This window comes from Triturus cristatus, chromosome 8, assembly GCF_964204655.1.
Source record: "Triturus cristatus chromosome 8, aTriCri1.1, whole genome shotgun sequence".
Lineage (NCBI taxonomy): Eukaryota > Metazoa > Chordata > Amphibia > Caudata > Salamandridae > Triturus > Triturus cristatus.
Genome location: NC_140591.1, coordinates 303,865,418 through 304,442,133, shown reverse-complemented (window position 1 = coordinate 304,442,133; position 576,716 = coordinate 303,865,418). Strand labels below are relative to the sequence as shown.

General features: G+C 46.9%; 1 protein-coding gene across 1 annotated transcript; it reads left to right on the top strand.

Moving 5' to 3' along the window:
* The first annotated feature begins 95,341 nt into the window (after positions 1–95,341).
* Positions 95,342–568,331, top strand: LOC146802023 (cytochrome P450 2J2-like). Its single transcript, XM_085621578.1, has 9 exons — positions 95,342–95,576; positions 124,306–124,468; positions 170,346–170,495; positions 257,327–257,487; positions 381,142–381,312; positions 405,451–405,592; positions 460,645–460,832; positions 501,305–501,446; positions 567,680–568,331. Exons 1-9 carry the CDS (start codon positions 95,400–95,402, stop codon positions 567,910–567,912), a joined length of 1,527 nt encoding a protein of 508 aa, XP_085477704.1. The 5' UTR covers positions 95,342–95,399; the 3' UTR covers positions 567,913–568,331.
* Positions 568,332–576,716: the final 8,385 nt, after the last annotated feature.

Below are 576,716 nucleotides of genomic sequence, written 5' to 3'. Positions count from 1 at the left end.
TATGCAACTCAGTCATGACCCTGTTCCTCATGGAAACAGTACAGCCAGAAGTTGGCCGGGCATGCCCAGACGTGGGTCCCTTACTCACTTTGCTACTGGATTAAAGCTAGCTTGGCTGATTAATGCAGTACTTTAATTCAAAGAAAGGGACTAATGGCTAATGAAAGCTTTTTGGTTTTAATAAAGTTTGCTTAAGTCTTTTGCCACTAATGTCTATCTTCTCTCATTTCAGCATTGATCATGTCATGTTAAGATTGTATCTTTCATTCTAATTTCAGAAATATCAAGTCATATTGGGGGTAAAGTAAATAGCATTTGGATTAATGATTGCTGTATTTATTCATGTGGAGCATAACACATTCTGTGATGCTGCTACAAATATGCACCCAGTCCTCGGAGGGACAGGAAGGAGCAAAGCAGCTGACAACTGAGAGGCTGAAGGAAGGAGTGGAATTCTCAATACCTGCATGCACCTATGTGTATTTATTAGCATCACATCACCCCAGATATGCTTGCTTAGCATAAGATGGGATTAGCCTTGGCAATGTCCACTTTGTGACTTTCTCACTTCATCAGTCCCTACTCCACACACCCAGGTTTATCGTGTAGTCCAGCCAGAATGAGGGGAGCCATCAGGCACTCTGAATTGCTGAGGAGCCAACCAGCACAGGAAGAGGGATGCTCAGGGTTCTCTGAATTACTGAATAGGAGCACTAAGGGGCAGAATGATGGGCTATCCAGGAGCTGAACTGCCTGAGAGCAGTCTGCCTGGAGAAGAGGAGAACAGCACTGCAACTACACGAGGGACATCCCCAACCCCCAGCACTCAGAACCGATGAGTGGTATTGTTCACAACTGGCTTACTCCCTCTGGTGGGGGAGTCTACTTCTGACCTCACCACCAAGTAAAAGGTAATTGTTAGAAATTAGGTTTCTGGTTGACAGAGGTATGAGCCCTGTCCAAGTCAGGGTAAGTCACAAACACATCCTAAATTAACCTATGCCCAACCTCTGGTAGCTTGGAACTGAACAGTCAGGCTTAAATTAAGAGGCAATGTGTTAAGAATGTATTTGCGCAATACTTTAACTAATAACACAGTGAAAACATCACAAAAAGACTCCACATCAGGTTAGAAAAAAAAAGAATATTGTTATGACCAAAATGGAAAAAATCCAATAAGTAGAAGTCAAGATATGATTTTTTAAAGATTGAAGGTGAAAATAGCGAGTAGTAGCAATAGGCACCGATGAGGTTATCTAGTCACACTGGACTGGGGCAAAGTCAAGAGTTCAGGCCGACCACGATGGAGTGTGGACAGGATACAGGGACCACTCAAGGCCCGTTGCAAAAAAGTACCTTGATCCTGGTCGCAACAGCGAGATGAGGGGTGCAGCCGAGTGATGCGTCAGAGTCGATCCTGCAGTCGAGGTGATGCATTGATTTTATCCATGCAACAATGGTGATACGCCAGTTCTGATGATGAAGCGCTGGTTCAGAGATGAGATGGTTCAGAAGCCGATGCACCGGGTTTCTCCATGCAGTGAAGGGAATGCATCGATTGGCTCTCCGGACTGGCAGCGATGCAGTGGTTCAAATGGTGATGCGCTGGTTCCAAGTGCAATGCACTGGTGTTAAGCGTTGATTCTGCTCTCGCAGGAGAGCATGCATTGGTTCCACCGGAGCAACCACCTGGGTCAACTTCTAGTGAGCCAGACACAGGAGCAGGGTGGAAGACAGTTATGTCCCTGAGACTTCAAAACAGGAGGCTAGTGAGCTTGCCCTTTGATTCAGTCTTTATCCAGCCCCATCCCAATCCCAACAGCAGGCAGCAGGGCAACAGAGCAAGGTTGCAGTCTTCCAGATCAGCAGTCCGGCAGAGTACAGTCCTTAAGCCCAGCAGTTTGTCCTGGCAGAGTGGTTTCAGGTCCAGAAGCGACTGAGGTGGTAGGGTCAGAGGTCCAGTACTTATACCTAGTTGTGCCTTTGAAGTGGGGATGACTTCTCAGAAGGGTATTTGCAGTGCACAGAGGTCCTTTCTGCCCACCCTGGCTCCAGGAAGATCCATGAAGTCACACCCTGGTTCCCTTGTGTTTCTGTCTAGAGGGAATTCACACCCAGCCCGGCCAGTGATCAGAGACAGTCAGCAGGCACAAAATGGCAAAGAGCAGCAAAATGCTCTGGCTCCAGACTCACTACAGGGGGATATGCAGCCCTTTGTTTGTGGACAGGAAACTGCCTATTCAGGTGTAAGTGTGAGGCTTCACCCTTTCATCCTCCCAGGAATATCCATGAAGCCACGCCTAGGGGAGAGGGGAATTTGGCTCCACCCACATGTTGATGGAAAGATGAATGTGTTTTGATTGAACAGATGTTGTGTGCTTCCACTGAAAATGTGTGTACCCTCAAAGAGCTGTAATCATCTATCTACCAAGCTTGTAAGCCACAGCTCTTTATGAAGTCTAGCTTTTGGGGTACAACAAACCTTGACCTTTAGGTAAAATACATGCCCCTGCAGTGCTATATTTCCCAAATTATTGGCAAATTTTGGTGTTCGTTCTTCTATGGCAGCAGTTCAGATGGGAGGATAGCAGTCAGGAGGAATGTGTTGCTGTATTGCAGTCCCATCCACCTCTTCCCTTTCCTTTTCATCATAAACTTCATAGGTACCTTAACATGGTACTCCTTAAGAGCTTGGTATTTTTTCTTTCTAATTCTCAGTTTTAAGATTTATGGACTGGATAGGGTTTTTTATGCTCCTCGGTTCCCAAAAGTTAATTTAACTATTCATTTTTATGTATTATTCAGTTAAAAAAAAATAGTAATATTGTATTCAGTTTACTTCAAATGTAATATTTCTGATTATTAAATTAATTTACTTATTTAATATACTGTGATTTTAAATGTCTCTTCCCTGGATCTTAAAAAACCCTTATTGCCCCGGAACACTGCCGTTCTGGAACCCTAAAAGTTCCTCATTACCCCTTAATGCTAACTTCCACGTAACCCTAAAATTTCTTTGTTATCACCTAACACTATCCTTCTTGAACCATAAAACCTTACTACTCACAAATGCATCTCTCCCCTGAATGCTAAATACTCCTTGCTGCAATTTAATGCTGCCCTTCCATGAACTCTACAACCCCCTTAATTACTATCTCGTGATATTACCCTTACCTGAACCCTAAAAACTATAACTACCCAATAATGCTACCAAAACATGAACCCGAAAAAAATCTTTGCTAATGCTATATTTTTAGCTAACGATAAAGGCAAAGCCTGCCAGAACTTCGCAGCCTTAAGCAAGCCAGGTGTGTACAATTCTTTTCCCACACGTGCTATCTGTACTCCCAAATATCAAAACCTGTTATACTCTTATCGTATGGTAAGGTCCCGACTTTCCCCCACCTCCATTATATTCCTATCGGAAACTATGTTGTTTGCTCTTGAATAATCTATACGCCCGACCTGTACCTTAACCTTCTCTAGTACCATCAACAGTCTGTCTGATGTTGCCTTGAAGTCCTTTATGTATGAGGACACTTCATCCGCATATAATGAGACTGCAGTCAAGTACCTATGGAGTTGGCCTACTACCATTTCTGCTGCCAGTGCAAGTAGGAATGCTGTTAAGGGCAACCATGTTGTATAATATGTGTAGAGAGAATCTCACATTTGATTATCCATGCCAATAATTGTGCTGTCTTGTCACCTTCCTACTCTCCCTGAGTAGCATACACCCATTTCTCTTGAGAATAATGTATGCTTTGTGTAGAAGAACCTTCCAAATCACTTTTTCAATAGCCAGTCCCTTTCCTCTTTCATAAGACAGGCCTCCTGTAGACAAGCCACATGTATGTTATGCCTCCAGACGTATGAGAGGGTCTTTGTGTATTTGATACACTGAGTTATGCCTCTAAAATGTCTTCCCATTTTTGAGTCAATATCGAATTTGTTGTAATCAAAGTCTTGTGACTGAGGTGTAGTTTAAGATGATTTATTTAGATTTAGTTCTAGGTTGGTAAATCCATGTACAGCAGCCCACCAGGAGCAGCCTGCCTGCTGCTCATCCCACACTCCAACAGTCACACTACAACTCACATTCCACTCATCATCACCACACCGACATTCCACACAGAACACTCACACTGGCTGAGCAGCCAAGACTCAAGGTAACAGGGAAGATGCATGAATACATAAGCAAGATATAACATATCCTCCCCCTTTAAAAGACAATAAAGTTTAAAATACTAGGTGGAATAAACTATTCACAAATATAAACAAGCAAAGAGAAAATGTGTTCAATACACACGGATGCAAGATAGAACAAAACATCATTTGAAGTACAAAGCATAAAAACAACAGAGAGGATGCATAAATAAATACATAAGAAATATCATCCGTCCTCCCCCTTTATAAAACACATACAAATGTAGAGAAAGAAACTGCTGAAACAATATTGTCTTACACATCTCATGTAATTACACAGCAGACTGAGCAATACTCACAAGAAAACTCCATTGAAGGAACTGAATACAACAAAAACATGTGGCCACACAGGAGAAATGGGTGTGAAACACCCGACATTCCCAATAAAGGGTAAAAAATGTAACGTGTAGCCACGGATGACACGCACCTCCGGGGAACAACGTGCATACATGGGTGAATGGCACCCTGTCCAGTGATCCCTCATGTAAGGGCCTGTGATGTAAACTGTAGAAATTGGACAATAACCCATTTAGACATCCCTTGTTTAAGGGTCTGTAATGTAAATTGCAGAAATGTTACTTTCACCCATTTAGACATCCCTTATGTAAGGGTGTGTACCATGTAACCCAGAAATGGGTGCTCACCAACCATTAAAACATCCCTCATGTAAGAGCATGTAGGCTAAAAATAGAAATGGGCAAATCCCACCCATAATGCGATCCCACGTGTAAGGGATATGTAAAGGTCAATGTATACACTTGGAGTAGTGTAATGTAAAATGTCAACTTACCATGTTATGAGGCCCAATGTACACCAATATAGGCCTAGGCAGCTGCATGACCTTTTACCTACATTTGTCCTACCTTGCTCTACTTAATGGTTCTGGCGCTGACCTTTTACCGAGTTATGTGCTGAATGAATGTTGTGTGGTTTTCTTTGAAAACTAGCCTCTCCATAAGCCCTTCCATATTCCTCCCTTACCCCCTCCCATTTTGTAGTAAGTATTCTCCATCATCCAGCCACTCCCCTGTTTCCCTCCCACATTTACTACTAAAGTGCATACTTATATCTGCGTAGACTCTGTAGTTGGGGTGGAGTTCTCCACACAGAAAAAGATGGGAAAGGTTTGTGAATAGCATTTTGTAGTATGTTAGTAGTGCGTTTGTGTTGTTTTAAAAAAAAATACTTGATTGGGAAATAGGTATAACACATAAGCAAGGTATAACATAAGGAGTCCGGTTATGAATCTTCCCTGCCCCTCCAGCCCTGTCATGTATATATAGATGAACCAAAATCCAGAACTGTTTCAAAAGCTCTTAGAAGTGTCTGAGTAAGAACAACAAGAAGGAAGTGCTATTGTGTTATTGCTAAACATACTACAAAATGCAGTTTGTGAATAGGCCCTTTGAGTTCACCCATCTTTTCTAACGTCATAGTCAACTTCATTCCAGTCTGCACTGCCTACACCCCCTCCAAAGTTTGAGTATACGTTTTTGAGTTCTGCAATTACCAGTGCTTGTCTCACACACTTTTCGCAGCTGCTAGATTGGCTGCAGGGTCTAGTGGTGATAGAATGATTATCAAAGCAGGGGTGGTGGCCCATAATGTTGTAAAAAACCCAACTGTTACTTAAAGAGAACAAAATATTCAGAGGCAGAGTTGTGTCTAAAATGTGGCCACATTTGGTGTTGTATGGTTATGTAATTAAGAGATGTGAACTATACCTTACCACTTAGCTCATAATGCATGCAAACTGTAATATGTGGAATATAAGATCTCCCACGTAGCACAGAACTTTTAAAGAAGTGGCAATATGTAATATATATACTGGTAATTTCATAATATCTGATGAATTTTAACCTTTATATGCATAAAGTAAGCTCAATAGGCTTGATTCACAAGGATTTTGCTATGGTGGAAGAATCACTTACTTTTATAATACTGGCTTACTCCTGACTGTCAAAAGTAAACCAGCAGTGAAAAAGGCACAAGCTATTGTAGTGTTTTTTGACCCACCTAATTATTTGCTCCTATCAAACATCAAGTAGATGGCCCAATTCTTACTAACATCTTTGAAACCTGCAATAGACAGCATTTCAGGATTACTCCTGGTAATGTTTTGTGAATATCAAATTACATGCACGCTAAAGTAGTTCTGTGTGGGTAAATATACCCAGTATACAATTATGCATATTTAAAGGCCTTAGCAGTATTCCAATTGGACATTTTTTTAATTTCTTTTCTTTTTTCAGGGGTAAATATTATTCTAGTCGAAAAGCCCATTCTCCAACACCCTAACCGAATTGGATTTATTTCTTTCCCATTCCAGCCTGGAAACAGATATACCCCTTCACTTCACAGGAGCCATCTTTTTTCAGGGTGGACTAGGTCATGAGACATTTGTGAATATCCACAAATTGGCAAGTTAATGTGTGTTACCAATCTTTCAGGACATCAGGGCACTGGAACATCCTTTTCCTTTCACTAGGATAAGATTTAGTCATGCATAATACTGCATCATACTCTGGTTTTGTTATGCATGAGCAAATCTCCGTATGTGTAAATTTCAAAAGTAAATTTACACCAATATCTCTAATCATTTGAGCGTGTAAATTCAATAAAACACATAAAAGGTGGTGGGAGGAATGCTTGCAAATATTTAAACCACTGGTGATTTCTTGGGGTAGCATTCCAACCCACCGTTTTTTTGTCCATCATATATGTCACATTAGACTCGGCTATGTGCAAACCAGCCTTTGCCCTGTTCTGGTGGCAACAGTCCTGTCTGAACTGACAAGTGTTCTCTGAACCGTAACACACACATAACCCAGAACCGGTTTTGGCATAGCTGGGCCTCGTCAGTCAGGTGCAGATTTGCTTCTGTGGCACAGTGAGCATGGGTCCAACCACGTCTGGACTGGGAACCTAAAGCAGCCCTGGCAATTTGGCAGACGAGTCAGAGTGTGGGTGGGCAGGGATCCGCAAGTGTGCACTACTGCTTTTTTTACTGGGGGCCGATATTGCAGTGCCACTGCAAAACCGGCCCCCAGTAACAAAACCAACCCCCACTGCTGAAAAACAGGCCTCCACCCTTTCAGCCTCCTGGGAAAACACCCGATGCCCGCTATGCCAGCCCGGCCCTGCGTAAAATCGTCTGCCCATTACCTTAGCTTCTTGTGGCACTTTTGTGAATAACCACAAATTGGTAAGTTCATGTGTGTGTTCCCAAACTTTCATAGCATCCCCATACTCCCATTCTCTAGAAGAACATTTAATGTGTAATACTACATTACACTGCGGCAATAGTATGCATCAGTTAATCCATTTAGGAGTTTAAATTCATATTTTGTGAATTTCAAAAGTGAATTTATACTCATAAGTCTAGCCATATGTTTGGGGAAATTCAATTCAAACATGCACAAATGACTGGGCAGAGCAGGCCCAAAGACTCAAGGGGCTTCTTGTGTGATCATTCCAAAAGCTTTTGTAAGTTATTTTTTTTAAAGCCTATAGATGGTTTTATTTACAGGTGTGTTAGCTAACCTTCTATATGCTCTAGCCTTTATCTTTCACACACACCTCATAGTGTGACTAGGCTCAAGATCCAGAATCCCCTCATTATGTAGTCAGAAAAAGGAAATAAAACACAGTTTATCTAAAAAAGTTACCTGAAATTTTCTAGTCTCCATTTGAAAACAAAAATAACGCTGCCAGAATAAAATACTGAATTGGCCTCTGTAATGCTCATTCTCCATCTGAACTCTTATCTGGGGTGCTACACCATACCCACATTTGAAATGCAGAATTGCTGGTACTCACTATCCAGAGTACCAGTCTCCTAGGAACTTCTGGTAGTCTCTCATTAAATGAATTGCGGCATAGCTGAAAAACACACCTCCTGCACCCGTAGACCCAGTGTCACTAACCTGGAGAGTGACCCATTCAACTCTGAGTGGGCGCTCCATATGCTTAGGCTGGATAAAAGTGGGCTATAGCTTTGTGTAGACCTGTGAAGGTTCACCACTTTCCAGGAACTGGAGCTCGTAAGTTAGTGTTTTAAGTACCGGGCAGTGGAGCGTGACACCAGCATGTACCTAAAGATATTTCTCAGTTTTGAACACAACAAATGTGGCTGTCACAGTGTATGAGAGCCGAGGAATGTCGCCAGGTGAGCAAAGCATAAGATAGCAGGTCTCCTGGGCACCTCACGGTACTGACATGTTCGGTCACAGAGGTGATGACTTTACACAACTCAGGTATCCGCAGATACGCAACCATGCCCAACCACCACCAACATGAAGCACCATTCCCTGGTACTCTGAGCGCACTGGGAGACATGCTGCAGTTGTTCTCTATGTGGGGGAGAAGCTAGGCACATCAAGCTCACTATGCCTGTTTGCAGGGGTTCCAACAAACAAATCAGTGGTTGACGGGGTAGCCTATTTAATTGGATTAACTTTTAAAGAACAATAAGTAGTAAATGATGACCTTAAAGAACACCAGGTTACCCAGTCATATGTACCCATAGGCATTCTTACAGAGAACACTAAAAATAGACACAAGAGTGGTGAATCAGAGAACACAAAGTATAAGTCAGACCAGCCCCCATACAGTGTGTACAAAGGAATTGCAGTGAGCGAGCCTGACCACTACTAGGGAGCATTTGGGGGGGTTCTCCCCCCGAAGAAAATTTTGGAGACAGAAAGGCCAAAACAATGCATTTTTCAACACATTTTGCATTACATATTTAATTGTAGTAACTTTTTTTTTTTCAAAACTCTTTTTAATTGAGTCATCAGATAAAGTAATCACATATGTTACAATGCAGAAAATGTGTAAATTATGAAGTGTAATAGTTTTGGAGCAGGTGACTTCTATATAGCATTTATAAACCAAGGAAATAAACAATTCGGGTCTGCAAACGACAGCCCCATACATTACAAACGGCTGTGTCATGTACCACATAGTAGAACAATTGTCGTATCCATCAATTCCTTCCATATATGGCATAATCTAGTGTATCAGCATGATTGACCTGTGTAATAGCCTCATATGGTTTCCATTTCTGCCGGCGGTGGTGGGGGTGGTTCTAGTCTGAGACCCCTGTTTACATATTTTAAAGTTCATTTGCGGGCAACCCTGTGCTTTGAATATAGGCTGTTCCAGGGCCATACACCAGTCATGGCCTGCCTTCTAGGCAACTAATCTGGGCGGAGCCGGATTCTTCCATGCCTTCGATATGTCTCTTTTTGCCAGGGTAAAGCCCAAGAATAATAAATGTCTTTTATAGATATTTCCCCCAATTTCGTCCTTAATATGCAACAGTGCAAGCTTCGGAGACAGAGGTATGTCCCAACTCAGCACTTCTGATAAACAGCGAGTAACTCCCATCCAAAACCTGCCCAGTGTGGTACACCCCCAGATTGGAGGCAGAAGTGTGCCTTCCTTACTGCTACATCGCAGGCAAATAGGGGAAGCTATCAGCCCCGCCCTCCAAAGCCGGCATCTAGTGAAATAGGTACGGTGTAAATATTTAAACTGAATAAGTCTGAGGCGAGATGCTATTGCTGCACCTCTCGGGGATTCCAGGGCCTCCGTCCAATCGTCACTGTCAAGAGGACCCAAGTCCGCCTGCCATTTTTCCCTTAGTGAATATAAAATCGTGGATAGGTTCATCACTAAAGTATGATATAGCTTTGCAGTTTTAGGATCTCCTAAATCTCCCATAAATAATTTTGCCTCAATTGGATTGAACTCCGGAAGAGAGTCTAAGTGCGCAACTTATGGGGAAAGGGACTGGCTCAGTTGCAGGTATTTATAAAATTGCTCGTTTCTGAGCTCTTGAAAGGATTTCATTGTGACACAGTGCATAACATTCCCCAACATGGAAATGCCTATGGCGTCCCATTTCTTAAACCCCACTAATGTGGACACTTGTGGCATAATGCCGCTCTTCCAAAGGGGGGGTCTCCCTTGTCAGCTGTTTCCACCACCCCAAATTACGCATTGCTTTCTTCCACATTCCGAAGACCACGCGGGTGGCCGGCGTCAATTTCCGCAGCTCTCTGTGCGTGTATAGTAGTTTGTGGGGCAAGACATCGCCCATAAGCCACCTCTCTACTCGGTATGCAGGGTCGTTACTAATCTCATACCACCAGTCGCTCAGGACCAGGAGGTAGGAGACTGCGTGATATAGTTGGAGATCAGGGGTCGCTATACCTCCACAATAAGTTGATTGAAAGCATGTGCTAAGTGCTACCCTAGCGGCCCGATCTTGCCATAGGAAGCAGCTTAATATGGAGTTGAGTTGCCAGAACCAAGAGATAGATATCTGAAAGGGGTGGTTCTGCAATTGATAGAGAAGACGAGGGAGGGATACCATTTTAAATATCGCTGATCTTCCCAGTATGGAGAGGGGCATGTGCTCCCAAGACTCCATCTCCGTCTGTATACGCTTCCAGAGGGGGGCAATGTTCCTACTCCACGACGCAGGCTGTGTGGCCGAGAAGTAGACCCCAAGGTATTTCAACCCGTTTGTGGCCAGTGTTACTCACGCTGTCCAGGTGCCCATTTCTGAGCCACCCCGAATGGCCCACAGGATCGATTTCCTAGCATTCATATACAGGCCCGAATGTTGACCGAATATCTGCATAATGCGAATAATTGTAATAACTTTTAAAGCATTCTAAATTATGACCTTATGGTCCACCAGAATACCCAGTCTTAACTCACAGACATTTCTACAGAGAACACCAAAAAAAATGAGACGTTGAGCATGAAATATGAATTTAAATATAACAGATTTATTTTCAATATAAAATAGTATAAACCAGAGATTTAGAACGCACTTAACCCCAAACAACTGTGTAAAGGTTTAGAGGAAAAAATGTACGAGACTATGTGCAAAAATAAAATGATTTTGATATGCTGAGTTTTGTAAGCTGTGCTAAAATAAAGCATCTTATTTAAAATGCAATAGTGCACAACATTATTACTGTGGGCATTTTTACATTTTAAACAGTTAACATGACCTGATGCAATTTCCTTAACATGAAATAATGTAAAAACATCATTTAAATGTACTTAATGTCAAACAAGTGTTATATTTAATCACACTTCACCCTACTGTGCATTAATTTGTGTCAAGAGGGTGTATCATGGGCAGGATATGGGAGTACCCGAGCAACCACCCATGGATTTGGATGCAAAGCCATACCTACTAACAAAGGTAGATGTAGATTTAAACCTAAAACTGACGCCACCTTGAGGTTTTCCAATAATGCATGTGTGCTCTACTGTACAGCACAAATACAATGCGGTAAAGTTAGCATAAGCATAGGATTTTGTAGTGGATGGATATCCTTCAAGTGCAAACCCTATGCTAGACATAATGTTTACAACCTTTCACTATGGTACAAAGGTGTTTGCGTGCTGCAAAGCAGGCTCAAAGAGAGCTGATGCAAGGAGATCAACTTTGATTATTGTGATGAGTCATTTGATAGTTGTAAATTGCCCTCAAAATGTTCACAGTAACGTGCAAAAGTCAAATGCTTTTCATGTCCTGAGTCTTACATGCAGCCTTCAAATAATATATTTTATTAGAAGTACTCAGCTTAAAAAAAAGTGGCAACTTGAGCCCACATTTTCAAGTATTAACATCCCTTGCGTTAATTTGCTTTTGGAGGCAAAATTATCAATGATTGTCTCGTCGCTTACTTGCATCAAGGCTTCTTTTACCATAGACATGAGCATAAAGGCTTCCAAAAGTGACTGAGATAGAGAATTATGCAGCCTTTCAAGATGTACTTGAGCTTAGAAAAAGATTTTTCACAAGCCCCCAGAGAGGAGAAAAGAGTCAATGTCAATTTGTAGGCATTAAAGAGAGAAGAGTTGGCTTTACTGTACATATTATAACACAATAATGAATTATAGCAGCAAGCAATACAGTCCTTGCAGGTCTTACATGAAGGCTTTTTTGACCAACATTGGCATGTTGGACTATCTCACCCTCAAAGTTGAGATAACAGGAGTCTAAGACTTGCTCATCTTGAACTTCTTGGATGATTTCGTGCTCCTCCTCAATACTGAGTTTTAGTCCGCTTCGCTTAGATGCAAAATCAAGTAACTTGTGCGGCGGTTTTTCAACAGATGCTTCTGGATCAAATCTAGTTAACAAGCTGCTCAGTCGTTGAAGGGCATTTTGGGGAAAGTTCTGGAGGATGTCTTGAAAGTTTCTGGGATCTATGCATGCCAAATCTGCAAACAGTTTACCTGAGGTGTGAATCGACGTTGGAGAATGGTAACTACTTTGTTCATTGCAGTATTGTAAACTTCTATCCTGTATTTATCAGTAGCTGACTTGATGGGTTCATCAGTCACAGTTTTGCCAGGCATCAGCTTCTTCCTGCGTACTCAACCTCTAGGAACTCAATTTGAATCAAAATTTTGTTATCACACTGAGCCAATTGATCTTTTGCCCAATTGATGAATTTGTTTGTAGCATCCAGTCAGTCAAAATTACTTTATTCGGTTCATAGCAAAAACCATAAAAGCATATAAATATAACAAACATACAATATAAATAACAATGACAATAAACACTACAATTAAGTTAAAAAGGTATACAAGACACTTGATTTCAATTCATGAGTTACCCATTATTATGTTATATCCAAGAATTTTTTTTCCTTAATCTCATTGAGATTGCTAAAAAATTGGCAATATTAAATATCTCCCAAGTGGAACCCAGCAATTGTAGATATAGAAGAGCAGGTTTAACCTGCCTAAAACCTTTACCCTTAATAAGGGGGATAATGAATTTTTTACGAATAGGGGACAAGTGTTTACAGAAGAAGATAAAGTGCACCGTGTCTTTGATGGAAAATCCGTCGCAAGAACAGATTTCCAAATTTCTCTCCTTCGTCCACCCTGGGGATTCAGTGAGCAGGAGATGAAATTTATTCAGTCTGAACTTGGTCAATAAAAAACGATGGTTCATATTGTTAACAGTGACCAAGTAGGGTTCAATACTATTGGAAGTAATTACCAACTGATGAGCCCTTACTGAAGGTTTAAGTAACTCTTTTTCTTCCCTTTCTAAAGTTGCCCGCTGTTTATGGGCAGCTTTCACCCATTTCAAATCCCCCTTAATTAAATTGCCAGGTGAATCGAATAATTCGGGACGGCCTAATTCCCTGGATAAATTCTTAACATATTTTAGCATCCATTATGCAGCTGTAATCTCAACCCTGTTGCTGTAGAGAGTTTATGTTTTAGTTACCATTCGATTTACCTGCAGTACATCAATACCTTGTGTTTGCAAGTATAGAGATAAATGAGTGGTATTTTGAAAAATAAACAGATACATCTGTGCAGTTAAAATGGTGTTAAATATAACTAGTGACTTAAGAAGTGAAAAGGCTCTGTATCTGCTTCTCTAATCATTGAAGTTATCTGATGTGTACATCTCTTCCATAGTTTGAAGAACTTCAATGTATACTAATTTGCTTTGGTCATTGTCATTGACCAAATATTTTTTTGAGTGCTACATCTTTGGCCCACCTTCTTGTTTCTCCAATGAAGAGGTGGACCTAAACCGTGCTTCAATACTTTTGTCTCGCCACATGTTCATTCGAAGGTATGAATCCTTGAGAAATACAGCACAAGAATGTAACAGCTGAAACAGTAATACTGCAGATACATAGATTTTAGTGACATCAGTTATGACAAGGTTAAGTAGCACCACGTATTATTCTAATCAGGTGCTTTTTTACTCAGCCATGCTGTGAACCCATTGTACTGTCCATACATATTGGAGGCTCCATCTGTTGAGTTACCAACACAGTTTGCAACGTTAATGTTCATGGATTCAATGCAGTGCACACTAGCTCACACAATGCCTTTCCAGTTGTCATTGTACAATTCACAACAGACACAAGACGGTCGTGGACAACATTGGTCAAATATCTGATCATAATAGAGCAGTGATCTACAACATTTATGCACTGTATTGTATACGGTTGTATTGAGAAAATTTCGGCTTCCCTGATTTTTTTAGTGATACCCTCGTTTAGAAATGAGGAAATGATATCTATGAGAGAGTTCACAGTTGTTTTTTAAATCAGGGTAACCAGATTGCCACATCCTTTATCACTCTTTGCAAATTTATGATGTTTACTCTTTTTAATGACATCCTCAAGATGGCTTTTCAATGATGGATCACATTTTTTAAGATACTGAAGAAGTTCCCAGAAATGGCCTTGATCCAATGTTTCATATTGTAAGGTGTAGGTAGCTTCTGTAGTTGCTCGATAGCTCAGATCTCTTTTTACAATCAGTTTTATAGTTTACACTACACTTTCTAAAATGCCACATTTTTGCTTGACTTCCTCTTGTTTTGCAGTTGTGTGCTTTTTAAAAAGATGGTTACATATATCTATGTTTCTTGACCACATCATGAAGGATTCCAAAGTAGTGTGATGAAGGATGCTGTCTTTGTGCTCATCGATTCTTTGATACATATGCCTTTCATCAGAACAGCCATCAAAGAAAGCACTTCTATCTGTCTTTTTGCTAAAAGCTTGACATACCACACAGAAAAAAGTTTCGGCTTCGTGTAACTAAGTCAACCGCTGCCTTGGTTTCCCATTTTTTTGCTGATACAATTTTTTAGCTTTCCAAAGTAGACCATCTGGTTGACAGGGATGAAACTTAAAAAGGAATTCAAATTTTAGATGTTGGTCTAAAAAACCATTAGTTATCATCAACACTTTCAACTTGATCAATCAAAGTCACATCAGCACATGCTGATTTCTCAACAATGGGTCCTTCTTGACCCTTCTCTTCAGAATCGTCATCACTCTCTAATTCAATTGTCACCTTCTATAGACTTGGAAGCTGCCTCTTTTACTGTAGCATCACAACTTATTTCAGTCCTTTGGACTTCAGCAGTTTGTTCACTGCTTCAGTTCTGAAGCTGATGGATGTGATGCTATCTTCGAGGGAATCCAAACCTTTTTTTGGGCCAAAAATATCGGTCACATTTTCGTAATGGCTTGCTTCTTTCTCTTGTATTTTTTCTACGTCTCACGTTCTTTCTCAGCTCCTTCTTTATTGTGCGATTTCTTCTTTTCAAGAGCTGCATGACTCAAAGTCACATCAGCACATGCTGATTTCCCAACTACAAGGTCTTCTTGACACTTCTCTTCAGTATCTACATCACTTTCTAACTCAATGTAACTTTCTATATACTTGGGAGCTGCCTCATTTATCGGACCTTCATTGCCTATTTCAGTTCTATGGCCTTCAGCAATTTGTTCAGCAGCTTCAGTACTAAAGCTGGTGGACGTGTTGCCGCGTTCGAAAGAAAACAAATAATTTTTGGTCCTAAAAATATCAGTCACTGAAATTTATACCACTTTTTGGTAAGGGCTTGCATTTTTCTTTCTTTTTTTCATGTTCTATCTCAGTTCCTCCTTTCTTGTGTGATTTTCTCTTCCCAGCACCTTTGATATCCATAGTAAAAATCTAAAATGATAGACAAGAGGGTTCTCTAAGCTGACAACAAATTTGAAACAAGATAACTCTTAGTATACTTTAGCACACATCAAAACTACTGTTAACGGAATTAAAAGAAATTACAAGATTTGATATCAATCGGACAATTTTTCTGTGTTTCTATCCTTGTGACAAGGTATCACGGAAGCCATCACTCATAAGGTATGCACATGAAATACATTAGGATGCTACAATCATAGATATGTCATGCTTTTTATTGGAGAAAAACCATAGTCCACAAACACCTGATGCGTAGGGCTCAGTTATATGGTATACAGAAACTGTTGTGTCACTTGTGCGCAGAGCATATTTTGCACAATTTATTTCCTAAACAGGAAATCCCACAGATTCAGGCAGCTATTAAGTGGTACAGATAGGATCACTCACACTCTTGCAGACACACTTTATGGATTTCAAACACATGTAAATAATTCCAGCTCAAGAATTCTTAATAATTAGCTCCCTTTCTGTCAAGCACATTTTCATTGGGAATTGTTAGATTTGGGGGTCTCTAGTTGGCAGAGGTAGGTAGCTTTGACCAAATAGGGACCCTTGCGTCTAGTCAGGGTAAGGGGCTACACTCCTAAAATAACCCCTGCTCAGCCCCTTGGTAGCTTGGCACGAGCAGGCAGGCTTATCCGAGAGGCAGTGTGTAAAGCATTTGTGAACACATACAGTAATATAGTGAAAACACTACAGATGGACACCACTCAGGTTTAAAAAAATAAGTATTCTTTATATAGACTTACACAAGACCCAAACAACAAAAATCCACAATACAGTATTCAAAAATAAGATTTTAGAATGGTAGAAATAGCTTAGTTCACTTTAGATTGCAAAAGCGACACTTTACTCTCAATGTACCTTGGATGCGAAATGCAAAACAAACAAAAGGGTCACAGGAAAGGTGATGCGTCGGTTCCTTATACGCAAGAACTGTGATGCGTCGGTTCCTTGATTCGGGGGAGGTGATGCGTTGGTTCCTTACTGCAGTGCAGGGGAGGTGATGCATCGGTTCCTTACCAGAGAGGAGGTGATGCGTCAGGTTCTTTACCACGTGGGGAGGTGATGCGTCGGTTTCATACTGCGCTCCGGTTACGATGCGACAAGATGGCACCTCGATGTGATGATCCAGTGCGATGTGACAAAATGGCATCTTTGATGCGATGCAACAACATTGATGCGATGAGTGCATGCCCGACGGCCATGCAGCGAGCTTGGTAACTTCTGAGCCGCGACAGGCACTAGGACACGCTTCTCTGGTGATGCGCTGGCAACATCTGCAGCGGCGACACGCTTCCCTGGGGATGCGACGCGCTTCATCGGTGATGCGACGGCGAACAGCTGCGGCGGCGACACGCTTCTTCAGTGATGCGACGGCAACTGCTGCGGCGGCGACACACTTCTTCTTCGTTGAGTGGCGCTTCCAGCTCCCAGCGACACGCAGTCTCTTAGAAGGCCCAACACAACAGCAGGCACTTCAATTCCCAGCAAGGGAATTCAGGGGGGAGCTGGTAGTGAAGTCTTGTATCCCTTAGACTTCAGGCAGGAGGCAAGCTCAATGTTCAAGCCCTTGGAGATCTTCTTCAAGATAATGAAAGCACACTCAGTCCTTTTCCCCTTTCTTTGGCAATGAAGCAACCACTGCAGGCCAACACCCAAACACACAGCACAGGGGTAGTCTCCTCCTTCAGTTTCCTGGTTCTTCTCCTCAGCAAAGGTTCGTCTTGATTCCCAGAAGTGATCTAAAGTTCTGGGGTCTGGGTCCCCCTTTTTATACACACAAATCCTTTGTCTCTGAAGGCAGAGAGTGTCCCTAGTCCAAACCAGTTCTGGGTGCATTCTGCCCGTGCAGAACTTCTTCCTTTGTCAGTGTGGAGCAGGGTCATCAGACGCACCACAGGAGGCAGAGTCAGCATTGTGGAAGGCAGGCACAGCCCTATTCAGGCCCAGGTGCTACTCCTCCCACCACTCCCGATGCAGATAGGTCTATTCAGCCTAGTGCTGACTCACCCTGTCTCCTGGAGCCACCCCAGCCCCTTTCACTCACAAACCAGACATGCAATAGACAACCTAGCAGAGGCAGGCTGGATGGTTAGGTAAGAAAATACCTACTTTCTAAAAGTGGTATTTTCAAACGCAGAATGTAAAAATCACCCACACTAAAAGATGTATTTTAACATTCTGAGTTCAAACATACTAAACTCGAATTTCTACCTGGTTCCCTGGGTCAGTTAGGATTATAAGATGTTATAATCAAACTGCCCATTCTGGCCTATGGGAGCAGGTAGCCTTGCAATAGTGAAAAACGAAAATGGCTGTAATTCACTTTCAGGACATGCCACACACATCAGGGCATGTTCTACCTTTCACATACAATGCACCCTGCCCATGGGCCTACCTTAGGGGTGGCTAACATGCAAAAAAGGGAAGATTTTGGGGCTGGCAACTGTGTGCACTTGCCAAGTCGACATGGCAGTCCCAGACTGCACACAGGCTCTGCAATGGCAGGCCTGAGCTATAGTTTACAAGCTGCTCCGGTGGGTGGCACAATCAGTGCTGCAAGCCCACCAGCAGCATTTGATTTACAGGCCCTGGGCACACGCGGTGCACTGTACTAGGGTCTGATAAGTAAACTGAATAGGCCAATCATGGAGTCACTAATCCATTACATCACTTTACAATAGGGAGAGCATATGCTCTTTAGCACTGATCAGCAGTGGTAAAGTGCCCAGAGTCATAAAACCAACAAAAACAGGTCAGAGAAAACACAGGGGGAAGGCAAAAAGTTCAAAAATGACCCTGCAAAAAGGGCCAAGTCCAACAGGAATTATTATCATTAACACTAGAATTACTTTTTTTTGTTTCATCATTAATCATAATGTCAGCGCCTTCTGCTTTCTTCTCTTTATCAGCCTATACGCCCATGCCTGGAGTCCACAAAAGTATTGACATAGCCTGAAAATATTTATCTGAGTGCTTCCCAGAATTTGTACAGAGACTCCACATGGTCGAGTGAGATCACATGGGTGTGGTGATGTACAAGAGAGAGTAGTTTAAGTAATAGCATACTATAGTGTGGGATCATGTTTAACTAACAGACTGCACAATGTTGAGTGATATCATAATCCTACCTGTTCAAGAGACTGTTTCCAAGGACAGGCTCAGAGACCACTCAATACAAACTATGGGGCTTATTGATAAGCCCCTTGCGGCGCCGGTGCATCACTTTTTATGACGGCCCAGTGGTGTAGGGGCCTGCTCCATATTTACCAGGCAGCACTAAGACACTTTTTTTGGCTTAATGCTGCGTTGTAAATATGCTCCCTTTAACATAGAAAACTGCGTTAAAGGGGTGTGCAATGGGTTTTGCTGGGAGTGTTGCAAGCAACATCCACGGCTTTTCGACACTGCCCCAGATTTACGAGGAATCGTAAATCTGAGGCTACGCCAAAAACTTACGCCTCCCCAGTGGAGGTATAAGGGAGGCACAACAAGGAGCAATATCTTTATTTCTCCTTGTTTTTCCTTTTTCTATGTGTGCTGCAGAATGCAGCACACATAGAAAGAGGAAAAAGTCTTGTGTGATTGTTTTTGTGCAGGAAGGTTTCCCTTCCTGCACAAAAGCAATCATCCCCGCAACGCAGGCACCTTTGCACCATGGAGCAAAGGTGCCTGCGTTGGCGCACGGCTGCCCATTTTGTGCCAGCACTGGGGAAAAGGACAGGATGCGCCATATCTGATAGATATGGCACATTCCTGCCCTTTTCTTTTGCCATAGGGCAGCGCACAGGAAGGCCTGTGGCGCTGTCCTACGGCAAAAACTCATAAATGACACCCTAAAATCGCGAAAGAAGGAGAGACTGCTTCATTGAACAGACTGAGGCACGGTGTGAAACAGACTAAGATCACAACTGAAGAAGAGATTGCTCCTTAGGACATGCTCAGGGATGGTACAGTATAGAGTGAAATCACAACCTAGAGATTACTACCTAGGACAGTGTAAGAAAAAGTGAAATTTCATAAATTGCTGCCCGGGACTCTTCAAGAGGCCGTACAGTACTGATCATCACACCCTTCGGGCCACTCTAGTCTTTTCTGCCAAAAGTGCTATGCATTATAAGTTGTTTTAAGACTCTTTCAATGCCATAACTTTACAGCATAAGAACTACATTCTGATATTCTTTCTTGTATGCTCAATAAGTTGTCACTCACATTGACACAATTTACGCACTAAACTGTCACACATTTGCACCCAGGCCAGAAAGCATGGAAATGACACATATGAGCACCTAGGGCAGAAAGCATGGAACTATCACACATAATCACCCAGGCCATGGAGGTCAGAAACTGTAGAAGTGTCGCACATAAGCACCCAGGCCAGAAAGCATTGAAATATCACACATAAGCACCCACCCAGGCCAGTAAGCATGACAAATGTCATATATAAGCACCCAGGCCAGAAAGCATGGAAATGTCACACAAGCACCCAGGCCACCAAGGCCAGAAACTGTGGAAAAGTCATACATAAGCACCCAGACTAGAAAGCATGGAAATGTCCCACATAAGCACCTGAGCCAGAAAGCATAGATATGTCACACATAAGCAGCCAGGCCAGAAAGCATGGTAATGCCACACATATGCACCCAGGCCAGAAAGCATGAAGATATCACTCAAAGGCACACAGGCCAGTGGCGCTGGAACAATTTTGAGAGTTTTGTTACTGCCATCAATATTACATCACTGAAGTCATGTGTAGGAAGCTGGCTCTGTATATACCATACCAAAGTAAGGTATAGTGTGCACAGAGTCCAAGGGATCCACAGAGGTATAGCAGAGGCTAAATTAGATAATCACTAACAGCTCTCTTTGTGGTAGTGTGGTCGAGCAGTTAGGCTTATCAGGAGGGTGTGTTAAGCAATTATTGTATTCACTCAATCAAGGCTCATGGCATACACTCCGAGACTGAATCCAGACCAATTAGGTAAGTATAAAAAGGTATACTTATATTTTATTTTGTAGAATCAAGCAGGACTTAGCACAGACAAGTAAGACATACTTTCAAATGCAAGGCTGTACACAGAAATACAATTGTGGATTTTATTGGAGTCAATTACAGGTTTGTATTACTTTTAAAACCGTTCAAAATACAGTAAGATTACTTTTAATTATTCTTGGTTTACTTTTCAGTTACTTTAAGTACTTGAGCTGATATGCTGAGACATCATACACTGGAGGGTGGCACTTACAGATAAGTATGACAATTCTTAAGTTAAACCATAGCTACTTTCTGTTTATACAAAACAGTATGTCAACAGACATTTTTCAGAGACAAAACTCGTAGCATTGGTTCCCATGGGAAAAGAGTGTTAACAGGTTTACATGTAAGTAAACAACTTACGAGCATGACGTCTGGGGGATAGGACCAAGGTTCCCCAAGGTCCAGTTGGGCACTCAAATTTCACCACCAGCAGCACTAGGGAGGCCGGGTGCAGAGTGCAGGGGCCCAATGTTACCACTTGGCCGTGGGAGCAAAGCTCCTAGGGTTAGGATCAGCACTGCAGGGGCCAGCAATCAGCATGGGAGCTGCACCACCAGCGGCACAGGGGAGGCCGGATGGCATGGAGACGTCGGGGACCCTGTGGATTTCAATGAAGATCTCCAGTTCAGAAAAGATGCTGCAGGCTCAGTCAGGGAGGACTCCTGAAGGTGACCACTGGCTGGAGAGGTAAGTTGGTTTCTGGGGGGATGCCTGGACACTGTTGGTTGGGCCACCCAAGGCCGTGGGGCGTTGGACGCAGAGGTGTCTTCGATTCTTCTTACCAGCTATGGTCAGGGTGAGGCTGCAGGCGTTGGCTTGGCCAAGTCAGGATTGCTGGGGAGACCTCCTCGTGGTGTTGGGCCACCCGATCTCGGGCCGTTGACGTCAGGTGCAGAGTGGCGCAAAATCGCGGAGCTGCCTGGAACCGGATTCAATGGGTGTGTCTTAGTTGCGCAAATCTGGTGCTCACAGGAAGAAGAGTCCTTAAGATGGGTGTAGGGCAAGTCCTCCGGGCTCTGGGGGCTGCTTGCGTCTGGACACGCCGCGGTTCCGCTGCAGGCACGTCAGAGTTGGGACAGGCCAGTAAGGCTGGGGCCAAAGCATTTGGTGTCCTTCTATTCCTGGGTCAGCATGGCTCTTCGGTCCTTCTTTCTTCCTCGAATCTGAGGAGGCAAGGTTCAGGGTTTACAGGGGTGGGCAGTTCGGGACCAATAGGTCCCTTTATTGGGGCTAGGACACCTCCTATTATGCTACCCTCTAGTGGGCGGGGGCCATGAGCCTCTTCCTAATTGGCTGGGTCCCCTCATCTTCAAGATGAAGGGGACTGAGATGTGTGCTTCACCTCACCTCCCCACCTGAGGGATGGGGTTGGCGAAGGTGGGCACACCTCTCCTCCTAACTCGGTTTTCCCACCGATTCTCCCACCCAAAGTTGGAGTCAGAACCGGTGGGAGCCAGTTACTGGGGGCAGCAAAAGGCAGGGACAGCTTACAAAGGTAGTATGTCTTTAAAGCTTCCCCTTCGTGACCCAGCCCATCCTGGGGGAGGAGGCATGACACCTCTGCCCAGGATGGGCTTTGTTTCTGGACCTAGAGAGTTGAGGCTCTCTACCCAGGGGCCCAGAAACCTGTCTGGTTGTGGCAAATGGCGGGTAGCCATTCAAGAACCACAACAGAGTAGGTCGTTTTTCAGGGGGCATCTCTAAGATGCCCTCTGAGTACCTTTTACATTAAATCCCACACTGGCATCCGTGTGGGTTTAATGTGCTGAGAAGTTTACTACCAAACTTCCCAGTTTTCATTAAAGGCATTGTGGAGCTGTGGAGTTAGAATGACCAACTCCTAGACCATATACTCTTTAAGACTTTACTAAACTTACAATGTCTAAGAATGGACTTAGACATTATAGGGGTACAGTGCTCATGCACTTGTACCCTCACCTGTGGTCTAGTGCATCCTGCCAGAGGGGTGGCTTATCTAGGTCACAGGCAGTGGATTGCAGGCATGGCCCACTGGGATGTGTTCCATTTCGACTTTTCACTTTTCTCTGCACCAAAACACGCAGCCTGCACTGGTAGTGTGTGGGTGTTAAGGTACAGGGCCTCTAAAGGTGGCGCAACAGGTGCTGCAGCCCTGAGAGGCCTTACCTGTCCACAGTTCCCTTGGTACCCATGGTACCTTTTACAAGGGGCTTACCTGTGGCCAGAGATGTGCCAATTGTGGGTACAAAGGTACAGTTTTAGGAAAGAACACAGACCCCGGGAAACTGATTGGCATGAACCCAGGGCATATTAAGTCAAGTTTCATCAGATGTCATTCAAAAAGTGGATGGTAACCATGCAAAAAGGGGCGCTTTCCTACATCATGGGATTGTGAAAAATTCAAGAATCACACAAAGAACAAGGGTAGCAAATGAGCCTCACCTATTTCGGTGGAAGTGGTGAGGGTATGGTATGCAGGCAGTGGAGTATTTTGAAGACCATTGTTGCAAATATATTACTAAAGCATGTGGTAGTAGCACACTGTCATTTACAGACAGCACATTTTCCATTGAAATTGCCATAAAACCTACTGACATGCAGTTTTACTGATAACACTGGGAAAAAGCCTTTACAACGCAGCCAGAACTATGCAGTACCATTGCAACGCGGGCAATACAATGAACGTGTTGTTACCACGCGTTCATTCCATGCGTTCCATTACCAAGCAAGTCGTTACAACGACTTGCATAAGGGAACGTGTTGTTGGATTTAAAATCCAACACCTTCCCTACTGATGCACAGACTGGAGTTGTAATAATAATATATACTATTCCAAAGTCCAATGCTATCTTAAGGCAAGTTGTTGTAGCGACTTGCGTGGTAATGGAATGCGTAGTAACAATGCATTCGTTGTATTGCCTGCATTGTAATGGCATGCATTGGAAAATCATGCGTGATTGTGTCACACATCCTGATAACACTGTGTAACATTCAAACGATAATGTGTTGAAATTGTGCATCAGAAAAAATTATAATTGCACACCAAGTAAGGTGTATTGATTTATTTTAATCCTATTAAAATTCTTGTTTTCATCACACTTCAGAATTACAAAAAAAGTCCTTCACTTTTCTAAATGCTGATAAACTTTGAAATATTTGTGCAGCTCCTTTACAGAAAGTATGTTTTTTGCAGTCACAAAAATAATAATAAACACCACTCTACATTTAAAAAGAATAAAAAGCAATTTGTCAGACGACTTAACTTGAACGCACAGCAAATGGGAAAAGATGGAAAACAAAAAAGTAAAGGCATCTTTATTGCCCAGTCACTTTTTGAACTCTACCCTGATTAATTTGGTGGTGCGGCAGCGTCCCCCTTTCTTCTAGTACCTATGACCCAGGCCAGAAAGCATGGAAATGGCACACATAAGAACCCAGGCAGAAAGCATGGAAATGTAACACATGAAGTTTGGACAATGCAAACTTAGCAGCTATGGTCATGCTCACCACATCAGTTCGCTCTGCCTGTGCCGCTCTCGATCCTTGTGGCTCAATAACACTTGAGAAAGGCCCCAACAGTCTTGGTCCAAGACCAAAACTCGAGGTAACTCTGCCCCAGAAGCACATATTTAGCCCTGTGCACATTTGCAAGGCAGCGAAAGTTTACATACTCCCTTCTCTTCCTCTGACTTTCCCAGGTGTGACTAGTGAGTCTGCACAAATGGCCTTTGAAGTGACCCATGGAGACAGACAGACTCTGGCCCCCCCACATCCAGGCACAGGAAGGATCGCCACCATAAGCATAAGCCCTCATATTCAGCACAGCACAGCACAGCACAGCACTGCTCTGCTGTCATGGCTCATGTCCTTGGAGTCAGCCTGTCCTACCCTTTTCACACCTATGTTACAGGCAGCAGGAAGATCACAGGAGCTGGGCTGGTCTCTCTCCAGTGCAGTGAGTGTACCCCTTGCTTTTACTCACTGCTGCATTTGTATGTCACACTGGTACTACTGAGGCACAATCTTTAAAGAGACTTAGTATGTATAAAAATGTCAAAATAAAGAAAGTATCAGAAAATATACAGCATTACACTGCAGCCGTTTTTTGCCGCATAATGTAGTCAACACTGCAACATAATTTTTTCCTCCATTGTTGCATAATTCCAGTGGCCCTACAGCAGGAAGCACATGATAAAAGTGCTTGTGCATGAAGCAGAGAGACCGTGAAGCTTGCAAACCTAGTTTGGTGTCTGTGCAAAAACTGCATTGCCAATCCATGCACGTCATTTGGAGCATTCAGGGCTCGCAGCTGTGACCTCTAGCTTCCTCCCTACTACTGCTGACACTTCCTTTGTGACCCATGGCCACAGAGGGAACAAAACACAAGGGTAGCAGGGAGCAAGTTTGAGGTCACAGCTGCGACCCCTGACTACTCCCAAATGACGTCCATGTGCTGATCCCTGGTGAGTTGCTCTTCTACTGCTGAAACAAAGCCAATGGAGGTATCAATGGGTGAAGCAGACTGGCCTCAAGGGTCCTGTGACTTCAGTGATAGAGTCACATTTGATATTTCGTGTGCTGCTTCATAGGCCTGCCTGCAAGACTGGAGGTGAACTTCAGTATGGATTGTGGTGGACAGGCCTTCAAGGTTAACCAACACTTGCCACCGCTAGGGTCCACCTGCTGGTGCTAAGACACCAGGGCATCTAAGGTCTAAAGGGAGCTTCTAATGTCTAGCAAGGCAATGTGCTCCCTTGGGAGAGTGGTCTGGTGGACTAGTCATGAAGGCTGAACCTGGTTCCTCAGTTCCAAATTCGGCAGCTCTGGCCATAGTTCCATATCCTCTCCCCCACTGAACACCATGCTGCCCCACTGAGAGAAACTTGCACTGACTTCAGCTACAACCAATTGAGCTCTGCTATAAATACCTCGATGTGGCTCAATTCAAATTATGCACTAGACAAGAGTAATATGCTGCCTAAGAAAATCACATCCTGGAAAAAGTAAACACTCATAGGGAATGCAAGATTATGTAAAGCATGTGAAATGAGCAATAACAACATGGTTACCTTAACACATTTTCACTCATTATTCCGAAATGAATTAGTGTTTTTGCCTGAAAAGTTAAGGACATGACTACAGGGCCAGGAAGGGACCTGTTTCAAAGTCCATTGCTAATATCCTTACAAAACATAAGCTGTATGGTTTAAAAGACCACATCCCTGAACACAGAACCACAGTACACATTTTATAAACTAAAATAAGGAAAACAGCTGATAAGGATAACATTAACCGTTTTCCACTCCATGCATCAACCAGGTATTGCAGTACTTCCAGGAATGGTGCCCTTCCCCATCTGGAGAAACAATGTTATTCAAAGAAAGATGAGAAAACGAAAGTAGTGCTTCACTGCCAAACTATTAAAGGAGGGCTAATATGTGTGGGTGTGAATAACATCAATGTCACCTGTTTGTGACCACTCTGTCTTGCTTTATTTAGTTATTTATTTATTTTGGTAGTTTGAACTTTTTTTTCTCTTTGTCCTGTGTCTACACTTGGAAATGTCAGACAAAGACAACATTTCCAGCAAAAGAGTTTCTTTCTTTTTTGGATCCATTTCACAGGGGAAAAAATTAAAGAAAAGAGAGAAAAGAGGGTAATAGCCATTTCTTAAAGTCCCAGTTTTCAGCAAGTGAGGAGGAGCGAGACAGAGACAGAAAGAGAGGGAATAAGAGGAAGAGAGAGAGGGGGCAACTGCCAACGGCAGAGCAAGAGAAGTGGGCACTGTCTTTGTCTTCTCTGGGCAAGAAGGAAGAGACAGAGTCCTTTACCATTTTTTCTACCCACCCCGACCGTTCGGCGTGAACGGCTGAGCCTTCTCTATAGGCCTTGGCTATTTCTGACGTCCAGGGACGCATTCTTAAAATACAAAAGTAGGGAACTAATTCTCTTAAATTAAAAAAGTAGGGGCACACCATGCCCTGTCGATCCCACCAACTTCAACCACTGCTTATAAGAAGCTTTAAAGTGGATTTACCCACCTGTATGAAGTACATCATTCATTACAATCACAAATGGATATTAAAAAAAGCACACACACATAGCCATTTACCTCTGTAAAACAAAGTCAGCTAGCTCTTCTGTAACCTGACCTCTTGCAGGTTTGAAATGCAAATAGATCATCATGTACGAGCACCGTTCTTTACTCCAGCAGAGCAGCTAGAACACCAAGAGTAATTAAGGCTGTTCTCGGTGAGGCGTAAAAGGAGGCTTTGGAGCAGAGGGTACAGCGGGGATGGGAGGGAGGGGCACCTGCATATCTCAGTGGAACCACTGTGGAGTCAGGGCACACATTTGCATATTATGTAATGTTTATGCTCTGTGCTGCATGGAGCATAAGCTTTAAATAATAATATCCAAATATGTGCAACGGTGACAGCGAGAGCAGGGAGCACGGGTGCAGGGTGGGCCAACTACCACCAGAGCAGTCACATTTGTAGTGCTATTGCACTACTAGATTGAATGATGGCCCTGGAGGTGGAGTGGTGTTAGTATTTAAAATAGCAACAAAAAACGCAGTGCAGGCTTCTTCAGCACGTGTGAGGCGTGCTCACGTTGAGCCTGCACTGCTACAGTGTACATGCTACTGGTGCCGGTGAGAAGGGGAGGCTGGCAGCCTCATGGTCTTCTTGGTGAAGACTGCAGAGTGCAGACTGTCACAGTAGCCTTCTGATTTTGTTACTGTGGCCAATTTTGCTGAAATATCAGCCACCAGTAACAAAACCTGCCCCCTGTGAGAAAACCGTCACCCACCTTACCCGGTTCCCGTTATCACCAGTTCGGCCTGGATGTCCCTCTCCAAGCAGTCTAGCAATTTATAAGTTAAGGAAGTGGAGAATTCTTCCAAAGCTGAAATATGAAAAGAAAGAATATTCTGAGTTGAAAAAATCTTGCTATCACTGTGGCCGTACCAAACATTTAAGAAATGCCACTTGTCCCGCCATTGACAAGATGTGTAATTACTGTGGAAAGAACAGGAATTTTTCTAAAGTGTGTAGATCAGGAGAAAAGGGTGGATCAAAAATTGTAAATGTAATTGGAAATGATGGAACTAGTGTGGAACATTCGGATTCTGATTCTAAAAGTGTGGTGCCATGTTTGGACTCTGTGTTGATGGGGGGAGTGCTAGTGGATGACCTTTCAGTATACCAAATGGACTTAACCACTATTCATAGATCATATTGCATGATTGGCGTGAGTGAGAATATGGTGAACATGTTGGCTGATTCTAGAGCCCCTTTTACTATAATAGGCGTTGGAGATTGGGAAAAATTAAATGATATTAAATTGAGAGAATCATCTGTGAGACCTGTAGCGTATAGTGGCAAGCCTATTGAAGTATTGGATGAAGTTGATACGGTGGTGCATTTAGAAGGTAACCAAACCAGTGGCACTGTTTACATTGCAAAACATGGATCGTCTTTGCTAGGGTGGTTGAAACAATGCAATTTGGAAATAATTTTGGATCCTAATAATACTGATCAAGGTCTTCTTATGAGAGAATGCCTGCAATATGGTCTGTTCAGTGTTCTTAGTTGGAGTCAAGATTTCCTAGACAATTTACTGACACCTTATGAAAGATTAAATGTTCTGAACACAAGATTCAGTTGAAATCCAATACTACTTCACTTGTTCACAAAGTTAGAAGAGTACCACTTATGATTAGGCAGGAGTGACACAAGAAACTTGACAAATTGGGCCCACAGTGCATAATTGAACCCATAGAGGGCTTTGAGTGGGTTTCGCCTGTGATACTAGCCCACAAACCCAATGGATACCTGAGAATGTGTATAGACCTAAGAACTTGAACGCTAGGATTTAGGTTGACAAGCACCCTTTGCCTAATATGACAGAGATGCTGTTCTGCTTGGGTTTTCGGATCAGATAGAACCCGCTCATCAGAGCCTCACTAACCCAGCCAGAACGTTACCCTCTCCCTAGAACCTATTTACAATCCTGCAACCACATATATCTATCACCTAAGGACAGGGGATTCCTACTATGTATACCAAGACCTCACAATCGGCGGCCTCGCGATCCCATACGGATCCAGACCTCTCTGCCCATACGACAGTATTACAGGTGGCGGCCTCGCGGTCCCATACAAACCCAGACCTCTCTGCCCATACGACAGTATCACAAGTGGCGGCCTCGCGGTCCCATACGAACCCAGACCTCTCTGCCCATACGACAGTATCACAAGTGGCGGCCTCGCGGTCCCATACGAACCCAGACCTCTCTACCCAGGCGGCAGTCTCAGCATAATCGGCGGCCTCGCGATCCCATACGGATCCAGACCTCTCTGCCCATACGACAGTATCACAGGTGGCGGCCTCGCGGTCCCATACGAACCCAGACCTCTCTACCCAGGCGGCAGTCTCAGCACAATCGGCGGCCTCGCGATCCCATACGGATCCAGACCTCTCTGCCCATACGACAGTATCACAAGTGGCGGCCTCGCGGTCCCATACGAACCCAGACCTCTCTGCCCATACGACAGTATCAGCACAATCGGCGGCCTCGCGATCCCCTACGAATCCAGACCTCTCTGCCCATACGACAGTATCACAAGTGGCGGCCTCGCGGTCCCATACGAACCCAGACCTCTCTGCCCATACGACAGTATCAGCACAATCGGCGGCCTCGCGATCCCATACGAACCCAGACCTCTCTGCCCATACGACAGTATCACAAGTGGCGGCCTCGCGATCCCATACGAACCCAGACCTCTCTGCCCATACGACAGTATCAGCACAATCGGCGGCCTCGCGATCCCCTACGAATCCAGACCTCTCTACCTAGACGGCAGTCTCATACGACAGTTCATCCTATGATCACCATAACATACAAAAAGGGAATCAGTCTCACTATTCATCAGATCACACAAGGATTGCCAGTTCGGGCATAGCCTGTTCTCAGGTTCGAGGGGCTCCTCTTTCCTCTATTCAGTTACCACTTACCTGATCAGGGTTAACATCTGTTCATGTAGCCACAGCTGACTAGAAGAATAGGCTACCCTCTTATACAAGAACACGCATCACATGTCGGTTCACTACAAACTGGATACTTTATTACTCATTACATACACAATCACATAACATTACGATATAACACATAACCTGCAAAGAAAAGTGAAAGATTAAGTTATACACTCTAATAAGAAAGGGTCGACATCACCTTAGTAGTATGTAGCCTGCACTCAGTGGTCATCTAGGTTCCCTTCTCGTCTGTGCCTCGGCTCGCCTGGAATCACCCTTCTCCGAGTCACTGGGACCTCTTCCTTATTGGCTACTCTCTCCTCTCTGGCTATTCTGTTAGGAAAGCATCTGTCTCTCAGTTCTTCTCCGCCTTCAAGATGGCGTCTGTCTTCCCTGGAATAAGTAGTAGCTTTACTGCTAACGGCTGGATGCCGCCTACAGACTGAACATGTAACTGCCTCAGACTTTCACTAATATAGAGGTGCATTTCCTCATGGAAAATTCCGGCCCGTAACCTGCCGCCCACCAAATTCTCGTACCTCCCCGTACCAAGGACACGTTCCCAGCCGGCCGGCCTGATGTAGTGTCTTCGGCATGAAGAAAAATACAATCCTTCGATAAGGGCCGGCCTGAACCGGTTCTCTCCAAGCGAATAACACCTCATAACTAAAACATTATTCTTGACCTAGAAGAATCCCAAGCTGCCGGAGCAGAAAGAAAGATGGAGTCTCTCCCGTTTGAGGCCTACCAGGCCTGAATTCAGCACAGCTCCATGAAATACACTCACTACAGGACAGGTTATCCCTAATACTAACAAATCTATCCCCTAGGCTATGTGTGCAAGCCCTGATCTATGGGGAAGAGCACAGAATCATGTCGAAGTGCCTAGTAAATAGGCTCCATTCACTACTCTAACCCTTAGGCTTGAATGGTAAGAGACTGAAGTCACATTCAATCACTTGTTAACACAAGAAGGCTGGGAAAATCGAGCAGAACATTTCACCCTTGACTTCAGTCTATTATACATTCATTAAACAGAACTAACATCTGTGGAAGAATAATATGAAACAAGACTAACTGATCTATGTCTAGTACCAGGTGTGCAGAATTGAAGTAGTGAAGGAATACACTGAATAAAGCAACAGATAGAAATCAAAATGCCGATAGTAATCAGAATACCTCCTAATATTTGACGTAACAAATGCAAATCAGGTAACCAATTGAAGAGCCAGTCAAACCAGCCCTGGTCAATGTGTTTTCTAACTTCTTCTGTCAAGTCATGTAATTTGTCAATGTGAACCTGAATGGATTGTGTATGATCCGACAAGTTAAAACAACAAAGACCCTCAAAATCAGAACAATTGTGTCCATGTTTAAGCAAAAGATAATCAATGGCCGCTCGATTTTGTAAGATAGCCCTTCGTTCACCCTGGGTGTCTAATAGCATGTCAGACAGGATTGTAGAAGTATGATTGATGGATTTTACCATCCAGCAGGCCATTTTCCCAATAGATTTGGCATTATAAACTGCCAAAGCAGGAACACCAACAATTGAAACAGCCAGGCTAAGGTATTCAGACTTGGAATATAAATGCAAAGATGAGTCACAATCCTCCTGTAACCTCACTGTATCTCAGATCACACGAGAGTTGGCATTCGGATGTGACGAGAACATGAGTAGGCTCAGTCTAGTAATGGCACAAGGGCCTCCAGAAATATTTGCGGGGATATATGGCCAGGAAGTATTACCACATGAGAAAAGCCATCCGGCAGGTAGTAACATCGTGCGATAGTGACTGGGGGTAACTACCATACTCTTGCAAGTCATGTTATTCTGAACAGAAGTACATGTTTTCGGTGTCCTTTGAAAGCACAAAGTTCGTTCATGAGCGGTGAATGAAATGGCACCTTTCAATTTTAAACGCATACATTCAGAAATCGCACTAGGATCACAAGTAAGGAAAAAACATAAATCACCTTGTGTGATATTAAAGGTAACTATTTGGGACTGGACAGGTGGTATCGGGTCTGACAGTACAGTACACAAGGGGCAATACTCATGGGCAGCGAAATCGCCCAGAAGAACATTGGGGCGAGCATTTGTTATATTAAAAATATGAGTCAGAGTCTCCAATGAAGCAGGGACAGCAACCAAACAAGTTGCCAATATATCAGTTACCGATCTCATCGGTGTCAGGCAGAAATGAGGGGTCTTCGTCACTTGCTTGGCCAATGTAACCCAAAAGTTTGGCTACGAATCCCACGCAGCGAAGGAACGCGACACTCGGGTTCTCAACTCAGCCCGGTTTGATGGGATCCCTCTTCTCTCGTCGTACCATCCCAAAAGGAGTCCAACGCCGACACATCCTGCAGCAACAGTCCAAAGAATGATCTGAAAAAGAATCAAATACAGGCATTATTCATTCTCGTAAGTAACATTTGTCAGCCGGGACTGCTTCCCAGCTATCTTTCCCTGGTCTCATAACTAAAATGGTGTTGTCTTGACCGGTTGCAATCACTTCTGCTTGTTCAGGGGGATTCTTAGGCGACTGCACCCAAACTCTGGCCCCAGGATTATCTGTGGAGCCAAAACCTTTCTGGCCTCGTACCGTTAGCAACGTTGGGGCAGTGCCTTTTGTGATCTCACCGCTGAACACAGGCATTATTAGCAATTGAGCCACTCGGTCAGTTTTATGTATCAGTAAGTCAACCTCACTGCTATTCAGCAGGAGCACCTTAATCTCTCCCTGATAATCACTATCAATGATTCCTCCAAGCACCTGAATGCCTTTTACAGCCAGCCCCGATCTAGGGGCAATTAATCCGAAATTTCCAGGTGGTATCTGAACACCAACACCTGTTTCAATGATGACTCGATCTTTACTTTTTATAATGGTGTCATCCATGGCATGCAAGTCTAAACCTGCCGACCCTGGGGTCGCTCTGCATGGAGCCAAAGCTCCGGGAGTAATCTCCCAGTACATCACAGTCTCTCTGATCTCATTGGGCTTAGCATCAACATTCGGAGGAAACAAACGCATAAGTGGGGATTCAGCATTAAGAAAAGGACGGTTATTCAAAATCAATAGCGCTTGAGGCAAAAAATCTCGCCAATTCTTATACTTGTCATCTGTTAATTTGCGCAGTTGGTCTTTTAGCAGGCCATTCAACCTCTCCACAAGACCCGAGGCCTGTGGATAATATGGTATATGAAACACCCATTCAATATTGTTTTCCACACAGAATTCCTGTACCAATCTTCCACGAAAATGGGATGCATTATCAGATTGAATTTGGAATGGCACACCATAATACATCATAATTAATTCCAATGTTTTAATAGTATTCAATTGGGTAGCTTGCTTACAGGGAAGGGCCACCAACAGGCCACTGTATGTATCAACAATGGTGCAAACATATTGACAATTCCTACTCATAGGAAGTGGACCAATGTAATCAATCTGCCAAATCTGAGCGGGCAATTTCCCGCGATGTAAATGACCTTTAACAATTTGGGGCACTTTGCGCTGCCTGATATGCTGACAAATGGGACAATGTAGAATAACATTTTTAATTAAATCTAGGGGAATATAAATTCCTCGATCAGCAGCCCACCTGCTAGTGGCTTTTTCTCCAAAGTGTCCTGCTTTCTGATGGGCCCATTTCGCCAATCCCGCAATATCAGAATCTTGCGTGTCCACCACTGCCTCAGCAATTTTAGATTTCTCATCTGCAATGTTATGAAAGAATTTGTCAAGAGAGTCTATCGGGGTATGAGCATCCACATGGAAGATTGTAACAGTACTCTGTGGGAGCATTTCCCAAATCTCCTGCCATAATTCTTTTCCCCACAATTCTTTGGAATGGATTTTCCAACTATGGGAATGCCAAGTCGGTAACCAAACTGCCAGTCCATTGGCAGTAGACCAAGAATCGGTAAAAATATGACATGTGCCAGGTAACTCTTGTTTCAGAACTTGATAAACAGCATAGAGTTCAGCAAATTGACTGCTCTTACCCTCACCAGTTGTACTCAGCAATTTTTGTGTGATCGGATTATAGGACACTGCCTTCCAATGCCGTTTCGTCCCTATGAACCTTGCTGAACCATCCGTAAACCAGACATGGTTTCTGTCCTCTGCGGACAAATCATCAAAAGGTTTACCCCACTTAACAGGAGATTCCTGTACTAAAGGTACGGAACATTCACTCTCAGTTTCAGTTGATGGCGCCCGTGCCACCTGCTCATGCAAAGATGCAACTCCTTTTTGTCCCACACGTGCCCTGTCTTGTATATACCATTTCCATTTAATCACACTCGCCTCTTGAGCGTGTCCAATTCGGTGAGTTTTCGGCGAACTCATAACCCACTGCATGATAGGAATTTCAGGTCGCAAAACTATATCATGTCCCAAAGTCAATTGCTCGGTATCCACCAGAGCCCAATAACATGCAAGTAGCTGTTTCTCAAAAGGTGTATAACGCTCACCAGCATCAGGTAACTTTTTGGTCCAGAAACCTAACGGTACTCTACTCTTGCCTTGTTTCTGCCACAAACTCCAATTCGCATAAAGGCCTTGTACAGACACATTCAAATCCACATCACCATCACATACAGGCCATAAATCCAGAGCATGCTGAATTGCTTCTTTTGCCAGACTGAACGCATCTTGCTGTGGTTTACCCCATTCAAATGCATTCTTTTTACGAGTGACCTGGTACAAAGGGGCCAATATTTGACTCAAATGAGGAATATGCTGGCGCCAAAATCCAAACAAACCAATGAAGCTTTGGGCTTCTTTCCTATTTCTCGGAACTGCAAAATCAAGAATTTTCTGTTTAACCTGAGGGATCACTTCTCGGTGCCCTTCATGCCAATTAATACCCAAAAATTTCACAGCCTGGGACGGACCTTGTAATTTATCCGGGTTGATTTCCCAACCTTTCTCACGCAAGCACTCAATGACTCTATCCAATTGGGTCTGAACTTCCTCTTGTGATTCACCTTGGATCAAAATATCATCAATATAGTGACATATCTGAATTTGTGGATGAACTGGTACCTCAGCCAGATGCTCTGCCACCAGCCGGTGACATATCGTAGGACTATGCACATAGCCCTGAGGAAGACTTCTAAACGTCATCTGACACCCGTTCCACGTAAAACTGAATTGTTCCTGACACTCAGGGGCAATCGGAATCGAAAAGAAAGCATTAGCAATATCAATGGACGCATACCATGTACCTGGATGTTTCTGGATTCTTTCAATTAGGGTAATAACATCCGGTACTGCAACAGTCAAAGAGGGTGTGTGTCTATTCAATTCTCGATAATCAACAGTCATGCGCCAAGAATTATCACTCTTACGTACAGGCCAAACAGGATTATTCCAAGCAGAAGTAACTGGGGTTATAACTCCTGCATCCACCAACTCCTGAATAGTGGTACTAATCTCTTCATGACCACCTGGAATACGATACTGCTTCTGACGAACCACTTTTGTCGCCTGGGGAACTTTTATGGGGGGCATTCTTAAACGACCAACCCGTACAGGCCTGGACGATATATAATGTTTAGTTCCAAATTGGTAACATCCATCATCTAAGTGCAAAGTCATTCCTTTCAAAATATCAATTCCAATTATGAATTCTAAGAGTGGCACCACTAATACAGAGTATTCTTTTCTAGGAATTCTACCTATTCTCATTTCAAGTAAGGTTTGAACTGCGGGAGTTTCCTTTCCACCTAATCCGGTAATTGTAAAAGGCTGACCTTTAAACTTCTTTGATTTTCCATGAATAAGAGTGGCCTCCGCTCCTGTATCTACCAATGCTCGGGCCCTTTGGATATTACGATGTCTCCAATAAATATCAATATCTACATAGGGTCTATTATCTCTGTGAGCCCATCTGTGTACTGGAGCTTGACCTATTTCCTAGTCCTTTTTATTGTGTTCTGTGTACCAGGATAAATCAGGATAAAGACTCTCACGGTTCCTAGGTATCGATACCTCCTGTTCATATCCATCTCCATTACGAAATGGATTACTGTTCCCTGCATTGTACTGCGGGTTTCGATCGGCCAATATGTGTCGATCCTCTCTCCTTCTCAACTCAGGGGATTGATCCCTATCATCTCTACGTCTGCTGTTAACATAATCATCTCTCCCCCTCTCTCTTTCCCCCTCTCTCTCCCTGTCTCTCTCACGACGGGGGGACAAATCACGCGCATAACGTCGATCATCACGACGATCAGAGCGCCCACGGCGGTCGTCATCACCGCTACCGTCAGAAAAACCACGATCATACTCAGTTGTCCGAACACGCCGGGCACCCTCCTTTCGATCCAAGCCACGTTTGCGAAACATTTCCCACAAACGAGAAGTAGTCTCACCATCAATGTCCTCCTTCCGCACACCATCGGCCATAAGACCAAAAAACATATCACGTCTAGTAAGTTTATTGTCACCAGGAGTACGAGTGTCAGGCCGGGACTGCCGTTCAGGTTTAAACCACTCACCCAACTCACCGAGTTGGCGTACTGATTCCAGCACAACAGATAACATGTTACCAGTCTGATTAATCAATAAAGTCATCATGACCTGCTTATAAGCAACAGGGGAAGAACGAATAATACGATTCCGCACAGAAGATGTCAAGAAACCATCAAGCAACCTGTCAGCAGTATTTAGAAAAATTGCCGTTTTCATCACCTCCTCTTTGAGACGTTGCGCAGCATCGCGCAAAGTATACCACGGCTTGTCATTCAGAGGCCAGTCAGACTCAGTAGGATATTTTTGATTACAACCCTCAGTTGCCAATTGAAGCAAAGAAATTTGACCACCACCATTAAAGTTACGAAAATGATCCTGTACAGTAGAATCCGAACTCAAGGAACAAAACTTCAAACAATCGCCAGCATCCAGCATAATGCCAGCAGCGCCCAGTTCATAAAGGCGCACCATCCATGTGAGCAAGGGCTCACCAACTCGCTGTCGAAATCGCTGCAAAATATCACTAATTTCTTGTTGAGTAAAATCCTCCAAAGAGTCTAAAGCAATACCATTCGGAGCACCGGGAGCCTGCTGCACCTTCCGTCGAAAAACTGGATGCGCCGAGACCGCGGGATGAGCATCACAAGGAGCTCGACCAGTACACATAGAGGAACAAGCAGTGGAAGAAGCATCGACCCCGCTCGAAGGACGAGCGCAATCACGGGGTGCACCATCAGAGGCGCAAGAAGCAGATTTACAAGCACGGCCGGAGCGAGAGGACTCGCGCTTGGCAGACTCCTCACCCGAGGAAGGAGAATCACTCGAGTTCCAGATATTACCATCCCATTCATCAGGATTCCAATCCAGTCCGGCTTTCGCCACGACCAGACGCACCTTCCGCGTCGAAACCCGACCACGCCGATTCTTGTATTTATAACGAGCAATTCGCACAGCCGCCCTCTCGGCAATAGTTTGGTACGTCTCAAGTTTGTCAGCAAGCAACTTATTCTGACACCGCAACAAAGTATGAGCATTCTGAATCTCAACAAAGTTCGCTTCCACATCCGTATGCAATTTCTGCAACTTCAACAACCTCTCATGCAGAATCCTGTACGCAGACAGAACAATCCAACCTCTGCGCCCCAAAACGGGAAGCTCATCACCCTTAGATACCGGCGCCTTCTGTAAACAAGTAATCACATTAGCCGGCTCCGCCAGCTCCAAAAAAGAATTCCAATTCTCACTCAAACCAGTAGAATCAGCCCACTCACGGGCTAAGGCTTCATAAGGCGTTGAATCCCAGCCGGGAATATCAACGGGCAACTTAAAAGTAGATTTCGACTTTCTAGAAAACATCTTTGAAAGAGAAAAGAAAACTACACGCAGGTATATACAAATAATATAGAAACAAAACCACGCACGCGCCGAAGGCAAACACGATACAACCACAACGCACACAGGTTTCGTAAACGGTTCGTGACGCCAAATGTTCTGCTTGGGTTTTCGGATCAGATAGAACCCGCTCATCAGAGCCTCACTAACCCAGCCAGAACGTTACCCTCTCCCTAGAACCTATTTACAATCCTGCAACCACATATATCTATCACCTAAGGACAGGGGATTCCTACTATGTATACCAAGACCTCACAATCGGCGGCCTCGCGATCCCATACGGATCCAGACCTCTCTGCCCATACGACAGTATTACAGGTGGCGGCCTCGCGGTCCCATACAAACCCAGACCTCTCTGCCCATACGACAGTATCACAAGTGGCGGCCTCGCGGTCCCATACGAACCCAGACCTCTCTGCCCATACGACAGTATCACAAGTGGCGGCCTCGCGGTCCCATACGAACCCAGACCTCTCTACCCATACGACAGTATCAGCACAATCGGCGGCCTCGCGATCCCCTACGAATCCAGACCTCTCTGCCCATACGACAGTATCACAAGTGGCGGCCTCGCGGTCCCATACGAACCCAGACCTCTCTGCCCATACGACAGTATCAGCACAATCGGCGGCCTCGCGATCCCATACGAACCCAGACCTCTCTGCCCATACGACAGTATCACAAGTGGCGGCCTCGCGGTCCCATACGAACCCAGACCTCTCTGCCCATACGACAGTATCAGCACAATCGGCGGCCTCGCGATCCCCTACGAATCCAGACCTCTCTACCTAGACGGCAGTCTTATACGACAGTTCATCCTATGATCACCATAACATACAAAAAGGGAATCAGTCTCACTATTCATCAGATCACACAAGGATTGCCAGTTCGGGCATAGCCTGTTCTCAGGTTCGAGGGGCTCCTCTTTCCTCTATTCAGTTACCACTTACCTGATCAGGGTTAACATCTGTTCATGTAGCCACAGCTGACTAGAAGAATAGGCTACCCTCTTATACAAGAACACGCATCACATGTCGGTTCACTACAAACTGGATACTTTATTACTCATTACATACACAATCACATAACATTACGATATAACACATAACCTGCAAAGAAAAGTGAAAGATTAAGTTATACACTCTAATAAGAAAGGGTCGACATCACCTTAGTAGTATGTAGCCTGCACTCAGTGGTCATCTAGGTTCCCTTCTCGTCTGTGCCTCGGCTCGCCTGGAATCACCCTTCTCCGAGTCACTGGGACCTCTTCCTTATTGGCTACTCTCTCCTCTCTGGCTATTCTGTTAGGAAAGCATCTGTCTCTCAGTTCTTCTCCGCCTTCAAGATGGCGTCTGTCTTCCCTGGAATAAGTAGTAGCTTTACTGCTAACGGCTGGATGCCGCCTACAGACTGAACATGTAACTGCCTCAGACTTTCACTAATATAGAGGTGCATTTCCTCATGGAAAATTCCGGCCCGTAACCTGCCGCCCACCAAATTCTCGTACCTCCCCGTACCAAGGACACGTTCCCAGCCGGCCGGCCTGATGTAGTGTCTTCGGCATGAAGAAAAATACAATCCTTCGATAAGGGCCGGCCTGAACCGGTTCTCTCCAAGCGAATAACACCTCATAACTAAAACATTACTCTTGACCTAGAAGAATCCCAAGCTGCCGGAGCAGAAAGAAAGATGGAGTCTCTCCCGTTTGAGGCCTACCAGGCCTGAATTCAGCACAGCTCCATGAAATACCCTCACTACAGGACAGGTTATCCCTAATACTAACAAATCTATCCCCTAGGCTATGTGTGCAAGCCCTGATCTATGGGGAAGAGCACAGAATCATGTCGAAGTGCCTAGTAAATAGGCTCCATTCACTACTCTAACCCTTAGGCTTGAATGGTAAGAGACTGAAGTCACATTCAATCACTTGTTAACACAAGAAGGCCGGGAAAATCGAGCAGAACAGATGCTAACACAAATCAAAGATGCCAAAGTGTTTGCTACCTTAGATGTGGCTACAGCTTATCATCAGGTGGTCCTTTATGAAGATACACATCATTGAACTTCAATTGCAACACCTGAGTGCGCATTTCACTTTAAGGGAATGCCTTTTGGAATTGCTTCTGCATTTTCTGTGTTCCAGCAACTGATGAAAAACATTATTTTATGCAGTGAGTGAAGTCAAATGTTTTCAGTATGATTTTTTAATTTATGCAGAGAATAAGGTGGATCGTGACAGGAGACTTGCCCAAGTTCTTTCTGTCTTGAAAGAGAGAAGAATTACACTCAAAGCTGAGAAATGCAAATTTGAGACATCAAGCATGGAGTATTTGAAGCATAAAGTGTCTGCCTCGGAGTGGAACCTGAAGAGAAGTTGGTCAGGGCTATTGTTGAAGTTCCTGTGCCCTCTCCGAAGGATCAATTGCGATAGTTTATGGGTATGATGGAGTTTTATTCTCGTTCTATAACAATATGTGCGGAAAAGATGCATAATTTGTGTTCATTGCTAAGGAAGGGAGTAAAGTATGTGCAGACCCAAGAGTGCATGGAGGAGTTCCAGGCAATTAAAGAGAACATTAGCACTGCCATTGCCCTCAAACTGTTTGACACATATGATCTAGTATTATTATGACTGATGTGAGCTAGTATGGGTTGGGTGCTGTTTTGTTACAAAACAGGAATGAAAGAGACAAAATTGTGGCATTTGCTATTCCGGATTTGAGAGGCGCTGGGTCCTCCTAGTTGGTAATAGAACGTGAAGCGTTGGCGTGTTGGTGGGGTGTAGATAAGTTTGGTCATTATCTATGGGGCTTGAAATTTGTGGTACAAGTGGATCATAAACCCTTAGTAGATTTGTTTACCACTAAGGGAGTCTGGAAAGCCACTCCTAGGATAGCTACATCGTATTATAAATTTGCAGGAATTTGATTACCACATAGAATACATTCCTTTGGGTAAGGAATGTTTTAGCTGATTGTCCATCTCATCTGCCTTTAGATTATGTAGTTGAGAGTGCTGTTATGGATAATGAAAGGATTGTGTTTAATGAAATTGGAGTTGCCACTGGTGGTGCTATTGCTGAACAGGATTGATTCAATGCTCTAGCTGAGGTTGATGTGTTAAAGGAGGTTATGAACGTTGTGAGTAAAGGGTGGCCTACAAGTAAAGTGGTTAATGCTGAAGTGGATGCTTTTAAGCATGTGTTAGGAGAACAGTACATCCGCAAAAACTGTTTGAGATGTATGCATGTGCTAGTGGTTCCGAAATCCTTATAAGGGAAAGTAGTTGAGTTAGCTCATGAAGAACAGCATTGGAACGTGAGCTATGAAATGGAGGATCCAAGATTTATTTTGGTGGCCTCGTCTGGATGGATTGGTGGAACATTTTGTGAGACAGAATGTGAGTTGTGCAGTGAGTGATAAATCTCAAGTCACAATGCACTGTGAGGTGGAATCTGTACGGGTACCAGATAATGCTTGATCAAAGTTGCCCATTGATTATTATTATTGTTGCATTTGTAGAGCGCACGGTTACCTTGGGGTGTCCTGGCGCTAGCACTGATTGCTGGGGGGAAAAGAATGTATACTACTGCGCAAAGAGCAGGTTTTCAACCCTTTCCTAAAGGAGAGGAGATCCGGGGCACTCCTGAGATGGAGGGGAAGCTCGTTCCAAGCTCTGGAAGGCACAGTTAATAAAACTCCTCCCTCCCCAGTTGACTCTTTTAAATGGGGGGACTTGAACATATTTGGCTCCAGAGGAGCGTAGCGTTCTTCCCGGAACATACCAGAGGAATTTACGCCTAAGGAAGTCGGGTCCTGCTCCATTCATGGCCTTAATCACTGTACAGAGTGCCTTGAAGCGAACTCTTTGTTTCACCGGGAGCCAGTGAAGTTGCCTTAGCTCCTTTCTCACGGAAACAAATTTAGGAGTTCCTGACAGCACTCTTGCCGCTGCATTTTGGGCTAGTTGTAGCCGATTAATGTGCTGCTTTTGAGCGTTGAGAAACTGGCCATTGCAGTAATCCAAACGCGACATTATAAGAGCCATAATCACTGTCTTGAGGCTATTTTCGGACAGGAAGAACGTATTCTTCCTTATAATCCTCAAGACTAGAAAGCAGGCTGAGGTCACCATGCTTATTTGGTCACTCATAGTAAGCTTATTGTCCAGCAGTACCCCCAGGGTTTTGCTTTCCTAGTGGGGGGGAGGAACATACACCAAGATCTTCTGGCCACCAGTCTGTTGTCCACACACGTGGATTGTTGCCAAACTTTATGACCTCGGTCTTGGTGGAGTTCAGTTTAAGGCAATTAGATGCCATCCAGTGCGAGATGGCCCCCATACAGTCATGGAAACGTGCCCCAGTTTCCGTTTCATTTCCTCCATCAATGATAGTACTATTTGAGTGTTATTAATAATTGATATTATTGGACCTATTTAATCTCTTGGGGAAACAGCAAGTAAGGTATTGTAGTAATGGGATACTATTTGCGAGGTCTGAGGTTTTTTGTGTGGACAGTATTATCACATGTAAGGTTATACCATTTTTGGAGAAATTATTTTTGAGGGAAGGAATTCCAGATAAAATAGTAAGTGATATTGTCCACAATTTGTGTCAAAAGAGTTTGAGACGTTTAAAAAAAATGTGTGGATCAAATATGTCAAAACATTGTTGTACCTTCCCAGAAGCAATGGTTTGGTTGAAAGATGTAACAAGGTTGTCAAAGAGAAAATACAACTGTGTTTGGTTAATGGTCTTGATTGGATGTTTGAAGTGAGGAAGTTGTTGTGGGCCATTCACACCACTACCAATTCTGACACTAAACTTTCTCCTTTCGTGCTGTTGAAGGGTAGATCTTCTGGTATTAAGTTGAATAGACTTTGGATGATAAATAAGGGTGTGTCTTTAGAACTAATTTGTGATGTGGGTGTGAAACATCAATTTGCTCAAGACCAATATGAAAGCAAGTTTAAACAAAGATTTAATGTTGCTGTGGGTGATTTGGTTAGAGTCAAATTGCCTCAGGTCAAGAAGGGTTCTTGCTTCTCTACTCCTAAGAGGATAATTCAGGTGAAGAAAAGTGCTGTGAGATTGGTAAGTGTTGGAATAAGGAAAAAATGTCTGTGCAGAGAACCAGTATATCTAATGACGCAAGAGTCCAAGAGGGTTCAAGTGGAATGACGCAAAGAAGGTTTCCAGAAAGAATGTACAGCCAATCAAGTTTCAGGATTATGTGATGTCTTGAATTCAGACATATGCATGTTGTAGTGAGAGTAGCCTTTGTATGTAATGATTAGATTTATTGATTATTGTAGTTTATTTGCATGTTATTGTGATGGCATTAAAGGGGGAGATTTTTGTTTTAGTATTAAATGGGGAAGATGTGTTGGGTTCTATGTTAGAGTGAAGAGTGTTATGATGTAATGAGTTCCTAGTCTGTGCATTTGGAATGTGATGTTTAAAAACACTGGAAGGCAGTTACTGATTCTGACTACTGATGCTGGTTGGATACATAGATGCTGAATAAACACATTCAACAAGACCTTGGTATCTTGCATCTTTACACTCTGCCTCCACACAAAGAACTTGTCACCACTGCTTTGTCCATGCAGCCAGCTGCTTGGAGCCAGGGCAGGGGAATCAGGAAATTCCAAGCACTTTAAAGGAAAACTTCTAGACATTTCTCCTACTTCAAAGGGCCCAGGTATAAAAATAGGACCACTATAAATCAAAGGGGGAGATAGAAGAATAGTAGTGGATCAACTCAACTTTCAATTAATTTATCCACTTTCACTAAGGCGAATCTATTGGTAATTCCTATTAGTTAAAGAAAACCGTCTGGTTTGTTTAAAGTACTCTCACACACAGGATTTTACTCTGTGGCATGTTTCATCATCGAGTTCTCGCCACAGATTCCAGCACTGCATCTGGGCGGGCCCTACATCTTTTGTCTAAGTAGCTCTTTGCGTGGTATTTGTTATGGCCTATGTTTGGGGATCTAAATTTTAAATTGCCTAGGAGTGCCTTTAACCCCTTCAGTGCCACGCCCTTTCCCCCTCCTGTGCCGGGCGTTGCATTAGTGGGTGGGGTTCATGACGAGATAGTCTCGTCATGGGCACAGCGCGACCGTGCTCCATGACGAGACTATCTCGTCATGGGCACAGAAGAGGTTAATCAAGTATGGTCATTTTATTCTCAGACTCCCAAACAACATTAAAAACAAAATGCTGATGCAAAAGAGTTCTATTATGCACTCTGCATCTATAGATTGGTTAACTGGCTTCTGCCTTTCTGTGCCCAGCTTAGGTCACTCGGCTTTCATCAAGACCGAAAGTTACTAAGATCCCTCTCAAGGTAAGTAGGGTATTACCTCTTTTGTTGGCACCTATTTGGTACATACTCCATCCATTCCCACATACATCTCTATCATGCCACATTGGTGCACAGGCACTTTGGCGAATCCCCAGGGTACAGGACATTTTCCATGTGGCCAATGCAGTGTGTGCGACTTATCAACATATACAACATCATTAGACCTTGGTTTGGGTAACCATTGGTTCTTACGAAGAAACACAAACTGTAACTCAATCAACATTATCTATATGATAACCTGCCCCTGCAAATTCAGATATGTGGGGATAGGGTGTAATAAAGTCAAGATTAGAATAGGGAATCACAAGAGTAATGTGAAGTGCATGAAGAACACAATAAAAATGGCCATTCCACAAACTGACAACCTGAATTGGGTGGTACAAGAACAATTTGAGGAGCCCTCCTCCTTCAGGAATCTAGGTTTCCGAACCGATCAGACCCTTTGATGAAGTAAGTGAATTCTCTGTTTTATCTCCCTTATAAGTTATACTTCACAAAAGGTAGAAGAAACAAATACTTGCTGTCCATCTTCTCTCAAAGTGTTTACTACAGTGTGTAACAAGAAGGCTGACCGCCCCCCTCCCTCACATCCCGGGGCAATTTGCATAAACAAATTGGGCATGTGTGTTTTATGTGCGTACAATCATGGTTCCTGCATGTATCACCACGCTAAATGTAACTGATACAAACACAGGAGAATGAGAAATTGAAGACAGTACCCACATCAGTGATTCGTCATTTGACAGGGCATGAAAGTGTGCCATTGCTATTTATATAGAAAGGAGCAACAACCTTGTGTACAGGTACAAAAAGTGTATGTTGCAATGATTTCAATAGAGGTTAGAATATAACAAACAGGAAGATAAAACACAGAGGTACGATATAAGGGCATTAGCCTCACCTACATTATAAATGTTGCACTTAGCAGTCCATGAAAAGGTGTCTACACGTCTTCTCCACCCCTTCTTTTTTCAGAGGGTAGCAAATTGCACGTAAAACAGCATTGCAGTGAACAGAAACTTAGGGCCTGATTTAGATCTCGGCAGACGGGTTACTATGTCACAACAATGACTGATATCCAGTCTGCCGAAATATAAATCCCATAGGATATGTTGGGATTTATATTTCCATGGATGGGATATCTGTCACTGTTGTGGCGGAAAATCCCATCCGCCGACATCTAAATCAGGCCCTAAGTCACTACAATGGTCAAAATTAACCATGATTTCTTGATGTGCTCTTCTCACCCACAGGAACTGGGCGGGGGAAGCCCCTCAGGAGGTCTTTGTAAGTGTGTGGCATGATAAAGATGTATGTGGGAATGAAGGGAGTATGCACTAAATAGTTGCCAACATAAAAAGTAATACCCTACTTACCCTGAGAGCGATCTTAACCAACTTTCTGTCCTGATGAAAGCCAAGTGACTTAAGTTGGGCAGTGGAAGGTAGAAAATGTTGACCAATCACAGATGCAGAGTGCATACTAGAACTCTTTTGCATCAGCAATTTGTTTAGTAAGTGTGTATGTACCCGCCCGCCGGCCAAATAGTACATAATATCTGCTATTTACCCAGTGGTCAGTAAAATAGTACATAATCTCTGCAGTTTAGCCGGCCACAGCCTAAATAGTAGAGATGATGTACAGTTTGACTGATGGACGGATAAATAGTGTGAAGGAGGTCTTTAGTTACCCGTCTGTGAATGAAAAAAGGAACAACAAGCAATGGTAGGGTGGTGACCATCTTGTAAAAGGGATGCAACATGTATGAGGGATTTGAATGTAGGGGCATATACATTAGTTTTTACAGCGAAAAGTGCATGAAGTAACCTAAGCTGTTTACAAATGAAAAAAAAAGTAAAGCGAATTATGAATTAAAACATTTATGTTTTTTTTTATATTCTGATAAGAAATGTAGGAATCAAACTTCTGTTTCAGGAGCTTCAGGATATGACAAACAAATGTTTTGCACTGCAGTCTAAGACTGTTTGGCTGCCGGCAAAGAATAATGATTATTGTTTTAAAGCATGTTATATAGATCTTTTATTTTCTCATGAGAATACATTGGTTTTTAATGTTCATGATCCTCCTTTTGAACCTGGGCTTGTTATGGAAGGCCTTGTGCCAGCTTCAGGATTTATTTAAGGGTAGTTGTGCTTGCTTAGTATTTCAAACATGGCAACACAGAAGCAAGTAACAAGCAGCAGTAAACAGGGAACGTAGACAGATAGGTGGTGTTTGGGCCCCAAAGGGAGGCACAAGTACAGTAGGCTATTGGTGCTTGGTGGCACAGTGCTTTGAAAGACTTGCAGGAGGTAAATGGAGAGAGAGACAGTAATGGGGCGTCTGTGGAATGGCAAAATTAATGCAAGAGACAGGTAAGTAATGTATCTGGATAATTTACAGGAGGAGTTCACTCTGCTGCCTGTGAATGCACACAAGTGTTCATAGTAATCTCTCAGCAGAGTGGGTTTCAGGCATAGATGCTTATTGCTTCCATTTCATAAGTGGCCCCTTCAGCCACTCTGACATTTTAGCCACCTGCAAAATGAGTCTTGGGGATTTTAGTTTTGATTTTTAACATGCTAAGAAGTGTTTTAGGTAGGAAAGGACCTGTCTCTACTGAGCCCTCATTTCTGTACCTGGCATTGCTGTCTCAGCAAAAGAAATATTTAAGCCAAATAAAAATATAAATCAGTGTGACTGGATTGGAGGCTGTACCTGACTAAAGATATTGTGGTCGGGTCTGGGGAAGGAAGCAGTAGGACCAGTAGGATGAGGATGAATTCAAGTAAGGGAGGAGAATATGGACCAGAATGTTGACCACCGGGAGGGCTAGAACAACCAGAGTCATGAGAACCAGGACAAGAAAAACGAGGCCCACGGAGAGCTAATTTACGAAGACCAGTGTTACCAATGCCAGAAGGAACCAGGAACAAATAGATGATAAGGAACAGGAGAAGGAAAAGCAGGACTAGGGGTACCGTGACCATAGTAAGAAGGGTCAGGAAGACCAGGAGGATATAGAACAGGGGTTCTGGACTCAGTGGGCAAGGGCCAGAAGAAACAGAAGCACTGGGGGTAGAAGAAACAGAAGGCCCTGGGCCATAATGACGAGGAGGGCCTGAGACACCAACCAGGAGCAGAGGAAAGAGGATGACCAGGGCTATGAAAAGCAGACTCAGGTAGGCAGACCAAAGAGGACCAGTACCAGGAGACCAATGGAAAGATGGACCAGAAACAGGAAGACCAAGACAACAGAGATGTGATCAAGGAGGACCAATCGACCAGTACAGGGAAGACCACAACCAGAAAGGACATGGGCTAGCTGGACCTGAAGACCCTAGATTAGAATGACCAGGGGGACATAAAGGATGAGGAAGTCTAGGTCCAGTGGGACCAGAATCAGAAGGCCCGTGAGGCTCGGACTCACAAGCTTGACAAGGACTACATGAACCAAGGTTGCCTGCCACAACATCGGAACTAGGAGGACCAATGCCAGTGGGATGAGGAAAGACCAGCAGTGGGAGGATCTTGATAGAGGGAACCATGGTAAGATTGACAAGAACAAGGTAGAATAGGCAAACCAGAAGACTAGGAGGACTAGTCTGACTTGGATGGGTAGGAGGCCCTGAGGACTGGGAGGGCTATGGAAACCAAGGTGAGTGGGACCAGCACCTGAATACCCGATACAAGAAGACCAAACAAAGAAGAACCATAACTAAGATCTGGACTACACGAACTAGGAGAATCATGAGCAGAAGGACTAGGAACATGCAAACCAGAGAAATAGATAAACTAGGGGAACAGCACCAGGAGGACTGATGGATGAGAATTTGGGTGAGGGGGAGTGAAAAAGTCCAGGACCGGGAGCTTGTGCAACAGGAGTCACAAGATACAAAGGACTAGGTGAAGGAGTGCATGGGAATGATGGCCAGGCAGACCAAGAAGCACAGGGTCAGTGAGTTCTAAGGCTAGCTGCAGAACTATGAGGAGGCCAAGGAGCAAGAGGACAAGCACCAGGAGGGTCAGTACCAGAATGAAGAAGACAACAAAGTCCAGGACATGGAGGCCAATGGCCAGTTGTTCCAGGTAACCAGGATAAGCAGGACAGGGACTAGGAAGACCAAGGGAACCTGTAACAAGAACACCCAGAAGACTAGAGCAAGGCGGACCAGGTGTACTAAAAGGATCATGACCATGCGAGGGCTAGGAGGGCCTTGAAGATTTGGACCTAGGGGGACCAGGGATCGGATTACCAAGTGGGGTAGAGCAAGGCGACTGACAGTGGCAGCCAGGAGAACCAGGAGTAAAATGACTAGGCTCAGGAGAACCTAAAAAAGGAGAACCTGGATCAAGAGGGCCAAGATCAATGGCTGGAGTACCAGTAGGATTAAAAAGACAAGGAAAATATCCACGAGGACCAAGACAACCCAAGCAGGAGGACAAAGACTAAGAATGCCAGGACACAAGAGGCCAGATGGACAAGGAACTGCGGTACCAGGGCTAGGAGATTCAGAGTGAGAAGAACCAGGACAAGGTGACCAAGTCCAAGAGAACCACAAAGGAACAAAACAAGATGGGCCAAGATTTAGGAAACCAAGAAGAACCAGGATGGCCAAAAGGCAAGGTTTATGATAACAAATCGAAGAGAAGGACAAGGACAACGAGGACCTAGGAGACCAGGGTTAGGATAGTTGATAAGACAGGTCCAGGAGAACTAAGCCCAGATGAAATTAAACTGCAAGCACCAGTACTAAAAGGATAAGGGCCAATGGGCACATACTCTCGAGAAGGACGAGGACTATAAAAAACAAGACTCGCCCGACCATGGCAAGAAGTGCCAGGGAGGTGAGACTAGGGATTCAGACAACCAGAAGGAAAAGTTTTAGGAGGACCGCAAAACCAAGGACTAGCAAAGAGGATCAGGACCTTGAGGACCAGTAGGACAAGGATGAGGAGGAAAAGGAGGATTAGGATCAGTGAGATCAGGACTGGGATGACCACACCCTGGGGGTCCACACCACAGGGATAGGAACAAGATGGCCAGGAAAATGAGGAACAGAATGGCCAGTACTAAGAAGACAAGCGCAAAGAGGACCATAATCAGTTGGTGTAGAAGCATGAGGACAAAGACCAGGAGGATCAGAACCAGATCCTGGAAGACTAGGAACATTGGGATCATGAGGATTATGGCCAATAGGAGGGGAACAGAATAAGGAAGATGGGAGGTCAGTATCAAAAATATCAGTAACCAAAGCCAAGAGGACCAGGACCAGAGCAAGCAGGAGTTGATGAATAAGCACTAAGAGGACCAAGAACAGACCTAGGTTTGCTAGGTGTACAATAACCATAGGACCAGTGCGGGAGCATTGCTAGACGCTGAAGATGGTGGGACAAACTCCCTTAGAGCTCCCGCAGGGTGTTCTAGGAAAATGAATCATCCGCCGCCATCATTGCCCTAAACCACACCAGAAAATTTCACAGAAGTGGGCAGTTACCTTCTCCGCCCTTGACGTCTGCCCTGCCTGCTGCCAAAAGCACAACATGTCCGCAGATTGCCATTATGCAGGGCACGCAATGAGGCTGATGATGTGGCCGGTCCCCAGTAGTCTTGCAGTGCCCTGCCCTCCTCCTGCTCCAAAGCGCAGACTCTGTCTCTGCGAACTGGGGTAAGTCTACTCCTGGGCACCCCTGGCCCTTGGATCCTTATAACCCTGATCTCTCCCCAATCGGCGAGATAAGTACCCTGAACGGCGGAACAACCAACTGCAATGAGCCGCGAGCCAAACGAGAGCAGAATGATCCTCTGGAGCAGGATGGCTCTAAAAGTCGTCTACCACAAGACCGGTGGCAATCGTGCTGATGGATGGAGCCAGAGGTGGGTGCAGCAGGGACGGGCGCGACTAGGCCCTATACGCATATGGTGGTCTGCCGGCTCTCCCGGAAACATACAGGAGAAGCTGATTCCTGGCAAACCTGTCTGGAGGATACCCTTCTTTTAATTGCTGCTGTATGTCTCAGCCCTCGGCGGCCACCCTGTCAGCATAGCCAACACACTACTCCTGTGGCTTACATCGAAGGGAGCCGGATCCTGGGGACACAAAACCTCGAAATTGGCTAAGGACTATGGCCTAGTGCAGGCATTGCTGGAATATGGACACAGTCTGAGTCACCACTTTCTGTGACACACCCTTTTCTCTACACTGCTTCCAATACAGCAAAGCCACAATGAGCCGGACCTAGGGTCTTCACGTATTTATGCCATTCTGCTTCTCACCCATACGGAGCTGACCCTTAGGAGAACAGCAGAGGCCTGGGCATAATGAGCACCACCAGTGATGGATACGGGATTGGTCGGCAACCCCAGGCCCAACACGCCTGGAAGCATCACCTCACCACAGGGCCGCCTAGCACCCACACATTACTATAAGACTGCCATACCTCCATGTTGCCTGACCTGGGGCCTGGTTCACCACTACGCCCCCCTTCTTCACCCTGAGTCTACATTGCCTGTTGATGGATGTATGCAGCCGCTGATGACAGGCCCCAAATTTAGCCTCATCCTCAACTGTTTGCTGGGGCCTGCACCTCACCCATTGTACACCGTTGGAATGCTTTAGCTATTCCAGAAAAAAACCTTGATGACTTATAAACTCATAACCTAGTCACAAGTTACCGGCAGAGTGACACTTTCTGAGCTTTGTTGTCCTTCACTGGGTATTGATCCCTCTCTGCCTCTCTGTGCCCCGAACGCTACTTACCTAAGTGATGCTTGGCTGTCATGGGTTGTATCAAGGGCACGATGCCGGCCCTGACACCAAGGCACGGTAGTTCTCAATCAAGATATGCACATTCTCATGGCTCACCGGCTCACACAGGAGAGGATTAATTCCCACCAAAGGCCCTGGGCCCAGCTTCAAACAAACTCGATGTAATCCTGCAGGAAATCTGAGATTCAAAAACACTGCATTGGTACATTGGCAACGGACCTGCGCCTACTCTGCGATGACCACGGCAAAATATCCAACAGGGTCAAAGTTACAGAACCGGAAATAGCGACCCTCACTCCACAACAGACAACCCACACAGCTAAACTGGACGATCTACTCTCCTAATTGCACCTCTTGCATGACGGAGTGGAGAATGCAGAGGGTCAAGAGCTACACAACAATATGCGGATTACTGGACTGCCCGAAGGTACAGAGGCACCTAATGCCACACATTGGTGACAGACCTGTGCCTACTCCGCGATGACCACGGCAAATTATCCGACAGGATCAAAGTTACAGAGCCGTAAATAGTGACCCTGACTCCACAACAGATGACCCACACAGCTAAATTGGATGATATACGCTCCCAACTGCACCTCTTACATGACAGAGTGGAGAATGCAGAGGGTCGAGAGCAATGCAACAATGTGCGGTTTATTGGACAGCCTGAAGGTACGGAGGCACCTAATGCCACACTGTTTATCGAAAACTGACTGAGGACCAGGGTGGCCCCACAGGAACTTTCTGCCATGTTCACAATGGAGAGAGCCCATAAGGTACCCACACGTCGTCCATCACCTGTAGGGCCTCTCAGGCACGTCGTGTCCCTTATCTTAAAATTCAGGGACTGAGACACTGTCCTACCAAAGGTCAGGGAAAATGCTCCAATTGTTTTTGATAATTCTAATGTGGCTCTCTTTCCCGATTATACCCTAGCAGTTCAACACAATGAATGCTTAATTTCTTCTTGCAAAGAAACAACTTCAATCAGAGGGCCTGCCATACACCCTAATGCTTCCAGAGTGCCTGAGAGTATTGCATGACCAGAAAATTCTGTTCTTTGACACCCCTGAGTCTGTATGGAACTGGTTAGAACCCCAATACTCAAATACCCGTCACCCGCACACCCAGGGAAGTTGCATAGACCTTCACAGAGGCCTTCTTGACGTTGCCGACGTGGGATTCATCATCTGCCTCCAATCAGAGCTGCCCCTCTCCTCAAAAGGCATTAGAGGAGCAACATGCAGTAATAGTCACAATGAATTCAACCAGACAACAGCAATCCCACCTGCCTCCAACCAGCTCATCTAGAAGTGCAGCCTCAGACTCTGACTCTAAAACAAGCACGGCCCTCTTTCCTACATGAGGCCACAAATGGCAGACAATGTGATATGACCTGCCTTGCACCATCATCATCTGCTGCCCTGACATCCTGTACTTTGTGGAAGAGGGTCAACTGGCAGCCATAGATTTCTTCGCCACTAGAGACCTAAGTTTCATATTTAATATGCTATGCTGTACCTATATGTGGGTTTCCTTTCCTGTGGCGTCCTGTGAGAAACTTGTGTTTTATTATATTATTGCTATAGGTTGTCCTGCACTGCGGGTCTTACTAGCTAACCGCCAGAGCAATTGCTCCAGTTTATGCTCATTTGAGATAAGTTTGCATTTTTAGACAAATAATTGTTCCTTGCTGGACCGAGCACTGGGGTTTGATTGTTATTTTTTCTCCTTTTGCCATAAATTGTGTATTCATGTTTCAGGAGGTTTGACGGGAGGATCTACTCAATATGTTTCCTACTCTCTCTTCATATGTTGACAGTTGCAAACACCTTTAAAATCTTAGCATGGAATGTCAAGGGAATGGGCTCGGTTCACAAATGTCACTGGATCCAGTCACAGCTCAACAGCCGCAAAGCCGACATAGTTTATTTACAAGAGGTCCACCTTTCCGAAGCTGAATCCCTCAAACTACGTTGGAAGTCAAAAGTGCAACTGTTTGCGACTATATTCTCTGTTTTTGCCCGTGTAGCAGCAGTCTGGGTGTGGGCTGGAACACCATTTGAGGCTGTGGAGACTAAAATTGATATAATTGGCCATTACATGATTGTCTATGGGAGCTTGGATGCTAGATAATTGGTGTTAGGTAGTGTTTATGCTCCTGATACAGAACAGGTTGTCTTTCTATCACACCTCTCCTCTGTGTTGGCTGACTGGTCCCACCTTCTCAGCTGATCAGAAGAGACTTTAATGCGGTCATGGACACACACCTATATTGCTCCCACCCTCCTCTCCCCGCTGATCCATCATTCAAACACACGAGGGTGCTGTGGGACTGGGTATTAGGATGGCCGTTATTAGACGCATTGAGGGAGGTTAATATAGGAATGAGAGAATATTCTTTCAATTTCCCACCACACAATCTGAGCTCTTGTCTAGACCGTATTTTATGCCCCTCACATATGTTAGTGCACATCACTGGCTCCACCTACCTGGGTCAAACCCTGTTCCACCACATCCTCCTAGAGCTTACCATGTCCTGGGGCCAAATCCGTACCCCAGCCCCCATGTGGCATTTACATCTTCTTCAATTAGAGGATATTGTCTTCAAAGATACTCTGGCTACTACTATCACTAATTACATTGCAGAAAACACTGACCCTACCTCCTCCCCGCTGATAGGGTGGGAGGCATTCAAAGTAACAACCGTAGGGCGTCCATACCTGCAATGGCGCGGCATGACATTCGATTTTATGTGACATCAAACATGTCGAAATGCAACTAGGGGTAAATCAAGACAGCCTATGATAATTCTCATGCAAGAGTGTCACATTCAATATGCGGAACTACTGGAGTGCTTGAGGGTCATAGAATACAGCTCATACACACAAAAGCTACATACAGAGGGTGACAAAGTGGGAGCACTATTGGCATGTATGATTCGTCCACAATTATCTCCTACCCCAATCCTCTCAGTGCATACACCCACAAATACCCACTGCACCACCCAATGTGGAGTTAGGGGATAATTATGCTCATCTATATGAACCTCCCCATCCCCTGCTGCCATTACTTCCTTTCTTGATGACATACAGCTGCCCCAGGTCCCTGTATCCCACCAGGCATAGTTAGGGGCCCCTCTGAGACAAAACGAAATCCGCAGTGCGATACGCGAGCTTCCCCGCAATAAGACTCCTGGACTGGATGGTTTACCCGTCGAATTTTATGCAACCTTTACAACCTGTTTACTACCACATTTAGAGAAACTATATAAGACATCACTGGAGACTGGCTCCCTCCCGCCTACCTCTCACCAAGCATTAGTCACGTCCTTGCTTAAACCCAGCCTTGACTCAGAGGATATGTCCTCTTATAGGCCTCCATCTTTATTAACCAAATATAAGATATTGAGCAAAAAGCTGGCCAGGTAGCTACTCCCCATACTACTGGACTTGAGCTACATCAACCAGAATGCGTTTGTTCCGACCTCCAACAGGCATTCGGCACCCTGGGGTGGGAGTATATGTTTGCAACACTAGCCAAATTTGGAATTCCCCCAGTCTAGATTAGATGGATCAAACTCCTAGAAAACAGACTCCACTGCAAGTGTATAGGCAGGCCCACACGTATCTTCCACTTACTTAATATATTGCTGCAATAGCCAGGGATGCCCCTTGTCCACGCTCCTCTTTGTGCTGGCAAAGGAGCCCCTGGCACAGACACTGAAAATCCACCCGAGCCCCACCTGCGGCCAGCTGGCAGGAAGAGTTCAAACAGTGGGGCGAGGGATAGGCATTATATAGGGAGGAGTATTGTGGACTTCGAAAACAGCCCATAGCTTTAGTGTTGGATGACTTATTAGAAACATTCAAGTCCTAAATGGATGGGTGTAGGGGGAAGAATCCACCTTGCAGATATTACTGATGCTTCCCTGGTCTTCCTCTTGGCTGTTGTCCTGTGTCAGTGCAAGCCTACTGCCTTTGTTTTGGTGTGCGCCTTATGTCAACCTCGCCTTAAGTGTCTCGCCCCATCCCTCCGCAAGGCCCTCCTAGCTATACTATTCCTCAAAAGTTACACATGACAGAAGACTAGTTGTGTTAGGTTGGGGGGTAAGGTAAAGATATTTATTTATTCATTTGAGTTTTATATAACGCTGGCTAGACCCGGAGGTATCAGAGCGCTTTACATGAGGTTCATCTTTTGTTACAAAGTTACAGTACGATACTCCTTCTTGCTGCCTATTAGCCGCCATTTTAGGGTCAGGGGTGCAGGAAGAGTACTCATGGTGCTTTCGGCAGAGGCCAGGTGGTAGTTTGCCTCACCGCTTTTAGGAGGTTTGTCTGGGTGCCTGTGACCATACAGGTAGATTCTCCATGGGCCGGGACTTGGAAGGAAGCCCCAGACACACGCAGGCATGTAGCGCGATGGAACCGATGGGGGAGGGGCCCAACCGTGTGCTCCCTCCCTCACCTGATTGTTCCGTGGTGGCCCTTGATGGTTCAGAAGGGGAGCTTCACTTTTATCGGACCTGAGGGGCCGCGGGCCGTGAAAGTCTCAGCAGCTGCGTCCGGACAGCATCCTTACTAGCTCCGGTACTCACGCCCCGCAGCTCGCTGACTCACCGGGTGCCGAAGCGGGGCCGTCTCAGCCCGCAGGAGGCACGTTTGCTCTTCTTCGTCCAAGGGTCCACAGCTCACGCCAGCTCGCCGCGATCGGCAATTCCGCTATCTTCCCCTTAGCTTTGCAGGTAGACAGCGGGGCAGCAGCGCTCGCAGCAGCGGTCCGTTTGGGGGGTACTCCTTATCATTGCTGCAGTGTTTCTCGGAGGTGCTGCTGCCCCAGCCGAAGTTCTCCCTCCCTTGCTCCCCTCGGCTCTCCTCTCACTGACAAGATCAGCCTGAGATATTATGTTTAAGTTGTGTTATCTCAGTGATATTGGGATACACAGTCTATGTATACCTCCTGTATCTTTTGTGATTATTCATCATGTGCAGTATCATCCCAATCGCTAACTGTAAAGTTTATGATGTATATTATGGCTATGAATGCATTATACGTTATGTATTTCCTTTTGTTTGATAAAAACTCAATAAAGTTTGTTTAAAAATAAAAACCAGAGGACCAGGGCCCAGGGTGACACATGGGGCAGAAAGACCAGGACCTTGTAGTAGTAGGACCAGGGTGAGGAAAATCAGGAAGAGCAGAAAGGGAGAGCCAGGAAGACTAAGGTGACTCGACCTGGATGTCCAGGAGGACCAGGACCAAAATGAAGAGATTCATAAGGACCCAGACAAAGATAACCAGGGCCAAGAAGGCCCAGACCAATTGGTGTAGTGTCAGAAGGGCCATGAGAACAAGTCACAGGGCTAGGTGGGCAATGAAGACCCATAAAAACGAAGACAAGAGCTAAGAGGGGAAGGCCTAAGAGGGCCAGGACCGAGGGAATCAGCAGGACCAGGAACTGTTGTACTAGGAATTAGACGAGCAGGGTGAGAAGGATCAGAAAGACCAGGTCAAATGGACAAGGGTCAAGAGGATCAGGTAAGAAAAAGAGCTAGGCAAAGGACGCCTGAAAGGACCAGGAAGGACAGGAGGTTCAGAACCAAGAGGACTAGGCATACAGAGACACAAAGAAGTAGGACCAGAAACAAAAGGATCACGCCTAGTGTGTACAAAACCACGAAGAGAACACAACTAGGAGGATCAGGAATATGAAAACCATTGCTAGGCAAACTATACTGAGAGTGAGGAAGACTAGGAGAACAGGACCTGTAGAGTCATCAGGCGATGACCATGCAACCAGGGCCAGCATGACAAGAACTAAGAGTACCAGGGCAAGGAGAACCACTTAGACTTCAACCAAGGGGATAGCTCACGTCACAAAGGCCCTGGGGTATCAGAACTGGAACACCAGAACAAACAGGACCAGGACGAGTAGCAAAAAGGGGACTAGGACAAGTGCAATTCCACCTTACATTACAAGCTAGTCCAGGATGACAATGAACGAAAAAACAAGGACCAAGAGTATCATGGCATGTTGGAGAAGGACTCAGAGAACTGGTCAGGTCAGGAACAGGTGGACTAGGGCCATTAACACAAGGGACCAGATAGGCAGGATTTGGTGGAATTGAAGGATCAGATAAGTATAAGTAGAAGTAGAAATAGGCCTAGGAAGACTAGAGTGTTCAGGACTAAGGGGACCAGGACCAGAAGTTCCAAGTGGAGCAGGAAGACTAGAAACTGGGGTTTTAGGACCAGGTTGGTGAGGATCAGGGAACCAGGAAATCCAGAACTTCGAGTGCCAATGGAAGTAGACCAGGACCAAAATGACCAGGCCCAGCCCAAGAATACCTATTAAGGAGGACCAGGACCAGTGGACACAATACTAGGTGGACCACAAAGACCAGTGCAAGGATAATCAGGATGACCCAAACCGGGAAGACTAGGAGTGCCAGCCCTGGGAGACTATAGACTGATAAGGGTTAGGTAGATAGAGTCCCAGCAGACCACCAGGAGCAGAGTAAGGATCAGAAGTACCAGGATCATGAGGCGCAGGAAGGCCAAATACAAGGATGAGCCAGGAGCAGTACCAGGAAGCCCAGGGTCATTAAGAACTACAGCCAAGAGCACCAGATTCAGAAAACCAGCACCACGGTCACCAGAACTAGTTAGACCAGGGCCTGGATGAGAATCAGGAGGGCCCAAACAGCCAAGAAATGGAGGACTTGGAACAGGATTAGTTGGATGACCAACGCTTTAAGGCACAGAAGGCCCTGGAAGAGACCAGAAGAAGACCGGGAGTAGGAGGCCACTTATGTGAATCCAGGCCATCCCTTTTGTAAATGGTTTTTATTCATGCTTCTTATGCTGTTAACCCCTTGAAACCTTTGTCAGCCCAGGTATAGAACTGGTAAGTAATGCATGTGCTGATAAATCAGAGCTTTGAAAATGAATGACTGTTACACTCTGACCTCTGAGTGATAGAAGATGCTCTCTGATGCTAGAACAGTAGTCTGAGGGTGGGTCTGAGGGCATAGGGACTGAAATGTAGCAGAGGAGTTTAAAGGTGGATGGCTGAAAATGAGTGTGGTCTGTGAAGGATGGCAGAAAGGCTTTGAGAAACTCAAATGGCTGAAGTTAGGAAAAATGGTTAATGGCTAACAAAGGTGTCAAAGGGCTATAGAGGCAAAGGGAATCTCAGGTTTATAAGAAGGCTTTGGTTAGCAGAATAGGGGATAATGGAGGCTCCAGACAGATCATCTCAGATGGCCCAAAGAGGGGTACTGTGTGACCCCCAGATCTTTGTGATGACATTCCATGTTCATGTGTGTCTGGTAGTAAGACTCCTTCTTTGATAAAAAGTCTAAGTGCATGGACCAGTGGGGTGCATTTTGCATGACGTGTTGGAGAGTAGATAGAGCTTCACTACACAGTGGGTGTATATTGACTGCATCTATGTGGATGGAGGGTGACGACCCAGAACTGAAGCGAGGGAGAATGGAGAAAAGAAAATCCAAAGAAAGTCTGTGAGGTCCTTTTTCAGAAAAGCCTGCTGAATAGCTCTTCCTGAATTATGACAGAGGGTAGATGGTAGGAGTAAGAAGTAGGTCATATGTTACTTTTGTTAAAGGTGGCAAAGGATCGTAGCAGGGCTACACTTTTGACTGTGCTTGATAAAAGCTCAGGAAGGCTGATGAAAGCCATGTACTGAGATCTCATGCTTCATTGTGACTTTATTTTGGATACTTCTACTTGGATCCAGCACTAATGCTACTGCTGTGAGAGCCATCACCTAAGGCTGTGTCTGAGCTATAGCCGGAAAATTATATTTGACAGAGAATCACCCTAATTTAGTTCTGAAACCTCAATAATGGATCCACATTCCTTGGCTGGAAAATTAGCATTAAGATGTAACTGTGAAATGATCGATCTGTAGGTTAAAAGAATGGAGGTAACAAAATGTCTATGTTTGTTCAGCGTTTTATTTCTTACAATATTTGTAATAGAATCTATGAATACAAATCGATGTGAGTTTCTTTTCTGGGAAATTCATTCATATTCCAATGACATTCAGTTCAATTATTATAGTCTGCTTCCTTTGCTTTTGGCTCATCAATGGAATTCTTTCACTGATTGCCTGACAGGGTAGGGGCCATTGAAGGAAAGACTTTATACCGTAACCCTATTTTTTTTTTAACCAAACTTTATTGGGTTTTTCATTCATTTTCATCATATAAACATATTGTACATATGGATTGCACAAAATGCACAGTCCCCTCCTGTAAGATCTCCATGCAGGTAACATTCTGGCCATGGATGTGCATAATCAGAGAAAGAAGAGAAAGGAAAGTTTGCACAGTCCGCATTCCACATGTTGGGTCACAAACCATGTCTATATATAACAATGTTATTTATTACCCATTAACATCCCCCTCCTCCCAGTCTATAGCCCTCCCCCAGGCTCTGACTGCATATTACCAAATCCTGAGACATCCCTTTCCAATTAAGCGATTTTGATTACATTAGTTTGCCGCAGTATTCCATTCATAACCAGCACTGAGTAACTGCAAAGAAACCCTGTGTTATACCTATCATTGTGTATGTGTATGTATCAGGAGTTTCATCAGGGTTGGCACTCTTATGAGCTTCTACCATTGTGTCCCAGTCCATGGAAATAGAGGTTTTCCGCAGGCCGCGGGCCTCCTCCCTACGCAGTGCCGCACTTTCAACCACTGCCCACCTGGACAGTTCGCTATGCCACATGTACAACGTAGGGGCCTTGTCTGATTTCCAGCGCATAGTGATAGATCTTTTAGGGACTATGAGCGCCAGATCAAAAAGCGCAACTGGACCTTGTGTGTCTTTATACGATGACAAATGCTTAATAGGCACTCCAGTGCTGCGCCCCCAACGGAGAGGTGAGTAGTCTCCTCTATCGATCTTATAACCTCCCTCCAATAATCAGTAAGTCGTGGGCATGCCCAGAGCATATGCAGTAAATCTGCTGCTGGTTACTTGCACGGGGGCATTGGTGGACAGTGGCCGGGTACATTCTCTGTAGCCTATGTGGGGTTAGATAAGCTCTATGCAAGAGCATGCATTGAATAAATTTGAACTTGGCATTGCAAGGTATTTTATGTGGGTATTCCAATATATCTTTCCATTCCCTGCCTGTAAAGACTCGTCCCATGTCTGTAGTTCATTGCGCTCGAATAGTGTCTAAGGGGATTCTGGCATGTGCCCGGGCGCTAATGTATAACCACTTAGTATGGCAGCTACCGTGTCCCATATAATACAGTGACTTTACCAACTCATTCACTTGGGGTTACTCCCGTTGTGGGGACCACTGTCTTTTAATGTAGTGTAGTAGCACTGCATGTGTCATGTATAGCGTGTTAGGCGCCCCCGTGTCTCTCATAAAGGCATCATGGTCCATAAGTGTCCCGCCACCAAATAATGCCCCCACAGTCTCTTCACCTACGTCCAGCCAGGGTTCAAGTGTCTGTTGCGTCAATATACCGCCCGCCAGTGGTATTCCCACCAGTGGGATGTTACCTGCATATAGTCCCAAACCGGATGTGTATTTCAGGGCATTTTTCCAACATTGCAGGGCAGTGTGTAATAGGGACGGCAATGACGAGGGGTTACTGCAGGGTAAAAGCAGAGTGTGGAGGGTTCCTTGCTGTGTATGTCTGATAGTATAGCCAATCTCCTGTAAGTTGCGGCCTGCCGTCCAGTAGGATAACCATTGCAACTGGCATGCGTAGTAGTAAGCCCTGAAGTCTGGTGCTCCCAGGCCGCCACCCCGCGTGTCTATTTGGAGTTTCTTAAGACTGATTCTTTGGCAACCCGTACCCCAGATGAGTTCTAGCAGAATAGTATCCAGCGTGTTGAAAACGGTCACTGGCACCAGCAAAGGCAGGTTTGTGAAGTCATGTAAAAGATGAGGTAGCACCACCATTTTAGATAATTCCACACGCCCGATAGCCAATAAGGGAGGCGTGATCCAGAAAGCCACCTGGGATCGTATACCCCAAATAGCCTTACCAAGGTTGCCCTCCAGCATATCCACTGGCAAGCAATATACATTAATGCCCAGATATTTAAAGGTGTGTTGGGCCGTTCATAATGTGAGTCTCCGAAAATTAATACTGTCCGAATGCACGCTTTCGTGAAAAAAGAAAGCATTTGATTTGGCTTCGTTAAACGCTAAGCCAGATATCATCTCAAAGTCGGCAAAAATACGGGGGATTGGGTTCAATCCCTCCACCATGTCTGACACATATATAATTAAGTCATCGGTGTAAGCCAACACCAGGTGTGTTGATGTGCCCATAGGTATGCCACACTGTGTAGCCTCCAAACGCAGAAGGAGTGCCAGTGGCTCCAGGGCCAAGACAAATAATATTGGGGATAGCGGGCAACCCTGACGTGTTCCCCTGTTAATATCATATTCTCTAGAAATAAGTTTCCCAGTTCGTACCATTGCAGTCTTATCCACTTGATATATTCAGGGGGTAAACTAAAACATGCAATAGCTTTAAACATGTATTCCCAAGACAGTGTGTCAAATGCCTGTCTCATGTCTAATGAGATACAGCCGGCCTGGTGGAGTTGTGTAAGATCCATGGACATAATCTGGTGTAACCTACGTATATTTAGTGACGTATTCCTAGATGGTATAAATCTGCATTGATCAATGTGGATCAGTTTGTTGAGGTATGGTTGAATTTGCCAAGATTGTGCTTAAGATTTTGTATTCTGTTGATAATAGTGACAATGGGCAATAACCTGACATGTCCGATGGATCCCTCCCTGGTTTGGGCAGTGATACCACCAATGCTTGGACAGTGGTGCATGGGAGGTGCCCTAGTTCGAGCGGCTTATTATATACCTCTACCAATTGTGGTATTAGTATGTCTGAGTATGTAGCGAAGAGGTCTACCGGCAGTCCGTCCAGTCCCAGTGTTTTGTTGCGTGAAAGCCTACCCATTGCCGCATTGATTTCAGCTCTAGTGATAGACCCTATCAGGGCTTCCTGCATACCATCTAGGACTTGTGGGTATGGTAAATTTGTGAGGAACTCGTCAATGCGGGACTCCTCCAAAGATGGCGGCTTACTATACAACCCTTCGTAGTATTCGCTAAAGGCTACATTAATGTCATATTGGGTGGTCGCAGTGCCTCCCCCAGGGAGATTAATATGACCAATGACGATGGTGGGGGGATCATTCCTAATTAACTTTGCTAATAGTGTGCCCAAATTGTCCACATCAGAGTGTCTCAGTTGGGTGTAGGATCTATAGTCTATTAGTCTAAGAGTTTCTAGTAACTCTGCATGTTGAATACGCATTTCCTGTAGTGATGTCTGCTTCGAGGGGTCATATACTGCCTCCTGCTCAAGCGTGGCCAATTTATTTTTGGTGTCAGTCAGCTTTTTGTGAGTCTCTTGCCTGGCTCCCACTGTGGCACTAATCGCTGTCCCCCGTATAACTGGCTTCACCGCGTCCCACTCAACCAACACTGTGGAGGTAGTATTTCTGTTCTCTGTAAAATAATTCTGCGGAGTGCTGTGGAGAGTGTGCTGCAAAACACTGTATCTTCCAATAATTGGGGCCATAACCGCCATGTAGGAACCGGGGTGGGCACTCTACCCGAACTAAAAATAGTCTCCAGGGGATTATGATCAGAGAATGTCTTCGCTAGGTAAGTGGTGCCTGTGACTTGATCTGCTATGGAATTGGAGAACAAGATCCTGTCTATTCTGGTATGAAGTTGATGCACCGGGGAGAAGAAGGAGTACTCCGTCTGTGCTGGGTTTCTAGGTCTCCACGTGTCACACAGGGACCAACCTTTCACCCAGTCGCGTAGGGCTTCTGCCTTTTTACTGGCCACCGTTCCGTTCAGTGAGGGATGCGATCGATCTAGTGTAATGTCCATGACTGCATTGCAGTCGCCCCCCACTATCCATGGGTAGGCTTCCCACCCTGCCAAAATCGAGTTCAAACCTGTAAAGTATTTGTGTTGGTTGAAGTTTGGAGCATAAACAGTCCCCAGGATGATCAATACCCCATCCAACGTGCCTCTCAAGAATATATACCTACCCTGTGTATCCACCCTTTTTTCCAGTATGATGAATGGGACCCCCCCCTCTTATCCAAATCGACACCCCTCTGGCAAAAGCAGAGTAATTTGTGGAAATTATTTGTCCCCTCCACTTCCTACGCATTTTGGCGGCTTCAACCTCAGTCAGGTGCGATTCCTGGAGAAAGACCACATGCGCCCCACGGCGTAGCAAGTGTGCGTGTTTCCTATGCCAATTGTGTACAGAGCCCAGCCCACGGACGCTCCACGTCACAAATTTATAGTTGGTCAGGGTATGCATTAGTAGTTAATTGTATCATACTAATTCTAGATAAAGGATCATGTCGTCTTATGGGATCCACCCATTGTGCTGTGTCAGATCCTTTGAACCCCCAAATGAAACGTAATACTGGGTCTCGCCTACAAACTAAACCAGGCCGGACCAAACGAAACATACATTGAACTGATACATAATACGCTGTAGCATTCGCAAAGTAGGAACCTGTAGCCATAGCCATCAGGTAGAAAAACATACAATCAGGAGCTCCTCCGAGTCCAAGCAGGTAAAGAATAGCATTAATATACCATATACACTCATCTAAAATCAGAGCAAATAGGATATGTGAGTCCTGGGGTATACGTGCCGTCAATGCCCTCCTCCACGGTTGCCCTAGCGTTGCAGAGGCCGTGAAAAGCCTACAATCCTAGTAGGTCATCTGCAGTCTGGGGAGTCACATTAGGAAAGAGTGTTAAGCTGTTCTCTGAGTCAGAGTGCACCGTACTGTGGTCCGAGGACTCCGAGTCTCGTCGTGAGGATTTGTCTCTGAGAGTATTCACAGCCACCAGAGCCGCCACCTTGCCTTTCCGGGCCTGCTGCTGTGTAGGACCAGGAATTGATACCGCTCCCTTGTGTCCGACCATGCGCTGTGAGTGTCGTCGTCTCTCACTCCCAGGGCTACGTTGCGGCTTCGGGATGGATTGGCCGGAGAGTTACGTTGGTTCCATGACCTCCAGCCACTCCTCCACATCCTCCGGGCTTTCAAAGAAATAAGTCTTTTGGTCATAAATTATCTTTAAACGTGCAGGGAAAACGTTGCACCATTAGCGTGTAATCCGGGTACAGTGAGACCTGGTAGTTCTCAAATTGGATCGGTGGCTCCTCCTGCGCTTTTTGAAGCAGCATGTCCCGGTCCCTGTAATTAAGGATTTTTACGATCAAAGGTCTTGGCGGAGCGCCGTCTCTTGGCTTCCCTGTGGGGATAGGGTGTGCCCTTTCAATGCAAAATAAATCCGAAAGGCCCTCAGGGGCCACATGTAGGGTTGCCGTTTTTATGGATTGTATATTTTTAGACCATCTTTTATCTGATAATTCGTACTCTTATGATGCCTGTTTTTTATGTTATTGCTTTTAAGATACTTGTTATCGAATAAAGCTACTTTTGACTTGACTTGACTTAAAGGAACCAATGCTGGTTTACAAAAAAAATAAAGGTTTTGCGTTTCAGAAAACGTCTCCCCTTGAGGCTGCCAGCATGATTCCAAAGGAAAAGGGGTCCTAAGGGAATCCCTTCCCGTTTGAATATGAGTTACCAGTGCCACTCGAACTCGAGGGTTGTTAGCTAATCAGTGGTTTCCAACAGCAAACTGCAGTCCTAAACTGTCCATAAATTCCTTTCCAACCTGGAAAGGGGAGGGAGGAAACCTCTTTAATGAACCCTCCAATTTGCAATTCAGAAGCGGTCCCAAAAGTCCTTTTACTAGTTGAAATCATTTTCCAACTCATAAAAAGGGTTTTGTACATAAAAATAAGCACTTTTTTGTGGTCACAAACCCTGTGATTTTGAGACACAAGACCCTTAGTGCTAAAACTGGCTTGGATGCAGGCACTAATTTCTAGGTCTAAAGGACAGAAATGTTTGAATGTTTCCAAGTTATTTTGACAGACATGGCACAGAATGCCACTCCAAGGACCAAGAGGCCCATTATGGAGCTGTCTCATGCTCCACAAATACTCCTGCTCCTTTACGTGTTTACTTGCTGAGGTGACTGATGATAACGATGATTGTAACCTTTGCAAGACTAGTTAAAGCTGTTTACTCTTCGAAAGCTATGTACTCACTCTAGCTCACAAAGCCATAGGACTGACCAGGGCCCGATATAGGATTACCTAAAAGCTTCATGATATCAGAACACCTCTTTTTCTGCGGCCAAGGAGCTGCCGTGCACCCACGCGGGTGGAGGACGAGGCACGAGGACGGCTGTGTGACACTGCCGTGCTGCCGGGAAACATCTGAGCCGGAAGTGCTGGAGGCCCTGTTGGAGGCCCGACGGCAGAGAAATAGTGCGGAGCAAGACCCGACGATAGCCTGGGGCCTGGCTGCAGACCTGATGTGACGTGGCTTGCGGCTGGAGCCGGGAGCAGCCGGTGCTGGGCAGCCAAGTGGCGATACACACCGGAGGAGCGCCTTCCAGGTATTGCGACACCAGGCCTCCCATTCACTATGGGTGAGTGCAGATCCGGTTCCTGACCTTTAAGGAACACGGGCTGCTTTGAAAAAACTAATTTTCCATTCTGGAATGTTGTCATAGAGATGATGGTGTGCTGTCCCTTGCAGGCCACCATATCTGTGATTACAGCCAATCACAGAGAGTCACAAATTAGTACCTACCTAATGTATATTTGTTTGTCAGGTCGTTCTGCAATTTCCTGCAATTCAGTATTTTGTGAACTGATCGAACAGTACGTATGTCGGTTTGCAAAATCCATTCCATTTGCATAACATATGTGAGGATATTGCGACTATGTTTTGCGAATGAAATAATACAGCAGGTTGCTTGTGTTCCTGTTCCTGTTCAGGCAGGGCCTGGACTGTTCCCATGAGGAGCAGGGTCAAGACTGATTTGTCTATGGTTGGGTCCAAACTGAGGTGGCATTGTGGGCGAAAAACAATGGATGGGGATACATCCCTGAGCGATTGGGGCAGTGGCTAAGATTAATTCAAGCATTCCATCTATCACCTTGCAGTTTTTGCATTTGAAGCCCAAAATGCGCTGGGTAAGCACAGACTTGGCTCACTGTGCCCCTGGAACCAAGCTATACCTGGCTGAAGAGCCCTAACTAGGGCGCAACCAGAGCTAGGTTGCTAGTGTTCTGGCTAGGGAGAACCTGGCCTTGCAGTTCGGGCTCTACTGTTTCCTTGAGGAGCAGGGTCAAGTCTGATTTGCATATGGCTGAGTCCAAACTGAGGTGGCATTGTGGGTGGAAAATGATGGATTTGGGATGCAGCCCAAAGCGATTCTCAGTGGTTGAGACTAATTCAAGCATACCAACCATCACCTTGTTGTTTGTGCATTTGTCACCATAAGTCTGCCGGGTATACCCAGAATTGGCTCCCCGGGCTCAATGTGCCATTGGAGCCAAGCTATCCCTGGCTGAAGAGCCCTAACTAAAGTGAAACCAGTATTTGGTTCCTTGTGTTCTGGTTCAGGAAGGACCTAGCCTGATAGTTCAGGTTGGACTGTTCCAATCAGGAGCAGATTCAATACTGATTTGCATATAGCTGTGTCCAAACTGAGATCGCATAATGAGAGATTAACGATGGATTGAGATGCGGACCCGAGCAATTGCCTGTGGCTCAGATTAAGTCAAGCATTCCATCTATCACCTTGTTGTTTTTGGCCCAATTGTACATGTCTGCTGTTTTGCAAGCAGCTGCGGAATGAGTGAAGTTTTATTGTTTGTTTGACTTGACCAAATAGTATAAAACCTCTGCTATTTAGCCAGTGGCCAGGTAAATAGTGAAGTTTCTTTGTATTTGCATGGCGGGCAGCCAAACAGCGCAGAATCTCTACTATTTATTCAGCAACTAGGTAAAAAGTGAAGTTTTTCTGCTATTTGCATGGCCATCAACCGAACAGTGCAGAATCTCTACTATTTAGACAGCATCCGAGTAAATAGTGAAGGTTTTCTGCTATATGAATGGCTGTGGGCCAAACAGTGCAAAATCTTTACTATATAGTAAGCGGCCGGGTAAATAGAGATGTTTTTCTGTTATTTGAACAGGCGCTGGCCAAACAGTGCAGATCCTCTATTATTTAGCCAGCAGCAGGGTAAATAGTGACGTTTTTCTGCTATCTGCATTACTGCCAGCTGAACAGTGCAGAATCCCACTAGTTAACCAGCGCCCGTGTAAATAGTTACGTTTTTCTGCTATATGCAAGGCCGCCGGCCAAACAGTGAAGAATCTATTTAGCCAGAGGCCATGAAAATAGTGAAATTATTCTGCTAATTTCTCCTATTTAGCTAGCGCCTGGTATATAGCATGCAAAATTCACTATTTACCCGGTGTCTGGGTAAATAGCTGCTATCTTTTATTTTTAGGTCTCGCCTGACCCAGCGCATGCGCTGGTCTGGCGAGACTTATTGAGAGAGCTCCAAAAAGTGCTACCAGGCCAGCCTAGAGCTACAGTGCATGTGCGTGGGCGCGCGCGCCGTGCTTTACCGCAATGACTTTCACTTTTGCGGCCGTACGGCCACTTTGATGTTTGATCGTGATCGCGATCACTTTCACTTTCGCGGCCGCTTGTTCTTACTTTCTGCCTTTCCTTCCTCCGCTCAAACTTCTTCCTCCTATTCCTTTCTTGTTTTCTTCTTTCATAAGGTACATCGCTTTTTATCTTCCTCACTTTTAATGTTATTCCATTCTTCATTTCATCCACTCTGTTCAGTCTTCACTGCTATTAATACTGCAGTTTTTCTTCTGAAAACGCCTCTACATCCTACACGTGGCATCATTATTTCCCTACTGCTTTCTTCTACCTTAGCTTCCTCCGAGCCACTGCCACCTACTTCTCTAAATTTACCTTTCTTCTCCTTTTGTTGTGCTCTTCTCAACCATGCTACCGCCACCTTCCATGATCGCCTATGTTCTCGGCCTAGTTACTGCCACTTTCTCCCTTTCTCTACCTTCCCGCAGCGATTATCCTACGGCCATGGCCACCACCCTTTCCTATCTCACCTCCTTCTCAGCCACCGTAGCTGCTATGACTTCCACCGGAAGCGCCATTTTCCTCAGACATTGTCCTGTCCTTTCACTGCAGCTTCCAGCTTAGCCACCTCTGCTCTTTTCCTTGAGGAGCCCCACGTCACAGCCCCGCCCTGCTGGACAGGATACCTTTCTTTAAAATTCGCAGAGGTGCGTCAGAAAGCGAATGTTTCACCTGCCATTGTTTAAATCTTGGAGGAGTCCTGTTGAATGATTCCTGTCTGAGTGAACTTTGTAATATTTTTAGCAAAAATAAATCACTACACCTCTATAGCTCACTCATTTTATCCTACTATCGCACTCCTTTTATTCCTCCCTCCTCATATTTGTGCATTTCCTTAACATTCTTTCACTCTTGTGTATTTTTCTACCATTTGTCTAGATTTTCCATTTTGTCGCTGGCATTCATCTCTCTGTTGCATTTTTTCCCAATACCTTAATATTTTTCCACTCTTTCTTTTTAAGGATATCTCCCCTGAGGAGCTGAAAAATGAACTGCCAGAACGACAGCCCAGGTATCCTTAAATTGTGTATGCTAATATGTTTATACAGTGCAGTGGCTTTATTTGCAGCTCAATTCTAGTGAATAAGGGATGCATTACACTGGAACGTCCAGGAAAAGGTGTGATAGCCTAGCACTCCTGGGCCCAAGAGGTGCAGTAGGTGATACTTTAGAACATTAAGGGCAAAATATACACTTGGATAGCAGAGCACAGAGTTATAGAAAACACCTGCTATGGGGCAGCAGGGCATGATCCTATGGAGTAACTGGGCAATCGAGTGCATGGCGCCCAGGGCATTCGGCTATGGAATCTTGGGCTGCACTGAGGTGTTTGGTTTCCAGAGGCTGTGGTTCATAAAGCGGGTAATGTTACTTCTGACAAGATAGTGCTGATGAGTGCCGTACCATGACCTGCCAAGGGCTTTACTAACAATCCCTAAGAACTTTGACAAACCTAAAAATTCCACATTCTTTGGTCTTCCAAGCACATACATACATGTGATTGTGTTCTAAGCATGCTCTAGGTCAAAAATCTGGACACCGTTGGAGCTCAGATGCTTAGTGGGGGAACACTGATTTGGAAATATAAGTTATTCGGTGACTGTATTGTGCGTTATGTAGGATCTTAGGTTGAAGTGGTATAAAATGCAGTGTAATGGCAGGCCACAGGCGAATACTATAGTCGGGAGGGATATTCTTAGGCGATACTGTAAGGAGGAAGACCAGTGGCGGTCCGTCCTTTGGGGGCGTTGGGGCGTTGCCCCACTAAGCACAGTCACAGTCATCATCATGCTAACATTATGAAAATTAATTGAAATAAATATTTTGGAAATCGATCGATCGATCGCACTGTGCCACTGACTCGCGCACTCCGGGATAAGCCCGACTCAATGTGGACGGCACTGAGGGTGTGGGGGCGGGGCTGCTGTGAGTGACTGACACAGCGCGAATAGTGCAGCAGGCAGCAGCAGCAGTGTGCGCATGTCAATTTTTGGGCTAGTCATGACTGGCCCGAACATGCGCACACGCACACAATACCTTGACCTTCCCTCCTCCCCTAGCGACTCAGTCTCAGACAGTGTGTGGGTGTGGCGAGGCGAGGGACCCTTCATACCGCAGCCCCCGGGTCTCATTATGGGCAGGGAGTAACCCTGCTCTTGGCCCAATCCTGTTGCAGTGCGCTGCTAATGCAGCGCCATGATTGGCTAAGACACCGCAGCCTGCATGGTGCTGCGCGTGGGTGGTGGCCGCACTTGTATGGCCAATCACAGTGTGGCTGGCTTATGTGAAGCCAAGCCATGCAGTAGTGATTGGCCATTGATTTCCCGACCTCTACGCTGATACGCTCGCTGACTCGGCAGTCGGCACGTGTCGCTCATCCCCGCGCCAGTGCTGCCACATGACTCGAGTCACTCACGGACACGGAGTCAGTCACGAGTCGCACTGTCGCAGTCGTCGTTATTCACCTGGCCTGGCAGAAAGGTAAGGCGGCACTGATGTTCTATGCAAATATGCATTGATTTATGATTTTTGAACCTGAATCACCATAGATGGCGGCGCGCCCGCAAGGTCTGATTAACGAGAGACTCACCACCACTAAACTGGATCCATCTTGCCCTGACTTGACTTAACCTACGTAGTACGCGGCCGCGGCCTACCCCTCTATACTGGCCCATCATCACTGACCTTTTCAGTCTGTTTATTCCCCCCTCGGCCCTCGCATTATCGCATACCCTTTCCTCAATAAAAACCTACAAAATGTGGTTTTGTGCTGCTGAGTCACGCGTTGTAGTGTCATAGATTTGTGTCCAGCGCCTAGAATTTATGCCATTTAGTGCAGTATTATACCTTCTACTTGTACTTTGTTCTCTTTTGTAACATGCACACACACGTCACCTTTCCTTTTGTAACGTATCGTTTGCTACCGCTTGTATTTTGTTTGCTTTTGAAACATGCACAATTGCCTCCATTGCCTCTCATGTAACGTAACGTTTGTTTTAGTGTTTTGAGTGTCTTCCAAACCTACGTAGTACGCGGCCGCGGCCTACCCCTCTATACTGGCCCATCATCACTGACCTTTTCACTTTCAGTCTGTTTATTCCCCCCTCGGCCCTCGCATTATCGCATACCCTTTCCTCAATAAAAACCTACAAAATGTGGTTTTGTGCTGCTGAGTCACGCGTTGTAGTGTCATAGATTTGTGTCCAGCGCCTAGAATTTATGCCATTTAGTGCAGTATTATACCTTCTACTTGTACTTTGTACTCTTTTGTAACCTGCACACGTCACCTTTCCTTTTGTAACGTATCGTTTGCTACCGCTTGTATTTTGTTTGCTTTTGAAACATGCACAATTGCCTCCATTGCCTCATGTAACGTAACGTTTGTTTTAGTGTTTTGAGTGTCTGCCAAACCTACGTAGTACGCGGCCGCGGCCTACCCCTCTATACTGGCCCATCATCACTGACCTTTTCAGTCTGTTTATTCCCCCCTCGGCCCTCGCATTATCGCATACCCTTTCCTCAATAAAAACCTACAAAATGTGGTTTTGTGCTGCTGAGTCACGCGTTGTAGTGTCATAGATTTGTGTCCAGCGCCTAGAATTTATGCCATTTAGTGCAGTATTATACCTTCTACTTGTACTTTGTACTCTTTTGTAACATGCACACGTCACCTTTCCTTTTGTAACGTATCGTTTGCTACCTCTTGTATTTTGTTTGCTTTTGAAACATGCACAATTGCCTCCATTGCCTCATGTAACGTAACGTTTGTTTTAGTGTTTTGAGTGTCTGCCAATTATTGCAATATTTTACCTCTACTCTACTTGTACTTGTATGCTTTTGTAGCATGCACACATATCACTTTTTCCTTTCGTAACGTATCGTTTGCTCCCTCTTGTATTTTGTTTCCTCTTGATACTTGCACAATTGTCACTATTGCCTTTGCAACATGCTCACTTGTACTTTTCTCCTCATGCATCATTAATGTTCCTATTGGGAAGCGCGCTGCTGACACCTTCAGGTAAAGTCCGCGCTATATAAAAACGCATTAAATAAAATACAATAAAGGGGGAGCTTCTGCACCTATCAAAGGACTGACACTAGGCTTTGTTTTTCGTAGGATTTTGGTTATTTTGGTGTCCATTGTAATTGTGAGTCTTCTCTGAGTAGACCCTTGAGCTTATTGTGCGACATTACACATGTACGCTTGTGTTATGTCGTAGAAAATGGTTAAAAGGATGCTACTACTGATAACGAGACTTATGACTTCCAAAGATGTGACAGACGGTCCCTACAGGGCAATGACGTCACACAATCCCATGTCGACGAGTACCGATTACCTCTGCCAATATAACCCACAATACCTTTTCTCTTACACAAGGACCTATTTGGAGATGGGAATTGATAACAGTAAAAGAGTTAATCTAGTTTGGGGCTTCTCACACCTATGAGCCGTTAACAGGCGGAGACTAGAATGGAGAATTTCCATGGTTTTATAATCTGACAACAAGGCGTTGCTCTTGTTCTCAATCTTAACTGCGGTCCAAGCCAAGGTCCCCAAATGGCCAAAGTGTTCCAACCCTACTACTCGACTCTCTATAGTGCTGCAGCTGCTGGCTGCTGGCTGCTAGTGGTAAGTGAGGGTGTGAGAGTCACGAGTCGCACTGTCGCAGTCGTCGTTATTCACCTGGCCTGGCAGAAAGGTAAGGCGGCACTGTGACTGATGTTCTATGCATTGATTTTTGAACCTGAATCACCATAGATGGCGGCGCGCCCGCAAGGTCTGATTAACGGTTAATCAGACCTTGCGGGCGCGCCGCCATCTATGGTGATTCAGGTTCAAAAAACGAGAGACTCACCACTAAACTGGATCTTGCCCTGACTTAACCTACGTAGTACGCGGCCGCGGCCTACCCCTCTATATACTGGCCCATCATCACTGACCTTTTCAGTCTGTTTATTCCCCTCTGAGCTGGAAACCCCCAGTGTTAGCATTAGGCTTCAGGAGAGTTCATGTACCTGATGCAGGTCACAAAATGCACATGAGATCAGTGAGTCACTGCATGTGTCAGAGAGATCATTTTGTTAATTGCAGTTTGTAAGTAAAAATCCTAACATACAACAGTGAGCTATGAACTGTCATCTAAGAGCTGCATGCAAACTGCAAGGTAAAAATTGTAGCGTTATGTTTTTTTCCCCCAGTCTTTGTTTGATTACCCTAATCTTTCAAAAATAAATTGTTATATTTTTATTTTCAGCACCTGGTAAAGCCTGACAAGTTGCAACTGGAACCTTTACCTAATTTTTGGCCAATTTTTGGACAAAGAGCAAGAGGCCCCAACCTCCTTTGCTGCTCTTTCATCCCAGCTACGACCCAGCAAACACCAGTGTTAAAGGTAAGGAAACTGATGATATTTTTAATTAGATTGGAGTTAGGGCTATGTTTCTGGTCACTCTACATGGTGGTTGGGGTGGGTGCACATTCTGTACATTGTACCCTCCCTCAGTGGATGGAATTTACTAATACTGAGCCTTAGCCCTGTGGTTTGGGCAATAACGGTTGTGAAAGGCACTATCTATTCCTTGCCTTCTTCAAGGCCCTCAAACAGTGTCTGTTTCAGTGCCTTCAGCAACCACTATGGCACACAGAGGCAGCGAGCAGCGGTAAGGCTGTATTTTTAGCAGTCCTGTTGCGCAAAGGGGAGCTGTTGGATTGGAGATATATTGCGAAAATGCACAAGATAGATGTATTTATACTGAAATTTGATATTATTGCACCAAATCTTATACGTTGTACTTTGACTATTGACAGGCTTCTTTCATATTGGTAAGGACAACATCGACATGATGAATACGGTAGAACAATTAATTACACGGTCATTCCATGCACGGCAACTAGAAGAGTAACTACAGATAAAGAGATTAGGACCTGATCGGCCAGACCTACAACTACAACAAGTTACCCAGGACAGAGGAAAATCTTACACACGTACATTCTCAAACACCTGGTACACAAAAGCTGAATGGCTTACAGGGTGTCCGACAAGAAACAAACTGTTCTGCTTCCCCTGCTTGCTGTTTAATGGTGATTTTCCTTGGACAAGAGAAGGAGTGATAGACTTGAAGCATCTGTCTGAAAAAATCAAGAAGCATGCACACACAAAAAAGCATATGGAAAACGTAACAAGACTGGGAATGTTGGGAGACACACCGATTGAGCAGCACATAAGCAGTGCATACCGCCAAACAATACAGAAACACAATGAAACAGTTGATAGGAATAGGCACATACTATCAAAATTAATTGATTACATTCGTTTCTGTGGTGCTTTCGAACTGGCATTGCGAGGCCATGATGAATCAGAAGATTTCACAAATCCAGGAATATTCAAAGGCCTTGTGGATTTAATAGCAAGCATAGACAAAGAAATGGAAGTACATTTAGCAACTGCTACAGTCTTTAAGGGCACCTCTAAAACTATCCAAAATGAACTCCTTGAGTGTATGCTCGAAATTCTGAGAAGCCATATTGTCCAAGAGTTGCAAAACACAGACTTTGTGGCTATTCAGGCTGATGACACCACTGATGTGGCCACACAAACACAGTCCGTATTAGTCTTTCGGTACCTGGACAATGACAATAATGTTGTGGAGAGGTTCTATGGTTTCACTCATTTAAGAGACTCAACTGCAGAAACCATTACTGCAGCTATACTGCGTCAACTGAACTTCATTTTTCCAGAGGTGCACCAAAAAAAAAAACGTATTGCACAAAGCTATGATGGTGCGTCCGTAATGAGTGGAAGCCTTGGTGGAGTACAGAAAAGAATTAGAGCTGTGTACCCGTATGCTCATTACGTGCACTGTTACGCCCACCAACTTAATCTTATTATGCAGCAGACAGTATCAAAGATCTCCGAGACACGAATTTTCTTTCTGGATGTAGGAGGCATGGCAGCATTCTTCTCACGTTCCCCAAAAAGAACGGAAGCATTTCAGGAGATTGTGGACAAAAGGGTTCCAAGGGGATCCTCAACTCGTTGGAACTTTAACATACGTACAGTCCAACTAATATATCAATATAGGGAGGACCTTGTGAAATGTTTTCATAATATAGAAGTCAATGACACCTTTGATTTCAAAACTCAAAGTGAAGCCCGTGGCTTTGCTAGAACATTAGAAGATAGAGAGTTTCAGTTCTTTCTGTTTTTATTTCAAGACATAATGTCAGCTGTCGAAAATTTATACAATCAGTTACAAGCACGAGAGATCGATACTGTCTCTGTGAAAAGAAATACCGCTATGTTTGTCGAGTGCATAAGCATAGTGAGAAATGAGGTTGACAATTTAGACAGCAAACTGCCAGAGGCTTCAATTTTTGGAAACCACAGGAAAAACATCACCACTCTGGTCCGAAATGCAAAGGAGATATGTGACATTTTAATTGTGCATGCACAAGAACGGTTTGCTTTCACAAAACATTTGGTGAGTGCTGCATTATTGGAAAGTCAAAACTTTGCAAAATATGGTGAATCCTTCCCTCAGCATGCTCTGCATGAGGCTGTGGAAGCTTATCCCATGCTCAACCAAGAGGACCTCAAAAGTGAGCTGACTGTACTGTACTCAATGCCTGTGTACCGAAATGCCAGAGATGCCAGGGTTTTACTGACTTTAATTCATAAACTTAATATGGAAAAGACATTTACAGAGACAGTGACTTTACTTAAAATTGTCATAACCACTCCTATGACAACAGCAGAGGCAGAACGATCTTTTTCCGCCTTAAAGAGGATTAAGACATTCCTAAGAAACACCATGCTTCAGGAAAGACTGAATGCTTTGGCAATGCTTTCTATAGAGAGCAAGTTAGTTCAAAATATCTCTGATTTTAACGTTCAAGTAATTGAAAAGTTTGCTGCTCTTAAAGACAGACGTGCTGAGTTTAGATACAAAAAGTAAACATATGTATGTTCAATGCTGCTAGTTTCCGACCACCTGTTTAGTTGTTTGTTAAATAAAAAACACCTGTGAGGTACTCAGAAATGCATTATATCTCAAAGTCTGTTATGAAGCTCTGTGGTTATACTGAATAAGCAGCTACCTATGTTATATGACATGATCTCTTTATTACTGTAATAACTGCACTTTCTTCATTGCTTTATTAACCTTTCTGCTTTCTCAAATTTGCTTGCAAATGCACCATTTTTCCACTCTTTTTTCAAAATTTTCTCGGGGGGAGAACCCCCCCGAACCCCCCTTAGGTTGTTCGGGCTCGCTCGCTACTCTCGCTCACTATGCTTAAGTATGCCAAACATTTTACGACTCACCACTTTCAAATGTCACCGTCCGCCACTGAGGAAGACAAAATATGTAAGGTTACCTTGGGAAAAACTGAGTTACATACCTTGCAGGTGGCATTTAATTTCTGGAATAGTACAGTGCAGCAGGTGTGCTACCACTCAAGGAGTGTGTTTCAGGGTACTGCTTCAGTCTTCTTGGAAAAGTTGATGAAGGATCTGGTGTAGCTTCCTTGACTGCGCTGTTATACATTTCTAGTTCTTAATTACGTGTGGCCTTGTCATTATGTGGCATTCTCCCGCTGGACTGCCACAGGTTCAGACAAATGACTTGTTGCAGCTAAATTGAATCACGGCTCCAGACCAATAATGCACCTTCAGAAAGTAAAATGGCGAAATCGTTGCGGCAACGTGTATGTGAAGGTAGGGAGGTAAATAACTGTTTTGACATTGACATGAAAGTCAATTCTGTATTTTTTCTCTGAATTTGGTGGAGGCGTTTTGGTTTCATTTCAACCTCTTACTCACCAACCTCTATCACACCTATGTTTTTTTTTTATTGTGCTCAGTGCCGCTGATTATATATTCCTTTATTCTTTTTGGTGTAACTTGTGCGCAACATTTCTTTTGGAGCTACTCATTGACGAAAAAACAACCAAAAAGGCTGCATTGTAAAGTTAAATAAGTGGCTGGATTCAAATTAATGGTGTAAGTTGCATTTGCATAAAAAAATTAAACAAAAGAAGGCCAGAAAATATCAGTGATTTCCCCAGACAAATAGCGCAACTGTTTAAAAGTACAGGCACAGGGAAGATTTATAATGCTGCTTTCACGGCGGAGGGGCAAAGGTGATGAGGGGTAGAGGGAAAGCATATTATGCCTGTACTACAGCCTTCTAGCACAGTCAGCTTGCTTCTGGGTTACCATCTCAGACTGACGTCTGGTTCAGCATGTAATAATTGTTGTGGCTATTATGTACTGTTTTGTCGGTTTGGCGCTAACCAAGACATTTTTTTTAACAAAAATATATACGCTATACATACTTACAATGGAGTTCCATTAGCTCTCTCCATCCATTCATCTGCAGTAGTGATGTAGTGGCATTCATATTTTACATCTGCCCATCAAAGCTTACAGCCTGGCGCACAGGCTTAGACCGCTCTGGCCATTGGCCGCCTAACTGTGAGTGATGACATTCTGTTCTTGCACAATGCACGCATCCGCACAGTAAGGAGTGCCTTTCAGTGTCAGGGACTACTAGTGCAATGTGTGGTTTTACATAACAAACAAGCATTTGCAATGCAATAGGTCTCTCATTTATGCGAGATTAAGCTATTTATGTTTTAAAAACAAAAACAAAAATAAAAAGCATTTTAACCCCTTCAGTGCCCATGACGAGATAGTCTCGTCATGGAGCGCGGTTGCGCTGTGCCCATGACGAGACTATCTCGTCATGAACCCCGCCCGCTAATGAAACGCCCGGCACAGGGCGTGGAAAGGGCGGGGCACTGAAGAGGTTAATTTGCAATGTCAATAGCTCAAGCTTGCGTAAATGCTTGTTAACCTTGTCAGGGGGCCCTGAGAATAAAATAATACTTTGATTGAGGGCACTCCTAGGCAATATTAAGTTTACATGCCACAACCATAGGCCATAAACAATACTACACAAAGAGCTTCCTTGGACAAAAGAGGTAGTGCCCGCCAAGATACAATACTTGAACCTATGACGAGGACTCGATAATGAAGCATGTCACACAGTAAAATCCAGTGGATGAGAGTCCTTTTAACAAACCAGATGGTTTTCTTTAATTAATAGATTTGCCCTAGAACAAGTGGCGGATCTTGTATATGATTAGTGTAGATAAAAATATGACCCTCAGACCCACTCTTCAGTCCACTTTCTGGACCTGCAGAAAGACTCTCAGAGGACTGCCTGCTGCTGTGGCCTGCAGTGTACTCCATAAGACTGATTTGCTCCCCTGGAAAGACTGCTTTGCTGCCTGGAGCCTGTCCTGAACACTCAGAGGCCTGCCCTGCTGCTTGAGCCCTGCTTCACCACCTGCACCCAGGGCTACCAAAGTGACTACAAGAGCTTGGTTGCTGGACTCCTGTTCAGAGCCTCAGGGACAGAAAAGGCGCCCTCCATCTTGAATCTGCACCTGGACCCAGCCTGTGTGAGTCTTAACCCACCAAGAGGTGCCCCTCCAATACTAGACCTTTGGTGATGGTGCTAAAGGTGCCCAGATAGCCAAAATACGAAACTTGGGACTGAGAAATGTTTTGGCTTACCATTGGAAGACTGGGACCAATCTGCTTGTCTATCCGCCCAAGGTCCATCGCCAGTCTGGCCTGACTTTGCGGTAGCTCCCTCTGCGCTCTCCGCTGCGCTCTCCGCTGCAGCAAATCCTGTTCAGCAGTCTGCCAGCGAAGGGGTATCCGTCGTCCTGGAACTTTCAGCTACAGCCACCAGCTTCGTACAGCTGAAGTTTTTTGACTTCCAAAAAAAAAGATTACGTCTGAACGTAGAAATCTTCACCACGACTTCATCAAGTGACTCCCCAACGACGTGGCTTCCTCCTTGGACACCACCTGTGGCCTTACCCTGTTGAAGTTTATCTTCTTCAAACATTTTCTATGAAATTTCTTCTGAGTCCGAAGATAAGTGCCGACCGGACCCAATCCACATCTTGTATCTTAGATCTTGTAGCACTAGTTTTTTGTCATTTTGTCTCAAATAATTTATTACAATGTACTCTACTTTTCTAAATTGGGGGCATATTCTCAAGGAGCTATCACCGAGTGATCTGCACTTTAGCGCAGCCAAAGTCGCGATAAATGTATCACCCCATTCACAAGCTGGTGCTAACAGCTATAGCACCAGTTTACCTGTGATAGCAGCCGCAAAAAACATTGCCACAGATGACCCCGGCAACTATTGCTAATGAGATGCAGAGTAGGCGTTCCCGTGCAAAAAGCCGCAACAACACCACTCCGCAACATTCTCAACGACCATCCAGATCGGCGAAAAGACCACGAAACATGCAATAGGGCACGTTAGCTGCAGGAAATTAAGACCTGCTTTGACCTGGAGTAAAGTCGGACGGCAGCCTGCACCACAAAAGGGAGCCCAGCACACAGCCACACCTGAAGAACAACAGATGCCATGGAGCTACTCATCATGCAGCTCGGAGCCCCAACAGGCCCACAACACCCACCGCCACCACCCCAAGGACCGCCACACCACCTGGACCCTACTGCACCCGCCCCTCCGGACCACCACAGAGGCAGCGCAGACACAGACTGCGGACCTTCAGAAATTGCACCAGCCTAACAGACATGACACTAGAGTATGTAGTTGCCCACTACAGGCTCAAAAGGACAACCATGCTCCGCAACCTGAACATCATAGCCCACAGCCTGATGGTACCACCACAGCCGACAACCAACATCCCTCTGCAGACAAAGCTGCTGGCTGTGCTGCATCTGTTGGCCTCTGGTACCTTCCAACTAACAACCGCCAGAGTGGGAGGAGTCTCACATCCAGCCCTATCCAAGTTCCTCAAACCTGGCCTGGATGCCATCATCAGCTTGGTACCCCAGTACCTATACTTCCCACACACTGCGCAGGAACAGCTGGAGACCAAACAAGGCTTCTAGGCCATAGCCGCATTCCCGCACGTGTTGGGGGCAATTGACTGCACACATGTCCTACTTGTGCCCCCTGACGACACTGCACACAATTACCGCAACAGAAAGCACACGCATTCCATCAATATGCAGGTAATAGTGGACCACCGGGGACTCTTCACCAATGTCGTCGCCAACTACCCAGGCAGTGTGCATGATTCCTACCTCTTCCGACAGTCCATCATCAACCAGCGCTTCCAGGATGGCACCTACGGAAATGCACTGCTCGTTGGTGAGTACCAAATGAACACACCACACACCTCGAATCAACAATCATGCAATTCACAACACAGGAAATGCACACATCACAAGCTCACATACAACATGCACACCCACCAGACATGACAGCACAACTCATTGTGGTAACATAGGCCAGCCATGCACATTAGCCATCAACGGCATGGCACCTCGGCCACACAATAGCAGAATGTCAGAAGAGGTGGGGACCAGGCATGTGCGAAGGAGGCGATTTGACCGATGAATGAGACTGCACACATTGCCTAGTGTGGCGTGGTTGTGCTGAACAGACTGCAGTATGCAGACCACACACATATCCATGTAGACACACACACCGCTGGTGTTTGGAGTGTAGTGGACAGTGGATGCAACCATGTCACCCCATCCAGTGCGGGAGATCAGGGAATGTTACGTCCCCCCCTGTGAGCGTGTGCGGAGTGGGCTGGCCCGGCGTACGTCAGGTCAGCTTAGGGGTGTGAATAAAAAGGATGTAGCCCTGGGCGTGGTCCTCTTTCGGAAAGCCCAACGTCCCTGCCAGGGCTGCGCATCTCACCCCACCACGAGGCCTACGCCATGAGCAGGGTTGCCTGCAAGCATGTGCGCCTGCTGCACCCAGGGACGCTTGTCTCTGTACCATTCCTGCCCGCCCCAGTGCACCTAGGTCTCAATGCCAACCTGCCGACACCGGCGTGTGTCAAAGAGAATAGGGCCCACCACGTGCCGGTGCAAGCTCTAAGCCCGAGGCCCCCGACCATGGCAGACTCCTCAGACCATCACGGCCTCCGTGACACAGGCCCGCAGAACTCCTTTATCGTTGACGTACTCCACCGGCATGTACAGCGGACAAGTAGGACACACACATTTGGAACTGAGTCTTGATTACACCATAGCAGAGTACATGATTTAAGGCTGAGTTCATGTCACCATATTCGCTCCGATGTGGTGCCACCAAGTCTGTGCATAGGACTCCCACCAAACGTGTCTATGGGCCCCTGCTGACTCCGGCCTACGGCCTGCACTGCGGTCCTGCAGGCCTCACACCAATCCAATGCAGTCCATCACGGGCAGGACGCGGCCTCCTCGCCGGCGGCACATATGCCCAGCCCTGCTGCCACTACCAACATCAGCCACAAATATAATACAAATGCCAATCCAACGTTGTGTGTGAGAGATCCAGGAAGAGATGGCTGGACAGTGGTTGGCCCGCGCTGACCGCTGCCTCCGGCTGACACTGCGGCAAACTAGGTCACACTTTTGGAACTGAGTCTTGATTTCTTCATGGCAGTGTTCATGTCACAGTACGCAAGGAGAGGAGTAAGAGGAAGACACGCTTCAGTCCGGAGGAAACAAGGCTCACCTTTATGGGGGTGATGGGACACTACCGGCAACTGCACTGGTGCCACTGACTCTGTTCAGCGCATGCCTACCACACGTGGCTGTGGGCCCCTGCTGACCGCCACCTCTGGCACACACTGCGATGGAGTAGGTCACACAATATGAACTGAGTCTTGCTCTCTACATGGCAGAGTCCATGTCATTGTACAGACCTCATCGCAGACTGCATCCCCTTCCAGCTCTGGTGCCACTGAGTGTGCGCCCTGAAATTCATGGGCAATCTCTGTTTGAAGGTCGGTGGCGTCTGAGCCCATGGGCTGGAGGTTGTCCTCATCTACATGTAGCTGATACTGACAAGGTGGAAAAGTGGGGTCTGTAGCATTCAACTACGCCATTAGCCTGTTTCTGCTTGCTTCTGCCCTCTGCATCATGCCCTGGAAGGACACCTCCCACTGTCCACCGCAACCCTCCGTGACATTCCCCTTGGACATCGACGAGTACATGCTCAGGTCGCGTGGCCCTACCTCAGTGCACGCAAGTCACTGTCCCGTGGCGGTGTGCCTTTGCTGGCCGCTGTGCATCCGGGGCCACGAACTCTGTGCTGCTCAAGTCAGGGACCCATGATGTTCGTACCTCATATTGCTGATTGTCTGCTCACTGTTGTGCTTTTTGACAGCATCCAACCAACCCCTGAGTGGTGGCTTACACTACCCAACACCCTCCCAGCACAGGCATCACTGGAGATGTGACCCTGGCAATGAAAGGGGCCGGGCGCACATGCCCGTAGCCAGTCCCACAAACTCACTCAGTGTGTCTGTGTGGTTATTATGTATGCATGAGGGACCCAGGTCATTCCACATGACATTGGGCTGTGTACAGCGTGCACATCCATGTCACCGCAGGCAGTGGTGCAGACCTGGGACATGACACCGTGTCGTACCACCCTGTGAGTGTAAACGGGGTGGACAGGCGTACGACAATACTGCGTAGGGGTGTGGCTACTCCACACATGGATCTGGGTGTGGTGCAGTGTAGGCCTTGCCAAGGATGTGGCTGATGCGTGTGTCTCTGTTGTAGTATCTGCGCCACCCGTCCCGCAATCGACGATGTTGCTATGTGGCATGCCCCCGGTGTGCCTGCTCGGCCAAAGGGGTACATGGGGGAGAGCATGCCCGCTCGGGGTCAGGGTTCACACATGCCAACTGTTGTGTGTGTCGCGATTAGCGCATCATGAGCCAAAGATGTACCCTCAACTGCATGTCGAGTTCAGCCAGGCCGGTGCTCTACATCTGTGTCAGCCCTGTCCTTGCAATGGGCCTACACACAGGTGGCCGGACATATTCTGCGCAGCACCATCACTGTGTCGTAGTCAGGCTTGAGGACATGCGCAGACAGGCATGACAATGGTGTGCCGTAGGGGTGCATGTGATGCTATCTCGCTGCGCACACAGGTGTATGTGCTCTGGCGGGGGCAGGTGCAGCAGTGAGGCAACGTGATACACAGTGATGCCGCCCATTTGCTACACGCAATTCGTGTCATACAGGAAGTTCAGATTCACACGTCACACACCAAGGAACCAGTGAGACTGCCAACACTTCATGCAGTGCGTTGTCTTGACTCATGTCTCTCTGCAATTTCACAGGTGACCAAGGATATGCACTCTGCGCTTGGATGATGACACCCCTACGAGACACGAACACACAGGCCCAGAGGCAGTACAGTGTGGCCCACAAACGCACCAGGGGCATCTTGGAGCGCACATTTGGTGTGTTGAAGTCACGTTTCAGGTGCCTGGACGTCACAGGTGGAAGGCTCCTGTACAGCCCAGAGCTTGTGTGCAAGATGATCGTTGCATGTTGTGTGTTGCACAACATATGTGTACGCAGCAATGCCCCATGGATACGAGTGCCAGATGCACCGGAAAATGATGATGGAGAAGAGGCAGGTGGACCACACCCCACTGCAGCCCCAGCAGGAATTGCCCGCAGGGACTACATCATTGACAATTTCTTCTCTCGTTGACGTCACATTGTGACAGTCCATGGCAGTAATGAGACAGTGCGTTGACTGACCACAGGCATTGCATATGCTAATAAATGCATTCCAATACACATTCCCTGCGTGCATGTCACTCATCTGTACAGGCACTTCACTCAGACGAGTGTGGGTGCGACATATTGTTCTGACAATTTTGTAATTTGTTGCTAGATGGTGGGAGTGTCACCTCTGGGCAGTGAGGCTGTTTGGGGTGTCATGTATTCGAACTGCCAGTTCTGTGTGTCACAGTTGTTACGGTGTCCCACTCTTAGGTGTTTTACATGTGTCCCAATTCATTCCATTTTGGCTGTCATTTGTGGCCTACTGGTGACAACAGGGATTCTTTTGGGCTCTGATATGTGCCGCCATGTTGCAGGGATGCACCCTGTGACTCAAGTCCCATGACATGGGCGACATGTACGTAGGGGGATTCACTGCCCCAACATTGGTCCATGCTTTCATTATTGTTAGTTCATGGACATGGCACTTCGGTGTGCAGGGGGTGTTGTTCGTCCCTCTGCAATGTGAAGAGGTGAGGCCTTTTCAAAGTGTGTTCCATGTTTGTTTCAGCATTGGCACAGGTTACGTACTGGATGCATGTCCATATACCTTGCGGCTGTTTGTGGGGAAATGCCTATCTGAATTGGACAATGGCCATTTGTTCTGCGTCACAGCTGTGGGGTTGTGCTTGTATGTTGTCATCTCACTGTTTTTTAACTCTGCTTTTATAGTGAATTTTCCTGCAAGATGCGTGGGATTTGCAGACCTGTCGCTGGTTTTCGCAGCTTTTTGTATTGCGATTGGCCTCATTGCAGCTTTCTTTGCGTTTGTGTTTCGCATTTTTGCAGCGTGGCATTTTTTTTAATGAGGCCATTTGACGCTGTACTGCTCGATTTTCCCGGCCTTCTTGTGTTGTAGAGCGATTAATATGACTTCAGTCTCTTTCCATCCAAGTCTAAGGACTAGAGTAGTGAATAGAGCCTATTTATTGGACACTTTGACACGATCCTGTGCTCCTCCCCATAGATCAGGGCTTACATACATAGCCTAGGGGATAGATTCGTTAGTATTAAGGATAACCTGCCCTATAGTGAGGGTATTTCATGGAGCCGTGCTGAATCCAGGCCTGGTAGGCCTTAAACGGGAGAGACTCCATCTTTCTTTCCGCTCCGGCAGCTTGGAAAGTTTCTAGGTCGAGGGTGATGTTTTAGTTATGAGGTGTTGTTCGCTTGGAGAGAACCGGTTCAGGCCGGCCCTTATCGAAGGATTGTATTTTTCTTCATGCCGAAGACACTACATCAGGCCGGCCGGCTGGGAACGTGTCCTTGGTACGGGGAGGTACAAGAATTTGGTGGGCGGCAGGTTACGGGCTGGAATTTTCCATGAGAAAATGCACCTCTATATTAGTGAAAGTCTGAGGCAGATACTGGCACTTGCTTCTAGTCCATAGGCGGCACCTGGCCGTTAGCAGAAAAGCTACTACTTATTTCAGGGAAGACAGATGATGAACTTGAACCTAAAGAGGAGAGAGTAGCCGATGAGGAAGAGGTTCCAGTGACTCGGAGAGGGAGAAGGGAGTAGATCCGCGACTGCGGAGGTGTGACTTCCAGGCGAAGCCGAGGCACAGACGAGAAGGGAACCTAGATGACCATTGAGCACAGGCTACATACGACTAAGGTGATGTCGACCCCTTTTTATTGAAGTGTATAACTTAACCTTTTACTTTCCTTGCAGGTTGTATATATGATGTATTCTGTGAGTGTGCATGTAGCAATTAAATAAAGTATTTAGCTTGTTGTGAGTCAGCATGTGTCGTGTATCCTTGTATAGGAGGATAGCCTATTCTTCTAGTCAGATTCAACTTGACATGAACAGATGTTAATCCTGATCAGGTAAGTGGTAACTGAAAGAGGGAGAAAAGAGACCCTCGAACCAAAGAACAGGTTGTGCTCAACTAATAGTCTTTGTGTGATCTGATACATGGTAACCCTGATTCCCCTGTCGTGTATTCTGGTAATAATAGGATGAGCTCGTGCTAAGGCTGCCGTCTGGGTAGGAAGTCCTGGGTCTGTCTGAGACCGCGAGGCTGAGGCTGCCGTCTAGGTAGGAAGTCCTGGGTCTGTCTGAGACCGCGAGGCTGAGGCTGCCGTCTGGGTAGGAAGTCCTGGGTCTGTCTGAGACCGCGAGGCTGAGGCTGCCGTCTGGGTAGGAAGTCCTGGGTCTGTCTGAGACCGCGAGGCTGAGGCTGCCGTCTGGGTAGGAAGTCCTGGGTCTGTCTGAGACCGCGAGGCTGAGGCTGCCGTCTGGGTAGAAAGTCCTGGGTCTGTCTGAGACCGCGAGGCTGAGGCTGCCGTCTGGGTAGGAAGTCCTGGGTCTGTCTGAGACCGCGAGGCTGAGACTGCCGTCTGGGTAGGAAGTCCTGGGTCTGTCTGAGACCGCGAGGCTAAGGCTGCCGTCTGGGTAGGAAGTCCTGGGTCTGTCTGAGACCGCGAGGCTGAGGCTGCCGTCTGGGTAGGAAGTCCTGGGTCTGTTTGAGATCGCGAGACTGTGAGGTCTTGATATATATATATATATATATATATATATATAATAGGAATTCCCTGTCCCTAGGTGGTACATATATATGTGGTTATTTAGGTGTAAAAAGACCCTAGGGAGGGGGTAACGTTCTGGTTTGGGTTAGAAAGGCTCCGTTTAGAGGGTTCCACCTGATCCGAAAACCCAAGCAGAACATTTGGCGTCACGAACTGTTTACGAAACCTGTGTGCGTTTTGTTTGTCTTATGTTTGCTTTCGGTGTGTGCGTGGTTTTCTTTGCATTCTTTTTTATATATTTGCGTGTATAGTTTTTTTTCCTCTCTCTATTTCTATCTTCCTTTCTTTTCTCTGCGTTTCTTTTTCTTTCTTTTTTCGCGATGTTTTCTAAGAAATCTAAATCTACTCTTAAATTGTCCGTTGATATTCCCGGATGGGATTCAACGCCTTATGGAGCCTTAGCCCGTGAGTGGGCTGACTCTACTGGTCTGAGTGAAAATTGGAACTCTTCTTTGGAGTCGGCGGAACCGGCTGACGTGATTACTTGTTTGCAGACGGCACCTGTATTGAAGGGTGAGGAGGTTCCCGCTTTAGGGCGCAGAGGTTGGGTTATTCTGTCTGCGTATCGGATTCTGCATGAGAGATTGTTGAAATTACAGATCTCTCTTAAGGATGTGGAGGCACACTTTGTTGAGATTCAGAATTCTAATACTCTACTGCGATGTCAAAATAAGTTGCTTTCTGACAAACTTGACACTTACCAAACGGTTGCCGAAAGGGCGGCTGTGCGAATTGCTCGTTATAAGTACAAGAACAGGCGTGGTCGAGTCTCGACGCGTAAGGTGCGTCTGGTCGTGGCGAAAGCTGGACTAGATTGGAATCCTGATGAATGGGATGGTAATATCTGGGACTCGAGTACCTCTTGTTCCTCGGGTGAGGAGTCTGTTGCGCACGAGTTTTCTCGTTCCCGTCATGAATGTAAGTCTGCTTCTCGCACCTCTGATGGTGCACCCCGTGATTATGCTCGTTCTTCGGGCGGGATCGATGCTTCTTACACTGATTGTCCCTCTACTAGTACTGCTCGGGCTCCTTGTGATGCTCGTCCCGTGGTCTCTGCGCATCCGGTTTTTCGTCGGAAGTTGCAGCAATCTCCTAATGCTCCGCAGGGTGTTTCTTTGGACTGTTTAGAAGATTTTACTCAACAAGAAATTAGTGATATTTTGCAGCGCTTTCGGCAGCGGACTGGTGAGGCCTTGCTCACATGGATGGTGCGCCTTTATGAACTGGGCGCTGCCGGTATTATGCTGGATACTGGCGACTGTTTGAAATTTTGTTCTTTGAGTTTGGATTCTACTGTGCAAGATCATTTTCGTAACTATAATGGTGGTGGTCAAATTTCTTTGCTCCAATTGGCAACTGAGGGTTGTAATTTGAAGTATCCTACTGAATCTGACTGGCCTGTCAATGACAAGCCGTGGTATACCTTGCGTGATGCTGCGCAACGTCTTAAGGAGGAAGTGATGAAAACGGCTATTTTTCTGGGCACTGCTGACAGGTTGCTTGATGGGATGTTGACTTCTTCTGTGCGGAATCGTATCATTCGCTCTTCTCCTGTCGCCTACAAGCAGGTCATGATGACTTTGTTGATTAACCAGACTGGTAATGTGCTATCTACGGTGTTGGAATCGGTGCGCCAACTCGGTGAGTTGGGTGACTGGTTTAAACCTGAACGTCAGCCCCGGTCTGACACTCGTACTCCTGGTGAATATAAATTTACTAGACGTGATATCTTTACTGGTCTTTTGGCTGATGGTGTACGTCGGGAGGACATTGATGGTGAGACTACTGCTCATTTGTGGGAGTTGTTTCGCAAACGGGGCTTGGATCGGAAGGAGGGTGCCCGGCGTGTTCGAACGACTGAGTGTGATCGTGGTTGTTCTGATGGTAGCGGTGATGACGATCGCCGTGGGCGTTCTGGTCGTCGTGATGATCGGTGTCCTGTACGTGATCTGTCCCCCCGTCGAGAGCGGGACAGGGAGAGAGAGGGGGAAAAGGAAAGGGGGAGAAATGATCATGCTTACAGCAGGCGTAGAGATGATAGGGATCAATCTCCTGAGTTGAGGAGGAGAGAGAATCGTCACAGCTTGGTTGATCGTAACCCACGGTATAATACTGAAGACTTGAATCCGTTCCGTACGGGGAATGGATATGAACAGGAGGTACCGATACCTAAGAAACGTGAGAGTCTTTATCCTGATTTGTCATGGTACACAGAATGCAGTAAGAATGACTAGGAAATAGGTCAAGCTCCGGTACACAGATGGGCTCATAGAGATAATAGACCCTATGTAGATATTGATATTTATTGGAGACATCGTAATATCCAAAGGGCCCGAGCATTAGTTGATACAGGAGCGGAGGCCACTCTTATTCATGGAAAATCAAAGAAGTTTACAGGGCAGCCTTTTACTATTACCGGATTAGGAGGAAAAGAAACCCCTGCAGTTCAAACTTTGCTTGAAATGAGAATAGGTAGAATCCCTAGAAAGGAATATTCTGTATTAGTGGTGCCACTCTTAGAATTCATAATTGGAATTGATATTTTGAAGGGAATGACGTTGCATCTTGATGATGGGTGTTACCAATTTGGGACGACGCATTATATCTCGTCCAGACCTATACGGGTTGGTCGTTTAAGGATGCCCCCCATACAAGTTCCCCAGGCGACCAAAGTGGTTTGTCAGAAGCAGTATCGTATTCCGGGTGGTCATGAAGAGATTAGTACCACCATTCAGGAGTTGGTTGATGCAGGTGTTATAACTCCAGTTACTTCTGCTTGGAATAATCCTGTTTGGCCGGTGCGTAAGAGTGATAATTCTTGGCGCATGACTGTTGATTATCGAGAATTGAACAAACACACGCCCTCTTTGACTGTTGCAGTACCGGATGTTATTACCCTGATTGAAAGAATCCAAACACATCCAGGTACATGGTATGCGTCCATCGATATTGCTAATGCTTTCTTTTCTATTCCAATTGCCCCTGAGTGTCAGGAACAGTTCAGTTTTACGTGGAACGGGCGTCAGATGACGTTTAGAAGTCTTCCTCAGGGCTATGTGCATAGTCCTACGATTTGTCACCGGCTGGTGGCAGAACATTTGGCTGAGGTACCAGTTCATCCCAAAATTCAGATATGTCATTATATTGATGATGTTTTGATCCAAGGCGAAACACAAGAGGATGTTCAGACACAATTAGATAGAGTCATTGAGTGTCTGCGTGAGAAAGGTTGGGAGATCAATCCGGATAAATTACAAGGTCCGTCCCAAGCTGTAAAATTTTTAGGTATTAATTGGCATGAGGGACTCCGCGAGGTGATCCCTCAAGTTAAACAGAAGATTCTTGATTTTTCGGTTCCGAGGAATAGGAAGGAAGCCCAGAGCTTCATTGGCTTATTTGGTTTTTGGCGCCAGCATATTCCTCATTTGAGTCAAATATTGGCCCCTTTGTACCGAATTACACGTAAAAAGAATGCATTTGAATGGGATAAGCAACAGCAAGATGCATTTAGTCTGGCGAAAGAGGCAATTCAACATGCTATGGATCTATGGCCTGTACGTGATGGTGATGTGGATTTGAATGTGTCTGTGCAAGGCCCTTATGCAAATTGGAGTTTGTGGCAGAAACAAGGCAGGAGTAAGGTACCGTTAGGTTTTTGGACCAAAAAGCTACCTGATGCTGGTGAGCGTTATACACCCTTTGAGAAACAGCTACTTGCTTGTTATTGGGCTTTGGTGGATACCGAGCAATTGACTTTGGGACATGATATATTCTTGCGTCCTGAAATTCCTATTATGCAGTGGGTTCTGAGTTCACCGAAAACTCATCGAATTGGGCATGCTCAAGAGGCGAGCGTGATTAAATGGAAATGGTACATACAAGACAGGGCACGTGTGGGCCCGAAAGGAGTTGCGTCTTTACATGAGCAAGTGGCGCAAGCACCGTCGACTGAGACTGAGAGTGAGTGTTCCGTACCTTTAGAACAGGAGTCTCCTGTTAAGTGGGGTAGACCTTTTGATGATTTGTCCGCTGAGGACAGAAACCATGTTTGGTTCACAGATGGGTCGGCAAAGTTTATTGGGACGACACGGCACTGGAAGGCGGTGTCTTATAATCCGGTCACACAGAAACTGTTGAGCACAACTGGTGAAGGGAAGAGTAGCCAATTTGCCGAGCTTTACGCTGTTTACCAAGTTTTGAAACAAGAATTACCTGGTACATGTCATATTTTTACCGATTCTTGGTCAACTGCCAATGGACTGGCTGTTTGGTTGCCAACTTGGCATTCCCATAATTGGAAGTTACATTCCAAAGAATTGTGGGGAAAAGAGTTATGGCAAGAGATTTGGGAGATGCTCCCACAGAGTACTGTTACAATCTTCCATGTGGATGCTCACACTCCAATAGACTCCCTTGACAAATTTTTTCATAACATTGCAGATGAAAAATCTAAAATTGCTGAGGCAGTGGTGGACAGACAAGATCCTGATATTGCGGGATTGGCGAAATGGGCACACCAGAAGGCAGGACACTTTGGAGAGAAGGCCACTAGCAGGTGGGCTGCTGATAGAGGAATTTATATTCCCCTGGATCTAATCAAAAATGTTATTTTACATTGTCCCGTCTGTCAACATATCAGACAGCGTAAGGTACCCCAAATTGTTAGAGGCCATTTACATCGCGGGAAACTGCCCGCTCAAATTTGGCAGATTGATTACATCGGACCCCTTCCCATGAGTAGGAATTGTCAATATGTTTGCACAATTGTCGATACATATAGTGGCTTGCTGGTAGTTCTTCCATGTAAGCAAGCTACCCAATTGAATACCATAAAAACATTAGAATTAATTATGATGTATAATGGTGTGCCATTCCAAATTCAATCTGATAATGCATCCCATTTTCGTGGAAGATTGGTACAAGAATTCTGTGTGGAAAATAATATTGAATGGATATTTCATATACCCTACTACCCGCAGGCCTCGGGCCTGGTGGAGAGATTGAATGGCCTGTTAAAGGACCAATTACGAAAGTTAACAGATGACAAGTATAAAAACTGGCGAGACTTTTTACCACAAGCACTATTGATTCTGAATAATCGTCCTTTTTTAAATGCTGAATCTCCACTTATGCGTTTGTTTCCCCCAAATGTTGAGACTATGCCTAATGTAATCAGTGAAACTGTGATGTATTGGGAAATTACTCCCGGAGCTCTGACTCCATGCAGAGCTACCCCAGGGTCGGCAGGTTTAGACTTGCACGCCATGGATGACACCGTTCTGGAGAGTAAGAATCGGGTCATCATTGCTACTGGTGTTGGTATTCATATACCACCTGGGAATTTTGGATTGATCGCCCCTAGATCGGGGCTGGCTGTAAAAGGCATCCAGGTACTTGGAGGTGTCATCGACAGTGACTATCAGGGAGAGATTAAGGTACTTCTGCTAAATAGCAGTGAGATTGACTTACTGATACACCGCACTGACCGAGTGGCTCAATTACTCATTATGCCTGTTTTCAGTGGCGAGATATTGAAAGGCACTGCCCCAACTTTGCTAACTGTACGTGGCCAGAAAGGCTTTGGCTCTACGGATAACCCTGGGGCCAGGGTTTGGGTGCAATCGCCTAAGAATCCCCCTGAACAAGCAGAGGTTATTGCCACCGGTCAGGACAATACCATTTTGGTTATGAGGCCAGGGAAAGATAGCTGGGAAGCTGTCCCAGCTGATAAATGTTATTTACGAGAATGATTAATGCCTGTATTTGGTTCTTTTTCAGATCATTCTTTGGATTGTTGCTGCAGGATGTGTCGGAACTGGACTCCTTTTGGATTGGTTCGGAGAGAGAGAAGGGATCCCGTCAACCCGGGATGAACTGAGAACCCGAGTGTTGCGTTCCTTCAATGCGTGGGATTCGTCATCGAACTTTTGGACATTACTGGCCAAGAGAGTGACTGATGCCCCTCACTTCTGCTTGACACCGATGAGATCTGTGCATGACATTCTAGCGACTTGTCTAGTTGCTGTCCCCGCCTCACTGGAGACTTTAATTAGTATCTTTAACGTTTCGAAGGCTCGTCCGAATATTATCCTGGGTGATTTTGCTACCCATGTATATTGTCCTTTGTGCACTGAACTGCCGAATGAGCAACTCCCCATCCAGTCCCAAATAATTACGTATAATATCACACGAGGTGACCTATGCTTCTTTCTTACATGTAATCCTAATGCAATTTCTGAATGCCTACGCCTCAAGTTAAGAGGCGCCACTTCATTCACAACTCACGAACGGACTTTGTGTTTTCAGAGGACACCGACCACATGTGTCTCAGTCCAGAACAATATGACTTGCAATAGTTTGGTAGTTACTCCCAGTCACTATCGTGCGATGTTGCTACCTGCCGGATGGCTTTTCTCATGTGGTAACACTTCCTGGCCATATGTCCCTGCAAACATTTCCGGAGGCCCGTGTGCCATTACCAGACTGAGTTTGCTGATGTTCTCATCACATCCAAATGCCAACTCTCGTGTGCTTCGAGATACTATGATGTTACAGGAGGATTGTGACTCATCTTTGCATTTATATTCCAAGTCTGAATATCTTAGCCTAGCTGTTTCAATTATTGGTGTTCCTGCTTTGGCGGTTTATAATGCCAAATCTATTGGGAAAATGGCTTGCTGGATGGTGAAATCTATTAATCATACTTCTACAGTCTTGTCTGACTTGCTATTGGACGCCCAGGGTGAACGTAGGGCCATTTTGCAAAATAGAGCAGCCATTGATTATCTTTTGCTTAAACATGGACATGGTTGCTCAGACTTTGAAGGTCTCTGCTGTTTTAACTTATCTGATCATACACAATCCATTCGTGCACACCTAGATAAGTTGCATGACTTAACGGATGAAGTTAGAAAACACATTGATCAGGGCTGGTTTGACTGGCTCTTTAATTGGTTACCGGACGTGCATATGTTACGCCACACATTAGGTGGCATTTTGATTGCTATCGCTGTTTTGATTTCTATCTGTTGCTTTATTCAGTGTATCCCTTCACTGCTTCACTTCTGTACACTCGGTACTAGACATAGATCAGTTAGTTTTGTTTCATATTATTCTTCCACCGATGTTAGTTCTGTTTAATGGATGTATAATAGACTGAAGTCAAGGGTGAAATGTACTGCTCGATTTTCCCGGCCTTCTTGTGTTGTAGAGCGATTAATATGACTTCAGTCTCTTTCCATCCAAGTCTAAGGACTAGAGTAGTGAATAGAGCCTATTTATTGGACACTTTGACACGATCCTGTGCTCCTCCCCATAGATCAGGGCTTACATACATAGCCTAGGGGATAGATTCGTTAGTATTAAGGATAACCTGCCCTATAGTGAGGGTATTTCATGGAGCCGTGCTGAATCCAGGCCTGGTAGGCCTTAAACGGGAGAGACTCCATCTTTCTTTCCGCTCCGGCAGCTTGGAAAGTTTCTAGGTCGAGGGTGATGTTTTAGTTATGAGGTGTTGTTCGCTTGGAGAGAACCGGTTCAGGCCGGCCCTTATCGAAGGATTGTATTTTTCTTCATGCCGAAGACACTACATCAGGCCGGCCGGCTGGGAACGTGTCCTTGGTACGGGGAGGTACAAGAATTTGGTGGGCGGCAGGTTACGGGCTGGAATTTTCCATGAGAAAATGCACCTCTATATTAGTGAAAGTCTGAGGCAGATACTGGCACTTGCTTCTAGTCCATAGGCGGCACCTGGCCGTTAGCAGAAAAGCTACTACTTATTTCAGGGAAGACAGATGATGAACTTGAACCTAAAGAGGAGAGAGTAGCCGATGAGGAAGAGGTTCCAGTGACTCGGAGAGGGAGAAGGGAGTAGATCCGCGACTGCGGAGGTGTGACTTCCAGGCGAAGCCGAGGCACAGACGAGAAGGGAACCTAGATGACCATTGAGCACAGGCTACATACGACTAAGGTGATGTCGACCCCTTTTTATTGAAGTGTATAACTTAACCTTTTACTTTCCTTGCAGGTTGTATATATGATGTATTCTGTGAGTGTGCATGTAGCAATTAAATAAAGTATTTAGCTTGTTGTGAGTCAGCATGTGTCGTGTATCCTTGTATAGGAGGATAGCCTATTCTTCTAGTCAGATTCAACTTGACATGAACAGATGTTAATCCTGATCAGGTAAGTGGTAACTGAAAGAGGGAGAAAAGAGCCCCTCGAACCAAAGAACAGGTTGTGCTCAACTAATAGTCTTTGTGTGATCTGATACATGGTAACCCTGATTCCCCTGTCGTGTATTCTGGTAATAATAGGATGAGCTCGTGCTAAGGCTGCCGTCTGGGTAGGAAGTCCTGGGTCTGTCTGAGACCGCGAGGCTGAGGCTGCCGTCTGGGTAGGAAGTCCTGGGTCTGTCTGAGACCGCGAGGCTGAGGCTGCCGTCTGGGTAGGAAGTCCTGGGTCTGTCTGAGACCGCGAGGCTGAGGCTGCCGTCTGGGTAGGAAGTCCTGGGTCTGTCTGAGACCGCGAGGCTGAGGCTGCCGTCTGGGTAGGAAGTCCTGGGTCTGTCTGAGACCGCGAGGCTGAGGCTGCCGTCTGGGTAGAAAGTCCTGGGTCTGTCTGAGACCGCGAGGCTGAGGCTGCCGTCTGGGTAGGAAGTCCTGGGTCTGTCTGAGACCGCGAGGCTGAGACTGCCGTCTGGGTAGGAAGTCCTGGGTCTGTCTGAGACCGCGAGGCTAAGGCTGCCGTCTGGGTAGGAAGTCCTGGGTCTGTCTGAGACCGCGAGGCTGAGGCTGCCGTCTGGGTAGGAAGTCCTGGGTCTGTTTGAGATCGCGAGACTGTGAGGTCTTGATATATATATATATATATATATATATATATATAATAGGAATTCCCTGTCCCTAGGTGGTACATATATATGTGGTTATTTAGGTGTAAAAAGACCCTAGGGAGGGGGTAACGTTCTGGTTTGGGTTAGAAAGGCTCCGTTGAGCGGGTTCCACCTGATCCGAAAACCCAAGCAGAACAGACGCGTCATCTGGTGACTATCGCATGGTGCCGCCGTGTTGTGAATACTTAGTTAACACAGCGTAATTTTCCCGCGATAGACTGCGATGTTGAGAGTTGCGTTAAGTTACTTTTGCGATAGTTATCACACGTTCTTGAGAATATACCCCTTGGTGTGGTATTTTTCTTGTGTTGCATTTTCACTTTATTGCTCTTTGTGTGGTGCATAAGTGCATAGTGCCTCTAAGTTAAGCCTGACTAATTTTGTGCCAAGCTACCCAGGGCTAAGCACAGGTAACTGAGATACGTTTGTGGTTCGCCCTGACAGGGATTGTGGCTGTTGCTTGACCAGGGTTAACACTCCACTCAACCAACAACCCAATTTCTTAAACTACATTTTTTATTTTCACTTATGATACCTTGACCACCCATAATATAATACCTGTGCACGCAGTGGTATACTCCAGAGCTCTGCTGCAACCACCAGGGAGCAGAGAAGTTAAAAGCTGGAGAAAGCCGTCCATTTGGCACGAACTCTTGGCAGCTCTGTGCAAACTGCTGTCACTCCCAGCCTTCTCAAGTCCATGTTTAGATAGTGTGCATTGTGACTGTTTTGCATAATGAGAACTAGAAGGAAGAGTGATGCATTCTTGCAGGACCCACCTGACTGAGAGACGGTCCAGGGAAAGAGTTTGCAGGTTCAGCTCCGGATAAAGCTCCCAACAGGATGGAAGTGATGGAGGTCACTGGGGCTCTTGTCGCACTGGCTGTGGTCCTGCTCCTCGGTCAGTTTCTAAACCTGCAGTGGGCGGCGTGGAAGCTTCCACCAGGACCAACACCGCTCCCTATCATTGGAAGCATGTGGGCCCTGAACTTCACTCTACACCATGAGACTATCATGCAGGTAAGCTGAACAGGGGCTGCTGGAGAACGAGCGATTATAGGGCAAGGCGCAGGGGCTTATTCTAAGTTGACTCCTATCATTTGGGGTAATATTACACAAATAGGGATACCACAGGGTGGAGATTGTACTGGGAGTGGCATAACCGCACCATTCGGATCCGTGCCCCTCCAAATGGTGGCTAAAGGGTAAAAACTGTATTTTTCCCCTTTTCCAAGGTCTGCAAACTCGGAATACGTGTTGTTTGAGCAAATTCCACCAGATGTTGCTTTGGAAAATGTATGCATTAAGAAACCTTCTTTATGCGGAATTATTTCACAAATTACAATCTGATCCAGACACAACCTCCAGTTTACATTCAAGGGGGGATTGGTGGGGGAATCAGAATTATAGCAAGAAGTCAGGTTGGTCACCAGCATGTTGCCCGCAGGGACACCCTTGCAGTGGTAACCTGTGTCTGGCCGGCCCTCCTGGGCAGCATGGGGGAGCATGGAGGTCCACAGGTGTGCACTGCTTTAAGCAAGGAGTGACGAGGTCAGTTTGGGGGCTGGTTGTTCACAGGGGATCAGAGAAGGGAAGCACAAGTAAATCTTTATTCGGTTATAAAGCGTTAATAACCATAAAAGTACATAAAAACATGTTAAATACACAAAACACTGGGGCGTTATTCCAAAGCTCATTCTGGCTCAAATACATTACATTGCAGTGCCGATCTGAACATTTTATGGATCTCTTTTAAACTACCCTTTACCTTAAGTTGACAAAATTTAGTTCATCCAAGGTTTACTCTGTGTTTAAAAATACACTTTAAAAAGGTACTAACATTTTTTGAAATCAGTACATTGTTCAAGAATTGTAAGTGCAGCATGGCAGGACGACAGCTTCTAAGGCCGAGGGTTCTCAGCAAGGGAATTAGCCATAGTTTGCGATGTGCAGTGTAATATTTACAAAACAAAACGGTGTGCATCGTTGATTGATCGGACATTTCGTCACAGGGGCACACTGTTAAGCGCTCATCCCAATTATGTCTTCTAGGGAAGGCTACAAGCCTATGAAAAATATTCAATCTAAATCGTACCAACAAGAAACGCTCAAAATGTGACTCGGCGTAAGTCAGGTACGGTTCCATTTTCAAGGTGGTCATTACTGCCAAGGAATGTTGGACTGATGGTTTATTTATCTCCCTACTTAAGCGCAGTTCTTCCATATGGCTCAGAGCCCTTGTTTTTAAATCTTTCTTTGAGATCTCAGCAATCCATTCGGGGTTTGAATAATATTTATCCAGCCCCAGATCTGCAAGAAGATTTTTCACATATGACAACCACTCGATTTTCCTCGCATGTTCCAAGGACATACAATCTGCCACTATCTCTTTTGTGAATGAATTTTTTGTTGACATCCAAATACGGCGCCACAACAAAAGGGGTTGGATTTTTGCCAGGTCCTAAATATGGGGCATTCCAAGTTCTGCATGACAGGCAAAAGTAGATACTCGCTTAGGTGCCGCCAGGAGGAATCTCATAAATGTGTTCTCTGCTACCTGTAATACATTAGTGTTTTTGTGCCCCCACAACCCCGCCCCGTAAAGTGCGATGGAATGACACTTTGCTTTGTAAATACGGAGCAGCTCTACTGGTGGCCTCTTTCCTAACTTCTGAGAGAATTTTATAAGAGCAATTATTGCACGCAGAAGTAGATGTTTGCGGGCTTCGATGGCCGCTTTCCAGTTGAGTTTTTCGTCTATCATTACCCCAAGGTATGGGTAACTGAGTAGTCAGATCTAATCTCTCTTTATCAAGAGAAATGATCCTTCCCCCATTCTTTCCCTTGCCTGCCACCATTACGTATGTTTTTTTTATATTTATTTTTAGATCCAGCCGGGCCATAAACCTTGAATATCTTTCCAGAGCTTTCTGTAGCTCTCGCGGGGTGCGTGCCAGGATCACGGCATCATCCGCATAGAGAAGCGCGGGCACCAGGCGGTTTTTCACTCGAGGGAGGTCCTGACCCCCCCTCAACATCTCTGCCTCTAGGCCATTAGTATAAAGGGAGAAGAGAAAGGGGGCCAGCACACAACCCTGCCTCACGCCCCGCTCTACCTTAAAGGACTCAGATAGCTCGCCCTGCGTTCCAAAGCAGACCCTAGATGAAGCGTTAGAGTATAGCGCACGGAGGAGGTCTACGAGAACTGGTTCTATACCCATGTCAGTAAGGACTGACCAAAGCTTCGAATGGGAAACGCAGTCAAAGGCCGCGGATAGGTCAACATAGACCATATATAGCCTTCCTTGCTTTGCTGATACGTATTTTCCCATTATTAGGGCTAAATTCAATGCCTGCTCGGTTGTTCCGAAACCCTCTCGGAAGCCGAACTGAATATCGGATAATATCTTATGATCATCTGCCCATTCCTGGAGACGCTGGAGAACCACTCTGCCCAGTACTTTTCCAAGCGAATCCAATAGCGATATTGGCCGATAGCAGGTCACCTCCTCCCTGTTTCCCTTCTTGAATATGGGGACCATGATCGATTGGGTCCAGGTTATAATTAATCCACACTTCATTGCTGCGTCAAACACCCTCTTTAAAATTGGGGCCCATAAGTCTAATTTAAACTTAAAAAAATCGACTGGTACACCGTCTGGGCCAGGGGCTTTTCCGCATTTGCTCAAATTAACAGCGTTTATAACTTCAATAATTCTGAAGTTTAAGGAAATAGGGAATAAGTTGCCTTGGAGACTCTGATTATTCACCTCTGATGTGTCAACTTCTGATAATTTGCCGAAAACTTTAGAGAAATGATTTACCCATACTGGACCCTCAATTGCCACATCTACTGTTGGCTGATCACTTGCATCTATCAGGAAGGGTGTCTTCACCACTTTCCAGAACTGCTCGCTGTTTCTATTCTGTGAGCTTTCATATAGTTGGTCCCAGAGTGCTTTTTTGAGTTCCTGTTTTCTTATTTTACAGGCTAATCAATAGGACCTTCTTAGACTGCAAATCTCCTCTTTATCTCTTACAGATTTTGTCAACGCTTTTTTTAGGGATTTATGAGCTATAGTACAATCCCGGTTAAACCACCCTTTTTTTCCGCCCTTATTCCCTTTTCTGTTACATGTTAGGCAGTCATTTACCTTTTCCAAAATTAGGCTGAAGTTTTTCAGAACTTCCTCTTCCCCAATGTCGACATCTAGGCACTTCACTATGGCGGGATATACCGCAAGTACCACCTTGTTTGTCAGATCTACTGGGTCTATCTTTCCCCATCCTATGGCATAGCCATTTGTTTTTGTTAGATATATCTTATTCTGGGCAAGTGCGGTCATCAACGAGTGTGATGTTAGGTGCCCCTGGTCCATAACCAAGTCAAAGGCCAGGGCAGCGTGATCGCTTAGAGTATTGACTATTAGTCTAAATCTCTGAGCCTTGCTATCAAGGGTCACTGAGACCAATATGTAGTCAATCGTTGACTCGCACCCCCTACCCAGATCGGTTGGCTGTAATTGCCCACAAGAAGTGTTAGTTTTATTTAGTATCACCAGACCTAATTCTGACAGGGTTTCATTAAGAAAATATCCTACCCCAGAATGATTAAAGTGGGTCGTGTAACTTTCTGTTTCCTCCACCACGCCGCAAATATTGCTGTTTTTCGCTTCGCAAGGGTGGTGGTTAAAGTCACCCCCCCAGACGATGCTTGGGACATCTGGCCCTTGCATTTTTTTTATGAGGGAAGAGAGTTTATTACGGAGAACCCCGAATATTTTTACTCTCTCACTTTCTGGCAGGTTGTCATATGTATTTACCAAGATAATAGTCTTCTTCTTTTGAAACAGTAGTCTCAATATCTGATAATTAGGCTGTAGGCTAAGAGCTGTTACTTCTAACCCTGGTATGATATTTTTTATATACACCATCAGGCCACCCTTAGCCCTACCATGGGAGCCTGCAACTGCCGCGGAAAAATAGGTTTTGTACCCTGTCAGATGCATTTCGTTGGTGATCCATGTCTCCTGTAGACATATCACATGGTAATCTTGAACAAAATCCATGGCACTACCATTCATTATTTTTGTGCGTAGGCCCGCTATATTCCAAGACATGATTTGGACTATATTATCGTCCTTTCTAAGATCTGGGAATTTATTTATGCTGACTGCCTTTGCTATGGGTAGATTCTCCCGGTCTCTTTGCACATCATCCCCCGTATGCATAGGTCTACTACAGGGACTATTCCCCACAGTAATAGTGTCAGTTCCTCTGGTTAGTGTCGGGTTAGATGGTGGTGTGTAGTTACTGCTTTCCATTTCTTGTCTTTCTCCGCTTTCGCTTGGAGTGGCAACCTCTTTAAAAATGTTAGGGTCTGTCAAAGTAGATTTTTGTGGAAGCGCCTGCTCTAGGCTAAGTCAATCTACATTTTCCAAGTCAAACAGCGTCGAGAAATGGTTAAAGGTGGGTACATTAAACCCCTGGTGTAGCTGGAGGTTCTTATTCTGATGTAATACATTAGGCCACTGGTTTAGATGGCGATTGTTATTCTGAAACCCCCCCAAAAGACTGAGGATAGAGTAAATGATTGCGGGGATTTTGAAGGGAAAATTGGAAGTCTGCATCCCTCCAGTCTGGGAGAAAGTCTTTTGCAGGGTTTGGTTTTGGGTAGGAAGTCAATTCTCGTGGGTAAAAATAATTAATGTAGTGTGTGAGAATGCCGTCCCCCCCTCTGGCTTCGTACCAGTCGCCAATACATCTGACGGCTCTGTGATCCCTAAAATTTATGATTATCACATCCCCCTTCTTATCTTTGGGTCTTGTTCCCACCCAGCTCGTACGTCTCACCATTAAAATTTCCCCATTTATATGCGCGGGAAGAGGTCTATTTTGTTTCAGCCAATATATGGTTTTATTTCTTAGGGCATGATGGTCCTCCCTAATTCCCTCTGACAGTTCTGGTACCCCAGTCATGATGATAGTATATGGGGCTGATTCTGGGGGTAGGTCCACTCTTCTACTCGGAGGAATATAAGGGGACTGAGGTGGTCGCTCGCCATTCCCATTCTCTAATCTTTCTTTTACAGGTATATTGTTTGTAACCATGGAATTTTTTTTATTTTTTATTTTTTCAGCTTCTCCTATCTTTCCCGCTTTAGAGCTATCACCCACCTTTATCTGCTTATCTGGTTCTTTACCATTTTGGAGAGGGTTAATTTTACCTTTATCTATAATTTCTCTGGCTGGCTTGGTCAAAGCTTTTTTTCCCTGCGCGGTGTAAGATTTTGTTAGGATACCGCTAGTTGATGGTTGTTCTGGCGGCCGAGTAAGGGGGGAAGCTGGGGCGGCAATGTTGCTTTCAGTCTGGGCCCTTAATAGTTCAGTTAGGACCAGGTTATTCCCTTGCACTTGTTTGCCCAGATCGTCCAGGTGTGAGCTTATTAATCTAGTCCTTTCTAAGAGAGGGAGTAGGAGGGACTTAACCATGGTCTCTATTTTAATGAGTAATTCGCCCACAAGGTCCTGGCCAGTAGACAACCCTATAGTGTTAGTGCTTGCAGGTGGGTTATTTATCTCAGGGAGCCCTAAAGATGTCAAGGTTTGAACCAGGGGTTTTACTTTCTCCTTTTTTGCCAGGGATGACGTGATGGGAGAGCCTCGTCTCTTTCTTGTATTTAATCTATTCTCAACGGGCCCTGTTATCAGCGGAGGGGATATAACCAAGTTCGGCGAATCCGATAGCCCAGATGTGGTTAAACTAGTTGTGTGTTCGGGGGAGGGAACCGCACCTGGGGAGTTTACCTCAATAGCTATTTCTTCCCTTTCGAGAGTAGGATAGGAGCTAGTACTACCTAAATCCTCAACTATCAACCCCGGGGATGGTACTTTCCCAATTGTGCCTAAAGAGGAACGTTTACCAGTTAGCAGGTCTAGTGAAAGGCGCTTTTCTGTATCCGCTATTTCCTTTTCCAAAACGGTTGTTACACGTTTAAAGAACTGATCTATAGTACCAGTTACTGGACCTTTAGAGGTATTAACTATTAAAGTGCGCGACTTCCCTGCATCCGATGACATGTTGGTAAACATAAAACAATTCCCACGAATAACAAACCGAAATAAGAGGGGTACAGTATCCGTATGTTGTAAATACTTGCAGCCGTGGGAGGGTACAGCCTTGCCACGCAGTAGGGGTTAGGGGGGTGGCCCGGCCCGTCCTCAATCGTCCTCGGACGGCCACAGACGGCCCGCCCTTTGCCCGGTCTTCGCCCCGCTCGCGTCCCGCTCACGCGATAATAGGCGTGACTTTTGTAACAAGAGGAGGAGGGGCCGGGAAAAGGCACCAGGTGCGATGTACCAGAGCACCCTGGGCCTCGCAGTCCCAGCGTCAAGTGTCAGCCTTCAGGGGTTAAGTAGCGCTTGATCAGACAATGTCCCAACAGCTCCTCCAGGATTCTAAAAACGAAGTAAAAGCCAAGAGTCACAATTCACACCTGCGAGCGGCTCCCGCAAAGCGGGGGCCGCGAGGCGTTTTAAAGGAAAAGTTGATGAAGGGAGGGGCCGGGAAGAGGCACCAGGTGCGATGTACCAGAGCACCCTGGGCCTCGCAGTCCCAGCGTCAAGTGTCAGCCTTCAGGGGTTAAGTAACGCTTGATCAGACAATGTCCCAACAGCTCCTCCGGGATTCTAAAAACGAAGTAAAAGCCAAGAGTCACAATTCACGCCTGCGAGCGGCTCCCGCGAAGTGGGGGCCGCGAGGCGCTTTAAAGGAAAAGTTGATGAAGGGAGGGGCCGGGAAGAGGCACCAGGTGCGATGTACCAGAGCACCCTGGGCCTCGCAGTCCCAGCGTCAAGTGTCAGCCTTCAGGGGTTAAGTAGCGCTTGATCAGTCAATGTCCCAACAGCTCCTCCGGGATTCTAAAAACGAAGTAAAAGCCAAGAGTCACAATTCACGCCTGCGAGCGGCGCCCGCGAAGCGGGGGCCGCGAGGCGTTTTAAAGGAAAAGTTGATGAAGGGAGGGGCCGGGAAGAGGCACCAGGTGCGATGTACCAGGGCACCCTGGGCCTCGCAGTCCCAGCGTCAAGTGTCAGCCTTCAGGGGTTAAGTAGCGCTTGATCAGACAATGTCCCAACAGCTCCTCCGGGATTCCGATCAAGTCTCTCTCCGGTCTCTCGCAGCTTCCATACTGCTCACTCCCGGGTTCCAGCCGCTTCCGGTGTTTGGGTATCCAAGAGAAGCACAAAAGGAGGTGATGCTGTGCACATGGGTAATATGGATGGTGCTTCATAAAACATAACATAAACATAACATAACATAAAACATTTCCCACGAATAACAAACCGAAATAAGAGGGGTACAGTATCCGTATGTTGTAAATACTTGCAGCCGTGGGAGGGTACAGCCTTACCACGCAGTAGGGGTTAGGGGGGTGGCCCGGCCCGTCCTCAATCGTCCTCGGACGGCCACAGACGGCCCGCCCTTTGCCCGGTCTTTGTCCCGCTCACGCGATAATAGGCGTATCTTTTGTAACGGGAGGAGGGGCCGGGAAGAGGCACCAGGTGCGATGTACCAGAGCACCCAGGGCCTTGCAGTCCCAGCGTCAAGTGTCAGCCTTCAGGGGTTAAGTAGCGCTTGATCAGACAATGTCCCAACAGCTCCTCCGGGATTCTAAAAACGAAGTAAAAGCCAAGAGTCACAATTCACGCCTGCGAGCGGCTCCCGCAAAGCGGGGGCCGCGAGGCGCTTTAAAGGAAAAGTTGATGAAGGGAGGGGCCGGGAAGAGGCACCAGGTGCGATGTACCAGAGCACCCTGGGCCTCGCAGTCCCAGCGTCAAGTGTCAGCCTTCAGGGGTTAAGTAGCGCTTGATCAGACAATGTCCCAACAGCTCCTCCGGGATTCTAAAAACGAAGTAAGAGCCAAGAGTCACAATTCACGCCTGCGAGCGGCGCCCGCGAAGCGGGGGCCGCGAGGCGTTTTAAAGGAAAAGTTGATGAAGGGAGGGGCCGGGAAGAGGCACCAGGTGCGATGTACCAGGGCACCCTGGGTCTCGCAGTCCCAGCGTCAAGTGTCAGCCTTCAGGGGTTAAGTAGCGCTTGATCAGACAATGTCCCAACAGCTCCTCCGGGATTCCGATCAAGTCTCTCTCCGGTCTCTCGCAGCTTCCATACTGCTCACTTCCGGGTTCCAGCCGCTTCCGGTGTTTGGGTATCCAAGGGAAGCACAAAAGGAGGTGATGCTGTGCACATGGGTAATATGGATGGTGCTTCCTCCGCTCTAGATGAGCAAATAGCAGTGGGGGAGGGGCTTGCTCAGTAGTGTTGGAGGGAGAAAGAGGGGAAGCAGGAAAACCACAGGGGCAAAAGGAGACCAATGGGGAGAAGGTGCTGCAAAAACACACAAAAGGTGAGTGGAGAGCCAGTGGCGGGCCTTTGGGGAGTTTACTTTGTCAGACCGGAGGTGGGCACACCTATGAAGAGTAGGCTGGGAATGCAACAGATGCTCTAGGAGCAGAGATAAGCAGGCAGAGAAGATGAGTGTACCACCTGCCAGTGCAGGGGATGCCAGCTGCCAACAGAATGGAGCAAAGAGGCTGGCAGAGCAGAGAGATGGGCAGGAATGAAGCAGACTGCTGCCCACCCTGGAAAATGTTTGATGGAGGGGTTCTGTCACCGGGGAAGAGCCTCACAGGGACAATCGGAGTTATCAGATGTGAGATCCATTTTTCAAAGACAGTGAGTGCCTTGGCACGGGTATATCCTGATGAGGAACTGGAAAGGGCAGGAGGCACAGAGGCTGGTAAGCATGGTGTGGATACAGGACAGCAGTCAGGTGACATGGCGAGGGATGCAGGCCCACATAGAAGAGCTGCAAGAAGAGGCAACTCTGGAGAACTCTGGAGGAACAAGGGGTGCTGGAGAGGAAATAATATAGGGGGTCTTACCACATCGGCTTTAAAGTTCTTCGAATGAAGGAGAAGCAGAGGTGAGTGTCCAACTCTAAGAACGGAGAAAAGGGTGAGAAAGGACAGTAAGCACTAACCCAAAACGAGGCAAGGGGGCATGACCTGCGAGTGTCAAGAGATAAATACCAAAAAACCGCATGGACAGGTGGCTAGAGACATGGCAACCAATGGGCCGCAAGAAGGGAGACATGTTGCAGACCGAGTGTGGCAGTGACTGGGAGGACGTGTGCAGGAAAGATAGGAGGGAAGGAAAGAGAATAGATGTGCAATGTGATGCGCGAATGTAGATGCCTGTATGTCAGCATTCCCAATATATGCTAATATTTATTGCGAGGAATTTCCAGAATGCAAAACGATGCACATGGACACCATAAATACCACCCAGATAATCCTTGGAGGGGCGGCCTGGCTTAGATATGACGAAGATTTGAGTGCTGGGTTGGAAGCAGAGTAGAAGGTGGAATGTGGCAATTTGTATAACAACCTCTGACTGCTGTAAGCAACCCCTGGTCGCTCATACCGGCAGAGCACAATGCTAGCAGTCAACCACTCCCTTAAGCCCCCTCTAATGGGCGCCCCACCCAGGAAAGAATGTGGAGCGCAGAAGCTGAGGCACAGAGAAGCATGTTGGTCATTCAAATCAATCAAATCAAAGATAGCTTTATTCGATTTTTAGGTAAAAAATCATAAAAGCACATTTAAAAAAGATACACATTCATTTATGTCACATCATAAGCTTGATTAAAAAGAGAGGTCGCTACTTTCACGTTCTTCTATCTCTACATTACACCATAGGAATAATATTTGCAAAATTAATTCCAAATATAAGAAGCAATACATGTTTATACCACATACTAACGGACACTGTTTTGAAATCTTGTTTTCACCTTATACTAGCATTTCAATGCATAACAATCAAGCAGAGTAGCATGACTTTCATCTTTACATTGTTTTCCTGGACCTAATAACACTTTTTAAAAAAGAGGATACAGCCGGCATCATCATTTCATTTTCCAAAGATTGTAATTTCAGATAAGCAATTCTGCACTGTTTTAAACCCATATTGTTTAAAATTGGTATTAAAAACCTTTTCCTCAGTAGTGTATAAAATTTACAAAATAAAATGGTATGTATCATGTATTGGTTCGAAATGCCAACAAACGGACAAATAGGTTGTAAATTTCGGGCCCAATCATTGACTTCGGGAAAAGTAATCATTCTATGTAATATCCCCAGCCGCAAGCGTGTCAGGAGCATACGGTCAAAGCTTCCATGTACCTTTATCAGATAGGGCTGTAGGCCTGAGCAACTTAACATCAATTGGTTATCCATCACAGTTGTTTTTTCCCTTTCTGTATTCCATCTCTTATTCTCTAAATAGGTCAGACACTCTTCTTTTATTACCTTTCTCTAGATAGAAACCATGCTCTCTGGTGCTTCATAGTATTCAGGATGACCAATTTCGTTAGCATTTGTTTAATAAAGCCAAGCCAGTGTATGGAGATAGCCATATCTACTCTTAGACAATCCAGGTTTACATCACGATTAAAACTAGTTTCATCTGATACCCAAACCTTGTGCCAAAGCAGAAATGGATTCATTTTTATCGTATCAGTAATAAAATGCAGTCCAAGTTCAGAGTGGCAAATGAAATTGGCGGTCGATTTTGGTGCTGCCAAAGGTAACGTATAAATGCATTTTCGCAGCGTTGTAAATTTTGTACTTCTGTAAATCCCCAAATGGCTGACCCATACATAGCTGTTGAAAGGCATTTTGATGTGTATATGGTTATTGACTCCGAGATAGGTCTGCAGCCTAGATTTCTACAGAAATTAATCACTGCTCCTATGGCTCTAGTTAACTGTAATTTTCTAGCCTGTATAGCTGCAGACCAAGACCCTGTGCGATCAAAAGTGATCCCCAAATAGGAGAATTTGTCCGTACATTCAAATTTTTGATCTTGAATGAAAAGATTGCATTTTTTTGTCGCCTTTTTCCCACATTTCATTGTTTATGTCTTGCTAATTAATATTCACTTTTAATCCCCTCTCTTGCATAAAAAAGACAACATTTGTGACAGCTCTTTGCAACGCTATTTGTGTCCGCGTCATTATTACCGCGTCATCGGCATAGAGCAGAATTGGGACTGGGGTGCTATTAATGATCGGATAATCCTGAAGATGCTCGATCAGATATTGGCCAAGACTGTTAATATACAACGAAAAAAGGAAACGGGGCAAGTACACAGCCTTACCTCACTCCCTTACTCATTGAAAATTTGGCAGAACACTCCCCCTGCTTCCCAAACCTTACCCTAGCCCCTGCCTCCCTATATAATTACCGTATAAATATAAGCAATGGTGGGTCAACTCCCATCGTTTCAAGTACGTACCATAGCTTTTCATGCTTTACGCAATCGAATGTGGAGCTCAAGTCTACAAATGTTAAAAACAATTTTCCCTCCTTTGCTATGGTGTATTTACTTATTATGAGGCTAAGGTTCAGTCCTTGCTCAATAGTGCTGAGACCTGCTCGAAACCTGTATTGTAGTTTAGATAGGACTCCTGTCTCTTCAGCGCATTGTAGCTTGTTTAAAATTACCCTTCCCACCACTTTTAAAAGGGAATCCAAAAGGGAGATTGGACGGTAGCACATTGGTTCATTTCTATCGCCCTTTTTGAAAATAGGAACCACTATTGCATCTGACCAAGAAGGGATAAGACCATGTCAGCAGCATTGAGTTATATCATTAGTTAAGAGTGGTGCCCACATTTCAGTGTTAGTTTTATAGACATCCACCGGGACGCCGTCCAGCCCAGGTGCTTTGCCAGAGGCACTCTCGTTTATGGAGCTAGTTACTTCCTTCACAGAGAAGCAAATATCTATAGGAAACACTGAGGACTGGGCACTATCAGCAAGCGCCGCAGTTAATGTGTCGTAATAAGAGAGGAGGTACCCTAACGTTAGATAGGGACAGGGTAAGCACAGTTCAAAAAACAAGATAGGTCCCTACTGAGACTGAAAAAAAATGACTTTTCGCATTAAAATACGGCCTCCCTGCGTCCAACGAAACAGCTTCCGGTGTATAGTGAACCGGAAGCTGTTTCGTTGGACGCAGGGAGGCTGTATTTTAATTACCAGGCTTTTTATGTGAGCTTATTTTTGGCAAAAAGAAAAATTGCATAATTTTCAGCGCGTAAATCCTTATTAGTGCCTAATTACCTTGTGTACGTTTCCAGTCACGACTCATCCTTTGGCGTGATCAGGATCAGCGAAAAGCCATTCTAATTACCAATGCGAAAAGTCATTTTAAATATAAAACTGTTGTTTGTTAAAAATTTACAACTACAAGACGGTGGCCCCAACAAATACAACTTACATCCGTTTGGCATTGGCCTATGGTTTTAAAGTGTGGGACATCATCAAGATCCCCTGTATTCTATTCACGTTTCTTGTCTATGAGGAAGAGAACAGAATTCCTTATACTATAGAAAACAGTCCTGAAGAAGGTGAACATTTGTCTACTCACCAAAACGCTGCATCGACTTTTGTTTTCTAATGCTATTATGAAATGTTTTTATATGTAACAACTGTAATGACATTATTCAGTTTTATTTTTGACTTATTCTCTGTGTTGCACTGACGTACTTAGTAATAATTTGATTGTATCATTTTGATGTTGTTTATGTATTGATTCCCAAGGTGATTTGTGACACATTTTCACAAAAGCTGTGTTTCTCAGTAGTGACCTATCTTGTTTTTTGAGAAGTTAATGTGTCTACATCATCATGGGTCTTAGGCACGTCATTATACATGCCAGTGAAATACTAGACCACCTATCCCCACTGATAGCAATATCTATATTGTCAGAGCAAAAGGGTGCATTGACCGCTTTTCAAAAGCTGCTACTGTCTTTCCTAAGGCATGCATCATGTAAAGCTTGCCATGCCTCTACTCTAAGCTGCACCTTTCATTTTTTTAATACTTGGCGATATTTAAATCTTCCTGTTGTATTTCCTCAGGGATTCTATTTGTCTTGTGTAGCGCCATCTTCAATACCTTATGTGCCTTACTGCATTCTCGATCAAACCAGCCCTGATTTTTATTCATACTCCGTTTCTGTTCCACTGTTAGTATTTTCTGGACTTCTCTGCTTATATTTCCAAAGGCATTTAGAACATCTTCATCATCCCTTTCCTCTGTGAGACAAATTTTAAAGTCTTCTTTGGACCTTTTTATAAGTTGATTAATAAAAACCCTAGGATCTATTTTTGACCACTTTAATGAGTACCCATTCATGCTAGCAAGACTAATTTTGGGAGTATATTGTACACCCATATCACTTTTAGCCCTAACATGGCTCCCCACAACAAAGTCAATGCTAATCGGGTAGTGGTCACTCCTTGCAATACTCCCTTAAGCCCCCTTTAATGGGCGCCCCACCCAGGAAAGAATGTGGAGCGCAGAAGCTGAGGCACAGAGAAGCATGTTGGTCATTCTATAAAGTGGCATGTTAGAGATTGTCTTCGACCTGTTCTGATGTGAGCACTCCAAATGCAAAGCAAAACACCTCTTAATGCAGTGCTACTCCACCAGCAGGTACAGTTACTTTACTGTCCAGAGGCAAGAGAACAGGAGTGAGTTTCTGTGAATAAAACAGTAACGTATGAAGTTATGTAGTGCCTGGACACTCTATTGGGTGATTTGCCGCACTTTATAAATCCTGATTATTGATTGATTATGTAGGAGTAGTTACAACATTACCTTGGCCGGCAGTGTGGAGGTCTGAATGATTGTGGAGTGATTTACATTTGATTGACAAAGGGCATGGAGGAGGTAAATGTGTAGAAAACTAGAAATCAGGTAAGGAACATGAGGGTATGGTGTAAAACAACTGGATAGGCAAATATGGTGCTGTAAAAGGGTGGGACCTTCCCGGATGATACCCATGCCCAATTTGACCATCTTTCCTCTACAAAACATACCCAAAAAGGCAGTAGAGGTTTTCAGACAGATACATGACTTGTTATGCCCAAAATGCAGCTCAGAGATTGAGTCTACCCTGCAGAGTGAATGCTCAGTGTCTTATTCAAAGCTAGATATGGCAAATCAGTTAGTGAGAGGGTTTAGGGCAGGGCCCAAGTTAGGACAGTGTGACATTAAGTATGCATTCTGGCTACTGCTACTACACGCTGATGACTTCTATCTATTGGAGATATTTTTCTGTGGCAATATCTATATAGACAAGGCAAGACGATGCAGTGCTCAGTGACTTGTATGGTCTTTGACACCTTCGGCAACTTCTTGGAGTGGATACTGAAGAGAAACAGGAGGTCTTTGCTGGTGCTGCTTCTCAGGATCTACTCTGTGTGGGCAGAGCTGGAAAAAAGGGACCCAAGCCTAGCAAAGGCGCAGAGCTTCCTACTAGAAGAAACAGGGGGAATCTCTGTGCATGGTCCTCAGAAACAAGACAATAGCTGGCTGAGTTCTCTGTTCCAGATCCAGCTCTAACCCTCCTGCCTGCATATGCATGTTTGTAAGGTGTATTTATAAAGTGCACTGTGACCAGACTGGTATCCTGGCGCTGAGAGTCGCTACTGTCATGATGAGAAGCTAGCGGGAATAGAAATATAGGGAAAGGTGTAATTATCATCACATCAGCATTGTTTTGGGAAAAGCCAGGTCTTAAAGGCTTTCCTGAATGTAAGCAAATCTTCCTGAGATCACAGTTGAGGCGGAAGTTTATTCCAAACCTGAGCGGCATTAATAGAAAAGGCTTAGCCCCTTGACGCATTCTGCTAAATCTGTATTCTTGAACAAGATTGGCTGTAGCATGGGGGTGCTAGTGAGCCCGAAGCAAGATGGCCGCACTCTAGTGCAGCTTCGCCGGCCAGGCAACTAATATCCATTCAATATCCGTCCATATGACTGTCCCACAGTAACTAGAGAGGCCCGAGTGTGCTGCGATACCCTGGGAAAAGGAGGCTGCCCGAAAATCTGAAATTTGATGCTGTAAAGCGCCTGCTGGACATGGTTCACGGAAGGCCCTGATAGGCCCGGGCTGTTAGTGAATGCACCAGCATCAGACTGAGCGATGGACAACTAGCACTCGACTGCCGCTTGGGTAGGAGCAGATTTGGTAAGCGGCAACCCGGCTGTGAAAGGAACGCATGCTGCTGACCTGCCACCGAGAAATTTAGTGCTGCCGTGGAGAGGTGGAGCGTGGGACGCTGTGCGGCCTGTGGCTGTTTGCTGCGGCCCGGCCTGTGCGGAGGTGAGGAGAGTGGGTGCAGCAGCTGTGCTGGCAGAGTCCCTTGGCATGGGCCGGGCGGTGCGCGCTGCAGGCCAGGCGGCTGATCCAGCGACGGACTCCAGTGCAAAGCTGCGGGAGCGACATGCAAAGGGAGAGGCCGGATTATAGTGACTGTTTGGAGATGATTAGCGCCGGACTGCCTGCTTAACTGCCAGTGCAGGTGCTGAGCCTCCGAGACAACTATTTCTGACTGGAGGTCCTGAGTCGACACAGAAAGCACTATGCTCCTAAGGGCCATCAGCGGAGACCCGATCTGGGTGAGGGTGTGAGCGACGAGTGCTGTGAAGACTGAGGTGGTGCAATCGCGGTAGGAACGTGAATAGCAAGCAGGCCGTATCAAGAGACAGAGTCACTGTGTAGCTGGCACTGCAACCTGGTGCATACCGGTCAGGCTAAACGGAGGAGGCTTCTCTAAGAGGTACACTGCTGCGAATATCATGCGCTATTAATTGAAGGCAGCCCAGTGTATGAGGGGAAGCAAACATATGCTGCAATCACCATAGCCACTCAGGGACAGTGCTATTGAACTGAAGCTACTGAGACTGAAAATTAGGTAACTAGCTGCCGGGCACTGTGCAGGAATTTCTGTATGAGCACAAAGCCTGACAAGCAGATGCAAAGCCCAGACTAGAAGGAATAAGTGGCTAGTGAAACGCCCAGTGTGCTGAAAAAAGGTCTCTCACCCTCTCTGGGGCTCTACACACTTGTCTGCACGGCCTAAGTGTAAGCATCATTCCAGTATCACTAACGTGGGCATTCCTTCTTGATTAGAGGGGTAGAGTCACTGACCACGATGGGCAAGCCAGAGAAAGGACAATCGAAGCTCACATTTGAGGCGAAGAAAGCACTGCGTTCTACACAAGGCGACTAGAGCTACTCGGAGCTGGACCCTGCTGCTCAGAGTTCCCCACAACTTGCCGTGACCCTGCAGGCAATGCAGCAAAGTCTGCTCTCCATAGACCTCAAGATGAACCCATTAAATCAGCGCATCGACTCTATATTGGCCAAACCAGATAAACAAGCCTCCAGGATCATGGAGGCGGAGCAGCGTCCATCAACGGTGGAAGATGATATGCAAGCCACGACTAGTAAGTGCTCAGAAATTGAAAAACTCCTCCACATTATCCAAGCCACAAATGAGGACTTGGAGGCACGCTCGCGACGCAGCAATGTACGAATAGTTGGTATACCGGAATCCACCAACACCGGAAGAATATAGGTATACGTTGAACAGATGCTAACGGAGATGTTTGGCCGGGAAAGTTTCTCCTCTGTCCTGATTGTGGAGCAGGCACACAGATCACTAGTGGCGAGACCCCCTCCGGGCACGCCTCCCCGCTTGGTCATAGTCAAACTGTTGAAATACCGGGATAGGGACACAATTCTGCACCTGGCCTGGGAGGGACTGGAGTTAAACTACAAAGGATTCCATCATGCATTCTACCGTGACTTCGCAGCATCGGTGCAGGCTGCGAGGAGGGAATACCAGGCTGTCACGAAGCAACTCCAAAAGATAAATATCACATACGCTATGCTTTACCCAGCCAGATTGAGGATCGAATGTGAAAGACAGCTAAAAATATATAACTCCCCTAAAGCAGTGCAGAAATTTCTAAAAAAAGCTAAAAAATCACAACGTGCTCCCCGAACGCAAGAGGCTGAGGACTCGGATTGATTACCTACCGGGGAAATATGATGAGCGAGTAGACTCACTACAATGCGATGCACGTGAAGAGAAGCACTAGCTTGGAAAATATGGAACTGTTCGATGTCTGGTTTGCCTGGTCACCAGATATGCTACCTAGAACCTTGTCAGACCACAATCCGGTCAAGCTCACTCTGCGCATCCCAGTATATGTGCCCCGTCAGTGTATGTGGAGATTTAGAGAGGCTATTTTGCAGTATTTTAGCATAAATAAGGGGTCGGTAAGCACAGCCACCATACTTTGGGAGGCTTTCAAGGCCACTATCAGGGGAACGTGCATCAGCACTAGTGCAGGCATACTAAAAGACATCCATGGGCAACTCTCAAAAGTCGAAGCGGCGTTGAAACAATAAGAACGGTATCAGGAAGCTTCCCCGAGCGATGACACACTAGCTAAAATCAAAGATTTGGTTCTAGAATATAACGAGCTGGAGGAAGGGGAGGTGGACTACCTGTCAAAGAGGCATACTGCACGCGCATATGGAAAGGGGGGGGGAGGCCAGGCCATACTCTTACGGTCAAAATCAAGCAGAGGGCTGAGCAGCACACTATTACAAAGATATCTGATGAGTCTGGCATAGACCATTAGGACTAGAAGGCAATCCTGGTGCAATTTCAGGGATTTTTTGCAGATTTGTATACATCTCTGGGTGACGCAAGCCCTACTGAATTGGAAGACTACCTGGTAGATGTTTCGCTGGCTTGGTTGTCCAAAGGACAACGGGACTATTTGTGCCAACCATTTGAAGCGGCTGACATACGTGAGGCAATTAAGGCCCTCCCAAATAAAAAAACACCAGGTCCTGACGGACTCACAAGTGAATTTATAAGGAATATGCGGATGAGTAGATACCATATATGCTTGATAAGTACGAGGAAGCCTACGAATCAGGTATACTACCACCGTCGCTTAGGGAGGCTCTGATAATCACACTCCTGAAGAAGGACAAAACACCATTCAAGTGTGAATCACATCGGCAGCTCTCGCTTATAAATACCAATGCCAAGATACTGGCAAAGATGCTGGCCACAAGACTCCAACCGGTGATGCCGAACTTGGTCCTACCGGTCCAATCTGGGTTTATACCAGAGAGATCCATTTCGCACAACTTACGCACGATTTTCGCCATGTATCATTTACTAAATCCTGAGCTTTAGGCCACTGCAGTGTTATCGGATGTGGCCAAAGCATTCAATTCCATAGAATGGAGTTACGTGTTCCATATACTGCAAAGGCTGGGGATACCTGACTACTTCTGCAGATGGCTGCGATTACTATATGCTGCGCTGAGGGCGCGGATCCGGATAGATGGACTAACATCTCAGCCTGTTTGGATTTGTAGAGGGACAAGACAAGGGTGTCCACTCTTGCCCCTCCTTTTCTCATTGATGCTCGAGCCACTAGCCTGTGTTATTAGGCAACGTCACAGTGAATCAGCATTGCGGTTTGCACTTAGGCCCATTGGCATATCTTTGTATGCTGACGATATGGTGCTTTATGTCAGAGAACCGAAAGGTACTTATCCCCAATCTTATGGGAGTACATCAGGTTTGGGTGAATCTCAGGGCTCAATATAAACTGGAACAAATCGATCATAGTACCCCTACCGGAGTGCACCACACCGCACGCACTGGAATTTCCCCTTGAATAGTCCGTCGACCCTGTAAAGTACCTGGGAGTATGGATTCACCGAGACCCTGAAATAGTGGTAAGGGAGAACTACAGTACTGCCTGCACGCACTGGAAAACCAGGTCTCCAGATGGATGGTACTAACATTGTCGCTTGCGGACCGTATAGTTCTCATCAAGATGATTGTCCTGCAGAGGTTTTTGTACTTGTTCAGTAACATCCCTATAAAATTATCCAGACAGTTCTTTCAAAACGTAGGATCTCAGCTGGTGAAGTTGGTGTGGGGTGGGAAGCAGCCCTGTGGAGCCTGGGATACGCTCATTTTAGATTATAGCAAGGGGGGATTCAGTGTGCCAGACTTGCATCTCTATTATTTATGTGCCCAAGCACAATATGCACATTACTGGTATAATTCCCATGCATTTATACCGCTTGTAGTGACGCCCAACCGATCCCACTGCGCAGCATTATATCACATATTAAAAGGGGGACACCTAAAAATGAAATTAACACTATAGACTGCACTGTTGCAGCCTGGCAGGCTATAGGCCAGTCGGCAGCAAAGCTTCCGTTATATGCCCCTACGCTCCCAATAGCGCACCCATACGGCACTCTTAGTCACATAGGAACCTGGGGCCATGCGCTCTTTAACCCTAGCGGGTATAGAAAAAATGCACGATCTCTATCCTAATGGTACATTTCTCACGGCAGAGGAGCTCCTGTATACAAAACATGTCACCACTGTTTATGTTCACATTTCATAGGCTTTGTGCGGCCGTGCAGGCACTCTACCACTCCTTCCTAGACGAGCCGCCGACACTACATTCACTGCAAACACTACTGGCCAGCCGCACACGACACAAACGAATCACTAAGCTTTATAGAGTGGTATGGGATGAACGAGTGATTGATACATCCGTTAGCTTAAATTGTTGGAATGAGAAACTTCAACCAAAGCTCACACAGAAAGAATGGGAGATCAGGTGCTGAGCCACAGAAGCGTTGATGCCAAATGGTAACCTATTACGTATTATTTATTTCTAATATCTTCACCAGGTGTACTTTACGCCAGTTAGGCTGTACAAATATGGTATTAGGGAATGTGATGCATGTAAACGATGTGGCTTACACGGCAGATTTTTTGCATTTGGCGTGGGAGTGCCGTCAAATACATGACTTTTGGGAGGAGGTGGTCAACCGACATCAGACCATGATCAATGCGGAGGTGCAATGTAATCCGCATGTGTGTCTTCTAGGTCTCACGCCTCTATTAAAGGGCGCAATTGGCAAGTTTACAAAAATTGCGCTGCTGTTAGCAAAGAGGAGGGTGGCGGTAAACTGGGAAAGCAACACAGCCCCTATGCCTGAGCAATGGTTAGAAGACTTAGTGTACTGTAAAGAGAACCTTAGTCTTTATGCGGAGGAACTGCTGATGATGTCAAGGACCAAGGACATATGGGAACCGTTGTTGAGTTACCTGAGGTCAAAGGAACCATGTGCACCGGATGGGGGAGATGGTTAAAGACTATATGCCATATTTACTGTCATTATGTATATTTGCAATATACAAATAGCTTGCAGTAGAGGTACAATGGAGATGTGTAATCAGTGCACCGTATGTTGTTCTTTTGCTGGTTTTTTTTCGGAAAAAAAAAGATTGGCCGTAGCAGAACATAGTGATCTTCCTGGAACATATTTCCTCAGTCTGGTCTGTAATAGCTTTGGACCTCTGTTCTGGAGGGCTTTGAATACAATACAGAGTGAGTTAAAGAGGATTCTTTGTTCGATGGGTAACCAGTGAAGGTCCCTAAGAGCACTGGAGGCAGAAGAATCCGCAATCTATTTAGAGTCAGTTTGGCCATGGCAATCTGAACCCTGTCTAGTCTCTTAATCAGATAGTTAGGGGCTCCTTAGAGGAGGGCATTACAGTAGTCTAGTCTGCTCAACACTATACACCTTGCAATTAGAGGTTTAGCTTGAGCAGGTAACATTGGAAAGGGCAATCTAAGGCTCTGAAGAAATGCAAGGCACACCCCTACTACTCACTAACATGCTTTTGGAGAGAAAGGTGTTCGGCTAAAGTAACTCTAATGTATTACTAGATGAAGACCCTTAAGTGAATTTCCTATGTGCATATACAAATGTTTACTAAAATCGAAAGGACTTTGCAAAATGCCAGACTTAAAAATTTACGAAACAATAATTCTGGCCACGGTCTCTTTTTTAGCTCTCAGAGAGAGAGCTCCTGGAATGTGTGCATGGAGGAGATCAGCTCAGCCATGGATGGCTGTGTCATTCATCATATTCATCAGGCATTGGCTGATTGTTACTGTCATTCCTCATATTCATCAGGCATTGGCTGATTGTTACTGTCATTCATCATATTCATCGGGCATTGGCTGATTGTTGCTGTCATTCATGATGTGTTGAGCAGCACTAAGCCAGGGCCGCTTGAATGATGCACCAGTGGAGGGTTAAACTATGCAGCAGGGTTTACTTATTTATGCGTCAAGCAAAGGCAAATTATGTGACATAATGCGGCACATTTTGTGACAACGTTACTGCATTATTTAGTCTATTTTACACGTTACCACTGCCTGCACAAAGGTTCCACATCTGGTTAGTAACAGTTTCACACTCAAGTACAGCAGTAGGCATTGGAAGGTAACCCGTCGCCTTTCACAACGCGCCCTCCACTGCACAGCAGCGCAAGTTGCAGCATTTGTAGTAGCTTTTGATACGTTTGAGCTCAAATAAAATAAAAATCTGGGAAAAATCTGCACCATATGCAGACGATAATGGATTATGTGGCAGATGCAGAAAATCTGTTTTTATGTGGGAAACACAGCAGCCGCAGAATTGCATAATTCCAGGAGCCCTGACTAAGGAATTTGTCAATTTGACCGGTGCACCACTGAAGTGAACACACATAAAATGAACTGGATCACGAAGTAGATTCAAAATTGTAACCATAAAATGAATAGCTATTCCTAATATACCTAGAAAATAAACAAATCAATGTAACCCAATTTGTGTTGCATTTTTCAAGAAAATATAGACTCGAAAATACAAATATTACATTTAGAATATGTGACTGTTTTCACTTGTTAATTTAGTATACTTAAAGTATGAAAAATAAATCACATGCAAGTGATGTCGATGTAAACAAAACAAGAAGTGTATTAGCGTGTATTCCGAATATTGTTTACATTTGTAATTTTCCAAAAGTATGCCAATACAATACAGACCACTATTCCTCACCTATACACAGATATCTTTACTCCCATTTCCCAGAGGATTACAGGGGTGCCTTCTGCTGGCCATAATCTGCTAAGCAGGGGTTCTTCTCTTTTATTCAGCTGTGATTGTTTTTGAACAGACAGCATGGCACAATGTGATGCCAAGATCTGTTATTTAATGCACCCTTCTCAAGGGTACTGAAGGAGCTTAAAAAACGATCAGTGGTAAAATAATGATCGATGGAAGACTGGGCCAGAATCAGTCGTATACCAGGCAAGAATATGACAAGCCGGTAATGTTGGGTCAGAGTCAGTTGTATGCCAGACGTACCGTTGTATAGTACAATAGTGAAGAAGAAGAGTCAATCACCTGACAAGATCACCTCTGATAGGGCAGTAGAGCTGAAACGGAGTTAGCCATATGCTAAGCACACATGTTGGACTCTCAGGTAGGACTAAAGCAAAGTCAATCATACGCCAAGTGTCCGATAGCACATGAGAGGCATCAAACCCACGTTAGGTGAACCTTTGACAGGCAGATAAGTCTAAAGAAGAGTCGCTCACACAGTCACATCTCTGAGAGTTGGGTAGCAGGGGGACAGTCGGGTGCCATGAAGCTTCCACTTTTGACACTTGCGTGGGGGTGAGCGCCTTTGTGTAGTGTTGTGTAACATGAAGCATTTGCATGGTTTACAACTACTTTACTTTGAGCAGAGACACTGGTCTCCAAGCAGAAGCTCATAACTTAGAGAATTTAAAAAAAAAATCTGTTTATTAGATTTCATGCAAAAAGTACATACATCCCAGCAGGCAGAGAATTGCTGGAACATGGGGCGGATGCGAAAGCCACTTGTCGACCAATATAACCAGCGGCACAGATGTGCCCATGTTGAACAAGGCAATAATAAACACAGTTACACCCATCAAAACGTCATAACAAAGTAAGCAAGCTCATGAGACAGCATGGAAGAAGTGAGGAGTCAAGTCATATGTGAGGAAGGATGAAAACAGCCCAGGGGAGCGCCCACCAAGTACGAAGAGAAGATAGCATGTATGAACAGGTCACATGAGGGTGGGGGGAAGAGGTGTAAGGGGGGAGAGGCCCCAACCCGGGAAGGGACAGGCAATGGAGATGTGATAGATTTGGGGAGATCAGTTGTGCGTGCTGAGATATGTATGGTGTACTGATCGGAAAACTGCAAAATCCAGTGGTCCTCATGTGTTGTATGGGGGCACTCACCCTTTCGCGCGCTGGCATGCACCGTCATGAATGTTGTGTGTAAAAGTGAAGGCCTAGAGGGAGCGTGCATCATTTTTGACTTCCACATTAAGAAGGAAGGCCTGTCTCCCCCCACTCGCCACCGGAGCGTGAAATCCCCTGCATGCGGGGGCAGTGGAGGGTATGAGCCTCTGCTCGAGTCCATGTCAATAGGTCACGGAGCCAGCGCTGGAGATGAGACGGGCAGGTGCCTCTCAAGCCATGGCCACCTGGAGTTTGAACAAAGCACAGGCGAGGTTGATAAATCTATGCAAATGCTTGACACCTTTCATACAGGGGCAAAACCCCAGCAAGCAGGAGGAAGGTGTGGGAGTGAGGGCTTGTGCTGCCAACTCGGCCACAGTTGAGGTCACCTTGTGCCCGGTCGGTTATAACACCAGGCTGTCCCATACCATGTGGTAGAACCCTGCTTCTTGTAACGTGCAGCGGGGGCAGGTGGGAGAGAGCATCGGAAACATGCACTTGATGTGCTGAGGGGCAAGGTAGGCGTGATGGACATAGCTGAACTGTGTGAACCACAACTTGGGGATGCGAGATATCCCCATGACCATTAGAAGCGCCTCGGACCAGGCCCTATCTGACAAAGGCTGCAGTAGTACTGTATACAACCTGGCACACGCACCCCGCACGGTCTGATGAAGTCTCATGTAGTGCTGGGTACAGAGTGGTGATAGCATGCAATGCCGCAGGAGGACTACAGCGTTTGCAGTACCGCTGAGGTAGGAGGCTCCTCCAGCCCGCCACCCCAGGCGGTTCGCAACACGTGTCGTATACTGTAAAAGGTTAGGAACTGTCCAGCAGTCAAGTCTTAGGTATCAATAAAGTCCTGAAAGGACATGATGACACCCTTGAGAAAGAGGTCCCCTAATTGTTCAATGCCTGCGTCCCGCCAGAGACCTATGTCAACCCGGTGTGTCATCCCTTGCCATCTCAGAAGGTCCCAGATGGCAATTACTGGCAAGTATGTGGGTGGGGACCCCTGGGGTGCACAAATCTGCCCCAGCAAGTGTGGGCCACCACCATCTGGCCGTTTCATGCCAGGGACTGATGGAGGAGTAGGCAGCTCACACTGTTCAACACCTCTCGGACAAGAGGTATGTCCTGACAAGTAGCAGAGCACAGCCAAGTCATCAGCCACTGCAGCTGTGCAACCGCATTGTAAAGTTCAAAATTGGGAGCCCCGAGTCTGCCTTCCAGCAACGGGCGCGGGAACATGGTCAAGGCGATGCAGTGATAGCCGTTGCTCCATATCAGCTCAAGCAATAGGTCATTAAACATTCAGAAAAAACTCACTGAAAGCACAACTGGCAGGGCTACAAAAAATACAGCAACCAAGGCAGGACCAGCATTTTGGATATGGCCACCTGACCCAGTGGGGACAGAGGTAGCAACTGACAAAAGGGCATGGATCGGCGGATAGAGTCTACCGCCCTATCAAGGTTGCCCCCACGGAGGTCCCTCTCGGTATGATATATCTGCACCCTCAGGTATTTGAAGGAGTTGTATCACCAGTTGAGGCACGGACTTGGCATCTTAGTCCTGTGTGCCTTAACTGGTGATGCCAGGCGTGGGACCAGGGGAAATAAGCAGGATTTTGGCCTGTTCTCCCGCAGGCCCAATGCGTCCCCAAACTCATCCAACAGGTGCATGAGGTCAGGGAGAGCGGCCTCGACATCCAGGAGGTAGACCAGAGTGTCTTACGTATAGAGCAATATGATGTGATGGGTGCCTAACTCAGGAATACCCCAGTCACGCTCGACTACGCAGGTGACAAGCAAGGGGCTCAATTGCCAGTGCAAAGATGAGTGGGAACAACGGGAAACCTTGTGAATGCCACATTGAATGCTAAAACTGTCGCAATCACATGGCCAGTGGCAATATGACCTGATATCCAGTGGGTCACGGCTGGGTTTAGGAAGGACCACAATGAGGGCCTTCCGGAGGGAGTTTGGAAGCCCCCCTAGGTCCTTGGCTTCATTAAACTGCCCAGTAGGTGCTGGGTGGTCTGTGCAGAGAAGGTGGTATAATACCAGATCGGTAGGCCGCCAGTACCTGGGGTCTTATTCCGAGCGATCTGGGAAATAGACGTACAAATCTCCTCCATCTTCATGGGCTCTTCAAGTTCAGCTTGCTTCAGGGGAGTCAGCCAAGGGAGGGAAATCCTATGTAGGAACCCAGACATACAATCCGGGAAAAGGGGATCATCGCAGCATACGGCCCTTGATAGTAATCTCGGAAGGCTGCATTGATGGCCAACTGGGAGGCAATGAGCTCACCATCATGGAGGGGAAGCACCACAATGGGGGCGCATTGCTATTCTTCTCGAACAAGCCACGCCTACAATTTGCCAGAGCAATCGCCCTGGGCATTATGTAGGGCCCTCCTCCTCCGATAATCGTGTTGGCTGAAGGAGGCCTCCGCCTCACTGCACGGTTCGCACAACCACCTAAGCCATTCAGGTGATGTTGCCTGAGTGGCGACTCATATTTCCAGCAAGCGAAGCTCCTGCTCAATCGTGCCAAGGTCTTCTATCAAGTGTCGGTGGATACTTCAGGAGGCTGCCAGGCAGTGTCCATGAGCCATGGCCTTGTAAGCATCTCCCTCCAGGGCATGGAACAAGGCAGAACCATTGTTCTCCTCGAAGCATCCAGTGAGACATTGTGTTAGGGCCTCAAGAAAGGGAGGATCAGAAAGAGCCTCAAGTTGCAACTGCCAATTGGGTATGGTGGGGATTTGTCTGCTCCAACGCAAGGTGAGCAACAGCAGGTAATCCGATCGGACGATCAGGGGGCCAAGGTGGACAGTGCACAAGAAGAGATCTATCCAAGTGTGTACAGTCCATGAAACAAATCCGGTTGTCGTTTGACAGCTAGGCTGATCCTCTCTTTGGCTTGGCAAGTGACTTTTCAAACTCTGTTGTACCTGTTGCTGATTAGGGAGTCCACTCATTTTCCTTTGAGTCAGGCACAGTCCTTTCTTTGTGAAGCCTTGTCAGTGCAGCAGGGGCAGTCCTTCTTTTGTGAAGCCTTCTGTGGTGTAGTCGAGGGGTCAAGCAGGGCAGTTCTTTTTCTTTTGCAGCTCTTCCATATGTATCCTTCATTCTAGTCTGGCAGGAAAAGGGGACACCCTAACCAATAGGGGTTAAGCTACCTAGCTCTGCTATGACCACTTCCTGCAAAGTGTGGCATATTTTTGACCCAGAATGCACTATTCTCCCAAAAACCAAAATGGAGAAAATCTCTTTTTGGTGTGTGCGTCTGTGCAACCCAACCCAAAGGTGTGGCTAACAGCTGACAACAATCCCTTTCCTGCCCCTGGCCTAAACTAATGAGGGGCTCCCATGTGACTGGGGAACAAGGAAGTGGGTACTGGCCTGGGTCCTATGACATCTGTTATGCTTTTGAAGTCCAGATTATCTCCCCAGCCCCCTTACGCTCCCTGGCTTCTCTGGGAAGACGATCTCCTCCCACCAAAATGGCTGTATTTTTTCAGCCCCGGCCTCCTCATACTCACTCAGGGAGCAGCTTAGCTCAGGGCTGTCAAAGACTGACCAATCAAAAGAGGCTGCAATAGGGCTGTATTAGGTAACTTCATGATAGTAAGAGGCATACTTACAAGCCCCTATTGTGACCACGTCACTTTTCTTGGCGCTGTGGTGGCGGTAGTGACTTCGCCTTATTCACAAGGTAGCGTCAAGCCACTTAACGTGGCTTAAAACCACCTTGTGAATAAGGCACCCTTTCACGCTATACTTAGCATGAAAGGGGCGGGCAATGGGTGTTGTGGTTGGCGTTCCACCACAACACCCATTGATTTTGACGCTGCCCCATATTTACAAGGATGGCGTAAATATGGGGCAGCACCAACATTAAGATCAGGGACACCTAGCCTTACCCTGGCGCAACAAGGAGAAATTTTTAATTTCTCCTCATTTTGATGTTTCCATGTGTGCTATTTTGTGCAACACAGATAGAAATAGCAAAAGGGCCATTGATTATTTATGTGCATGAAGGTTGTCCTTCCTGCACATAAGCAATGATTTAAAAAAAATACATTTTGCAACTTCTATGTGTGCTGCATTAAGCAGCACATATAAAAGTTTCAAAACGCCATTTCAGATTGTTTATGTGCAGGAAGGATCCTTCCTGCACATAAACAATCATTCCCCTCAACGCAGGCACCCTTGCACTAGGGTGCAAGGGTGCCTGCTTTGGTGCTAGGCAGCTAACTTAGCACCAGCACAGGGGGAAACGCAAGACTGCCCCGTATTCTTGTAAATACGGTGCAGCCCTGTGTTTCAGAAGTGGCGGAGCGCGGCGTTAAGCCAAGAAGGCTAACACAGCACTCCGCCACTTCCTTGTAAATATGCTCCTAAGTTCTAAAATCACTTTCTCATAACAGTTACATTAAATGTAACTTCAGCACGTTGTTGGATTTAATTTGGCCATTAATTTGATACTTTGAATTGTATTGCTAGCTAGCTCCAATGCAAAGATAGACTTTATTAAATTTAATAAAGCCTTCCTCGTATTAGCCTATGGGGCTAGTGGCACTACAATAGGGAAAAACGACTTTGGCTGTTTTCCTCACCAAGGCATCTATTATATTGTCCCTGCTTTTTGTATAACAATGAAGGCTACCCTTAGGGTACCTAGGGCAGACAGTAGGGGGACTTATACTTAATAAAAGGTAGTTTAGGGCTTTGGAAGTACTTTCAATTCCAAACATTGAATTTGGACACAGGGCAGGCCTGGCTTTAAAATGACACCAGACACCACAGCAGTCCACCGGGGTCTCTAAACCTAAAGGCCCTACCATTAACTAGGGACTTACAGGTAGGTTTTCTTTGCCAATTAGAATTATACCAATTACCTAATACCTTTAGAGGACATGGAACTGGCCCTGGGCCTGGTTAGCAGTCAGTAACCACCAGCATCAGTCAAAAGAAAATGGGGTGATCGGGGAAAAACAAGGACTTTCCTACAGCTGCCACCATCATGCTCCTGTTGCTTAACTCCCGGGGAAGGCGGTAGCCTTCCACCATTATTAGGGTAGCGCTTTGGGTGCCCTTCTCAGTCCAACAAGACCACAATCTGAAAAGACAGGCCTATGTCATGGTGCACACACATGATCTGTGTTTGCCTACAAAACACATAAGCATTAGGGATCCAGACAACAGTACAGTTGGCACGCAAGGCAGGGGATCATGTCTTTTATTATGCAGAGAACTTTTCAGTCCCAACACATTTACTACTGCCTAAAAAACAGTAATACATCCAGCACCACATATGGGCAGCCACTAACATTGCAACACCCTCCCATGGAAAATAATGGATCTAGGGACTGAAAATAAAACCCCAGGATATAATATGAAATTAAATTACGTTACTTAGAATAGTTAATAATATAAATAATTATAATTTAATGTTAAAAACAAATCTAAGAATAAAACATATTCAATACTGAATTATAAAATAATTTCAGAACCCTTTTCGCCCTAAAAATGTATAAAAATACATTTGAGACTCATGCAGAGGACTGTTAATGCAACTGTATTTTTTATGATGTGTTGTGGCTACAGACCTTAGAGAATCCATTTGTGTTTTGTACCCACAGCTTGCAAAGACCTATGGAAATACAATCACTGTGTGGGTGGGCCATACCCCTATGGTTATAATGAATGGATATGAAGCTGTGAGAGAAATGCTGGTATCCAAGTCTGAGGAGACATCAGGACGACCTCCGACACCTTTTTTACTGAAATTTGGGCAAGAAAGAGGTACATTTCTCAGTACACTGATAACAAAGTTCTATTTTATGGAATATCACCAGACTACCTATCCCTTCTATGTCCATACCAGTCGCTATATCCTTAATTATTTGCTAATCCCAATACCTGCTTTTGTTTACACTGTGATTAGGCAGATGTTTCAATTGTGTAAGTTTTTGCCAATGTTGCAAGCAGCACAATGTATGTGAATGTACTGATTTTTGAATGTATTTATTTTTCTTAAAGCCAACACACCACTGACTTGCTAAAATAAATAAGTAAGCGCACACAAGCATTGTGCTCCAGTGTCCTTGATAGCCCTAAACTATCTACTCAAAGACCGCGGCTGGCTACAATTTGACTCTCTTGACCACTGTGCCATTATTCCGCTTGGTGAACTTATTCTCACTTTTCTTCCACGCCACCTCCTGTATTTCACACACTCTAACCTTACTCATGCTCCCTTGAACCTATCCAGACTGTATTTGCATTCCTGCTTCACTACATTTGCACTTTCCTTTGCTTCATTAAGCACTCCTTCCTGGTTGCACTGACATCATAGTACCAGCATGACTTTGTTTAGCCCTCTTCATCTAATCAGAGTGGGTGGTTGACCTTCATGACCTCTTGTTGGTCATGATCGAGATTTTGCAGTGGCGGTCACTCAAAGTTGAAGGAGCAACATCTGCATTTGCAAACGCTGGGGAATAAAGTTCTCAAAGATTTTGGATTATGATGCAACAACCTTCCAAATGCAACATCTTGAGAACCACCAGTCAGAGTTTGATTGTTTCAATGGTTCTGAGTTCAGAATCACTATAAGTACTCCCGTGATGGACCAGTCAGCTATAAATATCTATTGCTAACTCAAATGATGGTATGCCCTATCTGAAGTATATAACACCACCTAAGTGTGGGGAAGGAAGCAAGTCCTTTTGATATTATATTCCCTCACACACCCTAGTGGTGTCATGCTTCATCATCGGGACACCCCGACGCCTAGAGGTCAGGGTGGGCTCGACCAATGTTTCAGGGAGCACTTAATGAGATGATTTTTGGCCAGGGGTTTTAAAGATTAAAAATCGGTGTCAGACCCCAGTTTCCCTTTATTCTTGGGTATGGCACTGATATTAAAAACAAAAAGAAGAGGGTGTCTAGGGATATTATGGTCCTAGGACCCTATTGCCAACATGTTCCTGTCCTTAATGCCCCATGAAGGGTGCATGGACATTCATCAGGGCATGTACCCCCTGTAGGATTAAAAAAGTAGAAGGGAAGTTCCCTATACTAATGTGCAGTAAGGGCAGGTAGCTGCTCCTTATTAAATTCTATCGTTCTGTAAATGAATTCACTCCATCCCAATCTGGGAGAGGATAAACATCATGTGGGACCTCTATACGTAGGGTAGCCCTGTAGTCACACAGCCACCAAGGGTCCTGCCCCGTGTAGACACCTATTCGGTATTGGTTCCCACAGCTTGGGAGAGTTCAGCAGACCAACTTTAAGCAACATGTCACAAACCCTGAGAAGATCATGCCACCTTCAGGCTTCCACTATCCACGCCAGGGATGATTAGAAGGTTTTCTTTCCTTTTCCTTTTCGCACACTCCTCCTCCAACGAAGGATATAGGACTAGTTAACCTCATTCTAGTCTGCACCGTTCTCTGTTTCGGGTCTCTTATTTATTTATTTGTTTATTTGAAAAGTTTTATCTAGTGCTACTAGACCCGGAGGTATCAGAGCGCTTTACATGAGTTTCAGTGAGTTACAGGTTACATAGTTACATCAATTAAATCAAAGAGTCACAGGGGGAGGGAGGGAATACACAACAGGAAAAACAAGGAAAACAATGTCAGATGTCCGGCTGGGTAGGTGACGGCCAAGGGGGTGAAACCTGGGTCAGACTCCTCTTTAGCTGCATATGACAGCTCCACCGGGCATCGGCCAAGGTTGCTCGTGTATCGAGGTGAGTACAAACAGTTTTGACGCCCATGGGACGTCGTCAAAGGTCCAACAGAAGTTCAGAGGAACATTATTTATGAGTTATATATAGTGCTGGCTAGACCCGTAGGTATCAGAGTACTTTACATTAGGCTACACAATGTTACAGAGAATGAAAACAAATACACAGTGCGTCAAAAATTAAGCAACAAATTGGGAGAGAAAAGAAAGGTGAGACAAATAGAGAGGAGGGGGAAGGGGGGAGTGTGAAGGGGGAGGATGAAGGAAAATACGGCAGGAGAGACGAAAGGAAGTCTGCCCAAAGACCGACTGGGTAGGTGACGTCCGAGGAGGGAATCCACAGCCCATCACCCCAATAGCTAAACAGGTAGCTCCATCGGGCATCAGTCAGATTGCTAGGTCTCAATTGACGAGGGAAAGTTACCAGAAGAAAGTCCAGTGGATAGACAGGGTGGGAACTATGAGCAAGGATGGTGAGGGCAAAGTTCAATAGCTGGAAAGAGGAGAAGAGTAGAGAGGCGGGGGCTAGGGGGTATGGTGAAGAGGAGAAGGGAGAAAAGTCCAGTAAAGGGATGCAGGAGAGTTTGCCCAAAGACCGGCTGGGTAGGTGATGGCCAAGGAGGGAAATCCATGGCCCATCTCCGCTTTAGCTCGTGAGGTAGCTCCACCGGGCGTCAGTCAAAATGTCTAGGTCACAGCTGCCGATGGAAAGATCTCTGAGTCAAGTGTCATGGAGGGTGAGCATGAGCGGGGTCGGGTGAGGGCTGATCCAGAACAGGATGATGACCAATGATTTAAGATCAGGAGAGATACTTGACCCCGTGGAACGTCCCACCAGCTCAGTTTGGGAGTGCCCCGGTACCTTAGGAATACCCCGCGGCGGTAGTCAGGACTGGCCCCAGTCGCCATCTTGGGGACAGGCACTGCAGCAAACTCCACCTCCGCCTGAAATGCAAGCATTGTGAGGGGGGCCAAGAAATCACGGTAGCCTTTCCAGCAGGAGACTTGGACCAAGGTCCAGCAGGTTGTTGGGCCAGGAATCCGAAGGTGAAACAGGTACTCACTGTGGACGGTGAAGGTTCAGCTGAGCGTCGGGTGCTCCTCACGGCAGCGATGGCACAGGCCCAGGATTCTACGGCACGGGGCATCTACCAGCTCCCCAGCCGCAGCGCCTGTGTGCAACCTAGGCTGGGTTTGGAATTTTGTATTGTTGTTTATTTCGTTATTTTATTTATTTTTGGTATTGGTGTCCCACTGCTGGGGGTTCGAGCAGACTTCAGTCTTTCCATCGGGTGTCCTGTACCCGCGCCATTTTAGGGACAGGCATGAACAGAATGGTGGTGGAGCGCCTGTAATTGCTGCTCTGCCTCGCACAAACAGTCCCAGTGTCAGAGCAGGAGTAAGCAGCATCAAGTAAAGCACTGGCGATGGGCGAGCTCCAGATCCAACATCGTAATTCGAAATTCCATTGTCATTGCATGTCCTGTACCCGCGTCATTTTAGGGTATGAGCAGAATAGCAGAATGGCGTTGGAGCACCGGTAATTGCTGCACCTGGCTTGCACAAACATTCCCAAAGTCAGAGCAGAAGAAAGCAGGATCAAGTAAAGCACTGGCGATGGGTGAGCTCCAGGCTAAATAACGCAATTTGAGATTTCATTTTCATCGCGCGTCCTGCCCAGCCGCAATTTTAGGGTCAGGATGACAAGAGAGGCATATAATGGCAGCCCTGCCTTGCACAAAACCCCCCAAAGTCACAGTAGATGCAAAATTGAGCAACGGCGAAGTGAATTGTCCTGGGCTCGGGGAGAACAACCATGCATGTGGCCGCAGCCTGACTGTAGCGGGAACACAGGAGATTGACACGCAGGTACAAGTCCAGCCTGCCGTCATTGAGTTGAGGCAAACGTTTGCATTAAAGCACTGCGGAGGCGCTAGTGCGAGAATGCGGGGAGTCAAACCAAAGCAGTGCTGATCGCCAGCCAGCAGGGCCTCGCAGGTGCTAGCCACTCGCCGTGGACTGTGTCAGAGCCCTACCCTGATGAGGGATCACAGGTCCTGGTCCGGTAGAGTTGCTCCAGGGTGCCCGCTTCCGATCATCGGTTCTTCATTGGTTAGCCCAGGTAGAACACCCGATCAGCGCTCTGCCTCGATATTGCCCTCCACGAGCTTCGGGAGAACAAGCTCATGAGGCAGCCAGCGATGTGAGGGGACTGAGATCTGTGGTTCTGTCTCGGTCCTGAGGCACGTGAAGACCAGCGAAGACCGCCACGAGGCTTTCCATTAGCGGGGCGGAGCGGCAGCAGGAGGTGTCGATCCCTTCTGCGGTGAGCCTATCGTAGCCAGTCCCCCGTGTCATCTGCTTGCTCCCAGCTGGGCACGATTTCTGGGCGCTGGGGATCCCTTGGTCCTTGCCGACGTCTGGCGGAGCTCTCCCTGGGAGCTGGTGGGATTGGTGACTGGCCCAGTCTAAATGTACGGCTGATGTGTCAGCTTGTTGGACAGTGGTCATTTTTGTACCTTGGTTGTTTCAACAAATTGAATAAAATTGGTTAGCAAAAAAATGTACAGATGATGGAGTTTCGTTCCTCCTCCACTCCCATTGTCTTTTTGTCAGACAGTATGCTCGCGTCCCCCTGCGCCAGGAAGCTCACTTTAACTAACCATGTGGCTTGGGTCATTGATCATCCTAATTGCCATTGCAACCAGGTTTCCATGTAGTGGTCAAATCCTACATTTAATCTCATTCCTGATGAATAAAACCTAGTTAAATACTTAAAGCATGAGTAACCTTAACTATTTCAATTGGCCACTGTCTTGCTTTCTCTTCAGAACACCTGAGCAAGACTTCAAAACTTGAGGATACAACGTGAACACTCTTCAAAATAGAACTCTACACCCCTTTAGACTACCAAGGTACAATATAAACAGAGCTCAACACTCATTTTCCAAGTAAAGGGAAATATTTATTGCAGCAAGTTCCCATATAGCAAATAGCAATAACACACATGTAAATTAAATGCATATAATGAATGTATATAAACAAGAATAAATGCATAGAAAAATAACTGTGTACACAAGAATAAATGCATAGAAAGCTAACTGCATGTACACAGGAATGAGCCATTAAAACGTGGAATACATCACCGGCTGTTTGTTTAGAATCATCTCTGCCAGCACGATTGGGAAACCTGTTAACAGTCTAAAGCAGGGAGGTCTCCAACTGGGCACAATAGCCCTGGGCAGTACATCCACTCTGCAGGAGGGTTCCTGTCAAAGTTCCAAGAGGTCTCTGACTTTTATACTCTTACTAACACAAAAATAGGCTTCTAGAAGCTCCCCCTCCCTTTGTCTGCCCTGTAGGCACTGGCTGCACTCTCTGCATCGAGGTCATGCAATAGAGCTGGGCAGACTCCGATGAGAACTGAGGCAGATTACTTCACTTTCTCATCTTTGGGCTATGCAGCCCACACTATCCGCTCTAGCAGCTTATCTCTTCCACTCGGTGAAGTGAAAAATATAAACATTTTTGTGTGCGCAAGTAACCTGAGCTTGCCTTCCTTCGCAGTTGGGTCAGACAGAAACAAGATGAAACCATGCTCACAAAATGCAGTTAAAATAAAATCGAGTCAATGGTCAATACATGTTCTCACAATATAGAATTGCCAGTAGCATTACAGTCACTGGGGGGACTCTTCCATACTAGATAACTTTTTTACAATGACACAATTCATCCTCTCCCAGATAGACTCATGGCTGGGTCTTCCTACCATCAATAATCTCAGGTGGCCTCCGGCAAAGTAAGAAACACAATTAATTTACGAATATGTGGATCTAGAGCTCTGGATGGCATGCCAACTTCTTATCTTTCACAGCTCCTTACAACCTCAAACCTTTAGCCAAACAAAATATATAACCAGCACAAAAACTGCCTTGTGAAAATTCAAGATTGTGCCCCTTCCAATTGTTTTTCTTGAATCAGCACAATTCAAGACCCACACTACCTGAATTCATGAGGGGCTTTAAAGCCCACCTCAAAAGTTAGGGTAACAGTGAAAGCTTTACCTGAAAAGGAAATTACCTACCTCCAACCCCTTTTTGGCTCCTCTCTCCCACTGCATATCTCGGACATACATGGAAATACTTAAAACTGTGTCATTATGTAAATATTTGTACATATGTGTGAAATAATAGCTCTGTAAAAGTTCTCATTACTGCCCAGCTTATATATATTAGAGGTGTGCAAGGTAGTACAATCGCTCACGGTTCTTTCACATTTTAAAGCTTCACACTTTACAAAGCTAAAAAAAATAAAGAAAAGGACAGGATCAGTGGTTGTTCAATGAATCGGGATGCATTTTTCCCCCCACAATAGGGAATTAGGGTCTACAATGGGCAATATGTTGACTGCCGTTGATTGGTAACCATTCACTGTAGACAAATTTAACTCCACTTTGATGAAGTCCATAAACTCTGCCTTTGACCCCTGGCCCCAACCCAGCAAGGCTTGTCTGCTAGACTAAACTTTCTCCAGCCAAAGTATCCAGCAATATCCCTCACCCTGGCCTTTTGACTCCATGCCACCTGGATTTCCCAACACCACTTACCCATTGATAATGGAAGGACTTCAGACTACAACAGTCGCATGCTCCAGCACGCCCTGCCTATCGGGCACCAATAAACAGGCATCAGGTTTGACTCCACAGGGGAAGCACTCCCTAGAATCCCACCATTCAGCAGCACTGACTCTGTACTTTAAAAGCTGTGGATCAGAGGGGCCAAACGAGGGGGAGGGGTGTTAGGGAGAATAACACCAAGAGAGAGATATGGAAGTAGACGAAGATCGAGATTAGTGAATTTTCACTGTTGAAAAGTATTGCAATAAGGTATTATAACTTTCACTGTCACTTGTCTAATATTACACAAATAACCAATAATGCTGAATTATCGTGTTCATCTGCCAACTTCCATCCCTTGAAAATCAAAAAAGAATGGACGGCTTACACTTGCTATTTCTTCAATGTGGAACACAGAGCAACACCTTTTCCTAGAGATATGGAGATAATAAATGCAATGATGGCAGCTATTTAGCTGGTTCTGGGTAATTACTGAATTTTCTATTGTATTTACCAGGTGGTCGGCTAAATAGCAGAGATTATGTACTATTAGGCCAGTGGCTCTCCTTCAGAACACTAGACAAAGGAGCAAACACAAGGAGAAGATGGACGGAGTGCTGAAACTTTTCAGACACTCACCCCCAGTCACAGATCTGAGTTTAATCCATCATCGTACAAAGGAGCATCATCAGTTTTGCCAAAAGTTGTTTCTGGGATAGGTCTGAATTGGCCAGCTATCGCTGCAATAATGTTAGAACAACGTTCATGTCCCAGAAGTAGGTGGATTGCAGACGGGGAGGATTAGCCAAACAGATGACTCTCATGACTCCACTTACCAGAGAATGGTCCCCTATTGTTTTTCCATCAATCGATGTGTGTTCTGCAGATATCGCACTATCGGTTTGATAGTTGTTCTCCGAGGAATAGGCTAGCCCAGAAGAAACAAGTTTGGGTAGGAAATTGATGATAAAGGCAATGGAGGCACCCAAGAAATACAGACTCCATTCGTTGCATCAACCCAGCCATCTCCGCCATGCGGAGGCATATAGTTGGTGAACGGAGTTGAACCAAGACCGGAAAATGATAGATTCTGACTGTTCCAAAAGGCCTCACAAGGTCCAGCAGATCCTGAAATGCACCAGGCCATGAGATATAGACGGTCTTGCTTAATCAACGATGTCGGAGGCCTGCGGGATCTAGAAGGTGATCCTGAAGACAGGAAAGCTGGATTGAAAAATCGCAGGCCATCTCCAGGAGGACGGGGAACCATGGCTGAGAACTCGGCAGGATATCCAGAAGGTCTCCAAATGATCAGTTCTGCCTTCTAGTTGCGAGTTTAGGTTGAAACTCTGGAACTCAGAAGGACAGGAGGGAAGGTATAATGGAGTGGAAAGGCATCTGTAGCTAGGGCCATTGGATTTGGTCTCCAGGCGAAAAGCTTCTGTAGTTGAGTGGACAGACAAGATGCAAATGGGTCCGTATTGCACCTACCCCATTGATCCTGAAATAGTTGAAAGATGGTTGGATGCAAGTTCCACTCGCTGAAATCTCAGAGATGCTGCAAGTTCCAACCGGCCACTGTATTGTCACGGCCCGGGAGATACTCCGCTGATGTTGTCCATCCTCAGCAGAATAAAGCAACTGGCTTTCCACTGTGCTAGTGTTTTGATTGCGAACAACCCCGCCAGGAGCTCCTGGCAGTTTATCTGTAAATGGGATTTGCCTGGAACCCATCTTCCTCCAGTGGAGATATCTTCAAAACTGGCTCCCAAACCCCACAAGCTGGCATCTGACTCAATGACTATATCAGGATATGATCTGAAAATGGCTCTGCCAATGCAGGCTGCCATGTGGTCCAGCCACCACTGAAGTTCTTACTTGGTGTCTGGGGTTAAACTCACTAGTAAGCCTGGGCGGAGTTTATGTAGCCACGCTATGTGGAACTCCATGAAGCGGTAAAAAAACTCTGCAGCGCTACACGGACTTCCGCGAGCATGCGGAGTTGCTCGTTCCACATGTTTGCGCATGCTCGCAAGACGTTTCTGACATTTGGCAATGCGGCTTGCGTGTTCAGGGGGAAATATCGAGCAAACATCATCACGCGTTCGCCAATGGGCGCTGCCATCTTGTTTTCTACTCTTTGTTATGGTTCTGGGGCCTGTTGTGAATCCTCCCAATATCTTTTCAATACTTTATTTTTAAACCATATTTTCTAATCTGATTTATTTATTTTCTATCCCTCTCTCTTCCTAAGTGTATATTTTGCTTGTTTTTTCCTACTTTTACTGCGTTATTGTACTGTTTTTCTATTACTTGCTTTTTATTTTTTTTACTTCCCTACTTCTTCTCCTGACTTTATTTTTTACTTCTACATTTTCTATTACACCCCCGTCCCTCAGAACCATGGCTAAGAGTACTAAGACGAAGCAGAGTGCGACCAGGAGCCGCCTTACTTGCAGAAGGTGGTACAAAAGGGGGTGGTGATGGACAGAGCATCAGAACCAATCAAACACTCACACCCAGTCAACAGATCTGGGTTTGATCCATCACCGTTCTTTAGCCCACTCTGCCACCCCAGTTCAGACATGGCCATATGCAAATCAGTCTGTCCTAGGAAGCTTGTTTCCGGTCCAGGGAAGGCATGGCTTGGCAGTTCGGGCTGGACTGTTCCCATGAGGCACAGGGTCAGACTGATTTGCATATGGCCATGTCTGAACTGGGGTGGCTGAGTGGGCTAAATAATGGTGATGGATCAAACCCAGATCTGTTGACTGGGTGTGATTGTTTGATTGGTTCTGATGCTCCGTCCATCACCACCCCCTTTTGTATTACTTGCAGAAGGTGGCAGCTGGAAGGGGTACAGCCCCAGGCCTTGTTCTCAGAGGTGGAGGAGGCTGCTCTAGTTTTTGTTTGTGTAGCCCCACCTCCCCTTAACCTTGGCAGCAGGCCTGGTTCTGGCTATGGGATCCAAGAGCGTCACCGCCAGTGGGCAAGGGTGTGCCAGGTAGTGTTTTTCTCCTCTGAGGTCCGCCACATCCACAACCAACTGACTCAGCTGGACCTGCTAGGAGTTGAGGTCGTGGGGCTTGGTGAATAGCTAATATTTATTACTATTGTGTGTTCTGTTCTGTGTTATTGCGAATATTATTTTTTTCCCAAATTTCAAGAATGCTGCTGCTGCTTACATGCACTCAAGTTACGTTTAAAAATCTTATATTATGTGATTTTTATTCTTCTAGACAGGTGCTCGGCGCTAATAATCTTACTTGTTTGCAACTTTGCGCTCGCTTTGGCTGATTATGTAAGAGAGGTTAGAGAACTTAAGTTAGGTCATTCAAACTAGAGAGAATCCTTTACTTTGTCCTGTCACTAAGATAGTGGTAGGTAGGTAGTTATAGTTAATTACTTAGTAGTCGGTGGTCATTTTTTAGCTGTCTGCCTGATGCGTCCTCTGTCACGTGCTGCTGACTCCTTAGTACAACCTTTTGTAGTTTGTTAGTTAGTGAATAATATAGCAACTCAGCATCAGCACCCAACCAACAATTTAGTGTATGCAAAATGCATGCGTCCATCTATGCATTTTTGAGGACTAAAATAAATGCAGACTTAGTGAATTGGCCCATCCAAGGGGGTAGATTCATTGATGAGATCGGAACTTAGAAGAAGCAAAAATAATTTTTGGCAATTCAATCCAAAGTCTTTGGAATAGGCAGGCTAGGTGGTACTTAGGTTTAGGATTCTGGATTTAGAATGGAACAGTGGAATAATAAACATGAATTTCGTTGCCAAGAATAAACAAGAAATGAAAAGGTATTTCTCTGTTAGAAAGCAACAAAAAAGAGGATTTAAAGTGGCGGAACAACGTTGTTTCAGGCCGGATTCTATGTCAGGGCCAGAGGCTCTGAATATGCTTCTCATTTCTTTACTTTGTAAGTCACAGCAAGCAGCCAATTAGAGAAAAGTAAATAAAACACTACAATAACCATGGACACCTCAATGTCACATGACCAACCATAGAGTATACCCCTATATAAACTCTGCGCAAGGTAACAGTGTTCTCTTTCTTTGCTGCTCTGCAGCCAGTGAAGTGCTTATTCACTATTTTCTGATCTATGTGTTTGCCACTGTTTTAATTGTGGGTTGCTATTTTATGGCTATTTAATTGCGATTGATGAGATTGCTTATTGGGTCCTTGCGACTGTATTTGCTTTATTTAGCTTGGCATGTTGAAGGTTTTTCCATCTGTTACCTTGCTCGCCTTGCAGTGGCTTTAAGCTAGCTTGCAGTCACCAGGTCGATATTTCCATGCGATCCTTGCAAAGCGCACGTTGGGAGCGCTCTGCCTCCTGGACCAGGCGCCCCCGCCCGCGTTAATTTTGCCTGTGGAGTAGAACTGAAAGGAAGCGAGGACTCGCGTCAGGCTGATGCGTAGTACACTTTCAGTATTCATGAGAGGCCTGCATCGCGCATGCGCGGCGGCCCTTTTGCCTGAGCTCATCATTCCTTCGGGCTGATATGAATGCGAGAGCAGCGTTTACTGCTCTAAGCATATATTTAGCTAGGTACTGGCTCCCGGTTACGCTCCCCTTTTAAGATTGTGCAGTGCTGGAAAATTTGTTGCATAGGCTCAGTCTAGAGTGTATCTGGCAAGCCCTCCCTCCACATTTAATCTGCAATACCTTGCTTGGCTTGCCTGGGGTTGCTCCACTCCCCCTGATCTTTGGTTCCTATACGCTACCTGAAAGCCTTGTCTGTGGGCTTTACTCCTAGAGTGGGAAACAACCTTCCTCACAGGAGCAAGTTATAGTTTACTGAGTGACATGATGTCAGAATTTTATTTTGAGGAGGAATATGGTGAGGAGGATCCCTCTGGATCCATGGAGCAGGACCTTGTGGAGGCCCTAGACGCAGGAGTGCAGCACTCCGTGAATAAGGCCATGATCAGAGCCATAGAGCAACTGAAGTGCCACTTATGTAACTATGCCCAGCAGCAGGGCTGGCTTCCCACCTCAGGCAGCCACCCCAGAGCCACCTCAGGAGGTAGCCGACCACGTTCAATCGCACCTCTGGCAAGCGTTTGACAAAGATGTGAGAACACGACTCCGATCAGAGTGTCCCAGACCTGACCTGGCAGGCAAAGTGGCAGGGGTGAATCCCTCGATGCTCACCTATCTTAAGTAGTACCCCAAGGACCCTAAAAAAGGCATAGACAGAGCATGGAGGACATGCCTGGACAGGCTCTTAGACATGGTAGGACCCCTCACAAAAATTCTAGAGCTAGTTTTTCGCACCAAGGAGTCCACAATGGCTATCGATCCGGAAGAATTGATTTGCTGGGCACAGAGAGCGGTCTGTCAACTAGGTAATGCGAACTGTGCTATATCCAGCAAGCGATGTCACTCTATATTGTTAAAATTGGATCCTAAATTGGCCGAACTCTCCTCCTCTGAATCAGGCCCCTTAGCCCAGGGCCTGCTCTTCGGCCAACCCTTCTTAAAAGAGCTTACTAAGTTTGTTGCCACCTTTAGTGGGTTGGGTAAAGCTCAGGGTTCTCTCAAACTGGCTTTTCAGGCGGTTTTTGGCAGGGCCGTACGATACCAAGGGCAGTCGTTCAGCCGGGGATATAACCAAGGCGCCCCGTGTGGTCAGTACCACCAGCAAAGAGGGGGCTACCAGGATCCCAATTACAATAACTCCTCCTTCTACCTGACCCAACGTGCCAAAAACTGTTTCCGAAAGGGTAGATATGGAGATAATGATGGCGGACAACAGGAGTCTGGAAATTCAGGTGAGACTAATTCCTTGTACGGAGGTAATTTTGGGGGGCAGGGTACAGTTTTTTCTGCACAATTGGCAAACAATCTCACAAAATGCATGGGTCCTGGAGACAGTGCAGGGGTTCAAGTTTGATCTTTACAGTGCCCGAGTCAGGTTTCTCCTCCCCTCAAATGTATTTCTCCCAACAAGATCAGGACGTCATCTCTGAGGAGGTAGATTCTCTACTTCGGAAAGGGGCAATAGTGACCACAGAACCTCATCCCCGCGGCTTTATCAGCAGCATCGTCCTAGTGCAGAAGAGGGGGTTGGATCCAGGCTAGTTTTAAATTGAAAAGATTTCAATGGATGAGTAGTATATCGTCACTTCGAGATGGAGGGCAGGCGCGTAGCTAGGGGGGGGGGCGGTGGGGGCGGCCCGCCCCAGGCGACACTATTTTTAGGGCGCCCGCTCGGCACTGGTGGCCCGTTGCGGCTGCGGCGGACTTTATAATTTATTTTGGGACACAGTGTCACAAAATAAATTATAAAGTCCGCCGCGGCCGCAACGGTGCGTGCAGCCGGGCGGCCCAGTTTAAAAGTGCAAGCAGCGCGCTGCGCACTGCGCACACCTGACCTACTTGTTTGTAGTGCTCAGTGCGCCAGTGCGTCAGCACCTGCTGCAGTGCTGCAAAATTGCCACCATGACGTTCTGCAACTTCTGCCCGCGTATACGTTGTTGCTGTGAAGCCTTGACTGTTGTTGGTCCCAGCCTCCAGGGACGTCAATCTTGTAGAGCGTGCGCCAGCGCTACCAATGACGGCCCTGGGCTACATTTTTGCCCGGCCCTCACGATGAGAACGTAGCGGTGACGCGTCACGCGCTTCACCACTACGCGCTCTCGTGAGGACCCAATTGTGGCCTGGGGCAGTCAGTGGCAGTGCTGCTCTGGGCTATTTGCTATGCTAATTGCTGGCTCTGGCTGTGGAGTTTGGGTGCTGCAAACAAGGTTTTGTTTATTTTTTCACCCCTTCATCTCCACATGGCGAAAGGCGACAAATCCTTTCTTTGACAAGGGTAACCTTTGCCTACTGTTCTGCTGCGTGGATAATTCTTTTTCTATACAGCACAGGAGAAAAGAAGTTTGTATATTCCTATTCACCTTTCCTGACCCCTGCAGCTACTTATCACATCAGGCTGTGACACAAAGTTTGACTAATGGAGTAGTAGGTAAGAGAATGTGTGACTATTTATTTTTCTTTTAAAAATCTGCACAGGCCCAGCAGGACACGTACTTTGTGTGCGCTTCATTTAAACAGTTTTTATTATTATCATGGCTGATGCAGAACAACAATAAGACAATAACAAATGTCCCAATAACGCTGGTGATTAATGATCCGCTGGAGAGCAGTCATTTGTCTGTTAGTAGTTTTTAAATGCAGATGAACTGTATTTTATGTGGAAGCTCAGTGGGTTACTGCCTTTGTCACAGAGATCCTTGTGTTTCTTGCAGTTCAGAAGTTACAATCCTAACATAGGACAGTGACCAATGAACTGTCACCAAAGAGCTGCATACAAACATGAATGGCATAGTTTTTTTCGTTTTGTGATATAGTTAGAACTTCCTCAGTCTTTCATCATTCTAAGGTTGCTAAAATGAGTATGTTTGGGCAGAGATACATTTTTATCAGTAAAGCTGACCCCCATGGAATACTCTTTTAAATCCTAAGGTTGTGTTTCCCCAAACCCTCTCAAAATATACTGTCCACCAGTATGGATGACATGTGATTCCTACACCTTGTAATCCTCATTGGCTTATGTGACATTCCCTGTAGACTGATTTACATAATTGTATGATTCATTGTCTCTGTATAATGTGTCCGTGGTGTAAAGCACTGACACACTACACTGATAAGAGTAGCGCTAAACAACAAATGCATATGAGAGAGGGGCTACGGAGCGATGAGGGGCACTGGTGGAGGGTGGCAGTGAGGGAATCTGAGGAGGAGGTAGTTGGAGGGGCTGTGGAGCGATTAGGGGCACTGGTGGAGGGTGACTGCAGGGCTCGAGTCGGGGTACTATGCGGGTGGATGGCATCCCCTCACTTATTTTAACGGGAGCTCGGTTACTGGAGCAAATGGAGCCACACATTTACTCTTTGGCCTCTCTGGGGCGAGATCGGAGCTCATTCAGAACGCTGCTCACGCGCTGGCTTCTCTGATGCAATGGCATCTAAGGGGTGAGCGAGGGGAGGCAATGAGTCTGATGGTGCAAGCCACCTTTCGTGACATCACTTCCTGTCGTGACGTCAGCGTCCCCCCACTTCTTTTTTAGGACTTGTGCCCTGGGTGACAGTGAGGTAATCCGAGGAAGAGGTCATGGTGTGGAGGGGGAGCTAGAGTAAGATGAGAGCACTGGTGGAGGGTGGTAGTGAGGGAGTCTGAGGAGGAGGTATTGAGGGGGAGAGGCTACAGAGAGATAAGGGGCACTGGTGGATGGTGGCAGTGAGGGAGTCCAAGGAGGAGGTCATGAGGGGGAGGGGCTATGGGGAGATGAGGGGCACTTGTGGCGTGAGACAGTGAGGGAATCTGAGGAGGAGGTCACTAGGGGGGCCATGGAGGGATGAGGGGCACTGTTGGAAGGTGGTAGTAAAGGTATTTACGGAGAAAGAGGTTATTAGTGTGGCGCCAAAAAAGACTTTCGCATCAGCGCTAAAGCCGGCCCTGTCGTGACCTTTCTGTTTTTGTTTATTTAATTAGCAGTAGGGTCATAAGGGCTACTGTGGAACATACTTTAAAGTGCATGCTAATTATATTTACCGCTATATTCAATGTTTTAAGTTTGAAGGTGATTTTACTAATGTTTTTACCGGGAAAAAGCAAAGTGGAGCCCGATGGTGCCTGATATGGGGCTGGGGCCCAAGGTCAGCTGTGAGATAAGGTGCACTGGAGAGAGGAGTAGTGTTTTTTCTGAGTCCCCAGATAGATCATGCAGTCTGTGTGTTCTCTGTTGTACTGCCAGTCACCGGTGTATTCAACTGTGTAGCCTTGGACCGTGTCATGTATGTGCATGTAACTTGCATGATCAAGGTAACTACTAGCAGCGATACTACGTGTCTCTCGGACCTCTTTGAAGTGCATGCCCCCCCGGGGGGGGGCGGAAATATGAGGGATAGCCCTGGGCGCCACAAGCTCTAGCTACGCCACTGATGGAAGGCATCCATCTATTGCGCGACCTCCTTCAAGAGGAGGACTGGCTAGTACGCCTGGACCTAAAAGATGCGTATCTGTCTGTTCCCATCTACGCGCCCCATCACCGTTTCCTACAGTTCCACTGGCAGGGAATCTGTTACGAATACCAAGTACTCCCTTTCGGCCTTTCGTCAGCACCATGGTGCTTCACGAAACTCCTGCGGCCAGTGGTGGAATCTTTCAGAGCAAAGGGTGTCCGTCTGATCATTTACTTAGACGACATCATCCTCATGGCCCTTTGCCCTTGCCTAGTGATGACCCATCTTCTGCAGAGTCTGGGGTTCCTTGTGAATCCACAGAAATCGGTCTTATTGCCAGCTCAATCGATAGAGTTCTTGGGTTTTCAGATCGACTCTCAGACTTGTCAGCTCCTCCTTTTTGATTCTGATTTTGAACAGGCAGATTGTGTCATTAAGATCTGTAGCCCGGATCGTAGGACTACTTTCCTCGTCAATTCAATCGATCTTTCCGGGTCCCCTCCACTACTGAGCACTTCAACGGCTAAAGATTCAGCATCTCCGGAAAAGCCTTCGGGTATGCAGATCAAATTCCCCTCTCAGAGGAGGCGAGGTTGGAGATGCAATGGTGGTTAGACCACATGGAGGTTTGGAACGGAAGAGCCCTCTTCGAATGCAACCCAGAAGTGGTGATAGAATCCGATGACAGACGGTAGGGTTGGGGAGCCTGTTGCGGTCAGATTCCAACTGGAGGCTGATGGTTGCAGGAGGTACTTTTGTTACATATCAATTGTCTAGAGCTTCTGGCAGGCTCGTTTGTGATTCTATGTCTTTCTCCTCAGAAGACAGATTGCTGCATCCTGCTTCGCATGGACAATATATCTGCAGTGAGATATGTGAACAAACTGGGGGGGACCAGGTCCCGAATTCTAGTGGAGATCGCCAAAGATTTTTGACACTTTTGCCTTCAGCACGGAATTTCAGTGATAGCCGAATAGCTCCATGGCCGCAATAACAAGGTGGCCAATTGGCACTCCCGGCATCTGCGGGATTTCATCGACTGGAGACTCCATCCCAGGGTCTTCCAGTCATTGATTTGGCTCTAGGGTCGGTGCGCGATAGATTTATTTGCATCTCGCCTCAACAGACAACTGCCAGCCTTTTTCAGTTGGCATCTGGATCCGGAGGCGATCGTCACGGATGAGTTTCTACAGGTCTGGCCAGAGTCCCTCTGCTATACCTTCCCTCCATTCATGATGATCCCCAGACTTCTGACTCACACTTGACACCATCACTCGTAGTTAATTCTGATTGCCCCACTCTGGAGAGCTCAGGCATGGTTCCCTGTGATTCTGAAATTTCTTTGTGCAGTTCGGATCCTTCTTCCACCATGATGGAACCTGTTGCTGGACCCTCAAAAAAACCCTCACCTATTGATAGAGTCAGGGCAACTTCCTCAGGCAGCCTGGCAGGTTTCAGGGACAGATGGAAGAATCTGGGCCTTTCAAGAGACGCTGGCAGATTCATTAACAATGCCTGGTCGGCTACCACCCATAGCGATATTCATCTGCCTGGAAACGTTGGTGTGTCTGGTGCTCTCAACGGGAAGTGGATCCCTCTAAAGCACATGTCTCTTTGATGGTGAACTTTTTGGCTTCCCTCGCTGCCTCAGGATTAGCCACCAGGACTGTCAACAATTTTCAGCCGGCCATCTCAGCAGGTCCCATGTCAGTGGATGGTAAACCAGTTAGTGAACATCCCCTTGTTTGTAAACTGCTCAGGGGCATCCAAATGGTTAAACCCCCTTGTCCTAAATACTCAGAATTATGGGACGTGTCCTCTGTTCTGAGATTTCTTGAAGCCTGGCCCTCTAATAAATACTTATCCAGAAAGCAATTGTCATCCAAATTGACTATGTTGCTCTGTTTGGTTTCATGAAAGAGAGTGTCTGACATTAGGGCCTTAGATCTTTCGGGACGTAGATTCTCCCCAGAAGGAGTGACCTTTACTATCTCAAGCCAGACTAAATGCAATACCTCTCCGGTATCTTATCCAGCCTTTCCTAATAATCCTAAGATGTGTGTTGTTCAATGTCTGAAGGACTACGAGGTAAGTACAGCTGAATTTCGCTCAGACATGAATTGTCAGTTATTAATTGCATTACAAAAACATTTTGGCCAGTGACTCCAGCTACCTTGTCTAGATGGGTGCGCTGGCTCATGGAGGAAGCTGGAATTGATGCATCAAAGTATGGGGCTCATTCAGCTCGAGGAGCTATGGCGTCTAAGTCTTTCTCTTTGGGGGTCAGTCTGGCTGACATTATCAATTAAGCTAATTGGTCGAGGGAGACCACATTTAAGTCTTTTTATTATAAGCCTATTGTGGATGTGGCATCTGTAGTCGTGGCTAAGCTTTGAACAAGCATAATTGGAGCCTCCGGTCCTGACATAAAATTGAAAATGTGCAAACATTCGTGACAAGAATTTTCAATTCTATTAAGGACACGGAGGCAACCCACCCAAACACGACATGTATTTTGCATTATATTTGCATGGTGCTATATATATAATACATTTATACTGCAGATGTATTTCTATGTATTTCCCTTCCCTTTTTTTCTGATTGATTTGAGGAAATATCAGATATGGAGAATGGTTTACGGTGTATCCTTTGCATTTAGGTGCTGATAACAAGTAATGCACAATGGAGGACATCAATCTAAGGTTTTGCATCTTCTAAGGAGGATATCGAGATTTGCTGGTTCAGGAACCAGGTTCGGAGGTCGAGCTCCATTGGGCTACTGGTTGTCTCTTCTGGAGAGGGTTTTTCGACCAATAAAAATGGTTTCTTCAAGAGCAAGTTTCATTTTATGGACTTAACTGTTGGATTTCATTCAAAGAAAGAGGACACTGTTACCTTGCGCAGAGTTTATTTAGGGGTATACTGTATGGTTGGTCATGTGACATTGAGGTGTTCATGGGGATTGTAGTGTTTTATTTACTTTTCTCTAATTGGCTGCTGTGATTTACAAAGTAAAGAAATGAGAAGTATAATCCTCGCCTCCGTGTCCTTAATAGAATTAAAAATTCTTATCACAAATGTTTGCACATTTTTAAGTCATGCACATTGGTGCAGATAATGTGATGTCATTGAAGGAATGCTGTCATAGTGAATATTAGAACATATCAAAGAAATGTGTATTCCTGTCTGGTAGATGTCATGTCACACGGATCAACCCATATTCCAGAACGGAAACAGTTTGTGGAAGGAAAATGAAGAAAAACTACAGCGTTATCGGTGTCATAGATTTATAGGATCCTATTCCATTCTTTCTTGGTGTTCAAGCCACTGGTGACAGATCGGCAGCGAAAATCCATTTACATTCCAATCTGGTGATTAGAGTTCAAATTGCCACCATCAATATCTTGCCAATAGATATCATTTTCACTACATATGATTCTGCTAGTGTGTTGGAAAACACATTATTTTACTTTTTGAGAAGTCTGTCCAGTATCGAGGAAAATACACAGGCACTTAATGCAATATATCTTGTTGATGGAGTTACAGATGTTTTTTTTAATTTTAACCATAAAGCTCCCAAGGCCGGTACACCATAAGTACACCGTAAGTATAAAGACAATGTAGAAGCACAACAATATACACCATAAAAGGAATCAGATGTCCACAACATGAGACATGTAAACTTAATATACAGAATTTAGGCCCAGTATATTTATCGATAACCGCAGCCATCCAAATCCACCCCGTAGGAATGCACCTCTCCATCCATGGACCAAGGTCTAGCTGGGTATGATTCTAATGGCTCTATTGCTGGCTCAGTCCCTCCATATCTTGTGGTGCTTCTGGGGGCAGCCCTTCGCCAAGTATATAGGGAGCTTCATAGCCTTGCAGTGATTCATTCCCTTGGCTCTTCCAGGCCTGCACTATGTCACTTTTTGGTGATCACAAGGCCAAGCCAGAGCAGTTCCCTTTGGTGCCTATTCCCCTGTGTGCCCTCTGTAATGTGTAAAATAATTAATTTCGGGTCCCTAGGTACTGGCCATCCTAGCAGTGTCTTCAAGGTACCCTATACTCCAATTCAAAAGGACGAAAGAGCAGGGCAATGCCAAAATGTATGCATGAAGTCTCCATTAGGGTCGGTACACCGCAGGCAGTTTCGCCCTGCAATCAACCCCACTTTAAATAGGTGGACCCTGGTGAAGTATGTGCAGGGTAGCAGTTTTAGAGGCTATCACTGCCTCCCGTGGGACAGCCACTGCCTCAATCTAGTCTTCGTTGTCAAGAGATCCCAGGTTTCTTTCCCAAAGGACCCTCACGCCCATCAACGGGTCAGGTTGGTTGCAAAGCTACATCTGATAGATGGCAGACAGTTTGTGTTCTTTAATATTAATGAGTAGGATCTTGGATTCCAATGGGGAGAATTAAGGAATAGTGTCAGCGGCTTGCAAGTAGTGTGCAAGCACATGCTGAAGCTAAAGGCAATGGAAGAACTGCGTGCAGTACATTTGAAATTCCTATTGGAGGTTCTGAAAGGACTTCATGGATTCCTGGTGGAGCACTTCACCTAACAAGGAAATGCCCATATTATTCCAAGCAGAAAAACCTCAAAGGGCCACAACCTGTGGGAGCCTATTTCCTTTCCACAACAGAGTCTCCAAGATAAGTCTATCCACTCAGCCCATACATTTTGCCGCTTCATTCATATCATCAACACCACTTTCGTGTTGGTTCGTAGGGAAGCCGAAATATCACCCTATAGAGCAAATGTGGGAGGTTGCTGCCCCCGTGATCTATCCCTCAGTCACATAGGCCGGATCATTAAATTCCTAACAAACACCAATCATTCAATAGAAGAAGGTGTGCAGCCCTGTAATATAGAAGTATGTTGGAAGTAGCTATCCCACAATCAAAATTGGGGATATTTGTCGAGGGCTATTCGAGGAACTTCCCCATCCCATAACATGTATCTGGGCCTTAACTTTCGCGAAGTAGGCCCAGCACACCGGGAATGGGTAGTTTTGAAGCAACTCGGGTGCCCAAGGAATGGACGCAGGACACGGTGCAATGGGGTATTTGGAAGATTTAGTCCTATTCATGAGGAGTCCGGAGTAGGACCCGAAGACCTGAAGGATCTGAAGAGCCTGAGGTCCTGTCTCCCGGGGATTATCCAAGAATAACAAGACGTCATCGGCTTGCAGGGAGATCCTATCGCTCACCTTTGAGGTTCCCTTGCAAACCCCTGAATAAGGCTTTCACATGTACCCATGCTGCAAAAGGCTCAATGACCAAGGCGAAAAGTAAAGGGGACATCCCTGATGAGTGCCACTTTCGACTGGGAACCAGTCTAACACAGCACCCCCTACCCGTACTCAGGCCATAATATTAGTATAAAAAAGGCACACAGAGTTGATTAATTTAGGCCCAAACCCAAAGCGAAACAGGAGTGTGAACAGATAGTCCCAATTGACCGAATCAAACTCCTTCCTATAATCCACCATGAGGAGGGCCTGGTGGCCAGGCAAACGTTTACTCAACTCGATGATATTATAAAGGCTATGGGGGATATTCACAAGGAGCTATCGCTGAATTAACGACACTTTATAGCAGCCAAAGTCATGATAAATTTACCTCCCCATTCACAAGCTGGTGCTAACAGCCCACAGCACCAGTAAATCCGCGATAGCAGCCGCATAAAACTTTGCCACAGACGACCTGCGCAACTATCGCTAATGAGATGCAGGGTGGGTGTTCCCGTGGCAAAAGCCGCAACAACATCACACCTCAACATTCCAAATGACCAGCCAGATCTGCGATAAAAACACAAAACAGGCGATAAGGCGTGTTAGCACCAGGAAATCTACTCCTGCTCTGACCTGGTGTAAAGTCGGATGGCAGCCTGCACCACAAAAGGGAGCACAGCCCAGGGCCACATCGGAAGGGCAACAGATGCCATGGAGCCACCCATCATGCGGCCCGAACACCCAAGAGGGCCACAACACCCACCAACACCACCCCAGGACCCCACCCCACACCCAGAACACCCCGTCCCCAGACAACCACAGAGGCAGCGCAGACAAAGACAGCAGACCCTGGAGGAAGCGTACCAGCCGCACAGACCCAACCTCTGACAATGTCACCGTCCACCACAGGCTGAAAGAACAACCATCCCATGCATCCCGACCATCATCGCCTAACAGGCCTACGGCACCAATACTGCGGACAACCAACATCCCACCCCACACCAAGCTGCTGGCTTGTCTGCACCTGTTGCCCCCTGGCACCCCCCAACCAACACCCGTCAGAGTCAGAGGAGTCTCACAGCCAGCCACATCCAAGACCCTCACACCTGTCAAGGACATCACCATCACCCTGGTACCCCAGTCCCCATACGTCCAACACAATGCGCAGGTCCAGCTGGAGACCAAGCAAGGACCATACGGAATAGCACGATGCACGCACGTGTTGGTGGTAACCCACAGCACACATGTCCTACCTGTGCCCCCTGGTGACACAGCACACAATCACCGCAACAGAAAGCACACGTCCCACCCCAATGTGCAGGCAACAACAGAACACCGTGGAACCTCCGACAATGTCGCCTTCAAATACACAGCCAGTGTGCATGATTCCTTCATCCTCCGACTGTCCATCGCCAACGAGGGTACCCAGGATGGAAACAAGGGGAATGCACAGCCCCTTGGCAAATTCCAAATGAACACCCCACTCACCTCACCTCCACAAGCATGCAAATCACAACTCTGGCAATGCACACGTCACAAAATCACAACCAACATGCACAACAACATGCCCACCCACTAGACATGACAGAACAACTCACAATGGTTACCTGGCCAAGCCGTGTGACATGAGCAATCAACGGTATGGCACCCCAGCCACTCAACAGCCAAATGTGGGGAGAGGTGATAGACAGGCATGTGTGAAGGATGCAGTAGTACCATGATTGGGAAAGTACACAATGCCAAGCGTGGCGGAGATGTGCTATACAGACCACAGAATACAGCACACACCCATATCCATGGCGACATACACCTCTGGAGTATGGAGTGTAGTGGACAGTGGATGCAGTGAACGCAACCATGTCACCACAGCCAGTGGGGGACCTCGCAGAAATCTTGCCTGTTACGCCCCCCCTAAGCGTGACCGGAGTGAGATGGCCCGGCGTTCACCACACCAGCGTAGGGGTGTGAATAAGAAGCACGTAGCCCTGGGCGTGGCCCTCTTCCGGAAAGCCCAACGTCTCTGCCAGAGTGGCACCTCTCACCCCGCCACGAGGCCAACGTCATCCTCTTGAGCGGAGTTGCCTGCGACGCTGTGCGCCTGCCAGACCCTGGCATGCTGGAGCATGAACCTGTCAGGCCCGCCCCTGCGCAGCCAGGCCTCACTGATCACCTGCAGACACCGGCGTATGTCAAGGAGGGCCCACAACGTTCCGGCGCAAGCTCCAGGCCCGAGTCCCGCGACCTTGGCAGCCTCCTCAGACCATCACGGCCCCCATGACACAGGCTCGCTTTAGTCCTTTTTCGTTGACGTACTCTACTGCCTCCTCAGGCCTACTCTTCGGCCCAGTAGGTCCCATATGTGAAACTGTGTCCTGAGGCAGTGACCCCAAATGTGGGCCAGCGGCAACAGCAACAGGCCCCACCCGATCAGTGAGGCATAGTTCCATATGGGCTTCTTGCGACACGTGGTGCACTAACCCTGTTCAACGGCAGCCGGCGACACGTGGTGCCACTAACCCTGTTCAACGCCAGCCGGCAACATGTGGTGCCACTAACCCTGTTCAGACATGTGGTGCCACTAACCCTGTTCAACGCCAGCCAGCAATACGTGGATGAGGGACCAGGACTACCCTGTGGACCAGTAGGTCCCACATCCAGCACCTGGGTGCAAATCACGAATGGCAGAGTCCACACCAGTGGTCACACTGAGAGGAGTAAGAGGAAGATGCAGCTTAGTCCGGAAGAAACCCGGGTCACATACATGGAGGTGTCTGAACACGTGGTGCCACTGAACCTGAACTACGCAGGCCGGTGGGGCCATCCAACCTATGCCGGCTACACTCAGTGAATGGGCTGGGCTGACCACTGCCTCAGGCCTACACCACGGTCAGGTAGGTCACACATTTCGTCTTGATTACACCATGGCAGTAAACACCATTTAAGGCATAGGACAAGTCACTATACCGCCTTTGATGTGGTGCCAACAAGTCTGTGCTTGGCATCACAACCACACGTGTCTGTGGGCTTACGCGGACTACTGCCCTCGGCCTACGCTACGCATGAGTGGGTCACAGATTTGGAACTGAACATCGGTTATTCAAAAGGCCGAATACATGTCAACGCATGCACGGAGATGCTAAGAGGATGACGCGTTGCAGTCCGAAGGGAATAGGATCATCGTTACGGAGGTGATCGAACACTACCGACAACTGCCCTGGTGTCACTAACTCTGTGCCTCGCCAGCCAACGACACGTGGCTGTGGGCCACTGCTGACCACTGGCTCCGGCCTACACTGCGATCCAGTAGGTTACAGTCTTGATTTGGCAATGGTGGAGTTCATGTCAGTGTACCGGCATCATCGCAGACTGCATCGCTGCCCAGCACGTGTGCCACTAAGTCTGTTCCCTGACATTCATGGACAATCCCTGGTCGTACATTGGTGGCGTTTGAGTCTATCGACTAGAGGCTAGTTTTCATCCTCATGTAGCTGATACCGAATTGGTGGTGAAAACGAGGGTTGCGCTTTCAACTCCCCAATATGCTGCTTCCGGATCACATCAAAACTCTGCATCATGCCCTGGAGGACACCTTCCACTGTGCCCCACAACCCTCCGCAACACACACCTCGGACATTGATGGGGACCTGCCCAGGTCGCATGGTCCATCTGACTGCACCGCAAGTCACCGTCCCGTGGCTGGGTGCCTGTGCTGGCTGCAATGCATCCAGGGCCACTAACTCTGTGCTGCTCAGCTCTGGGACCCCTGCTTCTGATATATTGGATGACCTCTGTGACGGTGGTCTTGGGGTCATCAGCACCATGTGTCTGTGGCCCTGCGCTGTCTGCAGCCTCTGGCCTCAACTGCGGGCCACCAGGGCCCACACATAGATTCGGGTCGTGAATGGCCCGGACGTCGTATCACCACAGGAGGCACACGCCACCACCGCAAGGACCACCTCCAACTGCCATCTGCCAGAGTTGATACTGTGGTCCTGACTGACCTACAAAGTTGCTCACACCTGTCGCGGATGCCATCATTGGCCTGATACCCTGCTCAGCACTCCAGATGCCAGTGACTCAGTGCACCGCAAGCCATTGGCTGTTAGTGATTGAGTTTTGTGCTGTGTAAATGTTGCGCAGCTATGTCACCTCATGCAGTGGGGAAGACCTAGGATTATGATGGGGAAGATGTGTCCAGTGTGCGTACGGGAGATGGTACAGACAATGGGAGGGCAGGAGGCAACATCCCCAAGGCAGGAATGCAGACTGGAGGTGGTAGTCAAGCTACACACCCGGAACCGTTATGTATTGCGCTGTGGACTGTGGATACAACTGTCACCTCAGGCAGTGTGGGAGGCCTGGGACGTTGATGAGGAAGTTGATGCAGGTGTAACACACCCCACTGCATTTGCATCAGGACTAACCCGAAGGGACACAATTCTAGCAATTCCTTCACATGTGCGCGCTCATCTCTAGTGCCCCTACCTCAGTGCACTGCAACTCAAGGAACTTCCTGACTCAATATTGGGGGACCTCTGTCCTTACTCCGGCTACCACCATGTTGCTGTGGTGACTCAGTTATGCATGTGTTTTCTGTTTCCGTTGCACTGGGGTCCAATGTTCAAGTTGTTGCCAGCGCCAAGCATTCCCTGCAGACTGGCTTACACTCACCCCACACACATCCAGCACAGGTGTCACTGTACGTGTGGCCCTGCCAATAAAGGGGCCGGGCGCACGTGCCGTAGCCAGTTCGACATGATATCTACGTGTGTCCCTTGTTGTATGCATGAGGGCCCTGGGCCCTAGGACATTACAGTGTGCTGTGTACATCGGATGCAGACATGTCACCGCAGGAAGCGGGTTGGAGCTTGGACATTTAGCTTTGTCGTCACCCACTCAGTTTGTAAGGGGAGTGGCCAGGGCTGTCGTATGCCATGCCAACGTGGGTGTGTGACTGCTATTTGCGTGCCCTTGGGTGTGGTTCTGTACTGTGAATGTGCATCTGCATGTGTCTCTATGGCAGTGTGGGTCTCCTTTGTGGGGTGTGGGTGGTCCCTGAGGGTGATAAACACCAACATATGTGTTCTTGCTCGCCTTCCATGGGTTCGGAAGCCACCCCCACCTGTTGGGCCACCTCCTTTTGTAGGGATGACACATGGCATTTGGGTGCCATGTGTGGGTGGGTAAAGTGATGTGTGCCCGTTGTGCTTCGGTGTGCTTCCTGCTGTGTGTACTGTTGCAGGGGCTGTGTTCTCCTCTGAGTAGCTTGTCTGCCCTGGTCCTGGTGGTGGTTTGCGTGGGATATCCATGGGCTGTTGTAGGGCGTCGGTGTCGACGGTGTGATGGTCCTCTCTGGCATCACAGATGTGTTGTCTTCTGTGCTCTGCTGGAGGAGTTGTGTGCCCCTCTGCAATGTGAAGGGGAGATGCATGTTGACATTGTGTTGACATGTATGTTGGTGCATTGTTCTGGTTTACATGCAAACTGTTTGGCAATGTACATTGTGACTGTGAGGTTCTGGATTCTTCTGCGGGACAGTGTAGATTTGGACTACATGACGGGTGTGAGGTTGTACGCGTGCATTTCTATTTCACAGTTTCCTGCTCTGTCAGATGTGGTAGGCATGTTTCTGTGCATGTGCGGAGCCAGATGTGTCCTCTGTTCTGCAGTGTCGGCTCTGGGCATTGCACCATCATGGGGCATTTCAGTGTCATGCTGTGCAAGAGAGTGCATCTAAACAGATTCCTGAGCAAATTGAATGATATCTGATCTGAGGGGATGATACACTGCCTTCCAAACTCTTTGTTGCAGTACCACCGATTGAGTCTGTGTTTTATGTTTAACCTTATCTGTTGTATTGAGATTGGCAGAAACAATAGAGTCACCTCTACTTCCAATTCAGAGGTAACACGTGTCCCAATAACTTTGTCCCCCAGGACACAGAAAGAGGACACCCGTTTTTCACCCACCTGTATGAAATCTGTGACATCGCCTCCCTATGTAGAGACTACTCATGGGGAGCAGTGATAATCTGCATAGTTTGTCCAAATTCTGGAATAGTGGCCACTGGGTATATTTACTAAATATTTTGTGGTGCTGCTTGATTTGTTCAACACAATGCAAAGCATTGCTGTGAGTTACTACAATTTAGATGACAAGCGCAGCACAAAATTGCTCTTCCCTTAACTTTTTGCCTGCTTCCTTCCATTTTTCTTATAACACAAAAGGGTAGTAGTGTTCCAAAACATTTGGAAAAAAACGCACCTCATGAGCAACAACGAGGTAATTAGAAATCAGTTATTGGCGTATTCGGTATATAGATGCTATAAGAATAGCGGGGTGCTGAGGAAGCTGTAGGCTCTCACTACCCAAGAGTGCCGTTGGTAAGTTGAAAAGACAGCTTATCCAGAATCATTAATGAAGGAAACCAGCTATTAACGCACACCCATTCTAAAGTTGTGAACAGTTATATATCCGATTTCAAAATATCTTTATTGAGAAGTTTTATGCAAACAAAAAGAGAAAACAGAACAGGAGTTGGGATCAGGGCAAGGGCCCCTAAGTACATATGACTGTGCTTCACCGGTTCAGCAAATAGCTGTCAACCTTAGACGAACCCCTTGCCAGTGATGTCCCCCCTAAATCTCCAACTCCTGAGGAGGGAGAGGAAACAAAAAGAGCAAAAAAAGAAAGGAGAGAGGGTGAAAGGAGAGACAGAAAGGGGGGAGAGAAAAGAGAAGGGGGAGTTATCCGGCGCCTCCAGCTTCCCAATCATATAACATATTACAGCATCAAGTGTCCGACCAAGTCAGTAGCCATGGTGTGATGACGACATGGGAATTTTCTTCCAGAAAGTGAAGTCATGGCGGCTTATGAGAAGCAAAATAGTCATCCAGGGTAGACCATATGTTCCTCGTGGAGGATTTCCAGGGTGACTGTTGTAGGAAAATATTATCTGCTCCCCTGAGATGAATGACCCAGTTCATCCAACACTTGTAAGAGACCTTGCTAGTATCCTTCCAGTTGGTAAGTATCATTTTAACAGCCGAAATCAACAGTAGATCAAGGAGATCACGATCCCCCTCCGAATGCAAATCCTCCTGTAAAAAAGCAGTTACCACGGACGATAGGGACCTAGGAAGAAGGCAGTTAAATAAATTAGACAAAAACAGATAGACCTTGTCCCAGAAGGGTTTCACAACCGGGCAGTGCATAATAAGGTGAGCCAAATCCCCTTTGTCTTGCTTACAATTCCAACACACATCATCTTCCCGGATCCCCATGGAAAACAGCCTGGCCGGTGTCCAAAAGGCTTTGTGTAATAGCCAAAATTTCGTTTGGGAGAGGACTGGGGAAATCTTATTACGTGTGACTGATCTCCATAACCGGGGCCAAGAATCATCGGATAGCTGAGTATCAGACAGTCCCTTCCAGTAACCTACCACCTTAGAATTAAGCTTGGAAGACTTTGGGCGCAGAAGTCGATATATCTGGGAGACTTGATGACCAAGCCTATTAAGTTTTGCCACAAAGTTGGGTAGCGATGGTGAGTTGGGAGACACTCTGGATTTCGTAATGGCAGCCCTCACTTTCAGGAAATTATAGAATTCGATATCAGCCAAGTGGAAGCGGGCTTGAAGTTCCCTGAATGTCAAAGGATATGTGTCATCAATCAATTGATGTGGAAAAAAGATACCTCTTCTACACCAAGAGTCAAGGAGTAAAGGCTCACCATTATAAAGGAACTTGGAGTTTAGCCAAAGTGACTCCATATTGGATCCCCTCATACCAACCTCCAAGGACCTATCCATTTTTAAGAGAGCCAGTTTAGTATTCCTAAAGATGGATCTGGAGTGGGTGGCGACCAGGCGGTTGGCCGTGAGAACTGACAGAGGACGTATGTTCTGTAAAAGAGCTCCTTCCACCTCCAGCCACACCGGCATATAGTGATCAGGAGGAGAGACCCAGAGCAGACCCTGCCTCGCTAGAAAGGCATATTGGTATAGACGAAAGTCAGCCAGGTTAACGCCGCCCATAGACTTGTCAAGCCTCAATTTACGGATGCTGATTCTGGCTTTTTTACCACGCCACAGAAGGGACGTTAGAAGAGTATCTAATTTATGGTGAAAGGAATCGGTGAGTAGCAATGGCAACATACTTATGAGATAATTAACTAAAGGAGTAACCATCATCTTGATAGTTTCAATTCTCCCCCACCACGTGATGAATTTAGGGGACCAGGTTTCCAAGAGTGTTTTAATTTTCTGTAGGAGTACCTTTTCATTTTGATACAGGGTGTCCATGATATTATTACCAAATTCAATCCCCAGATATTTAATAAAACTCGACTGCCATGCTAACCCAGAGTCCCCCAGTATTTCGCTAGTACAAAAAACGTTCAGCGGTTTAACCTCTGATTTATCTCTGTTAAGTTTGTACCCAGAGTGCAGAGAATACTCTGCAATCGTCTCCATTAGGGCAGTAATGGAGGAGTCTGGGCGCTCTGTAACTATCAAAATGTCATCCGCGTACGCGGCCAGTTTGACCCGGACACCGTTGATATCCACACCCGCAATGTCCCCGTTAAGTTTGATAGCCTGAAGAAGGGGTTCTAGCGCCAGGAGAAAAAGTGATGGAGACAGAGGGCATCCCTGCCTGGTACCCTGATATAGGGGGAAGGGTTCCGAAAGAGCCCCATTGACAGCTATACGTCCAGTCGGTTTTAGGTAAAGTGACATAATCATTTTAATAAAGTCCTTACCCAAGCTAAAGGAGTGCAGACAACGCTCCAGGAACGGCCAAGAGACTCTGTCGAAGGCCTTCTCGGCATCTAATGTGATGGCAATCGAAGGTACAGTTTTGGTTGCAGCATTTTCTAATACGTGGCATAACAGTCGTGTGTTATCATTAGATAAACGGTTACGGAGGAACCCCACTTGGGAGTTGCTTATCAATTTATGAAGGACCGAGTTGAGTCTGACAGCGAGAATTTTGGCATAAATTTAGCAGTCAACATTTATAAGTGAGATGGGCCTATAATTTTTTGGGAGAACAGGATCCTTCCCCTCCTTGGGGATAACTACAATGTTAGCTTCAGTCATGGAGTCGGGTGTGTGTCCAGTATCAGCCATATGATTAAAAACCTGTTTCATAGTAGGACCTAATTGGATTAAGAAAGACTTATAGAAGGATGCCGTAAAGCCGTCCGGCCCTGGAGCTTTATTTTCCTTCAAGGACCTGACCGTCTTATCTATTTCCGAGCTGTTCATTTCCATTGCTAGCATGGCAGATTCATCTTCTGAGAGACGTGGCAGATTAAGATCACGGAGAAAGGCAGAGCACTTCTCAGTGTCGAAAATCTGATTGTTTGAGTACAGGTCCTGATAGAATTGTTTGAAAGTATTGAGAATGGCCTTGTGAGTTGTGTGGGTTAGGTTATTAGCGTCCTTGATTGAAGAGATTACGTGCTGGTTTTGTCTATGTTTAAGATATGAAGCCAAGAGTTTCCCCGCCTTGTTGGCCTCGCAAAGATTCAATGCCTTAAATTTATTAATCCACACCCCCGCTCGTTCACTCAATATCTTATTGTATTCATACTTCTTCTGTGTCAGAGTCAAGAGTAGAGTGGAGTCATTCAAGGAGGCAATATGGGCGGTCTCTAAGTCTCTAATTTCCCGTTCTAATTGAAGAAGTCCCTGGTTCAATCGTTTATTTATTTTTGTTTTTATCGCAATGATTATCCCCCGTATAGTGGCCTTCAATGCGTCCCAGTGCGTGTTTATATTAGTATCAGACACCTTGTTGTGGGCAAGGTATTCTGAAATGGCCTCCGCAATCTTTTTTTTATCTTCAGGGTCCGATAGGACATCGTTGTTAAACCGCCACCGTTTGTGAGTTTGTTCTCTGTGGCTACCGGTTAGGGTAAGAGAGATGCAAGAGTGGTCGGAAATCAATCTTGGAGCAATATCAGAGGACTCAATGAGGCTGGTGAATGCGCCGGAGACAAGAATATAATCAATCCTAGTGTATGAATTGTGAGGGGCCGAGTAGAAAGTGTAATCCCTTGAGTCTGGGTGTTGGAGTCTCCAGGGATCTTTAAGGTTAAATTTAGAGCAAATAGTGGTGAGCTCAGCGTGTGCGCTCGTGGGATGGTATTGGCAAGTGGACTGTCTGTCAATTATCGGGTCCAGGGGGAGATTAAAGTCCCCTGCCATTATTATTAAATCTTCCCGAGGGATACCGTCTAGCTTGTCAGACACGCCAGACCAAAAGGTGGGATCATCTGTGTTGGGCCCATAAATATTGATCACATGTATTACGTCTTCGCCCCTCCTCAAGTGAGTGAGCAAGAAACGGCCCTCATCGTCGTGCTGCGAGGATTCTAGCGTGATGTTAGCAGATCTCGAGATCAAGGTTAAGACCCCTCGCTTCTTCTTAACAGCCGATGAGCATGCCAATTGCGAAATCCAGTTGCCTTTCACCAGATTATTGTCTACTTCGGAAAGTTTAGTCTCCTGTAGGAGCACTATGTCACTTTTGGTTTTGGCTAAATACTCTAAGACCTTACGTCTTTTCACAGGATGGTTAAGGCCTTTAACATTTAGAGAGGCTATCTTCAGGTCACTCAAAAGGACCCCTTGTTTGTCAATGGTCATGAGTAATGTATCTATATGGTGAATTCAACAAGTATGGGTCGTGACATAAGGATAAATGCGAAAATTCTAAAGACCCCAGTGCAGGGCCAATGTGGGCGCCAATATAAACATACATCCACAACTGTATTCCACATCTGGAAACCGGACAATCCCATCCCGAACAAAGCATACAGTACATAGGCCACTTGACATGTCTAGAGAGTAGGAGGCGCCAGATAGAGAGAGGAGACAGGCAGAAGGAGGAAAGGAAAGAAAAGAGAAGGCGGAAGGAAAGTAGAAGGAGAGCCAATGAGGAAGCAACTGTGAAAACCATAAAAATGGTCATATAAACGTGGGCGCTCTCAACCCAAACCCCCCCCACACCCACCCACCCCACCCCTCCCTCAAAGCCTAGCATGTGGGAGGTGCGACGACAGAAGCGTCCACCCGCCCCCCAGGGGAAACAACATGGTCAGAATATGTACATAAACATACCTTCCCAGTATCCAACTCTCAAAGCGCCGTTGGTAAAGAATGCAATTCAAATACAAATAACTGTCGACATATCAGCGTGGCAAATCAAACAAATAAAGATCTGTACCACCCATAGGACACAAACACCAAATGAGCTAATATGTCACATCGGAACACCTGAACAGGGCAATAACAAAAGGAGCAGAGGAATCAGTACATGCGCTACGCTGGGCCTGGTGAGGATTTTCTCTTGCTGACCAGGAGCTGGGATGAGTCCATGTCCTGAGTAGGAGGGCCTTCCAGATAGGAAGCAAGGGCTCCGGGGTCATTGAAAAAGAGGTGTTTCCCCCCCTCGGTGATCTTGAACCTAGCAGGCCCTACGAAGGAGAACAGAATACCTCTGGATTTAATTTTGTCTCTCAAACTTAGGAACCCCCTACGAGTATCCACAGTAGGTTTCGAAAAGTCTTGGGTAAAGATGATTTTGTTACCCTTCCAGATGAGATTGTGATTTTTCCTGGCGTGGGCAAGTATTGCTTCTACGTGGCGAAAGCGCAGAGGTTTACAAATGATTGGGCGGACCCCCTGCCGAGAGGAGGATTTGAATGAAGGGATTCTGTGTGCTCTGTCCAATTCAAAAGGCTGATCGAACGTTATACCAGTGAACTCAGGAATCCAGTCCTCCAGAAAGGCTAAACAGGAGCCCAGAGGATCCTCTGAACCCTCCGGAACACCAAGAATTCGGATGTTGCCCCTACGGTTGCGGTCCTCCAACTCGGCCGTCTGCCTCAGGAGCATGGAGGATATGTTCGACAAGGCTTTCATCTCCTTACTTGACTTGGAAACAATGTCCTCAACATCACTGATCCTCTGTTCAGCAACGGAAAGTCTGTTATTCACTGCATTCATGTCTGCTCTGATGGCCGTTATCTCCAGTTGTATAGTGTCAGTAGTTTGTTTGGTCGACTTGGCCAATTCATGGACATCGGCCAGCTTTTTCAGAATTAACTCCAAGGTGCTATTGATGTCTGGTTTCATTTTGATAGGAGAGTCTGACTGTGAAGGATCACCTTTGTTTCTCTTGTGTACCAGTTTAGATTCGCGATCAGCCATTCTGGAGGTCGTGGGAACAATTGGATAAGTAGCTGGCCTATGCTCCCGGCTTGCAATATTGACTATCGACTACCAACAGCGCCGAGCTCGGGAAGAGAGAAAGGCTGCGTAGACTTTATGAAGATCGCATAGTATGCGAGAGACCGGCAGACCAAATGGCCACAACCCTGCAGCCGGTCGACCAGACACAGAGGCGTGAAGGGGTTAGTCGCCAAAAGGCCGTGCGGCAGAGCCACAGAGGCAGCAAGAGTCTTGATAAGGTGGACAGGTACCCTCAGCTACAGGGCCAAAGCCGTTCCCAGCCTGGTGACCCAGGCCTACCCTCCGCTGAATCGTCGGTTGAATCGCCCCTGGAGCGCACAGGACACGGGGCTTAGCGTGGCCAAGTCTGATACACGATTCCTTCCCTCCGTAAATCTCCAACCCTAGATCGCGTCAGGGCTCATGAGACCAGGAGTGGGAACACTGGGAGTCAAGCTCAGGTGTTTGCGCGCTGCTATCTGGGAGAGAGACTAGCCCGACACAGTCCATGACTTGGGATGGGTTGGAACCAGGGTCGCGCTGGCAATTTTGTGGATAACCCTCTCCTTGGTAGGCTTTATCTGAGTAGCGCTGGATAGACTAGCGAAATTAATAATAATAGCGCTTGGGATCCCTCCGTCTCGCCGTCACCGCCGCCGCCATTTTGAGGTCAGGCATGTTGATGTAGTGGCAGCCAGCTCGCAAAAACAGCAAAGGCGCCGAGTAAACAGTGCCAGCAAGGCGCCAGCAATGAAATTAAGCAGCCATTAAAGATAGAGCATGCAGGGTACTTGCAGGTAGACCACGGGTCTGTCGATTAATAATAGCGCTTGGGATCACTCCGTCCCGCCGTCACCGCCGCCGCCATTTTGAGGTCAGGCATGTTGATGTAGTGGCAGCCAGCTCGCAAAAACGGCAAAGGCGCCGAGTAAACAGTGCCAGCAAGGCGCCAGCAATGAAATTAAGCAGCCATTAAAGATAGAACATGCAGGGTACTTGCAGGTAGACCACGGGACTGACGATCGGGGACATCCCGCTCGGACTAGCGGGGAGGCGCCATCTTGTTTCTTTTCCTTCGCTTCGCACCGCGAAGCAAGATGTCACAAAGATCGCCTACGCAGGGACCGCCGCTGTTGTCAGAGGGCTCCTCTTGTGCCCGGCATCTTACGTGGTAGGATGCGCTCGGCCTGAGTCGCGAACAATCACCACAGGACACGGGAAGGGCAGCATTTTCCCCCGGGCCAACGGAGCGACGGAGTCAGGCGGCCATCTCGACTGCCGTCCAAGCCACGCCCCCCGTGAACAGTTATATATCAAACTCCTGTTATGAAGCCAATAGTTGGAATAGTAATATACTCAGTGTCCTTTAACAATTCCAGAGTGCTCCAAAATTTCCATTAAATAATTCAAATGGAGTTCAAATCTTCACAAAACGTATTCTTTTTAATAGTTCATCGACCTTGTATCCCAATTCGCAAAAAAAATAATTCTCAACAGCCAACACGTGTTTCGTCCGTACTCATGCGTACTGTGACTTTCTCTAGGCTAAAAAGTCAAATATTAGATTGAAATGGCGACGTCCAAGTCAAGATAGGTTCAATAAAATTTCGCAAAAAGGCTGTATAAAGATGTCATCAATTCTAGTACAATCCAACACAGAATTAGTTGTTATCCATGTCGAACAGAATAGATCACCAAACACCCAAAGAAGTTAGTGGGTCAATCAATTGCTCCATGGAAGTCAAAGTAAGTCCACAAATATCACGATATCACGATATTTCGTGTGGGAGCGTTATCAAGCGCGTCGTGATATTTGTGGACTTACTTTGACTACCTGCCCCTGCTCTGGCGCGAAACTGGACAAAGGGAAGTGGGTGTAACCACCCACTACCCTGACCCTCCTAGAGGAGTGGTCATAGAGCTAGTCCCTCTACAAAGAAGAATCCTGGCCCTTCGACGTTCCACTATCTCTGGAAGACTGAAGAATCTCCCTTGGAGTCAAGGAGTGACTCCCCTGCTTGGCAGGCACCAGTAACTTTGATCAACGGTTGCAAACTTCACCGCTCCCGCCGGAGTCCGACATCCCTGTGTCCCCTGAAGCAGATTTCCTGACCTCTCGGCGGCCATTTTAAGTCCCCAGCAAAGCTGTGGCATCTGGACCCCACGAGTGATGAGGAACAGCAATACCAGGGAACCATGCACTGATTTCGAGTGCAAACCCTAAACAACATTCTACGAACTTGTGCTTTGGACCATCTGTAGTCCAAGTCCCTAGCAAGTCTGGTACCAAAAATTAGCAGCCTACCTTGTCCCGAGTGACCGTGGGCTCCTGTGGAACTTTTCCTGCAAAGGCATCTTTGCAGTTGCTTGTCCGTTGGCTAGTGACTCACCCGAAGACTTTCTCATCAACTTCAAGGGCTCTCCTGGTTGCTTCAGGCATGCCCTCACTTACCTTCGCTGGGTAAGTCCATCAGACCTTGCTGGTCTGCATCATCGTCAATCTTCAGTCTACACAAGACTTGCATTTGCCAAGGCTTTTTGGTGCCAATCCGGTTGCCGACACCTCCATCAGCTGCAGACATTGTGGGACCATCCAAACCCAGCTGCTGGTCATCGTCGATCACTCCTGGACCTCGTGAGCGAAGAGACAAAACTCCATCAACAGCCTGAATTGACGCAACATCGGTGGTCATCCATCTTGCTGGCCACCGGTCACTGGCAAGTGACCTTGAACACTGTCCCCTCAATTTTCAGGTCCTCTTCTACTTCGATCCATCTTCGGATTCCAGCGGACACCTCTCCAGTCGTCACAAGCAGCAAGTCTTCAGTGATCTCCATTGAAAACAGCATCTCGACCCGACACCAAAAGACACCTATGCACCTGGCTTCCCTGGGTGAGGTAACTCGTGCACTCCAGTGCCCAAGTGTGTGTTGGCCCTCGAAATACTTACCCTGTAAGTGGCTTGCTTGTTGACTTCTCCGAAGTGCCCTAAAACTTTAAAATACAAACCGCGACTTACGCCATTTGAAACCAATAGGAAACCCGCGGCTGTGTTTAGACACTGCACGCGTCTCCCGTGGGCTGATTACTTACCTGCTAACACTGCAGAAGTGAAGCTCCAGCGATTCCCAAGGCCCTAGGCCTTTTCATTTTGCAAGTCGAGTTTGTTAACACATTTTCTTAGTATATGTTCTGGTACGCCCCTAGGGCTACAGCCATATTTGTGCTTAATTTATTGAGAACTGTTGACATTTGAATGTGTATCTGGGTTCTAATCTCATAAAGAGATTAGTAGAGTGTATCTAGAAATAAATACATATATATTTGATATATATACCTGTGTGGTGTCCTTTTCATTTGGTAATTCAAGAGTTTATAAGGTAAAACAAGCTGCTTTACATTCCTCAGAGACTTAACCTGAAGGCTGCTCTCCACAGCTACCACTAGGATAGCTTTCTTTAAAAGGTTGTCTTAAACCTATCTACCATAAGAGTCGAATTGGACTGGTACAAGGTGGCCACTATAACTAGTGACCAGCATATGCCAGGCCAACGTTGGTGGGCAGCGTGTGGGATTCCAGCTTGCCATTGTTTTACCAGAAAATCTCTATTTGAATTACTAACTGAAAACCACTAAAGGTACTCAAGGTACATATAACGTCAAGCTAGTATCAATAAGTTCTACTGAACTTAGAGCTGTTTTTGAAGGGATAAGCACACCCTTGCTACAGCTCAAGCTAGGTTCAGTAGGCCTCAACTAGTGTAGGTAGTACAACACTGCACAACACTAGTATGTCTCACCAAGGTGGAGCCAGTGGGTCCACCCCATCTCAGTACAAAGACATAGCCTATACTGAACTGACGGCCTTATGCTTTGAAAGACAACTGAGGGTGGGCAGGAGTCCCTCATCACAACACCTGATAGATCTATTAGTAGCAGATGACCTGAGACAAGCTCTAGGAGCTAGTGGGTCTGCATCAGGGAGTGGGTCAGCCATAGGCTCTGGGTCTGATGATGAAAATCAAGATGACCTGGAGTCTGTGATTGAAGGGTCAGACCCAGAAGGGTCTGAAAGGAACAGAGGAATTCTCCTTAAGAGAACTGACAAAGTGGGAGAAAGGTCTAGGTCCCCCTCAAGGGACTCTGACCATTCATACCACTCTGGAAGAGAATCTGTTCAACAGAGGAACTCCACCTATCCCAGGGAGTCCTCCTCTGACAGAAGGTTCAAGATGCTCTAGTATGAGGAAGCTAGGCTTGCCCTCAGAACCAAGCAATTGGCCTTAGATAGGGAAGCCTTCGAGCTCCAAAGAGCTTCTAAGAAGGAGGGGTTAGATACCCCTGGTGGCAGCAACAGTGTCCCTAGAGGCAGAGATTACATTCCAGACCATAGGAACCTGTCCAAGGTTGTTCCTCCCTACCAGAGTGGGGATGATATCCACAAATGGATAACTGCTATGGAGAGGGCCTGTAAAGTTAAACAGGTCCCCCAGACACAGTGGGCAGCAATCTTGTGGCTCTCCTTTTCAGATAAAGGAAGAGACAAGCTCCTCACTGTTAGAGAAGAGTATGCTAATGATTATGAAGCCCTGAAGAGTGCTTTGATAGATGGGTTTGGCTTAACCATTGAACAGTACAGGTTGAAGTTCAGAGACACCCAGAAAGCACAAACTCAGGATTGGACTGACTTTGTTAATTGTGCAACCAAGGCTCTAGAAGGTTGGCTGGTTGGTAGTAGAGTAACTGATTTTAAGGGATTGTATAATCTTATAATGAGAGAACAGATCCTTAATAATTGCCAGAACCAGTTGTTGCATCAGTACCTGGTGGACTCTGATCTAATCTCTCCCCAAGAATTGGGAAAGAAGGCAGACAAATGGGTCGGGACCAGGGTGAGACAGAAAAACCAGAACCAAGGTGGTGACACTAAGAAGCAAGATCCTAAAGGCTCAGATAAAGGTGGGGATAAATCTAAAGACCAGAAGTCTTCACAAGGGCCCCATAAATCTGCAACTGGTGGGGAGTCACAATCTGCAAAGGGAAAAGGCCAAAAGAAGCCCTGGTGCAAATTCTGTAAACAGAAAGGGCACTGGACTTCTGACTGTACAAAGTCCAAAGACCAAACCACCACCACTCCAACCCCTAAGGCAACCGTTCCCCCTAGTGCAGTCATTGGTGGAGGTAATACTCAGAATAAGGGTGTAGTAGGGTTGAGCCTGGGTTCTGATGTGGACTCTGCCCTAGTCAGAGTACCAACACAGGCATTGCTAGTTTGTGAGGGAGACCTTGATATGTCCTTCCTAGTGAGCCCCAGTAATCTGGGCAAGTACAAACAGCAGCCTTTCATAAATGGTAAACAGGCTTTGGCATTTAGGGACACAGGTGCTAGTGTCACCATGGTGGCAGAGGACCTAGTGGACCCTTCACAGATCATCCTGAGTGAAATGTACCAGGTAACCAATGCAAGCAACACCAGGACCAACCATAGCCTGGCAGTTGTGACTTTCTCCTGGGGAGGGGTAACTGGCCTCAAAAAGGTAGTAGTCAGTGCAAACCTCCCTGTCGAATGTTTGTTGGGCAATGATCTGGAGACTTCAGCCTGGTCTGAAGTAGAATTATGGACTCATGCTGAGATGTTGGGCATACCTTCAGAGGTATTTGCTGTGACCAGGTCACAAGCCAAAATGCATAAAGCTGAACCAGCTCTGGATCCTGAAACTATGGACCAGATGCTACCCAAGAGGAGGAGCAGTAGGGTTAAGGCTGGGCCTTCCCCTCTGTCTCAGATCTCAGATTCCCCTCCTGAGGGAGGAGAAGCAGAGCCCGAAGAAGGAACTGCCCCAGAGGAACTTTAGCCTGGTCAGGTTGAGTTCTTGGGGGCAGGGGGACCTTCCAGGGAAGATCTGAGCAAAGAGCAACAGTGCTGCCCCACTCTTGAACCCCTCAGACAGCTGGCTGCTGCTGCGGCTGCTGGGAGTGCTAGTGGGTCCCATAAGGTTTATTGGGATGAGGGGCTCCTATATTCTGAGGATAGAGATCCTACCCCTGGAGCCACCAGGAGGTTGGTAATTCCTCAGAAGTTTAGGGGGTTCCTCTTGACCCTAGCACATGACATCCCATTGGCAGGACACTTGGGCCAAAACAAGACCTGGGACAGGCTTGTACCACATTTCCATTGGCCACACATGTCTGAAGACACCAAGGAGTTTTGTCGCTCCTGTGTCACTTGTCAAGCCAGTGGCAAGACAGGTGGCACCACAAAGGCCCCCCTGATACCACTACCTGTGGTGGGGGTTCCCTTTGAAAGGGTAGGGATTGACATTGTTGGTCCCCTTGACCCACCAACTGCATCTGGGCACAGATTTATACTGGTGGTAGTGGATCATGCCACCAGGTATCCAGAAGCTATACCCCTAAGGACTACCACAGCTCCTGTGGTAGCAAGAGCCCTCATTGGAGTTTTCTCCAGAGTGGGTTTCCCTAAGGAGGTCATCTCTGACAGAGGTTCTAACTTTATGTCAGGATATCTAACTTCAATGTGGAAGGAGTGTGGTGTAAACTACAAATTCACTACTCCCTATCACCCACAATGCAATGGGTTAGTTGAGAGATTCAACAAAACCCTAAAGGGAATGATTAAAGGCCTCCCAGAAAAGCTCAGGCGAAAATGGGACCTTTTACTTCCCTGCCTTCTGTTTGCATACAGGGAGGTTTCACAGAAGGGGGTTGGCTACAGCCCTTTTGAACTTCTGTTTGGGCACCCTATTAGAGGACCATTATGTTTGGTGAAGGAGGGATGAGAGTTACCTCTCAAACCTCCCAAACAGGATGTGATGGACTATGTACTTGGTCTCCGCTCCAGGATGGCAGAGTATATGAAGAAGGCCAATAAAAACCTTGAGGCAAGCCAAGAACTCCAAAAAGCTTGGCATGACCAAAAGGCTGTCCTGACTGTTTACCAGCCAGGCTAGAAAGTATGGGTGTTGGAGCCTGTACTCCCAGCAGCTCTCCAGGACAAATGGAGTGGCCCCCATACAATTGTTGAAAAGAAGGGAGAGGTCACCTACTTGGTAGATCTTGGCACTCGCAGGAGCCCCCTTAGGGTGCTCCATGTCAACAGACTTAAGGCATATGTGGACAGGGCTGACATGAGCTTGCTCATGGCAACTGATGAGGACCAGGAGGAGGAGAGTGACACTCTCCCTGACCTGCTCTCACAGAACCCTGAAGATGGATCAGTTGATGGTGTTGCTTTGGCAAGCAGCCTCACTGAACATCAACAAACTGAATGTAGACAAGTGCTACATCAGTTTAGACATATGTTTAGCCTGACCCCAAGTCAGACTTCCTGGTGCACCCATGAGGTGGACACTGGAGACAGTCTGCCTGTAACGAGTAAAATCTACAGGCAACCTGACCATGTCAGGGATTGTATCAGGACTGAAGTCCAGAAAATGTTGGAGCTAGGTGTTATTGAGCCCTCAGATAGCCCTTGGGCTAGCCCAGTAGTCCTTGTCCCAAAACCTCACACCCAGGGTGGTAAGAAAGAGATGAGGTTTTGTGTTGACTACAGGGGCCTCAATGCAGTCACCGGGACTGATGCCTACCCAATACCAAGGGCAGATGAACTAATAGACACTTTGGCCTTAGCCAAGTATCTCAGTACATTTGACCTTACAGCAGGCTAATGGCAAATAAAGTTAGCTGATGATGCCAAGGCTAAAACAGCATTTTCGACCCCTGATGGGCACTATCACTTCGTGGTAATGGCCTTTGGTTTGAAGAGTGCACCTGCCACATTTAGGAGGTTGGTGAATAAAGTTCTGACTGGTATGGAAACCTATTGCTCAGCTTATCATGATGATATTGCTGTCTTTAGTTCCACCTGGCAGGATCACCTGGTCCACCTCAGGAATGTACTGGAGGCCCTGCAGAAAGCAGGCCTCACTATCAAGGCCACTAAGTGCCAGATAGGGCAGAGTTAGGGTGTGTACCTGGGCCACCTTGTGGGTGGAGGCCAGGTTCAACCATTGCAGAGCAAGATCCAGACCATAATGGAATGGGTAGCTCCAACCACCCAGACACAGGTGAGAGCCTTCTTGGGCCTGACTGGGTATTACAGGAGGTTTGTTAAGGGATATGGATCTATAGTGACCCCCTTAAATGATCTGACCTCCAAGAAAATGCCAAAAAAGGTTCAGTGGACAGCTAGCTGTCAAAAGGCATTTGATGACCTCAAGCAGGCAATGTGCACTGCCCCCATCTTACAGAGTCCAGATTACAAAAAGAAGTTCATTGTTCAAACAGATGCTTCAGAGCTGGGTGTGGGAGCTGTACTGTCTCAACTTAATGATGAAGGTCAAGACCAGCCAGTAGCTTTCATAAGCAGAAGGCTGACCCCTAGAGAGAAACGTTGGTCAGCAATTGAGAGGGAGGGCTTTGCTGTGGTGTGGGCCCTGAAGAAGCTGAGGCCATACTTGTTTGGCACTCACTTCATAGTTCAGACTGACCATAAGCCCCTCCTGTGGCTCAAACAGATGAAAGGTGAAAATCCTAAACTGCTCAGGTGGTCCATTTCCCTACAGGGGATGGACTATACAGTGGAACATAGACCTGGGACCCAACATGCCAATGCAGATGGACTCTCAAGGTATTTCCACTTAGAACATGAAGACTCAACTGGTCAAGGTTAGTTTAATATCCCTGCGTTTGGGGGGGGGGGTTGTGTAGGAGAGTAGGATCTGCACTTATGTTGCCCCCACTTTTTTTCTGATGTATACACTGGTTTCTGACTATAGTCTGGCTGGGTCCCTGCTAATCAGGGCCCCAGTCTCACTGATCTCTCTAAACAACTTGGTGTGCATATTAGATGCACTAGTGATTGGATACTGTGGTAACTTATGAGCCCCTAGTATATGGTATCTTAGGTACCTAGGGCATTGGTACTCCACAGGCCTACCAGGGGCTGCAGCATGTATTATGCCACCTCTGGGAAGCATTCACAATCTGACACCACAGGCCTGCTACTGCAGCCTGTGTGAGGTAGTGTTAGCACTCCTCACTGAGGTATAGGTTCCTATATCTCACCATACACACGCATATAAACCTATCAGTCACCCCTCTTGCAGGCCCTAACAATCCTGAGGGCAGGGTGCTTGGTTTACTATGTGAGGGGGTGTTTCTGCATGAGCAGGACCCCTCTGCAGCTGGCAGAGTCTATTCTCTGCTGCTGTTTGTGGATGCGGTTAAACCATATACTCTTAAGTGCATTATAACCTCGCGATAAATGCTAAATTTGGAATGACTGCATCAAAACATGTCGTGTTTGGTGTCAAACAACTTGGAATCATACCCCCACACCAGTAACTGGTGTGGGAGTATGATCCCACCCTTCTAGAGGGGACGACATGTACCCACTGTACTAAACGGTAGAAATCTTCTAGAGCCCTGGCATCACAAAATGGATGCCACCAGCACAGACACCGGGCTGCACTCCTGCTGCTGACCGAAACTCGCAGTGGAGGAAGCCCAACAAAAGGTATCCTGTCACAGGGAGGTGTCACCACCTCCCAGACAGGATTTAGTGTATTGGAGCTGGGTGGGTGCACTCTTAGAGTGCTTTGAAGTCCTGCACTGGGGGAGCAGTAGGCTCCTCTGTGCATATGCCAGCTCAAACCGGTTCAGGGGCTACCTGCCCCTGCTCTGGCGTGAAACTGGACAAAGGGAAGTGGGTGTAACCACCCACTACCCTGACCCTCCTAGAGGAGTGGTCATAGAGCTAGTCCATCCCCTATCTTCACTATAAGATACCAAGCTTTGCCAATGCAATTCAGATTACCCTGGACGATGCTCTACAAAGAAGAATCCTGGCCCTTCGACGTTCCACTATCTCTGGAAGACTGAAGAATCTCCCTTGGAGTCAAGGAGTGACTCCCCTGCTTGGCAGGCACCAGTAACTTTGATCAGCGGTTGCAAACTTCACCGCTCCCGCCGGAGTCCGAAGTCCCTGCGTCCCCTGAAGTGGATTTCCTGACCTCTCGATGGCTATTTTGAGTCCCCAGCAAAGCTGTGGCATCTGGACCCCATGAGTGACGAGGAACAGCAATACCAGGGAACCGTGCACTGATTTCAAGTGCAAACCCTAAACAACGTTCTACGAACTTGTGCTTTGGATCATCTCTAGTCCAAGTCCCTAGCAGGTCTGGTACCGAAAATCAGCGGCCTACCTTGTCCCGAGAGACCGTGGGCTACTGTGGAACTTTTCCTGCAAAGGCGTCTTCGCGGTTGCTTGCCCGTTGGCTAGTGACTCACCCGAAAACTTTCTCATCAACTTCAAGGGCTCTCCTGGTTGCTCCAGGCCTGCCCTCACTTACCCTTGCTGGGTAAGTCCATCAGGCCTTGCAGGTCTGATGCAATCTTCAGTCTACACAAGACTTGCATTTGCCAAGGCTTGTTGGCGCCAATCCGGTTGCCGACACCTCCATCAGCTGCAGACATTGTGGGACCATGCAAATCCAGCTGCTGGTCATCGTCGATCACTCCTGGACCTCGTGAGCGAAGAGACAAAACTCCATCAACAGCCTGAATCGACGCGACATCGGTGGTCATCCATCTTGCTGGCCACCGGTCACTGGCACGTGACCTTGAACACTGTCCCCTCAATTTTCAGGTCCTCTTCAACTTCAATCCATTTTCGGATTCCAGCGGACAACTCTCCAGTCGTCACAAGCAGCAAGTCTTCAGTGATCTCCATTGAAAACAGCGTCTCGACCCGACACCAAAAGACACCTATGCACCCGGCTTCCCTGGGTGAGGTAACTCATGCACTCCGGTGCCCAAGTGTGTGTTGGCCCTCGAAATACTTACCCTGTAAGTGGCTTGCTTGTTGACTTCTCCGAAGTGCCCTAAAACTTTAAAATACAAACCGCGACTTACGCCATTTGAAACCAATAGGAAACCCGCGGCTGTGTTTAGACACTGCACGCGTCTCCCGTGGGCTGATTACTTACCTGCTAACACTGCAGAAGTGAAGCTCCAGCGATTCCCAAGGCCCTAGGCCTTTTCATTTTGCAAGTCGAGTTTGTTAACACATTTTCTTAGTATATGTTCTGGTACGCCCCTAGGGCTACAGCCATATTTGTGCTTAATTTATTGAGAACTGTTGACATTTGAATGTGTATCTGGGTTCTAATCTCATAAAGAGATTAGTAGAGTGTATCTAGAAATAAATACATATATATTTGATATATATACCTGTGTGGTGTCCTTTTCATTTGGTAATTCAAGAGTTTATAAGGTAAAACAAGCTGCTTTACATTCCTCAGAGACTTAACCTGAAGGCTGCTCTCCACAGCTACCACTAGGATAGCTTTCTTTAAAAGGTTGTCTTAAACCTATCTACCATAAGAGTCGAATTGGACTGGTACAAGGTGGCCACTATAACTAGTGACCAGCATATGCCAGGCCAACTTCTCACACACCCTGCTTCTTCGTCAATGCAATCAGGATTAAGGTACTTTTGTTCAGCGAGCCTCAATGGGTTCCTGAACCCAGCCCATGCTCCATTGTAGTCGGCTGGAACTTTTGACTTTGTCCAGGTACGGCGCTACCAGATATCTCAAGTAAGCACTTATTGCTTATGTGCTATTTTGCAGTTTATTCTTTAAAAATTATTTCTCAAGTTCTACTTATTTGATTTTGTCATTTTGATCTTGTTTAATTCATAAAATAGAGTTTTATTTTTCTAACCTGGTGTGCTATCGTTTTGTGTAGTGTTTTCACTGGTTTACTGATTGAAGTGTTGCACAAATACTTTACACACTGCCTCTCAGTTAACCCTAACTGCTCTGTGCCAAGCTACCAGAGTTTGAGCATTGGTTAATTTAGGGTTTGCCTGACACTTACCCTGAACAGGATTGTGGTTGCTGTTTGACAAAGGTACACACCCCAGTCAACCAAAAACCCAATTTCTAACACACACCAATTTTTAAAAATAGAGAATTTTAAATGAACGAAAGCACACCAAAAAGACAAAAATCCAATTAGAGTAAACAATATGAATTTTTAAAGTTTGAATTCAATTTTAGTGCCAAAAAGAGCAAATCAACAACTGCAGAAAACTGGTCGTGCTGGACTGGGATAAAGGTAATGTTTAAGGACGACCGCAATGGAACGTGGGTCAGATACGAAGCCTAGGTAGGTCCCAGTTACCTTTGGACTTATAAATGTTTCAGGAGAAAAGGTGGTTGTCGATGAGTCGTCAACGGTGCAAGCTGGATCTGAATTGGGATTGACGATAGTGGGTTGCTGAATAGTTTGCTCCAGGTGCAGTCATTGATGAAGGCAGGAAAGCTCAGAGCAGAAATTGAACTAGATTAAATTCTGAAGATTCAGTTCCCTTTTACCAAAAAAAAGGGGAAGTCAAAGAATGTTATGCTGCGTTAACAAGTTTATAGATCACAGTGGTTGCCTTTGTGACAAGCTTCCTGGCGCTAAAGAAGGAGCGTACTAGCTAAAAGCCTCAAACTTGTTCAAAGAGCCAGTTCTTACGTTTTTTCTTTTTAAATTGATAATATCAGCCACATTTTTTATTTCCAAAAGAAGAGAATTTCAAGATATGGCTGCCAAGTAGGAGAAACATTTCTCACCAAAGCAGACACAAGACCGTAGTAAGCCTGAAGGCTGGTAGAGTGAATAACCTGCTCAAGCATGAATTGTATTACAGATATGCCATTAACAGCACTATGCTTGTCTGGACCTCTTCCTTATAAATCCATTGACCTTTGCCATTATAATTGATTGCCATGTAGAAAACCCCCCATTAATAAATACATGTATCTACAGGTATTCTCGCGAACAGTGGTCACATCTGGAAGCAGCAGAGACGTGCAAGTGTAATCATGCTGCGCAGCCTGGGCATTGGGCAGAAGAGCATGGAGAATCGAATACAAGATGAGGTGCAACACGTGGTAGAGTTCCTCACCTCTCAGGAAGGTTGGTATATGGATCAATCGAATACATTAATTTAATAAATCGCTAAAATATTTTGAGTTTAGAACTGCACAAGACACTTTTCTGGATCATTTAGAAGATTTAATTTAGAGACTATTACAAATCATGGGGCAGATTTACAAGCCCCTTGCGCCACTTTTGCATCACTTTCCCCATGTTAAAAGTAACACAAAAGTGGCGCAATAGTGGCGCAAGGGGCTTGCAAATCTGCCCCCATGTGTGCTAAAGATGAATGCACCAGCTCTTTGATAATGCACCAGCTCTTTGATAATGCACAAATAACATTCAAATGTAAAAGATAATATAGCTCATGATTCTCAACATTCTCCCCAGCAATTCAGGATTTGTGGGTGTTCCTCTGTGGTAACTTTAAGAACGGGTTAGGAAAATATGTGCTGTCAGGTCATGGGAAGTTGAGTGCCCTTTGGAAAAGTTGGACATACGGAATCAGTGTCAACCCACAGAATTACAACTTTGTGGATAGTCACAAAGATTCAATGTGCATTTTCCAATCTTTAATGCACATATGCAGTTACTCCAGGATACTCTGAGTTTGTTCCCTAATGTGACATGTTTTGTTTGTATGCTGAAAACCTGCAGGATGAGTGTTAACAGAAAGAGGCGTTTTTTTTAATTCACACCATATTCCTGGGGAGTCTGGTGATCACAAAGCAAGAGCATATAGTTAGAAATTGAAGTGTAAGAGTGAATCATAGATTTATTCTTCATTGTTCAACCTATCCCCACAAACCAAGGACAGATGTGCCAGAATATTTCCCATATAATTAAGTTGTATGCTCTTGGGTGTCGAAGTTAGGCCAAGGACAAAGGCACAGGTTATTTGATTTTGGAAAAACTTTCTACACCTTGTTTTGGTGCATTCCATTCATTTATTCACTTGTGCTGATATGATTCGTGTTGCAATGTGGAGAGAATCTGCCCTTTTCTGACCCTGGTGTTGGCTGGTATTAGTAGTCTGTAAAGTGTGACACTGCTATTAAGGTGCCGAATCCGATCCGTTAAAAAAAATTCCTGTACGACTCGTATCCGTATATTTTTACGTACAAATCGTACAAGTTCCGTTCCACCGGTGAAGTACGATTCGTACGTGAAAAATACATACGAATCGCTTCGGAAAAAGGTCTACGAGACGTACCCGGACAGTTTTACGTACAAATCGTAAAACTGAAGTCCGAGCGCACAAGTACGGTCCGTACCGCCCTTCCGAATACACAAGCGTATGTAAAACGTTCCGTACGGAGCGAACTCTGTACCACTCGTATCCCGGGTAAACTTGTGCCCGGGATACGAGTCGTACAGCCCTCCCCTCCCCCCGTGTATGTCCGCATGTACCCCCGTATGTCAGCACCGTACCCCCCGTATGTCAGCACCGTACCCCCTCCATGTCCGCACCGTACCCCAGCCCCGTATTTGGACGCACCGTACCCCAGCACCGTACCCCAGCCCCGTACTTGGACGCATCGTACCCCAGCACCGTACCCCAGCCCCGTACTTGGACACACCGTACCCCAGCACCGTACCCCAGCCCCGTACTTGGGCGCATCGTACCCCAGCCCCGTACTTGGACACACCGTACCCCACCACCGTACCCCAGCCCCATACTTGGATGCACCGTACCCCAGCACCGTACTCCAGCCCCGTACTTGGACGCACCGTACCCCAGCACTGTACCCCAGCCCCGTACTTGGACGCACCGTACCCCAGCCCCGTATTTGGACGCACCTTACCCCAGTACCGTACCCCAGCCCCGTACTTGGATGCACCGTACCCCAGCCCCGTACTTGGACGCACCGTACCCCAGCCCCGTACTTGGACGCACCGTACCCCAGCCCCGTACTTGGACACACCGTACCCCAGCACCGTACCCCAGCACTGTACCCCAGCCCCGTACTTGGACGCACCGTACCCCAGCACCGTACCACAGCCCCGTACTTGGGCGCACCGTACCCCAGCACCGTACCCCAGCCCCGTACTTGGACGCACCGTACCCCAGCACCGTACCCCAGCATCGCGTATGTACGGACCTTACAAAAACATTGCGTATGCAAGCACGGTACAACAACTTCGCGTATGTACGCACCTTACATATGCGAAAACGACTCGTACTGAACCAGGACACTGTAAAACAGCACAAGGAGGGTCAATTCGACTCGCACAACACCACAAAACACGTCTACAGTAGAAAAAGCTTCAAAATGACTTACCTGGCACATCCAAACAGGCAAACAGAGGCCCAAACTCACAACCACCTCTTATAACACACCCACCAAAATTTCAAACTCAGGCACACCCACAAATGGACCAATAAAAAGGGCCCACACACACAAACCATGAGCCTTTGCAACAGACTCACTGCAGCTACAGAGCACACCCCAACAACTGCACCCATACACCCTAACATATACACCTTCACACAAACTCCTTCACACATACCCCCTCTTCACATTCCCACACATCCCTTCACATTCACACCCACAACCATCCACACCCTCACCCCACACCATGCCCACAGACAAGAATCCAAAGTTCACAAGGGAGGAGCTGGACATCCTTGTCAACGAAGTCATCAGAGTCGAGCCACAGCTCTTTGGAACATTGGTCAGACAGACCAGCATAGCCAAAAAATCACGCCTGTGGCAGAGGATCGTCGATAGGGTGAATGCTGTTGCACCCATCAGAAGGACCAGGAATGAATGCCAAGCCAGGTGGTACGATCTGCGGAGGGCAGTCAAGCGGAAAATGAACGAGGACTACGCCCAGAGCAACATCACTGGAGGTGGGCTGCCCCGCAGACCGGTACATTACCATCCCTGGGAGGAGAAGGTGATGGCCCTGCTTCCGCCGGTGGGAGCAAACGGACTTGAAGGAGTTGCAGAGCCTGGTGAGTACACAAACAACTTACATAACATGGGGGTAATAGCATCCACACCCCAACTGCACCAAATGCACGCAACTACCCCCAAGCCCTCACCGGACACAACCACACTCAAAAAGAACGCTCATGCCACTAACATGTGTATGCCCCATTCACAAAGCAAGGCCATGCCATGTCCCAGGCTACACAAAGCACTAACCCAAGACTGGATGTCCGGGATGCTGGGAGGGTGGGGCTCACAAAACACATTGTTCAACTCTGAATCAGACAGCATTGCCCTCAGCCCATATGGCCCAGGGACATACCCATGCACCATGCTCAATGCACAGGGACTGGCAAAGTACTGACAAGGTAGCTGACACTTGGCCCTGCTGTAGGCAGCACAAGGCCCTCCTGTGACCACTGCAAACTCAAATAACAACACAACAAGCTCAGATATCTAGGACAGGAACTCACACTCACTGTCATGGCAGCATGCTCCATGGGGGGACAGATACATCACCTGGGAGACCCACTGCCAAATCACACTACACCCACCAGCAGGCCCTGTCACACACACCCCCTACACAAGCAAACACCCCCCTGGGCAGGCAATGGATTTACCCACTCCCACAATGGACATGTGACACAACAAGATCAATCCATAGCCAAAGAAGCATCCAAGCAAAATATCTACATGTCAAACACTCAGAAGAACATATCAATCTGTCCCCCGCAACATACCCATCCACAAGTGAACATTGAGGAGAATGCTAGGCACATACAACTACCTGGAGGAACTGTGCCAACTTGAATATGTATGAAACATGGTTGTCGCATGAAACAGCATTAACATTGTCTCTCTCTCACACACAGGGCAACCTCATGGATCTCCCATCCAACAATGGGGAGGAAGAATCACAGTCCCAGGCTCGGGAGGAACCTGAGCCCACAGGCAGCACCGCCTCTCAACACTCCGCGAATGACCCCAACCCACCAGGACCCTCTGGTGTCCAAGCCCCTGCAGCACCTGCTTCAGGAACATCTGTGCCAACCACCACCTCCATTCCTGCCACATCCCAGGAGACACCCAGGAGCCCTGCCCGCAGTGAACAACTGAGCCAGTCTGACCTGGAGGGACCAGGTTCGCCGGGCACCCAGGAGGAGGCAGACAACCCCGCAACTGCCATCCCTCAGGGGTCCTGTAGACACGATGTGCCCACAACAGCAGGCCAGGCTCGTGTGGGCAGGGGTGGTGGGAGTGGAGGCAGGCGGAGGCGAGAACCTGACCAGCCAGCTGAAGGGACGGGTATGTCACACATACGCAACATCATGGACGCATACCGGTGTGACACCAGGGCCATCAGCCAGGTAGTGGAGACCCTCACAGAGATTAAGAACCAGCAGGCCGAGCAACAAGCCAGTCAACAAGAACACCAAGGACGGATTTAGGCAAGACTGGCTGAGCTCCTGGCGGTGCAAACGGACATAAGCCGTTCACTCCGTCGGATCGCCGACAACATGGGCAACCCTCCCTGTGCCATCAGGCGAAGACCGCCACAGGGAGGGAGGAGGAGGAGGATTCGTCCAACGGAGCGTCCCAAACATCGTCAAGGCCTGCATCTGAGGGTCCCGCGAGGAAGGTGGGTCATCCACGGAAAAGACCGTGAGAGGCAGCGGACCATCCACATCTCCCAGGTCACCTGGCCTGGCACCTGGCCTTCATGCGCAACAGCATCACCTCATTCACTGACATTCTCTGTCACATGGACTTGCTGGTCACAGTCTGACCAATGATGACAAACACTGTGTTCTGGACTCTGATGACTTCAAATTCCAAGGAACCCATCTCCCCCTGGGAACTTTGGATTCTAGGCACACTGTATAGCACCTATTTTTCCCCACAAAACACGCCCCCCACGAGAATAAAATTACATTTCTTTAATTAGATGTTGTAGTCATTTTGCATGAGTCCACAACATACGTGTGTGGAAATGTCAAACTATGCCTGAGTGTCGAACTAACTCTAGCCATCCATACCCTGCGATCTGAGTCCGGTACAGGACACACATGGGTCACAATGTATCATCCAATACAGACATGGAGCACAATACTCACCCGTGATGGCCTCAAGCTGCTGAGGGGGGGCTTGGAATACTGTGCGGACAGACCAATTGGAAGAGTATCATTAAGGCGGAGAGGTCATGGCTCATGTGGAGGTTCCCAGGGAGGGAGTCCCAGGTATGTTTGGCCAGGTGGGAGAACTATCTCCTGCATGCTGGAGTTCGGTGGATGTGAAGAATGTTGGCCAGGGCAAGGTTGGATGCACGGAGTTGGCCCAATGGGGTCTTGGATGACAGATGTCCAAGGTTGGTTTGGGGTCTGGGGTTGTGGACTGCCTCCTGAGTGTGGGTGAGGAGTGTGAAGGTCATCCTGCAGCAGATAGTGATCCATTGCAGCTATCTCAGGTGGACGGTGATGTGGCTGGGGCGCGGGATGTTGAAGCTGAGGTGTGCAGATGCACCCTGTATGTGGATAAGTTTTCCGGGAGTTTGGCTGTACTTGCTCTGTAGAGGGCGGGGCTGTAGTTGACATGGCTGGTGTCGTGGACCTGGGGGACGGTCTGTCTTGCCTTGGAGTGGATCTATCTGTGGATCATGTGCATCATGCGGAGGGTGTTGCAGCATGAGACACAGATGCTGGTGAGTTGCATGACAATTGTGAGCAACGAGTCCATGATGCACACCATCTTGTGTGCGTGGCCACTGGGGGCTGGTGCAGTGCCTTGGAGGGTGGGACACAAGGAGTTTACCCAGCTGTAAGGGGACAATCCTCAGATGATTACCTCAGTCCTGTACAAGTCCAGCCTCAGGTGGCTGATGTTCAGCCATTCATCAACGGACCGCATGCCTTCTTGAAGGTTGGAACTGGCAATGGCTGTGTCTTTGGTGAGGGTGAGGAGCAGCTGGCTGTCAATGGCATACAAGATGATGATGAGGTTGTGTTCGCATGTGATGGTTGAGAGGGGGGTCCTGGACACATTGAAGATTGACACGCTGAGAGATGAGCCCTGGGCGATGTGCCAGATGACACCACTGTACTACATGCTGAAGGCTTGAGTCCCACTCCCATGGCCTTGCTGGTGAGCTACTTGGTGATTTCATCCTGGTCCATCCCCTGGATACCAGTGTTGGAGATATGTGAGCTGACCGTGTGTGAGCACATCGTGTATAATGCTGTGGAGAGGTCAAGGGGGGTGGCCTCACCATTGTTGAGCAGGGCAAAGATGTCGGTGTTGGTGGCAATGATGACGGTTGCAGTGGGGTGATTACTGTGAAAGACGGTCTTGTGCAGGTTGCCTGGAGCTCTTTGCGTGGAGGAAGTTTGCCAGTTGCTCGTTGACTGTCTTCCTGATGACATTTGCTTGCTAGGGAAGCACGGTGATGTTCCTTGAGAGCCAGCGTTCCTGCCGCACATTGTCTAAGAAGGGCCTGGGTCACTGCATGCCTCTATCTACCATGGAATGTGGCTAACTCCAATGATGCATACATGACGTGCTGGACGGGGGCTACAAGGATGGGGAATGATGTGGTTGAGATGTTGTGTGGGAAGGGGCCTGATGGAGATCCCCAGGGGATGTTGCACATGAGCCGGGTGTTGTATCTGCTGATGATGGAAGTCCAAAACCTGAGGGGGGGTTGGTCCCGCGTATAATAGTGCGTTCTGCCTCTGTGTGCCAAGGCTTGCGTGTATGTCCATGAGCTTGCAGTGGTAGAAAGTTGCAAGGGATTGGCTCAGCCTTGCAAGGGTGGGGTGTCTTTTGGATGGAGAGCTGATGTCAGTGCACTCACAATGCTGATGAGCTCCTTGATGTCGTGCGGTTTTTTGGCATCGGCCCCATCTGAAGGATCTCCAATTGTCCTTGCTGATGATATGGTGATGGCTGTGTGTGCCGTTTTCCAGGGTTGTAAGGCCACTGATGGTTATTTGTGTTGCAAGCTGTGCACAAGAGTCCTGCTAGACGTGTATGAGTCCAGTAGGTCTGCCTTGTCCCAGGTGGCTTAATTGTTGATGTGCGTCACAGGAAATTCCGTCAACGTGACTAGATTGTTGGATCAGTTGCTGATCCAGTGTGTGAGGTTGCAGGGTGTGGCGGTGGTGTTGGTTTCAGTGTCCCACACAGCATGTCTGTGTTGACTTACATCAAGCATCTTTGGGGGATTGGTAGCGGGGTGTGTGGCAGTGTGTTGCTCGTCGGAGACGTGGCTGCTAATGTGGATGGACCAATGATGGATGCTGGTGTGGTTCTCATCCAGCCAGAAGTTCCTGGCCCACAGCCACATGTATCCTGTGGATGTGAGGGCGTGCATGACGATGGACGTGTTGATGGCTTTGCGGAATTGTGGATGTAGGCCTAGAGATCTGTAGATGAGTGTTACTCTGAGGGTTTGCAAGGGGTTTGTGCCAAACCGGATTTGTGACCCTGAGTGCGTACTTGGGAATAGATATCAATTCATCCTCCGGGATTGTTAGTGTGCCGTCCCTGCGGGTGCTCTTGTATCCGTCTGAGATGGCAATGAAGAAGTTGTGTGCTGAGGATGCTTTCATCCCGGTCACTGTCATGAAGGTGATGTGTGGGCCTGTTGTGTTGAGGAGGTAACAGAGTCCAATGGCGTGCTGGTGGACGGAGCCGGTGTGGAGTAGGAGGGACATGACCTGGTTGTTGTGACAGGGCCTGGAATGCAGGGCAGCGCTGTGTAGGCAGTTGGAGTTGCACACTCAGCATGCGAAGGTGTCGTGTGTGCGCTTAGGGTATGCCTGAGAGCAGGCGGTTGATTTTCGGTTGGACATTGCTTGGAGGGTGGCTGCAACATGAGACTGTTGTGTGATGTGGGTCATGCAAGGACATAAGGATCGTGCAATGTGCACGTTGCATGCGCTGACGGTCCTGCCTTTGGCACCGCGTGGCCGCAACAGTGGCACAGACAAGCTGATGACAGCCTAATGAATGGGTGGAGGGAGGAAGGGAGGAGCATCTTGGAGGCGTGTGGGTTGCAGAATCCAGGAACTTGGTGGGCCGAAAGTAGCACACAAAGACAAGGATGTCAGAAAGTACAACTGCAACAGGCGTATGTAAAGGAAGGAGTGTCAGGTTACTCATGGCTCACCCAGAGAAAATGGATGAACAATCACCAAAGATGACTGACACAGGATCAGGAAACAGAAGGCCGAGCTGCGCACAGAAGACACACCCTCAGCAGGCGTTGACGGCCCGTTCGGGGGAGCAACCTGCCCAAATACGTACACAACCATGGACTTCATGCACAATAGAGATTATTAGCCATGAAGAACTGCATGCATGTTGCCGAACTACACATACACTCATTTGCACAATCTTTGACAACTATGCCAGAGATGACGCATGCAAAGTGGCAAGAGACCTGCATTGACAGAGATGAGGCACTTTGGAGGGTGAGGAACACCTTTATTACTCAAGCTCACACTAAGGGAAATGCATCAATATGAACAGACTCACAGGTCATTTGACTGAACATGTGGGACCTACGCTGGACACCCCCTTCACAACACGGATGTTGTAAAATCAAATGAACTGGCACACAAGTTACGGGGATGAGCCAAACACCTCCTGCTGCACACGGAGAGGCTGCAATTCCCCATTGAGCCTGTTATGGGGATGTTCCACACTATGTTCACCTGTAGCATCCCGTATGTTTCAGAGGGAAGTTTTACACACATTGATGCCTTCATCAGAATCCAAAATCCATTACAGATGACTGTCACGAAGGGTGACAATCAATTCATGGGAGTCATGCTGCATGTTATGTGCCCCATGGTGAGTCGACATGTATGCATGGTAACACAACATGCACAGAAGCAGTCCCCACACATTCCAAACACGTACCACCCCCAAAATGCCTTGCTGCAATCCTTACCCAAAATGACATTTCTCCATGTCCGTGCATGGAACGCTGATTCAGCACACGTTGCAATACTCATGAGGAATAGCAGGAGGACAACGATGACACGAGCAGACAACATGCGCAAGAACCTGGGAATGACAGACACACAAGAAGTCATCTAAAAGATTTTTCTCCGAATACATGGTCATATACTAAATATGAACAATGTTGTCCCCATGCTAATTTAAAAGAAAGTGTCTCAGCTAAAATGTGTGGAATGACATCATCACTCGAGTGACACATCAGAACACACATCTAAGTCACTTAGCATACAGTCAGCTGGACACACACATTGCAACACATGCCACCCAAGGCTACAAGCGTGCACACTCAGACCCAGTGACTCACCATTATGAGAAGAAGTTGCGTATGAGCTGACTCCGGATATCTTCCTCCTCCTCCTCCTCCTCACTTGCCTCGTGACCAAGCCCTTCATCCTCCACGGGTGGATGTTCCTGCTCATCCTGCTCCAGGATGAGTGGCACTACCTCCTCCACTGCCATGTTGTGCAGCATGCAGCACACGAGGAAGATTTTGCATACCTTCGCCGGTGCATATGGGAGGGACCCGCCTGTCTTGTGAAGGCACCGGAATCGGCTCTTCAGGAGGCCAAACGTCCTCTCAATCACTCGCCTGGTCTGCCCGTGTGCATTGTTGTACCGGTGATCTGCAGCTGATCTTAGGTTGCGGAGAGGCGTCATCAGCCATGGCATGTTGGGATAGCCAGAGTCCCCTTCATGGAAACATCATGTAAATAAGTGGATCAGGAGATGCCGTAAGAGCCAAAGATACCGCAACACACAGGACAAACAGAGTATACCCACCAACAAGACATGCTCGTGTGTTGTGCAGCCGCAGCATCATTTGTGGCACCCTGCTATGCCTCATGATGTAGGCATCGTGTGCTGACCCTGGAAAACGTGCACAGACATGGGAAATTAGCATGTTAGCAAGACACACCACAAGGGCATTTATAGAGTGGTAATGTTTACGGTTGCGATAGGCTACCTCCTGTGCCTGTGGTGGTACCAAAGGCACATGTGTCCCATCAATTACCCCTATGACATGGGGCATGCCTCCCAGGGCATAGAAATCACCCTTGACACCTGTCAACTCCTCAGGAGTCAGAAAATGGATGAATTCATCAAGGTGCTCCAACATGGCTGCCAAAACATCACGCAGGACACGGCTGAACATTGTCTGTGACATGCCACCAACATCAGCTATGGTGAATTGAAACGTACCTGGGGCAAAAAAATGTAGGGCTGCCATCACCTTCATCTTGGGGGTCAGCGCAGTAGGATACCTGTGTTGCGGTTGGAGGTGTGGTGCCAGCTTGGCGGTCAAGTCCTCAATCAACTGTTGAGTGAAGCTGTAACGTCGGATGCAGGCACGTTCCCTCATGGCACCCAAGTCTGGCATTGGTCGGGGGACAGGCGGTGCCCTACAGAAAATTGTAATGAATAATGAAGGTTGAGTGCATAACAACATCAATGTCAATGAACAGAGCACATGCTAAACTGCTACTACAAATCAGCTAAATACAGAGTCTGGTGTGTGCAATACATCCAGGACACGTATGCCAGCTTGGTGATACTCCTACGAAAAGCCAGATACACCCGTTGATTGGAAAGTCTACATGACATGCCCTGAAACGAGCTGGGGGCCAGTCTGAGTGAACAGCCAGAGACATCACAGGAGTGACATACATCCACATAGCTGCATTTAAAGGATGTCATCTCATACAGACAGCTGAAGGCAAGCTAGACGCACAGGTCACATGGAATGTCAAATGTACAGATCAAACACATTGCGATGAAGGGGTACACGTGAAAACAGAAAACACAGACATTGAGATATGTCCTCATGTGAAAATATCATGTCCGATACATACAGAACCTGCTTACGTGGGAATCCACATGTGGCATGGTGTGCGTAGATGTGTGCCATGCCCATCTCCACACAGACACATGTTGGATGCAGCAACAGCAGATGTAGTTGACGGAACACTAACAGCAAGCTCATGGGAACACTTGACACACACATGACATAGTCACATCGGGGCACGCTGATCGTGAAATGTCAGTTGTTAGTGTCCCTGTCCCTGGCATCAGGGGACAGTTGCGGGTGGTGATAACTGTGCCATACCAGTGATGCTGTGCTTGACACGTTTGTACTACAGGCACACTTGTGCAAAGTGCAAAGTGTGAAGGGGAAGTGTGCCACATAGTGCTCCATCACACATGACATGTGTACCCAGGTAATCACACATCAATTGTGCAACTACATGAGGAGACATGTGCAATATCACTGCCTGACACACCTAGGCCCTGCACATGAAAGTCTGCAATGACAATGACTTGATGTACAGCCTTGTGCGAGTCGGAGACCTCCATTCCTTTCGTGTGTGCCTCCTATCACCAGTGTAAGCGTGTGAAACGCACCGTACACCCGCTCTCAGAGCGTGTGTACGGTCCGTATCACTATAGTAGTGGTGCCGTAGGAGTACGCTTGGTACGGACCGTACACACGTCGTGTGTACGGTCTATATCACTATAGTAGTGGTGCCATAGGAGTACGCATGGTACGGGCCGTACACACGCTCTCAGAGCGTGTGTACGGTTCGAATCACTATTGTAGTGGTGCCGTAGGGGTACGTGTGGGACGGGCCGTACACACGCTATCAGAGCGTGTGTACGGTCCGTATCACTATTGTAGTGGTGAAACGCACCGTACATGTTTTTTGGAATCAAAAATTACATAGGGGACAAGTATTAGGCCCAAAATGCATGCTGGTTGTCATGGATACAGAGATTTCAGTTGCAATGTGGCCATCATGTGGGCTTGAAAAGTCAGTTGGCCCAAAAATTACAATGTTGCAAAGTGGTGTTTGCCTTGCTATGATGGTCAACATTTGAACCATGCAAATTTGTGTCATTGCTGTATGTTTAAAGGGATTGCAGGAAACCTAGGATGCAAATGAGTCTGACCAGTCAGCCAGAACCCATGAGAGGGCACTTGCCTGCACCACTTTCCTGTCGACCACACTGCTGCTGTCTGTGCTTCCTCTGGCATCATGTCGCGTACTGTGTAGAGGGCCCATCCATTCACACTTGAGGAGAATCAGGCATTGCTGGATGTCCTCCTCCCACAGTACCCCAGCCTGTATGAGAGACCAGGGATGCAGGTGAGTGCTGACTCCACTACCTTTGACTGTGCACCTTTTTTATGACTGTCACTTCTGGCATTGTGTCCAGGTGTGACAGACATACAATGTGGTTTAGAGTGGGTCCCAGGGGGGGTAAAGGCTTATGTCTGTCATGCAGAGCATAATGTAGTTCCTGTGTGCACTCCTCCTTGCATTGTGCTTACTGTGACATTCACTGCATAGTGCATGACACATTCAGCCTGGCAAATCCTTCGTGGCATTTTTTGGCTATTGTACTGAGGTGATTCAGTGGTCCCCCCGGTGTGACAAGTGACTGTACCCACAGATGTGTATGAGTTGAGTGGAGCTGTGGTGAGAGTGTCCAAGTGATGTGTACGCCCTCCTGGACATTGATGTGTGTGAAGGTTCCTTGTCATGTGGGTGAGTGTCTATGTGAAGTGTTGCACCACAGCTGCATGGAGGAGGCAACAACTCTACCCATCTGATGTGAGAAGTAAGCCGTGCTGTGTGTCTGACTTGCTGAGCTAGCCCAACATCTGTGACACCCCACAGGCAAGTGGCACATGTGCAGAGTGAGGTATGTATCCGCTGTTGCCAATGGCAGGTGATTGATCTGTGCCTGTGTGTGTCTGTGTACTCTGCTGAGGTTGCGTCAGTGGCCTGGGGCATGTAACTGCTTTGAGGTGCTGTCCATCAGCCTGCTGGTGTTGCATGTGATGCACAGTGTGTGCCATGATCAGGGAGTGTGTCGCACCCCTCCTGCCACCTGTGTACTTTCAATGCCATGTAGTGCATTGGGGCTTCCACAGAGGCCAATGTCTATATGAGAAAGATGCTATTCCTTGGCAGCATCCTATGCCCTGTTCAACATATCATTGATGTTCAAATGTGTGTCTCTGTGACATGGAGCAGGTGTAGTGATGTTGTCTCACTTTGTCATCCTCACAGGTAACTGCCTACGAGAAGGGGGGGATCTGGAAGGAGATCATCAGGGCCGTGAGATTGGTGCTGGACCCGGGCCCAGCTGGGGCTCTCACCTCTACGCCCCCACGGCGGGCGCCGACGCCTGACCACCTACATGATGCGTGTCCTGGCGGTGGTCTTCCCTGACCTGGATAAGCAGTTACAGGAGAGACAGCAGCAAGGAGGGGGTAGGTACCTGTCTGTTTGTTGTGTTGTGTGTCCCCAGCTTTTGGAAGTGCTCTGTAGCCTGGATACACTGCCAGGGTTTATATGTGCAGTGCATATTCTGTTCCCCAAAGTCAACCGGTGCTCTTATTCGTCCCTTCCCCTCCTTGACATGTGTCCCCTGGTCTGTGTGTAATCACAATTGCACATGGTCATCTAGGCTGCCAGTTAATCCAAGTGCACATTGCTTTCTGCATCATGTGGGAGGGTGGTCTGTGACATGTGTTGGTACCTTGCCTGTGCCCTGTCCTGTTAACTCTGTTGGGGGTCCATATTTGTTGGCACTAATGATGAGTATCAACATGGGAGTGTGAGGTTTCAAATGAACACACTTGCAGCACGCATGACCAATGTTGTGGCCTCAGACATGGTGTGCATGAGTGGGAGACATGCATAGTGCCAGGACGGTTGCTCATGTTACAGTTAGATCATTCCAGGAACAAAGAGCAGTGTGCCCACTACAGTCCCCTGAGACACCCTTGCCTCGTAATCATGTGTGTCATCCAACACTGTGTCCATTCTCAGTGTGTTCAGCATATGTTTGCCTCTGTGGCATTGTTCCCTGGCCTCATTTGCATTTATCCAAAGTGTGCTACATGTGTCCACTGGACAGGGAGACCCCATTTGGCTTGTGCATACTCACACTGGGCAGTGCCTGTGTGTCTATTCACAACTATCTGTCGATGGTTGTTTGTCACAAATATGTATTGGCAGCCTCACGAGGTGATGTGGAGTACATTTGGGAATTCTTGCAGCACATTTTTGTGAACCCTGATTAAGAGGTGTCACTTCTTGATCTGTCTCAATCACATTGTCTCAGGTATGGGGGATTTGTGTGGGCGAGGCCTACATGGCCAAACCGTATGTCTCCTTGCCAGGTCTGACCTGTGTGTGATAATTGGCTGGACAGAGACTCAACGTGCAGTGACCCAGTGATGTTGTGCAGGGTTTAATGTTTGTGCTTTGCAGCATGTGTCAATTGTTTAAATACATGATTCCTGCTCATACATTTTTTGCACCAGTGTGTGGTCCAGATGCTTCGTAGTTTGGTCTTTGTGTGCTGACATCTGTGTGGACATTCTGGCTTGCCATAAGGGTTTCTCCTCAGTGCAGGTATGCCCTTTTATGACACAATTGCAGGCCCATTAGCTCATGCATTGTCCTGGGTTTGGACATGTGTGCCACTCCACATGACAGGCAGTGGGTCAGAGGTGTTGCCAACTGTGTCATCAGGTAACGGATGGCCATGTGACAACTGACATAATTCAAGTTGTTAGTCACAAGGTATTGTAACTTGGCACTCACAACACTTGTCAACAGGTCTTCATGTTTTAAATGCTTTAGTTTGATGTTTTGTTGTTAAGAACAATAATGTGCCTGCATGACAGATGTCTCCCAAGGAAGTGCACAACAAACCATCTTTACACTTTCAGGGAACACGCTGGCACATTTTAAAAGAAGGCACTATTCTAATGAGACTGTTTTTCAGATTATACATATACATGTTCCCCCAGTGTTGTGGAAATTGGGTAAGTCCTTGGTTGTTGGTGATACCAACTTACGAGTGTCAAGTCATCAAGACCTCCGTGGGCCCGTGTATATGTACTTTCTGCAACACCATTTCTTTCTAACAGTGGCTTCTCTAACCCCTTCAGTGCCCTTGACGAGCTGGACTCGTCATGGGCTGCGGTGGCGCTGTGCCCATGACGAGTCCAGCTCGTCATGAACTCCGCCCGCTAATGCAAGGCGCGGCACTGGGCGGGGAAAGGGGCGGGCATGCAAGGGGTTAAAGAAGGCTGCCAGCTTCTTCAATGACTGGGTAAATGTAGTTTTGTGTGCACCTCCTTGGGGGCCATCTTTTATGAAGGTACATGTTTGTTCTGTTCACAAAATGGCACATTCCCACATTCTGACCATGTCGATTGTGTAAAGTATTGTGATTCCCAAGGGACCAACATTTTTTCGTTTTGTGTTCCAAAGTACTTACAGGTCTCTGAGTGTGGGGATACCTTTGGTATTGAGGTGTGTTACTTTGCCTTGGGTGCACCACTACTGTTTCTTTCAGGGTAAACAAGAGGTGGCATGACTTCATTGTATTGCTGTGCTCACCTGTTCCCAGACACTAGCTCCTCAGTGTATTTCTCATTCAAGTTTTGGGCTGGTGTGTCCTATTTTTCTTTGTGTCCAAGTGGCATGGTGGGTCTACCAACTGGGGAGTACAGGGCTTACATATGTGTAGAGTAATCTAGCTGTTACTCATGATGCATTGCCTGATATGCACTGTGACCTATTGGTTTTGTACTCATTTGTCAGATGTATACAGGTGACTGATGTTTTTCTGTATCTTCACCTTGCCCACAGCATCATCATTGGAAACCGAGGGAGACACCTGCACGGACCTGGATGAGGGACCCAGCACCAGTGCCACCAGTGCTGGCGAGTCTGCGGGAGCCAGTGGCACGGAGGGCGAGGGGAGTCAGTCGGAGGACCTGTCTGGTGGCGATTCCAACTACGACGCAGACAGATCAGAGGCTGACCTCATCGATGGGGCGGAGGCTGCTACAACACCTGGCAGCAGCCCAACATCTGTCCCCGCCTCCTCCATTCCCATCACCGCCCTCCCAGTTGCTCCGGTCCCTTCTGTCCGTGCAGGGCACCACCATGTCTCCTTCGGGACAGGCACCGCACCCCCTGCCCCTGTCACCCCTGCTGCCCTCAGTGCAGAGTCTGTGGACATACTGCGGCAGTTGCAGGTTGGGCAGGCATCGGTGCTAACTGTCCTCCATAGCCACACCACACTGCTGACACAGATGGTGTCGTTCATGGAGGGCATGTCAGCAACGATGTCTGAACAACGCAGGTTTCTGCGGTCCATGGACTCTTCCCTGACTGCAGCAGTGAGTCTGCTGCAGCGCTTCGTCCCCCCCCTACCCCAGCCCCATCCACACTTCCCTCTCCCATACCTGTCCCATGCACACCCAGACATTCCCAAGCACGCACCCCACCAGACACAGGCAGCACACCACCAAGTAAGGGCAAGCGCACACCTCCTGGCACGCACACTCAGGGGGATGTATGCACACCCACTGGGTCTGGGGCAAAAAGACATACACGCAGCCACAGTCTGAGTCCACAGGCCTCACAACCCAGTCCCTCCAAAAGCACTCCCCTTGGCTCCCCTGCCAAACTGACACCCAAAGAGGTGGACATGGGTGAGCTGCCCATCACCACCACTGTGACACCACCCCGCAAGCGGGCGAGGAAGTCCCCGGGCAGGGTAGTTGAGTCCCCCCTTGTCCACCCCCTCCCCCAAGAGCGCTGCACCCCATCCCTCGGCCACCCCCCCTCCATTAGCCCTGGGGTTTCTTCCGGTGCAGGGGTTACCCTGGACACCCTGGCAGCAGTGTGCAGCGCTGAGCTCACCTCCACCTTTGGCACTGCCCCACCCCCTGTGGTGGAGACGTCCACCCCTGCACCCACCACACCTACCCTTCCCCCTCCTGTCCCTGCGGTGCCTGGTCCTTCCCCACATGATGCCCCCCCCCAGTCGACGAACCTGAGGGTTCCACTGTGCAGGCAAGCTAGGGGAGATGCGCGCCCATGTGTCCCCCCAAGGACTTCTATTATGGACTGGCCATTGGCCTTTGTATATAGTGTGATTTAATAATTTGTTTTTTATGCTGAATAAAGCATTTTTTTTTTACTTTGAACACTATTGCATTTCAGGTATTGATGTTGGTGCTGAGGCTCCAGGAGTTGGTGTGGTGGTAATGCGTTATGGTTCTGAGAAATGTTCTAGTCTGATGGTCATGAGGTGGACCATGGTATCTGCGTGCCATCACAAGGTCTCTGCAAAGAATCATTGGTAGTGTGTGTTATTTTGGTTTTGAGACATTGTCCCAAGGAGTGTTCCTTCCGCTGTGGCACCTGACATCTTCCCTGCAAAGAGTTGCACAATTTTTGTGCTGACCTGTGTCTACATTTCCTTTGTTGGTGACGGATCCCTTCAACTATGGCCATGCCTGCTCAGCAATGTCTCCGGCTGCATCGTCTGTGCCATCCTTGCTAGTCACTGTACTTGTGTATTGAGTATGTCGAAATGCCTTCATGGAGAAATTCTCCCTTTTCAGCACTATGCATGTGTGTACTCCCGGCCTAGCACACATATGGTACTTGTTCTGCAGGGTATTTGGGCACCTGACTCACAATTGTGGGCATTGTATCTGTGGGAACTCCACCCTATTCCTTCCATGAGAGACAACGTCTTGGTGACTGGCCCAGCACCTGTACATTCCTATCAGTCCTGGGATGTGCGTGACAGTGTGTGTTCCCTTTGGCTCTCTTAGTTTAGTAGGCAGTGACATGACTATACAGTCTTGTGGCATGATCTCAGTGTGTGTATTGTGCTGCATCCGCCAGGGGTGCGTATGCATGTGTTATTTGTCCTCACACCCACATGTGGTGTGTCATGCAGTGGGGAATCCTCCTGGGAGTGGGACACTGCTGTCAGTGATGTGTTGTTATGGCACTATCATCATTGTCCAAAGTTAGGAATGCGTACATACACCCATGGAGTTGTGGTCATCTGATAATGATGTACACCCCCCATGTCTCTGTCCACAGCTGGGAGTCCTCTGCACCCACCCCCATGTCTCTGTCCACTGCTGGGAGTCCTCTGCACCCACCCCCATGTCTCTGTCCACTGCTGGGAGTCCTCTGCACCCACCATATATATGTCTGTCCACTGCTGGGAATCATATACACCCACCCCTCACATGTCTGTCCACTGCTGGTAGTGATATGCACCCACCCCCATGTCTCTGTCCACTGCTGGGAGTCCTCTGCACCCACCCCCATGTCTCTGTCCACTGCTGGTAGGGATATGCACCCACCCCCATGTCTCTGTCCACTGCTGGGAGTACTCTGCATCCACCCCCATGTCTCTGTCCACTGCTGGGAGTCCTCTGCACCCACCCCCATGTCTCTGTCCACTGCTGGTAGGGATATGCACCCACCCCCATGTCTCTGTCCACTGCTGGGAGTACTCTGCACCCACCAGCATGTCTCTGTCCACTGCTGGTAGTGATATGCACCCACCCCTCATATTGCAGGCCACTGCTGGTAGTCATTCACACCCACCCCTGACATGTCTGTCCACTGCTGGTAGTGATATGCACCCACCCCCATGTCTCTGTCCACTGCTGGGAGTCCTCTGCACCCACACATATATGTCTGTCCACTGCTGGTAGTCATTCACACCCACCCCTGACATGTCTGTCCACTGCTGGTAGTGATATGCACCCACCCCCAAGTCTCTGTCCACTGCTGGGAGTCCTCTGCACCCACCCCCATGTCTCTGTCCACTGCTGGTGGGGATATGCACCCACCCCCATGTCTCTGTCCACTGCTGGGAGTACTCTGCACCCACCACCATGTCTCTGTCCACTGCTGGTAGGGATATGCACCCACCCCCATGTCTTTGTCCACTGCTGGAAGTCCTCTGCACCCACCCCTCACATGTCTGCCCACTGCTGGGAGTGATATGCACCCACCCCCATGTATCTGTCCACTGCTGGGAGTCCTCTGCACCCACCCCATGTCTCTGTCCACTGCTGGTAGGGACATGCACCCACCCCCATGTCTCTGTCCACTGCTGGGAGTCCTCTGCACCCACCCCTCACATGTCTGTCCACTGCTGGGAATCCTATGCAGCCACCCACCCACCCACCCCCTTGGTGCAGTACACTGCTGTCCTGGGCCTACACACACACCAATATGAAGGTAATATGCTGCACCAGGCCGTAGGCCAACATTCATGGTGTGTGTATGCCTTGTATCTCAAATGTACTGGTGCCGTAGGCATACGTGTGATACGGACGGTACCCCCGCATTCATAGGGTGTGTACGGTCCGTACCACGCGTACCCCTATGGCCCCAATCCAATAGTGATACGGCCCGTACCCACGCTATGTATGTGTGGGTGCGGTCCGTATCACTATAGTAGTGGTGCCGTAGGAGTACGTGTGGTACGGCCCGTACACACGCTCTGAGGGCGTGTGTACGGTCCGTACCACGCGTACCCCTACGGCACCACTACAATAGGGATACGGACCGTACACACGCTCTGAGAGCGTGTGTACGGTCCGTACCACGCGTATCCCTACAGCACCACTACAATTCTGATACGGACCGTATACACGCTCTGAGAGCGTGTGTACGGGGTGTACCACGTGTACCCCTACGGCACCACTACTATAGTGATACGGGCCATACACACGCTCTGAGAGCATGTGTACGGTCCGTACCACGCGTACCCCCACGGCACCACTACTATAGTGCTACGGACCGTACCCACGCTATGGATGTGTGAGTACAGTGCGTATCACTATTGTAGTGTTGCCGTAGGGGTACGCTTATACGTCCACTTCCATTGTTGCAGGACGCAGGGATTGGTGGACACGCCCCCCGGAGTGACCAGACCCTGGAGGTAATGTATGTCCTCAATATTGTAGGTTTTTATTTGGGTAGGGGGTATGTTTCCTGCCCCTCACCCCCCCCTTGGCCCCTGGGTGTTGTTCTCACCTTCTGCGGCGTGTGCGTCGGGTTCGGTGCACCAGGTCATAGGCTAAGAGGGCTGGGATGACACGTAGGATGGGGTCCATAGCAGTCCGTCGCGTACCGGGGCTCCGTTTTCGCATCGGACTCAGTTTTCCGGCATTTTTTGGCTGCCGTAAAAAAATAGCTGTGCGGAGTGACGTAGGGACGAATCGTACTTGCTGGTCCGTAAAACACTGCCTGACTCCGTACGTACGTCACGTACGCACTGTCCAGGATCAGACTCGTAGGTATTTTTTAGCCGTACGGTGTTTTGTACGAATCGTACGGAAATGCTATTTCTGTACGAATCGTACTTGCTGGATTGTACGGTGGATTTCCCGGGTACGAGTCGTACGGAGAATACGATCCGTACGATGAATCGTACCCGGGTTTTACAGGATTGGAATCGGCACCTAAGTGTGACAGTGGAGTGTGTGTGCTCAGCCTCCAAAATGACATTGGTGAGATTGTTTCAGCTAGTTGGTCTATTTAAATTGATACTCAGAGAGACAGGGCTGAGGGAACTGCAAGCCCCATAGGCCCTGGGCATTTTCCGGCACCAGGAGGTGGTTCCTGCGATCCTGGTTGGGGCTTATAAAGAAGGCGGATTCCCATTTTGCGGGAAGCACAGAGAGATGGTCACTGAGAGGATTGCAAGCCCTGTAAGCCCTGGACATTTTGCCACATCAGGAGGCGGTTCCTGCAAGCCCGGTTGGGGATGATAAGAAGCTGAATTTCCTGCCGTGAAGGACGCACAGAGATACAGAGGCTGAGAGGACTGCATGTCCCATAAGCTCTGGGCCTTTTGCCGTGCCAGGAAGTGGTTCCCGCATGCCCCGCATGGGGCTTATAGACAAGCCGGATTCACCCACTGTGCAGGATGCTCCCAGGCTGTGCCCGGGCAAAGCCCTGGCCCATGGTGGGTCCATCTATGCCCATTGGAGCCCTAAGGAAGCTGAGCAGGGCCACCCCCCTTGGTTTAGCTTCTTTAAAGGTATTATCTTGACTATCCCTTTATTGTGTCTGGGCCTGGTTTGTCAGTATGTCTGTGCTGTGCAATTACCTTGTTGAAAACATGGGGAAGAAGGATATATATGGTGGCCAACCTGCTCTCACTCCTCCAGTGAAGTGTATCTCAATTAATAGTTTGTGGGAGAGGGCTGTGATGGGCCTGGTGGGTGTGAGTGTACTGGAGGCCGTGTCGCAGTGCGCACCAATAACTGAGACACACACACATAGATAGGCCACAGGCTAAAGAACAAGTGCAGTCTTAGCCCCTTTATTATATAGCCTCTGGCCAAGCCTGGCCTGAGAATGTACAAGATGCGGTTTCCAGGTCAGCTTAGCACCGCGGGAGGTGCTAAAGTCATTACATCCCTCCCCAACTCGGCATTGACCTTTGTGCTTGTGCTTGACAGGCAAAGCCTCTTAGTCTTTGACTTCGCTTGGGGATGAATTTGGCCTCCGGTTGTAGCGCAGATGGTGGGAGCAGCTGTCTCCACTTTCAGGCCTTGGCTCGCACTGGGTTCTATTTTGGTGCTTTTCCAGCAGTGGGGTAGGTTGAGGGAACTTACCCGGGGTCAGATTGTGGGCACGGGTCCTCCTAAGCGAACTACTTGTTCTCTCATTGGGGGAACATATTGACTGGGGAAGTCTAACTTACAGAACCATGACACGTTCCTCATGACGGTCTCTTGGCCTCTTCTGGCGTTGACCATGGAGCCAGCCATGCAGGTGATTGTCCATGTATCTGGTTCAAAAGATGTATGAAACTTCCACCCTGGCTTTCGCTCTTTTATTAGCACAAGGTCTCCTGGCAGGAGTTGTCGGGACTTGGCATGTGCCTTCAGGCTCACATGCTCATTGGTCTGGGTTTGCCTAACTTGAGCACCTACTGGTTCATATGGGATTGGCAATCATTGGTGGGAGACGGGGATGGTGTCCCACCTTTGTCCATTCAAAATCAAGGACCAGGGGGACAGCTGTGTGGGCAGTCCCTCAGTACTCGTGCAGGAATAGGTGCTTGCTGAGTTAAGGGATGTACCCTTCTGCAACAGTGATCCTGAGGGCTTTGTTCAGCGTGCGCATAAAGTTCTCCACCTCACCGTTGGCTTGTGGCCAGTGCGGAGTGATGCAGCAGTGCTTTATGCTTAAGGTTGTGAGCAGGTCCTTGAATTCCACCCCCGAATGGTGGTCTGTTGTCAGTTGTTATTTCCTTTGGGAGGTCAAACAGGGCAAAGATCTCTTCCAGCACCAGAGCAACATTCGGGAAGTCTGTTGGCTCCACCAGTTCGACTATGGGGTATTTAGAGTAACTGTCAATTATCACTGCTGTGATTCGTCCATCTGGGAAGCTTCAAAAGTCAACCTTATCTGGGACCATGGCGTTATGCACGACTCCTCCGTGATGAATGGCGCTGGGGCTTCTTGGAGACTTGAGAGCTGCCATGATGGGCACTGCCTCAAGAAATTATCTACTGCTGCCTCTAGGTCTTGGAACTAGACTTTCTTATCCGGGACGTCATCCGAACGGTCCCTTGGTGACCTCCGTGAGCTAGAGTTGTCACTCAGAGTTGGAGACTTTTGGGGGTTTACGATGCTTGCTCCCCTTAATAGTAGACCTTCAGCTGTGGCTCTTAATTCATTGCTTACGCTCCATATCTTCCTAAGGCATTCTTTTTCCGGGCTGTGCCAGTTGCTGGCATCTCATATGATGTTTTACTACAAGCCTTGTTGTAGAGTGTCCATGACCTTCATCATGACCGAGTGAGCTTTGGTCACTTCGCTGATTACTGGAATGTTGAGCATTTGGGGGCACGCTCCTTGGGACACCATGCTCACATACTCCTCCGTGGTGTCTGCGCTGTCATTGCTGTCATCCACGGGGGCTGGCGGGTGACGCTAAAGAAAATCAGCAGGGTTTTTGGATCCTTGTCGATAGACTACTTCCATCTGGTAATGTTGCAGCTGGATGGCCCAAAGTTTGATCCACGGTGGAGGATGTAGTGCTGTGCCACGGAATAAGAGGACGAGCAGTTAGTGATCGGTAATCACACAGAATGGCTGTCCGCTGAGGTACAGATGGAAGTGGCCACATGCCCACCTGATGTACAGTGCTCCTTTTTCTAATTGTAAGTATCGAGCCTCCGTTGGTGTGATAGTGTTGCTGGCGAATACACGTGGTGTCCTCTTGCCCGGTTCCACTTCTTGGGTGAGCACTGCTCCCAGGACTACGGGGCTGGCATCTATCAGCAGTTCAGTGCCTCTTAGAGTCGAAGTAGGTCATTGTTTTGTTGGGCAGGACTTCCTTTTCATTCTGGAAATCATCTTCTTTGCCGTAGCCACACTTCCAGGGAGCATCTTTTTTGGTGAGAGGCTCGGCAACGGTCGCTAGGTTCAGGATGATCTGGCCACAGTATGTGGCCATTCCCATGAAGCTACATACCTCCGACAAAGTTGTTGGACCTGTGCTTGCTTGATGGCGGGGGACTTGCGGGGACCCACCTGGACCCCCTCTTGCTTAAAAACGTAACCAATCAGGATGTTGTTGCTTACTTTCATGACAACTTGTAAGCCGGACACGATCACCTGCTAGGAAGATTACAAAGTTCAGTTGCTTATTTCAGCATGGCCCTGGGTGTGTTGAGAATGTAAATGTAATGAGACAGCGACTCGGCATTGAGGCCCAGCTTGGAGAACCTCCTTGAGCCATTTAGGTCTGCAATGATGTAATCCATTGTTGGGGTAATGTGCCTCTCGTGTTTGATGGCTTGATTGGGGAGGCGCATGTCTATGCATAGTTGTATCTTGCCTGGTTGCTTCGACTGCTCGTAGATCACAATGGGGAACACCAATGGCACCAGACCAGAGACCTTGGTGATCACTCCTTGTTCTTCGAGTTTGTTGAGTTCTTGCTCCACAAGTGATCTTAGGTGAAACGGTACATGCCGGTGCCAGGGGGCTATTGGCTTGATGGAATTGTCGATGTGAAGTTTAGTTAGAGAAGCTTGCAGGCACCCAATCCCTGTGAATAGATCCAGGAATTGGCTTAGGATCGCCTCTGTCTGGAAGGCATTCACGGTGCATGTGAAAACCACTAGACCCAGGTACTCAGCAGTATGGCTTCCAACAAGGATGTCTGCTTTCTTGTCAATAACATGGAAGGTGGCGTGATCTCTTGGCTCTGCTTTTATTTGCTCAGTCATCCGCCCTATTAGGGATAGGGGTCTGGCTTCTGTATGTAAAGAATTTGTTATTTGTCGGAGACAGGGTTGGTCATGGCTGGCGGCATCAGTACGGTTGGATCCCCAATACGTTTACAGAGGCCCCGGTGTTGATGATGGCCTTGATACTGGATCTTGCGATCTCAACTATGCATGTGGGTTGTGGTCTACTGTTCCATTTGTTATCGTTTGTTAATGAGATGAGGAATGCTTCCTCTTCATTGTCTGGAGATGAGTCTTCTAATCAGTGTTGGTTAGGAGGTGATATTTTGGAGGCACCCTGTGATTCTGGGTCTTCCAGGGACAGTTGCCTTACTGATTATGATGGTATTTGCATTCCTCGTGTGCCTCTGCCTCTAGGCCCACCTCTGCATTCGGTGGCAAAGTGGTTTAGGGTTCAACACTTTGAGCATGTCCAACCTTGCACTGGGAATTCCTCAAGGGGGTGTTCTTCTCACCCACAGCGGGACCAAGACGGAGGAGGGGTTGATTGTCTGGGCTTGTTCACCCTGCCTCATGCGCGAACCATGTTGGTGTGCTCTATCTTCATCGATGCGCACCTTTCTGGCTGTTGCGTGATGGCTATGTCTATTTCTGTGGGCTTGGCAATGGATAGGTTGTGGGTCTGGGCTAGGATGAGGATGTCATCCAAGGTGATATAGGGCTGCCGTAGGATGAGGCCCCTTAATGTTTTGTTCCTGCAGCCTTGTAAAATTTGCGCCCTCACTTCCTTTAGTTCGTCGCCTGCTGTGCATGCACTGGCTAGTTTCCACAGGCGCACATAGAATGTGTTCATGGACTCCCATTCACGTTGGGGGGCTTGGCAGAGTTTGAAGCATTCGTAGTCCAGGTTAAGTTGTGGGTCAAAATGACCATTGAGCGCTCTAACCGCTACGTCATAGTTGGTTGCAGCACCGGTGTTAGGCAGGTGCTCAAACAGCTTGTGGAGCAGGAGGAATCTGTTGACAGAAGCGTCAGTTTCACGAGTCCCATGGAAGTACTTGTCCAGCCTTCCGATCTAAGTCTTCCAGCGAGGCGAAGCAGTAGCTGGGTCTGCGAGTTTGCTGAAAAGAGGTAGCGCACCAACTAGCGTGTGTTGAGGTACAGCCTGGGCAGAAAGTGGGCCTTGCGGGGGCACGGCATTGTTGGCATCATCAGCCATAGCTGTGGCATCTTGTGAACGCAGATGATGCATGAGCTGGAGAGAAAATCCAAGGGTGGAAGGCACAGCTCAGCAGGAGAAGAGAGGGTCGACCTTGTGTTGACCAGTGCTTGTTGGCATACACAGAGTGGAGTTGAGTTGTGCTGGTAAAAATTCTTGCAGCTGCCAATGCTTGTTGGTAGGCATCATATAAAAGGGCCCTCAGCCCAGCGAGCAGCGGGACTGCAGCAGTGGGGCAGACAGAATGGAGTCAGATTCCTTGGGGCTGGAGCGGATGAAATGCTCGTCTGAGCATGAGGAGGCCAGGAGGAGGGAGGGGCCGCTCCGGATCACTGCGTCTGCAGTAGGCAGGACCGCATACAGGGCCTATGGTGGCCGAGGAGTGGATCCAGCCACGCGGCTGGTGACTCACCCGAGGCAGGTGGAGCTGTCAGGGCGTTGGTAAGCCGAGGAGCGTCCTGCGCAGCAAAAACTACACCAATGTCATTGGGACAGATGGCCCAGCTTCTGGGATGCACATACCGGCAGTCAGGAGCAGGTGAGGCTGGCGGTGTCTAGGACCAATCATGATAGTTCGTAGGCAAATCAGCAATGCGTAGCTGGTGAGGTCAGAGGAGCCCACCCTCGTTGCCAAGTGGGCCCTGTGGGTGTTGGTGTATTGGAGGCCTAATCGAAGTGCTCACCATAAATTGAGACACACAAACAGAGCTAGGCCATGGGCTAAAAAACATGTGCGATCTTAGCTCCTTTTTAGGTCGAGCCTGGGCAGCGCATGTGCTGCTCTGCGAGCCATGCTGTATTTGAGTATGGAATAGAAGCCCCGCCCACTCTCCGCCCATATTTGTCACTGGCTTATTTCATTGTCCTTCTTAAATGCTGGCTTTTGATTCCTTATTAGGCTTGTTAGTCCCTCCTTAGTACCGCCTTGTCTTTATTTGTAACCTCCCATGAGGACTGGCCCTTTTACTTCGGTTGTTACACGGTACGTCTTCTTTAGTCTGTAAGCACTATTTTCTTTAATTAGTTTCTCGTACTGCAGGAGGGTCTTTCATGCGCAGTTGTGACCACCGGCTTATTTATTTAACTCATAGCAAACGAGGAGCACTTCAGGGGCCATGGGAGACAGAAGGGGGCAACTCAGCGATGCCTTCAAGCATTTGCAATGCAATAGGTTTTGCATTTGCGAGAGTTTAAGCTATTGGCATTGTAAATGGGTCAGGTTAGCACTGCGGGCAGTGCTAAAGTCATTATAAGGGCTATCTGGGTTATTAGCACAGATTCTGACTTGACAGAGAACTTGGGTTCAGCTGCCAGTATCTTCTGCCCTCAAGGTTGTGACGGATTTACCCCTGGACTTGGTGTCCGATCCGACTTTATCTATCAGTAGTCACACAGTTGAAGAAATGTGTGCTGCATACAAGCTTGCTGAGACAGGGTATGACAACAGCAGCTCTAATCTTCAATTTCCAGTTAGCAAGAGGGGGAAACTGGAAACTCAACAGACACAGAGTGGTACCCGGCTTAATTAACCAGGCATGCCAAACCATGACAACAGTCTCAGCTCCTCATGTCCCAATTCCCCATTCAACTTTCTCTCCCCCTCCCCCCTCTGAAGTAGGGGTTCCGGGGGAGTTTGTTCTAAGAAAGTCTTGAATTGAGCTCCTTGTGCAGGACTACTGTATTACATTTACAGAGATGCACAGACAAGGCTTTCCCCTCTCTTGCATACACTCAAATCAATTGAGGCACAAATGGCTATTTTTGCGCAGTCACTGCCCCAACGGCCACCACAACTAAAGCCACCAAAGTGGAACCTCATTCTTCTTCTAACTCCCAGCCACCCTCTTATATACCCTGTGCACTTGACCATCTGGAGGGTCTTTTACAGACTTGAATTATGCTGGATCCCACAATATGGCATCGGACCCTGCTCAAACTTCAAGGTCATATGTGTTGCATGAGCGGAATGATAGACCGAGCCTATGTAGAGATTGTCTATCTGCCAGGCCGCATAGGGCTGGGCAAACATCTAATGATATAGATCTGAATTTAAATCGGATCACCATAAATCCCTCTCCAGCTCCCTGCCCCTATGTGGTAATTTGTAAGAGGGTTCCTCCTTTACGCAGGAATCAAGGAGAAACGTCTATGGAACTCAAACATGAGGTCCTGAACTGGCTTGCACAGTACAGACGTGTTCCCTTTTCCTCTGCAAAAGACATCCTCCTGACTTATAGGGTGGGCTGTACCGGGTTGAGTCCACCTGACTCAAGGGGATACTGTGTTATAGTAGAGTTTAGGTCAACCCTCTTGGTGTGAAACCTATTATTTGGGTATCGAGTAAAATTGGCGACAAGAGTAATATTATTTTAGTGCCACTAGGGTATTTTTAAAAACCCCATCTCCCTTTATCCACAGGCATCAAATTATGGTGTCCCCAGGACTGTTGACTGTGGCAGGAGCACCCAGGAGCTTACTTAATTTGTGACTCAGGTTCTGCAATTGACTGACCCCTTCAAAGATGTTACACCTCATGGGGTGATCAGTTTTTAATACCTGTTGTGAATCGCTATGAAGCTCTCTCTACTGTGGATTGACCTTTTGATGATGCCAAGGCGTCTCTCCTAACCGATAATTCCAGGAGGGAAATAGCCTTTATTAAGGGCACTACAACTAAAATTGCCAACTATCCCTATTCCGTTTTAAGCTGAAACATTTCTGCTCTCAAGGGAAAGCTCACAAACCCAAATTGGCTAACATTTGTCACCAGATATGATTATATTGTCCTACAGGCACACCATCTCTTCTTCGTGTGAAGGTTTCACTTGCTACTTCTGCCCAAATACCCTGTCTACATGTATCAGGGCAAAGAGTGGCCTTTCTGTATAGGTCAATCCGAACTTGAGAGTGGATGCTTCGGTTATTGACTCAGGAAGCTTGTCCTGCATGGTTCTGCTCAAGGACATTTCAAGTCCCTTTTATTCGAATTTTTTTTATAATAATGATTTTTCAAATTCTGCATGCGTTCCTTTTGATCAACTGTTCTAATTTCTATGGGATCGTAAGACACTAGAGGCTGGGTTGTCCTGTCAACTCCATTTCATGCTCTGAGGGCACTTTAACTGCAAACTGTTCAACAGCTATGAGGAACATGGGTTGAAGCATTCTGTGTCCTTTAGGGTTCAACCAGACAGCAGAGGAAAGAAATTATTCCAGTTTTGGGCTGCACATGAACTCATAGATGTTGTCAATGTTTTTAGAGGACATAGACCTTCTTTGGCAACTTATAGAGGATCTGGGAGGGTGTTGAATATTGATTATATATTTGTTACCAGAAACTTCCCATCTAGGTTTTTACAGGGTGTTATCATTGAGACGGAGTGAGAGGACCATAATGGTCTAACAGCAGTAGGACGTTTCCTGATGAGTATAGATAGCCCCATAGAAACGATTTCTGTTCCTCAGTATACCAGCGATGGTCTTAAGCAATGTTCCCCCTAATTCTTTTCCTCTGTGTGCAGAAGAGTAAGGTCTCTGTGCACTGCAGCCAAGGCTATGTGCACCGAAAACCAACCATGCATGCGAGAGTTACCTAGGGTTCCAGTTTAGGCCAAACAGGAATGTGCTCATGTGTTATATATTACCATTAATTACGCTAAATGGGTTTATAAACCTGCATTGTGAGTTACACCTTTTGTGATGTAGCTTTTCCCGGTCATTCATACTGCACAAGGGTTGGCGCTGCGTGAGCTATGAAATTCATTGGGAGGAATGTGCCAGATAAGACCCTTTAGAAGATTTCACATGAAAAGATAGAACAGCAGATGCAGTGACACCAGGGACTAGATGCCTACTGAAAGCTGATTATGCCTGTATTGCACCATTCAAAGAGTGGCCAAGGGGCTCATTTTTAGGTCTCGCCTGACCCAGCGCATGCGTAGGTCTGGCGAGACTTTTTGTGAGGGCTCAAAAAAGTGGTACCACTGTAGCCTAGAGCTACAGTGCATGTGTGCGGGCGCGCGCACCTCACTTTCGCGGCTGCACAGCCGCTTTGATGTTTGATTGCGATCGTTTTCACTTTCACGGCCGCACGGCCGCTTTGATGTTCTCCATGAGCCAGGTTTTTTTTTCCAGTTTATTACTTCTATGTAGTAATGGTGGCACCCGTGCGCCACCATTACTACAGAGCAGTAAAAAACAGAAACAAGCATTGGCATAGCCAATAGGTCTCGCTTTTGGGACCTTATAAGTATTTAGTTATGCAACTGTTGCCTGGCTAAACACTTATAAGGTCCCAAAAGTGAGACCTATTGGCTATGCCAATGCTTGTTTAACTTGCACTAGTGCCCCTCCCATTCTGGCTATGTCACAGGTGTTGTGCATCAATGTAAATTCCTCTGGCTTTTTAACATAATGGTAGCGACAACATTAACAATAATGCTAACAATCTGATAAATGTAAATGTTGCCTCTCAATACACACTGGGTCAAACAAGTTGGCTTGAGGGAAGGAGAAGTTACGCCTGTCTCTCCTGTGCTTCTTCAGGAATGTGGAAATTATGCAGAAAGAGTTCAACACAAAGCACTAACACTAGTGATGAAAAAGGGGAGACCAGTAGATACCCATTTAGTGGCTCATTGTTCAAAGTAAAACCCGGAAAACCTGGATTCCTTGCTTAATTAAACTGTATGACCATAGGCAAATATTTTATTTCAGCAATCCTCCATTTTCTTCCTTATTGCGTTTGAAAGCACCTTCAAATACGTGAGTTTAGAATATGAGGCATACACACGTGTTGGGGTTAATTTATTAAAATATAATGTTGTTGCTCTATCTATAGGAATATGGGCCACATACACTGTGTACATTACTACTTACTTGCCTCTTAGTTCACAACATTTTTGCCATGGCCAGTGCAGGAATGGCTTATGTTTAAAAAAATCTCACTTCTAATATGTGCCTCTAGGTGCAGTGATATAATTTGATGAATTAATGTCAAAGATTCTGCAGGCTATGGAAAAGAGCTTTTTGAACTTTAAGAGACTTTACCATATTTCGGTGATATTTGTTGCATGATTTACATGGTGCACATTTCAGCGCTCTGCTCCGAAAACATGCCAAGGCAGCCGGGTCTGTGCACTGGTGCAGGCAGAGTGAGCAGGCTGGTCTCTATCTGTTTACTATCAGCCCCAGGAGTGGAATGGGTGCCTGAGAGCAGGCGCCCTCCCTGCGGGAGCCTCAGCTGCCAATGCCCAGAGCACAGACTTTAAACAAAACACTGCCAACCCTTTGGGTGAGATGTAAAACATCCCCCGAGGTGATGGCGCGAGTCATGCCCTTGGACGCCAAACAATGGGCCATAAAAAATGCATTCTTCAAAGGCGGACCGCAGCCTCCAAAACTAATGCAGCAAGTGGTGTGTGTGGGAATCACTTACTAAGACGTGTGAAGCGTGCTCTCTTCAGAATGAGCATTGCGCTCTCGGGGAAGTTCAGTGGCATAGCAAGAGGGGACGAGGGGGGCGGCGGCCTCCCCTCCCCCCCCCCCCCCCCCCCCCCAAGCAAACGAACACAGGACTCGCCAGCACCCTTCTGCCCACTCTTAACCTGTGATCGCCGGGCCGCAAAAGCAGGGGCCGTCACGGGTGGCATAGGGTCTATTTTATTTATTTATTTGAAAGTTTTATTGAGCGCTGGCTAGAGCCGGAGGTATCAGAGCGCTTTGCAGGAGCAGTTAGGAAAAAGCAATTGCACATGGAGAAAAACAAAACAAGCACGTACTTATACATGTGAATTCAAAAGGGGGCAAAAAGCACTTAACATGAGAAGAAGCAACCAAGGAAATCAATTGATTCAGGGTCAACAAAACAAGCAATTACAAATCACTTTAAAGGGGGGAAATCAAGGGAGAAAGACAGATTAGACTCGTCTCAGAATATGATGGGGGTAATAAGTCAGGGCAGAGAAGAGAGAATAGACAAGGCAGAATAATTAGTCAAACTATGCCACCGGGGAAGTAAGGGTGTGCACGTGCGCCCGCAACCATGCAGTCTACAGAGAACACTAGTCTTAAGCTAGTATGGCATCTTAAGGAACCAGGGGTTACTCTTGGTTCACTCATGAAGGCCCATCTTAAGCTTTTCCCTGACTGATTGTCTGAAGTGAGTGAGGGGGGAATTGGCAGATCCATATAAAGAGCTATGTGTTTGAATAAGGAGCCATTTGCTGAAACCAAATCGATGTACCACAGGGTCCATGGTGGTTTGATTGTTTCGCCGCAAATCGTATGTTAAACACGGCACTCAAATCCAAACCAAATGATCCCTTAGAGGTTAGTGTAGCTAGGAAGATTTAGCAGCGCACCTTGAAGGATAGAAGGGATCCCTTGAATACAAGGGACTGGGAGTGCCTAGAATGTGCAGCGCTATCGACAATAACAAACTGTTCTGGGACGTGGCAAAAAAGAGTTAATCCACTCTTGCAATATCATGTAGCGGGCTCCGAATGGGTTTCACGCTTCAGTGCAATTGATCACTCAGAGTCAGAGAAGAGTTTGGTGGAAACCCTTCGTGGGCACAGCTGGTTACCCCGCCTATATCAGGCAAAGCCCAGGTGGCAAGGTCCCAGGGCCGGATGGGATCACAATGGGTCTCATCAAATGAAATGTGAACCTGTGGGGACCATTGATCATGAATGTATTTAATAGTTCATCGGGCAGTAAGATGCCTCAATCATGGGCCCTCTCCACCATAGCCCCTATATTTAAGAAAGGCAAATGTTACCGCCCCATCTCCCTCATTGGTAGCTCTGTTATATTGATTTGAGGGCTAATCTTCAATCGCTTAAAATCTTGGGAAAATTCAAATAATATCCTGTGTCTCCTTCAATGTGGTTTCCGTCCGAGGCTGGGTACAGTGGAACAGTGCTTAGACTTGCATCTGATAGTTGGAAAGTTCACTATCGAAAAGCACAGTCCACTGTACGTGGTCTTAATGGATCTGTCAACTGTGTTTTACTGTGTTGACAGAACCAAATTATGGCTATTTCTCCTAGAATTGGGTGCCGAAGTGGATTTTGTGAAGTTTAAATATGATCTCCATTAGAACATAGTTGTGAGGGTCCGATTTGGCCCGGCAGGAGAAATGTCATATACTTTTCCAATTGCGAGAGCGGTGTGCCAAGCCTGCATTTTGGCCCCATTGTTGTTCATTTCATATATTAATAATTTGAGCCCATTCTTGATTTAACACTGTGAAAGACACTCCAAGGATAGCAAACCTGTCTGACCCTGCATTATTATATGCAGATGATGCAGTACTATTGGCACAGACCCCGAAGTCTTTCCGTTTATTAGTGGAGTCTTTTGTGATTCTCATGAGAAAATTGGGTCTCCTTGCAAATTTTGGGAAGTCACATATGATGAATGGCCCAGGCAGAAAAAAATATATCCAAACTGGTGGTCAGTGTTCAATCCCTGTGCAATGTGTCTGATTTGAGCTATTTGCAGATTGTCTTCAACTCTTCGAGCTCCTGGCTGCCTTAGCTTAGTATCTCTTGTATAAAGCTTAGTAGGGTGGCTGGGGTATTATTCCATCTACCGCAGCCTTCGAGAAGGGGGACCTTTGTTCCCCATTTGAACAAATGCAAGTCCCAGTGTGTATGGCGGTGGGTGTGGGGACACCACAATGCTACTACCTTACAAGTAGAGACAAGCATTTGCAATGCAATAGGTCTCGCATATACGCGAGTTTGAGCTATTGACATTGTAAATGACAATGACTTTTATTTTTGTTTTAGTTTTTAAAACATAAATAAAAGGCATTGTCATTTACAATGCCAATAGCTTAAACGCTTGTAAATGCGAGACCTATTGCATTGCAAATGCTTGTTTAAAGGATTCCTATGCGTTTGAAATTTTCTAATAAAGCAACAGAAGTGTACTACATCGTAAGAAAGCATAGTTTATTGTCCATTATCTTCCATTTCTTACTGCTTTCTTCTGGAACATTCTGATAGATATACACTATGCCATGTTATGGAGTAATCCTTTACTGAAGTAAACCAGTTCACTGAAATATTAATAGTACGCACGCTTTACAAAGGGAACGAGCACCTTCGTGTATATTGTTTTCATTTTAGGAAAAAAAAACACAGATATAACAAAAAAATAAAATAGAATACTGAACGTGACAGTTACAGTGATGAAAATAAGTGCCTACTTGAGATTATTACCGGAAAAGCTTTTCTTGGTACGCTATCATTTGAAGTTATGTTAATCCATTATAAATAAAGAATTTAAAGATGCGTAATCAGAACTTTCATGTTCAACTTTCGGACCCGACTGCTGATTACGTTTAAGATTCAGCGCAGGAGCCGCCCGTTTTGTGTGTTTTGGCTGAAGCATTTCAAAGTGAACTGAGCTATTTGCTTTAAATAGAAATAAAAGCAAGCGATTTGGGGGTATTGATTGACATCATAATGCGCATGCTATTTAAATATACACGCACTGTAAATCGGCTAAATTACTTTTCGGTTAAGCACTTTTGTGGAGAGATGAAAGCAAAATACGTTTAATTTACACAAACATGACACTTTCCAAGGTAGGAGATTGAACGAGAATGGAGTTGGAAAAGGAAGAGGGTAGGGGAAAGCATTCACGCGCGCTTAATCAAAGAAGCCGCATGCCAGCTGGGGGTAGGGGAAAGCATTCACGAGCAAACAGCAACGTGGACAGAGTTTTACAGGGACAGGCTGGAGGTACTGACACCAAGGTGGGCAGACATCTACAGGGGCAGGGTGTGGGGGTACTGTCACCAACGTGGGCAGAGTGGAGGTACTGACAACTAGTGGGCATACGTCTACAGGGGCAGAGGGGAGGACGAGCTGTGTGGTGAGGGAGGGGGAGGGAGTTTGCGTGAGCGAACGCGAAAGTGAAAGACACGCAAGGGGGGGGCGGTGAGTGCTAAAGCAACACACGGAAGGCTGGCATATGGTGATCACTTTTGCGGGCGCTTTGATGTTCTCAGTGGCCGCGCGGCTCACTGAGAACATCAAAGCGCCCGCGAAATGTACACGCAGGCTGCCAAATGGTGCGCGCGCCCGGCGCACATGCACTGTAGTTGGGGGCCTGAAAAGCACTCGTTTGCACTTCCAAATCCCCGTTTTCTATAGCTCTCGCCAGAGCAGCGCTAAAGCGCTGGCTCAGGCGAGACCTAAAACACTGTATCTGCAGGCGGATCCCACACCTCCCCATCACCAGTTCCCATTTTATTATTCACTTTTTAAATCTTGAGCGCATAGTGGACAAAACCAGGTTGACCCACCTATGCTCTCAGTCAGCATTTGGACAAACCCAGAGGCTAGTTTGAATAAAGACATTATTTTAGACTGCCTTAAATTAGAAAAGGGTTTATCTCTCCCTTGCTGTTTCCAAAAGACTGAGCCTCGAACATACTAAGAGCTTAGTTAGAGACTACTACACCTATCTGGCGCCAGCATTTTTGCCACATATTTAACTTTAGCCAGTACTCGCTGGTGGAGATCTCTTATCCAGTTTAGGGCAGGTACAGTGCAGCGCTTTTTGTGTTTTGCAAAGCCATACGATGCTCAGGGTAGCTTAGCAAAGGCTTGCCCCTGTGATGGGTGGTCACGGCAAACATTATTGCATTTTATGCTTTTTTGTAAATCTTATGGATTCTTTCTTATCTCTTTTTTCAAGCTGATTTTAAAGCCTTTAGGGACTGGTAAGTGCAGGGTAGCATTACTCTATCTCAAGCTGCATTGATGACTGCCATAGAATCTGCTCATTTCTTGAAGCAACAGTTAGGAGCAGAAAATCAATGGAGAGGTACTTTTCAGAATCCATGTTGTAGCTACTTTTATGTCAATATTGATTTACCGAAGCTTGAACTGGCAAGGTTGAGGTTCCCTCTATACATTTTCATCTTGGTACCATGTTTTTAGAATTCTAGGTCTCTGGATTACTGAAGTATAGTCCTCAATTATTGCATGTTTTTGAGCTATCATGGCACCAAAGTGATCACAGTGGTTATTGGATTGTAAAGAGATTGCTATATTTATGTGTGTTGCCTCACTGTATTCACTTTATTTCTCATTGTACTTTAGATTGTCGTATTATGCTGCTATTCTGGATGTGTTCATTTTATCGAACAGTGTATTTTATGAATATTTTATGGCCTTCTTTTGTGCCAAATAAAGTATACAATAGATTGATTGATTAACCCCTTCCATGCTGCGCAAATTCCGCCGCTGTGCTGACGGAATCTTGCGCGGGCGTGGTCATGACGGAACGGTTCCGTCATGAGCACAGCTCAACCGTGGCTCATGACGGAACCGTTCCGTCATGAGCACCGAAGGGGTTAACTGCCATGGTAAATGCTCAGAAACTGCACCAGTGACAGGGAAGTCAAATGCCATATGTGGGCTGCAGTGTATATTATACCACCCACTTATCTGACTTACACATATGGCTCCTAGTAGTGCCACTGTCCTCTGACTGGGCTGCAATTTGAAAGCACTTCATAGGTACCAGGGAGGGAAACATGCTTCACTCCTAAAGTGTGCATTGTAAGCTCACATGGAAAAAGCAGGAAGCGGTGCATAGTATATTTGTAAAACATGGCACAGTACCTCTTTGATGTAGGTGCTCTTTCAGTGACTGAAGGCCTAAAAGCTGTTTCCCACTGTATAGATTTAGGCTGTCTTCTCCAAGAACAAGCCTAGGTATGCTTTCAATTATTATTTCTCTGACTACGACAAAGCTAGCAAAATGATTCAAGGTTGTAGTCTCCTTTGTTTCAAATCATGATTTACGGGTGAAATTAGATTTGTAGTAAAGTTAGTGGAAGGAAACTTTATAAAAAATGTACTTTGTGCTGCCTCAGCCAGAACTGTCTTAAAACCAGTTCTTCCACTCATCACACCTCTAGAGGGCAATACACAATATTAGCTAGAGTTGAAAAAACTTCCTGCCAGAAGAAAATAGCCTGGCCTCTTGGCCCAGGAAGGCAGGAGAACTGTCAACAACCACTTAATAGGTCTAATTTAGGGATGAGGCAGGAACAGATGGTAGAACAAAGTGATGCCTTGACACTCAGGTGCCGATTACGATCCGGTAAAAAAATAGCCCGTACGACTCGTATCCGGTCTTTTTACCGTACGAATCGTACAAGTGCCGTACAAACTGGCAATCACGATTCGCATGGTAAAAAGTCCATACGAACCGCATTCGGAATATTTCCCCACACGTCCTCGGGTCGGAAAATGTGTCCGACACGTCCTCGGACGATTTACCTTACAAACGTAAAAATCCAAGTCCGACCGAGGAATCACGATCCATCCCGTGCGTCCGAGCGTACAACCGTATGGAAAAAACACCGTCCGCACCGAACACCTATAGCAACCATGGAGACATGTGCCCGCATACGCACCCAACACTCCCCCCAGCCCCCGTACGTCCGACACGTACCCCCGTATATGTATACCCCCACCCGTCTAGGTACACCCCAGTACGTTCCAGTCGTACCCCCACCCCAGTACGTGTCGTACCACCGTCAATGTACACCCCCCCCACCCCTGTACGTGTCGTACCACCGTCTATGTACACCCCAGTACGTCCCAGTCGTACCCCCACCCCAGTACGTGTCGTACCACCGTGAACCTACACCCCAGTACGTTCGAGCCCCACCCCCACCCCAGTACGTGTCATACCCCCGTGTACCTACACCCCAGTACGTTCCAGTCGTACCCCCACCCCAGTACGTGTCGTACCCCCCGTGTACCTACACCCCAGTACGTTCCAGTCGTACCCCCACCCCAGTACGTGTCGTACCCCCCGTGTACCTACACCCCAGTACGTTCGAGCCACACCCCCACCCCAGTACGTGTCATACCCCCCGTGTACCTACACCCCAGTACGTTCCAGTCGTACCCCCACCCCAGTACGTGTCGTACCACCGTCAATGTACACCCCCCACCCCTGTACGTGTCGTACCACCGTCAATGTACACCCCCCCACCCCTGTACGTGTCGTACCACCGTCTATGTACACCCCAGTACGTTCGAGCCCCACCCCCACCCCAGTACGTGTCATACCCCCCGTGTACCTACACCCCAGTACGTTCGAGCCCCACCCCCACCCCAGTACGTGTCATACCCCCCGTGAACCTACACCCCAGTACGTTCCAGTCGTACCCCCACCCCAGTACGTGTCGTACCACCGTCAATGTACACCCCCCCCACCCCTGTACGTGTCGTACCACCGTCCATGTACACCCCAGTAGTTCCTGGCGCACCCCCAACACAACCTCCTAAGTACGGAGCGCACCCCATGCCCCAACATCACAACCGCATGTACGAGTCGTACAAAGCCACACACAAGGACATAATCGTACAACCAAATGGCCCATGTACACACCGTACACACGCTCAAAACGCACGTACACAACCAGGACAAAACAAAACAACACAAGAATACACCATTCGAAAGGCACACAGCCACTAAACATGGCCAACAACCACTAAAATAACTCAATCACTGACCTGCAACTGCCAAAAACAGAGGCCCAATACACCACCACTCCTTATAACACACCCACCCAAAATTCAAACACTGCCACACCCACCCATGGACCAATAAAAAGGGCCCACACACACAAACCATGAGCCTTTGCAACAGACTCACTGCTGCCAGACACCACAGAACCAGACTACAAGCTACACCACACCTTACACTTGCACACCTTCACACGACCACCCTCACAAACACCCTCTCATCACAATCACACACACACACAACCATCCACACCCCCCCCAACATCCACACACCCCCCACACCCACACCATCCCCACCCACACCCCTCACCATGCCCACTACCAAGAATCCAAAGTTCAGTCACCGAGAGTTGGAGGTCCTTGTTGATCAAATCCTCAGAGTCGAGCCACAGATCTTTGGAACATTGGTCAGAAGCACCAGCCAGGCAGCCAAAACAGCCATGTGGCAGACCATCGTCGATGCTGTGAATGCCGTTGCGGACACCAGGAGGACCAAGCAGGATTGCCAGAACAGGTGGTACGATCTGCGGTGGAGGGTCAGAGCCAAGAGGCAGGAGGAACACGACCAGGCCAACGCCACCGGAGGAGGGCCCTCCCGCAGAGCCGTACAGTACCATCCCTGGGAGGAGAGGGTGATGGCCATACTGCCGGTGGAGGCAGTTGAAGGAGTAGAAAGACTCCGAGACCCGGGTGAGTACACAAACAACGCACCTCACATGGGGGGAACTGCAACCACAACCAAAATTACTAACAGGCACGCAACCACCACAAGCCATCGCATGACTCAACCACACTCCATGAGCAGGCACATGCCAATGCTGCCACCATGCCCCATGCACCCAGCTGGACAATGTCAAGTCACAGGCCACAGAAGACAACAACACATGACACGGTAACCCGGATGGCGGGAGGCTGGGCACCAAAAATCACATAGTGCGACTCCAAAGCAGACAACAATGCCCTCTGCCCATATGGCCTAGGTCACAGCCAGACAAACACTGTGTCCCAACACAGGAATGACTTGCCAGCAAATGGCGGACGCCTTGCATCAACACATGGGGGTGAAGGCACTGTTTTGCACATGACAGCAGCTAATGAACAGCCAACATTGTGAAAGAGTGGCAGCACACACCACCACAGCAGCAGCGCACAGACACACAGCAGACAAAATGGGTGCCTGGAGATCAGAAACAAACTCACATCAACAGGCCAAGGGCCACTCAAAGATCTGCTAACAGTGTGTGCCCAGGAAGCTGGGCCAAGGTGACAGAGGGTGACACACGGAGGGAGGGAGAGGGGGACACAGAGGGAGGGAGAGGGGGACTGAGAGGGAGGGAGACGGACAGAGGGAGGAGGCTGACACACGGAGGGAGGGAGGAGGCTGACACACAGAGGGAGGGAGAGGGGGACAGAGAGGGAGGGAGAGGGGGACAGAGAGGGAGGGAGACACAGGAAGACGGACAGAGGGAGGAGGTTGACACACAGAGGGAGGGAGAGGGGGACAGAGAGGGAGGGAGAGGGGGACAGAGAGGGAGGGAGAGGGGGACAGAGAGGGAGGGAGAGGGGGACAGAGAGGGAGGGAGAGGGGGACAGAGAAGGAGGGAGACACAGGAAGACGGACAGAGGGAGGAGGCTGACACACAGAGGGAGGGAGAGGGGGACAGAGAGGGAGGGAGAGGGGGACAGAGAGGGAGGGAGACACAGGAAGACGGACAGAGGGAGGAGGCTGACACACAGAGGGAGGGAGAGGGGGACAGAGAGGGAGGGAGAGGGGGACAGAGAGGGAGGGAGAGGGGGACAGAGAGGGAGGGAGAGGGGGACAGAGAGGGAGGGAGAGGGGGACAGAGAAGGAGGGAGACACAGGGATAGCAAATCAGTCCTTTGGTGTGTGGGAATGTCTGCTCGTCAGCAGGTGGACTGCGTGCATGTAGACAAGGGTGGCCAGTGCCAGAACCCCCCCTCTTCATCATGGCAAAACGCAGGGCCATGTCACAACCTGTACACGAGCACAAGGACAGCCACCTGCATCATATAAGTGTGTGGATCCACTCCATGTGCACATGTACAGTGCTACAAGGAAGGCGCAAATGCATGGCTCGCCACACCTGCACACTCCACTGCTGACTGCAGTCACACTTGACGCAGCAAGTAAGACTGTGCCACACATAGTTAAAGGGGCCAAATTGGTGCCCAAGGGACACACCCATGCACAAGTGCACTGTGAGTGGAATGCAAGACAGATCCTAATTCCAAGAGGAAATGTGCCAACTTTGAAACGGATGAAACATGGATGTTGCATGGACCAAAATTAACATTTTCTCTCTCACACACAGGTCAACGTCGTGCTGCACCCCCCAACACTGGGGGGGAACACTCACAGGACCCGGATCTGCAGGAGACCGATCCCACCGGCAGCGACCACTCTCACCACTCTGCGGACGACCCCGACCGACCTGGCCCCTCTGGTGTCCAACCACCTGCAGCACCTGCGTCAGGTACAACCGTGCCAACCACCACCCCCACTCCTGCCACATCCCAGGAGACACCCAGGATCCCTGCCCCAACACCACAATGCAGCCAGGCTCGCCAGGAGGGACACGGTGTCCCGGGCACCCAGGAGGAGGCAGGAGACAACGCCAATGCCACCCCTCAGGGGTCCCGGAGACCCGATGTGCCCACAAGTGCAGGCCAGACGCAAGTGGGCAGGGGTGGTGGGAGTGGAGGACGGCGGAGGCGCGAGCCTGACCAGTTGGCTGGGGATCCGGTATTTTCCCATGTCCGTAACATCCTGGACTCATACCGGCAGGACACCACGGGCATGGCCCAGGTTGTGTCCGTCCTCGAGGGGATCAAGGTCCAGCAGGCCCAGCAACATGCGGAGCTAATAGCCTGTCTACAGGTACACCGACGGAGGATGGAGGACAGACAGGCTGAGCAAGTGACGGCGTTCCAGGGGATTCACGCTACACTCCGTCGGATGGCCGACACCATGGCCGACCCTCCCTGTGCCAGAAGGCGGAGAACATCACCACCCACAGGGAGGGATCAGGAGGAGGAGGAGGAAACATCCGACGGAGCATCCCAGACGTCGTCACGGCCTGCTGCTGAGGTTCCCCGCAGGAAGCCGGGTCGTCCACGGAAAGGACCGTGAGGGTGGCTGCTACATCACCATCTCCCAGGACACCTGGCCTGGCACCTGGCCCACTGGAGCAACAGCATCACAGCATCAAGAGACATTCTCTGCCACATGGCCCTGCTGGTCACTGGCTGATCAATGTTGACAAAGACTGTGGCATGGACTCTGAGGATTTCCAATGGCAAGGACACCAACTCCCCTACTGAACTTTGGATTCCCTAATCCCGGAAAGCCCCTCACTTTGTCCCCCCCCCCCCAATAATAAATCACACTATTAAGAGTAGATGCCTGCTGGTAGCATTATTACCTAACATGTGTCTTGTACAGTCTAAACATGCCTGAGTCATCTGTTCACTTCAACCATCCACACCCTGGGGCCTGAGTCTGGCACAGGACACATGGGTCACAGTTTATTAGGCAAGACAGACATGGAGCACCATACACACCCGTGATGGGCAGAACCAGCTGAGGGGGTGGCCGAACAACCGTGCTGACAGACACATTGAGTACAGCAACAGTCATGCGCAGAGGTCAGGGATCCTGGCCAGTGTCCTGGGGGGCACCCAGTTATGTGTAGACAGGTGGCAGAACCATGTCCTGCAAGCTTGAGTCCGGTGGATGCAGAGAATGGGGTCATGGACAACGTTGGATGCATGGGGATGGCACATGTCACAATACCCACACAGTCATGGACATCATGCCCAATACACAGTCTCAGCACACACACACAGCTTGCATCTTGCCACTCGACACATTGACACATAGCCACAATCAGGGAATACCATGCCAGACATGCAGGATGCACCGTGCCAACACACCAGCATTGACTGAGAAGAGGCACCTTGGAGGCATAGGGACACCTTTATTAGTCATGTTTTTGGGATTGCAGAGGCAACTTGAAGTACACATGAACACATCATGTGGAGTAACATGTGGGTCCAACACTGGCACCCCCCTTCTGCAGCACAAATGCGTGATAGCCGACACTTGTGTGCCAGTTCCATGGCTAACAGCTAAAAGCCACAGCTGCACACGGAGAGCCTGACATACACCATAGATCCGCTGATGTGGAAGTCCCACGCCATGTCAAGACAATGTCAACCGTATGTGTCCGAGGGCAGTGTCACACACATTGATGCCATCATCACAATCCACTATCCCATCACTGATGACTGACAACCAGGCAGCCCATCTATTCAGGTGTACCCAGCTGCATGTCGTGTCCCATGGGGATGCCATATGACTGCAGAGAAAACAAACCCCGATCGGGGAAGTGTGCACACATCGTGAACAACTGCCACACCCAATACACCCCAGATGCATCCCTTACCCCATGGAGACTTCCAAACGTGTCCGTGCCTGTAACGCTGAGTCAGCCCACGATGTCATGTCCATGAGGAATAGCAGTGCCACAACAATGCAACCAGCAAACGGCATGCGCAGGTACCCGGGGAAGAGAGACACACAAGAAGTCAGCCACAAAAAGCACAGCCACTTGCATGTGCATTTACTCGACACATGTATGGATGACAACATGCTAGGTCACAATTATGACTGGGGAAATACTACCATCACTGCCACCATCACTCCAGTGACACACCCACACACACCTCTGACCCACGTGCCATACATGCAGGTGGAGACACACATCACAACGCATGCCACACGGGGACCAATGCGTGCACACTCAGACCCTGGTACTCACCACTAAGCAAAGAAGTCGCGTATGAGCCGAGTCCGGATGTCCTCTTGCGGCTCCACATCCTCCACATCACTAGCCCCATTGCCAAGCCCTTCGTCCTCCACGGGTGGATGGTCCTCGTCATGTTGATTCAGGATGAGTGGCACAGCTCTTTCAACTGCCATGTTGTGCAGCATGCAGCAGACCATGAAGATCTTGCAGACCTTCGCCGGGGCATAAGGGAGTGCACCGCCGGTCTTGTGGAGGCACCGGAATCGGCTCTTCAGCATGCCAAACGTCCTCTCTATCACTCGCCTTGTCCGGCCATGGGCGGTGTTATAGCGGAGCTGGGCCGGCGTGATGGGGTTGCGGAGAGGTGTCAGCAGCCAAGGCATGTTGGGATAGCCAGCGTCCCTGTTGGACTTGGCCCTTCTGGCAGGTTCACCCCTGGACTTTTTGGCTTTTTATTGGTGACTTGGTGTGGTAATTTTTTTGGTTTCTGCGCACTTTCCCTGTGTCCCAGGGTAAAGTGCGTGCGTGCGCTGAGTGCATGTGGTGAGATAGGCCTGCCCTCCCATAGGAATGCATGGGGAATGTATGTGTCCCTAGTAGTTCCTGATGCGTGGGGTGTGCAGGCCCGAGTTTGGTATGTGCGGACTCGTGGGAGTGAATGCTGCGCGATGATGTGTGCGGCGTGCATGTACCTAGTGTGGAAGTGCCACTTCTAGAAGTGGGCACTTCTGTGTGCAGTGTGTCTGTCGCGTGATTGGCTGGTCGTGTCATGTGACGGGCTAGGGATTCCCCAGTGTCAGGATGAGTCACCCAGTGGTGAATGGGGAGATCAGCAGCTAGATGGGTGGGAGGAGTCCACCTGGGTCCTGAATAGGACAGGGTTTTCCAAACACAATGCTGGCCCCGCCCCCTGTGGTGCGACTGACGACCCTAGCCCTGCCAGTCAATAGAGTGAGGGGCTGAGCACATCAAGGGTGCTCCCCAACCAGCTGCGACTGGTTTTCCCCCTCACCCTGAACCCAGAACAAAGGGTTTGCCTGTATAAAAATGGGGCTGTGTCCCCACAGAAACTGTTCTCTGCCAGGATCTTACCTGAGGGGGGCTGCTGCTGCTGCTGGACCAGAGGACCGCCACTTGGACTACCTCCCTGCCTGGAGGCCCAGTGAGCTGGCTCTGGGTCCAGCCTTGCCCCCCTGCTCTTGAAGGACCATTTGTTGCTGGACTTTATTATCATTCTTAAAGCGCTGGGAGCGCTTTTTGCAGCCCTAAGCGCCTGGGAGCGCTTTTATTCGACTGGTAGCGCTGGGAGCGCTTTCATTGGCTTCATAGCGCTAGGAGCGCTTTATTTTTGGAAGCCGGTGCCCACCCGGCGTTTGCCCTGGCTTTGCCGATTCCGACGTCCACTGGCAGGTGCCCACCCTGCCAGGGACATTGCCGAGCGTGTTAGCGGGTGCCCACCCCGCTTTATTGAAAATTAATATCCCTAGCGGGTGCCCACCCCGCCAGGGACTTTGCCGCGTTTGGATTCTCGCCCCCCTAGCGGGTGCCCACCCCACATTACCGCGATCCAAAAGTCACCGCTGCAGCCCGGCTCCGGACGACAGGAAGTCAGGCAGAGTTCGTGGTGACGTGGGCGGGGCCTCGGCCGGAGGCCGGAAGTCTACGGGAGCCCACCCCGTGCTCCGGCGAGCGAGAGGAGACCGCGAGAGCTGAGCCGACGGAGCCGTGCAGGCTCCGTGTCCGTCCCGTGCCGGCCGCTGCCCAGAAGCCCGACGCGGCCGCGGGAGCATCCTGGAAGCCAGGTGAGGCGTCCGTGGATGTAAGAGTCCCCGTGGGGCTGAGGGGGGGGCCTGTGTGAGCGAGAGCCTGCGAGGCTCCAATGCTGTAGGGGGCAGTTCAGTAGTTTCTTGAGCCCCGAGAGGGCTCCACCGGCAGGTACCGGGGCAGTGCAGGTGTCGGGCGGCCCCGGAAGGCAGCGGGCCGCCCCAACGTGTACTCGAGCCCACGAGGCTCCAACGAAGCAGTGATTGCTCAGAGCGCCCAGAGCGCTCCAACGTTACCGGGGCATTTCTTCAGCGTTTGAGTGGCCCCAGATGGCAGCGGGCCACTCCCACCTTGCCCCACATTAGTTTACAGAGCCACAGAGGCTCTAGGGGGCTTTTGTTGTTGTTTTGAGCCCCGAGGCTCCACGGGAGCGACAAGAGTTGTTTCCCAGGCACAGTGGTGCCCACGTTTGCTTTCTCCAGCTGCCCAGCACTTAGTGGGCAGCTGCATCGTTTAGGTTGGGGCCCTCGGAGCTTTGGACTGCGCCTCCTGCGCAGCCTTGCCCCTGACTTTTCTGGACGCAGGGCGTCCTTGCCCCTTCACGGCCAGTTGGCCCAGGGACTGCCACAGATAGTGGCTAATGTGAGTTTTTGCGCCATTGTACCTTTCCTGCACCTCTGAATGTGGTTATGCGTCATGTGCTTTGCTTTACACCTCTGAATGTTATGCATCATGTGTTTATGTGCTTAGACCCCTACAGGTATTGTGATACTTAGGTGGTTGTTTTCTCCCTAGTACAGGTGGTGCTAGTGAGGTCCTGATTCCCTGCGCAATATTGTCCTAAGGTGGTTAGGGTTGCGTAGGTGGTACTTTCTGGTGACCAGTAGTTACTGGTGGTGTGCTACCTTTGCTATTTTGTACTACAGTATTATTCCTATGTTCTAAAAAGTGCTAATTCCGGACAGTGGTCCATGTGGCCCTGTCCCCTGTATATATAATCCCTTGTAAATTCTGCCCGTGCCTGTTGGCACATTGTAGAGTGTGTGTTTTTATCTAATGTGTTGTGTATAATACAAAGGCTATTTTTATACAATACCTTGTGTGGAGTTTCCTTTGTGGTGGGCCTTGGGTGTTGTTGCTGGGTGCGCGCGCAAACGCTTTACACATCGCCTCAGAGATAAGCCTGACTGCTCGTGCCAAGCTACCAAGGGGGTGAGCAGGGGTTATCTTTGGCGTGTAACTCCCCAGCCCTGACTAGAGTGGTGGTTTCTGCCTGGCTTTGGCGCAAGCCTCAGCCAACCAGAAATCCCATTTCTAACATTGGTGATCAGCGGTGGGATTTGGACTTGCGTTTGCGCTGTACCGCAGCGGCAACTGGCCGCACTACAAAACTCTGCATTTAGATAAATCACATGGTATAGGGATTATTGTTTTAAAATTGTTTTTAATTGTCATTTCTTTGGAAATGTGTTTTTGTGCACTGTGAGTTAGGTGTCCCTAGCTCGGGAGGGTAGATCATCCCCCTTAGTGCATATTGTGATTCTGGATTCACCAGAGGGTGGGATCCAGTGGTGGCAGCGTAATAGTGTCCTGTACATTTGTCCCCCGCCCTGCGCCCAGGGTTGGTACCTGTGTCACGTGGTGGTCAGGTTGAGGAATCAGGGGTGGTAGAAACTGCCTTACCAGTCCGAGGGGAGGGTTGTGTGTGTGGATGAATGGTGTGTGGCACTAGGCAAGTGAGTGTGAGTTCTCTGGGTTAGAGAGCTTGCTGAATCTTTTTGTGAATTGTGTGCTCCTGTGTGAAACTCAGACCCCTAGGTTCCCTGTATAATTGTTACCATAACGTCCGCCAGAATGGAGCCTGCTTGTGATCCCTATGAGCTAGCTTGGCGCCAGAGGCAGGAGTTAGAAAGGTACTGTACAGAGGAAGAGTCAGAAGAGGAGGTAGAGGATGACAATACCTGGACGCCAGTAGAGAGTGAGGACCCCATAGGTAGGGCGTCCCGTGCTGGGTCCAGCGTAGAAGGCAGCGCCTCATCCCTTTCCCTGTCCCCAGAGGAGTGGGAAGATAGGAGGAAAGAAAGGGAGCACCAGCTGGCGTTAGAGAAGCTCAGGTTAGAGCATGCTCAGGCTATGGCGCAGCTGGAGGCCAGGAAGCAACAGCGAGAGACTGAGTGGGTCTTGGCGCGGGAGAGGGTAGAGGAGGCTGAGAGGGCCTCCACCAGAGGCAAAGTAGCTCTGGAGGGTAGACTATCCCCTGCGCGCAGTTTTAATTTTCTGGGCTCCCCAGGGAGGGTTGAGTCCAGTGGTAGTAGCGATGTAGATTCCAGTGTAGGAAATCCCAGTCCCAGTTCCCCCAGTCTGGTACCTGTTCCCCAGGAGGAGGAGTTAAGGTTGAAATTCAGGGGCAGTAGGAAACTGTCTCACCAGACTTGGGAGGAGTTTGTGGATGGATGTGAGGAGGCAATGTTTGATTGGATTTCCACAGCAAGTGATTTTGATATACTGTGTAATCTGGTTCTCAAAGAACACCTGCTCAGTTGTTGTGTGCCAGGGTTGCGCCAACACCTGTTGGGGTGTGGATTGGCTGAGCCATTTGACCTTGCGGATGAGGCAGAGCGCTGGGAAAGGGCTAGAGGTTCTCTAGAGTCATTAGGGAGTGACTCCAAAAGTAGTGGGTCAGGTATCTTCCAGCCCAGCGTGGTGGAAGAGGCTCAGTGTAGCCCAGCTAGGTCCCAGGATAGCGAGGAGGGTGTAGGGGCTCACCGCCTGGCTCAGTGGAGCAGGAGTGAGGGGGTGACCGAGGGTCCCCAGACGCCCGAAACCCTGCCTCAGGACTTGGATGGTTTCATGAGGGAACACCAAGTTGGGGACCTAGGCTGTCCTGTTAGTCCACTTGAGGAAGATCTCTTAGTGAGTGGAGGACCTGGGGCACCTGTAACCAGGGCTCCTGTGGTTCTGGAGTCTGGCGGTACCGCTCCGGTAGGGAGGGTACAGGAGTCCAGCGTGAGTGATTGGGGGATGAGTTTCCCAGTGGAAGAGCCTGTGGGTCAGGGACTACCCAGTTGGGCTAGGATCCCGTGTAGTGACCAGGGTGGCACCACTTCTGTTCTGGGGGATCTCCGCGCACTGTCAGGTGGACAGGGGACGGGAGATCAGCGCCAGACAGACAGTCGCTCGACATATGTGTCCTTTGATAGCCTCAGGGGGATGGAGTGGAAATCCCCAGAAGTCCTGGAGTGCCAGGCAATTATTCCACCAAAGGTTCTAGGCCGGAGGTTGGAAGGCCAGGTTCGGGATCAGCCTGACCTGAGGGGTGGGACGTCTGTAACCAGCGTCCCGACCAGTTCTTCTTCCAGAGGTACCGCCCCAGTTGGTAGGGAGCAGGGTTCTGGAAGGGGGTGCAGAGGGTGGGAGAGCCCACCTCTGCCCCCCGGTACAACCTGAGGGGTTAAACCCTGGGTTGGAATGGCGTTCTAGGTGTACCCCTCGCCAGAGGAGGAGGAACCCTAGGAGAAGAGGTAGGGGGAGGAGAGCCTTCCCTGAGACTCCTGGTCCGCCTGAGGGTGTAGACCCTAGGCTGGAGAACCAGTGGCAGTCTAGTCCTGTCTTTCAGAGAGGAAGAGTGGAGAATGGCCGCTATGTGCCAGGGGTTACTACCCCCCACTCTGTGGTTAGGCAAAGACCAGTGGCACCTGGGTGGCCTAGGGCCTGGTCTTGGCCGCGGACAGCTTGGGAGTACCAGTGGGGTAGCCCAGTTGGTCCAGACAGTGGTGTTAAAAAGAATTCCATGGGTTCACCGTGGCGTAGAACCGGAGGGTGTCCATGCAGTTGCGGGCCCGCGTCCGTGTTCTATCGCCCCAAGCAGGGAAGTCCATCACGGTGGTGATTGGTCTGCCCTGCGTTTTGGCTGGAAGGGGGTTGTGTTGGACTTGGCCCTTCTGGCAGGTTCACCCCTGGACTTTTTGGCTTTTTATTGGTGACTTGGTGTGGTAATTTTTTTGGTTTCTGCGCACTTTCCCTGTGTCCCAGGGTAAAGTGCGTGCGTGCGCTGAGTGCATGTGGTGAGATAGGCCTGCCCTCCCATAGGAATGCATGGGGAATGTATGTGTCCCTAGTAGTTCCTGATGCGTGGGGTGTGCAGGCCCGAGTTTGGTATGTGCGGACTCGTGGGAGTGAATGCTGCGCGATGATGTGTGCGGCGTGCATGTACCTAGTGTGGAAGTGCCACTTCTAGAAGTGGGCACTTCTGTGTGCAGTGTGTCTGTCGCGTGATTGGCTGGTCGTGTCATGTGACGGGCTAGGGATTCCCCAGTGTCAGGATGAGTCACCCAGTGGTGAATGGGGAGATCAGCAGCTAGATGGGTGGGAGGAGTCCACCTGGGTCCTGAATAGGACAGGGTTTTCCAAACACAATGCTGGCCCCGCCCCCTGTGGTGCGACTGACGACCCTAGCCCTGCCAGTCAATAGAGTGAGGGGCTGAGCACATCAAGGGTGCTCCCCAACCAGCTGCGACTGGTTTTCCCCCTCACCCTGAACCCAGAACAAAGGGTTTGCCTGTATAAAAATGGGGCTGTGTCCCCACAGAAACTGTTCTCTGCCAGGATCTTACCTGAGGGGGGCTGCTGCTGCTGCTGGACCAGAGGACCGCCACTTGGACTACCTCCCTGCCTGGAGGCCCAGTGAGCTGGCTCTGGGTCCAGCCTTGCCCCCTGCTCTTGAAGGACCATTTGTTGCTGGACTTTATTATCATTCTTAAAGCGCTGGGAGCGCTTTTTGCAGCCCTAAGCGCCTGGGAGCGCTTTTATTCGACTGGTAGCGCTGGGAGCGCTTTCATTGGCTTCATAGCGCTAGGAGCGCTTTATTTTTGGAAGCCGGTGCCCACCCGGCGTTTGCCCTGGCTTTGCCGATTCCGACGTCCACTGGCAGGTGCCCACCCTGCCAGGGACATTGCCGAGCGTGTTAGCGGGTGCCCACCCCGCTTTATTGAAAATTAATATCCCTAGCGGGTGCCCACCCCGCCAGGGACTTTGCCGCGTTTGGATTCTCGCCCCCCTAGCGGGTGCCCACCCCACATTACCGCGATCCAAAAGTCACCGCTGCAGCCCGGCTCCGGACGACAGGAAGTCAGGCAGAGTTCGTGGTGACGTGGGCGGGGCCTCGGCCGGAGGCCGGAAGTCTACGGGAGCCCACCCCGTGCTCCGGCGAGCGAGAGGAGACCGCGAGAGCTGAGCCGACGGAGCCGTGCAGGCTCCGTGTCCGTCCCGTGCCGGCCGCTGCCCAGAAGCCCGACGCGGCCGCGGGAGCATCCTGGAAGCCAGGTGAGGCGTCCGTGGATGTAAGAGTCCCCGTGGGGCTGAGGGGGGGGCCTGTGTGAGCGAGAGCCTGCGAGGCTCCAATGCTGTAGGGGGCAGTTCAGTAGTTTCTTGAGCCCCGAGAGGGCTCCACCGGCAGGTACCGGGGCAGTGCAGGTGTCGGGCGGCCCCGGAAGGCAGCGGGCCGCCCCAACGTGTACTCGAGCCCACGAGGCTCCAACGAAGCAGTGATTGCTCAGAGCGCCCAGAGCGCTCCAACGTTACCGGGGCATTTCTTCAGCGTTTGAGTGGCCCCAGATGGCAGCGGGCCACTCCCACCTTGCCCCACATTAGTTTACAGAGCCACAGAGGCTCTAGGGGGCTTTTGTTGTTGTTTTGAGCCCCGAGGCTCCACGGGAGCGACAAGAGTTGTTTCCCAGGCACAGTGGTGCCCACGTTTGCTTTCTCCAGCTGCCCAGCACTTAGTGGGCAGCTGCATCGTTTAGGTTGGGGCCCTCGGAGCTTTGGACTGCGCCTCCTGCGCAGCCTTGCCCCTGACTTTTCTGGACGCAGGGCGTCCTTGCCCCTTCACGGCCAGTTGGCCCAGGGACTGCCACAGATAGTGGCTAATGTGAGTTTTTGCGCCATTGTACCTTTCCTGCACCTCTGAATGTGGTTATGCGTCATGTGCTTTGCTTTACACCTCTGAATGTTATGCATCATGTGTTTATGTGCTTAGACCCCTACAGGTATTGTGATACTTAGGTGGTTGTTTTCTCCCTAGTACAGGTGGTGCTAGTGAGGTCCTGATTCCCTGCGCAATATTGTCCTAAGGTGGTTAGGGTTGCGTAGGTGGTACTTTCTGGTGACCAGTAGTTACTGGTGGTGTGCTACCTTTGCTATTTTGTACTACAGTATTATTCCTATGTTCTAAAAAGTGCTAATTCCGGACAGTGGTCCATGTGGCCCTGTCCCCTGTATATATAATCCCTTGTAAATTCTGCCCGTGCCTGTTGGCACATTGTAGAGTGTGTGTTTTTATCTAATGTGTTGTGTATAATACAAAGGCTATTTTTATAGAATACCTTGTGTGGAGTTTCCTTTGTGGTGGGCCTTGGGTGTTGTTGCTGGGTGCGCGCGCAAACGCTTTACACATCGCCTCAGAGATAAGCCTGACTGCTCGTGCCAAGCTACCAAGGGGGTGAGCAGGGGTTATCTTTGGCGTGTAACTCCCCAGCCCTGACTAGAGTGGTGGTTTCTGCCTGGCTTTGGCGCAAGCCTCAGCCAACCAGAAATCCCATTTCTAACAGTCCCCTACATGGGAAGCACATGGACATCGTTAGAACTGGGGAAGCGGTCGTGCTGGTCGGCTATACAGAATACAGGACAGACAGACTGTACCCACCAACAACACATGCCCGTTCGTTGCGCAGCTGCATCATCATATCAGGCATCCCGCTACGCCTCATGATGTAGGCATCGTGTGCTGACCCTGGGAAACGAGCACAGACATGTGAAATCACCATATTGGACAGACACACCACAAGGGCATTGATGGAGTGGTAGTGCTTCCGATTGCGGTACGCCACCTCCCGTGCATGTGGTGGTACCAAACCTACATGTGTCCCATCTATGGACCCAATGACATGGGGCATCCCTCCCAGGGCATAGAATCCACGCTTGACCTCAGTCATCTGTTCAGGGGTTGGGAACTTGATGAAGTCATCCAGGTGAATCAACATGGCCTCCAAGAAATCATGCAGCACACCGCTGAACATGCTCTGGGACATGCCACCAACATGAGCTATGGTATTTTGGAAGGTACCCGTGGCAAGAAAATGTAGGGCAGCCATTACCTTCAGCTGGGGTGTCAGTGCCGTAGGATACCTGTGCTGCGGTTGCAGGTGTGGTGCCAGTCTCGCCGTCAGCTCCAGAATCAACGGTTGGGTGAAGCGGTAGAGCCGGATCCTGTCATTCTCCTGCATGGTAGCCAAGTCTGGAATTCTTCTGGCAAGAGGCGGCGCTCTGCAGTAATTTGGAAGTGACAACGAAGAGTGAGTGCACTACGAGAACAACTCATGTCTACTGAGCACATGTAAATCTGGCAATACACACATGCTACATAGGGAGTCAGGTATGTGCTACATGCCCAGGACACGTATGGATGCAAGGTGACACTCCTTCCAAGACCCAGCTACACACGGTGATTGAGAACCTCCCCATGCCACGCCATGGAAATAGCTGTGTCCCAGTGCAAGTGCACAGCCCGACGCAAGACAGGAGTGACATACACCCACACATCAGCAGAAGTGGGATGCCGATTGCAGAGACTGGTAGCGGAACACTGGAGCCACAGGTCACATGACATTACACTATTCCAGCCCACACACCTTGCCATGAAGGTGCACATGTCATGACTCACCACACATTCCTTGTGAGGATGCTGACATGGCCTTGTCACGCTACTCCGTGTCCCATGCATACATGTGCACCTCACATCCGATAACACATGTGGCATGGTGTGCGGAACAGTGTGCAATGACAATCTACACACAGCCACATGTTGGTTGCTGCAGCGGCTGCAGCTTTTGAGGGTGCCACAACATCAACCTGATGTAAATCCCGGACACATATATGACATAGTCACATTGTGCACTGTGGGTAGTGACAAGTCATGTGTCATGACCCCTGTACCGGGCATCATGGGACACTTCCGTGTGTTGGTGTCCGTGCCATGCCAGTGACGCTCACCCCAAGTGCGCAGTCCCACATGCACACATATCAAAGGAGTCAAGGGCATGCCTGGCACACATTGCACCCTCACACAGTACACCTGTACACATCTCATCATACATCTGGTGCCTTCTCCACTCAGGAGGCATGTTCCACATCACAGCCTGTGACACCTGTGCCCCACACATGTAGTAATGCACAGACGATGCCTTGATGTCCATTCCTGGACAAGTATGTCCATCCATGGACAAGTATGTCCGCCCTATTCCTACCTGTGTGTCGCCTATCACCACAGTGATGTGTAAAAACCGCCGTACTGCTGCTGAGAGGGCCTGTGCATGTTCCCAAATCACTGTGGGAGTGCTGCCGTATGTGTACCCATCGTGATGGCGAGCGTACAGGCATTTGTACGGTCCGTAGCACTACGAGTACGCATACGCGTGCAGACCCATAGTGATAGGGCCGTACACACGCATGTACGCTCACTATCACTATGGGTCTGCACGCGTATGCGTACTCGTAGTGGTACGGACCGTACACACGCATCTACGCTCACTATCACTATGGGTCTGCACGCGTATGCGTACTCGTAGTGATAGTGAGCGTAGATGCGAGTGTACGGTCCGTACCACTACGGGTACGCATACGCGTGCAGACCCATAGTGATAGTGAGCGTACATGTGAGTGTACGGTCCGTACCACTACGGGTACGCATACGCGTGCAGACCCATAGTGATAGTGAGCGTAGATGCGTGTGTACGGCCCTATCACTATGGGTCTGCACGCGTATGCGTACCCGTAGTGGTACGGACCGTACACTCGCATCTACGCTCACTATCACTATGGGTCTGCACGCGTATGCGTACTCGTAGTGGTACGGACCGTACACACGCATCTACGCTCACTATCACTATGGGTCTGCACGCGTATGCGTACTCGTAGTGATAGTGAGCGTACATGCGAGTGTACGGTCCGTACCACTACGGGTACGCATACGTGTGCAGACCCATAGTGATAGTGAGCGTAGATGCGTGTGTACGGTCCGTACCACTACGAGTACGCATACGCGTGCAGACCCATAGTGATAGTGAGCGTAGGCATGCATGTACGGGCCGTTGCCATGCATTTGGGGTGCCCTAGGGCCCCGAAACGCACCGTACCTGTGTGTGATGCTCCAAATTACATAGGGGACAAGTATTAAGGCCTACATGCATGCTGGTTGTCATGGAGACCAAGTTCAAATTTCGAAATTGTTCTGGAAGGTGCACAGCAGAAGTCAGTTGGAATTCTTCTACTTTGTTGCAATGTGTTTGTGGGGCTGACATCATGCAGGAGAATGAAACCGATAGAGAACCCACAGACTGCTAGGTTTGAAGGGATTGGTGGAAACATAGGATGCAAATGTGAGTGACCAATCACTCTGTACTCCTGTGCATGAGACTGGGCAGAAGGGCACATATAAGGCAGCCAGGTCCCATGAGGGAGCACTTGCCTGCACATCTTTGCATTCGTCGACCCAGCTGCTGCTACTGATTCCCTGGAACCATGTCAAGGGCTGTGGAGAGGACACAGCCATTCACCCTGGAGGAGAACATGGCTCTGCTGGATGTGATCCTCCCACAGTACTCCATGCTGTATGGGCGACCAGGGTATCAGGTGAGTGCATAGGCCACTGCCACAGACTGTCCCTATGTTGTGACTGTGACTTCTGCCATTGCGTCCAGGTGTAACACACATGCCATGTACTGTCGGGGGGGTCCCAGGGGGGGGGTGCCTGATGTCTCCCAGCAGTGTCCTGAGACAGGAGGGGTGGGGGCCTATCACTCACAGCAGTGCCCTGAGACAGGAGGGGTGGGGGCCTATCACTCACAGCAGTGCCCTGAGACAGGAGGGGTGTGTGCAGAGTCCTCCCAGCAGTGCCCTGAGACAGGAGGGGTGGGGGACTATCACTCACAGCAGTGCCCTGAGACAGGAGGGGTGGGGGCCTATCACTCACAGCAGTGCCCTGAGACAGGAGGGGTGGGTGTGATGCACAGTGTGAGCCTTGATCATTGATTGTGACATTGCCATCATTCCACCTGTGTACCCACTGTGGCACGTACTGCTCTTTCCCTCACCAGGGGATGATGTCCCCATGACAAAGGTGCAATGCGTTGGCTGCATGACATGCCTTGTTGTAACCAGCTAATTTGTACCCATATGTCTCTCTGTGACATGTGGCTGGTGTATTGATGTGGTGTCACTTGTTCCTCCTCACAGGTAGGCGCCACTGCCAAGGAGCAGATCTGGCTGACCGCCGTCAGTGCCGTGAGGGGTGTGGATGGTCGAAGGCGGAGCCTGCCCCAGGTGAGGAAACGCTGGCAGGATATCCGGTGCTGGACGCGGAGGATTGCACGGCTCCTGCTGGGGGACTCACCTGAGAGCCACAAGAACCGCGGCCGCCGCCGTCTGAGCCACCTCCACAGGCGTGTGCTGCCGGTGGTCTTTCCAGACCTGGAGAGGCGCTTACAGGCGATGCAGCAGCCGGAAGGGGGTAGGTACATGTGTGTTTGTTGTGTGTCACCGGCATTTGTAAGGGCACAGTAGCATGAATTCACTGGCAGGGTTTAAAGGTGCTGTGCAGATCCTGTTTGCCCCAGTATAGCGCTGTGCCCCTGCCACCCTTCCCCTCCTTGCAATGTGTTCCCTGGTCTGTGTGTAGTCACTCCTTCACAAGGTAATGTAGGCTGGCGCTTTGTCCACGAGAACAATGACTGTAGCATCATGTGTGGGGGTGGTGTGTAACAGGTTGTGGGACCTTGCCTGTGCACTGTCAAGTTCACTGCATGTGGGTTCCATGTCAGTTGGCACTGATGCTGACTCCAGACATGGGAGTTGGTCTCTCATGTGTCATGCCTTACAGCGCGCATGTCCTATGTAGTGGCCTGTGACATGATGTGCATGAGTGTGCGATACACATAGTGCAGGGATGGTGACGTGTGTTGCAGTCATTACCATTCAGTAGCATGTAGTTGCGTGCCCACTACTGTCCCCTGGGGCACCTTTTCCTCAGTGGTGTATGTGTCATCATAAACGTGGCCAATCTCAGTGTCTACAGCGTAGGTTGTGCTCTGTGCCATTGTCCCCTGTCACCATGTATATAGACGTGCTATTTTGTACAGGTGTCCACTGTGCAGCCTGACCTGATTGTCCTTCTTCATACTCACAGTTGCCAGTGCCTGTGTGTCTTGTTATACTCATCTGAGGATGGGCACTGGTACCTCATTATTTGTACAGGCGCACCTTGGCTGTTTGGCGTCCAATCTTGCTTTTTGCCTGCCCCTGTGTGTATCACCCAGACTATGAGATGTTGGTGCCACCTGTGTCTCAACAATTTGCCTCGTGTAGGGTCTTGTTGGGGCGGGCAATGCCTATGTGTTAACTCCTGATTTCCACTTGCTGGGTCTGGGCAGTGTGTGATGTGTCTGGACACACACGCAATGTGCAGTGACCGAGTCATGTTGTGCATGTTTTCAGCATTACCTATGCAGCATGTGTCTCAAGTTCATGGATATGGTCCCTGGTCATCGGTATTTTCGCCAACGCTGTGTGGTGCAGATGCAGTGCTGGATTGTCCCCAGGGCCTGGGTGCTATGTCAGACTCCGTTTCCTGTGTTTGGCTATTGTCTCATGCTCTCCATGGTATTTCAGTGGCATGGTGGCTCAACCAACTGTGTGTTTCATGCCCTACATCGGTACCCTGTTCAGTAGATGTTAGGGATCTTCCTTTTCAGGCCATGCAATGTTACCTATGTAAATTGGACTCATGTGACAGATGTGTACAGGTGTCTGATTAATTTCTGTCTCTCCACCCTGCCCACAGCATCGTCGGGGGACACAGAGGGAGACATGGACACAGACCAGGCGGAGGGACCGAGCACCAGTGCCAGCCATGACATCGGGTCTGGCACATCGAGTGGGACAGAGGCGGAGGAGAGTGTGGCCGAGGACTTGTCGACTGGCACATCAGACTACGAAGCTGACAGGTCCGAGGAGGATGTCTCCGAGTGGGCGGAGGCTGCACCAGCAGCTGACAGCGGAACAACACCTCGCACCGCCCCCTCTGTTTCCACCAGCCGCCTCCCACTTGCTCGTGTCCCTTCCCAGCGTGCCCGGTCACAGCATGTCTCCTTCCTGCCAGGCACCGCACCCCCTGCCCCTGTCTCCACTGCTTCCGCCAATGCAGAGTCTGTGGACATCCAGCGGCAACTGCAGGTTGGTCAGGCTGCGATCCTTAATGTCCTCCATGCCCACGGCAAAACCCTCACCAACATCGAGGCTTTCTTGGAGGGCATTCATTCATCGCAGGCTGACCAACGCAACTTGTTGAGGTCCATAGACTCCACACTGACTGCAGCAGTGGGTCTCCTGCAGCGCGACCTCCCCCCACCTACCCCTGCCCCATCCACACTTCCCACTCCCATGCCTGTCCCACGTACACCCAGACGTCGGCATGCACCCACATCAACGGACACGGGCACCACACCAGCAGGGAAGGTCCACCGCACTCCTCCTGACACGCACACACAGGGTGAGGTAGGCACACCCACTGGGTCGGGGGCAAACGTGTGACACGCAGCCATAGTGGGGGTCCGCATTCCACCCAGTCCACTCCCTCCAAATCCCCTCCCCTCAGCTCTCCTGGCCACATCTCCCCCAAGGACTCCTTCATGGCCGCTCTGTCCCTGAGCCCCACAGTTACACCACCACGCAAGCGGTCAAGGAGGTCCCCGGTCAGGGTGGTTGAGTCTCCCCCCCTGTCTCCACCCTCCCCCGGTGGCGCTGCGACCCATCCCTCTGACCCCCCCCCCTCCTTGGGGCCTGAGGTCCCTTCGGGTGCAGGGGACTCCCTGGAGGACCTTGCAAAGGTGTGTAGTGCCATCCTGGCCTCCGCCTTTGGCACTGACCCACCCCTGTGGTGGAGTCCTCCATCCCTGCACCCACAACGCCGCCCCTTTGCCCTGATGTCCCTGCGGTGCCTGTTGCTTCCCCCCCCCCTGATGCCCTCACCAGTGTGGAAGACGATGCCATTTGACTGTGCAGGCAAGGTAGGGGACACGCATCCCACTGTGTCCCCCATCCAGCTGAGAATCATTGACTGCCCTATGGGCTTTGTGAAGATTGAACTGCCTGCGATCCACGGACATTGTGCTCATGCTGAATAAAGCTTAATTTTGTTTTCATTATCACACTACTGCTATGCTGGTATTGGTGTTGGTGGGGCTGCTACATGGTTTTGGGTGGTGTGTAAGGGTTTGGGTGTGTGGGATATGTAGTAGTGTACTGCTCATTGGTGGGACCCTGTGATCTGTGTGCCATCACAAGGTGTTGGCTAACTTTCTTTGTTCATGTAAGCAGTTACTGCATGGTGCACTTGTCCCAGGGTGTCTTCCTTCCTCTGTGTACCCAGCTTTCTTCCCTGCAGGGTGTTCCCAATGTTTAGCGCAGAGCTGTGTCTACATGAGCTGTGTGTGTGACGGAGCCCTTCTACTTTGGCCATGCATGCAGGGCCATGTCTCCACCTGCAACAATCGTGGCATCCTTGGTGATCACTGTACTTGTGTGTGGAGTCTGTTGACATGAGTTCATGGGGACATGTTCCCTTGTAGCCAGTATGCATGTGGATAATTCTGGCCTCACACACATGTGTTACACCCCTCCTGTCTCAGGGCACTGCTGTTAGTGATAGGCACCCACCCCTCCTGTCTCAGGGCACTGCTGGGAGGACTCTGCACCCACCCCTCCTGTCTCAGGGCACTGCTGGGAGGACTCCACACCCACCCCTCCTGTCTCAGGGCACTGCTGGGAGGACTCCACACCCACCCCTCCTGTCTCAGGGCACTGCTGGGAGGACTCTGCACACACCCCTCCTGTCTCAGGGCACTGCTGGGAGGACTCTGCACACACCCCTCCTGTCTCAGGGCACTGCTGGGAGTGATAGGCACCCACCCCTCCTGTCTCAGGGCACTGCTGGGAGGACTCTGCACACACCCCTCCTGTCTCAGGGCACTGCTGGGAGTGATAGGCACCCACCCCTCCTGTCTCAGGGCACTGCTGGGTGGACTCTGCACACACACCTCCGATTTCAGGATATGTACGCTTGGAACATACACGGTGGGGGTACGCTCAATGCATTCGAGGTGAGGGTACGAGTCTACTTACACTGGTGTGGTGGGGGTACGCTCCATGCATACGCGGGTGAGGGTACGGGTCGAACTTACACTGTTGGGCCGGGGGGTACGCTCCTTGCATACGCGGGTGGGGGTACGGGTCGTACTTACACTGTTGGGGTGGGGGGTACGCTCCTTGCATACGCGGGTGAGGGTTCGAGTCGTACTTACACTGTTGGGCTGGGGGGTACGCTCCTTGCATACGCGGGTGGGGGTACGGGTCATACTTACACTGTTGGGGTGGGGGTACGGTCCGTGAGTCCGCGGGTGGGGGTAGGAGTCGTACTTACACTGGTGGGGGTGGGGGTACGCTCCGTACGTCCGCGGGTGGGGTACGGGTCGTACTTACACTGTTGGGCTGGGGGGTACGCTCCTTGCATACGCGGGTGGGGGTACGGGTCGTACTTACACTGTTGGGCTGGGGGGTACGCTCCTTGCATACGCGGGTGGGGGTACAGGTCGTACTTACACTGTTGGGGTGGGGGTACGGTCCGTGAGTCCGCGGGTGGGGGTAGGAGTCGTACTTACACTGTTGGGGTGGGGGGTACGCTCCATGCATACACGGGTGGGGGTACGGGTCGTACTTACACTGTTGGGCTGGGGGGTACGCTCCTTGCATACGCGGGTGAGGGTTCGAGTCGTACTTACACTGTTGGCATGGGGGGTACGCTCCATGCATACGCGGGTGGGGGTACGGGTCGTACTTACACTGTTGGGCTGGGGGGTACGCTCCATGCATACGCGGGTGGGGGTACGGGTCGTACTTTCACTGTTGGGGTGGGGGGTACGCTCCTTGCATACGGGGTGGGGGTAGGGTCCGTACATATCCGTCCCCACGCTATGTGATGTTTGTGCGGCCCGTACCCAGGCCTTTGCCACGTGGGTGCGATCCGTCCCGCCATTGTTGGGGTGACGTGTGTGGGCGTGGTCCGACTCGTACCCACGCTCTTCAGGCGTGGGGACGGGACGTACCTGTCTGGTTGTGTTGCCGGTTCGCGTGGTGACGGACTTCCGTTGTGGCGGTCGCTGGCTTATCAGGACACGCCCCCACCCCCTCGTGGTGACCAGGGCATGGGAGTCAGGTATGTCCAGGCCATGTGTGGTGTGTGACTTATGTGGTTGTTTTGTGGCCTGCCCTGGTCCTGCCACCCCCACCCCACCCCACTTTCCCCCCTCCCTTAGTTATTCTGACCTTCTGCGGCGTCTGCGTCGTAACCTGTAGAGGAGGTGGACTGCTATGAGGGCAGGGATGACTCGTAGGTTCGGGTCCATGTCTGTCCGTCGCGTACTGGTACTCCTTGCTCGCGTCGTCCTGTCGCGTACGGGTCCTCCTTGATCGCGTAGTCCTGTCGCGTACGGGTCCTCCTTGGTGGCGTCGTCCTGTGTGTCCGTCACGTACTGGTCCTCCTTGTTCGCGTCGTCGTCTGTCCGTCGCGTACTGGTGGTCCTTGTTCGCGTCGTCCTGATTTCCCGGCAGTTTTTGGCTGCCGCAAAATATTCACCGTGCGGGGTGACGTCGGTGCGAATCGTGATTCCTGGGTCGTGAATGGCTGGCTGCGAGCGTCCCGACGTCAGGTCGGCGCTTTCCCGGATCGCATTGGTAGGTGTTTTTTTGTTCGGTCGGGCTTTTTTACGATTCGTACGGTAATGGTGTACCCGTGCGAATCGTAATTCCTGGTTTGTAAAAATTGACGACCGGGTACGCGTCGGGCGGAGATTGTGCTCCGTCCGACGGTTCGTACCCGGTTTTTGCCGGATCGTGATCGGCACCTCATTCTTTTGACTTGAAGATAAGAAATGGGGCTGCTCCTATTCAATCCCAGAGCCTTGCTTGACCTCTTGCAAACAACCTCACAAAAGGAGAAAAACTGTTTATGAAATCTGTAGTATCTTTCAACTAAAAGTCACTTTTAGGGTCCCACAGGATAAAGTAATCCATATATTTGCATAAAGGTTCAAATATAGGACCACAGCCCAAAATAATGGGTGTACCAGGTTGTTCTTGAAGGTTCTTTGAAAACAGTGTGAATTACAGGGCTTATTGGGTGTGGTCTGTTCAGGTCTGTACAGGTGTCATAGTGTGTGGTCTATTCAGGTCTATATGGGTGTTATAATGTGTGGTCTGTGCAGATCTATTCAGTTCCTATGCAATAATGTAGCCTGCATATAATCTCATGTCTGGGACCTCACAGATTTCATCCTGTAACTCATGTAATGGATTACACAATGGCTCTTGTAGTGAGCTGCATTACTTAGTTTAAATATCTCTTTTTCATATTCACATAGTGTCTTGGAGTATGATTGCTCACCATTGGTCAGAGGGTTTTTATGAAATGTCCATATCAAGGCTTCACATCATTAGTGCCATACCTTCTTCTCAGGAGTTGTTGTACAAAATACATGTCTTGTGTTTTTCAAGTTCATTTACTTGATTAAGGACCCCATTTTCAAAAGCCAGAATTTCAACAGGCATGAGGTTCAAAGGAGTATAGAATGCTGAGAGTAGGGACATACCGATGTCAATCCTGTCCCAATTTTCTTGTTTTTCTTTAAATAAATGTCATAATCTGATGTGAGCAATCAGGACCTGTTTACAGTGTACCCCCACTTTATGCCCCCATTTTCACAACTAGGTGCTAGTTTTCTGATTCCGATTGTGCCCTGGGCTCTGCTAACCAGACCCAGGGCCTGTGCTCTGACTAAAAGAACTTGGGTAGGTAAAATTATAATTGACAATGACAGACCCCTGTAAATCCCTAGTATATAATAAGGCATGGGGGATTCAAACTACCTACACGCCCTCAGTATATAATAGGGCAGGGAAGTTTACAGGCCCAGTAGGTTTCCTGCACTAGAGTGTGCACTGCTGAGTTGCCTGATGTCATTTTAAAAGCCAGCCCTGCAGGCTGCTTTTAAATTGTAATTATATGCAAATTCAGCCTTTGAATTAAAGGTACTTGCAAAGTAGTACTCTACCATATTTTTACATATAAGTCACCCCTGAGGCCTCCCCTAGGTGCCCCAGAGGTAGGGCGCCTTGTACCTATACACAGGGACATTATATTATGGTGAGGGAAAAACTGCCAATTCTGTTTTCCCCCATTGTAATGAATGGCTCCGTAGGCTAACATTGAGATATTGTATTTAAGTATATACATTGACAGGAGCCACCTAAATATATACTTCAATGTATCTAATTGATAGTTAAGATAAATCCAACAACTTGCTACTGTTAGGCTTAGAATAACTATCACAGAAAATATGTTATTAAAATTTCTTTTCTGTGAACCATATTTCAGCTTTCCTTCTCCCCTCTTCTGATTGGTCAGTCTTTCGCAGGCTGAGTTAGAGCAGGACCAGCACAGGCTGACCCCCACATTCTGCACCCCCAGCCACCAAGTAGCCTCAGTAATTGGATTAGCCTGGGGGCTGGCAGGGGATTGTTAGTGAAACTTAGCCCCAACAGTGGGTTGGCTCAGCCAGATCTAACCCCAAAGTAGAGACTTTTTCCATGTTGGATTTTGAGAAAATTATGCTTTCTGGGACAAGATTATACCATACTTTGGAGGAGAGGAGGTGGTCCTACACCTGGGTGGCACCCTGCATCCCATTGGTCAGGTGTGCCCACCTGCTTCACACCCAGAAACTGTGAATAAAAATGGGAGAGCTGCATAGCCCCTCAGATCTGCTGCCTGAAACTAGAAGGAGAAGAAGGACTTTCCTGCTGGAATCTCGATCTGCTCCCCAAAGGACTGCACCTGCTGCACGATCTGATACTACAGCGGTAAACAGACATAATATCGAATTCAAAATATCGAAAGGACAGAATATCGAGTTTTAAATATAGAATGGACAGAATATCGAATTGCCAAAATATAGTGGTGAAGAATATCGAAAATCAGGTAAGAAATAAAATATTGATTTAAATAATATAGAAGTAAGTAATATCGACAGTCATAATATAGTTGTTAAAAATATCGATTTTTTTATAGTGTTTTAAGTGTTAGTATATGTGTTAAAAGTATGTATACATTTTGGAATGTATGTTTGAATATTTTTAAAGTAATGAATTGTATGTTATTTAATTTTTGCGTAATTTAATTCCGTAGCGGGTTGTGGGTTTATAGGGGATTAGGGTGGGAAGTAATTTAATTATAGTACATTAAATAATCATTTTTAGGAATTATTAATTTTTTTTAATTTAATTTTGCGTTTTACTTCTGTAGCGGGTTGTGGGTTTATAGGGGAATAGGGTGGGAAGTAATTTAATTGTTATTAGGTAATTATTAATTGGTATTGAAAATTAATTGGTTGTTGATTAATTATTAATTGGTAAATAATTTGTATTAATTGGTAATTAATTAGTATTAATTGTTTAATTGATAATTATGTTAATTGTATTAATTTATTATTTGTTGTGGGTTTATAGGGGCATATGGTGGGAATTAATTTAATTGTAAATAATTAATTATTAAAATAATTTTTGTATATTGCTAATTAATTTATTCTTAATTAATTATTAATTGGTATTAATTTTATTTATTAATTTTTGGCATTGAAAATTAATTGGTTGGTAATTAATTATTAATAGGTTAATAATAATAAAAAACATTAGTATTTATAATAAATTAATTATTAAATATTGTGTGATTGGTAATTAATTGTAATACTTTTATTTGGTATTAATAATTTATTTATTTTTAATAAAATATTAAATTATTATTTTCCCTACTATTGCACTCACTGGAGTGGGAATAGTAATTTTTACCCCTACGCTATCCAACGCTTTCCCTACTATTGCACTATCTGGAGTGGGAATAATAATTTTTACCCTCCCGCTATCCAACGCTTTCCCTACTGTTGCACTCTTTGGAGTGGGAATAGTAATTTGTACCCCTACGCTATCCAATGCTTACCCTACAGTTGCACTCACTGGAGTGGAAATAGTAATTTTTACCCCTGCGCTATCCAACGCTTTCCCTACTATTGCACTCAATGGAGTGGGAATAATAATTTTTACCCTCCCGCTATCCAACGCTTTCCCTACTGTTGCACTCTCTGGAGTGGGAATAGTAATTTTTACCCCTACGCTATCCAACGCTCTCCCTACTTTTGCACTCTTTGGAGTGGGAATAGTAATTTTTACCCCTACGCTATCCAACGCTCTCCCTACTTTTGCACTCTTTGGAGTGGGAATAATAATTTTTACCCTCCCACTATCCAACACTTTCCCTACTGTTGCACTCTCTGGAGTGGGAATAGTAATTTTTACCCCTACGCTATCCAACGCTTACCCTACAGTTGCACTCACTGGAGTAGGAATAGTAATTTTTACCCATACGCTATCCAACGCTTTCCCTACTGTTGCACTCTTTGGAGTGGGAATAGTAATTTTTACCCGTACGCTATCCAACGCTTTCCCTACTGTTGCACTCTCTGGAGTGGGAATAGTAATTTTTACCCCTACGCTATCCAACGCTTTCCCTACTTTTGCACTCTTTGGAGTGGGAATAGTAATTTTTACCCCTACGCTATCCAACGCTCTCCCTACTTTTGCACTCTTTGGAGTGGGAATAATAATTTTTACCATCCCGCTATCCAACGCTTTCCCTACTTTTGCACTCTTTGGAGTGGGAATAGTAATTTTTACCCTCCGGCTATCCAACGCTTTCCCTACTGTTGCACTCTCTGGAGTGGGAATAGTAATTTTTACCCCTACGCTATCCAACGCTTACCCTACAGTTGCACTCACTGGAGTAGGAATAGTAATTTTTACCCGTACGCTATCCAACGCTTTCCCTACTGTTGCACTCTTTGGAGTGGGAATAGTAATTTTTACCTCTACGCTATCCAACGCTTTCCCTACTGTTGCACTCTCTGGAGTGGGAATAGTAATTGTTACCTCTACGCTATCCAACGCTTTCTCTACTGTTGCACTCTTTGGAGTGGGAATAGTAATTTTTACCCCAACGCCATCTGACGTTATCCCTACTGTTGCACTCACTGGAGTGGGAATAGTACATTTTGTCCTCCCGCTATCCAACGCTTTCCCTACTGTTGCACTCTCTGAAGTGGGAATAGTAATTTTTACCCCTACGCTATCCAACGCTTTCCCTACTGTTGCACTCACTGGAGTGGGAATAGTAATTTTTAGCCCTACTCTATCCAACGCTTTGCCTACTGTTGCACTCTTTGGAGTGGGAATAGTAATTTTTACCCCTACGCTATCCAATGCTTTCCCTACTGTTGAACTCACTGGAGTGGGAATAGTAAATTTTACCCTCCCGCTATCCAACGCTTTCCCTACTGTTGCACTCTCTGGAGTGGGAATATTAATTTTTACCCTTACGCTATCCAATGCTTTCCCTATTATTACACTGTCTGGAGTGGGAATACTAATTTTTACCCTCCCACTATCCAACGCTTTCCCTACTGTTGCACTCTTTGGAGTGGGAATAGTAATTTGTACCCCTACGCTATCCAACGCTTACCCTACAGTTGCACTCACTGGAGTGGGAATAGTAATTTTTACCCCTGCGCTATCCAACGCTTTCCCTAATATTGCACTCACTGGAGTGGGAATAATAATTTTTACCCTCCAGCTATCCAACGCTTTCCCTACTGTTGCACTCTTTGGAGTGGGAATAGTAATTTTTACCCCTACGCTATCCAACGCTTTCCCTACTGTTGCACTCTCTGGAGTGGGAATAGTAATTTTTACCCCTACGCGATCCAACGCTCTCCCTACTTTTGCACTCTTTGGAGTGGGAATAGTAATTTTTACCCTCCCGCTATCCAACGCTTTCCCTACTGTTGCACTCTCTGGAGTGGGAATAGTAATTTTTACCCCTATGCTATCCAACGCTTACCCTACAGTTGCACTCACTGGAGTGGGAATAGTAATTTTTACCCCTACGCTATCCAACGTTTTCCCTACTGTTGCACTCTTTGGAGTGGGAATAGTAATTTTTACCCCTACGCTATCCAACGCTTTCCCTACTGTTGCACTCTCTGGAGTGGGAATAGTAATTTTTACCCCTACGCTATCCAACGCTTTCTCTACTGTTGCACTCTTTGGAGTGGGAATAGTAATTTTTACCCCTACGCCATCTGACGTTTTCCCTACTGTTGCATTCACTGGAGTGGGAATAGTAAATTTTGCCCTCCCGCTATCCAACGCTTTCCCTACTGTTGCACTCTCTGAGGTGGGAATAGTAATTTTTACCCCTACGCTATCCAACGCTTTCCCTACTGTTGCACTCTCTGGAGTGGGAATAGTAATTTTTAGCACTATATCCAACGCTTTCCCTACTGTTGCACTCTTTGGAGTGGGAATAGTAATTTTTACCCCTACGCTATCCAATACTTTCCCTACTGTTGAACTCACTGGAGTGGGAATAGTAAATTTTACCCCCCCGCTATCCAACTCTTTCCCTACTGTTGCACTCTCTGGAGTGTGAATATTAATTTTTACCCCTACGCTATCCAATGCTTTCCCTATTATTACACTGTCTGGAGTGGGAATACTAATTTTTACCCTCCCACTATCCAACGTTTTCCCTACTGTTGCACTCTCCGGAGTGGGAATAGTAATTTTTACCCTCCCGCTATCCAACGTTTTCCCTACTATTGCACTTACTGGAGTGGTAATAGTAAATTTTACCCGCCCGCTATCCTACGCAAAAAATATTGCATTTTTTTAATACATATTACGTTAATATATATGTATTATTATTATTTTTTTACTTACATTAATTATTTATTAGTTTTAAAGTAATTTAAGTATTTTTAAGTATGTTGCAGTTAATTATATGTTTTATTTCATTAATTTTACATTAATTTTAAGACATTTCAAAAAATTCGATATTGTGACTAACTATGGGGCCGATTCCGATCCTGGAGAAACCGGGTACGAACCGTCGGTCAGAGCGTTTTCTCCGTCCGACTCGTACCCGGTAAAAACACTATACAAACATGCAAGTACGAATCGTATGGAAACACCATTTCCGTTCGATTTGTACAAAACACCGACCGACACAAAAACACATACAAATGTGATCCGGGACGGCGCGTACGCGACATACGGACGGAGTCAGGCAGCTTTTTCCGTACCAGCAAGTACGATTCGTACCGACAGCACTCCGGACGGCTATATTTTTACGGCACCCAAAAAGTGCCGGAAAAGCTAAGTACGCCGTGAAGCGTGAGGAAAATGGGGCCCGGTACGCGTGGAACACCCCCCCCCAGCCCCCCGTATGTACGCGCCGTACCCCCAGCCCCCCGCGGACGGACGCGCTGTACCCCCAGCCCCCCACGGACGGACGCGCCGGACCCCCTTCCCACCCATGTATGTACGGCACGGACCCCCACCCGTGTATGTACGGCGTGGACCCCCACCCGTGTATGTACGGCGCGGACCCCCACCCGTGTATGTACGGCGCGGACCCCCACCCCCGTATGTACGGTGCGGACCCCCACCCCACCCCCGTATGTACGGTGCGGACCCCCACCCCCGTATGTACGGTGCGAACCCCCACCCCCGTATGTACGGCGCGGACCCCCACCCGTGTATGTACGGTGCGAACCCCCACCCCCGTATGTACGGTGCGGACCCCCACCCCACCCCCGTATGTATGGTGCGGACCCCCACCCCCGTATGTACGGTGCGAACCCCCACCCCCGTATGTACGGTGCAGACCCCCAACGCTCGCGCTGGGGGTCCGCACCGTACATATGGGGGTGGGGGTTTGCACCGTACATACGGGGGTAGTGTGGGGGTCCGCACCGTACATACGGGGGTGGTGGGTTTGCACCGTACATACACGGGTGGCGGTCCGCGCCGTACATACGGGGTGGGGGTTTGCACCGTACATACGGGGGTGGGGGTCCGCACCGTACATATGGGGGTGGGGTGGGGGTCCGCACCGTACATACGGGGGTGGGGGTCCGCACCGTACATACACGGGTGGGGGTCCGCGCTGTACATACGGGGGTGGGGGTTCGCACCGTACATACGGGTGTGGGGGTCCGCACCGTACATACGGGTGTGGGGGTCCGCACCGTACATACGAGGGTGGGGTGGGGGTCCACACCGTACATACAGGGGTGGGGTGGGGGTCCGCACCGTACATACGGGGGTGGGATGCAGGTACGTCGCGGACATACACGGGTGGGGTGCGGGTATGTTGCGGACATACGGGGGGGTGCGGGTACGTCGCGGACATAAGGGGGGGCTTGGGGTATGGCGCGGACATGGGAGGGGTGTTCGGCGCGTATGTGGGCACATGTTTGGACGTCTCCATGGTTGCTATGGAGGTTCACTCCTTACGGTGTTTTTACCATACGGTTGTGGATTCGGACGGACGGGACGGACCGTACTTGCGCGTTCGGACGTCGGTTTACCGAGTCGTACGTAAAACCGTCCGGGGACGTGTCAGACACTTTTTCCGACCCGTGGACGTGTCGGGGTATGTTCCCAATGCGATTCGTATAGTGTTTTTTACATACGAATCGTACTTGCCAGTTTGTACGGGACTTGTACGATTAGTACGTAAAAAAATCCGGATACGATTCGTACGGGGAATATTTCTCCAGGATCGGAATCGGCCCCGATTTTTAGGATTCTATATTTTTGTACTTACCTGTTTGGAGATAGGGCTTCGATATTTTGGCATTCTATATTTTTCCTTCGATATTTTGGCAATTCGATATTCTTCTTCTCAATATTTCGTCAGTGATCCACTACAGCCCTAAGGACTTTGCCTTACTTCAAGAAGGATTAAGAAGTGGACTCCTTTCAAGCTACAAGATAACAGAGTCCACCTGCATCATCTCCACCAAAAGTCCACATACCAGAGTGCGTCCAGTGGCCATTTAAGGATTTGGCCAGCTGCATTGTGGGAATTGTAGTCCAGACATCCCAAGGACCATCAACGAGATTCCAGACCCTTGGATTTGTGTTTTGGACACTTTGAACCCTCAAGAGGAACTTCAGGAAGAAGTGCCAGACGTTTGGAGAAGTTTGGAGCAACTTTTGGAAAAAGCTCCATAAGTTGACTGATTCAACGACGAGAGTCAAGCTGGCTACCTTCAACCGTGACCCATCCTGCATTTCAGGTTCGTCACGCTGAAAGCTCCGGAGCTCCAGACTCCCAGGATTTGATTTAGGGCCTCGCAGAGAAGCAATCCGACGACATTGCATTGAAATCGGCCTGCTGGAGAGGACAGTTTGACGTCAAGAAAAATATCCTTCAGAAAAGTTTGTAAGTCTGAAGTTAGAACTTTGACTGAGAACTCCTGCTTAGTGTTTCCTACCAGACCTCCATCACTGTTGGCCTCAAACTTTGACTTTGTCCCAGTCAAGCAGGACCAGATGCCCCAAAGTGGCACTATAGGTTTTTAAACATGCATGAGACAGTTCCAGTTCCCTACTTTGGATTTTTGTCATTATTTTGGGGTCTATTTGTTCATAAAAATATAATCTATTTTTATAAATAGGAGTTGCATTTTTATTGTGTGTTTTGCTCTACCTTTTTAATGTATTGGTGTTTTTAAATGCTTAACACACCTGTCAGCTCGTTGCCAGCTACCAAGGGTTGGGGAAGGGGATCATTTATTAATTAGACCTTGACTGACCCTCTTATTGCGTTTGTGACCTTATTACTAGTGGTAGGCCACTACTTTTTTTTTTATAATTTGTTTTTTGGTTTTTAACAATAAAATATTAATTGAAGCAATGAACATTATGGGAATGAGAAATTAGCATGCCAGTATACACAAAAAGCTGACCATAAAGCAATCACAACATTTTCTAAACAATATGGCTACTATTCCCAGTACGTCTCCTGTGACAGTTGTGTAACTGCAACTACGAGGAGTATATTTATAGCAGTATATATCTTATCTTAACCCCATGATGCATTAAGTATTGTCCCTGTAACCTGTCCTCCAGTACATGTGCTATATTCTCCCTCTAATAAGTCTGTAAGTTTAGCTGTGTATCTAGCTCTCTCCTTGCCCTATTTCGCTTTTCACACAGTGACTTCAAGGTTGGTCTTCTGGGGTTGTCTCTGTCACCCTTCTTGCAATCTTATAACTGTGATTGTGATATAAATTTCAGAAGTTCTTAGGACGACTCTGGGGGGGGGGAGCAATTCACTGTATAGCTTTGTTTGTGTATTGCAGTACATCATATCTTTCTCCCAATTAGCTACGGTGGGAATCAGGCCTCTAGACCAGTTCATCACCACCCGGTGCTTTGCCAGTGACAGCCCCATATCCACTAACCGTCTAACCTCTTTGGGTTGTCGCTTCGAGTAGCCTAGTAATGCCAGCAGTGGATCTGGGGATAGCACTATTCCAATTATATCCTCCTAAATATTTGTCCCCAATATACAGCTATCCCCGGGCATAGCCAAGCCAAAAGCATAAACCCTGCTGGGGACATTCCACATCTGTCACAGCCCGCTGTGTCTCTTAAGCCATAACAGTGTAACCGCTCTGGGGTATAATAAACCCTGTTGAGGAATTTAAACTGGATTAATCTAAGTCGCCCATTTAGTGATATTCGCTTCGAACTCTCGCAGCAATACCTCCATATATCATCGTCTATGTGCTTACCCAGGTGTTGTATCTCAATTCCTCAGGTGCATCTTCTCCTTAGCTGCTCAGCCAAGTTAATGTGATGTCTGCGTGGAATGTTGGAATGCTTGATGACAGAGAGACTGGAATGTTGGTGTGCCTGCTTGTGTGGTGAGACTGGCAGTTGGAGAGAGTGGGCTGAGCGGCAGAGATGCTGCTCCTGGTGGGTCCTGTAACATACTTCTTCTAAACCAACCAATAAATCTTCTACTTCTGTTATACTTACTGGCTACCTCTGATCATCATTGGATCCAACTTATTTACATTACAACAATGGCGACGATCTGGAAGAAACCCTGCGTGCTTTGGCCACAAGACTACAGCAAGACTACAGCAAGTGAGGAAACTTACATATTTACAGAACTTTATTTTACAAGAAACTACTCAAAGCTAAGCAACTTGAAAAAGAAAGGAAAAGAACGCCCCCAAGGTCCCACCAGTGTCCTTCACCATCTGGACAGCCTACCCAGGGCGCTTCACATTCCTCATACTTATGGATTTTTACTTCAAAAGAAATTAGATACTGCGTCAATTAATATAAGTTTAAGACTGGCTTACTTTCAGAATCCTGCTTACCGAACCGTGAACTTTAAAAAAAAAAGAAAGAAAATGTTCCACGATTTTTAAACTACTGCCTTCTGCAGTGCCTAGCTACGTGTCAAACATTTTGAGAGACTACATTTTGAGAAACTTGATGTTATTTATCTGATGTCAGAAGACACCGTTTATTTTTGCTCTGGCAAGGCTGCGGATATCACCATGGACATTAGTGTGGCATTAGATAATTATTTTAAGGTGTTGGAGACAGGCGCTCGTTGACTGACTGACGCGCTGGGCTGCTGGACAAGTGTTACGTGACCAAGTATGGTGCTCTACCTATTTCTTGGGTGAGTTTTTTTTGTCCGTGTTGACTTTCAAACTTTAAGCCTGGTCAAGGGTGGACTGTTTAGCAGTGCGCGTTGATGTCATGATTTGAAAATGTGGCGCGTGGTTTCCTCAGCGCGCTCGAACTCACCTGTGTTCTCCGGGAGGCGAGTCTGCTTCCATGCCTGTCAGAGCTGTTCCTTGACGCCTGTGTGCACAGACGTACTGTGAGCCATCCGGCTTGGCGTCATCAAGCGTGCCGCCATATTGAGTTTCCACAAGAGCCACCTAAGCCATGCTGTTTCCCGGTGTTCATTCAGCGTTGTTTTTTTTTCTGCCAGTAAAGTTTTGGTTTCCGGAATACACCAGGACATCGGATTTTGCTGTTTCTTCAAATGCCTGCCTGTTCAGATGCTCGGTGATAATCGAGTAGTGTAGCTTGATGAACTGACGCATTTAAAAAAAAAATATCTTGCAACGAATGAAGAGAAGAATACTTTAAAAAGGGATCTACGGTGACAACGTTATTTATTTTAGTTTATTGTGTTATAATGGACATCGTATGCTATATTGCAATGTTAGTGACATCTTACAGTTGTGTGTTGCTCACCCTTCATAATTTTACTTGATTATTACTGTTGATATTGACGTCTTTCCTTATTTGTTTTTACTGACTTAGATACTTTCAGGGTTTTAGGCATTTTCTTCAGGGTATTTGATGTTGGGAGCTGGTCTCCTTACTCTACTTACATTCTTCAGTGGGGGTAGTGCGCACACCCTTCACACTGATTTCACCCTACACAGTGTTACGCTTGCATTACTCTCTACATTGTTATCTTTCAGTGATTACTTGCGCAGTGGGCTGTGTACCCATCTTTTGTTAAAAGGCGCAGTGGGCAGTGTACCCACATTTTTCTTTAGAAACTAGTAACGGGCAGTGTACCCACCTTTAGTTTTAATGTGCGATGGGCTGTGTACCCATCTTTTATTTTAATGCGCAAAGGGCAGTGTACCCATCTTTTGTTTTAATGTGCTATGGGCAGTGTACCCATACTTGATTTAAAATGTGTAATGGGCAGTGTATTCATTTTGAGTTTTAATGCGCAATGGGCAGTGTTCCCATCTTTAGTTACAATGCGCAATGGACAGTGTATCCATACTTTGTTTTGAGATCCATAAGGGGCAGTGTACCCATCTTTAGTTTTTACGCACAAGGGCACTGCACCATACGCAGTGAAACCTATATGTTCAATATTTTGTGACGTTTTTTCTATCGCCTTGCATTGTTTCTCTTACATCTATTTTTCTGATTTCTCTTACTTCTATATCACACTTTTAATTCCTTTATTTTCTGGTTCTCTTCTCTCTTTACTTTTATGATGCTATAATCGAGTGTTTAACACGCAGGTTTTACATGCAACGTTTTACATGCAATGGTTGAATTATTTCTATTAATTGTTTTCCCAAGGGAAGGGGATGTGCTATATCTTGAAGTTTTTCATGTGCTATTTCTTGAAGCTTTTCACACTGTTTCACCTTCCTTTCATTCTAGTCACTTTCTACTACTTATTCTCATTTTTATAACCTGTCACTAGACTTTCATTCTTCCTCTAATGTTTATTGTGCGCAACGATGCAAGTACCATTATTCATACTTTCATGTTGCAAGGTTGCAAATTATTGTTGTTTATTCTTGTCCAAAGAAAGGGGATGTGTTGTATCTCAATTCCTCAGGTGCATCTTCTCCTTAGCTGCTCAGCCAAGTTAATGTGATGTCTGCGTGGAATGTTGGAATGCTTGATGACAGAGAGACTGGAATGTTGGTGTGCCTGCTTGTGTGGTGAGACTGGCAGTTGGAGAGAGTGGGCTGAGCGGCAGAGATGCTGCTCCTGGTGGGTCCTGTAACATACTTCTTCTAAACCAACCAATAAATCTTCTACTTCTGTTATACTTACTGGCTACCTCTGATCATCATTGGATCCAACTTATTTACATTACAACACCAGGTCACTCTGCCATTCCAGTCTGGCTTTCGTATTAAAGTTTTTCCGATATTCCATTGTGATGTTATACATTTTAGAGACAATCTTAGAGGGGGAGTCGGTGCGCAGCGTATCAGATAGGGCGGCTACCTCTGGCGGTTCCAGCATTTCTTCCCCTAACAGCTCTCTCAGCGGGTGTCCCACCCTATGATAGTGAAATCTCACCAGAGGTGTGCCTGCATGTCCTTGTGCTTCTATCTCTGACCACCTACGTGCCTTTCTATCAGCAAACAGGTCTCCTATGTCCTTTATGCCTACACATCTTAGAGCACTTGCCCCTGCCTGTTCCCTACATATTGGCAGCCAGCTGCACCATTCTAGCGGGGTTATAGTTGAATACAATATGACTCCAGCCTGTTGCTTAAGTAAAAAGTGCCGTGCATGTATCGTAGCATTTACGGAATCTAGCACTCCGGTCCTACGTGTAGGGGCCTGAAATATCAGTGCCGGGAGTGGCGAAGGGGCCGCCACCATTTTCTCGGTCTGCAAGTGGGGCAGTCCCGGTATTTCGTGTATTCAGACATGCACATGCGAGCATTGTGCAGCCCTGTAATATTGGTCTAGATCAGGGGCTCCCAAGCCCCTCCATAGAATATGGTAATGTGAAGATATCCCACTTGACTCTCGCTTGTTTCGCTGCGTAAGCCAGTATGACCATTAGTGTTCTTACCTTTTTGAAAAAGCATTGTGGCAGTACCATTGGGATATTAATAAAGAGAAATAAAAACTTTGGTAGTACGACCACTTTCATGAGGGACACCGCCCCATCAAGGACAGGGGCAGTCATATCTAATGCTCAATGTCCTCCTCGAGGTTGCCAACCAGTGTCCCATAATTTTCTGTAAAGACCACTTAAGAACCTGTATGTACCTTAACGCCCAAATACCTCACCGGTTCTGAAGTCCATTGAAGCAGATAATCAAGCTCAATGGAGGTCAGGGGGAAGATAATAGACTTGGACTAGTTGACCTTTAGCCCAGACAATTCTCCATATGTGACCACTTCTCGGAGCACTGGCAACATATTGGTTTCCGTGTCCCTTATATACAGTAGCGTGTCATCTGCATAAGTGGATATAATTGAATTATATCTTGGGAATCTTCTTCCCCTATGGTTATGATATTCCCGGAGTGCGTAAGCCAAAGGCTATGCTACTAATGCATATAATAGCGGCAATAGGAGACATCCCTGACGCGTACCTCTAGATATCTTAATGGGGGCAGAGACTATGTCATTGATTCTCACTCTGGCAGAAGGCCGATTATACAATACTCCTATCAGTTGCAAAAAAGTCTCCCAATCCCATTCTGCTCAACACCTGCCTCATAAAAACCCACTCCACAGAGCCAAATGCCTTCCCTATATCTAAAAAAACCGCTACTGCCTTAGTCTCTGGTCTGATATATTGTATGGCTCCGAATACTGTCCTTAAATTATAAGTCAGGCTGCATCCTGGTACAAATCCTGCCTGTTCTGGTCTCACCAACTGCGGCACCAGAGGAACTATGCGGTTGGCCAATATCTTAGCAAACAGCTTTGTGTCCACATTAAGGAGCGAGAGTGGTCTGTACGATGCACATTCAAAATAAGCAAATCATTCATGGACATTATAACAAGTGGAAAAAAAGGGTTGTTTGCTACATCGTGATGTAAGAAATTTGGACTTTTAACATTGTATTAAGTTTCAAACTCGATATTTTTATCGTACACATGCTAAATATTGTTAACAACGTTGGTATAGAAACGGCACATTTGATTGACATCTTAAGGAAGGGCGGGGTATTCTATATGTATTACCAAGGGAGGTTTCATAACAGCAAGTACACAAATGAATAAAGATTTGGTTCAGGAAGGTTAACTGACAGACAGGGTGATTTGTGGGAAATGTAGTTTTTCAGCAGAGTATAATGGGCGGGTTGAAACCTGTGATCAATCAGGTGGGAACAATCATTACGTATAAATTGCGTTGCATCACGCGGGAGGGTAAAACAGACCGAACCTTATGGGGAAGGTGAAATACGTTATGTTTGCATCTGAATGGATATTTGAGGTATAGTGGATCACCTTATCAATTTCAGTTTATGGTTATTGTAGAATATGGAGGATGTTGGGAGGTTGATAACGATCTGGTCAAATTTGGTAATTAATTGTGAAAGCGTTCAGTTGCGCTTTCGTAGAGGGAAAGTGTCGTTTTCATGGGAGTTTGGATAACTGGGAAGAGAAGATGTAATGTTGTGAATACCAAGTCCATATTAGTGTAATGGCAATTCCTTTTGTTTTTTAACTTTACAGAAAAGAACCCCTGACGAAGGGCAGTAATCGCCCGAAATGCATTGGGTTAAACTTCTGACATTATTCGGAGCTTGGAATTTTAACATGCTGTATCTAAGGCGTTTGGGCATTGTGCAGCACTTGAAAATTGGAATCACCTTGTTCTATAATTTCAACGAATGTACAATAAAACAAATCTTATGTGAGAAAACGTGGTGGACATTGAATACATTTGGTTTACGAGGATTTCATTACCTCCATTGGCACAATGCATCCTGGATCTGATATCATCAATATCAGCAACAGTTTTGATTTCTCTCATTGATGAGTGCATCTGACCCTCCTCGCTCATCTCTTCAAAGAGCAACTTCAGATGCAGGATAAACTGCTCGGCAAACGTTTTATAAAATGTGACTGTCAACCCATCCTGACCTGGAGCACTCCCTGCTCTCATCGTTTTTAGCGCAGCCAGTAGTTCATTAGTGTCTAGGGGTCTCATTAAATACTCCCTGTGTGTATTTTCCAGCCACAGAAGTTTTATGTATTCTTAATAATTTAGTATCTTATCCTCCCCAGAGTGAGCTCTCAAACTATATAATTGTGAGTAGTACTGGCTAAATCTGTTGGCTACATCTGCTGGGTCGTTCAGCTTTTCCCCACTGTCCATAGATATTTTAGTCACTCCTGACAAATCACGTCTACTCTTTAGCAGCGATGCCAGGACCACGCCTGGCCTCTCTCCCTCACCATAGGCCCGCACTGTGGCATTTTTTCCCATGTGCTTCACTTCGTCGTCTGCTATGTCGTGATATTCGCCCAGCGTACTTTTTAATTCCTCCTGAGCGCTCTCCCCTTCGCCCTCTAAAATCTGTCATTCAGTCTCTCTCAGTTGGCCCTCTGGTCTGTTTAAACATCCTCTAATTGCTTTTAGGACGCCCGAGTGTTTAGCCATCGCAACGCAGCGTATATTTACCTTGAAGGCTTCCCATACAGTCGAATACTTCTCTACTGAGCTAACATTAAAGTCAAAGAAATCTTCAATGGCCTCTGCCATCTCCGCTTTAAATGCAGTATCGAGCAATGAATATGGTGGGAATCTCCAAGTAAATGGAGCAATCGTCTTTTGTGGACATTCTATTGTCAGGCTTATCGGGGAGTTTGTCTGAATACGAACTAGGGTGTACCTCGCAGATGCGGATCAAGATGCATAATGCCCTCAAGGCAAACCATTAATCAAACCTGGTTTGCAGGTCATGGGGGGCTGAATAATGAGTGAAGCCGCCTTGGTTGGGCGAACGGGTCTGCCAAACATCCACCATGTCCAGCCGCACCGCCGCATCTTGAATGGCTCTAGCCGGCGCAACAAGGCGGTGTGGTGGACCCCCTGAGCTGTCTCGCTCTGGGTCCATTACGTAATTGAGGTCCCCTCCCCATAACATTGGCAATGTACTATATTTACTCAGCTTCTCCCACAGTGTCACATAGAACTGCGGATTATGATAGTTTGGCCCATTTATGTTCACAGTTACCATATCTAACCCGCGTCCGTGGCATCTAGTGATCACAAACCGGCCTTCCTGGTGCGTTTCCAATGTTTCAAGCTTAAATCCTGACTTCAGGCAAACCCACGTCAGTACTCCTCTAGCATGGGTGGTGAACCCTGCCGCATGAAAGGTACCATGCAACCATCTACTTGTGAGCATGTTGTTGTTAATGGGCAAATGTGTCTCCTGAAGTAGCGCTATATCTATCTCATGTCTAGTTAATTACGATGTCACTTTTCTTAACTTCCTGAAGTCATTCAGTCCCCGAACATTCCATGTCAGCAGTTTTATACTACCATTCTGCCACTGTGTCATGTTTACAGTCACTTAGTGAGTTCGCACTGATGATACTGTACTGGCTGGACTCTGCTTCGTCCTCTACGCGCCCTGTTCGTCGCTTCCTGAGAAGGCTCCAACTTGGTGCCATGATCTCCAATAAACAAATCCCCCATCTTCCATCTCCCTCCCACGCTATGCTTCCCTCAACTTGGCATAGACGATTGACCTCTCCCTCCCTCCCAAATCCCCAACTATGTATGATCAACATCAATGAACTTCTCTAGGTCAACTGTAAAACAAGTCTGTCTACCCTTCATGCAGTGGGCAACATTCGTGGGCAGACGCTGCCGGCTCGCCCTTACCAATCCCACTAAATTACGGGCGACGGCTCGCAGTCTCTGCTACAAAAAAGAAAAAACATCAGTTTCCTACACTATATTCTAGCATTCTGGTGCAAAATACTTATTGGACTCCTGCTTCCCAACCGCTCTATTAACCAGTGAATTTTGCAGTTGTACCCGCTTCTGTCTCAGTTAGCTCCTGTTGCATTAATAGATATGCTATCACTTACCCATTACCCATTAGTCTCTAACCAAACATTCCTCAAACCAATTATAACTGCTACGGTCAAGGCTGGGGTGGAATTGGGTAACTGTCCAGAGCTGCATGACTCCTGTCCCTCTGGGCCTTCGCTTTCCTCTTCTTGTTGCAACTAGTGTCTCGTTTCCGGGCTTTAATATATTCTTTGAGTGCTTTTTGCATTACTTTGAGCTCCGTAAAGATCCTATATTTGCCATGAATGTTAATTCGCAGTCGAGCAGGATACAACATGGCATATTCACGATGCTGCTCCCTTAATTGCTTCTTCAGCTGGGCGAATTGTCATCTCGCTTCTTGCACCCGCATGGTAAAGTCCGGAAAGAGTGAGATCGTGGAGACTTCATATTGTAAGTCTCCTTTATCCCTGGCCGCCTTCAGTGTTGCATCCCTGTCTCTGTAGTTTAGTAATTTTGCTATAATAGGTCGCGGTGGGGCACCAGGCGGGGGTCGTGGGCCCAATGACCGGTGGGTTTGTTCCACCACAAACATCTCTGAGAATGTTTCTCTGCCTAAAAGTGACATGAGCAACTTTTCCGTGTAGATCTCAATATTGCCCACCTGGGTGGATTCCGGAAGTTCAGTAATTAGGAGGTTGCTTCTCCTAGACCTGGCCTCCAAATCCTCCGCCTTGTCTTGTAGAACACTCAGTAACTTTGCCATCTGTTTTTGCGTAGTTTGTTTCTGTTTGGGCTTCTTCTACCTCCGCCACCCTTCTCTCCGTCATATCCAATCTTTCGGCATGCTTATCCAGTCTTTCAGTCATGCGGTCCATTCGATATGCCAGCGAGTCTATCTTGCCGTCTATGGTAGTTAGGCTTTTTTGTACCACTGCAAACCTCTGCCTTATATCTCCTTCACTCCCCTCCTCTACATCTCTGGATGTATCTACTGCTTGTTCTCCCTCCGCATCTCTTACTCTCGATTTACGTAGCTCAAAGTGTAGTTTTGGCTGCGTATTGTCAACTTTTTCCCATATTGACTTTTTTCTAAGTGTCCGGCTATTCAGCAGCGGTCCTGTTTCAGCCACGCTAGGGGGGCTTCTTCTGCTCTGGTGCACCCCACTTCCTTCCTGCGCACGACTCTCCCCAGGTGCTCCCAGCCACGTGCCCTGGGTGGCAGCCCTTTGGCCTAGTTTTATGCTGCCACCCACGCCAGTCAGCTACCGTGTGGTGCTATAGGCTAACAGTATCTTACGGGGCAGGAGGCCTGTACCAGTATTGGCTCCGCTTTACATCAGGCAAGAGAGTCCATGTATGCACCCCACTCTACAGTTATGCAGTCCCACCGGCACTCACTGGCTGGATCCTGCACCAGGAGGCATCTCACTGTATCTCCTGCTGCTAGCATCACTATTCTCACGTGCACATTTGGGAGACTTTTGCATCGATTGCTGTCTGCACAAATTGGCCCCCGCACTTAGTAGCCAGCGCACCTCTCAAATCTGTTCACAGTTCAAGGATCACCGCTCGCTGCAGCCTGCACTCTATGCTTCCGTACCTCTAGGCCTCTCTCAGTGGAGCAGCTCGTGTTTCCTCTGGTCCAGTTTAACCAGGCCTTGTCTCCACCTCAGCGAGTCTCGGTGGTTCCCCCTCCGACCTTCGGACCGAGCAATCCTTGCACCAGTCCGTCTATTTCGGCCACCCTCTGGTGCACTCCCAGTGCGCTGCTGCGCAGATCTTCGTCCTCAGGAACGGGCTTCTGTGCTTCTCCCCAGTCTATTGTCCCACAGAGCTCTACCATTAGGTGTGGACCCCGGCACTGTAGGAGACTTCTGGCTTGCAGCTCTGGTTTCGTTCCGTGACCAGCCGCAGCCGGTTCGCAACCGGGTGCTGCCTGCTTACTCGCTTCCTTCTCCGTCTGCTCGCTCATGGAGTCTCATTAACAGCTCCCTCTCCGAGTTGTGGGGCCAACTCTGCCTTGCGTTTGGTTTTCAAATTCGGCCGCAGTCGGCGCTCGCGTGCGGATCTGCGCTCTGGGCCACTCTAGATTGCCGCCTCGCTGAGCTGCGCTATTGGGTGGGGGCTCTAGCACAGTAGCAGCCTTCGACTCGTAGCTGCACGTCTGTTTGTGGCCGGTCGCAGCTAGGCGCAAGTCGGGCTCCGCCTGCTCACTCGCTTGCTACCCATTCCGCTCGGTTCCGGAGAATCATTCACTGCTCGTTGGGCAGGTCGTACTTTGCGTTCTCTCGGGTCCTACTTCCAGTTCAATTCGCAAGCAACGGATGTAGGATTCCTGTCGGATAGTTAGACGGCTCATCGGAGCCCATTCACAATGAGGCCATCTTGAGCTCAGGCAAGCTCCGCCCCCGTGGTAGGCCACTACTTATCACTACTAATAATCCACTTTCCAACATCCAATCTTCAAAACACAAGATCATGAGCTTTCTTTTCAGAACATTAAGTATGCCATTGTTAAAGCTTCATCTTTGAGTCTATTCAGATTCTGTCAAGAGCGTTATTACAGTTGATGCCAGTGCTTTGAAGTTGGGGCTGTTTAACACAACAAAAAAGAGGACAAAGGAGTTACTGTTGTGTTTGTCTCTTGGGCTATATATCAAGCAGAAAATAGTTACTCCAAAGCTGAGTGGGAACCTCTCGCCTGTGGTTGGAGTATTACGCATTTCATATCTCACATCTGGAGTAAGACATTTACTTTAAGATGTGATCACAAACCTCTGATGTCACTTAAATAATAACAGATCTGGAAGGCGTCTTCTCATTTTGTGAGAATATTATCTAAGTTATATAAGTATACCTTTTCCATTGTTTCTAATCCTGGTTCCGTCATTGTTAAGTCAGACTGTTTACCTAAATTGTTATTGCAAGTTAGTCAGGACAATGTTTTCGAAGGGATAGAAGAGTATGCTGTAGCTTCCACTGGTGATGTCTTAGCTGAAAGAAATCAGGCAATAAAGAGGAAGCCTTGAAAAGTCTCCACAAGAAGGTAATCTGTTCAAGGTGTTTTGTAAATTTATTCTCTCTGATTGGCCAGGGAAAAAGTTGTCGGGACAGGAGCTGAAGGTTTTCTAGAAAGTTAAAAAATGTATTTGTTTGAATAAAGATTTAATTTTGAAGGGCAATTGTTTTTTCAAAATCTGTTTGTCTTTAATAATTTCTTTGCACACAGTGGACATGTCGGAGAGTCTCGTACCCCACAAAAATGGCAAGCACTTTATTGGTGGTCATACATGGATGAACAAATTTCCTATTTCGTGAAGTCTTGTTTTCAGTGTTCCATATCAGATAACACTTTGAAGAAATCCATTACACTGATTACTTGTCATGATTTTCCTGCTGCTTTATGGAAGAAATTAGCCATAGATTTGTTTGGACCGTATGAAGGCTGGACACAGGGCAAGCTTTATTCCTTAATTGCAATGGACTATTTTCCAAAGTGGGTTGAGAACAAGTGGTTAAGTAGCCCAAATATTGATTCTTCTATAAAGTATTTGAAGGACTGTTCTAGGAGAGAGGGACATTTGTCTTTTATTTTGTCAGACAATGGTGTTAAATTTACTTCATACAAACTGAATAATTTTGTAAAAGAATTAGGTGTTATGAATGTTATGAATGAGGATTCTGCTTTTGAGTGCCAGGACGCCTCAGCCAAAGCAGCCGAGCGCTTCACCATTGACATTGCTTGATTTGTAATCCCAAAACATGAATGGGTTAGTCGAGAGGTATAAGAGAATTGTTGTACAATGTGTTCAGGTGGGTCTTAAGGAAGGTTTTAATGTAGTAGAACAAATTTCTAATTCAATATAGGCATATATTTGCACTACACCTTTTTTCACCTGTTAACCGTAGAACTTTGAATCCTGAATGGCTTACAGAACCTCTACATACTATTCCTTCAGAAGGCATCTAAAAGCTAGCGAGGGAACATTTTCAGAATACACAGGACAAACCTAAGTCATTGATAATCCCCAAAGAACACAATTTGAAACCTGGGAATTTTGTAAAAAGTTAATTCCAAATGTTATGAAAAAAGTCCAAAATCTAATCACTCCAAAGTGTTCAAAATTCTGACGGTGGGGAAGTCTTCAGTTCTTTTAAGCAAAGGGTCATGGCGGAGTATAAAATGTCTTGCAAAATTTAAAGGGGCGCTCAAAATGAGGACTATAATGAGCATTATGTAAATTCAAGAATGGTGGATCCTGATTTGGGAGTTGTGATATGGAGTATGGGTCCCCATGCCCTGTATGTCTGAGGGGGTATGTGGAATGCTGAAGGTGAATGATGTAATAGAATGGTGTGTGGGTGGGTGGAGTAGAATCCAGTAGAAAAGGACAGTTTGAGGGTGAATGGGGCTACAAAATCTACTTGCTAATGCTGTGCCCTAAGGGCCAAACATGAAATAAAGCAGTTAGCTCCCACCTGAGTGGCTCCGGACTCTTTTATGAAGACTCTGCCCTCCAACTTCAACATTTTGTTCAATGGTTTGTTAAGAGGTTTGTGAAAATGCAGCAAGACTATGGTGGCATGAGGGAGATGTTTCTGGCAGAGGATGAGGCCTGTCCCAAGAATGGAGTTATGATTCACAGAGTTTTAGTAAATGTTAAACATTTTATGAGAATGTTGATCAAAATGTGTCTATGGATTTTACATCACATGCAGTAATATCTGACCTTTCACCTTCTGACTCTTAGAAAGTATACCAATTTTGTAATGGGAGTGACACATTCTTGTTCTGATACTTTAAGCAAATACATTTCCACATTAATTTTCATTTGTGTTGCTTTCATGTAAGGGAGGAGATGATTGGTACCTCTTGTGGTATTTCCTTGTATCCATCTTGCTTTTTGTATCGCGCTTCCTTTTCCCTACTTTATGCATACTCTCCTATTAAGCATAGAACTTCTGTGTCACATTTCCATACAACACAGTGTGTTCCTGTTCTGCAAGTATTCTTGTTTATAGTTAATATTCTAAGTTCCATTGTCAGTTGGTACTATTCTACTGTCTTACCTGCATCACTTTGTATGGGCTCCTAATAAAGACCAGTTCTCACATCTAATGAGTGGTGCTTTCTTCAACGCTCCTCCCAAACAAGCAGGTGCCAAATCTGGGTCACAGCAGTGACATTGCTCATGCGTCTTTGGGCTTCTCTTGGATACTTGGGGTTTTTCATTAAAGTCTGACCATGTCAACAGTCACAGTTGTCACAGCCCTCTTGTACTTCTTGGAGCTAGATCTCAGTGGGAAATTCTCCTTGGAGATAACACAAGGGATACTTTTGAGCCTCTAAACCTCTTTCTCAGTCTCCCAATGTTGGTCACTCCCTGTCTTGTGGAGTTGGCATCCCATCACCTCACCTCAGTGTCTCACAGTCTCTGTTCCTTCTGAGTAGTGCTTTATTCATTCAAGGACACCTACAATGTCCCTCCTGAGGTGTCAGTCAGCTCTCTCTTCCTCCAAGTAGGATGCTGGCAGCCACTCCTGGCAACTTCAGTGAAGTTCTTCATGTTATTGGTCCCAAATCTGGCAAAGGGAGTTAGCGGTCAGTATGCCAACCCTGGAGCTAGAGGTAATCTTCTGATCACCACAGGAGTGGATGTCGAAGCTTCTGATCGGAAATTATTGGCACGCTGACTGGAAGTTTCTGCCTAGTTGCAGACAGTCCAGGTTTAATTCAACAGTTCAGTTCTGTTACTGCTTCTGCATTTATGTGTATTTACGCAGGCATGTCAAGCTGTGGTCTTTGTGGCAAGTGTGGCTGGGAAGGCAAGGGGAGCTGCAAGTCCCGCTGAGGAACAACCCGAAACAAGAGCACAGGCGAGGTGGCTCCAATTAACTACCCGTTTATCTGTGGGGTATAGCCAATCTCAAGCTACAATGGGTCAAGAGGGGGCACAGGGGACTCCCTATCATGAAAGGCACCCTCTGTCTTCTTTCCTAATTCCAGCAACTCTCTATTGTCATGCCTACTGAAAGAGATCACTGGATGTTTCTTGGGGGAACCCTATAATGTATGTGAAAAATTGGATTGTTGGCTGAGGAGGGGGGTGAGCCCTTCTCAGTCAAAAGCCACAAACCTTTTCAGGGTGACACAATCCAGTAAATTAACCTGTGCTTGAGCCTTTGGTAGCTTGACACAACAGCAGCTTAACTTAGAGGAAATGTGTAAAGTATTTATGCAGCTCTCAGACAATAATCAAGTGAAAACATATCACACAGAAAATCCCACACCCATCTAGGAAAATGGAGAAATCTTTAATAAATAAACTGATATTAGAGGGACAGAAATCTAATCAGTTGGACTGGAGATATGCAATTTAAAAGCCTTAAGTAAAAATAGCGCAAAAAAGCACAAATCACCAACTGGGGTAATCTGGCTGCGCTGGACAGGGACAAAGTCACAAGCTCAAGCCAACTGCAATAGAACGCTGGGTGGGCACAGGGCCAAATTATCCCCCCTGGACAGTGCACCTGTTTGTACTTTGACAGAGATGCAAGGTCTTGTGTCATACTGCATTGCGTTGTTCTGATGAAGCCGCCGCTCAGGAGCTGTGAGGCGTTGCAATGCAAGTTCCGGTATCTAGATGCTTCATGCTGTAAGTTCTAAGGAGGCCGCCGATCAGACGTTGCAAGGTGTTGTGATGCGAGACCTTGCGTCATCCTGCACCAAGTTGTGTTGCACTGTGTCAGTTCTGAGGGATTCTATAGTTGGTCCAGGAGGTGTACACTTTGATACCAGCCAAGGGTCCAGGACCTCTGGCCACCTCTGGTGGATAAGGGCACGCTCTAGTAGAGGCCAGCAGCAGGGCACAGGCAGGTCCAATTGAGTCTGGGCAGCTGGATGGATGAAGGACAGGCCTCTGGAGTTTGTTATGTCCCTGTAACTCAGAATATGAGGCCAGTCAGCTAGCCCCGGAGTCACTATGGTGGTTCTGGGGTCAATGAGCAGGTCCAATCTTCATTGCTCAGGCAGCAGGGCTGCGGGACGGCCTTCTTGCAGCAGGGCAGCAAGGCAGCAGGGCAATCCTTCCAGCAGCAGGGAAGTAGAGCAGTTCTATGTCTGAATCTTCCACAGATCCAGCAGTGATCTGAAGGGTTATTGTGAGGGTCCAGTAATTCATACCTGGTGCCAGCTTTGAAGTGGTAGAAACTTCTACACTTCACCCCACACCTGGTTCTAGAATTCCATTCCTTACCCCACCCGAGTGCCAGGATATCCTGAGTCACAAAAGGCTTGTATGAAGTTCTTTGTGTGCTGAGGCAGCTCCCTTGAAGTGCAAGTGTGGGAGGTGACAGTTATACCTCTTCCATCAGATCAGGATAGCCAATCCTACCAAAGGCAAAGGCCAACTGCCAGCTACACCTAGTCATGTGACCCAGGACACAGGCTGTAGGCACCAAATGGTTAGGACAAGTAAATACCAACTTTCCTAAAGTGGAATTGTCAGAAGTGTGACTTAAAATTTGACTTTATCATTAAAGAGGATTTAAAAAAAACAATTCTTTAGAGATCAAACAGGACATTTCTACCTGTTCAAAAGCAATATTTATCCCTTATTAAATGTAAGAAGGTAACCCAATGTTATCCTATGGCAGAGGTAAGTGTTGCAGTAGTGAAAAACAAATTGTTTTTCACTACCAGTACAGGTAAAACTTAAGAGCACTTGTTCAAGTTTTTAATTGCAAAACACCCTGCGCTATGGGCTGTTTCAAGCCTACCTATGGGTGACATATCTATTTAAAGAAAGGTTTAAACCAGGCAAAAGGTTTATTTTGCCAGATCAAAGTGGTAGTTCAAAACCGCACATAAGCTGCAATGACAGGCTTGAGACATGTTTTAAAAGGCAGTGTAGTGGGTGGCACAATGAGTGCTGTAGGCCCAGCAGCAGAATTTAATTAATAGGCCATAAGTACACATAGTACCACTTTACTAGGAATTTACAAGTAAATTAAATGTGCCAATCAGGCGTAAGCCAACTGTACCATGTTTTAGGTACAGATCACAAGTACTTTAAACTGCACAGAGCCCTAAATCCAACTATAATCAATTCAGAGAAACAGGAGGGGTGAAGGCAAAAGGTTTGGGGGATTACCACACAAGTGTGTCAGATCTAACAATATACATTTGCCATTTATCCTCAATATCCTCAACTTATACGCTTTAGCCACATTCACTTACGCGCTCTCCACATTTCCCACAGTTTGGGAAACGCAGTCCTGGAGAGTACATTTATAATATTCTTGTCAGTGCAATACCTGTTGTACACCGGACTCTGGGTAGTTTGGCCATAGCACTCTCCTTCAAGTAAATGGACTGAGGTGAGTCTCTCAGTGGTGTTCATGCATTCTCTTTCAGCCCATGCATTACATGGCCTGGTTTGCCTCAAAATGAGAAGACATAAGCATTGTCATAAATGAGAGAGATGCAGTACACAGTCTAGAAGAGTGCAGAGAAATATGAGTGCCCATAACAGTTTTGCAACAGGTCAAAGTGCCTGGAATAAGCACAGTGACACAGAGGTACAGCTTCTGTCATGGAGTGCAAGGAATCCTCTCAGCACTGTCAAGTACAAAAACTGAAGGGTAATAATGTCCAGAGCGGTCACCGGAACAGCTTCAGTCATCCTCATCTCTAATGTTGTGTTACTGTTTTCCAAAGGGTTAATAGACACTGTGTTAAATTTTAGAGATGAAGTTCATGTTATGACAATGAACGCCACTCAAGGAGTAAGCACACCTTCACCATTCCTAACTGAATTCAATTTGACCATCAATACATTTCCCAGGGAAGGTTCAAAAGAAACACAAATAAATGGGGGATGAACTGTTAGAGGGCTGATTGTAGATAAAAAGGTAAATCTAAAACAGGCATGGAATATGTATAGCATTTAAAGTTAATGAAATCCACAATTTCTTTGTGAATTTACTAGTTCCTTCAGATATTACTGTCTTTTCCATTACCTCCAACTCTAAATCAGGCCCTTATTCTCTGATATGATGTTTGGTGTCTGTATTTCCAGGGAGTCCTCTAAACCCTGATCACCTGATCATGAGCTGCACAACCAATGTCATCTCTGCTATGATCTTTGGGCATCGTTTTTCCTTTGACGATCATCTTCTGCAACGCCTCCTGGAAGCCATGAAATTAGTGGTACCTTTTCTGAGCTCCTTCTGGGGCCTGGTAAGATACTGTTCCTACATTTTATCTTTCCAATGTATTGAATTCTTAAGGCAAAAAATACATTCCAAGATAATTTAAGATGTGAGTAGCCGGTCGTACATATCTGCCTTGCAGGCCTAAAAAAGACCTTCACCAACTAGTTTTTAGCAATGTTAAAAAGAAGACTGTGTAAGCCATAATAAAAATATATATCCAAATAAAGAAATGCCACAATGAGGATAGGTAATACTGAATGAAAATGAAGCACTGTATTATTATATTTTTTCTTACACTAAAGAAATGTAAAGTTAGTTAAAAAGTGTCTAGGGTAAAATTATAGCTATATAACGATTGAAAATAGGGTTTGGGCCTGAGATGGTTTAAGGCTAGAAAAACATCAGGAGTTTGTGTTCTGGGTAGGATGATGGTTACGGTTATGTTTAAGGAAAGACTATTCTTGACAATGAGTTCTTCATTATAGTTAAACTAGCTCAAAATGAAAAAAAGTGGTTTTGCTTTCTTCGAGTGGTTATTATTACGGTATTCTTTACTTTGGCATTCATGTTCTTATTTTTTTATTCTTATCCAAGTTTTATGATCAAAGGTTTGGCTTAATACTCATAGGCCTTTGCTGTCCTATATAGGTATTCAAACAACAAATTAGGGGATCAAAAAAATCCAGAATCTCTTGGAACGTTTAATTGTCTCAACACAAGAACACAAGAGGTTCCTTTAACCGCCATCACCAAGGATAGTTAGCTATTCTGTAATAACCTTTATTTATAGCTGGAATATATGTAAAGGAAGCAGACAGCCATGACTGACTGATTGACTGACTTGGTATATCTAAAGCGCACTACTGCCGAGGCGTCTTGGCGCTGAGATAAAGTGCAGGCTAGTACAGCGTGACCGGTTAGCACTGAGAGCAAAGCCATGTTTTTATTTGCTTCCTGAAAAGTGGCCTGCTTGGTTGAAGTCGGAGTGGTATAGGAAGTGAATTCCACAATTTAGCTGCGAAGGGTGAAAAACGCTTTCCCCCCACCTTACTCTATTTATCTTGGGGCATAACACCAATCCAGTATTTGAAGATCTAAGACAGTGTGGTAGTTCGTAGCAAGGTAAGAGGGCTTGTAAGTCATAGGCCCCTCCTCCATGGATGGCTTTGTGGACTATACACAAGGCTTTAAAATCCACCCGTCGTTTAACTGGAAGCCAGTGTAATTGTTTTACGCCGGCAGATGTGGACTGGTGCTTTGGAATATTAAGCAATACTCTTACGGCCGCATTTTGTAGAGATTGGAGTTTGGAGAGCTGGGCTACACCAGCCCCCAAATATAGAGCATTGCAATAGTCCAACCTCGACAGTACTACGGCTCCGACCACCGTTTTCCTCAGAGAGAAAGGGATAAAGGGTAGGATCTTGTGGAGGACCTTTAAGGTGAAAAAACAGGCTGGAGACACCTGGTTTATCTGTGGGTCAAGAGTGAGGTCTTTGTCTATCAAAACACCCAAGTTTCTGGCTTTGGCTGCTGGCACCGGGCAGATTACAGCTTCAGGGGGCCACCATAGTTGGCTCCAAACGGATGCTTTTGTACCAAACTCTATGACCTCGGTTTTTTCCGTGTTTAGTTAAAAAAAAATTACAGTTCATCCAGATCATCAGGTCTGTGATGCAGTTTCGAAATCGTTCCACCGTTGCGTCTACACTATGTGACACAGACACCACTAACTGTGTGTCGTCAGCGTAGGACACAAGCGAGAAGCCATGGTTCTTTATCAATCTGGCTAAGGGAGCAACATAGATGTTAAACACAGTGGGGGACAATGCCGAGTCCTGAGGGACTCCACCAGGAAGAGTGAACAAATGTGACTTGAGTCCGTTCCAGTGAATTAACTGCTCCCTGTCTGACAGGAATGATAATAGTAGGGTCAGGGCCTTTCTGCTAATGCCGACCTCCTGCAGCCTTCGTATCAGTACTTTGTGATTTAGTGTATCGAAGGCTTCCGTGAGGTCAAGCAGAATAAGGGCCGCCCACCCCTCCCCATCCATTGATTTACGAACTTCCTCAGTCGCCAAGATCAGGGCAGACTCAGTGGAATACTGAGATCTAAAGGCATGTTGAGCAGAGTCTAGTATGTTATTGTGATCTAGATATGATGTTAATTCTGTATTCATGGCTTTCTCCAAAACCTTGGAAGGCAGAAGGAGACAGGAGATGGGGCGATAGTTTTTTCCTCTAGAGGATCGAGCGTGGGCTTTTTCAATATATGTCTTATACAAGCCCTTTTCCAAGCAGATGGAAAGATCCTGGAACTTGTAATGTGATTTAGCAGCAGCGTCAGAGAGACAGTGATCAAGGTTAATAAGAGAAAATATATGACATTAACACAGCTTCAATAAGAGAATTGAAGAAGTTAGAAAAGCACAATCAAGAGAATTAAAGAATTTAAAAAAGCACACTCAATGTTGTTAAAAATTGTGTTTCTGGGTGACAGAGGTATGCACCCTGTCCAAGCAGGAATCACAATCCTAGTAAATGAACCTGTGCTCACTCCCTGGTAACTTGGCACAGAGCAGTCAGGCTTAACTTAAGAGGCAATGTGTAAAGTATTTGTGTAACACTTCAAACAGTAAAACAGTGAAAGCACCACACAAAAAGATACATCACCTGGTTAGAACAATAGAGCTTAATTTAGTGAACAAAACAAGACCAAAATGACAAAAACTCAATACATTGAACTGGAGTTATGATTGTTTAAAAAATATCGTGTAATGTCATGCTTAAAAGCTTAACACACCAACTGGGGATATCTGGTAGCGCTAGACCGGGTCAGATCCAAATGTTCAGGCCAACTGCGATAAAGCGTGGGTCAGATACAGAGACCATCTTAGCCTGCTGAAACAGTACCTTGATTTGCGATTGTGTCGACGTCGAGGAGGAGATGCGAGGAGCAAAGGAGGCGATGTGTCGGCATCGATTCTTGGTAAGTAGGCAATGCGTCTGCTCCTAACTGGGCAAAGTCAAAGATGTGTGGGGAATGGAGGCGATGTGCGGCACCATTGGTAATGCGCAGCTCTCTGTCCTCACAGAAGCGGCGATGCGTCTGTGTCGATGGAAACGTGCCTGTTTCTCAGTGGCACAACTGCATCAATACATCGATATTTGCTGGGGCAGCACTTTTTACCCACTTTCAAGGGCCCAGAACTGGATTGACACCACTCGGAAGGGCAAGACTCTCAGATTGCAGAGCCTAGGCCTCGTAGCAGGGTTGCTAGAAGGGTGGTTGGAAGTCTTTGATGTACCTGAGACTTCAGAATAGGAGGCAAGCAGACAAGCCCTTGGAGTCACTCTGGGTCCAAGTGGTGTAGGTCCTGTCCTTCCCACCAGGCAAGGAGGGCAGAAGATAGGTCAGCACAGCAGAAAAGCAGTTCTTCCAGAGCAGCAGTCCAGCAGAGTGGCAGTCCTTCAGCAGCACAGCAGTCCTTCTTCCTGGCAGAGTATCCACAGCTCAGAAATGTACTGAAGAATGAGTCTGAGAACCCTTTTTTAGGTCGAGGACCATCCGGTCTGCCGAAGGCAGAACCGGAAGTCCGGAGATCTTATGTTTCTGAGAGTGGCTCTTTAGCCCGCCTCGCTTTTTGCCTCTCCTCCATTGGCTGGCTTCCTAAACGGAGGCCAGCCATTGGAGGAGAGAGCCGTCCCTCCAAATAGGCTCCGTCTTTTCAGATTCGGGGGCGTGTTCCGTGCTGTTCTTTCCACTTTTTAGCCACGCCCTTTTTCGAACAGCAGGAACACGCCCTCGAATCCGAAAAAGTTTGGAAGCTTCCATCCGCCATTTTTTAGCAATCACGCGAAGCTCCGAGGGCGTTGCGGGCGGCGCCGGGCTCGGGAATCCTGTGCACAGCTCCCAGGTGCAGCCTGCTCCATGCCCGGCTGCCCTGTGCGCATCACAGACCGACAGCCTCCTCCCGAGGATCCCGGTGGCTGCGCTCCACCCTTGGGCAAACAATGTGCTGCCCAGTGGCACTTTAAGTGGCTCGATTGATCTTGAAACTGCTGTATAACCATTGTGTGCTCAGTCAGACCTATAACCTTTTACCCTTACTTTACTTGTGGATTTGGAATATTGTGGTTCAGCTGCTGCACGTGAGAAACGAATCTTCAAACTCTGCTATATGTTTAAAGCACTTCTGAAAATGGTGCTGGGAATCTGGAAGTCTTCGGTTTAATATGGTGAGTTTGGGCCCCTTATAAGTGGGTTGTGGGTAGCGGGGGCTTTTCTGGAATATCCACCTAGGATATGCGTAAGGGGGTGTTCACCAATTTGCACCTGCAGAGTTTCTAGTCTCTCACGTGCCCACTCAGTGCTGTATAACTTCACATCTGCCTTCGCAGAATGTTTTGCCATTGTACCCAATACTGGGGCCTTCTCCCTGTACTCCGCCCTTAGGTTCACTACCACTGTTGTACCACCACCCACACAGTGTGGTACTACTTCTGTTTCTCGATCACCCTCAGACTGAAGAATCGCTACTGATTTTGCACCTACAGACCAGGGTGCGAAAAATCATACACACGAACAAAATGGAGTAAACTCTCCCAAAAGGGGGGGGGGCACTATCCACTAAGTATGATCCATATATTTAGCATTCAACTACTGGTTTGGTACCCTTGGAATGCTGTATTGGTATTATAACTGTCGAGGAATGGTGCGCCTTTGCTAAAGGGCTCACTAAATAGATTGAATTCCTGATTTGACATGACTGCGTTATTTGTGCAGTATGTAGTTGGCCAATACTGAAATCGGTTGGGGATTCAGCAGTGCTTAATTTGAGCCAGTGGTTTCCGGTGCTGTCTGGTGATCCGATTCCGTCTCCTGTACGATTGTGGGTGGAGGCTGTTAGAAGCCAACTTATGTTTGAAGAAAAGGATTTTAAAAAGCGTGAGTGCTGAAAGCTGTTAATATAAACCGGAGCAGGTTCACTGACTCCATTTCTTGGTGCATCTTTTTAGGTCTGGCGTTAGCCAAGAACTTTACATTAAAAAACATATATATATGTACAATACTTTATTTAAAGGGGTTTTAGCCAGCTTTCTTCATCCATTGGTGTCGTTATGTCATTCCCATTTAGCTTCTACCCACTACCGCAAACAGCATGGGATAAGGGGGGAGGGGAGGGGGGGGGTCTGCCCTCTTCAGGCACTGGATAGCTCAGCTTTGAGTAATTGTTGTAAAAGAGCAAAATGCAAACTCATCCCACAAGCTAGTTCCCTTCTGTGCCATTTTTTTTTGTTTTATTACTTTGTTTTCTCTGTTTAGAATTTGATGTGACACCAGCTGCTCTGCCAAATGTGAGCACAGGCCACTGTCCACACTTTATTCGTTTCTGTCTCCTCCCAGTGCTGTTGTAAATTCCTTCTAGAGTGTCCTTTTGTTTACTGTTTGACTGCTGGTGTTTCACAGCATAACAGATTGCATCCAGTTGAAAAGTTATCCATCACATCAATATTATACATGTGAATTCATAAATGAACAGTTCTTCTGAGCATATTTATTCTGTACTCCGTTTCACCAGTGGTTCTTTAATAAACTTTGCACAGGAAGAAAACCAGCCTTTTTTCGTGTTTAATTTGCAACACTAACTTCTTTTCTTTCTTCTTTCTTTGGTTTTGGTCCTCCTTCCATTCCTTCCTCCCCTTTCTATTCTCATTTCCTTTCTTGCTCTGCCTTTTTTTCCCATACCTTTTTAGGTCTCGGCTAGCGATGGCTGCGCTTGCGCAGTCTCGCTCGCGAGACATAATGACTTGGGAGAAGAGGGGCTTGAACCCGCCCCTCTTCTTCCCTGTTCTCCATTGGCTGGCCTAGTAAATGCTGGCCAGCCATTGGAGAAGAGGTCCCGTCACTCTAATCCTGCCCCGTCCTTTTCGGATCGGGGGGCGTGTTTTTTGCGAGAAGTCTCAGGGAGGAGACAACAGCAAAACACGCCCCCCAATCCGAAAAGGACACTCCCTTTCTCCGAGGCATTTTCTGCTGTGCCTCGGAGAAAGGCGGTGGTGTCCCGGCGTTGCTCCCTCACCTGATCTCCTACTGTACGGCAGGAGCTCTGTGCTTGGCCGCTGAGGTGACGGACCCGCGTCATGGGCAGCGTCCGTGCTCATTCCGTAACCCGGAGTCTCCGCTCCGCTCTAAAACAGCAGGGCGTTAACAGGGAATTAAAGCAGGCACGCTCCGTTCCCGATATACCCGCAGCACAAAGACATTCGCAGAAAAGCATTCCGACATACCTCCGGCGCATCTCTCATTCCGAGGTATTTCATGGACTTAGGTTTCTGAAAAGAGCAGGAGGGGGGTTTATCTCGGTGCCTCCCGGGTGACCCACGCGGAGGCCCCGGTCTGCTTCTGGTGCGATGAAAGTGTCCCGGATGGGCCGTCAATCTTTGGACATTCTGGGGAATGTGAAACGAAAAGGAAGCGCATCTTTTCCAGCTTCTGCTGATTGGCGTATTCCATTATGGGGTTTGCACCAGGGCACAAATAGAGAAAATACAGTTTGTGCTGTATTTTCTGCTGTGTGATTATCGAGTGCTCACAAAGCAAGCTGAATGTGGCACCTATGTAGACTTGTTCAACGCATTTGAAAAGTGGAGCAAAATGAGTTTGCTTTGCTCCCTGTAAAACCAGAAGGAAATACCAGTTATCTCCATGTTTTGCGCTGGTATAAAATTGGATGCAATAATTTCCAGGGTTTTGACCAATTTTGCTTTATTTCTTAGTATTCAGGTTGTAAATATAGTGCAAATTAAGGTGGTATTCGCACCAAACTGATAGTCATTAGAAAGTATAGAATTCGAGGATGTACCGGGGTTTGCCCAAGCTACTGTCTGTACCCATGTTCCCCCAGGAGCGGGTACCTTCACCCCTTCCTTGCCCTTCCCCTCACACCTCCCCCTCGAAAATGGTTCCTGCTCCAGTGCCCCGTCATTGTGTCACACGCAGATGCGCCACGCCCCTTGCTGCCTCATGGCCTCCCACTTCCACCACCACACCCCCTCCCGCAGTCGACAGGAGATAAAGTCAAGATGAGTAGGGGAAAGCCATGGGAGGCGAGGAGAAGCGCTGCGGGGGGCCCCGGCCCGGGAGCCGGAGCAGCGGGCCTCTCCCCTGTGATGTTTGTTTATCCTCACACCTCTCCAGGCGGGATAGAGGGGACAGGGAGGTATGTGCAGTGAGAACTAGCACTATTTCTGGATGTGGATAGATCAGCGGGATATACCATGTTTCCTGGCTGCGGGTGAGTTAAGCCTCAGATCTGCCACCCCGCACCGGTTCAAAGATAGCCTGTAGAACTGTAGGCGCGAAAGGACGGACTCTTTATTTTCTAGCCTCCATTTCTAGGAGGTTTATCTCTGTCTGTAACCAACCCTATGTTCTTTTAACGGCCGTGACACGGGTCATATGTGGTCTCAATGGGCGCTTTTAATAATGTAGGCTAACTCCCTGTCAGAGACTCCCTGACATTGTTGTGGGATTTAGCTCCATATCCATTTCAGAACTCTTACAATTCTGGCTTCTAATACTAGAGCTGTCCGACCCATCAGACTGGATCACCGATGTAATCCCTTGAAAGAGAGGAGGAAATAACTATTCAAACTGCAACCCGAGTTCACGATCAGCTGGTGCTATAGTTCCGCGGGTTAGGCGCCTGCTTCCGTTTTCTGTGTCTAATCTGCTGTAACTCTCGCGCTCCAAACTCGGACTGAGCCTGCCGATGAGATCAGCCTATCACATGCACACCACGTGTTTCAGAACTTCCAGCAGGGTGTTGTAGGTGCCTACTGTACAGATCTCCGTCTTCTATGCTGCTGAACGCCATAGGCTACTCAGTAAGGCAGATCAGTGGGTCGTGTGCCTGCTGCGGAAATCCATGAGACGCTCGCATATTACACATTGCACCACGTGTAGGATAGCTCAGTGTGTTAGACCCCTTCAGGGAGTTTGTGTACAGTCTAAAAACAAGCATTTACAATGCAACGGTCTCGGCATTGTTAAAGTTAGAGCTATTGGCATTGCTCATGACAATGCCGTTTCTTTAAATGTTTTAAAAACAAAAAACATAAACAAAAATAATGTCATGAGCAATGCCAATAGCTCTAACTTTACCAATGCCGAGACCATTGCATTGTAAATGCTTGTTATTTTTTTCTTTCATTCCTTCCCTGTTCTCTTGTTTCCATCTCTTGCCTTTTCATTTCTTTCTTGCTTTCCTTTCTATTTCAACTTTTGCCTGTTGTCTTTTCTTGCCTTGCTTTACTTTCTTTATTTACTTTCCTTCATGTCCTTTCTTTCTCAAAGGCAAGAGTCTGGAAGCCAGTGGCACAACTATTGGCTTTTTTTAGGTCTGTGTTAGCCAAGACCTTTTGATTATTAGTAAAATGTGTATGATATAGTTACCTTCAGGGCTAGGGAACACTGTGGTAATGGTCGAGACCCAAAAACATTTTTGTCTTTAGTCGTTTTTTTTCTTTATAAACTCCTGGCAGCTTCCCAAACGATGCGTGTTTGCTAAAGCCATGACAAACCAAAGAATTGCCGAAAGGCTGGTGGAGGACGCCGGGTCGATTGCCATTCTCAATTCTTGTTAGCGCAATATTTCTAGCAGAAACATTACGTGACCAGACCACACTTGAGCACCCAACCAACAGTGTTTACTTTACAAATTTAAGGGAATATGTTGGCATTTCGGCACATTACACGCATTTTCGATTTTTGAAATCTTTTTATCCTTTCCCTGCATTCAAATGTCAATTTCCATTGACTATTGGTCAAAACATGGCAGATTTTGTTACTGACCTGGGATAACTTATAAAACTTGATAGCATGCATGCCCATTTTGTACTAGTACCACTTCTAACGAGAGCTGCGTTCTCGAAAGCCAACGTGACCAGCGCTGTAGTTTTCAAGGTTTCAGAATTGTGCCACCATCCTGACAAGGTGGCAGTGTTTGGCCCAGTAAGACGCGCATGTTCTTGTTCGCACTTGGCTACCTGTTGTGTAAAAAAAGAAAACTAGATTGGTTTTATTTTGCACGTGGGCCTCGGTTAAAACCTACTCCTTAATGTGCCACCCCCAGTCCCAGTGATGCTCAAACACCTTTGCTGAAAAAGTGAATTGGCGTACTTCCGACAACGCGCGGAATTGGGATGACTGTGTCTCTTTAGCGGTTTGAGCCTAGGGAAATCTCCGCTCGAAGGCTTTGGACATTGGTGCTACGCTGGGCTGAACTACCTTCGCTCCTGTGACTGCCCTCTTCGTGTTGAGCCCAGGACACGCTCCCACTGGTTGTGCTCCCGCTGCTGAGCCCACTGCAGCACGGGTGCGCGAGACGCTGCCTCTCTGAAGGGACCTGCTGGTTGGGGATCTGCTCACCCGGGACTGCGAGGACCAGGCTGCTTTGCGCCTCACCAATCGCCCGCTCCTGGACACTCTTCCCGGGCACGCCCCCAACAACTACATTAAGCCTCGCGGCCCCCGCTACGCGGGAGCCGCTCGAAGGCTTTGGACATTGGTGCTACGCTGGGCTGAACTACCTTCGCTCCTGTGACTGCCCTCTTCGTGTTGAGCCCAGGACACGCTCCCACTGGTTGTGCTCCCGCTGCTGAGCCCACTGCAGCACGGGTGCGCGAGACGCTGCCTCTCTGAAGGGACCTGCTGGTTGGGGATCTGCTCACCCGAGACTGCGAGGACCAGGCTGCTTTGCGCCTCACCAATCGCCCGCTCCTGGACACTCTTCCCGGGCACGCCTCCGTTGTTAATTTAAGCCACACCCCCTCCACGCGATAGCGGGACGCGTGCGGGGCGCATACCGGGGCGAAGACCGGGCAAAGAGCGGGCCGTTTGAGGCCGTTCGAGGACAGGCGAGGCTGGGACTGGGCCAGTCCTCCTGCCCCTCCCCCTATCTGGAATTGCACTAGATTCTCGTCGCTAATTTCTACAAGAGATGTCGACCAGGGAAACCAGGAGCAAAAGCGCATCGGTTGCTGCCGCTCCCATAAATGGAACACTTGATAAATATTTTGTGAAAGCTGGCTCCCTACTAATTGAGGACATCACGCTTCTAGAGAGGCGAATATCCCAAGAATTAGATAGGGTGAGGAGATCGTCTTTGGGCCCTTTGGCTCAGGCTAAGTCTCCTGAGGTTAGCCTAGAACCCATTGCACTGGACAGTGGGGCCGCTGGTTCAAGTGACCCCCCCGGGACTATGAATGTTTCAATTTGTTCCTCTCGATTAAGTTCAAACGATCTTAGTAATTCCACAGATCTTAGTATGTTTACTCTCCCGCCTGCTCAACCTCACCCTATCTCCACTATCACACCAAATTCTGACCCCATAATTACCAAACACATAGGCCCCAAAACCTACACGCGGAAGGGGACCAGAGAAGGGGCAATTCAAATAAAGGGAGAAGGGGCAATTCAGAAGAAGAGAGGAGGGCTAAGGAACCAGGTTGGCCGGAAGCCAAATACCACAAAATCCCCGTCCCACTTTCCAGCAAACATTCCCAGTATAAACACCAGGGGTAGCATGCAAACTGCCAGAGCCAAGGCCTTGCTCCCAAATCTACCAGAAGAAAGCAGTCCTCATGCTCATTCCAACTTACCTGAATCCATTGAGGAGGATGTCTCCCTTCTGAATATAGGCGCACTAATTAGAAATCTACTAAGCCCCATGGAAGAAAGGCTAATCAAAATTGAAGCCAGGCTAGCCATCATCGAAAAATCAACAGTGCAACTGGCCGACAGTATTAAAGTAACCAGCACTGGGGGGCCTAAGGTTGTCGCCAGCGAGGCAAAAAAGGGACCATCCCAGGCCCCCAATCAGGCCAAAAATAATTCCCACATAGCGCAGCTGACAAATTTCAGTGGGTTTCTAAGCACTAGTATACACCCCGAGCCATTTGTCCTAATGCATCCCCCAGATCACCACAACCACTTATCCACTCTCAAATCTAATCCAAAACAACTCAGGCAAAATAACCTTGTCCCCAACAAATATTTAAGCAATGGCGAATTAATCATTGAGGAGGCCAACAAGAGAAAGAAGCCCGGCCCAGTTCACCTTCCTCCTGAGGCAGCTCCCTACACTGTAGTGTTAGTGGGGATACCAGAACTGAATGTTACCGCAAAAGAATCCACCATTTCACTTAAGAACAAGGTGACAAACTGGCTATCTAGATATAGACCGCTCCCGGAAGGTATTACGAGCCCAGTCCTTATGGTTCGAAGGGCGCCCTGGTTGGGTAACTCAACCAAATCTATAAATGGTGACTGTGTCATAGTTAGCTTCAAAGACCAAAGGACAGTGCAATATATATGCAGATGGACTTTGGAGAATGAGGGGACTTCCATTAAATCGCTACCCCTCTCCTTTTTCTATCCCCCTGCGGTGCATGATAGAGAGGACGAGGCACGGGGGAGCTGGCCACTAACCTTGGGTGGATGGGAAGAAAGCCAAAGTAGGCTGGATTCTCATAATCCCAGAAGTAGATACCAAGGCTGCCCCGAAACTAATGCCCAGCAAATCTACCCAGAGAAACCGGATGGTGAGCTGGATAGAGGATGGAGAGAGTTTCCCAACCCTAAAAGACAGCAGCACATCCACCACACTGAGAACTTGGACGATGCAGGCTGGGAAACCTGCCACAGGAGGGGTGGTAACCGGGCCTTTACTGAGCTAGATTATTACCACAGGAGATTCCCCCACCCATTCTCTCTCCCAACTCAAAACAGATATAGTCAACTTGAAATGGTAGACTGACTATCTTTACCCTTAGGTGGTCAGTGTAATCCTATACCAGAGCAGGGAGCGGAAGGAAATATTCTAGTGCCAGAGCAGGTCGATGCCCTGGTGCACCTTGGAGATTCACCTATTTCCTCTGGTGACTCACGAAGTACTGTGAGGGAAGTAACAAACTACTCCCAAGTACACACCATGACTACGCCCAGTGACATAGGGGATGATCTTACCACCATCACCATCCCAAAAAACAGCTCCGATCCGCTAAAAATACTGTCATGGAACGTGGCAGGATTGGGAAATAAGCTTGATTGTCAGGCATGGCTAGAATATATTAATGCCAAAGATCTCTGCATGTTTCAGGAAACCTGGGAGAGAGAGGATTACTCAAGACAGGATTTCGCAGTATTTTCTATACCAGCGAAATGGGGGGGTAGAGGGCGTCCTTCGGGTGGCCTCCAAACCTGGGTTGCAGTTCACTTGGGCTGCCAGGCTATGCGCCTTCCAGTGGCATCTGAGGACATACTTGTGGTCCTACTGGAATGGTCGAAATGTTGTAGACTAGCAATAGTAAACGTATATTCTAGGCCAGTCACTATCACCCAGGAGTCCCACACCATCGCGGAACTGTCCGAAGTTTTGGGCGTACTCCCCAAGGGGACCCCTTTCCTAGTAGGTGGAGACCTGAACTCACATTTTGAGCCCCTACCTGGTCTTTTGGACGGGGCCGTCATAGAGGAAGATGAGAGATGGCGAGTTCCACCGACTGTATCTATACCATCTAAAGCTTGGACACCGTTAGCACTCCAGATTACTGCCCTAACTCTTAAACATGGCGTGAGGGCTTGCAACGGGCGTGTCAAATCTGACATCCCGATCAAACCCACGTACAATCGGAAGGGCAGGGAGTCAAGATTAGATTACATATTGGTACAGCTACTATACTGGTCGTATGTCTCTGACTTCAGGGTAACAGATAGAGCTGACAGTGACCACAATGCCCTGGAATTGGACTTTCTTCTCCCCGGCCGGGCTCATGGGGAATTGGAATTGCTTAAAACCAACCCGGATCTAGTCTTAGAAAGCAACAGGAGGAAAATTAAGTGGGAGAAACTTGTGGCAAGCACAGTAAAGCTCCCTCGGCTCTACAAAAACTTTATCCCCACTCTGGAGAAAATGGGCGTCCTAATTGAGGAACCCAGCAACAGGGGAAAAAACACACAAATATGGCTGTTGCACAAAGAAGTCGTAAAGACCCTGGCTGCAGACTTAACCTGTAACGGACCCAAGAAGGGGGGTAGAAAGACCCAGCACACTTGGTTCAATGCAACGTGTCGTAGGGCAAGAAAGGACCTTTTATTGAGTATAAAGGCCGATAAAAGTAGGCCCGAGATTCAAGCTAGGAGACGCGAATACAAGAAGCTGCTCTCCAATGCTAAGAGTGAGTGGGATCAGAATAAGTGGGAAGAACTCACCAGCTCTCTGGCCGTAATGGACTCACGGAAGTTCTGGCGTATCGTCAATACAGGCACGGAGGAGCCTGCCCTGGCAATCGAACCCAACATCTCTCCTCGCATATGGCAGGAGCACTTCCAGTCACTTTATGCACTGGAAGCAGGGCACAGGGGCTGTATAATTCCACTCCCACTAAATCACTTGGAAGCGGACCTCTTTACTGAAAAGGAGGTCAGGGCTGCTATTGCAGGCCTCTCTTCTGGGAAGGCACCTGGACTGGACGGTCTGCCTGGTGACCTTTTTAAACAGGAGCCTGATATATGGGCCCCTTATCTCTTGATATTATTTAATGCAGTCCTAACGGGCATGGAGGTGCCCTCTACTTGGCTGGGTGCAGAGGTGGTCCCGATTTTTAAGAAGGGCTCGCCTCTGCTCCCATCCAATTATAGGCCCATCAGCCTGATAGATGTGTCCCAAAAACTTTTTGGAAGGCTTATCCTGGACCGTCTCCAGAACTGGATCGAGGAGACTGCTGCCCTGAGCCCATACCAGGCTGGGTTTAGAAAGGGGGTATCCACTACGGATCAGATCTTTCGCCTAAACCTCATCTACTGGAGGACGGCGCTCGTCGAGGGCGGCAGCTTGTTCACGGTGTTCGTGGACTTGCGCGCCGCCTTCGACCTTGTGCCGAGATCCAAACTCTGGAGTGTCCTTGACGACATGGGAGTCCCACCGGACATTCTGGAAATCTTAATTAAACTACACCAGAAAGAAAGCCGGCCTGCGGAGACGGAGACGGAGAAGGGGAAGACCGGCTGTTGGAGGGGTCGTGTGATATTCGAGGTACGGACTGTGAGGACAATCCAGGCAGCTTGTGCCCCCCTTCATTAAGACCAGATATCCAACGATTAAATACTGATTCTGACATCATGCCCCCCAAAGGCAGCAACGCCAGAGCGGCCGGGGCTAAAAGGAAAGGTGGAACGGGCGGAACGGATGGTGGAACAGCGCCGCAGGAGCAGGAGCAGGCTAATAACCCGGCTGAGATCCCCGCCAGGAAGCAACAACAAGCCGGTAAGATCCGCCAGGGCACTGTCGCCCCGGCCACCACAGCGACTTCAGCGCTCCCTATTGCTAGTATGTTTCTTAAATCCAGTAAGGACAAGGGCGCTAAAAGCACTATGCAATTGGATCCTACGTCTTTAGCACGAGGGAATCTGCATGCCGTTGCTATATTGACCCCCCCTGGGAAGATGGACGACATAATCGGTACAGTCGGGAGCCCTGAGGTTTCAGCTACCTCCATTTCCGATGGTGGGACTTCGCTAGCTGTTAGTAACGACTGTTGTATTAATGTCCAGGAGGGAGCTCTAGTTATCTCGCCATCTGATGGAGGGAATATGCAGGCAGCTGTCTTAACGACTATTGCCACCCCCACTGGGAAGCCTCCGGATGATTTAGGGGAGATTTCTTTAACTGTAGGGAGCCCTAAGATGGGCCATCAGTGTAACGGAGGAGCACAGTTTGAGAAAGAGCTCTCGCTTGGGGCTGGCACTCTTGGGACTGTCCCTGCCCTTGCCCCTGTCCCTGCGGACGCAGAGTCGTGCACATTGGAAAAAGTCTCTAGCGAGTGTTTTTTCTCAGTGTCCGAGTGGTCAGAGGATGACGAAAATCGCTCTTCCGTTGATGGCAGCACACACGATACAGATAGTGATATTGAGCAGGAGCCCCCTATTACTGTGGTCCGGCAAGGTGCAATCTTAAAGGAGCAAACCAATCATGACAACAGCTGGGCTCACCCATCGGCCGTGTCATCCTTGTCATCTCAAGCAAGCCCTTCTGGGGCCACCTCTCAGGTGGCCCTTTTGGAATCAATTCACCAGGAAATCATTTCTCATCGTGAGGATACGCGCCAAGACAGCAAAAAGACACAAGCCGCAATAAGGAAATTGCAGGGGGCGGTGAGGAGGCTGTCAAAGGTTAGCGCAACATTGGGGGACAGAGTATCAAATCTGGAGGAGAGGATTGTGTCCTCAGAAGCCCAGGCTGCGGATGCTGTAAGCAAAGTCGATGCCCAGTGCTCACAGGTGTCGGATATTCAATGGAAATTGGAGGACTTGGAGAACAGGCAAAGACGGAATAATCTTAGGGTCCTGGGGGTCCCAGAGGGGGCTGAAGGGGCGGATATTAGAGCTTTTATCCTTAATTTGTTTGCTCTAGCATTCCCGGAGCTTGCCTCTTGGAATTGGCAGTCCGAGATTCAGAGGGCTCACCGTACCCCCTTTAAGGCCCGTACAAACTCCAGAGTTGGGGACAAGCCAAGGGCAATCTTGATTTTTTTGGGTAATTTTACTTTAAGGCAACTTGTTGCGGAGAAAGCTAGACCTGACGCAAAGAGGACCGCCGAAGGAGTGTCGTTTTTTGTTCGCCCGGATTTTTCCCATGCTACGGTCGAAAGGAGGTGGAGGTTAAGGCAGCTTATAAAGCCTTTCCAGGACAAGAAGCTACAAGCTTATTTGATAAACCCGGCCCAGTTAAAAATTATCAAGGAAGGGAAATCGTTTTATTTTTCCTCCGAGATCAAGGCGAAGGAATTTCTCGACTCTTTGGACAATTAGGTACTATGGTATATGTATGTGGGGGCACTCCCCTCGGCGGTTCCTCTTTGTCTTTCTTCAGGTTTAATCGAGATGGTTTTTTGTGATCTATTGGATCTATATGTGGGAATTTTTTTTTCTCTTTATTCCTCGTCTGTGACCTATGCACACATCATATGTTCAGACTAGGTCTGAGCGCCTCATCTAAGGGGTTTGGGGTGCGGGAGGGGCGATGGGGAGGGTTGGGGTGGGGGGGTGGACATGGGGACTGGGTTAGATTAGGGGGCTTAAAATTAAAAAATCAGTTGATTAGGTGTTGTAGAATGATTTATAGCTTTGAAATTTGTCTCTTTGTTGACGTACGAAATGCCTGTTTAGGTAATGCTATCTTTTATAGGGGTCTTGTTTTGCTCTGGCTAGGCTCTGCAGAAAACTCCCATCAATATGAGCATGAGTATTAAAATTGGTACTATTAATGTTTGTGGTTTGAATGATTGGAAGAAGCGTCAAGGGCTTGAGTTTTTAGTTAAACAAAATAGGCTAGATATAATTTGTTTACAGGAGACCCACCTCCCCTGGGCCAAACGCAATCTGATGAATATGAGAGGGTATGAGCTGATCGCCTGTTCGTCACAGACCTCTACGATTAGGGGTGTGGCAGTGCTGGCTAGAACTGCACTAGGGGGTGTGAAAAGGGCGAAAAGTGACAGGGTAGGCCGCTGGGTCATCGCAGAGCTTGCTATAGGAGTTACAGTCTGTTCTATTTATGGTTCAAATTGCGATGACCCGGAGATCTTTGATTATTTGGAGGAAGAGCTGGCAGTTTGGCCAACCCCTCTTATACTCTGCGGGGACCTAAACATCTCTGCAGCTTGGCATAATTCGGCCGATTATCGAGGAAGGAAACCAAGGGTCTATCGAGCACTGTCCTCCCTTATCTCTACACATGGGCTTAAAGATGTCTGGGGCGAAAAGGAACCTCAGGACCCAGGGTTCACATATTTTTCAAATCCGTTCCAAAAATTCTCTAAACTAGATTATTTTTTTATTTCTCAATTGGAAGTAAATAAGGTTACTATTGTGAAACTCCCCAGATTAATCTCCGATCATAATCCTCTTGTTTTGTCATATAGGGTTGATGGTTTGGGTAAAAAGTACTCGAATTGGTCTTTCGAAAGAAAATTATTAGCAGATCAGAGGTATATCGAACATATTAAAAAGTGGTCTGGGGAGTTTTTTGATGCGAATAGATACAGTGCCTCTAGGAATGGGGTTTGGGAAGCTTATAAGGCTGCATTTAGGGGGGAAACTATTAGTTGCGCGGCTAGGTTAAGGAAGGAGGATAAGGCAATGGTTGACGAACTTTTGGTTGATCTGGCAAAAGCGGAGTTTCAACACGGTGTGCAAATAGGTAGGGGATCTGATGGGCTGGAGTGCTTTAGGAAAATGGCGGTCATTAAAGCGGATTTGCAGAAAGTAGTTACTCAGAAGGCGGTCGGGGAGTATCAGGCTTCTAAGACGAAGCGTTATGAGACCGGGGAACAGGCAGGTAGGATTCTGGCATTACGCATTAGACAGGATAGATCAAAGAGTGCTATCCTTAGTATACAGGATGAGGGAAAAACTTACTCGGAGACCAAGGACATTTTAAATGTCTTTAAAAAGTTCTATCAAAAATTATATGACGAGGAGAGCCTTCAAAATGAACAGTTTGATTGCCTAAGTTTAGAGAATGGGAATACAGGCCCATCACTTGATACAGCCCTAAGAGAGGAGCTGGATAGGGATCTAACGACATCTGAGATCAAAGATGCCCTCCGAGAATTAGCTGTTGGGAAAGCGGTAGGTCCTGATGGAATCCCTATGGAGGTGTATAAAACCTTGGAAAATGAGCTACTTCCCATCTTGCTGGATCTCTTCAATGGGATTTTGTGTTCAGGATTGATTCCGGAATCCTGGAAGGAGACCAATATCATTATTTTTCATAAAAAGGGTAAGCCCAAAGAGAAACCGGGGTCTTATCGGCCTATCTCACTTATTAATGCTGACACTAAATTATATTCAAAAATCTGGGCTAAAAGGCTGGGGAGGGTCATTGGGGGTCTTGTTTCCCCATGGCAGCATGGGTTTGTGCCCGGGCGGGGCATCACGGACCACACTCGTCGGGCTATAACTCTCTTTGATGCCCATGCTGCCGCGGGGAGGGAGATGTCCATGATCCTCCTCGACGCAGAGAAAGCCTTTGATCGCGTTGCTTGGAACTTTTTATGGCATGTTCTCGCTCTTAGGGGCTTTGGTCCCAAGATCATCAAAGCTTTGCGAGCCATGTACTTAGATCCGGTGGCCAGGGTGTCGGTGATGGGTGAGAAGTCCGAGAAGATCTTAATTAAAAGAGGCACGCGGCAGGGGTGTCCCTGCTCCCCGATCTTATTTGCACTTTATATTGACCCGTTGATCCTAAAGATATTGGGCTGCCATCGGATCTGCCCAGTTATTCTGAATGGTTATACAACTAAGGTGTTGGCGTATGCGGATGACCTGGCGATTTTTACTAGTGACCCACATCAGGCAATGCTCGCCTTAGTGGAGCTGGCCAAAGACTTTGGGAGTAGCTCTGGCTACTTGCTGAATGAAGAGAAGACCCAGATCATCTGTACGAAGAACATTAAGAGATCAGATAATAGATATTTAGACTCAGCAGTCTATCTTGGGGTTAGAATTAATATGGATGTCAATAAAATTATCTTGGAAAATTATAACCCTCTAATAGCTGTAATGGAAGCAGAATTGAAAAGGCTCGATGTTTTACACCTTTCCCTGGTGGGAAGGGTAAATGTATTAAAAATGTCTTTCTTTCCTAAGATTCTGTATCTTTTTCGAGCTATTCCGCTATTATTAGAGGAAAAAATCCTAAAAAATCTCGAAGGCCTCTTCAATAGGTTCATCTGGCAATACGGGAAAACCAGACGCTCGATGAATCTTATGTCACTGCCGCCTGATAGAGGAGGTCTGGCTCTTCCTAACCTTCGGTTATATCATTTATCCTGTCTACTTGCTCATATGTCAATACTTTTTTATCGGGACTCCAGTCCATCAGTGGCCCAGGGAAATCATCAGCCCCCGCCCTCTATTTTTGAGCTCCTTTTTGGGAAAAATGCTACAGGGCTACTCCTAAGGGAGGTTGATAGGAGATTTTATAAAAAGCCCAGACTGAAGGTAGTGGATGGGATTTGGGGGACTTGGAAAGCAGCCCAAAAGTTGTTGGTAATCCCGAAGTACAACCCCTATCTCCTTCTCTGGAATTCTAATCTATTTCCGTTTTTGGGTATGAATCTGAGTAATCCTCTGTGGAGTGAAAACGGTATTAGGTGTATAGGGGATCTGCTGCTGGGGGAGGAATTCTTAAGCTTTGAAGCACTCCAGCTAAAATTTGGGATTTCATCTAATCATTGGTTCTTGTATGGTCAGATAGTAAAAACAGCGACAGCTTTTAGACCCAGAATTACATCATCTACCAGTTCTCCTCTGGTAGACTATTTTGGGAACGGGGGTAGTAAAATTAAAATCATATATAGCCATCTGTTGGAGGGAATACAGGACGATCTAGAGAAAGTTGAGGCCTCATTTGCAGTCAAAATAGGTGATCCTGATGTGGACTTAGATCTTGCTTTAATGTTAAATAGGAAATTATTTCGTTCATCTAACCTGAGGGCACAGCACTATAAAACAATTTTCAATCTGTATTTTACGCCGGCAAAACTTGCGGCGTGGGGTTTGGTGACAAAGGATAGCTGCCCTAGATGTGATAAAAGCCCTGCGGATTTAATACATATGTTTTTTCGGTGTGAAAAACTGTCTATCATTTTGAAAGAAATTTCAATCTTTTTGGAGGGGCTTTTAAAATGTAAAATTATAATCTCTCCAACATTGATGGTAATGGGAGTAGATAGAAGTATGAATTTATGTAATAATGCGGAAGCTCTGGTTTTTATCTCTGTAGCTGTTCTTCACATTATTATTTCTGCAGGCTGGAAGGATTCTTCTCCCCCTACTTTTCAAATGTGGTTGGCGAGGTTGCTCGGGATTCATAATATAGAATCTTGCTTATTTGATTTAAAAAGTCCCGCAGTAAGGGATAAGGGGCGGGCCATTTGGGCTCCATTAACCAGCTGGAGAAACTGCTAGCAGCTGTTTATGTAATTTTTCCCTCTTTTGTACCTTCATGTTTTTTTTTTTCCAGGCAGTCTCACTTTATGTACTTTTATGTTTTCAGGCATTTGATGTATAACTAAGTTCACTGTTTTGCTGATTTTCTGTGTTTAACATCTGTCAACTCAAATAAAAAAAAAAAAAAAAAAAAAAAAAAAAAAATAAACTACACCAGAAAAACTATGCCCGGGTCAGGTGCGGCAGGATGGGGGGTTTAACAGAAAAATTCCCCGTTGACAGGGGGGTGAGGCAGGGTTGTGTGCTCGCACCCACCCTGTTTTGTCTTTTTGTCAATGGGGTAATCGCCCACCTGTCTAGGATGGTTGACATCGACGCCCCCAAACTGAACGGCAGCAGAGTGCCCGCTATAATGTTTGCGGACGACACTCTGCAGCTGACTAAATCCCCTATGGGAATTCAACGAATTATGGATGGGTTTTTGCAATTTTGCACTGAGAGGGGCCTTGAAATCAATGCCTCCAAGACCAAATTTATGATTTTGAACCCTACCCCCTCAACACGCCCAAACCCTATGCTGGGTATAGTGCGTTTGGAGAGGGTCTCCACATTCGAATATCTGGGGGTAACCTTAAATGAGAAACTGACATGGGGGACTCACACGATCAAGGCAAACATGAAGCTAGCACAGAAAGCGGGTGGCATTACCAGAATGGTGGGCAAATCCATATACCGCCCATTGGATCCCCTGTTACAGATCTACAAATCCCAAGCTCGGGGCTCAGTTATTTATAGGGCTGAACTATGGGGCCATACTCCTGTCAACAATTTAACATCTACAGAAAACAAATTTCTGAGGCAGCTGGTGGCTCTCCCTCCCAGCACGCCCCTGCTCCCTCTGAGACTTGACCTTGGTCTCAGGCCAATTGCAGAGGAACTGGGTCTAAAACCACTAACTTTTTGGCAGCGTGTTTGGAGTAGCCAAGATCTTGGCAACTACAGAAGCGAGCTTCAGGAATTTCTTGCCTTATCCAACATTAGTAACATCCCTTGGTTAATTTATGTAAAAAGTTTATGTGAAAGCCTAGGTTTGCAGGAATTATGGACTGATCCCGCAAACTCAAGTCTGAGAATCTCACGGAAGGCACTTTCTCAACTTTATTACCAGTTTAAGCTGACTTCTACTCTACACAGCACACGGGTGGGTTCATTGACACATTCATTTATATATCAGAAAGACTTTTACAAAATGGAAAGCGTTCTGGACGGAATGGCTCCTGTGTTGGCTAGAAAGCTTTACCTACAGTGGAGGTATGGCTCTCTACCACTGAGGGCCTTTACTAGCTCCTGGTCCAAGCCCCCAACAAGTGAGCAATGCCCAGCCTGTCTGAATCATCAGGAAAGTGATTTACATGTGTTATTCTTCTGCAAAGCTTATCAGAGAGCAAGGAAGCGCTGGCTTCTACCCATTTTAAAAAACATTGGTTTTAGGGAATTTTTGCCTGCCTTTAGAACACTAAAATCCGATTTGTCACCCCCAATTGTTTTTGCAGTGGCAAAGTATTTACTGGCTATGTGGCATGTTCGAACCAGCCTCCTAAAAAAGGTCGGCCCAGTATAACTGGTAATCTATTTCAGAATACATTTCGTATCTTTTTAAATGTATTTATCATTCATTTTTATGACAATTAACTGTTCTAATGTTAATATTTGGATACTGATAACTTTGAACTTTTTATACAATTGTAATGTACTATATCTTTGATGATCTAAACGATCGAAATAAAGATTTTAAGAAGAAAAGAAGAAGAATTGAGTACTAATCTCCCTTAATTCTATTGATATCCGCATAATTGAGCGGAGTGTTGCTCCTTTTGTACAATTATTTCACAACTGATTTCTTTATAGCTCTTCTTTGATCTATCAGTTCGCTCACAGGAGGGCACTTGGAAATCCTTAGTTTACTAATCCTTTTAATATGCGTAGTTGTGAGAGAAACGTTTGTTATTGAGTGGTGTATGGCGCAGACTTTAGATAGCAGCATTTACATGAGATTACATAAAGCAAGTAACAGTACTTGGCAACAATACAAAAGAGGTGTACGATAGACAATGGGCTATGTGTACTGTATAGCAGTAATTACACGAGTGACCGTTCATATGGATACATAGTAATCGTATACAGAGGTATACTTAGTAGGACATGCAAACAGTATAGTTCTAAGTTAGATATGACAGGAGTTGCATAAGTGGGGAGAGTGTAGTCCATTTCCCCCCCCCCCCCAGGGTCGGGGTACTTCAGTTTAGAAGGAGGGTGCTGGAGGAAGTACCAGACCAATCTTATGGTTTGGTGGGAGGGTTTAAGTAATTGAGTAGAAGTATACGTTTCCTCTTTGTGAGGAAATGGGTGATTGTCTTGTAGGTCATGAGGTAACGAGTTTCAGTTTCTGGGAGCATTCCCAGAGAAGGAGCAGGGGTGCAATTTTTTTTTCTTTCTTGAATTTGGGCAGAATCTGTAGCAAACTTCAACGGTTGGTGGTAGGGCGTTCACTGTCCAGGCTTCTCGCCCCGAATAGCATGCCGACACCTATTTGGCTGGTCGTGAACCATAATCAAGTTAGGAAGTGGCTCAAGACTTGGCCGTTCACCCTGTAACGGAGTATATAGAGGGGGAAAGGGTCCATTGATCAGCTCCAGGATGCCGTTCACGCAACCGCTCTGGAAATGCATAGGATTATAATAATAATACCAGAATAGTGCTGTTGGTATTCGTCTACGTGAACAACCTACATGCCTAATGTCTCCATGTAGAACCTCGCCACCTATAACTCTGTATGGTCTCTGTGTAGGTCTGCAAGTACCTCCACGATGCCTTTGCAGGTCTGTATGTAGCAGAGCTGTGGGCTGTCCCTCAAACTGGTCCGGTGATACCTGCAAACTTACATGCTCACCCTCTGAGCCTTCCAGATCCCACCGCAAAGGTGTCCACGCTGGGTGGGGGCGCTCTACACCTTAATACCATAGGTTTAGTTGAGTGTGTCTGCTGTAAAGACAGGAGTCAAAATTATTGCGTGAAGTAATTTATTTCAGAGCTGGTACTCCGCTGTAGCTCGATGGCTGGCACTAGGTGTAGGCGAACACTGACCTCTGATACGCTCACCTGTTGCGGTTGGTGAAGAAAGTAGTTGTAGAAAACTCCCCTGCCATTGATTACAAAGACTCTTTGAGAGCTTACAGACACTGCTTTCAGGACAGGTACTCGATCCCTGCACCTCCTTTCATTTTGAAAGGATGGCACTGGCAGTGCTCCAATGCTTTTTAATGGGAGAGTACGGACACTTCTCGGCAGCAAACGGGTACTCTGGGTCACCTCTAGATTTCCATATCAAGCAACACTTACAATGCTGTATCTGAGGGTCCGAGGGCAAGAGAGGTGATGAGTAAAGGACTGGGCCATGAAGGAGGTGGACTAGAGAAAGATGCAACAGCACATGCCATGCAACGAGTAACCATTCCAACGTGCTATTCAGCTCAAAAACGAAGGGTCCCATTTATCCACTGCACTTTATTCATGGTAAGCACAATATGTTATATTAATAGTTGGCATCGAAAAGTCATATCTTTTCCTAATGATGACAGGCACCTCAGCGATTGGCTACATTATGCTTATATAGAACATTTGTTGAGAGACTGAAAAATACTTGTTTAGTCTTACACACAAGACATCCATATTTCTGCTAAAGGTCAGCAGACTAGTTTATCTGCCTCTCACAAACGATTCTTCAGCACAAATATAATGAAGTCCATGTTCTCCACTTTAGAACCCAATTAAAAAGTAAATGTAAGTACTGTAACACTTATTTGTATTCGTGAATGAGCTCAGAGCAAATGCACTTCCAACTACTTCTCTCTCTAAAAAGATCACTACCTCACTCTCTCACTACCTCACTCTCTATATCACAACTTCACTCTCTTTCTAACTCACTACATCACTCACTCTCTATCTCTCTACCTCACTCTTTCTATCTCACTAACTCCCTTTCACTGTCTCTTTCACTACCTCTCTCTATCACACTAAATCACAACACCACTCTGCTTACATCTCACTACCTCACAACATCCCTCTCCCTCACTACATCACTGTTTCACTGCCTCACTCTCTCTCACTACATAACTCTCTCTACCTCATTACTCCACTCTATCTCACTATCTCACAACTTCTCTCTCTCAAAACATCACTACCTCACTCTCTAGCTCACAACTTCACTCTCTCACTCACTACCTCAATCACTCTTTATCTCACTACCTCACTCTTTCTATCTCACTAACTCACTTTCACTCTCTCTTTCACTACCTCTCTATCTCACTACATCACAACATCACTCTATGCTTATATATCACTACCTCACAACATCCCTCTCCCTCACTACCTCACTCTCCATCTCACTACCTCACTCTCTATCTACCTCACTCTCTCGCACTACCTCACTCTCTATTTCAATACCTCACTCTCTCTCTCTATCTCACTACCTCACTCTCTCTCTGCTAATGCAATAGGTATCACATATGCAAAAAAAAGCTAATGCCAATAGAAATGACAATGCCATTTATTTAGGGATACAAAAATGCTAAAAAAATAATGAGCAATACCAATAGCTCTACCTATATTATTGCCAAGACCATTGCATTGTAAATGCTTGTTTATACCCTGGTGCCCTGCTCACAAAAGGTAGGAGAAGGTTTTGGAAAGGTCCTTTGATGTTCTGGGAGTTACCTGTCTCCCCTGCCCTGGCTCCAAGCTGGCTCCAATGACAATGCAGGGTTGTAAGGCCTACTGTGAGGAGACAGGATACAGCCTATTCAGGTGCAAGTGGAGCTGTGCTCAGCTCCGCCCCCCCCCCCCTCATCCTGTCAGTTGATAGCCCATTAAGGCCCTGATAATTCCACTACTTTTGCACTCTCTGTAGAGAATGCACAAAGTCTCACTGTCAGCTACACCCAGTCATTTGACCTAAGGCAGGCTGCAGGCACAAAGGGCTGAGGGCAGCTTTCTAAAAAGGGCATTTTCAAAATTGTAATGATAAATTCAACTTTAAAATTGAAGAGGGTTTATCATTACAAGTTCATAAGTACCAAACATGACACATCTACCTCCTCTCATTTATGAATTACAACATATTTAATGTAATAAGGATTTCCCAATGTTATCCTATGGGAGGGGTAGACCTCATAGTAGTGAAAAACGAATGTGGGAGTTTTTCACTACCAGGACATGTAAAACTTAAAAGTATTTGTACTACCTTTTAATTACACAACACCCTGCCCTATGATCTGGCCATTGGCTTACCTTAGGTGTGACACATATGTAATTAAAGGGGAGTTTAAGGCTTGGCAAGGGAGTTCAAATGGCAAGTAAACATGGCAATGGGACACTGCTTTCAGGATGCAATGGCAGGCCTTGGACATATTTTAGGGTTCTACGTAAGTGGGTGGCACGATAACTGCTGCAGTCCCACTGGTAGCGTTACATTTACAGGCCCTTGGTATATGATATACCACACTACAAGGGACTTACAATTAAATTAAATAAGCCAAACAGGTGTAAACTAATTATGCCATGTTTTAGGGAACGAGCACAAGCACTGTAGTACCGGTTTGCAGTGGTTAAGTGCAGAGAGTCCTAAGACAAAAAAAAGGAATTTTGCAAACAGTCAGAGGAGGAAGGCAAAAAGTTTGGAGGCGACCCTGCAGAGAGGGCCACTTCCAACAAAGGTTAGTCACCAAACTATTACCAATACATACATATAAATAATAATTAGTAAGAAGATCCTGGTGACTGTTTGTAACGATTTCCTGTAATCTTCTGATTTGCAATTATCTTCTACTTGGCTGCATAGCTGATACATTCTTCCAACCATACTTCAAACTGCACTATTCAGCCATTGTAGGGCAACATAAACACATTTTGAGATTTTATAGTTAGTTTAGCACTCTCACAAGTGTTGTAAAGGCGTCTGAGGTACATATGAACTTAACCAGCTGCATCTGTTTGACATATGCAATAATATTTATTTTCACTAAAATTGCTTTTTGGCAGGGTTCTAAAGAAATGCTGACATTGAAAGTTCATGACAATAGAGAAGTCAAAGAATGTTTAATCACCTGATACCATTCCTCCCCAGAAGTGCTGATATTCTTTGATATTCTCTATTGCAGAGGGAACTATATCCGGTTCCCAGTCCATGAATGTTCAATAGACTGTTGCTATTCATTTTCATGAAAGTCCTTGCACTCAGAATTTCTATCGACCAATCTTTCCTACTCAATGGTTCAAATAAATGAAGAATCTGGAAATACCTAAAACAATATTTGGGCATTGTAAAAATGATTTAAAAGTGTCAGCTGTATGATCAGGCACTCAATGCTATTGATATTTACCAACTTCTGCACCAATATTGATGAGATGTTAAATGTATGTGAGAACCTTAGATTACTGTGGATCAGTGTGTTTCATATTATTTGTGGTATAAGAAAAAAAAAACAGCTCCGATCCGCTAAAAATACTGTCATGGAACGTGGCAGGATTGGGAAATAAGCTTGATTGTCAGGCATGGCTAGAATATATTAATGCCAAAGATCTCTGCATGTTTCAGGAAACCTGGGAGAGAGAGGATTACTCAAGACAGGATTTCGCAGTATTTTCTATACCAGCGAAATGGGGGGTAGAGGGCGTCCTTCGGGTGGCCTCCAAACCTGGGTTGCAGTTCACTTGGGCTGCCAGGCTATGCGCCTTCCAGTGGCATCTGAGGACATACTTGTGGTCCTACTGGAATGGTCGAAATGTTGTAGACTAGCAATAGTAAACGTATATTCTAGGCCAGTCACTATCACCCAGGAGTCCCACACCATCGCGGAACTGTCCGAAGTTTTGGGCGTACTCCCCAAGGGGACCCCTTTCCTAGTAGGTGGAGACCTGAACTCACATTTTGAGCCCCTACCTGGTCTTTTGGACGGGGCCGTCATAGAGGAAGATGAGAGATGGCGAGTTCCACCGACTGTATCTATACCATCTAAAGCTTGGACACCGTTAGCACTCCAGATTACTGCCCTAACTCTTAAACATGGCGTGAGGGCTTGCAACGGGCGTGTCAAATCTGACATCCCGAGCAAACCCACGTACAATCGGAAGGGCAGGGAGTCAAGATTAGATTACATATTGGTACAGCTACTATACTGGTCGTATGTCTCTGACTTCAGGGTAACAGATAGAGCTGACAGTGACCACAATGCCCTGGAATTGGACTTTCTTCTCCCCGGCCGGGCTCATGGGGAATTGGAATTGCTTAAAACCAACCCGGATCTAGTCTTAGAAAGCAACAGGAGGAAAATTAAGTGGGAGAAACTTGTGGCAAGCACAGTAAAGCTCCCTCAGCTCTACAAAAACTTTATCCCCACTCTGGAGAAAATGGGCGTCCTAATTGAGGAACCCAGCAACAGGGGAAAAAACACACAAATATGGCTGTTGCACGAAGAAGTCGTAAAGACCCTGGCTGCAGACTTAACCTGTAACGGACCCAAGAAGGGGGGTAGAAAGACCCAGCACACTTGGCTCAATGCAACGTGTCGTAGGGCAAGAAAGGACCTTTTATTGAGTATAAAGGCCGATAAAAGTAGGCCCGAGATTCAAGCTAGGAGACGCAAATACAAGAAGCTGCTCTCCAATGCTAAGAGTGAGTGGGATCAGAATAAGTGGGAAGAACTCACCAGCTCTCTGGCCGTAATGGACTCACGGAAGTTCTGGCGTATCGTCAATACAGGCACGGAGGAGCCTGCCCTGGCAATCGAACCCAACATCTCTCCTCGCATATGGCAGGAGCACTTCCAGTCACTTTATGCACTGGAAGCAGGGCACAGGGGCTGTATAATTCCACTCCCACTAAATCACTTGGAAGCGGACCTCTTTACTGAAAAGGAGGTCAGGGCTGCTATTGCAGGCCTCTCTTCTGGGAAGGCACCTGGACTGGACGGTCTGCCTGGTGACCTTTTTAAACAGGAGCCTGATATATGGGCCCCTTATCTCCTGATATTATTTAATGCAGTCCTAACGGGCATGGAGGTGCCCTCTACTTGGCTGGGTGCAGAGGTGGTCCCGATTTTTAAGAAGGGCTCGCCTCTGCTCCCATCCAATTATAGGCCCATCAGCCTGATAGATGTGTCCCAAAAACTTTTTGGAAGGCTTATCCTGGACCGTCTCCAGAACTGGATCGAGGAGACTGCTGCCCTGAGCCCATACCAGGCTGGGTTTAGAAAGGGGGTATCCACTACGGATCAGATCTTTCGCCTAAACCTCATCTACTGGAGGACGGCGCTCGTCGAGGGCGGCAGCTTGTTCACGGTGTTCGTGGACTTGCGCGCCGCCTTCGACCTTGTGCCGAGATCCAAACTCTGGAGTGTCCTTGACGACATGGGAGTCCCACCGGACATTCTGGAAATCTTAATTAAACTACACCAGAAAAACTATGCCCGGGTCAGGTGCGGCAGGATGGGGGGTTTAACAGAAAAATTCCCAGTTGACAGGGGGGTGAGGCAGGGTTGTGTGCTCGCACCCACCCTGTTTTGTCTTTTTGTCAATGGGGTAATCGCCCACCTGTCTAGGATGGTTGACATCGACGCCCCCAAACTGAACGGCAGCAGAGTGCCCGCTATAATGTTTGCGGACGACACTCTGCTGCTGTCTAAATCCCCTATGGGAATTCAACGAATTGTGGATGGGTTTTTGCAATTTTGCACTGAGAGGGGCCTTGAAATCATTGCCTCCAAGACCAAATTTATGATTTTGAACCCTACCCCCTCAACACGCCCAAACCCTATGCTGGGTACAGTGCGTTTGGAGAGGGTCTCCACATTCGAATATCTGGGGGTAACCTTAAATGAGAAACTGACATGGGGGACTCACACGATCAAGGCAAACATGAAGCTAGCACAGAAAGCGGGTGGCAATACCAGAATGGTGGGCAAATCCATATACCGCCCATTGGACCCCCTGTTACAGATCTACAAATCCCAAGCTCGGGGCTCAGTTATTTATGGGGCTGAACTATGGGGCCATACTCCTGTCAACAATTTAACATCTACAGAAAACAAATTTCTGAGGCAGCTGGTGGCTCTCCCTCCCAGCACGCCCCTGCTCCCTCTGAGACTTGACCTTGGTCTCAGGCCAATTGCAGAGGAACTGGGTCTAAAACCACTAACCTTTTGGCAGCGTGTTTGGAGTAGCCAAGATCTTGGCAACTACAGAAGCGAGCTTCAGGAATTTCTTGCCTTATCCAACATTAGTAACATCCCTTGGTTAATTTATGTAAAAAGTTTATGTGAAAGCCTAGGTTTGCAGGAATTATGGACTGATCCCGCAAACTCAAGTCTGAGAATCTCACGGAAGGCACTTTCTCAACTTTATTACCAGTTTAAGCTGACTTCTACTCTACACAGCACACGGGTGGGTTCATTGACACATTCATTTATATATCAGAAAGACTTTTAGAAAATGGAAAGCGTTCTGGACGGAATGGCTCCTGTGTTGGCTAGAAAGCTTTACCTACAGTGGAGGTATGGCTCTCTACCACTGAGGGCCTTTACTAGCTCCTGGTCCAAGCCCCCAACAAGTGAGCAATGCCCAGCCTGTCTGAATCATCAGGAAAGTGATTTACATGTGTTATTCTTCTGCAAAGCTTATCAGAGAGCAAGGAAGCGCTGGCTTCTACCCATTTTAAAAAACATTGGTTTTAGGGAATTTTTGCCTGCCTTTAGAACACTAAAATCCGATTTGTCACCCCCAATTGTTTTTGCAGTGGCAAAGTATTTACTGGCTATGTGGCATGTTCGAACCAGCCTCCTAAAAAAGGTCGGCCCAATATAACTGGTAATCTATTTCAGAACACATTTCATATCTTTTTAAATGTATTTATCATTCATTTTTATGACAATTAACTGTTCTAATGTTAATATTTGGATACTGATAACTTTGAACTTTTTATACAATTGTAATGTACTATATCTTTGATGATCTAAACGATCGAAATAAAGATTTTAAGAAGAAAAGAAGAAGAATTGAGTACTAATCTCCCTTAATTCTATTGATATCCGCATAATTGAGCGGAGTGTTGCTCCTTTTGTACAATTATTTCACAACTGATTTCTTTATAGCTCTTCTTTGATCTATCAGTGCGCTCACAGGAGGGCACTTGGAAATCCTTAGTTTACTAATCCTTTTAATATGCGTAGTTGTGAGAGAAACGTTTGTTATTGAGTGGTGTATGGCGCAGACTTTAGATAGCAGCATTTACATGAGATTACATAAAGCAAGTAACAGTACTTGGCAACAATACAAAAGAGGTGTACGATAGACAATGGGCTATGTGTACTGTATAGCAGTAATTACACGAGTGACCGTTCATATGGATACATAGTAATCGTATACAGAGGTATACTTAGTAGGACATGCAAACAGTATAGTTCTAAGTTAGATATGACAGGAGTTGCATAAGTGGGGAGAGTGTAGTCCATTTCCCCCCCCCCCCCAGGGTCGGGGTACTTCAGTTTAGAAGGAGGGTGCTGGAGGAAGTACCAGACCAATCTTATGGTTTGGTGGGAGGGTTTAAGTAATTGAGTAGAAGTATACGTTTCCTCTTTGTGAGGAAATGGGTGATTGTCTTGTAGGTCATGAAGTAACGAGTTTCAGTTTCTGGGAGCATTCCCAGAGAAGGAGCAGGGGTGCAATTTTTTTTTCTTTCTTGAATTTGGGCAGAATCTGTAGCAAACTTCAACGGTTGGTGGTAGGGCGTTCACTGTCCAGGCTTCTCGCCCCGAATAGCATGCCGACACCTATTTGGCTGGTCGTGAACCATAATCAAGTTAGGAAGTGGCTCAAGACTTGGCCGTTCACCCTGTAACGGAGTATATAGAGGGGGAAAGGGTCCATTGATCAGCTCCAGGATGCCGTTCACGCAACCGCTCTGGAAATGCATAGGATTATAATAATAATACCAGAATAGTGCTGTTGGTATTCGTCTACGTGAACAACCTACATGCCTAATGTCTCCATGTAGAACCTCGCCACCTATAACTCTGTATGGTCTCTGTGTAGGTCTGCAAGTACCTCCACAATGCCTTTGCAGGTCTGTATGTAGCAGAGCTGTGGGCTGTCCCTCAAACTGGTCCGGTGATACCTGCAAACTTACATGCTCACCCTCTGAGCCTTCCAGATCCCATAGCAAAGGTGTCCACGCTGGGTGGGGGCGCTCTACACCTTAATACCATAGGTTTAGTTGAGTGTGTCTGCTGTAAAGACAGGAGTCAAAATTATTGCGTGAAGTAATTTATTTCAGAGCTGGTACTCCGCTGTAGCTCGATGGCTGGCACTAGGTGTAGGCGAACACTGACCTCTGATACGCTCGCCTGTTGCGGTTGGTGAAGAAAGTAGTTGTAGAAAACTCCCCTGCCATTGATTACAAAGACTCTTTGAGAGCTTACAGACACTGCTTTCAGAACAGGTACTCGATCCCTGCACCTCCTTTCATTTTGAAAGGATGGCACTGGCAGTGCTCCAATGCTTTTTAATGGGAGAGTACGGACACTTCTCGGCAGCAAACGGGTACTCTGGGTGACCTCTAGATTTCCATATCAAGCAACACTTACAATGCTGTATCTGAGGGTCCGAGGGCAAGAGAGGTGATGAGTAAAGGACTGGGCCATGAAGGAGGTGGACTAGAGAAAGATGCAACAGCACATGCCATGCAACGAGTAACCATTCCAACGTGCTATTCAGCTCAAAAACGAAGGGTCCCATTTATCCACTGCACTTTATTCATGGTAAGCACAATATGTTATATTAATAGTTGGCATCGAAAAGTCATATCTTTTCCTAATGATGACAGGCACCTCAGCGATTGGCTACATTATGCTTATATAGAACATTTGTTGAGAGACTGAAAAATACTTGTTTAGTCTTACACACAAGACATCCATATTTCTGCTAAAGGTCAGCAGACTAGTTTATCTGCTTCTCACAAACGATTCTTCAGCACAAATATAATGAAGTCCATGTTCTCCACTTTAGAACACAATTAAAAAGTAAATGTAAGTACTGTAACACTTATTTGTATTCGTGAATGAGCTCAGAGCAAATGCACTTCCAACTACTTCTCTCTCTAAAAAGATCACTACCTCACTCTCTCTCTACCTCACTCTCTATATCACAACTTCACTCTCTTTCTAACTCACTACATCACTCACTCTCTATCTCTCTACCTCACTCTTTCTATCTCACTAACTCCCTTTCACTGTCTCTTTCACTACCTCTCTCTATCACACTAAATCACAACACCACTCTGCTTACATCTCACTACCTCACAACATCCCTCTCCCTCACTACATCACTGTTTCACTGCCTCACTCTCTCTCACTACATAACTCTCTCTACCTCATTACTCCACTCTATCTCACTATCTCACAACTTCTCTCTCTCAAAACATCACTACCTCACTCTCTAGCTCACAACTTCACTCTCTCACTCACTACCTCAATCACTCTTTATCTCACTACCTCACTCTTTCTATCTCACTAACTCACTTTCACTCTCTCTTTCACTACCTCTCTATCTCACTACATCACAACATCACTCTATGCTTATATATCACTACCTCACAACATCCCTCTCCCTCACTACCTCACTCTCCATCTCACTACCTCACTCTCTATCTACCTCACTCTCTCGCACTACCTCACTCTCTATTTCAATACCTCACTCTCTCTCTCTATCTCACTACCTCACTCTCTCTCTGCTAATGCAATAGGTATCACATATGCAAAAAAAAGCTAATGCCAATAGAAATGACAATGCCATTTATTTAGGGATACAAAAATGCTAAAAAAATAATGAGCAATACCAATAGCTCTACCTATATTATTGCCGAGACCATTGCATTGTAAATGCTTGTTTATACCCTGGTGCCCTGCTCACAAAAGGTAGGAGAAGGTTTTGGAAAGGTCCTTTGATGTTCTGGGAGTTACCTGTCTCCCCTGCCCTGGCTCCAAGCTGGCTCCAATGACAATGCAGGGTTGTAAGGCCTACTGTGAGGAGACAGGATACAGCCTATTCAGGTGCAAGTGGAGCTGTGCTCAGCTCCGCCCCCCCCCCCATCCTGTCAGTTGATAGCCCATTAAGGCCCTGCTAATTCCACTACTTTTGCACTCTCTGTAGAGAATGCACAAAGTCTCACTGTCAGCTACACCCAGTCATTTGACCTAAGGCAGGCTGCAGGCACAAAGGGCTGAGGGCAGCTTTCTAAAAAGGGCATTTTCAAAATTGTAATGATAAATTCAACTTTAAAATTGAAGAGGGTTTATCATTACAAGTTCATAAGTACCAAACATGACACATCTACCTCCTCTCATTTATGAATTACAACATATTTAATGTAATAAGGATTTCCCAATGTTATCCTATGGGAGGGGTAGACCTCATAGTAGTGAAAAACGAATGTGGGAGTTTTTCACTACCAGGACATGTAAAACTTAAAAGTATTTGTACTACCTTTTAATTACACAACACCCTGCCCTATGATCTGGCCATTGGCTTACCTTAGGTGTGACACATATGTAATTAAAGGGGAGTTTAAGGCTTGGCAAGGGAGTTCAAATGGCAAGTAAACATGGCAATGGGACACTGCTTTCAGGATGCAATGGCAGGCCTTGGACATATTTTAGGGTTCTACGTAAGTGGGTGGCACGATAACTGCTGCAGTCCCACTGGTAGCGTTACATTTACAGGCCCTTGGTATATGATATACCACACTACAAGGGACTTACAATTAAATTAAATAAGCCAAACAGGTGTAAACTAATTATGCCATGTTTTAGGGAAAGAGCACAAGCACTGTAGTACCGGTTTGCAGTGGTTAAGTGCAGAGAGTCCTAAGACAAAAAAAAGGAATTTTGCAAACAGTCGGAGGAGGAAGGCAAAAAGTTTGGAGGCGACCCTGCAGAGAGGGCCACTTCCAACAAAGGTTAGTCACCAAACTATTACCAATACATACATATAAATAATAATTAGTAAGAAGATCCTGGTGACTGTTTGTAACGATTTCCTGTAATCTTCTGATTTGCAATTATCTTCTACTTGGCTGCATAGCTGATACATTCTTCCAACCATACTTCAAACTGCACTATTCAGCCATTGTAGGGCAACATAAACACATTTTGAGATTTTATAGTTAGTTTAGCACTCTCACAAGTGTTGTAAAGGCGTCTGAGGTACATATGAACTTAACCAGCTGCATCTGTTTGACATATGCAATAATATTTATTTTCACTAAAATTGCTTTTTGGCAGGGTTTTAAAGAAATGCTGACATTGAAAGTTCATGACAATAGAGAAGTCAAAGAATGTTTAATCACCTGATACCATTCCTCCCCAGAAGTGCTGATATTCTTTGATATTCTCTATTGCAGAGGGAACTATATCCGGTTCCCAGTCCATGAATGTTCAATAGACTGTTGCTATTCATTTTCATGAAAGTCCTTGCACTCAGAATTTCTATCGACCAATCTTTCCTACTCAATGGTTCAAATAAATGAAGAATCTGGAAATACCTAAAACAATATTTGGGCATTGTAAAAATGATTTAAAAGTGTCAGCTGCCCTGGAACGCCTATCGCGGGGGTATTTGCGAGCCGCCGCTGCTGCCGGCTGCTTCACCAGCTCCGTCCCCCCTAGCCGACCCCCACCCCCAGCCATGGGCACGTGGTTCCCCAGTCCCTGATCTGTTCTCATTCCCCTCCTCAGAGTTTGGCGATTGGTTGGGGTCCCCCACTTCAGGAGCGCGTGCTGTCACTTGGGATTGCGGGTTGCCTTGCGGGTGTGGTTGTTTTTGTGTTGTTGTGTTTTGACAAAAGGAAACCGTATTGTTGGTTTGGAGTTAAGGGGCCTGCACTACTGATATCTCCTGATTTACCCCTTTTTGCACCGCCAAGAGATTTTTCTGTATGTATGTCATATGCTACTGCTACTCTAGCGGCCGGCCAGACGGTTGTAGGCCCATACTTGTAACTATTTGAGATTGTAATAAACGGTTTAAAAAAAAAAAAAAAAAAAAAGTGTCAGCTGTATGATCAGGCACTCAATGCTATTGATATTTACCAACTTCTGCACCAATATTGATGAGATGTTAAATGTATGTGAGAACCTTAGATTACTGTGGATCAGTGTGTTTCATATTATTTGTGGTATAAGAAAAAAAAAACAGCTCCGATCCGCTAAAAATACTGTCATGGAACGTGGCAGGATTGGGAAATAAGCTTGATTGTCAGGCATGGCTAGAATATATTAATGCCAAAGATCTCTGCATGTTTCAGGAAACCTGGGAGAGAGAGGATTACTCAAGACAGGATTTCGCAGTATTTTCTATACCAGCGAAATGGGGGGGTAGAGGGCGTCCTTCGGGTGGCCTCCAAACCTGGGTTGCAGTTCACTTGGGCTGCCAGGCTATGCGCCTTCCAGTGGCATCTGAGGACATACTTGTGGTCCTACTGGAATGGTCGAAATGTTGTAGACTAGCAATAGTAAACGTATATTCTAGGCCAGTCACTATCACCCAGGAGTCCCACACCATCGCGGAACTGTCCGAAGTTTTGGGCGTACTCCCCAAGGGGACCCCTTTCCTAGTAGGTGGAGACCTGAACTCACATTTTGAGCCCCTACCTGGTCTTTTGGACGGGGCCGTCATAGAGGAAGATGAGAGATGGCGAGTTCCACCGACTGTATCTATACCATCTAAAGCTTGGACACCGTTAGCACTCCAGATTACTGCCCTAACTCTTAAACATGGCGTGAGGGCTTGCAACGGGCGTGTCAAATCTGACATCCCGAGCAAACCCACGTACAATCGGAAGGGCAGGGAGTCAAGATTAGATTACATATTGGTACAGCTACTATACTGGTCGTATGTCTCTGACTTCAGGGTAACAGATAGAGCTGACAGTGACCACAATGCCCTGGAATTGGACTTTCTTCTCCCCGGCCGGGCTCATGGGGAATTGGAATTGCTTAAAACCAACCCGGATCTAGTCTTAGAAAGCAACAGGAGGAAAATTAAGTGGGAGAAACTTGTGGCAAGCACAGTAAAGCTCCCTCGGCTCTACAAAAACTTTATCCCCCCTCTGGAGAAAATGGGCGTCCTAATTGAGGAACCCAGCAACAGGGGAAAAAACACACAAATATGGCTGTTGCACGAAGAAGTCGTAAAGACCCTGGCTGCAGACTTAACCTGTAACGGACCCAAGAAGGGGGGTAGAAAGACCCAGCACACTTGGTTCAATGCAACGTGTCGTAGGGCAAGAAAGGACCTTTTATTGAGTATAAAGGCCGATAAAAGTAGGCCCGAGATTCAAGCTAGGAGACGCGAATACAAGAAGCTGCTCTCCAATGCTAAGAGTGAGTGGGATCAGAATAAGTGGGAAGAACTCACCAGCTCTCTGGCCGTAATGGACTCACGGAAGTTCTGGCGTATCGTCAATACAGGCACGGAGGAGCCTGCCCTGGCAATCGAACCCAACATCTCTCCTCGCATATGGCAGGAGCACTTCCAGTCACTTTATGCACTGGAAGCAGGGCACAGGGGCTGTATAATTCCACTCCCACTAAATCACTTGGAAGCGGACCTCTTTACTGAAAAGGAGGTCAGGGCTGCTATTGCAGGCCTCTCTTCTGGGAAGGCACCTGGACTGGACGGTCTGCCTGGTGACCTTTTTAAACAGGAGCCTGATATATGGGCCCCTTATCTCCTGATATTATTTAATGCAGTCCTAACGGGCATGGAGGTGCCCTCTACTTGGCTGGGTGCAGAGGTGGTCCCGATTTTTAAGAAGGGCTCGCCTCTGCTCCCATCCAATTATAAGCCCATCAGCCTGATAGATGTGTCCCAAAAACTTTTTGGAAGGCTTATCCTGGACCGTCTCCAGAACTGGATCGAGGAGACTGCTGCCCTGAGCCCATACCAGGCTGGGTTTAGAAAGGGGGTATCCACTACGGATCAGATCTTTCGCCTAAACCTCATCTACTGGAGGACGGCGCAAGTCGAGGGCGGCAGCTTGTTCACGGTGTTCGTGGACTTGCGCGCCGCCTTCAACCTTGTGCCGAGATCCAAACTCTGGAGTGTCCTTGACGACATGGGAGTCCCACCGGACATTCTGGAAATCTTAATTAAACTACACCAGAAAAACTATGCCCGGGTCAGGTGCGGCAGGATGGGGGGTTTAACAGAAAAATTCCCCGTTGACAGGGGGGTGAGGCAGGGTTGTGTGCTCGCACCCACCCTGTTTTGTCTTTTTGTCAATGGGGTAATCGCCCACCTGTCTAGGATGGTTGACATCGACGCCCCCAAACTGAACGGCAGCAGAGTGCCCGCTATAATGTTTGCGGACGACACTCTGCTGCTGTCTAAATCCCCTATGGGAATTCAACGAATTGTGGATGGGTTTTTGCAATTTTGCACTGAGAGGGGCCTTGAAATCAATGCCTCCAAGACCAAATTTATGATTTTGAACCCTACCCCCTCAACACGCCCAAACCCTATGCTGGGTACAGTGCGTTTGGAGAGGGTCTCCACATTCGAATATCTGGGGGTAACCTTAAATGAGAAACTGACATGGGGGACTCACACGATCAAGGCAAACATGAAGCTAGCACAGAAAGCGGGTGGCAATACCAGAATGGTGGGCAAATCCATATCCCGCCCATTGGACCCCCTGTTACAGATCTACAAATCCCAAGCTCGGGGCTCAGTTATTTATGGGGCTGAACTATGGGGCCATACTCCTGTCAACAATTTAACATCTACAGAAAACAAATTTCTGAGGCAGCTGGTGGCTCTCCCTCCCAGCACGCCCCTGCTCCCTCTGAGACTTGACCTTGGTCTCAGGCCAATTGCAGAGGAACTGGGTCTAAAACCACTAACCTTTTGGCAGCGTGTTTGGAGTAGCCAAGATCTTGGCAACTACAGAAGCGAGCTTCAGGAATTTCTTGCCTTATCCAACATTAGTAACATCCCTTGGTTAATTTATGTAAAAAGTTTATGTGAAAGCCTAGGTTTGCAGGAATTATGGACTGATCCCGCAAACTCAAGTCTGAGAATCTCACGGAAGGCACTTTCTCAACTTTATTACCAGTTTAAGCTGACTTCTACTCTACACAGCACACGGGTGGGTTCATTGACACATTCATTTATATATCAGAAAGACTTTTACAAAATGGAAAGCGTTCTGGACGGAATGGCTCCTGTGTTGGCTAGAAAGCTTTACCTACAGTGGAGGTATGGCTCTCTACCACTGAGGGCCTTTACTAGCTCCTGGTCCAAGCCCCCAACAAGTGAGCAATGCCCAGCCTGTCTGAATCATCAGGAAAGTGATTTACATGTGTTATTCTTCTGCAAAGCTTATCAGAGAGCAAGGAAGCGCTGGCTTCTACCCATTTTAAAAAACATTGGTTTTAGGGAATTTTTGCCTGCCTTTAGAACACTAAAATCCGATTTGTCACCCCCAATTGTTTTTGCAGTGGCAAAGTATTTACTGGCTACGTGGCATGTTCGAACCAGCCTCCTAAAAAAGGTCGGCCCAGTACAACTGGTAATCTATTTCAGAATACATTTCGTATCTTTTTAAATGTATTTATCATTCATTTTTATGACAATTAACTGTTCTAATGTTAATATTTGGATACTGATAACTTTGAACTTTTTATACAATTGTAATGTACTATATCTTTGATGATCTAAACGATCGAAATAAAGATTTTAAGAAGAAAAGAAGAAGAATTGAGTACTAATCTCCCTTAATTCTATTGATATCCGCATAATTGAGCGGAGTGTTGCTCCTTTTGTACAATTATTTTACAACTGATTTCTTTATAGCTCTTCTTTGATCTATCAGTGCGCTCACAGGAGGGCACTTGGAAATCCTTAGTTTACTAATCCTTTTAATATGCGTAGTTGTGAGAGAAACGTTTGTTATTGAGTGGTGTATGGCGCAGACTTTAGATAGCAGCATTTACATGAGATTACATAAAGCAAGTAACAGTACTTGGCAACAATACAAAAGAGGTGTACGATAGACAATGGGCTATGTGTACTGTATAGCAGTAATTACACGAGTGACCGTTCATATGGATACATAGTAATCGTATACAGAGGTATACTTAGTAGGACATGCAAACAGTATAGTTCTAAGTTAGATATGACAGGAGTTGCATAAGTGGGGAGAGTGTAGTCCATTTTTCCCCCCCCCCCCAGGGTCGGGGTACTTCAGTTTAGAAGGAGGGTGCTGGAGGAAGTACCAGACCAATCTTATGGTTTGGTGCGAGGGTTTAAGTAATTGAGTAGAAGTATACGTTTCCTCTTTGTGAGGAAATGGGTGATTGTCTTGTAGGTCATGAGGTAACGAGTTTCAGTTTCTGGGAGCATTCCCAGAGAAGGAGCAGGGGTGCAATTTTTTTTTCTTTCTTGAATTTGGGCAGAATCTGTAGCAAACTTCAACGGTTGGTGGTAGGGTGTTCACTGTCCAGGTTTCTCGCCCCGAATAGCATGCCGACACCTATTTGGCTGGTCGTGAACCATAATCAAGTTAGGAAGTGGCTCAAGACTTGGCCGTTCACCCTGTAACGGAGTATATAGAGGGGGAAAGGGTCCATTGATCAGCTCCAGGATGCCGTTCACGCAACCGCTCTGGAAATGCATAGGATTATAATAATAATACCAGAATAGTGCTGTTGGTATTCGTCTACATGAACAACCTACATGCCTAATGTCTCCATGTAGAACCTCGCCACCTATAACTCTGTATGGTCTCTGTGTAGGTCTGCAAGTACCTCCACGATGCCTTTGCAGGTCTGTATGTAGCAGAGCTGTGGGCTGTCCCTCAAACTGGTCCGGTGATACCTGCAAACTTACATGCTCACCCTCTGAGCCTTCCAGATCCCACCGCAAAGGTGTCCACGCTGGGTGGGGGCGCTCTACACCTTAATACCATAGGTTTAGTTGAGTGTGTCTGCTGTAAAGACAGGAGTCAAAATTATTGCGTGAAGTAATTTATTTCAGAGCTGGTACTCCGCTGTAGCTCGATGGCTGGCACTAGGTGTAGGCGAACACTGACCTCTGATACGCTCGCCTGTTGCGGTTGGTGAAGAAAGTAGTTGTAGAAAACTCCCCTGCCATTGATTACAAAGACTCTTTGAGAGCTTACAGACACTGCTTTCAGGACAGGTACTCGATCCCTGCACCTCCTTTCATTTTGAAAGGATGGCACTGGCAGTGCTCCAATGCTTTTTAATGGGAGAGTACGGACACTTCTCGGCAGCAAACGGGTACTCTGGGTCACCTCTAGATTTCCATATCAAGCAACACTTACAATGCTGTATCTGAGGGTCCGAGGGCAAGAGAGGTGATGAGTAAAGGACTGGGCCATGAAGGAGGTGGACTAGAGAAAGATGCAACAGCACATGCCATGCAACGAGTAACCATTCCAACGTGCTATTCAGCTCAAAAACGAAGGGTCCCATTTATCCACTGCACTTTATTCATGGTAAGCACAATATGTTATATTAATAGTTGGCATCGAAAAGTCATATCTTTTCCTAATGATGACAGGCACCTCAGCGATTGGCTACATTATGCTTATATAGAACATTTGTTGAGAGACTGAAAAATACTTGTTTAGTCTTACACACAAGACATCCATATTTCTGCTAAAGGTCAGCAGACTAGTTTATCTGCCTCTCACAAACGATTCTTCAGCACAAATATAATGAAGTCCATGTTCTCCACTTTAGAACACAATTAAAAAGTAAATGTAAGTACTGTAACACTTATTTGTATTCGTGAATGAGCTCAGAGCAAATGCACTTCCAACTACTTCTCTCTCTAAAAAGATCACTACCTCACTCTCTCACTACCTCACTCTCTATATCACAACTTCACTCTCTTTCTAACTCACTACATCACTCACTCTCTATCTCTCTACCTCACTCTTTCTATCTCACTACCTCCCTTTCACTGTCTCTTTCACTACCTCTCTCTATCTCACTAAATCACAACACCACTCTGCTTACATCTCACTACCTCACAACATCCCTCTCCCTCACTACATCACTGTTTCACTGCCTCACTCTCTCTCACTACATAACTCTCTCTACCTCATTACTCCACTCTATCTCACTATCTCACAACTTCTCTCTCTCAAAACATCACTACCTCACTCTCTAGCTCACAACTTCACTCTCTCACTCACTACCTCAATCACTCTTTATCTCACTACCTCACTCTTTCTATCTCACTAACTCACTTTCACTCTCTATTTCACTACCTCTCTATCTCACTACATCACAACATCACTCTATGCTTATATATCACTACCTCACAACATCCCTCTCCCTCACTACCTCACTCTCTATCTCACTACCTCACTCTCTATCTACCTCACTCTCTCGCACTACCTCACTCTCTATTTCAATACCTCACTCTCTCTCTCTATCTCACTACCTCACTCTCTCTCTGCTAATGCAATAGGTATCACATATGCAAAAAAAAGCTAATGCCAATAGAAATGACAATGCCATTTATTTAGGGATACAAAAATGCTAAAAAAAGAATGAGCAATACCAATAGCTCTACCTATATTATTGCCGAGACCATTGCATTGTAAATGCTTGTTTATACCCTGGTGCCCTGCTCACAAAAGGTAGGAGAAGGTTTTGGAAAGGTCCTTTGATGTTCTGGGAGTTACCTGTCTCCCCTGCCCTGGCTCCAAGCTGGCTCCAATGACAATGCAGGGTTGTAAGGCCTACTGTGAGGAGACAGGATACAGCCTATTCAGGTGCAAGTGGAGCTGTGCTCAGCTCCGCCCCCCCCATCCTGTCAGTTGATAGCCCATTAAGGCCTACTAATTCCACTACTTTTGCACTCTCTGTAGAGAATGCACAAAGTCTCACTGTCAGCGACACCCAGTCATTTGACCTAAGGCAGGCTGCAGGCACAAAGGGCTGAGGGCAGCTTTCTAAAAAGGGCATTTTCAAAATTGTAATGATAAATTCAACTTTAAAATTGAAGAGGGTTTATCATTACAAGTTCATAAGTACCAAACATGACACATCTACCTCCTCTCATTTATGAATTACAACATATTTAATGTAATAAGGATTTCCCAATGTTATCCTATGGGAGGGGTAGACCTCATAGTAGTAAAAAACGAATGTGGGAGTTTTTCACTACCAGGACATGTAAAACTTAAAAGTATTTGTACTACCTTTTAATTACACAACACCCTGCCCTATGATCTGGCCATTGGCTTACCTTAGGTGTGACACATATGTAATTAAAGGGGAGTTTAAGGCTTGGCAAGGGAGTTCAAATGGCAAGTAAACATGGCAATGGGACACTGCTTTCAGGATGCAATGGCAGGCCTTGGACATATTTTAGGGTTCTACGTAAGTGGGTGGCACGATAACTGCTGCAGTCCCACTGGTAGCGTTACATTTACAGGCCCTTGGTATATGATATACCACACTACAAGGGACTTACAATTAAATTAAATAAGCCAAACAGGTGTAAACTAATTATGCCATGTTTTAGGGAACGAGCACAAGCACTGTAGTACCCGTTTGCAGTGGTTAAGTGCAGAGAGTCCTAAGACAAAAAAAAGGAATTTTGCAAACAGTCAGAGGAGGAAGGCAAAAAGTTTGGAGGCGACCCTGCAGAGAGGGCCACTTCCAACAAAGGTTAGTCACCAAACTATTACCAATACATACATATAAATAATAATTAGTAAGAAGATCCTGGTGACTGTTTGTAACGATTTCCTGTAATCTTCTGATTTGCAATTATCTTCTACTTGGCTGCATAGCTGATACATTCTTCCAACCATACTTCAAACTGCACTATTCAGCCATTGTAGGGCAACATAAACACATTTTGAGATTTTATAGTTAGTTTAGCACTCTCACAAGTGTTGTAAAGGCGTCTGAGGTACATATGAACTTAACCAGCTGCATCTGTTTGACATATGCAATAATATTTATTTTCACTAAAATTGCTTTTTGGCAGGGTTCTAAAGAAATGCTGACAGTTCATGACAATAGAGAAGTCAAAGAATGTTTAATCACCTGATACCATTCCTCCCCAGAAGTGCTGATATTCTTTGATATTCTCTATTGCAGAGGGAACTATATCCGGTTCCCAGTCCATGAATGTTCAATAGACTGTTGCTATTCATTTTCATGAAAGTCCTTGCACTCAGAATTTCTATCGACCAATCTTTCCTACTCAATGGTTCAAATAAATGAAGAATCTGGAAATACCTAAAACAATATTTGGGCATTGTAAAAATGATTTAAAAGTGTCAGCTGTATGATCAGGCACTCAATGCTATTGATATTTACCAACTTCTGCACCAATATTGATGAGATGTTAAATGTATGTGAGAACCTTAGATTACTGTGGATCAGTGTGTTTCATATTATTTGTGGTATAAGAAAAAGGCTTCTAAATATGACAAATAAACAACAGGAGTTGTAGTCATTTTTTTTAGAGAGGACTGTACTGCTTTGCCAAAGTCTCAGATGTTTGCTTACAAGAGGGATAGCTCTGAACAGTCCTTTCATGAACTCTTTAATCAGTCCATTACCACATAACAAGCAATGGTTTATTTATCTCTTTCCTAAAACAGGAAATAGCTGCTACATGAACTTTAATAGATACATGAGACTAGCCAGCATTGCTGACATCAGATGTAATTATTTGTAAGGACAGAATCTTTTCCGTTTAGCACAGTAGGTTTTAGTAGTCAAAATAGATCTAACATGCGCTGAAATTAGTCTGCAATCCTCCAGTATGTTAACTTTGAAGAACGCATACTGTTTAGGAACTACGCTGATTAAATCAAGCACATTTAACATATGCAAATGTCCATAAACATGCTATTGATAGGGTTTTTGTTCTCATGACCCTGGTAACATCTGCCTGCTTGCGTGGTATTGGCATTTGCGATTTATGATAGTGGATATGTAAGTTTGGCTTGCCCCTGATCCTGAAGATTTTGTCGACCTGGGATTGGTACTTCTCACACTTGTGACATTCTTGTAAATTAGTCTTGAACCTGCTCCTGTTCGGAACAGTCCATTCCGAACTGTTCCTGAACCAGAACAGAAGCAACCCATGAACGGTTTTGTTTTAGTTATGAGCTCATCAGCCAGCTACAGCTTGCTTCTAGTGACACTGAGGATATGACGCCTGAACTGTTCCCATAAAGAGCAGGGTCAAGACTGATTTGCATGTGGTTGGGTCCAAGCTGGGGTGGAATGGTAAGCTAAAGAATTGTGGGTAGGAGTGCTACCACAACAATTGCCAGTGGTTAGACTAATTGCAAACAGTATCCCATCAGCTTTTGGGTGTTTCATGTTGATTTAACTTTGACAAAACCATCGAATATAGTAATTTACTACACAATGTATTACATCGTGTGCTATTACAATGCGGTGTTACAACAACCGCGTTGTGAGTACGCGATGCATTTACATCGCAAGTCTTTACAACGACTTCCACTAGGGGGCGAGCTGGAGTTAGGAATAGTATTATTTACTATTCCTACTCCAGTTTGCGCAACAGTAGGGAAGGTGTTTGAATTCATTTCCAATACCTCAGCACCTCCTAGTGGAAGTCGTTGTAAAGACTTGCAATGCAAATGCATCGTGTACTACAACGTGGTCGTTTTAACAACTGCGTTGTAAAGGTATTGCGGTGTAATGACCGTGTTGTAAAGGTTGTTTCCTATTCAAAAAGGTCATATTTTGTGCAAAAAGCAGTTTCAGTTATCTCAGGGCAATATATGGAAAGGGTAAGAGTAGCTCATTCCCCAGCTTGACTTCAGTCACACTACAGATCTGGCAGGAGACGTTGGAGGCCTTGTGCTGGTGTAACAGAGTCACAAGGGTGACCCCGTTGTGGGATTCCGTGAAACTGGGTCTATTAGTAAGACAGTAGGTCTTCAACAAGTGGGACTTGATTGGCATCTCAAGGTGGAGGACTTATGGGTGGGGGAGGTGTTTCCCTTTGCCGACCTACAGAGTGACTACCAACTGGTGAACACTGAAGCCTTCTGTTATCTCCAGGTCAGCCACGTGTTGAAGGCAATACTTCCAAAAGGGGAGGAGCTCCCGGAAACTTCCCCCCTGTAGGACAGATTGCTAAATACTATATGGAGAAGAAGGCGATATCCCTCACATACCTCAAAATCCTTAATGACTCCCCAAAACTCTTGCCCACCCTCCGGGAGCACTGGGAGAATTACCTGGAACGCCTGCAGGAGGATGAATGGAAGGAGGATATGGACTCCCCTAAAGAGGTGGCCATTAGATCCTGCTTTAAATTGCTACAGCTCAAAATTCTCCACAGAAAATACTTCGCCTGTACTACATTAGTCAAAATGGGGAGGTCTGAGTCGGCACTATGCCAAGGGATGCAAGCAAGAGGGTACCTTTGCCATAATATTCGTGTCGATATTGAGCAGTGATTTCAGGTGGTAGCTGGCACAATCCAGGGGGTCCCTACTCATCTTGCGAAAAGGGTGGTAGTGGCTTGATTGGAAATAGCCCAGAACGTGGCCACCTCTTCGGCTTCACGGAAAGTCCTCATCAGGTGTGGGGCCAGTAGGACTTTTCCCCTCCTGTAATATGCATTCAGGATCCAATCTTCCCTTGGGGATTTGCACATTGGAATGGTTGCTATAGAGTTGGCTAATTCATCTTTAGTGACGGCTCCCCACGGTAAATCATGGCCCTCGTCAGAGAGCACTGGCAGCTGTTGGGGGGTCAGAAATATGTTTAATTGTTCAAACATGGCCTCTTGTTCCTCAGTATAGAGTGTGGCTTAGAAGAAAGAGAAACAGGAGGCAGTTTCACTTGGGTGTATGAGATGTATCACTGTATGGCTAGTTGTGATTCCTTTTGGTTCAGCTGGGCGGCGAGTAGACTACCCGCCTTTTCTCCATTGTTACATTGCCACCATCACAGTTTTATCAATGCCTTCTCTGCAGCTTTTGTGAAGTGGGAGTTCAGTTGGATTTTTGCGAGTTCAAGTCGTTTAAGGAGAGATCCGGTGGGGGAGGTTGTATATTGTGCTGTAAGGGCGTGTGCCTCTTTTTCTAAAAGGTCCATGTCAGCACTGTACTTACTGTGAACCTCCTCACTGTCCCTAATCATGTAGTCCCAGAGTATTGCTTTGGCGGCCTCCCACAGCACTCCATGCGATATCACAGGTCCCTTGTTGTCGGAGAAGTAGGACTGTATGTGATTGCGTAGTTGTTTTTTTGCCCTCAGGTTGCCAATAGATGAAAGCTTTCATGCACCATCGACAGGGTTGGTGCAGTGCGTCCAATGTTAAGCCTGCCCAATACCGAGCTGTAGTCTGTGAGGCCCCTCTCCAGGATGCCACAAGTGGTGATGTGTGGCAGGAGCTGACCATGAATCATGAAGTAATTGATCCAGGACTGTGTCTCTTGATAGCAGGAGAGGAATGTATATTTTTGGTCCCACAGGTGCAATAGACACAACACAGCCACAAGTGCATGATCAGTCACAAGGTCCCCAAATAGTGCCCTGTCCTGCCTGCTTATTGTGTACATCATCCCTGCCTGTTGTTCTGCCAATGGAGGAAAAGAGTCTGGAGAACTGAGCTAGGAAATTGGATTTACTGGCGGTGGGAGCATAGATCGAGCCAACTACTATTATGCTGTCTAGGATCCTTAGCTTTGCAGGCACCCAGCGGCCTCCTTCGTCTGACCATGTCTTAAGTACAGTACAGGGTAAGGATTTACTTATGAGGATGACCACCCTGCATTTTTTAGAGCAGCTGCGTGCAAGAGAAGTGGAGCCAAAAACTGAGACTGATCTACTGCTGCTATGAACTGTACCCATACATTCCCGTTTGGGTTTGGCCCATTCAGCATTGGGATAGGTGACTCTTATGCAGTTTTGCCATGTCCAGTCATTTGGTGTGTAAGTAGTGCTGGGTCTTTTTGCGTTTGATGTAGTGGGACAGGACATTATAGTTCATGAAGATAAGGGTGAGAGGAGTGGGTGACATGTTGCAGCGGCAGAAAGGATGCAGTGTTTCCCCGGTGCAAGCGCAATCAGTAATCAGTAATTAAGTGGTGGGTGGGGGCTACGGGGGTAGTCGGGACGTGTGCTGTAGGGGGTACTGGGTTGTAGTTCCCTTCTGTGGGGAAGGGGTACAGGGGAGGTTAGTAGCTGGGGTGGTAATAGGCTGTGGGGATCCTAATCGATAGGATCTCGACTGTAGAGCTGGGCTCGGGACAGCTCCGGTGGTACCTGCAGAGTACCCCTGTTTGTGTTGCCGTACAGATGGTGGCAAAAACTATGTAATCACAGCCAGTGCCATCGGTAGCCTACAAGGGAGGAAACATGCCAAGATAAAGGTGAAGGGGGAATATAGGTAGGGTAAACCTATGTCTGGAATACAGCGAAAAGATCATGGATACCCCCCTACATGTATTACAAGTGGTAGTGTCTGAGGTGGACCACCCAAGAGGGAAGGGTAAGCAGGGGGCCAGGGCCTCCTGTCGAAGAAGGCATCCAGGGGAAGGCGGCAAGGAGACCGTTGTGGGGGTGGGTGGCCAGCAAGGCCTCAGAGCACAGCAGCAGTGGTTGCCCAAAAAGAGAGAATCAGAGAAGTGATATGAAATTACATCAGCATGAGGCAGATAGAGATAGTCATCACAGAGAAAAGGAAATGGTTAAGTGTCTCTATTGGTGTTGGCGACTGTGTCCCCCTGCCTCAATGGCTATCTTGATTTGTCTCTGTCCTTTTAAGCGCCATCACAATTTGATGGAGACCCTCTCGAGCAGATTCCCACCTTGAAATCCTCAAGTCTGGTTATGCTGGGTTGGTACTTAGACATTCATGGGGAAGGCAATCCTCTTGAGGAATGGGGTCGGACGCACCATTTGCAGCCATGTCCATGGCATAGTCATCCAGTGAGTCCAGGAACAGTTTAAAATTTCCAGGATCCATTAAATCTCTTGTGGAGCCATCGATTGTCAACACCATCCATGTGGGTTCCATGGGCATGTATTTGATGCCGTGGCACTGCAGCTGAGGGTGGCATGCCAGGAATCATTTGCATTTGGAGTTAGTAATTACAGAAAAATCAGCCGCGAAAGAGATGCGGTTGCCATAGACAAGTAGGGGTGCTGGGGGCAGAGAGGATGTCCCGTGTGTGATGGTGGAGAGCGCATACAATGATGTGACATGGAGAACTGTGCTGTGAAAAAGTGAGGGAGTGGACCCAGTGGGCCCATTGTAGTTCCAGGGGCTTTTGCAGTTGGAGGTGTAGCAGGTTTTGCAGCGGTGACTTGAGGTAACCCACAATTGCAGCTTTCTCTGCTCTCTCAGAGACAACATATTTTCGGAAGTTGTCGCTCCTGGACTGGTCTTCCAGGTCCGTCACTTTGTGAAGTAAGAAGTTGATATCCCATCGATTGTCAACACCATCCATGCGGGTTCTATGGGCACGTATTTGATGCCGTGGCACTGCAGCTGAAGGTGGCGTGCCAGGAATCGTTTGCATTTGGAGTTAGAAATTGCAGAAAAATCCGCCGTGAAAGAGATGCAGTTGCCATAGACAAGTAGGGGTGCTGGTGGCAGAGAGGATGGCCCATGTGTGATGATGGTGGAGTGCGCATACAATGATAGGACATGGAGAACTGAGCTGTCAGAAAGGACGGAAGTGGACCCGGTGGGTCCACTGTAGTTCCAGGGGTTCTTGCAGTTGGAGGTGCAGCAGGTCTTGCAGCGGCGACTTGAGGTAGCCCACCATGGCAGCCTTCTCTGCTCTCTCAGGGACACAATATTTTCAGAAGTTGTCTCAGCTGGACTGGTCTTCCAGGTCCGTCACTTTGTGAAGTAAAAAGTTGATATCCCACCCCCAGTCTGGTAGACAGTCATAGCGACCCTCAATATCATCCAGTCTGCGGTCTACTGTGTCCAGGTGGGTGTGGATGGAGGACACCTCCTGCCTGACCCATTGCATCATGGTCATTAGAGCAAGCCATGTGCAGGGAGGGAAGGGGGTCCTATAGACCCCTCATGACATCCCCTTTCAGGAGGGTGCAGTCACTCATTGCACCATCCTGCAAGGGCATCTCTAATCCCCCATAAAAGTGCAGGCATGTTGCCACCTGCACAGTGAAACATGGAGCGGCTGCTTCAAAGTGGCTTCATATTTTAATGGAATGCGCTGCCCCCAGGGAATCACGACTTCGCAGGTGCCCTAGGGGCAGCTCATTCAGTTTAATAGGATGCACTCTCCTTGTTTGCGCTGGACGCACCTTTTGAAAGGTGCACTGTGGTGTTTAAATAGTGCAAAGAAACACGACATGAGAGGTAAGATCGAGTTTATACCTTAGCACCTAATCCAACAGCGAATGTTTTACAACTGCCACTCCACAGGGTTCTTTCAAATGATAGAGTTCTCTGCCCAAGTTCTGTGGCTGACCTCATCCTGCATGAGATTCCATGCCACACTTCTTCCTCCCATACAACACAAAACAGAATGATATAAAAATGAATGAAATCCCATCGCCCACCCCCAAACATACAAAAAAACTAACATTCCAAACTAAAGCTTAACAATGAAATACACAATAGCATAATAACACATAAGAATAACAGGTATTACATTATGAGCCAGGAGGCACGAAGATTTCCAGCAACAATCATTAAACAACAAAATCCTTATGATATGCCAGTTTCCTGATCTCCCTAACTCTCCTTCTGTGTGTTTTTGGAACCCCTCTGCCAGCATCCTGTAAGCCAGAATCACCTAACCCACTTCCAACCTGTTGTGGATTAGAAGGCGTAGGGAGCGAAAGACCATGTGGTTGCCTAAGAACATCAACCCTGGGCTTGTTCCATATGTGACCATCATGCGTCTTAACGGCATTGCTGAAACATTTGATCACTTGTAACTTTCTTGTAAACTTGGACCAATTTGAACACCCTTTGGGCGTTCTAGCTTTCACGAAATCACCCACATTAAACTCCACATTTTTTACACACTTGCTAGAGTCAAAGTTTTCCTTTCTCTTGTGTTGAGTAGTGATCTCCTTCTGCCTCCATTCTCCTGGTGTATTATCAACACAACCCTTGCTCCAGATTATCCAACCAGGAAACATCCTTATTGAAGAAGATCTTCCTTAGAATAATTCAAATGGAGATTTGCCTGTGGAACAATGCGGAGAGAAATGATAGCCAGTCTACCTATTAGACAACTCTTTCTTCCAATCTAAATCATTGCCTCTTGCCAGCTGTATGACCTCTTTTAATGCCTTGATCACCCTTTCTATGGCACCATTGGTTTCAGGGTGATACAAAGCTGATCTCTTGTGCTCAATCCCACACTTCTTCAAATAAGATTCAGTCTCATGAGCGCAAAATTGTACCCTATTATCCGTAAGTAAATATCTGGACAAGCTCTCTCTTTTGAACACAACCTCAAGAAATCTGATCACCGCTGAAGATGAAATATCTTGCACGCACGACACTTCAACCCACCTAGAATACAGGTCCATCAAGACAATAATGTAAGGAGGGGCATGTTCCCCCTTTATAGGCCCCAAGATGTCCATCACAACCTCCTCCCAAGGATATTTTGGAAGTACTCGACAAACCATGGGTAACTGATTGATTTTACACAGTTCACACAATCCCTTACCATACACTCAATGTCATGGTCAAGTGAGGGCCACCAAAAATCTATCCGAAGTCTCCCCTTGGTTTTCACAATGCCCATGTGACCCTCATGAGCAAGTTGTAACACTCTCTGTCTCAATTTCGTGGGTGGAAATAATCTCGTCCCTCTCAGCAAAAACCCTCTGTCAACGGCCAATTCTTACAGAATCTTACCCCACTTCCCTTTGTGACAACCCAACTCAGTAGTGTTCAGTTTACCCGAACGCACAATTTGTATAACTTGAGCAATTTTCTCATCTGGTTGTAATTCCTCCAGTCATTCTTTTTCAGAAATAGTCCTGTCACTGACTTCACACACACTCACCACCTCTGCCTCATCCGTGTCATCTCTCTCGATCAAGTCGGATACAGTGACATTCACCAACCCGGACAAACAATCAGCCGAGTATTTGCTGGCACAGTAATGTTTCGCATTGTATCAGTAAATTTGTGTCCTTCAGATCACACACACTTTAAAAGCTACGCTGGGGCTGTGTGTGTCAGCGAGAATGTATAAAAATAGTCACAGAAACAATTGCGGAAAAGTTTAAAAACAGCAGAAGAAATTCTGTTTACTGATGAAAGTCAAGTCAATAGCTCCCAAAGAACTCAATTCTAAATAAAAAACGCAATGACTGTATTTAGGAAGTTCTAGAGTATGCCTTCCATATGTCACTTATGAAATCTCTTTTTGGCACCAAAAGAACACTATTTCCGCTTTAAGTCTTTGCAAAAAAAAAAAAAGAACAGAAGCTGAATGGCGAAACAGACGTTCCTCCGTGCTTCCTTCACCTAAAATGGATACATCCGGGGAACTTGAAAGGAGATTAAAGCATATGCGGTATAGCTGTTTTAAGAAGAAAAAAATTGAGCAACACACTCACGCCAACCTCCAGCAGCTAACGCATGCGCATGGTAGTCAGTAAAGAACATACGAGCTAGAGGGCGAAGGGACGTTCCTCTGCACTCTAATAACAGCTCAGCAATGCGGGTTATGCAATCGGAGCTAGAGGGCGAATACAAAATTTTCCAGCTATCGCAATAAGAATTTTAGATTCTGTTAAAGACACAGAGGCGAGGATTGTGCTTTCTCAATTTCTTTACTGACTCAACAGCAGCCAGTGAAAAATAAACTACACTTATTAAAACATCATTTCCCATTAGGCTTTGAATCACGCCTCCCCAAACAGCCAATAGCAACATATCAAAGTGAACAAAATAGGGAGGCACTATCTTGACTTCCTCTTTCTTTGCAATACTCTATAACAGTCTATAATGTCCGAACAAAGAAAAAGTTCCAACTCTCAATGGAGAGACAAACAGCAGAGTCCAAATTCTCAACGGAGAATATAATCCACGAATCCTGGGAGCAACCGCCATTCTCCAACAACGAGGTGATCCATCTCCATCCTGAACAGCAACTTAGTTCTGTTTAGACTCGCTTCCTGAAACAGAAACAAGTTTGAAAAAAGGGAACCCACAAGGTTTGAAATCTCAGGGTGGGTAATAACAGTGTATGAATATAAAACAATATACAAGATGGCAGTTGATCTTAACTGTCCCAACGGGTGGGATAATCCTCGCCTCCGTGTCCTTAATAGAATCGAAAATTCATGTCGCGATAGCTGGAAAATGTTGTATTCTGTGTCAGGACCGGAGGCTTCTGATTATGCTGGTTCAAAGCTCATCAATAACAACAGCGGGAACATGTGAAATAGGCTTGTAATAAAACACTTTAAACATTGAATCCGATGACCAGTCAGCAGCTTTCAAAATATCCTCTAACCGAGACCCTAACATGTATGCCTTAGAGGCCATGGCAACTCTAGCGGAATGAGCACCATACACAGAAATATCAATGCCTGACCCACCTAGCCACGGTGGCAGCCAAAACGGCTTTTGAATTGCTAACAAAAGCTGACCCAAAGGATCAGATCTATGCGCAAGAGTGCGCTCCTCATAAACCTTTAAACATTGCAAAACACATAATTTAGCATTGTGTGGAAAAGCAGGATACTCAACCGAACGTGACATTGTTTTGGTCCGTCTCGAGATGATGAAAGAGACACCCTGTGGGGAAAACATCCTTCCTGCCAAATCCAAAGCACGCACATCAAACATAATAACATTGTGAGCTTGGCTGATAACTGTTTTAGTGAGAGATCTTTATTATCCGGCCTAGACTCCAGTAAGGACAGAACCTTAGAGACGTCCCATAACATCGAATATCTGGGACGAGGCGGATTGGCCACCCTAATACCTTTGAGTAACTTACATACTAGGGGATCCATCCCCACCGGCTTACCATCAACCGGATCATGTCCTGCCGAAAGTGCTGATCTGAAGTTGTTAACAGAGCTGTATGAAAGCCCAGCTTCAGCACATTCCGACAGAAAATTCAACACCTCCTTTACATCTGATCCCATGTGATCCACCTGCCATTGAAGGCACCAACCCTCCCATCGCTTCCAGGAAGCTGAATACCGTTTGCGGGTGGATGGAGCCCAAGCTTGTTGTATAAAGACAGTAAATCCACTGACATCTCCAATAGTGTGGGAAACCAGGACTAAGTCTTCCACAACGGTGTCACCAGCACAACTGAAGTCACCTGTCGACGGACCAGGGCCGCCACTCTCGGGATCAGAGCAAAGGGGGGAAAGGCATAATTTCTCTGAGACCCCCAATGCTGGAGGAACGCATCCGTTCCCATAGCCATTGGGTCCGGTCTCCAGCTGAAGAATTGCAGGAGATGGGCATTGAGACGAGAGGCAAAGAGGTCTCTCTTGCAGGGACCTCGCATACCCATGATCTCCGCGAAAAGGGAAGGATGAAGCCTCCAGTCGCTGTAATCCCTCAGGAATCTGGAGTTCCAATCCGCCACCTGATTGAGTTTGCCCGGCAGGTATTCCGCTATGACATTGATCTTGTGATCCAGGCAGAAGTGCCAGAACTCCCTCACTATATAGGCCAACATACGAGATCTCGTTCCTCCCAGGCGATTGCTGTATCTCACCGCCGACACATTGTCCATCCGGAGAAGGATGCAACAATTGCTCTTCAGAGGAGATATTGATTTTATGGCGAAAGAACCTGCAAGTACTTCGAGGCAGTTGATGTGCAGCTTTAACTCGTCGGCTGACCAACGTCCGCCGGTGGCAAAGTTTCCACACCGAGCGCCCCAGCCCCAATGGCTGGCGTCGGACTCGACAATAACGTCCGGAGAGGCGCCAAAAATCGCCCTTCCGTTCCATGCTGCCATGTGTTCTATCCACCAGAGAAGCTCCTCCTGAGCCTCTGGGGATAGAGGGATGAGGTGATCGTAAGAGAACCTCTTCTGTAGGTAATAAATCTTGATCCTCTGAAAATCAGGGCGTCGGTTGGGAGCAGAGCGCAGGAAGGGTGGTAAAACCCTCACTTGCCTGCGCAGAAGAAGGATGTCCAAAAATATAAACCAGAAGTATCTGGATATGCAAGGGTTAATTCTCGAAGCTCCGGTAGAAAAACGCTGCCAAAACTACACAAATTAGGCCCGGTATCGGCTCCTGGCTGCCAGCTGCGTAATAACCCACTGTTCAGCCTGGGGCGAGGCGTCTATCCGGCTGAATAGGGAGTTGCACGTGCACGCGTGTGCAGACTCCCGAGACGTACGCTGGCTGCGCTGCAAGGCTCCAGCGTGCATCTCGCTCCCTGCGGGGGTGGCTAATCCCCTTCAAACGCGCAAGGTGAACAGAGAAGCCAGCGGCACTGGTGGCAGCGTTTAACGGCAGAAATGGGGGAAGAACCTGAAGCACAACACGCGCTCACAAAGCGGGACGGAAATACTGAAGGAACACGCGCCTGAAGCAGAGCGGTAAACAACTCTCGATACAGCGACAACAATTAGCGCGATGCGCGAGGAATGCAGAAAGGCACTAACAAAGCACAAGATAAGCACAAGCGTGCCCCAGAGCAAATACACCATCAATCAATCAATTATCAAGAAAGAGTGATAAAGTAGAACAAAATAGAGAGGCACTTATCTTGATTGCGGAGCAGCAAAGAAAGAGGAAGTCAAGATAGTGCCTCCCTATTTTGTTCACTTTGATATGTTGCTATTGGCTGTTTGAGGAGGCGTGGTTCAACGCCTCATTGGAAATGATGTTTTTAATAAGTGTAGTTTATTTTTCATTGGCTGCTGTTGAGTCAGGAAAGAAATTGAGAAAGCATAATCAGAAGCCTCCAGTCCTGACATAGAATCAACGTTCCTCTGAGCACCGAACAGGAAATCAGCACGTACCTTATACTGACGGAAATAACGCGACCTCAACAGCATCCACCCATCACTCACCGGCACCATTTAAATGAAGTCTCATGAACTCATCGACTACTTCGGCCAGAGCTCTTCTACGCAGCATGGCACAACAAAAAATCTCCTGGAATAAGAGACCCCATCAACAGCGTTCCTGAAGAAACGGCAAGTCGCTAATGAACTGATCAGGCTGCTGGAATTTCCGAACATTTCAGCTGACCCACACCTTCTCGCCTTGTTGTGGTGCTCCACACTTCATCCCGTCCTGCTTCACCAGTTTTGTGGTGTTTAAATAGCACAAAGAAACACAACATGAGAGGTAAGATCAAGTTTGTTCCTTAGCACCTCATCCAACGGCGAATGGTTTACAACTGCCACTCCGCGGGGTTGATAGAGATCAGGGTGCGTATAATATTCTCACTACCACGGATAGAGTAATTTCACAGTTACACGCACATGCATACATCATACGCTAGGGCCCTTTTCACTACACTAACATACGTTCAAATACTCTACCAGCAATAAACCTGTGGAAAGAAAAACTCCTAATCACCCTGCATCTATACCGAGGTCGATAAGACCTGGTTTTTGTGACTGTCCTTAAACATAATCTATACAATATATATACAGCAATAATCAAAAACGTAAACCCAATAATTGACAAGAAAGAATATCCAACACCATGTTTAAAATTATATTGCTTTATCTAAAATTAGTCAAAGAAAATCAGAGTAAATCATCTCTCATAGTTACCTATTCTAGCTAAATGTCAGAACGGGTCAGGACAAGTCTCTCGGTAAATGTCTCTCAAGACGAAGTCCCTTCAGCATCAATCCTCAGCAACGCAGATTCGGTACGCGGCAAAGGCAAAATGGCAAGTAGCAAAAACCCTCTCTAGGCTAACATTTCTTATAGTTTCTAAACAATGGAAAGATACATTGGAAACATAGAAAAAACTGTAATGTCCGCCGGACCTGCTGAGCAGAGCGAGAAGGAAAGGATGTAACATCGCTACATTTGAGAATCTCCGCTCAGGAAAAGTTCACATAATGAAGACTACGGAACAGGAACCAAGAAATAAAACATGTATCATATTAGTTCTACTTCTCCTCGGCAATCGAGCCACAGTTCAGAGCTTCTCTCTAAGGCTCCTTTGTTTCCCAAGGCTGCCAAGGACATTTTCACTTCACTTGGAGATCTCCCAAAACTGCTGCTGTCCTCATGGAAAGTTTTCAAACAAGCAAGCAAGGACCATGGTCAATTAGCTTCAGGACCATTTCCAGCAGGGGTCTCCCTCGTCACAGTTTTCATATTATAAATCACAGCCAGGCTCACAAATCGGCCATCTTTCTAGGCCATCATAGGCCTCAATAGACCATCTTAATTAAAAGAAACAAAAACAACGTTACCACAGCATAGTGATTAAACAGTGTTAACCCCACTAATACCCTTATGTGTATGCATCTATCTAGCACTTGCAACATAGAAAAGCATTAATTCGGAAAGCATTTTGTGCTCAAAAATAAACAGCACATAGCAACGTTTAAACATAAAAACACGCACGTTATTTTTTAAACAGCACATTTATGCACACCCACGTGTAACTCTCTCTTGTTAAGTCAAACGGATTGATTAATATAAACGCACTTGCACAAGACAAATAATTAATTATTAATTATTAATAAATTAGTACAACGAATAGACATGCCAGAGCTTCAAAAGCCACTGAATTTTCAAACTGAAAACTCCGCTCCAGCAGGGTTCTTTCAAATGACCGAGTTCCTTGCCCAAGTTCTGTTGCTGACCTCATCCTGCATGAGATTCCTTACCACATGCACCTGGTGCAAACAAAGAGAGCCGCTGTACTCTATAATATGGCACCAGGAGGCTGTATCCCCAGACAAGTGTGCCCGTACAAACACCACTCGTGATTCTGCTTTGGGCAATGCGGCTGGAATATAAAGGAAGTGCAAATAGCATTGAGTCAAGTATATCATGAATTTCTGTAGGACTCCTACGAATCTCACCGGGTCAGCCAATGAAATGGGTATCTGATGGGTCACCGATTGGAAAGCTATAGCACTGCCTGGACTACCGTTGAGAACTAAGTCTCATCTCGCTTTTTTTACTGATATGCTACTGGAGTCTGCCCGTGAATGCTGAAAAAGATCACCATGGTGGGATAAGCTTATCGCTTGATTTCAAAGACTTTGATTTTCCACTCCTTAGACCTTAAGTTGTCTCTGCATATTCTGCAGAATATTCTCCCCTTTGGAAAGCGAAAAGGTTCTAACTACCATGCTGTCTGGGCAATTAATCTTTTAAAGGTTTTGCATTATGTCACACCTCTGTTCGCCGATATGTAATCTTTTTCCTGTTTAATTGCATAGACAGCATGGAGCAATCAGTTTTTTTTTCTCTTCCAGTTATATATGGAGCAAACTCGACCTGAAGGTATCAGAGCGCTTTGCACAAGCACCAGTTGCATTACAGATGGACACATTCATGTTTTTTCAGGCACGGGGTGATTAAGTGATGTGCCTAGAATCGCAGGATACTTGAGCTTCCTGCCAAGATTTGAACCTGGAACCCAGCTTCCAGGTCGGTCACTCTGGCCATTACACCACATCCACTCCCCATACCCTCAAGTCCACTACACCACTATCACTGGAATATTTAAACTCTGTTGATGACATGAACCCAAGGGGAAGAGGCCTGGCCCAAATAATAAACTATAACAGAAAGCCAAAATAATAAAAGGCAAGTTGTGAGTCTCCCTGTGGAAATACAATACCCTTAAATACTTCTCTGTTTTAAAGTTCACTTCTCTTTTTAGATAATTCCTTTCCTTTTCTTCAAAGTCACTACGCCTACCTGAGGGTTTTCTCTAGGATGCGCTAGATGCTTAAATCTCTAGCAATTAAATATTTCCCTGGATAACTGGATTCTTGCCAAGCCCTGAACAATCCGTGAATCACTTGATGCCAATCGCACTTCCTTCGTGAGCCAACATCTGCATTAAGTAGAATGCTTCAACAACAACTTAAGACCTGTTTCTTCATTGTTCATTCACTGATATTACAAAATATACATTACAGAATACACAATTGTAGTTACAAAAATTGGTTTCCCAACAGACCCACACAAAAATACGAAATGTTACATTTATAATGTATACAAATTGTGGGTAGTTCTTGATTATTACACATTTCTTCATGGGGCCAGGTGGTAATCGTGTCCCAGCTCTATTTGGTCTGTCCTCTGATTGTACCCCACTACCACACCTGCTGAATGTAGCAGGAGGCAACACAGAAAAACAAATAGACATTGCCCCTTACCACACACATTAGGAGTCCTAACTTTACTACTAATAAATTGAGAAAAATCCTAATTTTAAGACTTTCGGTATTCACAGAAGGCATTTAGGAGTCCTAAAATTAGGAGTCCTAACTATACTACTACTAAACTGAGAAAAATCCTAATTTTAAGACTTTCGGTATTCACAGAAGGCATTTAGGAGACCTAAAGTTAGGACTCCTAACTTCTGTGAATACCGAAATGAGTAAGTGCCTTCTGTGAATACCAAAATGAGTAATTGCCTTCTGTGAATACCAAAATGGTAGTAAGTTTAGGATTTTGTCTTAAGTTAGTTTTGTGAATCGGGCCCATAGTTCAAGTCACAATTCTGAAAATGCCACTTTTAGATATTTGGCACTTTCTTATGCTAACCATGTGGTGCCTGCTGCCAGTGTCCTGGATCACATGACCCTGCTGTTAGGCTTTGTGTATTTCTCCCAGACAATGACACAATAGGGCTTAGGTGTGGGCAGGATGGGCTATCCTTACAGGATATGCGGAATGGAAGGGTTTCCTGTCCCAATAGCGCTTCAATAGGGCCTTCCTCCAGCAAACACAAAGAAACTTAACACTAGTCCTTTTTGACCCTAGACTTTTTAGAGCCTTGACAGGGGAAGGAAGGAACTCTCCAGAACCAGATTTGGAGTAGCCTAGAGTGTTTCTCCCACTTAAAAGACTGGCGCCAGGTAAAAATATTGGACAATCAGACCAGCTTCTCAAACCAACTCTTTAGTTCACTTCTGGACCTGGGAAGGACTTCAGGACTGTGGGGACTTCAAGAGGACTGCCCTGCTGCTTGAGGCATGCCTTGTGCCTTAAAGGACTGCCCTGTTGCTACCAAAGGACTGTGCTGTCGCTTGACACTTGCCTTGCTCCCTCAAGAGCTGTCCTGCTGCTAGAGGCCTGCCTTGCTGCTGGAACCCAGGACTACCAGCGAGACTTCCTGTGTGAGGGCCAAGACATTCATTCATGCACCTGGGCTCTGCTGGAGTGAATCCTGACCCCACAAGTTTTGCCCCTACAGTCCAGGAACCTTGGAAGTGGTATTGAGGATGCTGCTCCTGACTTACTCTAAAAGTTGGGGCTTTGAAAAATATTCATAAAAATATGTTAGAACGGACACGAGACTTGGACCCACCTGCCAGTCAATCCACCCAAGGTGCATTGCTGCTCAGCCTTACTTCACAGTAGCTCCCGCTATGTTCTACTTTGCAGCAGCAAATCCTGTTCAGCGGGCCCTCTCTGCAATGGTATCTGGCCTCATGAAGTACTCTTTGGCTACCACTTGCCCCATCCCACTGGAGGATTTTGACTTCCAAAAAGTTGTCTAAGTCTGATGGTAAAAGTCTTCACCAGGCTCGATGATGACAGGCTTGCCATCAACAGCCCCAATCTTCTTGGCCTGAGAATCCAGCTTCTCCCTCTCTGAGCTTTTTCCCCGCCTTTGCCAATGGGTTCACCTAGACTTCGTCCAGTGCTTCCTGGCATCAGTAGCTCCTCCCCTGCCACAGAGTGCCGCCTTACTTCGCTGAACTCTACATTCTCCTAGACTTTTATTTGAAATTTCTTCTAAATCTGAAGCAAGTTGAGACTGGGCCTAATACACCTTGGGTATCCAAAGCACACTCCAACGTGGTCGGCCTTAACTTTTGACTTAGCCTTGGTCTTGCACAACCAGATACCCGCTGTTGGTGCTTTGCTCCTTTAGATACTTTTTTCACTTAAATCTTTAATAGTTCTTAACTCCAGTTCTATACTGATTGGATTTAATTCATTTTGGTGTTGTTGTATTTATTAACATTTCTAAATTGGTTTGGGCTTTTTCTTGTGCTGTGTTTTCACTTTATTGGGGTTTGGGAGCTGCATAATGTAATGTGTGCGTTTATTGTACAGTTAATTAAAACCTTTACAAAAGTTGGCCGTCTCGTATAAAACAGTAAAACATCTATTTTACAGGTTGATAGCCACAGTTAATAACACACTTAAAATTGCGGAAGAGATCCACTCCCCCGACTGTGCTGACCCATAGTCCAGTTTCTTCATTTTTTGTTTGCAGAGGTTTAGCAGCAGTTCGTGAGGTATAAATAACTGACAATGTGCCTCTAAGTTAAGCCTGGCTGCATTTGTGGCAAGCTACCTGAGTGTTAAGCAAAGGTTAATTTAGTGACTTTTGTGGTTCACCCTAACAAGAATTATAATTTTCGGTTGGGGGGGCCTGGCTTGGACGGCAGAGCCGACGGCTGCCTGATCCCGTCACTCTGTCGAGTGCGGAGCTTCAACGATCAATTTCCCCTGATGATGGCATTGTTCATGCTTGACGAGGATGGGATCCGATATCGGAACATTTGCGGAGTCTATTGCTGAACTTACTTGAATGCGATATAGGCAAAGTAATGACTTTGGAGCGTGTTTGTGCTCCAACTACATATGGCGGACGGAGTTATTTGTTTGCTAGAAGCTGCGACGGACAGACGAAGAAACGTTAAGCCCTGCTGAGGATTGGATTTTCACGCTTGTATCGTCAACGGAGGTCCGGTGAGGCGTTTAATGTATATTTCATCCCGGAGAGAAAAAAACTGCACTACACAACATCTAGCCTAACCCTAAAATGGCGGCATAACGCACTCGATGGAAGAACTCTTTGTCTCCTGGTGGCATTGATTAAAATCACCGTGTTTCTGCCTTACCCGCTGACCGCAATTAACAGATCGGATCAGCAGCGAATGCGGGAGCGGGAGGTCCGTGTTTGTGTGTTGTAAATTGCTTTCGGCTTCAGCCCGGTCCCAGCCTTAGCCTGTGTGGATTACCCGCATTGGCTCCAGCATTTGACGGGCTGCTTGATGCACCGGTAGACCGACCGTTTTCCCCTCCATTAGGAGGAGCAATAGAAGTGGAACGCACAAGGATTTGGCTGAGGTCAAGGCAATCAGTAATCAGCGGAGGTAAGGGAGATATGAAATAGTGAAAGATGCATGTGCGGAGTCATCTGTAGCAGCGAAAATGGAAAGAAGAGCCCAGAAACACTGCATGCAATGAGAATAGAAGCTGTTTACGGTTTTGTGAGAAGGCTGGCGCTTTATCTCTAGCTTGCGTCCATGGGGCGCTGTTCTGTAGCATTCACTACCGCAATGATGTTCACTGCCTGATTGGGACATGGTGTCTGCATGAGAAGAAACCGCGCTATTATGATCTGACCCCAGTTAGAGTGTTTATGGCTGGAAGTTCTTAGCTGACATCTCAAGATGGGATCTGTAGGAGGTTATAATTCTGCTTCAGGGAGAGGGGCCTTATATTAAACCAGGGTCATGCTTATGATATACAAGTGTCCGTCACCTTTAGCCATTTGTTGATGTTAATTCTGGAAACAGTTACCAAGGTGAGTCAGATCACCCCCCCTTTCTACTGATTGTATGACTCAGTGGTGCACATGCTCTGAAGAGTGACTTATTTTTGTGTAGCGGTAGGTTGATAAAGTGGGCACTGATTGATTACACTGAGCTCTATTGCTAGCAGTCTATTGGATATGATACTTAAAAAACTCGCAGACGTACATGATCTCGCTAAATCCACTAAACAAAATACAGACACTATGCAATTAGAACTTACGGCAATTAGAGCAGACATGAGTGCAATTAATACTAAAGTAGCAGCAGCGGAACAGAGAATCAGTGATGTTGAAGATGTTTCTATTAAAACTAATAAAGAGATGAAATCCCTCAGTGACATTACAGCCAATCTTAGGAAATAAACAGCCGAACTTGAAGATAGAAATAGAAGAAGTAACATAAGGATTTTGGGTGTTCCGGAAGGATCAGAAAGTTCAGCGGATTCCTGTATAGCCTTTCTAGAAGAATGGATAGCTCAGTTTACTGGTATAAAATTTCCGAATCCTTTTGAGCTAGATCGTGCAGATAGGGTACCTACTTTCAATTCTTCTTCACGTCAAATAACCCGTCATATTATCTGTAAGCCATTGAGGTTTCAGCATACTGAAGCTATTCTCAGCTTTGCTCGTAAAAGTCATCAACTGATTTGGAATGGCCACAAAATAATTTTTACGCACGATTTTTCCAAGCCTACAGTGGATACCAGTAAGGGGTTTCTTAGCTTAAATACATCATTGAATACTTTAGCTGCTTAGACCGTGTGATGTTTAGGATCTTGTGGTCAGACCTTTATTCCTAGATGTGTTCTTCTTCAGATATGGAGCTTGTTTATTGCTGCTACATTTATTGCGTTATAAGATGTTTAAGGGGAGGGGCCTTTCTGTTTGTTATCTACTTAATAGCCTTGCTTATGGACCGGTTTGTTCTTTAGGAGATGCTGATGTCCTACTTAAATTGATTTACTTCATATATAAGTATTGGAAAATCATAACAATGTTGATTTTATTGTTTGTTTTTTGCCATAACTGGTTATATCTATGCTGTGATTGCATCTTATGATAATGACTTAGTACTCATTATGGAAGTCAGCTACTATTTTATAAGGTACGAGTTTAGAACATCCAGTTTTCAATCGTATTTATGATGGCACAACCTAGGTCACGCATTATTGCAGAATATTTCAAAGTAATATCTTTAAATGTTAAAGGGCTCAACCACCCAATGACACTCAGGAAAATATATGACTATTTAGCTAAAACCAAAGGGTACATCATCTTACTACACGAAACAAAATTATCTAAAGAAGATATTACTTTTATTAAGCATAATTGGATTTCACAAATTGCTTGTTCACCGGCAGATCACAAAAGGAAGGGGGGGATCACATTGATAGCTAAAAAAGCAAATGTTTTATTTGAATCACAAACTCACGACAGTGATGGTAGACTATTAGTTACCCATTTAAAGAAAGGACAAGACCTTATACATGTGGTGAATATATATGGCCCCAACACAGAACAACCAGAGTTTTGGGAGGGTATATCTAAAACTATAGACGATCTTCCCCAGGAGGATCTTATCATAGTTGGGGGTGACTTTAATATTCCATTAAATCCAATAATTGATAGACAATCCAAATGCAAATACCATTCCACCAGATCGCATGCCATAGTTCACACCCTGATTCCAGAGACTATACTTTTTATTCCACTCCACATAATTCATATACTAGAATTGACTATATACTCATTTCAGGCTCGTTCACACATTTAATTGAACATTCAGACATTTCACCTAAGCTGGTGTCAGATCATTCGTGCATTAGTGTCAAACTAGCAGGTAGCCTTAATGAACCCTCACCAAAAATATGGTGCTTTAATAATGATGTCTTATCAGATCCTGAGGACAAAAAGAAAATTGAAGAGGCTATAATAGATTATCTTAAACATAATGACACTGTGAACACTAATGTTAATACTTTATTGGATACTTTGAAAGCCACTATTAGGGGAATAATTATTGAAATTAAAACGAAAATAAACAAACATGTTAATGCTGAATAAGTTAAATTAGAGTTCGAAATCAAAACCCTGGAGTCTTCTCATGCCAGCTCTTTGAATGATAATTCTATTCTCTCATCACTTACGCAAAAGAAATATGAATACGATACAATTCTGAGCGAACGAGCGGGAGTATGGGTTAATACATTTAAAGCTCTTAATCTTTGCGAAGCTAATAAGGCGGGTAAACTACTCTCTTCATATCTTAAGCATAAACAGAACCAGAATGTTATTTTGTCAATCAAGGATGTCAGAGATCAGGTACATACAAAAAGGAAGGATATATTAAACAACTTTAAATCCTTCTACAAAGATTTATACAAAAAAGGTCAAGACCTTAACTCAGAGAACTGCATCCAATACTTGAACAGACTTAGATTGCCTCAATTGACTGAACAAGACAAACTAGCGCTAGGGAAACCAATCACTGCAGAGGAGGTTACGATTTCAGCCATATTTTATAAAACTTTCTCAGACCAATTGCAACCAACTATACTACGAGTTTTTAACAATATAGCTAGTGAAGGGCGCACTACAGATTCCATGACAGAAGCCAACATAGTTGTCATACCTAAAGAGGGGTAAGAGCCCCTACTCCCAAAGAATTATAGACCAATATCCCTTATCAATGTTGATTGTAAAATGTATTAAAAAATCTTAGCCAGAAGACTTAACAATGTTCTGCCATATCTAATAAGTAACTCTCAAGTAGGTGTCTTTAAAAGTCGCACGTCTAATGACAATACTCGTTTTTTGAGGAATCGCTACCATCCACAAGGAGAGCATCCAATGTACAACCACTACGGACGACTCCACCCCAGTCATGGAACACCTTAACTTCAGGCTCCAAACAGATGGCAAGTTGACCATCAGGGGTACCTTCGCCTACCACCCACGGGACCTCACCCCAGCTTCAGCAACACAATTGCTGGCTTCATCGCCCCCCTCGTCATAGACTCCAATGACTACAAATGCCTCAGAGACCTCAACTTACACATTGACGACTTCAACAACACCAACACCTCCAATCTCCTCAGTATCATGACCAACATCGGTCTCACCCAACTCGTGCATGAGCCCATGCACACTGCCGGACACACCCGGGACCCAGTGCTGAACTTGAGCCTGTGGTTTCCGGTGCTCAGCACTGGCAGTTTATTCTCAACACCGGCTCTAATGACAGTCTACCACATGGTTGTGTCGTCTTTTAAATTTTGAGGTGAGCAAACAAGCAGTGTTTAATAATTCAATGTACATTAAAAATGAATAATAGGTGCCACCTATGGCATTCTTATAGCTTTGGGTGGCCTGGAGTAGTCAGAATTGTCACACCCGCAGAAGTGAGTTGGTTAGTAGCTGTGCTGGTACTGTCATTGGCAGAGCTGGCAGGGGCAATGAGTGGTGCAAGCTGCAGGGTCAGGCTGGACCCCCATCTTCAACACCAGTGACCGCATCAAATATAGCCATGTCACCAAACTCACATGGATCAACCACTCCATCGTCCACTTAAACGTCCCAGCCCACAGACCTATACACACATGTTGCCCAGTGCTCCCCACCGCAGCTGGGGCAAAGTCTCTGAGACACAATGGATCGACGCCTTCAACACCACCCACCTCGACTCCTCCAGGAACATTGACCAGAACATCAAGAATTTCAACACCTGGCTCGCTCCCATCAGCAACAAAAACATAGGAGGTCCACCATGCATGCTAGCTGGTACACTGAGGCTCTCAGGACCGCAAAACACCACTGCAAAAAACTAAAAAGAAGATATTGCACTAGCAAAGACACCATTGACAGGACCTCTTTCAAGACTGACCCACCGCTCGCCTCGCATCTAGCTCCAACAACACTTCTATACCATCAGGTAATTCTCCAGCCCTGCAGCTGCAGGGAACAGCATCACCCCTCACTGGAACTCAGTGACAGCAATGACAGCTTCTTCCACAACAAGATTGTCACAATCTACAAGAACTCCAGCCCAAACCTATTGACTTCCGCAACCAACACACCCTCCCCCCTGCCAGCACAGATATGCGACTGACAACATAGAACCTACTCACCCCACAAGACACCACCTCCATCATGAGCTCTGTTCACTCAGGGGCGCCTACCGACCCATGCCCCCACCACATCTTCGTCCTTGAAGGTCCCAAAATCGGTCTTGAACTCACCATTCTGTTGAGCACTTCAATAACCACGACCGCCTTCCCTGAGAACTGGAAACACGAAGAGGTCAAGGCCCCACTACAGACACCATTAGTTGACCCCAGCAAACTCAACAAATATTGGCCTATCTCCCTGCTCCCTTTTTTCAGTGCAACTCCTAGAGAAAAACATCAACCACCAACTCATCAAACATCTGCTCAACATCTCCCAATCCGGCTTACACAGCAATCGCAGTACCGAAACAGCCCTGTTCGCAGCCACTGATGACATTGGAGCCGTCCTCTACCGGGGACAGACTGCGGCCCTGATGCTCCTTGACCTCTCAGCAGCATTCAACTCTGTATCTCCATAAGCTTATCGCTAGGCTGCACAACATCAGCATTCAAGGAAAAGCATTGGGATGGATTGCCTCCTTGCTCACGGGAAGAAGACAGAAGGTCTGCCTCCCACCATTCACCTCCGAACACAAATAAATCATCTGTAGAGTGCCTCAAGGCTTATCACTCAGCCCCACCCTCCTCAACACCTACATGAGTCTTTTAGCCACCATTGTTAGATCCAACAAACTTAACATCCTATTATACGCCAACGACACTCAACTCATCCTCTCCCTCTTGGAAGACCCCACCACCACTAAAAGCAACTTCCCAAGTGCATGACCAGAGTCGCCAAGTGGATGAAGGACAACTGCCTGAAACTCAAAATGGACAAAACATAAGTACTGATCTTCGGCAACAAGACCTCACCCTCCGACGCCTCCTGATGACTCATGAATCTAGGACCAAGACCCACCCCTTTCGACCACACCAGAAACGTTGGCATCATCTTGTACAGCAAACTAACCTTGACGCACCAGAATAACACCATTTTCTCTGCCTGCTTCTTCATCCTTTGCATGCTACACAGCATCTTCAAATGGCTACCGCTGGTTACCAGACGAACCGTCACACAGGCCCTTGTCACCATCCCATTGGACTATGGCAATGCTCTGTACTCAAGCGTAAAAGAAGAGGACCCCTACTTGTTAGGTGCGGTTCCTTAAAGTAGGGAAAAATCAATCAACGTAAAGATTTAAGGCAACCATTCATAGTATAATAGTAGACAATCACGTATAAAACAATAAGGAATGGAAAGAACCAAGGCAACTACTACTATTTATCAAAAGTACAAAAATGTCATTTATTTTAATTCTTATCAATTGGACAGTCTATAATATACATACACTCACTTTCATGTCCATCAATCATACTTCCATGCATACTCAAAACAATTTAAAAACATTGTTGGCATAGTAACATTTTCCACAAAATTGATAAATGGGTACAGTGTAATAAGATTGAATTCAATTGAAACACAGTGGCACAAAAACAAATGACTGGTGGTCTACGTGCGTTTCGGCACACACTGGTGCCTTCGTCAGGAGACAGGCCACAGTTGGAACATATGAGAATGCTGTAAATAAAAAATAATTGCCTCATATGATTTAGGGGGTACTTTCCAAAATACATAAAGAACGTAATCTGAATAATCAATAAAATTAATTTGCATTGAAATGAAAGAAAGAAATACACAAAGTGATTAATTACTAAAGCACTATATAGAAAGGTGTTTTTTATATGGAGAAGAGTTGAATGAGATTTATAAGAATAGAATTAAGTATAAAAGATTATGGTGCAGAATCACCCAATGTGAATAGTCAGAGAGAATAGTGAGAATATAGATGGAAACCAATCGTAATCTGCTTATAACTAGAGCCTATGTGTCAGGGTTAGTGATAGAATAATTTAGTCTTAAGACAGTTACGATAACCAGTCCTGCGCTGGGATGACGTAAAAAGGGATAGCGATCTTGTTATAGTTATCTGAGCCTAAAGTGAAAAAAGGTAGCGAATTTCTATTCAATTATTCAATTAGCTTAGGAAGTGTTCTTGAGGGGTCCGACTGATATTTACCTCAGATATCGAAGACTTTTACTAAAGTGACAAGGTGTCATTCACAAATGATTTGAATGCGTCCCTTTCTGTAAATGTTGTACTAAAATTAATAAAGACAAACAGACAACCTATAAATGAACAGATATCATGATGACATGCACCAATTGTAAGGGGTCTATGGTGTTGTTTTATTATATACCTGTATGTTAATTGATGTATTCGAGATAAAGTTTCGCCGTGACAGATAAGGATACATTGTCTTAATAAGGTACACAGAATATTTGTTTCGTCTTTTATTTATAAGCTGGGGGAGACAGAAAATATATTTATTAATGTATAAATTCTTCTAAATTATGGCAATATTTGACAGCAGTCTTAGCATATGAGTAACTGCAGAACATGGATCTTTTACGTTTTATTAATTTTAGTTTATTAAATTTATGTTGGGAGAGGTACAGTACTTACTTGTATTAACATTTGAAGCAAACTAGGAAGCTCAAATGGTATCGGGAATGGTACAAGTGTTTCTGTAATAAAGACAAGGCAGTTGCGGTAAGGCATGCCCCCCTGAAGATGAAATATGCATATATGCAAGGAATGGTAGATATTGTCGTCTAATCCTCGAAAGATTTCTGTTAAGAAAAAACATTTTACAAGTCCCGAAAGTACTGATAGCCGGGATCAATTACTCGAATGAGCATAAAGATGGAAGGAGAAATGGGTTACAGTTGTGCTAAAAGCAATCGTGACTAAAGTGCATTTATAAAAATGCAGATATAAAAAGCGGTCGTATAGCCTCTTTGGAGAATTACATGGCAGCATTAATGTTATGTATAATGTGGTTGGCTGGGCAAAAGCAAACAAGTACAAATGTAAACATGTTGTTAGCACGGACCTTGTTTAGACTCTATGGATGTTCTAGAGTTCTGGGTCCGTGCTGAGGGAGTTCTCAGAGGGCAGTTGCTAACCTGCCTGAGTCGTATGTGGATGTCATCTGGTGGTGCTGCTTACTACAATAAATCTTCATACTGATTTACTTCATTGGATTCTGGCATTCTTCACAACAAATCTGGCGACGATCGGAAAATCAACATCAGCGGCACCACCGTTAAAGACGAACTCGCGTATGCGTTAATAGAAGCTTATCTCTGCTGACAAGTGTGAGCTTTCACGTCTATATATCAAGATATACTTGGATTCCTTTACCAGGAGTTTCTACTCGTTTTTCATTCCATTTTGGCGAATTTTGAACAAATTCATAATTTTTTTTTAAATATACACCTTCTGCAACTGGCGACTCTTCAAGGTTCCATGGTCCCTACGGCGCTTTGTGAGCTCAGCGTGACGTCTTACGGCGATCTGCTACGCATTCCGCAAAGCTCAGAGTAGTGTTTCCTGTACAGCGTCAGGAACGCACGAACCTTCCTTCCTTCAACGCTGATCTCTATGGTTGCTTGCGCGTACGTGCGCAACGTGCCGCCATTTTGTCCTCGTAAGTTCATGGTGTTTACAGGATCTCTTAGCAATGAGTGATCGGAACCGTGGACAGAGCGTTACATGCCGATTTTCTACAAGGTATTTCATACTTATACTGCAAAATCATTCTCTCATTTCGTACTGGTATTTAGAAAGTGAGCCATTGACCTTGACTTGTCAACAAAATATTCTCTACTCGTTTTTTTTAGTTATTTAAGCATCCCTTAGATTAAAATGGCTAGTGCTCAAAATTATAACTTGGCTCCTCCCCAATGCTTCTGGCCGGCTGGTGGTAATCCCTGCATGGAGTGGGCAGAGTGGAAAGCATATTTCATCAACTACATAGAGACATTAGAAATGAAAGGCAAAATGTCCCCTAAGGAAAAAAAAGGGATTTTCCTGCATTCTGTAGGGCCTGAAGGTCTTAAAGCCTACAACCAAATGACTAAAGTGAGCGGAGGCAGTGATCAAAATGTTTTTACAGTTGCTGTCAACGACTTTGACCGTTACTTTTCACCAAAAGTATGTATTGGTATTTTAAGATCTACATTTTTTCAGAGAAAACAGAATGCTGACGAATCTGTGGCCAACTACGTATCCGCCTTAAGAACACTTTCTCTGGATTGTCAATTTGGGAATCTACAAGAAGATTTCATTAGGGATCAGGTTGTCATGCACATTGAGGATACTTCCATTCAGGATAGATTATGGGTGAATGGCGATTCAAAATCAGAAGATATTCTTGCAATTGTCAGAAAGGCGGAAATGTCTAGTAGAAGTGCAAAAGAAGTTAAAGTTGACGAAAGTAATAAATTGAGCAATGCCGTAGCTAAGGTTGATAATACCAAAATCAAACCCAACTATAAAAAAAACAATTCTGTTAAAGAAAATTTGATGGACTCTAACACGTTCAGGTGCTATAGGTGTGATAGTAGATCACATTTAGCACATTTTAAGGGTTGCCCAGCAATTAAACAGAGGTGTTCTGTCTACGGTGTCTTAGGCCATATTGCCAAGGCTTGTAGAAAAAATAAAAATAAAAAAGTACGGTGTGTTGAGGATGGCGAATTCAGTGAAAATGACCTTGACACTAAAGAGGGCGATTTTGAAAAGTCTTACATGTTAAACATTACAGAAAGCCATCCTATCATTTTGAATATCGACAATAATTTAATCCAAAAAAAAACTATCTGTGAAATGACGATTGGGGGAGTACAGTTACAAATTTATGCAGATTCTGGTTCTCCTTATTCGATTATCAATGAGAGTGTATGGAAATCTAAATTTATAGATAAACTGGGTCCCATGTTGTATCCTGGGGACATTAACCCGCAAGGGTATTCGGGTGAGAAAATTGACATTCTCGGTTTTAGAGTACTCAAATTTAAAGATCGTGAATGTACTGCCAAGTTATATATATCCAAACACGGACCTTCCGTCCTAGGGTGGTTTGAACAAGGAAAACTTGACATCATTCTTAATCCCAATAGTCCAGACCCTGTCATGGTTATTGGGGAACCTAATCAATGTAGTAGCGCCATGTTGAGTAAGTTTCCGATGTATTTAAAGACAGTATTGGGGAGTTGATTAATTTCAAACATAAAATCATTTTAAAAGACAACGCATGCCCCAAAATTTATAAAGCTAGAAATATTACCATTACAGTTAGGGATGAAGTCAAAAAAGAACTTGATAAATTGGTTGAGAGTGACATTATAGAGAGTTCAATCCTCTGAATGGGTTTCTCCCATTGTTGTGGCCAGACGTTCAAATGGGAATATTCGGTTATGTATTGATCTGCGCCATCTGAACAACAATATTGTAGTCGACCAATTTCCCCTTCCCCGCATTTCTGAAATGTTGGCTTTAGTTGCTGGGGCTAAGTTTTTTTCATGTATCGATTTGTCATCTGCATACCACCAAATTGTCTTTGATGAAAAGAGCAAGAAGTACACTGCTTTTATTACACCATTTGGGTGTTTCCAATTTAGGAGAATGTCATTCGGTCTTGCCTCAGCTGCTGCTGTGTTTCAACGAGTCATGCACGATATTTTTGGTGATTGTAAAAATGCAATTTGTTTCCAAGATGATATACTTGTGTTTAGCGACAAAACATTTTCTGATGATCAAGCTCTTGAAGTAGTCCTCAGTAAATTATCTATTAATGGACTTATGGTTAAACATTGCAAGTGTAAATTTGGAGTTAATTCTGTTACATATTTAGGGCATACTCTATGTGCTGATGGCGTCAAACCCAAACCTGATCTTGTGGAAGCCATTCAACTTGCCCCTTCTCCTAAATCTAAAGATGACATCCGATCCTTCTTAGGGTTGACAGAATTTTACTCCAAATATGTACGAAATTTCTCTTGTAGGGTGTTTAACATTAGACAGCTTTTAAAAAATAAGTGCAAATTCTTATGGGATGCAGAGTGTGAAAAAGAGTTTATGGATGTTAAATCAGCTATTAGTAATGCTGCTGCATTGAATAATTTTGATCCTCAGCTTCTTTGCATTGTCACCACTGATGCTAGTTCGAAGGGTTTAGGGGCCGTTCTGTCTCAAAGAAGAAAGAACGGTAGTGAATCTACCATTGCATATGCATCAAGAGTTTTAACCCTGTCTGAAGAGAAATATTCAACAATCAAAAGAGAAACGTTAGCTGTGGTGTGGGCACTTGAACATTTTAGAGTGTTTGTTTGGGGGAAAGAATGTGAGATCAGATCTGACCACAAACCTCTTGTACGATAACTTACTACTGATGGTTTAATCAAACATCTGCTAGGATTGCACGTATGTCCATGAGATTACAAGATTTCATATATAAAATGGTTTATGTTCCAGGTCGAGACAATGTCACAGCTGATTTTTTATCTAGACTCCCTTTACCCCTGAAAGAGTGTATTCGCAATACTTGGGATGACTTTCGCATTGCCCTGGTTCATGATGAGGGTGCGCTGCCGATTAAGGTTGAGGATTGGAACATGGAGTATTCCACAGATAAGGTATTACAAGAGTTTCAAAAGTACTTAATTGGAGGTTGGCCCATTAAAAAGAACCTTTCTCCTGAGTTGAGACATTTTTGGGAGGTGAAAGATGAATTATCTTTTTCCAATTTTACTATCTGGAGAGGTGATAAAGCCGTTCCTCCTTCCGGTTTGAGGGAGGTCATTGTTAAAGCCCACAATGGCATCATCAGAACTAAACAGTCTGTTAAGAGGACGTTCTGGTGGCCTGGATTAGACATTTTTGTTGAACGAATTGTTAGAGAATGTGTCCTTTGTGCAAATGCTGACAAGGTGGAAAGTTATTTAACATATAAAAGCTTTCTATAAAGTGTTTTTAATGTTATTTAAACGTTTAATTGATAATTGATAATTAATAATGTAATTTTTTTAAACTGATTATTTATTAGGTAAACTATTTGTTTCGTTTGAAATATTTAGTATTTACTGATTTAATATCATTTGTACAATGTACTTTATATGTAATATTCTTTTTAATTTTGTTATTTATGTGGCAATTTAAATTGTATTTTATTTGCTGTTTTTTCATTGTTAAATATTTTTATTTCAGTGGTACTGTTAATATTGATGTTTGATGTGCACAAAGATACATTTGTGCATAAAAACAAAATAGAATTATTGTTGAAACTACCCAATATGAATTTGCCATCAACCCTGAGTCAGAAATACATGGTCAGGCAGGTCCTGAGTCTCAGGCCTGAGGCAACTGATTAACAGGTCACTGGTGGGGTGACATGTAACCAGCAGAACAAACGCACAAACAGGAAAAACCCGGACTAATCCCACAGATAGGCAGCGGCACCACAATGGTCCGGAGAGATTGGCCCCAATAAAGTGCAAATGGCCGGAGGGTCGCGCATTCACACAACACCATAAAGATAAAATGTTACATGAAGTGAGGAACACTCAGCCAATCAGGACACAGCACGCGCAGTGATCACACACTCCCCATGCCAGACATCTGGACACGTTACCCACATTGAGTCCACGCATGGTCGCGACCCACCTGCATTTGTTATCAGGTGGGAGTAATTTATGACTCCATTACTAGGCCCGCCTTTCTCTTCTGAAAAAGGAGCTATGAATTGTTTTATGATGCTCCAACAAATGATAATAATGCCCTCAAATGGATTGTACTTTGAGTCTGTCCTCAGGCCCGTTTATGTATGCTGTACTCCTGGCTGCAATGTTTAATTAAATCAACTGTTCCTGTTTTTCATAATGCCTCCTGTCTTATGTTTTCTCAAGGTAAATTCATATTCAAGCAACAGTACCAAAATTCAAACAATCATTTCATTACAATAAAGCACAAAGCAAGCAGTAAACAAGACTATTTAAAACACCTAGTTATTACGAATATAGACAAAAGCGTGGGAAAAACATTAATCACTTCTAAACTCCCAATAATATTACAACAACTAGTGTAGGTATTTCAAATAAGACCATACCAAAGAATAAAGTGCAATTGCACAAAAATATAGTAAAAAAAGACTAGACAAAGTAAAACCCCAACTACTAGGGCAGTCATGTACAGTACAAAGACTCAAACAAATCAAGTGCTACAGTCCCGGTCCTCTACATACTTATTAAAATACATAGGAATTTGTCTCTCTGTGAGAAGGTGCCCAGGTTCGCCTCTTACCTGGACGGGTCCTCTGACCAGTCAAGTTCCGTGTAGACCAAGCTCCCCACTGTGCAATCGACTGCTGCTCCGGTTCTCCGTCGCATGTCTCCTCCTCTGCTCTTCTTCTGCTCCTTTATCCTCTATTCCTTTTCATTGCCTTCTTGTGCTCTCACTCACATTTCTCTTTTCCTTTTATTCTGCCTTTTTCTTTGTCCTTTTGTGCTTCCACTCTCTTCTCACTTGCATTCCTCTGCTTGTGCCTTATTGCCTCTGTGACCTTTTCTGGCCCCCACTGCATCACCTGTTGCTGCTCCCACCACCTTTACCTGTTTCCCACCACCCACCTCCACCCGCTCTTTACCTGCTCTCCTGCCAATCTTTCCACCTCTTCTTCCTGCCTTCGATAGCCCTGCCTATGCCCCTCCCACCTCCCAGAACCTACTTTATGATTGTCACAGTGCAGGCATGCAGTGGTCGTGTTGAAGGTGTGCCAAAGGCAAGCCTGTCTGTGCCTGGAACACGCCCAGCACCAAGAATCCTGGCTTTTCTCCCACCCACACCTACACCACGCTGACCTCTGCGCCCTGCATCCCTGACACCTCAGCAAACACTGCTACTGCACCTCTCAATGTTAAGCCCCTTCAACTGCACCAGCTGCAAAATCACCTGCCTCAGCACGCTTGTCAACATGACACCCAGCTCCACACAGATCACCCAGCACACCGCACCTGCACCCCACCACCAGCTCACATTCATCCTCCTTAATACCTGTTTGCTGTGCAAACACTCCACGGAGTCAGGGGAACTCATTGTCGCCCTCACACCTGATGCTGTCGTTCTCACGAAACCTGGCTCAAACCTGCTTCTGCCCCGACATCGCCACAGAAGAACCCATTGGGACCACATCAACAAGCCCAGAGGAGGAATCGCTACCATCCACAAGGAGAGCATCCAATGTACAACCACTACAGACGACTCCACCCCAGTCATGGAACACCATAACTTTAGGCTCCAAACAGATGGCAAGTTGACCATCAGGGGTGCCTTCGCCTACCACCCACGGGACCTCACCCCAGCTTCAGCAACACAATTGCTGGCTTCATCGCCCCCCTCGCCATAGACTCCAATGACTACAAATGCCTCAGAGACCTCAACTTACACATTGACGACTTCAACAACACCAACACCTCCAATCTCCTCAGTATGATGACCAACATCGGTCTCACCCAACTCGTGCATGAGCCCATGCACACTGCCGGACACTCCCTGGACCCAGGGCTGATTTTGAGCCTGTGGTTTCCGGTGCTCAGCACTGGCAGTTTATTCTCAACACCGGCTCTAATGACAGTCTACCACATGGTTGTGTCGTCTTTTAAATTTTGAGGTGAGCAAACAAGCAGTGTTTAATAATTCAATGTACATTAAAAATGAATAATATGTGCCACCTATGGCATTCTTATAGCTTTGGGTGGCCTGGAGTAGTCAGAATTGTCACACCAGCAGAAGTGAGTTGGTACTGTCATTGGCAGAGCAGGCAGGGGCAATGGGTGGTCCAAGCTGCAGGGGCCTCCCAAAAAAGGCCCTGGCACTTACATTTTTACAGATTAAATTCAGGCTGGACCCCCATCTTCAACTCCAGTGACCGCATCAAATATAGCCATGTCACCAAACTCACATGGATCAACCACTCCATCGTCCACTTCAACGTCCCAGCCCACAGACCTATACACACATGTTGCCCAGCGCTCCCCACCGCAGCTGGGGCAAAGTCTCTGAGACACAATGGATCAAAGCCTTCAACACCACCCACCTCGACTCCTCCAGGAACATTGACCAGAACATCAAGAATTTCAACACCTGGCTCACGAACAGCATGATAGCATAGCTCCCATCAGCAACAAAAACATAGGATGTCCACCATGCATGCTAGATGGTACACTGAGGCTCTCAGGACCGCAAAACACCACTGCAAAAAACTAAAAAGAAGATATTGCACTAGCAAAGACACCATTGACAGGACCTCTTTCAAGACTGACCCACCGCTCACCTCGCATCTAGCTCCAACAACACTTCTATACCATCAGGTAGTTCTCCAGCCCTGCAGCTGCAGGGAACAGCATCACCCCCTCACTGGAACTCAGTGACAGCAATGACAGCTTCTTCCACAACAAGATTGTCACAATCTACAAGAACTCCAGCCCAAACCTATTGACTTCCGCAACCAACACACCCTCCCCCCTGCCAGCACAGATGTGCGACTGACAACGTAGAACCTACTCACCCCACAAGACACCACCTCCATCATGAGCTCTGTTCACTCAGGGGCGACTACCGACCCATGCCCCCACCACATCTTCGTCCTTGAAGGTCCCAGAATCGGTCTTGAACTCACCATTCTGTTGAGCACTTCAATAACCACAACCGCCTTCCCTGAGAACTGGAAACACGAAGAGGTCAAGGCCCTACTACAGACACCATTAGCTGACCCCAGCAAACTCAACAACTATTGGCCTATCTCCCTTCTCCCTTTTTTCAGTGAAACTCCTAGAGAAAAACATCAACCACCAACTCATCAAACATCTGCTCATCATCTCCCAATCCGGCTTACACAGCAATCGCAGTACCGAAACAGCCCTGTTCGCAGCCACTGATGACATTGGAGCCCTCCTCTACCGGGGACAGACTGCGGCCCTGATGCTCCTTGACCTCTCAGCAGCATTCAACTCTGTATCTCCATAAGCTTATCGCCAGGCTGCACAACATCAGCATTCAAGGAAAAGCATTGGGATGGATTGCCTCCTTGCTCACAGGAAGAAGACAGAAGGTCTGCCTCCCACCATTCACCTCCGAACACAAATAAATCATCTGTAGAGTGCCTCAAGGCTCATCACTCAGCCCCACCCTCCTCAACAGCTACATGAGTCTTTTAGCCACCATTGTTAGATCCAACAAACTTAACATCCTATTATACGCCAACGACACTCAACTCATCCTCTCCCTCTCGGAAGACCCCACCACCACTAAAAGCAACTTCCACAAGTGCATGACCAGAGTCGCCAAGTGGATGAAGGACAACTGCCTGAAACTCAAAATGGACAAAACATAAGTACTGATCTTCTGCAACAAGACCTTACCCTCCGACGCCTCCTGATGACTCATGAATCTAGGACCAAGACCCACCCCTTTCGACCACACCAGAAACGTTGGCATCATCTTGGACAGCAAACTAACCTTGACGCACCAGAATAACACCATTTTCTCTGCCTGCTTCTTCATCCTTTGCATGCTACACAACATCTTCAAATGGCTACCGCTGGACACCAGACGAACCGTCACACAGGCCCTTGTCACCATCCCATTGGACTATGGCAATGCTCTGTACTCAAGCGTAAAAGAAGAGGCCCCCTACTTGTTAGGTGCGGTTCCTTAAAGTAGGGAAAAATCAATCAACGTAAAGATTTAAGGCAACATTCATAGTATAATAGTAGACAATGACGTATAAAACAATAAGGAATGGAAAGAACCAAGGCAACTACTACTATTTATCAAAAGTACAAAAATGTCATTTATTTTAATTCTTAACAATTGGACAGTCTATAATATACATACACTCACTTTCATGCCCATCAGTCATACTTCCATGCATATTCAAAACAATTTAAAAACATTGTTGGGATAGTAACATTTTCCACAAAATTGATAAATGGGTCCAGTGTAATAAGATTGAATTCAATTGAAACACAGTGGCACAAAAACAAATGACTGGTGGTCTACGTGCGTTTCGGCACACACGGGTGCCTTCATCAGGAGACAGGCCACAGTTGGAACATATGAGAATGCTGTAAATAAAAAATAATTGCCTCATATGATTTAGGGGGTACTTTCCAAAATACATAAAGAACGTAATCTGAATAATCAATAAAATTAATTTGCATTGAAATGAAAGAAAGAAATACACAAAGTGATTAATTACTAAAGCACTATATAGAAAGGTGATTTTTATATGGAGAAGAGTTGAATGAGATTTATAAGAATAGAATTAAGTTTAAAAGATTATGGTGCAGAATCACCCAATGTAAATAGTCAGAGAGAATAGTGAGAATATAGATGGAAACCAATCGGAATCTGCTTATAACTAGAGCCTATGTGTCAGGGTTAGTGATAGAATAATTTAGTCTTAAGACGGTTACGATAACCAGTCCTGCACTGGGAAGACGTAAAAAGGGATAGCGATCTTGTTATAGTTATCGGAGCCTAAAGTGAAAAAAGGTAGCGGATTTCTATTCAATTAGCTTAGGAATTGTTCTTGAGGAGTCCGGCTGATATTTACCTCAGATATCGAAGACTTTTACTAAAGTAACAAGGTGTCATTCACAAATGATTTGAATGCATCCATTTCTGTAAATGTTGTACTAAAATTAATAAAGACAAACAGACAACCTATCAATGAACAGATATCATGATGACATGCACCAATTGTAAGGGGTCTATGGTGTTGTTTTATTATATACCTGTATGTTAATTGATGTATTCGAGATAAAGTTTCGCCGTGACAGATGAGGATAAATTGTCTTAATAAGGTACACAGAATATTTGTTTCGTCTTTTATTTATAAGCTGGGGGAGACAGAAAATATATTTATTAATGTATAAATTCTTCTAAATTATGGCAATATTTGACAGCAGTCTTAGCATAAGAGTAACCGCAGAATATGGATCTTTTACGTTTTATTAATTTTAGTTTATTAAATTTATGTTGGGAGAGGTACAGTACTTACTTGTATTAACATTCGAAGCAAACTAGGAAGCTCAAATGGTATCGGGAATGGTACAAGGGTTTCTGTAATAAAGACAAGGCAGTTGCGGTAAGGCATGCCCCCCTGAAGATGAAATATGCATATATGCAAGGAATGGTAGATATTGTCGCCTAATCCTCGAAAGATTTCTGTTAAGGAAAAACATTTTACAAGTCCCAAAAGTACTGGTACCCGGGATCAATTACTCGAATGAGCCTAAAGATGGAAGGAGAAATGGGTTACAGTTGTGCCAAAAGCAATCGTGACTAAAGTGCATTTATAAAACTGCAGATATAAAAAGCGGTCGTATAGCCTCTTTGGAGAATTACATGGCAGCATTAATGTTATGTATAATGTAGTTGGCTGGGCAAAAGCAAACAAGTACAAATGTAAACATGTTGTTAGCACGGACCTTGTTTAGCTAACCTGCCTGAGTCGTATGTGGATGTCATCTGGTGGTGCTGCTTACTACAATAAATCTTCATACTGATTTACTTCATTGGATTCTGGCATTCTTCACAACAAATCTGGCGACGATCGGAAAATCAACATCAGCGGCACCACCGTTGAAGACGAACTCGCGTATGCGTTAATAGAAGCTTATCTCTGCTGACAAGTGTGAGCTTTCACGTCTATATATCAAGATATACTTGGATTCCTTTACCAGGAGTTTCTACTCGTTTTTCATTCCATTTTGGCGAATTTTGAACAAATTCATAATTTTTTTTTAAATATACACCTACTGCAACTGGCGACTCTTCAAGGTTCCATGGTCCCTACGGCGCTTTGTGAGCTCAGCGTGACGTCTTACGGCGATCTGCTACGCATTCCGCAAAGCTCAGAGTAGTGTTTCCTGTACAGCGTCAGGAACGAACGAACCTTCCTTCCGTCAACGCTGATCTTTATGGTTGCTTGCGCGTACGTGCGCAACGTGCAGCCATTTTGTTCTCGTAAGTTCAGGGTGTTTACAGGATCGCTTAGCACCGAGTGATCGGAACCGTGGACAGAGCGTTACATGCCGATTTTCTACAAGGTATTTCATACTTATACTGCAAAATCATTCTCTCATTTCGTACTGGTATTTAGAAAGTGAGCCATTGACCTTGACTTGTCAGCAAAATATTCTCTACTCGTTTTTTTTAGTTATTTAGGCATCCCTTCTGATTAAAATGGCTAGTGCTCAAAATTATAACTTGGCTCCTCCCCAATGCTTCTGGCCGGCTGGTGGTAATCCCTGCATGGAGTGGGCAGAGTGGAAAGCATATTTCATCAACTACATAGAGACATTAGATGTGAAAGGCAAAATGTCCCCTAAGGGAAAAAAAGGGATTTTCCTGCATTCTGTAGGGCCTGAAGGTCTTAAAGCCTACAACCAAATGACTAAAGTGAGCGGAGGCAGTGATCAAAATGTTTTTACAGTGGCTGTCAATGACTTTGACCGTTACTTTTCACCAAAAGTATGTATTGGTATTTTAAGATATACATTTTTTCAGAGAAAACAGAATGCTGACGAATCTGTGGCCAACTACGTATCCACCTTAAGAACACTTTCTCTGGATTGTCAATTTGGGAATCTACAAGAAGATTTAATTAGGGATCAGGTTGTCATGCACATTAAGGATACTTCCATTCAGGATAGATTATGGGTGAATGGCGATTCAAAATTAGAAGATATTCTTGCAATTGTCAGAAAGGCGGAAATGTCTAGCAGAAGTGCAAAAGAAGTTAAAGTTGACGATAGTAATAAATGGAGCAATGCCGTAGCTAAGGTTGATAATACCAAAATCAAACCCAACTATAAAAAAAACAATTCTGTTAAAGAAAATTTGATGGACTCCAACAAGTTCAGGTGCTACAGGTGTGATAGTAGATCACATTTAGCACATTTTAAGGGTTGCCCAGCAATTAAAGAGAGGTGTTCTGTCTGCGGTGTCTTAGGCCATATTGCCAAGGCTTGTAGAAAAAATAAAAATAAAAAAGTACGGTGTGTTGAGGATGGCGAATTCAGTGAAAATGACCTTGACACTAAAGAGGGCGATTTTGAAAAGTCTTACATGTTAAACATTACAGAGAGCCATCCTATCATTTCGAATATCGACAATAATTTAATCCCAAAAAAAACTATCTGTGAAATGACGATTGGGGGAGTACAGTTACAAATTTATGCAGATTCAGGTTCTCCTTATTCGATTATCAATGAGAGTGTATGGAAATCTAAATTTATAGATAAACTGGGTCCCATGTTGTATCCTGGGGACATTAACCCGCAAGGGTATTCGGGGGAGAAAATTGACATTCTCGGTTTTAGAGTACTCAAATTTAAAGATCGTGAATGTACTGCCAAATATATCCAAACATGGACCGTCCGTCCTAGGGTGGTTTGAACAAGGAAAACTTGACATCATTCTTAATCCCAATAGTCCAGACCCTGTCATGGTTATTGGGGAACCTAATCAATGTAGTAGCGCCATGTTGAGTAAGTTTCCCGATGTATTTAAAGACAGTATTGGGGAGTTGATTAATTTCAAACATAAAATCATTTTAAAAGACAACGCATGCCCCAAAATTTATAAAGCTAGAAATATTCCCATTACAGTTAGGGATGAAGTCAAAAAAGAACTTGATAAATTGGTTGAGAGTGACATTATAGAGAGAGTTTAATCCTCTGAATGGGTTTCTCCCATTGTTGTGGCCAGACGTTCAAATGGGAATATTCGGTTATGTATTGATCTGCGCCATCTGAACAACAATATTGTAGTCGACCAATTTCCCCTTCCCCGCATTTCTGAAATGTTGGCTTTAGTTGCTGGGGCTAAGTTGTTTTCATGTATCGATTTGTCATCTGCATACCACCAAATTGTCTTTGATGAAAAGAGCAAGAAGTACACTGCTTTTATTACACCATTTGGGTGTTTCCAATTTAGGAGAATGCCATTCGGTCTTGCCTCAGCTGCTGCTGTGTTTCAACGAGTCATGCACGATATTTTTGGTGATTGTAAAAATGCAATTTGTTTCCAAGATGATATACTTGTGTTTAGCGACAACACATTTTCTCATGTTCAAGCTCTTGAAGTAGTCCTCAGTAAATTATCTATTAATGGACTTACGGTTAAACATTTCAAGTGTAAATTTGGAGTTAATTCTGTTACATATTTAGGGCATACTCTATGTGCTGATGGCGTCAAACCCAAACCTGATCTTGTGGAAGCCATTCAACTTGCCCCTTCTCCTAAATCTAAAGATGACATCCGATCCTTCTTAGGGTTGACAGAATTTTACTCCAAATATGTACGAAATTTCTCTTGTAGGGTGTTTAACATTAGACAGCTTTTAAAAAATAAGAGCAACTTCTTATGGGATGCAGAGTGTGAAAAAGAGTTTATGGATGTTAAATCAGCTATTAGTAATGCTGCAGCATTGAATAATTTTGATCCTCAGCTTCTTTGCATTGTCACCACTGATGCTAGTTCGAAGGGTTTAGGGGCCGTTCTGTCTCAAAGAAGAAAGAGCGGTAGTGAATCTACCATTGCATATGCATCAAGAGCTTTAACCCCGTCTGAAGAGAAATATTCAACAATCAAAAGAGAAACGTTAGCTGTGGTGTGGGCACTTGAACATTTTAGAGTGTTTGTTTGGGGGAAAGAATGTGAGATCAGATCTGACCACAAACCTCTTGTACGATTACTTACTACTGATGGTTTAATCAAAGCATCTGCTAGGATTGCACATATGTCCATGAGATTACAAGATTTCATATATAAGATGGTTTATGTTCCCGGTCGAGACAATGTCACAGCTGATTTTTTATCTAGACTCCCTTTACCCCTGAAAGAGTGTATTCGCAATACTTGGGATGACTTTCGCAGTGCCCTGGTTCATGATGAGGGTGCGCTGCCTATTAAGGTTGAGGATTGGAACATGGAGTATTCCAAAGATAAGGTATTACAAGAAGTTCAAAAGTACTTAATTGGAGGTTGGCCCATTTAAAAGAACCTTTCTCCTGAGTTGAGACATTTTTGGGAAGTGAAAGATGAATTATCTTTTTCCGATTTTACTATCTGGAGAGGTGATAAAGCCGTTCCTCCTTCCGGTTTGAGGGAGGTCATTGTTAAACATGGTCATGAAGCCCACAATGGCATCATCAGAACTAAACAGTCTGTTAAGAGGACGTTCTGGTGGACTGGATTAGACATTTTTGTTGAACAAATTGTTAGAGAATGTGTCCATTGTGCAAATGCTGACAAGTCCTTGAAGACTTTAAAACCTGATATGCAAGCACATCATATTCCTAATGGCCCTTGGGAGTGCATTGCTATGGACATTATGGGTCCTATTGGTTCATTGAGCAAATACATTGTAGCTGCCATTGACTTGTTTTCTAAATGGCCTGTTGTAAAAGTAGTTGATAAGGTTAATACGGACAGTGTTTTGCTATTCTTCGATGAGGTTTTTACAGAGGAAGGTTTGCCTATACGTGTAATTACTGACAATGGTGTACAATTTTTATCTAATAAGGCGAAGGAATACTTCAGAAAGACTGGTGTTATTCATTGTACCACTTCATTATATAATCCAAGTGGCAATGGGATAATTGAGAGGTTCAACACAGTACTTAAAGCTGCTATTCAAATGGTTGGTGTTGGCGATGGTAAGTGGGAGTGTCAAGTAATGAAGACCATGTGGAAGTACAGGGTCACTCCCAATGACATGACTCAGTGTACTCCTTTTGAGATCATGATAGGCAGATTACCAAGGACTAAAGTCAATCCTTCTTGGCTTATTTCCTCCACCAAATGCAGCATAGATCTTGATAAGGTGACGAAGAGATTAGAGAAGTCCCATGTTGTGAACAAGCACAGATTTAACCTTGGTAGAAGTTTTAAATCAGATCCTAACGTAAAAGTAGGTATGTTTGTGAAAGTTAAGAAACCATGGAAAGCACCTAAAGGTGAAAGTCAGTTCATGGGTCCTTTTGTTGTTTAATGAAGTTTTGAGAAATGCGGTTAAACTTTCTAATGGCAAGGTGTGGAATTTGAACAAAATTGCTGTACTTAAAGGTGACAGAAAATTATACAAAGAGGTTCATTCTGCTCCTACGAGGAGTCAGGTCTTGGAGGATATCCCGGAAGAGTGTAGGGTTGATAGTTACAACAATGGTAGTGTTGATAGTAGCGATACTTCACGTCAGAACAAATGTGATGAGGTTGTGCTACCCTCCAACTCTTCTAGTTCTGATGTCAGTCAAAACAATGCAAATTTTCCTGAGACTAAACGTTTACGTAAAAAACCTGCATGGTTATCTGATTTTGTAACTCTTATCCCAAAAAAGATATACTCAGAATTTTTTTTGTTTTGTTTTTGTGGTTTTTTTTGTATTTTTTTTTTGTGTTCCTTTGTTTGAGGCAGGAAAATGTGTTATGTATAATGTGGTTGGCTGGGCAAAAGCAAACAAGTACAAATGTAAACATGTTGTTAGCACGGACCTTGTTTAGACTCTATGGAAGTTATAGAGTTCTGGGTCCGTGCTGAGGGAGTTCTCAGAGGGCAGTTGCTAACCTGCCTGAGTCGTATGTGGATGTCATCTGGTGGTGCTGCTTACTACAATAAATCTTCAAACTGATTTACTTCATTGGTTTCTGGCATTCTTCACAACAATTAACCTTAACATCTCTGAGTCGCAAAGTCTATGCCACTCAATAAATAAGTAGTCACTTACCGATTTAGCACAATTGACACCGCATGTATCTGCATTTTTATATGCAGTGCTTAATAAATCTACTAATTGATTGACTGATTGAATGAACATGCAATTAAGAGAGTACAACAGCGAAGGACATGTGCAAACATACACCCTAAAGTGCCAACCCTCTCTCTGCAACAATTTTCAATATCCTTGTTCTGCGGAAAAGAGGGGCCACACTTGCTCAAATTTCCTCAATTGATTATTCCCTTTGGCATAAGCATATTCCAATTGTCTGAACCTAGTGAGTTTAGCTTGCCACCAAATACATTTTTGCAATTTTAAAATCAGAAACAGTGCTATAGAAACAGCTGAGAAAATAAACCTCTGTTCACTGCTCACAAATGTGCCATTATCACCCAACAGACCAAAAGGGACTAGTGATTCTAGTACCACCTTATTTTTCGATCTTTTGGCTTACAATCCGAAAGATCTGTCCCCAAAAAGATTACAAAACTGAACAAGTAAAAAAAAAATATGGGACAGATGCACTTCATCTAAAACATTTATTAGGGACTTTAAAAAGCAGTTATGCAGGAATTATGGGGTGTAATAAGTTATGTTATGTTATATAGCTTATATAGCGCATAAATCACCCCCAGAGGGGTATATCGGCGCTTGCGGAATTGCGGAAGGAATTGTGATGGTATGCTATACTAAAACAGGGTTGTTTTCAGGGCCTTTCTGAATTTCAGGTAATCAGGGCATTGTCTTAAGGACAAAGGGAGCTGATTCCATATTAGAGGTGCCTGATAAGAATAGGCTTTTCCTCCTGTTCGTGTTTTTTTTATCCTAGGGATTTTGAGCAGGGATTTTGACCGAGATCTCAGGTCCCTTGGAGGGATATATTGGTGGAGCCTCTCCGCCAAGTAGGAAGGACCGTTTCCCCATAATGCCTTGTGTGTCAGGCAGCAGACCTTAAACTGCACCCGTTTCCGTACAGGCAGCCAGTGTAGTTGTTGTAGAAGAGGGAGTGAGGCTGACCTGTAGGGTGCATTTGCAACTAAGCGTGCTGCAGTGTTATGTACCACTTGGAGGCGATTTAAGGCAGACTCGTTGGCTGCAATCAGTAGAGCATTACAATAATATAGTTTACTCAGTAGCAGTGCTTGTAAAAGAGTCTTTCATAAGGAGTCCGGAAGGTAGGGGAACGCTCTTCTCAGAAGGCCGAGCACATGGAAGCATGCACCAACCGTTTGGGTAACATGTTCTTTCATTGTTAGAGTCTGGTTGAGACGCACCCCTAGATTGTTTGCTGTAGTTTTTGGGGCAGGAACAGTTCCCAACTCTTTAGGCCACCAGCTTGGTGCCCATAAAAGCGGAGCTTCTCCGAAAAGCATGATTTCCGTCTTACTGGCATTCAGTTGTAAAAAGTTGTTACTCATCCAAAGAATCCATTTAGCAAAAAAATAAATATTTTTAAAGTTTTCTGCTATAAGCAGCTTATAACTAAAAGAAAAAATATCTACCCACTGATTCAGAGAAATAAGACACGCCGTTACAGAAGATATTTTTTGAAGAAATGTTGACATTATTTTCTCTTGGTTACTCATATCTAACATCTTATACCAATTACCCTGCCCTAGCAGATTCCTTAAAAAAGTAGTTATAGGAAATGGAAAGTACAATACCCTACATCAGGGGTATAATCCTCAAACTGTTTATTATAAAATCTAATAATATAGTAAACCCTTGTCTTTTCCAGAGCTTAATTAAATGTTCTGGAAAATGCAGTCTCAAGCTACAAAAATCATAAAATGAGAAAAAAGTGAGGTAGTCTAATATCTTATATTTTAAGCCAATTGAATTTTTTCGCTAGATTATTTCTTTTAAAGTGTCATATCTAGTTTTTATGCAAGATTTCCAAGTTTATAAGAAAAACAAGAGCCAAAGCCAGCAGCGGTCCTTGCAGGTAAGAACGGTGGGGTGGTGAGGCCAGGTGGGGGGGAAGGAGGGAATTCAACAGATGACAATGAGGGAGAATTAATTATTTATTTTATTTTCCCTTGTGGATGTCTATCGAATCGCCCCCAACCCGGCCCACCGCCCACTGCTCTTACCTGCACGGGCCGCTCCTGGCTGAAGCTCCGATTCTTTTACTGTTGCTCCTAGAAAATATTGGAAGAAAATGGATTTATGTATAATGAGAATCTATAAAGGCTAGTATAAATAGTATGATAGTATAAATAAAAAGCTGGAAAGACCAAACCCCATGTTCTTTACTTAGTTAAATATTGATCACTTGAATACTTGGATGCTGGTGCTTCCATAGGATCTTCATGATTAGGCTATCCCTCTCATTAAAGTAGCTCTTACTAAACTTAATTGGAACTTTGGCAGATAAAAATAAATTAGCGGTTGAATCAACATTTTAATTAAAGCAACTCAGCCTATAATAGATAATGGTAAAAAAGATGCCAGTTCTCTGATAGTTTCTTAACTTTTATCAAGCCTTGCCTGATAATTTAACAGCAGAGGTCTAGAATATTAGAATTTACATTAACACCATGGTATATTATAGGACAAATTGGCAAAAACTGATGTCTAAGTAAAATGGGGCGATCCTACCTCGAGGCTCTAAATAAGAGGATTTCAAATGTATTATTGTTACTTTTATAACCACCTTATTGAAGTGAACTTGTCAAACCTATCAAGCGCTCTTTGACTATTTGTGTGTGTTGCTTCCAGATACAGAATAATTTCATCAGCGAAAAGTGTTACCTTAGACGCGGCTAATACTGGGCATACAATGGAACAGTCATTTCACAAAAGAACTCCCAATGGCTCTATAAAAAACTTAAATAAAACCAGTGAGTGAGGGCAAACTTGGCACGTCCTGCCTGAAATGTGATTTTGGCCTGCATCGTACAAATTACTAATAATTCTGGCTATCGTCTTGGAGTAAAGATTCCATAAAATATTTAAGAATTCTTCAGGGAAACCAATCTTCCTCACTATCTGGAATAGTGCTACCCAGCTTACTAGACTTAACAGTTTCTCTGCATCAACCATTATAATAGCACTTTTGATTCTAGCCACCTCAAGGTAGTCTATTGCCTGAATTAAATGTTTAATATTATTTGCCATTGATGTTTGGGGAAGAAAACTATTCTAGTCACTATGAATCAGTTTTGGGGACATAGGTGCAAAACAACTATTCTAACTTTTAATGAGAAGTTTGTAGTCTGCATTTAGCAAAGTAATGTTTCTTTAGGAGTTGGGATTGATAGATTGATTTTCTTTTTTTAGGCAGCTGAAAACAACGGATTCTTAAAAAAGAGCTAGAATCGACCCACCAGAAATGATTTCATTAAAAAAAAAATATCGTCATAAAATCTTTAAATAGCTGGGCGAATTCCTTGTATGTCTAACTTGGGATGCGACCAATACCTGCTGCCTTAGCACTGGACATGGAGGCCAAGGCCTGTTGAAATTCTACTAAAGGAATTTGTTTAACAATGTTCTCCTGTTGTTCCCCCAATAGTTTAGGAAAAGGAACTGAGGCAAGAAACTTTGAAATTTAATCCTCAGAAGCCCTGATAAAGTGCAGAACAGTACTTAAAAAAGATCCTTTTAATGGCATTGCTACAGGTGGTGGTAGGATCTGTCACCTCCAGTATAGTATTTGCAATTGTCTCACTTTTACAGACCACAGACCAGCATCTGGCTCTGAAGAGAAAGACCAAACGACTTTCATGAAGCATGTTTAGTTCAGATTGTTGATGGGTGGCAACCTGATTTGCAGATGCGTTTAAGAGACCAATCATCTCCTTAAATTCTCTCCTGAGGTATACTGTCGCAATGGAAATATATGAAAAGATCTGAAGCTTTGTATCATCCTCAAAAACAAACACTTTTTGCTGAATGACCTTAGAGAAGGACTACTAATTGACCCTAAAATTGAAAAAATTTACCAAGATCGTTCAAGCAGTTTTGCATTTGAGCTTTGAAGAAAAGTAACCCAATTAGTCCGCCTAATCGATAAGTCAACAGTGGGATCAGTAAGCACATACTTTTAAACAAATACTCAAGCAAATTACTAACCCCCTTACCTGAGACGGCATGCTCAATAGTCTTTTGGTATGTACCTGTATTATCTTCTAACTCAGAGACTGCTGCTGAAAACTGATTAACTCGGTCAGTGAAATAAAAGAGCTTCTTGTTTATCCTGGTTAGGGGGTCATGAAAATATGAGATAGCCTGGGACTGAGTCTTTTTGATATCCCTAATTTCTGTTGGGAGAATCTCAAACCACTGATTAACAGCATGCACAAAAAAAAGAGAGGCTTTAAACTGAGTATTCATTAAAGATACTGCCATATGCAAAACAAAGCATCAAGTACTATATCAAGATTATCGATGACGTATGTATCCTGCACGCGTTTTTGTCCAGTAAACGGATAGTTCACCAATCCCTCAAATTCATTGCAGGGCTTAGACATGTCCACCTTACCAGGGCTTTGAAGTTATTTCAGATGTTCACTCTCCATAGACTTGAGAGCAAATAACGAGTCTTGATGCTGAAGATTCTTAAATAGTGGATAGTTTTATAATATCAATGCTTCAATGCTTACTTCTGATGACTGGATCTGATGTAGTTCGCACCTGGAACCTTGGAGGCAACTCAGTCTAGACTCCATGATTACCCCGTCGAGGAAACTAGCTCCTCCTTGTCATTAGTGAGGTACAGCAGAATGGAGATAATGTTTTGTAGAGCCAGAAGGCATGATTCCCAGAGTACCAGCTAGCGAAGTATTTTCTGCTAAGTCCCCCATCTTCAGGAAACCTGAATTGAACGTTTCTTGAGCAGAGCTTTCTCCTGAGCTGATTATCCAGTCATCCTTAGCAAACACCAGAAGGCATTAAGCAGAGAGGTGCCACAAGAGCCCAAAACGGCATGGAAAGCAGTTTCCTCAATCCTCAAATAATTCATTAAGGGCGGCATTTTAGCAATATCACTCAGCATTTGCTGCATGTACTTTAGCGATGATCTCAAACTTTTGCCCCTGCACTGCCCCGCCGACTTTCCACCACAAGGGCAAGGGCTGACTAGAGCTGCCGAAACTGCTAAACGGCATTGCGATGCAATGAGGAACCGCTCAGAATGCTATGGGAGTGGCGATGGGTGGGGCACGCGTCCAGAATGACGGCAGTGCACCTAAATGTTATTCTTGTTTTTTAATTATTTTATGTATTTTATTGTCTTTGCATTTTGGGTAGTAGGGATGGAAGTACATTTTACTTAAAATTAATTTAAGTTAAATAGTAATGGGGCCGTGACGCAGTTGCGGTTGCAGGTGGAGCTACGGAGCTGTGAGCAGGGCGGTGGTGGAGGCGAGCTGCGGACGAGCTGTGAGGACAGGGAGCCAAGTTGAGACCCAGCCGAGAATTGGAGGCGAGAGCCGCGGGCACACAGAGAAGTGGCGAATTCGAGAGGTCCAGGGGATAACGGTAGCGGTAACGGTGAAGCAGTAAGTGGGAGCCAGCAAGCTCGGGAGCTTGGGTGAGGGTGAGTCGGGCTGAACTGCAGTGCCCCTCCCTTCGCCCCCCCCCCGGCTACACTTCATTTCTCCTGTGCCCAAAAAACCGAACAAACTTTTAAATCTTCAAGCCCCAAATAAACTCTAATTTCAAACCTCAACCCGCCTAGAACCGCCACCGTTCTTCCTTCACTACTCACCTCAGTTGTCTCCCTGTTGGAAAAAAATTGCCGCTGGACAAAATACGACCGTCCACAGGGAGGCAGGAAAACAGTAGGGACTGGGAGATAGAGGGGACCGAGCTAGTTGATGACGATCCGTGGCAAGTGCGGCCGCCCTTTAGCAGGCAGGCAGCCGCAGTGAGTATGTGCCCTTAGCGTCTTGCAGAGGCGGTCTGTCTAGTACAGGTACAGCCTGCAATTCAGCCCTGAGTGCCCCGCTTGCCCCTCCAGCCCACCCCAGTTCACCCCAGCCCCTCTTCGTTGGTCACACAACTTCCACCAACCTCCAACAACCACCTGTAAAACCACCTGCAAAATAAAAACTTACTACTTATGCATTAACCCGGCTCTAGCCACAACGCAGCACAACGTTGGTCCCACAATCTTCCAACTCGCCATGGGCAAACTACACTGACAAATCATACCCCCCATTTTGCAGTTTGTATAGTTTGCCCAGCTTGCAGCCAACGGCCATCAGTACTAGTCATGCGACAAATATACAGAAAGGATAAGGACAAGGAAAAAGCAGACACAGCGCGGCAAGAGTCACCTACGCCAGGCTGTCTTTTAAGAGAATTCACAGTTATCCTGATTGCTCAGCGGTTCTAGCAACCCGGCCATTCAAGCGTCGTCAGGCATTGGCAGGCTTGCAACCAAAAAAACTAAAAACAAATCAATAACAAACCGGTGAAAAACCGCAAAACAAGCAAACAATCAATAACTATAGCAAAAGCTAAAAGACAAAAGGCTCATATCAATCTAACCTCCTAACCTACTAATCAACCTCACTTATTTTTTTATTTCATCAATTAATCAATCAGCCAACTTGGCCAATTGTTTAACCAATTACCAGGAACTACCAGGAAGACGCGTATCCCCTTGCCAATAAAAAATCCCCAGGATGAGATCAGGGCGAGTACGGAAAGCTCCAACTAGGTTCATCAAAAAAGGTGCAAAGACGATGGATCTTTGCGAACATCTGGTCAAATCCCCAACGGCGTCTATGCCGCTTTAAATACTTGCAAATTCAAGAACAGTTTCTGACCCAGGGCCTGTACATGCCGAACTGACTGCTGAAGAGCTAAAACCTGGCTCTACAGAACCATTAAAACCCACAGCAATCAAGGCTTCATTAAGGGACTACTTCAGGACTTCAGTACCGGCGATAGCACGGAAGACAGTAATCAGCCCTTTGGACAAGCCACAGGCACCCCCCCTGCAGCTACAGAGTTATTGCCACACCAAATTATGGTTCGGCCCCTGATCCATGGGGCTGCTGGTGGGCCGGACAACTTGACACAAGCAAGTTCTTCACTAAGAATGGAATCCCTTTGCAAAGAAGCCTTAGAAGCCCTAGACGTTAGCCAATCACATCAGGCTTTTTTTCAACCGCTAGTTTAGCATACAGTTCAAACGGAACAAGCCTCTCTCTATGTAATCACCCCCAAAGATGTTCACCTGTCAACTTTTTAACCTGTTTCAAACCCAAGTCCATTTTCTCCATTGGCATTAAATTCTTCAATCGCATTTAAACCTGGCTATCAAATAAAGAGCCCCAAAGTTTTGCTACCACAGGTCATGACCTACTTGCAAGCTCTCTTTAGTAACTCAGATCAGCCAGAGTTGGATTTTTTTTTTAGCAAAGGTCGATCAAGGGGACAAAGGTGATCCACTGGTTAACCTAGAAGGGCCGAATGATAACGTAATCCACACCTCTTTAGATTTATCGTTCTTTACCACTAAACCCAATAAGTCTGTAGTACAGGACAGCTCTCCATCGACTAACCCTAACAACCTATGGTCCCAATTATTGCAAACCTTCCAAACAATGGCAGCAGCACTAACATACCACTCGGACAAGATGGACCTGTAGGTACACCTACTAAATACACATGCGGTGTATATCGCTGGGATCAACCAAAAACTGGAGGCGCTTAATGCTCTCCTCACAAAAGCCCAATCCCAAACCCAACTGGTCCAATCAGTATGCTGCTGCTCTCCCATAATCGATTCCTTATCATCCCTGCCTCAATTTCTCTCAGCAGTTCTAACGGAAATAAAGAAGCCCCCAGTGCCGGAGTCATTAGACCCCCCACCTCAGGCTCCGAGTCTAGTTCAGGGTTCAACTCACCCGAAAGTTTAAACTCGACCTCTTTCCCCGCATTCCACGGAGCCAGCGGATGGCAAAACAATTCCTATCAAACCATCTAACAATCATAACATGCATCGGCATTCGAAACGGGAAAAGAAAAGACAGCGAAAAAGCCAGAACAAACAAACAATAGAAATTAAAACCTTAATTGTTAGTAACCCACCATCGAGTAACTCAGAGCTTCCACAAAAAGTACCCTCGACATTACCGACGAAAGGAGAACACTCGAGCCCGCAATTAACACCGTATCAACTGGTCTCACAGACAGAATCTCTACATCAGACCAGTCAACTGCCAGGGCCACCTCAAGACCTGGGGCACTCCCTGCAGCCACCAATTCAAGCAAAATCCGGCCTTAACCAATCTCCTTATTATATGGATACAATGGTTCTGTCGGGGAATTACAATTGCTTTGGGATGTTCACAATATAAATGCATTACATGTAACATGTATCCATGATTTAGGAAAAGGAATGACAACACCCAAGCAATACTTTTGAATCGATATTTTTAAGAAAGAATAATGAATAATTAGGGCTACAAAAATACAATTGACAGAAATGTGAAGAAGAAGTGACATGTAAAGGTGAATACATGATCTGGTGAAAAGACATCTCTCCAGCTCTCAGTCCGATGCAAAGGAAGGCCCGCGACTGCATCGGACTGAGAGCTGGAGAGATGTCTTTTCACCAGATCATGTAAAATTACTCGACTGGCTTTAAAGGATTTAATCACCTGGCAACCCTCCCAGACTTTCATGACTCGTGTCACTCTGGAGGTCAATTCATACCGACCTTCGTTAATTAGAAGCCCAATTCACGCGCAGTGATTGATTTTTGCGCAGGGCTACACTTCTACCCCTTCGTCCCGAGGAAGACCCGCCGTGACGCTTTTTAAAATTTTGCGCCTAACATAGGGTCGAAACGTCGACGTACACTATGAGTCCACACAACATCTCAGTTCCAAAACCAATTCATACATGAACAGGATGCGTATGTGATCAAGCATATGGACTCAATCATCACAAATTACTTCTACCCAATCGTGTTTGTTATATTAAGTGTATCGTTTGTATTCACCTTTACATGTCACTTCTTCTTCACATTTCTGTCAATTGTATTTTTGTAGCCTAATTATTCATTATTCTTTCTTAAAAATATCGATTCAAAAGTATTGCTTGGGTGTTGTCATTCCTTTTCCTAAATCATGGATACATGTTACATGTAATGCATTTATATTGTGAACATCCCAAAGCAATTGTAATTCCCCGACAGAACCATTGTATCCATATAATACATATACCCAGGTTCTGAGGGACACAGGGTTACCCCATTATTTTGTATAAACTTAACCAATCTCCAGCAATGCGGCCAGCACTCGAAGTAGGGCAACAGGGACCCGTAACTTCCCAGGTGCCAGCTTTAGAAGCTAGTTTCTCCTGCCTCCCCATTGCTGAGGACAGCAAATTGCGCATACTTTGTATAGTCAGAGAATCTGGGCGTAAGAACTCCATGAATTTATCAAGCTGTCATCAGTTGGTGGCCACAAGCAAAAGTCCTTTTGACCTACCCATAATCACTCATCATAGTGAATCGTCCCTTCCATCGCTCGCCACACTCACACAGAAGCCGCCTAGCGAAGAAAAACCAAAGCAAACAAAGCCGGTAACGACGAATGAGGTTTGCGAACACTTAAGTAACAGCCAAAGTACCAAACTGCTGCTTATTCCAAAATACACCTCCAGAGGCTCTCATGACATCCTCAATCGAGGGAATATACTAAGACTCTTCAAATCACTTCCAGACTTAAGTCACCTACAATCAAGAGACATAGGGCCACATGCATCAACGAGAAAACTGCTCGCAAACGGGCAGATTAGCAGAATCTGCCCCTTTGCGACCGGTATTTTTGCATTTGGGATGCATCATCCCAAATGCAAAAATCGCTATTTAAGGAATCTCTAAATAGCGATTCCTTAAATTGCGATTGTATTTAAGGAATCCCAAATTGAGATTCCTTAAATGCAATGCATGAAAGTTTAAAAATTAGCGATTTCGCTAATAGGGGGAGCAAATTACCATGAAGTTGAACTTCATGGTAATGTGCAAAAACTTATTTTACACACACACATGCCCTTGGGGCATGTGTGTGTGTGCAAGATGTATTCATATGCAGATTTCAGGGGTGCAACAGGGTGTCTTTTTGACGCCCTGGCACCCTTGAAATAGCATGAGCAATTTGCGATTCTCTAATTGAGATTAGCAAATTGAGAAAGTCCTCCCATTCATTCCTATGGGCCTCTAGGCCCATAGGAGTCAATGGGGAGGTATTCCTTAATTGCGACTCGCAATTTGCGAGTAGCAATTAAGGAATGTTTAGAAATCGCTATTTTGTAAGCGATTTCTACATGCATAGCCTTTTGCTATTCCTTATTAGCGAATCCTTATTTTTCGCTATTAAGGAATCGCAAATGGCATTGTTGATGCATGTGCCAGATAATCGCTATTGAATTTATTCCAACTACTGGATCCAAAAGGGGTGAAGCAACGCAAGTAACACTGGCATCCCCGGCAACCGGGGACCTGGTTTTGACAAAAACAGATCAATTTAAATCCTGGGGTATAACAACCACAACACCAAGCGCTCCTCGCTACCCTTCAATACTGTAAAACAATTAGGCCTGTATCTCTAGCTCCTTTTTTAGTACTGAGGTCCGCGAGAAGCAGCTCACCAACAGTAATTCCAGAGTCTACAACTAATCAGCGAAACTACAACGGTGCAGATTGGTTATGGTTGCCAGGGGTCCTATCCAGAAACCGGACCGATTGAACCATCATTAATCACGGTCTAACAATATGCTCCTGGAACATTAACGGATTTGGGCAGGGAAAACAATCTGCCGCCACTCTGGACTTTTTAAAAGAATATGACATCCTTCTTCTACAGGAAACATGGGCAGTAGAAAGCATCCCAATAGTAGGCTACCTGGAGTTTATGACACCCGCTACAAGACAGTCTAAGTTTGGTAGACCGAGCGGCGGCCTCACGAAATATGCACCAACAAAATTATCCCAACGTATCAAACAAATTAAATTTGAGGAGGACTGGCTCTCTGGAATTATGCTGGGAAGTTCAATTATGGATATTCAGTTGCTCCTCCTCAACGTCTATATTTCTCCCTGCACCACCAAGAAAAAACATTAAACGGACAGCTTGATTAATATCATTTGTAACTTACTAAGCAAGTACGGCAGCACACCCAGCATCATTTCAGGAGATTTTAACACCAACCTCTACTGTAATTTTGCTGAAGACATAGGGCTTGATCCCCCAAGAGTTCCTTCACACTTTGCTCTACAGTCGACTCGTGCAGGAAATAAACCTTCGACATTGGGCGAATACGTGGTAATTCAGTTTAGCAGCTTAGGATTTACCGTATTGAATGAGCGCCTCCCCACTGATATTCCACCCGTCTGGACCCGGTCAGATGGTCGAACCCACTCGTTTTTGGACTTTACTCTAGGGAGTAGAGAAACATTGCCTCTGATCGAGAGTTATCACATCACACCACAAGGTGAGAGTGATCACCGGGCACAAATAATAACATTATTCACCTCCACCTCATGCTATCAAGAACTTACCCATACTCACTCAGGCAGCTATACAGAGGACTTTAAGCAGATAAAGTGGTCGGACACCACAGCTCCTTTTTTGATTAAAAAACAGTAAAGCCTAATTACATCAATCCCTAGAGTCACATACCCATGTTGTCAGTGGCTGGACTTCCCTTATAAACCAACTACTCAAAATAATGCCACTTAGGAGGAGCCCGAGAAAGCAAATCTTTCAATTCCGCATTTCAAAAGCCCCAAGGAAATTAAAAACTCACAGAAACCGAGCACTGCGATTATCAAGGAAGAATTCCAGTGATAAAAATAACTTTAACAACTATAAGCAAGCCCAAGCAGCTTTTAGGATCTCAATACGAAGGGAAAAACAAGCGGCCTCGGATCAATTCTGGCTAAAGCTCATTTATGAAAGTAAAAATCCTAGCTCAAAGCAATTTTGGTCCCTCGTAAATAGGAGCCCACAAAGTACAAGTGGTTACGGTAGTGCAAATATCAGCGGAGCCGTATGGAGTAAGTTTTTATCACTTCACTTTGGGGACTTCAACATAAAAGATGCTTACACCAAATCCCTCAGTCCGGTTAACTTTATAATCTCACCTCCGAGACTGGAGAGCGTGAGACGAGCTCATCCCGCAAAAAAACTGACAGAAGAACTATCACATATGGAATCAGCGAAAAAGAACGACATAATGTTAAAGACCATGGTGACACCAGACGACTTAAAAAATAAGATCTCGCGCTTCATAACGAAAGCCAGAGCTGAAGGAGCCCCAGGTCCAAATGGTCTTCCCCAGGCCATGTTTAAATCCGATGTAAACCTATGGTCAGAATACCTGACCCCCTTGTTTCTCTACTGTAGACTAAATAACACCATTCCAGAGTCTTGGAGAGGTGCAATTATTCACCCAATCTACAAAAGTGGGAAGAGAAACGAGCCTAAAAATTATTGAATGATTGCACTTCTCGACTTGGAGTCTGAGAATTATGCAATCATTCTATTGGAGGAGCTGCAGGCCTGGGCCAAAACAAACGCGGGCCTTCCTTTTAATCAGACAGGCTTTGTGGCTAACTCTGGTACTACAACCGATGTGTTTACATTAACAGTCCTGATGGAGAAAGCGACAGTCCAACAAACCCAGCTGCACTGTTGCTTTGTAGACTTTAAATCGGCCTTCGACAGCGTGCCCAGGGGTCTGTTATGGCAGAAATTAAAATCGTGGGGCATACCCCTGCCTCTTCTACATGCTATAGTACAACTTCACATGGAAACATGGATCAGAATCAAGCTGGGTGAAGGCTCCCATGTCTCTGGGAAGATACAAACTGAAACTGGTGTCAAACAAGGCTGTGTGTTGGCCTCACTTCTTTTTAATTTGTTTATATCCAACCTATCTCCAGTACTCAACAGTGTAAATTGCTATCCTCCTCAATTAGATGGAACCCGCATCAGCAATTTGCTGTACGCCGATGACTTGGTGTTGTTAAGCCACACAAAAGTGGGTCTCCAGAGGTTATTGGACGAACTGCTTCCCTACACAACAAGAAATTGCTTAGAACTGAACTTGTCAAAAACCAAAACAATATCTTTTGGGATCAAAAGAGGTCAACAGAAAGGTGGTATTTCAATTATACAAAGCTGGAACCAACCTCCAGTTATAAATATTTGGGCATCTTTCTCGACACCAGATGTAAATTCATCAAGCATAAAGAAGCATTAAAAACCAAAGCCCTGTCGTTAGAAGCTGCTGCCGCAAAACTGTCAAAACAGCTACTTGGCCCGAGCCTAACTCCCATGCTGAAAGTGATGAAGGCTAAGGTAATCAATTCTTTGACGTATGGGCACGAGATCACTAAGGGCATAACCAGCACATTAATAAACAAACTAACAACTAAAATCTTTAAACAAGCTTTCCGGTTGTCAAAATCTGCCACGACTTGAACTGGGACTACAAGATCACCATGGAGTAGAGGCTGGCGCGTTTATAAAACTGTGTCATAGACTGCGCCGTGCTCGGGAGGGTTCTCTGGAGGCCCGACTATGGCAGGAAATACAGAAAAACCAGACCAGCCAAATGTATCGGCAACTCTTGGATCGGGGTTTACAGCTATTAGGAGTAAAAGATCTCTGGGAAACAAATCCCACCTACCCGGTGTTAAAGATCGCCATTAAAAAGACTGTTAGACTGTGGTCCTTTCACTCAGGCAATACTGTCAAAAAGGAAACACGCCTGGGCTGTAATCTCCAATTTTAAGCTAGGTGTTCAGCTGCCCTACCTATCAAGCACATTTGCACTTTACTGGAAACAAAAGTTTTTAGCTCTGAGGATGGGTGACTGGCCCTTTTTAAAGAACCTTCCCGAATTGGGCCGTCCAGGTAGCAGTATTGAATGCAGGTTGTGTGGCTATCACTCTGAAGTAATGGAACACATCGTCTGTGTATGCCCTGCATTGCTCATGGCAGATGGTCATTATTGCGGGATCAATGGATCAGGTTGGGAGTTCGATCCTGCCGCCAGGCAAAAATGGCTGCTCTAAATCCCGACAACACCAAGTTGAACATTGGGCTCACGAAATTTGTTCACAAAGCATCAAAACTACTGGAAGCCAGAACTGCAACCAAACCCTCCTCATCTTAGCATGGCGGCCGAGTTAAAAGGCTCAACAATCGAATTAAAGACTATAATAAAAGAAAACCAGAGTGAGGCTTTCCAGCAGAACATTATTAGCTCATAATGATCTCTCTAATTTTTTGTAATTTATAACCCCCCATTTCTAATACTTATCATTGTCATTTTTATTGTACGAATTAGTCGTGTTTTAAATTGTAATGTTTTTTTTAAACCAATCAATAAAGTTATTATGAATGAATTAACTTATTTTGTATTTTTTCTTTAAAATAATTTTTTTAATGTATATAGTATGTATTTTTAATTAAAATATGATTTAATAATTTAATATTAGGCATATCAGAGTTTTTTACAAAATGATTATGAGTTGGTATGGTATATATAACACCACTGAACTGTTGCTTGGATAGAAGTAGGTATAGTAAATATAACCCTTCTGCAGGCCAACATCTTCCCTACTGTTAATTAGATTGAAGTGGAAAAAGTAAAACTAACCACTCTGAATGCCAACACTTTCCCTATTATTGCTTATGCTGGAGTGCAAATAGTAAGTTTAACCCCTCCAAAGTCCAACACGTTCCCTACTGTTGCTTAGATTGAAGTGGGAATAGTAAAACTAACTAATCCCTGTTGATGTTATTAATGTTTCTACATCAGCTGCGTTCCAAAACACATCTTCATAACTTCCAGTGCCAGGCTTGCTCTACCAAAACGATTGAAACAAGTCTTACAGTCATTACTTTTTACTATCCCAGTGAGTTTAACTTCATGTTCATGAGTACTATATATGTGTCCCACATGATTATTATAAAATCCAATTCTCACCCAAGTGGCTTTGCCATCATGATCATGAGGTTAATGCATATATGGTGTAAGTTGTTGAAATGCCCTTTTATCTTTAACAATTAGAAACATAGTCCATCACACCAGTGGGTCTAACTCACACATGGTGAAAGTGCCAACATGTTCAACAACTCCATAAAAAATTATATCAAATGATGATAATATTATTAATGTCTCTTTTTTTCATTTGCTTAAAAATTATATTTCTGGTATAAGGCATAGCACCCAGAAACTAGACATTACAATCTGTTTAAACTTTCATACATTTAAGCATGAAAAGGATATTGTGATGATGACATAAGTCCAGTAATTACAGAAAAACTCCCAATTCCTCATTGATATCATGTCCACATGGAGATTTCATATTGAGATCCAAGATTTATCTGCTTTCCAGCTTTCTCAATAATTTTATTTTTGTGGGTACCCTGGTGCCCACCCAGGCTACCCAAAACATAGCAATCATTGCGGGCTGCAGGGAGAACCCTTTAGGCCCCTGCAGCCCTCCCCTCCCCCCCACAGCCACTAACCACAGTGGGTGCCTGCGGGTGTTGGTTTCATTCCTTTGTTTCCACTTGGGCAGGAGCAGCTGTTTTCTGTGCTACCACCAGGCACAAGCAAAGCTGTGTTCCCAGCCTGGGAGAGTGCAGGTAGGGTAACATTTTAACATTTCCTGCCTGCACTCTCCCTGGCAGGGAACCAAAGTGTCCTGGGGTTGGGGTCCCCAGGACACTGCTCTCTCCAGGCCCAGCGGAATGAAGTGCCCGAGGCCAGGCTAAGACTCAGGGAAGGGGGCTCCAAACCCCCTCTCATAAAAAAATCTGGTCCCAGGGTTAGGGTCCCTGGGGTCTTAAACAGGCTTGGGGAGGAGGGCTGCATGCCACCTCCCCTTAATAAAAATGAATCATCCCCGGAGCCTTACAAAGGCTTGGGATGTGGATCGCAGGTGCCACTCCTCATCAATAAAGAATTGGCTGAAGGGGATGGACACCCCAGGATATCGCTACCCTGTCCCCCTATATGTTTTTAAAACTTTTTCTAGGCCAGGGGATTGAATCCCAGAGCCCTAAAATGGCTACTGGCACATGTTTGTTGATGTATTGGCAGCCAATCAGATTTTATCTTTAGATCCTACACAGCAGGAAATACACATACATTTTGAACATTCATTGTTTATAAACTACTAAATGGATTTACACCAAATCTCATAAAGCGCACTTTCTACATCATCATCTAACTTCCTGGCAAAAGTGGTGTAAATCCAATCCATCATTTTGGCTGTAGCTGTGTCTAATTTTGCTATGGAAAAGTTCACGGGGAAAAGTTGTTTTGGGACAACCCCTTTTTCTCAGACCCTGGTTGACGGATCACTCAAAAACTTTCCAGGAAGTAGCTGAGGTGGATGGGACTTTTTTTGGAAAGGTTTGTGAAGATTTTTCAAAGGCAACAACGTTATTAGCAAATCCCCCCCAAAAAATCCTGTGTGGATTTATAAAGCATGGTTAACCACCCGCAAGGGTATCCAGGCACCTAAAATGGAAATGTTTTATTAACTATAACTACGCAGTGGTGACCAGTCAGGAAATGGGCACACTTACCGAGTTCAAGTATCAAAAGTGGCTTTTATTAAGGCAAATGCACCTATGGAGTTCGGCAGCAGACTGCAAGGTTGCACAGTTAACACATGATCATATTATTGTACAGTCAGTAATACCAAAATCAGTTCAACTCACACAGATCAATACATTATTTTGTAATATTGTTGCATATCCTTGTACTTATGAATTCATATATAAAATTAATAAAGATTAAAGAAATTCATAGTAGTATTGAAAGCTGTTTTATAACACATCCAAGTCATACTTGATGTAAGCAACTTTATTACATCTGTAAATACATTTCCTAACTCAAAACATATCTAAAAGGAACCACCCAAGTGTACAGTGCAATGCAGTTGAAAATTGGTCGTCATGCAACTAGCATATCAGGTGACTGAAACAATTAATCCCAGTCCATGTCATCGCCCCTTTGTGATTTCGGGATGCAGTCAACTACAGAAAACATCAACACATTTCCCTTCAACATATAAACTTATTGGAAATGAGGGGCAACAGAATAATTCCAGTCATTATTTTTGATTGCTCTTTTATGTTGGAGGATATGCTTATGAACCTTAGATTTCGTACTCCCAGTATAAAACAGAGGCAAGATAATCTGTATACTGCATATTCTGTTTTACATGTTAGGTTCCAAGAAATTCTTTTTTCTATACTTTGCACTTGATTCTTGATGGATTTTCATGGCTCATGCAATTCACAAGCTCAGCAAGGACTGCACCATTTGAAACCATTTTTTGAAAGCACATTTGTATTTTTTTTATTGGGAATTCACTTCTAATCTAGTGCATCTTCACAGAAGGTACTTATCTATATGTAATCAATGAATATCTAGGCAATCAATCTCTTATGATAGGATTATTCAGTGTTAAACCCTTTATTTTCTTATTATTTTGCTTGTTGTATTATGTTGCTTATTGAATGTGGAAATTGTGCTATGTATCTCCTTGCCTGCTTTCTTCTTTTCTTGTTAGGGCTGAAAATAATCTCTTCTCGAGTGTCCTGCTCCGTTTTCTGTTTGGCTTTTTCACGTATAGTTCGTTTGGCCCTCAGGAATTCACAATACAGGATATTTTGCTTCAAGGGTTCATGATGAAAGCTTAAAACATGCAATTTGCAGTATCCAGGTGTGAGTTTCCTAAATACAGACGTACAGATTTTCCTATTTACAACTTTCCCCCTTAAATCCATAAACTCCACTTCTGAGTTTCTGATAGTTGCAGTAAAATCCAAATTTAGTTTATTGATGTTCATCATGTCAATAACAGATTTGGCCACTTTCTTAGGCCCATTCCAGATAAGAAATAGTTCATCTATAAATCTTAAACATAAAACAAATTTGTTGTTCATAGTTTCTGAATATGCTGTATAGAGCATCTGTCCCTCCCGCAAGCACAGATGGTAAAGTTTCATCGCTGGGGTGAAATGGGTGCCCATAGCTGTGCATTTGAGCTGCCTATACATTTAGTTATTGATGAGAGAAATATTTTGTGTCAGAAATAAATGTAACATTTCAAGGATCATTTATTTGTTCCTACATAACCTCACTGTTATTGTTTTGAGATAGTGTTTCAGGCCCTTATTCCATCACCATGATTAATAATTGTAGACAGTGAGGTGATGACTAAAGTCACTAACACAGAAAGTATTCTCCTATTCCATATCATAAATTATTCTTAGAAAACCAGTTTTGTTTCTCAAATAAGCAGGCAGTGTCTGCATTATGGGTCTCAAGAAAAAAAACAAGGTTTGTAGGGACATTTCCGTGTATGGTCCTTTGGGCAGAGATTGTTGTGAATGGTTCAACAGGGCCTGTGCACAAAAGCGTCTATCTTGGACCACACTTCGCTGTGCAGGTGACACCTAAAATCCAGCTGGAGTCCAGTAACTCCTACCTGTGACAGAAGGCTTCCCTGCATGAATCTAAAAGGCAAACTAAAAGAAAAGAGAAAAAAGTAAACACATAAAAATAATAAAAACAGCTAATAAGTAGTTCTAAGTACTTTGAAGATGGCGTTATGCTAGGAGCCAGGCACCTCCATTATACTGGCGCAACGTGCCATATATGGAAAATAAATGATGTGCCATAGGGGGAAGAGGGGAATGGTGAGGAGAACAAGCACTCAGGAGGTATTAGTGAGTGCTTCACCTGTTATTTTCAGAGACTAAAGTATGGCCACAAAGACATTAATCTATAGAGAGGGAAAAACACCTAAGGAATGCACCTCATATAGACCAATACCCCTACTGAATATTAAGCTTACCAATTTGGCAAACGTACAAGCCAATCGATTATGTGGAGTGCCAAGTGAACTATTACATCTAGATGGATCAGTATTTAAGCCACATATGTCTATAAGATGCAATCTGCCTTGATTGAAGTATTGTCTGGAATGCACTAAAAAAGGTTAGTGAACCAATCCTTTAGCACCTGATGCCAAAAAGCATTTAGATTCAGTGTGTTTGCAGTTTTAAGATGAATGGACTAAGGGTCAAAATTCCAATCATTGATAAGACACCTGTACAGAACCCAATAACAAAAGTGAAGGTTAGCGGCATGCTCTCTCCTCCTACCCTTTTTCTTGAGCATGGGACAAGACAAGGCTGCTCATTGCCACAGCCACCGCTCTTTGCTGTTATGAGTGAGCCTCTGGCATAGTAGGTGAGGAAAGACATTCTGCTTAGGGAACATATGTGGGATGATATGACAGATTTCTCTCCATGCAGGTGGCCTGTTATCAAATGTTGCAGAAGCTAATTTGCCACTTCCAAGGTTGTTACTGATGTTCAAAGTATTTGGATGATACTCAAATAAATTATACTTTATACTGGTTGAGTTATGCTGACCTGGAACACCCACTCCAGTAATCAGGGATGGGTTTAGAAATTTGAGCATCTATATTACAAACACCAGGTTTGTTAAAAATAATTTGGAGATGGCACTAAGTGGATTTCAGATGGACATGACCAACTGCAGAAGTCTGCTATTAGCCCTCAGAGTTTGTGATATTACTGAGCATTACAATCGGTGGTGCCGAATATGTGGGCATTCATGCAACAGCAAGCGCATTTCTGTGCATTGATAAACATGTGATGGGGTCAGAGGGTACATCAGGGGTCTTTAAGCGAAAAAGATAGGAGATCTCCCAAGACCCACAAAAGCAGTTCTGCGGATGTGGAGGAGGGCCCTCAAATGTCTCTGCTGGAAAGGCAGAATTATTGTGGAGACCCCCTTATGGGATAGTGCTGGATTAAAGGAGGTGGGCAACTTTACTGGTTTTAGGAAATTAGATACTATCAGGAAACAGAAGATGGGACATATCTGGGAAGGAGGAAAGATTAAAACCTTTTAAACCATGATGCAGAATTTTTCACTACAGGAATTCACCGCACTATACATATATAGAAACGAGACTCCCTGCAAGATAATACAAGATGGCTCTTGAACATAGATGTCCACTGGAATACATAGTCACCAGAACCACTACTGACTGAAGCAATACCCAAAATATACAAAAAAGGAATGCCTAACAGCCAGATACACTGGGTAAACTGAGGAAAAGGGAAACATACGTCTGTGCTTTAGACGCTGCGGATTGAGAAGAAGCATGGAGGCATCCCTCAGAGGCAGCACTATGAGCGGGAATCAGAATGGTCCAATTGAAAATCATGCATATCTCTTTTACAAGGAGGAACTGTTGCACTCTAGTAAAATCAAACAGGATCAATGTCTGAGAGGTTGCAGGGGTTAAGAAACCTTTGAACATTCAATATGGGACTGACCCTGGTTAAGGCATTTGGGAATAGAGTGGGAGAATACCAATCCAATATGATTGAGAATTGAGTAAATTTAACCTCACAATTGGCTTTGGTACGAATCTGGGTTGATGCGTGTGCTGTTTTAAATATCTGGGAAATTGTAATTACTGAACTGTCATTGTGTAGGGTTTTAATTTTTGTCATAACTTGCTCTATCTGGCTGGAGACAGTACCTTGGAAGTTGTGAGGATAACATCACCTTGTTTTCTTCGCTTACCGTTGCCCTCCCTGGTCCACTGCAGCATTTTTGCTGATTGAGTGGAGGGAGGACTACAATCTCTGTTCCCTCACTTCCGGGTGGCCATTTGCGGTCCCCATCTTACGAAGGAGAAGGTCTAGTCTCTTCCATGTGCACCTCCCTGCCTGTACTTAAACCAGGTATGGAGTTGACACGCAGGCACGCCACTGGTGCACCGAAGGCACGCCAAAGGCAAGCCCGTCTGCGCCATTCTGTGCCTGGACGTCGCCAGATGCCAGGACCCCTGGTCCCGGTCCGTATCTCAGACAAGTGTATTCACGGGAATTTTCACTTGCGCTACAATCTAATGCCCCCTGTGGACAACATAACTGGCGCCCTGATTTCCTCTCCCTACACTGCAACACAATTGTAGGTCCCTTGTCAAACATCATGCAGAGGTATTAGACCTCTTGTAAGATACCACACAGGATATTCTATTTCTCACAGAAAAGTTTCTTACCACTGATTCGGTGGCCATTCTGGCTTTGGCCCTACCGGTAGGCTACACAATGTGCACCCAGAATAGAACAGTCGGGGGGTAGCTATCATATTTAAATCAATGTACTCATGCAACCTCACTCCACAGAATATCTCCAACTGCAAAAGTGTTCTTTTTCTAATGGCACAGAGCCACAGCTTCACTTTCTCTGGGTTGCTTATTTATCACCCACCAGGTCTTTCGAAAGCCTTCCAAGAAGCCCTAGATAATACTGCAACCACACTAATAATAGAAACAGCTAATTTTAGCATCATTGGGGACTTTAATCAACACCTTGAATGGCAGGATTCCTAGGAGATGAACAACTTCCTGAGTGATATGGCCACCTGCCAGCTAACATAACAGTTGGTGGGACCAACCTATGTAGCAGGCCACCTTCTTGACCCAGACCATGTAGGCCAATACCCTCCCCCCCCCCCATGTTCTGGACAGATCTCATCTCACTGTGGCTCTGTATAGATGATGCTTCCCTGCAAATCGTCCATCCATCCATAATGAAGCGCCTGTGGCATAAGCTAGAGCCAACCACCTTCATAACCACCTTAAACTCGCACCGCCCAGAATGGACTACAGATTTAGAAGCAGCTAACGATGCCTTCAGGGGATGGGTTAATAAAGCATTAGATTGCTGCATTCCAGCAAAAATGACCACTGCCAAACGTACTCTAACCCATGCATGGTATGATGCGTCTTTGACTGCAGAAAAGAAAAAATGTAAAATCCTAGAATGGGCCTGGAGAAGCTCATACAATCCCTCAGCAAAAACTACATAAAGGAATGCAGTCAAAGTATACCATAAACTGGTCCGGAAGACCAGGGCAATGTTCTACACCAATATGATTACCACGAGTAGCAACCCTGCTAAAACTATTTTTGTTCTTATGAAAGAGATAGTAAAACCTCTGCCTGCTGCCAATAGCATCATATCTTCTAACTTTCAATGCGAGACACTGGCTAAATGTTTTATCGGCAAGGTGGAATGCATTTATAACACATTCTGTCCAGGGAAGGTTGTTCCCGAATTTCGGGAAAACTCCTCCTGGGTTGTTATGCCTTATCTCCTCCAGGACCTTCTGCCCATGTCCCCAAACGACATGGAGGCTCTGTCTGCCAAGATAAAGTCAGGCTCCCCTGATGACCCTCTTAAACCAGACCTCTTCTGGAAATCCCATGACTGCCTCCTGTCGGAAGGTCGGGAGCTGATCAACAGGTTCCTGTCAGCAGCGGTGATCCCCAAGTCATGGAAACATGCCAAAGTGATCCCTCTGCTAAAAAAACCAATGCTAGATGTGTCTGTAATAAATGATCTGTCCACCTGGAGGATTGTAGTAGGTAGTTTATTGGCAGAAAAACCAGATCAGGAATACAGCACCAACTATCGCTCTCCCAGCTCCGCTTCCTCTCGCTCCCTGGAATGAGTGATCATCATCTGATGCATCACTCCATTCTATGACATCCCTATCATTCTGAATTGTAGATCACAACACATCCCCTTCCCAAAAATAATAACACACATCAACAATAAGATTCATGTTCAATAGAACATAACAAAATAATTACAAAGAAATTACAAAGAAAATGACACACTGCAAGCAATCATCAGGTTAAAGCTTAGCAGATGAAAATAAACCTTAACACAACATGCAGTTTCTTACTATTGCCACAATATGGTCACAACACAGAATATAACCATAACCTTAATTCAATACGTAGTCCTTCAATTTAACAGGCACCCTCCTACTCCTGGGAGAATGAGACCTTAAACCCCTCCCATCAAGAACACTTTTGCTATCAGGTCCACCCTCGTCAGACAAAGTGGGTCTCTGAATAATAGACTTGGGAACCCCCCCATTCCGAAAATCACCCGAATATTTGACCAATCTTGACATACTCCACCAGCAATCTGTGTCCACTTTTACCACATTCTTCTTGATGGCTACAATGGTGAAAGGACCCAAGAAACTGGATCTACCTTTAAAAGTGTGTCTAGGATTTTTCACAAGCACTTGATAGCCAACACACCACTTCTTGTACTTCACATTCATCCTTGAGTCGTAACTAGATTTATACTTTCCTTGGTAATCAGTTACCCTGGTACGTCTCATGTCTGCAGACATACTCGTGCCAACACTGGGAGGTAACCAACTAGGATTTAATTTGGAAGGAGCCTTTTCTCCCCCTCAAATCCTCAAAGGGAGACTTAAGTGTGACAGCATTTGGTGTGGTGCGAAGAGCCCACCAGGTGTCCCTTAAAACAGTACCAAAAGGTACCTTCAATTCCAGAGCTCGCTGAGCACAATCTTTAACCACCCTGTTCATCCGCTCAGCTAATCCATTAGCTTGCGGAGAGTATAACGCTGTCTTCTGGTGAACAATACCAAAATCTTTGAGAAAACTGCACATTTCGTTTGAAACAAATTGTACCCCATTGTCAGTAACTAAGAACCTCGGGACCCCTTCCAAAGCAAAAACATCTCAAAGAAAATCTATTACTGTTTTTGTGTTAGTCACGGACACACACTTGGTAACAACCCACTTGGAAGTGTAATCCACAAGTAAAATAACAAATCTCTCAAAAGAAGGCAACAATTCAAATGGGCCTACTATGTCCAAACCCAATTTCGTCCAAACCTTCTCAGGAACCTTAACAGGAGACAAAGGAGCATTGCTGGGGATGTGAGATTTATCACTAACAGCACAAGACTGACAATCCTTAACCACTGCCTCGATCATGCGATCCATACTAGGCCACCAATATTTCTCTCTCACCCGAGCTTTCGTTAGACTTCTTCCCAAATGGCCTTCATGGGCAAGATTGATTATTCTGTCCCTAAAAACACTGGAAGGAATCACTCTATCTCCTCTCAAAAGATTATCAAAACAAAAGGACAGCTCCTCTCTCACACCCCAAAAAGGTTTCATGTCATGATCCAGACTCTTGTAATCAGGCCACCCATGATTTATCCATTCTTTAAGAAGGACAAAATCTTTGTCACTACTTACACCCTCCAACCATTCCTCAGATGAAAAGGTAGATTCTGCAACCCAAAACACACCCTCAACCTCACAACTATCCGAGGTCTGTCCAACCGGCAGACGAGAAAGACAGTCTGCAGATTTATTACTCAACCCTGGAATATAACGAACTACAAAATTAAACTCTTGAAGCCCCTCACTCCAACGCTTGAGCCTAGGTGTCATATTCTCACTGGAGCGACACGAGAAAACTTGAACTAAAGGACGATGATCCGTTCTGACCAAAAAGGGAATCCCCCAAAGATAGAATTTAAAGTGTTGTACTGCCCAAAAAACACTCAACGCCTCCCTTTCAATACAGGAGTAATTCACTTCCGCATCCCTGAGAGCCCTAGAAGCAAAAGCAATGGCTCTGTCCTCACCATCCACCACCTGGGAGAGCACAGCTCCCAGCCCTTTTTGGATAGCATCCGTTGTCAGAACAGTTTTACAGTTCACATCAAAATGTCCTAAAGTGAGCATTTTGCCAATCTCAGCTTTTATACCATCAAAAGCTTTCTGACACTCATCAGACCAGGTAAAGTGCGTCCCCTTTTTAAGCAGAGCCCTGATGGGTTCAGCCACACTAGCAAAACCTTGAACAAACTTCGAGTAGAACTCATCGAGTCCCAAAAATGATCTTACTTGGTGTTTATCTTGAGGAACAGGAGCTTTCACCACTGAATCAGCTAGTTCAAGTTTGGGTTGTGTCCCCTCCCCTGAGATCACGTGCCCTAGGTACGTCACAGAACTCAAACCCACTCGACATTTCTGTTTTTTGACCGTGAGTCCAGCATCCCTCAGCTTCTCTAATACAGCATAGAGAGTCAAACAATGTTCCTTCTCATCTGTCCCATATATCAAGATATCATCTTGGAAAAACATAACATTAGGTATCTTCCCAAGCACCATCTTCATGACTCTTTGGAAGCAGGCTGCTGCTGACGCCAACCCAAAAGGCATTCGGAGAAAGCGAAAAGCCCCCAAAGGCGTCACAAAAGACGTAAGATGTCTGGAATCCCTGTGCAGTACAACTTGGTGGTAAGCTGAGGAGAGGTCTAACACACTGAAAATCTTAGCTCCTCTAAGAATACTAAGAGACTCAGATATGTTGGGCAAAGGTTGCCGATCCACCCAAATCCACTCGTTCAGTCCCCTCAGGTCCACACACATCCTAACACTTGTACCCCCATCCTTAGGGGCAAGAACAATAGGCGCAAGCCACTCTGTGGCCTCAATGTCCTCTAATCCCCAAATCAAGCAACCTCTGCAACTCAGCCTCAAGTGGTTCAACCATCATGTTGGGTACCTTCCTTACCTTGTGCACACAAGGTACAGCCTTTTCCTTCAGAACAATACGATGTTCAAACCCTTTCAGGCAACCCAACGCATCCGAGAAGACCTCTGGGAACTTATCATAGCACTCATCACTCGCACCCCAGGAATCCACCAACATGACCTGGTCTTTGGGATCCCTGGCACAAGGGTTAAGCATGATGCCCAGGTCTCGTTGATGCCTCCAACCAAGCAAATTGTCCCCCCTTTCAGCTACATACACTTTGCCCATGGTGTGTCTATCCTTGAATTTGATAAGAGCCTCAACATAACCAAGGACATTGATTTTAGCTCCACCATAACTAACAGGATTGATATCTGGTATCAACAAGGTCACATTCTAAAGTCCCACACACTCATCCCATTGCCTATTCCCAATCATGGTGAACGGCGAACCAGAATCAGCTAGGACAGAAAAATTGTACCCATCAACCATGATTTTGCATTCCGGCATAATCACTCTATCAGCATCAATCTTCATGCTGTCAGCCTTAACATTCAAAAGAACAGTGCGTACAACTTCAACATTCTTCTGGGAGGAGCGATTCTTGTCCAAACCCTTGCACACTCTAGCGTAATGCCCCTTAATCCCACACTTGTTGCACACTGCCTCCTTAGCAAAACATCTCATGCATTTAGGTTTGGAACTAGACGAACTAGCTTTATCACCAGCATTACCCCCTCCCTCAACAAGATGATTGTCACGTTCTGCTTTGTTATGAGCACTTTTAAAAGGTGCACGCACACGAGTGTCCTTTCCGACGGGTGTCTTGTTACTAGCAGAAGGAGAAACCTTTGCTAGGGTGTTATAAACTTCTAAACTTTCCTCTTTCTCTATAGCATGAACTTCATTGGATTTCTGATCTTTATCCTCTTTGTTCTTCCTAATCTCTTTCACCCATTTGGTAGTGTTCTCCATTCCCTCCACAATAGCTACAGCTTCAGTTAAAGAAGGATTTTTAGAGAGAAGCTTTTCTTGAACGCGAACACTGTTAGTGCACCTTACTAATTGGTCTCTCACCAATGAATCCGAAAGGTCACCAAACTCACACGTGTGAGCAAGAGTTTTTAGAACTGCAACGTAACTTCCAACACGTTCCACTGGACCTTGTACCCTAGTAAAAAACTTATGTCTTTCTATGACTACATTGATGCGTGGACCAAAGTATTTTTCCAGCATTGTTAAGGACATTTCATACACATCGCTGGGAGATCCGTCACCTTCTCCAATCGGGATTAAATCCATACTGTCATAAGTATTCCTTCCCTCAACTCCCAGATTGTGAAGAAGGATGGCTTGCTTCCTAAAAGCTGAGAATTTCTCACCCCCAATGGCTACAATGTATGAATCAAATAAGTTTTTCCATCTTTTCCATGGTAAAATTGGATCCCCTTCTTCGGAAAGAAAAGGTGGCGGTTGTGACATGCTTGAAGCTGAAGCTAACGCCATCTCACACCGCTCAATTGGGTTTACTTCTTATTATTATCTTGCTAGAACGAAGAATGCAGCAAGAACAGTCACAAATCCTCCTCTCTCCACATGTACAATGATATCATGGACATAGTGCATTTGATGATTTTCTCTAGCAGTCTTGCTCAGACTTAGTTGTTAAAATGAAGCTTCATTTTCATTACAAATGCAAAGGTTGAACAATTAATTGTAAACACTTTCACCTTTGTGGCGTGTAAATTGTTAATAAACTTCAGAACAACAAGAAAAACAGCACTCATTCACGTTCTGTGCTTCGTATTTCCGTTACTTTTACCTTTGTAGCGTGTGTATTGCTAATAAAGTTCAGCATAAGAAGAAAAACAGCACTCGTTCGTATTCTGTGCTTCGTATCTCCGTTGCTATGGAAACAAAATGGCCGCAGTGACGCAATGCGTAGGAGCGTGTCTAACCAATCATGCGTTCCAGTACGTGCGTTCCAGTCAGTGATGATGCAGACGTTCGTTGAGAAGCTCGTGAAGGCTCGCGAAGGCAGCAACGGTAAGATTTGAATTCGTTTGAATTTGTTTGCAAAAACTAGTTAAATTGAAAGAAACTCACATGAATCAGTGAAGCTTCTTGACACATGTTTGAAGTCCGTTATTTGAGTCCAATCAGGTCCGAGAATCTTTGAAGTCCGAATAAGTCCGAATAGGGGAATTGGTGCTTCGCTGTGTTGCCTGTCCCCGATCAGGCATAAACAACTCGTCGCCAGTGTAATAAATGATCTGTCCACCTGGAGGATTGTAGTAGGTAGTTTATTGGCAGAAAAACCAGATCAGGAATACAGCACCAACTATCGCTCTTCCAGCTCCGCTTCCTCTCGCTCCCTGGAATGAGTGATCATCATCTGATGTTACAAGTTTTGATAGGCTTCACAGCACTAAGCGGCCAGATATACGACCCTTTTTTGTGGTTGCAAATGGGAAATCAGCCCGCTTGCGACCGCAAAATAGGTCTGCCCTATGTACAAACCCTAATTTGCAAGCCGTTAACCTATTACCGACTCGCAAAATAGGGGTTACGACTCGCTATTCAGAAGGGGCATGCCAAGGGCGTCCCCTCCTAATAGCGAGTCATACTTCATTGTATGAATGTTTTGCAACCGAAAATTGCGGTCGCAAAACACTCATAGTTTACCACCCATTTCAAAAGGGTGGTAAGCCACTCGCAAACGGGAAGGAATCTCCAGGGAACCATTTCCCCTTTGTGACTGGCAGTGAAAATATTTTTTAAGAGCAGGCAGTCTTGCCACGGACCACTGCATACTCTTAAAAAATGAAACAGAAACGTTTCATTTTTCTTTTTTTGAATGGATCCCGTTTTCCTTTAAGGAAAATGGTCTGCATTTAAAAATAAACTGCTTTATGTAAAAAGCAGTCACAGACATGGTGGTATGCTGACCCCAGGAAGACACCATCGGTGGGAGAGTTAGCCATTCCCAACGGGGTTGCAAATTGCACCTGCCTCATGAATGTTAATGAGGCAGGCAATTTGCTACCCCATTAGGATTAGAAAAACAGTGTCTAAGACACTGTTGTAAATTCCATTTTGCGAGTCGCAAAAGACTTATGTTGCAATCACCTGCATACTTTTATTTACTTTTTCTTGAAGGCAGACACCGTGCCAGTTTCTGCCATTTTACTGTCCTTTAATTCCATGCATCATGGGACTACCAGGCTATCTTCTGTTGTAGATGGAATGTCACGTCACATCCCTGTGTGTTTAAGTTTTGCCTGCACAGCTCTTGCGCCGTGTTTGTGAAATCTATTGTATTCAATATAAATCTTAAAATCTTACCTCTTTGCTTTTCATTGCTTCATGTGCTTGCCACTTACTTTTCCTCCGATTCTATTGGCTGTAGCATACTATTTCCTTTTTTTTCTTCACGTGTTTGCTCTTATCAGTGTCTTGAGGCCCAAGTACTGTTTTCATCCGCTTTTATGGAACTTCTTTTTATGTTTTGGCTGCACAGCAATTGCAATGTGCTTGATTTTAATTTTATGAAATAACTCAGTAAGACTTTAAGACTCACCATGCGGGCATGAAATGAAAAAAAATGCAGCCCAAGACACAAAACCAATGTTTGTCGCTGTATCCGCTAAGCAAAACACCCAGAACGCAACAGAAACGACACAGGTGGGGCTGGTTGGATTCTCCGCGGTTTTCTCTCCTTCAGTGCTTTATTTTACTTGACACAAAGTCCACAGACAGTGAAGCGATTTCCAGAGGACCTGGCAGGTGCGTGCTGGAAGAAGCTGACTCAGCTGCTAGTGTGGTCCCCCTCCTGCTAACTCTATATTCCAAAGGCACTGCTGGACAGACAGCAACTGGGAGTGAGAGCAGGAAAGAGGGAATAGCAGAGCTATGTGTGGTGTTTGTGTCTGCCTGATTCGGGATGGGTTTGCATGTGCACATCAAATCCACTGAAAAGCAGACATATCCAGGATAAAACGCTCTTTTCTGCATCTTGGAGCTCCGCAGTGACAGAGGAAGTCGGCGAGGAGGATCTGACAGACACTGACAGTTTAGGCAAAGCTCAGCCTTCGCGGTTTGCACTTTTCCTCCACATAGTTCTTTTCTTCTCTCCTCTGCGTGTTTTCTAAATGCCTCCTGCCTCATTCAAACTCTCTTGCAAGAGTCCCTGGGTGGTGTGTCCCACTCGCCCATCTCTCCATCTGCTCTTCATCTGTGTATCATCCTCTTGTGTTCCTTGTCTTTAGCCCTTCTATTCTCTGTCACTCCTGTCTTTTTCCACTTTTTGTTCTCTTCTTCACAGTTTTCTGCTACTGCTCACATGATTTGCTTCTTTATGTTGATTAATAGTACAAGCGTTTTTCTCTTTCTTTCGTAATCAATTCTTTGCCACTCTATCCTTTTCATTCATCCTCTGCTATCCTTCTCAATCACTTAGTCAGTGCCTCATTCAATCACTCGGCTCTGATTTACTTGTTCACTCACTCACCTCATTTCCCCTTCAGCGCACCCTTCCCTGACAGCCTTCTCTCCCCCAACCCGTCACCATTCTCTGAACTCCATCCTTATACTTTAAACAAACACTCATCAGTTCTCTCCCACTGCTCCCCACTTTCTTTGCTAGTTTCCTCTTCATCAACATCACCCTCCAGCCTTCCCATCCACCATAGTTCTTTAGTTGTATATGTTCCTCGTCCCCCATGCCCCTCTCCTCATTGGCCATGTTTATTCCTTCTCACTTCTCTGTGTCTTTCTACTATTCCAGTGCCACGTGTGCCTCGCTGTCAGTCACTCACGCTGCCTGTCACTCATGCTTTGCACCATCGACACTCCTACCCTTCCTCCCTTTCCTATCCCAGCTCACTTCTTTCCCTCACTCCCTACCACCTCCCCCCTTCCCTCTATTGTTTTCCACACTTCCTTGTATTTGTTTCAGAACCCCCTCCCGCTGGTCATTGTTTTATCAACACGGACATCCAAATCACGACATATTTAAGCAGCATTACTAATTAAATCAGAAATGGGGGAAATGACAGCGCAGATCGTTACAATTTGTTATGCATGCACCACATCAGTTTGGAACTCTCTCACTTTCCCCTCCAAGGCTACAGAGTGTAGATTTTCCACACGCCAGAGCATGAGCTGTTCTTTCTGTCAGCTGTACGGGAGTGAGCAGTCAGCAATCATTATTTACCAAGCAGGTAGCTTAAAGTTGTATAATACTTGCCGTCTGATACTGTGGACAACTTCTTCAGAAGATTGTGTTTGGGAAGCTTGTCCGCCATAACTTCTTTGTTAAGGCCCGTAAGGTCAATGCACAACCTGCTCTCATCACTGGATGTGCTGCCACTACTCAGTTGTGTCTACCTGTACTATAATTGTACAGTTTAGTAAATTCATACTTACTGCCTCTTGAACATTTATTGGCACATTCCTCCCTTTTGCAACTACAGGGTCAGATTCCTCTTCTAACTTTAGCTGGTGAGTATAATTCTGAATTCTTCCCAACCTCGAACAGAATACACTGGGATATTGTTTGGGAAAATTCTCATACTCCTCAAACACTTGATGAAGACAAACTTGATGTTCCTCATTCAGGTCAAAATAGATCTCCCAACTCTTTTTGGTGCAGCCAACCCAAAATGTTGTCCCCATTGACTGCAACATAACCTTACATTGGGTAAAACAACCCTTGTACTCAATAAGAGCCATAATGCTCCTTTTTTTAGAATGTCCTCTAAACCCATCATGGCAAATGACTGTTCTTCTCAGGAGCAGACATCCCTCAAACAATTTATGAAAAACATTCTCCAAGATAATACTTAAAAATGAACATGAGTCGAACATTACTTCCACCACCCCAGCTTCAATTTTCATCTTGCCTGATGGATTACCCACAGACGTAGCCCCAACCTGGAGTGCCACTTCCTCAGACACCTCTTTGACATTTTTCTTCACCTTCAGTGCACTTCTACAAGACTTCAAAAAATGCCCCTTACAGCCACACCAACTGCACATTGCTTAATCGCAGGGCACTCTTGACTATTTGCCATATGTCCAGGCAACCAACAGTGGAAAAAGCTGCCTTTGAAAATAGGAGACACTTTATATGTCTTAAAGCACCCTTTCATCTCCACCTCACTAAGTTTAGCTTTATCCTTTGTGTCTCTTTTAAATCTCTCCCTACAACACAGCATTTGTTCCACAAGGTTCACAGCCACGGTTCTTCTCTTCATTTACCAGATTTAAAATGTACTACAAACTGGTCTCTAGTCCTTTCTCTAGCTAAGGCATCATTTAAAAACAATGTTAGTCCTTTGCCCTAGCATAGGACTGGTTCTTCTGGATGTGACAAACAAAATGAGGAGGAGACACATTTTGCATGTTTGTTTCCAGCCTTGAATATGAGGAACTAATAAAATATAACACTAAATTTCTTTTTTTTTAAACTGTAGTGAATACAAAAATGAGAAACCACTTACTAAGGCCTCTTAAGCGGCCGCTTTACAAATAATCTGAAAAACTCTGGACTGATAAATACAGTGAGAAAAAAATCTATTTATTTCCACATAAAGAGATGACTCCAGATTTGTTCTATACAATCCACAGTTGACCAAAATGCTCTACGCGAGGCAGCTGTTTCAAATTACAGATAATCTTCTCCACTGCAATTTCAAAGTACTCAAAATTCAATCAGTGCATTTCGCAATGACCCACCTTATCAGTGGACAATTATTGGAAATTTAATTTTGGCTGCAACTCTCCCTGTCACAGTGCCTGGACTGCACCAACACAAATGGCTTGAGGAGTGTCTCAATGATGCTACCATGCACTAGGGGGGTCATTAGGATGGTGGGCGGACTTTAGTCCTCCCGCCACCCTAGCGGTAACGGGACCGCCTGCCTGCCATGCGGCGGTCCCACCACACCAATTATGATGCAACCGCCATTGCGGCGGTTGCATCAGGCATTTTAACATTGCGGTGGGTGCTGCTATCTGCAGCACCCGCCGCAATGGTAAAATGCCATGTTGTGCATTGCCATGCACAACGTGGCAGGCACCACGCGGTGCCTGCCACCTTGTGCTTTGCAATGTAGGGGGTACCAAAGTGCAAGTACAGCCCCCCACCCCACCGGGGGCCCGCAACGGGCCCGCAAAGCAAATCCCCGCCAGCCCTGGAAGGCCTGCAAATGCTCTACATTCTGATATGGATGGCAGTGCCTGCTAGGCACCACCACCATATTTGTGCCCCTGCTCCGCCCGGCCGGCAATCGTAACGATTGCCAACTGGCAGAAAAGCGGTGGACGGGCTTTCCGTCTGCCGCAATACTCACTGCCATCGTAATATGGCAGTGGGTAATTCAGCTGAACAATGGCATGACGGTCGCCACTGCCGGCAAAGCGGTGGCGAACGTTACGCCATCGTAATCAGCCCCTAGGTGAGGATAGCAATCTACGAATGGGGAGCACGCTTATCACACCTGGAACGTACCACAACAATGCATAGGATACTTCGTGACCTAGAGACGCTCACTGGTGTTATGCTGAGACTATTGACGTCAGCAATGCCTTGCACTACAAAAACCAATACAGCTAACTCTAGTGCACTGCTCCCTATTCTAAGTTTGAACTGTTTACCGCTGACAATAAATATGTTACATTTTCACAAAACAGTTGAGATCTGCAACTTGACACTCGTTGCTTCTAGAGCTTGTCACACAATCCCCATCAGGCAACTTCCTTTTATTCCACCTCAGCCACCAACAACCATCTCCCGCCCTTATCCTGTAGACTGCAGTCACCAAGTTCCAGACTGCAGAACCTGGTAAAGGTAGAAAACTGTTGAATTAAAAACACCTCATTGAGCTGACTTAAAACACTATGGGCCGATTATGATGTTGATCATCTTGAAATCGTGACTTTCCGAACTCAGACCTCTGGTCGGTGGTCCCGACAGCATAATTACGATGCGACCGCACATGTTGCGGTTGCATACTCCCATTTCCCTATGGGAGCCTGTACAGCAGCCGTAAACTGGCCGTAGCACAGGCTCCGGTAGGAAAATGGGAATTTGTTAATTCCTGTACTGCGTAGCAGGCACCTCAAGGTGGCTGCCACGCGGTGCATGGATCAACAGGGAGCACAATTTATGCCCCATCGGCCTTCAAACTGAGGCTGCAAGGAGAAGGGAGCCCTGCTAGGGACCCCAAACTCGCTTTCCAGCACGCTTTCCTTGTCAGAAAGCCCGGCATGGAAAGATTGTTGGAAACCGAGCATCATAATCCCGACAGCAGCAACGCCATCGGTTTGGGATTACGTGCTGGTTCCGACTGGCCGACGGGCTGCTTGAGCTCATTGGAAGCCAGCCGGAATGACCGGCCGGTTTCATTTCCGACCGCCTACATTGAAATTAGGTGGTCCGAATTTAAACCGTCGATGTCGGTTGGAGGGTTTCTGACCGACATCTCAAAAGGCCCCCATGTGTATGACCACAAAACAATGCTCTATTAAGAGACAGTGTTATTGTACTGTCCTATTGTAGTTTCTTTCACAGGAATAAAGGGAGTCGTGCTGTTAATCCTTTGAGTGAGCTGGACAGTGTTTATATCTTAAGAAGCTTTCCTAAGGCAAATGCATGCATTTGAAAACAAATATCAGTACAAAAATCTCCTCAGTTGACCTTCTTTCTTTTTCAACTGAAAAAAATAACTGCACTTAGCCTGTCACTTGTTAGATGAAAATGACCTTGCATTTGCTACTTGTCATTTTTCAGTTTCTGAGCCTCGGGAAAATATATACATGTTAAGTTAACTAGGACTTTGTGAATATGCACATCATTCTCGTACTGAAGAAGAAATACATTTTTAAATGAGCAGTTGCCATGAACTCTTATATATCAGCTCCACAAATCCTGTCCCCATCATCTCCTTCCTTCTCAGGTTTGGCCCTCAAACTATGACTTGACTGCCAAAAGCTGAGGTTGCATGGTGTCATGGTGTCTGGCAGACTATACTCAGGGCTTACACAATGCAATTTATCACTTAAAGTAATGAATGTGATGCCCGCGCCTCTAAGACGGATGTAGTCTCATGGAAATGCATTGAAAGTCCACCTGCCTAATGAGGAACTTTGGAAAACAATATTTTAAACTTACATTTCTCCACTTTGACTGCACTCAGTTGTGTCTACCTGTACAATAATTATACAGTTTAGTAAATTCATACTTACTGCCTCTTGAATATTTGGCATATTCCTCCCTTTTGCAACTACAGGGTCAGATTCCTCTTCTAACTTTAGCTGGTGAGTATAATTCTGAATTCTTCCCAACCTCGAACAGAATACACTGGGATGTTGTTTGGGAAAATCCTCATACTCCTCAAACACTTGATGAAGACTTTATGTTCCTCATTCAGGTCAAAATAGATCTCCCAACTCTTTTTGGTGCAGCCAACCCAAAATGTTGTCCCCATTGACTGCAACATAACCTTACATTGGGTAAAACAACCCTTGTACTCAATAAGAGCCATAATGCTCCTTTTTTTAGAATGTCCTCTAAACCCATCATGGCAAATGACTGTTCTTCTCAGGAGCAGACATCCCTCAAACAATTTATGAAAAACATTCTCCAAGATAATACTTAAAAATGAACATGAGTCGAACATTACTTCCACCACCCCAGCTTCAATTTTCATCTTGCGTGATGGATTACCCACAGACGTACCCCCAACCTGGAGTGCCACTTCCTCAGACACCTCTTTGACATTTTTCTTCACCTTGAGTGCACTTCTACAAGACTTCAGAAAATGCCCCTTACAGCCACACCAATTGCACATTGCTTAATCACAGGGCACTCTTGACTATTTGCCATATGTCCAGGCAACCAACAGTGGAAAAAGCTGCCTTTGAAAGTAGGAGACACATTATATGTCCTAAAGCACCCTTTCATCTCCACCTCACTAAGTTTAGCTTTATCCTTTGTGTCTCTTTTCAATCTCTCCCTACAACACAGCATGTGTTCCACCAGTTTCACAGCCACGGTTCTTCTCTTCATTTATCAGATTTACAATGTACAACAAACTGGTCTCTAGTCCTTTCTCCAGCTAAGGCATCATTTAAAAACAATGTTAGTCCTTTGCCCTAGCATAGGACTGGTTCTTCTGGATGTGACAAACAAAATGAGGAGGAGACACATTTTGCATGTTTGTTTCCAGCCTTGAATATGAGGAACTAATAAAATATAACACTAAATTCTTTTTTTTCAAAGTGTAGTGAATACAAAAATGAGAAACCACTTACTAAGGCCTCTTAAGCGGCCGCTTTACAAATAATCTGAAAAACTCTGGACTGATAAATCCAGTGAGAAAAAAATCAATTTATTTCAACATAAAGAGATGACTCCAGATTTGTTCTAGCCAATCCACAGTTGACCAAAATGCTCCACGTGAGGCAGCTGTTTCAAATTACAGATAATCTTCTCTACTGCAATTTCAAAGTACTCAAAATTCAATCAGTGCATTTCGCAATGACCCACCTTATCAGTGGACAATTATTGGAAATGTAATTTTGGCTGCAACTCTCCCTGTCACAGTGCCTGGACTGCACCAACACAAATGGCTTGAGGAGTGTCTCAATGAATGCTACCATGCACTAGGGGGGTCATTAGGATGGTGGGCGGACTTTAGTCCCCCCGCCAACCTAGCGGTAACGGGACCGCCCGCCTGCCATGCGGCAGTCCCGCCACACCAATTATGATGCGACCGCCATCGCGGCGGTTGCATCTGGCATTTTAACATTGCGGTGGGTGCTGCTGTCTGCAGCACCCGCCGCAATGGTAAAATGCCATGTTGTGCATTGCCATGCACAACGTGGCAGGCACCGTGTGGTGCCTGCCACCTTGTGCTTGGCAATGTAGGGGGTACCAAAGTGCAAGTACAGCCCCCCACCCCACCGGGGGCCCGCAACGGGCCCCCAAAAGTAAATCCCCACCAGCCCTGGAAGGCCTGCAAATGCTCTACATTCTAATATGGATGACAGTGCCTGCTAGGCACCACCACCATATTTGTGCCCCTGCTCCGCCCGGCCGGCAATCCTAATGATTGCCGACTGGCAGAAAAGCAGCCGACGGGCTTTCCGTCCGCCGCAATACTCACCGCCATCGTAATATGGCAGTGGGTAATTCAGCTGAACGATGGCATGACGGTCGCCACTGCCGGCAAAGCGGTGGCGAACGTTACGCCATCGTAATCAGCCCCCAGGTGAGGATGGCAATCTACGAATGGGGAGCACGCTTATCACACATGGAACGTACCACAACAATGCGTAGGATACTTCGTGACCTAGAGACGCTCACTGGTGTTACGCTGCGACTATTGACGTCAGCAATGCCTTGCACTACAAAAACCAATACAGCTAACTTGAGTGCACTGCTCCCTTTTCTAAGTTTGCACTGTTTACCGCTGGCAATAAATATGTTACATTTTCACAAAACAGTTGAGATCTGTAACTTGACACTTGTTGCTTCTAGAGCTTGTCACACAATCCCCATCAGGCAACTTCCTTTTATTCCACCTCAGCCACCAACAACCATCTCCCGCCCGTATCCTGTAGACTGCAGTCACCAGGTTCCAGACTGCAGAACCTGGTAAAGGTAGAAAACTGGAATTGCATTAAAAACACCACATTGACCTGACTTAAAACACTATGGACCGATTATGATGTCGATCAACTTGAAATCGGGACCTTCCAAACTCAGACCTCTGGTCGGTGGTCCCGACTGCATAATTACGATGCGACCGCACATGTTGCGGTTGCATACTCCCATTTCCCTATGGGAGCCTGGACAGCAGCCGTAAACTGGCCGTAGCACAGGCTCCGGTAGGAAAGTGGGAAATTGTGTTCATTCCTGTACTGCGTGGCAGGCACCTCAAGGTGCCTGCCACGCGGTGCATGGATCAACAGGGAGCACAATTGATGCCCCCTCTGCCTCCAACCGGAGGCTGCAAGGAGAAGGGAGCCCTGCTAGGGGCCCCAAACTCGCTTTCCAGCAGGCTTTCCTTGTCAGAAAGCCCGGCAAGGAAAGATTGTTGGAAACCGAGCATCATAATCCCGACAGCAGAAACGCCTTTGGTTTGGGATTACTTGCTGGTTCCGACTGGCCGACGGGCTGCTTGAGCTCATTGGAAGCCAGCCGGAATGACCGGCCGGTTTCATTTCCGACCGCCTACATTGAAATTAGGTGGTCAGAATTTAAACTGTCGATGTCGGTTGGAGGGTTTCTGACCGACATCGCAATAGGCCCCCATGTGTATGACCACAAAACAATGCTCTATTAAGAGACAGTGTTATTGTACGGTCCTATTGCAGTGTCTTTCACAGGAATAAAGGGAGTCGTGCTGTTAATCCTTTGAGTGAGCTGGACAGTGTTTATATCTTAAGAAGCTTTCCTAAGGCAAATGCATGCATTTGAAAAACAAATATTAGTACAAAAATCTCCTCAGTTGACCTTCTTTCTTTTTCAACTGAAAAAAAAAACTGCACTTAGGCTGTCACTTGTTAGATGAAAATGGCCTTGCATTTGCTACTTGTCATTTTTCAGTTTCTGAGCCTGGGGAAAATATATACATGTTAAGTTAACTAGGACTTTGTGAATATGCACATCATTCTCGTACTGAAGAAGAAATATATTTTTAAATGAGCAGTTGCCATGAACTCCTATATATCAGCTCCACAACTCCTGTCCCCATCATCTCCTTCCTTCTCAGCTTTGGCCCTCAAACTATGACTTGACTGCCAAAAGCTGAGGTTGCATGGTGTCATGGTGTCTGGCAGACTATACTCAGGGCTTACACAATGCAACTTGTCACTTAAAGTAATGAATGTGATGCCCGCGCCTCTAAGACGGATGTAGTCTCATGGAAATGCATTGAAAGTCCACCTGCCTAATGAGGAACTTTGGAAAACAATATTTTAAACTTACATTTCTCCACTTTGACTGCATCGTACAATTCCGTACACATAACCTTGTGAGCAAGATGAGTCTGAAAATATATTGAAACATGCAGGAAACTATTTTTTAATGTCACATTTTACAAAGGGAACACATTGCTATAAAGATGTGTGAACCATACCTATGGCCAATGTACTTCATACACATATATCTTAACTTTAGCACTTCTTTCCTGACACAGATTAAGGGTGGGTGCATGTGCTCAGACTCTGCTGTGGTTTTAGAACACCGATAATAGAGATTCATAATCAGGATTACAGAGCATTTCTCATTGAACTCTCTAAGGGTGAAAACCTGATGGAGACTGCAAAGAAGGGGTACAAGTGCATATAACAAAGCGGCTATAAAACCACGACTCGTCGTTTGAATGTGTTCGAAAGATATTAAAAAGCGAGAAAGGTAATTTCCAAGAGGGACATTTGGATACTTATTCAGTGCTGTATTAAATATGTTTGTTATTTAATATGCCGTCTTGTACTTTTTGAACAGAAGTGACTCACAGCATGTTTTTCTTCAGCTGCACGAGACGGTCCCATGGCTGGCTTGCCTCCTCCCAGGACCTCACCAGGTCTTCCAAGACTTGGAATATATCCGTAATTATGTGAAGAAGGAGGTGCAGGCTCATAAGGCGAGTCCAAAGGAGGAACACAAAGATTTTATTGACCTCTACCTTGACCAGATCGAAAAGGTGAGTAGATGGCCGCGGTCTAAGTTGCCCCAAGTGTACATTTTTTACATTGTGACCTCCTTGAGATATTCTCATTAATTAGCCTTTGGATGAAGTATGCAATTCCTTCATATTTCCTAGGCATTTTCACAGTTTTCGAAAAGGAATACCAGCAAGAAGTTAATGTTGCCAACCCCAAAACAACAGATAAAGAAATAGAATATTTCCTTGGAGATTATAATGTAGGAGAAATGTTTGAAGCAAAAGGCGCAGAGAGGAACCCACCAAAAGGAGCAGAGATACGCTCAATTTTCCAGGGAACGACTATTGAATTCCTTTGCATCCATTCATTGTAATGTAACCCATGTGGGTCCATACCTCGATTTAAACAAACGTACCTTGTTTTGATTAAACCTGAAATATGATGATCTTTATAATAAATGCAGGATTGGACTCTTGCCTATAGGAGCCTTCACTGCTAAGTAGGCAACTAAGAATAACATTTTGGCCTATGCACCTATGCTTTTGGAGGATTAGAAACAACAATCTGTCACTTTTTGCTTATTCGCCTTATGTAGGACAACACTCTTCCCATTGTTTAAACAAGCATTTGAAATGCAATAGGTCTCGCATTTACTCGAGTTTGACCTATTGTCATTGCAAATAACAATTCCTTTTTTTTAAAACATAAATAAAAGGCATTGTCATTTACAATGCCAATAGCTTAAACTCGCGTAAATGCGAGATCTATTGCATTGCAAATGATTGTTAATTACATGGGTCTCTGCCACACTCCCCCCCCTCCCCCCCACCCCCTGCGTCTCTCTACATAGATTGGAACTGAATTAGACCGTGGCTGCAACCCCAGCCCACCAGGTCTATTGATCTGCCGGCGGCTACATGGGAGAGCTGCATCAGGTAGGCAAAAATATCCGAAATTTGTCAATGTTTTAGGGGTCTACAAGGGCTCGCACAATGTCCTTAAAGAGAACTTATATTAATTTGTAAAGTGACATTTCTGCTTACTTAGTGTTCATTATCGTCAAAATGGCTTGGGCTCCTGCCGGGTCGGAAGGGAAGGGAGGCTGCCAGAGCACAGAATATTCCTGCTCTGCCCTCAAGTAGCACTTCCCAGGGGGTCGTCATTTGCGCAGCCTCCCGAACTCCTGCAGCCTCTTGCTCCCATGACTTGTTCCTCTGCTTGTCCTCCATGAAAACACCCTTGCCCAACGCACTGCAGGTGGAGTACTCCTACTGGACTCTGCTTGAGTGGGTGAGGGGCAGAGAGGGTTTAGAGCTGCTGCAGCTTGGGGTCTGGGTCTGCATGGAGGATGCATGGTAAGAGATGTTCCTGTATGTCTGCAGAGTGAGTGGTGTGACTTAACGAGTGTGGGAGTGATTTGTGCATGTATGAGTGCAGGGTGAGTAATGTGTGAGTGCAGGGAGAGTGGAGTCTTTCTAAGTCCATTTGACTTAACAAGTGTGGGAGTGATTTGTGCATGTATGAGTGCAGGGTGAGTAATGTGTGAGTGCAGGGAGAGTGGAGTCTTTCTGAGTCTATTTGACTTAACGAGTGTGGGAGTGATTTGTGCATTTATGAGTGCAGGGTGGGTAATGTGTGAGTGCAAGGAGAGTAGAGTCTTTCTTAGTCCATTTGCACCTTTTTTCCACGTTTTCTTGAAATATATGCTGTAATGCACCATTTGCACCCATTTTCTCTCACATTTTCTTGCAGGGGAAGAACTCCCTCACTGCCCCTCTGCCTGTACGATTCTAGCTTACTCGCATTTTATAATCAATTTAAGCCTTTCTGCCCATCAGTTTTCAAATGCACCAGCCGCCATTGCTGCTAACATCACATGTGTTGTTAGTGACAGACTAATGTCACTGGTTAAAGAAGTTCAGTGCACAAAGATTTGGGAAATAAAGAAATAGTCACTTTAAAACATATTTTTTACTGTGTGTTTTGCAATTTCAGCCTTAGGTTTTTTGCCCCTGTTATTGTGGGAGGAAGAGCACAATACAATATTACGTTACTTCTCCTTTCTGGACCAATAAGACATGCCGACAGTACTGTTTCCCCGCTATTTTTAAAATGTTCGTCAGAATGGGTTACCGTTTTCTTTCGCCGTCCAGTTTATGTTTGTCAAAACGAATTTCAAATATATTCTTCATGTGCCGTTTCGGTCTATTACCATGCCAATGTCTTCCTTTGGCACAACAAAGGAGTACAGTTGTGAATTCAGAATTGCACAGATAGTATACTAAAGATAATACTCGTACCCTGTGCCTGGGGAGGTGTCTGGCCACAACCATTCTGCTTTTCACAGACTGCGGATGTTTGTTACATGGATGAGTCACTTATTTTGAACAACGTTGAGGATTCAATGCGCTGCTGGCGTCCTGAGATGGCGGTTCGAGGCCCAGTATTTATGGCCTCGGCATTTCATCCTTCTGAGGCCAGGTGGCGAATCCTTGTAGGCCGCTGTGCTTACGGGCGCTCAGGAGACATAGGCGGGGGGTCGGGCGCTGTCTGAGTGGGTTGAAGGGTGGTATTGCAGTGAGAAATGCAGGGAAGGTCCAGGTGTTGTTTGCGCAGATGTTCGCCTGCTGAAGTAACAGGGCATAAAAGGTAGCGGGTGGTACTTCTGGTTTAATGTCGCATCTAGAAAGTAATGCTGGCATATGGGTGCTATTGTCGGCAAGTAGTGAGCGCTTCGAAGTGCACTATTATCGCCAAGTATTCAGCGCTTTGAAGTGTTGGTTGGTGGCGCGCTTTGGTAAAATAGGTGGGTTCGGGTAAGCTGAAGTTATAGTGCGGTAAGGGCCTCTCAGAGTTGATGTGGGCCTTCGGTACAACTACAGTTGGACAGAGAGTATATACCATTCCGCTGGGTGAATGGGTGCGGCGGCACCTGAGGCTTAGCCCAGGTACCACCTCGCGGGCCATGCAGCTGCGCGCAACGGTGGGGGAATGGTAGAGCGGCGATTGTAGCGCCATTTAGAGGATGGAGGTTTTTTTTTTTTTGACGGGCTTGACCCACGAACAGTGGTTATGGGTGGGGAATTGGAAGTGCTGCCAAGGGTTAAATGCGCGTGGTTAGCGAGTGGGATATAGTGGGTTTGGGTGCGAATTTACAAAAGTGGGTGATGGGTGGAAGTTTGCATGGGAAGGAGTGTGGGAGGGCTGGGTGGAGCTGGGAGACTGTTTCTCGGACTGCTGGAGCGCTCTTTGGAGGTGGCGGATTGCGAGGGGGGTATCAAGGCACAGTGTTCTTAGAGCAGGCATATGATGGGCAATGTAGGGGTCCTATGGGAAGGCGTCGGGCATTGTGGGCAAGGCTGTTGACTTTGGGGCGGAGGGATGGCGTGCAGATTTCGGTGTCGATCACATCCCGTGATCCTGGGCAGATGGTTTAGTATCCTGGGAATAGTACGGAAGGGACGTTAGCCGGGTGTGACGTGGCGGGCAAGTCTGGAATACACACACAAAAACTGATTGGGAGTGGAGGGAGACGGGGAAGCGCCAGTAGGAGAAGTGGGGAGCACTGGTTTGGGCAGCTGGGACCAGGCAGCAGAGGGTCTGGTTTTGGGATTGAGGGGGAGGGGAAGCCCAAGGCTGTCCAAGAGAAGAAAAAAACAAGCCCGGCGGAGCGTGGCGCGCGCGCTTGGCGGCATTGCAAATGCTTGTTTTAACTTATATTTTAGAACAAGACGCTGCTGTTTGCAGTGAGCTTAGAACAACACATCTCCCACACACCAAATTGAAGGAAATCAAAATAAAAACGTCTTGGGGAAGTTTTGCTGAGTAGTGCACGTAGTTGGCTTATTTCTAGCAAATGCTTTGAGCACATGATCGGGTTGTGGCACACAAAGGAATGCCGCCACCTTACCCTGCACCACGTATCGGTGAACTCTTCTCAAATAGCTTTAGTTTTTGTGTCTGATTGTGCTTTGTGTTTGAGTTGCATGACCGTGCGTGTGTATTTATGGCGAATGTGTGTTTCTATGGTGGTGTGTATGAGTGTATCTGGCAAGGTGTTATTTATTCAGCTGTAAAAAGATGTGTTGCACAAATATATGTATGACTATGTATGTGGTGCTGTGTGTGTTTGGATTCCAGGCAACGTGTAGATACTAATATTTTATGCAAATACAACTTCATGTCAGTTGCTGGGCTCTGAGAAAGAGGAGAGTAAGAGTCACGAGACTGCATTTGATTTCGTAAACACTCCTCGGGGATGGGAAAACAATCTCTCCAGAATAAATCATGCGCTTGTTGGCACCTGAATTTGATGTGTAGTAACTGACAAGTCACCTTCACCACTATCACGCCAAGAAAATAAATAAAGTAAATACGGTTAGCCATATGTAAACAAAAGCGCACGGTCGCCATGAAACTGAAAGCCCAGCTAACTAGCACGTAACATCAAGCGGCTGTTTCCAGTGAGCTTTTAATAACACGTCTCCCACACACCAAATTGAAGATAAGCCCGGCGGAGCGTGACGCGCGTGCTTGGTGGGGGAGCGCATTCCAGGCGGGGGAGCGGACCCTTTGAAGTGCTCCCAAAAGCGGAGTGCATGGAGGCACGATGCGCGTGATTGTGCGCGTGCTAGCCATGCAATCCGCTTTTGGGAGCACTTTGAAAAGCCCTTTTACAATAATCTTGCTTTGCGATCGCTTACGCGATAGCAAGGCGAGACCTAAAAATATAGGACTAACACCACTAGTGATGCAATTAGACTGTGCAATCAGATTGACATGCCATATATTTTTCTTACAATTGGAGCTTACATCGAGTCAGCATGACAGCTCACTAGGGGGGGACATGAAAGGACCGAACTATAGGCTTCTTAGCAATTATCGGAAACACTTGTGTCCAGGCTTTTTATGTACTTTTAAGTATTGTTGTTTTCAAACGAATCTACTTTGTTTCTGCACACAAAACTATATGAGAATACTTTGGGGGCTATTGCAATGCTGGACGGACGACCCCATCTCGGTGTGAGATCCGCCAGACCATAGGTCGGCGGTTCCGCCCACCTTATCACGATGCAACTGCACATGGTGCGGTTGCAAACTCCCATAGAGAAATGGGAATTTCTTTAAATCCCTTGAAAGTGTGGCATGCATCTCATGTTGTCTGCCACACGGTACAGGGATTTTCAGGGGGCACCATAGGTGCTCCCCAGGCCCACAACCGGAGGCTGTGGAGGCATAGGGGCCCTGCTAGGAGCCCCCAAAGTCGCTTTCCCACAGGCTTTCCATGTCCGAAAACCTGACATAAAAAGCCTGTCGGAAACCAACATCATAATCCCTACAGCGGCAACGCCGTCCGTAAGGGATTATGTGCAGCCTCCAACTGGACGACGGGCTCCTTGAGCCAGAGCCGGACTGACTACCGGGCGTTTTGGAATTCTGCCGAGCAGGGGGCTGATTTCACTGCGGTGGGGGCTGATTTCGTTCATGGAGACCTGCGTGTACTTCGAAATAATTAAAGCAAAATGAATTTCGTTCAGTACACGCAGGTCCCCATCAACGAAATCAGCCCCCAGCTCAGCAGCATTCCAAAACGCCCGGTAGTCAGTCCGTCCCTGCCTTGAGCCTGTCGGAAGCCAGTCGGTCTGACTGGCTGGATTAAACTCTGACCACCTTCACTGTAATAAGGCGACTGGAGTTTAAACCTTTGATGTCGGTCGGAAAGCCTCCGACCAGCAGTCTGCAGGCGGAAAGCGCTTATATTGCAGATGGCAATTTGGATTCTCAGCAGTATTGAGCAGTGGACAGTAATTGATGATTTTCGTCAGTTCCATGATATAAATGAAACTGATATCCCACAAAAATTGGGTTTTACCCCCAACCAGAAACCCAATTTCTTACAAGAACGCACAGTGTAACAGGGCCCACATTACAGTGTTTGCAATAGTCCAGTTTTTAATCAGCTAATCTTTAATGCTTTTTTTCCTGCCCAGGACTGCAATGCCTAGTATGTATGGTCCTAGTCTTTGTCAGTTAGCCAAGTTTGTGGGTGTTGTAATATTGTGCTATGTCATAATGAATGTTTATGTTTGAAATATGCAGCTGTTGATAATGTGATAACAGTTTCTGTCCAGGGATTTAGCTGTGCGTTGTGCCCATGGACTAACATTTCCATTTGATCACTTCTATTGGTGTGAGTGGATACTGTGCCTATGTCCAGGCCACTTAATTCTACTAATGTATGGTGTGCTACTTGGCTCTCTCCGCATAATTACTGACTGCTGTGTAATGAAGAACTGTGGCTTTTACATCTCATTGCCATCTCAGATGGATCTCTGCTGATTGGTGAGTTGCATGCCTCTGTGCCTATTATTGACAGCTGTGGCCTGCATGGCTATATGCCATTGATTGGCTGTTGCTTTTTTTGGCGCTGGCCTATTGTTGTGATTGCAGTCTTCTATTCCTCTGTGCAGATTATTGCTAACTGATGTTTCTTGTGATTATGTGTTTTTCATTAGTGCTTACAAGCTCAGACTACGGTATTCTGATTATTGTCCATTGCTTTTTCTCAGTGCACTGTTATTGCTGTTTGTAGTATCTAACATGACTTTGTGTCTGTTACTCCTGTCGCTCATGGCATTGCCCTGCCTTATAACTCATTTCAGAATATAGCAGACTGCTGTCTTGCATGACTGATTCGTATTCTGGATTTTGTCCTCAGAACAAGGCCTAGAAATCCTTTTTTTTAGGCCCTCTGGCGCTAAGCCCTTAGTCAATTTACCAACCTGAGACAGAAAACCTGTGGACTGCAGCCACCTTGCAACCGACATTGCTTGAGTGATGTGTGTTTTAGGTAACAGTCAGTACTGTGAGATTTCACTGGGAGAGTCAACGGAAGTCAACGGAACTCAAACCCTCTTTCAGCATGAATTGGCACACTAAAAAACACTAGCAAGCTATGAATATATTTTCAAGATTCATTAAAATCAAAATCCTATCCTAACACCCACAATATCAACATTAACTATTATACAAAAGAAACAAGATAGTGGCACTGACACCTGTCAGAAGGCAGAACAATAGAAAATATAGTAACATTATGACAGTATTATGAGGCTTCTTTATAGTAATATCCCTAAACCCTCCTTTCCTAGGCTAACTAAGGTAACCTTAACACCAAAAAGGGACCTATTCGATTTTCAAAAATGGTTCACACCCACATACCTTTTCTGAACAATGGAAGCACATACCTTTTCTGAACAATAGTGAAGAAAAAAGAGCTGCTTCTGTTCCTGTCAGTTTCTCAGCAGCTATGTCCTCAAGTCAGCAGATAAGACGAGCAAGGAACTCGTTGTGCCTTCCCTGTAGTCTTCAGCATGGAAAGGTGTTTACGGCTACTTGAAGACCCTCAATCTTGTATCCCTGGAGCTAAGTTTCTCACTATCTAATAATGCTTTGTTCCCGATAATATACTTTGTTGGAGCATTATTGAACATCTTCAAAATATACAATTAGTGGTAGAGCCTCTCATACCTTTCACTTACTCAAATCTGGTGAAATATTGCCTATTGCTTAAAATTGATAACTGAGAAGTCAATATATCAATTTTTATAAAGCATTGTTCATTATTTAAAAACAATAACTGGAAACACAATTCAGACCATGCAGAAATAAACCTGAATACATTCAAGCAAACTAAATTATCACCTTTCGATGAATAAAAGCATTAATAATTGTGCATTTTTATTTGAAACATACATTTAAATAAACATATATAATTCAAGAGGGGGATACTAAGAATAGACTATGTTTTTGGATTATACCATCTCGAAATGATTATGACAAATATTCTATGAATATAAATGTATTAATTTATGCATAATGAAAGATGAAAAAACTAGGCTATTTTATCTTATTCCTCATTTCAATTATTGTGTCTTGGTATAAACAAATAAAAGGATCAATAAAAACGAAACAAAGTGTAAAGTTGACTAAAAATTATTTATATCAGCAAAAAGATAACAGCTTCTGATTGCTTTGTTTAAGTTTACTTTGTTATGAGAACATATGAATATTTTCAAACTTGCAGCATTGGAAAGAGAACAATACTCAGATGAGAACAATGATGATTCTTCTCTACTAAAGTAGAAATGACCAAACATTCTCAAACGTCAGTGCAAATTCATGAATTTTCTCCAGATGCAAATTATAGTGAGGTAGCCACAAATCTCTCCAAAAAACAAGGCTCTTGAAACCACAGGTGAAAATGTTGTAATTGGCGATGTTGAAGACCATTCTGCAAAACAACATCAAGTGAATCTGGTCTGTGTGGTGACCCAGGTGTTAGCCTTTGTGAATTCTCATGTATAGTTTCTTTAATGATAGGCAACTCCATCACAGTGCAATATACTTGATTCACTCTGATTGGTCAAATTATTTCCCAAATGTCAAGGGACTTTATTGAAAATTGTTACATCAGAAGGTGCAGATAAACTATTTCAAAACAGATCATGTATCAGAAAGCAGGCCTCACTTGGGGAGTTTGGAATCTGTGAAATGACAAAGTCCAGTCACACTTTACATGTTCAACATGTCTCCTCAATGGAATAATGCCATTGCTTCACAATCTTGTTGTTCAGTTGGAGGGAATTCATTGGCACCCATGTCTTAAAACCAGTTAATAGGCCAGAGCAGATGGTTTAAAGAATATTGACTGTGCCTGTTGTGTTTGATGCATGGCAGATGGTGAGCAATAAATAAGCAAAACATGTCATGAACTGAGTCTGAAAATGCTCCTGGCCCACTACAAGCCACAGGTAGCCCTGAAGGGACTGCAGGATGGGTTTATGGAAATAGGTGTCCTGCAGATCCAATGCCACCATATAGTATCCAGGGCTGAGGGCAGGTAAGACCTGGGCCATTGTGAGCATTTTGAATTTGCCCTTAGTCATTCTGTGGTCAGTGGAAGGTGATGCAGAGTGGTATTGAGGGGACAAGAGTACGACTTCGGGGCTACTGCAAGACCCACCACTCTGGTGTTATGGTCTGCCAAACTGTCAACAATCATTTGATCCTACCTCTAACTGGGTGGCTATGCTCCACTAAAGGCACACTAAGGGGATTTGGCAGGTGGGGTTTTGGGGGGAGGGGGGGACAGTGGGCTGAGTGGCTCGCTGACCTTTAGTGCAGGGTTGGTGGGCACTGTGGCCATTGTCGCAAAATTGCTAGGCACCTTGTTGAGGCTGTATTCGCTTTCAGTATTGGGTACCTCTGCCGAAGCTGCGACAGGAACGGTAGGGCTGATGTGGCTGGCGAGGCGGGGCAGACAAGCCCAGGGAACATGCTGTGGCCCTGCTCTCTTTGAACCGCTCCAGGGCAGAATCTTCCTCGTCTCCAAACCAGCGAGTCTTGTCAAAGTGTATATCCATGAGGGACTAATGAACGTCACCTGAAAAACCTGTGCACCGCAGCTAGGCATAGCAGCAAATGGTGATGCGGCTGCCGGATACGGGCTTGCCGTGAACATATACGACTGAACGCGCAAGTACTTTTACTGAATACACTGGAGGCTTACTAGTGCCACAGGTGCTACTTCTCCGCCCTTTGGAGGCATTGCATATTGACATTGAACTAAGGATATAAGGGCACAGACTACTGGCTTATGGCCTTCATTTCTGGAGAAAACGTTTATCAAGGGGGACGCTTTACAAGCAGATCTGCCTCAGTGTCCAAACGGGTTGTGCCGGGGCACTTTGAAGGATGGGCTCCGATGTCAATTGACTTTGAATGCTTGATCAAGAGGCTTGGGACTGTATGTGCACCCTCACTTAAGTTCAAGAGTGGCAGGAAGAGACCTAGCTCCATTTGGATTGTTTGTGTTTCTTCTTCTAATTCCCCCAAAGATTTGGAGAGTGAAGACAATTAGCCTGTGGATCGACTCCTGTGACTCCTTCACTGGAAGCTGAATGGAGCCCAACCCTTGGACTTGGACCAGTCATGACATGGGGTCTTTCAATGCTTGGTGATGTAGAACCTCGCCTCACTGTCCCGTATGGCCTTCAAGTTCATCAAACTCCATTCACAGCAGGTCCTGGACTTGTAGCTCAACCACAGCCACCACTGGCAAACCTGGTGATGATCAGTCACAGACAGTTGCTTGTGACCATCGCACAGGGCTTGAAACCTGTTGTCTTCTGAGGTGACATTTGCCAAGTACACTGACAGAATTTTGTCAAAACATTGTCTCAAAGAGAAAAGAGGTAGCTCCTGATCCACATCTGGTGGCATGGAAAGAAAGAAACTGACATCAGCGTTCAAAAGTGGCACCTATATGGGCCGCACACGTCCTTTCCGGAGCAGAATGGCATTAGTGCAACCTATCGGTGGACAGAGGTACTGCTCAAAAGTTTCCAGATCCAATCAAAACCCTCAGGGGTGTTCAAAAGGTGAAGAATGTGATGTTAGAGGAGGAGCCTAGCGCGCAACCAAGATGGCCGCGTAGGTGCGAGGCTCCCGAGGACCTCCGCGACCTCCTGAATTAATCCTGGCGATATCCTGTCCTTGTTGAGGGGACTGTGTTGGGGAACCGGAGCTGAGGCGCCACCCGTTTTTTGGGCTCGAATCGGACCCCGAACGCCGGTGGGAGCATCGATCGAAGGTTGCGGCCTTCTCCTCGCCGGCCCCCCGGATTGGAGTAGTGGGGCGATCCGGGGACAAAGTGAATAACAGCGGCGAGCGGGGCTGGGCGACTGGCGTACCCCGCACTTTCACTTTCACTTTCGCTTTTGCGCCCTCCTAGCTCTCAAGCCGGGTCGGGCTGCGGAGCGGGGTGCGGTGGCCTTGTCCGGGAGCCCGGCTGACCCGCCGGCGGTGGGTTGACCCGCGGTTCGGTGGTCGCCCCTGCCCCCCCCCTGGCACCCGTGACTGGTATAGCGGCCCGTTTGGGGAGCTTGGCACGACTGTGGAAGAGCCAGCATGTCCACCAAACAAGATGGCGACCGGGCGAAGGTGAAGACGACCCGCCGTGGCACGGCGCACCAGGCCAACAGTATGGACCGCTACACGCTTCAGAAGGGTTCTCCGGAGACATCGAGTGCATCCCCGGTGGGCCCGACGGAGGCATCTGCTCATCCAGGGGATCTGACCCTCCGGGACGTCATGGGCGCCATCGCAGAGATGAAGGCCTCGGTGGACCAGCGTTTCGACACCTTAGCGCAAAAAATAGACTCGGTCCTTGTGGATGTGAGCCTTGTGAGGGCAGACTTGTCCAAAACGAACGACCGAGTCGACTCCCTGGCCCACACTACGACGAGCCTCACGACAGACGTGGTGGCCCTCCAGAAGGAGGTGCGCCGGCTTGGCCAGGCGAGCGCCCTGATGGACCGGCGATTGGAGGACTCCGAGGGTCGGGCCCGGAGGAATAATGTCCGTATTGTGGGGGTCCCGGAGGGACGAGAGGCGGAGGCGGCGGATCTCTTCGTGGAAGATTTGATCCTGACCCATCTCCAGCCCCGGGGACTGAGTAAGCTTTTTGCGGTGGAGCGTGCTCACCGGGTCCCCGGGGGCAGACCTAAGACTGGTGCCCCGCCGCGGCCGCTCATTGCCCGGATTTTTAATTTTCGGGACAGAGATGCTATCCTCCAGACCTCCAGGCAACAGGGACCGGTCAAGCTTGACAACATGGAGATACATTTCTACCCAGACTTCACTCCGGCGGTCCAGAAGCAGCGACAGAGCTTTCTTGGGGTTAAACGTCGCCTAAGGGACCTGAACCTCAAGTACTCAATGCTCTTTCCAGCCAAGCTGAGGGTAGAGGTGGATGGTCGCACGCACTTCTTTGACCGGCCCGAGGCGGCTGGGGACTGGCTGGACACTCTGCCTGGAGATCGGGGCCGGGGGGGCGGGGGGGGCGCGGCTGGCGAGGAGGGCCCGCCGGATCAGAATTGAGGGGTGACTGATTAGGCCTTGCTCTGGACGTTGTTCCTTCACCATTTATTGATTGCGTATGTTCCCCTCCTATGGAGGTTGCGTGGGGTCTGTTGGGGGCTTCCCTCCTCCTCTGGGGGACTAGTTAGTATTTAGCTATGGGGCGACAGGCACACTGCACTTTGGGGGGGCTGTCTGGGCTCATGCAGGGGTGCAGGGAGGGGGGAGTTCTGTTGGGACCGGGGGGTGGGGGGGGTGTGTTGTTTGTTAGCACCGCAGGGCAAACCCGCTACTATGTTCTTGTTATTAGGATGCTCGATGGGGAACGACCGATTGATTCGACGTATGATGGGGGGTAGGGATTTGACTGTGTTGTCATGGAATGTTAACGGCCTGGGGGATAGGATTAAGCGTGGTGTGGTCCTGCAGTACTTAAAACGTATTTCACCAGATGTTGTCTTCCTGCAGGAGACGCACCTTATAGGTAACTCCTTTCATGCAATGAATCGGCGGGGATATCGTTTGGTGGCACATTCCGGCTTCACCTCGGGCTCGCGGGGGGTGGGTATTATGATCAAGAACTCGCTCCCGTTGGAGATTGATGAGGTGCGCCATGATGAGAGGGGACGCTACACGGTTCTGGTGGGAAGAATGGAGGGTAGAGTGTTTATCTTTATATCCGTGTACGTCCCGCCTGGGTTACAAGTCACCACATTCGCGGACCTGGGGCGCCTCCTTCTGGACCTTCCGAGTGGCCTGCTGGTGGTTGGAGGGGACTTTAATGCGGTAGCCTCTGGGTCTATGGATCGCCATCCCCCTAGGGACCTCCCCCGGGCACAGGCATGGCTGCCCGGCCTTCTGGACACGCTGGGCCTGGTGGATTGCTGGCGATTAAAGCATCCTGAATTGCGACAGTACACCTTCCACTCGGGTGCCCATGGTAGCCTCTCGCGGCTTGATTACATCCTTGTCCCGGCGGCCCATGCAGGGAGGCTGGGGGAGGTGCGCCATCTAGCACGGGGTATCTCAGACCACTCCCCATTGTTGTTGCATTTCGATGTCTTCCCGAGGGGGGATGGCAGGGTGGCCCCAATCAATGCATGGTATTTGCGTGACCCCACCATTCGTGCCGATTTGATCAAATCCTTACAGCGATATTTCGACGAGAATGTGGGGTCGGTCTCTTCCGCCATCTCCCTGTGGGAGGCTTTCAAGGTAGTCCTTAGAGGGGAGGCCCTCTCCTTTATCTCCCATGCCCGGCGGCTCGAGCGGGAGGAGGTGACCCGGGTAGAGGCCGAGATTGCAGAACTGGAGGGTGACCTGGGGAGCGGGGTAACAGACGCCAAGTTGCATGTTCTACACCTAAAGCAGGCGGCCTATCGGGCCCTCGTCACGGAGGCGGCCAGGGGCCTCAGTAGAGAGCAGCAGGGGCGATTGTATGATGTGGGTGATAAGGCTGGCAAATTGATTGCGTGGTTGGATAAGAGGGAGAGAGCGAGCCGCGTGGTGCCTGTGATTGAGAGTATTGATGGTGCGTGTGTCACCGAGCCGGAAGCCATTGTCTCCTGCTTCGCGGATTATTTCCGCGAAGTCTACTCCCCGGTTTCCCCCTGCTCGGAGGAAGATTCCCATGCCCTGCTTCGGGACATCGCACTGCCCTCCCTAGCAGTGGAGGACAGGGATTCGCTTGACGCCCCTCCCACCTCGGACGAAATTGCCTTGGCTATTCGCTCGGTTGCATCCGGCAAGGCCATGGGCCCCAATGGTATTCCCATCGAGCTCTACAAGCTACGCCCGGATGTGTTGGCGCCCCACCTGCGCGCGATGTTCCTGGCAGCCCACTCGCAGGGTTCCCTTCCGCCGGACCAGCGCCTGGCCACAATTGTGGTGATCCACAAGGAGGGGAAGCCCCGTGAACGGGTCACATCCTATAGGCCGATTTCGCTTTTGAACGCGGAGCCCAAAATCCTTGCCAAGGTGTTGGCCAACCGGTTGGTTGGCGTGGTGGGCGACCTGGTCCACCAAGACCAATCTGGCTTTATACCGCACCGCAACACGGCGCTCAATCTGCGGCGCTTGCACGGGGTGCTCGCGCGTGTCCCATTTGTGCGGGAGCCGGCCATCTTGGCATCCTTGGACGCCACTATGGCGTTTGATACGCTTGAATGGCCATACATCTGGGCGATGCTGGCGAAATTCGGGTTCGGCCCGGGTTTCATTAGCTGGGTCAAATTGCTATATTCGGGCCCATTGGCGCAGGTGGTAGTGAATGGGCGAGTCTCGGCCCCATTCGCGCTGGGGAGGGGTACGCGACAGGGTTGCCCCCTGTCGCCTCTCCTGTTTGCCCTGGCCCTGGAGCCCCTGGCGGAGTGGCTACGGTGGCACCCCTCTATCCGTGGTCTCCGCTGGACCCCCGAGCATGAGGACCGTGTGTCCCTCTACGCTGACGACATCCTTCTGTATCTCGCCTCCCCGCGTAAATCACTGATCGTCCTGGTTGATGTTTTGCGCTCATTCGGTCGCAACTCGGGCCTGGTCATCAACTGGGCGAAATCCTGTGTCTATGTGCTCTCCGGGGAGGCTCCGGCCCTACCACGGGACTGTCCGATCCGGATTGCCCCCCACGGTTTTCGGTACCTGGGTATCTACATCACACTTGACCCGGAGGCCCGCTATGAGCGGAATTTGCTGCCCCCCCTCCAGCGCTTGAGGGAGGACGTGGTGCGCTGGCGGCGTCTGCCGCTCTCGCCGCTCGGCCGAGCGGCTTTGTTCAAAATGATGTCCCTGCCGCGATTCCTCTACGCCCTCCAGAATACTATGGACTTGGTCCCGGCACGCTATTTCCGTGAGGTGGAGGGCCTCCAGCGGCGCCTGTTCTGGGACGGGAGGCCGCGCATTGCTCTGGCTAAATTGACGCTCCCGTGGTACGATGGGGGGGTCGCCCTCCCGGACATTAAACGGTATTACTGGGCCTCCCAACTAGCTGCAATTAATCATGGCCTTTATGGGCCCGCCTTGAACCCGGCATTTGAGATGGATAAAATGCTCCTACCCGGTGGCGATTACAATCGCGCGCTCTACTCTGGCGCGCCCGACTCCCGTTTGACGGGACCGACGCGTGTTATGGTGCGTGTCTGGCACGCGGCTAATGCAGCTATGGGGTGGAAGAACCGTTTGACCCGGGCGTCACCGCTGTATGCGTCTGAGAGGTTGGGCTCCCTATGGACGTCGAAGGGCTTCGAGAAGTGGGACACGATCGGAATCAGCACGGTGGGAGATCTCTGGACGAGGGGGGGATTCAAAACTTTTGAGACGCTGCAGGCGGAGTTTCAGCTGCAGGGCAGTGAGTACTTTCGGTACCTACAAGTCCGCCATGCGCTGGGCTCCGTCTTCCCGGACGTCGCATCCATTCCGGAGTCTTCCCCCCTGGAGGACAGAGTGCTGGACGGCCATGTACCGGACAGCACGATCTCCCTCATATATAAAAAACTGATCAACGATAGATCGTGCCTGCTGACTAGTCTCCGCGAGGCCTGGGTTGCCGACGGGCTGGAGCTGGACGGCGAGGATTGGATTTCCGCGGTGGCCTCCCCGAAAGAGGTGGCCATCCCGGCTCGCCTTCGTTTCGTCCAGCTCAAGATCCTTCACCGGGTTTACGTGACGGGGCCAAGGCTTCTGCGTATGGGTTTTGCTGGTGACGGACTGTGTAAGCGTGGCTGTGGTGCGCTGGCGACTTTCATGCATATACTGTGGGAGTGCCCGAAGGTGGAGCGATTCTGGCGTGGTGTGCATGAGGTCCTGCGTGTGGTTACGCGTGTCGCGCTGCTGCCTGAAGCGAGGAAATGCTTGCTGAATGTATGGGAACCGAATGACTATTCGGTCCCGCAGACGCGGTGGGTGACTCTGGGATACATGATAGCTAAGCGTGACATTGCTCAATTGTGGGGATCCCAGAGGCCCCCTGCGGTATCGGCCTGGAAAGAGCATATGGATTGGTGTATGTTTCGTGAAAAGGTGGTGTATGTGGCGAGGGGTAAGCCTGGGGCGTGGGTGAAACTCTGGGGCCCCTGGAACGCCTACCGCGGGGGTATTTGTGAGCCACCACTGCTGCCGGCTGCCTCACCTGTTCCGTCTCCCTAGACGGCCCCCCTCCCTCGGCCGCGGGCGCGCGGTCCCCCCAGTCCCTGACCTACTCCCATTCCCCTCCTCAGAGTTCTGCTTCTGGTTTGGATCCCCCACTTATGGAGCACGTGCTGTCACTTTGGATCGCGGGTTGCCTTGCGGGTGTGGTTTTTTGGTGTTGTTTTGTTTCAAGAAAAGGGAACCGTACTATGGGCTTGGAGCTGTGTGGCCTGCACCACTGATTACTCCTGTTTCACTGCTCTGCACTGCCGAGAGACTTTTGCTGTATGTATGCAATATGCTTTTGTCATTCTAGCGGCCGGCCGGGTGGTTGTAGGCCCATACCTGTAACTTTTACAACCTGCAATAAACGGTTTCAAAAAAAAAAAAAAAAAAAAAAAAAAGAATGTGATGTTAGAAGTCTCTATCAGAAACAATATTTTGGTATCACTTTATTTTTGTAGGCAATATTTTGTCATACAACCTCTCTCTGCACCTTTTCTTTCAGAGTATGCCTGCTTTGCTTTTATAGCAGCATATATCAGAGTGTATATTTAAGTCTTTTTTTACAGGATATGGCTCCAGGCGATAATCACTTAAATCCAGGTCTTTGCTAAGCTTTTACAGGTGGTCTTTCACGGTATTCAAACTGGAATGAGAAAGCCATCTCTGGCACAATTTTCCTACACTGCTCATAGTTACAGTTATAGTTATATGTCATATCGGGGATCGGGTCTGTTTCCCAGTGGACCAGTGGGTTGAGATAGAAATCTGTGCATACACATGGGTGTATCTATTAGCCCACAAAGCTATTCACTCTGAATCAAAGATTATTAAGCTGTATGTTCCATTCTACACCATTTCAGTTTTAACATTGTCAGTAACATTTTCAATTTCTAATGTGTAAAGTTCGTCAAATTAATTTTTGCAACTTGTGGTGTCTTTAAATCTTTAGAAGATGCAACGCTCATGCATATGGTTTGTTTGACTGTCTTATTTAGGAACATAATTTTTCTGCATGTATGGCCTAAACAGAGTAGCAGTGCCTACATTTGGCAAAGGTTAGTCCCCTATACACTTTTTTCATTTATTCGTTCCTTTCGGTATACATAACTATGTTCTTCAAATAAATCAATTAATTGAATAGAATAAATAAGCATGTGCTTCGCAATCAGTCTTTTTTCAAATTTTCCGAGATTAGTAAAGAAGCAGATGGATCAGACCTGTCATCACCATTAAAACAGGGAAACCTATTTATGAGCGTGGTCCGACAGTGATCCAACTGTGTATAAGTATATATTTCTCTAGGGCAATTATGGAGAATTTAATTGTATCCATAATCATGAAAAACAGCTCCTGATGATGTCCTGCATTTAAATAAGATCCTCCTCATTGTTCAACTCAATCATTCATTGATTATTTACCAGCATTTATGTCCCACAAACTGGCAAAAAGGCCAGAAATTCCAATTTTGTCCAGAGAGATTTTTAAAGCAAACAACACAGTCCCACAGCATAGTCTGTGCAGTGATGTTAGTGGTATGATAATCCCTTTTTGCTCTGTGAGAAGAAGAATGAGGTTGCAATTTCTGAACTGCTGGAAAATGCACTATTTTACTAGGTAGGCACTTTCCATGTACCAAGAACAAATTATAACCAACATCAGAATCCACATTAGAATAGACAGAACTCCATCAGCAACATAGAAATATGACAATGATTAAAAATGCATCAGTCAATGAACCCCACCTTAGGGACCCGTCCGTCAGAAGCTTGAGTAAGTTTATCTGTATCAGTGATAGAGTCATGGTTCTTCATGTTGGACAATTTAATTCTAATTTCTTGCCCGGTGTGCAATATATGTAACTGTAAAAGAGGGCCTGGTGATTTGATTTTCGACTCTGCCACCTTTCCAGGGACATCAAGGTCAGGCACAAACATTGGCACTCCAAAGACTAATTGGTATAGGGTGTGACTAGCATTTACTCTAGGCAAGTCATACAGGCTAGGTTAACCATTTGTTTCCTGTATCTAATAACCAAAGCAATCAAAAGCTTGTTTAAGCTTAGCATTAGTTTGCTCTACAACACTTTTCATTTCCAGGCAGAACGAGTGTGAATATAGTAGTCGTCAAGCTATACATTATATATATTAGAGAAATTCCTTCCTCCACCCCCAGTAAAAATGGGGGAGGAACAGCTACCATTGTCTGTGAGAAGCAATCACTGACTATGTGTGCTAGCACACCACCCCTATGCACTGCTGCAGCCTCCTACATGGATGGCTTTCTCATTCATTCCTGTAATAATAAGTCCTTGTCTGAAAGGTTGTAGAAGAAGACCTTTATTTGTAGATATCCAAACCAGCATCAACAGTCTCATCCGCTGCTTCGCTCAGCCTCGCACAACATAGAATGAATCACCCTCACTTTGACATTCCACTGACATCATCAGAATACGAAAGCAATACATTCTGAAGTAGATTACAACACATCTCCCTTACCAAAAACAAAACAATAAAAATAGAATAAACAAATAAAACAAGGAAAAACAACTAAAATAGGTTCACAAAACAATGCAAGGTAATACATACTTTGTTCCTAAATTTGTGACCTAACTTTCATGCAAAGCACATTACATGGCATAATCTTTGAATTTGACAGGCAAATTCCTATTCCTCTGACCAGCTTTCCTAAAGACAGTACTTTTACTCATGGCTAGTTCTTTTCCACAAGCATCAGCACATACCTTGGAACTATCCACTACTGTACTCCCATCCACCCCAGAATGACTCAAACCTGTATGTTTTCCCAAACATTTCACTAATCTGGACATGCTCCACATACAACCCGTGTTCACTTTCACAACATTTTTCCTAATAGAAATAATCGTGAAAGGACCCAAGAAAGACGATCTTCCTTTCAGTGTATGCTTGGGGTTCTTCACCATCACTCTATCACCAACATTCCATTTCCTGTTCCTTACTCTCATCCTCAAATCAAAATCAGCTTTATACTTATTTTGATAATTCAAAATCCTCCTATGTCTCTCTTCTGCAGGAAGTGCCAAACTCGAGCTCGTAGGCAACCAAGATGGATTCAACTTAGAGACAGCTTTCCTTCCCCTCAAAGCCTCAAAAGGTGATAACTGAGTGAGTGCGTTGGGTGTTGTACGATGCGCCCACCATGTGTCTCTCAAAACACTATTGAAAGAAGCTCTGGAACTAAGAGCACGCTGAGCACAATCCTTCACTATGCGATTCATTCTCTCAGACAACCCATTAGCCTGAGGTGCATACAACGCCGTCTTCTGATGTACTATGTTGTGATCCTCAAGAAACTCTCTCATCTCATGAGACACAAACTGCACCCCATTATCCGTTATCAAAAACTTGGGTACACCTTCCGAAACAAAAACATCCTTCAAAAAGTTAATAACTACTCTCGTGCTCACAGAAGAGACACATTTTGTGACAACCCACTTAGAAGTGTAATCAACTAAAAGAATAACAAATCGTTCACTCGACGGCAAAAGCTCAAATGGTCCAACTATGTCCAAACCCAATTTGGACCAAACAACCTCAGGAACTTCCACAGGAGATAAAGGCGCTTGACAAACCACATGAGACTTGTCACTTGAGGCACAAGACACACAATCCCTGACCACATCTTCAATCATCCGATCCATGCCAGGCCACCAATATCTTTCTCTGACTCGAGCCTTGGTGAGACTTCTCCCTAGGTGACCTTCATGCGCTGTGTTGATAATCTTGCTTCTGAAACCCACAGGCGGAACAAGTCTTTCCCCCCTCACCAAGTTCCCACCAAAATACGAAAGTTCATCCCTGACAGGCCAATAACCTCTCATCTCCTGTTCCAATGTTTTATAATCCGGCCAACCATGAACAATCCACTGCCTCAACAATTCCAACTCCTCATCCTTGTTCACCCCATCTGTCCATGCTTCTAGCGTCAAAGTGGATTCAGCAACCCAACACACACTATCACTACCATCACTGCCATCGTCATCACCGTCTCCTGCCAAAGGTAACCGAGAGAGACAGTCTGCGGACTTGTTGCTAGACCCAGGTATATATTGCACCTGAAAATTATATTCCTGCAATCCTTCACTCCAGCGTTTGATCCTAGGAGTGATGTGTTCACTGTGTCTGCAAGAAAAGATCTGGGTGAGGGGACGATGGTCCGTCCTCACTAAAAAGGGAATCCCCCACAAATAAAACTTAAAATGTTGCACTGCCCAAAAGATACTCAAGGCCTCCCTTTCAATACATGAGTAATTCGCTTCAGCTCCCCTCAGAGCCCTGGAGGCAAACGCCACCGTTTTGTGTTCCCCATCGATCACTTGGGAAAGAACCGCTCCCAAACCCTTAAGACTAGCATCAGTAGTCAATATTGTTTTTTTATGAGCATCAAAATGCCCCAGAGTAGGCATCTTCCCAATCTCCATTTTAATTGCCTCAAAAGCTTCCTGACACTCACTAGACCACAGAAAATGTGCACCCTTCTTCAACAACGCTCTGATAGGCTCGGTTACACAAGCAAAACCTTGAACAAACTTGGCATAAAATTCAGTAAGACCTAAAAATGACCTTACCTCCTCCTTGTCCTTGGGCGTGGGAGCATTCACCACACTTTGTGCCAATTCCAATTTCGGTTGAATGCCCTCACCAGAGATCACATGACCTAAATAAGTAACAGTTTCTACTCTAATACGACATTTTTCTTTTTTTACTGTTAGACCTTTCTCTCTTAACCTTCCTAAAACTTCTAGTAACGTCCGACTATGCTCATCATCGTTCTTCCCATATATCAAGATATCATCTTGAAAAAACATGATGTTATCAATACCATCTAAAACCTTCTTCATGACCCTCTGGAAGCATGCCGCTGCTGATGCCAAGCCAAACGGCATCCTCAGAAAGCGAAATGCCCCCAGAGGTGTCACAAACGAGGTGAGGTGCCTTGAACCCTCATGCAAAAGAACCTGGTGATAAGCCGACGACAAATCTAGTACACTGAAAATGCGGGCCCCTTTCAGCGTACTGAGCGACTCTGCAATATTTGGTAAAGGCTGTCGATCTACCCAAATCCACTCATTCAAACCTCTTAAGTCAACACACATTCTGATACCTGCTCCACCATCCTTCGGGGCCAAAACAATCGGGGCCAACCATTCTGAGGATTCTATCTCTTCTATAACCCCCAGCTTTAACAACCTCTCAAGTTCAGACTTTAGTGGTTCAATCATCATGTTCGGCACCTTTCTCACTTTGTGCACACATGGTACGGCTCGATCTTTTAAAATGATTTGATGCTCAAACCCCTTCAGACACCCTAACATATCAGAAAAGACTTCAGGGAATCTGTCAAAATACACACAATTTTGGTTAACAGATGCCCCCTTGTCAACCTCACGATCCACCAGCATGACCTGATCCTTAGGATCTTTGGCGTTAGGATTAAGCATAATGCCCAAATCACGCTGATGCCTCCATCCTAATAGGTTGTCCCCTCTTTCCGCTACATAAACCTTACCCAAAGTGTTCCTGTCCTTAAACGTAATGCGTGCTTCAATATACCCTAGAACATTTATTTTTGCACCTCCATAGCTGACCGGACTAATGTCCGGTGGAATGAGCACCACATTGTCAAAACCCACAACTTCGTCCCACTGTCTATTCCCTATCATCGTGAAAGGGGAACCCGAATCAGCTAAGACTACGAAGTCAAAGTCATCCACACCAATTTTGCATTCGGGCATTGTTATTCTCCCAGTATCAACATCCCCTTCACCACCATCGCCACCATCAATACACAAGAGCACAGTGCGCACAATTTCAGTCTTTTTGCTCGAATTGCGAGTCGATCTGCAAACCCTAGCATAGTGTCCCTTGACCCCACACTTCATGCAAGTGGCTTCCCTGGCATAACAATGAGGGTAGCTAGAGAAATGAGAGGAACTCCCACACCTAAAACACTTCATTTTAGACTGGTCCATGGCTTTCTTTTCACTGTCGCCAGTGTTAGTACGAATTTCCTTGTCACTCCTAGCTGGTGAACTCTTATGGGAAGCATTAGTACGTAAGTCTTTCTCAGGCCCCTTGGACTTCTCTTGTGAAGAAACCTTTGCTACATTATCAGAACTCTCTAAATACTCTGTATCTGTTACAACATGGACTTCACTAGCTTCCTTTTTTTCTTCATGGTTTCTCTTCATTTCTTTTACCCAAGAAGAGGTGTTTTCCATGCCCTCTACAATCGCGATAGCTTCCACTAATGTAGGATTTTTAGATAAGAGTTTTTCTTGCACACGGGTACTGTTTGTGCACCTAACCAACTGGTCCCTGACTAATGAGTCAGAGAGATCTCCAAATTCACATGTACGTGCCAGGGTTTTAAGAGAGGCAATATAACTTTTCACCCTTTCATTGCTACTCTGGACTCTAGTGAAAAACTTATGTCTCTCGAGGACCACATTTATCCTAGGGCCAAAATACTTCTCCAACATCGTCATTGACATTTCATAAACATCATTAGGCTCCCCCTCCTCCGTTCCAATATGAATGAGATCCATGCTATCATATGTATTTCGCCCCTCAACTCCCAGGTTATGTAATAAAATGGCTTGCTTCCTGATGGCTGAAAACTTTTCCCCTCCTATGGCAACAATGTAAGAATCAAATAAATTCCTCCACCTTTTCCAAGGAAGTATAGGATCACCTTTTTCCGAAAGAAAAGGTGGAGGTTGGGACATGCTTGTTGAAGCCGCCATCATAACAGAGTAACGGAGTGAAAGAAAGAGAGAATAGTAGATAATCTAGTCACTTTGAACAAAATAAACTAAAATAATTAAAGTAGTCACCGTAGTCTCCGTCGAGGATACGAAAACTGAGTCTTGAATGCGATGTCCAAAACGCCTCAAACACGTAAAAGAATCCAAAACCCAATAATCCAACTAGCGCCGATGTTTACGTTGCTCTGAAGATCCAACAGAAAACGTATTCGGAAAAACCCCAATCCAAAATGGCGCTGACGCAGGTTCACGTAGAAAAAAAAAACCACCCCAATCCAAAATGGCGCTGACGCAGGATAAACCAACGTAATGACGAGAGATTCACTCCGTCTAAGAACTCAGGAAATGCATTCGGATGCAGCGGATGATGGCATACGCGAGTGCGAGCAGAGAATGTTGAAGCGGTGAGTGCGAGCGCTAACACATTCAAAGAATGCACGGTTCCAACGATGTTCTTGACCAACTTGATATAAAAAAAAAACTAAATAGTCTCACCTCCGTCCTCACTAAAAAGGGAATCCCTCACCTCCGACCTCTCAACAGGGCCATCCGATATTTCATCAAAGCCATCCGAAGCTCGTAGTCTCCAAAAACAGTTTTTTGTTTTTTTAAAAATTCAATTAAGAAAGTCCAGAAATGGCATATAGTAGTTGAAAGTAATGCCAGTTCCCCTCTGAGGTAAACCGAGGCTCTTAACGTAACGTTCTTCTTCGTAAAATCCAAGGAATTTCAAAAACGAGACATTTTCTCGTTGAACGTTACGTTACGTGGGTCCAAAATCGTAGGGGAATTGATGCTGGAATCGAGTGCTTGTCCCCAATCAAGCTTGGTCCTTCGTCGCCAGTGTAATAATATGTCCTTGTCTGAAAGGTTGTAGAAGAAGACCTTTATTTGTAGATATCCAAACCAGCATCAACAGTCTCATCCGCTGCTTCGCTCAGCCTCGCACAACATAGAATGAATCACCCTCACTTTGACATTCCACTGACATCATCAGAATACGAAAGCAATACATTCTGAAGTAGATTACAACAATTCCCTCTGTTGGCAGCCGTGCAGATCCCTCTGGAAGCCCTTGACTATTGTCCCTGTCGCGGGAGATGAAGCACAGAACAGCATGTGGGGTATAGGGGTGCCTTTCATCGTGCAGGAGGTTTGAAGTAAGTGTGCCAGCCTGAAGCCAGTGTATTATGCAGTCTGAAGCCCAGATTGTGGATGATAGAAGCACAATCAGGGAGTCAGGAGATTGCTTTTCGACAGTGCTGGTGCTCTGTGTGACTTGGAGCTTTGAACTTATTGAGTAAAACTCTTCCCTCTGCAGACCCAAAATGATCCAAGAGCTCCATATGATGAGGCCAACCTGGTGCAAGTTGTGGTGGATTTGTTCATAGCAGGCTCGGAAACCACTGCTGCCACACTCCTGTGGGCCCTGCTTTATGTGGTAAAATATCCCGAGATACAAGGTGAGTTGTTGAGTAAACGGCATTTCAAGAATGCCAATATTCATAATCCTTTAATTGTATAATATGGAATGAAAAGTTCTCTATGATTCCAGATTCGAGGTAGCTATTGATGCTTGCACCCACTATGAACCTATGTGATAAAGAAATGGAATGTTGATATTTGACCTCAAAAATACTGTAGTTAGAAACATGTTGACAAGAAATCACAGAAATTCTTCATAGCATTTGAGATGTCCTGTCAGAGGACACCTCAAACCCCAACAGACGCCGTCAAATAAGGCAACATTCCTGAAGACATATTGTTGGTGATAGAGATGCAGGATTGGGTAAAGCAAATTGCTGTTTATTCACTTCACTGGGTAGCCCCTATTAAGGAATATTCTATTAGGGTGATTTTTATTCTATTTATACTTTTGTAATTAACATCAACAAACCCATGAGGACATTTGCATAATAGCTGACATTTCCTTAAATATTCCCACATCACCTCCCTGTACACAATTTTACATTCTGATGTAAATCTCTTTCACACATGAGTCATACATATATCCTTCATTACTCCTTATGGGTTAGTTGCTCTTCAGACTGCAAGGGGTACTGTAGAATTGGTGACCAGATATCGGTCTGCTAGTCTCTGGTAATAGTTCCTGACACCCACTGCTTGGAAGTTGGTACCTTGGCTACGTCTGTGACTATTTACACCTGCCAAGACTTTTTTGGAAGTAAAGAAAGAAAGAAAAAAAGAAAACTGCATATTGTGGACAACTACAGGACTGAACATCTATTGCATTTTTAGGTGCTCAGGATTATGTGTATTTGTTTTCAGGAGTTCTTCGTCTCCTGATAAAAGAAGGAAGTGATGGCTGCCTTTTTCAGTAGTAGCACTGGATATATATGTGGTGAATTTGAGATATTGGGCATGCACAAGGTTTGCGCAACCGTGCCACCATTCTATTGTTTTATGTTCTGAGGAGGTGTCTATGGTGAATTACGTTGATCCTACTGCTGGGCAGTAATTCCCCTGTTTGAGTAAGTATATTCCCATATTTAATCTGTAATGAGGACGTCTAGGTCTATGTCCCATTTGTTCTGGTTTGCACTGTAGTACTTTGACTGACCCGCTGCTTCTTTCAGTACAATACTGTTATTAGTCGCTTGGATGTCTTACTGACAATTACTAACTTGAGTGGCTGTAATCCTGGGTGGCTCTAGAGGAAGTCTGGAGTTACTCATTTGCTCTCTATCTTGGGCTGATCGGACAGATACAAGTTTAATGGGTTCAAGGCAACATTTAACTTAATTTTGTTGGTTATGGTGAAGGTAGATCACTGACAGAATATGGAGGACAAGAATATCATGTGGGCAGATTATCGTGTCAAAAATATTGAGGGTCAAAATATCGAGAAGGTAAGTACAAATAGGTAAGTAAAGATTTACTATTCTTAATTCCATATCTACGTACCTTGAAGATATATATATACACATCAAGGTAGATATATTCAAGGTACATATAAGTGGAGTTAAGTATAGTAAACCTTTGCTTTCCCATAGAAACTTACCTTCATGATATTTTTGTCCTCCATATTCTTGACACAATATTTTGTCCACATAATACTTTGGATTCAATATTTTTCCCAGACATTGATGAGGGTCCCCTCATCTTAGAGATCTTACCCCTTATTAAGGTTCAGCTTACTCTGTTCTGTGATTGCCGTCTCTTCCCTCCTCATAGTAAAGAGTGGGTTGTGGACAAGTGGGGATTTATTTCAGTACAAAATTACAATTCCCACCTTATTTTCAAGTGTTTTCCACTCTCAAATCGTGCACTGTACTGTTCTTATTCATTGGTTTTAAAAAAATGGATTGACATATTTTTTTTGATAATACATTTTATTGAGTTTAAATCACATCAAAACAATACATTGGTAGCAGAATCAAATACATAATGACGATTGTTTACAGCCACACAACTGGAGACAGGGGAGCATAAGGCATACTGCAGGGTAAAGTAATGCCCGTAAGGGACATTGAGCCTACACACCCGCAACCCCTTTAGAGGACTAGGTTGAACCATTTGCCCCACACCTTCTTTAAAAGTTCAGGACAACCACAGGCTTCAAAGAGTGATTCCTCTTAGGTCCCACACCAGTCAGTGCATATTAAGTGCAGATGCAAGAAGGGTGGGGTGCACAACATCTGTATCAACTGCTAGGTGAGCCATGTAATGCTGGGGGTGAAATGAGATGTACGTACACTGCACTTGTGCACACACATAATATAGGACCAGATGTATCAAGCTAAATTGCGTTTGCAAACGCTGAAATTCGCAGAATTTCAGTGTTTGCAATCGCAATTTAGCTGTGTGCTATGTAGGTAAGTTTAAACCTACTCGCAAAATAAGGAATCGCAAAAATTGCGATTCCCTATTTTGCGCTTGCCTTTAGAGAATAGCAATTTGTGATTCCCTAAATGCTATGCTAGTAGGCATCGCAAATTGTGATATTGCCTTAAGGAATTGCAAATTACTATCAACTTCAAGTTTCAAAGTGGCATGTGGCATGCCCTTAGTCATGTATGTGCGCCACATGTGCACACATGCACATTTCAGGGGCGCAACAGGGTGTCTTTTTGGAACCCTTGCACCCTTGAAATTGCATTCGCAATTTGCGAGTACCTATTGGGTACTCGCAATTTGCACACGCAATTCCCATTCATTCCTAAGGGCCTCTTGGCCCATAGGAATGAATGGGAAGGGATTCCTTAATTGCAAGCCGCAATTTGCTAGTCGCAATTAAGGAATGAGTAGGAATCACAATTATTATTGCGATTCCTACATACATAGCAGTTTGCGAGTCCTTAATAGCGATTCGCAAAGAATCACTATTAAGGACTCGTAAATCTATTTTTTGATACATAGGGCCAATAATTCCATGTCTGGGGCTGCGAAGCCTTCCATCAGTTACAGCTTAGTTAGTGTGTTCCAGGATTGTCTGGGCGGCTTTCCTGCCCACAATAGCTTGCTCATCACGCTTGCTATAGACTGAAAGTAGTGTCAAGCGAGGGGATCGAAATATTGACAAAACAGTAGAGGAACTTGGGGATAATAACCATTTTGGTGATACCAAACGTGCAAATATGATTGGTGAGATGGGGCAGCCTTTTCTTGTGCCTGCTCAATTACAATTACTTGGGAAGTTTGATCATTAATAAAGAGACTGGCAGTAAAGAAGGTATATAGGAGTCTGATCCAGTTCACAAATTGGCGAGGGATGCCCATCTGGGGCTGCATTATAGAAGTGACCTGGGAGCGCAAAAGGCGTTTGTGCCCGCTTTGCGTGCCCCGGAGCCCTATGGTATTACAGAAGGGTCCGATAGAGCTGGTGCACATAAAGTGCCAGCACTATCTTCAGAGGGCGTTCCCTCATGTGCATGGGGGCGTGGTCCCATGCAAATGAGGGAATCCCTTTGCCTCTGCTCCCGCACCTTATTTCAGACATGGGCGCAGAGGCAAAGAAGCTGTCAGAAGGCACACTGATGGTGAACCACCTAAAAGGTTGCACACTGTCAGTGCGTCCCCTGATGGTAGCCCGTTGTAGGGGGAGAAGGGGGTACCATGGACCCCCCCCAGACATCCCCTTGCAGGCAGGTGCAGTCACTCACTACACTTGCCTTCAAGGGAATCTCTATTCCCCCTTCAAAGTGCAGGCAGGTTGCCGCCTGCACTATGAAAACATGGAGTGGCTGTTTTTCACAGGATTGTGCTGCCTCCAGGGCAGCGCAAGTTTAAAAGGTGCGCCCGGCACAAGCAATGAAAATGCGCCATTTGCATTAATACGGCCCCTGATTTACTATGGTAAATAAATATTTCTACCAAGTGGAATTGAATGCCCTGATGGCATCTAGAAAAATAGTTGCCACATTAGTTTCAGATTCTATTTGATGAATAACAGCAAATAGGGTGTACAAATTATGTGCAGTTGAACTCCCTGGAACAAATTGCACAAGGGCCAGTTTCTGGAGCATTGGTAGGGGCCGATTTTTAATTACTTTAAATAAGATAGGGTTCTACAAGAATCACATTTATCTGTGGCCTTTTCCGGTGTCAGTAATGTGATAAGTATCGCCTGCTTCAGTAGCTTGCCTTCTTGTGTGGTCTCTTCAAAGGCCGCAAGGAGATGCAAAACTAATAGATCAATGTTCTATCAAATTTGGACCCCCTGGTTTGTCCTACCGTTGGTTTTTCCATCGGGAAGCTCAGTTATCACCTTCCTTATCTCCCTTAGTGTGAAGGGTTGTAAAATAAATTGCCTTTATCCCTCTCCCTATCAGGCTATGGCCATGTTCTCTAAGTATGAATGTATGTGTTCAGGAGCACGTGACCGTAGCAATGGGTGTATTTTATAGTATGGTATTCTATAGTAATTTACAAATTCCCCTATGATGTTTGCAGGGTTGTGCTTTTTTTTCAAAACCTTTTTATTGAGGCTTTTTTTTACTTGTTACAGTACCCGCACGACTTAATATAGTGACCTAAGTATAAGCAAACAAAATGACAGTTTGAATAGGTACAGAAGTGGTAGTCGGTGAGTCCGGCTTCATAGTCAAATTGCTACTGTGGTACAACTGGAGTAACAGGTCAGGGAATCAAGGCAATACAGCAGCCCCGCAGAGCTGGGAATGGGATGGGCTGCATGGATGGAGCTGGGCCGAAGCTCGTGGTGAGTAGAACTCGGGTGGTGAATCAAGAAACAGATGTACATCTATAGTATCAAAACTGGGGAGAAAGTAGCAACTGAATTGCAGCACGTTTGTGGGTGACAGGTGCAAATGCAGGGCAGGGGGGCCGTGGGCTTGCCTGGGCGGGTGGGCTACATGCTGGCCATGGGCAACAAAGCAGGCCAGGCCGTACAACCGCACAGTGCTACCACAACTGTTCCCGGGGCCTGATCCCATGCACGCACTGGTCAGGAGGGTCACATACACGGCCGGGACCAGGAGTCAAGGCGAGCGGGGTGGGGAGAGGAGGTTTGAGTGCCTCATTGGCTAACATTCTTGGTGGGCATCCATTCTCTTGTATCGTTTCTCGGATATTGCGTTAGCATCATGTGCCATGCTGCCGCAATAGACTTTTTGCGAAGGCGATGTGCCTCTTCATAATGGAGGTTTGCCCTTTTAGCATCTCCCCATCTCAGCAGTTCTTTATTCCATTGGGTGAGTGGAGGGGTTGGGGATCCCTCCAGTGCAGTGTCACGGTATGTTTGGCCAGTAGAAGGGCCAGATTCACGATTCGGCCTTGAACTGCCTGATTTTTCCCCGCAAGTAAATCTCTAAGGCAGTCGCTGCCCATAAGTTCAAGTGGGGGAGTTCAGTGTAGGGCAGGACCAGAGCATGTTTTGGAAATCCACAGTGTTGGACCGTCTTGTCAGGCAGGTGAGGTGGTCAGCTTGGAAAATGCAGTTACGTTTGGACAGGGTGAGGGTAGGCCCTGTGTAATACCATATACTGCATGTTTTCGATTTGTGCATTGCGTGATATTTCCTGTGGGAACTCGAGTGCCATTGTCCACTCCATGACGTGGCGGGAGCACCCAATGTCATCCTCAGATTTCTGATGAAGGGTTGCTACAGGGATTCTTATGTGTTCTCGGACTGCCTTATTTAGCCATGTTATCAAATGACGCCTTGTACCACTGGTGTAGAGTATGTATGACGGCATGGGGGGGGGGGTTCCTCATCTTTTGTGTGCCACAGCTATCGGCATGTAGCCAATATTTTGCCATGGACAAGAAATTGTCCTGGAGGGAGGCCCTGATCCTGCCGTAGTTGATTGGATGTTACTGAGTACTGGTCCTGAAATAGATCCCCTAAGTGGCAATCGAACTGTGGTGCCATGCAGCTAAATCCCCACCCGTGAAGAACCCAGGGAAGCGTGACAGGCCACAAAGGGGAATCTTTGGTGCGTATGGTTGGATATGACCTGTCATTTGGGAAAACTTGGATGATACATTTGCGGCCCACCCAAACATGTAGGGACAAAGAGCAGTGCAGCTTTACAGAGGGTTGCAGGAGCTGGTAGATGACATTAAACGGTAGGGGCACTTCATCGGCACTGGTTTCATACAGGTTAACACCAGCCATCCAGTAAGACACACACTAAAGTTGGGCTGCAAGATAGTATGATTCAAAGGATGGGGCTCCGAATCTGCCCTGCCCCACCGGATTTGGAGATTTTTGAGGGCACCATGACGTTGCTTGTCGTCTTAATATAGTTTTCCCAAAAGGAACTTCAGCTTGTGAAACAATTGTCATGGAGGGTATATTGGTATATTCTCCTTGTAAGGGCCAGGGCAAGCAGCTCCAGAATTCAATCTGAGATTTAATGGCTGTGAGTGCCCTCTTTAGGTTCTCTTCGAATAAGTCCCTCTGGAAATGATAAAGATTGATCCCAAGATAGCGAACTGTTTCAACTGTCCAGGTCAGTTCAGTACCACCTAGATGGAGTGACTGAGGTGGCTCGCCACTAGTGAGGGGAAAAATAAAGGATTTTGTCTAGTTGACTGATGGGCCAGACGCCACCTCAAATACCTGCAGAGTCGTGACTATTGACTCAGTGACCTCGGGGCCTATTTATTTATATGTGCTAAAATTATCCTGAGCGTTCCCCCTTTCTCCAGAAGTGCATACCCTTCTAATTTTCCCATATAGTTAGCCTCTCACTCAACTAGCTCATTGTATTTGGAGATTTTATTTCCGGTTTGTACGCTGTAGTCTTTTTGGAGCTGTGTTACTTAGTGTGGGCTAGCAAAGAGCCGCGTTTCCCCTTGTAAGTAATGTGAAGGTGAGCAGAATATAAAAGGCCATAAGGGATTTCCAAATGTCTTAGCTTTTTTTGTACCCCTGTGTAGGCTCTCCATGCTTCTTGCATTGCAATTGTAAAATCGGACTATATAGAAATATTGTTGCCTCGACAGTTTAGATCTTTTTCCTTCCTTGCAAGCCTATGGGCTTCCTTATCTCTATAATATAAGACACTTGCTGTTATCGGTTTTGTAGGTTTGCCTGGTGGGGGTCCAGTGGCTAGTGATCTGTGTGTTCCCTCCATGAATAATAGCTTGGAGAACCTATCTGTTTCAACTAGGGAGGTTAGCATGTTTTCTATACAGGTCTCTAATTTGCCGTTGTCCGAAGACTCAGGGAGACCAATGATGCACAAGTTATTGTGTCTTGATCTATCCCCCAAGTCCTCATTTTTTGTCTTTGTGAGAGCCAGAACATTATCCTTTATTTGTTTTATAGATGTAATGCAACTTTCATTCTTGCCAATTCTTTGAGCTATTATGTCAAGTTCTCTGAATTAATGCATCTATTTTGATGTCTATAGATATAAGTATTTGCTGCATACTACTGCAGAGTATTTTAATGTCCTGATCTACTGCTTGTGACTGCTGCTGCATTACGGTGGTGTCCCAATCCGTGTCTTCTGTGGTCAATTGTCTGCCTACACGTTATATTCCAAATAGCAAATTTTCTTTCTTCCATTTTTCCCATTGTAACTTTTTTAATGTATAGAAATACTAAAATATCCATTATAATAATTAAGAACATGAGCTGAGATACATAAATAATTAAAACAATGCTAGATGTGTAAAACATTCATAAAATAATTTCCTGTTTACATTTTCACAAGTTGGCATTATTATGTATGATCTAAAAATGTTGTCAGTTTACCAATGAATTAGCAGCCATTTGTAGAAAAACAGTACATAATAGCTTCTCAAGGGATCTGCAATTAGCAATAATGAATGCAGACTTCAAATATTTTTTCCTCAAGTCCAATAGTGCAGGACACTGACAAATGATATATCCTTATAATCACAGGGATGACACCTCTTCAAAGGTAAAAAAATGTGTGTTCCATAAGACTTTGAATTGGTATGTTGAAATCAACAGAAGACACAATCTTAAATATTTAAGTTTACATACAGGTTCCAAGTTATAGGCTAAATATTCCAGATTTAAGCAGGTATATGATTCTAGTGTGTAGTGTGCATGTTTATACTAGTCCACTGTTCTTTCTCATAGTCTGTCTTATTAAGCCCTTGTGCTCAGATCGAGTGTTACTTAGAAAGAATGGATCGTGGCAGCGAACTGTTCTTGGAATTTAGGTTATTTGCAGCCGCAAGACTCAATTCAGTGGTGTGTCCATTTATACTTATTAACTCTTTATATCAGGAATCTTAGAGAGTTTTCATCAGCCACATTACAATAACAGACATAATTTAACTTTGTAGCAGTATGACTTGCGGTTATCGATGTAAGAGATAATTAGAGTCTTAATTGGTTGTGCAGAGTAGATGAACAAAGGTTCAATAAAAATCTAATGTCTTTTATATAAATTTTATTCAGGTCATTTTTTTAACTTTTCCTGAAAGGCAACTGAAGAGTATAATAAATAGGGCACGAGTTTAGATTGACAAAAGCCTCTGCCGCCATGGACATTGGAAAATATCTTAACCGATTGTGTGATAACATAGGCTTTAGTTTTCATGTTAAAAGTGGGATTTGGCCATGTTAAATTATTATCCACCCTTAGCCCTAAGTAGTTATAGCTTTAGACTTCTTCTAAAATGTAGAAATCAATTTTTAGTCTTAATCGATTTCGAGAGTTGTCAAATGACATCGTTTTTGATTTCCCTTGGCTTTCAAGTCCTTTTCATGGTTGAATTCTTGTCGATTTGATAACTAAAGTTGTAGACCAGATTGAGCCAACAAGAAGATAATTATATCAGATAGATAATTGATTTAATTCCCAGCTTTGCAGACAGGCCTTCAGTTCTGTTTAAAAATGATGATAAATCTGTAATATACAGTGAAAAATATAGAGGGGCTAGAATACTGTCCTGCTTTGGTTTATTTGTGGTTAGTAGCTTAGGTGACAAAGCCATCCTTGCTAATTTACTTTGAAGTCAAGTTTTGTTATGCAGAGATATCAACACATGCAATATTGTCAAACTAACTCCTGAATATCTTCCGGAGTTTTTTTTTTTTTGCTTTACTTTATCAAATGCAGAAGAATAGTTAATAGAACATGCATATCTATTACTTTTCCTTCTTAAAGTTTTCACCTAAAGTTTAAGGGTAATATTGACAGCTGTAGAACGCCGAGCCTTAAGCCAGTTTGACCGAATGGAATTAAAATATGGTTTGCAGCCCAAGTATAAAGATTAACAGATATGTTTTTTGCAAAGAGCTTTCGGTTGACATCAAGGAGAGCAATGAGGCATCATTTTTCTGATTCCACTTTGATTATTTTTTATATATAGGATGTATTACAGGAACTTTCAATGAAGATGGAATGTTGTCTGATTCTAAGACCCATATAAATAGGTTGTGGCAAAGTACACTCCAAAGACTGGGTTAAGCTATTAACAGATCAATCGGTACCCCATTCAGGCCAGCTGCTTTTGAAGATCAAGACTTCTTAATCAATGCTTCTATTTCCATTTGGAAAACTGGCAGATCAATATTTGAGTAATTCAAAAGATCAGGTGTGGCGGACGTACTCCTAGCATAAGGATCATCTATATGTGAATTCCAGGTATCATTATAGCCTTATAGCCCGCCGTAGCGGGCTATACCGGCTGTTAAAGGCCCGCTGCAGCGTTAAAGGCCCGAGCCGAAGGCGAGGGACTTTAACAAAGCAGAGGGACTTTAAAAGCCGGTATAGCCCTGCTACGAAGGGCTATAAGGCTATTAGAACATTCTGCCACTAGAGGGCAGAATGTTCTAACAAAACAAAGCCTTCAGGGAACGCGAGGGGATTCACATCCCCTCAGGCTCCCTGAAGTCTTTGTTCACAGCCAGAGCTGTGAAAAAAGACACATTGGAATGTTGGTGCTCTGGGCTTATAACAGCCATTATAAGCCCAGAGCGCTCCATTGTTTTCAATGGAGCTCCCAACATTCCAATGTTCTAATAGATATTAAACGATCTTCAACTGCTTTATGGGACCAAGTGCTCCAACCAATGAAAGACCAAAATATTTTAGCATTGCGTATCTTGATTGCAAAATGTAATTTCATTCAGGCCGTGCATTTTTTTCATGCTTTGCCATTATGTCTCTGCATGGAGACTGCTACTTCCCCAGGTATAACTTCAGCTGCTTTTGATGTTTTCTTTTTGCTATTGGTATTAATTGAAATTAAGTATTTTCTGTAATAGTTCTTCCCAACCGCTGTACTAGTTAGTTTTGTTTTGTATAGCTCGTTATTAGTTTTCAAAGTATTATTATGTATATATTCAAATAACCCACATACACTAATTCTCTAATCCTCCATGTAGAGACCACCGTTGCCTTTTGCAGCTTTTGTGTGGTTCGCCTGTAAATAACGTGTACACAGAACATGTGTCTAAACAATCTCCATACTTCCTTAACATTAGTTGTTTATGTGTCGTTCTTCCTTGTCTGGAATGGTTGGGTAAGTCCATGTATCCCATCATCCAGTGCATTATTGTTGATCCATGTGTGTTTGCTGTTTGCAGTGTATCATCGTCATGGGGGCATAGAGTCAGATTTGGTTTGCAGAGCCAGGAATAGCACCTCCCATTCAGCAGTGGTGGATCCTCTCTTTGTCTGCTGATAGATGTGTGTCATTATATTTATCTCTGCTGTGCTGCATTTATTTAATTCTTGTAGCCAGTGTGCCCTCGATGAGGGCTCTGCTGCCTTGCACTGCATAGCTATCACTCGCTTCCCTAGAAGCAGAGCCAGATCTATAAATCAGGAGGTGTTTCTGGATGTCTTCAGTCTCAAGAAGCACACCAGCAGGCACACAGCTGCCGTATTGGGCAGTAATCTGGCAGTTATTTCAGTCAGCAGTAGACCAGTAGGGAACAATGTGTGGGCAGTCACACACCATATGAAAATAATCTGCCATCTCAGCACGACATTAGGGCCATTCTGTTGGAAGCGCTGGATACATATTAGCCAGACCTGCCAGGGATAGGTATGTACAGTGTAAATAATTGAGTTGCGCATATTTGAATTGTGAGTTTCTGTTCACTGTTTAAGTATAATGCAGTATTTTTTCCGCATTCCTTGTCTGACATGCCATGCTCAAGTGTTTGTTCCCATTTGAGTTTCTGGGGTTCCAGCGTAATTGAGATGGTGGGGGCTAGGGCGCAGTGCATACATGTCACTGCCCTGCTTTGTATCCTAGTGTGGCGGTTCCACTGTTTGCACTCCCCATAGACCTCAGAGCACACCAGGCAGTGGCTTGGAGGTTAGGAACTGTCTTCTTTGCAAGCCAAGATCAATCACTAGCACTTTGAATGTGCGTAGTTTACCTTCAGTGTAAGTGTCATCCAGTGTGTCGATGCACATTTGAGTCCAAATCTGCGTAGCGTTTTGATCCACTATGTCTGATAATCTCTGTATCACCCACAGTGAAAGGCAGGGTGAGTATTGGGAGTCCACTTTCAATCTCTTGGTGTATTTGTCCCAGCATGACCCTCACTGCTCTTGAGTAAGTGTGTCTCGGTTTGGTCCTGTCATAGAGTGGTTTCAAGAAATTTCCCTCCTATAATAGATGGTCTAGATCCTGTAATTCCTGGTTGGTCCCTACCGACACCCATCTCCTCATTCCACACTAACTGAGAGGCTATGAAATAGACTTCTAAATTTGGTAATCCCATTCCGCCACCATCCAGGCAACGCATGCCTTATCAAGTGCAAAGCATTTATACTTTGTACCCATTCCAGTTCTGAGAATAAGGATCTCAGCTCTTGAAAGAAAGTCTTCAGCGAGTGTAGGGGTACAACCATAAAGAATAGTAGATGGGGAATAACTACCTTTTTTATGATGGCCACCCAGCCAAAAGAACTTGTGATTCCAGCAAACCTACAACGTCAAGTGACACTGTTGGCCCACAGTGGGCACCAAGGGACTGTAAAGATGAAGTCTGGCATGCGGAAGAAAGTGTGACTCCCTGACCTCCAAGATGCAGTAGATGAGATGGTGCCCCAATGTACCGCATGCCAACCTGACGAGCTCTCAGGAAACCCCAGATCCCATAATCAAAGAGGACCCTTGCACAGCCTAGTGGTCCAAGATAAGCGCTGATTTTGAGAGTTTCCCAACCATTCAAGATCAAGACAGACAACAGACCACCTTACCAGAGTACAGAATTTATGGACCTCCACTGTGTCACCCCTTAATGGCCAGAGGAAAATGGTGAGACTGACAGGTTAATGTGCACCCTGACCAAGGCACTTAGGATTGCTGTGGCAGAAGGAGCAAACCCCAAACTCGGCTTACAGAAATCTCTTAGTGAAATACCACGGAACGCCGCATTGTACCACCCAACTTTAATAAGTCCACACGATAAAATTTAACATTGGGAAATCCACAACCCATTTGGAAAAACCTCAGACACACTCCTCTCAACTAACCCCCCCTTTTCCCCAGCACTCCTTCAAATTCTTGACAACACAATTCTTGATGTTTATTTAAAGCTCTCTAAAAGCATTCTCCAATGCTGATGAACTCATTGCACCATTTATTATTAAATACTTGACTTCTAATGCTCACACACCTAACTTGGATATCATAAACACCTCTCTTCTCACAGATTTCCTTATTTTTGAAAACTGGTCAAAAATGCCCCTCCTAAAAATATTACTATCTAGACCCCAGTAAGTTTACTAATTACGCCCCAATAAACCCTTTCCCCTTCAAAGAGAACATTTTTGAAAGGACAAAGCTGATCAGCTTCATGAGGACCTTGATCCTCACAGCCTCCTTCTTCTTGACTAAATTTGCATTTGACCCTCACCGGCCAATTTAGGCTTCCACTATTTAGATAGTAATCAACAGTCTACCAATCACTGATAAGGGTGCACCAGGTATGTTGGTGTTACATGAGTGGTCAGCTTCTCTTGATATTGATGACAATCCAGGCTATACTTCAAAGAATCCATTTATACAATGGGCACCAACAACTCCTACTTGGATTAGTACACCTCATAAGTCTCTAGAAAAACCAGTTTGTACAGATTGAATTAGCCAGCTCTCCATCAATTCCTGTCTTCTGCAGAGTTCCATAAGAATCGATGCTAGGTCCCCAAGCATTACGCCTATTCTGTACCTAGAGGCACTGGAAGTAACACTCAGCCAATATGGCGCTACTATCCCCCAGTACGCTGAGGATGCCCCAGAGTACTTTGCAGTGTTATTGACGAACAACATTCTTAACCAAGATTCTCCTTGAATGTCATTCAAACAGGGGAGTGCTTACGTGTCTGAAGCCAACAACTCATACCAGCAAAAACTGAGTTGTCCTTATAAACAGAGGAACCCCCAAGCCCCTCATCCAATGGTGACTCAATTTTAAAAAATGTACATGAAAACTCCCCATCTGCCAGTCGACAATACAGACCCTCAAATCTTAGTGATCGCACTCTGTCCTTCAGGGACTGTACCAACAAATGTATGGTCCATGGACAAGGCCCTCATCTCATTGATAATCGAGGAGCGTGATGCACTACTCACTAGTCTCATGGAGTCCTGAATGACAGCAGTCAAATCTATTCAGGTGCGTCTCGACCAATCACCAACTAAGAAAGTTTAGGCAAATCTTGCCTACCAAAAAAATAATCGGATTTGCTCTCTCTTCCTGCCACAATCCACTTCAAAGTCTTATCTATATGGCTGTACTGGGCTTCTAAACACAGTGTGTCCAGTGGCAAAGAAACTACTAAGGGCAAATCCATTGTCAGGCTGGAAATCCGAGGCTTTTGGTGTGTGTGTGTGTGTGTGTGCATGTGTGGGTACGCGTGTGTGTGTGTATTCATGTGTGTGTGTGTGTATGATGACTCCTGAATTTTCTCTCTTTGCACCTTACTCCTCTAGGGGTGTAAAGCAGGAAAAGACTCAAAATGTTTCCTAGTAACTATCTATTTACAAAATGTGTCTGTACATTTTCCTCACCTCACCTTCATATACCCGTCCCTCTAGCCTTCCATGTTTACTCTGTATGTTTTTGCTATGTACAGTATCCTGCTGTCCTTTAAGGCAGTGTTTGTGATGTACAAATACCCCCAATGAAGAAAAAAATGAGATTTAGAAACTAATTTCAAACAGTGTGACACTGTCCCATTTAAAGGCTGGTGGAGGACCATTTGATAGATGCAGGATGCACATACCATGGGCATGACCATGCCCAAATGCATACCTTTTTTAGGACAAATGCACATTCCAGTCATGTTGGTGTTAGATTATGCACGCCTCCAGATGTCCATAAGCAAATGACTGCAGTTTAACAACTGCAGTACAACATAGTTTATAATAGTTGAAGCTCAAATAAACACTTATTCTAGCACAACTCTTATACATTTGCCACAGTACTTGCATAGCTAACTTCTGAATGCAAATTTCACTGTGCTGTAGGCTGTAGTAATTCACATCCGGGTCACATAACTTCACTTGTTAAACAAGTTGAGTACAAAGTTGTTGCGCTTTAATAGCACTTTTTCAAAAGTGAAACCACAACACATGGGTTAATAAATTAATATATATGGCCTGAAATGTGCACAACCCTCACAGTGCTGCATCATGCTACTAATACTAAACTCTAATGGTCATGTGCGTTGACCACAGAAGGACATTCAACTTGTTGGCAATTGAAGCCATGGCATTTAGTTCAGGCAACTAAAAGCAAAGGAGCATTGACCTGGTGAGCAGTTGTAGCTTGATAAAACAGGCCAGAACCAAAGCATATCTTACCACACTACATTGCCAGCAAGTCTTCTGGCAAATGTCTTACAAACTACAGAGCCTCAACAAGGCCACAATTTAGGCAGCTCCTACTTCCTGCTTAAAGACTAGATCTGGTTCCAAGTCTACAGTCATTGCCATTTGACTTCCATAAGCATCCTTGCTTTTGCGTTCATGTACAAGCCATGGAATACATATTTTATAGATAGGGGGCATGGCTGAACAAGATGGCAGTACGGACGTAATTCTCGGCGCTCATGCTGGCGAAAGGGAGATCCGAGGAATCCTGGGGTGTAGAAACGACACCTACCCCACAAAACGACGTCCTATCTCTGGACGATTATTCGGAGGAAGCTGACCCGGCGGAAAGCTGAACGAGAGCCCGATAATAGAGGCTGGCTCCTGAAGATCGTTCCCACAACCTCTGCGCCATCTTGGTAAAGTGAGGAGCCAAAACGCCAGGATCCAGGGGTCCGTGACCCAACGAAAGAATACCGGGCCTTGCGGCTCTGATCCGGGTGGTGTGCAGGAGGCGGACTGAGCGGCAGGGCTGGTAGAGACATGCAGACGATGCAAGGCCGAAGTACTGTGGGGAACCAGGTGGCGGTCTCTGCAGGCCGCACGGAGCGGCTCCAAGAGTAGCTACCAAATAGAGAAGAATATCCCTGCATGCAACTCCTGAGAAATATGGGAGCCGGGAGATTCGGAGGAGGACCGGAACAGTGTGAACCTCCGAGAATAAAGTAAATGAAAGCAAGAAAGAAATTAGAGGTGGGATTTAGCTTAGTCTAACCCCTGCGAAGGGACCGGACACTGCGACGCACTGTTGGTGCCTTGTGGCCAATATAGTACGAGCCCAGACACACTTGGTGCTTGTCCTGGTGAGGAGGAGCCCAGCTCCATAACACAAGTCTGTCCATGTGAGCATCGACCGGCTGTAGCCTGCAGAGAACGAATAAAAGTCTGTACAAGGGGCTCGCCTAGAACCGGGAGAGTCGCCTCAATGCCAGTGGGGGGAAGCGAGGAGACCCAGAGAGCTAAGTACAGCGCTGGGATGCTCAAGGGTAACCGTGCGCTATATAAAACTCCAAATAATAATAATAATAATAAGTAAATGTCTGAATAAGAGCCCCCGCACACCTGAAGGAGCATGAGGAGACTGGCATGAGAATCCAGGACAGGCTGCGCCCGGTCTCGAGCAGCAAGGAGACTGATAGCCAAGTAAGGGGACGAAGAGACCAACACAATAAGTTCCAGAGGCCACTGGAAATTACCTCGAGCGCTTCCAACAGAGTTCACTGGAGAAGGGATGACACACAGAAGTACTGCCTGAACCGTGCATACGGAATACGAGCACGTACCGATCATATTGAAGCTTGGGGGAAGGGAGGCTCGCGGTGAGTTATCCTTGAGACGATTGAAGTGATACTTATACCGACCACCACAAGGGCTCCTATGGTCGGATTCTTTGGGCCAAGACAACTGTGGGCCAATAGACAGAGGTTCTTGTAGTGGAGCCATTAGTCATACCAGTCCGTGCCTGAGGAGAATTTATAGCACGCACTTATAACAAGTGGATATCTTGACACATCAGAGGGGCCTACTGGACTGAAAGAAGTGACCGTGATTCTCGACCTGTGGCCTTCTCGGTGACCGGGCCTACATGCATCCTAACGTACCAATATGGTAAAAGGCCAAGAGATCTGAACACTAAAAAATATCTGAGCGAACGGGGATACAGAATAGATCCTCTACAACGGCACAGCCGACAAAGGTGGATAGTACAGGTCAAATCCAGGTATGCCCGGATGGAACACTGTTAGCAGACCCCTCATTGAAATCGGACACCTCCATACAAGATCTACTGGTGTCTCCTACTGCTTCCCAAAAGAATGGGTCATGAACGGGACGCTGAAACGAGAATGACTCCTAAAGCAATCAGATAAGTTTTGTGTGGGATTGATATTATAGTGGTAATATGATGGGTATTGGTTTACTGCAGTTATCCCATATAGCCGGCGGGAAGGACCCGCCCATATTGAGGTTGAAGCACGCATGGGGAGCTAGAGGGCTCTACCTCGCACCCTGATGATGGCCTGATCACGGGCAATGCAATCAAAACCCGAGATATCAATGCTGCAATCCATAATGCCGAATGTCACTGGTTATAATATTATGGTTATCATTAGGTTGGTTGGTATTGTGTTGGAAGAAACTGGGAGGGAGGGTGTGGGGCAGGAGAGGCGGCTCCTAGAACTCTGTCGTGGGGGGATGGGACTTGCATCACTGCCCAGGGGGTAGGGGATGAGGTAAGAATGGGTGGGGCTTCACTTGGAGGGGTGGGCGGGTTGGGATCCCAAACTTGAAGATTGTACCAGCGTCACAGTACATGTGGGTATTGCAGTGGGAATGATGGACACGGGAGAAAAAGTTTTTAGTATGGCAAGTATGGTTCCCCGTGATTAAACTACTTACCTGGAATGTGCGGGGAATGGCAATGTTCAGTAAACTGAGACAGGTGTTTTCTTATTTAAAAAGATATAAGATTTCTGTAGCATGTTTGCAGGAAACGCATGTATGGGGAGATATGATACCCTGCGTAAGACTCAGATTGAGGGGACAGATTTACGCTACATCATACTCTTGTTTCGCTCTTGGGGCCCTAATTTGAATCGCTCCGGGGATCCCATTTTAGCACCTACATCATGTAGTAGAGCCGGAGGGACTCTATGTTGTCCTGCATGGCAGGTTGGACAGTCGAGAGATTTGTCTTGTTAATGTATATGCTCCAAACTCTGACTGCCCAGATTTTTCCCTGCCGTGGTTGCTGCAGCAACTCCTTATTTAGGAGCAGGGGTGATTTTGATGGGAGACGTTAATTGTGAATTAGTTGGGGAAATGGATAGGGAACCCCCCAGACTGAACACCAAGCCAAGACTAACTGGAACACTAAGAGACACTTTGACGGGAATGGAATTGAAGGACATATTGAGAATAAGGATCCCAGGTGTGAGAGCCTTCTCCTGTCACACGCTCACAACGCATACATTTAGTCGACTGGATCAGTGTTTCCTGTGTGATGAGTTGATTCCTGAAGTTCATGACATATCATATCAACCCAGATATATTTTGGATCACTCCCAGGGGCTTCTTACATTGGGTTTCAGACGTCCCAGACCGGTGGTACCTACATGGCGACTGCAGCTTGAGGCATTGTCGAATCCACCATTTGCAAAAACAATTGAGGAGGAACTTACCAATTATTTTAAGGAGAATTGGGGAACAACATCCAGAAGGGTGATGGTTTGGGAGACTATGAAGGTGGTTGTGAGGGGAGTATGCATAAAAACCTCATATGGGGTGAGACCGCAACTGGAAAGAGATGTGGCAACCCAGGAAAAGAAATTACAGAGACTAGAACCACTCCTCCATACACACCCACAACACATATTAGAATGGAGTAATATCCGTAGGGACTTGATGGAGTCCCTACAACGCCTGGGGAAATATAACCGAGTGGCATACAGACAATGGCTCCACATGGAGGGAGAAAAATCCAGGGCTTTACTTGCTAAGCTGATAAGAAGTAAGAAACCAACACTTTCTATAGTACAGATGACGGATGTACAGGGGAATACAGTGTATAATCAAGCATCGATCCTAGAGGTTTTAACAGCACACATGGAAAAGGTATATATCTCTGAGGCGTCTCCTCCTCAGGAGATGGTGTGAGAGTTACTGTCCAGGGTGGGCCTGCCGTGTCTGGAGGGAGAGGTTAGGGACGGGCTTGACGACCCAGTCACCAGAGAGGAAATATTGGGCGTTATTCAGAGATTGAAACCCGCCAAAAGTCTGGGCACTGACAGCTTACCAGCAGAATTGTATAGGACATTTGTGCCTTTGTTCGTTGACCAGCTTTTAGAGGTGTATAACGAGGCTTTACAGCACCAGACCCTGCCAGATTCTATGAGAGAGGCCCTGGTGATTATGATCCCCAAGCTGGACAGGAACCTGCAATCAGCGAAGTCTTACAAACGGATTTGGCTTTTAAATCTTGATACGAAAATCCTGAGTGGGGTGATGGCTCAACACCTTTTACTGGTTGCACTTTTTAAATGACATTTGTCTGCTGTTCGTATTGCATACAAATCATTTCACTTCTTCCACCATGGCGTCGGTCTTTTCACCTTTCAGTCCTTTTTAGGTCTCGCCTGGCGTAAGACTGCGCAGACATGCGCAGTCTCGCTGGCAAGATTTAATGTTTTGGTTAGATTTCTCTAGTGGGCTTTAAGCCCCGCCCCTCCTTTCCATTGGCTGGCTTCACCGTTTATGCTAAACGGTGCCCAGCCATTGGAAAGGAGCGTCTCGTGACATCCAATTTTCGCTTTTAGAGCCGTCCCAGTTGGACTGGCTGCCCAGACTTACTGCTGGCGTAAAAGGTTTTCTGATCTTTATGGGGCCAAACACATGGCCCCATAAGGATAAGAAACCAGTCATGCGAGTCAGTCCAACTGGCGCGGCTCGCAAGCCAGTCCAACTGGTACGGCTCTTAATGAGGAAAGAGAAAAACAACGTAATTGCAAGTGCTTGTTCGCTTGTTTGTTGTTGTTTTTTAGGTTAACGTAGCGGGCCTGCCAGTCACTGTGCGGTTCGGAAAGGCTGAAGTGACGTGATGCAGGCTGGGGGACGGAAGAGGGTATTGCTGATTAATTTGGTTTTCAGGTAGGCACGAGATGTGAGAATCCACTAGCTACAACCGCTTCCTAAAAGCAAGGCTAGCTTCTTCCACCATCAGGCTCGTTGTAAACCACCTTACTTCATGCGAAACCGAAGAGGTAAAACTCTACAACTCGTGCCCTAGCATGTCGCGCTGCTACTGAAGCCGAAATGGCAGCCGCCTTCCTTCTTTCGCACCAACAGTGTCCCCGCACTCAAAATAATTAAACGTGAATAAAAAAAAGAAAAGAAGCGTTCAATATCTCAAGTTGCAAATCTCTTTATTAGCCTTGTGTGATTTACGCGCTGTCCCAGGAGAGCGCGCGAGCCCATAGCACGCAAAGTGTACAAGCTTTAAATAACTTACAAAGTGCCCGTAATGAAGAGAAGTGTTATCTGAAATCCATCACTCAGCGGCCGCCTAGCCTCGAGCAATCACCAAACAGCGCTCATAAATTTATATTAAAACTGTGCTCAATAGCAATTATTATTAGCAACAATGATTTATTGATTGCGTTTGTTGTTCGGAGACCGAAGAGGAGGAGGGGGGGAGGGGCATTCTGGGACAGTGGATACTGCAGGTCGGCGACAATGGACAGTACACGGAGCAAGAGGTGAGGAAAGCACTGTGCAAGGCTGGATGGAGGAGGACGTGGACAAAAACAAGCACTGGTAGGCGGGGTAGGTTCGACTGAAGAGTATGGCCAGTATGCAGGGACAGAAATGGTAAGGGGGAACTACTGAAAGGTGGCAAAGTAAAATATATGCATGGGGGACTACTGCAAGGTGGCGTTGGAAAGTATATGTTCATTTTTGGGACAGCACAAAATGCCAGACTGCGACAGACTCAAAGCACCCAGGAAAGACAAGACAGACGAGAAAGAGCAGTCGGGACAGAGAGGAAAGTAGCCACTACATGCAAAAGGTGGGGGACATTAAAGTAGGAGCAGACAATGCCCGCAGAGCGAGGGAAGTAGTAGGGAACAAGCATTGAAAATGCAACAGGTCTCGCCTTTTATTAAGTTAAAGCCATTTGCTTTGCTAATGGTATTCTATAGCAAAGCAAATGTCTTTAACTTAATAAAAGGCAAGGCCTATTGCATTTTTAATGCTTGTTTTATTATGTTGGTTGCCTTGCATGTTACTGTTACCCATAAGACCCCGCATCTTTTTTGCGGAACTCACACCCGCGGTATGGTTTGACTGGGCTCAGCACTTCATCTACCAGCAAGGTAAGCCATAACGATCGTTTTTGACGGCGATACGGTATCACGACATTTGGTTCTTCTCACGTAGTTATACCATGTTTTACTTTTTGTTCCCAGTGCCGGAATACATTTGAATTACGGGCTGTAGAGACAGACCCTTAACTTTTACCATTAGACGGCATTGACTAGGTAGGTTTTTCATTTTTAATGAGCACTTTTTCGTTTATGGTCGCGATGACCGGGAACCCGAGAGTTTGACTCACACACCGCTTCACTCATATTCTTATATTTGCGATCGTTGCACTTTCTTCACCGCTGTGGGACACTTAGTTTCACTAGTTCATTTTAAATACGCACACTTGTGATTACACTTGATTATTTCTTAGCATGTATTTTCACTGTTTGATCACGGGCACGCGTGACTACACTTATGTTTGCTTTTTACTCTTTTGACCTTCCTGATTCCCGCGCACCTAGTCTTTTCTTATGCATCCTCTTAGCATTGTGGCACACACTGAGATTGCATATGTTCATATGGTACTGGAGGTGTTCAGCGCTTGATTTTTTGATTCCATTTCTTTTCAGAGAAATTATTACCCTGATAAAGGGTTTATCCTGCAATGCATTGGGAATGGGAATATGGTAATGCCATGTCTAATCGCACTAAGGAAAAGTTGTATTGAAGAACGTTAAATTCACATGTGATGGATAACATTGTGAGTTAAAAAGAAGATAATAAACACACAGAATTCAATTAACAAATCTGGCTAAAATAATGTTTCTTTGAACTTCAAAGAAGGGTCTTTGAACCCCCAGGAGTGCAACGAGGGGACGCTGGGTGAGGTTCACCCAGCGCTTTTCTATTATTATTCAGTTGACGCCCTGAGGTCAGAGGGCGTCACCCACCTGCACCAAAGTTGACCAATTCGATAAAAAGGATTCAAATGAACTTTTTTTGAAAAATAACAGTGTGCCTCACCACTTTTATATTTGAATCAACACCTTTTACCTCATATGTCTTATTTGGTCCATCCCAATCTATCGGGGTTTATCCCTAAACGCAGTACAGCACATAACCTCCGACGTTTGGCCCATGTCCGGCCTTCCCCTTGCGTTGAAAAGGAAGATCATGATTGGGGCGTGGCTAAGCGCCGGCGAAGATGGACGCTTAGTTTTGAGCTCCGTCGGAGCGGCGTCTTTCCCCGGGAAAATCCGCCCAATATCGCCCATGCGGAGCGGCCATGCTGTGCCGGAATCCTGCTGGTGACTTGCGTTCCCAAATCCTTCGACCCCGGGAGCTGGGGATGCCTCCGCCACGGAGTTATGGCGGTTGAGCAGAGTGGTGCCTGGGAGCGGTGCGGAGGCGGGCAGGGAAGCCTACGCAACGTCCCGACGCCGCGGCCTGTCAGAAGGCCTGCGGCCTGCGCTGGAGCGCTGATTTGCCTTGCCTTGCATCGGAGGCGGACGCTCGCCTGTGAGGATCGGAGGCCGGGTCTGGGCCTGAGGAGCGGAGCGCTGCTTTCCCCGTGGCGGCTGGAGCGTCGGCCCAGCGGGCCCACCACGAAAGCGGCAGGCTCACAGATACGAAGGTGAGGCAGCTGAATCGGTGGCAATAGGGGGCACCCAGAGAGGAGTACATCGCTGGAGCGGTACAGTTGCCCCTGGAGCCTCGTTTCCACACGCCCGGTCGACGTGTGCACGGCGGAGCGGGCGGAAGAACGACACGGCAGCCCCCCGGGGCCGTGGTGGGGGCTGGGCAGCACTGCCCCATGAGCCGCCTAGATCTCTCCCCAGCAGGTCCCCATTTGAATGCGCCCTGAGGGGGATCATCCATCCTGCGGGCCCCGAGGAGGGGGCCGGACACCCGGATAGTGATCCCTGCCAAGGGGGGGGTGTGTGTGGCAGCCGGCAGAGGGACATCATCACACATCGCCTGTTGGTTCGCCTTCGGGCTGCTGGCACTGTACCTATCGGCGGGAGAGACCCGTGGAGCGGGCTTCTGGTCCATCCTTGGACTGGTCTGGTGACATCCCGGGGGCGGCTGAGTGGCTGGGAAGAACGGACCGACACGCAGCAGTTCAACTATCCTTTCTGCAGGGACCCACTAGCGGCCGGTTGGCAGCCGGCGCGACGGGGCCAGGAAGTATCGCAGACTCTGACGGAGGTGCCCCGTCCGACGGTGTGCGGTGGCGGCCAGCCTGCGGGGCGCCGCTGGAGAGGTGACCTCAGTCACGAATCGCTCTGGTGACCGGTGGCATCGCGTGGGACCTCACCATGAGGCCCAAGGGAGCGGCGGCGGCCCAAACAAATAAATTGGACAAGTACGCAGTGCCGAGGCCGGCCCCCCAGACCGAGGGGGCAACCGGGGAGCGGGAGACGGCGGCGGAGCCCTCCTTGACGGCCATCATGTCCGCCATTCAGACCCTGGGGACTACCCTTGAGACTAAAATTTACAAAATGTCCATTGCGTACAGACCTCAATAAAACGTCGGACAAGGCCAGAACCAATGAGACTGACATCGCGGAGCTCAAGGCCTCCTCCAAGAAACTTGAACAGAGGGTAAACGAGCTTGTCCACCAACACCGCCAGGTGGCCCTGAAGCTGGAGGATCAGGAAGGGAGGGCCCGGAGAAACAACATCCGGGTGGTGGGTGTTCCGGAGGGTTCGGAGGGGCCTAGTGTGGACCTGTTCCTCGAGGACCTGATCCTCAACAGCCTGAAACCAAAGCGGCTCTCCGCTATGTTCTCTGTTGAGAGGGCTTGCTGCAGATCGGCGCATATAAATTCTCCCAGCTTCCACGGACAGAGTAAATCTACAGTCACACGCGCAGTCACACATCATACACTAGGGCCCATATCACTAAATGTACACTATTACTCTATCCACACTGAATATAGGAGAGAAAACCTAGACCAATCTGAATCTACAATGAGGTCAATGTGACCTTAATGACATTGCCTTGAGTCATGATTTTGAACATAAGAAATACATTTGAAACTCAATAAATGACAAAGAATAAACACCCGACACTGTAATTCAAACAAATGCTTGTTTATCTAAAATTAATTCAAAAGTAAAGTCAATCATTAGCAAAATCGTTATTCTCATAGTTACCTATTCTAGCTAAATGGGACAGGACAGGTCTCTCGGTAAAGTCTCTCGAGCCGCCGTCCTCAGCATAGGAAACGTCCAGACGTCCAAACGCGATGAAAGAATGAACCAGCGAACGAACATGGACCCTCTCTAGTCTAACATACTTATAGTATATGTTGCAAATAAAGGTAACAAACAAATGTTAGATATCCGTTGAGCCACTGAGCAGAGCGAGCAGGAAAGGAAGTCTTTAGATACATTTAGAAAATCTCTGCTCAGGAAAAATCACAAAAATAAAAAGACGGAAGAAGGAAACTCGAGTTTGCAAATGTTTCTTTCGAAAATGCTCTTCCTTGATATCTTAGCAGAGCCACCGCAGCATTGTCATTGTTCATTGTGGCTTTATCCTTGTCCAAGGGCAATTGGACCCGTTCCCGGAGCTGCTGTCCTCACGGAAAACTTTCTAACCAGGCAAAGGCTGTGGTCAGGTGACTCTCGACCATGTTCAGCAAGGCCTCTCATCAAAATTCGATCACTCGAGCACAGGCTGTAAAAGGCAGCCATCTTTATCTAGGCCAAAACGGACCATCTTAATTAAAAGAGACAAAAACAACGTTACCACATCATAATGATTGTACAGTGTTAAACCCCTCTAATACCCTTATGTGTATGTACTTATCTAGCCTTCTGCAACACAATAAGGCATTAGTACACGTTATTTTAAACGCACAAAACACAAAACAAATAGCATTTGTGAATAAACAGCACACTATTATTAAGCAACATATATGCATCCCACGTGTAGTTTCTCTCATTAGTAATATTGATTAGTCCAGACAAAACAAACTATTAATCAATCGTTACTAATTAGTGTTTTAAAATCATAACATATAGACGAAACTGGAGCTTAAAACTCGATAAATTTTCAACAGAAAACTCTGCTCCAGCAATCCCCCCTTTGGTGATATCTTATCACCACAAAACCACCCAAAAAAGAAAAATGCTGTCCCAAATTTAGGAGAACTTGGAAATGTCTTTATGACACAACATTAAACACCAGATTCTCTCACATCATCCCTCCTTGACTCCAAGTACACACTTTCCCTCAACTCTTCTAATTCTATTTCTTGTGGATCTCTCCTTGACCTCTTTTGTCTCTTTTCAGCATTGCTTCTAATTATTCTCTTTTTCCCTCCCCTGTTTTTACAACACAAACACCCCAATCTTAATATCAATAAAGCAACAATTATACATGTCAAAGGAAATAATATTTTACCAATAATGGTACTACCTATTCTAGCAATAAAACTCTTAACAGCAATTATCTTATTAGCTATTTTAGTCCAGACACTTTCAGCTTCAAGTGGTACTAATTCTTCATGTAAATCAGTAATATTTTTGATATAGACCTTTAGGTCTCTACTTTCGTCAGGAATGTAAGTGCAACAATGTTGAACTTTCAGCATCCCACAAACTCCACCCTCTTTGGCCAAAAGAATATCAAGGGCAAGTCGATTTTGCATAGACATAGCTCGTACGGCAATCATTTCCGTATTCACCAAAAGAAACCCTCCAGCGGTACTTGTCGATAAACGATCCACCACTGTTGACAGTTTTCGAATCCCACATGCATTTAAAGAAATTCCCACTGCTGGAATTAAAGCACCAAAAATGTCACCCACTATCTCTGACCAAGTTTCTCTCTTAAAACGTGTTAGTAAATTAATGTGTTCTACATCTTCTATTCTATCTATATGAAAAATCTTTGGAAAGACCAGGCCCACATAACATATGCCATACCAATGGTCAGGCAACTTGTAATAAGCCTTGTTCCCACAAACATAATACACTCCTGGGAAAACTGGATCTTCACCACCTTTAAAACCCCATCCTGTTGCAATGAAATATGTATCATGCCACTCACTAGTCCCAACAAAATATGTATCATATTGGGATTTCTTTCTGGTAATGCATAGTTTACCCTTCTGTGGTCCATCTAAAGCCAAAGTCGGACTGGCTCCATTTCTCAACTCCTTCCCCATCTCAATGTCCCAAATTGTCTCACTCATTTTATATTTCCCTGCCTTCTCATGTATGCTCTTTCTCCTTTCCTCTACCATGTTTAGGAAAGCCTTCTCCTCTTCTTTCAGACTGCAAGTTAAATTGTTTCTAAAAATGTAATCTAAGGTTAATTCTTCTTTCTCAATAAAAATCTCACCAAAAATGCTAGCTTCTTTAGCCGGATTCAGCTTTTTATCCATTGGCAATTGCCCAAAAATGTTATCTTTGTTAGACATCTCATAATGTATTTTCCCTAACAAATAAAAAACACTACTTAGCACACTACAAGAAATTCCATACGTAGCTGGTAAATGGTGATAAGTAACACCCTCTGAAACGGATGCAGGTAATTGCATACAAACGTAGCAATCCCTAACTTCCATTGTCTTTACGTATTCATACAACAACTTTGAAAAAACATTACTAGAAAAATCATTAATTGACCTATCTTTATGCACGTAAGTATTACTAATTCTGGTTGGAACTACTTTTTGTGAACTCTTCTCTACATTGGTCACATTTTCAGTATGTATTCCTAAAGCGTCTATTGTAACTCTAAAAGTAACTAATAAAGCTAAAACACCCCATAATAGCATTAATAATCCAGTACAGCAGCAGCACATTTTACACCATCTTTTCAAAAAGGCACATCTACTTTGATTATTCTCTGTGTTAGCCATTTTACTACTTTGGCAGTGTCTTTTGACTTAGCCTCTTCTACTCCACTACTGAGTTTTAGAACTCTAGATTATCCCACACAGCTAATTTCAGATTTTCTTCTGTTCACTTTTCTCCAAGTGACTCCTTCAGTTCACTCAATTCGGATTTACATCACTTTTTACTTCTTCTTCAGCAACATCAAATTGTATTAGATCATCAACAACATCCTGTGCATCCGACTCTTCTCCAATGTCAGTCAGAATAACTTTCAGAATTCCAACAGTTTTCTCCTCAACCACTTCTCGTACGGTCCCCTCTGGATTTCCTTGACTTTCTGCCTCTTCACCTTCAGACAGTGCCACATACGTCCATTACGGTGACCTATACTTCTGGTTAGGTTTTCTGATTCTCTTGATCTCCTCTGGTTCTTCTGTAACCTTTTGTTTTTCACCTTTTGTTTGATTCTGACTAGACACCTCGTTCACTTGTTCAGCTTTCGATGAACTTGCTCGTGTCAGTCTGTATCGTAACCTCTTTATCCTGTTAGGCCAAAGATCTCCTCTTACAACCCTTTTTGGTCTCACCTCTTTGTTATTTCTTTCTCCGATCCAAGTTCTCTTTCTCAGAACTCGACCCTCTGATTTCTCATTTTCACTCTCATCTGATTCTGTCTCATTTGCCAATTGTTCTTCAACAATTTTCTTTTGCTCCACAGTCTTTTCCACTACCGATTGAGACTTCCCTAATTCTGTCCCTCCTCGGGTCTCCGACACGCAATCTTCTTGCTGTCTACTTGTCCCTTCACCTAGCTTATCAGGAATGTTCCCCACACCTCCTCGGGGGTCTTCCGCAATCTGTCCCTCTCTATCTTCCACTGACCCTGCTTCTTCAGGTGTAATCTCAAGTGGATTTTCAACCTCTTCATCTGATTCAGGTGTAATCTCTGTGGAACTGCTCCTTTCTCTTCTACTGCTTGTTGGAACTTCAGGCACTCTTACAGAATCCGATCTCTCCTCTGAGACTCTCAATGTTTCTCTTGAAGCCTCTCTTGGAAAGGGGAAAGAATCACTCAACTCTCTTTCACCTTCACCTCTTTCAGGATTTCTCCCCCTTCTCACTGGTTCAGTTTCTGCATCATCACTGGAATCTGACTCTTCAAAATACTCCTTACCAGTCCCATCCTTTGGATTTGGAACTCTCAGAGTATGACTCGCATGCACCCAATTTTTCACACCGGCACACTTCACTGCAGTTGTCGTAGTGAGAATGACTTGTCTCGGCCTTCCCCACCTTGGAACCAAGCAATTTCTTCTCCTGTGCACTTTAATCCTCACCCAGTCCCCTGGACTCAGATCATGGGCTTGCTTCTTCTCAAGTGTGGTAGCGTCTTCTCCAACCTGGTGAAACACAGAATGAACTGCGTCAGCCAGGCCTTTACAGTAATCCAAAATCATGTCATCAGTTATTGTCATCAATTTGTTGACAGGCACAAATGCATGTCTCATGGCACGTCCCATTAAGATTTCGTGCGGACTCAAACCTGTGGTTCTATCTGGAGTAGACCTAATGGTCATCAGCACTAGAGGCAAGACATCAGGCCATTTCATTCCAGTGGCTAAACACATCTTACCAATTCGGTTTTTTATTGTGCCATTCGTCTGCTCCACAACACCAGAAGCCTCTGGTCTGTATGCACAATGTAGCTTCTGCTGTATGCTCAATGCTTCACAAATTAAACCCATGAGCTCATTATAGAAGTGTCCACCTCTATCAGACTCAATGGTCACTGGGAACCCGTACCTAGGAATCAACTCCCTTAACAGTAATTTTGCAATTGTTATTCCATCATTTCTCCTAGTCGGATAGGCCTCCACCCATCTTGAGAACAAACAGACTACCACTAGAACATACCGCAATTTGTTCAAGTGGGGCATTTCAATGAAATCTATTTGCATTCTTGTGAAAGGACCTCCTTCTCTGCCTATCGTTCCTAAACTCACCACTGTCTTTTTCCCAGTATTGAACTGCTGACAAATCAAACATCTCTTAACAAAAAGGGGGGGACAAGTGGGCTTTAAAAGGTCCTACATACATGCCCATACGAATCAAAACAAGAAAGAGTATGTAGTTCCTAAAGAGAGTCGTGAGCAGGTAAGAGAGCCAAAGTGACTATTACTACGGAAGTAGTCCAACTGATATTACAAGGGGATAGGGGAATTCCCTTGTTTGGAACTAGGGCCCTCACACACCCAGCCAGCTAGGTGTCATGCTTCATCATTGGGCCTGCTCCTCGTCGGGTCGGCGCTGCAATACCCGACGGGCACCCAATGCGGGGCTCTTTGGCGGAGATCTTTTGTTCCACGCCGTATGGTGTAGTGGGGGTGAGGGGCCCAAAGTGAGTAAATGTGGTGAGTGCAGTGATTAAAAAAGGTAAGGGAATCCAATAAGAGACCTTTATTCAGATAGGTTCCCTGCCTCATTAAAATGAAGGTCGAGTGGCGTATATATGGCTGTGATAAATAAAATCATTTACGCTCTACTCGTATTTGTACAGGTCAACATGTTTCTTGCCTTGCTCGTCAGGAGGATCGAATGGCAATTCATCAGGACCAAGTGACATACATCTGCACATCAAGGAGAGGTGGAAGCACCTACCTCCCAACTAATCAAACTGTGGGAGAAGTGACCACAATGATGGAGGACGACCTAAAGAAAAACAACAATAACATATTTGTATATATCGTTGTAGACATAGTAATAGTAACGACTCTCTCAACACTGCAATTATACGTTGATAATAATGACTCTTGGTAAGAGAAAACATGCTTCACATTGTTACAAATTTAAGTGTCAATGTTTCTTGAAAGGCTTACAGTGAGATCATAATGGAAGACTTAAAAACAGGACTCAAACTCGTCAAGAGGATAGTGGCAAATGAACTCACCTACAATTGTAGGAGTCATACCTCAGCGGTTGCCGGCGGGTCATAGGACACCTATCATGTAGTGTCCTATCGGGGCAGAATAGTGAAGAAATCACCAATTAGTTAAAAGCACACCTGGGATAAGGAAAATACCTATGATGCAAAGCAGGCAGTAGGGTGGGAGCATCTTGTCCCTGTGTCGCGGCTCATACTGGCGGTGGTTAATTAATGGTTAAAAGCACTCGCTTATCGCTAGATTCTGCCGCCTCTCACCCAAAGCCAGCACCTCAGTTATATAACAACGGAGGCCGGAACCGCTCGTGGATGAATACGAGCTCACCTGATCAGCAATGGATCCTACTATGAGACCTACCCCACCGCCGGTGGAGCGAGATGGCTACAGTCAGCTTGAGTGTGTGTCTCTATAGCCACCGGTGCTGAAATGCAGGCGGGGCCAGCCCCGGAAGGGTAACTGCACGTGATCTCGCCTAGAACTAGGGACACCATAGGCTCATACGCGGGGGTAACCGTGTCGGCCATCTTGAAATGGTGTAAACCCAGTAGGGGCAAGTAAATTACCTGTGTTGCAGTGTCCTAGGTAGGGAGCTAAGAATGGAACGGGGTTCCAACCCAAAAATAAAATAGAAAACAGGCAACCAAAGGAATAAGCGATTGCGTAGTTGTCAAAAAAAGATAATATCAATTAACGGTCTGTTAAAAAAGGTTGTAAGGTGAATACACTATAGTAGGTGTGTACTGCTATTCGCTGAGGATGTTAAATGCGTCAGGTGGAAAAGGGACACAACGATGGCTGTATCAGGAGTAAAGAATCCAAAGGCCACTAAAACCAGGACTCAGAAAGAGTACCCCTCAATGTGTGTGCAGACAAGGTGAATGCTACATCAAAGAGGAATAAAAAATACATATACATTTTATATATATTAGATAAAAACAATGGGCCAGAAGAGGCAATTTGCATCTTTGGTAACCTGAAGAAGTCCCACGGGGGTAACCCGTGCATATTACTTAACAAAAAGGGGGGGCAAGTGGGCTTTAAAAGGTCCTACATACATGCCCATACGAATCAAAACAAGAAAGAGTATGTAGTTCCTAAAGAGAGTCGTGAGCAGGTAAGAGAGCCAAAGTGACTATTACTACGGAAGTAGTCCAACTGATATTACAAGGGGATAGGGGAATTCCCTTGTTTGGAACTAGGGCCCTCACACACCCAGCCAGCTAGGTGTCATGCTTCATCATTGGGCCTGCTCCTCGTCGGGTCGGCGCTGCAATACCCGACGGGCACCCAATGCGGGGCTCTTTGGCGGAGATCTTTTGTTCCACGCCGTATGGTGTAGTGGGGGTGAGGGGCCCAAAGTGAGTAAATGTGGTGAGTGCAGTGATTAAAAAAGGTAAGGGAATCCAATAAGAGACCTTTATTCAGATAGGTTCCCTGCCTCATTAAAATGAAGGTCGAGTGGCGTATATATGGCTGTGATAAATAAAATCATTTACGCTCTACTCGTATTTGTACAGGTCAACATGTTTCTTGCCTTGCTCGTCAGGAGGATCGAATGGCAATTCATCAGGACCAAGTGACATACATCTGCACATCAAGGAGAGGTGGAAGCACCTACCTCCCAACTAATCAAACTGTGGGAGAAGTGACCACAATGATGGAGGACGACCTAAAGAAAAACAACAATAACATATTTGTATATATCGTTGTAGACATAGTAATAGTAACGACTCTCTCAACACTGCAATTATACGTTGATAATAATGACTCTTGGTAAGAGAAAACATGCTTCACATTGTTACAAATTTAAGTGTCAATGTTTCTTGAAAGGCTTACAGTGAGATCATAATGGAAGACTTAAAAACAGGACTCAAACTCGTCAAGAGGATAGTGGCAAATGAACTCACCTACAATTGTAGGAGTCATACCTCAGCGGTTGCCGGCGGGTCATAGGACACCTATCATGTAGTGTCCTATCGGGGCAGAATAGTGAAGAAATCACCAATTAGTTAAAAGCACACCTGGGATAAGGAAAATACCTATGATGCAAAGCAGGCAGTAGGGTGGGAGCATCTTGTCCCTGTGTCGCGGCTCATACTGGCGGTGGTTAATTAATGGTTAAAAGCACTCGCTTATCGCTAGATTCTGCCGCCTCTCACCCAAAGCCAGCACCTCAGTTATATAACAACGGAGGCCGGAACCGCTCGTGGATGAATACGAGCTCACCTGATCAGCAATGGATCCTACTATGAGACCTACCCCACCGCCGGTGGAGCGAGATGGCTACAGTCAGCTTGAGTGTGTGTCTCTATAGCCACCGGCGCTGAAATGCAGGCGGGGCCAGCCCCGGAAGGGTAACTGCACGTGATCTCGCCTAGAACTAGGGACACCATAGGCTCATACGCGGGGGTAACCGTGTCGGCCATCTTGAAATGGTGTAAACCCAGTAGGGGCAAGTAAATTACCTGTGTTGCAGTGTCCTAGGTAGGGAGCTAAGAATGGAACGGGGTTCCAACCCAAAAATAAAATAGAAAACAGGCAACCAAAGGAATAAGCGATTGCGTAGTTGTCAAAAAAAGATAATATCAATTAACGGTCTGTTAAAAAAGGTTGTAAGGTGAATACACTATAGTAGGTGTGTACTGCTATTCGCTGAGGATGTTAAATGCGTCAGGTGGAAAAGGGACACAACGATGGCTGTATCAGGAGTAAAGAATCCAAAGGCCACTAAAACCAGGACTCAGAAAGAGTACCCCTCAATGTGTGTGCAGACAAGGTGAATGCTACATCAAAGAGGAATAAAAAATACATATACATTTTATATATATTAGATAAAAACAATGGGCCAGAAGAGGCAATTTGCATCTTTGGTAACCTGAAGAAGTCCCACGGGGGTAACCCGTGCATATTACTTAACAAAAAGGGGGGGCAAGTGGGCTTTAAAAGGTCCTACATACATGCCCATACGAATCAAAACAAGAAAGAGTATGTAGTTCCTAAAGAGAGTCGTGAGCAGGTAAGAGAGCCAAAGTGACTATTACTACGGAAGTAGTCCAACTGATATTACAAGGGGATAGGGGAATTCCCTTGTTTGGAACTAGGGCCCTCACACACCCAGCCAGCTAGGTGTCATGCTTCATCATTGGGCCTGCTCCTCGTCGGGTCGGCGCTGCAATACCCGACGGGCACCCAATGCGGGGCTCTTTGGCGGAGATCTTTTGTTCCACGCCGTATGGTGTAGTGGGGGTGAGGGGCCCAAAGTGAGTAAATGTGGTGAGTGCAGTGATTAAAAAAGGTAAGGGAATCCAATAAGAGACCTTTATTCAGATAGGTTCCCTGCCTCATTAAAATGAAGGTCGAGTGGCGTATATATGGCTGTGATAAATAAAATCATTTACGCTCTACTCGTATTTGTACAGGTCAACATGTTTCTTGCCTTGCTCGTCAGGAGGATCGAATGGCAATTCATCAGGACCAAGTGACATACATCTGCACATCAAGGAGAGGTGGAAGCACCTACCTCCCAACTAATCAAACTGTGGGAGAAGTGACCACAATGATGGAGGACGACCTAAAGAAAAACAACAATAACATATTTGTATATATCGTTGTAGACATAGTAATAGTAACGACTCTCTCAACACTGCAATTATACGTTGATAATAATGACTCTTGGTAAGAGAAAACATGCTTCACATTGTTACAAATTTAAGTGTCAATGTTTCTTGAAAGGCTTACAGTGAGATCATAATGGAAGACTTAAAAACAGGACTCAAACTCGTCAAGAGGATAGTGGCAAATGAACTCACCTACAATTGTAGGAGTCATACCTCAGCGGTTGCCGGCGGGTCATAGGACACCTATCATGTAGTGTCCTATCGGGGCAGAATAGTGAAGAAATCACCAATTAGTTAAAAGCACACCTGGGATAAGGAAAATACCTATGATGCAAAGCAGGCAGTAGGGTGGGAGCATCTTGTCCCTGTGTCGCGGCTCATACTGGCGGTGGTTAATTAATGGTTAAAAGCACTCGCTTATCGCTAGATTCTGCCGCCTCTCACCCAAAGCCAGCACCTCAGTTATATAACAACGGAGGCCGGAACCGCTCGTGGATGAATACGAGCTCACCTGATCAGCAATGGATCCTACTATGAGACCTACCCCACCGCCGGTGGAGCGAGATGGCTACAGTCAGCTTGAGTGTGTGTCTCTATAGCCACCGGCGCTGAAATGCAGGCGGGGCCAGCCCCGGAAGGGTAACTGCACGTGATCTCGCCTAGAACTAGGGACACCATAGGCTCATACGCGGGGGTAACCGTGTCGGCCATCTTGAAATGGTGTAAACCCAGTAGGGGCAAGTAAATTACCTGTGTTGCAGTGTCCTAGGTAGGGAGCTAAGAATGGAACGGGGTTCCAACCCAAAAATAAAATAGAAAACAGGCAACCAAAGGAATAAGCGATTGCGTAGTTGTCAAAAAAAGATAATATCAATTAACGGTCTGTTAAAAAAGGTTGTAAGGTGAATACACTATAGTAGGTGTGTACTGCTATTCGCTGAGGATGTTAAATGCGTCAGGTGGAAAAGGGACACAACGATGGCTGTATCAGGAGTAAAGAATCCAAAGGCCACTAAAACCAGGACTCAGAAAGAGTACCCCTCAATGTGTGTGCAGACAAGGTGAATGCTACATCAAAGAGGAATAAAAAATACATATACATTTTATATATATTAGATAAAAACAATGGGCCAGAAGAGGCAATTTGCATCTTTGGTAACCTGAAGAAGTCCCACGGGGGTAACCCGTGCATATTACTTAACAAAAAGGGGGGGCAAGTGGGCTTTAAAAGGTCCTACATACATGCCCATACGAATCAAAACAAGAAAGAGTATGTAGTTCCTAAAGAGAGTCGTGAGCAGGTAAGAGAGCCAAAGTGACTATTACTACGGAAGTAGTCCAACTGATATTACAAGGGGATAGGGGAATTCCCTTGTTTGGAACTAGGGCCCTCACACACCCAGCCAGCTAGGTGTCATGCTTCATCATTGGGCCTGCTCCTCGTCGGGTCGGCGCTGCAATACCCGACGGGCACCCAATGCGGGGCTCTTTGGCGGAGATCTTTTGTTCCACGCCGTATGGTGTAGTGGGGGTGAGGGGCCCAAAGTGAGTAAATGTGGTGAGTGCAGTGATTAAAAAAGGTAAGGGAATCCAATAAGAGACCTTTATTCAGATAGGTTCCCTGCCTCATTAAAATGAAGGTCGAGTGGCGTATATATGGCTGTGATAAATAAAATCATTTACGCTCTACTCGTATTTGTACAGGTCAACATGTTTCTTGCCTTGCTCGTCAGGAGGATCGAATGGCAATTCATCAGGACCAAGTGACATACATCTGCACATCAAGGAGAGGTGGAAGCACCTACCTCCCAACTAATCAAACTGTGGGAGAAGTGACCACAATGATGGAGGACGACCTAAAGAAAAACAACAATAACATATTTGTATATATCGTTGTAGACATAGTAATAGTAACGACTCTCTCAACACTGCAATTATACGTTGATAATAATGACTCTTGGTAAGAGAAAACATGCTTCACATTGTTACAAATTTAAGTGTCAATGTTTCTTGAAAGGCTTACAGTGAGATCATAATGGAAGACTTAAAAACAGGACTCAAACTCGTCAAGAGGATAGTGGCAAATGAACTCACCTACAATTGTAGGAGTCATACCTCAGCGGTTGCCGGCGGGTCATAGGACACCTATCATGTAGTGTCCTATCGGGGCAGAATAGTGAAGAAATCACCAATTAGTTAAAAGCACACCTGGGATAAGGAAAATACCTATGATGCAAAGCAGGCAGTAGGGTGGGAGCATCTTGTCCCTGTGTCGCGGCTCATACTGGCGGTGGTTAATTAATGGTTAAAAGCACTCGCTTATCGCTAGATTCTGCCGCCTCTCACCCAAAGCCAGCACCTCAGTTATATAACAACGGAGGCCGGAACCGCTCGTGGATGAATACGAGCTCACCTGATCAGCAATGGATCCTACTATGAGACCTACCCCACCGCCGGTGGAGCGAGATGGCTACAGTCAGCTTGAGTGTGTGTCTCTATAGCCACCGGCGCTGAAATGCAGGCGGGGCCAGCCCCGGAAGGGTAACTGCACGTGATCTCGCCTAGAACTAGGGACACCATAGGCTCATACGCGGGGGTAACCGTGTCGGCCATCTTGAAATGGTGTAAACCCAGTAGGGGCAAGTAAATTACCTGTGTTGCAGTGTCCTAGGTAGGGAGCTAAGAATGGAACGGGGTTCCAACCCAAAAATAAAATAGAAAACAGGCAACCAAAGGAATAAGCGATTGCGTAGTTGTCAAAAAAAGATAATATCAATTAACGGTCTGTTAAAAAAGGTTGTAAGGTGAATACACTATAGTAGGTGTGTACTGCTATTCGCTGAGGATGTTAAATGCGTCAGGTGGAAAAGGGACACAACGATGGCTGTATCAGGAGTAAAGAATCCAAAGGCCACTAAAACCAGGACTCAGAAAGAGTACCCCTCAATGTGTGTGCAGACAAGGTGAATGCTACATCAAAGAGGAATAAAAAATACATATACATTTTATATATATTAGATAAAAACAATGGGCCAGAAGAGGCAATTTGCATCTTTGGTAACCTGAAGAAGTCCCACGGGGGTAACCCGTGCATATTACTTAACAAAAAGGGGGGGCAAGTGGGCTTTAAAAGGTCCTACATACATGCCCATACGAATCAAAACAAGAAAGAGTATGTAGTTCCTAAAGAGAGTCGTGAGCAGGTAAGAGAGCCAAAGTGACTATTACTACGGAAGTAGTCCAACTGATATTACAAGGGGATAGGGGAATTCCCTTGTTTGGAACTAGGGCCCTGACACACCCAGCCAGCTAGGTGTCATGCTTCATCATTGGGCCTGCTCCTCGTCGGGTCGGCGCTGCAATACCCGACGGGCACCCAATGCGGGGCTCTTTGGCGGAGATCTTTTGTTCCACGCCGTATGGTGTAGTGGGGGTGAGGGGCCCAAAGTGAGTAAATGTGGTGAGTGCAGTGATTAAAAAAGGTAAGGGAATCCAATAAGAGACCTTTATTCAGATAGGTTCCCTGCCTCATTAAAATGAAGGTCGAGTGGCGTATATATGGCTGTGATAAATAAAATCATTTACGCTCTACTCGTATTTGTACAGGTCAACATGTTTCTTGCCTTGCTCGTCAGGAGGATCGAATGGCAATTCATCAGGACCAAGTGACATACATCTGCACATCAAGGAGAGGTGGAAGCACCTACCTCCCAACTAATCAAACTGTGGGAGAAGTGACCACAATGATGGAGGACGACCTAAAGAAAAACAACAATAACATATTTGTATATATCGTTGTAGACATAGTAATAGTAACGACTCTCTCAACACTGCAATTATACGTTGATAATAATGACTCTTGGTAAGAGAAAACATGCTTCACATTGTTACAAATTTAAGTGTCAATGTTTCTTGAAAGGCTTACAGTGAGATCATAATGGAAGACTTAAAAACAGGACTCAAACTCGTCAAGAGGATAGTGGCAAATGAACTCACCTACAATTGTAGGAGTCATACCTCAGCGGTTGCCGGCGGGTCATAGGACACCTATCATGTAGTGTCCTATCGGGGCAGAATAGTGAAGAAATCACCAATTAGTTAAAAGCACACCTGGGATAAGGAAAATACCTATGATGCAAAGCAGGCAGTAGGGTGGGAGCATCTTGTCCCTGTGTCGCGGCTCATACTGGCGGTGGTTAATTAATGGTTAAAAGCACTCGCTTATTGCTAGATTCTGCCGCCTCTCACCCAAAGCCAGCACCTCAGTTATATAACAACGGAGGCCGGAACCGCTCGTGGATGAATACGAGCTCACCTGATCAGCAATGGATCCTACTATGAGACCTACCCCACCGCCGGTGGAGCGAGATGGCTACAGTCAGCTTGAGTGTGTGTCTCTATAGCCACCGGCGCTGAAATGCAGGCGGGGCCAGCCCCGGAAGGGTAACTGCACGTGATCTCGCCTAGAACTAGGGACACCATAGGCTCATACGCGGGGGTAACCGTGTCGGCCATCTTGAAATGGTGTAAACCCAGTAGGGGCAAGTAAATTACCTGTGTTGCAGTGTCCTAGGTAGGGAGCTAAGAATGGAACGGGGTTCCAACCCAAAAATAAAATAGAAAACAGGCAACCAAAGGAATAAGCGATTGCGTAGTTGTCAAAAAAAGATAATATCAATTAACGGTCTGTTAAAAAAGGTTGTAAGGTCAATACACTATAGTAGGTGTGTACTGCTATTCGCTGAGGATGTTAAATGCGTCAGGTGGAAAAGGGACACAACGATGGCTGTATCAGGAGTAAAGAATCCAAAGGCCACTAAAACCAGGACTCAGAAAGAGTACCCCTCAATGTGTGTGCAGACAAGGTGAATGCTACATCAAAGAGGAATAAAAAATACATATACATTTTATATATATTAGATAAAAACAATGGGCCAGAAGAGGCAATTTGCATCTTTGGTAACCTGAAGAAGTCCCACGGGGGTAACCCGTGCATATTACTTAACAAAAAGGGGGGGACAAGTGGGCTTTAAAAGGTCCTACATACATGCCCATACGAATCAAAACAAGAAAGAGTATGTAGTTCCTAAAGAGAGTCGTGAGCAGGTAAGAGAGCCAAAGTGACTATTACTACGGAAGTAGTCCAACTGATATTACAAGGGGATAGGGGAATTCCCTTGTTTGGAACTAGGGCCCTCACACACCCAGCCAGCTAGGTGTCATGCTTCATCATTGGGCCTGCTCCTCGTCGGGTCGGCGCTGCAATACCCGACGGGCACCCAATGCGGGGCTCTTTGGCGGAGATCTTTTGTTCCACGCCGTATGGTGTAGTGGGGGTGAGGGGCCCAAAGTGAGTAAATGTGGTGAGTGCAGTGATTAAAAAAGGTAAGGGAATCCAATAAGAGACCTTTATTCAGATAGGTTCCCTGCCTCATTAAAATGAAGGTCGAGTGGCGTATATATGGCTGTGATAAATAAAATCATTTACGCTCTACTCGTATTTGTACAGGTCAACATGTTTCTTGCCTTGCTCGTCAGGAGGATCGAATGGCAATTCATCAGGACCAAGTGACATACATCTGCACATCAAGGAGAGGTGGAAGCACCTACCTCCCAACTAATCAAACTGTGGGAGAAGTGACCACAATGATGGAGGACGACCTAAAGAAAAACAACAATAACATATTTGTATATATCGTTGTAGACATAGTAATAGTAACGACTCTCTCAACACTGCAATTATACGTTGATAATAATGACTCTTGGTAAGAGAAAACATGCTTCACATTGTTACAAATTTAAGTGTCAATGTTTCTTGAAAGGCTTACAGTGAGATCATAATGGAAGACTTAAAAACAGGACTCAAACTCGTCAAGAGGATAGTGGCAAATGAACTCACCTACAATTGTAGGAGTCATACCTCAGCGGTTGCCGGCGGGTCAAACATCTCTGACAGATGCTCTCTGCAATCAACCTGAACTTTGCATTGTACCAGGTTTGTTTAAAAGACCTGATCATCGCATCCCTTCCCAAATGTCCCTGGCCATGATACATTCTTGCCATTGTCGACAACATTGAGTTAGGCATGACTGGTCTACCATCTCTGTAGATCCAAACATGATCTGTTTCTCTTGGGGCACAACCTGCCTTGATCCAATCTCTCATTTCCTCATCTCCTGCCTCATCCTGCAACTGTTTCACTTCATCCCACGTTTCTAGGACATTAGTAAACATCACAGAACAAAAAGACATTTCCCTCTCTCGTGCCCTATTAATTGAATGATTGTTCTTAGCACAATATTGTGCTATGTCATTGGCAAATCTATTACCAAGAGTAACAAAATCATCTCCTTGTCCATGAGCAGCACATTTCACAACTGCTAACTCTTTAGGCAGCTGTATCGCCTCAAGCAATTTTCCAATCACTTCAGCATTCTTTATTGGAGTCCCACTCGACGTCAAGAAACCTCTCTGTAGCCAAAGCTGGCCAAAGTCATGAACGACTCCAAATCCATACTGACTATCAGTCATCACAGTCACTCTCAGATTTTTCCCAATTTTGCAAGCTTTTGTCAATGCCACCAATTCAGCCACTTGAGCAGATCTTACTCCTTTCAAAGACGAAGCTTCCATAACTTCTGAAACCTTGCACACTGCATATGCTGCACTCAGCACACCATCATCAGTTCTCAGACACGATCCATCCACAAACAGCACATGATCACTCTCAGGCAACGGTAAATCTCTTATGTCTGGTCTCGGTTTTGTGCAATAGTCAAGCACATCCAAACAATCATGATCAACATCATCTCCAACATTCACATTATCAGCATCTGGTAACAACGTTGCTGGATTCACATTCACACATCTCTCGAGAGTCAGGTTTGATGCTCCCAGAATGATTTTCTCATATTTAGTCAGCCGACTATGTGACATGTACTGAGTCCTGCTTCTTGTCAAAAGAATTGCCACATCATGAGGTACGAACACCCTTACAGGATATCCCATTATTATGCCCTCACTCTGTTCCTAGCTTCTGCATGTAGCAGCTACTGCTTTCAGGCAACCTGGCAAACCCACAGCTACGGGGTCAAGTGTCGATGAGAAGTACGCAATCGGCCTTCTCAGTTGTCCGTGCTTCTGAATTAACACTGAAAGTGCACACCCATTTCTCTCACTGCAGTACAACTCAAACTATTTCTCATAGTCTGGCATTCCCAAAGCAGGGGCTTCACACATTCTGCTCTTCAGCTCTTCAAATGCTGCCATTTGTTCCCCATCCAGTTCCAATGGGTCTCTCACCTCACTTTTGGTCAACTTAATCAGTGGCTTTGCTATCAGGGAGAAATTACTTATCCACTGACGACAATAACCCACCATCCCCAGAAACATCCTCACTTCTCTCTGGGTCATCGGGGCTCTCATTCCTCTGATAATTTTGATCCTGTCATCGGTCACCTTTCTCAGACCCTTTTCAATATTGTGTGCAAGATAATGCACCTCTTTCTTGCAAAATTGCAATTTGGCTGGAGATACCTTTAACCCTCCATCTGCCAGATGATTCAGGAAAGCTATGGTATCTACTTCACAAGCTTCACGTGTCTTCGATGCCACAAGTAAGTCATCAATATACTGCACTAGCACTGAGCTTTCAGGCATGATCAAACTCTCCAATGACTTTTTCAACAACTGATTGAATATCGAAGGACTCTCTGTATACCCTGGCTGTCCTGATGCAATGGAATTGAAAAGAAAGCATGACACAAATCAATCAATGTGTACCATTCAGCATCATGAGGAATCTGATACAAAATCACTAAAGGATTTGGCACAATGGGACAACATGCCACCACAATTTTGTTAACTTTTCTCAAATCCTGTACAATCCTGAACTTTCCATTAGGTTTCTTCAGCCCTATTATCGGTGAATTACACGGGCTACTCAGTAATTCTCTCAAAACACCCTGTTGAATCATCTTGTCAATTATAGGGGTTATTCCCTCTATTATCTCTGGTGTCAGTCTGTACTGTGGGATATTAGGGTAAGTGATTCCCTCTTTCACTGAAATCTTCACTGGATCCACATTGTTCATCAATCCCACATCTTCTCCAGTAAAATCCCAAACTGCTGTTTTCACTGTGTGTCTCAACTCCTGAGGCAAATCATCTGGATTAAACACAGCATATGTACCAACAATCTCACTCTCTCTATTATCTAGAGTCATCCGGTACAAAACATCCTCATCTGGTGTCTCAAAAGCTATTCCATCCGGAGTACAGAAAATTGTACAATTCATCTTGCACAATAGGTCTCTACCTAACAAGTTCACTGGACTGGTGTCACAGACAACAAATCTGTGCATGTCTGAAAATTTCCCTATTCTTACCCTTACTGGTTCGGTAAGACGAGTCCTAATCTGTGTATTGGCTACACCAACTACTTGGATTGCTTCGTCCGAGAGAGGAAGATTTCTAATATCTGCTGACCTGACAGTTGATCTCGTCGATCCTGTGTCTACCAAAAAAGTAACACTCTCCCCATTTATTTTCCCATCTACAAATGGTCCTGCCTGGTCTATTTCTAGAGTTGCACCAAGTATGCACTCTTCCTCCTCTCTTCGGCACCGTCAATAGTCCCCTTCAGACTCACTCCCCTCATTCTTTAACCAGTACTGTTGTACCAGGTTAGAACGTCTCGGTTTGTTTACCTGCTCATCATTGTAGAATCCTGAGTCCTGGTTATACTTTTGGGACCCTCTATTCTGCGGCAAGGGCGGTTTTGGCTCTTGACTCTGCTGTCTGACAACCTTCTGCTGTTGCTGCTGTTGATTACACCCCTCGTTCTGCACCTGTTGATTTAAGGGTTTACTTTCATTACTCACTAATGGTGGATTGGTACACTCGGATCTCCAATGCCCCAATTGTCCACAGTTGTGACAAGGGAATTTCTTTTTAGCCTCCTCTAAATTCCCCTTTCCTTTTCCCGCATATCTGGGTCTAATTCCTGGATTATTTGCCTGTTCCATCAACTGTGCTTCTTGTCTTTCAGCAACTTTCACCTGAGCCCACATTGCTTTCTCTTTCAGTTTTCTCTGTTTTGCCTCAATCTCATCACTGAAGTACTTTGCATGTCTCAAGATTTCATCAATCTTTTTACTCTGCCAGTCAACCGTATGCTCACGTATTCTTTCACTTATTTCAGGTCTCAGGCCATATACAAACCTGTAAACAAAATGACTCAAATCCTTATCACCCAGGTGTTCATCTCCACTGAACTGTTTAAAAGCCAGTATCAGCCTTTCGTAAAAAGCATGAACTGATTCTTTTGCTTCCTGATGTGTCCGATCTATCTTAACCCAGTCTGTCTCTTTTGGGGGTACTTTATTTTTCAGAAATACTATTACCTGATCATATTTCTTCATGACCTCTGGATCTGGTGCTCCTGTTTTCGGATCTCTTGGATACTCCTTAGCAGGCCAATCTACAACTATTTTACACTCAGCCCACAAGTCTGCTGGAACAATTATATCAAACAGACTATTCAGGTCAATCCACAGCACTTTTGACAATTTCACAAACCTGTCTACCTGCCTATACCACTCGACGGGCTTTTCTCTCAGTCGAGGGAAATCATTCGTAAATGATAAAATATCCTGTCTAGTCCATGGGACATGTACATATCCTCCTCCAGGAATCTCTCTCATAGGATAAGCATCCACTGTTTTCTCTTTTTCTCTCACAGGAAAAGCTGAATAAGTCCTGTCCACTGAATCTTCCCTTTTCTTGTACCACCTATCCTTCCACTTTTCTACATCACCCCATTTTCACAATAAAGCAATCATTTCCTTAATCTGTCCTGTTCTGCCAGCACCATTTAGATTTTCAATATCTTTATCAGAGAAATCCACCCTGTAAGGCTTCTGCAAAGCTTTCACCTTATCCATGTCAACTCCTTGTTCACTCGCTATTGCTTTTAACCTGTCATGTGTACTCTTAGCCCTCCAGGTGATACTTTTACACATAAATAACAACTCTCCATCATGATGGTTTTTGAGTATGTCTGTAGGGATTGTCCCTGCAATAAGCTCCTCCAATTCCATGCGCAACCTGGCTACATCAATTGCCTGTGAATCTTTATCCTTCTTTTGAAGAACTTTCAACCAATCATTCAAATCTTCAGCTGTTATTTCAGTAGACTTTTTCACTGCACCCACTTGTTCTGTCATCCTCTGTGGTTCCAAAATTGTTCCACCCAAACAACCAGTATTCAATCCTGAATTAGGCTGCACATCTAATCCTCCACTACATGTGTCATGTCTCGACTGCCTTGAATCATTTCCTCCTATTCTCACTCTTGATTCCTCTAAAGTACAAGTACCAACCAAACCATTCCCAACATAGGGAACTGTCAAATTATTTTCACCCATTCTTTGTTTATCAAAAATAGGCACAACCGGACCAATCGTTACAGGCACTGTAACTGCTTCAAAATTTTTCGTCAGCTCACGGATTTTCTCAGTCAGCTCAGATGTGGTTCTGGCTAATTCTCTTGTTTTCTCTTCACTGACTCGATTCTCTCTCTCTCGCTCTCTCTCTCTCTCTCCCTTTCCGTGAAAGAGCTACTACTTTTCAGATCAGGTGTCACAACCTCAGTTTTAATAATTCGCAAAGTATCTCTTACAGGAGTAGAAACTGGCGTACTCTCTTCTGGTTCCGGTCTATACGGAGGTGGTCTCTTGTAAATCATGTCATCCAAGACCTCATCCTCATAATCAGTAACTCCGTACCTTCTCACTTCTGTATCAGGCACCTTTTCTGCACCTTTCCTCCCTTCCGCTTCATCAACAGTCCTCATAGGATATAATCCCTCTGACATACTAGCATCTCGCCATCTCCTCATTCGATCATGATGAGTTTCACGATCATATTTCCTCCCAAAAAAGGACCTATAATTGCCTCCACTCCTCTGCTTTTCTCGCTCATGCACCTCATCTTCCCATTCCACCAACGCCTCAAACTGTGTCGGCCTTGGTCTAGGCTCTAGACACATCATCTTCGCTCGTAAATTTCTCAACACGGCCAGATTAAATGAACCATGTTCCGGAAATGCTAAGACACCATCATCCTTAGTATACTTAGCCCAATTATCCAACCATATACAGGTATGATACCCATATTTCGCAACCATGAAGGATGCAGGAGTTCTCGTTGGAGGTAGCAATTCACCTTCTCTAGTTATTACATTTTTATCTTTGTCGAACCACCTTTTTATTTTACCGAACAAAGATTTTTTCTTCCTTTCTTCCTGCTGGTAATACATTTTAACGTTTACCAATATTCTCTAGTCCCTTCCGTACAGTTGCGGATCTTTGCCCAATAACAGCGCGACTCACACCAACGCACCAATCCTAGCGCGAGCACTTTTCTGAGTCACTATCCAATCACAGCGCGGTCTGAATGACATCAGCAGTCGCTGCAGTCGCTTCTGCTCTGTCTCCTGTCACTCGTCTACCCCTCCTTTACAAAGCCTTTTTAGTAGACTTCGTTTCAGATTCTACAAAATCTATTAGTTACAACATATAAACATCTCCATTGTCTGCTTCGCTAACCACAGAATAGTAAAGAAAATCTTTCTCACAAGAATCCCGCTTCTCTCTAGAACAGCGCTTACCTCTGTTCCACTACGGAATAATCACTTTCGTTGACACAGTAGCACATCCCTCTACTCTGCCCTTCTAACATGCATCCATTAACTGTTTCCTCTAGGACTGCTCCAAAGAGTCTTACGATCAATTAAATGCTCATACATTCACGCACTTTCACACCAAGAAAATATAGAACATGCACACAGAATCCTGCCTTTCCTGAGAACAGCGAACAATCTGTCCCGCTACAGAATTATAACACACGTTAACCAAGCAGCTTACCTCTGCCCAGTCCTTCAAACAAGCTTATTACTACTCCCGCGATAAGCTTTAACGGCGAACCTTACGGATCCCTGGGACTTAAGACCAGAGTTTCACAGATAACCTTCGCTACCATACACACTCCTTTTGAACCGAAAATATATCCCTAATAGTAACACACGACGATGTCACTGATTCCGAACCCAGACAATGTGACGCGCAACTTCAATTGTCACACGTTTTTCCCCGCATACGTACAGGGCCAACAATCCCGTTTTTCCCGAGAGCAGCACTTACTTCCCTCTGCCCTACTACGGAACTGTCACCAGCTCCCAAGTTCCAGAAGCCGCACACACTACATAGAACTCAACACGACGACCTCAACATATAGTATTAGTACATATACCAACATTAATCAATAATCAATAATCAAAGCCTATGTACAAGCAATCTAATCAGATCAAGACAATGATCACAACCATCATACTGCTACCAGGAAACTGCTGCAGATCGGCGCATATAAATTCTCCCAGCTTCCACGGACAGAGTAAATCTACAGTCACACGCGCAGTCACACATCATACACTAGGGCCCATATCACTAAATTTACACTATTACTCTATCCACACTGAATATAGGAGAGAAAACCTAGACCAATCTGCATCTACAATGAGGTCAATGTGACCTTAATGACATTGCCTTGAGTCATGATTTTGAACATAAGAAATACATTTGAAACTCAATAAATGACAAAGAATAAACACCCGACACTGTAATTCAAACAAATGCTTGTTTATCTAAAATTAATTCAAAAGTAAAGTCAATCATTAGCAAAATCGTTATTCTCATAGTTACCTATTCTAGCTAAATGGGACAGGACAGGTCTCTCGGTAAAGTCTCTCGAGCCGCCGTCCTCAGCATAGGAAACGTCCAGACGTCCAAACGCGATGAAAGAATGAACCAGCAAACGAACATGGACCCTCTCTAGTCTAACATACTTATAGTATATGTTGCAAATAAAGGTAACAAACAAATGTTAGATATCCGTTGAGCCACTGAGCAGAGCGAGCAGGAAAGGAAGTCTTTAGATACATTTAGAAAATCTCTGCTCAGGAAAAATCACAAAAATAAAAAGACGGAAGAAGGAAACTCGAGTTTGCAAATGTTTTTTTCGAAAATGCTCTTCCTTGATATCTTAGCAGAGCCACCGCAACATTGTCATTGTTCATTGTGGCTTTATCCTTGTCCAAGGGCAATTGGACCCGTTCCCGGAGCTGCTGTCCTCACGGAAAACTTTCTAACCAGGCAAAGGCTGTGGTCAGGTGACTCTCGACCATGTTCAGCAAGGCCTCTCATCAAAATTCGATCACTCGAGCACAGGCTGTAAAAGGCAGCCATCTTTATCTAGGCCAAAACGGACCATCTTAATTAAAAGAGACAAAAACAACGTTACCACATCATAATGATTGTACAGTGTTAAACCCCTCTAATACCCTTATGTGTATGTACTTATCTAGCCTTCTGCAACACAATAAAGCATTAGTACACGTTATTTTAAACGCACAAAACACAAAACAAATAGCATTTGTGAATAAACCGCACACTATTATTAAGCAACATATATGCATCCCATGTGTAGTTTCTCTCATTAGTAATATCGATTAGTCCAGACAAAACAAACTATTAATCAATCGTTACTAATTAGTGTTTTAAAATCATAACATATAGACGAAACTGGAGCTTAAAACTCGATACATTTTCAACAGAAAACTCTGCTCCAGCAGGCTCACCGCGCACCGGTCCCTAGGCCTAAGCCCGGGGCCCTGCCGCGAACCATTATAGCACGGATCCTCAACTATAGGGATCGGGACGCCATCCTCCAGGCCGCTAGACAAAAAGGGGACCTACAGTATGAAAACGCGACGGTCAGATTTTTCCCGACTTCACGTACAATTGGAACGGCGATCGTTTGAGGGGGTGAAAGCAGCACTGCGGGAAAGGGGCATCAAATGCATAATGTTCTTTCCAGCGAAGCTCAAAGTCATCGATGGCAGCAGATCCCTTTTCTTCACTACGCCTTCAGAGGTACAGGACTGGCTGGACAAGGGAACTTCGCGGCGTTCAAGATACCGCAGTCCGGACCTGGTCGGCATATAAAGACTGCAGGGGCGTAGGCGCTGATGAGTGGAAGATCCCCCCGGGCGATTAAATACTGATCTGTAATGTATAATTTTACTCTAAGATATTGCAGGGGGGGTGTGCCCGGGACGGTGCTGCAGATGTGAGGGCCGCCCTCTCGGGGTTTGGGAGGGTGCCTCAGTTTGGGAGGGGTTGGAAACTTACTTGCCTGCTTGGAATGGGTGCTGTGCCCGACTTGCCGATATCATTGAATACTTCAATCAATGGTGGGGCGGGGCAATACAACAGGGGACATTGAAACAGTTATGGTGACAGGCTCGCATGGACTTGAGAAGACTAAAAACGTTAATGGGGGAGGCGCCCACCGACTGGAGTTGGCGCTAGCGCACGCCTCACCAATAAGTTTGTAGAGGGGAGGGATTTTTTCTCTCCTTCTTGTTTAGGGCGAAAGGCGCTCTGCTAGTTGGGGGATGTGGATAGTTATAAACCTACACAGCAGGGTAGCAGGGAGGGGTGGGAGGCGGGGGGGGCTGCAGTTTCAAGGGGGTGTTAGGAATATTTATAGGGGAGGCGGGAGTTTTAATTGGTCACATGAAAACAATCCTTGTGAGATGGAGCGGTGTGACATGCCATCAGGACGACAGCTTTGCATCATTTCTGGAAATGGCTATGAAGTGGGATAAGAGTATCAAAGTGCTTAGCTGGAATGTGAATGGGTTGGGGGACAAGCTCAAGAGAAGTATAGTACTCCAATTCCTCAAAAGGCACCTCCCGGATGTTGTCCTATTGCAGGAGACGCACCTCGTTGAGAACACATGTCAGGCACTTAACAGATGGGGGTACACTCTGGCCACACATGCCGGCTTCACATCGGGATCCAGAGGGGTGGACATTCTTGTAAGCCGTAGCTTCCCAATGGTAATTCAACACACGAAAACAGAACCGCTGGGCCGCTATGCAGTGCTCATGGGAAAATGGGAGGGCCGCACGCTTAACCTGGTGCCGGTGTATATTCCACCTGGTCTCCAGAATCAATCCTATCAGGATCTGGGGGAACTCCTTCTCTCTCTTCCCGAAGGGCAACTCTTAGTTGGGGGGGACTTTAATGCAGTAGCATCTGGAGACTTGGATAGACATCCGCCATGTAACATTGCACCGGGGCAAATGTGGCTCGCCAACTTACTGGAAGCGTATGGGCTGGTGGACCTCTGGCGCCTACGCCACCCCACTCAGCTACAATACACATTCTTTTCAGGACCGCATCACACATTCTCCAGGATAGATTACCTTCTCACTCTCCTGCAGCATGACACTGTGGTTCAGGACCTCAAACACTTGGCAAGGGGTATATCAGACCACTACCCGCTGTGGACGCATCTAACGATCGGAGAGAAGAGGGTGGGATGTGTGGCGCCCATAAATCCCTGGTTGCTGCGTAACCCCGAAATTAAGAAGGCACTCGCGCGGTCCATAGACCACTATTTCACCGAAAATGTCGGGACAGTGGAAGGCCCAACTACCCTCTGGGAGGCATTTAAGACTGTGGTGAGGGGGGAGGCCCTCTCAAAAATTGCCGAACAGCGTAAGGAAAGGGAGGCGCAGATGCTCGAGGTGGAGCGGGACCTTCTTCCACTGGAAAGAGAGGCGCAGGTATGTGGGACCTTAAAGGCCCAGCATCAAATGCAGTTTAAAGCTGCTGAATATGAATATAAGGCCCTAGTCACGGAGGCTGCGAAGACGCTTGCTAAACACAAAGAAGGCCGGTTATACGACCAAGGGGACAAGGCGGGTAAATTAATCGCCTGGCTGGATAAAAAACAGATGGCACAGAGGGTGGTGGCCGAAATCCGTTCTGCAGGAGACCTCCATCTGACCGAACCGCAGGAGAAAATAAGCGAATTTGCTGCGCATTTCAAAGGAGTGTACAGCAGAGGCACGGACCGGTCTGAAGAGGACTCAGCTGCGCTCCTGAAGTTCATCAGGCTGCCTGTGCTCTCTGAGGAGGATCGCGAGGCGCTAGACGGCGACCTCACCGTCGCCGAGCTGGCCAAAGCTATTATGGACCTGCGGACTGGGAAGGCCTTGGGCCCGAACGGCTTACCTATTGAGCTGTACAAGCTCCGGCCCGACTGCCTGGGTACACATTTCAAAAGTATGTTCGAAGACAGCAAGGCGCGGGGGAAATTACCAAGAGACCAACGCATTGCCACCCTGGTGGCTATTCCCAAAGAAGGGAAATCCAGGGACCGCTGCTCCTCATACAGGCCAATATCGCTGTTGAATGCTGATCCTAAGATACTGGCTAAGCTTCTTGCGAACCGGGTCAAACCGCTAATCACTAAACTGGTCCACCCCGACCAATCGGGCTTCATGCTGCATCGGAACACGGCTCTGAATCTGCGGCGGCTCCATGGTGTGATGGGACGCCGCCACACAATCCAGGAAGACGCGGTGGTGGCATCTTTGGATGCTGCTATGGCATTTGACACTCTGGATTGGCCCTATATGATGGCGGTCCTCACAAGATTGGGATTTGGTCCCAACTTCGTCGGGTGGGTACGCCTCCTATATACCGAACCATTGGCACAGGTGGTAGTTAATAATAAGAGCTCCGAGGTTTTTACACTCGAGAGGGGAACGAGACAGGGCTGCCCCCTCTCACCCTTACTGTTCACACTCTGCCTAGAGCCTCTGGCAGCCTGGATAAGACAGGATCCCTCTATACAGGGGCTGAGATGGGCGGGGGGATGGGTGGACAGGATCTCGCTATATGCAGACGATGTCCTGCTGTACCTTGCCTCCCCCGTGAAATCACTCCGGGTGGCCTTAGACATCCTCACAAGCTTTGGGAAAAACTCCGGTTATAGCATCAATTGGGGAAAGTCATTGCTTTATGTGTTGCATGGGGCCCCTCCTCCTGTTCCTCGTGGTTACCCGATCCAGATAGCACGGAAGGGTTCAGATATCTCGGAATCTACATCTCCGGAGATGCAAAAATACGCTTTGAAAATAACCTCAGGCCAGAGAGACGTGGCAACTTGGAAGAGGCTCCCGCTATCGCTACTGGGTCGTGCGGCCCTCTTCAAAATGATGGCGCTGCCGCGGTTTTTATATGCGCTCCAAAACTACCCGGATCTGGTACCACACAAATACTTTGCGGATATTGAGGCCACTCAGCGGGACCTGCTGTGGAGTGGCACACCGTGCATGGCTCTCCCGAAACTTACCTTGGGGTGGTACGATGGGGGCATAGCACTGCCGGACTTCCGCAAATATTACTGGGCAGCGCATCTCTCAGCCATCAATCAGGGCACGTACGGTAGTGGGGAAGACCCCGGGTATGGGATGGATAGGTGGCTCCTCCCCAGAGGAAATTTTGAGGCCGCACTCTATTCGCGACCTAATAAGTTTCGCCTCACGGGGCCTACAAAACACTCGGTCCAACTGTGGCATAGTGTGAACCGGAAGTTGGGGTGGGCTGACAAGCTTACGAAGGCAACCCCGCTCTGGGCGTCAGAAAGGCTTGGGTCATTGGGACGCACTAAGGGATTCCGCAATTGGGATCTGATCGGTATATCCCGTATAGGGGACCTCTGGGGTGCTGGGGGAATGGTGTCCTTTGCCTCCCTACAGCAGTCACACGAGGTGGCACACACGGAATTCTTCCGTTATATGCAGGTCCGGCACTCTCTTCAATCTAACATTTCGCCGGGGACAGCGCTGCCGGAGTACTTCCCCCTAGAGGATAGATTACTAGACGGCTACTTACCGGAAAGGGCGATATCCCTCACATATAAGAAACTCAGACATCACTCCCCAGATCCACTAGGCTCCCTCAGGGGAAAGTGGGAGGCGGACGTCCTGGAAATTGACAATGAGGAATGGAGAGAGGTGCTCTCCTCCCCCAAAGAAGTGGCGATATCGGCGAAATTGCGGCTGATACAACTCAAAATACTACACCGGTATATATCTCGGTCACCAGACTAGAGTTGATGGGGAGGAGTACGGATGGGTTCTGTCGGAGGTGGTGTGGGGAAAGGGGGACATTTCTTCACATAGTATGGGAATGCCCACAAGTTCGAACATACTGGGCAAAGATACATGACTGTATGAGCAAGGTTTGGGGGGTAGGGTTGCGGCCTGAGGCTAAACGATGCCTCCTAAACATCTGGGAGCCCACGGACCTACCGGTAAAAGGTAAATTGTGGGCAACACTGGGGCTGGTGATTGCAAAGCGTAACATAGCGCGCCTTTGGGGGGCGGAGGCGCCCCCATTGCATGGTGTATGGAAGAAAGACATGGACTGGTGCATGCTGCAGGAAAAGATAGTGTATGTTTCGAGAGGGTGCCCCGGGAAATGGGTAGCGGTCTGGTCTCCCTGGAATACGTACCACGGCAACATCTGTGAGCCCCCAGTTTCCTCCCCCCTTGAGGAAAGGTTAACCCAATAAAATGGCGATATTGTCTTGTTCTGCTCTGCTGTACCATATTAAGTTGCAGGACTGTCTAAGGGTCCAAGGTTGAACCACTGTAACTCCAAGGACCTAAAACTGTGAAGAGACCAATAAGTTTATGTCTGTTAATAAAAATAATTTTTTAAAAAAAGAAAAGGAAGATCATGCTATGGCGTTGCTTGATATAGAAGAAGCTTTCTACTCAATGGACTGAGAGTATGTTTGGGGGACACTGAGGATGATGGGGATGGGGACAGGATTTCTTGACTTGCTTAAGCTAATATATATGGCCCCACAGGCTAGGATACATCAGGGAGGACTAATTTCTAGGGCCTTTAAACTCCAAAGGGGCACTAGACAAGTGTGTCCCTTATCGCCATTATTATTTGTGGCAGCAGTGGAACTGTTGGCAGAGACTCTGCAGCGCCAATTGAAGGTATGGGGGATCAGTTTAGGTGACACTAACCACATGGTTTCCATGTATGCAGACGATACATTAGTATATATTCGTCAACCAGCTCAAGCGATCCCTAAAATGCTGGATAGTTTATATAAATTTGGGGAGGTATCAGGCCTGAAAATAAGCCCCAATAAGTCCAGGTTGCTCCCGATTGGCCGACTGGCACAGAGACCACGGGAGTCACTGCCGGAGGTGGGTCTTCCAAGGGTGGACTCTGACCCTAAATATCTAGGAATTAGACTGGTGAATACTCCAGTGAGACACTTGGAGCTTAATATAGGAAAGGTAATTGAAGGCTGAAGAGGCTCGATACACTTTTGGTAAAAGCTTTCCCCATCTCTTATGGGCAGAATTGCTATTATAAAAATGATCATACTTCCCGATGCTTATACTTGTTACAACATTCGCTATATGAGGTCACTGTACATTTCTTTAAAACACTGAACACACTGATAATAGAATTATTGTGGGGATCAAGACGGAAGAGGGTGAGCCTCGTGATGCTGCAGAGAACGTGACAGAATGGTGGGTTGGAGGTTCCGCACCTGGAGTTGTATTATTTGGCGTCCCAACTCCAGCATGCTATACACTGGTTGGACGAAAATGAAAATTGGGAGAAAAGATTGCTCGCGGGCACATATGGGAGAGACTCACAGGCGACGCTCCTGATGTCAAACATGTGGTTCGGTATGGGAACGTTCTGTCAAGAGGGTGGTGGGGCATGCCCCATATGCTCCAGACATGCCATTATGGGCGGTACAACCCTTTGCAAAAAGGGCGGCCTCGATGTCTGTCCGTAAGTGGAAGGTGGATGTGTGACGATGGGATCTTTTCCACAACAAACTCATTACCAGAGAAAATGCGGAGTCAATGTCTGAACTAGGTACAGGGCATTTTTTGCAATACGGGAGGATATATCAGGTTACTAGAGAAATATGGGCCTCTATGACGGAGGAGCCAACGGTGACAATGGTGATGCAGGTTATGTTATACGTGGCACTGGGGGAGGGGATTCATTTCACACTTGTATAGGGCATTGCGAGAAGATTTAACAGTTGCACCTCTACCAGTCCAGGCTCAGTGGGAGGAGGTCCTGGGGTAGCCCTTGTCTGAAAAGAATTGGATTAAAGTCCATGAAGGGGCCAAAGCGATAAATTCAAACGTACGGTTTAAACTGATCCAGTATAACTTTATACACCAAACATACCTCACCCCAAAAATGCTAAGTAAGATCTTGCCGACTCGATCCCTGATGTAGAACTGCAGGAGCGGACTTTTTTGCATATGATATGGACATGCCCAATCATATCTCCCTTTTGGACCGGAATACTAGATAAAATAAAGGAGGCTACAGAATGGAATGTGCCCAAAGAAATATGTGGAGTGCTGTTAGGTCTCCTTCCTACCCCCAAAAATACAAAACTAAGTAAGTCATGAATGAGACCAAACCACCCGCAGATTGAGATGTGGCTGAAGAATATAAGTGAATGGGCAGCGGCAGAAGCATTACGGATGAAGAGGGTTAGGCAAGACGATAAACTAGAGGATGACCTGCGTGCATAGGTGACTATGTTAATGGATATAAAGGACCTGCAAACATAGGCAACAACACCGACCATGAACGATCCCCCTTAGCACGGATTTAGGCACAATAAGACTAACTAGACACCAGGTAGACATAACAGATAATCATAAGGAATAGATAGATGAAGAAATAAGAAAAGAAGGTGACGCTGGAAATACGACACAGTGACGGGAGGATGGGGGAGGGGAGTTCAAACAGTTATGGAATTCTGATGGTATCCTTTGTTATATAACACAGTTTGGCATAAGCGATATTAAAATACACTATTTTATTGTTTTTCAAGGTGAAATGGGGAAGTGCAAGAGTACGATGTAATTAATACATACTAATGCATAAATGTGTATGAAAATAGTGGATGTAATATGTAAGATGCAATGAAGAAATATTAATATATATATATATATATATATATATATATTTTTTTTTTCTTTTTTTTTTTTCTAAACATAGTTGTCTGTAGATTGCCATAGTTCCATCCTCTTTTTGATAACAGATTTTTGGCAACAATTTGATCAATGACCACAGTAAAGTGACAGTCTTTTATTGGCTTGTTGGGCTGCGAACACTGCCAGATCCCACAATGTGCTTCTACATGTTTAACACACTTAGGGCCACATTTAGAGTTAGGAAGAGTGGTACCACAACCGTAACTCAGCTGTGATGCAGCCCAGCCAAACTTGCAGTTCCTACCCTCTAATTTGAGTTGGGTGAAGCATTGTGTTCACCTTGGTAGATTTACTGTCGTCTCTGCCAGCATAAATCTTTGATGTGGAAGGCAGTCCACAAAATGTCCACTGGGTCACAATCACGGTTGTCCATCTTTATTAAAGCGGGATGACTGCCACTCATTCTCTCTGTCTGAGTTCATTACACGAGGCATGACTGACAAATGCATGGATTTTTTTTTCGTTTTAGAGGGTTTTTTCCTCAGTGCAAAAATGTTTGTGGGTAAACATGGTGCCTGCTTGGCAAACCCTCAGTGCTATGACAGAAGCCTTCCCACTAAAGGGTGCGAGGTTGGCAGGTCCATGCATCTGCTAGCATGGCAAAATACCGGGCCATCTGCCAAGCTCCACATAACACCTTTTTTTCATTTATTCCAAATATCTCAATTCTACTCTCACTTTTGTATCATAAAATCAGATGCATTTGCTGTTGATGTGGATTTATGTGGTTGTGACAGTAAGATAGGACTCTGGGTTTCCTATCCTGTTTCCTACTAGCAGATGGTACTGTCAAAAAGTCTATATCATCAATATTACAACTTTTCCAGTTCTCAGAGAACCACAATTGCACTTGGAGAATCTTCTCCTATTCAAGAGTTACAAAGCCTGTGAATGCCACAGGCCTGAATCCTCCCAACGTGATTGTAGAGGAGAGGGGAAAATGGGTAGTCTCTGTTGCATCTCCCACTAGTAACTTTTGCATATCTTTCCCCAGAGAAAATCCAGAGAGAGCTTGATGATGTCCTTGAACCCAACAAAACAATCCAATATGAACACCGGATGAAGCTGCCATACACCAATGCTGTGATCCATGAGATACAGCGCTACAGCAGTATTGTTCCTCTTGGCCTACCACATCTTTGTGTGAAGGACACCACTATTCAGGGCTTCCATCTTCAAAAGGTAATGATGTTTGTACTTGAGTTGTCAGGAAGGTTACTTCTCTTTGATTTTGAGACATGCTATTGCTTCTGTGTCTGTGGCTTCACTTCGCATATTTTATAAACTCATAGTTTAAAAAAAAAATGTATTTATACTTTTTCAAAACACAAAGCAGGCAGACATAAGTACAGACAGGGTATCATTACAAATGTACAGATGGAACAAGTACAATAAAGCAGCGAAGTAGGTCTGATGGCCAATAAAACACAGTGAGCAAGTAATCCATACACCGCAACATTAGAGGCATCATAATGAGAGGAACCATGTAATACACATAATAGCAGCATTCAATCGTAGGACGAGTTCGGGAGGGGGGGTGTTACAGAGTAGCAGCTTGTAAAGGGTATGAGGGGCTCACGTGGGTGCCACTGTGTCAGGCTGTGTGTTATCGAAGCTAGCAATAGGGTGTGTAAGCAGATATGTTGTGAGGGGTCCCCAGTTGTCCCGAGGGCGGGAGGTTAGTGGGAGCAGTTCAGCAAACACATACATTTGGTCCTGCCAGAATACCATGTCCCGAATCCATTCCTTAAATTTAGGTGCCCGTCCCCGACCCCATCGGCATGCAATACGCCGTTTGGTGAGGAGGAGACTGAATGAAACAAATTGTCTGTTTTTCACTCCTATGGTTGCGGCATAACCAAGAAGAGCGAAAAGGGGAGTATGTGGGAGGCGTAGCAATGTTATCTGCTCCAGAGCTTCCAAGACCTGGAGCCAATACTCCTGCACAGCAGTGCAGTCCCACGCCAGGTGAAGGAAGTCAGCCCCTGTAGCCCCATATCGGTCGCACCTATCATCATCCCACAGCTTAAAGCGATGGAGTTTACCTGGTGTATAATATGTACAGTGTAAGTATTTGTAATGAAGAATCCGAGGCCGCTACTGGACGTGCTGTGTTCCGTTGGCCTGCAGCAATAGGTCCACTGCTCCTCACTAATAGCTAGCTCCAGTTCTGCAGACCATTTATCGCTGGAAGTATTTTGTGAGGTGCACTGAGTAGTGTACAGCGAATGGTAGAGGGAAGAAAGTAGATGAGGTGCTGCGTCTCTGGCCATTATTAGGCGAAGCGTGGCAACCTCCGGAGGCTCTCGGGGTAAGGAAGGAGTATGTTCTTTAAATCCCTGCCGCAACCGGATATATAAAAAGATGTCCATGGGGGAGGGGAGTCGTGCGGAGAAGAGTTGTTGCGAGGTTCGGAACTTGCCTTGGAGGTAGAGGTCCCCCCAAGTCTTAATCCCATATTTAGCTAGAGTTTTCTTAAATACTCCCTCCTGAAGGACTTGCTTTTTCGGGTGATATGTCAAGGGAAGCAAAGGCGAGTACAGCATAGGGGCCCAATTTCTTGTAAAAATATGCTGCCACGCCTTAACAGTACTGGTGATCGGAGACGGAGCCTCCGCAAGCGCAGTACTGGCAGTAAATATAGCATCGTCTAAAGGAATATATTTTATAAACTCATAGTTTTGATGACAGATCATTCATGCAAAACATTGGGGTGCTGGAGTACTGGAAAATATTTGCATTTATGGAAGAAGTGCTAAATTCAGACGGCTGCTTACACAATGTAAAAGGGACACACCAGTTTTGCTCAAGCTAAGGCTTGATCCTGATTTCAGGCAAAAGTATTAAAGGAGACTCCACCTGTGGAATCTCCTCCACCTTGGAAATATTATGGTGGAGGAAATTCCACAGGTGGATTCTTCCTGGATCTACCACTCCCTCAGATATTGGAGGGTTTTCCACTATTATCCAACTCTGAATCATGCCCTGCCTTTCCAACTGCACTATACTGTCACTACTCCCTACACCACCGCCTGTGACCTGTCACAGTCTGCCATGACTCACCACAGTGCGCAGGAGTAGGCAGTAGTAGGCAGCAATAGGTGGTGAGTAGTGCGACAGATGGAATTCCTTCTGGGGACGATTGGCGGGTGTTGACGGCACAGGTGGTAAAAAGCGCAGTTGACTTTTCTGGGGGAAGGTCGGGAGGGCCAAAAGTGCTCCCTTACATTTCTCCATGCCTCAGCTTCCAGCCTTCTATTACCAGCTTCCGTTGCATCAAATCCTCATCACATCAATCCTTGCTTTGAGCAGCTGAAAATCCTGTAAACCCAAATTTACATTTGCAGTCATATTCCCAAAGTGGAGGAGATTCCGCCTGAAATCAGAATCAAGCCTTAGGGGTCCATTAGGATATAGGGTGGATCGCCCTACATCCTTCCCCGCCTGCCATTAATTTCCCCCCGCCATATTAGTATGGCGGGGGAGACCCCGGCAGACGGAAAAAACGTCCACCGGTTTTCCGCCGGTCGACTAGTTGACCGGGCGGAAAAGGTGCTCAATATGGTGGTGGTGTCTGCATGACACCGCCATCTATATTTGGATGCAGGCGGCGACGTGCCTTTCCGTGGCGGCATGCGGGGTTTGCTGTCGGGGGCCCGTTGCGGGCCCACAGGGTAGGTGGGGGTGGGGGGTGCACATGGGGGATAACTATAGTACCCCCCTGCATTGTCATGGACATGGTGGCAGGCACCTCGCGGTGCCTGTCACCTTGTGCATGACAATGCACATAGTGCATTCCCAGCATTGTGGCGGGCGGTGCTGTGAGCACCGCCGCCACACTGCTGGGAATGGAGGATGCCACGGTGGTGGTGGCATCCTAATTGCAGGTGCGGGACCGCCGCACCACTGGCGTCCGGTCCCAGCATGGGCCCCTTAGTTTGAGTAAAACTGGTGTATTCCTTTTTCATTGTGTAAGCAGTGTTCTAGGAGTGGGAGAGTTGTGTCTAGAAGGGGGGTGGCATGAAGGCGGTACTCAGTATGGCTTGTGGGCCAAGCATGATGCCACAACAATGTAATAGTGCAATAACTTTCTATTTCCTGGTACAGGCTGACATAAGAGTAAGCCTATCAGCACTTGGAAGCAAAGAGTTACCCTAAGAATTAATTGGTGCTGTTGCTTCCAACAAAAACAAAACCTCTCAAGATCCTTTTCAAGATCCTTTCTACCAGAATAACTGTTTATGCTCTCACCTAAACTTAGAACTTGGGGATTAGCAACAATATGGGGATAATATCCTCCTGTGAAGCATCTTTAAGTTTTAGAAATGTTCCTTCAGGTGTGGTACACCTGACTTATTGACTTATTGCTTCATTGTGGTGCTCCTTTCCCTTCCATATACCCGCAGTTAGAAAAATTCACAAGCAGTTTATAGAGGTGGGGGGGTGTAAGATGGTGTGACATATACACTTGAAAACTCCTGGCGGCCTATGTGCTTTCTTTGAGGCCAACTAACTGAGGTGCTACTGTTACCACTAGAAGGAGAATCATGCCCTACGCAATACCTTTAGGAAGTGATCTTCAAGCCCACTTACCTATTCAGCAACTGAGTACCCTTTCCACCAACATAATGAGCCACGGAGTATACTGTTTCCACCAATATAACAAGCCAACCACCCAATTTCTTTTTTTTTTTTTTTAAAACCGTTTATTACAAGTCTTAAAAGTATACAAGTATGGGCCCACAACCTTCCGGCCGGCCGCTAGCAACGATAGGAACATACGACATACATTTATGGAACACGTGGCATTACAGGAGTAGCATTTCACAGTAGGTAACAATGTCAAAAGCCACATCATCCAGGCCCCATTATGCGGTTTCATTTTAAATTAAGAACAACAAAAATTAAAACCACACCCACAAGGCAACCCACTATCAAAAAAGGCAGCACGTGCTCCCCAAGAAGGGGGATCCCAACTATACACAGAAGTGTGAGGAGGGGGAAGAGAGCAGAGCGAGGACTGGGGGAACCCAATGCCCGGCAGCGGGGGAATGAGTCGGCTAAGGGGATGGGGCTGGCGAGGCACCAGGCAGCAGCGGTGGTGCGCAGATACCCCATCGGTAGGCGTTCCAGGGCCCCCATACTTTCACCCATGTCCCAGGCTTACCCCTCGCCACATACACCACCTTTTCGCGAAACATGCACCAGTCCATGTGTTCTTTCCAGGCCGAGACCGTCGGGGGCCTCTGGGATCCCCACAGTTGAGCAATATCACGCTTGGCTATCATATATCCCAGAGTCACCCACCACGTCTGCGGCGCCGAGTAATCAGTCGGTTCCCACACATTCAACAGGCATCTCCTCGCTTCAGGCAACAGCGCCACATGCGTAACCAGTCGCAGCACCTCATGTACACCACGCCAGAACCCCTCTACCTCCGGGCACTCCCACAAAATATGCATAAAGGTCCCCAAAGCACCACACCCACGCTTACACAACCCATCTCCAGCATAGCCCATACGCAGAAGCTTTGGCCCCGTCATGTAGACCCGGTGGAGTATCTTGAGCTGGACGAAACGAAGGCGAGCCGGTATGGCCACCTCCTTCGGGGAGGCCACCGCGGAGGTCCAGTCCTCATCGTCCAACTCCAGCCCGTCGGCAACCCAAGCCGCACGAAGGGCAGTCAACAGGCCCGAGCGGTCGTTTATGAGCTTTTTGTATATAAGTGAGATCGTGCTGTCCGGGACGTGCCCATCCAGCATTCTATCCTCCAGGGGGGAATATTCCGGGATGGAGGCAGCGTCCGAGAAGACGGATCCCAGCGCATGACGGACCTGCAAATACCGAAAGTATTCACTGCCCTGCAACTGAAATTCCGTCTGCAGCATATCGAACGTTTTAAATCCTCCCCTCGTCCAAAGATCCCCCACTTTACTGATACCTATTATGTCCCACTTCTCGAAGCCCTTAGAGGTCCACAGGGAACCTAACCGCTCAGACGCGTATAGAGGTGATGCCCGGGTCAAACGGTCCTTCCACCCCATAGCTGCATTGGCCGCGTGCCAGACTTGCACCATAACACGCGTGGGGCCCGTCAGACGAGCGTCGGGCGCGCTCGAGTAGAGCGCTCGATTGTAGTCGCCACCTGGCAGGAGCATCTTGTCCATTTCAAATGCCGGGTTTAGGGCGGGCCCGTAGAGGCCATGGTTAATGGCAGCGAGCTGGGAGGCCCAATAGTACCGTTTAATATCTGGGAGGGCAATCCCCCCGTCAAACCATGGGAGCGTCAGCTTAGCCAGAGCAATGCGCGGCCTCCCGTCCCAGAACAGGCGGCGTTGCAGACTCTCCACCTCACGGAAGTAGCGCGCCGGGACCAAGTCCATAGTGTTCTGCAAAGCGTACAGAAAACGCGGCAGAGACATCATCTTGACCAATGCCGCCCGGCCGAGCGGCGAAAGCGGCAGGCGCCGCCAGCGTGCGACATCTACCCGCAGACGCTGGAGGGGGGGAAGCAGATTCCGTTCATACCGGGCCTCCGGGTCCAGAGTAATGAAGACACCCAGGTACCGAAATCCCTGCGGGGCGATCTGGATCGGACAGCCCCGCGGGAGAATAGGAGCATCCCCAGAGAGAACATACACACACGATTTAGCCCAGTTGATGACGAGACCGGAGTTACGACCAAACGAGTGTAAAATATCAACTAGCACTATAAGTGATTTACGTGGGGAGGCTAGGTACAGAAGGATGTCGTCAGCGTATAGGGATACGCGGTCCTCATACTCGGGGGTCCAACGGAGACCACGGATGGAAGGCTCCCACCGCAGCCACTCCGCCAGGGGCTCCAAGGCAAGCGCAAAAAGAAGCGGTGACAAGGGACAGCCCTGTCGCGTGCCCCGGCCCAGCTCAAACGGGGCCGATACTCTTCCGTTCACGACCACCTGCGCCAATGGGCCCGCATACAACAGTTTGACCCAACTGATGAATCCTGGGCCAAATCCGAACTTCGCAAGCATCGCCCAGATGTATGGCCACTCAAGCGTGTCAAACGCCATGGTGGCGTCTAAGGACGCCAAAATGGCCGGTTCCCGTATAAATGGGACGCGCGCAAGCACCCCATGCAGACGCCGCAGATTAAGGGCTGTATTGCGATGGGGAATAAAGCCAGACTGGTCCTGATGAACCAGATCTCCCACCACACCGACCAGCCGATTGGCGAGTACCTTAGCGAGAATTTTGGGCTCCGCATTCAGTAATGAGATAGGCCGATAAGAAGTAACCCGATCCCGAGGTCTCCCTTCCTTGTGGATCACCACGATTGTAGCCAGACGCTGGTCAAGCGGGAGGGAGCCCAGCGAGTGGGCCGCGAGAAACATTGCGCGGAGGTGAGGCGCCAATGTATCCGGTCGCAGCTTATACAGCTCGATAGGGATACCGTTCGGGCCCATGGCCTTGCCAGAAGCGACCGAGCGTATGGCGAGGGCGATTTCGTCGGAGGTGGGAGCGGCGTCCAGCGACACCCTGTCCTCCCCGGACAGGGAAGGCAGCGCGATATCCCTGAGCAGGGCACAGGAATCCTCTTCCGAGCAAGAAGAGACCGGGGAATACACCTCGCGGAAATACTCCGCGAAACAGGAGACAATTTCTTCTGGCTCAGTTACACACACCCCATTCGTTTTCTCAATCAGCGGGACCACACGATTCGCTCTCTCCTTTTTATCCAACCACGCTATCAGTTTACCAGCCTTATCACCCACATCATACAGTCGCCCCTGTTGCTCTCTACTAAGGCCCCTGGCCACCTCCGTAACGAGGGCCCTATAAGCCGCCTGCTTGAGCTGGAGGACATGTAGTGCAGCATCCGTCACCCCATCTTCTAGATTACCCTCCAGCTCAACTATTTCAGCCTCCACCCGGGTCACCTCCTCCCGCTCGCGCCTCCGGGCGTGGGAAATAAGGGATAGGGCCTCCCCTCTAAGTACTGTTTTGAAGGCCTCCCACAGGGAGATAGCTGAAGGCACTGACCCCACATTCTCCTCAAAATAGCGCTGGAGGGATTTAATCAAGTCAGCGCGAATGGTGGGGTCGCGCAGGTACCAGGAATTGATTGGGACCACCCTGCTCTCAGCCCTCGGGAAGACATCAAAATGCAACAATAGCGGGGAGTGGTCCGAGATACCCCGTGCCAAATGGCGCACCTCCCCCACCCTCCCGACATGGGCCGCCGGGACAAGGACATAATCAAGCCGTGAGAGACTACCATGGGCCCCCGAGTGGAAAGTGTATTGCAGCTGCGTGGGATGTTTTAAGCGCCAGCAGTCCACCAATCCCAGTGTATCCAAGAGGCCGGATAGCCACGCCTGTGCCCGGGGGAGGTCCCTAGGGGGGTGACAATCCACAGTCCCAGAAACCACCGCGTTGAAATCCCCCCCCACCACCAGAAGCCCCCCCGGAAGGCCAAGGAGGAGGCGCCCCAGATCTGCAAAGGTGGTCGACTGCAACCCCGGTGGGACGTACACTGACACAAAGACAACCACTTTGCCCTCCATTCTACCCACCAAGACAGTGTAACGTCCCCTGTCATCGTGGAGCACCTCATCAATTTCTAACGGGAGCGAGTTCTTTACCATGATACCCACACCCCTCGAGCCTGACGTGAAGCCCGAGTGGGCCACGAGGCGGTAGCCACGCCGATTCATGGCGCAGAAGGAATTGCCAATAAGGTGTGTCTCCTGCAGGAAGACCACATCAGGCGAGAGTCGCTTCAGATACTGTAGGACCACACCTCGTTTGATCCTGTCCCCCAGTCCATTGACGTTCCAAGACAACAAAGTTAATTCCCTACCCCCCATCATACACAGAAACCATCATTCGTCCCCCCGAGAGCACAGTAGAACCAACACAAAAAAGGGGTTGCCTTGTGATAATAACGAACAACACCCCATCCCAGCCCACCCACCCCAACAAAACTCCCCCCTCCCTGCACCCCTGCATGAGCCCAGACAGCCCCCCCAACGTGCAGTGTGCCTGTCGCCCCATAGATAGTTAAACTAACTAGACCCCCAGAGGAGGAGGGAGAACCCCCAAGAGACCCCACACAACCTCCATAGGAGGGGAACTTAAGCAATCCGACGTATAGTCGAAAGTGGCATCATTTTTGTCCCGAGCGAGGCCTAATATTAGTCCCTCAGTCTTGATCCGGCGAGCCCTCTCCCCCGGCCGCTCCCCCCCCGCCACCCCGATCCCGATCTCTAGACAGAGTATCCAGCCAGTCCCCGGCCGCTTCGGGACGATCAAAAAAGTGTGTGCGACCTTCCACCTCCACTCGCAGCTTAGCTGGGAAAAGCATGGCGTACTTGAGATTTAGGTCCCGAAGACGGCGCTTGACACCAAGGAAGCTCAGTCTCTGCTTCTGGACCGCAGGGGTGAAATCAGGATAGAAATTAATGTCCATATTGTCAAGTCTAATCGGTCCCTGTAGTCTGGAGGATTGCAGGATAGCGTCTCTGTCCCGAAAATTAAAAATCCGGGCGATGAGAGGTCGCGGAGCGGCTCCGACCTTAGGCCTTCCCCCGGGAACCCTGTGGGCCCTCTCCACAGCAAAGAATTTACTCAGCCCCCGTGGCTGGAGATGGGTAACAATCAGGTCTTCCACGAAAAGGTCCGCCGCCGCTTCCTCACGTCCCTCAGGCACCCCGATGATACGGATGTTGTTCCTCCAGGCCCGACTCTCGGAGTCCTCCAGGCGACGATCCATCAGCGCACTCGCCCGAGCAAGCCGGCGCACCTCCGTTTGCAGGGCCGCCACATCTGTCGTAAGGCCCGATGCGGTGTGGGCCAAAGAATCGACTCGGTCGTTGGTCTTGGAGAGATCGGCCCTTATCAGGCCAACATCCACGAGGACCGAGTCGATCTTCTGCGCCAGTGCGTCAAAACGCTGGCCCACAGAGGCCTTCATCTCGGCGATGGCGCCCATGACATCCCGCAGAGTCAGATCCGTGGGCAGATCGGGGGCATCAGTAGGGCCCTCAAGGGACCTGCGTGGCACCTCAGGAGATCCCTTCTGGAGGGTATAGCGATCCATGCTGTTGGACTGATGGGCTGCGCCACGCCGGGTCGATTTTACCTTTGCCCGATCGCCATCTTGTTTCGTGGCCATGGTCCCAGTCTCCCGATCGCACCAGCCACGTCGTGAAGGGCGGGCAAGCCGGTCCACGGGCTCCGGGGGGGTGCCACCCCAGATCTGCGGGGCGGATCACAGCCGGCGGGCAGGCAGGGCCCCCCAGCGAGGCCACACCAACACACAAAGCCCCGCGACCCAACCTCGCATAGACAGCAAGGAGGGTGCGAAAGCGAAAGTGAAAGTGTGGGTTACGCGAGCCACCAAGCCCTATCCGCCGCTGTTATTCACTTCGTCACTGGATCGCCCCACAACGCAAATCCGGGGTTCGGCTAGGAGAAGGCCGCAAACCTCAATCGGTGCTAAAATCGGTGTCCGAGGTCCGATTTTGAAGCGGAAAACGGGCGCCACCTCAGCTCGGGCTCACCAACACAGTCCCCTCATCTGGGACAGGATATGTTCAGGATAGTCATAGGAGGTCGCGGAGGTCCTCGGGAGCCTCGCACCTACGCGGCCATCTTGGTTGCGCGCTAGGCTCCTCCCCCAACCACCCAATTTAAATGCCACCTGACCTTTGGTGAAACCAGGGCAGAGAGTAAATTGTCTCCCCCGTGGTTACAACCTTCTGACGGGCCGACGGAGTGAGGGCTATTGGAGGTTGACATGTATGATTGCCCACCTCATTTAGATGGGTGGATATACAGGTCAGTTTTGAATGCTCATTACTGCCAGAAAAAACCCTGTCGGTAACACCTTACAAAAGACTGTTAGCAAAGGCAAGAGCTGGCAGCCAATGCCAGAACAATTTTCTTTTTTTTTTGGTCTGTTGTTATCCAAGACGTATTCATTTTACTACAATTATGTGTGTAACATTGTTAGTTACAGTCGTTTTCAGCCCCTCCATTAGTCTGTGGTTATGTCCATTACTCTGTGGTTGTGTCATTCACATTTTTATTCCTCCCACTCCAACACGCATCATGGGGTAATGGGTCAATCCACTTCAGGTCTTGGCTGACTTCACTCTGAGTTACAGCATGCAGCCTTTTCACACTGAGCGCATCCACACTCAAATTAGTTCTCTTTGGTGCTAGGGACTACTATGGTAATGTGCTTTCTGGAGACCCAAAAATATTTTTGCCTTTTCCCACGTTTTTAAGGTTGATAAGGGCTAGCCAGATTAACCAACAATAACGTTTTCCAAAAGCTATGGAAGAACAAAACAAGAATTTCTAGAGCTTAAAGATTGGGGGCCAGTGCCATATCTATTGCCTTTGCCAGTGCTTGTTTGATAACTTGAGAGTTCAATTTAATCCTGCTTAATGAAAGTGATCCAACAGGTGCGGTCTTGTTAGGCAACAAATACTGGAGAATTCCCAGTTAGCTACTTCTACCTAGAGATTTTATAGCGCAGGCAAATAATTAATGTTCTCTCTCAGTACCCTGGAATGGAGAAAAGAGAATAGGTCTGTTGTACTATATAGCTTGACAGGTGATGCCAAACTAAAAGCACAAAGAAGTGGATGTCTGGTGAAAAACAAAGCAAAAGACACGAAATAGGAAGGCCAGGAGCTCGATATAAGAAATTAATCTGGAAATAAAAAGGTAAGGAAGAGGGAGGTAGATGGCTAAAGTTGTACAATGGCTGTCAAAAAAATATCAGAGGAAATGTTAGACATGTAAATAAATTCATCTCAGGTAGTCAGAGAACTGATATAAGCTGTGCACCACCGCAGGGATGGATAGCATACATAAAAAACCTATATGCAGCAAGCAACGGTCCTTCTTTTACAACTCAGATTTCTGATCATCTGACGGCTGATATCCCTAAAACCGAAATAAAAGCTATTTTCAATTATGTGGCGAAAGGCCTAAGAGGCTACCTGCGCTGCTCTCAGTAGGGGCAACATAGATTCTTTGGCAGGTCTGTTAACCCCTTTATGTGTCTATTGTTTGAAAACACTGTTCCAGATAGCTGGGTAGGGTCATTTAACTAGTCATCTTTCTTTTCAAAGTAATTTTCGTCTAGTTGCTATACAGGATGTAGACGGGAAATGTTTTGCCAAAGCCATATTAATGCATTTAGAGGAATGGGCAGAGCACAATATATTGATGCCTAGTTACCAAAAGGGCTTCCAAAGAGGCTGCAGCATTGAAGATAATGTAATGTTATTATTACTTTAATAACTACAGACTATCAGTACATCAGCTGATAATATGTATGCAGCAGCTCATATTGACTGAAGCAGTGTTTGATTGTGATGTACATTATGGGGAAACTGCTGGTCTGGGGTATCCCCAAGAGTCTTCTGAACACCATTAACAGCTTGTACTTGAGCACCTGGGTGATGATTAAATTGCCCCTGGTGTGACCACCATGGAGAAGATGAGCATGCGCAAAGGATTGAAGCAAGGCTCCGTGTTAGTCCCCATACTCTTCAATTAGTACACACCCAGAAGCATGTAGAAGCAGCCCTTGGGGATGGGGCCCCTTGCCCTCCAAAATTATCTGGACATCCACTTAATATACTACAGTGCGCAGATGATGCTGTGATCTTAGACCAAATGGCAATAGGCTTGCAAAGGAAACTAAATGAGGAGAGAAAATGTATTGCAAATCATAACTTGAGTATCTACCGTGATACGAGTGAAATGGTAACCTCATTTGAAAGATTCTCAAGAAAGGAAACTGGTAAGCAAACAGTAACAAGGTCAAGTGCACCTCGGACACAGATGTCTAGGTATATGGCTGGACAATCAGGAAGGCCATAGGAGGCTGTTAGCAACTACGAAGACAAGATCATAGCATTAAATGCATCCTCACTCAGGCTACTTAGTAAACTGTCAGGCCCATCCCTCTGTCATTTCCTGCAAGTGGTCTAGAGCAAAGTCATGTCCACATTACCTTTTGTGTAACAGCAACAAATAATGGACGGAATTCTGAATGATTCAAACATTCTCCCCAGTCAAGAGATCTCTGTTAAATCCATTGTTCTTAAGCCCACTACACCACCCCTGTTTGGACCCAGCCATATGCAAATCAGCCTTGACTGTGTGCCTCATGGAAACAGTCCAGACCGAACTACCAAGCCAGGTCCTCCCTGGACCGGAAACAAGCATACCGGGACCGGTTTCGAGGTATGTCACCCTTCATAAGCCAGGCTAGCTTGAATCCAGTGGCACAGAGAGCAAGGGACCCACGTCTGGGTATACCCGTCCCACTTAGGGCGAAAAGTCTAACTGCAACAAATGATGGACGGAATGCTGAAAAGTTCAAACACTCTCCTCCAGTCAAGAGATCTGGGTTAAATCCATTGTTCTTTTGCCCACTACGCCACCCCAGCTTGGACCCAGTCACATGCACATCAGTCTTGACCCTGCGCCTCATGGGAACAGTCCAGACCGAACTGCCAAGCCAGGTCCTCCCAGGACCAGAAACAAGCATCCTGGGACCGGTTTCGGTGTATGTCACCCTTCATAAGCCAGGCTAGCTTGAATCCAGTGGCACAGAGAGCAAGGGACCCACATCTGGGCATACCCGTCCCACTTAGGGCGAAAAGTGTAACTGCAACAAATGATGTACGGAATGCTGAATGATTCAAACATTCTCCCCCAGTCAGGAGATCTGGGTTAAATCCATTGTTCTTTCCCCCACTACGCCACCCCAGTTTGGACCCAGCCATATGCAAATCAGTTTGACCCTGCGCCTCATGGGAACAGTCCAGACCAAACTGCCATACCAGGTCCTCCCTGACCTGAAACAAGCATCCTGGGACCGGTTTCTGGGTATGTCACCCTTCATCAGCTAGGCTAGCTTGAATCCAGTGGCACAGTGAGCCAGGGACCCATATCTGGGCATACCCGTCCCACTTAGGGCGAAAAGTGTAACTGCAACAAATGATGGCCGGAATGCTGAATGATTCAAACCTTCTCCCCCAGTCAAGAGCTCTGGGTTAAATCCATTTTTCTTTTGGCCACTAAGCCACCCCAGTTTCGACCCAGCCATATGCAAATCAGTCTTGACCCCGTGCCTCATGAGAACATTCCAGACCGAACTGCCAAGCCAGGTTCTCCCTGGACCGGAAACAAGAATCCTGGGACCTGTTTCAGAGCATGTACTGGGGTGATAGTATGAAATTGTTCTGCATTCTGTCCATCAATTGTTATTTTTGCATTTTTTTCACCCCGAGTGGGACGGGTATGCCCAGACGTGGGTCCCATGCACTCCATGCCACTGGAGTCAAGCCATCCTGGCTGATGAGGGGTGAAACCCCGAAACCGGTCCTAGGATGCTTGTTTCCAGTCCAGGGAGGACCTGGCATGGCAGTTCGGGCTAGACTATTTCCACGATGCACAGGGTCAAGACTGATTTGCATATGGCTGGGTTCAAACTGGAATGGCATGGTGAGCAAAAAAAACAATGGATTTAGGCCCAGATCTCTGTACTGGGGTGAATGGACGACATTGCTCTGCATTCTGTCCATCAATTGCTCTTTTTGCATTTGTCACCCCGAGTGGGACGGGTATGCCCAGACGTTGGTCCTGTGCCCTCCATGCCACTGGAGTCAAGCTATCCTCGCTGATGAGGGGTGAAACCCCGAAACCGGTCCTAGGATGCTTGTTTCTAGTCCAGGGAGGACCTGGCCTGGCAGTTCGGGCTGGACTGTTCCTATGAGGCACAGGGTCAAGACTGATTTGCATATAGCTGGGTTCAAACTGGAATGGCATGGTGAGCCAAAAAACTATGTATTTAGGCCCTGATCTCTGTAATGGGGTGAATGTATGACATTGTTCTGCATTCTGTCTATTAATTGTTCTTTTCACATTAAGTTTTGGCCAGATAATTTTCCAGGGAATATGAATTGAAATGGCAAGACATGGGCTAGTGTCCTGTATATAGGCAGCCTATTCAGATTACCAGGCAGTTCATCACAAGTCCAGGTGCACCAATAATTCTATCTTTTTAAGCAAGAGTATAACCTTAGAGCCTTTTTAAAGCCTGTTGTGCAAAACTAAAAGCAGCTCTAGAAGGATCTCCAAAACACCTACTGTGGCAATAAATCAAGGTTCTGAAAAGTAAGAATCCATGGAGCAAACATCTGTAAGAATCTTATTTCCTTGCATTTTAAAATCATCTGGAAATTCACTTTACCAACTAAACAAAAATAAAAAGCAAGCAAAATGAATCTCTTTAGCCGACGATTAGTCTACCTACGAAAAGAATCATAGTTGGGTGATGCTAAGTACATATGAAAATAAAGCAAAACAAAAATACAGGAACTAACCTTAGCCTTTAGAGGAGAAGAGGGCTAATCAGAGCAGGATTCTGTTTACTCCCCCTGAGGGAATTTCTTTATGAACACCTGGAAGGTGGTGAGGACATCATCTGTAAAGTCGACCAGGAGGCATTGCTCCACATCATTTGTATTTGCAATAAGTTGGTCTCCCCGAGACAGAAATTCTTAAGGCAAACCTATCTGCAATTAAACCTCAGGAATTTTACAGAAGCAGTGAAAGCATGCCTGAGTGAAGCTGATCCCCCAAGTAACTGGCAGTAAATAACATTTCTGAACATCCTCTTAAACATGATTAATTTATCAGAGTTCCGTAAACCATCAAATATCGAGTCTCAAATATAGTTTACAAACACATAGTAAAATAGAAAAATCATGTGGTACCCTCAGTGGGCCGACAGATTTGTTGTTGATAACTCCCAACACAAAACCTACCATTAACAATAAAAAGGGACAGCCTGGCACGTTTCCTTGCCAGACAAGGTTGTGTGTCCTTATATGTGGCCGTGGGGCTGCCTTTGTAGAAATACACCTTACAGATCTAAGATTTGCAGAATTGCACCTAACTGCTCTGAGCCTTTGTAGAATTACACCTTGCCACTCTAAGCCTTTGTGGAATTGCACCTTATCACTTTGAGCCTTTGTAGAATTACACATTACTGCTCTGAGCCTTTGTAGAATTCCAACGTACTGCTCTGAGCCTTTGCAGAATTCCACCTTACCACTCAGAGCCTTTGTAGAATTACACTTTACCGCTCTGAGCCTTTGCAGAATTCCACCTTACTGCTCTGAGCCTTTGTAAAATTCGACCTTACTGCTCTGAGACTTTGTAGAATTCCACCTTACTGCTCTGAGACTTTGTAGAATTCCACTTTACCACTCTAAGGGGCATATTCTCAAGAACGTGTGATAACCATCGGAAATCTAGCTTAACACAACTCTTCACATCGCAGTCTATCGCGGGAAAACAACTCCATGTTAACGTGGTATTCTCAACACGGCGGCACCATGCGATAGTCCCACGATAACGCGTCAAGTGACCGTGTTAAAATTACCGCGATGCCGAAAAAACATGAAACACGAACACGAAAATAGTAGCAATGAGGCCAATTGCGATACAAAATTCAGCGATAACCAGCGATAGGCCTGCTATTCCCACGCGTCATGCGCGAAAATGCACAACAAAAGCAGAGTAAAAAAAACGGTGAGATGGCAATGTACGAGCACAACCCCACATCCGTGACGTAGAACAAATGACCATTGTCCAGCATCAAATAGGCATCTCCTCACATGTACATTGACATGCAGTCTGCATGTAAACTGCGCCAATGCTGAAACATGCATGGAACACACTGTGAAACTGCATCTCCCCATCACATTGCAGAAGGACAAGCAACCCCACCTGCACACAGATGTGTCATGACCACCATCAATCAATTATGAAAGCGTGTACGAATGTAGGGGCAGTGACCCTCACTTATGTACATGTTGCCCATGTTGTGGGACTTAAGTCACAGGGGGCATCCCTGCATCATGGTGGTACATCTCTGACCCCAAATGGAGACCTGGTGTCACCTGTAGGTCACAAATGGCAGCCAAAATGGAATGATTTTGGACACATGTGAAACGCCGAAGAGTGGGATTCCCTACTAACTGTGACACACAGAACTGGCAGTTCGAATACGTGACACCCTAAACAGCCTCTCTGCACAGAGGTGACACACCCTCCATCCATGAACAAATCATAAAATTGTTAGCACTACATGTCGCACTCACACTTGTCTGAGTGATGTGCCTGTACAGATGAGTGACATGCACTCAGGGAATGTGTTTTTGGAATGCATTTATTTGCACACGCTGTGCCTTTGGTCATTTTGTACTATCCCATGATTGCTAAGGACTGTCACAAAGTGACGTGCTCATGTGAAGAAATTGTCAATGATGATGTTCCAACGGGCTATTCCTGCTGCGGCTGCAGTGGGGTGTGGTCCACCTGCCTCACCTTCATCATCATCGTCCGGTGCATCTGGCACTCGTATCCATGGGGCATTGCTGCGTACACATATATTGTGCAACACACAACATGCAATGATCATCTTGCATACGATGTCTGGGCTGTACAGGAGCCTTCCACCTGTGACGTCCAGGCACCTGAAACATGACTTCAACACGCCAAATGTGCGTTCCACAATACCCCTGGGGCATTTGTGTGCCGCATTGTACTGCCTCTGGGCCTGTGTGTTCGGGGCTCGGAGGGGTGTCATCATCCAAGCGCAGAGTGCAGATCCTTGGTCACCTCTGACAGTGCAAAGAGAAATGAGTCAATAGTTGGTTCAGCATGATGTGTTGGCAGGCTTACTGGTCTGTGTGACTTTGTGATTCCTGTATGACATGTACTGCTTGTTGCAAATGACCGGCATCAATGTGTACTACGTAGCCTCACTGCTGCTCCTCTCTCCCCCCGAGCCTATTCACTAGTGTGTGCAGCGCGGTTGCATCACTTGCATCCCTACGGCACACCACTGTCATGCCTGTCTGCGCATGTCCACAAGCCTGACAACGACACAGGGATGTTGTGCGCTGAAGGTGGGTGGCCACGTGTGTGTAGGCCTATGGTAAGGACAGGGCGGACACAGATATAAAGTTCATGCCTGGCTGAACTCGCCATGCGGTTGAGGGTAGACCTTTGGCTTATGCTGCGGAAATAGCGACACACACAAAATTTGGCATGTCTGATCCCTGACCCCGAGTGGGCTTGCGCACCCTCATTCACCCCTCGGCCGAGCCCGCACTCTGGGGGCATGCTACATAGCAACATTGTATATTGCGTGACGGGTGGCGCCAACACTACACCTGACCTGAGACACACGCATTAGTAACTGACCCCGAGTGGGATTGCGCACCCTCATTCACCCCTCGGCCGAGCCCGCACTCTGGGGGCATGCTACATAGCAACATTGTATATTGCGTGACGGGTGGCGCCAACACTACACCTGACCTGAGACACACACATTAGTAACTTCCTTGGCAAGGCATAAACTCAGAGAAAAACTGATCATCAATCTTTCCTCTAGGACCATTTCACCCATTGAGGAAAGGGTTTTACAGAAAGGCTTAGGCTTTGTCCCAACACCAAGAACCGATATATTCAGGGATCGCTGCGAGATACAAAGTTATTTTCACAAGATTTGCCTACAGGCCTTTTTTCATGACCAACCGGCGTACACTACCAATGACTCAGGCCTTCACAAACCCTCCACTTTCACTCCTACCAGTGCAATGATTCCCAACGAGGTTCTCACTTTTGAGCAAGCAGTATTGAAAGATCTCAATACAACGACAACCCTAGCCCCCTTTCATAATTTATCCACCGAGGAGACCATTGCCATCAGGGCACTGGCAAATGATGAGGCTATCACCATCAAACAAGCCGACAAGGGTGGGGCTATTGTAATCATGGCTACAGAAGACTATAATACTGAGTGTGAGAGACAACTGAGTGATAGGAGATATTACACCCCTATAAGAGAGAACCGCCACAGAGATTACACAACACAATCACTGCTATGACTTTTTCAGCTGAATCAGAGGGATGGATCTTGAAAAAAGAAACGGAGTTCTTAACAACTAAAGAACCTGTTGTACCCTATTTCTATTGTCTCCCTAAAATCCACAAGGGGATTACACCTGTACCAGGACGACCCATAGTGTCCGGTATTGGATCTGTTCTAGAGCTTCTCTCTAAATTCGTCGATCATTTCATACAACCTTTTGTCAAGGAATCTCTTTCCTTTGTCAGAGACACAACAGATGTACTACGTCTCCTTGAGGGGGTCCAACATTCCCACGAGGTGAACCTTTTGGTTACCTTGGATGCTGAGGCCCTCTACACCAATATTCCCCAGAGAGCGACCCTTGATGTCATCGGGGACACCCTAAATAATGCCGAGTGGGATTCACCCACCCCAGTGTCATTCATCATGGAATGTGCCACCAATGCTCTTACAGAGAACTTTTTCCAGTTAGGCACCCAACTTTACCACCACACCCAAGGTACTTCAATGGGTAGTACCTTCGCTCCTAGCCTGGCATGTTTGTACATGTCGGCCTTCGAAGAGCGGAAGATCTTCCACCCTGAGAATCCATATATTTACAACATTTTGTTATGGGAACGATTCATCGCCGACATACTTATCCTCTGGAAGGGAGATCTTATCAAGTGCAACGAGTTCTGCACTTGGATTAACACTTAACCCTTTCTTGAAATTTACAAACACTATCTCAACGGTCGAGATTCCATTTCTTGATCTCTTGATAAGGTTGGAGTCAAGAACAATTTCCACCACCTTATATCGTAAACCTACTGACAGAAACAGTCTCCTACTCTTCAGTAGTCATCACCCTAGGGCCCTTAGACACAATCTACCTGTTGGCCAGTTCCTCCGTATCAGAAGGAACTGCAGTACCCTTGATGACTACAAAAGGGAGGCTAACACGTTAAGGCAAGATCTTCTTCAACGTGAATATCCTAGACAGATTATTGACAAGGCTTACATAAGGGCTAGAAACAATAATCGTGATGGTCTATTGGAGGACAGAATCAGAGAACCAGATACAGCCATCACTTGTGTTACTACATACACCTCCAATTCCAATCGTTTAAAGAACATCATTCTCAAACATTGGGGTATCCTCAACACTGGTACACTGAACCTTACTACACCAAGGTTCGCTTTCAAAAAATATGTTGGTACATACAAGACCTAAGAAAGACCACAACAGTGCACAAAAAACGCTTTGGAACCTGCCACCAGTCCAGGGACATTTTCCATGTGGGTCATGCTCAGCCTGTCCTCAAACTAAGGTCACTAAGCGATTGGATTTCCCCAATGGTGTTAGTTGGCGGCTGATTAAACACACCAACTGCAATACAGCTAATTGCATTTACATGTTGAGATGTCCTTGCGACCTTTTCTACATAGGGATGACAACGAGACAAGTTAAAATACGAATGATGGAACATAAGAGCAATTTTAGATGCTCAAAGACAAATACAAAAATGACCACACACTTCAAAGAAACGCAACATCTTCCCGATTCCTTTGACTGGTGTATTCTGGAGAATAAAGCGGTACAAAAGGGGGTGGTAATGGACGGAGCATCAGAACCAATCAAACACTCACACCCAGTCAACAGATCGTGGTTTGATCCATCACCGTTCTTTAGCCCACTCTGCCACCCCAGTTCAGACATGGCCATATGCAAATCAGTCTGACCCTGTGCCTCATGGGAACAGTCCAGCCCGAACTGCCAAGCCATGCCTTCCCTGGACCGGAAACAAGCTTCCTAGGACCGGTTTCTGGCATTTCAGCCGTCTTCAGCCAGGCTTGCTTGAATCCAGTGGCAAAGTGAGCAAGGGACTCACGTCTGAGCATACCCTGCCAACTTATGGCGAACAAAGCGGTACAAAAGGGGGTGGTAATGGACGGAGCATCAGAACCAATCAAACACTCACACCCAGTCAACAGATCTGGGTTTGATCTATCACCGTTCTTTAGCCCACTATGCCACCCCAGTTCAGACATGGCCATATGAAAATCAGTCTGACCCTGTGCCTCATGGGAACAGTCCAGCCCGAACTGCCAAGCCATGCCTTCCCTGGACCAGAAACAAGCTTCCTAGGACCAGTTTCTGGCATTTCAGCCGTCTTCAGCCAGGCTTGCTTGAATCCAGTGGCAAAGTGAGCAAGGGACTCACGTCTGAGCATACCCTGCCAACTTATGGCGAACAAAGCGGTACAAAAGGGGGTGGTAAAGAACGGAGCATCAGAACCAATCAAACACTCACATCCAGTCAATAGATCTGGGTTTGATCCATCACCGTTCTTTAGCCCACTCTGCCACCCCAGTTCAGACATGGCCATATGCAAATCAGTCTGACCCTGTGCCTCATGGGAACAGTCCAGCCCGAATTGCCAAGCCATGCCTTTACTCGACCGGAAACAAGCTTCCTAGGACCGGTTTCTGGCATTTCAGCCTTCTTCAGCCAGGCTTGCTTGAATTCAGTGGCAAAGTGAGCAAGGGACTCACGTCTGAGCATACCCTGCCAACTTATGGCGAACAAAGCGGTACAAAAGGGGGTGGGAATGGACGGAGCATCAGAACCAATCAAACACTCACACCCAGTCAACAGATCTGGGTTTGATCCATCACCGTTCTTTAGCCCACTCTGCCACCCCAGTTCAGACATGGCCATATGCAAATCAGTCTGACCCTGTGCCTCATGGGAACAGTCCAGCCCGAACTGCCAAGCCATGCCTTTCCTGGACCGGAAACAAGCTTCCTAGGACCGGTTTCTGGCATTTCAGCCGTCTTCAGCCAGGCATGCTTGAATCTAGTGGCAAAGTGAGCAAGGGACTCACGTCTGAGCATACCCTGCCAACTTATGGCGAACAAAGCGGTACAAAAGGGGGTGGTAATGGACGGAGCATCAGGACCAATCAAACACTCACACCCAGTCAACAGATCTGGGTTTGATCCATCACTGTTCTTTAGCCCACTCTGCCACCCCAGTTCAGACATGGCCATATGCAAATCAGTCTGACCCTGTGCCTCATGGGAACAGTCCAGCCCGAACTGCCAAGCCATGCCTTTCCTGGACCGGAAACAAGCTTCCTAGGACCGGTTTCTGGCATTTCAGCCGTCTCAGCCAGGCTTGCTTTGATCCAGTGGCAAAGTGAGCAAGGGACTCACGTCTGAGCATACCCTGTCAACTTATGGCGAACAAAGCGGTACAAAAGGGGGTGGGAATGGACGGAGCATCAGAACCAATCAAACACTCACACCCAGTCAACAGATCTGGGTTTGATCCATCACCGTTCTTTAGCCCACTCTGCCACCCCAGTTCAGACATGGCCATATGCAAATCAGTCTGACCCTGTGCCTCATGGGAACAGTCCAGCCCGAACTGCCAAGCCATGCCTTTCCTGGACCGGAAACAAGCTTCCTAGGACCGGTTTCTGGCATTTCAGCCGTCTTCAGCCAGGCATGCTTGAATCTAGTGGCAAAGTGAGCAAGGGACTCACGTCTGAGCATACCCTGCCAACTTATGGCGAACAAAGCGGTACAAAAGGGGGTGGTAATGGACGGAGCATCAGAACCAATCAAACACTCACACCCAGTCAACAGATCTGGGTTTGATCCATCACCGTTCTTTAGCCCACTCTGCCACCCCAGTTCAGACATGGCCATATGCAAATCAGTCTGACCCTGTGCCTCATGGGAACAGTCCAGCCCGAACTGCCAAGCCATGCCTTCCCTGGACCAGAAACAAGCTTCCTAGGACCGGTTTCTGGCATTTCAGCCGTCTTCAGCCAGGCTTGTTTGAAACCAGTGGCAAAGTGAGCAAGGGACTCACGTCTGAGCATACCCTGCCAACTTATGGCGAACAAAGCGGTACAAAAGGGGGTGGTAATGGACGGAGCATCAGAACCAATCAAACACTCACACCCAGTCAACAGATCTGGGTTTGATCCATCACCGTTCTTTAGCCCACTCTGCCACCCCAATTCAGACATGGCCATATGCAAATCAGTCTGACCCTGTGCCTCATGGGAACAGTCCAGCCCGAACTGCCAAGCCATGCCTTCCCTGGACCGGAAACAAGCTTCCTAGGACCGGTTTCTGGCATTTCAGCCGACTTCAGCCAGGCTTGCTTGAATCCAGTGGCAAAGTGAGCAAGGGACTCACGTCTGAGCATACCCTGCCAACTTATGGCGTACAAAGCGGTACAAAAGGGGGTGGTAATGGACGAAGCATCAGAACCAATCAAACACTCACACCCAGTCAACAGATCTGGGTTTGATCCATCACCGTTCTTTAGCCCACTCTGCCACCCCAGTTCAGACATGGCCATATGCAAATCAGTCTGACCCTGTGCCTCATGAGAACAGTCCAGCCCGAACTGCCAAGCCATGCCTTCCCTGGACCGGAAACAAGCTTCCTAGGACCGGTTTCTGGCATTTCAGCCGTCTTCAGCCAGGCTTGCTTGAATGCAGTGGCAAAGTGAGCAAGGGACTTACGTCTGAGCATACCCTGCCAACTTATGGCGAACAAAGCGGTACAAAAGGGGGTGGTAATGGACGGAGCATCAGAACCAATCAAACACTCACACCCAGTCAACAGATCTGGGTTTGATCCATCACCGTTCTTTAGCCCACTCTGCCACCCCAATTCAGACATGGCCATATGCAAATCAGTCTGACCCTGTGCCTCATGGGAACAGTCCAGCCCGAACTGCCAAGCCATGCCTTCCCTGGACCGGAAACAAGCTTCCTAGGACCGGTTTCTGGCATTTCAGCCGACTTCAGCCAGGCTTGCTTGAATGCAGTGGCAAAGTGAGCAAGGGACTTACGTCTGAGCATACCCTGCCAACTTATGGCGAACAAAGCGGTACAAAAGGGGGTGGTAATGGACGGAGCATCAGAACCAATCAAACACTCACACCCAGTCAACAGATCTGGGTTTGATCCATCACCGTTCTTTAGCCCACTCTGCCACCCCAGTTCAGACATGGCTATATGCAAATCAGTCTGACCCTGTGCCTCATGGGAACAGTCCAGCCTGAACTGCACACCCAGGGATGTCAAGGGACACCTTGTTTCGTTTAGAACAACGGCGGGTCCTGAGATTGTCATCGGATAAATCAGGTCTCTTAACCTCGTAAATGAGTTATTATATTTTCATCTAGATTCATCATTTTGGATTCTATATCCCCTACTTTCTAATCTAGATTGTCACTCCACTTTGTGAGGCTTTTTCTGTTATGACAAACCAACTTAGTTTTGCCTTATTTGTAGTCGTCTGCACCAATAGATGTTGATTACATCCTGAATGTTCCTTTCGCTACTGTTTAGTATACACACACTTTATCATTTCCTCTTCCTTTGATTTTTTATCATTAACATATGGACAATCCTTTCGCAGCACTACTGCCTGCTCGGATTTTAAAATAGTCCTTACCGTCTGTAAACTTTATTCAGGTCTTTCCATGCGATACCCTCTTACTTGTAGGTTTGCTCGGTCATCATTCCCTCTTTGTTCACATCAATTGTCCTGTAAAACTTTACGATGGTTGCATTGAGATTACTTGGTCTCGATTGACTTCCCCACGATCACATGACCCAGAGGGGATCATGTGATGACTCTCAAACACGGCCCCGTATGGAGGTTGGCGTTCTAGTATTCCATACAACTACCCGGAAGTCTTGTATGACACGCCCACCCCGACCTCTGTGTCCGCTTTACTTAATCATTGCCTAAACTTCCCCCAGGAGACCACTCGGACCGGCTGTATCATCAGGGTAAGATCAACACCGTGACTCCTCCTGAGGAACCGTGAGCAAACGGGAGCTGACTTTGTCTACTGGGATAACCTCATAAGGATGTGCGTACTCGCATTCCTGCCTTTTGAGGCCCGCTACTATTCCAGGTTTACTTGGGACAAGTCCATATGAGCAGCGTTTGTGAGTACTAATTACGACACGACTCACTGTTCTTATGCGCGACACCCCCCTTTTTTATTCTCTTCTGGGGTCCAGTATTGCTGGGTACATGCTTGATTTTCGTGCCATTTTAAGGTGCCTTTGTATTATTATAAACGCCCTTTCTAACTACCCTTGTTTGATGGGATGAATATTTAACCTGCTCTGATCAGTTACTCACCCGATCTTTCTTTTTAAGGCAATGCAAGTATACAATGGTTCTTCCCTTACTTAACCCAGAGTTTTTCACTGTTGATACTGATTGTCCTCATCAGAGATAATGTCAGTCTTAGCATATATCAGAGCACTAGAATTCAGTGTTGACGACGACCGGTACTGATATGACCCGGAACCAACTCAAATAGGGTGAGGTTTCCTTGTGTATTATATTTGTAATTTTTAGACCTTGATAATTTTAAATACTCATCGCAACCATCACAAATTCGAGTCTTCATCACCAAAATGCTCATATTTTGATCTAGCACAATATAGGTGCACCAAGCATGTCATCGCTCACGGACCAATTGCATGCTTATGCCGCACTGTCACTAATTAAGTAAGTACCATTGGTCTTTATAAAAATGACATTGTTGATGCATTGTTTTGATGGTTGACTGGGATTTGGTGGAGTGGTGCACAGCTCGTAAATACAACAGTGGTGGTGAAATAGTCAATAAGTCCTGATGTGTAATAAATCTTTTTTTATTTTTCTCAGAGATAGTTTGCCAGCCAACACGTTTCGTTCAAAAATTGAACTTCTTCAGGGCATAAGTGAGCATTCTTGTAAAGTCAAAATGGAAAGGTGGCAAGTGTTCAGCGCGGGGGCCGCCTTGATAAGGGCCTGTGTGCGCTAAATCTTTCAGGCGAGCTGGAAGTGGTGCTCTCCGCTTACGAGTGTAGCAATTCTACACTCGTAAGCGGAGAGCACCACTTATTGACTATTTGACCACCACTGTTGTATTTACGAGCTGTGCACCACTCCACCAAATCCCAGTCTATCAGTTTTCTGCACAGCAGTTGGCACTTAACGACGGCGAGTGCTGGAGTTGGTACATGCACGCTCACCCCACATTTGACTACCAAGTGACAACAAAGGGAACAACACAGGGTACTGCGGTCACCGTGTCCGCCGTTGTCTGGAACCACTATTGTTTTGATGGTTGTAACTGTTTTTATTACAGGTTGATACTTAATAAGTTTTTGAAACTGAAGGTACCACCACATTTTTTAGGGTGCTGTAAGGGTGGCCGCGTTTCACTGGTTAGTGTTAGTTGACCACCACCAAAAAATGTGTAGGTAGCATTTGATTAGGTCCTGAAGAATTGCCATCTACTTGATACCAAGGCAAGAAACATGTCGACCGCATTTTCATCAGCGTAGAATATCACAACATTAAGTGACTATACGCGATATTTTTCTTTTTAATTAGGGGAGTAGCCAACTTCATTAAAATTATTTTGATTGGACTATCTTTCCCTATTTTAAACCTCACTTCACATTCCACTTTCACCTACACAACACTAGGTCCCTTACATGCACACCACCCATCGGCCTTGGAATAAAGATCTCCGCTAAGTAGGCCCCATCACGGGTGCCTGATCGGGCATTGCAGTGCCGGCCCGAGTAGGAGCAGACCCGAGGATGAAGCAAGACACCTACTTGTTGGGTGTGTGAGGGCCTTTTTCTAACAAGGAGATTCCTCTCCTGTGTTTTATTGAGTTCCACCCCACAGTTACAACCTGTCTTCTTCCTCTTAATAGGAACTGCATACTAATTTTGTTTACATAATTTAATGGGCATGTATGCTGGACCTAATTGAAAAAAGCCCCCCGTTCTCATTGTCCCCCTTTTTGACTCTACTAAGGCATAAACTCAACCACACCCAGAGCCACGTGTTGAATGACCACACCCCTATGCCGTACTGCCGTACGCCGGTCCACTCCCTTACCCTCACAGGGGGGTCCGACACAGCTACATGTCGCAGGTCTACCCCATTGCCGGAGGTGACAAGGTTACTCCCGCTGTACACAGCACAGTGTAATACATGCATGCATACATAATGACCACACCGACCCACTGAGATAATTTGTGGAACTGGCTACGGGCACGTGCGCCCGGCACCCTTTATTGCCAGGGTCACACGTCCAGTGACGCCTGCTTGATGGGTGTTGGGTAGTGTAAGCCACCCCTCAAGGGTTGGTTGGTGCTGGCAACAACTACAACAGTAATCAGATAATCAGAAGTTCAAAGTACAAACAGCAAGAGTCCATGACTTGAGCTGCACAGAGTTAGTGGCACCGGATGCACGGCGGCTGACACAGGCACACCCGCAAGGGACGGTGACTTGCGGTGCACTGAGATAAGGCCACGAGAGCTGAGCGGGTCCTCGTTGATGTCCAAGGAGAATGTTGCGGAGTGTTACGGGGGACAGTGGAAGGTGTCAATCCATGGCATGATGCAGAGGGCAGAAGCAAGCAGAAACAGGCAATATGGAGGAGTTGAATGCTACAGTCTCCTTTTTCCCACCATGTCAGTATCAGCTACATGATGAAGAAGACCCCCTGGCCATAGACTCAGATGCCACCATAGTTCAACCAGAGAGTGTCCATGACTCCCGTGGCACGGAGTCAGTGGCGCCAGAGCTGGAAGGGGATGCAGTCTGCGATGAGGCCTGTACAATGATATGAACTCTGCCATGAAGAAATCAAGACTCAGTTCCAATTGTGTGTCCTACTCGACCGCAGTGTGTGCCGGAGGCAGCGGTCAGCAGTGGCCCACAGCCACGTGTCGTCGGCTTGTGATGCACAGAGTCAGTGGCACCAGTGAGGTTCTGCAGCGATCCAAACCCGTGTATTCGGTATCGTAGTACTGACACGATTTTGGTATCCATGAACCGTAAATGATCCATTTAATATATGACAGTGTTTTCGCTGCGCTACGAGCATGAATTCACTGAGAAATAGGGCATTCTGTTGTAAAGCCATGGCATCCATTTTAGATACGGCACCCATTTTGTTTCTTGCCCTCACATAGTCAATGGACGAGCAATGACCCCGGCAGAATCACCTTGTTAAGGACACGTAAGCCCGAGCCCGAAGAAGCTGACGCTGCGTGACTAGGCAGAATCAAGCTGCCTCCCCTGCCTGAGGCCAGCCCTGCTATACTGGTTCTCGTGTCCATTGTCCTGATTGAGAGGCCGAAGACGGTAGCCATGCCCGTTTATGATCCATAAACATCTCTATCCTACTTTTCTATCTCCTACACCTGGCTCAACTCCTCTCCTTCTGGGCTTTTACAATGGGGAGGATACGATTTTTATGATGGGGAGGATCGGTCAAAGAATGGGAAACTGACAAAGGGACTTGATCGAATACTGAAAACCTACGACAAATTATTGTTTGGTGTACGTTTATTGTCTGTTTGGGATACCGGGTTGGGCATGAAAGATATTCGTGTAATGTTGCCTGAAGGCATATTTTATGTATATAAGGTACAACCCACTTTTTGCAAATCGAACAGTCTTGTAGATTCTGCCTTTGTGTGGTTCCTATGACTTCTGTGTCCCTGCAGTAAATAAACCTTGGTCTTTGACGCCACCATCGAGAAGCCCGCGTCTCTGTTTATTTGTGCACCAAGACAGGAAGGAACTCAGGGGTCTTTGGGTGTTGCTTCCCTGACACCTCTGGACTCTAGAAAAGTCCAGAACCTCACCAGTGCAGTTAACAGAGATCCTTTTGTCCTCCGGCCTGAACCACTTCTTCCTCTTACTCCTCTCCTTGCGTACTGTGATATGAACTCTGCCATGATTAAATCAAGACTCCGTTCCAAATGTGTGACCTACTCGACCGCAGTGTAGGCCGGAGGCGGCGGTCAGCGCGGTTCAACCGCTGTGCAGCCAGCTCCTCCTCGATCTCTAACACACAACGTTGAAATGGCATGTGGAGAAGATTTCTGGTTGCCGGAGGTGGAGGCACCAGAGCTGAGCGGGTGTGCACCTGGCGACGATGCCGTGTCCTGCATGGTATGGACTGTATTGGATTGGTGTGAGGCCTGCTGGAACACAGTGTAGGCTGAAGGCAGAACTCAGCAAGGGCCCACAGACACTTGTGGTCGGAATGCTATACACAGAGTTGGTGGCACCACATCGAAGGGAGTATAGTGACATAAACTCAGCCATTAATATGTACTCTGCCATTGTGTAATCAAGACTCAGTTCCAAATGTGTGACCTACTTATCCCCTGTGTATGCCAGTGGAGTTTGCAATGAGAAAGGAGGACTGCGGGCCTTGCTCGCGGAGGCCTTGATGGTCTGAGGAGGCTGCCAAGGTCGCGGCCCTCTGGTTTGGAGCTTGCACCGGCATGTGGTGGGCCCTCTTGGAGACACGCCGGTGTCGGCAGATGAGCAGTGAGGCCTGAATGCACAGGGGCAGACAAGACGAGGTCTGGGGACCAGCGGCCTGGGTGCAGCAGGCGCACAGGATCGCAGGCACCACCGCTCATGGCGTTGGCCTCGCAGCGGGGTGAGAGGCGCGGCCCTGGCAGACCCGTTGGCCATTCTGGAAGAGAACCACGCTCAGGGCAACGTGCTTTTTATTCACACCCCTACGCTAGCCCTGCATACGCCGGGCCAGCCCTCTCCGCACACGCTTACAGAGGGGACGTAACAAGCTATATTTCTGAGATCTTCCCCACTGGCTGGGTTGACATGTTTGCGTCCACTGACCACCACCAGCAGTATATGTCTACATGGATATGTCTGTTGTCTGCATACTGCAGTCTGTCCAGTACATCCACGCCACACTTGGCATTGTGTGCATTCTCATTCATGGGTCACTTGCCTGCTTTGCACATGCCTGGTTTCCACCTCTCCCCACATTCTGCTATTGTGTGGCTGAGGTGCCATGCCGTTGATGGCTCATATACATGGCTAGCCCAGGTTACCGCAGTACGTTGTGCAGTCATGTATGGTGGGTGGGCATGTTGTTTGGCATGTTGTATGTGAATATGTAACGTGTGCATTCCCAGAGTTGTGAGTTGCATGATTGTGGGATTGCGGTGTGTGGTGTGTTCATTTGGTACTTATCAACGAGCACTGCATTTCTGTAGGTGCCAACCTGGAAGCGCCGGTTGATGATGGACTGTTGGAAGATGTATGAATAGTGCACACTGCCTGGGTAGTTGGAGATGACATTGGTGAAGAGTCCCTGGTGGTCCACTATTTCCTGCACATTGATGGAATGCGTGTGCTTTCTTTTGCGGTAATTGTGTGCAGTGTGGGCGGGGGGCACAAGTAAGACATGTGTGCAGTCAATTGCCCCCAACACGTGCTGGAATCCAGTTATAGCGTAGAAGCCTTGCTTGGTCTCCAGCTGTTCTGCACAATGTGGGGGAAGTGGTTACGGTCTTTTTATCTTGCTGGAAAGAAGTTTTGAATAAAGAATTTGATGAAAACAACTCTGCTGAACTGCTATTTGCTCTGATGAAATGTGATTTACAAATACATACTTGAATTTAAATACTTCCTGTGTACCTTGACTGAAATTTGAGTGCTGGACCACTGTGTTTTGTTTATAGTGTGGGGAAAGTATAGGTACTGGGGTACCAAGCTGCTGATGGCAACCAGGACAGGTGTGAGGGACTTGGATAGGGATGGCTCTGAGACTCCTCCGACTCTAGCGGTTGTTGGTTGGACTGTCCCTGAGGCCAACAGGTGCAGCACAGCCAGCAGCTTTGTCTGAGGTGGGATGTTGGTTGTCCGCTGTGGTGGTACCGTCAGGTTGTGGTCTATGATATTCAGGATGCGGAGGATGGTTGTTCCTTTTGAGCCTGTAGTGGGCAATGACATTCTCTGGTGTTAAATCTGTGAGGCTGGTGCATTTCCTGAAGGTCCGCTGTCTTTGTCTGCGCTGCCTCTGTGGTGGTCCAAGAGGGGACGAGGGGGTGGTTTGGGGGCGGGGGCGGGCCTGAGGGTGGTTGCGATGGGTGTTGTGGCCCTGTTGGGGCTCCGAGCTGCATGATGAGTAGCTCCATGGCATATGTTGTTCTTCAGGTGTGGCTGTGGGCTTAGCTCCCTTTTCTGGTGCAGGTTGTCGTCCGACCTTGCACCAGGTCAGAGTAGGTGTTAATTTCCTGCTGCTAATGCGCCTTATCACCTGTTTTGTGGTCTTATCGCAGATCTCGCTGGTCGTTGAGAATGTTGAGGTGTGGTGTTGTCGCTGCTTTTTGCTCGGGAACACCTACTCTGCATCTCATTAGCGATAGTTGCCGTACTTATCTGTGGCGATGTTTTTTGCGGCTACTATCGCAGGTAAACTGCTTGTGAATGGGGCGATAAATTTATCGCGACTTTGGCTGCGATAAAGTGCCGATAACTCGGCGTAGATCCTTGAGAATATGCTCTGAGCCTTTTTAGAATTACACTTTACCACTCTGAGCCTTTGTAGAATTGCAACTTACAGCCCTGAGCCTTTGCAAAATTCCACCTTACCGATCTGAGCCCTTGTAGAATTACACCTTACCGCTAGGAGCCTTTGCAGAATTACACCAACTTGCACTGAGCCTTTCTGGAATGACACTTTACCACTCTGAGCCTTTGTAGAATTACACCTTACCTTTCTAAGCCTTTGTAGAATTGCAGCTAACTGCTCTGAGCCCTTGTAAAATTACGCCTTACAGCTCTGAGCCTTTGTAGAAATAAACCTTACCGCTCAGAGTATTTGTAGAATTACACCTTACAACTCTGACCCTTTGTAGAATTACACCTTACCGCTCGGAGCCTTTGGAGAATTTCACCTTACCGCTCTAAGCCTTTGTAGAATTACACCTTATTTCTCTGAGTCTTTGTAGAATTGCAGCTTACCGCTCTGAGCCCTTGTAGAATTACACCTTACCATTCTAAGCCTTTGTAGAATTGCAGATTACCGCTCTGAGCCCTTGTAGAATTACACCTTACCATTCTAAGCCTTTGTAGAATTGCAACTTACCTCTCTGAGCCCTTGTAGAATTACGGCTTACAGCTCTGAGCCTTTGCAGAATTATACCTTACTGTTCGAAGTCTTTGTAGAATTACACCACCTTACCACTCTGAGCCTTTGTAGAATTACACCTTACAGCTCTGACCCTTTGTAGAATTGCATCTTACCGCTCGGAGCCTTTGTAGAATTGCACCTTACCATTGTAAGCCTTTGTAGAATTGCAGCTTACCGCTCTGAGCCCTTGTAAAATTACGCCTTCCTGCTATGAGCCTTTGTAGAATTACACCTTACCGCTCTGAGCCTTTGTAGAATTACACCTTACAACTCTGAACCTTTGTAGAATTATACCTTACCGCTGGGAGCCTTTGGAGAATTACACCTTACCGCTCTGAGCCTTTGTAGAATTGCACCTTACCACTCGGAGCCTTTGTAGAATTTCACCTTACCGTTCAGAGTCTTTGGAGAGTTACACCTTATCGTTCAGAGCCTTTGTATAATTACACCTTTCCGCTCTGAGCCCTTGTAGAATCACACCTTACCATTCTACGCCTTTGTAGAATTACAACTTACTGCTCTGAGCCCTTGTTAAATTACAGCTTACAGCTCTGAGCCTTTGTAGAATTGCTCCTTATTGTTTGGAGCCTTTATAGAATTACACCACCTTACCACTCTGAGCCTTTGTAGAATTACACCTTACAGCTCTGACCCTTTGTAGAATTACACCTTACCGCTCCAAGCCTTTGTAGAATTACAGCTTACCGCTCTGAGCCTTTGTAGAATTACAGCTTACCTCTCTGAGCCTTTGTAGAATCACACCTTACTGCTCAGAGCCTTTGTAGAATTACAGATACTGCTCTGACCCTTTGTAGAATTACACCTTACCCCTCTGAGCCTTTGTAGAATTACACCTTACCACTCTGAGCCTTTTCAGAATTACACCTTACCGCTCTGAGCCTTTGTAGAATTACGGCTTACCACTCGAAGCCTTTGCAGAATTACACCTTACCGCTCTGAGCCTTTGCAGAATTACACCTTACCGCTCTGAGCCTTTGTAGAATTACGGCTTACTGCTCGAAGCCTTTGTAGAATGACACCTTACTCACTACTCTGTGCCTTTGTAGAATTACACCTTACCACTCTGATTAGGGGAATGAGGCAAAGGGAAGGAAACAAGTCAGAGATCCAGAAGATTGCTTTATCATGTTTATGTGTTTCCTGTCTGGGATCCCAATGCCTTGCATGACAGCTCCAGGCACGTAAATCAAATAAGATTAAACTCCAAATGCTATTTCAACAGTGGTCCTGTGGCTTCTGCCGAGGGGTTTCTGGCAGTACAGCCAGCCTTGGCTCCATGTGGGAAGCTAAGCCATTCCCCCACCTGTGAAAGGAAGCCATAAGTTGTCTTGTAAAAGAACTGCAAATGTAAGGGATGACCGGCAACAACAAACCAAAAAAGTATCCGGTGTCAGCCTCTGTAGAGATATTAAAATAGATGCTGTGGAGGTCCAGGGACCACAGCCACCTCTAATATTCTAATGCAGGCAGGTGTCTCCATCAGGTCGATTGCGAGCTACTGGTGCCCCGTAGCCTGCCTTGGAATAGCTTGCTGTCTGTCAGCTGAATTTAGGAGTATGCATCTGCCTCACGGCTGATGAGACATTTCAAAACTGTGTGAGCTGCTTCTGTGAGGCAGGAAAAGGTGAACGAAGCTGCATCTTTTTAAATAAACAATGTGACAATGCATGCTGCTGTCTGGGAAGAAGCATGGCCATAGATAAATGAAGCAAGTAACAACACAATGTTTGCAAGCATTCGCCCTGAAAAATATTACCACCATGAACTTCTATTTCGTTAAACTTATTGTACAGTACGTGGAGGGAAATTAGGCAACATCCAAAGACTCATTTTTCAGAGTTGCACTACATTTAAGTTTCTTTACTTTCGCATCCTTTCTCTCTTTCTTCTTTCCTTTTTGTCTTTATATCTCTTCTCTTTCCCTTTCTTTCACTTATTGCTTTTTTTTCTTTCTCATCACTTCTTTCATTAACCTATTTTCTTTCTCTACTTTTTTCTTTACTTTCCTTCGTTCCCTGCTCCTTTCTTTTCAACTTTCGTTCTCCCCTTCTTGCTGTCTCTTCTTTCTATTTCTTAATCTCTGCTTCCATCTATCCTTTTTTACTCTGTCCTTCCTTTCTCTCCTTTCTATATCCTTCTTTCTTACCTCTGATTCCATGTGTTTCTTTTATACCTTTCTACCTTCTCTGCTATGTCTCTTTCTTCCTTTTTCCGTCTCTTTTTCTTTATCTTCTGCATTCTTTCTTTCTTTCCTCACCTTTCCTTTCACTGTCTCACTTTTTTCCTTCTCTTCTTTGGTGCTCATTTCCTTTCCTCCTTTTCTTTTATGGTCATTCTTTCCGTCCCTCCTCAAACCCCAATGAGACACTCATCTCTTATAGGTAATTCACCCAGACAAGTGAGAGGACAAAACAGCCCCTTTGGGCCATGCAGTACATAGCACTTATGCCATGAATAATGTGTGCTGAATGCAGAAGAATTTGATGCTTGGCCTTCATGTATACATATATTAGGCAGTAACTCTGGATGGATTTAATTGATCAGAAGTAGTTCTGCTATTGAGAAGGTTGGAGACCTCTAAAACCTGCAATCCCATCTTCAACTTGTCCTTGTTTATCAGTTCCACCAGACAGTGTTTTCCTGAAGATGCCTGAAGAGCATTCTATTGTTGTATAGGCATGCAGTTAGGAGCAGTGGAAGAGAGGTGGAAAACCAGAGGTGGCTTTCTGAGGAAGGGATGCGACTAATGTGGCTGAATATTCTGAAGCACACACTGGCTACTAGCCCTTCCTTCAGATACCTCTTAAAAGATGACTCCCAGCTGGCACTGGGATCTGAGAGATTCACGAGGCGTAATGACAAGGCTAAATCACATAGCTTCGGGAGGGCAACCTCGGCCAGTTGTCTGCACGGCCCTAACATTCAACAATATTGGAATGAGATCTTAACAGAAATGAATGAGGATTGGGAAGGAAGATACCCATGAATCCCAAATATATATCATTGGGTATCCCCACAGACATAGATGTTCTTTGAACTCGGCTCCTCTTCAGTAACCTGGGTCTGGGGGAGGCCAAGCGAGACGTGGCCAAATACTGGAGCACTCGGGGTCCCTCATGCTGCAGAAGTGGAGGGTGGGGATGGACCTTTATATGGCAGCTGAGAAGATCACATACAAGGCCAGAGGGTGCCCAAGAAAATTGTCAAAATATGGGGTCATGGCTGCATCACTATGGAATAAACAGGGGAAATTCCACACACCGACCCAGATCAACACAATCCAATAATGAGTGATAACATCTATTTCACACCCACATTTCAATTGTAACTTGTTCATTGTTACGCAAATGCATGAAGACCCATCAAAATGCCTTCTTAGCCTGCTGGACGTGGGACACATTAGAAAACAGCTACACGATTGCTATCCTCATACAGCTAATACCAGCACTAAAAACACACCTGCTGTAAATCCACACAATACTGATCACTCTACTAAAAAACAAAGTCTCACTGTCAGCAAAACACATTCTCTAAACTGTCTGCTAATAAATGTTCAATCGCTCTCTAAAAACAAACATCACATCTATCACCTTCTCACCGATGCAAAACCAGACATACTATGCATAACTGAATCATGATTGGGAGATGATATGGCTCCAGTCCTGCATGAAGCCATTCCTGTATGCTATCAAACGATCACCCAAAATCATATAGGCAAAAAAGGAGGTGGTCTAGCTGTTGTGTTCAGGCAAACATTACATATCACTAAAGTTGACGACATCTCCATAAAGAATTGTGAGGCTCTTTTCACAAGATACAATTCTACACCGTCTTCCTCCTGTAACTTCCTGTTCCTTTACAGACCTCCACCTAGCAAGGCAACATTCCCAGACGCACTTCTAGACACAGTTTCAAACCTGATAAAAATACACTCCAACCTATGCGTTCTGGTTGACCTCAACATTTGGTTTGACAAAACCAATCTGACCCATCCAAAAACAATAATCACTGGCCTAGATGCACTGAACCTGCATCAGATTGTCCACAAACCCACACACATCGCTGGGCATATCCTAGATGTCATTTTTGCTAATACCGAACTAATTACCTTTCAAACTATAACTCCGGTCACATGGTCAGAACAAAAGAAAACAAGCACTTTGGAGAAATAAAGAGATAAAAGAGATAAAACTACAAATTAGAAAGCTGCAACGTGCCTGGCTCAAAACAAAAAACAAACAAGACAAACTTCACCTACAGAAAATTAACAGATTATACAAGTCAGCTATCAAAAAAGCAAATTGCCTAGAAGGAACTCAGCCCATTACTCAAGATTTCACTGACACAACTGGCAAATCATTACACGGACAAAGCAGACACGTTGGATTCATACTTAAAACAGAGACAAAGCACAAGCACTAACCATTTTACAAAACAACAATCCAAGAATACTCTAACTCAGCCTCTCCGTACCTTCCAACACATTTTACACCATGAATTTATGGACCTGGTCAAAGCAAGCATGCCTGCCGGCAGCCCTTCTGACCTGTGTCCACCATAAACCTTCAAGAGTATTTTTCTAACAACCTCTGCTGCCACTCCAGTAAGAAGAAACATCAACGATTCCATAACTACCGAAATCTTTCCAGAAGAACTCAAAAAGTCATACGTATGCCCTTTATTGAAGAAAACAAACTTGGACCCGCTGAACCCTGACAACTACAGACCCATTATAAATGGACCTTTCCTGGGCAAACTGATAGAAAGAGCAGCGTTCGCCCAGATGTCACAATTCAATGAAGATAATGCCATACTTTCAGACTTCCAAACAGGATTTAGTCCGGGAAGAGGCACAGAATCTTCACTTCTTTCCATCTGGGATGACCTGAAGAACACAGTTGACCACAACATGGTTGCTGCTCTACTCCTCTTAGACCTCTCGGCTGCCTTTCATATGGTTGACCATGACACTCTGATACAAAGACTCTACGAAGCCGGCATAGAGGGGACTGCTTTAGACTGGATCACGTCCTCCTTTCAAAACAGAACTAATGTCATCCATACCCCACCTTTCTCGTCCAAACCGTACTCCACAAAAGCTGGAGGCTCTATCAAGGCTCTATCATCTTGCCCATGCTTTTCAACATCTACATGAAGTCATTACCTGTACTGATCAATCAATTTCAACTCACGCACTATAACTATGCAGATGACATGCAAATACTCCTTCAACTGGAATGCCCCAAAGACATTGGAAACTCGTAAATTTTCAGTTGTCTCAGAGCCGTGAATCAATGGCTGACTTGGAGCCATCTCAAATTGAATGCTTCCAAAACAGAAATACTCACTTGTGGCAATTGGAAACATTATGACCCACTTGCCGCCTGGCCTGATGAACTGTGATCACCGCCTAAAGCATCAAAGGAAGTAAGAAACCTCGGAATTATCATGGACTCCAAGCTATCGATGAATGCCCAAGTGGACAAACTAGCAAGATCAAGCTTTGTTACTATAAAACCTCTGCAACGAATCTCCCCCATCTGGGATTTCCACACAAGGTCCAAGCTACTATCTCCCTTGTTCTGTCCAAACTCGATTATGTCAATAGCCTCTACCACGGATCACCGTTAACGACTATGAAAAGACTACAACGGATTCAGAACTCGGCTGCCAGACTACTCGTTCATACCAAATCGCAAGACCACATCTCCCCTGCCTTGAAAGCCCTGCATTGGTTACCGGTTGCCAGAAGATCCACGTCCAAGCTGCTTTGTATCACCCACAAAGCCATACATGGAATGGGAACACTCTTCATCAGGAATAAAATCACCAAACACATTCATCATAGGAACCTCCGCTCTAGAGTGGCACCTCGCCTCAAAGTCCCAAGATACAAGAAAAAAACGATGGGTGGCACATCCTTCTCTGTTCAAGCAGCCAAAATATGGAACTCTTTAACTCCCAACATAAGATCCACTTACAACCACCTTATATTCAGAAAACTACTCAAGAATTGGCTCTTCCCATCATAAGCACCATACACAAACAGAAATATACAACATATCCCTCTGAAAATAAGCGTTTATTTGTACTATAGATATGTATCTATATATGTGTATTGCTTTGAATAACCATGTAGAATAATTATGTTTAAAAAAATTAAGACATTTTTAAGTACAACACTTGAAAACCAGAGTTTAATAAATGCAACTTTAATCTACTTATACTTACTTACTTTATGCATGTATATACCTTCCATGTACTTGGACCTATATATGTATTACTTTCCTCCCCAAAAAACACATTCAGTGCACTCCCTAATTTCTCACCCTATACCTCCATCTATATCTTTAATCTACATATACTTCCTTCCTTTATGCATCTATAAACTTTCCATGCACTTATGGATCTATATATTTATTACTTTCTTCTAATTCAGCATATCCAATCCACTACCCTATTTCTCACCCTACAGCTCTCTCAATATATCTTCTACCTCAACTCTCTGACTCATCTCAAACCTCGTTCTACTACTCTTTCCAATGCACTAGCCTACTTCTCACCCTATACCTCTATCAGTATATCCATTACCTCCCCTCTCTCATTCATCCCAAACCCCATACCACTACTATGATCCCCAAAATAGCCCTTTCTAGACTCTCCCCTAATCTACCTCTCCTTGCACCACCTGACACCTCTTTTACTATACTGATCCCCAAAGCAAGCCTTTTTTCAACTCTTCCCTCTGACTCTTCCCCTCCACATCCCTTTTTACTCATCCAAAGCCTCCCGCTACTGCTATGACCTCCCAAAAAAAAGTCTAAATCTTTCACTCTTCTATCCTGCCACTGTCCTTTTCCATCAAAATAACAAACTAACATGTCCACTTCTCAAATTTCATATTTTGCTATACTAATTTACCACTAATCCTTTATGGGTTCCAGAGTAGCATGCTACTCGCTGAAAAAAGCGCTTTCACACCCCATTAGCGCTAACAAGCGCTATATAAATGGTAACCCTTTTCCCTCTTCTATCCCTCCACTATCCTTCTGAATCCAAATAACTGACTAACCTATCCACCACTCAAATTACTTTCATATTTCACCAAAGTAACTCAACACTAATCCTTTATGGGTTCCGGAGTAGCGTGCTACTCGCCGAAAAAGTGCTTCGATGCCTCGTCAGGGATAGTAAGCTCTATATAAATGCAATTACAATACAATACAATAAAATACAACAGTGATTGTATATGCATAAATTCTCGTGTGTGTGTGGTTGCTTGGTATGATTATTTGTTTATTGTTTTAAAAAAGAAAATGTAATAAACATATAATTTTTATATGTATCTTCTAACTGAAGCTGCAGGTGGAATGGCTATTGCTATTTGAAGAGTCTGTGTACTCACTGGCCTAAAATACTCTTGTTGCTACACTTGAAGTAATCAATGAGACTAACTTCACTGGAAAGGTCTGCTGCAGTCTCTGAGCTTCTGGGCTTGCTGGTGGATGCCGAGTGGGGTTGAAGCAAGCCCGATCACCACGGCAGTCACCAAGCATTTTTTCAATTTGTCCAGGCTCTTGTCTCTCTCAGCAACAAACGGCCTCTTGCCATTGAACCCAGTGTCAATAAGGTGTACCTGATGCCTTCAAAATACTCAACATAGCACATCAACACATACCTGCATAGTTCAACACTTGAACTCCTGGAATGGTCTGTAGCAACTCTTGAATCTAGGGCAGCATGCAAGTGATGCGTGGTAACCACTTTCCACATAAATCAAATGTTTAAAAGTCCTCTGTAAGTGTTGGGACTGTTGGAAAGCAATCACTGCAGCCAGGTTTTTAAAGAGCATGGGATGATTGATAAAATAGCCCCACAACTGCTATCACAGAGACAAGGCTATCTGAAGCAAAGGTCTTCCTACTCATGAATTTAATTTGTTGACTTCCTGTTGGGAGGAACAGAGGAAAAGTATCAGTCTTTTTGCTCAGAGGGTGTGCACCACCAGGATCTCTGGAGAAGGATGTTCCCTTTGCAATGGACAGTGCTAGAACAGGTCTCTGCTATGCTGCTACGACTGGATCCAATGAGGTTTCAGTGACCAGCTGAAGGGACTCAGGCATCTGACCCGACAAGCCCTGAACATTGTTAAATTGTCTTCCCCAAGGAAAGTGGCATTTCAAAGCCCCTATTGCTTTGGCTTAAATGGAGAGAAAAGAAGAAAAATCTTCAGAAAGTACAGTACATGCAATGGAAAATTCCACCGCTGGGGAGGTGCCCAGCCTTCTTGTATTCTGCAAACCATCAGAGGAAGAAGTCCCCACCTCACCCATGAAGTAGCGATCTTCAGTCACATCATATGTGTCCTCACACCCACTGTAGCATTCTTCAGCAGGGAACTTCTGGATGGGAGAGTCCATGGCCAACTCCAAGAGAACCTTGTGATCTTGTGATATTTTCCTTCCCCTTTAGTTTGTCAAAAAAAATGTCATGCAGAGGTGATGCAGAGTCGGGTTCGGACAGGTGTCCAGTCCTGAAAAGGGCGGAGGAAAGGGCATGCTGCCAGAAGATGTGACCTGATTTTGATTTTAACATTTGCCTTTAAGGTTCCATTCTCTGCTAAAGAATGGAATGTTTTAGATGGAGACCAGACCCAATAGGAGAAGATGGTGTCACAGGGGCACACACCAGGAAAGCGGCTTGCTGGAGCTGCATTGGCTATTTCTGGTGAAACCAGAAGAAAGAGGTGCCAGGAAAAATCTGGGAGCCCTGTTTGAAGGCGGTAATAAAAAATGTGAGGCACTATAGATCTCATATGAATAATAACTGGACTAGCCAGCCAGGCCAGCGAGCAAGCCCCTGGAAAGCTGGAGCCCCTGGAGGTTGCTTTAATTCCCAGGAGGCCGGTTTTCGGTCCCCGGAAGTGGTGGTGTGAGTTACAGACACCCCCCACCCCATCTTGCGGGGGCATGCTCGCAAGCTGCGCTCGCTCTCTGTGGAAAGCACGGGGGCTGGTCTGATCAAATTTGCCAGGACTGCTCTGGGTTCCTAGTCCAGCCCTGAAATGAATGCCTTGTTTTTCTAGTGCTTGGAAGAAAAAGTCCATATATGTGGTTGCAGCGTTATGGGAAGTTGCTTAGGTAAAGCAGAAGCTGGGTATTGTCGGCATACATCTAACAACAGATGTATTTCTCTTTGTTCAGGTGCGCAGGGCTCTTCTTTCATTCATATTCCCACCCTTATATCATTGCAGCAACGAGTCATCTACCTTTCTTCCTAACACCTCATTATTGCTTTAGCCTTTATCACTATTTCCTCGGTCTCTCTCATTCCATTTCTCTCAATGCTGACTTGTCTGTATAACCTGTGACTTCTCGCCCACGTGCCTGGCCACTTGCTGTCCCTCTGTGTGCACATCCATCTGTCCACTATCTTGCCCCTTCATGCATCTACTTCCTCAGTAGCCCATCTGTATTTTGTCTGTCCCTTGCCTTCGAGTGCACTTGCCTTTCAGTCCGTTTTCTACTTCTTCCATTTGCCTATCCCATTTACCCACCTGTTTGCCCGTTACTGACTGGTTAAGTTTTGCAGCCTTTCATCCAGTTCGCCCAACCCCGATCAACTCATTTGAATACTGTTGTTTTCTCTTTAAGGGTACCATTGTAATCACCAACCTCTTCTCTGCCCTTCATGACCACAATATTTGGAAGTTTCCTGAAGAGTTAAACCCAAGTCGCTTTCTGGACAAAGAAGAAAACTTTGTGAAGAAAGAAAAATTCATGCCCTTCTCTGCAGGTAACACGTTGTCTGTTTGGAGGCAGAACCTCCCTTCTAGTCAATGGTAACATCTTACTGCCTAACAAAGGAAGTAAAACACAGTTTTCAAAAATGAATATGATTTGTATCTTCTGTCTTGTGGCTGGCCAGTTGATCGACGATTTACTAAAATGGCACTCTTTCACTTTTTCATAGTCTAGTGTTGATATTTTACTAGACAATCATCAGCGTTCTCTTCAATATAAGATGAATGTACAGCAACTGGCAGCATGCCGCGACTGGTGGCTCTGTGAAATAAGGCGCACACTTCTGAGGATCTGTGTTGGACCCTCATGGTCACAGGTTTAAGCCTTTCATCCTTCTGAGGTTTATAATATGTGTACCACTGAGTTGGGTCTCAATAGTACAGAGTTGTGTTAAAGAATGTTGAAATTTAGTTAGGCCCCAGGAACTGGGGACCATATTTATGACCAAATCACACAGTGCAGCACTGCAAGTAACCTTGCTACGCTGCACTGCACTGCCTATCACCAACATAGGCACTCTTGCACCATGGGTACCTGCGTTGCTGCAGGATTGTTTTTGTGCAGGAAGAGACACCTTCCTGCTCATAAACAATCCTGGGAGGCATATTCCTCTTTCTATGTGTTCTGTACAAAGACGAAGAAATGAGGAGAAATTTCTCCTCATTATGCCTCTCCTTGGAAGGTGTAAGAGTTTGGCGCATACCTAGGTTTACAAGCTCTTGTAAATCTGGGGATGCATCAAAATCCATGGAAGTTGCGTGGGATCACCCATGCAAGTCCCATAGAATGCCTTCCCGGAGTGGAGTAACGTAATGCAGCAATTTGTGCTGTCTTGCGTTCCTACAGTTTTTTGGAGCCGCTCAGAGTCATGCAAAGTGACTTTGCGTGGCTTCAAAAATCTAGCTCACGGTTTGCGTTGCTCTGGCACCACGTTGTGTGGTGCATAAGCGAAGCAAACCAGGTCATAAATATGGCCCCAACTTTAGCTCCTCTACGTAAAGATGTTTAATGTTGTCGTTCAGGCCCCCAGACAGCCTGCACAGTCCATTCGAAGGATCGCAGGAAAGCAGATAGGAGGTTAGCAATGCCATGTCTTTTTATCCTAGTGAACCTTTGAAGGAGTCTCTTATCTCTATGAATAATGTGACCATGTGGGGGGCATGCAACTCCAGTGACAGCATTTGCCTCTTACCCTTAGATCCACAGAAGTGACAATGTCTGATATGAACGTGAGAGACCAGGTGAGGGTGATCACAAATACTAAGGATAAACTGCTTCGTGCTCTTGTTGGCTATCTCTAATTCGGTTTCCACACAATGGGACTATGGTGAGGAGAGGCAGGCTGTCTGACAAAAAAGAGCCTGCAAAGATGCCAGCATCTGCTCCTTGAGCAGCGCATGGTTTCCAGAGCAGTGAGCCACACAATGCTTTTCCCATATGCTCTGCCCAGCTGCTCGTTAGTAATTCCTACTGGCGGTCATCAGTAGGTAGTTATAGTAAGGATGGAGTTTCCATAGGAAGAGCGTTTTTTTTATTTGCCAATAACTTTGGTGTCGTTTGACGAATCCTTGCGAAATCTTCAAAACTAGTATGAGTTAACTCCAGCTGCTGTCTTGAAAGTTTCGTGGTGATCCATCAAGCAGGGGCCGGGAAACAGGGGGGGGGGTTCCAAAATTTGTTTTCCCCATTTTAATTTCCATAGAGATTTTTGACACGACTACAGCCCGAACTGCTGTTCGGAATTATACCAAATTTGGCAGAAAGGTAGCTGTTGATGCAGAAAGCGACATTTTTGTAAATTGCTGTAAATCCATTCAGTAGTTTTTGAAATATTAAGGAAATTCCAAATTTGTATATATAGGGACTCGGAGGCTCCATGACCCATCCCGATCTCGTACTGAGATCTGTTTGACTGCCAACACTTTAAACCAGGAAATGTTGGCAGCCATCTTGAGACACGGCTTGAGCCGAGTCCCTGAACAAAGTTGTAAAAACTGAAAAGGGGGCAGAGTAGAAATATCCTGACCCCCTAGGCCTCTTGGGAGGGGGTAGGGGGTCCCACAGCGACCTCACAGGGCAAAAATAAAATATTTTAAAACAAATTCAGTGGGAGTCGAGATGGATTCGTGGCTCTTGCTGGTATTTCTTAAAAAAACACAAAAGCATGGGCTCCAGCACTTCTGTAATTTTAGCCCCTGGGTGGACCAGGTCCCGGGGGCATGCACAATATATGTAGGAGGGGGCGTGCACGGCCCCCTTCTAGGGCTGATAAAACCCCACCTACTGATGCCTCAGTGAGGCTTTTTAAAAAAAAATTATGCGGGGCTTGCCCGCTTGGCAATCCTGCACCCTGGGAACCACCACCTCCCCAGGGCAAATCTGCAATTAATGCGGGTGGGCCTGAACACCCCACCAGAGTCCTGGAGACCGCCAACTCCCTGAGGCTAAATATAACATTAATGTGGGGGGCCTCGCAGCCCCGGGGACCACCACCTTCCTGAAGCTAAATCGTGCAATGGAGGGAGGCAGCACGGCCGTCCTCCTAGAGCCATAGATTGCCCTGGAGACCACCATCCCCCAGGACCGGCTCCTGTTATGTCCGGGGGTGCCCACCCTCTAAGACAAAACTTTTTTGCTGTGGTTTGCGGGAGCTTTACTGCTCCCGCCAACCCACAGCAAACGTACCGCTTCCAGCAAGCAAGTGCATTGAAAATGCTCTTGTTTGCTGGAAGTGGAGCAGAATTACTTCCAGACAGAGGGAACAGGTCTTTTAGCAGCTCCCTGTGTCTGAAAGCAATGCTGGCTCCAGCAGGAGGCAGGGAGCTGGCAGGGACCTCGGGCGGTCCCCAGCAAAAGTCACTGGGTGCCCTGAGTGGGACCAGGGCACCCTCAAGGGAGGCCAGGACCTGGGGATGGGGTTCCGGGGGCAAATTTGGTCCAGAGAGGGGGGTCACACAGACCCCCTCCCCATCTCTAAATGGCTGGGCCCAAGGGTATGGGGTCCATGGAGCCACGCCGCCCTCTTTCCCTAATAAAACTTGAAACAAATTTAAAAAGCCAGCATGGCAAGTCGCAGGAAGCCCTAACCCCTTTCCCGTTATTTTGCAAATGGGCCTCTTGGTGTACTACTAGTTAGGGGATAATGTCTCCTTGGCTCTTGACGGTCCTTGAGGGCCAAATACCCATCCTGTTACCTCCAGTAAGTCCCACACAGCAGGATTGCTGAGAGGTCATCAGAGGCCCGCCTCTTTTCTCCACCATTCTCCAAAAGAGCCTCCTGGTGCACTAGTGGTTGGGGAATGAAGTCCCCTTGGATGCTGACCATCCTTGGGGGCCAACAAGCCCTCCTGTTACTTCCAGTAAGTCCCAAACAGCGGGATTGCTGAAGTAGTTGGAGGCCACACACCCGTTCTCTACCACTCTGCAAAGGCACCTCCTGGCCCACTACTTGTTGGAGGATGGAGTCCCCTTGGCTGCTGAGGGTCCTAGGGGGCCAACAAGCCCTCCTGTTTCATCCAATAAGTCCCATACAGTGGGATTGCTGAGAGGTCCTCAGAGGCCATGCCTGCTTTCTCCAGCACTCTGCAAACGTGCCTCCTGCCACACTACTGGTTGGGAAATGAAGTCCCCTTGAATGCTGAGGCTCCTTGGGGCCCAACAACCCCTCCTGTTACCTCCAGTAAGTGTCACACAGCAGAATTATTGTGAGCCTGGGTGGAGGCCCCTCCCTCTTTCTCTACCACTCTGCACACATGCCTCCTGGTGCACTAGTGGTTGAGGGATGAAGTCCCGTTGGATGCTGAGTCTCCTTGGGGGCCAAGAACCCCTCCTCTTACCTCCAGTAAGTCCCACACAGCGCAATTGCTGAGAGCTGGTTAGAGGCCCCAATCCCTTTCTCCTCCACTTGGAAAACGCAACAACTAGTTAAAAAACATAGAAATTCACTCAAAAAACCAAAGGATACAGGGACGTTATAGTTGGGAAACAGAATGTAAAAAACCCTAAAAATTCACTGAAAAAAACAAAGGTTACAGGGACGTTATAGTTAGGCTCAGATTTCACTTGTACACAACCATAGAAATTCTGCAGTTATAGTTACCTGAGCTAACTATAACTTGCGCTGCCGCAATGCACTGCTGATGACCTCACATATTACATCACTCATAACATGGTAAGTGACATTACTGATGACATCACACATGACATCTAGTGAGTGTAAGTATTTTCTAAGAATTTATGATTGTTAAACATATGGTCTGTCTGGGACCACCAATACTGGGCTTCTTTCATTTCTCTGGAAGCTCTCCTATTACCAAGAAGGCACTTGGGGACAGATTTACCAGTTTCTCATGCAGCACAGCGCAGCAGCCACAAATGCTGCACTGCGTGAGAAGGAGAGAGCTATATTGACAGAAATATGGCGCTCTCCTCCCCTCTCCCCAACACCAGCACCAACATGTGCGGCCATGCGTAACGGACATTCCATTGCACCATAGTGCAAGGGTATCTCAGTGAGTCTAGCATAGGTATTGCCCTGTAAGGATATTCTTCCAGTACAAAATACTATGCTTAGACTAACTTTAAACATTTTCCCACTTTGTATGTGTGCTGCACATGGAAAGTCGGAAAATAGGAGAAAAAAAAGCTTTTTTCCTTCATAGCGTCTATCTGAAATGGGCACTATTTTCGGACGCTAAAACTTGTCTAATTTATTAAGTAAATGGGGTTTAGGGTCAGAAACCTTGGGTGGTTACAGGGGAACGCCCCTGCACCACCCACAGTGCGCCCCCTTGGTGCTAAGTAATGCAAAGCATTTCATTACTTTCAAGGGATTTTCCAACGCAAAACAGGTTTAACGCTAAGAAAGTAAATAGACAACAAAACTAATTGAGTCATTTTGCATCACTATTGTGACACAATCAAGGTGTTAAATCTTAGGACACATACACCAAGGGGTCTATTTGCTATCTGTTTAGCATGCTCTTCTGTAGCCTCTAGAACAGGGGTCTCCAAACGTTTCTGTTATAAGATCTAATTATGTTCAATGAAAAACTTCCTCAGCTACTGATATTATTAGAGATGTAATAGTAACCACATAAGACAAGGTGACATTAGTGGCCATCAATTGCAAGATTGTCATCACTGATCCCCTCTTTGCATTAGGCATGGTTCTTAGCAAAAATGTAGAACATGCTTTGTCAATGTGGAATGCCTCTACATGGGTAACACATACCAGAATCATTGCAATGGCATTAGTACCAAGTTAGTAATAAGTGCTCCTAAACACCATTTGATTTTTAACACTCAAATATCAGCTTTAAATATACATTGGAACTTCAACTATTTTTTCAAAACATCAACTTATGACTTTTAAAAATATACACATTTTTGTCTCAGTTTAGTGTACATATATTAATTTAACCAAGCAGAAGCTTCTAATTTAGTTTACTGGGCTGCACACAGAAGAGCTACTTACAGGTAGCCGGAGACCTACCTGTAGCTCACGAGCAACTTGTTGCAGAAACTTGTTCTAGAAACTGGATACCAATTAACTTCTCCTCAACATTCTTTTATGCTTTGATTTGACCAATTTAATATCGGGCACAACTGGGCACCTTAAAGAAGTCCCTGGAATCTTCTTTGCTAAGACAGTGTCAACAAAACCTAGTATTCAACATTCATACTATAATAAAATACATCCTTCAGAGTCTCCTTAGAACGGTTTTACAAGTTTATCATGAAAGTTAGTATAGGAATATTACAACAAATATAGCCGTTGAGCCGAAACATAAATTGCAGTCACTTAAATCTAGTGAAAATTATATAATGTATTTAGGAAGGTGGAGTATTATGTGGTGGTGCTGGTTAGGCCTCACCATGTAATACTATCATGATACACTAAAGGATAGTCCTTGGATTCAAAATAATAAATCCTTAGCTCAGTCCTGGAAGTGTGGCAAAGAGCAGTCAGACTTTACTAGAGGAATAGTGTGTTAAGCATTTCAGAGTACCAACATGGACGATAAGTCATTATTGTGACTCGAAAGTAATCCGACACCAAATTATAATAATAAAGCAGGTTTTTATACAATTATAGACACTAAAATGAGCAAAATTGGATCAGTATAACGGGAATATTACATTTTCGAAGAAATAGAAATTAGTGATTTTAAATGCAGTTTAACTTTACCATTGCGGACAATCGGTCACTTGCAGGTCGAGTTACGTGAAACCCACTGGGGGTTAAGGTGATGCGGGTCCCAGGACCAAGCCATGACAGTCAGTTCTATTTTATTTGGCTCGGGAAGCCTAGGTGCAGAGTTGGCCTGGCTGACTTTGGTACTGAAGTGGTAGCTGCGGGGGAGCTGGGTTTATTTAGGGGACGGTGCTGGGGGGAAAACAGATGCAAAAACTCGACAACAGAGCCACTGCTGACATTGGTCGATTATGCTGTGGAGTTCCCTCTTGATGCAGCGTTGAGTAAATGTAGTGGTAGCTTTACTAGCCACCAACAAGTCCAGGTAGCGGTATGGTCATCAGAAAGTTACTTCGATGTCCGCAGGTCAGGGGGAAAAATGTTAGTTGTCTGAGACATGCTGGAGGTCAAGACTACATTTCAAACAATGCCCTGGATCATCTACTTTTGGGCGATCTCTCTGAGTGCCCGATACCCAGTGATTCTTTGGTTCCAGTGCTCGTTTTTTCCTGCAGTTGCAGGGGACAAGTGCCACTAGCCGAGGAATATCTCAGGTTGCTTTGGCCCTCACAAGGGTCCCTCATTCTGGGAGAAGGAACTAAGCTTTGGGCTAGGATAAGTCCCAGTCATGCAGTTCCAGGAGAGCTGCCACAGGCACAGCGTATCCCTCATTTGGTTTGTGCATGTCGCAGAGTCAGGTCTCTTCTTTGTCCTCTTTGATGCACGTTAGTTCAGAACTGAGGTTCTGGTGTCAGGGGTGTTCCTTACTGTTTAGATGAGCTTCCCGAGCAGCCTAGGCTTTTTGTTTGTAATGACGATCAGCGCTCAGTGCGTGCAGAGAGGTTTTAAGGCATGGATAAAGTGGACAATTGCCCAGGCCCCCACCTTCCAATTGACCCCCAGGAAAAGTAAGCGTTATCTTTATATTACTTCTGTGTATTCTATTTCTCTATCTGTATCGCTCTACTTCTCTGCCTCCCTCTACCTCTTAGTCTGTCTATTTGCATCTCTCTACCTCTGAGTCTGCCTACCTGCCTCCCTCTACCTCAAGTCTGCCTAGCTGCCTCCCTCTACCTCTGAGTCTGCCTATCTGCCTCCCTCTATCTCTGAGTCTATCTGCCTCCCTGTACCTCCCAGTCTGCCTATCTGCCTCCTTCTGTCTCTGAGTCTATCTGCCTCCCTCTACCTCAGTCTGCCTATCTGCCTCCCTCTACCTCAGAGTCTGCCTATCTGCCTCCCTCTATCTCTGAGTATATTTGCCTTCCTCTTCCTCTGAGTCTGCCTGTTTGCCTCCCTCTATCTCTGAGTGTATCTGCCTTCTTCTAGCTCCGAGTCTACCTATCTGCCTCCCTCTATCTCTGAGTCTATCTACCTCCCTGTACGTCTGAGTTGGTCTATCTGCCTCCCTCTACCTTTAAGTCTGTCTAGCCGCCCCCCTCTACCTCTGAGTCTGCCTATTTGCCTCCCTCTGTCTCTGCGTCTGCCTATCTGCCTCCCTCTATCTTTGAGTCTATCTGCCTCCCTCTGAGTCTGTCCATCTGCCTTCCTCTATCTGACTCCCTCTACCTCCGAGCCTCCCTATCTGCCTCCTTCCATCTCTGAGTATATCTGCCTCCTTCTACCTGAGTCTGCATGTCTGCCTCTGTCTACCTCCAAGTCTGCCTATCTGCCTCCATCTATCTCTGAGTCTGTCTGCCTCATTCTACCTCTGAGTCTGTCTATCTGCTTCTCTCTACATCTAAGTCTATCTGCCTCCCTCTGCCTCTGAGTCTATCTGCCTCCCTTTCCCCCTGAGTCTGTCTATCTGCCTCTCTCTATCTCTGAGTCTATCTACCTCTCTCTATCTCTGAGACTATCTGCCTCTCTTTACCTCTGAGTCTATCTGCCTCCCTCTACCTCTTAGTCTATCCGCCTCCCTCTACTTCTGAATATCTGCCTTCCTCTAACTCTGAGTATGTCCATCTCCCTCCGAGTCTGTTTATCTGCCTTCCTCTCCGTTTGAGTCTGTCTATCTGCCTCCCTCTACCTTTGAGTCTGTCTATCTGCCACCTTCTATCTCTGAGTCTATCTGCCTCCCTCTACCTTTGAGTCTGTCTATCTGCCACCTTCTATCCTTGAGTCTATCTGCCTCCCTCTATCTCTTACCATCTGCCCAGTGTCATCTTAAGGATTTTTTGGTCTCCAAGCAAGACATATTTCAGCTGCTTATATGTGACCCTATTACAGTTTAACATAAAATGTAGTATGTTTTGCGATCATTGGTTCTTTAATTAGCAGGAATTCCTTAGTACAATTAAAATTTGTTACCAAACATATGTGTTGGGATCTGGAGTGTTGGAGTGAGGGGCTTGAGGATGTTCTCTGCGTGGAACGTTGGGATGGTGGTGAACGGCAGATGCTGCCAGGAGCTGGAAGACATAGGACGGAATAAACGGAAGGCAACCTCACCTGGTGTTGCGCTTCTTTTCAGTGATGATGAGTTGTCCACTGTCTCCAGCATCCCTCTGAAGACACTCGTTTGGTGTTTTCGTGGGATCTCTTCATGGTCTTGTTCCTGTGATGCCGGTGCGAAGATCCCGTTTCTGCTGCTTGTGCTGCCAAGTGTTCTGGGCAGTCTGGAGGCCCTGACAACACTGCTCCCTGCGTGTTTCCGGCTGGAGTTGGTTTCCTGTGCAGAGCAACACAAAGGTTGCTCTGACCAAGCCACGTTATCGAGGGGTGCAAGGAGGCAGAAAGTGAAGGCACACTCAAGCCACAGTTGCCTAGCAACCAACCGCGGTACAGGGAAGCGTTGATGTGCATGTCATCTTGACAATGCTGGGAGCGTTCACACACATCGTGCAACGTAACTCCTGCATTTCTGAACCTTGATGGAGTCATCTACGCACACACGGTGATGTGCACACCTCGAAGCTTCCCAGTGCATCTCTGAACCTCGATGGAGTCGGCAACGTGCACATGATGATGCACACACCTTGAACAGTAATCATTACTGCACGTACCTGCACCCTTCTTATGAATCCTTTGGGGCAATTAGTCCATCGGTGATGTGCACAATATGTTCAGGCTTCAATGTGTGTGCATTTCGGTGACACGCACGCCCTAATCTTCGACTTATTTTCTCTACGTTTTTGAAGATGTGCACACCTGATACCAATTAAGTCAAGGAATGATCTTGTGCATCCTCAGTCATTTTTTGTTTCTGGGGCTAGGCACATATAAGTAATTTTATCTTCTGGCACATGTTTATGCAGCCCATCTAAGCTCTGCAACATTTTCATGTACACCTGCTTTAACTTTGAGGTGACATGTATATAAACATTTTATGTTCTGTTTTAAATATTTTAGTGCAACATTGAACTGCTAGCAAGGTTACTTCTCCCGGTTAGTGTTGGTGTGTGGCAGCAACTCACCCACACACGGTCACCCAATGGATTGTGTATTAGCACCACTGCCTTTCCTTCAGTCAGCTGGCATTCCTCCATTAAATTGGTAACATTGAGAGGACACATTTGATGCCTACTTGGAAGCCATTGATGGCAACACATTCACTTCAAAGAAGAAAAAAGTGTTGTTGATTTACAACTTAGGTTCTGAAGGAAGAAACATTTTAAAACTCTACCTATGGAGCTGGTGAGCATCCATGTGAAGGGTGGAGATTATGGTGATTTTTTGATAAATGATGACTACGTATCCGTTATTAAAACTATGGACAAAAGGTTTAATCCTAGAAAAAATGGAGTGGTAGAACGCCACAAATGTTTGCAACTTGCTCAGATTCCAGGGGATCCATTGATGTTTTTGTTGCTGCACTCAGAACTTTAACTGCCACTTGCAACTACAGAGAGTTTAGTGATGAGATCATCCGTGATCAGTTAATCAAAAAAACATGCAATAGGAAAAATCTATAAAAGCTATTACCTTCCGAGGACCCTGGTTTAGAAACTGCCCTCACTCTAGCCAGGAGCATTGAACATTCTCAGTTCTATATGAAGGAAATAAGTGGTACTGCACAGTCTGGGAAAGTTAAGCACATCAATGTGAAGCATAAGGTCAAACCTTTGAAGGGGACAAATTATGGTTCTGCACGAAACCCAACAACAAATCTATCCAGAGTCAAAACTGAGACAGTGGAACTGTCATGTTTCTGTTGTGGGAGCAAGTCGCATCTGAGGAATGCCAAGTATGGTTTTGCGTTGAGTCAGACATGTTTTAAGTGCAGTAAAAAAGGGCATTTTGCGCGTATGTACAGAGCTACTGCAGTGCAAAAAGCCACTCCACAAACTGTTAAAACTATTGAGGAAGATTTTGTTAGCTCTAGTGATGAAGACAATTTGTTTGATGCTATCTTCATCATCTTTACTCACTGAGGGAATAGTAGAAATAGCATCAATGGCAGTGCTGTGTAAGAGGAAATCTCCTGCTTGTGTGATCAGTGTGAATGGCAAGGAGGTTAGTTTTTTAGCTGATTCAGGTTCCCCGTTCACACTCATCAATGCCAAAGATTTTGAAAGCTTGGAAGGCGAACATTGGGATTTTTGCTTACGGGTGGCAAAAGGGTGAAGGTCCTTGCGAAATTCAAAGTTATAATTCTGTGAGGGTCAAGCTACTGGAATTGTGTATGTTGTGAAAGACGGTGCAAATTTGTTGGGGTGGGCAGAACAAGGTGAGCTCTGGATCATTTTGGTTCACAACCATCCTGACATGGTTCTGTCAAGACGGGAGGTGTAGCAATTTTAATGTACACCCTCATCAGCTTTTCCAGCTGATGATAGTAGGGTGGGACAGTTGACGGGTGATGAATGGATCTAGAACTATCCCGAGGTATTTAGCGATCACTTGGGGAAACTAAAAGGCTTTCAGCACTGCATTATCCTCAAGGAAGGGACAAAGGCGGTAACACACAAAGTGCGCAATGTACTGTTGAGTCTGCGCAATGAACTGAGTGGTGAGTTAGAACGATTGTGTGTCATGGGTGTGATTGAGCCCATCGAAGATTCAGAATGGTGGCCCCCATTGTTTTAGTGCACAAAGCCGACAAGTCCTTGTGTTTGTGTGTGGATTTGAGGGATCACAACTCCAATATCTGGGTGGATCGTCAGCCTCCACCCAACATTAATGACATGCTGGTGACCTTGGAGGGTGCTACATTTTTCACCTCACTAGAAATTTCCTCAGCATATCACCAAGTCGAATTGAGCAAAGACTCTAGGCACCTCACTTCATTTGTAATACCTGAAGGAGCCTATTGTTACATACGTATGACGTTTGGACTAGCATCGGCATCTGCAGTGTTCCAGTGATTGATGGCAAATTTATTTAAAGAACACTTTGGGAGTCGTGCTTTTCCAAGACGACATTCTCATACATGGAAAAACAGAATCTGAGCATGACGACAGAGTTAGACAAGTGTTGAAGATCATAAAGAAAAGTGGGTTGACTTTGAGGAAGGACAAGTGTAAGTTCTTTCAAGAGGGTGTGGACTGTCTTGGTCACTACATTTCAGGCAAGGGAGTGGAATCCAAAATGAAAATTTTGGAAGCTATCCAGAGCACGCCCGAACCCATGAACACAGACCAACTCTGTTCTTTCTAATGGCTAGTGGAGTACTACGCCAAATTTATTAACAACTTTTTAGACAAAACAGCGTGCTTGATTGAGCTTCTTAAGAGAAGTGCTGTAAAGTATGTGTGAAACGAAGAGTATGGTAATAGTTTTGAGCTCATAAAAAGAAATTGTTCAGGTACGTCCCCATAAATTGTTTAACATCCATGACCTGTGAATAATTTTTTCCGATTCCAGCAATATAGGTCTTGGTGCTGTCCTTATGCAAAGGAGAGGTGATGGACGTGAAGAAACCATAGCTTTTGCCTCCAGAACATTATGGGGGACAGAAAACGTGTATTCCACCATTGAAAAAGAAGCTTTGGCTTGATGGTGGGGTATGCAGTACTTTAGAAACTTTTTTGTGGAGTAATGAATTTGTTCTCAGAACGGATCACAAACTGTTGGTTGACCTCTTCACCACAAAAGAGGGCGGAAAGGCTACTCCGCGGAGAGCAAAGTGGCAGTACAGTCATTATCGTCTAGAGCATGTGGCGGGGGTAAAGAATGATGTAGCTGACTATTTATCTAGATTACCCTTGACGGGAAGTGAGAGCGATGTGACTACGAATGATCTGGAAATGGTGTGTGTGGTAGGTTCCGTGGAGGATACTGTCAAAGATGCACTTTCTGAACAGGAATGGATGGAGGCTGTATCTGATGGCGATGAAATCAAGGCAGTAGCACATTTTCTGGCTGAAGGTTGGCCCGACAACAAGGTTGTACCCTCAGTGTTGATTCCTTACAAGAGGGTTGGCAAGAGCTGTCCATGGTTGGTGGGATTCTGCGCAGGGGAGGTTTATTGGTGGTTCCAGGGTGCATGAGCAAGAAAATCTTGAATTCGAGCCATGAAACGCAGGGTTAGGGAGGATTTCTGGTGGCCTGGTGTAGCCAGGGCTATCGAACATTATGTTCGGGATTGCTGCATATGTGTCCTTAGTGACAAGTCCCAAGTAGCCTATCCCTCTCCCATTGATCATGTTAACCTGAAGAATTAGCCTTGGTGTAATCTTGCTTTCGATGTGGCAGGTCCTTTTGGTGTTATTGGAAGCTCACCGAAGTCTGCGTTGGTCTTAGTGGATTATATGACAAAATGGCCAGAAGTAAATTTTGTAGATAGTTTTAAATCTTCGTTTATCATTAATCGATTTAAGGGAGTGTTTCTTAGTGAAGATTCCCGGAGGAACGTGTGACCGACAATGGTACACAATTGGTGTTCAGAGAAATGCAAACATTTTAAAGGACAACGGCATCAGACACATTCTCACTTCTCTCAATCACCCTCGCAGCAACAGTTTGGTGGAATGAATGAACCGAGTAATCAAGGACCAGTTGCCGTTGGCTTTAATAATGGGTTGCATTGGAGAGTAGAGATCGCCGACATGTTATGGGCGGTGAGGACTACCCCACATGTCAGTACTGAAATGTCCCCATGGTACACAGCCCTCACAACGAAGCTGTCACCCCGCATGCAATTACAACGCAGTTGTTACAATGACCACGTTGTAGCAACACATACTATTGAAACAACGACTTGCGGAGGGAGGAGTAGGTGTTGGATTTAAAATCCAACACCTTCCCTACTGTCCGCACAGACTGGAGTTGGAATGGTAAATTATACTATTCCAACATCCAGCGCCCCCCTCTGCAAATCATTGTTCCGACTTGCGTGGTGATGGTATGCGTTGTTACAACGCGGTCGTTGTAACGACCGCATTGTAATTACGTGCGGGGTGATGGCATGTGTGAAAAGGAGGCCTATTCGTCCCCATTCACGCTACTCAGGAGAAGGATTGCAGGTTCCAAGTTGAACAAGGATTGGATGTCCAGGAAAGATGTCGACCAGGAGAAAATGGGTAGAGTGGCTGATGTTAGTGCAGCAGTACAGGCAAAGTTTGGCACTGGGTCTGACAGTGCTAGAGTTTTCTCCTGTTGGTGTTTGGTGATTGGGTGAGGACCAAGAGACCTGTTATGCTTAGATAAAATGAATGAACCCTTACCTATTGAAGGTCATTACTGTTTGTCCATCCCTATCTCATTGTACCTCCCATTTAGTTTTGGCGCTAGAATGTGAGCTTTTTGCTTATTTATTTGTTATCATTATCCATCTTCTGTGGCCTTGTGAAGGAAGGGGGGTGTTGGGATCTGGGGTGTTGGAGTGAGGGGCTCGTGGATGTTCCCTGCGTGGAACCTTAGGAGGGGGTGAACGGCAGTTACTGCCAGGAGCTGGCGGACGTAATAAACAGAAGGCAACCTTACCTGGTGTCGCACTTCTTTTCAATAAGTCTTGCCCATCCCCAAAGTCCTCAAGATGGCACTGGCGAGAGGCCAGTCAGTCAAGTTTTACCGTTCGTTTCATTCAGGATCGTAGTAATACCGCGCAAATCCAGACCTGACTGTAATTCGTCGCATCCAAGATCAATCCTGTTACTTTTAGCCGTTGTTAGCGAGCAGAGGCGGTGAAGTGAGAATTAAGGAAATGTTGGTGGACAATAACGTCATTGTTTTTCTTGAGAAATAACGGACATGTCGGCATTTGTTTTATGAATCTCACTTTGTTATATGTGAGTTCTTTTCTGCCTTGTTCTCAGATTGAATCGGTTTTGTGCAGTGGTGCCTTCCCTGTTTCAGAAGATTTGTTTAATTGTAATTGATGACTATTTTAAAACATGTGTTTTCCTTTTTCACATTTATTTTTCAAAACGCTGAACATTTTTGTATTTACATGTGTTTATATGGCCTATAACATGTCGGTGATTTGGACTTCAGCGGTAGAGACGTCTGGAGGTTGCCATGCAACCCCTCCTCGCATCCCAGGCATTTCTGTGTTTCATACGCCCATGGGACATGCAGATACCTACACAGATTGTGAATTTGACTCAGGGAGAAAGGGATATGCATCTTGTTCTGGCGGAGGTCCAATAGGAGAGTAGAGCAGTGACCTCTGTAGTATCCGGCTGGATACAGTGTAGTGTTCCATTGTGCCTGTAACCCACACTGAACACCCACCCACCACAGGCGTCACCAGTCAGGTGACCCTGACAATAAAAGGGGCCGAGCGTACGTGCTCGTGGCCAGTTTACTGTACCAGTAACTCTGCGTCCCATGTCACTCGTTTACCTGCATGCGGGCCTGAGGGCCCAATCATTACATTGGCGACGAGGGGGCTGTGCCCTGGCGTGCAGCAGCCCAGCAAAAATGAATGGAGGGGTGAGAGGTGCCTGCGTATCAACCCCAGCAGGCACGGACAGCGCCTGATCGCCGCCGGGCGTGTGAAGAGCCCCGGGCGTGAGCAGCGACCGGGTACACACCCCGCACCGAAGACCAGCGGGCGTGCATGCCGCCCTAGAGAGACGGCGAGGAAGTCGGGTGCCCACCCCGACCCCGTCGCGCCTGCCGCTGTGCCCGGGGGAGAGTGCGCACCGATCGGAGCCCACCCGCATCGGCCGCGATCTGCCTGGCGTAGGAGAAAGAAAGCATGCCCAGCGGAGCCCACCCGGAAGAGGCGTGTGCCACGCGGTGCCCACCCGCGGAAAGAGAAGAGGCCCGCCGGCCGAAGGTAAGGAGCCGCGCGAAAAGAAGGCGCCACCCCGCAAGTGAGGAAGAGAAGCGGACGGGAGCCTACCCCGCCGCGACAGAGTGGAAGCAGAAGCGACACCAGCAGCCCCCCCGCGCGGTCCGTGAGACAAGGAGACCGGCTGCGGGGGCGGTATCGATGTGAAAGCAAAGCGGAGCCCACCCGCGTTGAAGCGAAGCCCAGCCGGGCCGAAGGTGAGCCTGCTGCCCAGAGGATTCCGTAAAGGTGCAGCACGAACACACCCCCACCCCGCGCGGCGTGTGCAGCGAAGGTGACGAAAGGAAGCAGCTGCCGGGTCAGAGCGCTGCAGGCGCGATAATGATTGCAGCGGAAATGGCGCCAAGTCCGGGTGCACCCCCGGCGCCTGTGTCCCGGCAGAATTGAGCGCGAGTCAACCGCTCATAAAGAGGGAGTGCTGCGCGACGAAAGGGAACCAGCGGGTGCCTACCCCGCACAGAGATGACCATGCCGGCACCCCCTCCCCCTCCCTGCCACGCGAAGACTGCAGGAAGATGCCGCAGGCAGGGAGGGCGATCCTAACTGCAAAGAACGGCCAACCCGGCCATGGAGGGTCATGCCCCACCTCACAGGACTCCCAGCGGCGCCAAAAGTAAACCAAAGCTGGGCGCGTGATGGCACTGACTGCCATTGTGCCCCGAGTGATGCCTCTCCCTGTAAGCAGCCCACAAGACTGTGTCCCCCACCTGCCTCTGGAAAAAAACCCAACAAATACATAAATGAAGAGACTTACCTGCTGTCTGGCCCACGTCCTGCTCCCAGCGTTCTGCTCCTGCCTGGCTCCAGCTCCCCTCCACAGCCAGAGTGAAGCCTGCAAAGAGGGAAGACAACTCTGCAGAAAGTTCTGGCAGCCAAGAAGGGTGCTGCTACATGGAAAAAGAGCAAACCCTGCACTGCCATCTAGTGGCCGGAGAGCAGCATTGCACTGGCTGCAGGAGAGGAGTAAAGAGGCAGGGAGGAGAGGCAGCAAGGCATGTACCACAAGGGCCGACTGATGCACAATGGTGAGTGCACGGGAACGCGACGGAGGCGCACAGGAATGCGCCAGAAGCGCAGGAACGCGACAGAAGCGCAAGGAAGAAGAGACAGTGTGTCACCGGGATGCCGCGCCATCCCACAGCAAGACAAGGAGAAAGAAGAATGGTGTTAAGCCACATCCACCCCAGCAAGGATAGTGCTGTCGCCGCATCAAGTGGAGCGGAACCCTCGAGCGAACTAAAGGACTCAGTGCAGATGTACCCCGGACGCGGAAGGTACACAGCAGCGCCTAGGAAGAGGAACTCACTGACGAAGATGCGCGCAGCAAGTATCCGACACTGGCGGGCTAAGGATGAAGAAGTACACCCAGTGGCGCCAAGAAGCCACCACATCAAGAAATCACACAGCGCAAGGAGCAACGCGACTCTGGAGATGTACCGCGACGGTACGAAGAGAAGCATGCACCAGCACTCGACAATTCAGCAAACACAGGGAGTCACACGACGTGACGCACCTCGTGAAGCCGGCCACCCAGATGGTCGCGCGAAGGTTGCCGGCCACCCAGATGGTCGCGCGAAGGTTGCCGGCCACCCAGATGGTCGCGCGAAGGTTGCCGGCCACCCAGATGGTCGCGCGAAGGTTGCCGACCACCAAGATGGTCGCAAGGAGGACGAAGCCGACCACCAAGATGGTCGCAAGGAGGACGAAGTCGACCACCAAGATGGTCGCAAGGAGGACGACGCCGACCACGAGATGGTCGCAAGGAGGATGTAGACCTACAAGAGGTCGGAGAGCGCACTTACCTGCCAAGAGGTCAGAGCCGGAGAGAAGAGGAAGGTCAGAGCTGGAGAGAAGAGGAAGTCCGAAGGGACGTCAGTGAAGAGGACCCCATGAGAGGTTCACAAAGAGGACCAGGAGGAGTAGGAAAAGAGGTCCAGTAACATCACTCGACATCAGAAGCAACATCAGAAGCAACTACGAGATAGAAGGTCGCGATAATCGGTCCAGTCACAGAGTGATAGGAAGACAGTGTCCTAGTGGCGGGACAAGACCAGAGGGAAACGCGTAGAGTGCACGCTACACGAAGAAGCCTGGTAAGGACGAGCAATAAGGCAGGAAGACTGGATCAGGTCGCAATGGAAGGAGAAGGAGAACACCCGAAGAGGAAAGGAGAAGAGCACAGAGGTGTGCGTGACAGATCAACACACACACCAGAAGGAGTACCCGAAGAGGGGAGTGACAAGGTGCATGGACAGCCGGACTCAGTACCTGGGAAAACCATCAGCACCACTGGGAGTAGGCGTCGATGCGCAAACCCGCAGGTCACCCGGGGACGACAGAAGCGAGCAGGCCGGTCCGTTGGTAACAACCACCTCTGGGAAGTCACGGAAACAGGCCCGTGGACATCCAAGGGGCAGAGGCCTCAGGGACACCGGTGGCAGCGGATCCCCAAGACGAGAGATGGACTGTTGAAGCTGGCTCTGGAGCTCCTGGGAGAACAGAGGCAGAGCGCGAAGGACCAAGTGCCAACAGCACCCTTTCTAGGCGGAACTTCGGACACGGAAAGAGGACCCGTAGCGACTCCCCCGACGCGAGGGGAGCCACAAGGCGGCAGTCCACTGGTCCAGTGGAAACCTGGCAACAAAGGGCCTCCGGGTCGTCCAGTGAGAGGGGACACTCACGAGAGAGGGGTATCCGAGAGAGGGATATCCTGCAACAGTGAGTCCTGGAATAAGACAACTACTCAACTACTAGTCGGAGGAAACACCTCTACCAGGGCGCCCAGCGGAAAATCGAACAAACAGTGGTCCACCACCATTCCACCCACACTTCCACCGATGGCGGTACAAGAAAGAGACGGTGAGGCGCACTTCCACGATGTAAGTCCAAAAGAACACATCCGTAGAGCACTCAGACATCGTGCCAAGGAGACAGAGTGGTCCCGGCTGTCAGAACACCCTCGCCGGCAGTTGACCATCAGCAAAAAGACTACGTGGAAGTCCTGATCACCAATTTACGTTTTATGTGTAACTTGTGTTTACTCCCACAGGTTCGGACTTCATTTTGGTTGAACTTTCATTAAAGTTTGGGAGGGATGTAGTATCCGGCTGGATACAGTCTAGTGTTCCATTGTGCCTGTAACCCACACTGAACACCCACCCACCACAGGCGTCACCAGTCAGGTGACCCTGACAATAAAAGGGGCCGAGCGCACGTGCTCGTGGCCAGTTTACAGTACCAGTAACTCTGCGTCCCGTGTCACTTATTTACCTGCATGCGGGCCTGAGGGCCCAATCATTACACCCTCCATACAGTGCTCCAAAAACAGACTCAAGGACATGTGCATATCAGGGGGCAGCATATCGGAATTGGTTTGCACGCCCTAGGAAGGGCTTTGAGCAGAAAGTATCAGCCTGAGTTATGTCAACTGGTGGACAGTTCTGCTGTGCATACCAGTTTTGTAATCCCTCCACAACCTGATGGATAGCTCTGCCGCATTGGTGCAAGTTAGTGGAACTTTGCAACCTGAGGGGTGGCTCTGCTGTCTCAGGCACGAATCTAGAAGGTGTTTGCTGCCCGGAACATCCTATGTTGAATTTCAGTTAATAAGCGAATCCTGGCTCTTTTAAAGCACTGCTCCGAGTTCAGATCTTCCTGTTCATAGTCCTTAGATGACTTCCTTGACCCATTGTCCATTTTGGGCCTCTTCCAGATTAATTTCTGCTTGGTTCTGATCAGGATGCCTGGTAGATCCTAAGGGGGGGGGAGGGGTGAGAGGGCTGTTGAAACAAGAACAGGAAAAGCTAAAATCAAAATAATAACATAACATTTGGAAGAGATTGCTTGTCTCCTTGGTGGGGTCTCGCCTTGTTAGGAAAGGGCTGTGACGTGGAAGACGGGTGAGATGGTAATCTGCATGTTTATTCTGACTGCTCCTTCTACTCAGGGGCAGTGACATCGTAGTGGCAGCTGTCGTAGGTGGAATTCCTTCCTCGTTTGATTTGCGTACAGGTCTGCCAAATGTTGAGCAGGATTTAGATCCTTGAACCTTTCAGCAAACCATTAATTTTCTTTATCAAATTAAGTTTTAATGCTGCTTTGAAACTGACATAGGTATTTCAAATAATATTAATATCCAGTAATATTTCAGGATTCGGGGGGGTTGAGGTGGAATACAGCAGTTTTGTGGGGCTGGTGCCCTAGGTGGTCTGCTAACGTTGTGTGGTACCCTTCTCTCATTTATGTTAAGTCATTTCTCTGTGTTCTGTTCTCTGCTGCTCAGCCATTGTGTGAGTGATGTCACTGAGTGTTCTTGTGTGTATGGTTGAATGAAAAGTCAGTTTCTGATGTGGGCTGAGCTGCAGGAATGCTGCTGCCGGTGGGGCTGATTCTGCTGATACTACAACAACTATCTTATAATCTAATGTTCTTGTCCTGATTGAACTGAAAAATAAATCTACCTCCTGGATTTAACATCATCTCAGCATACCTTCTTTCTTGCATTCCATACTGGCGACGATGGTGGGATACGAACCCACCCGTGCAAAGCACAATGGATAAACAAGCAACCAGCAATCCTAGCGCTAATAAATGTAAAAAGATTTGAGCACAATAATTGCCCATCACCAGAAAATGTTAACATCAGAAAAAAAATCAATAAAGCTTCAAACTAGTTTGAGCACAATCACCGTCCCTAGTTTTTCTTGCTGTTGCTGGTGGTAGGCGGTGATTGTGCTCCAACTAGTTTGAAGCTTTACTTGACATTTTTTTTGATGATTACATTTTCTGGTGATGGGCAATTATTGTTCAGTTCAGTTAATTTTTATTTCGGTTTAAAAAACCATAAAAGATGTACATTAACATATTACACATCACAGTAAAAACATATCATATAATAACCTTTCAAAAAGGTATCGCTAGACCAATGCATGCGTATTAGAAATCATATTTCCAATACAAGACCTTTTTTTAGCCGTTAAAAAAATAAATACAGTTAAAATTTCAAAATGTAAGAATTTAAAAGACATTGAGGAGTTACATCAAATCTCATTGTAGGTTACCAAGACTAAGATTTCATTTCTGGCATCCGTAAAATAAACTTCCTGGTTTACAACTCTAAAAAAAGGATTTTTATATACTAGTAATACAAAATATATACCAGATACAATATACAAAAAAAAACATTTTTGTTAGTACAGTGTAAAGCTTAATATAATATTAATAGTATGTTCCATATGTACTAAATAAAATGCAAAAACCGGTATACTTCAAGTATACTAAGCTAAAATTTCAAGCCTTCCTTTTTTCTTAATAGACTTACATCAAACAGGTAACTACTAACACTGAAAACCACTGCTTGAGATGTGTCTGTTCTCAGTATTCTTTCTGCTTCATAGCAGGATCTTGTACCCAATAGCCGGCAAATGGGTTTGATCCATTTCCTTCTATATTTTGTATAAGCTCGGCAGAAGAATAGTAGATGTAATTCATTTTCATTTGCACCCGTATAGCATAATGCACAACACTCAGTACTTTTGTCCCCATGTTTACGGACCCATTTTGATGTATTCGAATTTATCTGTAATACACTGTATTGGAATTTCAGATTTAAAGATTTTGCTAACTGTGGCTGCAATTCGTCCAAGAGTGGCTCAAAATTCCAGGTTGGTTTCATTGAGAGGAACCGTATTGTAAGTGTACATGTGGCTGAACTATGGGACAAACTATCTTGAATGTAAGCCCAAAAAGTTAGCTTTAATATCTTCTTTGAAGCCATTATCAATTCAGCAGGGTCCTCCCAAAAATGCGTAAGTCCTAATTTATTAAACCAACCATAGACATGCTTTAACCATGGCAAACCTATACCATGTTTGAGCCTTAGAATTTCTTCTAGCACTTCTTTGTAATGGACGAGTTCAACTGTGGACCACAGACGCACCCAGAACAATAGTGGTTGTAGAATTGCCTGGTAGTCTGTACGGCGTTTATTTAGGTCCATTACAATGAGTATTAGTGGTGTGCGCATTGGAAGGCTCAGTAATGAAAAATTTCCTAGCTATCCTAACGGAAAGTTTCAATTCTATTAAGGACTCGGAGGTGAGGATTATGCTTCAACTTTCTTTACTGTGAAGATAGCAGACATTTTAAAGTCAACAACAACAACAACCATTCCCATGGTACATCGGGAATGACTGAAAAACAATAGAGTATCCACGTCTAGAGTGTCCCCTGTTCCACAATCCAATCACAGGCTCCCCTAGGTACAGACAGTCCTCTCTCGCTGTTTAACCTCCTCTTTCATTGCTGTAGGCCAGCCAGCATGGAACTTCAGGAATCTTGCTTTCCAGAATCTCCTGAAACGCAAAAGAGAATATAAGCGGAAGTCGTGTCTAAGGTTTTAGCCTGCAAGGCAAACAAGCTCGACAGTATAGAACCCAAAGTACCAGACTTAAAAAATTCAATACACTAAGCACTATACTTACTCCAATACGGGGAGGGAAGGATTCAAAGGAGGAGAACTTTGCACCCTGGGTGGGATAATCCTCGCCTCCGAGTCCTTAATAGAATTGAAACTTTCCGTTACGATAGCTAGGAAATTTTTCATTCTATGTCAGGACCGGAGGCGAGGATTATGCTCGTTTAAAGCTTGCTCACCACCAAATGAGACATATCAAGGATCGGTTTAAAATAAAACCATTTGAAAGTGGAGTCGGAAGACCAGTACGCAGCATTCAGAATGTCTTCCAGACGAGTGCCCAGGGTAAAAGCTTTAGAGGCCATCGCACCTCTTGCCGAGTGTGCGCCAAAAATCCGCAGGTTGATGCCTGCTTCCTGCATGACCCACCATACCCAACGGGCGATGGTGGGGGAAGAAACCGCCTTGTGAGGCTTCCGAAGTGTAATGAGCAATTGCCGTTTCCCCAGAGGACGAAACTCCTCCGACATTTCCTCATATGCCTTGAGGCAAGACACCACGCACAGTTTCGGGGAATCTGGGAAAGCCGGATAGGATATAGAACGCGTTCCACACTTCGTCCGTCTATCGATGGTAAAAGTAACCCCCTCAGGGGAAAAAATCAGACTGATGACATCCAGGGCCCTGACATCGGAAACCCTTCTGCACTAAATCAGGCAGAGAAGCATCGCTAGCTTTGCCGATAGCTCCTTCCTCGAGAGGAACCTATTCGGATGCCAGGATAAAAGCAAATTCAACACTCTGTTAACGTCCCACAGTTGGGAGTACCGCGGCTCCGGGGGTAGCGAGAGTCGGATGCCTCGAAGAAGGCAACAAACCAGGGGATGCTCACCCACCGGGGAACCGTCCAGCATGCTGTGGCCCGCTGAAATGGCCGAATGGAAGGTATTGATGGTTTTATAAGCCAAACCCTCCTCCGCCAGAGAGGCCAAAGATGGAAGTCACATCGGTTGCCACGGGATTGAAATCCCGTTGCATACACCACCGTCGCCAAGTGGAACGGTACCGCTTGATTGTGCTGTCGGACCAGGACTTTGACATGAAGTTCTCAGCTGCTCTCGAAAGGCCTGGGACCGCCCAGCGTCCCCTGTAATCCTCCATGCCATGAGGGCCAGGCAGCCCTGCTGTATCAACGGGTGAGGAACTCCCTCCGGACTGAGCAGAAGCGTTGGAAATAGGGGGAGTGGGATTGGAGAATCCCAGGAAAGTTCCAGAAGAACTGGAAACCAGGCTTGAGACCTCCAAATCGGGGTGACAAGGACCACGTTTGCCATGTGACAACGCACCTGGGCGGAGACTCTCGTGATCATGGCACACGGGGGAAAGGCATAACCGCTCTCAGTCTGCCAGTCCTGTAGAAACGCATCCGTCTGCGCTGCTAGGGGATCCGGTCTCCAACTGAAAAACCGGGGCAGCTGGAAGTCCAGTCGGGAGGCGAAGAGGTCCACTTAGAAAGGTCCCCAGAGGGATTGAATATCCGCGAAAACCCCCGGATGCATTTTCCAAAGACTGCTGTCGTGGAGATGCCGGGACTGAAAGTCTGCCACTTGGTTGTCCCGGCCCGGGAGATACTCCGCCGTTACCAAAACGTGGTGGTCCAGGCAATACTTCCAGAAATTTGCTTCCATGTCCGATAGTGTCCTGGAGCGCTTCCCCCAAAATGGTTTAATATACCGGACGGCTGATATATTGTCCATCTTGAGAAGCACACAAGAACGGATTGAGTCCTTGGTCCAGCACTGGATCGCAAACGACCCCGCCAGGAGCTCCAGACAGTTGATGTGCAACTGTTGTTCCATAGGCGACCACACACCGCCGGTAGCGAAGTCGCCACACCGCGCGCCCCAGCCTGATCTGCTGGCGTCGGACTCGATAATGATATCTGGCGCCGAACCGAAAATTGCCCGTCCAGTCCAAGCCTCCATGTTGGAAAGCCACCACTGAATTTCCACTCTGGCCTCTGCCGAAAGAGGTACTTTCCGTGAATAGGATAGACCTCTCCGAAGGTGCTGCGCTTTGAGACGCTGTAAGGCTCTGTAATGGAGAGGGCCCGGAAAAATGGCTTGGATGGACGCTGAGAGCAGGCCCACCAAGCGAGCTATCTGTCTGAGGGAGAGCTGCTGCTGAGCAAGCGCTCTCCTCAATTCGTGACGGATTTTCGTCATCTTCCGGGAAGGAAGGCTTAGCGTAGCGGCCACCGAATCGATGGAGAACCCTAGGAAAACCACCCTTTGGAAAGGGACGAGCTAAATCCCCCAGCTTGGGGTCCACCTTAATCAGCAGGGATCTGCGCCTCTCCGTCGACAGCGCGCAGTTTGCGTTTCCCAAGAAGATGACCACACGTTGGGCCCAAGAGGAGAGGTTGTCTGGAGATATTAGGGCCCCCGATGCCTTAGCTTCTTCGGCCATATCAAGAATTTTGGTGATAGGTCTGAGAATATCCAACAGTTTTTCTTGGCAAGCCCGCCACGACCTTTCAATTCCCTTTTTGGGATCCTTGATAAACTTTTGTAGGAATGTCGCCATACGAGAATCAATTTCTTTAGTTGCCGCAACCTTGTCGTCCAACGACGGGCGCGGGCATTCTGCCCTAAAGCAATTACGGACTGAGGCCTCCAGAGGTTGACGAATGCAGCTAGCCACGTACTGCGCGACTAGGTCACAGGGCGCCCAGTCCGAGGACCTAGGGTGCAAAATATCTTCAGGATCGAGCATATCGGCGCAGAGGTTGTGGGAAACAGCACCGGAATCCGAAGCGGTGGGCTCTGGCTGCGGCAAACCGCAAGGGCGAGACGGCCCGGCACCGTCATCACTCCCAAGACTCGAGACTCCTGGGGTAGGCGCTGCAGGAGGGGTTCTGTTGGCCAGGAACGCCTGCTTGAGGCGGGCCAAGGCGTCAACGTCCACCCCAGCATCCTTGGTCCGCTTAGCGGGAGGTGGCAGTTGAAGAAAGAGAAGCCGGAATGCCTTGGGATGCTCTGGCCAGCCTGTCGCAGGCTAGCTCAATTGTCCGGGAGAGGCGGTCTTCCAATGGAGCCATGGCCTGCTCCACCACTTTATGAATGGAGGAGTCTACGGCGTCGTAGAAGTCATCGTCCCACTGCAGCGCCGCAAGCGGGTCCTCATCCCACTGTTCGTCCTGGTCATCCCTGTAAGTAGGGTCGTCATAAGACTCCATTATACAGATACAAGGAGCAAGATGCCCAAAAGTATAGGTAAAAAATATACCACGTAATAAGTGGAAATCGCAGAGGAGGTGTACTCCGTGAAAGGAAGGCTGGGTGTCAGCCAAGTTAGGGCAAGCGAACTTGCGTGCAGGCACTAAGCCGTGGGACCCGGCAGCCCTGGTGCAGCAATAAATGGGCAGCCTGTCCCCAAAGGTCCCAGCAGGATTTAACCAACTAATACAGACTCCGAAGAGCGTGGAAATTAATGGCCTAGGATACAGACCCCCGCGACTGGGTGCACACTCCACCACAGTCCTGCAGAATATGTCACTGACCTTAAGAGGTGTTCAGGGGGCGTAAATGTATTAAATGCCTAAAGGCAATGTACCGACCGTATGAAAACGGCGTCGGGACAGGCAGAGGCTCATTTGTTGCTACGCGTTCCGAGATTCAAGCGCGCGGAATGCACGGAATCCTCGGAACGCCAGCAGCGTCAAGAGCGCGAAGACGCGCCCTCTAGCGGTGGAATGTGACACCGCGAGCCGCACCAAGATACGGCCGCTAGGGAGGAACACTCCCGCGGCTGGAGAGCGAGTCAGCCGAGTAGCAGTTGACTCGCGTCGCAATGAGGACCGGAATAATACGGAAAGCACCACGAGGACACGGAGTTCGCCAACCGCACAAAGGCCAAACACACAGAAGCGGCGCAAAACTGCAGAGCGCGCAGGCACCGAAGCGCCCGAGGTGAGGTAAGAAAACCGTCAACCCGTACGCGCTGGCAATACAGAAGGCAATTACAACGCCATGATTGTACCGGCAACATCAAATGTCAATTTCAATACTAACAAAGCATATAAATTACCGGCAACATAAAACGTTCATTATCAATGTTAACAAAGCATATAAGAGCACAGAAAGAAAACATGAATTATCTCAGGCTGCAGCAGCAAAGAAAGAGGAGGTTAAACAGCGAGAGAGGACTGTCTGTAACTAAGGGAGCCTGTGATTGGATTGTGGAACAGGGGACACTCTAGACGTGGACACTCTATTGTTTTTCTGTCATTCCCGATGTACCATGGGAATGGTTGTTGTTGACTTTAAAATGGCTGCTATCTTCAAAGTAAAGAAAGTTGAAGCATAATCCTCGCCTCCGGTCCTGACATAGAATTTCCTAAAAAACTTACTTTCACCCACCATAAAAGTATTATTACTTGAGGGCCCCCACAATTCTGCCCCATATAAGGATGACGGTTGTGCCCTATATTTGTATACCTCAAGGGCAGGGGATACTGCTTTAGACATACTACTCTCATTTTTTTTTACTATTGGTAGAGAGTTTTGGAGTAAAATAGTCTTGCTTTTCTCCAATTGTGGCTTCCAAGTCATTTTGGTATCCAAAGTAATACCTAAATAATTAAAATTATGAACATATTCTAACTTCTGATTTTTGACAGTTAAGTTCTTTTTAAAAGATTTATGCGGATTAACTGCCATATATTTTGTTTTGCTCGAATTTATTTCCTGACCCTTAGCCTCGCAATATACCCCAAATGTGTCTATTAAGCTTTGTAAGCCTTTAGGGGTTTGGGATATTAAGATGGTATTGTCTGCAAATAAAAGCGCCAGTACTGGAACCCCCCCTCCCCCCTAGTTTGGGAGAATCATGTTCGCAGCCGAATAGATATTCAGGAATATCATTTACATATAATGAAAATAGGGTGGGTGCCAGCACATATCCCTGCCTTACGCCCCTGTTAACTTGAATTGGCTCAGTAAGCACGCCCCTCCGGCCTCATCTAACCCTTGCAAAGTTGTCCTCCTGCAATCTTATTATCTGCAAGAGTATTTCCCCTGGTACTCCTTGTTTTTTTAAAGATTTCCAGAGGAGATTTCTACGGATGAGGTCGAAAGCGGCCTTTAAGTCGACAAAGGCGATATATAGATGACCCTTCTTAAATACTGTGTATTTCCAACTCATGCAGAGGAATCTAAAGACCTGGTCAATTGTGCTAGTTTTGGTTCTAAAGCCAGCCTGATATTTTGATAAAATGATATTCTCCTCAATCCAGTCATTACATTTTTTTAAAAGTTCCTTTTTTGCCTCACAGCATTCTTTATTGTACCAGGGATTATCAAGATTATTCACATCTGTTATCCCCTTTTTGCGTTCTTTTGGGATCCTACTTACTATGGGTGTCAGAGCTTCTACCAATACATGATGTATATTCATGATTGGAATCTCTGTAGCAGATGAATCTACATACGGGGAAATGGTCTCTGCAAAAATATTGTAGATCTGCTTCATGGCCACTTCATTTCCCCCTATAGAAGGCCACTTTAGGGCTCTACGGTTGTTACTTAATAATGGCTCAGTAACAATACGATTGATGTCTCCAACCCTCAAAGTAGCTGGCTGAAAAAGGTGGGCAGCAAGTGTCAGACATTGGGAATAGGGATCACTCTCAGATCTATCATCAATTACCAAGTCATATAGAATTGGCCATAAGCCAATGAATACCAGTATATAATCTATACAACTCTTCGAATTACTCCTACTAATTGTGGGAGCATTCGGGCTGTCAGAGGGCAGTCGACCATTACAGGCTTGAAGGCCGTGTCCCGAGACCAATCTTATTAACTGCACAACGGCAGATGTACAGGGTACTACCGGACTACTTTCCAACATGGGAATATTAACCATATCTTCTTCTTCGAAGATATTTTCAAATCCCGCCACAGGTTCGAATTTACGATTAAAATCGCCCCCCATAATTACCACTGCCCTTGGGTTAACTGAAGATAAAAATTGGTCTACATGTTCAATAACCACAGATTCCCTACTCGCTAAGCTAGGTCTACTGTAGATATTTACTATATACAATTTGTTTGTATCCAGTGTTAAGAACTTTACTCCCACAATATCCTGGGTAGGGAATTCCACCTTGTTAGATTTGGGGGTCTCTAGTTAGCATAGGTAGGTACCTGTGACAAATAGGGACCCTTGCGACTGGTCAGGGTAAGGAGCTACACGCCTAAAATAACCCCTGCTCACCCTCTTGGTAGCTTGGTACGAGAAGGCGGGCCTATCTCAGAGGCAGTGTGTAAAGCATTTGTGACCACATACAGTAATACAGTGACAACACTACAAATGGACACCACACAGGTTGTATTATATAAATAAGTATTTTTATATAGACTTAACACAAGACCAGATGACAAAAATCCACAATACTATACTCAAAAATAGTCTCTTAACCTCTTCTGTGCCCATGACGAGATAGTCTTGTCATGGAGCACGGTCGCGCTGTGCCCATGACGAGACTATCTCGTCATGAAACCCACCCGCGTGGGAAACGCCCGGCACAGGAGGGGGAAAGGGCGTGGCACCGAAGGGGTTAAATGTTATAAAATAGCTCAGTTCTCTCAAGTTGTAAATGCAACACTTTACTCTCAATGTACCTTGGATGCGTAGCGCAAAGAAAACAAAAGGGTTGCAGGGAAGGTGATGCGTCGGTTCCTTACACGTAGGGGAGTGGATATGTCGGTTCCTTACTGCTACGCAGGGGAGTTGATGCTCGCTTCCTTACTGTGGTGGGAGTTGATGCGTCGGTTTCTTACTGCTCTCCAGTGCAATGCGACGCGCTGGCACCTTGATGCGATGCTATTCTCCGGTGCGATGCAACAAAATGGCGTCTTGGTTGCGATGCGACATTGTTGGTGTGATGCGACACGCCCGACGGCCGTGTGGCAACTCGATGTTCTTTGGAGCCGTGACAGGCCCTGCGATGCGCTTCTCCGGTGATGCGATGATGACCTCTGTGGCAGCGTCCCGCTTCTCCGGTGATGCGCCACGCTTCGGCGATGTGATGATGGCAGCGGCGGCTCGCTTCCTCGGCGATACGATGACAGCGGCTGCGGCGGCGACACGCTTCTCGTTGTTGCGTCGCGCTTCCAGCTCCCAGCCACACGCAGTCTCTCAGAAGGCCCAGCACAACAACAGGCACTTCAGTTCCCAGCAAGGGAATTCAGGGGGGAGCTGGTTGGTGAAGTCTTGTATCCATGAGACTTCAGGCAGGAGGCAAGCTCTAGTTCAAGCCCTTGGAGATTCTTCTTCAAGTTGATAGAAAGCACACTTAGTCCTTTTCTCCTCTCTTTGGCAATGAAGCAACCACTGCAGGCCAGCCCCCAAACACACAGCACAGGGGTAGTCTCCTCCTTCAGTTTCCTGGTTCTTCTCCTCAGCAAAGGTTCGTCTTGATTCCCAGAAGTGATCTAAAGTTCTTGGGTCTGGGTCCCAATATTTATACTCCTTTTCCCTTTGTTCTCTGAAGGCAGAGAGTCCTTTGCCTAGTCCAAACCAGTTCTGGTCAGTCCTGGAGCACTTTGTTGACATGTCTCCTTCTTTCCTTTCACAGGGCAGGGCAGGGCAGGGCAGGGCAGGGCAGGGATATCAGACACACCACAGGAGGTGGAGCCAGCATTGTGGAGGGAAGGCACAGCCCTAATCAGGTCCCAGGTGCAGCTCCTCCCTCCCATCTAGATGCAGATCTCTCTATTCACCACTGGGTCACCTCACCCTGTCTCCTGGAATTCCCCAGCCCTGTCACTCAAACTCCAGACAAGGAATACACAACCTAGCAGAGGCTGGTTTGGATGGTTAGACAAGAAAATGCCTACTTTCTAAAAGTGGCATTTTCAAACACAGAATGTTAAAACCAACTTAACTAAAATATGTATTTTATCATTCTGAGTTCAGGCATATTAAACTCGAATTTCTACCATGTTCCCTGACTCAGTTAGGATTATAAAATATAATAACCAAACTGCCCATTCTGGCCTATGAAGAAAAGGTAGCCTTGCAATAGTGAAAAAACGGAAATGGCTGTAATTCACTATTAGGACATGACACACACACCAGGGCATGTCCTACCTTTTACCTACAATGCACCCTGCCCTTGGGCCTACCATAGGGGTGACTAATATGTATAAAAGGGAAGGTTTTAGGGACTGGCCAGTGGGTGCACTTGCCCAGTCAGCATGGCAGTACCAGACTGCACACAGGCTCTGCTATGACAGACCTGAAACACTCTTTACAAGCTGCTCCGGTGGGTGGCACAATCAGTGCTGCAAGCCCACCAGCAGCATTGGTTACAAACCATGGGCACACGCCGTGCACTGTACTAGGGTCTGACAAGTAAACCAATCAAGCCAATCATGGAGTCACTAATCCGTATATCGATTTTCTATAGGGAGCACTTGCACTGTGGCACTGAACAGCAGTGGCACAGTGCCCAAAGCATCTATAACCAGCAAAAACACATGAGGCAACAGCAAAAAATGGATGGGAAACCCACGCCAATGGTGCCAGGTCTAACACACCTGCTTTATATCAATACCAAGGGTAACTTTTACCCAAATAACAAGACCTCCTGAGGGCCTCCCTCTAACCGAAGGAGTGGTAACACTATGTTTTAAATCCTACTTTGTGGGGTATTTCCAAAGCCCATGTTTCTTGGGTATAAAATTATTTCACTTTGTCCAATAAACTCCTGCCACACTACATCCCCTTGATTTCTTTTCAGCCCCGCAATATTCCAAGAAGTCAATCTTATCTCTGTTTGACATTCCTCCCTACTTTGTTGATTGAATACTCCTTCCACTTCATTCTTAGTCCTGGAATTTCCAGACACTCAACAGCAAAATTAGAATTAAAGTTATAGTTGAAAATGTCCCTTCCGTTATTCTGCAGTAGATAAGTAGCCTTGGCTATTGCCCCAATCTCATCAGTAAGAATATAGGCGGTACATCTAGGATACCATACGTTGTACCAATTTCCCTGTCATTAGGACTACATATTTGGTCCTGATGGCCGATCCTCAAGTGTAATCCTCCTGCATCCTCTTTTAGAGTGCTGGAGTCGGTACCTACATTCGCCTTATCAGAAATAGCTTTTGAGTTTTGAGCATTAGCAAAAGGCATAGATGCCAAGACCTGAACACCATCCACAGACACCATTTCTTGTTGTAATATAGGTAGTTGTCAGTCTTGGGCATCCAAGTCTGACAATACCTGAAATCTATTGGACATAGAAATTGGAGTAGGCCTGTTTACAAGGGGCCCAACCGGCGGTTTATAAAAGTACCCCAAAGGGAGTGCGCAAATACTATTATTAGAGATAAGGGTTGACTCACAGTAATTTAAAAGATAGCGAACCATCTGTGGCCTGCGAAAATTAATCACAATGCAGTCGCCTTTAATACACTTAGAAGATTGGCCTACCCATCCCACTCTACGAACCATTAAAATCTCCTTTGTGTCTGAAGGGTGGAATCTTTTGTGTTTTGTCAGCCAGTCTATAGTTTTATTACGTAGGTCAACCCACGTGTCTCTCTGGTCCTCCCTAAGGGCAGGAACACCGGCCAAATTAAAACGTAAGGGCATGAAGCAGCAGGTAAGCTCAACACATCTACATTGGGCTTCAAACAACTATTAATTAAATCAACTCTTGTATTCTTAATTGAGGTACACGGTGCAATTCCTAAATCTAAACGTGCTATGTGAGTGCCTTGTGTGCCTACACATTTCAAACCATTTAATACATCCTGCGTTCTACCTTCCGTGCCATTGGGAGTAGAATTAGTCATATGATTTTCTTTAGCTTTCCCATATTGAATTGCAGATAGATTACTATCCACCATTGTTCTTAAATCTTTTCTTTCTACTCCATTCACTTGCTTGCCCACATTATTGCAACTTAAATTTTTTATAGCGGTATCTACTTGATTCAGTTTTTCCCATAGGAGGACAAAATTATTTTCGACCAATTCAAGAACACAGGTTAACACTACTCCTAGTACCGAGTCATCAGGAGTGGCATCAGTTTCAGTCATAGCATCCACAATATTAACATCTCTTGAAACAGAAGGCAATGGGACCACTTCAGTCTGTGTGCCAACAGAATTACTTTTCAATAAATCAACTTTTGCATTATTTTTTTTTAAAATCTTTTTATTGGTTTTATTCAACAAAACAGAAAATAAAAACCACTCTTTCGGTGTAAGGCTTAGGACAAAGCAGATTTGAATACATCTTGGCAAGTCAGCACTAGCAGTACAAATATACATAGGCAAGCAAAGGGCCAAACACATTAGTCTCCATCCCAACTCAATGTGCGAGATAGGGCAGCTAGTCATGATCGCTGAGGTCAGATTCTGGAGCATCGGGTGGGGGCTCGCAAATGTTCCCCCTATAAACATTCCAGCCACCCCACACCTGGGACCATTTCTTTGGGCACCCTCTGTGTACATATACCGCTTTTTCCGTGACCATTACAAGGTCCATGTCTCGGATCCAGTGTGCCAGGGTCGGTGCCTGTCCGGAACCCCATCTCTGGGCTATGTTACGTTTTGCGAGCATGAGCCCCAATGTCACCCACAGCTGGGCCACTCTTACGTGGTCGGTCTGCTCCCATACGTTAAGAAGGCATAGCCGAGGTTCAGGCAGGGTGGGGATTTTGGTAACTTGGGAGAGAGTACGGAACACCCCCTTCCAGTAAAGCGCTATGACGGGGCAGTCCCATATGGTGTGGAGGAAGGTTCCCTCGTGACCACAGTTCCGGAGGCATAGTGGGGATTCCGTACGCTGTAATTTGAATAGAAGTGTACGGGTATAGTATGTGCGGTGCAGAATTTTGAGCTGGACTAGCCTTAATTTGGACGATATGCCCACCTCCCTGGGGGATGATAGCGCGGCCTGCCAGTCAGTATCGTCAAAGTCTCCAAGTTCTGCCTCCCATTTCCCCTTAAGGACCAAAAAGGGGTCAGGGCGATTATTGATTATTTTCCGGTATGTTAGGGACGTCGCTTTTTGAATCAGATGTTCAGTGAGGAGCCGGTCCTCCAAGGGCGATGACTCAGGGAGTCGAGTCCCGAGTGGAATCGCCGTCTGAAGTGCGTGGTGAATTTGCAGATATCGGAAATGCTCGGTGTTGGCCAAATCGTATTCTGCCTGGAGTTGGGAAAAGGTGATCACCTCTCCCCGTCGCCAAAGGTCCCCTACCCTCGAAATGCCAATTAGATCCCACTGATGGAACCCCTTGGTGGTACGCAGCAGCCCAAGCAGTTTAGCGTCCCAGAGTGGCGTTGCCTGGGTGATCCTACCCGCCCAACCCATCGCACGCTGTGCCGCAAACCATATCTGTAGGGTGTGCGCTGCGGGCCCTGCCTGGACACGACCTCTTCTAGGGTTATAGAGGGCTCCTAGCACCCCCCCCGGGGCAAGCAGTTGCCTATCCATACGGTAGGCAGGGTCGTCGCTTGGTACATGGAGCCACTGATTTATGATCATGAGGTGCGAGGCCCAGTAGTAGGTTTTAATATCTGGGAGGGCTATTCCCCCGTCGTACCAGCCATTGGTGAGCTTATGGAGCGCAATTCGAGGTGCCTTGTCCTCCCAAAGGAGACGGGTGATCTCTGCATTGACAGCCGTGAAATAAGAGGGCGCCACCGGGAAGGGGGTATTCTGTAGCGCGTAGAGGAATCTAGGGAGAGCGAGCATCTTAAAGAGCGAGGCCCTTCCAAGCAAGGTCAGGGGCAGGGCTCGCCAGTGCTTGACATCAGTACGAAGCCGTTGGAGGGGCTTCATTAGGTTTTCGGGCACAAATTTATCCCGTTCTGTAGTAACATATATCCCTAGGTATTTGAATCCTTCCCGGGCCACAAGAATATTGCATCCCCTCGGGGGCCGAGGCGGGGGGCCTCGGAGCATATATAAGATGGATTTCTCCCAGTTGATTTCGTAGCCCGACCGTCGCCCGTATGACTCACATATGTCGAGGAGACAGACGATAGAGCGCGCAGGCGAGGCCAGATAGAGTAGTACATCGTCTGCATAAAGGGAGATCCGATCCTCCCAGTCTGGCCTCCATTTAAGGCCACGGATCACCGGATCCTGGCGCACCCATGCCGCCAAGGGCTCGAGAGCCATGGCAAAGAGGAGAGGGGAAAGGGGGCACCCCTGCCTTGTCCCCCGCCCCAGAGGGAAGGGGTCAGAGACACGGCCGTTCACCACCACCTGCGCAAGCGGCTGGGTGTACAGAAGCTGAATCCACGCGCAGATCTTGGGGCCAAGCCCCATGTGGCGGAGAACGGCGAACAGGAAAGGCCACTCCACCCTGTCAAACGCCATCCGAGCATCTAACGAGAGTATGGCCGCATCCTCCTCTATCGTGGAGCGGCAAGCAAGAATGCTATGCAGACGCCGTAAGTTTAGAGCGGTGTTGCGGTGTGGCATAAAGCCTGACTGGTCAGGGTGGATTAGGGTGGAGAGGTAGGGCTGCAGTCGTGTTGCCAGTAACTTTGCCAGGATCTTAGCCTCGGCGTTGAGCAGCGAAATCGGGCGATAAGAGGAGCACTCGTGCGCCGGTTTGTTGGGTTTCGGGATCGCCACTATTGTAGCCATCCTCTGATCCAGGGGGAGGGTCCCCTTAGATAGACAATCCCTAAACATGGCTCGCAGGTGCGGGACTACTAGGGAGGAGTTGTGCTTATAGAACTCGATCGGGAGCCCGTTGGGCCCCAGCGCCTTCCCTGTGCGAAGGGACAAGATTGCCAGCGTTATCTCGTCGTCTGACAGGTCAGCCTCGAGGGCCTCTGTTTCAGAGGAAGTCAATCGCGGCATCGCGATGTCCCGAAGGAATAGCTCATTTTCTGCCACGGTAGAAGTGGCTTCAGGCGTATAAACGGATTGGTAGTGGGCCGCGAAAGCCTCCGCTATGCGCTGAGGGTCTGAAGTAAATTCCCCCTCGTTGAGCCGGATCCGAGCCACCCATCGCGACGCTCGGTCCCCCCTCTCAAGCCATGCAAGCAGTTTTCCCGCCTTGTCCCCAAGTTCATAGACTGTGTGTTGGGTTGCCACCTGCCGAGCACGCGCTGCCTCCCATAGATGGGACCTATACTCCTGCTGCGCCATGCGGAGTGTATGCGCCGAATCTTCATCCCCTTGTTGTGTATGGGACGTTTCAGCCTCGGTTACCGAACGCTCCAGCTCTAGCACCGCCTGCCGCTGGGTGTTCTTGTGATCAGAGATGACGGAGATGGCCTGCCCACGGAGGACAGTTTTGAAGGCTTCCCAGAGGGTTGCCGAGCTGCTGACGGAGTCAGCATTTTCGGCGAAATAGTGCTTGGTCGCGGTTTTGAGGGCCTTATTGATTTTGGGGATTTTGAGGTACCCGGGATGGACCGGAAACATGGTGCGTTTACACGGGTCGTTGGTCGCAAACGTTACAACCACAGGCGAGTGATCCGAGATGCCCCTGGGGAGGTGCGACACCTCGGTCACCCCAGTGAACCCGGCAGGCGAAGTGAAGATGTAGTCTATGCGCGAGAGGGTGCGGTGTGCGCCAGAAAGAAAGGTGTATTGTCTCTCATTGGGCCTATATTCTCTCCAAGTGTCTACCAGGCCTAGCGCGGTGGCGAATTCGGTAAGAATGGAGGTGTCCCCTCCGTGTGCCCTGTGTGACGACCTATCAAGTGTATGATCCATGGTTGCGTTGAAGTCCCCACCCATGATAAGTTCCCCATGCGGGAGCGCCAGCAGGAATTCACCCAGTGCCCTAAAGGAGACCTGGTGCAGTGTAGGGGGGATGTAGACGGTCACTAGGTTGTACACCTTCCCCTCCCATTGGCAGGTGAGTGCTGCAAAGCGGCCATATTCGTCCCTACGGGAGTCTAGAAGGATTAGGGGGAAACGTTTGTTAATCAGTATGCCTACCCCTCTGGAACCTGTCGTGAACTCCGAGTGTGTCGCCATCTTAAATCCAAGCCTATCCAGGGCCTTGGTGGCAGAACCCACCAGGTGCGTTTCTTGTAAGAGTGCCACCGCGGGCCCCCTACGCTTGAGGTATTGTAGCACCAGCCCACGTTTAATCTTGTCCCCTAAACCATTGACGTTCCAGGATAGGACCGCAAAGGAAGGACGTCGGTGCTGAGTAGGGACGTCGGGCATTGTGTCAATGGTTACGTGGGGAGAGCTATGTGATGCCATCTACTGGGTGGGATATAGAGATAGTCCACTGTAGTATGCCACCCCTGTGCCCCTGTGCTCGCCTAGTCAGCCCGAAGTGCCCGTGAGTGGTAGGTGAACCTAAACTAAAACACAATTCAACATAACAGCAAAATCCCCTGCCCTCCTCCCCCCTCCCTGCCTCCCTGCCACGCGGATTTAAAACTACCCGCCACCCCAACTCAGCAGAGTGCTTAGTTCCCATAAACTGGTTACGTGCGTGCGGGGGGAAAACCGCTCACTGTTCAGCTGCCGGTCCCCACACCAGAGGCTCGTCCCTTCAAGCAGTCAAATGTCCGATACTAGCCGGGGGCCCCGAGTTCGCAGCCTCATGCAAAGTTAAGGCCCCCTTGGGCCGTCTGGAGCATCAAGGCCGCAGATCGCCGGGTGACAGCAAGTCCGATCGTCTCCATACCTTCATGTTTCACGGCGTGCCATCTCCTGCCCCCGACTCCTCGACACCGTCCCCGGAGGAGGCTGAGAGGCCGCAAGGGGTATGGTCCCCCCTGCCCCTCGATTTAGCAGGACGCCATCCTTCCAGCCACTCCGAGGCCTCAGCTGGCGATGTAAAGAACCAAGTGCGCCCCTCCGCCTCCACTCGGAGCTTTGCAGGAAATAACATCGAGTATTTAAGTTCTCGAGAGCGGAGGTCCGCCTTGACCGCCATAAAGTCTCTCCGCTGTCGCACCACCGTTGCTGTATAGTCCGGATATAGGGTGACCGTACTGTTTCCCACCCGCAGTGGGGGGGCCGTACGCGCCGCCTGGAGGATTGCATCGCGGTCACGGAAGTTGAAAATGCGGGCCAGAATCGGGCGCGGGCGCGGGGGGGCCCCCGGCCGAGGCCTCCCGCCCGGCACCCGGTGGGCCCGTTCCACCGAGAAGAACTTGGAGAGCCCACGAGGCTGGAGTTGGTCAGTAATCAGTTTTTCCACGAAGAGGTCTAATGCCGGGCCGCGTTCACTCTCCGGCACACCAACGACCCGCACGTTGTTGCGTCGGGACCGTCCTTCCTGGTCCTCCAGTTTGGCCAGCAATTGCTTTTGCGTCAGTTCCAGGGTCTGAATGCGCTTGTGGTGGTCTGCCGATTCCTGCGTGAGGGTCGTCGCGGTGGCCTCGACCTCTTTAAGTCTTGAGTTGATTTTGGCGACATCTGCTCGGAGTAGCGCCACATCCGTGGAGATCGTACCAATGGAAGCCTGCATCTGCGTCAATGTGGCCATGACGTCCGCCAGGGTAAACTCCACGGGTTTGTCGGAGGGGGGGGACTGCTTCCGATCCGGTAGGAATGCAAATTTGTCCAGTTTGGCCTGCGCCCCACCACGGTGGCCTTTCCCTCCCATGGCGCCAGGCAGGCACCGAGGGTGTGCCCGGACGTGTCCCGCGTGTAGGGTGGTCACCAAGATGCACCGTCAGACCCGACGCCAGGAAGCACCAGAGCCGGGAAGCAGCACCGGGCCCCCAAAGCACCAGGGCCGTGAAGCCGTTCAACAACAGGTCACCGGATGGTCAATGTACCGGTGGGGTGCGACCGCCGCCGCCCGCGGCGTCCAAGGGCACGCCGCCCCAGGGGGGATACTGTTCAGGCCGGATCTCCACGCGGGCGCTCCCCCAACCTGGCAGCACAGGGGGAGGCAGCACCAGGCCCCAGGGCGACGTCCAGTAGGTCAGTGTCTCAGGCCTCAGCAGGTGGTGCGAAGGGAGTGTCGCCCGGGGGCCCAGCACGACCCGGTCAGGCGAGTCCCCCCTCCTCAGCAGGCCGCAGGGGCCGCGGCGAATCCACCCATGCGACGCCGGAGCCGTTCAGGGGACTCCGCCGTCAATGCGCACACCGACCTCCGAGTTGTAGGCCCCAGGCTGCCCCTTCAGGATATCAAGCCTGGCCGGGGCGCAGGCGGTTGGACGCAGAGGCCCACTCTTCCTCACCGCTGTCGGACGGGTCCGGTCCCTGGTCCGCCCCGAGGGGACGTCCCGATCTCCACCGGACCCGAAGCGCTACGATGCTAGGCAGCCGAGGGCCGGGCGAGTCTCGTTGCGTCCGCTCCAGAGACCGGCACGTCTTAGTGGAGCCCAGCCGCACGCAGGGCGACGCAGCCACGCCCTCTGTCCAGCACACCTCGGGGATGTGGGGCCTAGCCCTCCGCTCGCCTCTCTGCTCCGCTGCCCAGGAACGGGGGGGTTTCGGGGGCCCCAGGCTTCAGATCCCGGGCGCCGAGGCTTTCGGACCCAGAATTAGCCGTCCAGAAGTAGGTGTGCGCTGAAGGGTGACAGGATAAATGCCGGATTAAGTGTCGGTGCGGAGGAGCTCCGGGCTCAGGCGGCCATGTTCTTCAAGAGCCAAGCTCCGCCCCCCCAACTTTTGCATTATTGACGTTATTAGTGCAATTAGTCACTTGAGATCCCTTTGAGTTCTTAGACTTTGTGTACACCAAACCCCCGTTTCCGTTTTGCTGGTGGTTCTGCCACCTTCCTTGCAACAAGATAGTTAGAGACCCGTGTCCTAGTAGCTCTACAAGGCACTTCTGGTGCAACAGGCACTGGAGAGTTTAAATCTGGCACAGAAGGGGAAGGGGTAAACGGCACATTTGTAGGTGTAATGGGCAGGCATATTTGTACAGGATCCCCCGATCTAGATTGAGGAATACCCACTGATGATCGTCTCTGGAAAATAGATGGATCCAAGGAAATACGCGGCTCAGTTATTTCTATTTTGTGCATCAATAATGACTCTGCCCTAACTAAAAATGCATCCAAAGTACCTACAACTCTCTTACATTTATCCATATTAAGTTAACTCACAAGTAACCAAACATAAAAGGAGATTCACAATAAGAATATCACGATACCTTCACACACTGAGTTATTACCAAATTGATGTCCGAAAAAAGTCCAAATTTTAGGGGGATGGCCCAGCCTCATCCGGTCTCTGACAGGTGCAGACGGGCCCACCCTTGGCCATGGCTTCGCCCGGGCGCGGCCCGGGCTCACCCACGCGTGTCCCACACTGCGGAAGCCCGCGGCCGCTTTAGAAGTGCCTCCTGGCGCTTCCTGTGACGTAGGTGGCCGAGCGCCACGCAGGGAATGCTGGTGGTTGCGGTCCCCCTCTGACTGGTATGGTGCTGGCATCAGGCGGGAGCGGAGAGCAGAAGCATTGCGGTCCCCTTGGACCGGGAGGTGGGAGCAGCTCTGCAAAGCACAATTCACACTGTGGCAAAAAGATAGAGCGGTAATTATTGTGCTCACATCTTTTTCCATTTATTAGTGCTAGGATTGTTGGTTGCTTGCATCCTAAACTATTTTTCTTTTTGTGTGCTGAAACTATACTTAAATTGACTGGTGGTGAGCGTGATATGTAAGCTGATACTACTTATTGAAAGAATATTGCGTCCTTATCTTTGTTTCTGTTTCCAGGTGGTGGACATTTGCTGTGTTCTAACCTTTTCTGAGTGGTGGTGGGTTCTTCTGTGTTTGTATATTCAAACCACATTTAGGGGGCACTTTCCCTCCATGTTTGCAGTTACTGTTGTCTGGTGGTGGACACTTGCTGCATTCAAACTTTTTCTTAGTGGTAATGGGTTCTTCTGTGCGTGGGTACTCAAACCACATTTAGGGGGCATTTTCGCTCCATGTTTGCATTTACTGTTGTGCTTTTTGATGCTCATTGTATTTTGTTGTGCTGGGTGTTGGGACGTTTCTGTGGGCTCAAACCCATTTGTGAGGTTATGTTTTTCTATCCTTTTATGTTTAATGGGTTGCTTTTTCTTTGCACACATATTTCTATAGTTGAATGGGTGTGTGTGTGTGTTTTGTGTCTTTCGACCTATGTTTCCTTCCTCTTTACTTGTTTGGTCTCACTTCCATCCCTCATGCCTCTTTATTTGTTATTGTCTCCGTTAGGGAGAGAGGGGTGTGGTATCCTGCTCTCATTTATGTTAAGCGTTACAACAAACAAATGATGGACGGAATGCTGACAATGCAGACATTCTCCCCCAGTCAAGAGATCTGGGTTAAATCGATCGTTCTTTTGCCCACTACGCCACCCCAGTTTAGACATGGCCATATGCAAATCAGTCTTGACCCTGTGCCTCATGGGAACAGTCCAGCCCGAACTGCCAAGCCATGTCTTCCCTGGACCGGAATCAAGCATCCTAGGACCGGTTTCTGGCTATCAGCCGTCATCAGCCAGGATAGCTTGACTCCAGTGGCGCAGTGAGCATGGGTCCCACGTCTGGGAATACCCATCCCACTTGGGGCGAAAAGCGTTACAACAAACAAATGATGGACGGAATGCTGACAATGCAGACATTCTCCCCCAGTCAAGAGATCTGGGTTAAATCCATCGTTCTTTTGCCCACTACGCCACCCCAGTTTAGACATGGCCATATGCAAATCAGTCTTGACCCTGTGCCTCATGGGAACAGTCCAGCCCGAACTGCCAAGCCATGTCTTCCCTGGACCGGAATCAAGCATCCTAGGACCGGTTTCTGGCTATCAGCCGTCATCAGCCAGGATAGCTTGACTCCAGTGGCGCAGTGAGCATGGGTCCCACGTCTGGGAATACCCATCCCACTTGGGGCGAAAAGCGTTACAACAAACAAATGATGGACAGAATGCTTGCAATGCAGACATTCTCCCCCAGTCAAGAGATCTGGGTTAAATCCATTGTTCTTTTGCCCACTAAGCCACCCCAGTTTAGACATGGCCATATGCAAATCAGTCTTGACCCTGTGCCTCATGGGAACAGTCCAGCCCGAACTGCCAAGCCATGTCTTCCCTGGACCGGAATCAAGCATCCTAGGACCGGTTTCTGGCTATCAGCCGTCATCAGCCAGGATAGCTTGACTCCAGTGGCGCAGTGAGCATGGGTCCCACGTCTGGGAATACCCATCCCACTTGGGGCGAAAAGCGTTACAACAAACAAATGATGGACGGAATGCTGACAATGCAGACATTCTCCCCCAGTCAAGAGATTCCTTTGGTTTTTGCTTTGTTCGCCATAAGTTGGCAGGGTATGCTCAGACGTGAGTCCCTTGCTCACTTTGCCACTGGATTCATGCAAGCCTGGCTGAAGACGGCTGAAATGCCAGAAACTGGTCCTAGGAAGCTTGCTTCCGGTCCAGGGAAGACATGGCTTGGCAGTTCGGGCTGGACTGTTCCCATGAGGCACAGGGTCAGACTGATTTGCATATGGCCATGTCTGAACTGGGGTGGCAGAGTGGGCTAAAGAACGGTGATGGATTAAACCCAGATCAGTTGACTGGGGGTGAGTGCTTGCATTGTTCAACACTCCGTCCATCATTTCCTTTGGTTTTTGCTTTGTTCGCCATAAGTTGGCAGGGTATGCTCAGACGTGAGTCCCTTGCTCACTTTGCCACTGGATTCAAGCAAGCCTGGCTGAAGACGGCTGAAATGCCAGAAACCGGTCCTAGGAAGCTTGTTTCCGGTCCAGGGAAGACATGGCTTGGCAGTTCGGGCAGGACTGTTCCCATGAGGAACAGGGTCAGACTGATTTGCATATGGCCATGTCTGAACTGGGGTGGCAGAGTGGGCTAAAGAACGGTGATGGATTAAACCCAGATCAGTTGACTGGGGGTGAGTGCTTGCATTGTTCAACACTCCGTCCATCATTTCCTTTGGTTTTTGCTTTGTTCGCCATAAGTTGGCAGGGTATGCTCAGACGTGAGTCCCTTGCTCACTTTGCCACTGGATTCAAGCAAGCCTGGCTGAAGACGGCTGAAATGCCAGAAACCGGTCCTAGGAAGCTTGTTTCCGATCCAGGGAAGACATGGCGTGGCAGTTCGGGCTGGACTGTTCCCATGAGGCACAGGGTCAGACTGATTTGCATATGGCCATGTCTGAACTGGGGTGGCAGAGTGGGCTAAAGAACGGTGATGGATTAAACCCAGATCAGTTGACTGGGGGTGAGTGCTTGCATTATTCAACACTCCGTCCATCATTTCCTTTGGTTTTTGCTTTGTTCGCCATAAGTTGGCAGGGTATGCTCAGACGTGAGTCCCTTGCTCACTTTACCACTGGATTCAAGCAAGCCTGGCTGAAGATGGCTGAAACGCCAGAAACCGGTCCTAGGAAGCTTGTTTCCGGTCCAGGGAAGACATGGCTTGGCAGTTCGGGCTGGACTGTTCCCATGAGGCACAGGGTCAGACTGATTTGCATATGGCCATGTCTGAACTGGGGTGGCAGAGTGGGCTAAAGAACGGTGATGGATTAAACCCAGATCAGTTGACTGGGGGTGAGTACTTGCATTGTTCAACACTCCGTCCATCATTTCCTTTGGTTTTTGCTTTGTTCGCCATAAGTTGGCAGGGTATGCTCAGACGTGAGTCCCTTGCTCACTTTGCCACTGGATTCAAGCAAGCCTGGCTGAAGACGGCTGAAATGCCAGAAACCGGTCCTAGGAAGCTTGTTTCCGGTCCAGGGAAGACATGGCTTGGCAGTTCGGGCAGGACTGTTCCCATGAGGAACAGGGTCAGACTGATTTGCATATGGCCATGTCTGAACTGGGGTGGCAGAGTGGGCTAAAGAACGGTGATGGATTAAACCCAGATCAGTTGACTGGGGGTGAGTGCTTGCATTGTTCAACACTCCGTCCATCATTTCCTTTGGTTTTTGCTTTGTTCGCCATAAGTTGGCAGGGTATGCTCAGACGTGAGTCCCTTGCTCACTTTGCCACTGGATTCAAGCAAGCCTGGCTGAAGACGGCTGAAATGCCAGAAACCGGTCCTAGGAAGCTTGTTTCCGATCCAGGGAAGACATGGCGTGGCAGTTCGGGCTGGACTGTTCCCATGAGGCACAGGGTCAGACTGATTTGCATATGGCCATGTCTGAACTGGGGTGGCAGAGTGGGCTAAAGAACGGTGATGGATTAAACCCAGATCAGTTGACTGGGGGTGAGTGCTTGCATTATTCAACACTCCGTCCATCATTTCCTTTGGTTTTTGCTTTGTTCGCCATAAGTTGGCAGGGTATGCTCAGACGTGAGTCCCTTGCTCACTTTACCACTGGATTCAAGCAAGCCTGGCTGAAGATGGCTGAAACGCCAGAAACCGGTCCTAGGAAGCTTGTTTCCGGTCCAGGGAAGACATGGCTTGGCAGTTCGGGCTGGACTGTTCCCATGAGGCACAGGGTCAGACTGATTTGCATATGGCCATGTCTGAACTGGGGTGGCAGAGTGGGCTAAAGAACGGTGATGGATTAAACCCAGATCAGTTGACTGGGGGTGAGTACTTGCATTGTTCAACACTCCGTCCATCATTTCCTTTGGTTTTTGCTTTGTTCGCCATAAGTTGGCAGGGTATGCTCAGACGTGAGTCCCTTGCTCACTTTGCCACTGGATTCAAGCAAGCCTGGCTGAAGACGGCTGAAATGCCAGAAACCGGTCCTAGGAAGCTTGTTTCCGGTCCAGGGAAGACATGGCTTGGCAGTTCGAGCTGGACTGTTCCCATGAGGCACAGGGTCAGACTGATTTGCATATGGCCATGTCTGAACTGGGGTGGCAGAGTGGGCTAAAGAACGGTGATGGATTAAACCCAGATCAGTTGACTGGGGGTGAGTGCTTGCATTATTCAACACTCCGTCCATCATTTCCTTTGGTTTTTGCTTTGTTCGCCATAAGTTGGCAGGGTATGCTCAGACGTGAGTCCCTTGCTCACTTTACCACTGGATTCAAGCAAGCCTGGCTGAAGATGGCTGAAACGCCAGAAACCGGTCCTAGGAAGCTTGTTTCCGGTCCAGGGAAGACATGGCTTGGCAGTTCGGGCTGGACTGTTCCCATGAGGCACAGGGTCAGACTGATTTGCATATGGCCATGTCTGAACTGGGGTGGCAGAGTGGGCTAAAGAACGGTGATGGATTAAACCCAGATCAGTTGACTGGGGGTGAGTACTTGCATTGTTCAACACTCCGTCCATCATTTCCTTTGGTTTTTGCTTTGTTCGCCATAAGTTGGCAGGGTATGCTCAGACGTGAGTCCCTTGCTCACTTTGCCACTGGATTCAAGCAAGCCTGGCTGAAGACGGCTGAAATGCCAGAAACCGGTCCTAGGAAGCTTGTTTCCGGTCCAGGGAAGATATGGCTTGGCAGTTCGAGCTGGACTGTTCCCATGAGGCACAGGGTCAGACTGATTTGCATATGGCCATTTCTGAACTGGGGTGGCAGAGTGGGCTAAAGAACGGTGATGGATTAAACCCAGATCAGTTGACTGGGGGTGAGTGCTTGCATTGTTCAACACTCCGTCCATCATTTCCTTTGGTTTTTGCTCATTTATGTTAAGTCCTTTCTCTGTGTTCTGTTCTCTGCTGCTCGGCCATTGTGTGAGTGATGTCACGGAGTGTTCTTGTGTGTATGGTTGAATGAAAAGTCAGTTGCTGATGTGGGCTGGCTGAGCAGCAGGAATGCTGCTGCCGGTGGGGCTGATTCTGCTGATACTACAACAACTAGCTTACCATCTAATGTTCCTGTCCTGATTGAACTCAAAAATAAATCTACCTCCTGGATTTAACATCATCTCAGCGTACCTTCTTTCTTGCATTCCACGCGTTAAATACACATTTAGAAGTGCTTTGGGCACCAAAGCACGTTTTGCCTGACCTTGGCATGGTGTTTCAAGCAGCCCACAGTGGTGTAATAGCTGAAGCCGGGTATTTATGTGGAGGAGGGTTTGTCCAATTATATATAGCAACCTCTTTTTCCCGACAAGATGTGCAACAACTCTAAATGTAATACAATGTAGTCCTGGCAACATTTCACTCGTTTGACCATATGTTGAATGGTATATGACGTCCTGTTTCCTAAGAGTATTTAATTTTTCCAGATATGTTTTAGTAATTTATTTTGTTACGCAGCTTGAGTCTTGTACAGTGCATCATGCAAGCTGAGTTGCTTGTGTTTGGGAAAGTTCAGGCTTCGAAAGGGGTTCATGATGGGGCAATATTGAGTGGTCCATACTTGATTGTGAAAGCGGTTCAAATGTTTGCCAGAGCCTCTCACTATGTCATGAAGGTGTCCAGACAGCATGCTCATCCAATCTTTGGCCTCTCTGCAGCGTACAGAGCAAAGGTCACATTTGTGATATTTGGAATTACGATTATAGGTGTGAGTGACTGAAGTGCTTAGTCAGAAGTATATGTTCCTCCAATTATTTCAGAAGCAGGGGTGCCACAGGTCAAAATTGAGGTAACCCATCAAACTTGAGTGGACTGCTTTGGCACAGCAGAGTGTGACCGCCTGCACGGGAATAGCTAGAGGTGCTGGTGTTGGTTCAGCACTGGATTACACACAGAACTTACGAGGGATGCACTGGTAAAGTTATTTGAAGGTCATACCACTGGAACAAGACTCAGTGGAACCAGACAAGGAAAGCACCGGGAATGTGGAGAGGGAGGTCAGGAACAAGACAGAAACTACGCGCTTATTTACCATTCTTGTATAGCACAGCTGTGCTGGTTGATATTACGGTGCTTTAAACAAATCATACTCATGTCTGTAGAGAAGGTTACACAACTGAATCAGTGCCAAAAAAATATTAATATGCAAAACTGAAAAAAAGAACTTGGAAGTAATTCCAAAGCATCACTGTTGTCCATGCATTTATTTGGTACAATATGTGTAGCGTGTGGACAGCTTACACTAAATGGGGCTACAGCTGCACTACATAAATGCTTTTCGACATGAGTCGTGTCTTCTGCCTTTGGCTGCACATACAGTTCCACAAAGTCAGGACGTTTCATTTTATAGATGCAATTGATCAAAGTGCGCTAGGCCCAAGCCCTGTCCTTGGAGAGAGTTCAGGAAACACACCTTAGCTCTGGAGAATGTTCCAGAAGAAGGGTTCTCCAGCTGTGGAGAATGCAGGAAACACATCCTTGTCAGTGAATACAACGCAAGAAACACACTCATGCCAGGAGTGAAGACTGCAGAAATAAACGGTCCATTTGGTGCTGGCGGGTGTGCAAGAAGCATTTGCATTTTCCATGGACCGTAGAGAAGGCACAAACCTGCTCTTCAGAGGGTTTGTAGATCTGAATGTCTGTTGCTCTTCTGTAAAAACAGACGTTCCGCTCTGCTTGATTACTTACATTTTCAATTATTGTCCTGGAAAGCATTTCCTGGAGGTGATAGGCCCCACAGTTTAAAAGACTTGATGTACCATATATGTGACCACAACTCAGCCCCTGATACTACTCAAGCAATGTTTAACAATAGGTCATGATACGCAAATATGGGCCAATTTTTTGGGGTGCGCGGACCTATTTTTAGGTCCCAACACGATCCTACGTGTGCCGCACCCTGGAGATTTTCAACTGGGGGTCAACCTAAAGGGGATGATGGAGGGCAAACGGTGTGCGCTCGGATGTGAAGGAAAGGATGCCGAGACACGCTCTGGAGGGCAAACAGTGTGTGCTCGAATGTGAGGGAAAGGATGCCGAGACACGCTCTGGAGGGCAAACGGTGTGTGCTCGGATGTGAGGGAAAGGATGCCGAGACACGCTCTGGAGGGCAAACGGTGTGCGCTCGGATGTGAGGGAAAGGATGCCGAGACACGCTCTGGAGGGCAAACGGTGTGTGCTCGGATGTGAGGGAAAGGATGCCGAGACACGCTCTGGAGGGCAAACGGTGTGTGCTCGGATGTGAAGGAAAGGATGCCGAGACACGCTTTGGAGGGCAAACGGTGTGCGCTCGGATGGGAGGAAAAGGATGCCGAGACACGATTTGGAGGGCAAACGGTGTGCGCTCGGATGGGAGGGAAAGGATGCAGAGACACGCCCTGGAGGGCAAACAGTGTGCGCTTGGATGTGAGGGAAAGGATGCAGAGACACGCTCTGGACCTCGGATGTGAGGAAAAGGATGCAGAGACACGCTTTGGAGGGCAAACGGTGTGCGCTCGGATGTGAGGGAAAGGATGCAGAGACACTCTGGAGGGCAACAGGTGTGCGCTCGGATGTGAGGGAAAGGATGCAGAGACACGCTCTGGAGCTCGGATGCGAGGGAAAGGATGCAGAGACACGCTGTGGAGGGCAAACGGTGTGCGCTCGGATGGGAGGAAAAGGATGCAGAGACACGCTCTGGAGGGCAAACGGTGTGCGCTCGGATGTGAGGGAAAGGATGCAGAGACACGCTCTGGAGCTCGGATGTGAGGGAAAGGATGCAGAGACACGCTTTGGAGGGCAAACGGTGTGCGCTCGGATGTGAGGGAAAGGATGCAGAGACACTCTGGAGGGCAACAGGTGTGCGCTCGGATGAAGGGGAAAGGATGCAGAGACACGCTCTGGAGGGCAACAGGTGTGCGCTCGGATGTGAGGGAAAGGATACAGAGACACTCTCTGGAGGGCAAACCTTGTGCGCTCGGATGTGAGGGAAAGGATGCAGAGACACGCTCTGGAGGGCAAACGGTGTGGGCTCGGATGTGAGGAAAAGGATGCAGAGACACGCTTTGGAGGGCAAACGGTGTGCGCTCGGATGGGAGGAAAAGGATGCAGAGACACGCTCTGGAGGGCAAACGGTGTGCGCTCGGATGTGAGGGAAAGGATGCAGAGACACGCTCTGGAGGGCAAACGGTGTGCGCTCGGATGTGAGGGAAAGGATACAGAGACACGCTCTGGAGGGCAAACCTTGTGCGCTTGGATGTGAGGGAAAGGATGCAGAGACACGCTCTGGAGGGCAAACGGTGTGCGCTCGGATGTGAGGAAAAGGATGCAGAGACACGCTTTGGAGGGCAAACGGTGTGCGCTCGGATGGGAGGAAAAGGATGCAGAGACATGCTCTGGAGGGCAAACGGTGTGCGCTCGGATGTGAGGGAAAGGATGCAGAGACACGCTCTGGAGGGCAAACGGTGTGCGCTCGGATGTGAGGGAAAGGATGCAGAGACACGCTTTGGAGGGCAAACGGTGTGCGCTCGGATGTGAGGGAATGGATGCAGACACGCTCTGCAGGGCAAACGGTGTGCGCTCAGATGGGAGGGAAAGGATGCAGAGACACGCTCTGGAGGGCAAATGGTGTGCGCTCGGATGTGAGGGAATGGATGCAGACACGCTCTGGAGGGCAAACGGTGTGCGCTCGGATGGGAGGGAAAGGATGCAGAGACACGCTCTGGAGGGCAATCAGTGTGCGCTCGGATGGGAGGGAAAGGATGCAGAGACACGCTCTGGAGGAGGGCAAACGGTGTGCGCTCGCATGTGAGGGAAAGGATGCAGACACGCTTTGGAGGGCAAACTGTGTGCACTCGGATGGGAGGGAAAGAATGCAGAGACACGCTCTGGAGGGCAAACGGTGTGCGCTCGGATGTGAGGGAAAGGATGCAGACATGCTCTGGAGGGCAAACGGTGTGCGCTCGGATGTGAGGGAAAGGATGCAGAGACACGCTCTGGAGGGCAAACGGTATGCGAACGGTGTGCGCTTGGATGTTAGGGAAAGGATGCAGAGACACGCTCTGGAGTGCAAACAGTGTGCGCTCGGATGTGAGGAAAAGCATGCAGAGACACGCTCTGGAGGGCAAACGGTGTGCGCTGGGATGTGAGGGAAAGGATGCCGAGACACGCTCTGGAGGGCAAAAGGTGTGCGCTCGGATGTGAGGAAAAGGATGCCGAGACACGCTCTGGAGGGCAAACGGTGTGCGCTCGGATGTGAGGGAAAGGATGCAGAGACACGCTCTGGAGCTCGGATGTGAGGGAAAGGATGCAGAGACACGCTTTGGAGGGCAAACGGTGTGCGCTCGGATGTGAGGGAAAGGATGCAGAGACACTCTGGAGGGCAACAGGTGTGCGCTCGGATGAAGGGGAAAGGATGCAGAGACACGCTCTGGAGGGCAACAGGTGTGCGCTCGGATGTGAGGGAAAGGATACAGAGACACGCTCTGGGGGGCAAACATTGTGCGCTCGGATGTGAGGGAAAGGATACAGAGACACGCTCTGGAGGGCAAACGGTGTGCGCTCGGATGTGAGGAAAAGGATGCAGAGACACGCTTTGGAGGGCTAACGGTGTGCGCTCGGATGGGAGGAAAAGGATGCAGAGACATGCTCTGGAAGGCAAACGGTGTGCGCTCGGATGTGAGGGAAAGGATGCAGAGACACGCTCTGGAGGGCAAACGGTGTGCGCTCGGATGTGAGGGAAAGGATGCAGAGACACGCTCTGGAGGGCAAACGGTGTGCGCTCGGATGTGAGGGAATGGATGCAGAGACACACTTTGGAGGGCAACAGGTGTGCGCTCGGATGGGAGGGAAAGGATGCAGAGACACGCTCTGGAGGGCAAACGGTGTGCTCTCGGATGTGAGGGAAAGGATGCAGAGACACGCTCTGGAGGGCAATCAGTGTGCGCTCGGATGTGAGGAAAAGCATGCAGAGACACGCTCTGGAGGGCAAACGGTGTGCGCTGGGATGTGAGGGAAAGGATGCCGAGACACGCTCTGGAGGGCAAAAGGTGTGCGCTCGGATGTGAGGAAAAGGATGCCGAGACACGCTCTGGAGGGCAAACGGTGTGCGCTCGGATGTGAGGGAAAGGATGCAGAGACACGCTCTGGAGCTCGGATGTGAGGGAAAGGATGCAGAGACACGCTTTGGAGGGCAAACGGTGTGCGCTCGGATGTGAGGGAAAGGATGCAGAGACACTCTGGAGGGCAACAGGTGTGCGCTCGGATGAAGGGGAAAGGATGCAGAGACACGCTCTGGAGGGCAACAGGTGTGCGCTCGGATGTGAGGGAAAGGATACAGAGACACGCTCTGGGGGGCAAACATTGTGCGCTCGGATGTGAGGGAAAGGATACAGAGACACGCTCTGGAGGGCAAACGGTGTGCGCTCGGATGTGAGGAAAAGGATGCAGAGACACGCTTTGGAGGGCTAACGGTGTGCGCTCGGATGGGAGGAAAAGGATGCAGAGACATGCTCTGGAAGGCAAACGGTGTGCGCTCGGATGTGAGGGAAAGGATGCAGAGACACGCTCTGGAGGGCAAACGGTGTGCGCTCGGATGTGAGGGAAAGGATGCAGAGACACGCTCTGGAGGGCAAACGGTGTGCGCTCGGATGTGAGGGAATGGATGCAGAGACACACTTTGGAGGGCAACAGGTGTGCGCTCGGATGGGAGGGAAAGGATGCAGAGACACGCTCTGGAGGGCAAACGGTGTGCTCTCGGATGTGAGGGAAAGGATGCAGAGACACTCTTTGGAGGGCAAACGGTGTGCGCTCGGATGTGAGGGAATGGATGCAGACACGCTCTGGAGAGCAAACGGTGTGCGCTTGGATGTTAGGGAAAGGATGCAGAGACACGCTCTGGAGGGTAAACGGTGTGCGCTCGGATGTGAGGAAAAGCATGCAGAGACACGCTCTGGAGGGCAAACGGTGTGCGCTGAGATGTGAGGGAAAGGATGGCGAGACACGCTCTAGAGTGCAAAAGGTGTGTGCTCGGATGTGAGGGAAAGGATGCAGAGACACGCTCTGGAGTGCAAAAGGTGTGCGCTCGGATGTGAGGAAAAGGATGCCGAGACACGCTCTGGAGGGCAAACGGTGTGCGCTCGGATGTGACGGAAAGGATGCAGAGACACGCTCTGGAGCTCGGATGTGAGGGAAAGGATGCAGAGACACGCTTTGGAGGGCAAACGGTGTGCGCTCGGATGTGAGGGAAAGGATGCAGAGACACTCTGGAGGGCAACAGGTGTGCGCTCGGATGAAGGGGAAAGGATGCAGAGACACGCTCTGGAGGGCAAACGGTGTGCGCTCGGATGTGAGGGAAAGGATACAGAGACACGCTCTGGAGGGCAACAGGTGTGCACTCGGATGTGAGGGAAAGGATACAGAGACACGCTCTGGAGGGCAAACCTTGTGCGCTCGGATGTGAGGGAAAGGATGCAGAGACACGCTCTCGAGGGCAAACGGTGTGCGCTCGGATGTGAGGAAAAGGATGCAGAGACACGCTTTGGAGGGCAAACGGTGTGCGCTCGGATGGGAGGAAAAGGATGCAGAGACACGCTCTGGAGGGCAAACGGTGTGCGCTCGGATGTGAGGGAAAGGATGCAGAGACACGCTCTGGAGGGCAAACGGTGTGCGCTCGGATGTGAGGGAAAGGATACAGAGATACGCTCTGGAGGGCAAACCTTGTGCGCTCGGATGTGAGGGAAAGGATGCAGAGACATGCTCTGGAGGGCAAACGGTGTGCGCTCGGATGTGAGGAAAAGGATGCAGAGACACGCTTTGGAGGGCAAACGGTGTGCGCTCGGATGGGAGGAAAAGGATGCAGAGACATGCCCTGGAGGGCAAACGGTGTGCGCTCGGATGTGAGGGGAAGGATGCAGAGACACGCTCTGGAGGGCAAACGGTGTGCGCTCGGATGTGAGGGAATGGATGCAGAGACACGCTTTGGAGGGCAACAGATGTGCGCTCGGATGTGAGGGAAAGGATGCAGAGACACGCTCTGGAGGGCAAACGGTGTGCGCTCGGATGTGAGGGAAAGGGTGCAGAGACACGCTTTGGAGGGCAAACGGTGTGCGCTCGGATGTGAGGGAATGGATGCAGATACGCTCTGGAGGGCAAACGGTGTGCGCTCGGATGGGAGGGAAAGGATGCAGAGACACGCTCTGGAGGGCAAACGGTGTGCGCTCGGATGTGAGGGAATGGATGCAGACATGCTCTGGAGGGCAAACGGTGTGCGCTCGGATGGGAGGGAAAGGATGCAGAGACACGCTCTGGAGGGCAAACAGTGTGCGCTCGGATGGGAGGGAAAGTGTTGGACAGGCCACACGAAGGGCTTGCGCCCCCCCCGCATGACAGGGCCCAAGCCCCAGCCCCCCAGGCGCGACCCACGAGAATCACCCGCACCCCGTCTCCCGACGGAACTCCTGCCCTCGGACCTCCCTGTAGCACGGGCCCAAGCCACCACCGGCTCCCTCGGCCGGGTCAAGCCGCCATCTTGGGCCCTGCGCCACGAGGCCGCGTGGCCTCCCCCCGACCCTAACCCTGGGCCTGGCCGGCCCCGACATCCCGGCACCACCATCCACCCAGGAGGTGAGCGGATCACTTGGCAGGTCAATGGGAGGACGAAGTGCCAAGGACTCTCCCCTGCCAGGTGACGATCGCCTCCAGCTCCCCCAGGCACCGGCTCCACCCCCCCGCTGGGTGTCTGGACACCTTCATCCCGGACCCTCCGACCTCCAAGTGCGAGGGTCCGGACATCAAAGGGCACCTGCCCTATAACTGGAGCAGCTGCGGAGCAGGAAGGCAGTTGTATCCTGGAGTCGAGAGACACCGAGAGAACTCAGCCTTGACGGACTACTGGCGCTGCCGTAGCCCTATCTTGTGATCTATCGTCCTGCCTGCTGGCGCTGCCGCGGCCTTCTGCAACATCCATCCTCGTCGGGACCTGCTGGCGCTGCCGCGGCCCGTTGTAACGACCATCTCCACCGGGACCTGCTGGCGCTGCCGCGGACCGTACATCGACCATCTCCACTGGGACCTGATGGCGCTGCCGCGGGCCGTGTATCGACCATCGTCACTGGGACCTGCTGGCGCTGCCGCGGCCCGTACCAGCTAGACCACCTAAGCTCGAGGATTGGGAGCTACCCATCATACCATCTCAACTACCAGCCTGGTAACCAGACTGTCCCGCTACCCCCTTTTCCCATCTTGAGAGACTTGAATCGAGGGGACCCCTGAGTCCAGACCTCCTTGTACCTTTTCATCGTTGTTAGACGGACCGGGAGGGTCGGCCGAGGATAAGGGGAGAGGTCTCCGGGGAGAGCCGTCTCCAGCGATCGTACAGACAAATAACTTCCCCCCCACAGACAGATACCACACAAGGAGATGAGTTAGCGTTCTTTATAAGCACTTCTTAAGGTACGATGAAAAGGTACAAGGAGGTCTGGACTCAGGGGTCCCCTCGATTCAAGTCTCTCAAGATGGGAAAGGGGGTAGCGGGATAGTCTGGTTACCAGTCTGGTAGTTGAGGTGGTATGGTGGGTAGCTCACAATCCTCGAGCTTAGGTGGTCTAGCTGGTACGGGCCGCGGCAGCGCCAGCAGGTCCCAGTGAAGATGGTCGATACACGGGCCGCGGCAGCGCCAGCAGGTCCCAGAGAAGATGGTCGATGTACGGTCCGCGGCAGCGCCAGCAGGTCCCGGTGAAGATGGTCGTTACAACGGGCCGCGGCAGCGCCAGCAGGTCCCGACGAGGATGGATGTTGCAGAAGGCCGCGGCAGCGCCAGCAGGCAGGACGATAGATCACAAGATAGGGCTACGGCAGCGCCAGTAGTCCGTCAAGGCTGAGTTCTCTCGGTGTCTCTCGACTCCAGGCTACAACTGCCTTCCTGCTCCGCAGCTGCTCCAGTTATAGGGCAGGTGCCCTTTGATGTCCGGACCCTCGCACTTGGAGGTCGGAGGGTCCGGGATGAAGGTGTCCAGACACCCAGCGGGGGGGTGGAGCCGGTGCCTGGGGGAGCTGGAGGCGATCGTCACCTGGCAGGGGAGAGTCCTTGGCACTTCGTCCTCCCATTGACCTGCCAAGTGATCCGCTCACCTCCTGGGTGGATGGTGGTGCCGGGATGTCGGGGCCGGCCAGGCCCAGGGTTAGGGTCGGGGGGAGGCCACGCGGCCTCGTGGCGCAGGGCCCAAGATGGCGGCTTGACCCGGCCGAGGGAGCCGGTGGTGGCTTGGGCCCGTGCTACAGGGAGGTCCGAGGGCAGGAGTTCCGTCGGGAGACGGGGTGCGGGTGATTCTCGTGGGTCGCGCCTGGGGGGCTGGGGCTTGGGCCCTGTCATGCGGGGGGGGCGCAAGCCCTTCGTGTGGCCTGTCCAACATGCGTCCCCCCCAGCTGAAGGCGGGGAGAGTCACCCATCTCCTTGGGGACTCTCTTCGTCGAGGCGGAAGAAGCGGGACAGGCCATCTGCGTTGGCGTGGTCTTGGCCCGGTCGGTGCTCCACGGTGAAGTCCATTCCCTGCAGGGAGATGGACCAGCGCAATAGTTTTGGGTTTTCCCCCCGCATCTGCATCAGCCACTGCAGGGGTCTATGGTCGGTTTGTACCCGGAAGTGGGTACCGAAGAGATAGGGCCGGAGCTTTTTGAGGGCCCACACCACTGCGAAGGCCTCCCTCTCGATGGTGCTCCAGCGCTGTTCTCGGCCCAGGAGACGTCGGCTGATGAAGGCCACCGGCTGGTCATGACCCTCGGGGTTCACTTGGGAAAGGACCGCTCCGATGCCGTGGTCGGAGGCGTCTGTCTGTACTACGAATTCCCGACTGTAATCGGGGGCCTGGAGCACAGGGGCGGTGCACAGGGCGGCCTTCAGCTTTTCGAAGGCCGCTTGACAATCGGGGGTCCAGTTAATCCGCTTTGGTTGGTTCTTGGACGTGAGACCCGTGAGGGGCCCCACAATGCTGCCGTAGTCCCTCACGAACCGCCGGTAGTAGCCGGTGAGCCCCAAGAAGGCTCGGACTTCGGTCTGAGTGACGGGGGGCTGCCAGGACTGGATGGCAGCAATCTTAAGTTGCAGTGGGGCCACCAGCCCGCTCCCCACCTGGTGCCCCAGGTAGGTCACGGACCCTTGACCAATTTGGCATTTGCCGGCCTTAATCGTGAGGCCGGCCCGCTGGAGGGCCTGTAGGACCTCCTGGAGGTGGAGGAGGTGGTCGGACCAGTGGCGGCTGTATACAGCGATATCGTCCAGGTAGGCAGCGCTGAACTCTTCGAGCCCCGCCAAGACCTGGTTCACAAGACGTTGAAATGTAGCGGGGGCGTTCTTCATGCCAAAGGGCATGACCTTGAAGTGGTAGTGGCCATCGGGGGTAGAGAATGCGGATCGTTCTTGAGCTCGGGGTGTGAGGCCGATCTGCCAGTAGCCCGCTGTTAGGTCGAAGATACTGAGGTAGCGGGCGGCCCCCAGCCGGTCGATCAATTCATCCGCTCTGGGGATAGGATGAGCGTCGGTTCGGGTGACTGCGTTTAAGCCCCGGTAGTCGACGCAGAATCTTAGTTCAGGTGTGGTGCCGGGGGCAGCGGCTTTGGGGACCAATACAACTGGACTGGCCCAGGGACTGTCCGAGGGCTCGATGACCCCGATCGTGAGCATTTTGGCCACTTCCTCTTGTATGCAGGCCCGTACCCGATCTGGTACGCGGTAGGCCCGGTGCCGGACAGGGGGACTGTCCCCGGTGTCCACGTCGTGCAAGCACCAAGGGGTGACCCCGGGAGTGAGGGAGAACAGTGAAGCGAACCGCAGCAGGAGGTCCCGGCAGCCCTGGCGTTGCTCTGGGGTGAGGGCATCGGAGAGCCGGACCCCGTCCACGGAACCGTCTTTCTCCTGAGTCTTCAGGAGATCAGGGAGAGGCTCGGAGTCCCCACTGTCTGTAGCCATCAGGAGGCTGAGTTCTGAGCGCACAAAGTGTGGTTTGAGTCTGTTGGTGTGGAGGACCCGAAGGGGGTTCCGGGTGGTCCCCATGTCGATGAGGTAAGTGACGGGGCTTTTGCGCTCGACCACCTTGAAGGGCCCCGTCCACTTATCTTGCAAGGCACATGGTTCGGTGGGGGACATCACCCACACTTGTTGTCCAGGTTCGAACTCGACGGAGGAGGCATTGTGATCATACCATCTCTTCATGTCTTCCTGGCTGGCCTCGAGGTTCGCCTTGGCCATCTCCCTGAAGCGCCGGGTCTGATTACGTAGGGCCAGGAGGTACTTGAAGACGTCTGGAGGGGTCTTTAGGGGGGCCATCTCCCAACCTTCTTTGACTAGGCTGAGGGGCCCTCGCACAGGGTGCCCGTACAGGAGTTCGAAAGGGCTAAAACCGAGGGACTTCTGGGGAACTTCTCGGTAGGCGAAGAGGAGGCACGGGAGTAGTACATCCCACTGGCGATGGAGGGGCTCTTCCAATCCCCCAATCATCCCCTTGAGAGTGCGGTTGAATCGCTCCACTAGTCCGTTCCCTTGGGGGTGATAGGGGGTCGTGAATCGGTAGGTGACCCCGCACTGTTGCCAGAGGGACTTCATGTATTTGGAGATGAAGTTCGTGCCTCGGTCGCTGACGACTTCTCGGGGGAAGCCCACCCGGGAGAAGATCCCCATTAGGGCTCGGCCAACCACCGGAGCTGTTACCGTTCGCAGAGGCACCGCCTCGGGGTAGCGGGTGGCGTGATCCACCAGTACTAGGATGAACCTATGTCCTTGTGCCGTGCGGGGGTCCAGGGGCCCCACAATGTCTATTCCTACCCTCTCGAACGGGGTGGTGACCACCGGGAAGGGTTGTAGAGGGGCCTTCAGCTTACGGCCACTCTTCCCGCTGGCCTGGCACGTGGGGCAGGACCGGCAGTGGTTCAGGACGTCGTTCCGCATCTTCGGCCAGAAAAAGTGGGTCACTAGGCGACTGTAAGTTTTGTCTTGGCCCAGGTGTCCAGCCAGGGGGACATCGTGGGCCAAATTGAGCAGGAAGTCTCTGAAGCGGAGAGGTACCACCAGTACTCGACCGGCCCCTAGCTCTGCGATCCTCTGTTCGCTGTATAGCAGGTCGTTCTCCCAGTAGACCCAGTGAGTTCCGGTGGAGTCCCCTGCGCTCTGGGCGCTGGCTTGTTGGCGGAGTCCCTCGAGGGAGGGGCAGACCTCCTTGTACCTTTTCATTGTACCTTAAGAAGTGCTTATAAAGAACGCTAACTCATCTCCTTGTGTGATATCTGTCTGTGGGGGGGAAGTTATTTGTCTGTACGATCGCTGGAGACGGCTCTCCCCGGAGACCTCTCCCCTTGTCCTCGGCCGACCCTCCCGGTCCGTCTAACATTGGTGGCCAGCGGCGCGATCCGAATCAACGCGTAATCGTACAGAGAGTAGCTCACCCCACGACAAAACCACGATGTCAGCTAAAGATAGCGGTTCCACTGAAAAGTTCCAAATGGATAAGTTGGAAGAGTATAACCACCGCGAACTTAAACAATTCTGCATGGAACTAGGCATTGCTACCACCGGCCTGAGTACCAAAGAGGATTTGAAGCGCGCCCTTGAGTCGTGGGCAGAAACTGGGATCACCGGATCCTCCGACCAAAACAGTGTCACACCAGAGGGGAACGCCACGGCTCCCGAGGAGAGGGGAACGGGCCTCTCGCAGGAGGAGATCCAGGAAAGAGAAAGGACCAGATTACACGAGTTGGAAATGGCACGACTCAAGATGGACGGTGAACTAAAGTTAGCCGAGCAGAAACTAAATCTAGAGCATCTGCGGCTCCGAGAGGAGCGAGAAGAAAAACAGAGACAGAGAGAGCTTGAGGAAAAAAGAATAACACTCGAACACGAACGCAAACTGGCGGAAATAGAACTTCGGAAACAGAATAAAGAGACGGGGGTGCCTGAGCGACCGCACACCCCAGGGGCAACCGAGAAAAAAGTCCACATCCCCAAGGATGTTGTCCGAGAGTATGTCCGAAAAGACGACATACAGCAGTGGTTCAAAGCCTACGAGATCGCCATGACCTCCCACCGGATCGACCGGAGTGATTGGGGAGCTGGACTATGGGGGAGGTTCGTCAACGAAGGTCGCGATGCCCTGTTGCAGCTCCCAGATCACCAAATGTCGTCCTACGACCACATGAAGGCTGTCCTCCTCACCCGCTACGGCCTCACACCCGAGATGTACCGCCAGAGGTTCAGAGATTGCACCCGGATCCCGGGTACAACTTGGGTGGAGTACGTAAACTATTTCAGCCGAGCCTTCGAGGGGTGGATCAAGGGGAGCCATGTAACGACCTACGAACAACTCTTTAACCTCATGGTATGGGAACACCTGTTGAACAACTGCTTCGTCGAGCTCAGGCAGCACCTCCTCGACAGTAAATTGACCGACCCCCGGCAGCTCGCCGCTGAAGCTGACCGATGGGAGAGCACCCGAGTGAGCCGGAGAGGACCGCACGAGCAGAACCGAAGCAACCAAGGCCAGCACCGTCCTCGGGGAGGAGGAGGAGGCCAGGGGCGAGGGAGAGACACCCTCCCGGCAACACCCGTGGCAGCACCCCGCCCCCGGCCGGCCGGGGAAACCCCCCGATGCGTCCAGGGTTCCGAGCCAATGTCACGTGCCACCGATGCCAGCGAGTCAGCCATTACGCCAATGACCCGAGCTGCCCGCAGAACAAAACACCCAAGCCCCGCCAGGTAGCTGCCGCCGCCCTGGGGGAAGAACGACTGTCAGAGGAACAGGAAGAGTATGAGCTGGCCCAGCAAGAGTGGGAACCGGCCGCCATGGTTCTAGCGTGCCTAGGGGGAAAAGACATAGTCCCGCTGGCTCCCCTACCCGCCAACACCAGGAAATACGGTCAGTGGGTGACCATTAATGGGCATCGGGCCGAGGCCTTACGTGACACAGGCGCCAGTGTGACGGCCGTCCGCTGTCACCTGGTGAAACCCGAGCAGATCCTGCCGAACATTCTCTGCCCCGTCCGCTCAGCTGACAATTCCGAAAGTCTGTGCCAAATGGCCTGCGTCCCCTTCGAATGGGGAGGGGTCTCCGGCCTGTTAAAAGTGACGGTCCGGGATGATGCCCCCGTGGACTGCCTCCTGGGGAATGACCTTGAGAGTTCCCAATGGGCCACCGTCGAGAGAAGAGAGCACCTGGGGATGCTGGGCCTCCCGGACTGGGCCTGCGTAACCACCCGGTCCAGGGCAGCCCGTGCCGTTCCCCGACCAGAAGAACCGGAATGGCCAGCACCTCCGCCCCCGGTCGCCCCAGTAGAAGACAACGATGAGGCCAACCCCCCGGAGCCAACGACCGAAGGGGACGCGCACCTCCAGGACGTCCCCGGCCTGGCTCAGTGGCGTCAAGAAGGGGGGCCCACCCAAGAACAGTTCCGCCAGGAGCAAAAGACCTGCCCCTCCCTCGAGGGACTCCGCCAACAAGCCAGCGCCCAGAGCGCAGGGGACTCCACCGGAACTCACTGGGTCTACTGGGAGAACGACCTGCTATACAGCGAACAGAGGATCGCAGAGCTAGGGGCCGGTCGAGTACTGGTGGTACCTCTCCGCTTCAGAGACTTCCTGCTCAATCTGGCCCACGATGTCCCCCTGGCTGGACACCTGGGCCAAGACAAAACTTACAGTCGCCTAGTGACCCACTTTTTCTGGCCGAAGATGCGGAACGACGTCCTGAACCACTGCCGGTCCTGCCCCACGTGCCAGGCCAGCGGGAAGAGTGGCCGTAAGCTGAAGGCCCCTCTACAACCCTTCCCGGTGGTCACCACCCCGTTCGAGAGGGTAGGAATAGACATTGTGGGGCCCCTGGACCCCCGCACGGCACAAGGACATAGGTTCATCCTAGTACTGGTGGATCACGCCACCCGCTACCCCGAGGCGGTGCCTCTGCGAACGGTAACAGCTCCGGTGGTTGGCCGGGCCCTAATGGGGATCTTCTCCCGGGTGGGCTTCCCCCGAGAAGTCGTCAGCGACCGAGGCACGAACTTCATCTCCAAATACATGAAGTCCCTCTGGCAACAGTGCGGGGTCACCTACCGATTCACGACCCCCTATCACCCCCAAGGGAACGGACTAGTGGAGCGATTCAACCGCACTCTCAAGGGGATGATTGGGGGATTGGAAGAGCCCCTCCGTCGCCAGTGGGATGTACTACTCCCGTGCCTCCTCTTCGCCTACCGAGAAGTTCCCCAGAAGTCCCTCGGTTTTAGCCCTTTCGAACTCCTGTACGGGCACCCTGTGCGAGGGCCCCTCAGCCTAGTCAAAGAAGGTTGGGAGATGGCCCCCCTAAAGACCCCTCCAGACGTCTTCAAGTACCTCCTGGCCCTACGTAATCAGACCCGGCGCTTCAGGGAGATGGCCAAGGCGAACCTCGAGGCCAGCCAGGAAGACATGAAGAGATGGTATGATCACAATGCCTCCTCCGTCGAGTTCGAACCTGGACAACAAGTGTGGGTGATGTCCCCCACCGAACCATGTGCCTTGCAAGATAAGTGGACGGGGCCCTTCAAGGTGGTCGAGCGCAAAAGCCCCGTCACTTACCTCATCGACATGGGGACCACCCGGAACCCCCTTCGGGTCCTCCACACCAACAGACTCAAACCACACTTTGTGCGCTCAGAACTCAGCCTCCTGATGGCTACAGACAGTGGGGCGGAAGAAGACTCCGAGCCTCTCCCTGATCTCCTGAAGACTCAGGAGAAAGACGGTTCCGTGGACGGGGTCCGGCTCTCCGATGCCCTCACCCCAGAGCAACGCCAGGGCTGCCGGGACCTCCTGCTGCGGTTCGCTTCACTGTTCTCCCTCACTCCCGGGGTCACCCCTTGGTGCTTGCACGACGTGGACACCGGGGACAGTCCCCCTGTCCGGCACCGGGCCTACCGCGTACCAGATCGGGTACGGGCCTGCATACAAGAGGAAGTGGCCAAAATGCTCACGATCGGGGTCATCGAGCCCTCGGACAGTCCCTGGGCCAGTCCAGTTGTATTGGTCCCCAAAGCCGCTGCCCCCGGCACCACACCTGAACTAAGATTCTGCGTCGACTACCGGGGCTTGAACGCGGTCACCCGAACTGACGCTCATCCTATCCCCAGAGCGGATGAATTGATCGACCGGCTGGGGGCCGCCCGCTACCTCAGTATCTTCGACCTAACAGCGGGCTACTGGCAGATCGGCCTCACACCCCGAGCTCAAGAACGATCCGCATTCTCTACCCCCGATGGCCACTACCACTTCAAGGTCATGCCCTTTGGCATGAAGAACGCCCCCGCTACATTTCAACGTCTTGTGAACCAGGTCTTGGCGGGGCTCGAAGAGTTCAGCGCTGCCTACCTGGACGATATTGCTGTATACAGCCGCCACTGGTCCGACCACCTCCTCCACCTCCAGGAGGTCCTACAGGCCCTCCAGCGGGCCGGCCTCACGATTAAGGCCGGCAAATGCCAAATTGGTCAAGGGTCCGTGATCTACCTGGGGCACCAGGTGGGGAGCGGGCTGGTGGCCCCACTGCAACTTAAGATTGCTGCCATCCAGTCCTGGCAGCCCCCCGTCACTCAGACCGAAGTCCGAGCCTTCTTGGGGCTCACCGGCTACTACCGGCGGTTCGTGAAGGACTACGGCAGCATTGTGGGGCACCTCACGGGTCTCACGTCCAAGAACCAACCAAAGCGGATTAACTGGACCCCCGATTGTCAAGCGGCCTTCGAAAAGCTGAAGGCCGCCCTGTGCACCGCCCCTGTGCTCCAGGCCCCCGATTACAGTCGGGAATTCGTAGTACAGACAGACGCCTCCGACCACGGCATCGGAGCGGTTCTTTCCCAAGTGAACCCCGAGGGTCATGACCAGCCGGTGGCCTTCATCAGCCGACGTCTCCTGGGCCGAGAACAGCGCTGGAGCACCATCGAGAGGGAGGCCTTCGCAGTGGTGTGGGCCCTCAAAAAGCTCCAGCCCTATCTCTTCGGTACCCACTTCCGGGTACAAACCGACCATAGACCCCTGCAGTGGCTGATGCAGATGCGGGGGGAAAACCCAAAGCTATTGCAATGGTCCATCTCCCTGCAGGGAATGGACTTCACCGTGGAGCACTGACCGGGCCAAGACCACGCCAACGCAGATGGCCTGTCCCGCTTCTTCCGCCTCGACGAAGAGAGTCCCCAAGGAGATGGGTGACTCTCCCCGCCTTCAGCTGGGGGGGACGCATGTTGGACAGGCCACACGAAGGGCTTGCGCCCCCCCCGCATGACAGGGCCCAAGCCCCAGCCCCCCAGGCGCGACCCACGAGAATCACCCGCACCCCGTCTCCCGACGGAACTCCTGCCCTCGGACCTCCCTGTAGCACGGGCCCAAGCCACCACCGGCTCCCTCGGCCGGGTCAAGCCGCCATCTTGGGCCCTGCGCCACGAGGCCGCGTGGCCTCCCCCCGACCCTAACCCTGGGCCTGGCCGGCCCCGACATCCCGGCACCACCATCCACCCAGGAGGTGAGCGGATCACTTGGCAGGTCAATGGGAGGACGAAGTGCCAAGGACTCTCCCCTGCCAGGTGACGATCGCCTCCAGCTCCCCCAGGCACCGGCTCCACCCCCCCGCTGGGTGTCTGGACACCTTCATCCCGGACCCTCCGACCTCCAAGTGCGAGGGTCCGGACATCAAAGGGCACCTGCCCTATAACTGGAGCAGCTGCGGAGCAGGAAGGCAGTTGTATCCTGGAGTCGAGAGACACCGAGAGAACTCAGCCTTGACGGACTACTGGCGCTGCCGTAGCCCTATCTTGTGATCTATCGTCCTGCCTGCTGGCGCTGCCGCGGCCTTCTGCAACATCCATCCTCGTCGGGACCTGCTGGCGCTGCCGCGGCCCGTTGTAACGACCATCTCCACCGGGACCTGCTGGCGCTGCCGCGGACCGTACATCGACCATCTCCACTGGGACCTGCTGGCGCTGCCGCGGGCCGTGTATCGACCATCGTCACTGGGACCTGCTGGCGCTGCCGCGGCCCGTACCAGCTAGACTACCTAAGCTCGAGGATTGGGAGCAACCCATCATACCATCTCAACTACCAGCCTGGTAACCAGACTGTCCCGCTACCCCCTTTTCCCATCTTGAGAGACTTGAATCGAGGGGACCCCTGAGTCCAGACCTCCTTGTACCTTTTCATCGTACCTTAAGAAGTGCTTATAAAGAACGCTAACTCATCTCCTTGTGTGATATCTGTCTGTGGGGGGGAAGTTATTTGTCTGTACGATCGCTGGAGACGGCTCTCCCCGGAGACCTCTCCCCTTGTCCTCGGCCGACCCTCCCGGTCCGTCTAACAGAAAGGATGCAGAGACACGCTCTGGAGGGCAAACGGTGTGCGCTCGCATGTGAGGGAAAGGATGCAGACACGCTCTGGAGGGCAAACTGTGTGCGCTCGGATGGGAGGGAAAGGATGCAGAGACACGCTCTGGAGGGCAAACGGTGTGCGCTCGGATGTGAGGGAAAGGATGCAGACATGCTCTGGAGGGCAAACGGTGTGCACTCGGATGTGAGGGAAAGGATGCAGAGACACGCTCTGGAGGGCAAACGGTGTGCTAACGGTGTGCACTTGGATGTTAGGGAAAGGATGCAGAGACACGCTCTGGAGTGCAAATGATGTGCGCTGGGATGTGAGGAAAAGCATGGAGAGACACGCTCTGGAGGGCAAACGGTGTGCGCTGGGATGTGAAGGAAAGGATGCCGAGACACGCTCTGGAGTGCAAAAGGTGTGCGCTCGGATGTGAGGGAAAGGATGCAGAGACACGCTCTGGAGTGCAAAAGGTGTGCGCTCGGATGTGAGGAAAAGGATGCAGAGACACGCTCTGGAGGGCAAAAGGTGTGCGCTCGGATGTGAGGAAAAGGATGCCGAGACACGCTCTGGAGGGCAAACGGTGTGCGCTCGGATGGGAGGAAAAGGATGCAGAGACACGCTCTGGAGGGCAAACGGTGTGCGCTCGGATGTGAGGGAAAGGATGCAGAGACACGCTCTGGAGGGCAAACGGTGTGCGCTCGGATGTGAGGGAAAGGATGCAGAGACACGCTCTGGAGGGCAAACGGTGTGCGCTCGGATGTGAGGGAATGGATGCAGAGACACGCTTTGGAGGGCAAACGGTGTGCGCTCGGATGGGAGGGAAAGGATGCAGAGACACGCTCTGGAGGGTAAACGGTGTGCGCTCGGATGTGAGGGAAAGGATGCAGAGACACGCTTTGGAGGGCAAACGGTGTGCGCTCGGATGTGAGGGAATGGATGCAGACACGCTCTGGAGGGCTAACGGTGTGCGCTCGGATGTGAGGGAAAGGATGCAGAGACACGCTCTGGAGGGTAAACGGTGTGCGCTCGGATGTGAGGGAAAGGATGCAGAGACACGCTTTGGAGGGCAAACGGTGTGCGCTCGGATGTGAGGGAATGGATGCAGACACGCTCTGGAGGGCTAATGGTGTGCGCTCGGATGGGAGGGAAAGGATGCAGAGACACGCTCTGGAGGGCAAACGGTGTGCGCTCGGATGTGAGGGAATGGATGCAGACACGCTCTGGAGGGCAAACGGTGTGCGCTCGGATGGGAGGGAAAGGATGCAGAGACACGCTCTGGAGGGCAAACAGTGTGCGCTCGGATGGGAGGGAAAGGATGCAGAGACACGCTCTGGAGGGCAAACGGTGTGCGCTCGCATGTGAGGGAAAGGATGCAGACACGCTCTGGAGGGCAAACTGTGTGCGCTCGGATGGGAGGGAAAGGATGCAGAGACACGCTCTGGAGGGCAAACGGTGTGCGCTCGGATGTGAGGGAAAGGATGCAGACATGCTCTGGAGGGCAAACGGTGTGCGATCGGATGTGAGGGAAAGGATGCAGAGACACGCTCTGGAGGGCAAACGGTGTGCGAACGGTGTGCGCTTGGATGTTAGGGAAAGGATGCAGAGACACGCTCTGGAGTGCAAACGGTGTGCGCTCGGATGTGAGGAAAAGCATGCAGAGACACGCTCTGGAGGGCAAACGGTGTGCGCTGGGATGTGAGGGAAAGGATGCCGAGACACGCTCTGGAGTGCAAAAGGTGTGCGCTCGGATGTGAGGGAAAGGATGCAGAGACACGCTCTGGAGTGCAAAAGGTGTGCGTTCGGATGTGAGGAAAAGGATGCAGAGACACGCTCTGGAGGGCAAAAGGTGTGCGCTCGGATGTGAGGAAAAGGATGCCGAGACACGCTCTGGAGGGCAAACGGTGTGCGCTCAGATGGGAGGAAAAGGATGCAGAGACACGCTCTGGAGGGCAAACGGTGTGCGCTCGGATGGGAGGAAAAGGATGCAGAGACACGCTCTGGAGGGCAAACGGTGTGCGCTCGGATGTGAGGAAAAGGATTCAGAGACACGCTCTGGAGCTCGGATGTGAGGAAAAGGATGCAGAGACACGCTCTGGAGGGTAAAAGGTGTGCGCTCGGATGTGAGGAAAAGGATGCCGAGACAGGCCGAGACACGCTCTGGAGGGCAAATGGTGTGCGCTTGGATGGGAGGAAAAGGATGCAGAGACACGCTCTGGAGGGCAAACGGTGTGCGCTCGGATGGGAGAAAAAGGATGCAGAGACACGCTCTGGAGGGCAAACGGTGTGTGCTCGGATGTGGGGAAAAGGATGCAGAGACACGCTCTGGACGGCAAACGGTGTGCGCTCGGATGGGAGGAAAAGGATGCAGAGACACGCTCTGGAGGGCAAACGGTGTGCGCTCGGATGTGAGGAAAAGGATGCAGAGACACGCTCTATTCGAACAACAGGGGTGAGGCAGACAAAAAGCATCTATCATTTCATTGTAATCCTGGATTTAAAAATATGAGCCTGTAAATCGCTGCTTGTGAGAAACCTAGGGTTGAATGGGAAATTAGCACAATTGTGAGTCAGATACAAAGTCACCTCCCGTTCGCCTGAATTACCAGCAAGTTGATATTGTAACTGGTAAAACGTCCTGCCTTAGGAGCTCTGGGTTCTCTGCAACTACCACTGAGGGATTGCTTTACAATAGTAAATGTTGTATATCAGAAATGCATTCTAATCAACACCTTAACATATACTTAGACATTTCAATCTAATTCGTCTTTCCACGCCTTTCTTATTTCAGAAACAGCTATTATCTCGAAAAATTGACCAGTAAGTAGAGATCTCATTATCTACTCCACCTTTATCTCAGTGTCTAAAATAAATAGTAAAAAATGCACCGTTGCGTTCTGGTCAGATGCAGTTTCACTGCACACTTTTGTCACACTATTTCCATCACCTGTGTTGCCAAACCACAGAGTCATTTCACAAAAACTGAGAGCGATCGGCTTGCCAATTCTTGTTAAAGTATTCCCTTCTCCCCTTTTTCTTAACGTCAACTATTTTTTATTTTTGCTCCTTTCTCCCTGTTTTCACTTCTAACATCTCCTGTACTCCAGTTTAATTATAAGGAGACATTTGTATCCTGAGGTAATTAAACGGAAAATAACACATCTCTTGTGATGTACCTCTGCAACTGCTATGTATTGTCCACTCTTGTATTATGTGATGAGCATGTTTAATAAAAAGATTTATAAAAAAAAAAAGAAAAGAGCACATATTTTGGCATGGCACAAGAGCATGATAGAACCAAATAAAAGTCACTCATTAGTCATTAGAGATGGATTCTGATATCACAGCCTATCACATGTGTCCAAGGATTTGACCACAATTGCCAATTCTTCTTGCAGGGCATCGTATCTGCCTGGGGGAACAGCTGGCGAGGACTGAGCTCTTCATCTTCTTCTCCAGTCTTCTACAACACTTTAAGTTCCACCTACCTGAGGGAGTGAAGACAGATAGCCTAGATCTCCTCGTGGGAACCACATTGCTAACAGTCCCTCATCAAATCTGCGCTATTTCAAGGTGGGCTCCAGACCACCACGCTGCAGAAGAGCCTCGGCAGAGGGTCACTTCCATCTAACTTGATTGCATTAGATCGGAACAATAACAGAACAGGGAAGCTCATCGCACTCTTGCTCAAATGTGCCTCAATATGGTCTAACAAAATGAAACTAGAGGTTTTTTTTTTTTTAGCAATTATAAGTATATTTTCATTCAAAGAACCACAATACATGTAATGATGAAAGATTTTACTCTAAAGTAGGATATCAGTGACCAATAATGAGCCATAAAGAATAGTGCCCATACGGGGTCATGTAGAGCCTTGTTTAATAATGATTGCAAAACAATCTGTGCAAATACCATCTGTGTAAATATATATATATATGGCCCTGTGGAAGGCTTCGGCTGAAAGGCGCAGGCTATGTCTGTATAGAACTGCACAATGCACTTTACTTGTTATAAGAGAAAAAGCTAAATAAACTGGATTTGGATAACCTCCGAGTCGTGCCGAGTGCTTTCTGGACCAGGAGATATTGCCGTTGGCGCTGGTTTTGTTAATCGATTTACATATGTATAGATATATATATATATATATATATATATATATATATATATATATATATATATATATATGACCTACTGGCGGTCACCAGTAGGTAGTTATAGTTAGGACCTAGTTTCCATAGGAAAAGTGTTTTTTGTTTTGCTAATAACTTTAGCGCCATTTGACAAATCTTCATGAACTTTTCAAAACTAGTTTGCCAGTCACTTCAGCTACTGTTTGGAAAGTTTCAGGGTGATTTGTCAAGCGGGAGCCGAGAAAAAGAAGGGGTCTCAAAATGTGTCTTTCCCCGGCAATTACCCATAGGGATTGTTAGACATGACTACAGCCCGAGCTGCTCAATGGAATTACACCTAATTAGGCAGAAAGCTCGATCTTGATCCAGAAAAAGTGTAATTTGGTGTAAATCTGTTCAGTAGTTTTGGTGTTATTAAAAAGAAAAGATGTATGTATATCTAAAGACGCGAATCCACCGCGGATCCATAGGCCAACAGCAATGCTGCGATTGGCTAGCCACAACCTGAGAGAAAAGTTACAGTTGCCATTTTGTGAATCGGGACACAGTTCCAATGGGAGTATAAATATGATAAAAGGGGTTGGGATACAGATATTCTGACTCCATGGGACTGATGGAGGGGTCTGTGAGGGACCTCTCATGGGCAGGTAATTGTCCAAAAATGGTTCATTTTTGGTGTGCGAGGATCTGTGGATCCACTGTGGCACTCAGTTTGGCCCTGTGTGTGGATCTATGGCAGATCGATGGATCCAGACCCCATTTAAAAAAACACATACACCCACTTGCACACCCACTTGCACACTCTCTCACACAACCACTCACACACCAAGTCAGGCATCCATTCAGCCACTAACTCACACACCCATACCGGCACTCACACATCTACTCAGAGATGCAGAGAACCACTCACACACATGCTCACAGACCCACACAGGCACTCATACACCCACTCACACAGTCATGTACACACCCATATACCACTTACACACCCACACAGCCACTTACACACCACTCACACACCCATACAACAAAACCACTGACACAGCCATACAGCCACTCATACACCACTCAGAGTCCTGCACAGCCACTTACACACCCACTCATATACCCTCCCACCACACACTCACAAGCTGCCTTACACACCCACACAACCACTCACACACCCACTCACAACCATACAGCCACTCATACACCCACTCAGAAACCCAGAAAACCACATATACAACCACCCATACAGACACTCACACACCAAGTCACACATCCATACAGCCATTCACAACCCTCTCATATCCATACACTAACTGATACATCCACTCAGAGACTTAGAGAACCACTCACACACCCACCCACACTCACACACCCAGTCACAGACCCACAAAACCACTGCCACACCCATTTACACACTTATACTGTCACTCATACACCCAGTCACACACCCACTCACATACCCAGTCACCCACCCATACAGTCACTGATATATCCACTCAGAGACCTAGAGAACCACTCACACACCCACTCCCAGACCCACACAGGCACTTATACACCCACACAACCACTCACACACCCATACAGCCACTCACACACTTACTCAGACACTCACACACCCACGTACACACTGACACAGCCACTTACACACCCACTTATACACCCAGCACATACTCACAAACACTTACACACTGACACAACCCCTCACACACCCATTCACACACCCATTCAGCCACTCACACACCCATTTACAGATCCAGAGAACCACTCACACATCCACTCACAGACCCACACAGGAACTTACACACACACTCACATACACATGCATGCAGCCAGTCACACACCTACTCACAGACCTACACAGCCACTTACTCACCTACTCACACAACCACCACACACTCACACGCACTCACACATCCATACAGCCAGTCACACACCCATTCAGGGACCCAGAAAATCACTTGCACATCTGTTCAGCTATGCACACACCCACTTACAGACCCAGAGAACCACTCACACACCCATTTACAGACCCACAAAAGCACTAACACACCCACTCACACCCTCCACACACTAACATACCCAGTTACAGACTCACACAAGTACTCACACACCCACTCACACCCATACAGCCATTTATACAGCCACTTACAGACCCAGGCAGCCTGTGACACACCCACTTACACACCCACTCACAGACCTACAGATCCACTTACACACCCACACAAACTCTTACACACCTACTCACACACCCATACAGCCACTTATAAACCCACTCACAGATCCAGAAAGCCACGCACACACCTAAAAAGGCACTAGAGAGCTACTCACACATGCACATAGTCACTCTCACAACCAGTTACACATCCACGCAGCCACAAACACCCCCACTCATACATCCATATAACCCCTCACACAACCACACAGTTACTTACACAGCTACTAACACACCCACACACAGGCAGTGATACAGTTCTATAAATTATATTAGGATATGTTTGTATTAAATGTGTTGTTGTTTAGTATTGAATGTGTGCTTTTTGTTGGGAACGGATCAGCGGATCCATAAAATGAATTCTAAAAAAGAAAGACTTGGTGCATTGCAGTTTTTTTAAAACAAATTTTTATTGATTTGGAATTTTAAAAAGGTACAGCGTTTAGATACGCATATAAACAGAGAATTCTGGTACCCCGTTCCACAAATGGGATAATTCAACACACAATATCTATATATATTTGGCTTACCATACCGATAACCCAACAATACAATAAATACAAACTGTGTCATCCAAAAAATTCGTGCACTGTCATATATCCATGCTCCTCTTAACGCAGGTTGCAATGAAGTTAAACTAAACCCCCATTAATCTCCCTTCCCCTCTCTCTAGTACTATGCAGATAAAGTACATCAGTGTGCATTCAATGTCTTTTTCTTGCCTCAGATCAGCTACATACATCACTCAATCGACATTTAAGGGAACACACCATTGTACATGACAGATCCATCCTTCCTCACATACGCATTCATTTCGTTCAAGCTAGGTTTTCCTCTTATTACAATTGCAAATTACTCCGGGTGCTATTAGGGTCTAGGTCCAGCGCTTTAAGAGTTTCTAGCATAGTGTCCCATTCTAGAGCTATTGGGATTTTACGCAACCCTTTGGCTTCCTCAGGGGCGTGATAGTTAGGTTAGGATTTAATACACACAAAACCATAGAAACTCAGCAGTTATAGTTACCTGAACTAACTGTAACTTACGCCCATGCAATGCATTGCTTATGACCGTGATGTTATTTAAAATGTCATCTGTGATGTCATTAGTGATGTCCCTGACCATGTCATGAGTGATGTAATATGTGAAGTCATAATATATATATAGAGATATATTTATATATCAGAGATTCCACAAGAAGAAAACCTACAACCATGCCTTCTCTGGGATTGCCCCAAGAATCTGAATTCATTACCTCTTACAATCAGAACGAATCCCTCAGCCATATAATTCAAGAAAGAAGTCAAAGAATTCCTTATTAACAAATTTCTTCCCAAGATCACATGACTCATATCTCCCCAGTCGCTCACATGATTAAATACTCTATGGCTACCTATTGCGCTCGTCTGCCAGTACCGACTTTTCCCCCTGCTTCTCAACACTGCCTGGTACCTGCACTGTCATGAACTATGACAATACGTTGGTTTTAACAAAGGTTTTATGTTATCCGTCTGTTAGTGAATTTTCAGTCAATACTGTTTTACTACTCTGCACTCTTTAACCCAGTAAAGCACTCTGATACCCACAAGGGTCATGTTCATGCTATAAAAAACCATTAAAATAAAAAGAATTGCAGGAAAGATAGGAGGAAAAACTGCTTAACAGATTTACATCAAACTTGGCATGAAATTAGAACTTCGCTCAAAAAGCGGGCTTGGTTAGATTTAGTATACATCCATTCACTAGTTTTTGAAATCTTCTTTTTTATGAAAGGTGATGGGCAGGTTTTAAAGGGGTAATACTTTTGTATATCTTGTCAGTAAAGGCCATTTGTTAATTTGCTTATAACATTGGCACCTTTTGAAGAATATGCTTAAAATTTGTCAGACACTAAAGATGTTCAAATTACTATTAGTGTTTTCAGATTTGTGCATATCCATAAAGGTGGGGCAGTTAAAAAGGAGGGGGGGGGGATTTTTCATTTGCTAATAAGTTTGGCACTGTGTGATTACTCTGCAAAGTCAAGTTTTTTGTCCATTTGTTTGGGAGTGGACATAGATAAGGGGGGTGGGTCAATAAAATGTTAATTTGCTTACAGCGTTAGTGCTGTTTGTTCAATCTGTGTGAAGTATGGCAAGTATTTATCAAGTGATGCCCAGAACAGGTACATCAGGTTTCCAATGGGGGGGGGGGGGGTGTAAATTAAAATAGGTAATATTTTCGATTTGCTGATAACTTTGGCACTGTTTGATGGATCTGCACAAATGTTAGCCGGAACTTACCAGGTTTCACATTCTTTTAATATTTTTAAGCGCATGAAGATCCGCCATGGGGATGAGTTATAAATGGGGGTCAGAAAAATGTTCTGGCACTCTGTTATGAATCTGCACATAATTTAGTAGAAGCTGAAAGATTTGTTTTTTAATTGCTATGTCAAGGTTTGCACTAATCCATCAAGGGGGCAAAGTTAAGGATGGAGGATTTTATTATTATATATTTGGTATGCTGATGGGAAATATAATGGTATGTCACCAATTTAGGGGTAGGAGTAGGGAGCTTAGGATTGTGTGAAAACTGATTATAGGATGTGTAAATCCCAAAGACTAATGACACATATTTAGATAATCAGAAGAATATGAACGGGGAAGGGAAAAATGTTGCTGGGCTTGAGAAAAAGAAAGATAAGAATCATTCTCAAAATATCCATCTTAAACCTTTCTCATGCCAGGAATTCCAGAAAATAGTTTTATTATTTATTTTAGCATATTTATTATGCCATATGAAGGAATGAAGAAATTGTTCTCTGTCAGTATGATGAGAAAAAAAATTGGGACTGAGAAGATCAAAAGTGTTTTTTTAGAATAGGAAGAGACATAAATTGAGGTTTCTGGGTGAAGAATTAAAATTCTTGAAGTGAAAAAGGATAAACAAAATAGTTTTCAAGATCTACCCATATAGGGTGTGTGATTTATTCCTCTCCATATAATGAAAAAGAGGCTTGTTTGAGGAAAAAAGCTGTATGATAAGAAGAAAAATCCTGAAAATTGCCACCCCCCATATGCAGGACCTCACTCCAGCTCCCCCTCCTGCTGCTCGTTGAGTCACCCTCAGCATGTCCCTGACTGTTTGCAGCCTATTTTCTCTGTGCCACTTTTCTGCCTGGTTATTTTTCTCTTTGTTGCAGTATTGCCTTATTGTCTTTTCTTCATTGCCGTTCTGCCTCATTGTTTGCCTGATTGCCTGTTTATTATCTTTTTCTTAAGTGCGTTGTTGCCCCACCCTCATCCTTAGTGCCCCACCTTCCTCCCAGAACCTACTTAATGGAGGCTGCAGCATGGCTGCAGGCAGCGGGTGCGACAAAGGCATGGAAAAGGCAATCACGTCTTTGCCATCCATGCCTAGACCGTGCCCAGTGCCAGTAACTCTGTCTCTCCCACCTCCCAAAGATATTCCTCCTCTGAGCTCCGAGAATGCAACCCGGACTTCGCAACAACTACTGCTGCAGCACCTCACCACAGTCGATGGTAGGACCCTTCACCTGCCGGCACTGCCTCATTTCCAGCAACACTGAAGCACCCTAACTCACGTCAAGCACCACCACGCCAACAATGGCCACCTCGGGACAATGCCACTGCCTCCAGCTCAACGTACGATCTCTCTGAAAACAGATCTGGGACAGCATCACCTTTCGCACCCCGAAGTCTTCTTGCTCACTGAGACCTGGTTCACCCCCTCCTCCACGCCCGACTTTGCCTCAGCTATACCCAACATCTATGAAATAGCACAACGAGACCGCATCAACAAGCATGGAGGTGGGATCACAATCATCCACAAGGAAACCATCAACTGCACCGCCACCACAGACCACATCACCCGATCATGGAACACCTCAACTTCCAACTCTGAACAGACAGCAAAACCACCAATCAGAGGAACGCTCGCCTACAGACCCCGAGGACCTCGCCCCAGTTTCTGCAACGCCATTCCCAAATTCATCGCACTGCTCATCATTGACTCCAAACACTAGATCTTCCTCAACATGCTCAATTTTCACCTCGTCTACCCCAACTATTCCAATATCGCCAACCCTGAGAGCCTGAACAACATTGGCCTCACCCAATTCATCACCAACCTCACGCACACTGCAGGACACACAATCAACCTCATCTTCATGGCCAGCAACAGAGTCAAGTACAGCCTTGTCACCGAACCCATCTGGACAGACCACTCCATCATCCACTTCACCATCTCGGGATCCCCCAGTACTGCCCCCAAGCCACACAGCACTTCACACCGCAGCTGGTACAGAGTCTCAGATAGCCAATGGATCAACGCCCTCAACACCTCCCACGCTCACACTGCAGCCAACCTAAACTATCAAGATCTTTTCTGCCTTGATCACCAAATGTGCTGACAGTCGCCCCATTAAAATCACCAAACTGAAGAGGCCCTCCAAACAAGTCAGTTGGTACACCACGGAACTAAGAATCATGAAACACAACTGCAAATGACTCAAAAGGAATTGGCGCGCCAGCAATAAGCCCACCGACCATTCCACACTCAAGACCTCCTCAACCAATACCACCAACTTCTGAAAGAGACAAAAAGGAGACCCCTTGCTAACCACATCAAAGCAAGTTCCAACCACAGTAAAGAACTCTTCAACATCGTCAGCAAGTTCTCCAACACCTCAACCACCGAAAATATCATCACCCCATCCCAGGAACTCTGTGACACCCTGGCTGATATATTCCACAACAAGATCTCTACCATCTACAGAAACTTCAAACCCCAAGCCACCACCACCGATTCCTCAGCTTCTGGACACCTCTCTATTGGATTCCGCACCAACCACAGTACCAAAACCACCCTAAATACAACTGCCTCAAACTCAACACTGACAAGACAGAAGTGCTGGTTTTAGGGAATAACACCACCATGTGGAGCGACGCCTGGTTGCCTTCCGAACTAGGACCTTCACCCACTCTGACCGACCACGCCTGCGACCTGAGCATCATCCTAGACAGTAAGCTCACCATGAAAATACAGATCGATGCAGTCTCATCCGCCTTCTTCCTCACACTTTGCGTGCTCTGTAAGATCTTGAACGGGTCCCCATTGACACCAGATGGACCATAACCCAAGCCCCTGACACCAGGCGTTTGGACAACAGCAATGCACTCTATGTAGGAATCACCTCGCTCCTCCTCAAGAGACTGTAGACCATACAGAATTCGTCAGCCAGGCTCATCCTAGACCTCCCCAAGTGGACCCACTTCACAGCCCACCTCAGGAAGCTCCACTGGCTCCCCTTTCAGAAGAGATGTCAGTTCAAGATGTTGACCCACACCTTCAAAGCCCACACAACCAAGGACCAACATACATCAACCACCACCTGAACTTCCATCAACTGTCCAGACCCCTGCCCTCTTCCTCGCTCACAACCCCCTGCATACACTGCAGCAAGAGTGGAGGACGTTTCTTCTCCTACCCGACCGCGAATCCCAGGAATGACCTCCCACTCCCAATCACACTCCACCTCCAGAACTCTTCCTCCCTGCTGGAATTCAGGAAAGGACTCAAGACCTGGCTGTTCAACTGAACCCTCCCCTTCAGCAGTATTCTCAGTGCCTGGATACTCTAGCAGGTGATTAGCCGTACTTTATAAACTCTGGTTGATTGACTGAGCAGGTGGTCGTGCCAGCTCCCCTGCGACTGTTCTCCTGTCCAGCTTGCCCGCAGTCTGCTATTCTCTGTTGCTTGTCTACCTGCTGGCTTCTGTTTGTGCCTCCTCTGCTCATTTCTTTCTCTATTTTACATTTTCTGCTCATTTCTGCCCTCTGTTTAGCCTATTTCTGCCCTTTATTTTGCCCTATTCTGCTGCTTTGCCTTTTCTGCTCATTTTCTACCCCCTCTTTTGCCGTTTCTGCTTTTTTTCTCCCCTCTATTTTGCCTTTTCTGTTGGCTCATTTTTGGGCCCTCTGTTTTACCTGCCCTGTTTTACCTTTTCTACTCATTGTTCTGCCCTCTGTTTTACCCTCTTCTGCCCAATTTAGCCTTTTGTGTTAGTTTGTCTGCCATCTGTCTTGTCTTTTCTGCTCTGTTTTG

Bases quoted from the DNA above. Each gene is read 5' to 3' on its own strand.
- LOC146802023 (XM_085621578.1), top strand. From the start codon at position 95,400: ATGGAAGTGATGGAGGTCACTGGGGCTCTTGTCGCACTGGCTGTGGTC. The intron at 257,488-381,141 runs GTAAGATACTGT...GTTTTTCTTCAG, and splicing joins TGAGCTCCTTCTGGGGCCTG to CTGCACGAGACGGTCCCATG. The intron at 460,833-501,304 runs GTAATGATGTTT...TTTCTCTTTAAG, and splicing joins AGGGCTTCCATCTTCAAAAG to GGTACCATTGTAATCACCAA.